Consider the following 486,473-nt stretch of genomic DNA (forward strand, 5'->3'; position numbering starts at 1 on the left):
CCGGGGTTTCCAAACGGCCCCGGGCACCTTCCAAACGCGCCTCGGGGCCCCCAGCAGAGTTTTTTCCTTTTTTGGGGGGTGCCTAGTGTTTGCACCCCCTCCACTCCAGCAGATACGGAGCATCCCAGCGCGCCCACCGGCACCCCGCGCGCGCTCCCGGGCGCATCCCCGCTCCCTGAGGGGGCCGGGCCATGACGTCACGCCTGCGGGGATTGGCCGCCGCGCCCGCCCCCGCGCCCCCGCCCCGCCCGGTTTAAAGACTTCGCGGCCGCCGTCCCGCGCCCCGGCTCCCCGAGCGCACCCCGGGCCTCAGCAGGCGCCGCCCGCGCGCCCCCGGGGTACCCCCGCGCTCCCCCTGCTCCGGACCCTCGGGGTCCCCGCGCTCCCCGCGATGGCGGGCGCCTGGCTCCGCTGGGGGCTGCTGCTGTGCGCGGGGCTGCTGGCGGGCGCGGCGCGGGGCCGGCTGCGCAGGGTCACCTACGTGCTGCGCCCCGCGCCCCCGCGGCCTTTCGGGGTGGCGCTCAGCGCCAGGTACGGCCGCAGCTCGCCCGGCACCCCCAGCCGCGCCGCCCCCGGCCCCCCCGCCGCTCCGCCCGGGCCCCCCCGCATCCCCCCGCGCGTCCCCGCGCCCGTCGGCCACCCCGCGCCCGCCCCGCGCCCCCGGGGGCCCCCGCCAGACTCGCGGAGCGCCCCGCAGACGCCGCCGCAGGGGTAAGCCGCGCCCCCCGCCCGCGCCCTCGCCAGGGGTCCCCACCCCCACGCCCCCTCCTTCGGGAGGTGCTCGCGCCCCCGCCCCCGCCACGAGGACTCCGCCCCCCGTCACAGGGCTTCTACACCCCCGCCACGGGGTCCCCCTGTCTCCCTGCCACGAGGTTCCCACGCCCCCCCCACCACGGGGTCCCCACGCTCCCCAGCCCCAAGTACCCCCCAGCTATGAACCCCACCCCCCGCCTGGGCTCTCCACGCCGAGTCCCCCTAACCCGGCGCCTCCAGTCCCCCGCCACAAGGTTCCCCCCCCCCCCCGCGCCCCTAGAGCCCCGCCTGCCCGCGCACGAGCCGCGTTGTTGCACAAAAGGGTCCCCGCCCCGCGGCCCCTTCCCCGGGCTGGCGGGCTGGCGGGCGAGCTGCTGCGCCCCCGTGGAGTTGCCCGCGCCGGCTCAGCTCTGCTCTGGCTGGAGACCACCAGTGCCCGGAGTTGTGCTGCCTGCACCCGGCTGGGAAGGGGCCGGTGGTGGGGTTCGTCTCCCCCGTTAGTCTCAGGTCTGGACCAGAGGCTCTGGTCTTGCCTATTTGGGTTTGTTTCCTTTGGGGGTGCACCCAGACTGTTCAGTGACATCATCTCTGTGTGAACACTTCTCTCTGTGGGTGCATGTAGGGTAGGGAGCCGTCAGGCTGGAGTCAGGGCAAGCGCTTCATTTAGATTAGCCCTCATTCTCCTCTTCTGCTTTGCTGGAAGCCAGGCAGGTGAGTTTAGTTCCTCTCAGTCTGTGCCTCTAAGCTGTGCTTCCTGGTTCCTCCTCCCTGCGCCTTTCCTGCCTCCCCCCCCCCCCCCCCATCTTTGGCCTGGGCACCCTCCCTTCTGCATCCCTCAGCCCTCCAAGGCCAGAGAAGGTGGCAGCAGGGCACTGGACTTTCGGGGTCCCCCTCGCAGCACCTGATGGCCACACTCTGTTTCAGGGTGAACATGTGTGGAGGTCAGTGCTGCCCCGGCTGGAGCAGGGCCGTGGGCTCCCAGAGGTGCACGAAACGTAAGTGTCCATGGGGCTGGAGGGGTGTCGGGTAATAAAGCTGTTCGGGACAAGTGAGCGCTGGCACAGCCTCTCACCCAGTTACTTGGTCACTGCCCAGGAAGGGCTGGGCGGCCGGGAGGGGTCACAGTGGAGGGGAGCAGTGCCAACAGCAGTGGCTCTGCAGAACCCAGCTGGGCATCTGTGATTCCCCTGGACTAAGAGTCAGCAGACCTTGTCACACCTGTGCATGCAGCTGGGACAGGAGGTGCCATAACTAATGCAGTTAATCGGCTGGTGATGTCAGCAGTGAGAGCATCCTTCCAAAAGATGGGGAACCATGGCCAGGTGTCTTTACATTTTTCGATAACAGTGGACCATAACCCTTCCTCCCCGTGGCCATTTCTTGGGGTGAGGGGCTGATTTCTTCAGTGCTGAAGAGTTGGCCATCCCCAACCCTCTTACTGGGCTCCCCTCCCAGTTCCACACAAGCTTGAAAAGAGTATCTTAGAAAACAGGCATCACTAGAGGAGCAGGTTGAGAACTTAAAAGAGCTTATCCAAGGCATGGTGACAGTAAGGATTAAGGCTGCCATTGACTAGCTGGTTCGGTCTGGTGCTAATTGGCAGTAAAGACAACTGGCTTCCTGAGTCAGGAGTTACTGTGCGCTCCCTGTGTGGTGCCCCAGCCGTATCCATGTGGATGGCAGTCAGCGGCCCAGCAGCAGCAATTGTGAGCTGACTGAAGTTGGCTTTAGCGTTTCGTCCTGTCTGTGGTTTGGGTTTGAAAATCCTGGTGGGTGAATGCACAGAGTTCTAGCAATTATGCTTAAGAGCTGCTGCCTTCTCTTCCTCAGGACAAGGAGAAGGGTGCTGGCACTGTGCCCATGATTTGGTGACAGGCCCCAGCCAGATGGCTCACGGCTGCCTCAGAGCAGAAGTGCAGGGCCCGGAAGCCTGCTAGGTTACAGTGGGGCATTTCACTGCTTCTTGGATTACACTGGCCTTTCCCAGAATTCACCTTCCCTGGGGTCAGATGGCACAACCCTTCACGCCTCCTTCCAGTAACTCCCACTCGAACCCTTCCATGGGTTGTTTGTCCAGTAACCCCAGAGACAGCCCTCCAGGGACATCTCAGTGCAGTGGGTGCTGCTGAGGAAAGATGGTAAAAACACAGGATAGTGGCCAGGGAGGTGGAGCAGCAGGTAGAGCACAGGGTTTGTGAATGTGAGGGCCTGAGTTCAATTTCTGGTACTGAGAGTGCTGGAGTGATGCTCTGGTTCTCTTTTGTTAATAAGTACATAAACCTTTAAAGACTAAAAACACAGATCAGGCTTTTATAGACAGAGGGCAGGCATTCCTTCTGTCTGTTAGTATGAACTAAGACCTGAAGAGGAAAATCCAGTGTGGTTCCAAGCCACATGCAGAACAAAATGCTAAGCCTGGCTGGCTCTGCAGAGTCCCCTCGATGAGGCCCAGGCTGTATGTGGGGACACCTGAGGCCACTCACACTTCTTCTCAGTAGAAGAAGTGGAGGCCTCAAGGCCTTGGCAGGTGATGTGGTAGAATGCCCTTCTGAAAAGACCCATCCCCTTTCTCAGGTTGCCTGAGGATGTGGGAGCCAGAGATGTGTCTAGAGGCAGAGCATCCAGACTTGGGACATTGTCTCGGGCTTCCTGATGGGCAGGCATGGCTGCTGGTTTGCCAGAAAGATGAGTGGTGGGGTGGGCATGGCTTCTGGTCACAAGTTGGGGTTCTAGGAGCTGCTGCATTGCAGAGTCTCCACAGACCCACAACAAATGCCTCTGGCTCTGGTTCAGTTTGTCCTTCCCAAGTCCCAGAAGGTGGCTTCAGGACAGCGGCTATCCAAGTCAGCCAGCACTGCTTTCTGCTCAAGGCCTTCAGCGTCCCAGCATCATATCCTCTGCACTAGCCACCCTGAGCCCTTAGTGCTGCCCCAGCGTGAGAAACTACAGCCACAGTTTCTTTCAGGAATAATTGTGGAGATTTTTTTTTTTTTTTCCCCTGGGTGCTTGGGTCTTATCCACACATGATGTCACTGCTCCTGGACTTTTTTATTTCTGAAAGAAAGAGAGAGGCAGAGAATGGGAGAAATACTACAGCACTAGAGCTGCCCCTGGTGCTATGATGCTTCCATGGGATGTTGGGGCTTGAACTCGAGCCCTGCACATGGTAGGGTATGCACCCTACTGGGCAAGTTATCTGCTGGCTTCACTAATTGTTGGCTGACATTCACTCCAAAGTACCTTCCAGATGGCCCTATTGGCATGGGGCCCTGTTTTGCATTTCTGGCAGAGGCAGAGAGATACAAGCGCCTTTGGGCTGCAGATGGGATAATGGGGGGGCCCACTGGCCCCCCTGTGTAGTGAGCCCTGTCTTTGACCCAACAGTGCGATGTAGGAAGACCTCTGACCTTGGTCAGAAGACCCGAGTTCTCACCTTCGAAATCCTTCCCTGTGTGGCCCTGGGGACTTCCCTTGCCCTCTCTGATGAGTCATTGAGGCAGCTAGGAGTGCCGCTGTTGACACCTTGCTTGCTTACAGGGCTGTGGCAGGCTTCCAGGTGAAGCTGCGTGGCCTTGGTGAGACATTAGAGAGTATTCTTGGGTTGAGTGAAGTCAGTTCTGTCTCTGACCTCTCCCTTGTATTTCTACTCCCCTGTGAATGTTTCCCTAGCTTTCTTTCCTGCTTGGGCTCTGTAGCTGCGTCTTTCCACTGCTCTTAGCAGATTCTTATTTATTTTTAGATAGAGAGTGAGAGAAAGGGAGAGAGAAAAAGGGGAGGAGAGATGCCACAGCCCTGCTCCACCACTTATGAAGCTTCCTCTGTGTAGGTGCTCCCACGTGATGGCCACGGGCTCTGACCTGGGCCCTCGGTCATGGAAAGTGTGTGCTCTACTAGGTGAGCGATCTCCTGTGTTCCTGTCATCTTATTTACAAAAATTGTGCCAGGAATGGAACTGGGGCTTCACACTTGCAAATCCAGAGCTCTCCCCAGCCACCACCTCATTCTCTTTAAAAAGATAATGTAGCTAGGGAACCCTTTTCAATTATAGCTGGAAAGTAGTTTCTGGTTGGGAGGGTGATGCGAGGAGTTGGTCAGAGCTACAAAGTGTCAGGTTATGTAGGACAGGAACCTCCCGGAGAGCTGGTGCACAGCAGTGTGATTATGCCTATTTATACTGTGTTGTATACCTTTAGAAGAAAAAAGGGGACTTTTATGAGACATATGGAGACCAGAGCACTGCTCAGCTCTGGTGTGTGGTGGTGCCGTGGATTGAACCTGGCGTCTTGGGGTCCTCAGGCCTGGAAACCCTGTGCTCTCACACTGAGATGTCTCTCCAACCCTTGTGTTCTCTACTTAGAATATGCTTAGGAGGCAGGTTTTTTTTTTTTTTGTTAGTGATTAAATAATAATTAACAAGGTTATAAGATAACGGGTACAGTTCGATATAGTTCCCACCACCAGAGTTTCATGTCCTATCCCCTCTTTTGGAAGGTTCCCTGTTCTTTATCTCTCTGGGTGTATGGACCAAAATTCTTTATGGGATGCAGAAAGTACAAGGTCTGGCTTCTGTAATTGAGAAGGCAGGTTCTTAATGTGTTCTTGACACACACACACTCACGCACACAACACACACACACCACACATCCTACACCCCTACAGGAGGCAAAGGACATGTTAATTAGCCTTTTTTTTAATTTCCCACAACACACATGCATACCAGCCACCTGAAACATACATGGTTTCTGTTTCTTGGTCACACCTTAGTAAAAGATGAATAAAAAGGGAGAAATGAAGAGTCAGTCATGTGCCACCCTGCTTTGGCTTTGATCACCAAGACAAAAGCAGCAGCCTGGGTTACTCTGTTCTCACATGTGATTCATCTGGAAAGAGCTTTAAGAGAGACAAAAGATGAGATTCTTTGGCATCTCTTTGTGTAAAAAGTGTGCTGTCAGGGAGGGAAGTTCTCCCTGGAGGTCTCCTTAAATTGAGGAGGAAAAATTCCCTACTCCAGCTTTTCAGGAAGTGTTAAAAGATTAACTGTTTCAGGATGTAGTGGTGGCCTGGAGATGGCAGGTGTGTCTCCTGTCATGTCTGTGTTCTATAGAGATTGAACATTCACCCTGGGCTATGAGGTATTGGACTGAAGACCACAAAAGGACAATGTGTGGGCACAGTCTCCTTCTCCTCCACATCCCAACGCTGCAGAGCACATAGGATAGTGGGTGTGTGGAGACTGGGTTCCTGCAGGCCGTCTGCAGACTTGCCACCAGACTTGGAGACTTCACAGGGAAGTCTTGCCGGCTGGGTCTGACACCAGTCTCTCACTGCCACACAGACTGCCCGTGTTTTGGGTTTGAGCTTGCTCCCCTCGGCGTAGCCAGAATGGATCCCTTGCCATCCACCAAGACCTTGTTTAAGTACAGGTGAAGACTGAGGATTTGGTGAACCTTCTGGCTCAGACTAGAGGTGGGGTGGGATAGTTGGGGGGTGGGGAGGGGCAGAGAGCAGATCTGGGGGCTTGGTGCCCACAGTGTGCTGATGTGTTCCTGTTTCAGTAAGGAGCACGGAGTCACCGCTGCCAGAGAGACTTGTTTTGGGCAGAATGGGTGGCACCACCTTTGTCCTCTTTCAGAATAGTTTCTACTTATGGGAAGACTCCGTGGCTGAGACATTTTATCTTTCAAGGAGGGATACGTCAAATCCCTCATTTGTGACTGTTTTTCGACCTCTTTGAATTTTTGCAGCTCTTCCCTTACCCCCACAGAGCCCACCCCTTACTGCTTCCAATCTTCCTGTTCCCTTTCAGGCTAGGTGTGGAGGGGGGTAGAGGGGGAGCATGTTCAGCTTCAAAGAGGGCCCTGGGGGCTGGGAGCTAGCTCACCTGGGCGAGCATTCTCCTCGCCACGCACAAGGAAGGACCTGTACTTGAGCCCAGGCACCACATGGAAACACCACAGTACCAGAGAGGAGGCCCATTGATGGTGGAAGACTGCTGTGGTGTCTCTCTAGCTGTTTCTCTTCTCCTCTCTCCAGTCTGAGCCTGAACTCTGACATCTTGCACACACGAGGCCCTGAGTTTGTTCCCCGGCACTGCATGAGAGAGAAATAGGGAGACTGGGCTTTGGGGATAGAGCACAGAAAGAGTGTGGAGGGGAGTGGAGGTGGGGTGGGCAGGGGCCTGACTGCAGCAGGGCATAGGGCAGGCCTTCTGGCATCTTCTCTGCAGCTGCCTCTGAACTCGCTAGCCCAGGGGCTATGGACAGGCGGGGAGCAGTGTGGTGGAATAGGCTATCCTTCCTCACAGGATGCCCTGCACCTCCAGGGACCTGCTCTCTCCTTTGTAACAACCAGAAGGTCCATATTCCTGTTGCTTTTCCATGAGTGTCCAGCCCATGCTGCTTGAGGGAAAGGGACAATAAACTAGTCCCAGAGACTTTCCTGAAGTTTGTGGAATGAAGACAGGGTCCTTCCTATGCACCTCAGGGGCTCTGAGAGGCTTCAGCTGGTGACATGGTACCAGGAGGGGTTCTGGGGTGCCTCTAGATTGTCCCCCGTCCTCAGCTCAGTAGCTGGCCCTAGAATGTTCTCCCAGTCTTCATCGGCCAGCTCTGACTGCTGTATCTGCTTTGCCTGAATCTCTGGGGTTCACTAGGGCGGCTGCTGGTGGTTGTGGGGGTGGGGGTGCTCCTGACTCTGCAGGCTGGCAGGAGTGCCTGGGGTGGGGGTGGAGTGGGCACTAGAAAAGTCACTTGGCACAGACAGCCCCCCGGGGGCTGGCAGAGGAGGCGCAGGTCAAGTTCAACCCGGGTCAGGTCAGATATGTGTGTTCTCCGCCCTGCTGAGAACAAACATTCAGGAAGCATAAATGCTGGGGGGCCCTCTTCTTCCCCGGGGCTCCCGCCTGGCCGGCTCAGTGGAAGTTGTTTGCTGCCCCCTGAACCCCTGGGGAGGCTTGGTGTGTTGACGGGGCCTTTGGCTTTGGCAGCCTCAGGCAGAACGCCCCGCCCTGTCATTTGTTGTCCTGGATGCTCCAAACATTCGCAGGCGGGCCTGGCAGAGCTTGCCAGCAGTGGGCAGGGTGGCCTCCCTTCGCCCCTCCTGTCTTCACCCTGACTGGGAGCTGGGGCTGCTGGGGGAGCTGCTGCAGGCTGACAGGGGCCAGGGCTGTGGACTCAGTAGAAGCCATGGCTGGCTGAGATTAGCCTGGGGCCGGCCAAATAGCTCACTTGGATAGTGTGCTGCTCTGCTATGTGTGCAATATAGGTTCGAGTCTGGCTCCCACTGCACTGAAGGAAGCTTTGGTGCTGTAGTCTCCCCCCCCCCCTCCGTATTAAAAAAAAAACCACACAAATATTTAGCCTAGTGCAGACCTGGAGAAGGCTCACTCTGTGGAGTTCACACAAGCCCTGGGCTGCCATGTAGTACAATGATGTCTCTCCTTCTCCCCCTAACTCCACCCCTCCATCATATCCCTCCCTTTCACCCTCTCTCCAAAAAACAAAAGCTCACCTGGTAAAGCACTGACTTGGCCTTGCAAGAGGCCCTGGGCTTTAGCCCTGACACCACATGAGAGCACTGTGGATAGTGGAGTGTTGCTGTAGTATCTCTCCTCTGTCTCTAGATAAGAACTTGGGCTGAGAATGTTGCTTACAGATCTGCCATGTGGGAGTTAGTTCACTCCTGGGCATCAACCGGAAGAGGGTCAGGCCTGTGGCTCTGGGTTGGCTGCCCTGGATCCCTGGAGAGGGGTGTTAAACCGCTATTGGGTCTGGCCCTCTGGGTTTTCTGGGAAGCTCCCCAGCTTCAGCTGGTGAGGGACCCACTCTGAGAAACTGCTCCAGAAGGAACTCTTTCTAAGCTGCCCCTGTACATGGGACTTAAAGCCGCCCCCCCCCCCCGCCCCCATTTCATTGAGCAGCATTTCAGGGCAGGAGCCCTTGAGACATTGGTGCAGCTTAGTTTTGAGTGCCACACACAGCCGAAGATTGCTGTATAGAAGTTTATTTAACCTAGTCAAAAAGATTTTTTGTTTGTTTGTCTGGTCCACAACCCAATCCGCCACATAGAAGGAAGCTTTGGTGTTGTGTTGTGGTCTCTTTTACTGCCTCTGTCTCTTTCTCTGTGTCCCTAAAACAAACAAACAACAAAAAAAACCCAAGCCAAAACAGTTATTTATTTTTAAAGTGTTTTTTAAAATTTTGTTTTATTTATTGAATAGAGATAGAGAAATCAAGAAGGGGGGAGATGGAGAGGGAGAGAGACACCTGCGTCCTTGCGTCACTGCTCGTGAAGCTTCCCCTCTGCAGGTGGGGACCAGGGGCTTGAATCTGGGTCCTTGTGCTCTGTAATGTGAGCACTTAACCAGGTGCGCCACTGCCTGGCCCCCAAAGTTATTTTTTTAATTTAATTTTTCTGATTATATTTGATAGGACAGAGAGAGATTGAGGGGCGGGCGAGGAGAGGGAGAAAGCACTGCAGTAGTTTCACCTCTCATGAAGTTTCCCCTCTGTAGGTGGAGGCTGTGGGCTTGAACCTGGGTCCTTGCCCATGGTAACATGTGGTCTACCTACCAGTTGTGCTGCTGCTGGCCCCTAAGACTTATTTTTTTTAAATGAGAGACAGAGATCAGAACCCTGCTCAACTCTGGCATATGGTGGTGCCAGGTATTGATCCTGGGGCTCCTGGGGCCTTAGACATGTAAGTTCTGTGCTCTTGTACTGAGTTCTCTCCCCAGTCTGCTTGCTGTTTCTGTTCAGATCAGCGTTGGATAATTACGTACATGATTGTTTACAGGAGTCAGAAATAGGCAAACTGGTCAGCCACACTTAGGTGACTTAAATGAAGTCATTGTTGAAGAGGTTTACATGTTTTGGGTGTTTTTCTTCCTCATTTAGAAATGCTTGTGAAATATTTTAATATATTTTTTAATATTTTATTTGTTAGATAGAGACAGAGAAATCGAGAGGGAAGTGGGAGATAGAGAGGGAAAGAGAAAGAGAGACACCTGCAGCCCTGCTTCACTGCTCATGAAGCTTCCACCCTGCAGGTGGGGAATGGGGGCTTGAACCTGTATCCTTATGTGTGGTAATGTGTGTGCTCAACTGAGGGCACTGCTGCCTGGCTCTCATTGTGAAATACTTTGAATATGCATCAAGGGCTAAGAGAATGAGCCCAGCAGCTGGCTGTCAGGGACATCCCTCCACCCCCCATGCGGTGACTAAGTCCAGGACTGCTGGATGAGGGCTTTATCTTGTCCTCCCTGCCTGTTTCCCTGGCCAGGCTTCCTGTCTTGTTAATGGGGGGAATACCATCCATCATTTGCTGGCGTGACAAAAATTTGGGCTCTTAAGGAACAAGCCAGAGGGGCTGTGCTCATCTGTCTCTGCCCATGTGCACCCGATTATGTCCGGGCTTATTATCAAGGCCTGACCATGGCATTCCGACCCCGTAGGCCTCCCCCTGAGAAGATACCACACACTGCCATTGAGACCTCAGAGGAAAATGCTGTCTGTCACTCTCTCCTTACAGCCCGCCTTTCTGCTTTCCCTTCCTGCCCTCACGGGGTTTTGCTTGCCATGAACGGGAGGCAGTGTAGCTCAGTGGTTGGCAGCTTAGTCACCCGCACCCCCACCCCCACCTCCACCCCAGGGACACCTTTACTGGAGTCACAAGGCTTGAACCTTGCACACTGTAATGTGTGCACACAACCAGGTGTGCCACCAGCTGGCCCCTCCCTCCAGCCCTGTTTTTATGAACTGAAAGTAAGGAATTCTCATCCTTTCATCAGACTTCATTTTAACACCTCATTAAGTGGACAGTTGCCAGTTAGCATCTTCGAGAGATGTCGTCCTGCCAGAGCTATTTAATGAAATCTCAGTGGGGGTATGACACCCCACTTCATCTGGGTGACTCCTTTAGCAGCCATGGCTCAAGGGGATCAGTTAAGTCCTAGGAGACTTTTCATGGCAAAGGATGTGGGGGAGGACCCTTAGGGCGGAACTCAGGGGGTTCACAGGCACGTGAATCCCTTCTTCTCTCCACACTACATATTGTGTCCTGGTCACATTTTGTATGTCTGCTTGCATCTCAGTTTGCATATGGAGTGAATGAATTATTGAATGAATGAAGCTGCATCTCAGCTTGCACATGGAGTGAATGAATTACTGAAAGAATGAAGTTTGCATCTCAGCTTGCACATGGAGTGAATGAATTATTGAGTGAATGAAGCTGCATCTCAGCTTGCACATGGAGTGAATGAATTACTGAATGAATGGAGTTTGCATCTCAGCTTGCATATGGCATGAACAAGTGAGTGAGCTGTGCTTTCACTGGTACCTGTGTGCTAGGTGCTAGTGAATGGAGTGTAATGTGCTCTGAGAGAGTAACACAGACAGAATAAAATAGAGCCAGGTGCCAGGCTAGAGAATGATGGGGTGGCAGCGTCTGGGGGCTAGGGTGGGAGTGCTGGAGGGGTGTGGCCAGGGAAGTATCCCCCTTCTCTCTAGAAGTGGAACCTTCTTCTCTGGGATGATTTGATAGGTTATTTTTGGGGTCTGGGAATGTTCTTTTTTTTTTTTTTTCCATATAAACTAATGTGATAACATTCTCAGACCTCAAAAATAACCTGTAGGCTCATACCAAAGAGGAAAGTTCCACTTTTGGAGAGCAGGGGGAAACCCGTATATATGGCAGTGTGACATCTGAGACCCAAGTAATGGGAAGGGCCTGGAGGAAGTGTCCCCATCTGGGGACCCAGAAATTAGGCTTCTCACTCGAGGACTCAGCTACAGTCACAACAGTGGACACGATCCGGGGCTTGTCCTGGACTTGCAAGACCCTAAGTGAGGTACTCAAGAGGACTACGGGCACATGTGGATTTTATTATCAAAGGCTTAAACAACACAGGAGTTGCTAACTGTCAGCACATTTTTTCCCTTTTTAAAAATATTTATTTATTCCCTTTTGTTGCCCTTGTTGTTTTAACATTGTGGTTATTGCTATTGTTACTGATGTCGTTGTTGTTGGATAGGACAGAGAGAAAAATGGAGAGAGGAGGGGAAGACAGAGAGGGGGAGAGAAAGACAGATATCTGCAGGCCTGCTTCACTGCTCATGAAGCGACCCCCCTGCAGGTGGGGAGCCGGGGGCTCGAACCAGTATCCTTACGCTGGTCCTTGCACTTTGCGCCACGTGCGCTTGACCCGCTGTGCTACTGCCCGACTCCCCACAATTTTTTTTCTTAAGTTATGGGAAAAGGTGATTTTTTATTTCAGAATGTATCCCCCACTTTGACTGCTCTTTTTCGGATTAAGCTGGTGATAAAAGCTGCATCAAAGACCCAAGACCACATATGAATTCTTGTCATAGCCTGACCCCCTGTCTCTTTTGCTCAGATTGTCAGACTAGCCTCTGCTGATTCACCCCATCTCCACCCGCACCCCCACCCCAGGGACACCTTTACTGGAGTCACAAGGTCAGAGTTCAAGGACTAACTGATTACTGCCGTATTAAAGATGATGAGAGTGAATTTTCCTTGTTTTATTATTTTTTCATCTTCTTAGAGACAGAACTTGAGGGAAGGGAATGAGAGAGGGAGATACCTGCAGTGAAGCTTGCCCTGTGCAGGCAGGCATGGGGGGTGGGGCTTGAGCCGGGTCCTCACACATGGTAACTAACATCTTCTTCCAGGTGGGGCCACCATGTTGCCCCGACAGGGAATTCTCACTATGCTCCTAAACATTAATAATAAAAAGACATTTCAATTATTTATTTAATTATTTGATTAGACACTGTTATGATGTAAAATCCTGTATTTCAAAACTCAGATTAGCAGCTGGGAGATAGACTGCACAGGACCCTGGGTTCGAGCCCTGGCACTGCATGGATGGTGGGGCTATGCTGTTCTCTCTCTTTTTCTCTCTCTCTCTGAGGTCACTCAATAGTATCTTGTGTGTGTGTGACCCTGCTTCATCCCATAAAAATAAAATAAAAGAAAAGCTCAAGATAAGGCTCCTGGTCTGGTGACAATAGAAAGGTGGCAAGGAACTGGTGTGTGTGTGTGTGTGTGTGTGTGTGTGTGTGTGTACGCAGCATGATGATTCTGCAAAAAGACTTCCATGCCTGAGGCTCTAAGGTACCGGGTTAAACTCCTAGTACCACCATCAGCCAGAGTTGAGCAGTGTTCTGGGTGTTTCTATCTCCCTCTCTCTTTCATTAAAATAAATACCAAAAATAAGAAAAGAAAGGTCATAAATGGTGAGGACCCTTAAAGTGAGGTTTGGACATTATGAACGGGTGTGCAGGCTAAGGCAGGAAGCCCTTCTCCCAGAGAGCTTTACTTTCTTTCCTTCCTGCGCTGGTGAAAAGGTTACGCTAAGTTAGTCTAACATGTCTGTTTTTGTCTTTTGGAGGGTTGGGGTGGGGTGGCAGGGGTAGGGCTCTGGAGAAGTGAGGTTCTGAGGCATGTTGGTGAGGTCGCCTGCCCAGGGAGGTCAGGATGGGAACTTAATATCAGCTGCAACCTGCTGGCTGAAAGGTAGTAAGATATTAAGCGGGACAAAATGTTTAAAATGACTCTTTGAGAAGATTGATTTGTGTGTGTGTGTGTGTGTGTGTGTGTGTGTGTGTGTGTGTGTGTGTGTTAGCATAAATCGGGAGGGAGAGAGAGAGAGGAGTCAGAGCAGCAGCCAGGGATTGAGTTCCAGTAGCTTCTGACATGCAAGTCCTGCGCTCTATCAGCTGAGCTGTTCCCCAAGCCTGGGCCATGAGTGACAAGAGGCTTCTCTGCCCCCACTGTCACCAAGCCGCCACTGTGCCGCCAAGCCCTAGGGCTCTAGTTCCTTCTTCTCTGTCTAGCTCCCCCTCTGGGCCTTTTCATGGGAGACGCTAAAACCCACTGCAGGCTCTTCCAGACTGTGCTCATCAGGGTGCTGAGCCGGGTGCCCTGCCTCCCTGGCTCTGTGGGACCAGTGACGGATGCAGGCTGTGGAGGAGCCCAGACCAGCCAGACTAGGACCCCTGGGGGTGGGCCTCATTTTCACAGGCTCCCAGCAGGCTGATCTACCCTGAAGCTTGAGGCCCCTGAGTTTATTGATTTCTTATTTTAAAAAGGTTTTATTAACACACACAACACACACATACACACACACACACACACACACACACACACACACACACACACACACACACACACACACCCTGAGCTTCACTCTAGCACATGGGATACCGTGATTAAACTTAGGACCTGATGCTTGTGGTCTAGTGCTTTATCCACTGTGCCACTTTCTGTACCTAATGTATTAAAATTTTTTTTATATTTATTTTCTTTTTGTTGCCCATGTTGTTTTTCATTGTTGTTGTCATTGATGTTGTCGTTGGATAGGACAGAGAGAAATAGAGAGAGGAGGGGAAGATGGGGGTGGGGAAAGACAGACACCTGCAGACCTGTTTCATTACCTGTGAAGCAACTCCCCTGCAGGTAGGGAGCCGGGGACTTGAACTGGGAGCCTTATGCCGGTGCTTGCGTTTTGCGCCCTAATGTATTTTTTATGTGCTTAGGAGTGAACCCAGATACTACTGGACCCCATCCCTATTATTTGTATTTTTAATTTTTTTTTGAAAGAGAGACAAAGGAGGGAGAAACCCCTTGGCACTGTTTCAACACCCATGCATCCCTGAATCTATGGAGCCTGGTGCTCTCTGTGGTGCTGGGGCTCAGGTCCAGAGCCTCACACACAGCAGGTGTGTGCTCTACAAGCATGTGCTTGCTCGCTGGCTTGCTCTCTCTGTCTTCCCCTTCCCCCTCTCCCTTCCTCACCCCGCCCCCCAGACACTGCAGCTTTGGCTCTAGGCCACAGCATTAAAGTAAGTGCCTCAGTGTGTTTTGGGTTTCCCAGTGCATATGGAACTTGGGGTTCCACTGTCCTGCACCCTGTAAATGTGTAACAACATGGTGCCTAAGAAAACAGCATGCGTTAATGAAGTGTGAGCTGGTCAGGCAGATTGGAAAACACAAGCTCTTGGAGTAGCTGATGCAGGTGAGGAAGGATGATGCCAAGGATGCTGTAAACCTGACAGAATGCTGACAGAAGTCACAGGGGTGACTGGGACAGTGTTTCTGGAGGCAGGGCTATGACTCAGCTGTGTTTTCAGTTAAGGGTGAAGCCTCCCAGGCTGTACCTTCTGGTGTGAATATGGAGAGGTGGGGGTGAGGGAAGATAGGACAGTACCACTGGGCCAGTCCTCCGGGACCTGTTGACTCAGGCCTGGAAGACTGGGAGGAGGGCCTTAGATATCTGGGAGTTTCCCGAGGAGGAATTCAGTGTTGACAAAAAAAATTTTTTTTCCCTCCCATTCGATAGAGACAGAAATGGAGAGAGAGGGGGAGATAGGGAGAGAGAAAGAGAAACACGTGAAGCACAGCTTCTCACCCTGAAGGTGGGTTCTGGGGCCTTGAACCCCGGCCCTTGAGCATGGCAGCATGTGTGTCAACCAGACACACACTTCTGGGAGATGGGGGTTGAGTAAAGGACTTGTCCTTAGGAGCCCCGGAGCCTTTGTGGAAAAGAGCTGAAGCCAGAGTTGGCTGGCTCCCTTGTGAAATAAGAGGCCCTCCCCCGTTGGTTTTTTTTTTCCCCCCTGCAAAGTAAGTCCGTGTGAAAATACTTTACCTGCCAGTCAAAGGAAAACTAGGTCTTTTCAGAATCTTGTCCTCTCTGCAAACAGAGAACAATTGGGAGGAAGGGGACATTTCAGACCAGTCACTGTGGCTATAGTCCTACCTGGTTGAAAGTATTTTATGGTGTTTTGCACCAAAGTAAAAGACTCTGGGATGGGGGGAGGGTTCGGGTTCCTGGAACATGATGTCAGAGGCGGACCTAGCTGGGGTTGAATTGCTATGTGGAAAACTGGGAAACGTTATACATGTACAAACTGTTGTGTTTTGCTGTCAACTGTAAGCCATTTATCCTGCAATAAATTTATCCTGCAATAAATAAATTAAAAAAGTACCTATTTTATCTCTTTTCACCATGTGTTAGCATCAATAAAAGTTACTTCGATATCCCCAGTATTAGCAATCCATTTATTTATTTATTTATTTTACTGGATAATTCTGGTTTATGGTGGCACAGGGGATTGAACCTTTGGAGCCTCAGGCATGAGAGTCTCTTTGTATAACCACTATGCTATCTACCCCCACCCTCAGCAATTTTAATCTAGTATCCATATGCTTAGCTTTCTCACACATAGGCCACAGTTCTAGAACATGGGACTCAGACACGGGAAAGATCTGGATTTGAAAAATTCCTTAAAAGCAGGGATGCCACAGCACTGTTCCAGCAGCCGCAGTGCCCCTGTGTTTTGCTGTGGCTCAATTCTGGGGCCTCACACAGGGTAGGACAAGTGTTCTACCAAGTAATCCTCCTGATCCCCAAGTGAACACTTAGAAAAACAACTACTAACGGGTTGGGCGAGAACTCACAGATAGAGCGTGTGTTTGGGCCTCAGGACAGCACAGAAGCATCGCGGCACTGCACAGAGCTCCACAGGTGTTGGATCTGTGCAGTGGTGTCTGCTCTCTGTCTGTCTCACTTGTCTCTCCTTTGCTGAATTAAAAACAGTGCATGGAAAAAGAAACATCAAAAAAGGCCCTTCAGTGATGGAATCTTGTATGCCTGTCTCTCCAGCATTGCAAAAACAAAACAGAACAAAACAAAACAAACAAAATCCAACTGCTATTCTTCCTAGTTTGCTTTCACATTGATCTTCACCTTCCTATTTGTTTTTCTCTCTCACTTTTTTTATGAGGTGCCTCTGTTGTTGAAGGCATTGCACCCTGCACCAAGGAGACACATAAGAGGCTGTTCTGTGGTGCTCCTAGTCCAGTGGGAAGGCCAGGGATACTTATTTATTTATCTTTATTGGAGTTAATATTTTATAGTAGATACAGTTCTTAGTGCATGTGTAAAATTTGTCAGTTTTCTGTAGACCAATCTCACCCCCAGCCTAGGTCCTTCTCCTCCAGGATCTGAAAGCCACCCCCCCCCCCATCCCCAGTCCTTTACTTTGGTGCTATACACTAAACCTAGTCCAAGTTTTGCTTTGTGTTTCCTCTTTCCTGTTCTCATTTCTCAACTTCTGTCCGTGAGTGAGATCATCCTGTATCCATTCTTCTCTTTCTGGCTTGTCTCACTTAACACAATTCCTTCAAGCTCCATCCAAGAGGAGGTGAAGAAGGTGAATTCACCATTCTTAACAGCTGAGTAGTATTGCATTGTGTATGTAGACCATAATTTTCTCAGCTACTCATCTGTTGTTGGACACTTAGGTTTCTTCCAGGTTTTAGCTATTACTAGTTGTGCTGCTGTGAACCTAGGTGTACACAGATCTTTTTGGATGACTGTACTTGATTCCTTAGGATTGATCTCCAGGAGAGGAATTGCCAGGCCACAGGAAGGTCAGGATTTCTTTCACACAGGGTAGTGTGGCTCAGTTGACCCCCAGCTGGCCATACTATTGCAGGTGAAGTGGGGTCAAGGGTCTGGATCTCTCCTCTGCTTGTCCCCATTGCAACTTCACTGGTGAGGTAATAGACCAGTGTCCTCAATGGAGAGTCAAGGATACTCCATCAAGTTTCAGGTGGAGTGTTTATTGAAGCAGAGCAAGGACGGGAGAGAGAGAAGAGGGAGAGAGATGCATGTGCCAACATGCTCAGGAACTTCAGGGGGAGTGGCCTGAACACTTCTTGACCCACCTGGTCTCGGTAAGTTACCATAAAAAGATGAATTGTGTGCCTAGCCACCCTGCTTTCTGAGACCCTAGGACCCCTTCCCATTGTGTGGTGCTTAGTCTTTGTGCTCTAATGTGCACAGCCACATTTTGTTTGTGGCTTCAAAGCACATGCACATCCCCCCCTGCAGAGGGGAGCTTCACAAGTGGTGAAGCAGGGCTGCAGGTGTCTCTCTGTCTCCTCCTCTCAATTTATCTCTCTCTAATAACTAAGATAGATAAATAAAATAGTAAACCTCAAAGCAGATGCACTGGGAGATACTAGTGCAGCTCTGGGGTGTCCTGGTGTCTGGCCCCTCTTCCGTGTGGTGTGATGATGGTGTGGGGCTTTGTTTGGACCGTGTGACCAGCTTCAGGCTTCTGATCACTATGTCTCCAGGACCAAGGGGTCTCTGTCTCTATGCAGCCCCTAACAACACCCTTGTGTAGTTCCCCTCACTCAAGTATGGGGACGCCTCCACTCGCTTCTAGTCAGCAGACTGTGGCCGGGGTGAGGGGGTGGCACTTTTGATTGTGTTGTGTTATCTTGACTCCCTTTCAGCCAGCTGGAGTGAGAGACTTCCTATTGGAAAACTCCCAACTTCCTGTTGGAAAATGTAGGCTGCCATGTTATGTGTGGGGCTGGCCTGTGGAGAGGGCCCAGTGGCAGAAACTGTGGGCAGTCTCTGACAGACATCCATAACCACATTGGAGGCTGAGAGGGCGCAGACCTATGACCATGACTTTTGTTCACAGCTGAGTGACCCTGGAAGCAGCCTTCCCCCAGGTCAGCCATGGGTGGGATCACATCCCTGCTGACACCAGTTCATCTTAGAAAGCCCCTGATTCCGACTCAGAAACAGAGAGAATGCATTTGTGACATGCTAGACCATTAAGATGGTGAGACTTTGTTACACACCAGGAGCAAACACAAGGGGCTGAGATGAGAGACAGCTCATCCTGTAGAGCACAGGCCTTATTATTATTTTAATTAGTGATTTAATGATGACCAACAAGATTGTGATATAAGAGGGATACAATTCCACTCAGTTCCCACTGCCAGAGTTCTGTATCCTATCCCCTCCATTGGAAGTTTCCTTATTCTTTATCCCTCTGGGGGTCGGGACCCAGAATCATTATGGGGTGCAGAAGGTGGGAGTTCTGGCTTCTGTAATTGCTTCTCCACTGGACATGGGCGTAGACAGGTCAATCCATACTCCCATCGTGTTTCTATCTTTCCCTAGTTGGGTAGGGCTCTGGGGAGGTTGAGTTCCAGGACACATTGGTGAGTTTCTGGCCAGGGAAGTCGCTTTGGTGTCATGGCAGCATCTGCAACTTGGTGTCTGAAAAGCATTAAGATATAAAATAGAAAAAAATGTTTAACAATCAGGAACCTAAAGGTAAGAATATAGCAGATGAGATTTGGGGGGTCTTTATGTTGGAAGAAGCTAGGAAGTCTATTTTAGGTATATTCCAAGAAGCTCATGGCTTTACTAATTTTTCCTGAGTCCAACAGCTAACCTGCAGATGGACTGAAAGTATTGTCTGGGTAGATGGTATCGGAGTTGGAAATAGGACTAGAAAGCTGGATCAGGGCAGAGAGTAGCTCCCAAATATAGGAAAAGTATGTAAACACTGCTACTGTAAACCCCATTGATCTGACCTAGGGCCCACGTCTATTCATATTTAGCACAGGAGCCTGTGTAACCTCTGCATGCCTGCCGGTCTGAGCTGGCATGAGCACATGCCTTATTATGCACAAGTTTAAGCCCTGGCACCACATGGGAGCAGCATGGGTGGTGGCAAGGTGCTGTGGTCAGTGGTAGTATAGCACATTCACAAAGCCTTGGGTTCATTCCCTGGCACTGCATAAAAAAAAATGAACAAGGGGCCAGATGGTGGAAAACCCGATTGAGTACACACATCACTGTGTGCGAGGGCTGGGGTTAGAGCCCCTGCTCCCCACCTGCAGGGGGGAAGCTTCACAAGCAGTGAAACAATCTCTCCTCTCCTCTCCTCTCCTCTCCTCTCCTCTCCTCTCCTCTCCTCTCCTCTCCTCTCCTCTCCTCTCCTCTCCTCTCCTCTCCCCTCCCCTCCCCTCCCCTCCCCTCCCCTCCCCTCCCCTCCCCTCCCCTCCCCTCCCCTCCCCTCCCCTCCCCTCCCCCCTCCCCTCCCCCCTCCCCTCCCCTCCTACCCTCCCTTCCCCTCCCTTCCCCTCCCTTCCCCTCCCTTCCCCTCCTCCTCTCCTCCTCCTCTCCTCCTCTCCTCCTCTCCTCCTCTCCTCCTCCTCTCCTCCTCTCATCCTCCTCTCCTCCTCTCCTCCTCTCCTCCTCTCCTCCTCTCCTCCTCTCCTCCTCTTCTCCTCTTGTCTCTTCTCTTTTTTGCCTCCAGGGTTATTTCTGGGGCTAGGTACCAGGAATCCACAGCTCCTGGAGGCTATGTTTTCCCCTTTTGTTGCCCTTGTTGTTTTAGCATTGTTGTGGTTATTGTTGTTGTTATTGATGTCGTTGTTATTGGATAGGACAGAGAGAAATGAAGAGGGGAGGGGAAGACAGAGGAGAGAAAGACAGACACCTGCAGACCTGCTTTACTGCTTGTGAAGCTACCCCCCTGCAGATGGGGGAGCCAGGGGCTTTACTGGGATCCTTAAGCCTGTCTTTGTGCTTCCCTTAACCCAGCCCCCACATGTGCTTAACTCAACCTCCATAAGTACTCCCTTCCTATCTCCCCCTCTCTCACTCTCTCTCCTATTAAATAAAGGGGGTAGGGAGAGAAAGGGAAAAAAGGGCTGCCAGGAGCTGTGGATTTTTGGTACAGGCATGACCTGCTCCAGTGATAACTCCGGTGGCAAAACAAACCCTATATAATTGCACATAATGTGGATCAGATATTTTATTTGAACATACACTGGAGCCAGAAGCATATCCACATGTCCTTCGCTATTGAAGGTGCTTTCTGTCTGACTGACTTATCACTGGTTTGCAGGACTGTAGAAGCTTGGGGTGCAGTTGCACTCCTCTGTTAGCAGAAGGCAGCACCCTTCTGTCTCCAGCCGCCCAGCGGCTGTGCCTCCAACCCTCCCACACCCCATCCCCCCACCTCACCCCCAGGCCGTAGAGACAGACAGCTGGGGAAGCACTTTTAGGGCTGTTATTGTGTCTGCCAGGAAGCCTCCCTTTTCATCTTTCCCCTCCCCACCCTGGAACACGCTTTTTGATGACTGTGTGATAAACACAGGGACGAGTGGAGGAGAGCTTCACCGTAGCCGTGAGTCACAGCTGAGCCCTGCAGACCAGAACTTGCACATCTCGTGTGTCCTTGCCATGACTTGGTGTGGTAGGTCCACCTGGGGGGCGGGGGGAAGACTTGGTGAGCTACCTAGTTTGGTGACACATCAAGGTGACTGGCTGAGGTTTTGTGTTCCTCCACCCCTGGCTTGGGCTGCAGAGCTCTCCTCCCCTGTCCATGGCATTGTTTCCCTGGCAGATAAACAGTTTACTTTAGAGATGATAATCGCCACCAGCCACCCCCAGCACAGAGAGCTGGAGCCGAGCTCGGAAAGTGTGACTCGGAAAACATGTTTGTTTATTATTTTTTTTCTTCTTGAATCTGTTGCTCCTTTTGCTGTTTTTCCTCTCACCTCACAGAACCTTTTGCCAAATAAAATGTGATCCTGGAACGACTGACTTATCTCTCTTTGTCCTTTGATCCTTGCCCGCCTCAGTGCCTGCACCCACAGGGCACTTCCGCAGTGCCTGCTCCTGGCGTCTGCAGTCACATCACACACACCCTCTGCTCCTTCCTGCACTCTTTCCTCAGTCTGTTTGACTCTAAGGACTTGGGTTTATTTTGCTGGGTGCCTGGCTGGGAAACAGTCACCACTGAGCTATCTAAGTGGGCTTCTGGCAGTTTTAAAATGCAAAGGCTCAGGACCATCAGGTTCCTTGTCCTGTTTGTTGTTCCACTTCAGGCTTCATCGACGTGCTGGTTTTTGGCTGAGTGGTGTGGGGTAAGGGTACAGGGAATGCTTCCAGTTGTGAGAACATTCAGTGGGAGACCTGGCTATGGGAAGAGGGGTCAGAACCCAAGATATGTGTCGCCTGATTCAGCCCTGCCCCCTGTCTGTCTCTGTTCCAGCCCAAGGTCCCTTCAGGTGTCTCTGTCCAGGTCACCTGGTCTGCTCTTGTATCCTTCTAGAGACATGATGCTCATTCCTTGTAGCAGTGGAGCAAGAGGGAACAGGGCAAGGGGCATAGTGGTCCCCTCTAAGCTCTACCGGTTGGGTTTTTGACTGACATCTACATGGAAGAATCACAAGAGAGACAGCCATGTTTCAGGGAGATGAACATTTCTTGAGACAAAGCAGGGATAGAAAAGAGAAGAAAGGGAGTCGGGCGGTAGCTTAAGTGCATGTGTCACAAAACACAAGGACTGGCGTGAGGATCCCGGTTCAAGCCCCCTGCGCCCCACCTGCAGGGGAGTCACTTCACAGGTGGTGAAGCAGGTCTGCAGGTGTCTGTCTTTCTCTCCTCCTCTGTCTCCCCCTCCTGTCTCCATTTCTCTCTGTCTTATCCAACAACGACGACATCAACAACAATAACTATAACAACAATAAAAACAATAAGGGTAACAAAAAGGAAAATAAATAAATAAATATTTTAAAAAGAGAGGAAAATACATGCTTTAGAGGCATGCAAACCTCAGAAAAAGGAGAAAAAAAGAAGGGGAGGAAGAGAAGAAGGAGGAAGAAGAATGGGAGGGAGAAGAGGAGGAGGGAGAAGAGAAGGAGGGATAGGACAGGAGAAGGAGAAGGAGATGATGATGATGATGATGATGATGATGGGAGGGCCCAAGGTTCCGAATCTGACTTTTATAGTGGCTTCTGGGGATGCTCGGGACCCTGAGGGGATGTGCTTCAGCTTTTGTCTCCAGGTGTTCACATCTGCAGTCACCTGCATTCTTAGCCTCTGCGGTCTGGCAGAGAGGGAGATGCTGGTGCTGGATGCAGACACTGGCGCTTCTGACCCCTCTCCCTGGCTGCCAGTTGGGGCGGGGGTGGGGTGGGGTTGGAGGTGGGGGCTGCTGCTAATGTTCTTCCTCCTTTCTCCAAGCAGACCCCTAACACAGCCCTTTGCTTTTCTAGCTTGGTGGGGAAACATGTAATGCATCTCATGGTGCTGAAGTGTGCATCCTTATAACTCATTGATTTCTTGGCGTCCTGAGCTGTCTGCTGGCGGAAACAAATGTATCCTCACACTCAGGAGGGATCCTTTAAGATTCTGAGAGAGGTTAGGGGGAGGTTACCTGGAACTTCCCATCCGTGTTTCTTCTCTGTAACATCTTTGAATACCGGCCTCAGTCAGTGGGTGCTCGGAGGTGAGTGGGCCCCTGTCGCTGTGTGTCCAGGTGTGAAATGATCAGAGGACACTTAGGGAGGGCGAGGGAGTGGTGGCGGCAGTAAGCACTGCAGAGCGCAGGACTAGCTTGCTGGTGGGGCCAGCTTCAGCCCTTGACATCCCCTCATGTCAGTGCAGAGAAGATCATGGGGGGGGGGGGTTTGACAGAAAGGGAGAGACTGAGTGTTTCGGGGTACAGGGGTGAGAGCATGATCTGTCAGGCTCAGCTGCCTCTATGGAGATGGGAGGGTGGTGGGTGACTTTGCAGGCTAACTTGGCGAAGGGTATTCTGCACAGAGACCAGTGTGAGCCAAAGTTGCGGGGAGGGGCTGGCTTGTGACCAGAATGGGTGTCACGGGTCTTGCTTGTTCAGTTTGCTGGATGCTTGTGGGGCAAGAACAGGGCATGAGGAGGAGGACGAAGAGGCAGGCTGAGCCAAGAGCTCAGACTGGGACTCCAGCACGGGACCTTATTCCCTGCCCCCTATTTGATCACACAGTTCAGGCCAGCTCTGCAGCAGGGTCGGTCACAGAGCTTCAACCTTGAAGCCCAAAAGTAGATTTAAAACATTTTTTTTTTTTTTTTACAGTTTTGTTGAGGTTCTGTTGGTTTATGAGGCTGTCTGTTTTAGGAGTTCAGTTTCACATCTCTTCCTGATATGTGGAACACCCCCCCCCCCCCCCCAGTACCAGCAGCCCTCCACCAAAGTCCCCTGGGGTGACTTCAGTTTTGCAAAATCTAAGGTAGGGGCAGGAAACCTTTTTTCCTGCTAGGGGCCATTGGGAGATTTATACCACCATTCATGGGCTCTACAGAGTTATCAACTTAAAGGTGAGCATGTGAGTGGCTATGATCAGAGCTCCTGGAGTTGCCGGGCAGGGCTGGGCCCAGTGACTTAGCAGGCTGGCTCAGCCCATGAGCACCCCAGGTCTGAGAGCTTGTTTTCACATGATGTTCTCTAGTCCCCACTGTTTTGTTTGTTTGTTTGTTTGTTTGTTTCCCTTCTGCCACCAGGGCTGTTGCTGGGGTGGGGCTCTTTGCCTGTACACAAACCCACTGCTCCTGGGGACCATATTTTCCTTTTCCCCCTTTCTCTCTTATTGGATAGAACAGAGAGAAATAGAGGAGAGAGAAGGAGAGATACCTGCAGACCTGTTTTACCACTCTTGGAGCATCCCCACTGCAGGTGGGGAGGGGGGCTTTGAACCTGGGTCCTTGCTCATGGTAATGTGTGCACTTAACTGGGTGTGCCACTGCCCAGCCCCTGCTGCTGCTTTCTGCTTTCTGCCCCACATGTGATTGATGTCACCCAGTATTTGTCCTGTTGATGCACCCTGCTTAGCCCGGTCCCTCCTCCTCCCTCTAGCTCCCTCCACATTGGGGCCTGGGGCTGGGGCAGGGGCTGGTCTTTTCTCACAGCTGTGTCTTCTCCATGCTGTGTAGACAGACTGTGTTTCCTGAGCCACTAGTGTCTGGGCCCCAGGCTGTTCCCTGGCTGGCTGTTGAGTCTTACTGCAGTGACTCTGTGTGTGTGTGTGTGTGTGTGTGTGTGTGTGTGTCTTTCAGGGTAAGCATGTTTCTTCCCTTCACTTAGAGACCCACAGTGATGGAGATGGGGTAGACATCTAGCCCCTGTTCCTTTGGGGACTCCAAAGCCAGTACTGCCTGCCTGGGGCAGAGGCTTGGTACTGTAGCAGCTGCTCTGGCTCTGAGTTTGCTGGGTTCTGAGAAATAGGGAGACACAAGCTCTGGAGTGGGGTACAGGGAATTTTGTATAGGAAGTCCCCCTCTTCAGAGGTGATGACTCCAGGCTGGAAATTTGTGATGACAGTGGTAACAGTGGCACTGAGATGACAGCGTGACAGTGAGATGTTATCAGTGGCCTTGATGACACTGTTGGCAGTTAGATGGCAGCAGTGGCACTGATTACAGTGGAGCACTGAGATGACAGCAGGAACAGTAATGTGAGAGGGCACTGAGATGACAGCGGTGACAGTGAGGTGGCAGTGGGGCACCGAGATGATAGTGATGGCAGTGGGGAATGGCAGAGGGGACAGAGACTCTGCTGGGGAAGCTGGACCTGAACTTTGGAGCAGGAGGAAGGGGAAAGGGGAGTGCAGACTTCAGTGGGGAGGGCTGAGGTGAGAAGGGGAGCACAGAAATGAAGAGGGGTTTCACAGGACAGTTGGAGAAGGGACCTGAGGACAGAGGAGAAAGGAAGGTCACCCCCTATGTCCCATAGTGGGTCCCAGTCACTCACGGTGGGTTCCAGGATACAAGACTTGCAAACTGAAAGGGGTGATTGGGAAGCAGTGAAAGGGATGGATTCAGTAAGAAGGAAACAGAGACAGAAGGACACGGGCTCCTCATGTTCTCAGGCACAAACCAGCACAGTCGTCAGTCACATTGTTCTCTCTCCTCAGATACCGTCCAGCCCAAATGCCGTCTATTCTGTGGGTCAGGGTGTTTCTTCAGCAAACCGCTTCAGGAAAATCCTTCCCCGCCCAGAGAGAGTGTGTGCAGGAGGTTTCTGCAGCAGCCTATTGTCCACTTGCCCTTCACAGGCTGGTCACCAGGAGACTGTGGGGAGAACACGTCCCTCTCCAAGCTGTAGGGAGCGGGTAGTGGGGGACAGGGGGTCCTTGTCTGTGCTGTTCAAGCACAGGAGGTGACTTGGTCTTGTGAGCATTATTCCCCGGAGCTGGAACCCCCTGGGGTTGCATTTATTTGGGTGGGTGGGGGGTGATCCAGCAAAGGGTCTCAGCTGGGATTGTTAGCACTTGCATGTGTGTGTGTGTGTCTGTGCGTGTGTGCGTGTGCATGAGTGTTTGTGTGTGTGTGTTTGTGTGTGTGTATGCACATGTAAAAGTGTGAGTGTGTGTCTTTACAGGTGTGTTGATGTGTTGGAGGGACGGTCAAGGGGAGACAGGAGGTGAGGAAGGAGGTCCGAGACTGTCTGGGGAGAAGTTTCCAAATGGGGCCACATCCTACTTGGGAAGCAAGTGTGGCTTCAGGGGGCCAGGAGGAAACTGGTGTGACTGTCCCTGTGCCTAGGGTGTGACAGGCAGTGGGAGGCAGAGGCCTGCAGGCTGGAAGGTCAGGTAATGGACACAAGAATGGTGGGTAGCTGACCTTGAGTCTAACCAGAGTCCTTGGTTCGTTGGTAAGGATGGACAAGGGGGGACTAGGGACTAGTATAGGAGTTGGAAGGAGGTTCCGGGTGGGGGTTGGATTGTGTCATTCATTCATTCATTCATTCATTCATTCATTCATTCATTCATTCATTCATTCACGGCACCTGGGAATGAACTGAGGACACTGTATATGCCTCACACCACCACTAAGTGGCCTCACTGTCATAATTTTTAAATGATCTGTTGACTTCTTTTTTAAATTTATTTTTATTATTATTAGAGAGCATAGAAAAAGCAAGAGAGACCAGAGCACTGCTCAGCATAAGTGGTACCTGGGGATGGGAACTGCAGCTTCTGGGGCCTTGGGCATGCAGGCTGGTTCTCTACAGGCCTTCTCATTTCTTTTGGCGGGGGGGGGGGGCAGAGAGTCACACACAGACACAGAGACAGACAGACAGACATTACAGCACCATCCATAGAGCTCCCATGTGGTGCTGGGGATCGTACCATGGACCTCACACACAGTAAGGTGTGTTTTCTACCCGCTGAGCTATCCAGAGCCTTTTAAAGTGATGTCAGCAGGGTTTGGGGATGGAGTGGCAAAATAGTGACATTGTAATGATGTGGGCTGAGCTCGTGTCTCTGCTGCAGCTCCGATGTCATGGTCCTAACCCCAGGGTCTCCAAATGCGACTTTCTCTGGGGAGGAGGTCCACTTTCAGATCTGATCTTCAGTTCATGAATATGAAATTAGTATTTCCTCAGGTAGCATTAATAAGTTTAGAAACAACCAAAGAAAACTGTGGGTATTTCTCCATGCTTGGCTTGTGACTTCAGTGATCCTGCTAGAGATGGGGGCAGGGGTGGGGAGTGAGCTTGCCTTTCACACACACCCATACACCCCTTTGGACTGAATCACAGGATAACTGGCCCCTTCTGTGAGCTCAGGCTTCTGAACCCCTCTGTCCTCCACCTTTTATTTTATTATTATTTTTAAATATTTATTATTTATTCCCTTTTGTTGCCCTTGTTTTATTGCTATAGTTATTATTGATGTCGTTGTTGTTGGATAGGACAGAGAGAAATTAAGAGGAGGGGAAGACAGGGGGAGAGAAAGACACCTGCAGACCTGCTTCACCGCCTGTGAAGTGACTCACTCCCCTGCAGGTGGGAAGCCGGGGGCTCTAACCGGGGTCCTTACGCCGGTCCTTGTGCTTTGTACCACCTGCGCTTAACCCACTGCGCTACTGCCCGACTCCCTATTATTATTATTTTTAATTGCCACCAGAGTTATTGCTGAGGCTGGGTCACTTCTCTTTCTTTCTTTTTTTGCCTCCAGGGTTATCACTGGGGCTTGGTGCCTGCACTGTGAATTCACTGCCCCTGGAAGCCATTTTCCCCCTTTTGTTGCCTTTGTTGTTTATTATTGTTGTTGTTGTTGTTGGACAGGACAGAGAGAAATGGAGAGAGGAAGGTAAGACAGGGGGAAAGAAAGACAGAACCTGCAGACCTGCTTCACCACTTCGGACGACTCCCCTGCAGGTGGGGGCTCGAACCGGGATCCTCACGCTGGTCCTTGTGCTTTGTACCATGTGCGCATAACCGTCTGTACTACTGCCCACCCCCCTTTTTCATTTTTGTTGGGTAGGAAAGGGAAATTGAGAAAGGGGGTAGATAGAGAGAGAGAAAGATAGACACTTGTAGATCTGCTTCACCGCTCATCGTAAGCTCCCTTGTAGGTGGGGAACAGGGCCTTACCCGAATCCTTGCGCATGATCACAGTCATGTAAGCAGGGTGTGCTGCCACCCAGCCCCTGGCCACCACCTTTCAGAGCACAACGCCTGGGCTGGGTTGAGGGGGACTTGGCTGGGGACAGGACCTGAAGTTGTAGGCGTCTGTGTTGGCCTTTGGCTGGGCTCTGGTGAAGTCTGTGCTGTGTCCAGCCAGCTGGGAATCATCCTGGGCAGGCTGTCACCTGAGAGAGAGTCAGGAGAGCTGGCAGGGTGGGGGTATGGGTGTGGGCAGGACAAGACCTGTGCTGCTTACCAGACCTCCTTGCAGACAGCTCAGTTCAGCAGGCAAGGAGTTCACACCCTCAGACTCCCATTTCTCCTGGACACATCAGGACACAGGTCACAGACTGGACAAGCCGTGACTTGCAGGGAAAGGAGTTGGGGGGGGGCCAGGGGGGCAGAGTCCCCGAGGACCATGAGGGGGGAAGGGGACAGGGGCAGGCTGGGCAGGATTAAATAAGAGTGGAGTGTTGTTTTTAGAATGAAAGGCACGAGAGGCTGAACTCCAGGTGCAGCCCTGCATACACCCCCCCCCACCACCACCACCGTAGAGTGTGGAGTCACCTGTCAGAGCCTCAAATATGGAGGAAACACCCAGAATCTTACTGTGTGTGGAGTGAAGGTTGAGGATTCATCTGTTTCTAGTGAGGGGGAAAAGGGTTTTCATAAGATGGATCCAAGAGCCATCAGCTTCCTGCCAGCCCTGGATTTGAACCCTGGGCTCCTGAGTGTCCTCAGGCTTATTCCTGCCACCTCTGCATCCTCAGCCTCCTCCCTGAGACCATGGGCCAGGCTCTGTCTGGTAAAAGCCACCCAGGGAAGCACAGGGACAGTAGACACTCCTGCCATCTGCTGTCATAGAACAGAGCTCTTCTCATCCTGTCTGCTTCCCAACTCTCTGGCTTTTAAGAAGGAACATTCCTTTCCCTTTTCTTTCCTTTCCTTTCCTTTCCTTTCCTTTCCTTTCCTTTTCTTTTCTTTTCTTTTCTTTTCTTTTCTTTTCTTTTCTTTTCTTTTCTTTATTGGGAGATTCATGTTTTACAGTCAATAGTAAATACAGTAGTTTGTACATGTATAACATTTCTCAGTTTTCCACATAATAATACAACCCCCACTAGGTCGTCTGCCATCATGTTCCAGGACCTGAACCCCTCCCCCACCCACCCCAGAGTCTTTGACTTTGGTGCAGTACACCAACTCCAGTCCAAGTTCTGTCTGGTTTTTCTGATCTTGTTTTTCAACTTCTGTCTATGAGTGAGATCATCCCCTATTCAAGGAAGGAACATTTTTTAGTTAAGTTGCTAGGACAGAAGAGGAGGAGATAGAAGAGAGAAGAGAGAGAGATGCCTACAGACCTGCTTCACCACTGGTGAAGCATCCCCCTGCAGGTGGGGGCTGGGGGCTTGAACCTGGATCCTCGTGCACTATAATAGGTGCACTCGACCAGATGTGCTACTGTCCGACCCTAAGAGGAAACATTCTTGACAATCTTCTGTTTCATCCTCTGGTGGAGTTCTGCCTTTTCCCAGGGCGGAAGATCTCTGCTGCTTCCTTTCAAAGTCCCGTCTTCTCTCTCTCCACAGCGAGCTGTGTGCCACCGTGCCAGAATGGAGGGATGTGTCTCCGGCCTCAGCTGTGCGTGTGCAAACCTGGCACCAAGGGGAAAGCCTGTGAGAAGATGGCCGCTCAGGGCACCTCAGCACCTGTCTTAGGAGGGCCTGGGGCCATGTCCTTGTGGGGCCCCCCTGAGCCAGCAGCCAAGCTCGCGGCCTTGAAGAAGGCAGATGTTTTGCCTGGAGCCAGCCCCGGGGCCCAGGTGACCCTGACCCTCAAGCCGAAGCCTGCGGTGGGACTCGCCCAGCAGACACGTGCCCAGTAAGTGTTGAAGCCGGCCTCCCTCCCGCTCAGGAGGGGTTGGTGCCTCTCGTGGACCTGCTGACTTGGGCCACTCTTCTTTTCCTTCTGCAACAGGCAGGGGCCACTGGGATACTGATGCTTTTCTTTCCTTAGGACTTTACCTGCTCTGCTCACACATCAGGTCTCTTAAAATGTTTTTTTTTTTAAGAACATTATGTATTGGACAGAGACAGAAAAACATCAAGAGGGAAGGGAGGGGGGGGGGATAATGATGTTGAGAGAAATATCGCAGCCCTGCTTTATTGCTTGCGAAGCTTTCCCTCTGCAGGTGGGGATCAGAGGCTTGAACCTGGATCCTTGTGCATTGCTTTCATTTTGTTCACCCGCTTCCTTCCCCCTTCCCTCAGCCTCCCTCCCTCCCTCCCTTTCTCTTTATTGTCACTGGGGTTATCTCTGAGGCTCCTTGTCTGCACACAAATCCACCACTCCCTGTAGCCACTTTTTTCTTTTCTTCTCCTCCTCCTTTATTTGATAGGACACATAGAAACTGAGAGGGGAGAGATAGATGGAGAGGGAGGGAGAGAGGGAGGGAGGGAGCTACACCTGCAGACCTGTTTCACCACTCATGAAAATTTCCCCCTGCAGGTAGGGACCGAGGGCTTGAACCCGGTTCCTTATGCATAGTCATACGTACACTCAACCAGGTGGACCACTGCCCAGCCCTGTCCTTGGACACTGTAACCTTTCTGCTCTGCTTTGTCGAGTGCACCTGCTCCTGGGCCCTCAAGTCTCTTAAAAATATTTCTTCCTTGTGCTTATCCTGGGGAGACTCACTAAGAGCACAGAGTGAGGCGGTGGTGAGAAAGATGATGACTAGGGATAGAGGGGAAGGGAGAAAGAGTTATTTGCTTATGGAGGAGATGTGAGTTGAATAGTTCTCTGAGGGATTCTTGAGTGGAGTGAGAGCTAAAGGGCGGGACTGTGCAAGCTCTGTGGGGGAGGATGGGCTCAGCTGTGTACCAGAAGATTCCATGAGAGCAAGTCCTGGGCAGAGGCTGCTGGCCTCCTGGCAGGTGACGCACATCTTTTGTCAGCACCAGCTCTGCCTCCCTGTCGCTTCTCTGCCTCTTCTTTGCAGGAGCTTGTGATGTGCCCATGGGAGCAGGCTTTGTCTTGGTGTCAGGAAGCAGGTGCTGCACTGTGAAGAGAGATCCTGGAGGGCAGGTCCCCCCCACCCCCCACGGCACCAGCAGCGGCTCTCAGGCCACACAGGGTCCTGCTCCAAACTGCTTCCTCTTTATTCTCTGCTCTGCTGGGATCACACAGTGCAGGACAACTGTGCAGCCACCACTTGTCAATCATCCAGGAATGTGAAATACAGGAAATCTCCAGCGTCCACATGGGTGGGCCCTGCAGTTCATCTGAGAGTCACTGGCTTGGAATTTTGGGATTTTGGGGTTTCTCATCCCCTCTCCCCCCACCCTCAGCTTCTACATGGTGATGAGAACCCAAGTTAGCTCATGGAGGTGCTTCCATGTGTCTCTGGCAACCTGAGTCTATACTCCACCCCAACCCCCCGTCCCCATCTTGGGCCACCTGCTCTCCCTGCTGAGCGGGTCCATGTTACTTTCCCTTCTTATCCCTCCTCAGTCCTCGTCTCTCTGCTCCTTCATTTCTCCCCACTTTGAATCCTCTCTTACTTTAGTTCTCTTGTGATAGATTGAAGGGGGGCTAGTTTGGAACCTACCTGCTTGGTAGCTTTTCAGTTAGAAAACACTGTCAACACCCATGTCTAGTGGAGAAGCAATTACAGAAGCCAGACCTTCCACCTTCCGCACTCCATAAAGATCTTTGGTCCATACTCCCAGAGGAATAAGGAGTAGGGAAGCTTTCAGTGGAGGGGATGGGAGGTGGAACTCTGATGGTGAGAATTGTGGGGTGTTTTTTTTTTGTAATTTCTATTTTTTAGTTAATTTTTTATTTTACAAAATTACACATCAACAGGGGTTTAAATCGATACCATTACCCACCACCAGAATTATGAATCTTCAGTCTCCCCACTGCAATCCACCACAGTTCCCCTAAGGTTATAGACATGGGCTAACCATCATCTCTACAACTGTTTGTCCACATTTATACATAGTTGTCCCCTTTTTCTCCTGTTCCAATTCTGTCTTCCCCTCCAAAGCCACTCATGACAACATAACTACCTCCATACGTCCCTCTCCTTTTCCTTCTGTCTCTCTGGGTGCTGATGGAGCTGGAGTGCAGAGTCCTCTTATCTTCCTCCTGTCACTTCGTTCCCTGCTGGGAGTATGGCTCAAAGTTGTTTTTGGGATGTAGAAGGTAGGAGGTCTGGCTTCTGTAATTGCTTCTCTGCTGAACATGGGCATTGGCAGGTCGATCCATAACCCTAGCCTGTTTTTTTTTTTTTTTTTGCCTCCAGGGTTATCGCTGGGGCTCGGTACCTGCACCACGAAGCCACCACTCCTGGAGGCCATTTTTTCCCCCTTTTGTTGCCCTAGTTGTTTATGGGTGTTGTTACTATTATTGTTGTTGGATAGGACAGAGAGAAATCGAGAGGGGAGGGGAAGACAGAGGGAGAGAAAGATAGACACCTGCAGACCTGCTTCACCACCTGTGAAGCTACTTCCCTGCAGGTGGGGAGCCGGGGGCTCGAACCGGGATCCTTGCGCTGGTTCTTGCGCTTTGTGCCATGTACACTTAACCTGCTGCGCTACCGCCCAGCCCCTACCTAGCCTGTTTTTATCTTTCCCTGGTGGGCCAGAGCTCCAGAGCTTCGAGGACTCCAGGACACATTGGTCTGTCTGCCCGGAGAAGTCGGGATGGAGTCATGGTAGCATCTGTAACTTGGTGTCTGGAAGGTGGCATGACCAGATTCGAAGAGTTGTGAGGGTGACTTCTCAGGCTCAGTATTTCTGGTTATAGTGCACAGTAGGGGAGTTGTGTGAAATTGTACCCCTCTTATCTCACAATCTTGTCAATCATTCTTAAATCACTAATATATTAAAAAAAATAAGAAGACACATCTTTTAGCCTATAATGAGAGGGAATGGCAGCTATACCTGGTACTTAGCACTCACTCACTGTCTGCTAGTACTGTCCTCAGTGCTTTTCACTCACTGTCAGTTTATCATGTATAGTGACCTCACGATGCAGTTCCTGAGCCCCACTGCCTGGGTGATGAGGCAGGGCACAGGTTAAGGTTAAGCCACCAGTTCCAGGTGGTCTCGTTCCTTGGGCAGGACTGGGCAGTGAGTGGAGGCAGCCCAGTTCCTGTCCCAGCGCCTTGAAGCAGGCAGAGGATGGTGGTTCTCCGTGTGAGGGGCCAGAGCCCTTGGCAGCTGTGTGACTTCAGTGACAGCCACTTAGCTCTGCTGTTGGGACACACAGATGGGGCAGAACTAGAGGGGTGATTGTCCCCATGGAAGTCTGTGTATAGACCCTAAGACTGGAATTCTGAGTGGATTCCAGGTGTCAGTGTTCGTTTTCTCGCTGCTGTGTAAATGGTGGTGCACTCAGTTGAGCACACACATTCCAAGCACAAGGACCCAGGTTCAAGCCCTTAGTCCCCATCTGCAGGGGGGAAGCTTCATGAGCAGTAAAGCAGTGCTGCAGGTGTCTCTCTCTCTCTTTCCCCCATCTCTCTGTTTCTCTTTGGGCTATCAAATAAAAAAAGAAAAACGAAAAACAGAAACATGGCTGCCAAGAGCCGTGGATTCATCCTGCAGCCACAGAGCCCTAGTGATAATCCTGGCGGCAATAACAAAACAAACATACGATACGAACAGTCCTGCCTGGCCTCGGGCCGTAGGAGCACAGGCAGAGGCTGCTCTGGCCACGGGCTGGGGGGTGAGGCTTCTCCCAGGACGGTGGTGCTGTCTGTGCCAGGGCTCAGTGTCCCACTGTGTCCTGTGGTGGAGTGAAGCTGGAGCCCTCTCTTAGCCAGGCATCGTTCTCTCTCTCCGCCTTCTTCTGAGCATTATTACATTAGCCGTGAAGTGACTTCCTAGCGACCCCACCTTGAGTGTCACCATCCACCATTAGAACTTGGTCCCTGTGCCTTGTGTCTGGCTGGGTGGTGGGTAACTACTGTCCTTTCTTACTGAAGATTAGAAGATGTGCTTTGTGGGGGTTGGGCGGTAGCACAGCGGTTAAGCGCACGTGGCGCAAAGTGTAAGAACCAGCAGAAGGATCCCGGTTCAAACTCCCGGCTCCCCACCTGCAGGGGGGTTTCTTCACAGGCAGTGAAGTAGGTCTGCAGGTGTCTTTCTCTCCCCCTTTGTCTCCCTTCCTCTCTTGATTTCTCTCTGTTCTATCCAACAACAATGGCAGCAATAATAACAATAATAAGGACAACAACAAGGGTAACAACAAGGGCAACAAAAATGTGAAAAATGGCAGCATTTTTGTTGTGGATTCATGAATGTGGATTTTGAAGTGGATTCATGGTGCAGGCACTGTGCCCATGAGCCCCTGGAGGCAAAAGGCGAAAGGCAAAAAAAAAAAAAAAAAAAAGATGTTCTATGTAACTGAAAGGCTACCAAGAGGATTAGGCTTCAGTATTTGTGCTGCTGCTTTCGGCTTATCTCAACACGATTCCCTTCAGCTCCATCCAGTATGTAGCTAAAAGAAGATCTCACGGTCTCTTATAACTGAGTGACTTTCCATCCTGTAGGTGGACTGTGACTTTCCCTATCTCCCGCCCATCCCTGGATGTTTTCTTTTTCTAGCTATTTTTGGCTGCCTGTGGAGAGCCCCAGCCATGCCTCACCTTCCTGTCTACCAGAGCGCCTTGTCTGAGTCTGAACTGTGACATCCTCAGTAACCTGGGCTCCTCAGAAAGCCCAGTGTGGCTGCAGGAACCTGTCACCACTGTGACCTGGAGCTGTTGTGTGCAGGCAGGGGATGGCCCCCCGCTGGGTTGCCGGGGTCCCCAGCAGTGGCAGCGGCGACACCTGCAGCCTCACTTGTGAAAGATGTTTCTGTGTGCGAACTGTGATGAGGAGACATCCTTGTCTCCAAGGGAGCCGCAGCCACTACTGCCCAGCACACCACCTGCCAGCACACAGTGTTCCTCCTCCACCTGGATGTGAGTCTGTGGTGACCTCTGCGAGCTGTCCTTGGTGCTGACCTTGGGGGCAGAGGTGGGGGCCTGGAACCTTCCTCAGCTGCTGGTGTCCTTGGCTTGTTCTGAGGCTGTTGGTGCAGGTGACACTGCAGAGTCCCATCAGGAGGGAGAAGGAAGCACTTTCACAGAAGCCAGAGCCCCAGGCCCCTGTCTCTGAGCATGACAAAGACATCTGGTGCAACTCAGGCCCTAGGTCAGCTCCCAGGACCCACAAGCCTCGTGCTGGCCCAGCCTGGAGCAGGATCTTTCCAGGGCCCTTTGATGCCCCCACATTGCCAAGGGAGAGAGGTGGTTTCTCTGTCAATAAACAGTTCTCTTTCTTCCCTTCCCACTGCTCCCTCTCTCCCTCCTTTCTCCCCTTCCTCCCTTCCTTTTTATTATTATTGCCACCAATAATATTATTGGGCCTCAGTGCCTACACTACGAATCCACCACTCCCAGTGGCCATTTTTTCCCCTTCCTCCCTTCATTTCTCTTTCTTTCCTTCTTTATTTTCTATTTTGTTTGATAGTACAGTTAGAAATTGAGAAGAGAGGGAGTGGGGCAGTAGCACAGCAGGTTAAATGCCTGTGGCGCAAAGCGCAAGGACCGGCATAAGGATCTTGGTTCCAACTCCCGGCTCCCCACCTGAAGGGGAGTCGCTTCACAGGTGGTGAAGCAGGTCTGCAGGTGTCTTTCTCTCTCCCTCTCTGTCTCCCCCCCCCATTTCTCTCTGTCTTATCTAACAACGATGACATCAGTAGCAACAACAATAACTACAACAACAATAAAAAACAAGGGGGGGGGAGTTGGGCGGTAGCACAGTGGGCTAAGAGCAGGTGGCACAAAGCACAAGGACGAGTGTAAGGATCCTGGCTCCCCACCTGCAGGGAAGTTGCTTCACAGGCGGTGAAGCAGGTCTGCAGGTGTATATCTCTCTCCCCCTCTGTCTTCCCCTCCTCTCTCCATTTCTGTCCTGTCCAACAATGACAATATCAGTAATAACTACAACAATAACTACAACAATAAAACAAGGGCAACAAAAGGGAAAATAAATAAATATTAAAAAAATAATTAAAAAACAAGGGCAACAAAAGAAAAATACACATAAAATCTAAAAAAATAAATTGAGAAGAGAGAGGGAGATAGGGAGAAAGAGAGACCACTTCACTGCTGAAAAAGCTTCTCCTCCGTCAGGTGCAGAGTGGGGGCTTAGATCTAGGTCCCTTTGCATGGTAGTGTGTGTGTGCTCAACTGGGTGTACCATCGCCTGCTCCCCTTACACTGTTTCTTCTGCTTCACTTTTTTTTTTTTTTTTTTACTTAGAGCTGTGCTTCTAGTCATATAGGGTCTCTCTGAATAATCTAGAACAAGTCCCCCATCACTGAGACAGTCAGTTAGCAGTCCAGATTCCATCTGGATTTAGCTTTCTCTGTACCTCCCTCCTAACCCTGCCTGTTCCTGGCTCTGACACTTTTCCCTGGAGCTCAGCTGGCCCTGGCAGGCCTCCCCCCCACTTCAGAGTGACTGGTGAAAAGGCAGAGCAGCCCACAGCTGGTGACAGTCTCAGCCTGATGCTGCCATGCAGGGTCCCTTTAAACACAGTGAGTGAAGGATATGTCCCCACATTAAGATTCAGGGTGCAGTGCTTTTGGGCAGCACTGTGCTGGGGAAAGAGGGGACCTGAGGCACGGAGGGGTGGACTTGGGGTGTTCACAGCATGGAGGGGAGCCCTGTCACCTTTGGTTCTGATTGTTGTCCCACAGACCCCATCCTTGAACCCTTGTGGGGTGCCCCTGGTTGGGGGGGACCCCCACTGTTCCTTCATTGTGTATGTGCTGCTCCGCACCTCAGCTGCTGTGGTCAGGGTGCAGACCCTCTGGGCTGTGAACCTCTGGACTTGCCTCCCATTCCACATCTGAGCAGTTTAATTACCTTCGTAACTTGAAATGGGACATCTGAATATAAACCCTCAGAGAAATGTTATGTGCATTCTAGAAAAGCTAGAGGTGAGCTAGAGGCACTCTGCAGTCTGTGGTTAATGTCTCTGCTGCCAGGTCGCTTTCTGCTAGCTGAACACAGAGACTTCGGATGACAGGAATGCTTTCCAAACTCAGGGGATACTGTGCCTATTAAAAAAAAAGGGGGGCGGGTAGGTCAGATTTTGTCCGAATGAATTTAGGATGCTCACTTAAATTCGGATTTGGGGCAGTGGGTGGGTAGATAGCATAATGGTTCTGCAAAGAGACTCTCATGCCTGAGGCTCCAAAGTCCCAGGTTTAATCCCCCACACCACCATAAGCCAGAGCGGTGCAGTTCTTTGTTATTTCTCTCTGTGTCTCTCTGCATCTCTCTCAAAAATAATAAAATATTAAAAAAAAAAGAAATTTGGATTTGATCAACCTCTACTAGGATGTTTTTGACACACACACACACACACACACACACACACACACACACACACACACACAAAATGATTGGAGACTTTGAGTGTCTTACACAATTCACTCTGCAGAAACTGCTCAGTGGCTAAAGGAGAGAAGCTTTCAATTCAGTGAATAACCTGTGTTTCCCTCCCTGTTATCAACTGGAACGAGGGCATTTTGTGTGTGTGGTTAGTAAAGAGTTCCTCTGTTGGTATAAATTTCCATATCAACATTCTGGGGGTTCTCAGAGGAGGTATGGTCACATAGGCTCCACTCTGAGTGAAGGGCCCAGGACTTGGGACTGAGCCCTCACTCAGCCTCCCTCATCTGTGGGCAGTGGGGTGCAGCTGGGAGAGACCGTCTCCTGATCACAAGCCATGTCTGGCTGGTCTGGCTGCTGTGCCTCTTTGCAGAGCAGGGGAAGCCTGGCACAGAGCCAGCAGGTGCCTGTGGGTGCTGGGTTCCCCGGGACCTGTAGTGGTGGCTGTGCCGTGGGGACGCCTGCCTGCAGTGAGCTGTGCTGATATTTGGGCAGAGCCACCCCCAGCGCTACCCACAGCGCTGCCCCTCTCACCTGAGCATCTGCAGATCTGCAGAGAGAGGCCCCAGAGCTGGACTAAGGGGTGAAGGGAGGGGCTTTGAGATGCAGTTGCTGGCTTCTGGGTGGCAGGAAGTCGGGGTTTGCACCTTCTCCCTGACTCATTCTTGCAGTCCTCTGAGACCGCATCTCTCTCTGACTCTTCCTCTTTCTCTCTCCCCCCCAGGTGTATCCTTCTAGATTCACAGTTTCCTTTCTCCCCAGGAGCATGTGTGTTTATTTGAGTGGTGGTGTCGCAGGCACACAGTCCAGAGAGTTCCAGGAACTAGGCCAAACCCTGAGGAAAAAAAGGCTGAAAGACCTTTGCTTCTTGCTTTTCTTGGGAGACATCATAGGGAAGCTTTTTATCTAGTGCAATATCTAGCTGTTTGCTGGTTTAAACATCTAGAGCAACAGTGGAGCAGGGGGCAGTCTGGGAGGTGAGCCTTTCCTTTGCAGGGAGCGGGGCTGAGGCTGGAAAACCAATACAATCCTGCACAGAGTGTTTGCACTTTCTACTCTGCCTGGGCCAGAAAACAACTTTGGTCTCCACCTCATGTAGAAGGCTGGCTGGCTCCCTTTCAAAGGAATCTTCCTGCCCTGGAGGGTGCGGGCAGCAAGCAGACTGCTGGTTTACTCCGGTGCACGGTGTGTGCAGGGGTTTGGAGCTGGCTTTGTGTTAGGCTCCTTGGTCATAGCTGACTATGCCCTGGTTGTAGCTGGTTCTGCATTATGGCCTGGTACAGCTGGCTATAGACTGGTTACAGCTGGTTATGTGAAGCGTTGCACTAACTTGGTTACAAACCATGGGACTATCTCTCAGCTCAAGACCTGTGTGAACTGACAGACACCCCCACCCCTCATGAGAACAGCAGGTCAGTTTACAGACTTTGGGGACATGGTGCATTGCTGGTGGGAAAGACCCCAAGTTGGGTGTCAGAGTTTTTTTTGCAGACACTTTCATGGGGAGATGAAGGATTGCATTGTAAACCCCCCCCCAAGAAAATGAAGGGTTTAATTTATGACAGCAGATGTGGCCACAATAGGGCTGTTCCAGGGAGGCACCGGGCAGCAGGCGGCGAGCTTGTCTTTCCAATAAACTCTGCGGCGTTCTCTCTCCCTCAGCTTGCCAGGATCTGTAGAGGGTGTTTTCCCTGGACCAAGGGACCAAGCCCTTTGTTGGCAGGGCGACCTTGAGCCCCTCCTGGGCTCCTCTTTCCCTTGTTGCAGATGAATCAGAATGAATTCACAGGGGCAGGACCTTCTCCTGTGCCATCTTAACATATCTCTGAGGTGAGAATAAATCAAAACAAATGAGTTTCTTTATGGCTGTTGCTGTTTGGCTTAGGAAGCCATTTGCTGAACATCTCTACTCAATACTCATTTTCCTATTCCTCCCTTTTCAATCTCTTTTGGCTTCTGCTCTTGAAGAAAACCATTTCTTAAAGACTAGATACCTTCATCTGAGGGCATGAGAAGTAGCCCAGCAAAATAACCTTGTTTCATAAAGGTACGCTGAGACCAAAGCCGAAAGTGCCTGGAAGGGGTGGGGTGGGGGTGGAGGTTCAGAATGGGAATTTCCTGTCTGGGGAAAAGACCAAGTTTCAAGATGGGTGGTAGTAACATGGGCACCAGATTATTTTAGTCTCCTTGCACCACGGGTTGGTTTAGACCTGGAGGAAATTGGGAGCACAGAAGTGAAGGATCAGCAGGACTGTGACACATTTCATTGTGACTCAGAATCATCCCCCCCACCCTCAGTCCCTTTCTTCAGCCTTGGCTAGAACCGAGTTCATGTGACCTATTCTCTTTCATTCATTCATTCATTCATTTTAAAAAAATTCATTTATTCCCTTTTGTTGGCCTTGTTGTTTTATTGTTGTAGTTATTGTTATTGATGTCATCATTGTTGGATAGGACAGAGAGAAATGGAGAGCGGAAGGGAAGACAGAGGGGGAGAGAAAGACACCTGCAGACCTGCTTCACCGCCTGTGAAGTGACTCCCCTGCAGGTGGGGAGCCGGGGGCTCAAACCAGGGTCCTTACGCCGGTCCTTGAGCTTCGCACCATGTGCGCTTAACCATGTGCGCTTAACCCGCTGCACTACTGCCCAACTCCCTCTCTTTCATTATTTCTATTTAAACATTTATTTAATATATTTTAAAATTAGTTTTTAAAAATTAGTAAATTCATTATTGTATAGAGACAGACATTTAGATGGGGGTGATAAAGGGAAAAAGACAGACACCTGCATCCCTGTTTCACCACTTGTGAAGCTTTCCTCTTGCAGGTGGGGACCATAAGCTTGAACCCGGGTCCTTGAGCACTGTAATGTGTGCACTTAACCAGGTGCACCTGCCCCCCCCAATTTTTTTTTGCTTTGTTTTGTTTCCAGGGTTATTGCTGGGACTCAGTGCCTGCACTTCAAATCTACTGCTCCTGGAGGCCATTTTTCCCATTTTTGTTGCTCTTGTTGTTATTGCTGTTGTTGTTGTTGGACAGGGCAGAGAGAAATTGAGAGAGGAGGGGAAGACAGAGGGAGAGAGAAAGATAGACACCTGCAGACCTGCTTCACGTCTTGTGAAGCGACCCCCCCCCCCCCCCCCGCAGGCAGGGAGCTGGTGGTTCTAACCAGGATCCTTAGCGCTGGTCATTGAGCTTAACCCGCTGTGCCTGTGCCACCGCCCCGCCCCCAAAGTATTTTTTAACCAGAGAACTGCTCAGCGCTAACTTTTTTTTTTTTTAATTTTTTTTTTCTTCAGGGTTATTGCTGGGCTCGGTGCCTGCACCATGAATCCACCGCTCCTGGAGGCCATTTTTTCCCCTTTTTGTTGCCCTAGTTGTTGCAGCCTCGTTGCGGTTATTATTGCCATTGTTGACATTGATTTTGCTGTTGGATAGGACAGAGAGAAATGGAGAGAGGAGGGGGGAAGACAGAGAGAGGGGAGAGAAAGAGAGACACCTGCAGACCTGCTTCACCGCCCGTGAAGCGACTCCCCTGCAGGTGGGGAGCCGGGGGCTCGAACTGGGATCCTTACGCAGGTCCCTGCACTTTGCGCCACGTGCGCTTAACCCACTGCGCCACCGCCCAACTCCCACTCAGCGCTAACTTAAGGTGGTATTGGGGATTGAACCTGGGGTCCTGGAGCCCCGGGCATGAAAGTCTTTTTTGCAGGACGATTACACTATCTCCTCATCTGTGACGTTACTCGGTCCTCAACTTTTGTAGGAAATGTCATGCAACAAGATATGCATAGTCTATGCAGAGTTTATGACACTCTCAGAATTTACTGGGTAAAATGGAAAACCATGTTTCTGGAACCCACTGTCCACCTGAATTAGTACTGCCACCGTTGGGTGAGAGACTCTGCGACTCCTCTGCAGTGTTTTATCTACTAGATATCCATTATTCCCTGCTTTTATCCTGCTTTTATCCATAGCTTTTTCAGATTTGGGGCACTTTTGAATATTGGTCATTTGGTTAGCAAGAGCAAGACTGTTGAGTTATTTCTTGAGAGAGAGCTTGAGAGACTGGGAGCAAAGCATTGTTCTGGAGATGTGCTGTGTTGGGGATGAGAGCCTGGAGCTCAGGCTGGCAGAAGAGCTCATTTGGATAGTGAGGTCAACTCAGGTTCAAGCCCAGCCCCGTACTGGTCGAGGGAAGCTGTGGTGGTGTGATTTCTTTCCTTTCCTCTCTGCATCTCTACCTCTAACTAAAAAAGGAAGGAACAAGTCGAGGAATTCAGACTTGTGTTTTAGTTGCTGAGCCAGCTTCCCTCCAGTAAAGGTCTTTTCTTGTACATGCTGTGCTGTGCTATTCGTGTGTGTGTGTGTGTGTGTGTGTGTGTGCGTGCGCTCTGTTCTCCCCTCAGGTGTTAGTTCTAACACTGGCTCTCCAGTGGTGTCCATCAGATTCACGTGGACTGCTGGTCTCTCATTGCCTCCCTCGTCTTGTGGGGGTGGGGAGGGGGGAAGGAGCTGGCCAAGCTAACAGCCTGCAGGTGGGGCTGGTGTGTTGGCTCAAAGCCCACGGCTCATGTATTGTCCTTCCTCTGACACTGGTTCTAGAAGAGCCCACGTTGCTACGTCCCGACCCCAGAGGTGAGCTGTAGGCCATTCATGTTCTTCTGGCAGTGCCGTCGTCAGCCTATTTGGATCAGCTTTTACTTAAATAGTATCTTACACTGTGGAACCAAACGGTGTTCATTGGGTGAAGGGGGTTTTGTTTTGCTTTAGAAACCCTGTACAGGAAGTGTCTTATTATTACTTTTTACAGTGAGCTCTTGTCAGAATTTAAGGCACTTATTTACCCCAGCTAACTTGAGTTTCCTTTAACTTTTGCTACCTCTAAAAATCCGACCAGCACATGTAATCATGTGTTCTGTTGCTCTAATATTTCTTCTGTAGTCAGAGCTTTTCTTTTCTTTTTTCTTTTCTATTTATTTATTTATTTATTTATTTGCCTCCAGGGTTATTGCTGGGGCTTGGTGCCTGCACTTAATGAATCTACTGCTCCTGGAGGCCATTTTTTCCCTTTTGTTGCCCTTCTTTGTTGTTTATCGGTGTTGTTGTTACTATTATTGTTGTTGTTGAATAGGACAGAGAAATGGAGAGAGGAGGGGAAGACAGAGGGGGAGAGAAAGAGAGACACCTGCAGACCTGCTTCACCACCTGTGAAGTGACCTGCAAGTGGGGGGCTAGGGGCTCGAACCGGGATCCTTATGCCTGTCCTTGCGTTTTGCGCCATGTGAGCTTAACCTGCTGCGCTACAGCCTGGCCCCCTTTTCTTTTTAAAATATTTTTATTTACTAGATAGAGACAGAGAAATTGAAAGGGGAGGAGGTAATAGAAAGCGAGAGAGACAGTGAGATACCTGCAGTCCTGCTTCACCACTTGTGAAGCTTTCCCCCTGCAGGTGGGGACAGGGGCTTGAACCTGGGTCCTTGCACACTTGAACGTGTGTGTTTAACTATGTGCACCACCTACTGACCCCCAGTCAGAGCTTTTCTTTACACATTTGACATGCCTGCAGTCACATATGGTGTGATTTTTCTCCTTTGAATCACTTTATTTTTTTTTTTTAATTTTTAAAAAATTTAAAAAAATTTTAAGTTATTCGCTGTGGCATCAGCCAATGACTTTCTTTTTTTGAATTTTTTATATTTATTTTTCACTTTTGTTGCCCTTGTTTAATATTGTTGTGGTTACGGATGTCGTTGTTGTTGGATAGGACAGAGAGAAATGGAGAGATGAGGGGAAGACAGAGGGGAAGAGAAAGACAAACACCTGCAGACCTACTTCACTACCTGTGAAGCGACTCCCCTGCAGGTGGGGAGCCAGGGGCTCGAACCGGCATACTTACACTGGTCCTTGGCGCTTTGCGCCACGTGCGCTTAACCCGCTGCACCACTGCCTGACTCCCTTTTTCTAATTTTTTATTTATAAAAAGGAAACATTGACTAAACCATAGGATAAGAGGGGTACAACTCCACACAATTCCCACCACCAGAACTCCGTATCCCATCCTCTCCCCTGATAGCTTCCCTATTCTTTAACCCTCTGGGAGTATGGACCCAGGGTCATTATGGGGTACAGAAGGTGGAAGGTCTGGCTTCTGTATTTGCTTCCCCACTGCACATGGGTGTTGACAGGTTGACTGGATCACTTCCTATCTAGCACTGTTCCCTCTACTCACCCCACAAACTCTGATACTATATCTGCCATTGAAGTTTCCTCCTCCTCCCCTCCTCCTCCTCCTCCTCCTCCTCCTCCTCTTTCTCTGTCTCCTCAGTGTGGCACTAGGAAATGAACTGAGCAATTTATGCATGTGGGACACTGGTCTTTTATTATTATCATTATTATTTTTAAACTTGGGTGGGGGAGAGAGACAGGAGAGATACTCCAGCCCTATTCTAGTATCCATGGAGCTCCCTTGATGCCTACTTCTGTTTCGAGGGCTGGAACTCAGGGCCTCCCTGTAGCTGGGTGAGCCGCCTCTTTGCATGTATAAGCTTGGTGCTGTATTCTCTATCTTGTGACATTGGTTTTTATTCTTGAGTCAATACCTCAGTGTTATAATTTTTGGTAGACAGAGCCCTTCTGTTCATCTCATGTCCATGTGCTGGTAGAATGAGCTTATTTCTTCAAAACAACCTGGTGGTAGTTTTGATACTGTATCAAATCTGTATATAATTCTTAAATGAGTCTACATTTGGACACTGTCTCCTCCTGTTCAAATATATGTCCTCCTGATTTTTTTCCAATTTTTTTATTATCTCTATTTATTTATTGGATAGAGACAGAGAGAAATTGAGGGGGGGGAGATAGAGAGGGAGAGAGACAGAGAGACGCCTGCAACACTGCTTCACCACTTGCAAAGCTTTCCTCCAGCAGGTGGGGATCGCGGGCTTGAACCTGGGTCTTTGTGCATTGTAACATGTGCGCTCAACCAAGTGCACCACCACCTGGCCCTGTCCTCCCGTTTCTTTAGGTTTTCTTCTAAGGCCTTTTCAGACATCTCAGTGGTTCTCTTGATTAAGAGCGTGCACATCTTTTGTGTGGCTTGTTGGTTTAATGCTCTTGGTTGTAGCGAGCCAATGAGTCGAGAGTTGCAATGAACGCTCTTCTGTAAAATTTTATTTTGGAATCACACTTTTGTGTAGAAGTGAGGTTATGTACTTTTGGTACACTTTGCTTAACTTACTTATTCTGGCATTTTTTTCCTGTCAGGGTTTTCTACATTTCCCACCACCCCTGGCAGGTATTATCCTCCAGGCAGAGGGAACAGAGAGAGAGAGAGAGAGGCACCATGGTACCGCTCCACCAATCGTGAAGCTACCCCCTTGCATGGCTCCTTCATATGGCAGCTGGGGCTCAAACCTGGGTCCTCGCACATGACAGTTTGTGCTATCCACCAGGTGAGCTATCTCCCAACTCTGATGGTGATTTTTTTTTTTTTTTTTTGCCACCTGGGTTATTGCTGGGGCTAGTGCCTGCACTACGAATACACTACTCTTGGAGGCCACCTGGGTTATTGCTGGGGCTAGTGCCTGCACTACGAATACACTACTCTTGGAGGCCACCTGGGTTATTGCTGGGGCTAGTGCCTGCACTACGAATACACTACCCTTAGAGGCCATTTTTCCCTTTGTTGCCCTTGTTGTTTATTGCGTTGTTATTGCTGTCATTGTTGTTGGATAGGACAGAGAGAAATCGAGAGAGGAGGGGAAGATGGGGAGAGAAGGATAGACACCTGCAGACCTGCTTCACCACTTGTGAAGTGACCCCCCCCCCTGCTGGTGGAGACCAAGGGGGCTTGAACCAGGATCCTTACTCTGGTCCTTGTGCTTTGCACTGTGTATGCTTAACCCGCTACGCTACCGCTCGGCCCCCCTCATGGTGATTTTTCAAAAAGATTTTATAAAAGAGAAAGAAGAGATATCAGAGGACTGCTGGGTTTTGAACATACGTGCTGGTGGGGCTCAAAGCCGAGATCTCAGGAAGGCGAGCCCTGTGCTTTACTGCTGAATTATCCTCCTGCCCTCTGGTGGTTCCCCCCCCCCCCCGCCCCTACCCCTCTGATCTGCGCATCTTTTCTGAGTGTACTGGGGGGGTTTCATGCTGGCCTCTTATCTTGACGCATCCCATGTATGCCAGCTCTTTTCTGAAGCTGCCCTTTCACAAGCTGGGGAGCCCCTTGTATGAATCCACCGCCGAGAGTGTGTTGCAGATGTTGGATCTGATCGTTCAATCTGCCGGTTTGATCAAAGGGTTCCCTTTCATCTTTAACGTGCGCCATTGCAGTGAATGATGTGTTGATGTTGGAACAACCTGGGACTCAGAATGAGCCTTACTTGGCCACAGTCTCTTTTTCCTTTCCTTTCTTTTTAAATCTCGAGCTTGCATCTGTATCCATGAGGCGGCCGTGTGTGTATGTATGCTCTCACATTGCTCTGATGCACTTGTGGGAGTAAAGTGACGCTGTCCTGATAGAATGAACCAGGACGAGTTTTGGTCCTTCGGAAAAATCGTGTGTGAGCTTGGGTGTGTGGTAGAACTTGCTCCTAAAGCTCCTTGGGTATTTGCCCAAAATGGAGTGATTTGATTTGCATTGTGTCGTTTGTACTTATTACTTGGGCTCAAAATTTGTGCTTTAAAAAAAACTATTTTGGTCCTTTTGGGACCAGTGAGTTATTATTTTTTCCTTTCCTCATTTCTTCTTCTCTCTCTGATTTGGATTTTAAGCTTTATTTCTGTTTATAGTGATTACCACTGATATTTTCACCAAGTGCACAAATACATTTGCACTAACAAGGGCTAAACATACTCATAAAAAATGAGTATTTTTACCCTCCTAACAAACAACACAAGGATTTAGGGTAGTTAAAACTTTGATCCTGGGGCCAGGTGGTGGCACACCTGGTTGAGCGCACATGTTACAGTGCATAAGGACCCAGGTTCAAGCCCCTGGCCCTCACTTGTAGGGGGAAAGCTTCACAAGTGGTGAAGCAGTGCTGCAGGTGTCTCTCTGTCTCTCTATCACCCCCTTCCCTCTTAATTTCTGACTGTCTCTATCCAGCAAATAAATAAAGATAAAAATTTTAAATAAAAAAAACTTTGATCCTTTGCTCAAGTGGTCTGTGCTATTTTCTGTTTTGTAACATTTCAAATTAAAAAAAAGACTTAATCTTACAAATTAGATATTAGACCATTCTCTATATAGTGATGTCTGTTTACGTCTGTCCACACATTTCTCATAGTCTTTGTTCAGCATTTCTGCTTGTATTGTAGACATTAACTCTGGCCAGGTTATCTTAAAGTGCCTCTTTTAGAAAGTCCAGTGAGAGTCTTCATCTCTGTGTCATTGAAGTGGGTAGTTGGGGGGAGAGTGTGCACAGTTGTGGGCATTCTTTTTCTGAAGTGTTTGAAGCTGCTTCCCCGTGGTCTGGCTCCTCTTACTGTGTTACACCCACTGAGGCTGATGTGCCCTCTTGTAGAAAGACAGTGAGAGCTGTGTTGGTAGTGCAAGTATTTCTTTATATGTCTCTCTCTCTCTGTCTGTGTGTGTGTGTATAATTTATTTATTTTCCCTTTTGTTGCCCTTGTTATTATTATTATTATTGTTGTTGTTGTTAATGTCGTCATCGTTGGATCGGACAGAGAGAAATGGAGAGAGGAGGGGAAGACATAGAGAGGGAGAGAAAGACAGACACCTGCAGACCTCCTTCACTGCCTGTGAAGCGACTCCCTGCAGGTGGGGAGCCAGGCTTGAACCGGGATCCTTAAGCTGGTCCTTGCGCTTTGCGCCATGTGCGCTTAACCCGCTGCGCTACTGCTTGACTCCTGGTAGTGCAAGTATTTCTAGCAGCTGTATCTTCAACAAGTGAAATTGTATAGTGGTTTTTGTTGTCCAGAAGATTTGTTTTTTAAAAATTTATTTATTATTGGATAGAGACAGAGAGAAGTTGAGAGGGGGGTGAGAGGTAGAGAAGGGAAAGAGACAGAGAGACACCTGCAACCCTGCTTCACTATTTATGAAGCTCTCCCCCTGCAGGTGGGATCTGGGACTTGAACCTGGGTCCTTGTGTGCTGAACCAGGTGCACCGCTGCCTGACCCCTTAATTTGATTTATCAATGAGAGAAAGTGTGAGAGAGAGAGAAAGGGGAGGGGGAGAGAATATGCCAGAGCATCACCCTGGCAAATGCAAAACCAAGAATCCAATTCAGGACCTCATGCATACAAGTTTGGCACTCTAACCACTTGGGAACCCCGAGCTGCAAACATTTATTTATAAGCGAGAGAAAGAGAGCCAGAGCAACAACACGCTGGCAGTGTGGTGCTGGCAGTGGACTGAACTCAGGACCATCCGTGTGGAGAACCCTCCACCACCTCCCTGGCCAGCAGTGCGTTCATTGAGTCCCATGCATTCAAAATACCAGCACATGTAATCATGAGAAAACACAAACTTTACGTTGTCCACCCCCACCCTATTCTAGCTCTTTCAGGCCAGTGTGCAGTTTATGCCTAAAACATGTCTCCATGTGGCCCAGTGCCTCCTTAAGCGCTTATCGGCCAGCAAGTGCTGGTGCAGCTTTAGGACATGCCCGCAGCTGTTACAGCAGGGCTGGGCGGGGTCGAGGTCTTCTAACTTGTGGGGTACTTGCCTGGCTGCTCTAAGGACCCTCTCATGTTTATTTCTTAGATTTTGAGAGGCAACGTCAAAGTTAAGTGACCTGAACACTATTTTCATAGCTGGTAAGACCGATGGGTTACATATTGTTTCTGGAATACCTTTTTTTTATAGTTGGAAATTTATTTTAATGATGTGCAGGGAATGAGCTGAGGGCCTTGGGCATGTGCAGTGCTACTGAGCAGCCTCCCAATCACAACATTGTTGAAAGAGAGAGAGAAGGAGAGAGAGATGGACAGAGACATACCACAGCACTGCTCCTCCATCCAGGATCCTTTGGTGTTGTCCATGGTGCTCCTATTTGGTTTTGGAAATCAAACCCATGCTACTCTGTGCTCTACCCACTAATCGATCTTTTTTTTTTTTTAAAAAAATTATTATCTTTATTTACTGGATAGAGATAGTCAGAAATTGAGAGGGAAGAGGGAGGTAGAGAGGGAGAGAGTCAGAGAGACACCTGCAGCCCTGCGTCACTACTCGTGAAGCTTTTCCCCTCAAATAGGGACCAGGGGCTTGAACCTGGGTCCTTTTGCACTGAAATGTGTGCACTTGATCCGGTGCGCCACTGCCTGCCCCCCCAAGCTATCTTTTCTATAAAGCTTTTTTTTATTATCTGTATTTATTTATTGGACAGAGACAACCACAAGTTGAGAGGAAAGGGTGAGAGAGGGAGAGAGATAGAGAGGCATCTGCTGCACCGCTTTGCCTGCAGGTGGGGCCGAGGACTCAAACCTGGATCCTTGCATGTTGTAACACGTGCGCTTAACCAGGTGTGCCACCCCCTACCCCCCCAGTCCCCACTGAGCTGTCTTCAAGGCCTACATTTTATTTTTGTGTTGTTGCAGCTGGGACCTTACCTCTCCAAGTTGACTTCTTTTTTTTCTTCTTCCAGCTAGAGAGAGAGGGAGTGAGTGAGTTGTTGGAAAAGTCATGACATATTTTCTGCTTTCCTGTACAAAAATTGAGCGAGACAAATTCTCTGGTGATAGCAGAATCAGTATCTTACCACATTCATATCCCAGAAATGCCGGCTGTTGAAAGTGATGAGGTGGCGTGGGGAGGTGTGGGGACAAGTCATTGGTTGTCTGTCACCAGTGGTTTACACAGAGGCTGGCAGTCATCTTGTTGCTGCAGCCGCAATCCTGCACTGCCTTTGAGTCCTCCCTGCAGGCCGTCAGCATGAGGTTGCTCTCAGGTGTACCCCTGCTTTGAACTGGCATCAGAGTAGAACAATGTTTTAGAAGGGTTTTACCTTTGCCCATAAGAAGCTCAGCCACTATGCTGAGGGATTTTTTACTTTGTATCCAGTTAGCTTTCAAATAGGACCATACATTTTGGATCTTGGCTTCTTTTCTGGCTTACTGAGCACGCTGGTACTTAGTATGATTGAAATCAGTTTTTTTTTTTTTTTTTTTTTTTGCCTCCAGGGTTATTGCTGGGGCTTGGTGCCTGCACCACGAATCCACTACTCCTGGAGGCCATTTTTTCCCTTTTGTTACCCTGGTTGTTTTACCGTTGTTGTGGTTATTATTATCATTATTATTGATGTTGTTGTTGGATAGGACAGAGAGAAATGGAGAGAGGAGGGGAAGACAAAGGGAGAAAGAGAGACACCTGCAGATCTGCTTCACCAATTGTGAAATGACTCACCTGCAGGTGGGGGAGCTGGGGGCTCAAACTGGGATCCTTATGCCGGCCCTTGTGCTTTGTGCCACGTGCGCTTAACCCGCTGCGCTACCACCCAGCCCCCTGAAATCAGTTTTAATGTCCCTGGGTAAGCAAGCATCCAGTGCTTTGAAGCCATAAGCAAGAAACGGAAGAGAGCCTTCTGGACCTTCTGTGGTAATGAGTCCCATAAATCAAAAGAATGGGCACAGAAGCTTCCAGCGAGGATGGGGATCTGATTTCAACCCCCTTAAAAGGACTGTTTTTGGCCCAGACTTGTTAGGACTGTGGTATAATGGCTGCACTGAAGAATCCCTATATAAAAGTGAGAACCTCTGTAGACCAGGACATCTGAGCCACACATCCACTCTGGATTTGAAGAGGCCTGTTTTTATGGAAGCCTGGGCCTTGTGGGGTGGAAATATACGAGGATCTGTTCAGTTATGGGTGGACTCATGTTCATGCACAAGATCCATTCTCGAAGCAAGTAAATCACAAGGTGACCACAAGAGGGGGCTTTTCCATCCTGCAGACTTTTGCAGTGAACTCTGGGGGACAGACTCAAAACTTTTGGCAAAATGTGTGAATTCCTGAGAAGAAACCAGACACATCACTCAAAAAGAAAGCATCTGAAGAAAAGTCTTTGAGATCTCAGCAGCCCAGGAGGTGGCACTGTAGATAAAGCATTAGATTCTTAAGTATGAAATCCTCAGTTCAGTTCCCAGCATTACATGTGCCTCTGGTTCTCGTTTTCTTGTTTTCTCTCTCTTCTGCCTCTCTCCCTCTCCCTCTCCCTCTCCCTCCCTACCTTTCTCCCTCCTTCCCATCTCACAAATAAATAATAAATCTGGATGGAAGTTGAGATAACATAATGGTTATGCAGATTGACTTAAATGTCTGTGGCTGTCTCTGAGGTCCCAGGTTCAGTCCCTGGCCGCCATCATTGGAGTATGCACATGACCTGTTTACACCACAGACTGTGCATGCGTTTCCCTTCTGTCCCAGCGCTAAGACTAGGCGTTTTTACACCTCCATGCTGGTGTGGAGCCTGATGGGATAAGGACTGAGAGGAAGTCACAGAGCGCAGGCTCAATGGCACTGCTGACGTGATCCTTCCCCTATGCTTTTTCTTTTGTGAAAGTCAGCTGGTGGCTAGCAAGCACCAAGGCATCTGCCTCTGGTACCTGGAGCAGTGTTTGCTCCAGGGTCTGTGTCCTGTGATTTTTGAAAAAATTTATTATTGGATAGAGACAGAGAAACTGAGAGGGAAAAGGAAGATAGAGAGGGAGAATGACAGAGAGACACCTGCAGACCTGCTTCACCACTTGGTGTGAAGCTTTCCCTCTGTAGGTAGGGACCAGGGGCTTGAACCTGGGTCCTTGTGCATTTTAATGTGTGCGCTTAGCCAGGCGCACCACTGCCTGCCCACACTATGTCCTGGTTTTCAGTGATGCTTTAGGTTACTGGCACTCATTTAAGTCCTGGCTGTCATGTCACGAACATTTAGCCTTAACACTTGACCAGAGTTTATTTTAAATGCTTCATGCTAATATCTCTTTAATTATTATTATTATTATTTTGCCTCCAGGGTTTATGGCTGGGGATCGGTGCCAGTACTATGAATCCACTGCTCCTGGAGGCAATTTTCCCCATTTTGTTGCCCCTGTTGTTGTTGTTCGATAGGACAGAGAGAGATTGAGAGAGGAGGGGGAAGAAGACAGAGAGGGAGAGAAAGACAGACACCTGCAGACCTGCTTCACCACTTGTGAAGTGACCCCCCTGTAGGAGGGGAGCCGGAGGCTTAAAGGGGGATCCTTGAGTAGGTCCTTGTGCTTCGCGCCATGTGTGCTTAACCCACTGCACTACCACCCGACCCCCTAATTAAATGTTTTTATGCTGGATTTTGATAGATGAAACCCACACAGACTCAGGTGGAGCTCCTCAGTTAAAGAATGTTGAGAGACTAGAGAAGAAAAAGCTTAAAAACTGCTGCTCTAGATCCTTTCTGGAGTTGATAGTTGTAAGTAGTGCTCTTCCCATCCATGACTAGAGTATAGTTGGACATTTATGGTTTGTAGTTTCCAGTGTAGACTTAAAATAAATCTTTTAAAAAAATGTCTTCCAGTTGTTATGTTTTCATGTCATGTAAATGGGCTAAGACTTAATTTTATTTGCTGCCAAGGTTGTGACTGGGGCTCAGTGTCTGCATGGCTCCACCATTCCCAGTGCCCCTTTCTTTCTCTCTCTCTTTCTTTCTTTCTTTCTTTCTTTCTTTCTTTCTTTCTTTCTCTCTTTCTTTCTCTCTTTCTTTCTTTCTTTCTAAAATATTTATTTCCTTTTTGTTTTGTTGCCCTTGTTGTTTTATTGTTGTTGTAGTATTGTTGTTATTGATGTCATCGTTGTTGGATAGGACAGAGAGAAATGGAGAGAGGAGGGGAAGACAGAGAAGGGGAGAGAAAGACAGACACCTGCAGACCTGCTTCACCGCCTGTGAAGCGACTCCCCTGCAGGTGGGCAGCCGGGGGCTCGAACCAGGATCCTCATGCATGTCCTTGCACTTTGCGCCACCTGCGCTTAACCCGCTGCGCTACCGCCCGACTTCCCCTCCCTCCATCCCTCCCTTCCTTCCTTCCTTCCTTCCTTCCTTCCTTCCTTCCTCTCTCTCTCTCTCTCTCTCTCTCTCTCTCTCTCTTTCTTTCTTTCTTTCTTTCTTTCTTTCTCTCTTTTTGGTAGCGGGTGAGGGACAGGGCATGGGAGGGGATAGGGAGAAAGAGGAAGAGAAAGAACAGAATGATATCAGCAACACTGCTGCACTGCTCATGAAGCTTCCCTCCTGCAGGTGAGGATCAGGGACTGGGACCCAGGTCCTTGTGCATGGTAACATGCATACTCTACTGGGTGAGCCCCTGGACTAAGAGTTTAAGTAGAAGCTTTTAACAGTTTGCTGCGACTGTGATCACCTTCCATCTTGCAAATGTGCTAAATTAAGATACCGGTTTGGCAGTTGTCAACAAGTGTAAAGAGTTCGAGGCTTGATTGTAAGCCAACAAGTTAGCCTCCCAGTTCATTGGAAGCTGAGTCAGAGACAGACACTTGCTTACACAAGGCCTGCAACTCAAGCTCCCACACTCACCATGGTGCCTCTGGGCCTGTGGGGAGTGCTGAGTACCCCCTGGGGGCTGCCCTCACAACCTTCTAATGGCAGCAGCGGGGAGCCCTCAACTGAGGAGAGCATCCTTTAGAAGGAGCAGTGGACATCTGTCACAGAGCCCACCCCCACCAGACACAACCCCAGAGACACAGTGCACCCAACAGTGGAGACAGAAGAAATGCACAGGCAAATGCTGGCACTGCTGGGACCACACCGCCTCACTCCTGTGCCTGAGGGCCCAGCCTCACCTTTGTCTCCAGGACAGAGGATGATGTCCTTCCTCTTTCCCTGGACAGCAAACAGAGCTGCCCTCTCCCCCAGAGGGCGGTGCTATGTCTGTCTTTCAAGGCTGTGTGCTCTTGATCCATCCTTGGGAACATCGTCCAGAACAGAAGCTGACAGCAGATGTGCAGAAACACAGCAGAGTGCATTTGTAGTCTGTGGCAAGGCAGGAGCCAGAGGCCATCCTGACCAGGGAGTGAGGCTCACTGTGCCAGGTCCCTTACGCTTGATGTAGAAAAGGCCGGCCCAGACTTGGTTCAGCAGAGTACTTCCTTCCTTGATAGAGGCTGATTCCAGAGTTTGAAATTCACAGGGCAGGAGCCAGAGGCCATCCTGACCAGGGAGATACCTCAAGTCTTCTCGGTTTCTTCAGCTCACGTTCCTCTGCATTTATTTGCAGCAGAATGAACCCAAGGCCTTGTGCATATGTAATGCCACCAGGGAGTGACTTCCCTGGGCTAATGCCCCCCATTGTTTTAAGGATACAGAGGGAGATAGCACAGCACCACTTCACCATTCATGAGCTCCCGCCGTGCTGCCCATGGTGCTCCCATGTGGTGACTGGGCTCCCACCCAGCGTATTGTACTCGATAAAGTGGATACTCCACCAGATGAGCCCCCTCCGGCCCCTTCTCTGCTGCTGCACATCCTGACTCTTTCCCTGTAGGTTAGACCTGTTTCTCCAGTGTCCTTCCTCAGCCTGTTCTCTCTCCACAGCCTCGTGCTTCTCTCGGTCCTAAGTGTGTGGCTTGTCAGACACATACCTGTTGCTGTCACCTCCTTGCAGGGAGGTGATGGGCCCTCTGCTGAGGAAGGTGAGCTCGAGTCTGTGCTGGCTCCCCCAGGCGACACTCCTTGGTGGCTCCCAACCTGCTTGAGGTGAATTTTGTTCCCCGACATGCAGTGTGAGCACCTAAAGGGACTGTTTTTTTTTTTTTTTTTCCTGATAACCTATTAATGGGCGAGGGGAGAGGGCATCACTCTGAGGCGTATGCATTGCTGGGCCCTCAGGCACAGGAGTGAGGTGGTGTGGTCCCAGCAGTCCCAGCATTTGCCTGTGCATTTCTTCTGTCTCCACTGTTGTCTGCACTGTGTCTCTGGGGTTGTGTCTGGTAGGTGTGGGCTCTGTGACAGCTGTGTCAGACCCTCCAGGGTCCTGGTGTCCCAGTGCCCAGAATTATGCCCACAGGCGGCCCTGGGAGGCTTATCCTCTGGCCACTGAGAAGCCAGCCGCCTGGGAGTGGGAAAATGACTCATCCCTGTGGCTTCACTCCCTCCTCCCAGCTGCTGGCAGTGAAAGTGACACCCTGGTCAGACACACACTTTCCACCCTGGCTGGGCCTGTGACTGGTCCTCTCTCACCTTCTCCTCACTGGACACGCTTGTTTTTCACGCTTGTCCCTCCAGGTCTGGCAGGACATCGCTGGGACAGGCGTTGGGATTTGGTAGAGTGTTATATCCTGCTGCCCATGGAAGACAAACTTGGAAGCAGCTCTGGGTTCCCTTTGCCCCTGGAAGTGCTTGTTGCCATCTGCCACCCCTTCCATCTGGAGCCTGTGGTTGTCCTGCCAAGGGTAACATGCTCTGAGGGGACAGTGACCTCTAGTGGGGGAGAAATGAACTGGATGTCTTGCCCTTTGGGAGCTGGGTGGTTGGCTGGGGGCTGTGAAACATGGCTGGGCTTCTCAGGAAGAAGTGCTTGGAATTTGCTGAGTGCTGCCTGCTTGGTTACTCACCTAGCGGTTTGGGTGCTGGGACCAGCCTGGACATGCCAGCCCAGGAGGGACTTCCCGCCCCAGGACCACACCTGACTTCCAAGAAGAGGCCGCCTCCCACAGCTCTGGGAAGAGGTGTGCCCCAGCACCTCCAGGCTGCTTCTCATTCTGGGTGGTGCCAACTCAGTGCCTCTTGTGTGTTCCCCAGTGCCCAGCTTAAGAGGGCTGCCCCCAGCATGGGGAATAGTCCTGAGTCGGCCAGTGGCCCAGACAGTTGGCTTTTTTGGGCCTGCCCTGATGAGCTGACTGCTTGGCCTGGCAGGGAGTCCCTGAGAGAGAGACAGAGAGAGAGACAGAGAGAGGGAGAGATGGGGGCGGGAGAAAACACCAGAGCACTGATCAGCTCTGACTGATGGTGGTACTGGGGATTGAACCTGGGAGCTCTGAGCCTCAGACTTTAAAGCTCATTGCCTAAACATTGTGCTATCTCTCTAACCCTTGTAGTAGTGGCCGGCTTCCTTCCTTCCCCTCCTCTCTTTTTTCCTTTCTCTCTTTCTTTCACTACCAGGGCTATTTCTAGGGCTCAGTGCCTACACTATAAATTCACTGCTCCCAGTGACTATTTCCCCCCCCTTCCCCCACCCCTTTCCTTTATTTGATAGGCTAGAGAGAAATTGAGAGGTGAGGGGAGAGAGAGAGAGAGAGAGAGAGAGAGAGAGAGAGAGAGAGGCACCTGTAGACTTGCTTCACCACTAGTGAAGCTTCCCCCCTGCTGGTGGGAAGTAGGGATTGTGACATGGGTGTTCAGCTGGGTACGCCGCCACCTGGCCCCTCGTCAGTGGTTCTTATCCCTGCAGTATATCGGGCGCAGCAGCAGCTTTATAGAATTCGTTGTTGTTCTCCTCTTCCTTCTCCTCCTCCTTTCCATCCCCCCCCCCCCCCCCCCCCCGCTACTAGGGTTATCCCTGGGGCTCAGTGCCAGCATTACAAATCCACTGCTCCCCTTTTTTCTTTCTTTTTTTGGTTGTTGTTAGGACAGAGAGGACTTGAGAGAGGAGGGGGAGTCAGAGAGAAAGAAAGACACAAATTGTGAAGCGTCCCCCCTGCAGGTGGGGGGGCTCAAACTGGCAGGGCTATGAGCTCTGAATGGGATGTGAGGGAGCGGTGAGAGCTAGGCGGGAGAAACTGGAGCCGCCTGTGTGCTCGCCAGAAGCTCTAATCTCCGCTTTCCTCATTCCTTTCTGCTTGATCATGGGCTGGTGTCATGCTGCTGGTATTCTTCTTATCATGTATGGCATACTTAGTGACAGATTGCTCCTTAATTTGCAAAGCCCTGTCTCCCACTTCCGCTGTATGAATCTCAGAGGTGACTTGCAGGAGCCGGCTTCTTTCCCTGTGCACTTTCTCCATATTGCATTTCAATGACAAATACCCTTACCACCACCACCCCCCTTTAAAAAAGCATACATTTTAAATTTATTTATTTTAGATACAGAGAAATACCAAGGGAAGGGGGAGATAGGGAGAGAGACACCTTCAACACTGTTTTACAGCTAATGAGCCCCCCCCCCCCCACACACACACCACAGGTGAGGACGGGGGATTGAACCTGGTCCTTGTAGATTGTAATGTATGTTCTCTACCAAATGTACCACCACTCGGCTCCGCTAAATAACACCTTTTGAGGGTCTCCCTGTGTATAGTCAGGATAGTGAGTACTATCCTGACTATACACAGGGCAGACTTTCTGCAGAAGCTTTTGTTTTATCTTGCTCACGGTGCATGTGTTGAACATAATTTTATTTTAATGAGAGAAGTAGAGATCTAGAGTGCAACTGAACTCTGGTTTATGGTGGTGGGGGCCTTTGGAGCCTCAGGCATGAAAGTCTTTTTGCATTGCCTTTCTGCTATCTCCTCTGCCTGCTGTGTAGTTTGTTAATAACTACTTCTGGACAGAGAGAAACCATTCAGTCGATGTGATGTCCAGAGTTTGCCCTGAAATACCAGCTGTGCATTTTTTGTTGTTGTTGTTGAGTGTGGTGTTCCAGCAGCCTGAGCAAGAGAACCTAGAAAGTGGTAAAGTGATAAACGGAAGGAAGTCATTATCCCACCGGCCTCCCTGATGTGGGGTCTCCAGGACCCCATGCTCTGCATGTCCTCATGTTCCTGTTGGGGGCTAAAGGGCTGAAGCCCTTTGATTGCAGATACAGAGGACACAGAACTGTACAGCTGAGACAGCACTTGGTGCTATAAGGGGGGGGGGAGAGATAATCCTCATAGTGGGTTTGGGTGATAACATAATGGTTATGCAAAGACATTCTCATGCCTGAGGCTCAGAATCCCAGGTTCAGTCCCCTGCACCACCATAAGCCAGAGCTGAGCAGTGCTCTGGTAAAAAAAAAAAAAAATCCGTAGCATGTTGTTCTGAACTGAGCATTTAAAGCAGTTGGTACTTGTTGCTTTTCCTTTTTTTCTTTTGACCAAAGCCCAGTAGTTCTGGCTATTGGTGGTGCCTGAGATTGAACTCAAGATTCCTTTACATGCAAGTCCCTTGTGTTTCCACCACACTGTCTCCCCTGCCATAAAGCTGGTTCTTGAATAACATTTAAGAATTGATAGAGGGCTTTGAGGCACTGAGGTCCCAGGTTCAATCCCCAGTACCACTGTCAGCCAGAGGTGAACAGTGCTCTGGTCTCTCGTTTTCTGTATCTTTTTCTCTCTTTCATATTAAATTAAGACATATGAATATGACAAAGAGCTGGCAGGGCTGCAGACCAGTACCCTAGGTCCTAAATACTGTGATGATACCCCCCCCCCCAGCTGTCTGTATTTCTACTCCTGTTCTCTGCTGTAGGTGCTGTTATCAGAGAAACCACAGGGACATTGGTATAGAAGAGGGGTTATTGGCTTGCAAGCAGCTGGGGGAGTTTGTGAAAGCAGGCCTCAAAGATGGGAGGTGGGAGTCTGGCTCCTCGGGGGAGGAACACACAGTGGTCACACAGCGCACGTGCAGAAAATGAGAGACCACTCTCCAGGGGCACCTGTCACTTGAGGCTGGGAGGGCTCCACTGCCCAGCTCTGCCAGGCCTGGGGGCCAGAGTCCTGCTCAGCCAGCCAGGTGCTGGTTGGATGCCGTTACAGCCCAAAGAGTGTCATAGGGAAGGACTGTCACACCCTCCAAACCATAAGCCTTAGGCCACTTGTTGCTTTTCATACCCCCAGAGTCTGTTGTATTGAACAAGGGAGGCAGAGTTGTCACAGGCTTGCTGGTGGAACCCTGGAAAGGAAAGAGCCTCTTTGACTCAAAAGAGTGTTGTCATTACTGGAGAGACCTGTGGGGAAACACTCTTGGAATCTCTGAACACCTGTGCCTGTGAGCTGGGGCCACTGTTCTTTCACAGAACGGCTGAGAGTATCGGGGAGAAATGGTCTTTGAGTCAAGCATTGTGAATTACACCCTCCCACCCCCACACACAGAAGGTTCCAGTGACTTGTGGATAGTTGGGAGTTTGAAAGTTGAATGATGAAAAACAGTTATGGGAGCATATTAGCTAAGCCTGCCTCTTTATTACTTATTATGACTTACTGTATATGAGAGTTCACATAAGGTGGAAGGAAGGAGAGAGAGGCCAGAGCACCACTCTGGGAGATGTGCTAACTGGGGATCGAACTAAGAACCTCGGGCATGAGAGTCTGATGCTCTCTCAGATGAGCTGTTTTCCATAGCTACAAGCAATGCGTTTTTTTTTTTAAATTTTTTAAAAATATTTATTTTATTTATTCCCTTTTGTTGCCCTTGTTGTTTTATTGTTGTAGTTATTATTGTTGTTGTCGTTGTTGGATTAGGACAGAGAGAAATGGAGAGAGGAGGGGAAGACAGAGAGGAGGAGAGAAAGATAGACACCTGCAGACCTGCTTCACCGCCTGTGAAGCGACTCCCCTGCAGGTGGGGAGCCGGGGTTCGAACTGGGATCCTTATGCCGGTCCTTGTGCTTTGCACCACCTGCGCTTAACCCGCTGCGCTACAGCCGAACTCCCAGCACTGCGGTTTTTAAGCCCCTGAAACACAGTGAGGTCATTTGTATCATAGTTTCCAGTTATTCTGAGATAGCTGCAAAAACATTTATTTGTTGGCCCTGTGAGAGAAAGTGCTAGTGTTTAGTGGTAAGAGGCTTGTGGGAGGCTCCCTTCCCGGCCGGAAAGCAGGATGGATGCTGTCAGCTTCCTGTTCACGTGACCTCCTGCGGGGTGTCTGCTCTGACTCTGAAGTTGCCCACTGCCTGTTTTCCTGGGTGCCGTGAGGTCTGCCCAGTGGGGATCGTTCCGCGGAACCTCTAGTCCAGCGCTGCAGGCCAGGTGGCTTAGTGTCCTGTGGCTCTCTGACACATGTCATTTCCAGGGGCCTGGAAGTGCAGTGCTTCAGCAAGCCACCCCTTCTTTGTTTTTTTTTTCTGATCCATATTTGTGGCCCTATTTATTTTTCTAGATCTTGAGTCTTTCTCTCACATCATCATCTAGTGTCGTGCAGCTGTTGAATTATTAGCAGGCGCAAGTGGGCAGAGTGTTCAGATTTCCTGGTGGTAAATTAAATCTCCCTGAGTTGAAGAGATGATAAGGGCTCCTGTATGCCAAAGTTCCAGAAGTATGAAAAGCCAGCATGATGGGGTCTGGGCAATGGCACGCCCGGTTAAACAGACACGCTGCCATGCGCAAGGTTGAGTCAGACTTTATGGGCTGGGCCTTATTCAAGGAGGGGCTTAGCAGGCAGTCTGAGGAGTCTAAGTGCTGCTGAGCTCAGTTCCAGGAGGAAGAGTCACTGAGGTGGAAGGTTCTAGACTAAGGGGTCTCTCAACCTGGTCTCTGGGGTACATATAGGGGTTGGTGGTTTTCTGTACCCCTGTACCCAGAGTTTCTCTGACACTGTAGCACTGTGGGCCTCCCTCAAAGGCTTCCTCCCTGCAGCCCTCTAGGATAAATGCTGTGCCAGCTTATCTGCTGCTGACCCCAAAGGCAGGGCCATTCTCCCAGCAAACCCCACCCCCACCCCTCTTGCTTGCAGTGGGAGAGGTCAAGGAGCAATCACCACCAGGAAAATGACAGAAACCATCTCTGCAGGAAGTGGCCTTGAGCAGGCCCTCCCATGGCCTTCCTCCCTAATGGGGAAGCTGGGATTCAAGCCTAATGGGTTTTTCTGACCTGAAAGGACATTCGGTAGCTCCAGCAGAAGCTGCTGTGCGCGCGTGTGCGTGCGTGCGTGCGTGCGTGCGTGCGTGCGTGCGTGCGTGTGTGTGTGTGTGTGTGTGTGTGTGTGTGTGTGTGTGTTCGTTCATTACATTGTCATTCTTGGTGGGGAGACCAGGCTCTGGAAATGCCTTTCCTTCCATCTGAAAGGTGGGCTGTGAGGTGCTCTTTGTGACTCCCCAGGAATCAGCCCACAGAGGAGACTCTGTAGGAAGACTGGAGGGTGAGCTAGGGAGGTCCAGGGAACCTGCATTTGGAGCCTGCGCTTGTATCAGATTAGTTTTCTTTTCTTTCTGTGCCCCGGTCAGCTCCAGAGGCTTAAAGCATGTGGCTCAGTGTGACTCCCTCAGCCTGTCAGCATAGCCTCTGTGGGGAGGCAGGGGAGACACTGCCCTAGGGTGCTGGGGGCTGCTGTCAGCTGTCTCTCCATGGCGGGGAGGGTGTCCTCCTGGGCTCTCAGTAGGGCTGCTGTGGACCCTGGTGGGGGGTGCAGCCTGGCTCTGTGGAGACTGTGGGCAGGCAGGTAAGTGTGGAAGCTGATTGGAAGGGAGTGGCAGAAAAGACAACCTCCCGCTGCATCCCATTCTAGAAACCCCCGTGGATGTTTATCCTATAAACACTGTCATAATAAAACTGTGCCCCACACCCCTCAAAAAAAAAGTTGTCTACATTGTCCTGAGGGGGAGGGGGAGACAATATGGCTTGGGTTGCTTGCAGTGACTTTTCATTTCTTTCTTTCTTATTACCTCCGGGGTTATCACTGGGGCATGGTGCCAGTGCTATGAACCTTGGTGACATTCCTTTCTTTCTTTCTTTCTTTCTTTCTTTCTTTCTTTCTTTCTTTCTTTCTTTTCTTTTTTTTGCTTCCAGGGTTATTGCTGGGGCTTGGTGCCTGCACTTAATGAATCCACTGTTCCTGGAGGCTATTTTTTCCCTTTTGTTGCCCTTGTTGTTTATCATTGTTGTTGTTATTGTTGTTGTTACTGTCGTTGTTGCTGTCATTGTTGGATAGGACAGAGAGAAATGGAGAGAGGAGGGGAAGATAGAGGGGGAGAGAAAGACACCTGCAGACCTGCTTCACCACCTCTGAAGCAACCCCACTTCAGGTGGGGAGCCGGGTTCTCAAACTGGGATCCTTATGCTGGTCCTTGCACTTTCCACCACTTGCACTTAACCCGCTGCACTACTGCTCGCATCTCTCTCTCTCTCTCTCTCTCTTTCTTTCTTTCTTTCTTTCTTTCTTTCTTTCTTTCTCTCATTCTCATTTCCTCTCTCTCTCTCTTTATTTCTATTTTATTGGGTAGGGCAGGGAGAAATTGATGGGGAGGGGGAGATAGAGCAGGAGAGAGAAAGACACTTCAAACCTGCTTTACCACCTATGAATTCACCCCCTTCAGGGTGGGGATCGGGGGCTTAAACCCAGTTCCTTCTGTATGGTGACATGTTAGCTCAACTGTGTGTGCCACCACCAGGCCCTGAACTTTTCATTTCTGTCCCTTGGCTGCCCCCCGCCCCCCCCCCACACACACACACACTGGGACTTTGCTGGGGTTCAGACCTGCATGAGTCCACTACTCCTGGCAGAGGTAGGACGCACACGAGCTAGAAGAGTCAGGGAGGGGGTGGTCCCGCTGGCACCTTGACCTTGACTTTGGGCTTCTGGGCTTTGTGCTCCCCAGAGGGGACATGGAGGTGGTGACCAGCATTGGTGGTATTTGTCATGAGAGTGTTAAAAAGGAGCATGTTGCCCAAACTCTGATCCAGCTCAAGTCTCTCCATGGTTCAGAGTGGAAACTGGGTTCCCTGTCCCTACTTCCCCTGTACAGCTGGGCACACCTGCTCAAGTGGGATTCTGTCCTTCTGTCCTGGTCTGCCCCTCCTCAAAGGCAGTGCAGGCAGTCCCCACCTGAGGAATAATGCCACGAGAGCAGGATGTGGCTCACCTGGTGGAATGCACTCTTGGTATTCATGGGCATGGGGTGCTGGTTTTGAGTTCCAGCACCACATGGCTGGCCCGTAGATGGTGGAGTGGTGCTGTGCTCTCTCTCTCTCCTCTCTCTTTGTCTTCTTCCATTCTACTCTTTCTCTTGCCTTCTTTTTCTCTTCCTTCCCAATCCCTTCTTTTAAAAAGTTGTTTTCCCCACCAGGGCTATTGTTGAGGCTTGTTGCCTGCACCATTGCACTGCTTAAAGTTCATTCTTCCTTCCTTTTTTAAAAAAGATTTTATTTATTAATGACAGAGATAGGGCAGAGAGAAAGCAAACCAGAGCATCACTCTATGTTCTACATGTGTTGCTAACAATTGAACTTAAACCTCATGATTGAGAGTCCTTTGCTTTATCCACCTCCTGAATTACAGGTGGTCATTTCTTTATAGAAGCAAAGAAATGGAGATAAAAAGGGAAAGTGAGGGGGTTGGGTGGTAGCACAGTGGGTTTAGCACACATGATGCAAAGTGCAAGTATCGGCGTAAGGATCCCGGTTTGAGCTCCCAGCTCCCCACCTGTAGGGGAGTCACTTCACAGGCGGTGAAGCAGGCCTGCAGGTGTCTGTCTTTCTCTCTCCGTCTCTGTCTTCCCCTCCTCTCTCCATTTCTCTCTGTCCTGTCTAACAATGATGACATCAACAACAACAACAATAACTACCATAACAATAAAAACGGCAACCAAAAGGAAATAAATAAATATTAAAAAAAAAAGAGGACAGGGATAGACAGAAAAGATACACTGTTCCATAGCTTAAGACTCCCCCATGGGAGTTGGGCTGTAGCGCAGCGGGTTAAGCGCAGGTGGCGCAAAGCACAAGGACCGGCATAAGGATCCCGGTTCGAACCCCGGCTCCCCACCTGCAGGGGATTTGCTTCACAGGCGGTGAAGCAGGCCTGCAGGTGTCTGTCTTTCTCTCCTCCTCTCTGTCTTCCCCTCCTCTCTCCATTTGTCTCTGTCCTATCCAACAACGACGACAACAACAATAATAACTACAACAATAAAACAAGGGCAACAAAAGGGAATAAATAAATAAAAAAATTAAAAAAAAAAGACTCCCCCTACCCACTGCAGGTAGGGATCAGGAGCTTGTACCTCAGGTCCTTGCTGTCTCTGTGGCGAGCCCCTCCTCATCCCTTCTTAAAAATATAAAACACTGGGGCAGAATTGGGGACTAAGAATGAGGTGCAGAAGGACTTGCACATGAGAGGTCCTGGGTCAACACGGCACTGCCAGTAGCCAACACTGGTCAAAACCCACAGTAGGTGCAAGCAAAGAGCAATTGGTCTGGGGAGATGACTGAGCAGAGTGGCATGTGCCAGCTCCTGAGTTTCTCCCTTGTCCCTGCATTGAAATGAAAGATACAAGCTCCAGCTGCCAGAGGGTGTCTCTGAGCCATGGGGTTGACTGGCCCTGTCGCCAGTCTGTTGGCCCTTGGCCCCCACTGGGACTCTGGCTGATGGGAAGTAGGGTGGGTAGGACGTGGCCCTCGGGGCTCTGAGCTAATGATTGTGGTGACATCTATTTGACCCTAAACTTCTTGAATAAAGCCCTTGATAATCAGTGTGGCTCACTGCCATTTCTCTCCCTCACAAATGAAATAGGATTTGATTGCACAACTGCTGGGCAGCCCAGCACAGCAGGCTTTCTGTCAGCTTAATGAAGGGCCTGCCCGTCTTTCTCTTTAGTGATATTGTCATTGTCATTGTAGCCTTTCTTTCCCGGTGTCTCTGGGCTCATTAGAAGTACCAGGAGCACTTTCTGCCGGTTCAGCAACCAGATTTATTTTTGCTTTCTTGTTTCATGGGCTCAGTTTCCTCTTCTGTTAAACTTTGGCAAAGGGAGATGGAGTGACACATTTTTCTTCCATATTATTTAAAATATAAATATTTCATTTACTTTGTGGGAGTATAACCCCATCTTGTGGATATTTATGCTGTGTCTTAGCTTCTGCAGGTGTGAACAGAAACCGTTTTGGGACTTGATCGCGGAGTTCTTGGCCTTCTCGTCTTGCCGCCCTGTTGGTTTCTGGATGGATTCTTTTATGTGATGCTGATTCATTTTGTTCTCTGCTCCCTTCCTTTTCACCCCCCCCCCCCCAAAGTCTTTCAAAATAACTATCTTATTTGTCCCCCTCTCTACGCCCTGGCAAAATAAGTATCACATAATTATTTAAATGATTTTCAGGTGAGGATGCTGATGTGCTAAGTAGCAAACCAGGATTAGACCTGAGGTGAGAAGGTTCTTTTTCTCTTCCCCCTCCCCCCCCCCCTAGATTCACTAGCTCTTGCTTGTTCCCACCTTCAAGTGTGGGAGAGAGCAAAAAGTAAACAGTGGAGTCTCAAGCCAGCTTTTAGGAAACTGACTGTACATTGGATCTGTTTCGCTGATAGACCGCCATGGTCCCAGGTGGGACTGACTTCGCCTTAGTCATTTAACTTCTTTTGCCCAGATGTATAGAAATAGGAATGAGTTTACTATACACAAAGACCTGGGTTCAAGCCCCTGCTCCCTACCTGCAAGGGGAAGCGTCACCACCTGTAAAGCAGGTCTCTCTTTCTCTCTCCCTCTTTATCTTCCCATTCCCTCTCAATTTCTCTCTCTCTTTCTCTCTTTTTAAATCAAATAAGAAAGGCGAGAAAAGAAAAAGGAAAAAAATTGTCACCAGGAGTGGTGGATTCATAGTATTGGCACTGAACCCCAGAGATAACCCTGGTGGCAAAAAAAAAACCAAAAAACAAAAAAACAAAAAAACGCCTTCACTGTACAGAGTGATGTCAGAACTTTCTGGTTGCTAAGATTGCAGGGTCTAGGAGCTGAAAGTACAAAGATTCTTTATCTCCAGGTGTTGAGGCTGTCTTGGAAATGCCTTCTAGACTCTGAGACCACCAGGGCTAGGGCTCGCGTCACTTTATTTATTTATGCCACCAAGGCAGTTGGTGGAGCTTAAGGCCTGCAGTACAAATCCACTGCTCTGACATCTATTCCCCCGCCTCTTTTTTTGATGAGACACAGAGAAACTGAAAGACACTTGTTGGGACCAGAGATGCTGCTCCTTTGCTCAAGATGAGGCCCCACTCCAGAGTCACCTCCCACTAAGTGTCAGCAAAGATGAGAGGCCCTGTCCTAGACAGTCCTGACGTTATAATATTACATTCCTATGCGAAAGAAAAATGTATGTGGTGTTGTATAGTTGTATGCTGTCCTTACAGCTCAAGGTCTGTTATATAGCAAACAGGGCCAAAAAAAAAAAAAAAAAAAAGGAACAAGAAAACAGTACCAGTCTGGATGGTGTACCTCCCTCCCACCCTTCCTTCCTTCCTTCACTTTATTTGTTTAGTGAGAAGGAGCAGAAGAACATCACTCTGGCACTTCCCATGCCAGGACTCAAACTCATGACCTCATACCCTAGAGTCTAGCACTTTCTCCACTCCACTGGCTCTTGGGCTGCTATTCATTTCTTGGTTTGGAGTTCATTCTTTATTCCCGTTGTGACTCAGTTCCCCCTTCTCTAGAGTGGCTTGACTGCCTGGGTGACAGCCAAATCTCTGAGCTGTCTGAACACCCTGCTTTGTGTATGTGAGGCAGCTGCGGGCTTCTGTGCGGTACAGGGAGCCCTCCACTGCTTTCACGTGAGTTCCAGGTGGGGCACCAGGTTCCCAGAAAACCTTGACTGGTTGGCTCACAGTCGTCTGTGAGTCCCATGGAATACTGCTCAGATGTGTCCCTTGAGTTTGAGTTTACAGACTCCCCAGACCTGGAACTTCGATGATTTCTGCTGGTCTTGATGGAGAGACCATTTTTGTGAGCTTCATTGCACCTGACAATGACCCCCACTGGTTTGCTGAGCCAGTGCCCCCTCTAATGCTGTCTCCTGAATTAGGGGGGGTGAGGGCTGGGTGCACCCATTTCTCTAAAGTGGACAGACTTTTCTCACTTAAAAATTACTCCAGGGGCTGGGAGATGGCTCAGCCTGTAGGGTGCATGCCTCCCACACATGGCAGAGCAGTGCTGGGGTGTGTCTCCTCCCTCTCTCTGTCTGTGTCTCTCCTGCCCACTCATTGAAAAGGCTGGACTGGGAAGCTGGTTAGTGCTTGTATCACATGTGTACCGGGCCCTGGGTTTGTTCCCCAGCACCACGTAAAAAAAAATTCCGTTTCCAGATAGACACATGCATAGTAAGCGGTGATCGTTTCCAGATTCACTCTCTGCTCTGCACCAGTGAAGGTGAGCGGCTGCTGTGAGACCCAACACCCATGTCCTTACCGTTTCTTCTGACAGGCCCTCTCCTTCTAAATTAACAAAGACCATTTCCATTTGGAAACAGCAAATGAAGCAGACATCAGTGTGAAGCAGCAGTGATCTTGAGCGAAAGAAGCAGGCTTTCCAAATCCAGATGGGGAATGTTTGTCTTCTGGAAATGCCAAAAGCAACATATTTTTATCAGAGCAGACTCCCTGCAGATAGCAGTTATAAACTTAGGACAAACAACTGCAAACTCTGGACAAAATGTAAAGTCAACTATTTGAAGGCGAAGGAGAGAGACTGAAAGCAGACAGAAACTGGAAGGGAGTTTTGACTTTTGAAAGAAGTGAATTTTGGGGTGGTGTTAAAATTGACGTTTGGATTTTGTTTTTTGCCTAGTTGTATGAGGGGAGGGGAAGGGAGAGGAGAGGTAGATTTGGGAAAACCTGGACTTAGAGCAGAACTGTGTACCCTCTCTTATTTTCCACTGTGTGTGATGGCTTCAGAACACCCCCAGACACCCCCCTTTCCTTTTCCAGTGGCCTGGGTTCTCGGGACCTCTAGGGCAAAGGCTGATCCAGTTCAGCTGGCCCGTGCCCTCAAAGAAGACTAGACCAGATGTTTGAATTTGGTCAAACACTTTCAGTATTTATTACTTAGGTGACCTAGTTTAGCAGCCATGGTAATAGAAAAAGAAGAAGGCCATTTGGGGAAAACAGGGTTTATTGCATTCACCTTAAAAATGAAAAGAATTTCCCCTTGAATCATTTTAGTCACCGTGCAAAAAATAAAGCCCTGAGGGGGTTCTCTTGCTACTGTGGAAGGAGTCTACGTGTGTCCTGTGCTAAGACTCGGCAGAGAGCCTCCACCAGACCCTGCTTGGAGAGGTGGGGGAAGCTTGGGGAGCTATCCTGGATATATCTGGATGTGTTTAGAGTTGGGTTTCAAAGCTGGGCATATTCAAGGTGTCCTGCTACCCCCCTTTAATCGCTGAAGGAAGTGGAGGCAGAGAGCCATTGGGTGATGTGGGCTCTTAAAGGGTAATGGGTCAGCTTGTGTTGCCATCAGCTGGTCTGTTCTGGGTTTACAGATCATGAGAAGTGTATCATAGGAAGGTTCAGAACCCAAGCCCATGAATGTCTCCCCCCCCCCCCCCCCCCGCTGCCATTAGGGCCTGTGTGTGACAGGGATGCGACTGAGACTGGAGCAGGAGGCAGCTCACCGGGTGGAGCACCTGCTAGTGGGTTCAAACCCTGGCACCGCATGGGCGCACCGTGGGCAGCACTGAGAGTGAACTCTAAGGATGGGGGAACAGGACTGTAGTGTCTCTCTGTCTCCCTGGGTGAAAGCTCCGTGGTGGTTTTGTGCATGTGTGTGCCCTGAGCTGTGTTTGTTCCTACACTGCTCTTGGCAGTCTGTCTGTGCTGCCCATCTGTCCTGTAGGTAGCTGACTACAGATGCTGGGTCACTGTAAAGTGTGTGTGTGTCTGCGCGTATGTGTCATTGTGCTTTGCACTGTCTTCCTGGTGTCCACTCACCCCTTCCCTCCCCGCCTCCCCCCCCCCCCCCCCGCCAGTGCCCGTTGGCCTGGAGAACTTTAGGACAGAAGTTTCCCCCCCACCTAAAATGATGTTTCTCCCCTCTGTGAGTGCACTCCCCTCTCCCCTGCTAGCCTTCACTCACACCTTTGAACAGCAGGAAACACAAGCAGGGCACATATGGTCATTGGAGCTTATTTTATTATTTCTGTTTTTGCCACATGGGAAATGAACCCAGAGCATGTGTATAATACCATGGAGTAGCTCGCTGGGCCTGATATTTTCTTTTTTTATATTGGAGGGTGTGTGTGTGTGTGTGTGTGTGTGTGTGTGTGTGTGTGTGTGTGTGTGTGTGAGAGGGGGGGGGGGCGGGGAGAGGGGGAGAGTGAGGCAGGAGCATAGCACCACTCACTCCACCCATGGAGCTCCTTTGATGCTGTCTGTGGTGCTCCAGGGCCTTATACATTGTAAGGTCTGTGCTCTACTGGATGAGCTGCCTCCTGACCCCTCTAAATACTTGGATTTTGTGTTGCAAAGCTGGCTCTGAGCCATGTGAGGGGCTCCCCCGGACTTCATTCTGCAGTGTGACCTTGTCTCCTGGGTCTTTTTAAGATCAGATTCTCCACCTGCCGTCACTGAGCACAGGGCGGGGGTGGGGGCCCCCTCAAACCAGACTTCCTGGGAACCCTCTTGTTGCCCTCAGTGAGGTGCCCATCCCTTTCTTCGGCGAGAGGGGACCTATGTCCTGCCAGGTTCTCCATGTGCCCACAGGTCAGACCCCGGGATTAATGGGAATATGGAAAAGTTTAGCCCATGTTTGGCCCCAAATCTCTGTTCCAAAGCAGCAGTGGAAACAGTGTGACTAATCCTTTCTTTGAAGAAGCGAGGTGTGTTCACTTTTTTTTTTTTTTCTCTCTCTGCTTAGGACTGTACAGAGTTCCCACATGCTCAGCTCTTACATGACCACTCAGAACCTCGAACCCTGGCTTCTGTTTCTTTCCTCCCTGACCCTGTGTGTTACCATTGGGGCACCTAGCAAGTGTCCCTCCAGGCACAGTCATACTTCAGCCCGTCACTGCTGAAGGTGACCCGACTTATCGTCCACCCCGTGGCCATAACCTGCTACCTGACCTAGTGACCTTTTCTGTTTCTTTTTTCTGAAATCACATAATTGGTGGAAACGAGTTACATGGGTGCAAGTTCTCTATTTCCACTTTATTGGGGGCTAATGGTTTACAATCCAGTTGTTGGTACATAGGTATAATCTCTCACTTCCCCATGATAGGTATCTGCAAGACCCTGCCTCCCCCACTATAGGCTATTTTTCATCATCATAGACAAGAACTCGGGACTCTCCCTTCTCCTCCTTATCCAGAGCCCTTTGCTTTGGTGTAATACACCACGCCCAGCCCAGCTTTCACCTTATGTTTCAATACTACCTATGAATGAGATCATTCAGTATTGCTGCTTCTCTTTCTGGCATATCTCACTCAACATGATAACTTCAAGTTCTGTCTAAGATACGTTAAAGGAGATGGCAGCTACACTGTATTTTATTATATATATAGATATATATATTTATTATTTATTTTCTCCAGCCACTCATCTGTTGCTGGGCATCTTGGTTGCTTTCAGGTTTGAGCTATTACAAATTGTGCTGTTAGGAACATAGATGTGCATAGGTCTCTCTGAATGGGTGTCTTTGTTTCCTTAGGCTATGTCCCCAGGAGAAGAATTGCCAGGTCATTAGATAGGTCCATTTCTAGTGTTGTGACAGTTCTCCAGACTGTTTGCCCCAGGGGTTGGACTAATTTACATTCCTACCAGCAGTGTAGCAGAGTTCCTTTTCCCCCACAATCTCTTTTCTACTGTGTGGCATTCTCACAGGTGTGAAGTGGTATCTCATTAGAAAAGATAAAAGCACCAACTGTTTTAGAGGTGTGTTTTTTTTTTTAAAGCTAGACACATATTTTATTTTGAGGTAGACTTTGCACTTTCTGAGAAAAATTTTGCCCACCACCTTTCAACATGTAATTTTCGGCACTTAAAATTAATTTGTTACGATATATTTATTACTATTTGGCATATTCTTCAGCTAAAATAGTTAGCAATAATAATGAAAGTTTTCCTTAATTTTCTTTTTTTTATTAATGATTTAATAATGATTAACAAGATTGTGTGGGATAAGAGGGGCACAATTCCATACAATTCCCACCACCAGAGTTCCACATTCCATCCCCTCCACTGGAAGGTTCTCTGTTCTTTATCCCTGTGGTAGTATGGACTAAAATTCTTTTCTTTCCTTTTTTTAAATAAAGATTTTATTTACTTATTAATGAGGAAGATAGGAGGAGAGAAAGTACCAGACATCATTCTGGTACATGTGCTGCCAGGGATTGAACTCAGGACCTCATGCTTGAGAGTCCAGTGCCTTAGCCACTGCGCCATCTCCCGGACCACTGGACTAAAATTCTTTATGAGGAGCAGAAGGTGGAAGGTCTGGCTTCTGTAATTACTTCTCTGCTGAACGTGGATGTTGGCAGGTCAATCCATAGGGGCTACAGTTTCTTACCTCCTTGTGATAGGCATCTGCACGCCACTCCCATCACCACTTATGTCTTCCTTCACCATCATGTCCTGGGTCCCTAGTATCTTCTCTCCCCACCCTCATTTTCGGCTCTGCTAAAATGGGCCACAGCTATTCTGAATTTCCCTTTCTTCTCTTGTTTCTTAAATTCCATCTGTGAGTGAATAATCTCCCTTAAAATCTCCTAAACTTGCCATAGAGTCTGGTCTATCTTTCCATCAACCATTTATCTTCTGTCTTCTATGTATTCCGCCCTCCATCTCTCTCTCCCTTCCAACCTCTCTGCGTCTTTTTAAAAATTATTCTTTCTGTCTCTTCTCTCTGTCACCTGTGATGATCTTCTGTCTACCTTTTGTCTCTGTTATCTGTCTGCTCCTCCATCTCTCTCCATCATCTACCGTTCTGTCTCTGTGTCCTCTCTAGCAGCAGTTTAATGCAGACTTCTATCTGCCGTATCTGTGTGTTCATCCATCCATCTAAATAATCTGTGTCTGTCTCTGTGTGTATTTGCGTGTCACCTAGCTCCCTCCCCCCTTTCCCTGTCTAATCTACTTCATCCGTCTGTCTGTTATCCATCTGTCTTTCTCTCATCTGTTACATCTGTCTTTATACAGAGGCTCCTCCTCATTTGCTGTCCCCCACCCCTTGATCCCGATAGGAGAGATGGGGAACCTCAGCCTGGAGGCAACCCTGTAGCCTTGCTGACTCAGACTGGGCTGAGCAGTTACAGGGAGCCTTGAATACCGGCGAGTCTACTCCTGTCTCTCTAGGTCCCCAGTGTAGAGGGACAGGGTGCTGCCCTGAGTGAGGAGGGCCTGTCTTTCTTTCTAGGAGACGTGTGGCTCCCCATCATCCCCCGCTGCCAGATGTGTCCAGCTGTTCACTGCTTGCTGTCCCACCAGACCTGACATCATCAAACAAGAGCATTTACTGTGTTTAGTCTTGAGCTTTTAGTGACTTAAGTCATCATTCTGGTAGCAAGGGGCGTGTCCTGCCCTTGGCATGGTGTCTGGGAGAACCCATGGCCCAGGTGGAGAGATTCTAGGCTCTTCTGCTCCTTGAGGGCTGTAGGCTGGAGCTTGACCTCTGGCTGTTTGGAACAGAAACCTTGTGGCGTTGATCTCTCTCTGTTCTTTCTTCTCCCACTGGCACCGGACCCCAGGGCTCACACCCCTAGCCGAGCATATGGCTGTCTGCCACCCCTGGTCCTGCTGGTTGGTGTTCTGCCTGTGGCTTCCCCCACCCCTCTGCTCCTATCAAGATGCCATCTTCCCTCCTTGGGGCCAGGCATGTGGGTCTCACAGCCCCTTCTTGCTATGAGTGCCACCCTGTAACCCTTCTCCCAAGGGACAGTGCCCTAGTCTGAAGATTCTTGGCTCAGTGTAGATGATTTTAATGTGTCACAGCTGATCGCATGCCAGAGGACAGGAGAGCAAGTTTCTTGCCAAAGACTCACTTTCCAGTCACAAGCTCTATCCTGAGGATTTTATTCCAACTTGGTATTTTTCTGAAAATTAGTTGCTGTATTATTATTATTTTTCCTGTTAAGGCTTTCTTGCCTACATAACTCTGCCACCCCTGTTGGAATTTTTTTTTTTTTTTTTTTTTTTTGCTTCCAGGGTTATTGCTGGGGCTTGGTGCCTGCACTATGGATCCACTGCTCCTGGAGGCCATTTTTCCCATTTTTGTTGCCCTTGTTGTTGTTATAGCTAGATAGGATAGAGAGAAATCGAGAGAAGAAGGGAATACAGAGAGGGAGAAAGAAAGATAGACACCTGCAGACCTGCTTCACCACTTGTGAAGTGACCCCCTCTGCAGGTGGGGAGCTGGAGGCTCCAACCAGGATCCTTAGCCTGGTCCTTGCGCTTTCCGCCATGTGCACTTAACCCGCTGTGTTAACTCCCGTCCCCCCTCTCCCTCCTGTGGATTAAAACAATTTTTTTTTTAATTTTCATAGGACAGAGAGATGTTGAGAAGGGAGGGAGTGATAGAGGAGACAGAGACACCTACTGCGCTGCTTCAATACTTGTGAAGTTTCTGCCCTGCAGGCAGCGACAGGGGCCTTGAACTCAGGTCCTTGTGCATGGCGATGTGTGTGCTATCCTCAGCTGCCCGCATTATTTTTTTCCTTTTAATTTCAGAGAGACAGGAAAGAAAAGAGGGGAGGAGATATAAGCGGGGAGGAGAGGGAGGGAAAAGACGGAGGAAGGGAGAAACAGGAGAGACACCACAACGCTGTCAAGTTTCTCCTTGACTCAGGAGTCCCTGTATGGTGTTGGGGCTCAAATTTGGGTCCTCTCGTGTGGTGGAGTGTGCGCTCTACTGGGTGGGTTGTCTCCTAGTCCCTACTTAGTTGCTTTTGTCATTGTTAATGTTTATTAGTTTTACTATTAACCAATCATTTCAGTAGCTAATTATTTAAGTTCTGTTCCTGTGGGAATGATTAAATATGGACAAGGGCTTTATTTTAAAGATTTATTCATTTTATGAGAGAGACACAAAAGCAACACTTTGGCACATGCGATGCTGAGGATCGAAACTAGGACCTCAGGGGCCAGGTGGTAGCGCAACAGGTTAAGCGCACATGGTGTAAATTGCAAGCACCGGCATAAGGATCCCGGTTTGAGCCCCCAGCTCCCCACCTGCAGGGGGGTCGCTTCCCAAGCGGTGAAGCAGGTCTGCAGGTGTCTATCTTCCCCTCCCTCCCTCTGTCTTCTCCCCCTCTCTCGATTTCTCTCTGTCCTGTTCAACAACAATAGCAATACCAACAATAGTAACAATAACAAGGGCAACAAAAAGGAAAAAATGACTTCTAGGAGCAGTAGATTTGTAGTGCAGGCTCTAAGCTCCAGTGATAACGCTGGAGGAAAAAAAACAAAAACAAAACCAAAGAACTAGGACCTCACACTTGCAAACCTGGTGCTCTAGCTGCTGAGCCATCTACCTGCCTCTAAAGGCGTTATGTGAAAAGAGATTACAAGTAGCAGAAGGGAACTGTCATAGCAGATCAAAGGCTGGGGGGGCAGAGAGATAGCTCAGTGATGGAGCATAGGACTCACATGCCTCAGACCTCAGGTTTGATCCCTGGCACCACATATGCCAGACTTGCACAGTGCTCTGGCCTCTCTCTGGCCTGATAACTCTCTTGGGTAGTGTACTAGCTTTGTCTTGGATGTGACCCAGGTTTGAGCCCAGAACCCTCTGCACTGAAGGGAGTTTTGGTGTTGTGGTGTCTTTCTGTCTATCTCTTTTCTCTTTCTGTTCTTTCTCTAAGAAATAATGAAAGAATTGGGCCAGAGAGGCTTTAAGCCATTTGGCATGCATGGCCCTGTGTTTATATATACCCTTTCTATATACATATATGTTCATGTATGTATCTTTGCCTGTCCTAGGTGGAAATATTGTGTGTTGCTTGTATGCTATGATGTTGTTGTGGGTTCAAAGCCAACCGAAGGAGTCAACAAGGAGGAACATTATTAACATTAACGGGCCACAGAAAGAGCTATGCTCTTAAAGAATTCTGTGCACCTAACAAAGGGATGCTATAAGCTTACATAGGGGGTGTGGGCTGAGAGAAGAAAGCGTCCTTCACAGAGGCAGAAGCTTCAAGGTGAAGGGGTAGGACTTGTACCCATTGCTCAGGGACTGGCTGCCTTAGTTACCGTTATCTTTCCTGCATAGCCCTGTCTGGGAAAGTTCAGCCTCAGCATAAGATACACCACTGAGGGAAGGGGGTACTTTCCTCAAGGTCTCTTGTTATCTGGGACTTCTCTCCTTATAGTTTGGTTAGTCACCTCTTTCTTTGCCTTGACATTCTCTCTCTCTCTTTAATATTTTATTTATTTATTAGATAGGGGAGAGAGAAAGAACCAGACATCACACTCTGGTACATGTGCTGCTGGAGATAGAACCTAGGACCTCATGCCCGAGAGTCCAATGCTCTATCTGTTGTTAATGTTTTGGAGGCTCCAGCAGGCCAGGCTAGCGTCGCGGTGGTAGACAGAGACAGACTCGAGGACACACGGCTGGGCTGAGAAGCTGCAGTTTAATCTTTATTCACGAACAGGCAAATCACCACACCATGTGCTTCCCCATGTTTCTTTCTCAGCTGCTGCAGGGACTCTGCACGTCCTTAGCATATGGGGCGGGGAGAAAGAGGGGCGCGTGAAACTAGCAAGGACCAAACCATTTCTCTCAGAGGTAGGGGGAAGGGGGCAAACCAACACGAAGAATACCAACATATTCCCCCTTTTCTTTTTAACTAAATAACCACAGTATCAGGGGTGTGGGGTGAACAGAAACCTATATCGTATAGGCATTTTCAAAAAAGAAACTGGCACAAACATGGAGAAACATGTAAGCGAGTAACAAGAACCAGTGTGCTGCCAAGGGAAGGCCTGAGGGGGCCATTTTTTGCCTCTGGGCAAAACTTTATCAGCTTAAAAAAGCATTTCCTGCCTCTGGGGGCATACTTGCCTCGACGGGCATTTTCTAGCATGGGGGGAGGGTGAGGCCTAGAGTCCCAAGGCATGGCTGCAGTCAGTCTTTGAGAAACCCAGCAGCATAAGGGAAGTCGCTAGTTTTGTGAAAAGTGTCCGAGGTGTACCAGTGAGTCCGATAGAAGTCCAAAGCAGATGTCCACCGAAGAATTGCCAGGGGGTGAATTGTTGTACGTCTGTCTCGATGGGGAATGTCAGCCATCAGAATTCTGCTTTTCTGTAGAGAACTTGACAGCTGCAATTTACTTACTATGAAACAAATTTGTAGCAGGTTAGAAGTTTATCACAATTGATAACTCTATTACAATTAGAAGTCTTTTTTAGAATGATTTTAAGGTTGTTTAAAGTTTAAACAGTAGAATGTGAAAAGGTAGGCATAAGAATCAAGGAAAGAAAACCTCAGGCATGAGAATCATTAGCATAGCCATTGTGTAATCTACCATTTCTAATAGAGAAGGTAATCGAGAGTTTTACATATCAACAAGTCTATTTAACCTTTTGTTACACCCATTCAAGATGGAGACACACCCTAGGTGTGCGCAGGTTTTGTTTAGACCAACTTGGTTAAAATATATTGATTTTTAACTAATTTTTTACCTCAGACTTTAAATGTAAGTTACTTTTATCTTTATGAGAATTACGTTGAAAACCTTTTTCATTTAACTTTGCCTGGTAAGAATTTAGCCTTAAAATTACGTTTTTAACCTTAAAGTTACTGTTTACCAAACTTTAAACACACACATAAACATGGTCTTTAATACACAAGGAGAGAAACCTTTGTTGCAAAGACATGTCATTTTAAACACGAATTTAGATCTGTACTGTCTTAGTTGTTGTTGGGGGGGGGGTCACTATCCGGAGGTGGCTTTCCGCGCAGCTCCACTTCTAGGAATTGCAGGTTTGCGATCTCTGCACGAATCTCTGTGTACTCCAGCTTGTCTGCCTTCTGACTGGAGCTGAGGATCTCGGCCAAGGGGCCCAGTTTCGGCAGGTCTCCGGGTGGCCCGGGATCTGTCCAGACTTCATAGCACGAGGGCGGGCGGGCCAGCCGTGTAGAAGGCGCGGGCCGAGGTGCCACGGGGTGGTGGCCAGGATAGGCTGCCGCGGCCCTGCCCCATGGCCCTGCCATGTTGGCCGAGCAGTGTGGAGGGAGCCAGTGCCCAATGCCCCGCGCCACGTGGCGGAAAGCCGGCTCCTACGGGCTGGTGTTGGGCGGAAACCACAGAGTGGTCCAGAGATAAATGTTCCAGAAACAGCGAAACAGTCTCGTGAAGAAAGGGCAGAGGCCTTTGGAGATCTCTTCACAAGCAGAAGAGAAAGCCATAGTGCATAGGTAGCCAAATTGTCTTCACTTATCTGAGAGATGCGCAGGTCAGGTCCACGTGGGCGCCATTTGTCGTTAAAGTTTTGGGGGCTCCAGCAGGCCACGCTAGCGTCGCGGTGGTAGACAGAGACAGACTCGAGGACACACGGCTGGGCTGAGAGAGAGGCTGCAGTTTAATCTTTATTCACAAATGGGCAAATCACCACACCAAGTGCTTCCCCATGTTTCTTTCTCAGCTGCTGCTGGGACTCTGCACGTCCTTAGCATACGGGGAGGGGAGGAAGAGGGGCACAAAACTAGCAAGGGCCAAACCATTTCTCTCAGAGGTAGGGGGAAGGGGGCCAAACCAACACGAAGAATACCAACATCTATCCACTGCGCCACCTCCCCGACCACACTGCCTTGACATTCTCTTTTTCACTTCAATAGCTTGTTCTGAATCCTAGCCACCACTGGTGATGGTCTCTCTTTCCTTCCACTCTCCAACTAGATTTGCTTAAAATATTTTATTTGGGAGTCAGGCAGTAGCGCTCTGGGTTAAGTGCATGTGGCGCAAAGCACAAGGATGGGCATAAGGATCCCGGTTAGAGCCCCCGGCTCCCCACCTGCAAAGGAATCACTTCACAATCGGTGAAGCAGGTCTGTAGGTGTCTATATTTCTCTCCCTCTCTTTCCTTCCCTCCTCTGTCCATTTCTCTCTGTCCTATCCAACAACGACCTCAATAACAACAATAATAACTACAACAATAAAAAACAAGGACAACAAAAGGGGATAAGTAAATAAATATTAAAAAATTATTCATTCATATTTCATGAGAGAGAGACAAAGGGCAGAATACTGCTCAGCTCTCTCACGAGCTGGGGCTAACGGTTGAATCTGGGGCCTCTAGAGCCTTGGGCATGCGAGTCTGGTGCACTCCCGCTGTGATCTCTCTCCAACTTCTTAGAATTTTTGTGCTGACATTTAACTGAGTCCTTAGTCTTTTCTTTCCTGTTGATGGCAACAGGTCATTGTTTATGTCTTTATCCTTACTTTGTTTCTCTTCTCTCCAGGGTGGTGCCTCTAGCCTCCCAGAATGTGGTGATTCACCATGGCCAGACCCAGGAGTATGTGCTCAAGCCCAAGTACTTTGCCACCCAGAAGGTGATTTCCGGAGAACAGGCGACAGAAGGTTCATTTCCCTTCAGATTTGGGCAGGAGCAGCTCCCCTCGCCTTTCCAAAGTGAGTACAGCTTGGTCCCCGATTGTGCTCAGGCACAGTCTTGTCGTCTTCTGGGAGAGACCTGTCTGGCTCCTATGGCTTCAGTATGTCCTTGGAGGCACAATTCCAGGCACTTTAGAAATAGCCAGAAACCCATGTTGGTTGCTTAAGCAGCCAGGTGGTGGGCTGGCTCCTTGTTTTTAGCAAAGCCTTCTTCCTGGACATTGAACCACATTTGATGAGAGCCATCTTCTCTTGCCTTCTGTTTCTTCAAGATGACAGCCTCCACTGACTTTCACTTTAGACAGGTGCTCTAACGTGCTCTGATAGTTTTAGCTTGGATCCCTTCCTGGAGAAATTTCTACAGTGTCCTGCTTTGCTCTGCAGGGTCACCAGCAGTGGGTACTTATGTGTTAGGAGGTCCACCTGGGCCCCGTATTGAGCAGACTTGAACTTAGAGTGGCCTTTTGGCAGCCAGTTTGGTGACTGTCTTACCAAACTCACTGTGATGTTTTGTGGGGTAGGTGTTACGGTGTATCTGCTGGAAACTTCTTGAGAAAATGTTACAGAGTGAAAGACAGGGGTCCAAGGACAGGATCTGGGCAAAGGAGCTCCTTCTACAAGTTTCCTGTTTTCTCTGCTGATGGTCACCTCCATGCTAACAAAGGGTAGGAGAGACTCCCCAGCTGTGGTGTGCTCTGTGGGGGCTGTCTCCACCCCCAGGGTACTGTGACTAGTTGAGGGAGGATGTTACTTGTTGCTGGCGCTTGGAGACCTGCATCAACCTGAATTAGACTCCCTCCTGGGGTTGGTCCCTGCTCTAGAGTGACCCGCTCTACCCCTCAAATTCACTCTACAGATGACTCCCTCTTGCCTGGTGAGAGTCCTGCTTAGCAACCTGAGTGTTTATTGGGAAAATAAGCCCTGGGGGTGACCAGGGAGGAGTGGAGACATCATGGGGCCCCCCTTGTACCTCTGTCACACCCAAGCAACAAGTGTTTGCAGTGGGTCTTCTGAAGTCCTCTGACTTCTGTGGTGAGCCACCAAGGGTTTTTTTTTTGTTGTTGTTGTTGTTGTTTGTTTTTTGGCTAGGTTTCATTCTTTATTTCTTAGGAACAGTATGGTGAGGGGAAAGACTTGTAGAAAGAGAGGAGATAGACCAGATCACTGCTCCATCGTCCATGCCCCCCCTACCCCCGGTGTCATCCATGGTGCTTCCACGTGGTGTCAGGGCTCATTCCCAGCTCAACCTGCCCCCTTCACTCATCCTTTTTTTTTAAAAAAATTTTTATTTATAATTAGGAAACACTGACAAAAACCATAGGATAAGGGTACAACTCCACACAATTCCCACCACCAGAATGCCATATCCCATCCCCTCCCCTGATAGCTTCCCTAATCTTTATCCCTCTGGGAGTATGGACCCAGGGTCATTATGGGGTGCAGAAGGTGGGAGGTCTGGCAGTTTCTCCAGAGTGGGGGCTGGTACTGTGATTCAGCACCATACATTGCCTGGTCCTGCTGCTCAGGAAGAGACACAGACTCACTGGGCCAAGCATTTAAGTAGCCCAGGGAAGGAGAGAGCAGGCTGTAAGGTGCTGAGTCCAGAGCTCTGCCCAGAGCTGACAAGCTTCCTGGAAAGATCTTAAAGGAAGCCATTTGATAGGCTGGTTAAGGATGCCAGCATCATAAACTTGAGTTAGAACAGGGGGGAGAGAAAGACTGGGAAGGTAGAGCACAGGACTTGCATATGTCTCAGACTCCCAGTTTGATCCCCAATATCACATGCTCTGGAGTGGTGTGCTCTGGCCCCCTCCTCTCTCATCTATTGGTCATAACCCCTCCCCCCCACAATCAAGTTTGTGGAGCTGCTGGGTTGATCATACACCAGCTGGTGTGGGAATTGGGAGTCTTGAGTCACTTTCTTGGCCATAGGCTGTGCTGGGAGGGGGGTAGGGTGGGGGGAGGCATGGATATCAGCACTGAATCTAGCTGGAAGGGAGTAGCTTCTCTGCAGTAATTTTTAGTGATGTCCTGGTTGGCCCAGGAGCCTCGACAGCAAAGGCTAGCATGGCGGACACACAGACCCGGCTGGTCTGGGGGAGGTGGGCAGGCACCAGGCTTTACCCAGCATGCATCCTGGGGATCCCAATTCTTTTCTTTTCTTTTCTTTTCTTTTCTTTTCTTTTCTTTTCTTTTCTTTTCTTTCTTTCTTTCTTTCTTTTTTTTTTTTAAATATTTCGTTATTCCTTTTTGTTGCCCTTGTTTTATTGTTGTGGTTATTATTGTTGTTGTTATTGATGCCGTCGTTGTTGGATAGGACAGAGAGAAATGGAGAGAGGAAGGGAAGACAGAGGGGGAGAGAAAGATAGATACCTGCAGACCTGCTTCACCACTTGTGAAGCGACTCCCCAGCAGGTGGGGAGCCAGGGGCTTGAACTGGGATCCTCATGCCAGTCCTTGTGCTTTGTGCCACCTGCGCTTAACCTGCTGTGCTACCTCTCGACTCCCGGGATCCAGATTCTACTGAAAGATTGTCTGTTGTCAGATGGTGTAGACAGGAGTTATAGCCTACCCTTTGTGCTCAAAGCTCTGTACGCCATCTTGCCATGGCTACTGTGCCCAAGTTGGGGGTGGTCAGGTGATGGGGCAGTCTCCTTTATCTCAGAATTGTTTGATCATGTTCCTGGGCTGCTCCCCTCCAGACAGGTACACGGACCTGAACATGGGTACTCTCTTTCTCCTTATTGCTCTCTCAGTATAAGATGTCTGGGAAAGAAACAGTAGATGCAGATTGGTTATAAATACATCCAAGAAGCTTGTCCAGTCATATAGAAACCAGAGCAGAGCAACATCCAGAGCCCAGGCTTATGTAATCATGTTCCCTTCAGGGAGCACTTCTGCCAGAAAATGATTTCCATCCCAGGGGTCTGATGATTAGATAATAAAGGGACTAACCCAAGACTCCCTCTGCATGACCCACTGAGGTTCATATATTGAGAAACACGCACTGCATAGATGCTGGTCTTCCACCATGAAGCTGTGATAAGTCTAGTAAGAGAATATGCACATTTTGCATGAAGATGTGGCTTCCTGGCCAGAGGAGGCAGGATACCCTTGCACCTTAGTAATTCTCTGCCAGCCCACTTCAAATCATGAACTAGATGTACAGGCTATGCACGAATACCCAGGTTCAGTTCCCCAGCCTCTACCCGCAGTGGGGGAAGCTCCACTCACAGTGGAGCAGTGCTACAGATGTCTCTCTGACACTCACCCTGTATAAAAAAATGGATGTGTGTACATACACGTAGTGTGTGCACACAGCTAGTCAACTATATAAATGTGGGTGTGTTACTGAAGCAGCCTCTTGTTGGGGTTTCTAATATTTCCCACAGAGCAAGTTTCCATTGAAAACATCCGTGTAGCTCTGAGTACGTCTGAGCCTGCTCTTCAAGCTGGTTGGTTTCATGAAAAAACACCATAGCTTACCTGTGTATTTCATTTCCTGTTTCTCTTTTTTATTATTATTTTTTTTCACCAGAGGTGCAGGCCTGTGTGATTCCACCTCTCCCAGTGGACGCTTTTCTCCCCCTTTTAATTTCAGAGGCAGGGAGATGCCACAGTGACTCCACTGCTCATGAAACTTGATGTGGCTTTTATGTGGAGTAGGGCATTTGAGCCCAGGCTCTTAGTTGTGGCAAAGTGTGTGCTCTGTTGAGTGACCTTGTTCCTATTTTTCTTTCTATTCTGCATTATTAGAGATAGGAGACACAGGGAGCTAGGACCCGGGTTCAAGCCCCTGGTCCCCACCTGCAGGGGGGAAGATTCACGAGTGGTGATAGAGGGTTACAGGTTTCTCTCTCTCTCTCCCCCCCCTCCTCACAACTTCTCTGTCTCTCTCCAATAATAAATAAATGATTTTAAAAAACTTAAAAAAAAATTAGGGGCGGGGTGGTAGCATACCTGGTTGAGTGCACGTTATAATACGCAAGGACCCTGGTTCGAGTCTCTGGTCCCACTTGTAAAGGTTGAAAGCTTTGCAAGTGGAGAAGCAGCGTTGCAGGTGTCTGTCTCTCTCCTTTACATTTTGATTTCTGGCTGTCTCTATCGAATAAATAAAGATTAAAAAATAAGAAGGATTTAGTTAAAAAAAAAACCCTTTGTAAAAAAAAAAAGAGAGAGAGGTAGGAGAGACAGAGAGGGAGAGACCCAATGCTATTTTGACATTTATTCCACAGAACTGGGGTGAAGTCTCTAGGTGTCCTTTTGTCTCCCTCCCTCTCTGTCTCCCCCTCTCCTTTCAATTCCTCTCCTATCCAATAAAAACAGAAGGACATACATGGCACAAAGTGCAAGGACTGGGATAAGGATCCCAGTTCAAACCTCTGGCTCCCCACCTGCAGTGGGGGCGGGAGGGTTGCTTCACAGTTGCTTCTCTGGGGAGAGAATCTTCCCCTTCTCTCTTGATTTCTCTCTGTCCTGTCCAACAACAACAGCTATAACAACAACAATAACAGCAACAAGGGCAACAAAATGAGAAAAATGGCCTCCAGGAACAGTGGATTCATAGTGCAGGGACTGAGCCCTAGTGATAACCTTGATGGCAGAAAAAAAAAAGTGTAGGAGTTGGGTAGGAAGCCAAGGCTTCCCAGTAGAGCACACACTTTGCCATGTGGGCTTGCGCCCCTGGCACCCTTGGAGCACCATACTCAACTCCTGGGGCATGGAGATAGATAACGGAGTGGTGCAGTGGCCTCTCCTTCTCCCTCTCCCTCTCTGTCTCTCTGTCTTTATCTCAAAGTATATGTGACTGGTCTGGAGGGCAAAAATGAAAACACATGAGCTTAGAGTGTGAACTGCATGTGTATGGGGTCCCGTTTTTGATCCCCCTTCGCCCCCAAATAGAAAGGAAGTTGGGATGTTGAGTAAAGAACAAGGACTTGGAATTCCAACTCCCATCATTTCCCAGCAGAATGACATGGTCATGTTCAGGGTATCTGCTGCTGTAGCTTCCTTGTCTGTGTCCTGTGCCTGATTACAGTGGTAACTTATGTGACCATGGCTGTATTTGAGTTCTGCCACTTAAGTCAGTAAATTCATGTCTGTCATGAGGACAGTACTGCGTGCAGGCAGAAAAGTTTGTAGTTTCTGATTTTGTGTTCTCAGAACCTAAAGAAAAAGAAAAATGTGTGTGTGTGTGTGTGTGTGTGTGTGTGTGTGTGTGTGTGTGTGTGTCATCTATTGCTGTGTAACAAAGCATGCCAAGCTTAGTACTTCAAGCTGGAATTGCTGTTAGGTTTCAGTGTTGAGGAATCCACTAGTACTTGAGCAGGTGGGCTCAGGGGGTCTGACTCAGGCTGCTGAAGTCACTGTTGGAAACTCAGCAGGGACGGCAGTCATTGGAAGGCCTGACCGGGCCTGCAAGGTTTTGTGCAAGCTGGCCCTTTCATGGGGCTGGTGGCCCAAGACTTGGGTCTCTTGTCACCTGGGCTGCTTGCTCCCTGGGTCCTAGTGTTCCCACAGAATGGGAGCTGGCTTCCCTTAGAGGCTGCTCACAGACAGCCCCAGACTGAAGGGACTTTTATGGCCGGCCATCTGAGTCTGCACACTGTCCCTCTCGCCGCCTCCTGCCAAGACCAGCCCCTGCTCTGGGGAGGGACTAGGTTTCACCCCTACGAGGAAGGCATGCCAGGGAAGGTCTGGGCAGGTTTTACACACACCCTTGCAGCTATTAGCAGGCGAGGTGCCATGCGATGAGAGGCAGAGGGAAAGAGGACATTGAGAGTGAGCTGGAAGGCGTGAGCTGATAGCAGAGAAGCACACACATGTCCTTCCATCCATTCAGTGCTCACTGGTTACCTGGTCACTTCTGGCTTTTTTCTCACTGGATGCTGGAGCGCAGTGATGTTATCAGAGGATGGTTTTGAGAAAAGTGGTATTTAGGCTGAACTTTTTCCTGAGGCTGAGAGCTAGTGAATCTGGCAGTCACCCCTTCAAAAATCACTGGAGAACAGAGCCAGGCAGAAGTTTGTGCTGGGGGAGAAAAATAGTAAATGGGTTTGGGGGAGATAGCACGGTGATTCTGGGTAAAGACTTTCATGACTGAGGCTCCTACATCCCATGTTCAATCCCCAGCACCACCACAAGCCAGAGCTGAGCAGGGCTCTGGATATGGATCTATCTATCTATCTGTCTATCTATATATATATCAGAAATCAGTCTCCCGCAAAGTTGGATCCCTTGATCATTTAACTTTAAATTTAGAGATTAGTGTTGGGCTGGGGAGATGGCATAATGGTTCTGCAAAAGACTCTTGCCTGAAACCTCTGTGTCCCATGTTCAATTCCCGGCACCACCACAAGCCAGAGCTGAGCAGTGCTCTGGCCTTTCTCTCTGCATCTTTCTCTCTCATCAAAATAAAATAAATCCAAGAAAAAAAAAAAAAACAGCAATCTTCTATAGAACTAAGAGCACATTCATATCCCCTCCCTGGGGACTCCCCATCCCCCTCATGCCTGTATGGGGCCAGGCACCTCATTTTACCTCTGCTCCCTGGCTTTCACTTTACCTGATGCATTTTCAGTATATTTCCAGGGATTGGACTCGGACCTTTTTGCATGTATGATACCACTGGGTGGCTTTCCTGGGCCAGACATTTATTATTGTTGTTGTCATCATTGGAGTGTCATCATTCTAGCCAACTTTTTTGGATAGAAAGAGGCAGAGACCATAGCACTGAAGCTTCTTCCAGTGCTTGGGGGCCAGGAGCTTGAACCTGGGTCAAGTGTGTGGCAAAGTAGGTGCTTTGCAGGTGAGCTATCTGCATGGACCAGCTTAGGTCAATTTTTAATTTTCTCAATATATATATTTCACCAGGGTTCTTCTCTCTGGGGCTTAGATGCTGTATGACAACTCTTTCACTCCTGGTGAAAGAGTTCAACCCTCCTTTTCTTGTTTTCTTCCTTTATCCTGTTAAAGACAGATAGAAACAGAGAATGGGGAGGGAGAGAGAGAGAGAGACAGACAAACAGACAGACATGCCTGCAGTATTGCCCCATCACTGATTAAGCTTTTTTCCCCTGACCCCCAAAACACTGCAGGTGGAGACCACGACCTTAAGCCCAGGTCCTTGTACAGGTGCCATCCCTGCCTGTCCCTGTGGGTTATTTTTATTCTTGATGTGTGTGTGTGAGAGAGAGAGAGAGAGAGAGAGAGAGAGAGAGAGGCAGGCAGGCAGGCAGACAGAAGAGACACCTCAGTACTACTCCACCACCCATGGATCTTCCCCCAGTGTCATTTGTGGTATCAGGGCTCCAACCCAGAGTCTCATGCATGAAAAGGCATTTGATCTACTGGTTGAGCTATTTCCCGGTCCTGCGTTCCCCCTTTAATGCCGAGTGTAACAGCTTTAGAGTATTATTTGCCCTTAGTATCAGAAGAGAAATATTTAAGCCACTGTATGAAGGTGCCATTCAGCTCCTTTAAAAGCTTGTGATGTGGGTTGGCAAGCTAGCTCAGCATTAGGGCACAGGACTTGAACTTGCATCCCTGAATCCCTAGGTTTGATCTTGCTAAGCATACATCCCAGATGAGGGGTGTTCTAGTCTGTCTCCCATAAAAAGGGGCAATGTTGGCTGGGAAAAGACTCACCCCATAGAGCACATGACGTACCATGAGGGGAGGCCTGGATTCGGGTCCCCAGCACTGCATGGGATCACCATGCCTGACAGGTGCTGTCCTGTGTGTCCTGTTCTCTCCGTCTCTTTTTCCCCTCTCTCTAAACTTAGGAGTCCACCGGAACTAGTGGAATCATGCAGGCACAAGGCCCTAGCGCACAAAAACAGAACAAAATCAAGTAAGACAAAATGCAAGGTGACTTGCAGTTTTTTGCCATCTGAATAAAGCTCACATCCTAGTCCCCTCGCTTCCACAGTGGCCTGAATGTACTTCTGACTGAATCCACATTGCTCTGCTTCCCTCCTCCTCTCCCTCTCTCCCTCCTCCCGTCCTACCTGGTACTCTTCTCTTTCTCAGAGAAGTAGAGTTGCAGCTGGCAGGGTTCTGCGACTGGCAGCAGGAGGTGGTTGCAGAAGCATGGAGGGAAACAAGACCTCAAGGGCCTAGGTGTTCAGGTGTCTGGGGTGACCTTGGAGGGAGGGGCCGATTCTTTGAGCCACTGGGAGGCCAAGTGGACAGGAGGGAGGGAAGGAGACCTTTAGGGAGGAGACCCCCAAGGCAGGAAGTAGGTTTGAGGGTCAAGTTGCTGGAAGATACCTCCTGACAGATGCCCTGCTCTCTGGGAGTGGGGGTTCTTCTTCTTCTTCTAGCGTTTGCCCTTCTTCCGTAGCCAGTCAACAGCGTCAGGTTGAGCCTGATGTAAAGTTTCGAGACCTCCTTTGAATCTGGAGAGGTGGCAGTCGTTGACTATGTGGGTCATAGTCTGTCTGGAGCCGCAGGGGCAGTTCGGGTCGTCTCTGGCTCCCCAGCGATGGAACATAGCGGCGCACTGGCCATGGCCTGTTCGATAGCGATTGAGGAGGGCCCAATCATAACGTGCCAGGTCAAAGCCGGGTTGACACTTGCAGGGGTGGGGGTGAGAGATTTGATCTGGGACCTGAGACCAGATCAGCTGGGAAAGGACCGAAATTCTCTGTAAGCAGTTTGGTGTTGTCAGAAATGTTTGTCAGGCGAGATACATGGACTCTGTGGATTTCTTTTCTTTTCTTTTTTTTTTTTTTTTTTTTTGGCCTTCAGGGTTATCGCTGGGGCCCAGTGCTGGCACTGACAATCCACTGCTCCTGGAGGTCATTTTTATCATTTTCTTTTTCCTTTTCCTTCCTACTATACTTGATAGGACAAAGAGAAATTGAGAGAGGAGGGGAGGTAGAGAGGAAGAGAGAAAGACAACTGCAGATCTGCTTCACCCTTTGTGAAGCCTCCCCCATGCAGGTGAGGAGTGGGGGCTCGAACCCAGGTCATTGCACATGATAATACTTGCACTTAACCAGGTGTGCTATTGCTTGCCTCCCTTATTGTATTTTCTAGCTTATTCATTTAAAATATTTATTTTTTGCCAGCTAATGAGGCAGAAGTTGAGTGGCAAAGGGTAGCTAGAGAGGTGTCTTCTCTAGCAAGAGAAGACACCTGTAGCAGTACCTGCTTCACCACTACTGAAGCATCCCCTACACTGAGGACTGGGGACTTGATCCCGGGTCATTGCACATAGTAATGAGCGTACTGAACTGGACACTCCACCACCCAGCCCACTAGGAAATTTATCCCTAGGGCCACAGCCATGCAAGACCTGCAGTCCCCAGCTGAGCTAGCTCCTCAGCCTCCAGTCTGTGGAATTTTCTTTCTCTGTGACCCCCATGGACACTTGCGGGAACCGTCCTAAGAAGTGGCTGCCCCACAGCCAGGCTCCCCTTGCTCTCCCTCAGTCGGGCTGCTCCTCCACGCTCCAAGGGGAAGGTGTTACTTACGGGGGCTGTGAGTGACAGAGTAGTGACACAGGGCTCTCTTCTCTCTGAAGAAATAGCAACTGTGCAGGTAAATGAAACCCCCACTGGGTTACACACTTACAGGACAGAACCTGAGTCATGGGATCCATTTCCTGTGGGTGCCCGTGGTCCCTGCTATGCTGGGATTCAGATCAGCCTGGAGCTTACATCTTTTCCCTTGTTTTCACCTTTTTTCAAATGTGGCACCAGAGAATGAACCCAGGACCTCATGCATGTGTTGGACTCCCCAGCATGATGTTTTCATTATTTACATTATAGTCACAGAATGAGAGAGAGAAAGGAGAGAGAGAGAGAGAGAGAGAGAGAGAGGGAGAGAGGGAGAGGGAGAGAGAACAGCATTGCTCCACTATCCATATGCAGCTCCCTTGGTGCTGTCCACAGCACTTGCTATAGTGCCGCGGATCAAACTCAGGACCTTGCACATGGAAGGTGTGAACTCTACCAGGTGAACTATCTCCTGGCTATCTCCTTTTTTCATCATAAACTTTTTTTTTTCTATTGAAGAAGCAACATTACCTTATAACATGAGTTTCAGGTATGTATCAATAGAAAAATATATATTGGTCTGGAATACATTAAATGCACCACTAAAGGTTATCTTTTCTTTCATTTTTAATTTTTGATGCCAGGGTTCTCATTAGAGTCCACTGTCCCCAGCAGCCATTTTTTGATAAAGGAGGAGGAAGAGGAGGAGAGACACCTGCAACACTGCCGCTCACGAAGATTTCTTCCACCTTCCCCAACCCCCCACTCCACTGCAGGTGGGGACCTGGGAGTCAAACCTGGGTCCTCACACATGATGACTATGCACTCTACCAGGTGCACCAATACCCAGCACCAGAGTTACATATTATATGCAGAATGAAGACAGTGGGCCTGTGGCATTCCCTCCTTTTAGTCCTTATAAGTTCTGAACTGATAGCTGGCCTGTCCCTTGGGGATGCATGTCCTCACCTCCTCAGTAACAGCCTTTGGGGTCAGCTGTCCACCTGACTGAGGGCCTCCCTGCCTTCAGGGCTAGAAACAGAGTTTTTCCTTGGTACGTTCTAGACTGGAGATTGCAGTGCTCCTGTAGACGGTGCCTGGTCCCGTCTTGGTGCCCTGCGGGTTCTCGTTTGCCCCAACTGGTGGGTGGTGTCTTTGTTAAGTGCTGTCACCTCTCTCCTTGGACTGCAGCCCAGAGCCTGGCCCCAGCTTTCCTGGGTGTCCCTCTTCTGTGGATTCACACACATCTATACAAGCTCTAAGATGTTAAAACAAAACACTGGACCCAAAAGATCCCAAAAGGAAAATGTCAGAAAGCCGTTTGTTCTGCTGGTTCTCTGCTGTCACTACCAGCTGTCCTATACACTGGGTCAGACCCGGCTGAAGGGCTGGGGGACAACTTGCTGAATGGAAGTTAGACTCTTTCCACTGAAAAATATATTATACCTTCAAACATGGCTGGCTGATCTGGTTCCAGGGATAAAAATAGGGCCTTTTCTTATATTTTTAGGGAAGGGAACTTATTATTGGCATGGAGAGAAGGAACACTCCGGGGGGGGGGGGGGGGAGGAAAGCCTGAAACATTCCTCTAGTCTAACGGTGTACTTTTTATAGTCCTGCTGGGGCGGTGGAGTCTGGCCGGCAGGGCAGGACAGACATGTGAGTCTTGGTGCAAAGTGTGGTTCTTAGGTCTGCAGTCAAGGTGAAACAAAGACTGGCTGGGTGAGCTGGGAAAGTCGACCTGGCTCCTGAAATAAGGGGAAATTTGGGCTTGAATATGCCACCTTTGTTCTCGGACCTGGAGCCCTAGTCTTCCCTAGGGAACCACAACCTCCTTCCCTCTCCCACAGCGTCTCTGTCTCCGCAGATTTCATGACTTAGTGATCATTCTCACCAGACTCTCAGGCTGTGGCCAGCAGTGTTTTCACTTTCCCACTGTTTCTTTGCCTCATGGAGGGAAATTGGAAATTGATTCTTAGCAAATGAGGAAGATGGTAAAAATCAGTCGCTTGACACGTCACCATACATTTTATTTATAAAACTAAAGGAAAGTCCCACCATGTGTCAAGTTATTACTATTTTTTTTTTCATAATGTGTTGTGAAACTCGGGTGGGGGGCAATCATGTGTTTATCTTCCAAAGAAGCGCTTGAGAAATTTCTGTTTCCTGTTTGTGTCAATTGTCCTCTCAAGTTTAATTACAAAAATCTCATTTATTTATTTTATTATTATTATTATTATTTTTGGTCTTGTTGGCTGTTTTTCAGGAATGGTGGAATGGTTTTTGGGAAAAGCACATTTTGTAATAATTGTAGGGTTTACCCAATAACTTGCTGCCTTCTCTTCATCTGGGACTTTTGGCAGCTGCCTTGCTCTGACAAACAGCTGATCGCTGGTGCAAGGCTAAAGGATTCACAGGCAGCCTCTTTATTTTCAGTATTACTGACAAGTACTTCTTAAAGAAGTGTGTGTGTGTGTGTGTGTGTGTGTGTGTTATACAGCACCAGGGAATGAACTCAGGACCCTGCACATGTGCAGAACAGCTGAGTGCCTCCAAGTCCAGCTTCACTTTTTAAAAAATTTTTTATTTTACTTATTTTTATTGAGAGAGATGAGGAACAGGACATGAACAGAGAGAGTGATGGGAGGTGAGTTACTCCTCAAGGAGTAACTAACTGCCTGCCCTTGGGCTACTCGTGGACTGCAGGTGACTGAGTTCTGAGCTTGAGTTCACATGAGGCCTTTGCATTGAACCGTTCATTCTTGTCCCTGAATGAGCCTGGTTAGTGGCTTTTGGATATCGTTTGTACTCGTCGGTGTCCTGTTTCAGTTGGATGAAGGTGCTTGCACAGTAGTGGGATGAACATGAGGAGACTGACTTTAGTGCTCCCGATAATTTTCTGAAGCTTGCGCTGTGGACTGCTTGGTCGCTGTGGCCTTGGGTGCCATCCTAATCAGTCAGTGGACGGTGGCAGCCCTGCTCCCTTCTGAGTTGAGCTCCACTGTTACAACCATGTGTGTTTTCTTTGGAGCTTCTCTGAGCTACAGGAGGGCAGTTGAAGAAGCGTTTTTGCCACTCGCCGGGAATAGCTGTGGTGCTGCCAGCTGAGGCCAGTGCTGGCATGGGCCCGGACAAAGCTGCAGACAGGATGTTACCCTCTGGGTGTCCTGCCTGGTGAGGGAGTCAGCGAGGTGCTCCAGGGTGTCAGGCTGTCTGTGCTCCAGCCAAGGCCTCCCACAGTCCAAGTCTCCAAGTGTGAGCTGGCAGTTTTGGAGCTGATTGATTGACGGGGATCCTGATACTACATTTGCTCTTGAAAGGTCCTGAGTTTGGGAGTTGTCCCACCATCACCCACCCAGCCGCCACCACGACCCGCTCGCCTGCCTGCCCAGCCCAGGTGGAGGCCCCTCACAGCCACTGCTCTGAATTTCACAGAAGCCCCAAGGTGGGGCCTGCATGGCTGTGTCTTCAGCTTGCCACATGCCAGGAATCTGACACTCAGAGTGTGCCTTAGTTTTGGCTACCTTGAAAAGAAAACTCAGAGGGACTGGGCTGTGGCGCACCTGGGTGAGCACATACCTTACAGTGCACAAGGACCCAGGTTCAAGTCCCCGGTCCCCACCTGCAGGGGGAAAGCTTCATGAGTGAAGAAGCAGGGCTGCAGGTATTTCCCATGTGTCTCTTTTCCTATTTATTTATTTGTTTGTTTGCTTGCTTATTTATTTATTTGCCTCAAGGCTTATTGCTGAGGCTCAGTGTTGGCACTACGAATCCACAGCGTCTGGCAGCCATTCTTTTTTTTTTTTCCCCACTGGATAGAACAGAGAGAAATTGAGCCGGGAGAGGGGGCAGGAAGAGAGGAAGACCTGCAGACCTGCAGAACTGCTTGTGAAACATCTCCACAGCAGGTGGGGAGCAGGGGCTCAAACCTGGTCCTTGTGCAAATCCTTGTGCATAGTACTCTGTGTGCTTAACCAGGTGTGCCACTGCCCGGGCCCCTCTCTGTCTCTATCTCTCTATAATAAAGAAATATAGCTCCTCAGTAAGGAACTAGCTCGCCTGAACAGTGTGTTGTTGCTTTCCCATGTGCTTAACTCAGCTTCAAGCCTGGCCCCCCAGCAGTGGAGGGAGCTGCCGGCTTTTTAATTCTTTCCCCATGCTTCTTTCTATATGGGGAAAAAAAAAGACTTAGGGTTGCGAGAGCTCATGCTTTTCTATGCGTGAGTGAGGGCCTTGGGGTTTTTTTTTTTTTTTTTTTTTTCTCCAGGGTTATTGCTGGGGCTTGGTGCCTGTAATATGAATCCACTGTTCCTGGAGGCCATTTTTCCCATTTTTTTTTTTTTTGCCTTTGTTGTTGTTATTGTCACCATTGCTGTTGTTGTTGTTGGATAGGACAGAAATGGAGAGAGGAGGGGAAGACAGAGGGGGAGAGAAAGATAGACACCTGCAGACCTGCTTCACCGCCTGTGAAGCGACCCCCCTGCAGGTGGGGAGCCAGGGGCTCCAACCAGGATCCTTAAGTAGGTCCTTGTGCTTCAAGCCATGTTTGCTTAACCTGCTGAGCTACTGCCTGGCCCCTTAGGGCCTTGGTTTGATTCAGAGTCCCTGGTCACCACGTGGGAGGATCATGCATGGTGCCAGGGGAAGCCCAATCAATACTGGTGTCTCAGCTTCTCTCACTGTCAGAAAATTTATTTATTTATTTATTTATTTATTTATTTATTTATTGCCTAGAGAAAAAGAGAACTTGAGAGGGAAGAGGAGATAGGGAGAGACACAGAAACCTGCAGCACCTCTTACACAATTTCTTCTGTGCAGGAGGGGACCAGCCTTGAACCTGGGTCCTTGAGCATGGTAACGCGTGCTCTCCTGGGTGCACCACCAGCTTCTGCCTAAAATTTATTAAAATAGGGGAAAGGTCCACCACCAGCAGTGACATCTCACAGGCACAATACTTCAGAGGACAACAATGACATAAAAGGAAAAAAGTGAAATCAGAACTCTGGGGCTGTGGGATAACATCCAGGAGAGGAGCCCCAAGGCTGCGCCTGCACCAGCTGGGAGCAACAGGGAAGGTAGAGCAGTATTGTCGCGTCTCTTTTCTCTTTGTGTCTCTCCCTTTCTCTCTAAATAAAAAGGCTGTGAACAGTGGACCCTGGAGCTGCTCTGCAGTGCCATGTATGTGAAAAGCCCTGAATTCATTCTCTGGCATGTTGCATTAATAATAAATAAATAAATAAATAAATAAATAAATAAAAACTTTGCAAGGATCCGGGTTCAACTCCATGTATCCCACCTTCAGTGAAGCAGATTTGCAGGTGTCTCTATTTCTTTCTCCCTGTCTCCCCTTTCCCTCTCAATCTCTTTCTATCCAATTAAATAAGATAGAAATAAAACAAAGTGAAAATGGCTGCCAGGAGCGGTGGGTTTATAGTGCCAACACCGAGCCCCAGTGATAGATAACTCTGATGACAATAAGAAACAAACAAAAATACCTTTGCAGGATAGCTTAAATATGTAGAAATGGTTTTAAAGGAGTATGATTGAGGGCAGGGAGATAGCACAATGGTTATGCAAACAGACTCTTTTGCCTGAGGCTCCAAAGTCCCAGGTTCAGTCCCTTGCACCACCATAAGCCAGAGCTGAGCAGTGCTCTGGTGTTTCTCTCTGTCTCTTTCCCTCTGTATCTCAAAGATAAAATAAATAAAATATTAAAAAATAAAAGGAGTATGATTGAGAGTGTGTTTATTGAGGGCTGGCTGGTAGCACACCAGGTTAAGCTCACAAAGGTTCAGGCATACAATTTGTTGATTGGATGGTGAGGAGGGAGCTAGTTTCTTTTCTGGGCCTGCTCAGATCTGCAATTCCTTGTCACTGCCTGCTGCCCTTGTGCTGTGTGGGACTTCCTGTGGTTGACACACCCCACAGCTCAAATCTTGTAGCCCCTGATTTTCCTCATCTCTGCTTTCTGTATCTGCAAGCTTGCTCTTCAGACTCCACGTGTAAGGGGAAGCTTTTCTGTCTTCCAGGGCCTTTGCTGTGACTTGGTGCCTACATGAGTCTGCTGCTCCTGGAGGCGTCTGTCTCTGTCTCGCTTCAGGTGCATGCTCAGTGTGCACTCTACCCAGTCAGCCTTCTCTGGCTGCCTTTTGTTTAGTTTTAGATGGAGGCAGAGAGACAGGAGAGAGATACCTCAGCACAGTCCTACTGTTCATGAAACTTCCGCTTTGCATGGTGCTTCCAAGTGCAGGGCAGGGCAGGGCTTGAACCCAAGTCCTCGCCCACATGGCAAAGTGTGTACTCTCTGAGGCAAGCCATCTCCCCCCACCCTCTTAAGAGAAATCTTTGATTTAACTTTTTTTTTTTTTTTTAATATTGTGGCAGTACCTTATACAATGTTGATTCCACTGCTTTAGGGCAGCTCTTATTCATTCATTCATTTTTTAAAAAATCAAATATATTGGAAATGGAGAGGGTTAGAAAGAGTAAAGCACCACAGCCCTTCTCCACCTTCCATGAGCTTCCTCAGTGCCTTGGTGATTCTCTTTGGTGCCTAGGCTTGAACCTGGGGCCTCATGGATGTTAAGGTGTACACTCTACCAGGTAAGCTATTTCCTGGATCTGTCTGAATTATTTTTATGTGGGGCTGGGGAATAAATCTAGGGCCTCAGAGGTACGTGGTACTACTTCTGAGTGTTATCTTTGGCCCGCGTTTACTATTACTTTTTTCTTAGCGAAGGAGAGGAGTGGGGGAGATATAAACAGAGGAGAGAATCACTGCTCCAGCGTTCATGGAGTTCCCTTAGTGCCATCCAGCATGCTCCCATGGGGCTCTGGGCCTCAAACCCAGGGTCACATAGACAGGTAGGTATGCTCTCTATCGGGTGAGCTCTTGACTCATTTCACTTAGCACTTCGTTCTTGGGAGTGTATTTTTTCTTTTTATTAATTAACAAAATTCAACAGTGGTTTACAATATTTCAAAGCTTTTAGGGGTGTGATTTCACACCTATGTGCCTGTGTGTGTGGGAGAAGGAGGGAGGGAAAGTGTGAGAGAGAGAGAGAGAGAGAGAGAGAGGAGAGAGGAAGCATAACTTGCCCTCTCTCTGCTTCCACAACTCCTGGGTCTCTCTGCCCCACTTAAAGGACAGCCTGTAACCTGGTTGTTCTCTGTGGGGCCCAGTAGTTGGAATGACAATCTTATACCAGAAGCCTTTGGGGTTTTCAAACCTGATGGTTGGTATGACTTGAACCACAAAGACTCATTCTCCCTCTCTCTTTTTTTTTTTTTAAATGGAGAGGGGCAGGTTCCAGGAAGGCTTGAGAAGACCAGCCTTGTGTGCACAGGCCCCCCATTAGGATTCATGACTTGACCCGGGAGGGCAATGCTTTTGAGCCATCACACGCTTCTAAGAAGATGTTTGTGCCGTGGGAGATGGGATTAAATCAAAGGACACTGTCTGCCTTTTGGAAATTCAGATGATTCAAGGCCAAAACGATAATATGTATTTTTGGCAAAGACAGAAAATAGATCTTTTTTCTTTTTTTTTAATATTTTATTTATTTTATTTTTGAGAGAAATGCAGAGAGAGACACACACAGAGAAACACCAGAGCACTGCTCAGCTCTGGCTTATGGTGGTGTGGGGGATTGAACCTGGGATTTAGGAGCCTCAGGCATGGCAGTCTGTTTGCATAACTGTTATGCTGTCTCCCCCACCCTATCTTTTTTCTTCTTTTTGCAATAGGTGTTGAGCTCTCCAGTGCCTCTCCTGTGACTCTTGTGGGGAGGGTGCAGGGCTTGCTGTCTCTGTGCGTCTCCTGTCCCTGGAGCAGGCAGAGTTCAGGTCTGGGCATCTGCATGGTGGCAGCTGCTGGGTGTGAGGAGTTTGTGCCAGAGCAGGCTAAGGAATTGGCACGGCTGTTTTAATTCCATTCTTGGACCGAGGTCCAGAGAAAATAGAAATGTCTGTTCTTTGGAAGTGGGGGGGATTCTTGATCTCTTTTTCTTGGGGGCTTGGCATCCTCAGTGTTCTCAAGATATTTATAAGATTCATCTGCCAGTGCTGAGTGGGAGCTGATTTTTTTCCCCTGCTACTGTAAAAAACAAAAAACCAAAATAAAACTTGGTGCATTTGCCTGATCAGCATAGTGTTGCTAAAACATTGCCCAGGTTCATGAGCCATGAGGTAACTCACTGGGTAGAGAGCACCCCTTATTGTGCGTGAGGGCCTGAGTTCAAGCCCCCAGCCACCACTTGGGAGAACCTGTGCAGGGGACGTTTCATGAGCTGCGGTCTCTCTCAAGAATCCTGGGGGGGGGGGGTGACAAGCACCCAAAAACCGGCTCAGGATCCCAGTTCAAGCCCCTGGCTCCCCACCTGCAGGGGGTGTCACTTCACAGCGGTGAAGCAGGTCTGCAGGTCTATCTTTCTCTTCCCCTCTCTATCCTCCCTCCCCCTCTTGGATTTCTGTCTGTCCTATCCAACAACAACAACAACAACAGTAACAACAAGGGCAACAAAATGGGAAAAATGGCCTCCAGGAGCAGTGGATTCGTAGTACAGGCACTGAGCCCCAATGATAATAACCCTGGAGGCAAAAAAAAATCTGCTTTGTGTGTGTTAGGCAGGGGAAGAAATCTGTGGAATCATGTAGATGTGAACCCTGAGCAAACACTGGCGTCCCCTCAGCCCACCCCTCCTCCAAGTTGCTGACGTTGGAGCCTGGTAGAGCTCCCACACAGTAGAGATGCAGTTCAGCTAGTGGAGTGCAGACCTCCTCATGCATGAACACCATGGATGGTAGAGCAGTGCTGTGGGGTCTCTCCCTCTCTCCTTTCTCCCTCTATTTATAAACAATGAAAAGGGTGGATCTTGGAGACCATGTAGTAATGGCATCACACGTGTAGGAGGCCCTGAGTCTATTCCTTAGTGCTACATAGAAGCATAAAAGAGAGATAGAGACAGAGAGACAAAGTTCCAAGCAAAAGTATTCCTAAAGACTCTGGTGCCGAGAGGTCATGGCCTGTCTGCAGACAAGAGACCCAGTCCCTGGAGCACTGAGCAGTGGGAGTGTGGTTGGGTGGGTGGTGGGGAGCATGATGGGTGTGAGCATCTACAGGGTAAAATGCTCTCTCCCAGACCCCCTGAGGCCCGTGGCACCTCATGGCAGCTTGGCGACTAGGTTTTTCTCCCCTCAGGCCAGGAAGAGGCAGTACCTCCTTCCAAGCAGGGGATGGTGGGGTGGCTGGGAGATGATAGAGAGAACCTGCTTCCAGCTGCCCATGCAGCTTGTCCCCTCTGTGGTCCGCCCTTGTGTCCTCATTGTCCACCTCACTCTTGGAAGGAGGGAGAGTGTGGCCTGGGCACAGACACTGAAGCCCCAGGCGTGTTTCTGTCGCACTTTCTGGGTGTGTGTGTGTGTGTGTGTGTGTGTGTGTGTGTGTGTGTGTGTGTGTACCAGAAGTAGCTGTCAGTCCTGAGTGAGACCAGGCACCCCTATGCAACTCCTCAGCTGTCGGGGCACAAACATGAGAGTCCGAGTCTGAGTTCTAATAAAATCTTATTTCTGGGGCCAGAAGGCTCATCTGGGAAGAACACACCTTACTGAACATGAAGCCCTGGGTTTGAGCCACGTGGAAGCACTGTGCAAGGCACTGAGGGAAAGAAGCTCCATGGATGGTGGGGCAGTGCTGTGATGTTTCTCCTCTCTCTCTCTCTCTCTCTCTCTCTCTCTCTCTCTCTCAGAATGAAAAACTTGGCTCTGGGAAGACTGCTAAGCAGTAGCATCATTGTGCAGATGCAAGGCCCTGAGTTTACTCTTGGGTGTTACCCACTCAACCTTTTGTTCCTACAAGCAGGCAGAGTGGATGGGCCTGGTCTACAGTCTGTCCTCTCTGCTCACCTGCCCTGCAAGAGAGACACTAAGAGTTGGCTTTGGCTGGGAAGCTCAGGTCCCATCCCCACTTAAAAAAAATTATCATTATAGTGGGCTTCAAAATTGTAGGATTACAGGGGTATATCTCCAACTGCACCCACCACCAGAATTCTGTGTCTCTACCCTCCCATGTCCCGGAGATAACCACAATACTTCTCACAAAGTCTTTGAAACAGTTTGCTTACCATTTTTTCAAGTTCATGGCCATCAGCTCTCTAGATTCCACATGAATGGAGCCATCCAGTAGTCTTCCATATCTTATTTTATTAAGCATAGTCAACCTCCAGTTCCATTTGTTGTGTCCCGAAGGACACAGTGTCGTCTTTTTGATTGCAGGGTAATACTCCAAGGGACATATATTCCGTCACTTCCTTAGCCAGTCATCTGATGATGGGTGTTGAGGCTGCTTTTGGGGAAGAGGTGAAAGGACATGTACAAGGTCACACCACAGAGATGCTGGCTTAGGAGCCTGGGGCTAGTTTCTCTGCTTCCCTTGTTCCCCCACGCTGCCTCCTCCCCTATGCAGCCTGGGGCCAGCACTTGCTCTTCTGGGAATGACAGAAACACCTGCCCCAGATGTCTTATCAGAGCCTCCTGACAGCCAGCCCAGCGACCTCATCTCACTTTTCTTTCATGTGTGGCACTCAGGGCGGCCCAGAAGAGCTCCCTTGGTGTCCATGCTGTCGCAGGGTGGGGCAGAGGCCAGGGCTCCCTATAGTGGCTCACAGTGGGGTGTCACAGCGGTGGGGGGGGGTTCAGCCATGCCAGCAGATTTGAGACAGATGTTTGCAGACATGCTTTTTCCAGCCTCTGGCTGCAGGGAGTTGTGGAGGGAAGCAGTAGTCTCAGGGGAGGGGGGGGGGAAAGCTTGAGGTCCTAAAGGACCCTGGGTTGGAGGAGGCGGCCTTATATCTGCCCCAGGGTGGTGGTAGGGGAAACTCTCTCCTTGCCCTGAACCCCCTCCGCACGCTGCTTTGTCTGCCGGGGAATAAAGTGCAGCATTGTGGTTTGTAATCCCACGCCAGTGACTCGACTTCAAATGTGGTTTTGGAGCGCATCCCAGAGTTCTGTTTGCTAAGCTTCTTACTCCTGTTTCAGAGACACCGCTGCCGGGGCCCGAGCCGCCAGCACGCAGCCCACCACCGCCCTCAAACCTGCCAGCCGCTGCTTCTCCCTCCTGCCTTTTTCTCCTCTCTCTCTCTTTTTTCCTTACTTTTTTTTTTTTTTTAATCTCGCCCCCCTCCTTTCCTTCAGAAGCTCTCCCCCAGGCCGGTTCATGGAGACTCCGCTCATGAGTCTGTTGTTTTTTCTCTCCCTGCCCCGGCTCCTAGTAAGCAACCACACCGGCCGCATCAAGGTGGTCTTCACGCCCAGCATCTGCAGAGTCACCTGCACCAAGGGCAACTGCCACAACAGCTGCGAGAAGGGCAACACCACCACGCTCATCAGCGAGAACGGCCACGCCGCAGACACCCTCACGGCCACCAACTTCCGAGTGGGTGAGTCCCCCCTGCTCCAGGCGGGCTGTCCCTCCCCTGTGTGAGTGTGAGGTGCTGGAAGCATTTAGATGCTTCTCCCCCCACCCCCCTCCCTGCTGGCAGCCCCCTTTTGTCATGCATGCTGCTCTCTGCCCCACCATGGTCTGTCTGTCTGATTCCCGGGGGGTCTCCTTGGAGGAGATGTCTTCACAGTGGCTTCTAGCATATTTTTTTTAAACACCACTGGGTTTATTTATCTATTTTTCTTTGAGAAATAGGCAGCTGGGCTGGGGCTCCTAAGAGCTTGTCATTTACACCACCGAGCAGCGACGAGGAGGCAGGAGAGGGGTTTCAGTGAAGGACCCTGAAAAAATGCACCCTGGGCGGGTCTGTCTCAGCATCTCTGAGCAGGGGGAGCTGGAGGGCTTGCGTGAGAGCTGCTATCAGATCTGGATGGTGGTCGTGCCATTTGCTGTTTCTGTTCACAGGCTGCCTGCTGTGCAGAAACTCCAGCAGTCTGTCACCAGCCTGCATTTCTGGGGGTGGGGGGTGGGAGGGATACACAGGATAGTGTCCCTTGCCACTGTCCTGGTCTGTATCAGGCTGGCTTTCACCTGGTAACACGACATGGATGGATGGGGAGGCAGATAAGCCTGGGGATGGCTGTCACCTCTCAGAAGCCTTCAGTCTTTCAGTTTACATATGAACTGTGCTTGTGACGGCAGAAAGAGGCTTCTTACTCCTTTTAAAACACTTGTTTCTCTTTCTTTCTTTCTTTCTTTCTTTCTTTCTTTCTTTCTTTCTCTTTTTTTGTACACAGGGTGATTCCTGTGTTCCGCCAGCCATAGGCTGTCACATTGCCATGTTGTCATGCAGTACAGACTTTCTTTTTCGTCGTGAAAATTAAAAAAAATGTCTTTTATTATTTTCCAGCCAATTATGGTTTTGCTGTGTGTACTCAAATAATCACAGACACCCATGTTATTTTACGGTGGCTCCTCCCCAGAATAACCCAAACGGCAGACAGATAATAACACTGGCAAGATTGGATCTTTTTATGGAATATTGCTGTTTAGTCTTGGGAGTGTGTGTATGGGGTGGTGAGGGGCAAGAGAGGCGCGGGGGGGGGTCTATTTCAGACTTGTTTCCATTTGTACGGGGGGGGGGTGGCTGGGGGTATGTAGAGGCTCTGTGATCTTCTCTGGCAGGGCTGTAACTTCCATTCTTAGGAGGCTGGAGTGGGGTTCCTCATAGTTTGCTTTTAGAAAAAGCGTGTGCCCATGAATAGTATTTCACAGGCCAGTGTGCAATACTTTGCTCTAGTAGGGGCACTTGGAGCATATTTTTAAAAGGATCCATCTGATTTGGTGCCAGATGGCATATTCTGTCTGCCCTGCGGGACAGAGCAGAGTCTGATGGGGAGGTGTGCGGAGGGGAAGCTCTATTCTACCTCTGACTAATTCAGAGGCTGCAGTCGGTCTTTCTGGACCTCAGCCTTCCTTGTGGATGGAAGAAGTAGCTTCGATTTCATGACCTCTGGAAACCCAGCCCACCTCTGAAACCTTAGGCCGTTTTCTCAGTTGTAAGGAACATTCTTTCCCTGTGTTTGGGGCGGGCTGGGAGCAGGGAGCAAGGGAGAAAGGAGGCAGCCTGCCGTAAGTTGCTGCGGCTGGAAGGTTTTCCCTTTTCCTTTAGTTTTTCTGGGTCGCCGGCTGGATTCTGCTCGTTCCCTTCCTCTGTCGTCACCAGTGTCTGCTCCCTGCATTTGTCATCCATCCCTGCAACTGGATGACAGAGCCGTTGATGGGTGGGGACTGTTGGCTCGAGGCACATTCATTTGGAAACTAAATATTTGAAGTCTTGGGGAGACAGAGGAAATCCACTTGTTAAAACATGCCGCACTTTCCTCTCGGGCCCTCACAGGGATGTGTGAGGGCAGAGCTGGTGTTGCCTCTTCAGCATCCAGAGGGGAAGGGAGCAGCAAGTTATTGGCCAAAAAGCCAACAAACAAACAAACTCCAAAAAACAAAACATCTTCAAATCCGGAATTTGGATCTGCCATAAAAAGTGTAATAGGGCAATTTAATTGAGAGAGGGAGAGGGAGAGGGAGAGGGCACAAGAGATAGGAATTATAACAACCAGCTTGGAGAGCATTGGAAGGATTCTATTTATATCCTGAGCTGTCTCTGTCCTCTTTACATGTGAATTCAAATATGATTTGAGGGTCTCCGTCTTCTTTTTTCTCCTCCTCCTCTTTTTTTTTTTTTAGCTGAAGAATGAATGATAACTCCATAGTATTTACTGATTGTGATTCTTCAGAAATGTAGACCAGTTTAAAGATGGATTTTTAGGTGTGTAACTTTGGATAGTCCCGTTTTAATATAAATTTATAGCTTACAAAAATGGACTTCTTGGTTACTGCTTTCTTCATATATATATATATATATATATATATATATATATAATTTATAAATGGTATGTCTATAACAGGTATGCATGTGAAGAGAGTCTTAGTGTGGGAAGAATTAAAAATAGATTTAGAGCTTGCTAGCTTTTTTGTCTTGGACCTCTGAGATTTCGGGGGGCTACTCTGAGATTTAAGGGGATCTGACACTGTCCTGTAAAAGAAAGCCCACCTCATAAATATCTGAGACTTGGTGGGATGGTCCCTATCACAGCGATTCAGCTCTGCTGTGTGATCCTGGGACAGAGGAGGCTGAGCTGCAGAAAGTGACTGAATCTGTCTCCCCTCCCCGGCTTGGCTGAGCCCTGCCTCTTGGAGTGAGGAGAATTCAGGGCAAGCCGTTGGGACTTGACGGTGAAGGCTCGTCTTAAGGCTTGTCTTAATCAAGTGGCACATTTTGGTCATCAGAGCAACTAAAGGAATTTTGAACATTTGTATGTTGATTTCCATTTATTTGAAGGGAGGTGGGATAAGTTGGTTTTTTTTTTTTTTAATTTTCCACCAGGGTTATCACTGAGGTTTGGTGCTGGCACTACAAAGCCTCTGCTCCCAGCGCCCCCCCTTTTTTCCTTTTCTTTGCGTTTTTATTTGATAGGACAGAAAGAAATTGAGAGAAGCAGAGGAGATAGAGATGAAGGGAGAAAGAGCAACACCTGCTTCATTATTTGTTAAATGTCCTCCCCTGCAGGTGGGGACTAGGGGGCTCAAACCCAGGTCCTTGTGTATGGTAATGTGTATGTTCAGCCAGGCATGCCACCATCCTGCACCCAACAATTATTGGCATTATAATTTATGTATTTTTTGAGGGGGCATAAGGATGTTAGTCACACTGGGTGAGTCAGTCTGCTCTAGTGACATAGCCATCTTGCTGGAACAAGGCCCTGGGCCCCATTGGGTTGTGTTTCTTGACCTCCCTGGGCTGGCCCTGGTGCATGAAGAGGCAGGTGAAGGCTAGAGAGTTGAGGTGGTGAGCTGGATTTTGTGGAACAGCAGGGCAAAGGCATAGAGAATCGGCTACTGAGTTCAGCTGTCTTGAGTTCTCATCTGCGCTTCACCCTGGGTCTGTATCCTCTTGAGGAGCCAGGACCTCCCCCCCTCCCCCCATAATTTAGAAAATGACCGAAAGGCAGAGAGGACTGAGCTTCCTGGCCTGAGATGGCCGAGAGTTTTCAGAGCTGAGGGCAGGTTTTTCTCTTAACTGTGATACTCAGGCTCTGCTCTTGAGAATCACAAGGGAAGAAATACAAGTCTAGCCTCCATTGCCTGGGACCCTAAAGGGGAGGCCTGGGTGAAGTAGCTGCCCAGGGGAAGTGCTCTGAGGTTCTGGAATACACCCATCGTCTGTTTGTCCTCTGTAACATTGTCCTGTCAAGCACAAGTGTGATTATGCTAACTTGTGGGACATTCTGAGATCTGTCTGCCTTTCCTTTTTTAAAGAATGGAGATTCTGGGGGCCAAGCAGTGGTATACCTGTTTAACTGCACATAGTATCAAGTGCAAGCACCTGTACAAGGACCCAGGTTCAAGCCCCTCGTCCCCACCTGCAGGGGGGATACTCACAATCAGTGAAGCAGGTCTGCAGGTGTCTCTTTCTATCTCTCCTCTCCTCCATTTTTTTCTCTGTCCTCTCAAAAAAGAGAGAGAGAGAGAGAGAGGTTGCCAGGAGCAACGGATTCATAGTGTTGGCGCTGAACTACAACAATAACCCTGGAGGCCAAAAATAAAAAAAAGAATGGAAATCTTGGGGCCCGGTGGTAGTGCACCTGGTTCAGCACATATGATTGTGTTGTTATCTTATCAGCAGAAGGACCAGGATGGAAACCGAGGTCTCTGTCTGGAGAGGTGTGCTTCCTGAGCAGTGAGGAAGATGTACAGGCCTCTCTCTTTCTCTCTCCCTCTCTGACTCCCCCTTCCCTTCCAATTTTTCTCTGTCCTATCAAATGAAATAGAAAAAAGGGGGAAAAAAGCCTTCAGGAGCAGTGGATTTGTAATGCTAGCACTGAGGACCGACTATAACTCTGGTGGCAATTGAAAAAAAATCTTTAACTGCAGGAGCATAGTGACAAATATTGATATTCTTTTTAGTCAGTCAAGTTGCTGAGGGGTTTAACATCTTTGATGATCCCATATGCCAACACCATACCATAAACCACTAATCCTCAAATAAAGTGAAGAAAACAAAAACCAACCAACCAAAAACAACAAGAAGAAAAGAGAATGGAAATCATCCCCCACTGGGTAGACCAGCCCGTTACCCATGGTTGTTTTAGTGGATTCTTTCCATTAAAGCTCCCACAGGGGTTGAGTAAAGAGAACCCTTTGGAACTTTGAAGTTGTGGATAAAGTTGTAAGTTCAGCTGGGGAGAGAGTTAAGTTTGTTGGAGCAAAGGACTTGCCCATTAGAAAGCCCTTCAGTCTCTGGGACCACCGCGTGCCAGAACTGAGCATTGTGCTCTGTTCTCACTCATAAAAATAAATAAAAAAGGCATAGTGTTTTGAGTTGTAAGTTGCTCCGATAAGACCATCAGGAATTCATATTTCCCAACTAGAATATTTCAAATTGAACAGAATCGTCCCTTGGCATTGGTTACTTGTGGGGTGTTGAAAAGCACAGCGATGGCTGCAGTGACACAGGTTTTATGCGGCACCGTCCTCTCTGAGGAGCTAGGGTAGACTCGCCTCCCACCAGCAGCCACTGGATGAGTATAAAAAGCCCGTGATGATTTCAGAGTGTGTCCCGTAGGCCATTTCATCTGTTGCTAACATCATCGGAGATGAAAGGTAGTATCTGTGCTTTTCCATGTGGGGACTGAGGCTTTACTACTTTGGGTAAAGGTTACTGCAAGTTACATCTTCTTACCCAAGGTCCAGAGACCTCTAGCCCTTCCCTGACTTTATATTAGTTGGTATTATATCTGAATAATTCTGTACTAGTATGTTCATGTGTTATAAGATAGTCTAGCAATACACTGGACTAGATTTTCCAGAGTCAGCTTATGCTTTGTGGAGGAGATTGCAGAGTGTCTGTAAAAAGCCTAAATCAGGGCTGGGCGGTAGCACAGTAGGTTAAGCACATACAGTGCAAAGCACAAGGGTCCTGGTTCAAGCCTCCCGGCTCCCCATCTGCAGGGGTGTCGCTTCACAAGCAGTGAAGCAGGTCTGCAGGTGTCTGTCTTTCTCTCCCCCTCTCTGTCTTCCCCTCCTCTCTCCGTTTCTCTCTGTCCTATCCAACAACAGCAGCAGCACCAACAACACTGGAAAAAAAAGATGGCCAATAGGAGCAGTGGATTCGTAGTGCCTGCACTGAGTCCCAGTGATAACCCTGGAGGCAAAATAAATAAATGAAAAAAATCCAAACAGTGGAAGAGTCTTGGCAAGAGTCCTGAGGAGAATGTGCCACTTGTAGCCAGTAAAGACACTCATGAGAGAAAAAGTGGCTTCATAACGTATTTATTGGGGCTGGACGGTGGCACATCTAGTTGAGCGCCCACAGATTACCCTTTGTAAGGCCCCAGGTTCAAGCTCCAAGACTCCACCTGCAGGGGGTGGGGAAAGCTTCATGAGTGTCTCTGCCAGGTGTCTCTGCTTCTCTCTTCCTCACTATCTCCTCCTTCTCTCTCACTTTCTATCTCTATCAAAAAATAATAATAAATGGTCACCTGGCTGCAGCAGTAGATTTTATTCTTGCCAGACTCAAGTTGTCAGAGAGGGAGAGCTGGGTATTTGCCATGTTTCACAGAAGGGAAGGAAATGTTCTCTGCCCCACAGGTAAGAAAGCGGGGCTCCAGTCATCTGAGTTTGTGGGACGCTGACAACTGCTAGGCTCGTCAGCAGCCGTGAAAGTGGTGAGGGTCCTCTGGGTCTCCTGTCAGCTCACAAAGTCAGCTGAAGTGTGGGGGCAGCCCATGGCTCTCCTCCTCAGGAGGGGACAGTGCCCCCTCACAGTCAGGCATAAAATGATCCTGCATGCCTGGTGGAGGAGGGGAGGGGCTGAGCTTGTAGTTTTTCCTGCCAATACTGTTGAGAGGCTGAGCCGTTGGTCTTCTGCCAGCTGTCGTTGTCTGTGTCCCTTGATGTCTGTCCAGCACAGAGGCTCGAGGAAATACCAGCCTGTCACTCTGGGATGAGCCGGGGAGTGTAGTTTTCTCCTAATGTATTGTCCAGGTTTGGTGTCTTCTCAAGATGATCTGATTGCAAAGAAAGAGATTGACTTTCATCTGGACCAGTTTCAGAGCTCGTCTCAGTAACTGTTCTTCCTGTCTGTCTGTCTGTCTGTCTGTCTGTCTGCCTATCTATCTGTCATCTATCTTTATCTATGTATATGTAGTTGAAATATCTGTTTATGTAAGAGAGACCAAAATACTGCTCAGCTCTGGTGTAGGGAGGTGCCAGGGACTGAACTCAGGGCCCTTGTGATCTCTGTCTGTAAGTCTTCTGCTCTGACGGTGAGCTGTTTCCCTAGTCTCTTATTAGGTATTTTACTAGTCTTATCAAGTCATTTCTTAATACTGAGTAATTGTCAGTACTCCCTCTATCTTAACCAGCGCAATACCTTAAAAGATTGGCAATCAGGGGGTGGTGGGTGGTGGTGGGGTGGTGGGTGGTGGTACACCTGGTTGAGCACACACATAGATTACCATGCGCACGGACCAGAGTTCAAAACTCCCTCCCCACCTGCAGGGGTGAAGCTTCATAAGTGGTGAAGCAGTGCTACTGGTCTCCCTCCCTCCTCCCCTCCTCTCTTTCTCTCTATCTCCCTCCCACCTCCCTCTTCACTTTGAACTTCTCTGTCTCTATCCGAAATAAATAAAAATATTAAAAAAAAACATTGGCAACAGGAGCACTAATTCATTTAGCATTTACTTGCTGAGCAGGCATGCGGGGAAAAAGATGAGCAAAGCAGATACACAGAACACTTGCTCCTGCAGCTCCTGTCAGCACCTTCCCTGTGGCTGTGCACCATCGAGCCGTAAGGACATCATGCTGAGTGACACAGGTCAGCGACAGCCGGCTCAAGCCTGTCCAGTTCCACTTGGGTGACCCTTGGAGGAAGCAGCGCCAGAGAAAGACGAAGAAGGAAGGGTGCTTGCTAGGACTGGTGGCGGGGAGGTAGAAATCGAGAGTTGTCGTTGAATGGCTTTAGTTTCCATTTTGCAAGATGGGGAAGGTTCAGAGAGTTGACTTGATGAGGGTGTGAGCAGATGCTATGTGCATTTCACCACAGTTAAAAATGGAAAAGCTGGATTCTAATGGAGTGAGCCTACACTGAGTGAAATACACTTTATAACAAGGAGCACCCTGGCTCTGCACCAGCAGAGATGAGGACGCGGGAGATGAATGTCAGGGAGAAACTGCAGGTTAGGAGAGACTTAGAGAGTGTTTAGTTCTTGGTGTAAGGAGGGGAGTGCTGGGGTGGGGGTGGGGCGGGCAAGGCAGAGACTCTCTGTCAAAATGACTTTGAGACCAGAGTCAATAGTGGACTCTGTCGGCATCACACACTCAACTGTCTCTGTTGACTGGGTTATTCTGCTTTACTCGAATGTGCCCAGCTCTCCCGAAGCCTGGCAGCAGGAGCATCTGCTTACATTTATGGTGCTTTCAGTGGCCCAGTTCCAGCAGGAAACCATATTGCCATCTGCGGTGGAGAGCTGGGCACGCAGAGCCTAGAGGTGAACGAGACTTGTCTCTGGCGTGCAAGCAAGGTTCCTGGAAGGCACTTGGGTTATTTGTAATGCAATATATAGAGTTTTAACTCTAGAAATGACTTAGCCAAAAAGCTGTTACACATCACCTCTTTCTCCAGTGGTTTGGTGGTTAGTGGTTTACAGTACATTTGTTAGCTCATGGGTACAGTTTCTCATCTCTGTGATAGGTGTCTGAAAACACTGTCACCCCAAACTTAGATCCCTCAGCCCCTTTGCTGTCCTCTGTCCCCCCAGAATCCTTTGCTCTGGCACACTATATTACACCCAGTCCAAGTTTCACTTTGTGTTTTCCCTTTCTACCCTTGTTTCTTTTTTTAAACCTTTTTTTTTTAAAAAAGATTTTATTTATTTATTAATGAGAAAGATAGGAGGAGAGAGAAAGAACCAGACATCACTCTGGCACATGTGCTGCCTGGGATCGAACTCAGGACCTCATCCTTGAGAGTCCAAAGCCTTATCACTGCGCCACTTACCGGGCCACTCTACCCTTGTTTCTTAAGTTCTGCCTATAAGTGAGATCATCCAGTGTCCAGGAAATTTTTTCTTTAAATCTTATTTATTTTCAAGGGTTGTATGCAAAAGACATAAAGCGAGAGAACAGAGCACTGTACATTTCTGGTATGTGGTGGTGTCAGGAATCGAATCTGTAGTGTCTGGGGCCTCAGGCCTCCGCAGCTGGTTCACTGCTACTGCGATATCTCACAGTGTCTCTCTAGGGTTCGTTTATATGAGGCAGATCTCTTGGTTTTGCTGTGGACTCAAGTTTAAGGAAGAAAATTAAATTGACTCCTGCTCTTGAGGGCTGGTGTGTGGGGATGGTACCAATGGGTCTGGGATTGCTTGGCTCACAGAGGGGCAGTGGATACACCAGAAGAACCCAAATTGGGGAAAAGCAAGGCCCTATTTGCTGGAAGAGGCAGATTCCTGAAGCTGAAACAATGGCAGTATAGAAAGTATGTCTGCTCCCAGGACCGAGGTAGAAAATGGCCCTGAGTTGGGGTTAGGTTTGGTGCTGTGGCAGATATTGGTGGCTGATGGCTCTTTCATGCACAGGGCAGTGAACTACGGTTTTTTGATTGTGTGATGTGGCTTAGCAGACTTCTGGCTCCATCTATCTATCTATCTATCTATCTATCTATCTATCTATCTATCTATCTATCTAAATATTTATTTATTTATTCCCTTTTGCTGCCCTTGTCGTATTGTTGTAATTATTATTGTTGTTATTGATGTCATCGTTGTTGGATAAGACAGAGAGAAATGGAGAGAGATGGGGAAGGCAGAGAGGAGGAGAGAAAGATAGACACCTGCAGACCTGCTTTACCGCTTGTGAGGTAATCCCCCTACAGGTGGGGAGCCGGGGACTCGAACCGGGAACCTTACGCCAGTCCTTACGCTTTGCGCCATGTTTAACCCGCTGCGCTACCGCCTGACTCCCGTTTTTATTTATTTTTTTAATCTGAAGAGGAAGATAAGAAAGGAATCCCAGCACTGCTCCACCATTCCCACCCTGGTGCTCCCGTGTAGTGCTGGTACTTGAACCCAGGGCCTTGTGCATGGTAAGGCATGCACTGTACTGGATGAGCTTCTCCTAGTCCTTGAACTTGACATATTTAGCAGTGACTTCCACCTTTTAAAAAATATTTATTTATTTATTCCCTTTTGTTGCCCTTGTTGTTTTATTGTTGTAGTTATTGTTGTTGTTATTGCTGATGATGTCGTCGTCGTCATTGTTGGTTAGGACAGAGAGAAATGGAGAGAGGAGGGGAAGGCAGAGAGGAGGAGAGAAAGATAGACACCTGCAGATCTGCTTCACCGCCTGTGAAGCGACTCCCCTGCAGGTGGGGAGCCGGGGGCTCGAACTGGGATCCTTTCGCTGGTCCTTGCACTTTGCACCACCTGCGCTTAACCCGCTGTGCTACTGCCTGACTTCTCTGTTCTATCTTTATCATAACCAAGTGCAGCTGGAGTTCCATACCTTTGTGAGATGAAGCTGACAGTGCTTTAGGCCTTTTGTGGAGCTGTACAGGGGCTCCTTGGATGAAATTGGGGTGTGTGCCACGTGCGTTTAACCCACTGTGCTACCGTCCGACCCCCTTTCCCTTTCTTTACCAGATCACTGCTCAGTTCTAGCTTATGGTGGTACAGGAGATTAAACTTGGGACCTAGGAGACTAAGGCATTAGAGCCCCTTTGCATAACCACTATACTATCCCCCCACCCTGCCAGACTTAATTTGATACTGAAGTCACACTGATGCGAGCTACTTAGTACCCACCCATGGCATTTAACTGGCACACGTGTCAGGCTCAATTTGACATCCCACAGACAGAGCACAAACGGTGCAGTTGTAACCACACTGAGTCTTGAGGTATCTGTATGTTTTTTCCATGTGGAGAAGGAATAATGAGCCTGTATTTTTGGACATGCCTCTTGGAACGAACATCACAGATGATGTGAAAATGTTTTCTGAGGGCAGCCACACAGTCATCTTCATGCTCCATCGTCCAGGAAAATGAAATAACTACCAAATGGGGAAGGAGGAAGTTGGAGAGTTGTTCCCTGAAGTGAGCACCCTGTCTCTCTCTCTCTCTCTCTCTCTCTCTCTCTCTCTCTCACACACACACACACACACACACACACACACACACAAACTCACACATACACACGTGCGTGCGCACTCAAAGTGGGGAGGACTGGAGGGGGAGGTGAAGAGAGCCAGACGCCTTGCACTGCTAGTTTCATGATGGCTGCCTTTGATATACTTGCTCTGCTTGATTTTCCATTTCAACGAAGGGCACAGCTTTAAGGAATGGTTTCCTGCTCGATTCCATGATTTTGAATTTAGACTCACTCATGTGATGACTAAAACCTGTGGCACCTCAGCAGTGCAGGCTTTTGTAAAAAGAAAATACACATAAAAAAGGTACACAGTTTCATGCAGTAATGAGAGATTTCTCTGCTATGACACCAAAACATCAGATGCTCATCCGATTCAATATTGTTACGATCTGGCTAGAGGGTGGGGGAGGCCTTCCTAAGCGTTCCTAGTGTAAAAACTCAGCCTCAGACTTTTCTCTAGCAGAGGGAAAAAAGGAAGTTTGACATTAAAATCAACAAAGGGAACAGAGACAACTCCTTTCCTTCAAGGCAACTGGAGCATTCTTAACCAAAGTCCATCCTATTTAGTAAGATTAAAACATGGCACTTCCCAGCCCCCAGACCCTTTCTGATGGAAGGGTCATTTATGAGCTCTCTGGATCTTCTTATGGTATTACTAACATCTGGAGCCAGCTGTTTTGTGGGGTGTACACAGGGTAATTCGGAATATCTGATTATTTCAGAGAACAAATGATGGTATATGGAAAAGAAGGAAAAAGTAGGCAGTGCACCAGAGCTGTGTACTTCCTAGATAGATAGATTCATCTTGAATCCCAGTTTGCTCTGTGCTGTGCCATATAAAAAAATTTTAGGGGGTGGTGGTGTGAAGAAGCTAAAGTCTTCAGCCTGCAGATACCCCTTTATTAAAATATACATTGCAGAAATCAGAGCCTTATTTGGTAAAAGACTTCTGACTCTGCTGTTCGTACACTCATTATCATTTCCTTTCTGTCAAACTTCATCATATTAGAGGCTATTTTCTGCCAGAAGTCCCTTTCTTTCTTTCTTTCTTTCTTTCTTTCTTTCTTTCTTTCTTTCTTTCTTTCTTTCTTTCACCTGGCAATAGGCTTGAAAAACTTGGAATTCTGAGGTATCTCCTTGAAGGAAGCTAACTCTTAGAAGCAGACTACATTAGGAACTGGTAATGCCCCATTTGCCTAATAACCCATCCTCGAAATCGAGGTGGGAGTAGAGAGTTTGGGCTCCGTGCAAGCTGGTTATGTGACATCTGATCTGCTCCAGGGTGGGAGCCTTTGGATTTCTGCATCAGCAGCAATCACAGTGGCGGAGTCGAGCTCTGATTTCAATGGATGTCTGTGTTCCCTTCCTTCCAGAGGAATCTAGATGAGAAAGCCTGGCATTTTGGCTGGGGGGCTGGTAGATGGCTCCTTTCACTTTCATTAACGAGTCACAGGCTGGGCTTGGAGAGAGGTCAGGCCTCAGGCTGCCAGAGACAGAGCTTGGGTCAAGCGAAAGCCCTTCCAGGGCTCTGTTTGGTTTGCTTTGCTTTGCTCTGTCTCAGTGGCCTTCCTCCTCCCCCCTTTTCTCCAGCTAGAAAGTGAGAGAGAAAGAAAGAGAGAGAGAAGGAGAGACACTGCAGTTCTCCACCACCATAAATGAAGCCTCCCCTTGCGGGCTTCCATGTAGCTGCCCAGGGCTTGTGCCAGAGTCCTTCTGCACAGTAACGTATGTGCTTTGCTGGCTGAGCCACCTGCCAGTCCTCAAAGAAGACACTTTGCAGCAGGAGCTGTGGCTCCCACAGATGCTCCTTTGCAGAGCGACGCCAGGCTTGTTTGTCTGAGCCATCATCAACACCTGCAAATAAACAACAGGGCACAGCTTCCTCTTTCTAACCTGGGTGTCTTTACACACGCACCAGGAAGGGCCATCTTGCCAAGTCTGGAAGGAAAAAAAAAATGGTCTAAGACATCAAAAGTCTGACATTTTATTTAATTTGGCAAAGGAGGTAAAGCCACTGTGGGGTCACTGGGAGGGCCGCCTGTCACCATGCTCTGCAGGTACATCCTCACTTTGGTGGTGGTGGGGGGTGTCTGAGCTGTCCCCTCGCCTGCAGGCTGCCTCTGAGAGTGGTGACCCATGTATCAGGTCATCTCGCCTGGGAAGCTTGCAGTGCTTAGACTTCTCTGCTTTTGTTACCGGGTGTCCAGGGGCTCATGGCCTAAACAGTCCTATTTCTCTTGATGGCACTTTCATTTTTTGTAATTTAGGACAGAGAGGGAGAGAGTGAAGGAGAGTGCGAGAGGGGGAGAAAGACAACACCACCCGTCATGCAGAGTGCTCCTGTGTGGTGCTGGGGCTTGAACTCAGGCCCTGAATGCAGTCGAGTGTGCTTGACAGGATGAGCTCTCTCCTAGCCTCTCAGTCCTCTGCTTTTTCACTCGAACACAAGCCTGCTGTTAATTCCACCAGGAAGATGGATTCTGTCACTCATCTGCACGAGACTCTCAAGTGTGTTAAGTCACGGAGCTGGTTTGCCAGGCTTTTTTTTTGTTGTTGTTGTTGGTTCTGAAAAAATGTACCTGAGGCCAAAGTTATGACTTTAACCATTTCTGAACATCTATCCAAGTGGCATTGAGTATGCTCCCCAGGATATGAGTGTGTATACACATGCAAAATCCATTTCTAGAACTTTCTCTCGTGTCAAACAGAACCTCTTATCTATTAGAAACACCTCCCCCCCCCCCCCCCGGTCTCCTTTGCCCCAGCCTTTGGTAACTTCTCTCTTATTCATACTTTCTGCTTCTGAGAATCTGGGCTACATTCTAAGTACTTCCTGTGAGTACTTAGTATATTACCCAAAATTTCTTTATGTGTCTGTTTTATTTTCCTGAGCTGTCTTGAGAGTTCATCCAGATTTCAGTAGCATGTGTCAGAAGTTTCCTCCTTTTTGAAGGCTGACTAGTAGTCCATCCCATGCATATGCTACTCTGTGTTAATCTGTTCATCTCTGGATAGACATTTAGGCTGTTCCCACCTGCTGTGGTGATGTTGCTCGTGGGTGTGCAGTGAGTGTCCTTTGGAGTCCATTTTGGGGGATATATGCCTAGAAGTGGGATTACTGGACCATATGGTAATTTTGTTTAACTTTTGAGGAATTGCTAACTGTTTTCCCCAGTAGCTTGATGATTTTACATTCCCACCAGCAGTATATTAATTAGCATTAAATTTTTTCTCCCCGATTTGTTTTGTTTTTGTGAAGCCTGGGCTTCACACATATGATTTCACCACTCCAGACCATTTTTAATAGATTTTTTTAATTAGAAATTTAATACTCATTTACACAATTGTAAGGTAATGGGTATGATTCCACATGGTTCCCACCCCCAGAGTTCTGTGGCCCCCATTCCTTCCACTGAAAACTGCAGTAGCTCTCCCTCAGGTCACAGATAGGGGCTAACTGTGTTACAGGTGTGTCTTTCTGCCTGTCTCTCTCTCTCTCTCTCTCTCTGCCTATTTTTATTCACTTCTATGGCTCTACTTTCACCTCCTCTCTTAAGTCACACCCACGCCCATTACTTCTTGCAGGTGTCTTTCCTTTTCCCTTTTCTCTCTTAGATAAGTAAAACAGTGGCTGATTTCCTCTGGCATTTTCCAGATTCCAGTGTTGGCATAAAAGCAAAGATTCCTGATGACATGCTCTGGGTCCTGGCAGAATTGGGGTTCAGAGACCTCTAGTTACCTTCCCCTATCCTTTCCACCATCGGGATATGGGACCAAAATTCTTCTTGGGGTGCAGTATGAAGGAGTTCTGGCTTCTGCAATTGCTTCGCTGCTAGTCATGGACATTGGCAGGTTGATCCATATCCCTGGCTTGTCCAGACTGTTTTTTCATTCAGATCGAGAAGGAACCGGTCACCACACACTGGGGCTTCCTCTAGTGTGATGTCATCTCCCATGTGGTCCTGGGGTTTAGACTTGGGCCTTGTCCATGGTAAGGCATGCACCCTACCTGGCGAGCTAGAGGTTGGATTTATCCAGATCCTTTCCACTACTTGTTATCTCCTCCTTCATCTTCCTCCTCCTCCTCCTCCTCCCCACCCTAAATGTAGTACCTGGGAGTAAACTGGGGTTCACGCATGATCCTCTGAACTGTCCCCAGCTCAGTATTTGTTATTTTCAGAGATAGAGGAGAGACACCAAAGCACCGCTCCAATATCCATGGAGTTCCCCTGGGTGCCGCCTGTGGTGTTCCGTGCACGGCAAGGCGTGTGCTCCAGCTGCTGGGCCACCTCCTGGGGCCCCTCCCCCTTTATTGCAGTCATTCTAATGTGTGCTTCAGTGTGCATTTCAGTAGTTGCTCTCATCTTATACATTTACTGCCTGTTCGTTTACCTTCTTTGGAGATGTATGTCTTCTAGCCCTTTGCCCAGTTTTGAGTTCATTTGTTGTGACTCTTTAAAAAAATTTTTTTTTCATTAGGATTAATGGTTTACAGTCAGTAGTAAATACAGTTGTCGGCACATGCGTAAAAGTTCTCATTTTTTTTGCCTGGGTCCTTCTTCACCATCATACACCAGGATCTACTAGCCCCTCTCCTCCACCCCCACAGTCCTTTATTTTGGTGCTATGTAGATGTGTATATATACATATATAGTTTTTTCTTTTAAGCCTGGATTTCCTCTTCCTGGGTGAAGTACTCAGTTATAGCGTCGGCTAGGTCTAAAGTGGACTGTAACTCTCTTGGGAAGCCCGAGTTTGAATCCTCATCCTTCCACTTGAGCATGTCTCATTTTTAAGTCTGGATTTTTCTCCTCTGTAGAAGAAGGCGCTCAGGGAGTCGATGTCGGAACTCCCAGGCAGCCGAGCCCGCTGTTGCCCTGACTCATACACGCCTGTCTCAGGAGAATGATGGTGTATAAATGGGATTAGGCTATCTTTAGTACATTTTTTTCTGAAAGTATTCGCAGAGCTTTCCAAGTATGTACAGTCTGTTCCCTTTGTCCCGGCCCTGGCTACGCTCGCTCCTTTAAATCAAAGGGTGATTTTATACACTGCCGTGATGGAGTGTGTGTTGAAGTGTCGCTGGCCTGACAAGCTTGTGAGGAAGGGGATTAAAGAAGTGATGTTGGGGCTGGGAGCAGCTCACCCGCTAGAGCACCTGCCTTGAATTGTGTAAGGCTGTGGGTTCGAGCCCTGGGCACCAAACGGCAGCACTGTGGACAGCAAAAGGATCGATCCCTGGATGGTGGAGCAGGGCTGTGGTGTCTCTCCTTGCGCTTCGTCTAATTTTTCCCTCATCCCAGATCTCTCAATAAAAAGATTAAAACTGGGACCTTGGAGGCTACTCATTGCTTCTGTGCACAGAGTAGGCTCTAGGTTCATTTCCTGGCTGTGTATTAAAAAAAAAAAAATCAGAACTGTGAGGATTTAATCAACTTACTGGTGGGGAGGGATCAAGCCAGAGGCTAATTTAAAACTGAGCAGAGCTAGTTTTCCTAGTAATGGAAGCTGGTGCTTTGCTATGTGCTGCATGTTTGAGCTCATTTCTCTCTGGCAGGTTCCTGAGCTCTCTTAATTTCCTTGGATTAGCAGCTCCTTGAACTGTGTTCTTCACATGGAATTAAAGGAAAGCCAACTGCCGGGGTGTTATTGTTCTTCTTCTTTTTAATGCAGTGCCTGGGCCTCCTGTGTGCATGATGCCAACACTGAGAGCCTCCTTGGGCCAATGTTTTCATCCTCTGTTTTAGAGATGGGGTGAGAGGCTACCGCAGCACTGCTCCACCACCTACAGAGCTGTCCACCATGCTCCCATATGGTGCTGGGTTCGTACCCAGGACCTTACACATGGGAAGGTAGGTGTGCTATCCAGGTGTGCTCTTAGTCCTCTCCTGTTTTGTTTTGTTTTGTCCAGTTTTTTTACTGGATAGGACAGAGAGAAAGTGAGGGAGAAGAAGAGATGGAGAGGGAGAGAGAAAGAGACACCTGCAGAGCATTGCTTTCGTGCTCTGACTTAGGAAAGAGACGAGCTGCTGGCGGCCTTGCAGAGGGACACATCACCTTTTGATGGGCAGGCCCTCCCGTCCCAGTCAAAGAAAGCCCCCCACTGCCCACTGCACCGTGGCAACTGGCAGAGCAAAAGCTGACTTTTGTTCTCTACCCCTTTCTAGAGAAAGCGTTTTACTACGATTATTTTTTAGTTTGAGATTTATTTATTTATTTTGCATAGAGAAAGAAACCGAGAGGGTCAGGGAGGGAGGGAGGTAGAGACATCTGTAGCCCTGCATCGCTGCTTGTGAAGCTTCCCTCGGCAGGTGGAGACTGGGAGCTTGAACCTGGGTCCTTACGCATAGTAGTATGCATGCTTAACCAGGTGTATCACTACCCAACTCCATTGCCCCTTTCTAGAATTCGTGAGCTGGGGAGAGGGGAGCCAGGCTGAGCTCTGAGCAGGGAGCCTTTTTCCTGGAGGAACCCTAGGTGGGGGTGGGGGGTATCCGAGTAAGAGTCTGAGCTCCTAGGAAGGAAGCGGGCTCATAAATTCCTTGTGATTCATGGCCACTGCGGTTATCAAAGGAGGCACCTTCAGCCAGCAAAGGGGAAATTCTTTCCATTGACTCACCGGGATGACCCACCAGGATGTTCGAATTCCTGGAATCGAAAGTGTAAACGCCAGACTTTTGGCAGTAGCTCCTGAGGACTATAAATCAGTGACAGCACCACCCTGGTCCTGCAGCTGGGTCATCCTTGTCCATGAAACCTGGACAGTGCAGAGGCAAAGCCTGTCCCTTCTCTCCAGAACAAATGCCACTGTGGGTCTGGTGTGGCGCTAGCTAGCACAAGATCGCAAGTGCACTTGTTGCGGGGAGCTCAGGAAGTGGAGAGTGGACTGTGTGTTGTCACATGGCAGGCAGATTCAGCCACCTGGGAATGTGAGGGACTCAACCTGGGACAATATGGCTGTGGGAGCAACAGCTGTGTTGTGACACCCACTTGTGACTTTGTCTGAGTCCCTTGTTCTCTGCTGAGAAGAGAAAGGACGACCAGCCTGCTCACTGTACCCTGAGACTCAGGGTGTGATGCACATGGCTCCCTCCACACTGTGGCTGGTGACAGTAATGACATTGGGTGACAGTTCCTGGCACCTGGAGTGCTTGCTGCATGTTGACACCGTCTATTAGTCCAGCCACTGCTCAGCCTGTCCAGAGCCGCCTGTCCCGCTCCCTTCCTGTGTCATGAGCCTCTGGCTCAACAGTCAGTATTATATTATATTATATTATATTATATTATATTATATTATATTATATTATATTATATTATATTATATTTTATTTTATTTTATTTTATTTTATTTTATTTTTGTTTGTTTTATTTTTGCCTCTAGGGTTATCGCTGGGGATTTGTGCCTGCAAATGAATCCACTGCTCCTGGAGGCCATTTTTTCCATTTCGTTGCCCTTATAGTTATTGTTGTTATTGCTGGATAGGACAGAGAGACATGGAGAGAGGAGAGGAAGACAGAGTGGGGGAGAGAAAGATAGACACCTGCTGACCTACTTCACCACTTGTGAAGTGACTCCCCCCCCCCCCCCCACAGGTGGGGAGCCGGGGTCTTGAACTGGGATCCTTACGCTGGTTTTTGAGCTTCGCACCATGTGTGCTTAACCCACTGTGCTACTGCCCGGCCCCCAGTTTACTTATTTTTGTGTGTGCCATTAGGAATCACACCTAGAATGTTGGGCACACAGGATGCCACAGCTAGGTGACCTCTCAAGGCTGTTTTTTCACATCCTTTTAGGGAAAGGCACGCATGCATGCACACACAACACAGCACCGCCCCACCATACATGGTGCCCTGTGTGGTGTGAGGGCTCAAACCCAGGGCCTTGTTCATGGTGATGCCAGTGTTCTCACTGGGGAGCTCTCAGCAGTTTGTGTCTTATTTCCTAACTGCTGTCCCTTGTCATTCATTTTCCCCTCCCTCTTCCCCTCTCCCTCCCTCCTTCCCTCCCCCTCCCCCTCTCCATTCCTCCTCCATTCCCAACTTTCTCTCCCTTTCTCTCAATCTCTCTCTCTCTCTCTCTCTCTCTCTCTCTCTCTCTCTCTCCATGGACTGCTCAGCTCTGCTGTATAGTGGTGCCAGGGATTGAATCTGGGATCTCTGACACAGGAGTCCTATGTTGTAGTCCAGAGCTCTCTCCTCATCTCCCTTAAACACTTTACTAATTAAACTCTGAGGGCACTGCCAGGCCCCCACTGGCCCCTCTCTTTGGGCGCTTCTTCCTGGATTTCTCTTGATGCCGTGGGTTGGTCCAGTTGTGGTTTCTGTAGCTTCCAGAATGATGAGCTCATGCGTGGTTGGGGGAGACAATTCCCCAGCATCACACTGTGAGGAGAGAAGAGAGGAAGCAGTTCGCCTTGATGTCAAGCAGTGCCAAGGAGTGAGCTGAGGGCCTGTGTATGCGTCATACCTTGAGCCACCTCCCAGGTCCAGTTATTTGTTGACTTTTTTTTTTTTAAGATAGAAGCAGATAGAAAATGAAAGAGACCATAGCTCTGAAGCTGCCTTCAGTGTGTTAGGGGCTGGGCTTGGGCCTGGGTCGTGCACATCGCAAAGCAGTACACTATCTAAATGAGCTATGTTGCCTGCTTTCAGTGATTTAGTTTTTGAAAGATGTACTTATTTTATATGAATGAGAGTGGTGAGGTCAGAGCAACATTCAGCTCAGGGATTGAACCTGGAACCCTAAAGGATACAAGTCTTATGCTGTACCACAGAGCCATCTCCCCCACCTTCCTTTTTATTCTGTGTCCCTAGGGAAGGAAGGAGGAGAGGGAGGAACACCAAAGCACTCCTCCACCTTCCTTGAAGTGCTGTCCATGGTGTTGCCAAATGATTTTGGGGATCCAACCCCAGGCCTCACATACAGTAAGGTTCACCCTTTTCCCACTGAGCCGTCTCCCAACCCCAAGAAAGCTGTGTGCTGAGTACTTCCTGCGTACCCAGCATAGCTTTCTGCAGGCTCAAAACACAATTTATCTTAATCCCAAGAGGAGGAGCTTTAGTCTAAATTCTGAGGGGAGGGCCAGGAAGCTCACCCTATTCAAACCACAGCTTCTTACAGTCATGGAGGGTGGGGTGGGGGGGTGGGGTGGTGGTGGTGGTGGTGGTGTATTTGTCAGGAGGAGCCTTCACCCCTTTCCATTGTTGGCAGAACAGCAAACTCGCAGTGTGGCCCGCCCAGGCCCCTGGCACTCCTCTGCACAGGCATTCATGTGGTGAAGCCCTCAGGCTTCCAGCTGGAGCCTCCGGTGATGAGGCCCTTCCCTGGGTGGCCTTCGCAGAGCTCGGAGAGCCCATCCAGTTTGGCTTCCTCTAGCCAGCTAAGCTTTTACAGATGAGACACTGCATCTTCTGAAAGAATCTCACAATTTAAATATTATGAGAAAGGGATTTGTATGAGAGAGAGAGGAGCCAGAGGGGCTGGGCGGTGGTACGGTAGTTTGAGAACAGACATTACGCTGCACAGGGACCCAGGCTCAAGCCCTCTGGTCCCTGCCTACAGAGGGGGAGCTTCATGAGTTGTGAAGCAGTGCTGTGGGTCTCTCTCTCTCTCTCTCTCTCTCTCTCTCTTCCTCTTTCTCTCCCCCTCCCTTCTCATTTTCTCTCTGTCTCTATTCCAGTAACGTGAGGGGTGGGTATGAGAAAGGAGCCAGAGCACCACTCTAGCAGAGGTAGCACTGGGGCTCAAGCTTGGAACCTTGGGTGTGCAAGTCAGATACTCTGCCTACTGAGCTATCTGGCCAGCTAGTGTACATAATGATGATAAATATTATTATTGTTTTTTTTTTTCCACCAGGATCATTGCTGGGGCTCTGCGTAAGCATAATTTTACCACTCCCTTTGGACTTCTCCTACCTTCCTCCTTTAAAGATATAGGGTGAGTGGCTGAGAGGGAGAGACCGAGAGACATCCCAGAAACTCTCAACCACAAGTGAAGCTTCCTGGTGCAGGTGTTCCCATGTGGTGGCTGTGGACTTGAATCCAGGTCCTTCTTTGCATATAGTAAAGTGTGCAGTCTCCTGGGTGGGCAGGCTCCTGGCCCCCTGTATTTTTTTTTTGCCTCTAGGGTTATTGCTGGGGCTTGGTGCCTGCACCAGGAATCCACTGCTCCTGGAGACCATTTTTCCCCCTTTGTTGCCCTTGTTGTTTTTTTATCATTGTTGTGGTTATTATTATTATTATTGTTGTTGTTGCTGTCGTTGGATAGGACAGAGAGAAACTGAGAGAGGAGGGGAGACGGGGGGAGAGAAAGACACCTGCAGACCTGCTTCATCACCTGTGAAGCGACTCCACTGCAGGTGGGGAGCTGGGGCCTTGAAGCGGGATCCTTACGCTGGGTCCTTGGGCTTTGCGCCACATGTGCTTAACCCGCTGCACTACTGCCCGACTCCCCCCTGTATATTTTTAAAAGCTTTATGTATGAAATTTATGGACTTTTATCAGGTAAAGTGAGGAAGAGGAGAGAGAGCAGAGCATCCCTCACCACTGGTATCTGGTCTGGTTGGGAATGGAAGTTGGGGCTCCTGGGGGGCTCGCTGTTTGCAAGTCCTGTGCTTTCCTGCTGAGCACCCCATTATCTTTCTATCTGGCTCCTCCCTCCATGGGGAGTGCAGTCCCCTGGAAGGACTGGAGACCCAGCTCAGTGGGCTGATGTGCCCTGGATGGAGACAGACCCTTTGAGTTGAGAGCGAACACACATGATAGATGCCAAGTTCGAGGATAAGCTTGTCCTCTGAGGTTCTTTATAACTGTAGTTTCTGCCTTACTGGTGCTGAGTGTCCAGGTTTCCAGGGTGAAAGCTGGGTGTCACCTGCCAGCTCTCCCAGGGGCTCATCTCTTCTGTATGCTGGGGACTGAGAGGTGATAGCCTGACCTGGCGAGCCCCGCGTAGAGGAGTGATCTGGGATGATAGGAGGAGAGTCCGGCACCTGCCCCTCTGCTGCTTCTGTTCAGTGGTTTGCAGTAGCTTCCCCTAAGTCCCCACTGATGGTCTTCCCACCCCCTCTTTCCTCCCCAACCCCCCCCCCCCCCCCGAGTCAGTTGGCGTGGTGGACACCCTGCCGGTGGTTCCTCTGCTGTCTGTGAAGGGTGTGCTTTGGGAAAGAAAATAACGTTTGAGAGTTCTGGCATCTTTCCCAGGGCTGCTCTTAGGACAGGAGAGATGGGGTGAGAGTCCCTATAAAACAGAACAGGGCAGCTCATACCCTGGCACCACATAATGAAAAGAAGCTTTGCACAGTCAGATCCCGTCGCAGTGACAGTGATTTCATTATACTGGAGCAGCACGAGCATTCTCCTCACTCTTTTATGGCCAAGTCGCTTGCCTGATATAAGTGATGGATTGAAAATGCGGATCACTGCGAAAGTGCTTCAGTCGCACCAGTGAAGTGGCCTCAGGGAGTCAGCTCCATGCCCCGGCTTTGCCGAAATTCAGAAAGAAACTAGTGACCATGTGTTGCTCCAAATGGCGTGTGAAAGTATGTTTTGAAAACTGCCAGGTTTCCACAACTCTGATGGTGCTAAACATACTTAAAAGTTGAAGAATGCAAAGGCTTCCTTTCTCTGCCACTTTCTCCAGTGCCCAGTCCAGCTGTGGAAGTGAGTGTGTGTGAAAAGGCATAGCTGAAAGGGATTCACCTTTCAGAGTAATAATGGGGAGTGGGGCTTTTCTTGGTGCTCAGATCTGCTGCGAAGGACAGTAGAACTTGATGTCGAAACCAACATGGTACAGATGTTGGCTTAATTAGAACAATAGTATGTGAAGATAATACATTTTATATCAGCATATTTCATCATATGGTACTTTTTTCTTTTTTGAATTAACTTATTTTGGATAGACACAGCATGAAATTGAGGGGAGCTGGGGAGAGGGAGAAAGACACAGAATTGTTTCATCATTTAAAAAAATTATTTTTATTTTATTAGTGATTGACAAGATTGTGGGATAAGAAGGGTACAGTTCCCACCACCAGAGTTCCATATACTCTCCCCTCCATAGGAAGGGTCCCTGTTCTTTATCCTTCAGGGAGTATGGACCAAAGAATTTTATGGGGTGCAGAAAGTGGGAGGTCTGGCTTCTGTAGTTGCTTCTCCACTGGAAATAGGTGTTGGCGGGTGGATCCATATCCCCTCCCCCCCTCAGCCTGTTTCTGTCTTTTGCTAGTGGGGTAGGGGGCTCTGGTGAGTTGCGGCTCCAGGAAACACTGGTGAGTGCGTCTGCCCAGGGAAGTCAGGTTGACGGTCAAGGTAGCATCTACATCTTGGTGGCTGAAAAGCATTGAGATATAAAGCTGAACAAATTGTTTAATAATCAGGAACCTAAAGGTAGTTCCACCACTTTTGAAGCTTCCCCTCTGCAGGTAGGGACTGAGAGCTGGACCCTGGGCCTTTGCACACTGCTGTCTGTGAAGGGTGTGCTTTGCATCCTGTAATGTGTGCACTTACCCAGGTGGTGCTCACCACTCAGCTCCAGTACTTTTTCTTTTTCCTTAATGAGGCACCAAGAAATGAACCCAGGATCTCATGGAAGCACCTACTAGCCTGCCCTGCCCTGTTTTTCATTCTTTATTTCTTTGAGGGAAGATGGTACAATGCTGCTCCACCACCCATGGAGTTCCCCTGATGCTGCCACAGTGCTCCCATAATACCAGGGCTCAAACCCAGGGCCTTGCACTTGGCATTTGCTCTGCCAGGTGTGCTGTCTCCTGGCCCTGTGTCAGGTGCCTTTTAATTCTAAGTGAGGACATCCTTATATAGTTTTCTTGACTTCAGTGGCTGGTTGGCCATAAAAGGGAAGGTAAGGGGGAGGAGAAGGAGAGGCAAGAATTATAAGGAAAAGCTTCTTAAATTCTTCCCCATGTACCCAAGTCATTTCCCTGATGATGCTTGGTTTATTTAGGACTGTGGCCAGAAAGATTTGGAAAAATTTCTAGTCCTGATTAACGATGGTCATAAGGATGGTCATTTTAATTTACTTTTCCACCCTGTCTCTGATTCTTATCCGATATGAGATCTAGACTTCTGACCGTCCTGTAGTAACTGAATTTTAGAGCGTCTATCCACTCCACTCAGATGTTGCAAAAGTCCCTTTCGTCTCAGTCTGAGCTGCGTCGCAGGAGAGTTAATTAGAAACATACTCAGGGACCAGTACAGGGGATTAGAAGGAATTATCTTCAGGAAGTCAGTTTTGATACATCTTGCCCTGATTTCATGGAATGTTCCAAATTCAGGAAGTATATATGGAGCGCCAGGGTATGAAGCAGCATATTTTAATAACCAGGACTGGACGTATCAGGTTATTTAAGTTAAACGAAAAGAGACATCTTGGCTCTTGTCCCCTTCGGTAATGAATCACATGGCTTTGAGTAGCTTTAGCATTTGACTCTGGAAAGTTCTGCTGCATGGCCTTCAGTGGTTTGCTGCAGACGATCTCTAAAACTATCTCCATCCACATCATGGATTATCCAAATGAACCAACTCCCACCTCCCCTCTTGAGAAATACACTCCTGGATGCCTGCAACTGGGCAAATGCTCTTATACCTGAAACTTTATCCTGGATGCTCTGCCTCCTGTGTCTGGCTTGGCCAGCCACCAAGGGTCAGTTCTCTCATTTCTGACTGAAAAAATCACTGTTTTGTGAAACTGATGTAAACTGATCATGACCGAGGGCCAAGCAGAGTTGTTTTTATGAAAATTAAGTCAGATTGTTTGGAAAGGGTCCATGACAGTACTTGACTCATACTAGCTGTCAGCTGGGATCAGATAAGACGATACTTGGAAGTCAGAAAGCAAATTGTCAAAAGCCTAGAAATGGGTGGATTTGGCTTACTTTGCAGTTAAAGAACCACATCTTGTCAAAAGCACCAGTTGCTCATTTGTTCTTTGCAAAGCCTTTTTAAAAAATTTTTATTTCTAAAATGGAACTATTGATAAGACCATAGGATAAGAGGGGTACAATTCCACATAATTCCCACCCCCAGAACTCTGTAGCCAATCCCCTCCCTTGATAGCTTTCCTATTCTTTATCCCTCTGGGAGTATGGACCCAGGGTCATTACGGGATGCAGAAGGTGGAAGGTCTGGCTTCTGTAATTGCTTCCCCGCTGAACATGGGCATTGACAGGTCGATCCATACTCCCAGCCTGTCTCTCTCTTTCCCTAGTGGGGCAGGGATCTAGGGAGGTGGTGCTCTGGGACACATTGGTGGGGTTGTCTGTCCAGGGAAGTCTGTTTGACATCATAGTAGCATCTGGAACCTGGTGGCTGAAAAAGAGTTGATACAAAGCAGAACAAATTGTTGACTGAGCATGAACCTAAAGGTTGGAATATTGCAGATGAAGCTATAAGGTCTCCAGAGCCTTTTATTGCTGCCTCCCTCCTGTGTGACTAGCATTTTGCAGAGCCCTGCCGTTGTGAGGGCACAGATGGAGAGGTGAGATTCCCCAGACTGGTGTTTATTCTTTGGGGAAGGTCAGACACCCCATGGCATGTGGTGTTTTGGGTGCTGAGCTCTCAGTGTTCCAAGCTCTGGTGGCAGGGAATGGAAGCCACTGGCTTTGCCCTGGTCATATTGGTCTTCTCACTTTGGACCTTTCTGCTGATGCCAGGGAAAAGCTGCTGGCTTCCATTCCCTGCCACCTGCTGAACCCCGTGCAGAGGCCTGAAGGTTTGCACACGTGGCTTTGTGCAAGTCCGCTGTGCCGTGTGTAGTCTTCATCCTTACTTACAGGTGAAGAAGGCAAGGTGAGGGGAAGGGGACATCACTTACCCAGAGCCATAGTGCTAATAATTGCTAGAACTCGGACTCAAGCCCAGAGGTCTGGTTCCAGAGTTTAATGCCTGGCCTCTTTACACAGTCAATAAATATCAAGTGAGTGCATGGGAAGATAGTATGTTAAGGGACAGAACTGCCATTGGGGAGCTGGTTGAGTGGGTAGAACACAGGACTTGGAATCCTGGAACTGCATCTGTCAGACTGATGCTCTGCTTTTCTCTATCATAAAGTAACTTTTAAGTACATTAGTTGAGGCCTCAAAAGAAACATTTCTCTGTTTTGATTAAGACATTTTTTATCATCTTTATTTATTGGATAGAGACAGCCAGAAATCAAGAGGAAGGAAGAGATAGAGTGGGAGAGAGACAGATACCTGCAGCCCTGCTTCACCACTTGTGAATTTTTCCTCCTGTTGGTGAGGACTGGGGGCTTGCACATTGTAACATATGTGCTCAGCTGGGTGCACCATCATCTGGCCCCTAGAAATGCTTCTCTGAAGAAACCAGAGGGCTATACCTATGTGCTTGATGCTCTTTGCTGTCATTCTAAAGGAAGGACAGGCAGCCTGAAGGAACGACCATGGAGTGGTTTGCCTTCTAGTGTCCTGGGCTGCTGTGTGGCTCCCAGGAGTACACAGGTCACTGGAACTGAGAAATCACAGGTCACTGGAACTGCCTGAAGGTTGAGGAGAGAGGGAAGAACACAGGTATGAGCTCCAGGAGCAGGGCAGGGGCCTGGCTCTTTGCCGCAGGGGACGGGAATAGTACAATGGCCAATCCACATTCCGCTAGTCCAGAACCACGGCCTGTCCACACAGATGTGTATACCCTGGGCACTCCCCTCTGTGTCCCTATGTCCCCCCACAGCCCTTTCCTGTTCACTCCAGTGGGCACTGCAGGTACCACACAGCACCTGGGAAGCCACCACAGATGGGACTCCAGGAGCGAGCCTGAAGGGAACAGGGGTTCAACTAGCAGTGTGTGCCAGAACTCTGTGCCCTGGGGTAGAGGGTCACTTCTTTGTCTTCCACTAAAATGTGTTCCTTTAAATCTTCTCAGCCTTTCCCCAACTCTCCTCTGATGCCAGCACCCCTGAGAACGCCTATGTCCTTGGGTGCAAGCCCAAGGTTCCAGGGTTCTTGTGTTGTTTCTGCTACCTGCAGGTGCTGTGACATCATCCCTGAGGGTAGAAGACCCCTGCGGTTTGGGGATTACTGAGCAATGGTAACTCCCAGAGCTGCTGTGGAGGAGGCTTTCTGTGATATGCCCAGTAAGCACAGAGCTCTCTGTGGGTTGTTCAGAGAGAGCCCAGACCTCTGGAAGGGGGGTGGGGGTGGGTGATGGATGGACAGAGAGCCATAAACACAGTTGAGGTGATGGATGGCCTCTCCCAGCCTGGGCAGCCTCCTGCCAGGCTGGATGGCTGCCTATCTTCTGGATTATAAGCAGAGCAGGATGGGGAGCCAACCCGGGTGCCCACCCGCATTGCAGTTCAGCTTGAGCCTGGGGATTAGTATTGATATTGAGGTTGATAGCCCTTTAACGCTTGTGCCTCGTGATGGAGTGTCTGGTTGGTGGGGATGGGGTGAAAACGGTCTTTCCAAGAAGGGAAAGACAGAGATTCTCCCCAGCAGGGAGTGTGGTGTGTGCATTTCAGTTCCCTTTGAAGCAGTCTTTCCTGTGTCCAGTTGCTTTTTTTTCTCAATTTATTTATTGGGGGATTAATGGTTTATAGTCAATAGTAAAATACAATAGTTTGCACATGTGTAACATTTCTCAGTTTTCCACATTTCCATTCAGCCCCATTAGGTCCTCCTCTGCCATCATGTACCAGGACCTGAAACCCCCCCTCCCCCCAGAGTCTTTTACTTTGGTGCAGTACACCAAACCTAGTTCAAGTTACGCTTGGCGTCCTGTGTCCAGTTTCTTCCCCCTACTCCCAAGTTCCTGGCTAGTGCTTCGTACCTGCATGGTTCTACCACTCCCAGTGTATTCTTTACTTTTTCCAGATTGAGGGTGAAAGAGAGACAGACAGAATGGGAGAGATACTACAGCACCACTTCACTGCTTGTGAAACTTCCATTTTATTGCTCTTCCATGTGGTGGCCAGGGGCTAGGCCCTACCTCCTTAGGCCTTCTATTGAATGACCCATCTCCTGGCTAGATTTCATCTTATTTAGTTAACACTTTTTTATTAGTGATTCATTAATGATTTACAAGATTACAGGGGTATAGCTTCACACTGAACCCACCACCAAAGTTCTGTGCTCTCTTCTTACCCCATCCCTACCCAAACAGTAAACCACAACAGTTCTCACAAAGTCTTAGAGATAGCTTTATGCAAGTGATCAGTGGTTTCATGCCTCACGTGTCTACTGTCTAGCATGTTTGCTTTCCCCAAATTTGAAGCAGCTACAGTGCCAGCCCACTTTCTGGCTGCAGAAGTTCTGGGGTGCCCCCTTCATTTGCTCTTTATTGAGGTGAACTTGAACATGAGCATGGTGGAGGCTTGAGGTTTGTTGGAGTCTTCCCCATTATGCTCGGTACCTTAAGATAGCACCGAGGATGTTCTGAAGGAGAGGGAAAGGGGTAATTTTTACTTTTTTTTTTTTGCCTCCAGGGTTATCACTGGGGCTCGGTGCCTGCACTGAATCCACTGCTCCTGGAGGCCATTTCCCCCCATTTTGTTGCCCTTGTTGTGCCTATTATAGGTGTTATTGCTATTATTGACATAGCTGTTGTTGTTGTTGGATAGGACAGAGAGAAATGGAGAGAGGAAGGGAAGACAGGGGGAGAGAAAGAGAGACAACCGCAGACCTGCTTCACCGCCTGTGAAGCAACCTCCCTGCAGGTGGGGATCCCGGGGCTGGAGCTGGGATCCTTACGCTGGTCCTTGCGCTTTGCACCACATGCGCTTAACCCACTGTGCTACCACCCGCCCCCCAATTTTTACTTCTTAAAAATCTGTCTGCCATTTTTTCCCCCACCTTGTAGGGGATATTAACAACAACAACAACAAAAAAAGCCAAAATATGTCTCAGGGAACATCGTTCTTGTCACTTGAGGCTAGTGGAGAGCTGAGGTTGCTGGAGGGATGGAAATTGTGTGTGTGGCCCCACTGAGCAGTGGCAGACTGGGTGCTGCCTGAGCTGAAGGCTGGTGTCCCTGCCCTGCCATCTGCCTGCTGGCCCCTGAGGGGTTCACCTTTGGCTACAGAGGTCCAGCTTGTTACTCAGGCACCTTTGGGACACGAGCAGCTCCATGTCACTACAGAATCAACTGTGGGAGGAAGGACTTGACTCTGACACTCTGAGTCCTTCTGAGGACGGGCAAGCAGGCAAGCAGAAGGCAGACTGACTGAGAAAAAGTGAAGAGTCTGTGGATATATCCACACCTGTCACACACCTGGAAGAGGCCCCCAACATTCTGATAACTCCTCACATTGTCCTGCATGGCCTCTTTAAATGGCATATGTAAGGCAGTTGAGAAGAAGGAGAAAGGGAGAGTCAGTGAGGAAGGCTACCCAGAAAGACACAGTTAAGCCTCTGCCTGCTCCACTGACCACATCTCTTCAGGCGGCACCATCCCCAGCCTGCTTACAGGGCCCCATAGCAAGGGGACGGGCAGATTTTCGCTCCCCTAAATAGCTAAGGTAATGGAGGGAGAAGAGGGAGGATGAGAGAGAGACCGAGAGAAGCTTTTTCTAGTATGCATCTTTCCAAACTCCAGCATTCCATGTTTGTATACGAGTCATGAACACTTGCCCTGCATTTAAACTCAAGTCCTAGGAGGGCATGTTTCAAAGCTCTGACTCCCTCTTCCTGGTGTGCCATTTGGCCTTTGAATGTAGTGCTTTCTGGAGGCCACGCACCTCTTGTTGGCATTCAGCCCCAGGTGGCTGTGTGATGTGTGTGATGTAATACTGTGAATCACAGGGGTGGCCAGCAAAGTGTCGGGCTGACAAGGTCATGGACTCGCTCAGCCAGGATTCTGCTTTCCGCCTTCTGGCCACAGGCTCTAAACTCCATGGACCGTAGCGAGCCCTGGGCCAACACCCCGCAGGGCCTCCTCCCCTGGCAGCCCTGGAGACGGCTCTCTCTCTTTCTCCTCCCTGCGTACTGAGAAGAGTGAGTTCAGAGTCCCAGCAGCAGGGACCATACATTGTCAGCGGTGTTTGCAGAGGGAGAGGAATGTGGGAACAGAAAGAGAGCTGTTCATTGTCCCCTCGTCCCCTCCTTAAGCCGGGAGGTTGGCTGGGGATGTTCTCTGTGACTCAGAAGAGGAAGGGTTCATCGTGCAGTTGCTGAGAAGGACTTCACACTGCCATTGAGATTTTAGAAGATGTTGATGTGGGGAGGCAGCTATTGTATTTCTCCTTCCTAAAAGGGTCTAAGTAGCAGCGTCAGTCAAGCTGAGACTGATTCTTTTACGACCACAGAAAGGCAGGATTATTGGGGTTCTGCCAGTGTGAGTCTCAGTTCTGGAAGTAATTGTAGAAATCTCAAGGGTCTGAACCCAGATTTAAATAGTCCGAATCGAGGTTGTTATACTAGATTTCAAAATCTGCTCTTGACCATGGAAACGCTCAGTAAGAGCCTGTCCATGAGTGTTTCCTTGTTAAAAAGTGAATGTAGGTTTCATCTCTGAAATCCCTTTATTACAGATTGTAGGCAGTCCTCCATCTAGTCTGTACTCTCAGAATGATAGTGCAAGCTGAAATGGCACTGAACAATTTTATTTATTTAAATTTTTTAAAAAAATTATCTTTATTTGTTGAATAGAGACCATTATAAATCGAGACGGGAGGGGGAGATAGGTAGAGAGACAAAGAGACACCTGCAGCCTTGCTTCACCACTCTCAAAGCTTTCCCCCTGCAGGTGGGGCCCGGGAGCTCAAACCTGGGTCCTTGCGCACTGTAACGTGGACTCAACCATATGCGCTACCACCCAGCCCCTATTTTATTATTTTTAAATTTATTTTTAATGAGAGATGCAGAGAGACCAGAACACTGCTCAGCTCTGGCATTTGGTGGTACTGAGGACGGAACCTGGGAGCTCAGAGCCTGAGGCATGGTATCCATTGTGTAGCATTATACTGTCTCTTCAGCCCACAAAGCGATTTTCATTGTGAGTGGAAAATTACCAGGACTTAGAGGGTAGGGAGGGGGTCCAGGAGGTGGCTCAGAATTGGGTGCATGCCTTCCATACATGAAACCCTGGGGTTGATTTCAGGATCACACAGGTGCACCATGGATGGTACCAAGGGAACAACATGAATGGCAGAGTGATGCATTGAACCCTTTCTCTAAAAGATGTATGTTTGTATGCATATGAATATATATTTATATGCATATATACATACAGAGAGAGAGAGAGAGAGATAGAGAGTGTGTGGCGTGTGTGTGTAAACATTGGGTTAGGGAGGCATCTTAGTGATATGGAACATATGCAGGACCCTGGGTTTGTCCCCTGCACCACAAAAATGTGTGTGGGTGTGTGGGTGGGTGGGGGGCAGGTGCACGTGAGGGAAGAGAAATGCCTGACTCAGCTCTTGCACATGTTGGTGCTAGGAGCTGAACGTAGGCCCTCTGGGGCCTCCGACATGCAAGGCCTTTCCTCTGACTCCGAAGAATCTCTCCTGCCCTCATTCAGCTCAACTCTCTACCAGGAGTAAAACTTAGTAAGATGAAGCCTGTGGATGGGAGAGTTCTGGGAAAGTGTCCCCAGTGGCAGTGCAGTGGTGGCAGTGCAGTGATAGGTGGATGAGAGTGGGGTACTGTGCTGGGGACGCGTGAGGAGGCTGCCAAGTGTGAACAGAGTCTGAGGGTCAGGAGCCCAAGAGGAGGTGCTGGCAAGGGGGCAGCAGTGGCTGAGGCTCAGACACAGCCTGGATCAAGCCTGAGTGGCCCCTGGCAGCTGCATTATCTCTGAGCAGCCTCCAGTGTCAATGGCTGTTGGATAGTGGGGTGGCATCACGAGTGAGAAGGTTCCAGAAGGATCAGGGACTATGTGATGGGAGACAGGAAGGAGGAAGGTTCTCCCAGGACTGAGTGTGGGCCCGGGTGACCACAGAAGAGGCCTCTGGGCAAGTGGGTGGCTCGAGGGATTGGGGTGGGGACTCACCTGGGGACAGCTGGAGCCTGAGAGGCCAGCAGAATCTGTTCCTGGAACTATGCAGCTATAGATGGCTTGGCGCTTGGTGGGAAGTGTTGGCCAGGAAATATAAAATTGAGTGACATCAGCGTATGAGATCACAGGGGAAGAATGCAGCGTGCGTGTGGAGAGGAGGGTGCTGGATCCCAACCTGGGCGCCATCAGGATTTAAAGGACAAGCAAAGTTTACAGAGAGCACTGAGGAGGTGTGGGCAATGGAGGGAAGAGGCAAGGGGTGTGGCAGGGAGATGGGGAGATTTGGTCCCACGGATGGCCTTTGTAGGGTTTTCTGCAGGAAGTGGTGTTGGGGAGAGGGAAAATGGTCTGGCCCAGGGTATATCCAGTAGACATGAACATTCTAGAGAATATGGTGTGTTTATATGCATATGATTATATATTATATGCATATGCATGTATATATATACATGGAGAGAGAGAGTGTGTGTGTGGTGTGTGTGTAAACATTGGGTTAGGGAGGCATCTTGGTGACATGGAACATGTGCAGGAACCTGGGTTTGTCCCCAGCACCACAAAAACTGTGTGTGTGTGTGTGTGTGTGTGTGTGTGTGTGTGTGTTTTCAGAGGTTTTCAGAGGGTGGGCACTAGAAAGAAGTGAAGTGGAGGGAGCTTTCGTGACTTGAACTGGTGGAAATCTGACCACCTTCAAAGGTTGACGGGAAGAATTGGTGAGTGGGGTCGCTACATAGCTCACTCGGTAGAGCACACGTCCTGGGATGGAGATATCCTGGCACCACATGGGAGGATCACAGCACCAAGGAGAACTCCAAAGATGGTGCAGCAGTGCTGGGATCTGTCTGTGTTATCTGTCTACCTGCCTACTTATCTATCTGAAATACAAAGAATGAAAAAAGGAAATGACCCAGGAACAAGTGGAATTGTTGCCAAAAGAAAGAAAGACTCTGTATTGATGAAGAGGTTGGGTATAAGCAACCTCGGAATATCATTTAAAACTCCTCTTCAGATTCTCCACCCAATGTACCCTTTTTCTCATTTGTTATTCTAAATAAATTAACTACTAATCCCTCTTCAGCTTCTGGGTGTCACTGCAGTCTGCTTGTTCTAGCGAGCTTGCAGACCCCGCAAAGCAGATCCCGATTCTTCTCTGCCTTCCACACTTGTTAGTTTAAGCATGTCGTGTAAAGAAAATTCTCAACACATGACACTCCTAGTGCTGTCTGTTGTTTTTCTTTGTGTCTGCTTGGAGGACACGATTAGTTGATTGTTCACTGTGTGTGGCCATCCTGCTGGGTGCCGAGAAGCTAAGAGAACTAAGCCAGCTAGTCTCTAAATAGGGGAAGAGTTATTCCAGTGGGCAAAGGGGGACTTGGAACACTGGTGGACATGAATCTCGACCCGCTGCTTTCTGTTTCCCCATGAGACCTCACCATTGCTGTGGGAGGCAGCCATCAGCCATGGAGAGCTCAGTGGCCCAAGACAGAAAGAATGACGGAGTGAGTGGTGGGGCAGTGGTGCAGCTGGGACAACACACACTTGACAGTGAACAGGGGCCTGGGTTCTAACCCCCAGTCTCCACCTGCAGGGAGGAAACTTCCCAAGTGGTGAAGCAGCTTTGCAGGTCTCTCTCTCTCTGTACCCCATCTCTCTCAATATCTCTGTCTCTATTCAAAATAAATGAAGAGGGGCTGGGTGGTGGTGCACCTGGTTGAGCACACATGCTACAATGCTCAAGGACCCAGATTCAAGGCCCTGCAGGGGGAAAGCTTCATGAGTGGTGAAGCAGTGTTGCAGGTGTTTCTCTGTCTCTCTGTCTCTCTATCATCCTTCACTCTTGATTTCTGACTGTCTCTAATTAACAAAATAAAATAAAAAATATTTAAAAATAAAAACCAAAATAAATGAAGGGAAAAAAAAGAATGAGATAGTGAACCTGGGTCTCTTTGTGGTGTCCTCTTTCTTCTGTTTCTCATTTCTGGGCTCAGCAAGGGGCCAGTGTTGTCCTGGGCCACTGAGTCTGGGTATCTCTCGTGGGGGGATGAGGAGCTGTCTCTGAGACCACTGTGGTGTCTGTCTGGGGTGGGGGATGAGGAGCTGTCTCTGAGACCACTGTGGTGTCTGTCTGGGGGGGGGATGAGGAGCTGTCTCTGAGACCACTGTGGTGTCTGTCTGGGGGGGGGGATGAGGAGCTGTCTCTGAGACCACTGTGGTGTCTGTCTGGGGGGGGGGATGAGGAGCTGTCTCTGAGACCACTGTGGTGTCTGTCTGGGGGGGGGGATGAGGAGCTGTCTCTGAGACCACTGTGGTGTCTGTCTGGGGGGGGGATGAGGAGCTGTCTCTGAGACCACTGTGGTGTCTGTCTGGGGGGGGATGAGGAGCTGTCTCTGAGACCACTGTGGTGTCTGTCTGGGGGGGGGATGAGGAGCTGTCTCTGAGACCACTGTGGTGTCTGTCTTGGGGGGGGGATGAGGAGCTGTCTCTGAGACCACTGTGGTGTCTGTCTTGGGGGGGGGATGAGGAGCTGTCTCTGAGACCACTGTGGTGTCTGTCTGGGGGGGGGATGAGGAGCTGTCTCTGAGACAACTGTGGTGTCTGTCTGGGGGGGATGAGGAGCTGTCTCTGAGACCACTGTGGTGTCTGTCTGGGGGAGGATGAGGAGCTGTCTCTGAGACCACTGTGGTGTCTGTCTGGGGGGGGGGGATGAGGAGCCTGTCTCTGAGACCACTGTGGTGTCTGTCTGGGGGAGGATGAGGAGCTGTCTCTGAGACCACTGTGGTGTCTGTCTGGGGAGGATGAGGAGCTGTCTCTGAGACCACTGTGGTGTCTGTCTGGGGGAGGATGAGGAGCTGTCTCTGAGACCACTGTGGTGTCTGTCTGGGGGGGGGGATGAGGAGCTGTCTCTGAGACCACTGTGGTGTCTGTCTGGGGGGGGGGATGAGGAGCTGTCTCTGAGACCACTGTGGTGTCTGTCTGGGGGGGGGATGAGGAGCTGTCTCTGAGACCACTGTGGTGTCTGTCTGGGGGAGGATGAGGAGCTGTCTCTGAGACCACTGTGGTGTCTGTCTGGGGGAGGATGAGGAGCTGTCTCTGAGACCACTGTGGTGTCTGTCTGGGGGGGGATGAGGAGCTGTCTCTGAGACCACTGTGGTGTCTGTCTGGGGGGGATGAGGAGCTGTCCTCTGAGACCACTGTGGTGTCCTGTCTGGGGGAGGATGAGGAGCTGTCTCTGAGACCACTGTGGTGTCTGTCTGGGGGGGGATGAGGAGCTGTCTCTGAGACCACTGTGGTGTCTGTCTGGGGGGGGGATGAGGAGCTGTCTCTGAGACCACTGTGGTGTCTGTCTGGGGGGGGGGATGAGGAGCTGTCTCTGAGACCACTGTGGTGTCTGTCTGGGGGGGGATGAGGAGCTGTCTCTGAGACCACTGTGGTGTCTGTCTGGGGGGGGATGAGGTGCTGTCTCTGAGACCACTGTGGTGTCTGTCTGGGGGAGGATGAGGAGCTGTCTCTGAGACCACTGTGGTGTCTGTCTGGGGGGGGGGATGAGGAGCTGTCTCTGAGACCACTGTGGTGTCTGTCTGGGGGAGGATGAGGAGCTGTCTCTGAGACCACTGTGGTGTCTGTCTGGGGGAGGATGAGGAGCTGTCTCTGAGACCACTGTGGTGTCTGTCTGGGGGAGGATGAGGAGCTGTCTCTGAGACCACTGTGGTGTCTGTCTGGGGGGGGGGATGAGGAGCTGTCTCTGAGACCACTGTGGTGTCTGTCTGGGGGGGGGGATGAGGAGCTGTCTCTGAGACCACTGTGGTGTCTGTCTGGGGGAGGATGAGGAGCTGTCTCTGAGACCACTGTGGTGTCTGTCTGGGGGAGGATGAGGAGCTGTCTCTGAGACCACTGTGGTGTCTGTCTGGGGGGGGATGAGGAGCTGTCTCTGAGACCACTGTGGTGTCTGTCTGGGGGGGGGATGAGGAGCTGTCTCTGAGACCACTGTGGTGTCTGTCTTGGGGGGGGGATGAGGAGCTGTCTCTGAGACCACTGTGGTGTCTGTCTTGGGGGGGGGATGAGGAGCTGTCTCTGAGACCACTGTGGTGTCTGTCTGGGGGGGGGGATGAGGAGCTGTCTCTGAGACCACTGTGGTGTCTGTCTGGGGGGGGGGATGAGGAGCTGTCTCTGAGACCACTGTGGTGTCTGTCTGGGGGGGGGATGAGGAGCTGTCTCTGAGACCACTGTGGTGTCTGTCTGGGGGGGGGATGAGGAGCTGTCTCTGAGACCACTGTGGTGTCTGTCTTGGGGTGGGGGATGAGGAGCTGTCTCTGAGACCACTGTGGTGTCTGTCTGGGGGGGGGATGAGGAGCTGTCTCTGAGACCACTGTGGTGTCTGTCTGGGGGGGGGGATGAGGAGCTGTCTCTGAGACCACTGTGGTGTCTGTCTGGGGGGGGGATGAGGAGCTGTCTCTGAGACCACTGTGGTGTCTGTCTGGGGGGGGATGAGGAGCTGTCTCTGAGACCACTGTGGTGTCTGTCTGGGGGGGGGGATGAGGAGCTGTCTCTGAGACCACTGTGGTGTCTGTCTGGGGGGGGATGAGGAGCTGTCTCTGAGACCACTGTGGTGTCTGTCTGGGGGGGGATGAGGAGCTGTCTCTGAGACCACTGTGGTGTCTGCCTGGGGGGGGGGATGAGGAGCTGTCTCTGAGACCACTGTGGTGTCTGTCTGGGGGAGGATGAGGAGCTGTCTCTGAGACCACTGTGGTGTCTGTCTGGGGGGGGGATGAGGAGCTGTCTCTGAGACCACTGTGGTGTCTGTCTGGGGGAGGATGAGGAGCTGTCTCTGAGACCACTGTGGTGTCTGTCTGGGGGAGGATGAGGAGCTGTCTCTGAGACCACTGTGGTGTCTGTCTGGGGGGGGGATGAGGAGCTGTCTCTGAGACCACTGTGGTGTCTGTCTGGGGGGGGGATGAGGAGCTGTCTCTGAGACCACTGTGGTGTCTGTCTGGGGGGGGATGAGGAGCTGTCTCTGAGACCACTGTGGTGTCTGTCTGGGGGGGGGATGAGGAGCTGTCTCTGAGACCACTGTGGTGTCTGTCTGGGGGGGGGATGAGGAGCTGTCTCTGAGACCACTGTGGTGTCTGTCTGGGGGGGGGATGAGGAGCTGTCTCTGAGACCACTGTGGTGTCTGTCTGGGGGGGGGGATGAGGAGCTGTCTCTGAGACCACTGTGGTGTCTGTCTGGGGGGGGATGAGGAGCTGTCTCTGAGACCACTGTGGTGTCTGTCTGGGGGGGGGATGAGGAGCTGTCTCTGAGACCACTGTGGTGTCTGTCTGGGGGGGGATGAGGAGCTGTCTCTGAGACCACTGTGGTGTCTGTCTGGGGGGGATGAGGAGCTGTCTCTGAGACCACTGTGGTGTCTGCCTGGGAGGGGGGATGAGGAGCTGTCTCTGAGACCACTGTGGTGTCTGTCTGGGGGGGGGATGAGGAGCTGTCTCTGAGACCACTGTGGTGTCTGTCTGGGAGGGGATGAGGAGCTGTCTCTGAGACCACTGTGGTGTCTGTCTGGGGGGGGGGATGAGGAGCTGTCTCTGAGACCACTGTGGTGTCTGTCTGGGGGGGATGAGGAGCTGTCTCTGAGACCACTGTGGTGTCTGTCTGGGGGGGGATGAGGAGCTGTCTCTGAGACCACTGTGGTGTCTGTCTGGGGGGGGATGAGGAGCTGTCTCTGAGACCACTGTGGTGTCTGTCTGGGGGGGGGATGAGGAGCTGTCTCTGAGACCACTGTGGTGTCTGTCTGGGGTGGGGGGGATGAGGAGCTGTCTCTGAGACCACTGTGGTGTCTGTCTGGGGGGGGATGAGGAGCTGTCTCTGAGACCACTGTGGTGTCTGTCTGGGGGGGGATGAGGAGCTGTCTCTGAGACCACTGTGGTGTCTGTCTGGGGGGGGATGAGGAGCTGTCTCTGAGACCACTGTGGTGTCTGTCTGGGGGGGGGGATGAGGAGCTGTCTCTGAGACCACTGTGGTGTCTGTCTGGGGGGGATGAGGAGCTGTCTCTGAGACCACTGTGGTGTCTGTCTGGGGGGGGATGAGGAGCTGTCTCTGAGACCACTGAGGTGTCTGTCTGGGGGGGGATGAGGAGCTGTCTCTGAGACCACTGTGGTGTCTGTCTGGGGGGGGGATGAGGAGCTGTCTCTGAGACCACTGTGGTGTCTGTCTGGGGGAGGGATGAGGAGCTGTCTCTGAGACCACTGTGGTGTCTGTCTGGGGTGGGGGATGAGGAGCTGTCTCTGAGACCACTGTGGTGTCTGTCTGGGGTGGGGGATGAGGAGCTGTCTCTGAGACCACTGTGGTGTCTGTCTGGGGGGGGATGAGGAGCTGTCTCTGAGACCACTGTGGTGTCTGTCTGGGGGGGGATGAGGAGCTGTCTCTGAGACCACTGTGGTGTCTGTCTGGGGGGGATGAGGAGCTGTCTCTGAGACCACTGTGGTGTCTGTCTGGGGGGGGATGAGGAGCTGTCTCTGAGACCACTGTGGTGTCTGTCTGGGGGGGGATGAGGAGCTGTCTCTGAGACCACTGTGGTGTCTGTCTGGGGGAGGATGAGGAGCTGTCTCTGAGACCACTGTGGTGTCTGTCTGGGGTGGGGGATGAGGAGCTGTCTCTGAGACCACTGTGGTGTCTGTCTGGGGTGGGGGATGAGGAGCTGTCTCTGAGACCACTGTGGTGTCTGTCTGGGGTGGGGGATGAGGAGCTGTCTCTGAGACCACTGTGGTGTCTGTCTGGGGTGGGGGATGAGGAGCTGTCTCTGAGACCACTGTGGTGTCTGTCTGGGGTGGGGGATGAGGAGCTGTCTCTGAGACCACTGTGGTGTCTGTCTGGGGGGGGATGAGGAGCTGTCTCTGAGACCACTGTGGTGTCTGTCTGGGGGGGGATGAGGAGCTGTCTCTGAGACCGCTGTGGTGTCTGTCTGGGGGGGGGATGAGGAGCTGTCTCTGAGACCACTGTGGTGTCTGTCTGGGGGGGGATGAGGAGCTGTCTCTGAGACCGCTGACCACCTCTCCCTCTTTGCTTGCAGTCATCTGCCACCTGCCTTGTATGAATGGCGGCCAGTGCAGCTCGAGGGACAAGTGCCAGTGTCCACCCAGCTTCACGGGGAAGCTGTGTCAGATCCCGGTGCATGGTGCCAACGTGCCCAAGCTGTACCAGCAGACGCAGCAGGCCGCCAAGGCGCTGGGCACCCATGTGGTCCACTCCACACACACCCTGCCGCTCACCGTGGCCAGCCAGCAGGGTGTCAAAGGTACTGTGTGCCCCGTTCTCCTCCTTCCTCCTTCCCTCCATCTCTCTTTCTCCTTCCCTCCTTTATTCCCTCTCTCCACTCCTCCATCCCTCCTTCGCTGTGCTCCCTTTTCCTTCTTCCCTCCATTCTTTCTTCTTTTCCTCTATCTCTTCCTCCTTCCCTTCATCTAATCTCCATCTCTCACCCCTCCCTCCCTTTACTCCTCCCTCCACCCCTTTCTCCATTCTTCTTCCCCTTCCATTATTCTTCCTTCCCTCCCCCCCCATCCATCCTTACACCCTTCTCTCTGGCCCTTCATCTCTCCCTCCATTCCTTCTTCTCTTCTTGTACCCCTCTATCCTTCTCTACATCCCTCTACCCTCCCTCCTCCCCTCCATCTATTCCATCCCTTCACCCCTCCCTCCCTTTACTCCCTCCACCCCTACATCCCTCCCATCCTTCATCCTTACAACCCTCTCTTCATCCCTCCCTCCCTCCTTCTGATCCCTCATTCCTCCCTCCATCCCTCCACTCCTCTGTTCACCCTCCGACCATACTTTCATCCCTTCCCTACCCCTTCCTTCTTTCATCTTTCATTCTCTTTCTTCTTTTGTTTTCCTTTCCTTTTTGTTCTTTTCTTACATTTTCTTATTTGGCAAGGTTTTCTGGTAATTAAAACATGTCCATAGCAACAAACGGAACACATAGAAAATATTATAAAATGCAAAGAAGATGAAAGCTCTGTAGCAGTCATCACTTAGATAACCATTCTTAAAATGTGCAGATGAAATTTTCTTTTTTTTAATCTCTCTAAACTTTCAATGAAAGCAAAATACAGATTTCATTATAGCATGGATTTTTTTTTTTCATTTTGTAATGGCTACAGCTTATCTATGAGTGTGATGCTCAGTGACTTCACTGAGCTTCATCCATTGGAAAGATGTGAGAGGGGCAGGGGTAGAGAGCATAATGGTTATGCAAAGAGACTCTCAAGCCTGAGGCTCTGAAGTCCCAGGTTCAATCCCCTGCACCACCATAAGCCAGAGCTGAGCAGTGCTTTAGTGAAAAAAAAAAAAGTGAGAGGTTTGCCGATTTATACCTTGTATGTTTGCCAGACTTCTAGTTTCTATTTTATTTTGTTTTGTTTTATTTTATTTTTGCCTCCGGGGTTATTGCTGGGGCTCAGTGCTTGCACTACGAATCCACTGCTCCTGGAGGCCATTTTTTTTCCCTTTTCGTTGCCCTTGTTGTATAGCATTGTTGTTGTTATTATTATTGTTATTGCTGTCATCGTTGTTGGATAGGACAGAGAGAAATCAAGAGAGTAAGGGAAAATGGGGAGAGAAAGATAGACACCTGCAGACCTGCTTCACTGCCAGTAAAGTGACCCCTCTGCAGGTGGTGAACCAGAAAGTCAAACCGGGATCCTAACACCGGTCCTTGCGCTTTGCGCCATGTGCGCCTAACCCTCTACACTACTGCCCGCCCCCCCATCTAGTTTATTTTTTAGCTTTTTAATTATTTATTTCTTGGCTAGAGACAGAAGCTGAGAGGGAAGGGGGGGGAGAGACACCTGCAGCACTGCTTCACTGCTTGTGAATCTTCCCTCTTGCTAGTGGAGAGCAGGGGCTTGAACCCAGGTCCTTGCACTTGGTAACGTGTATTCAGCCAAGTGTACAGCCATCTAGCCCATCTGTTTTTTATTTTATTTTTTATTAAATATTTATTTTATTTATTTATTCCCTTTTGTTGCCCTTGTTGTTTTATTGTTGTAGTTATTATTGTTGTTGTCGTTGTTGGATAGGACAGAGAGAAATGGAGAGAGGAGGGGAAGACAGAGAGGAGGAGAGAAAGATAGACACCTGCAGACCTGCTTCACCGCCTGTGAAGCGACTCCCCTGCAGGTGGGGAGCCGGGGTTCGAACCGGGATCCTTATGCGGTCCTTGTGCTTTGCGCCACCTGCACTTAACCCGCTGCGCTACAGCCCGACTCCCTGTTTTTTTTTTTTTTAAGATTTGTTTTATATGATATATATATATATATATATATATATATATATATATATATATATAATTTGCTTGTCTTCTTGCCACCAAGGTTGTCACTGGTACATGGTGCCATCCCTATGATTCCACTACTTCTGGTGGCCATTTTTCTTTTTCAAAATTTTCTTTTTGCTTTCTATTTTTATTTGATTGAATGTAGAGAAATTGAGAAGGCAGGGGGAAATAGAGAGGGAGAGAGACAGAGAAATATCTCTAGATCTGCTTCACCACTCAGGAAGCTTTCCTGCTGCAGGTGGGGAGTGGAGGTTTGAACCCAGGTCCTTCCTTGCTCACGGTAACTCATGCAGGCAGGTGTGCTGCCTCCCGGCCCCCTAGAGATCTGTGTATCATATATGCACACAAAGCTGTGGGACTCACCTCTGTAGGATGTGTGCCTGGGGTCCCTCATGTGACTTTGCTCTCCTGACTCACACTAATGGCTGTGTGACAGCTCCCTTTCACTCATTTCAGTGAAGTTTCCCCCCAACATTGTCAACATCCATGTGAAGCATCCGCCTGAGGCCTCCGTCCAGATCCACCAGGTCTCGCGAGTGGATGGCCCGACGGGCCAGAAGGTGAAGGAGGCTCCGAGCCAGCCCCAGCTTTCCTCCCGGGGGCTCCCGGTGCAGAAGCCCCAGCCCGCAGCCCCCACCTACACCCGCCAGCAGCACCTCCCTCACCTCTACCCGGTGGCGGCCAAGACGCAGCTGGGCCGCTGCTTCCAGGAGACCACGGGCTCCCAGGTGAGCAGCCTCCTCACCCCTCAGCTGGCTCTGGGGACACCTGCACTTGACTCCCTTTACTGAGAGTGCTGGACCTGGTGAGAGGACTTCTGTGGGTGGGCCTTGGCAAACTGTCCTCCTAGTTATGTTACTGAAACGCAGTCACAGCTAGGCTATCATGTGATTGGCAGTCAGTTTAACACAGCTTTTTCTCTGTTTCCTTTCAAATTTATTTTAGAAGCTATTTTATTTATTTATTTACTGGATAGAGACAGAAGAAATTGAGAGGGGAGAGAGGAAAGAGAAAGAGAGAGAGAAGCAAGAGCACGTGAGCGAGCCAGAGAAACACCTGTAGAACTGCTTTACCGCTTGTAAAGCTTCCCCCTGCAGACGGAGTCTGGCTACTTGAACCAGGGTTCTTGAGCCTTGTAACGTGTGTTCAGTCAAGTGTTCCACCACCCAGCCCCTCTATTTAAAATGCATTTTTATGGGGGTCAGGCGGTGGCGCAGTGGGTTAAGCGCATGTGGCGCAAAGCGCGGGGACCGGCTCCCCACCTGCAGGGGAGTCGCTTCACAGGTGGTGAAGCAGGTCTGCAGGTGTCTCTCTTTCTCTCCCCCTCTCTGTCTTCCCCTCCTCTCTCCATTTCTCTCTGTCCTATCTAACAACGAACAACATCAACAATGGCAATAATAATAATAATAATCACAATGAGGCTGCAACAACAAGGGCAACAAAAAGGGGGAAAAATGGCCTCCAGGAGTGGTGGATTCATGGTGCAGGCACCGAGCCCAGCAATAACCCTGGAGGGAAAAAAAAATATATATATATATAAATGCGTTTTTATTTTTTAAGTTTTTATATTTATTTATTTACTTACTCATTTTATAGAGACAGAGAGGGAAGGGGAGACAGGAAGAGACAGAGAAAGTGCAGCCCTCCTTCATCTCATGAAAATTTGTTAGTGTGTTAGCCCACCTGTCTGTTTTCTCTCGCTACGACTCAGGAGTGCCATCATATGATATTTGTCCTTCTCTGTCTGACTTATTTCACTCGGCATAATATCCTCTAGGCCACTCTATTGGGGATGAGGGTGCTCCGTCTTCCTAGTTGCCTAGTATTCTCTTGTGCACATACACCATTTTATTTATCCATTCACCAGGTGAACTTATGTTGCTTCTGGTTCTTGGCTGATGTAAAACCATAATGAGCTGTCACCTCACACCTGTGAGAATGGTTATTCTCCAGGAATCAAGAACTAAGTGTTGGTGAAGAGATGGTGGGAATGAAAAGCACTATGGAGAGGCCTCAAATATCAAAAATAGGTATCCCATAAAATCTAGTTATCCCTTCCTGGGTAAATCCCTGAAAAATACAAACATAGGAACTCTAGGAGCTGTGCACACTCTCACATTTTTTTTGTGGCTTTATTTCATACAACACTAATTGCTTGAGGAAATTGGAACTTACTCTGAGGTACTGAGCAAGTCACTGGCAAGGTTATAACCTTCCTTCGTGGGGAGGAAGGCAGAATGGGCACGTAGAGCTGAGTAGAAAGTGTACCCTTGTGGTTAGAAAACCTCAGCTAGGGCCATGGGGTCATTCTTCTACTTTTGGAAAAGGAAATCAACTCTCTTGTCTGTAAAATGGAAGCACATGAGAGCGTTGCTTTGCAAATGTTATAGAACTCTGCTAATGATAGCTTAGGATATATATTAGTGATTTAATAATAACAGGATTGTAAGATGATGAGTATAATTCCACACGGTTCCTAATATCCGAGTTCCATGTCCCCATCCCCTACATTGGAAGCTTTTTCTTTATCCCTCTCCGGGAGTATGGACCAAAATTCTTGATGGGGCGCAGAGGTTGGGAGGCCTGGCTTCTCTGTAACTGCATCTAGCTTAGGAGATAATTAATGTTGAGCTGAAATGACACAACTAGAGCAGATGATTGCCTGGCTCATGTAGTTTTAGCAAGGCGAGAAAGGCTCAACCAGCGCTCCATTTTCAGCCATTGTCCACCTGCAGCTTCCTGCAGTGCCAACTGCAGGGCATCTTCTTGTTCCTCTACTGAAGTCCAGATCTAAGCCACAGCCATGGCTTCTGGGGGAAGGAGTGTCATCAACTCAGATCTAGGACTGGATCAGAAGTAGGGACTGGATGCTTGTGCTGAGGGCTGGTTTTTATAAGATCAGTGGAATGAAAACAAACTTCAGGCACTTCCCAATTTTGCCCCTAGACTAAGCTTCAAGGGTGAACTTGATGCCATTTGCATTGTTTTGTCATCCCAGCCTCACTTGGTTACCAAGAAGGGAAAAAGCAGATCCTTTTAAAACTGTGTGCCCAGTATCTTTCTCCCTCATTTCCAAGTTGGAGCACAGACAATACAAAGCAAGAACATTTTGCTATTAAATGTATTATTCTTGTATAATAGCAGGCAGATAGATGGGTTGCTAACTAGAACGGATAAAAACAAATTATTTACATGTAAGCTGAAACTGAACTATACAATCAGATGGAATTGGATAATAGGTAGATTTACTCAAATAATACAAACTCAGTAGAGGACTTTGGTCTTATCTGGCTGCTTTTCCGACTTTGGGACTAAATGAGCCAGATGGTGACCTCAATTCTTAATTCATTTTGCATGTGTAGTCCCCAGCTTCAAAGCAAGACCTGTTTTCAGAAAGCATTCCCAGCTTATGATTGCTTTCCTGCTGGCGAGAAATGTTCTTGAATTTGCCCAGTTAATTAGTGCAGTTAGGTTGGTCCAGGGATTTGGAAGAATTCATTACCTGCAAATAGTCAACAGTGGGTATGATGTGTCCTGCAGAGATGGTTGAGAACATTAACGCTTTCTTGCTATGGCTAATTTGCATACACTTACTGAAGTAGATTTTTAATTGCATGTCAAGAACAGCTAGCTATATAACAATTTATTGTTGTTTTGCCCACTGTGGACACACTCGTATTAGCTGATTTCAACTATTGAAATTTTATTGGGGGAGGGGGATCACAGCACTGCTCTGTTATTGATTATATTCGTTAGTTGCTGCTTGTCTTGTTCATATATATATATATATATACATGTATATATATATATATACACACATATATATGTGTATATATATATATAAAGGAAACACTGACAAAAACATAGGATAAGAGGGGGTACAATTCCATACAGTTCCCACCACCAGATCTCCATATCCCATTCGCTTCCCTGATAACTTCCCTATTCTTTAAACCTCTGGGAGTATGGACCCAGGGTCATTGTGGGATGCAGAAGGTGGAAGGTCTGGCTTCTGTAATTGCTTCCCCGCTGAACATGGGCATTGATGGGTTGATCCATACTCCCAGCCTATCTCTCTCTTTCCCTAGTAGGACAGTGTTCTGGGGAATCAGAGCTCCAGGACACATTGGTGGGGTTGTCTGTCCAGGGAAGTCTTGTTGGCATCATGGTAGCATCTGGAACCTGGTGGCTAATAAAGAGAGTTAACATGTAAAGCCAAAGAAGTTGTTGACTAATCATGAACCTAAAGGCAGATGAACAGTTGTGTGTGTGTGTGTGTGTGTGGGGGGGGGGTGTCTCTGTTTTGTAGATAGCTAGTAGGCATATTTTAGTTATTATATTCCAAAGGGCCTGTGGCTATGCTAGTTTTTTTTTTTTCCTGATTCTGAAATCTGATATGCAGGTCGGTCCTAGTTATTATAGGAAGGGAGATGATATCATGGCTGGAAAAAGGACCAGAAAGCTGGCTCAGAGAAGAGAGTAGCTTTCAAATATGGGAAAGGTGTATAAATTTTGTTGACTATAAACCTCATCGATTTAATGTGATCTGGGGCCCATATTCAGCTTAGGAGCCCATATGACCTCTGCATCGCTGTAGATCCGAGCTCACATTCTGTGGTTATCAGTAGTAACGTTCCAAGCTACCCCAATATCAGGACCCGTCTTCCTCAGGTGTAGCATAGAGTATATTGTCCAGCCTCCTTTCAGAGGATGGAACATTCTCTACTATTGTTGATCCAAGTTGAGGGCAAGGTCCTATGGGGGCCCACAAAGGGGTTTGTTTTGTTGTTTCTGATAGAGATGACCAGTAACAATGGAGAGAGGGATTTATTCAAGATCTAGGTCCATCATGTCTGTTTGGGAATCTCAGGACTCCCTGACTAGGGCCCCAGCTGATTTTTCCTCTCTCATATTAATTAAATAGTGATTTATATTACTACAAATTAATAGGAGTGTACATAAACACCATTCCCACCACCAAAAGACTGTGTCCCACTACTCCCTCCCCCACATGAAGCTGAACATCCACCCTCACCCTCCATCCAGGGTTTTTACTTTGGTGCCCTACTACAAATTCAGTCAAATCCTGCTTTGAGTTCCCCTCTCTGTTCTTCTTTCTCAACTTCTGTTTATGAGTGGGATCATCCCATACTCGTCTTTATCTTTCTGACTTAGCTCATTTAACATAATTCCTTCTAGCTCCATCCAAGATGGGTCAAAGAAGGTGGGTTCATTGTTCTTAATAGTTGTGTAGTCTTTATTGTGTGTGTATATGTATATGCTTATGTATATGTATATGTTTATGTATATGTATATACCACAGCATTCTCAGCCACTCATCTGTTGTTGGGCACCTGGGTTGCTTCCAGGTTTTTAGCTATTACGAATTGTGCTGTAATGAACATAGGTGTACACATAACTTTTTGGTTGGTTGTTATGGAGTCCTTGGAGTGTATCCCTAGGAGAGAAATTATTGGATCATATGGTAGGTCCATGTCTAGCTTTGTGGCATGTGAAGATCTTTTCCCATTCTGTGAGGGGTCTCTTTGTGTGATAATTTCTCTGACTGTGTGGAAGCTTTTCAGTTTGATGTAGTTCCATTGGTTTGTTTCTGCTTTAGTCTTCCTTGCAACTGGGTTTGTTTCGTCAAAGATGTCCTTGAGGTTTAGGTGGGAAAGTGTTCCACCAATGTCTTCTTCTAAGTATTTGATAGTTTCTGGTCTAACATCCAGGTCCTTGATCCATTTGGAGTTGATTTTTGTTTCTGGTGAGATAAAGTGGTTCAGTTTCATTCTTCTGCATATTTCAACCTAGTTTTCCCAGCACCATTTACTGAAGAGAGCCTCCTTCTTCCATTTAATACTTTGGGCCCCTTTATCAAAGATTGGATGTCCATTGGTGTGGGGTTGGTTGTCTTGTTCTTATGGGTACTGAGAATTGATTCCAGGTCCTCACACATGCAAAGCAGATGCTCAACTGCTGAGTCATCTCTGCATCCTTGTTGAGATAAGCCTATGTTTATGTGTCACCATGAAAATGTGTATATGGAGTAGATTTGCTAGAAACGACCCTTATTTCTATGCTGCTTTCTAATAAGTACGGAGCATACTTGGCATTGGGAGCCCAGTGAACATAAATGAATGGACATGTCTTCACATTCAGAAAAGCTTCATTGAACAGGATTTCAAGGCACTCTTGGGATAGTGGAGGAGACTCTATTAGGAAACTAAGCTCATAGAGAAAAGAGGAAAATAGGGGTGGGGAGAGTAATTAAGCAGAAGAAAGAGAACGTTGCAAGAAAGGGGAAGAAAGACATGTCCAAAGAGAACTGATGGTGAAGTAGCTTTGGTTCCTGACTGGTAAACACACAGATATGAAAACTCTTGAACTTGAATCAGAGAGCAAGATCAGGGAGGGGGTGGCAAGGGAGACTAGTAGGAAGTCCCCTTGGTCAAGTGATCAAGCTTGAGTCATTCAAAGTGGGACATCTGACCTTGTTTCTTGATGTGACAGGGTGTGATGTTTATACCTCATTCTGGATAACTTTTTGCCAGAACTGAATTGAAGCAAGCCTTTATACATAATCCTTGATCCCTGCAATTTATAGGAAATACTGAGGATAAAGTAACAAATTAAAACACACACACACACACACACACACACACACACACACACACACCACCACCACCACCACACCACACCCACACCCCCCCACACATATACACGGGCTCATTGTCTAGGATATTTTTGTCTAGCTTCTTCTGAAGATCATATATAAAAGCAAAGACTTGTTTTTTTTGTAAAAGCAAAATACTACAGAAATAACAGCAAATGTAATTAAACAACAACAACAACAAAACCTTAATCCTAGTGTTTTTTTTTTTAAAAAAAGGTCTAAAAGATAGTTGGGAAATCTAAATATTACCTAGATATTAGGTACTACTTTGAAATTGTTATTTTTTTAGGTCTGATAATGACATTGGGACTATATACGGTTATTTCCTTGTTCTTAAGATATGGATGCTGAGAGTTTTGGAGTGAGATGCTATGCCAACTGTTTTACTTCCAGATACATATGGCACACAAACGCAGGGAGCTTGTGACAGTGGATGGCTTAGAGGTGATCATGTACGTGATTTGTTGTCATTCTCTGATGATCTCAGCGTATGTGATACATTCTTCGGAGAAAAAGGGATATTAGAATCAGGGCTTTTAAGCTGGAATTAAAAGTGGCAACCTGAATACATTTACTGAAATTTTAGAAACCAATTTTAAGCTTCAACTTTTTTTTCCCCTTAATGCAGCATCAGGCCATAAATCCGTAGTATGTGTGATACTGCTGAGCTGCTTTCCTGGCCCACTGTTTTGGTTGGGGGCAAGAGACAGCCAGACAGGGGAAGAAAAAGGGAGAGAGAAAGATAGGGGGAGAAACAGAAAGCAGCACCACTCTGTTGGGTTGCGTTGCAGGGGAGAGAGAAGAGACCAGGAATTTGTGGCGGTTCAGGAATGCAAATCTTTTTTTTATGTATATATTTATTTATTCCCTTTTGTTGCCCTTGTTGTTTTATTGTTGTAGTTATTATTGTTGTTGTCGTTGTTGGATAGGACAGAGAGAAATGGAGAGAGGAGGGGAAGACAGAGAGGAGGAGAGAAAGATAAGACACCTGCAGACCTGCTTCACCACTTGTGAAGCGACTCTCCTGCAGGCGGGGAGCCGGGGTTCGAACCGGGATCTTTATGCCGGTCCTTGTGCTTTGCTCTACCTGCGCTTAACCCGCTGCGCTACAGCCCGACTCCCTGGAATGCAAATCTTTATTCACGCGGATGCCTCAGAGTTGGGTGAGAGCACAACGTTTTGGGCCACACGGAGCTAGCAAAATGGCCTCCTCCTGCTATGCACAGCAGCCCTTCTCTGGGTCAGTTCATGGAGGAGAAAAGGGGAGCAAGAGAGAGAAAGTGGAAGCAGGAGGGCTTTTATGGGAGAAATTCTGGAAGTGGCAAGTTGGGACAGGATTGGCCGGGAAAGAGGGTGGAGAGAGGCAAAAGGCATACTGGGAAGGTGGAAGCATCCTAGCAACTGTAGCAATACTCTGAGGGGATAACGTGGTGGCAGGGGAGTCACTTTAAAACAAGGCAGAAGATTGATATGTAAATAATAATACTCGCATGGAAATATGGTAGTTTATAGGTCCTGCCTAACTCAACCACATCTGTACAATATCCCAACACCTCCCCCTTTCTTTTATCTAATGGCCCTAGTATAGGATATATATATTTGTACATTTATGATTTCATTGCTTCTGGACCAGCTTTTCATTCAGAGTGAGAGAAGAGAGTGAGAGCGATAGTGAGTGAGTGAGTGAGAGAGAGAGAGAGAGACCATAGCACTGGAGCCTCTCTCAGTGCTGCTGGGGCGCTCCCATGTAGTGCTGAGACTTGAGCCTGGACCACTTGCATTGCAAGGCCCTACAGTGAGCTATCACTCTGGCCCCTGGGTTTTTTTTTTTTTTCAGTTGAACAGAAAGAGTGTCTGATTTAAAAGAGGGTAATTATTCCTATTTAGGAAATTATGCTTCATCTTTCAGAATCCTCCTTTCTTGTGCTTAAGATGATGCTAAGTGTGTTGACTCCAGATAGCTGTCAATGTCCTTCCAAGTGTTCAAGAAGTGGGGATTCATCTGAGGAAACAGCAGGGGCAGCTGGAAGGAGCTGGCAGGCCACTGACAAGTCCTGACTGTGGCAGAGTCAGGTCCCCGAGCTGTGGGGCTAAAGAGTGATTCTCCTGAGTGTTTGCAAACATGGCTCAGCAGCTGCTTTCTGTATCCATCATATTAGAAGCTCCATTTCCATCCGTCACTTTGCTGCCTCCTTTCAGGATAAGCTCCAGTCTCCACATGCTCAGGGCCCAAACATGCCCCTCCCTGCAGGTTCTCATCTGTGCAGAGAGGCCAGGCCTCAGAGAATAAACTTTGGGGCTCTTGAGCAAGTCAGACTCCCTCATCGCTCATGGTGAGTCTCCTCAGTGAGCTGCATGTGACTCTGACTTGGCACAGGTTTCTTCTTCTTCTTCTTCTTCTTTTTTTTCTTGCTTTTTGAACCTGTTTGCTGACCACCCAGCTGCTAGAAACAGACACTTGCATTTACCCAGTGAGACTAGCTGGTTGGGGACAGACCTTGTGGTGGGGGGAACCAAAGTCATGATGTGGGGTTCAGGGTCTCCCCTTCTGTTGGGTCAGGTCCGCGCATGCTCTCCGTTTCTAAATGGTCGTGTGCCTCTTCACAAGACACAGATGTGTATGACCGAAGCAGTCTAGACACACAAAGGCATTTGGGGGTGTAGGGGGCCACGCATGCAGACATTGGGGACCCAGGAGGCGGGGTAAAGAGAAGTCTGGCTATAGCCAGTGGCCATGGAAGACAGGAGAAGAGAACTGTAGGTGTGACTTGGGCACAGATCAAATAACATACAAACTCTTGTTTGTGGTTTGCAACCCTGAAATCCCCATAGTGGTTTAAAAACACACACACACACACACACACACACACACACACACACACACACACACACACACACACACACACACGAAGCAAACTTAAGATTACATTCTCTAACTTGTATTTGGCAGAAGAGAATCTTGATGTGGATTAGGGAGAAAGGACTGCTACTTCATGTGAAATTTTGAAATCACTGGAGAATAGCCTTTTTTATTTTTCCTCTCTCTCTCTCTTCTTTGGTTATTGCTCAAGTAGATTACTCAATGCTCTTGAGCACAATCTGGGAAAGATCTGAGCATCACCAGGGCTGTTCGACTCCCGTGGTTCCAGATATGCCACAGCTGTATCTAGAGGTCACCAGAGCTGGCCTGTGCATCTCTGTGATGGAGACGTGGACTTGACAGCACTGGCTGGTTTCACTCCAGCACCCCTGAACAGATCAATGTCCTGCCAGGAGGCCAGGGTTAGGGCACGACTTATACCTTCTTCCTTACAGTGTATGGTACCCCATCTTTGATCCCCTGCCCACACAGGAGCCCCATAGACCATAGCTAGGGGAAGCTCCATGGATGGTAGAACAGTACTATGGTGTTTCTGTTCCCTCTCTCTCTCTCTCTCTCTCTCCTGATGCCCTGAAAATACAGACTGATAACATTGAGCCTTAAGGCTGCTCAGCAGAGTCACACATGCACGAGGCCCTCGGATCAGTCCCTGGTGCACATATGTGTGAAAGTAAACACACCTGCTGACCCCTGGACACCCGCGGCGGTGGGGGAGAACCCTGCCCAGCAGTAACCCTGGTGGCAGTAGAAATAATAATTTAAAAAGGGAGCTGGTTGGTAGCATAAACGGTTGAGGGCATATGCTGCCAAGCACAAAGACCAGGATTTAAGCCCCTCGTTTCCCACCTACAGGGGGGAAGCTTCACGAGTGGTGGAGCATTGCTGCAGATTTCTCTCTGTCACTCTCTACCCGCCTGCCTTCTCAGTTTCTCTCTGTCCTATCACATAAAAAAATTTTAAAAGTATAAAATAATTGAAAATATGGGAAATCTAGTGCATGATGTTATGAAATTAACTTGCACGCAGTAGAGAAAGGCCTGGCCTCCCTCCCCCACCCACAGCGATAGTGGCTGTTTTCTGCTCTCTCTCCTCTCCCATGGTTCTTGCTCCCCTGTGTCCTTTTGGCTCAGCCAGAGTTTCCAGAGGGAACTGGATATTCTGTTTGGATGAGATGACTTTCTGAGGCTGCACATACTCCAGCGACGCTGCTGTTTGAGATGTGGTTGGAGGGTGAACAGGTGCAGAGTGGCTGGTGGTCTGTCTGCACCCATCTGCAGCTCACTGTGGATTCTCAGAGTCTGGTTCCAGATGCTAGCAGGATGCCGACCAGACTTCCCTGGGCAGGCGACCCCACCAGTGTGTCCTAGAGCTCCGCTTCCCCAGAGCCCCACCCTACTAGGGAAAGAGAGAGGCAGGCTGGGAATATGGATTGACCTGTCAACGCCCATGGTCAGCATGGAAGCAATTACAGAAGCCAGACCTTCCATCTTCTGCACCTCATAATGACCCTGGGTCCGTGTTCCCAGAGGGTTAAAGAATAGGAAAGCTATCAAGGGAGGGGATGGGATACGGAGTTCTGGTGGTGGGAATTGTGTGGAGTTGTATCTTATCCTATGGTTTTGTCAATGTTTCCTTTTTATAAATAAATAAAAAAGAAAGAAAGAGAGAAGGGCGAGGGGGAGACACTGTTCTGCCATCTGTGCAGTTCTCCTTACTGTTCTCTATGGTGCTCTCATGTGGTGAGGGGATTGGACCCAGCACCCCGTACACAGAGAGGCATGGGCTTTACCTGCTGAGCTATCTCTGAGCGATGGAGGCTAAGAAGCCAGGCCGTGTAAGGAAGCCAGCGGGTTTTTAGTGAGCAGTAATCTCCTGCTGTAAGTGGCAGAGCAGGGAGCAAGACAGACATGGTTCCTGGAAGTACAAAAAACAAAACATCAAAACAGAACCCCATTAATATGATTTGTGGCTTCTGGTTTGTCTACACTGCTTGCAACCAAACCACAGGTAGCTTTTCATCTTGAGGTCTCCGTGCTTGGCTGATGCCCAGGGAGGCTGGAAGCTTAACCAAATGAGGCATATACTGCACCTCACACACGGCTGGGGACTCCAGCGCTTTTTGTTCATTTCTGAACCTCTGCTCAGAGGGCAGAAGAACAGGCACACAGTGAAGCTCAGTGCAGATAGAGAGAGAAGTGCTGGGGAGTATGTCTCTTGACGTGTTTGTGGCCACCATTTGGAGGAGTGATCTAGTTGCCGCAGCAGTGGTGGTATTTGTGTCTGTATTTTCACCTCTGCTTCCTTGCTCACTGTGAGCTACCTTTTTTTTAAAAAAAAAATTTATTTATAAAATGGAAATAGTGACAAGACCATAGGGTAACAGGGGTATAATTCCACATGATTCCCACCAGCCAGAACTCCATCCATATCCCATCTCCTTCCTTGAAAGCTTTCTTATTCTTTATCCCTCTGAGACTATGGACCCAGGATCATTATGGGGTACAGAAGGTGGAAGGTCTGGCTTTTGTAATTGCTTCCCCGTTGAACATGGACATTGGCAGGTCGATCCATACTCTCAGCCTGTCTTTCTCTTTCCCTAGTGGGGCGGGGGGGGGGGGTCTGGGGAGGTGGAGCTCCAGGACACATGGTGGGGTCGCCTGCCCAGGGAAGTCAGGTTGGCATCATGTTAGCATCTGGAACCTGGTGGTTGAAAAAGAGTCAAGACATAAAGCAGAACAAATTGTCGACTAAGCGTGAACCTAAAGGCAAGAATATTGCAGATGAAGATTTGGGGGTCTCTGTTTTGGAAAAAGCTAGCAAGTAGGTCTATTTTAGGTATATTTCAAGAGGCCCATGACTTTACTGGTTTTTGCCTGAGCCTGACATGTGGACCCAGGTTATTGTCTGGGGAGATGGTGTCATAGTTGGAGGAAGGACTAGAAAGCTGGATCAGGGAAGAGAGTAGCTCCCTAGTAAGGTGAAAGTATATAAATATTATTAACTGTAAACCCCATCGATTTTGATTGGGGCCCATATTCAGCACGGGAGCCTATGTAATCTCTGCATTCCTGTAGGTCTGAGCTCACATTTCATGGTCACAGCTAGGAACATTTCAGGCTGCACTAATTTCAGGACTCATCTTCCTCGGGTGGTAGGTAGAGTATGTTATCCAACCTCCCTCTAGAGAATGGAATAGTCCCTACCATTGTTGATCCACATTGAGGGCAAGGTCCTATAGGGGCCCCCAAAAGGGTACATTATGTTCCTAATGCAGATAACCAGTGACCATGGAGAGAGGGATCTGTTAGAGGTCTAGGTCCATCATGTCTATTGTTGTTATTGATGTCTTCGTCATTGTTAGATAGGACAGAGAGAAATGGAGAGAGGAGGGGAAGACAGAGAAGGTGAGAGAAAGACACCCAAAGACCTGCTTCACCACCTGTAAAGCAACTCCCCTGCAGGTGGGGCGCCAGGGTCTCGAACCAGGATCTTTATGCCGGTCCTTGCGCTTTGCGTCATGTGCGCTTAACCCACTGCGCTGCCGCCTGACTCCTGAAATGTTACTACTTTTAATTGTTGTTGAATGACTAAATTTATTAGCTGAATTTTGTGAAATGTTTTACTTTTTGCCATACGCATTGACACGACCACATTGCTTTTCTTGTAAAGTTATGAATTTTTTTGCTGATGTATCAACTGTAGCCTAGCACATATATACATGGGAATTCACAGCTGGATTCTTTTTGCCTTGTAGTTGCATTAGAAGGTTCAGAATTACTAAATAAAATAGTTAATTTATTTATTACCTGAACACACACATATCGGCCATCTGTGAAATACAAATATTATGGTAGGTGTTAGGAAACAAAAATTAATGAAGAAACAGTTGTTTTCATAACCCATCTCATTAATCATAGAATTGAATCATTGGAAGAGACTCTGGATTGAATCAATCTAACTTCCTGATTTTACTTGTGAGGGACAGCTGTGGCATGCATCAGTTTATTTATTTTTAATTTTTAATTTTTGGTGTGTATATGTCCAGTCACTGGGGCTTGGTGCTCGCACTATGAATCCACTGCTTCTGGTGGCCCCTTCTTTTATTTCTTTCTCGATAGGACAGAGAGAAATTGAGAGGGAAGGGTAGATAGAAAGAGGGAGAGAAAGAGACCTGCAGACCTGCTTCACTCTTTGTGAAGTGACCCACACACACACTGCAGGTAGGGTGCTGGGGGCCTGAATGGGGATCCTTGTGTGGGTCCTTGCATTTCATACTATGTGCACTTAACCCAGTGCACCACTGCCCGACCCCCACATCTGTCCATTTAGAAACACAAACTCCTGGGGAAACCCCTCTAGACCTTCCCTCATTGACTTTGGATGGCTCTGAGCCACTGTATTCTCTTAAACATGTGTTGTCTCCTCACTATTGTTTCTCAGTAAGAGGAATGTTATTTCTTTCCCATCCAGGGCTACCATGCATGATGTGATTTGCAGTATTTTGATGCAAAGACAGGGTGACAGAAATTCTATTGTCTTTGGGAGGGTGGGGGCCTGAACTGAACTTTGTTGGGTGCAGTGTGCAACTGTACCCTGTACTCTCATAATCTAGCCAACCTTTTACTATCACATGTTACGAAAAGAACTGTGGGTTGCTGGGTGGTGATGGGCCTAGTAGAACACACCTGCAACAATGCACAGGGGCCTGGATTCAGGCCTTCATCCCCGCTAGTAGGGGAAAGCTTCATAAGTGGCAAAGCAGTGTTGCAGGTGTGTCTCTCTTTCCCCCTCCTCTATTAATCTATATTTCTATCAAATAAATAAAACATTGAAGAAGTAAATAAAAAATTCTCTTTGAAAAAGAGAAATTTTATTGTCAGAATATAATCATGATAGTACTCGATTATTCTCACAGCCACTTAAGAATAACATAGACTAAACGCTCCATAGACTTAACTCTTGAAATGCTAAAGTCATTGGAGAGTGTCACATTTGATCCTTTCTGGAAAAGACATTGAGTGAAATAAAAAGTTTCAGACTTCAGATGGTTTCTCCCTTTCTATGTTACTTTAAACCCACTTTTGCCTTTGTGTAACTTTTAAAATAACCATTTCATAAACTCAAGGCGCTGTCTGGAATTCCTTGAAGCCCAGGGCTTGGCTTCAGCAGGCTTTAAACAAATACACTGTTAGAAATCAGTGCAGCTACATGTCCAGCAGCTAATGCCTGCTCAAGGTAGATCTGCTATAAGATCAATAGCCTGAAATATCAGAGGATTAAGGTTGTAGCAGATACCCACATGCCTAACATTGTTTTAATTACTCTAATAAAAGAAAGCTGGGTGGACTTAGGGGGGAGAAAAAGAGCCTTGCCTATGAAGAATGCTCTGCTTGAGCCAAAGCAAATTTTTTTTTACAAGTTCTTTTAGAAAATCTGGAAGTATTTAAGTGTTTTCCTCTTCTTCTGAGACCATGCCTGTTCTTCTGCCAGTTGCTTCGTCCTACAATATCCTCCTTTGTAGGGACGGGTCTTGAGAGCAAATTGATCAAACAGGCCGTTCCAGTTGCATCAGGGGTAGAGTTCAGAGATCTGGGCCCTTTCTCGTTTTGGCATGTGGGATAAACATAGCTCATGTTCTAGTACATGGATGAGGTCCAATGAGGTTTTCCAGGTTCATTTGGAGCCAGAGTTGGTCCCCAGGCTCTAAGTGCACCGCTGTGCTTGGAAGAGGAGACATGACCTTGCCAGAGTGGAGATGTGTTTATGTCACAGCGAAAAGGCTGATGACAGGAACACAGCAGAGCCCATGGCAGGGTTTAGAAGAAGCCGTGGTATACAGGGAGAACTCCCCCTTCAGGAACCTTATTCTGGTTCATAGAAATAAATCCAAGATTTCCAAAGTCAGGTTGTACATTCCTTGACCAGATTCATCGTATTGAGGACATAGTGTTGACTTTCCAAGGTGCTTCCACAGTTGGGGCCAGACCCATGGAATTAGGTCCTTATAATAATGTGAGGCTGGAAGAGCAATACAGGTGGGGAAGCTTCGCAGTGTGGGTCAGGGGACTGTAGTGTGCCTTCATGGTGGGTCATAGCCCAAGGCTTGCAAAATCTGCATCTCTGTGATGGCCTTGGGTAGCATCAGATTAAAAAAAAATTTTTTTTTTTAAATTTACTAATGAAGAAGCCTTTTGCTAAGAACAGGCTTCTGGAAATGACAAGGTGTGTGTGTGTGTGTGTGTGTGTGTGTGTGTGTGTGTGTGTGTGTGTGTGTGTGTTACTCCTGGTGATCAGGAATCCAGTTGCTCCAGTTCAGGGGGTAGCAAGGGGACCCAGACACAGGTGGCAGCCTGGAATCCAGTGTGTGCCCTGGCAGTAAAGGGGCATTGACCTTCCTGGGATAACCCTACCTAGGGGAGCTGGCTCAGATGAGAGAGAATAGATGTGACTACAGGTGAGCTCATGTGAGAAGCAAACTGAGAAAATGCAGACAATTTCAATAAATAAGTGCCTGAGAGGGGACTCGAACCTGGGACTGGTCCTCATATGACTCCTACAGAGTTGGTATGAGAATTAGGTCTTGGTGAAGACTTTGCACATTGTTTGTGCTTGAGGGGAGGCTGCAACTATAGTCTAGGATTTCTACAGCATAGAGGCTGACAACACTTTTGGTGACTCAGAGTGATCTCTGCACAAGGCCACCCAGCAGCATCACTTGTTTTATTTCTCTGCCTCCCCCATAACCTGTCTTTCCAGGCTGGGGTCTGTGTGGACGAAACACACAGCTGTCCACTGTGTGTCCACGGTAACTCATGAAGGTCATGTCTCTTCCACAGAGTCACAGAAACAGTGTCTGGGGAGCAGCCCCTTCCCATAACCAGGCCTCCTGAGCTGTGACTCGGCTACTTGTGTTGGGGAAGGAACTGTAGAGTAGGGAGATGACTGGGTCGGTGGAAATTCTAACCCTCCCAGTTGACGCTCATGAGGAGTCCGTGAAAGAATTACAAGCTGGACTACGTGGTTGGTATGCAAAGTCCAAACTTCTTTTATTATATAGCTTTTATTATATTATATTATATTATATTATATTATATTATATTATATTATATTATATTATATTATATTCTTTTATTATTATAGCTGTGAGGTAGAAACCATACGGAAGTGATACTAGAGTAAAGGAAATGTTGGGGAGAAAGACCTCCCCAAAGGCCTGAAGACAGAGAAGCCCTCTCACTGTATGCCTGTCTCCTTTACTTAAACCCCGTCTACGTCACACCTGGGCCAGCTTCCCATTGGCCTGCTGAGATCACCAGGTGTGGTTACCTTGTTAAAAACTCCTCCCACAATGTGCAGAGTATTTCCTTTGTGCTTTCTATGACCTGCCCATTTTAAGTGCTACGTTTAATTTCTTCCCCACTGGCTTGGGGAACATGTGTGCAAACTGGTGCAGCAAGGTGTCTGTGTTCCAGATTCTTGTGGGATGCTTGTAGTTTCCAGGTCTGACTCTGTCCCAGTGCTGACACCAACAGAACTAGGAGCCTCAGGCATGCAAGTCCTGCACTGCACTGCTGAGCTGTCAACAGGCTACTTTGTGTGTAACTTGCAGAAGCTGCCTTAGTCTCCTGCCTCTGCCCCATCCCCTGCCATGATGTCTCCTGGGGGAACAGGCCGGAGGCATTCGGGAAGACTTCGAGAGCTGTTTTCTCCTGGGTGCCGGTGATTCTGACCTTGGTGGCTTTGGACATGGGGGGCTTTGGATGCCCAGGTGGCCTTGTTGTACTTGGAGAGTCTCTGAGTGCCGGGAGCTAGTGGGAGACCTACAGGAAGGAACTTCTTTGTGGTGAAGTGACCAGCATTTAGGGGATTCCTTCCTCCTCTCTCTCTGGCTGACCCCTTCCAGGAGCACAAGTGGGGCTGTGCGCCTACCTTCCCTGCCCTGCCCTGCCCTGCGCAGGTTGCCCAGTTTGGCCGTGACTCTGAGCACTCAGAGCCTGGCCCAGAGTGAAGGTTTGTGGGAGGCCCAGCAGAGGGAAGTGATTTCTTTTTTTCCCCTCCCAAATAAAACATTCCAGGAATCTCAGGTGAAAATTGGATTTTATTGGTTCCTAAAATGGAGAGGGTGCAGAGCCAGCAGGTGTCCAGAGTTGCAGAGCCTAGTGGTACTCAGTCACTGGTATGTGAGGAGGGGGCTGGGCAGAGTGCAGGGCTGGGGTCCAGGGCCAAGGTCTGCAGCCCTGGGGGGTGGCTTCCTCTCCTGTGCCAGGGCTGAGAGGCCCCTGCTGCCTACTGGTATGGGCCTGTTCCTTCCTGCCTCCCTGCTGCTCCTTCTCCTCCCTTCCCTACCTCTCCCCTCCCATTTCCCCTTTCCCCCTTCCCTGCTCACCTCTCTCTTCCTCTCTCACTTCCCTTCCCCTTCACTCTCTTCTTTTTAAGTTTTTGATCTTTTCTTATTTTATTTTAATGAGAGAGAAAGAACTTTGCTCAGCTCTGGTTTATGCTAGTACTGAGGATTGAACCTGGGACTTCAGAGACTCAGACATGAAAACCTTTATGCATAACCTGTGCTTCCAGTCCTCACCCCCTTCTCTTTTTCTCTACCCTCACCTCCCTTACCCCCCCACATAACCCCCAGCCTACACCCTCTAGCTTCCTGGTAAAATCATTGAAACCCAAGGACCCGAGTGCCAGGGTGTTATGGAAATGTCATTAACCCTCTTCACTGTGTGGCCTTGTGGTCACTCAGCCAGGCATCCTACATGGCAGGGAAGCATTTCTATCTTGGGTTGTAGGAGGCTGTCCTGTGACTGGTATGGGCCACCTGCTGCCCTCCTGAGGGTCCTCACCAGCCTGGGTGGTGAGCTCAGTGCCCGTGGTTTGCTCTAAGCCCTGCCTGCCCAGAGGACTGTGGCTGTTGTGTGTCTTTCTGAGGTTGTGTGAGCCCACACACTTATTAAGCATTTGCAGTGTGGGCTGCATCTTGGAATAAAAATAAATAGATGAGCACAGTGGTTTACACAGTCGACCTTCATGCCTGTGGCTCTGAGGCCCAGGTTCAACCCCCAGGCCCAGCATAAGCCATTGCATGTGTGAGCTTCCAGCTCGGCAGTAATAGTGATGATGAAGATGATGATCATCATCATTGAGAAATTTAAAATTGGCATTGCAAGCCCTAGTTCTAAGCTGTACCACATCTTAAGAAGGTACCCAAGGAGCCCTCTGGCTCTGAGGAAGATTCTGGGTTACTTGGGTGACTTATAGACTGTGTGCTGGAGTGGGGGGTCTCTCTCCCCTAACTGGGCAGGCAAGGGAGTGGGGTTGGGAAATGGGGTGCCTTTCAGCTAGCTAACCTGCCTCCTCCTTCCTTCTCCACACAGTGTGGCAAGGCCCTCCCAGGCCTGTCCAAGCAGGAGGACTGCTGCGGGACCGTAGGCACATCCTGGGGCTTCCACAAGTGCCAGAAGTGCCCCAAGAAACCAGGTGAGTGACCTCTTACCCTCTGCCCCTGTTCCTTGGCAGGTTTCCCTTTGCTCACTGTCCAACCAAAAGATGTCTGATTTTGAGAGACCCTCTGGCTTCTGGAATCCAGTGCTGCTGTGGCCATAGCCCCTGAAAGCTTTGTTGGGTGGATTGTGAGTCAGGGCAGGGGTGCTGACACCAGAGGCAAAGCTTCACTGTCTCCCCAGAGTCTGTTACCAACCTACGCCCACCACCACGGTATAGTCTCACCCCCGCCCCCAACATACCCATACACACTGAGTCTGTTGGGCCTTGCACCCCCCCCCTTTGATAACCTTAGTTCTGCATCAGAGCCCTGTTTTGGTTTTCATAGCAAGTCTGAGGATGCTTTCCAATCTTTTACAATCTATGTATTCATTTTTACTTTGATGGGACAGAAAAAAAAATTGAGAAGGGAGAAGAAGATAGAGAGGAGGGAGAAAGAGAGATACCTGTAGACCTGCTTCACTCCTTGTGAAGCTTCCTCTTGCAGGTGGAGACTGGGGTATGGAACCCAAGTTCTTGCATATGGTGACGTGCACTTTTTCTTTCTTTTCTTTTTTTTTTTTTGGCATTATCTTTATTTATTGGGTAGAGACAGCCAGAAAGTGAGAAGGAAGCATGGGCTAGAGAGACCCCTGCAAAACTGCTTTACCACTTATAAAGCTTTTCCCCCTGCAGGTGGGGACCAGGGCCTCAAATTCAGGTCCTTACACCTTGTAACATGTGCACTCAACCAGGCGTGTCACCACCCCCCCAACCCCCATAAATTTTATTTAAAAAAATTTTTTTTTGGTTTACTTATACTTAGAAGAAAGAGGGGGTGGGGAGCAGAGCACTGCTCAGCTCTGGTGTAGGGTGGTGCCAGACCCTGAACCTGTAGCCTCTAGGACCTCAAGCAAGCAAGTCCTCTGCTCAACCACTGAGCTGTCTTTCCAGTGAATTCTCTTAAGTGGTTCACTAAAGACTGGCAGCATGGATTCCAGCAAGTGGGTGAAATGCGGTATGGTTCCTTCTCCCCTGCCAAGGATTCTCCATGCAGCCTGACCAAAGGGAAGCATTAAGTGTTTTTTAAAGAGCATAAGTCGTAAATAACATGACTTTGATTCCCAGCTCTCCCCTTTGCTTCTGAGTTCTTAGGATCCTGAACACAAGAATCTGAATTGAAAACAAGAGTTGGGCAAAGATCTGACCATTTTTCCTCCTCCTCCTCTTCATGAAGCAGGTGTACTAGTCTGTAGGCATATGGTGGACGCTGGCTCCTTGGCCACCACTAGATTATAGGCACAAGAAAGAGCAGTTGCTTCTTACAGCCTTTCTTTGAGTATTCATGCCACTCTATCAGTTTTTCTACTTTACTCCTCCCTTTTCTTTTTCACCCCCTCACCCCATTCTCTCTCTATCTTTTGCTTAACTACGTCTCTGTCCCTTCTTCCCCAAATCCCAAGATACAAGCAAGGGGGTAGTGGAAGTCCAAATTATTTCTGTTTTCATTCCCTGACTTCCACTCCTGACGTTTCATGATCTTAACCTCGACTAGCTCCCTCTGGAGAGAAGTTGAGTGCTTTCTGTGGCTGTGCTAGCTCTGGGTGTCAGCTTGTATCAATAGATGGTTTCACCAGAAGGCACACACAGTATTGCTATTACTTGTAACGGAATGATGATCAGAATACACTCACAATGGCCTCTTGTAGGAGTGGATTCATGGAAACACACGCACACGCACACGCACACACACATTTTCTCAAAGTCTTTGCTGCAGAGCCAAAAGCTGAGGCAGACAAAGGCAGCCTTTGGTTTGGCCTTGAGGTTGAAACTTGTACCCAGGACACTGTCTCCCTTTGTCTCTCAGCAAGTCAGAGACAGAGGTCCTGCTGTCTCTCTAGGGGAGACACTACAGTGTCCTCATTATCTAGTGCAAGACTAGCTGGAAGGCTTGGGGACATATCTACCTCTTCCTTCTTATTAATTAACTGCATTCTGGGGAATGATCTTTGGGCTTCATACCAATCCTAAGTGATCTCTTGGGGGCAAGCTTTAAATTGTATTTTTGGGTGAGAGAAGAACAGGGAGAGGAAAGACTCTACTACAGTGACCCACCATCCATGGAGCACCTTTTGGGCTGCCCATAGTTCTCCCGTGTGGTGCTGGGGCTCAGAGCCAGGTCTTGAGTGTGGTAAGTAAATTGTGTGCTCTGCTTGGTGATCTTGAAGGCTACTCAAAATATCAGACATATGTGAGACACTGGCTGTATTCTCTAGCATCACATTGAAAAGTAACAGAACGTGAAGTGTTCTGAAAAATCCCTGTTCATGTGAAGGAGACTGATATCGTTGATGCGGCACCATAGACTTGAAGAAGTCAGTCCACTGATGTTTGCAGTGGCTTGGGCTCTCTTGTCTAGCAGTTAAAGATTTAAAGCTTTAATCTAGGTCGTTAACAGAACTCTTCCTTCCAATACAGCTTACCATGGCTACAACCAGATGATGGAGTGCTTACAAGGCTATAAGCGGGTGAACAACACCTTTTGTCAAGGTAAAGTGCTGTGGAATGCATTGCTCTCCACTTATCAGGCGGCCTTGCATGCGTGTGTGTGTGTGTGTGTGTGTGTGTGTGTGTGTCCAGGTAAGAATTTACTCCCCAAAAAGAAGATATCCAATACACTTTTTCCAAAATCATTTTCAAAGCTTAGTAGAACAATGGATTCTTTACCATTATGAAATAATTAATAGCATTTAAGGTGTCATTAAAATGTTGCATTAAATGAATGGGTAATTGCATTAACTAAGTTGAAGAGGTTGCTGAGCAGTGGTGCACCTGGTGGAGTGCACGTTACAAAGCAAAGAGCCCAGGTTCAAGCCCCTGTTCCCCACCTACGGGGGAAAGCTTTACAAGCAGTGAAACATTGATGCAGGTAGCTCTTTCTCTCTCTCTTCCACCCCCTTCCCTATTGGTTTCTCTTTCTCAGTAAAATAAATCAACCAAATATTAAAAAGAATAAGTAGAAGAGGGGCTAGACAGTGGTACATTTGCTTAAGTGCAAAGGTTCAAACCCCTGGTTCCCACCTGAAGGGGGAAAACTTCACAAGTGGTAAAGCAGGGCCACAGGAGTCTCTCTGTCTTTTTCCCCACCCCTCTCAATTTCTCTCTAACTATCCAATAATACGTAAATAAAAATATTAAAGAAAACAAGTGGAAGAACAATTAAGTTTCATGAGTAGATGGATGGCTATGTTCTACCATGTCAACCACTTTATTGGATCAAGTTCTGTCTGTATAGTTCTAAGTAAGGCTCCCTCAGCAGAAGGCATAGGGTGCTGGAAATGATGATTTTATATCCTGTTTATCACCCTGAGGGTGGGGGCATGTCTGACAGGTCAAGTTCATTGTCTTTAGCTCTAAGGTCATTCATGTCTGTGAAGAGTCTGGAAACACAGGTGTGTTTTACTTGGAGGCATGTAGATTGAAGAAAGGTACAAAGGCTACCTGACACAGGTGCCTCTCTGAGCGTCTCCCTTTCAGTGTCTATGAGCTATCCTACAAAACAAGTCTTTGATGAGTTGCTTCCAAATCCAAAACTAATAGGTTGGGATTATACACAGGCATACTTGAAGCTTCTTCCAATGTGATATATGGGTCAGGCCCGAACCTAGCTCATGCACATGTCAGAGCAGAGCACTCTCCAGGTGAACTCTGGTTTGTTGGAAAAGTCATGACACTTTTTGGGGGAGGTATAGAAAAACATAGGAAAATAATATCATGACATTTACAACTGCCCAATATTTTACCGACCCTTCGTCTCTACATTTTGGGGATATTTCTTTCTGTGGCTTATTTCTAACCTCATAACCTCATGGTCTGAAGAGATACTTTTTATGAGTACAGTATTCACATACTTGGGTAAATCTATCCTGGAGAATGCTCCATGTGTACTTGAGAAGAGTGTATATTCATTTCTTATTCTTTTAATTAAAATTTTTATTATCTTTATGATTTATTAGATAGAGACAGCCAGAAATTGAGAGGGAAGTGGGGGGGGGGGAGTAGAGAAGAAGAGAAACAGAGAGACACCTGCAGCACTGCTTCACCACTTGTGAAGCTTTCCCCCTGCAGGTGGGGACTGGGGACTCAAATCTGGCACATTGAAACATGTGCACTCAACCAGGTGCACCACCACCCGGTCCCATATTCATTTCTTTAGGGAGGGAAAAATCTACTCCCCCAATATAACTTTCTTAAGGTCATATAGATAATAAGAGACCCAGCCAGGAGTGACCTCACAAATCACCTCTGTTTGTATGGCCATCCTTAACTTTATGTCTGTCTGGAAACTGTAGGTAGTGCCTCATTAAAATAGGTTATCTGTTAGGAGATCTACTTGAAGTCAAAGCATTTATACTTATTTGGACCTAAAAAAAAATTCTTTATTGGGGGATTAATGTCTTATAGTCGACAATAAATACAATAGTTTGTACATGTATAACATTTCTCAGTTTTCCACATGACAATGCATGTTCCAGGACCTGAACTCTTTTTATTTTATTTATTTATTCCCTTTTGTTGCCCTTGTTGTTTTATTGTTGTTGTTGTCGTTGTTGGATAGGACAGAGAGAAATGGAGAGAGGAGGGGAAGACAGAGAGGAGGAGAGAAAGACACCTGCAGACCTGCTTCAACCGCCTGTGAAGCGACTCCCCTGCAGGTGGGGAGCCGGGGTTTGAACCGGGATCCTTATGCCGATCCTTGTGCTTTGCGCGCCACCTGCGCTTAACCCGCTGCGCTACAGCCGGCACTCCGGAACTCTTTTTTAAATAAGGAAAGTTGACAGGGTTGGGTGGTAGCATGGCTGGTAGAGTGTACATGTTGCCATGTACTAGGACCCAGGTTCAAGCCCCCAGTCCCCACTTGCAAGGGGAAAGCTTCACAAGTGGTGAAGCAGTAGTACTGGTTTCTCTCTTACTCCCTCTCTTAGCCCCCCTTCCTTACAGTTTTTCTCTGACTCTATAAATTAATTAATACATTAATGAAAATTAAAAGATGGCTACCAAATTTATTCTTCCAGGGGCCTAATTCACAGCTGTAAAATTTTTATATAGAAAAATACCACTTGAAAGATGGAAGTAAACATTGTAAGAAATCATTATGTCATTGAACAGAATAGTATAGAGAATTCTCTAAATGATTGCTGGGGTTGTCTTGTCCCGCCCCCCCCCCCCCCCAAGATTGGAATGTTCTTTAATAAGTTCTGTTCATAGCAAAGAAAGAAAAGCTCCTACCTTCCTCAGTGATGGTCAGCACCACCACATTGTAGCCTGTGTTTGCCTTGGGAGAAAATCTCCAGAGCAGTGTCATGCTTTTTGGCCTGGATTCCAGAATGCAATATCACAGAAAATTCTATTTCATGGTGCCTTGTGAAGGCACTGCGAAATTGCAGTGCTGCAGAGACTACCTCATACTGTAATATGATTTCATTATGCCTAATCTATTAAAGTTGCTTTGGAGAGAAGGGCTTGATTTCAGTCCCTTTGTGCCATGATTGCTCAGTAGGATTAAATGGAACTCTCTCCCATTACCTCAGGCCACTCAGTTTTCTTCCAGCCTTGAAACTTTGTTATTTGGGTATCTGAAAGCTCCTCAAAGGGATCCTGTTTGGCGTCTCATTACTGGTGACTTTCCTCATTGTTCTTTTAGTCTTATGTCTTTTTGGCTTTCAAAGTGAATTTCAAATCACCACGATTAATAATTAGAATTACATTATTTCCTCTCACAAAGCTGACCAACGTCGTGTAATACACAGCTTTTAGGGCGTGTGGGCTCTACGACAACGAACCAGCTGTGCACAAGTTAATTTGAGGATTTTTTTCAAATAATGGCCTTCCAAACTGGGTCTTGGGTCCTCTTTGTGCAATCATCTTTTCAAAGGAATGATTGATTGCGCGCGCGCGCACACGCACACGCACACACACACACACACACACACACACACACACACACCCCAGGCCTGCTGCCCTGCCCTCCGCATTATGGAATTGCTATAACCTACTACTTTTACCATAACAAACAGTGTAATTCTATTTCCTGGTGGGTTTAGCGAGGCCTTCGTCATTTGTCATATGATTATTATTCTAGCTAGTAGATACGGAACTAACAGGAAATGAGGGCTACAGGAGTTCCTCCTTCCACGCTGCCTTGATCCGAGGCTCTGTCCTTTGTCAGGTAGTTCTCTCTTGTACGTAACCTTGCCATGAGATGAATGAGATCTCAAAAGAGGTATAAAGCCAATGTGTAGGCATAGAATCAGACTCTGAATAGAGGGTTGGCCTGCTTGGGGAGATTTACCAGGAACACATTTAGGAGAAACCAAATCCTTCTCCGCTCACCTAACACTCTTTTTACCTGCTTTGTGAGTCAACTAAGTAGAGAAATCACCTTACTAAATTGCCTGTCTTTTTAGCCTGGACGTGGCCAAGGTCTGTAATTGACAGATTCAGTCCAGATTCTGTTTTCATAGAAGATCTTGAAAACTTGAAAGGAAATCCTCTTTATCCTCTGTGGCTGAGCTGGTGTGGGGCTTCCTGAGCGCTTCGGACCCAGGATGGGTCTGTTGCGTGAATGAGCCATTGTGCCTTCAGATGGAGTGTAATTAGATCGGGTTGAATCAGTGGGCTACAATTTGCTTTCTCTACTCTTCTCGCTTGCTGAATGCAAGCTGACTCCAAATGAGCCCAGTCCGTGAAAGCAAATCTGAAAGAGTGGCCACATAGCTTTCTTTCTGCGTCATTTTATTATGCCTCTTGTCCTGCCTTAATGAAGTAAATTTACAAAACAGATCCACTCGGGCCCACTGAGGCTCATGACCCAGACTTACCAGGCAGGGCTCCCATTTGAGATAGAATGTACCCCAAAGTGCATCTGAAGCCAGATTTTTTTTTGAGCTTTAAAAAAGGTCATGCAGTGCAGCGGGTTAAACGCACATGGTGCGAAGCTCAAGGACCGGCATAAGGATCCTGGTTTGAGCCCCTGGCTCCCCACCTGCAGGGAGGTTGCCTCACCAATGGTGAAGCAGAGGGAAAACTTCATGAGTGCTTAAGATGGTCTGCTCGTGTATGCCTCTGCTTCTCCCTCTCCCTCTCTCCCTCTCTCCTCTCCCTCTGTTTCTTTCTGCCCTATCAAATCAAATAAAGGAAAGTAAAATAATCCTCCCTATTTATAGAAATAAGTCATATCTCATGTTTAAATTTTAGAAACTAAATCTGGGAGGTAGCTTGCCCAGTCGAGTGCATACATCACATGGGAGCACCAGGGACAGAAGCAGGCATCTCTGTGGATGGTGAAGCAGTGCTGCACTGGAGTCTCTTCTCTCTGTGAACTGATTGACCAGAAAAGTGAAGAATGAAAAAATTAGATTAGGGAGACAGCTCAGAAGTATCATACTTGTGGGAGACCCTGGGTTCATTCCTCAGAGCCACCATCAATAGCCAGGGAGTGCCAGGATAGCCTGAGGGTACTTCTTCCCGAGCTAGTGCTCTCTGGGTTGGAGAGAACTCAACTGGAGCTGATCTAGGCTGCTGTGTGGGAGAGGGATCAGGAACTCGTGCTGCACCAACTTCCGCAGGAGATACACTCTGGAACTCTCGGAGCCGGAAAGCAATTTCCAAGTGTCTTTAATCAGAAGAGCAGCTGTTTTTATACTCTCCAAGTAGGGTGGAAACAGGATGTGATATAGAGAGGGTGGAGAGAAAAGTGACTGGTGAAAATCAGGGTGTGACAAAGAAGGGATCAGTGTGTGTCAAGGAGGGGGTGGAGCAGGAGAGAATCCTATCATAGAACCACCAATGCCCTGGAGTGCTTTATGTAAAAGTGATTTATGTAAATAGACCAAAGCTTTGGATCAGTAAAATCCCTATATAGGCATATGGTTAAGCAGAAGCCAGGGGGAGGTGGCAACTACCCAACAAGGGAGAACAATGAAAATCTAGAAACTGGACAGTATAAAACTGCAAAAAGTCACTTTTGTCTCCTATAAAATGTGTGTGTGTGTGTGTGTGTGTGTGTGTGTGTATTTGCCATTTTTTGTATATATTTATATACACAATACACATATCAAAATTTCGGGTGATGATCCCTGGGTAACTGTGAAGGTTTTTTTTCTTTTTTTCTTTTCTCTCTCTCTCTCTCTCTCTCTCTCTCGCCTCCAGTCACTGGGGCTTTGTGCCAGCGCTACAAATCCACTGCTTCTGGTGGCCTTTTTTTCTTCCCCCTTTTCACTCCATAGGACAGAGAGAAATTGAGAGGGGAGGGAAGACAGACACTTGCAGACTGCTTCACTACTTGTGAAACATCCCCACTGCAGGTGAGGAGTGCGGGGTCTCGAACCCGGGTTCATGTGCTTATTCTCTGGGGTAATACTATGTGCTTAAGCTTAAGCAGGTGTGCCACCACCTGCCCCCTGGAAGTTTTGTTTGTTTGCTTACTATTGCAATGAACAATATTGCTTGCTGATGCTATCACATAGAATCTTCTAGTGTATGATGACATGGTATCCTTTCAGTGGATAGAAGCTTACTCATGGAACCATCCTCCTGATAAGGGAAGCTTCCAGTCTGGGCTCTGTTCTCCTTATACGCCTTAATGTCAGCAGCAAACTGGGGATGGAACCTCCTTGTGACTGTGTAGAAGAGAAGTGAAGGCCTCTAGACTGCGGTGCATAGGTGCTTGGGGACCTCCCAGAGGGCTCCTCCTCTCTCCCCCCTACTCCTGCAGGGGAGAAGCCCTTCTCTTCTCCACTCTCTTCCCCTCTCTATAAACTGGGAAATACAAGTAAGGCCATTTCACAAATCAGGCAGTTTCCAGTATGCTTTTGCTCACCCAGAGCATTTAGTCTTTCTGTACTTCTAGGACTATAGAGGGAGTGGGTCTGCCCTCTGAAGCTGGCTCCCTGCCCAGGATGCTGGTGAGTTACAGAGCATCTTCCAGACAGTTTCATGTCATTCATTCCCCGCAGTGCAGCAGGTGGGCAGCTGGGGGAAACCTCCTCCCACACACAGCAATAGCAGGCGAGGTCCTGGGTGCCCTCTCGCCCCTGGAGCACCCGGACGTAGAGCATCATTGGGTTACTGCCCTGCTTTGGTTTAGAGACCAGAGCTCCTCCATCTCTTGTTTATTTCAGTAGCAGATTTGCTTGTTTTCAGTGCACCTGCTCAGGAAGCAGTTCACACACAGCTCACCTGGGGGGGGGGCATGAATAGTTTGTAAGTTTATGAATTGCCTTTGAGAGAGGGTCCAGAAAGAGCCAGGTGGGCGTGGTGACTCTGTAGAAAGGAAGAGACCACCCAGCGAAGGAGCAAGAGGAGAAGTGGGCAGACTGGTCTTAGGAAGGTGGCCGGAAGCAAGGCAAACCCAAGTTCTAGAAACTTCTCGTGAGACTGCATCTGCCTGTGAAGCAGCGTTCCTGTCTAGCTTTTGGGGTTCAGTGTGCCTAGTGCGAAGTACTGTCCAGGAGTTCACAAGACTGCTCAGTCCTCTTCAAGTGTGGACTCTTCCTCTTTCCAAAGTAAATGACCCACTACTCTGGTGGTAGCACAGATGGTAGGGCACCAGACTTGCAAGCATGAGCTCCCAGGCCCAGTCCTCAGCACTGCATATGCCAGGCTGATGCTTTAGTTCTCTCCCACCCCCACCGCCATTAATAAATAATTTTAAAAATCAAGGGGATTGGGCGGTAGCGCAGCAGGTTAAGCGCACATGGTGCTAAGCACAAGGACCAGCCTAAGGATCCTGGTTCGAGCCCTCGGCTCCCCACCTGCAGGGGGGGTTGCTTCATGAGAGGTGAGGTAGGTCTGCAGTTGTCTATCTTTCTCTCCTCCTCTCTGTCTTTCTCTCCTCTCTTGATTTCTCTCTGTCCTTTCCAACAACAGTGACATGAATAACAACAATAATAATAACTACAACTATAAAATAACAAGGACAACAAAAGGCAAAAAAAAAAGCATCTAGGAGCAGTGGATTTGTAGTGCAGGCACCGAGCCCCAGCAATGACCCTGGAGGCAAAAAAATAAGTAAATAAATCAAGTAAGTGGGGCTGGGTTGTGGTGCATCTGGTAAAGCATACATGTTACAATGTGCAAGGACCTGGGTTCAAGCCCCCTATCCCCACCTGCAGTGGAGAAGTTTCATAAGTAGTGAAATAGTGCTGCAGGTGTCTCACTTCCTCCCTCCCTCTGTATCTACCCTGTTCCTCTTCTGTTTCTGTCTCTCTATCCAAAATAAAAGTAATTAAAAAGAGAATAAAATTAAGTAAGTAGTCCACAGCCATCAGCCTCATGGTCTCTCCAGTTAGGGCAAAGACCACGGAAATTGTGTTTCCTGTTTCCCAGGTTTGTGGGATGGAACCTCTCCCCATCAGCAGAGTGTGTGCAGCTGGCTGCCCAGAAAGCTCAGAAACTCTCACATTATAGAGGCCTTCGTTCCCCTTTCTCACCTTGTACCTAGTTCCTGGGGCTTGCTGGACCTGCCTCACTTCCTTTGTAAGCTGACAACGCTGAGAGGCCTGTGAGTTACACACACTCTGTGAATCACACACAGCTCCCTGCAGGGCAGCAGGTGTGCACACACTCACTTCCCACAGGGCTGCCGAAGCTGCTGTGGGGAGCACAGTGCACATTCAGTGCTCACAGTAGAGGGTGCCTTGAGTGTCAAGCGGGTGGTCTCCTTGGCATCACCCACCTCAGCCCGTGGCAGATTGCTTTGGAGTCGGGGGATTAAAGCTGAAAGTGAGCGAGGTGTTTATGAAAGTTATAACCAACTTAGCAGCTTCTGTTTGATTAAAACAGTCTTAGGCATTGAAATCTAAATAGAGTAACAGTTCATAGCCTGCCAGTCACGATGCATGTAATGGCTGGATTTGATTTGATAACATCTCCTGACATTGTCCTTGAATGTATCCCCATCAGATGTAACATGTTTGCTTTTCCTGTGTTTTGATCTTATCACAAGCTGTGGATCTTTGGTTTCTTTTAGTGTAAGTAGAAAAGTCTTAAAGAGGGTGATAGCTGCAGGAAGCCCTTCAGACAGTTGTTTTATGTTTCTTATTAATTTGAGGTTTCTAAATGAATTACCACTAGGGAGGTTGTTGCATCTTCTTGTGTTTTGCTTCTTTTTAACCTCTAGAGCATAAACGAGCCTCTCAGGAACAAAACGGGCATTACAAATATAATTCCTGTCTAATCTTCAGATCTGAAAGTTTACATATCAGTAATTAGAATTTACAAATGGGTTACCATGCACATGGACCCAGATTCAAGCCCCTGGTCCCCCATCTGCTTCACAGGGGGAAGCTTCACAAGTGGCAAATTAGCGCTGCAGGTCTTGGTCTCGGTCTCTCTCTCTCTCTCTCCTCTCTCGATTTCACTCTGTCTCTATCCAATACATAAATAAAATAAAGAATGTATAAGTGGATTGCTTTTTTTTAATTTATAAAAATGGAAACACTGGGGAGTCGAGCAGTAGCACAGCAGGTTAAGCACACATGGTGCAAAGTGCAAGGACTGGCGTAATGATCTCAGTTCGAGCCCCCTGCTCTCTACCCCCCTGCAGGGGGGGGGTCACTTCACAAGCAGTGAAGCAGGTCTGCAGGTGTCTCTCTCTCTCCCTCTCTGTCTTCCCCTCCTCTCTCCATTTCTCTGTCCTGTCCAGCAATGACAACATCAATAACAACAATAATAATAACTACAACAATAAAACAGCAAGGGCAACAAAAGGGAATAAGTATATTTTTTTAAACGGAAATACTGACAAGTCCATAGGATAAGAGGGATACAATTCTACACAATTCCCACCACCAGAACTCCATATCCCATCCCCTCCCCTGATAGCTTTCCTATTCTTTGTCCCTCTGTATGGACCCAGGGTCATTATGGGGTGCAGAAGGTGCAAGGTCTGGCTTCTGTAATTGCTTCCCCACTGACCATGGGTGTGGATTGCATTTATTGTTTGTTTTCTGTTGGGGCTTAATGCATGTATGCATTCACTGCTCCCAGCAGTAATTATTTATTTATTAGCTAGAGGCTAAAACATAGAGAGGAGGGGAGATGCTATAACACTGCCTCAATATTCGTGAAGCTTCCCTTTTGTGTGGCACTTCCATGTGATGGTGCCCTGAGGCACGAGCCCCAGCCCTCGTACATATTAAAATGTTTGTTTTTCCAGGTGAGCTACGTCAGGTGAGCTATCTATCTGCTCCTTAAAAACCTTCTCCATTAAGAAAAATCTCTAAGTTTGTTATGTTTAGGTTATTTAAACATTAGTTATTCTTCTAATTTATGATAGGGAGGGAGAAGCAGAGTACTACTCTGGTACATGCAATACTTGGGATTGAATTTAGGACTTCATGCTTCTAATTCCACTGTCTTTTTCCACTGCACCATCTCCTGGACTGCATGGATATGCTTTTTTGTTTAAGTCTTTTGAGTTGTTGAAATGTAGAATGTAATTGGTCAAACAAAAGAAAAATAATGCCAGCCAATTCCAGGTTTTTCCTACCAATGCCAATTTCCTATCACTCAAACACAGCAGGGACAGGAAGTCCATGCTGCAGTCACCAGCCTGGTCACCTCCAGTTGGCAGAGATCTCTGTTGTGAGCCACCTGTGGGAAGGAACTGGAGTCCTCTGGAGCCTCTCTGATGAGGCACCAACCTTATTTTTGCAGATTCCAGTCACTGCATGATTTCAGCAGCTCTCAAAGCCCCTTCCATTCCAGTACCATCACCTTTAGGGGTTAGGATTTCCATCATGTGAATTTGGGTGTGCGAGCATTTGGACTGCAGCCATGGCCCTGTGAAAAGGGTCTGATGTCTCTCCTTCCAGCCACGGTGTTCTCTCTGCTTGGTTCCCGAGTCTGTTGCTGCTGGGTGTTTATACTTGGATATCCTGTTGTGACCTGCGTGGATGAAAGACATCTCTCCCATCTGTTTCTTTTCTCCCCGTTTTCACAAAACCAACAATGTCCTGTCCTACTTCTTCCAATCAGAAACTTCCTGGGCATTATTATTTTTATTATTGTGATTTTCTTTTTTTTTAACCACAGCACTGCTCGACTCTGGCTTATGATGGTATGAGGGATTAAATTTGCGTCTTTGGGGAGTCTGGCGGTAGCACAGCGGGTTAAGCGCATGTGGCGCAAAGCGCAAGGACCAGCGGAAGTATCCCGGTTAGAGCCCCTGGCTCCCTACCTGTGGGAGAGTCACTTCACAAGTGGTGAAGCAGGTCTGCAGGTGTCTGTCTTTCTCTTCCCCTGTCTGTCTTCCCCATTTCTCTCCATTTCTCTCTGTCCTATCCAACAATGACAACATCAATAATAACTATACAATAAAATAACAAGGGCAACAAAAGTAATAAATAAAATATTAATAAAAATTTGTGTCTTTGGAGCCTCGGGCATGAGAGTCTCTTTGCATAACCATTATGCTATCTCCCCTGCTCTCCTGGGCATCTTTGATTCCTTTCTTTTCCTTTCCAGTATTCTGTTTACCACTGGAAAGTTTCAGTGTTCTTTAAAAAAATTTTTTTTAAATTTTTTTTTATTTTAATTTTTTATTTAAGAAAGGATTAATGAACAAAACCATAAGGTAGGAGGGGTACAACTCCACACAATTCCCACCACCCAGTCTCCATATCCCATCCCCTCCCCTGATAGCTTTCCCATTCTCTATCTCTCTGGGAGCATGGACCCAGGGTCATTGTGGGTTGCAGAAGGTAGAAGGTCTGGCTTCTGTCATTGCTTCCCCGCTGAACAGGGGCGTTGACTGGTCGGTCCATACTCCCAGTCTGCCTCTCTCTTTCCCTGGTAGGGTGGGTCTCTGGGGAAGCTGAGCTTAAGTACCTCTTTCTCTTCCTGACTACTCTCACTGTTACTTAACTGTCTGTCTGTAATCTGAGTCTGGTGTCCCTGGGCCATGTGATGTCCAGATGGGCTTCTGCAGAACTTGTCTTTGATTCTTTCTTTGTCCTGCTCCCCCCTTTTCTCTCTCTCTTTCATTCTTTCGTTCTTTCTCTCTCCCTTCATTCTTTTTTTTTCACTATCCAAGTGAGCTATTTTGCTGACCTTGACTTCTTTACTTTTTATGTTGTTGTACATATGCCAGGCTGTAAGTGTGTCTAGAGTCTCTAATCTATCTGAGTGAGTGCCCCTCAATAACCAGTGTGCAGACTGGATGGACAGCTCAGTGGTGGCGCTAATGCCTTGAATAGCTGAAGCCCTGGGCTCATTACCACACAAGAAAAGCAAGCCAAAACAACCAAGCAGTAAAGTGCAGAGGCAGTAATCAGGCACCTCTCTCTCCCTCTCGCGCACATACGCAGTAACGTACTAATACTAAAATGAGGACTGTAAAGGCTGGGATTTTTTTCCAGTTAAACATATTTTTTTAGGGAGTCGGGCTGTAGCGCAGCGGGTTAAGCGCAGGTGGCGCAGAGCACAAGGACCGGCATAAGGATCCCGGTTCGAACCCCGGCTCCCCACCTGCAGGGGAGTCGCTTCACAGGCGGTGAAGCAGGTCTGCAGGTGTCTATCTTTCTCTCCTCCTCTCTGTCTTCCCCTCCCTCTCTCCATTTCTCTCTGTCCTATCCAACAACAACAACAACAATAATAACTACAACAATAAAACAACAAGGGCAACAAAAGGGAATAAATAAATAAAATAAATATTTAAAAAAAAACATATTTTTTTATTTGGGGGTTGATGATTCACAGTGCAGTGATTGGCACCTGGGTACAGTTTCCGTTATTCATCAGGACCCCCCCTCCCTGTTCTCTTCTCCCCCTTCCTTCCCCTTCCTTTACAGAGTCCTTTGCTTTGGTGCAATACATTGTTCCCAGTCCACATTTCACTGTGTTCTCCCTCCCTGCCCCTGTTTATTAATTCCAGCTTATAAGTGAGATCATTCAGTAATTGTCTTTATATTTTGGCTTATTTCACTTAACATGATTTCAAGTTCCATCCAAGATGACACAAAGGAGATGACTTCTTAATTTGTAACAGCTGAGTAATATTCCATTACATATATATGTTTATATATATATATATCACACTTAAAAATTTTTCATCAGTGATTTAATACTGATTTTCAAAATTATAAGGTAATGATATAATTTTACATTTTTTCCCACCACCAGAGTTCTGTGTCCCCATTCCCTCCATTGGAAACTGCATTAGATCTCCCAAGATCACAGATAGTGGCTTGACTTTTATTTCTTTAGCTATCTATATTTATATTTACTCCTTTTGTCTATGGCCCTGCCGTCTGTTCCTTTCTAAGTCACACCTACTACTTACAAGTGTCTTTTGTTTCTTCTCCTCTTTCTGGGTCCTGATGGAACAGGAGTACAGAGACCCCTTGTCTACAAGTTTTTAAGCCACTCATCTGCTGCTGGTCATCTGGGTCACTCCCAGGTTCTGGCTGTTAGATACTGTGCTGCTGTGAACATAGGCACACATAGATCTCTTCTGATAGGTGTTTTTGCTTTCGCTGGGCCATAGGGTAGGTCCATTTCTAGTGTTCTGAGAAATCTGTTTTTCTCAGACTGTTTTTCACAAGGGTTGGACCCATTTACAGTCCCACCAGCAGTGCAGAAGTCTCCCTTTTCCTATCATCCTTTTCAATACTTATTGTTTCTGTTCTTTCTGATGTATGACATTCTCACAGGTCTAAAGTGGTATCTCATGGTTGCCTTTATTTGCATATCCCTGGTAATCAGTGACTTTGAGAACCTTCTCATGTGTCTATTAAGGCCAGAAATTTTTACATATGTGAATCCCAGGCACCTAGAACAGAACTGGGTACACAGGAAGTACAGTATAAATATTCTTCACAGTGCAGATGTCCAGTAAATAGTGATTTTAGGTCACTGACAGCTACTGCATTAAAAGCTAGTAGCACTGAAGGTGGTAGCAGTGGTGCGCTGGTTGAGTCACCATGTGCAAGGACCTGGGTTTGAGCCTCTGCTTCCCACCTGGGGAGGGGGTGTGGGAAGCTTCACAAGTAGTAAAGCAGGTCTGCAGGTGTCTTTCTTTCTCCCTTTTAATCTCCTTTGCCCTTTCAATTTCTTTCTGTCCTATCCAATAAAATAGAAAGAAAAAAAGGGAGGGGGGGAATAGCTGTCAGTAGTGGTAGATTTGTAGTGCAGGCACTGAGCCCACTGATAACCCTGGTGGGAAAAAACAAAAAAACAAAAACAAAACTAGAAGCATTCCTGGTGTGCTTAATCCAGGATTCCTATAGTGGGAAAGAAAGGGAATGCAGCTCACATGCGGACTGGACTGTAGTAGCAGAGCTTGGTGTCTCCTAAAAGAATTGTGTTTCCCTGCAGATATCAATGAGTGCCAACTCCAGGGGGTGTGCCCTAATGGTGAGTGTTTGAACACCATGGGCAGTTATCGATGCACCTGCAAACTGGGATTTGGGCCGGATCCTACCTTTTCAAGTTGTATTCGTAAGTAGTCTCCTCGCCTCGCCTCGCCTCGCCTCGCCTCTCCTCTCCTCCCCTCTCCTCCCCTCCCCTCCCCTCTCCTCCCCTCTCCTCCCCTCTCCTTCCCTCTCCTCCCCTCTCCTCCCCTCCCCTCCCCTCCCCTCCCCTCTCCTCCCCTCCCCTCCCCTCCCCTCCCCTCCCCTCCCCTCCCCTCCCCCTTTCCTTATTTTGGAATAGCTCTTTTTTTGGAACGGAAGGGGACGCAAGAGAGAGGGAAGGAGTTTATCTAAAGGAAGGAAGACAGACTCAGCAGTTGACAATTGTGAACACACAGGAAAGCCTCATCAATTAAAATGACGAGGATGGAGGTCTACCCTGTGTTCTCAAATAGATCTGTACAATGGAACTTTCTCCAAAGTGTTTTAAAAAAATGTAACACTGAAGACCCAAGCACACCACTTGGATGAGAAGAATCCAAAAGAATTCACACAACTTGGGAAGGAAGGCCATTTTTTTCCCTTCCTGCATATTTTATATATTGTTGAGGCTGAGTTAGACTTTATGCTGACTTCTGCCTTTAATTAGCCCAAATTTTGAGTCATTGCTGCCTGACTTCATGAGGTTTCACTCTGCTTGCTTAGCTGGAAAAGTCTGGGAAGTAGTTACCAAGAACCTCGAGTCAGATTTTCTGTTCATTTCTAACTTCAGATAGTCTGTCCTGTTTGTCCCCAAAGCCACCAAAATATTCTCAGTTTTACTGTTTTGCCTTGCAAATGTTGCTGCTATAATTTTCACTTTTATCTGGTAAGGATAAAAGTATCCTTCATCAGACTGCATTTTCTAAGATTAGGGCAGAAGAGTTTTATCAAAATGATCCTTTGCCATAAAATCAGAGCCATCATAATCATTATAAATCCCTTTGCTGTTAGAGAGGTAGATTTCAGATAGAAAGTTCTCAAGCACAGTTTTTAAGTGTTAACCTTGCTTGTTAGGCGCATGTGTGCATTATTAGTAGAAAGGTAAACTACATATTTCAAAGTCTTTTCAAAGCCAACTTTAAAAATGTTTATCTACTAGGATAATTTTAAGAGAAATTCTGTATTCTGTTCTGCAGAATTTCAGGTTCTACTTATTTGCCTATTTTTAAAAAGAATTTAGTGAGATGTTAAGCTCCATCTGTCTGTTCCCAGATTTTTAAGCTTGTCATTTGGTGGAGTCATGTTTTTGATAAAGATAGCCAGCATTCATTTCTAATTGTGACCCCATTTCTTAACTCTGTGACTAAAGTTGAGATGCAGACACAAGGTTAAAAACAAAGACAAGTGTAACAACATAAAAATGATAGTCTCACTAATTTCAAATGAATTTACTTACGCTATTGTTACTAATCGTGACTATTTTCCTTTAAAAACTGTCATGCAGATAGGAAGTATGACACGTAAGTTCTTTTTTCTATCTTTATTTTTTTTTCCTACAGTTCTCTGATCACCAGGCATGCAATAATCAGGCTTTTTTTTTTTGGCAGGTGATAAAGTAAGATGTGCAAAAGCATGTTTGTAATACAAGGTACATTGCGAACCTGTGTAACAATTTGGGACTTTCAAGCCAAAAATTACATTGTTGACAATCTCCATTATGTGGGGATAATCTCTGGCTGATTTGAATTACATGCCTAAGTATTTTAAATAGTTTTGTACCATAAGCCTGGACGATTTCAGAGTCTGGATGTAGATTCTATTGTGGATGTTTGCTTTTCTTTGTCATTAAATGATTTGACTTATAGTTTAGTTAAACTCAGTCCACTGAAGGTTGCAGATTAGGTAAACTTGGAGAAGGGTCTCAGTGTTTTTATTAGACTGTAACTGGATCTGATATCCAGAGCTTAGGGCAGACATCCAGATTTTAATAAGATTGCTAAAATCTGCCAATAAGATGTTTGAAACACTTACACATTTCCTTAGCATTTATTTTCTCTGTCATTGCCCAAATAATACTGAGCATATTAAACAACCATCCATTCTGATTTGAAAAGTAAATAACTCAATTTTATGGTTCAGCTGCAACAGCTGAAATGATAAGTGTTAAGAGACATTTGTTGCTCGTTAAGTGTTCCAGTCTGGAGTTTGAAGTTCAAACCTGGGCTCTTGACCAGTGCTGACTGACTTCTCTGAGTTTGTCACATGTGAGTAACATCTCAGGGATATGTAGTGTTCATTGGGGATTGTGATTTGGGTCAGCCCAGTCTGATTTGCTGGCTAATTGTGTTGTGAAGAAATCTGTGGGGGAAGTCTGGAGAGGATGGAGAAAGGGATCAGGAAGAAGCTGATGTTCAGTGAGTAGGAGAGCAAAAGTTGGCAAGATGGTGGCACCTCTGACCAAATGGGGAAGTCACAGAAGGAGACTAGGGGACACACACACACACACACACACACACACACACACACACACACACTGAGTAAACTTGTTCCTTGCTCAGCATTTGGAATAGTCTTGAGAGGTAAAAACAAACAAACAAACGAACAAACAAACAAAATCCGAACAGGACTGGAAAGAGAACATAATGGCCACACCAAGGTCCATTCCCCAGCTCCACCATAAACCAGAGCCATGCAGTGTTCTGTTCTCTCTGTGTAACTTTTTCTGTGTCTCTCTCATTAAAATAATAAAATGATTTAAATATTACCCCCCACAAAAAAGAGACAACCCAAACAGCCAGGGATATAGAGTCTATAGGAGCTTGACAACGTCGTTCTCCTAGAAAGCCTCAATGCAGGTCATTGACGGCGTGTCTGGCTCTGTGAACTCAAAGAATTGCACTTGGCAGTGACCATGGAGGGCAGGGAGCTCTCCCTGTCCCCTGGTGTCCCCAAGGTGAACATCCTTGGAATCCCTGCTTCTAGAGATCAAAACAGGGACAGGGATGTAGCAGAAACTAACTCTTAAGTCCAGACAGCTGATGCCTGGACCCTCAAGTGTCTAATCCCAATTATCTCGTCACGGCATGGACGTCAGTCCAGCTTTTGCTGTGTCCCGGTGACATCAGTCTCCTCTCTCTGCTTCAGCGGACACCCCAGTGATCTCCGAGGAGAAGGGGCCCTGTTACCGCCTCGTCAGTGCCGGCAGGCAATGCATGCACCCCCTGTCCGTCCATCTCACCAAGCAGCTCTGCTGTTGTAGCGTGGGCAAGGCCTGGGGCCCCCACTGTGAGAAATGCCCCCTCCCAGGCACAGGTAAGACGCCCCGTAGCTGCTCGCTCACCTTACTCTGGCCATGTGTGCAGGGCATGTTCCAGGGGTTGGGGTGGGGGGTTGCAGGGATGGCGCTCTGGCTTCTGTCTGCAGGTGTGTTCATTCACTTTTAATTTCATTTACGTAGAAGAAGAGAGAATGACCTCACAGCACCACCCCACCATCCATGGAGCTCCCTTGGTTCTGTCCATGTTGCTCCCATGGGGTTTTAAGGCTCGAACCCAGGGTCTCTCTCATGGAAAGGCTTGCATCAGGGCCAGGTGGTGGTGCACTCAGTGGAGTACAAATGTTAGCAGTGCCCTAGGACCCAGGTTCAAGTCTCTAGTTCCCACCTGCTGGGGAAAAGCTTCCTGAGCAGTGAAGCAGTACTGGTGCCTCTGTCTGTTTCTCTGTCTCCTCCTTCCCTCTTCAATTCCTCTCTGTCTCTATCCAGTAAATAAAATGTTAAAAATTGAAAAAAGAAAAGCACGTGTTTTAACCTCTGAGCTATCTCCCAGCCCCTCTCTGTTTACTTACTGGAACCAGGGCACCACTCCAGGCAGAGAGACAGAGAGAAAAGAGAAAAAGGGAGAGAAATCATGGCTCCAGAGCCTCTCCTGGTGTGATAGCTCTTCCCCTCTGGTGCTGGGGCTCAAACCTAGGCTGTACCCTGACAAGGTACATGTTCTGCCTGGTGAGTTTCTCCCTGCCTCTGTTGGTCTGTCTGAGAAAGTCACTCTAGAGTGGTGCAACCAAAAAAAAAAAAAAAATGCACTCAAGGAAGCTCTGGTTCTGTGATGTCCCTTTCTCTCTCTCTCTCTCTCTGTCTATATATATATGAATATGAATTAGAGTGGACTTTCCTACTCAGCCGCCACCACTTGTCTGTCCACTAGACCTTAGGCAAGCTGATTGATTCTTTTCTTCCCATTTGCTGTGTCTGATGCCCCCGAACTAGAGAGAGAGAAAGATACAGTCACTGAAAGTTCACAGTGCCTATGGATAACTCGAGAGCAGATTCTGCCCTTTATTTATACTAAGGAGAGCTCAGCAGGAGAGAGAAACACCTTACACATGGAGGAGTGACCACAGCTTGACTGGCCTAAGTAGGAGTGGCAGATAAAAAAAATAAAAATAAATTCCATTCAGTTGCTTACTAGATAAGATTCTTTCTTCCTGTGGAAGTGTTCAAACAGTCACAGAGTTCTCTACCTTCAGGCTGTCCCTTAACAGCTGCAGCTGTCACTTGAAGTCTACATTTAGATATTCTGGCTCACCATTTTTAATGGAGTGGACCAAGCGGACTTTGGTCCACAGAGTGCAGTAGAGTGTTAGATCAGTGAGCCAGATTATTTCAGTCTTCCAAAAGGCCCTCACTTCCTCCCAGGGATCTCTATTCATCATTAAGAAGTGGTAATCAACAAAAATCAATTATCTTGATGTTTTGTAGACTAACTTCTCTTTCAGTTCAAGTTTGACAACTCTATCCTTCCTAGTGAAAGCTCTATAAGAGGGTGACTATAATTTAGAAGAAATTTCTGCAGGAGATAAAAAAAAAATACTTGACCCATCGGGGGGTCACTGTGGTGATTTTCAAAAAAAAAAAAAAAACTAGCTCATTAGTACATTAAGTTTTTGTAAGAAAGATGCCTCCTTCTGGGAACAGTGATGCTTTCAAGTGAGAATTGTACTCCGTGGTCACACAGAAGAATGAGGCTGTGCCATCTGAATGTGTGGCCCGAGAAAAACGTCTAAAACAATATTTGGACTTGCTTTGAGGAGTGATTTAGCGTTCCCTTTTTGTTGAGAACTAGCTCTAGGCATTCAGTAAGAAATGACGATGTTTGCTTGCAGTTTTCAGAGGAGGAATGAGAACACTGACCATCTGCTCCTCAGTGTCTGTGTTTGGGGACTCGCTCTGATGCTAATGGGATTATTAGGTGGTTTCTCTTCCTGGACCACACACAGTCCTGCCACCCTCATCTTTTCCCTTTTTACGTCTTCCTGGGGATTAATGAGTTAGCAAATCCCATGTGTCTGGTTCATTTGTGTAAGTTCAGGAAACCATGTACCAGGGGAGGGTAGTGGGTCCAGGGAAGAGGGCAGCTCCTTGTCCCCTTCTTAATAAAGCCAGCAGCCTGGGGGCTTCTGCCTAAAGACTGTTGTTTTTCCTTGAAAGGAACTCCCTTCTTGTTTGGCATGCCCCCTTGTTCTTGAGTTCTCCCCACCTTCTCTCTGGCTTGCCTCACTGTGCTGAGTCCGGCTCACTCTTCTGGGAGTCCTCATCAGAAGTGCTCCCACCTTCCCCATCCTTCCTAACCAGCCTCTCTCCATGTCAGCTGAGACAGTTGATGGGACTGAGCACTTAGTTTCTTCAACTGAAAATGGACCACAGACTTCATCTCACATCCCTGAATAGTGATTTCTAACTTAGCTAGTTTCTTCTGAGTTCCTTAATGAAATCACACCAGTGGGCCAGGAAGGGAAGGAAGCCTGATTTTTGTGGATATTAGACACACACCCACAGCAAAATACTTATATTGGGTTTTGGGGGAAGTCATAACACACTTTTGCACAGAGAAATCCGTCATGACTTTTCCAACAACCATATATATGTGTGTGTGTGTGTGTGTGTGTGTGTGTGTGTATGTTTTGTATATAACCCCTTGTTGAAAGCCAGGAAGTAGCTCACCTAGCAGAGCACACATTTAACATGTATGAAGATCCAGGTGTAAGACCCAGCCACCACGTGGGGACACCTTTAGAGGGGAAGCTTCACAAGTGGTGGAGTAATGCTTCAGTGTCTCATCTGTCCTCTCTCTCTCTCTCTCTCTCTCTCTTCCTCACCCTCTCTCTCTTTCTCCCTCCTCTGCCTCTCACCTGCTTTTAAAAAAAAAAAGGCTCAGGGAGCAGTAGAATTGTGTAGGTGTAGAGGCCCAGTGGTCATCCAGGTGGAAAAAAATCTAATGTTACATATGTATTCCATGTGTACAATGTCATAATACTGAATACTAAATATAGGCAACTGGAGAGGTGATGCAGTGGGCAGAGCTCAGAACTTGCATGCATAAGGCCCTGGGTTTGATCCCTGGCATTACATATGCCTGATCAGGTGTTGTGGTCATAGAAGTAATTAATTTTGAAATGTGAACTCTGTATGTCTTCTAGTCATTGTTGATAAGCATATATGACATAAAATGGATGCTGAACATGCTATCTGTAGCATTCTGATCAGGCCGGGTAAGGAATGAACAGATGGGAAATGTTTCATGAAAGAAACGGTTGGCTTTTTTTTTTTCTGGTAAAATATGCACGTTTAACAGAAATGCAAGCATGGGCATCTGTGTGTGAAGCTCTTGAATGTGACTGTGTTAATGATGATTAAGAGATAATTCATCATGCTCTGTAAGTTTGGAGATTTTTACCAGGAATATTTTCCCATCCCAAATCTAGCCGCTTTTAAGGAAATCTGTCCTGGTGGAATGGGTTATACGGTGTCTGGTGTTCATAGACGCAGGCCAATCCTTCACCATGTAGGTAAAGGACCTGTATTTGTCAAGCCAAAGAACACTCAACCTGTTGCTAAAAGTACTCATCCTCCACCTCTCCCAGCCAAGGAAGAGCCGGTGGAGGCCCTGACCTTCTCCCGCGAACACGGGCCAGGAGCGGCCGAGCCCAAAGGTAAGAGGACAGGGTGGCCAGCCACCTCACCAGCTGTCCCATGTACTTGCTCGGTCTCTCTTTTCTGTCTTAGAATAGTGGCTTCTCAGCCTTGACACTGGTGATTATTTTTCTTGAGGGAGAGGAATAAGTCCTTGCAGAGGGCAGCTCTGTGGCACTGGGGGGTGTTTGACATCATCTCTGTCCTCTGACCCCCATATGCCAGTGGCAGCCTCCCCAGCTCCTGTGCTTACATCTGGAAAGCTGTCCAAACATTACCAGATGTCCCCTGGGGCAAGAGCTAGGCAAGATTTCCCATGACTAAGAATGACTGCGTTAGGGTTATAGGTACTTACTTAGCAGGTGGCCACAGTTAGGAGTGATTTCTGGACAGTCCCATACTTTTTCGGGCACATGTTTTGGGGGAGGGGTTGTATTCCTGAGAGTGATTTCAATTCTGTAGGCAATGTCCTGAATTTGGTTCTGCACCTATAGGGATATTTAATGATAGCTCTCAATTTAAATCATAATCACACATCCACACTTAGATCAAGTGTGATGATCATAGTTTAGCGTGAATGCATAATGTTTATACTATATCTTCACTCAATTTATACACACAATTTACATCATATACAAAGTGGAATCTAGACCTAGAAGAATTAGTATATCAACCATGTTCCCTGGGGTCTATTTGACAAGTAGAGAAGGTAGTAGGAGGCAGGAAAGAGGAGAGAGGAGACTCTGAGTGATTGAGATGGGAGGGGCTCGGAGAACCTGTCTGCCATATTCTGAGCAAAGTTTTCCCTAGAGCAGACATAAAACGTGCCAGACGCCACTGTAAAGGGGATGTGCTGGCACCAAGGAGTACAGATTGCCAGGAAGTGGTAATGGTCTCACATTCCAGAGAGATCCCAGCTGAATTTGTGTTTCTGACTTTCACAGTGAGATAGTCTCTGTCTCTTCATTGAAGCCAGCTTATCAGTACACCAGCTAGCTTTGCTACACAAACATTTTCACCCTGGATAGAAGGAGCACAAAGTTGTGGACTTGTGTGGGTTTTATATCTTGGCTTTGGTGACACCTTGAGGCTTTCCTCAAGTGGGCTTGAGGCCAGAATTCAGGAAGCCCAGGGGGAGATTTTGTGAAAACAGGAGGTTCTGGTTGGTGAAGAACTGAGATCTGGGCAGGACCACATTCCTAGCCTGATGAGGAGGCCTTTTCTCCCGGGTTCTAATCCTGCTCTGAGCTGTGCTGCTTCCTTGGTGAAGCTGTGACACTCCTGGGGATGGAGGGTGCCTGAGGCTTTGACCCTGTGCACGTGGGGTGATGTCAGGGACAGATGTTTGCATCTGCTGACTCCCCCTGGGCAGGAGGATGTGGGCCCATGCCACCTGTGTCCTTGCTAGTGCTCAGGCAGGAGGAGAAGGCTAGTTAACTTTGTCCACCATGAAATTGATTGATCTCACCCCCTGGTTGGTTTTAGAAGCAAATTGGGTCTTACTGGTTTGCAACTATCTACCTTATTTTCTTGCCATAGCACCTGAAGATGTCACAGACATCATGAGGGTAGTATTCATTCTCTCATTTCTTATGCAAATAAATGGCAGCCTTAAAAAATAATCCATGTCAGAAAATATTTCAAATACTGTATATCCTGTTAAGGATCAGTATGTGGCCAGTCAGTAATATTGGTTGTTTCTAAGAGGTGGGCCAAACTTGTGCTGCCTTTAAAAATGTGTGAAATGTAGTTGATTGTCTAAAATTGTGCTAATGTTTTTCTTTCTTTTCTGTTTTTAGTGGCAACTGTTCCCCCGGAGAAGGTAATTTATTCCTTGATTGCAAGTTTCTGTTTTACTTTTAGTGGTTTTCTTTTTTTTTTTTAATATTTATTTTATTTATTCCCTTTTTGTTGCCCTTGTTGTTTTTTTTATTGTTGTTTTCATTGTTGGATAGGACAGAGAGAAATGGAGAGAGGAGGGGAAGACAGAGAGGAGGAGAGAAAGATAGACACCTGCAGACCTGCTTCACCGCCTGTGAAGTGACTCCCCTGCAGGTGGGGAGCCGGGGTTCGAACCGGGATCCTTATGCCGGTCCTTGTGCTTTGCGCCACCTGCGCTTAACCCGCTGCGCTACAGCCCAACTCCCCTTTAGTGGTTTTCTTTTACAACGGTGTAGGCCCTTTTAGTTTTAAGTGCAGTAGCATGACCCTTGACATTATTTACAGTAAGGAGCCAAAGCACCATCTACATGGTGGGGACTGTCCCCATGGCCCTTGGAACTTAGACTGTAGTGGGAACGAGGTGTGACGGGGGCAAGAGCGCCTAGGCATGGGCAGAATTTCACAAGGCAGCTGTTGGCTGGGACCACCTGTAGCAGGAAAGGTTCAGAGATGTTCCTGTCATTGTGTGTTCTTAAGAGTGCATATGTACAGAGCAGGGACTTTGTAATCCAACTGAAATGTGCATATATGTGAAATTTGAGGAAGAGTTAGCGCTGTGGTATCTCTCTCTCCCCTCCCCCTCTGTTTTTCTATCTTTCTTTTCTTCCTTTCTTCCTTTTTTTTTTTTTTTTTTTTTGCCCCCAGGGTTATCATTTCTGCACCATGCATCCACCGCTCCTGGTGGCCATCTTTTTCCATTGTTGTTGTTGTTGGATAGGACAGAGAGAAATGGAGAGAGGAGGGGAAGACAGGGGGAGAGAATGATAGACACCTGCAGACCTGCTTCAACACCTGTGAAGCGACTCCCTCTGCAGGTGGGGAATCTGGGGGCTTGAACCGGGATCCATGCTCTGGTCTTGCGCTTTGTACTATATGCACTTAACCCAGTGTATTAACTGCAGGCCCCTCCATCTTTATCTTTAAAGAAGATGTGAAAGGGAACTAGATGATGGCTCTCCTGGTAGAGTGTATATCTTACTATGTGTGAAGCTCTTGGGTATAAGCCCCCACACCACATAGGAGTCCCAGAGACAGCATAGCGGGAGGATCCTGAGGGCAGGTAGTGTGGTGCTGTGGTGTCTCTCCCTCTGTCTGCTTCTCCCCATTTCTCCTCTCTTTTCCTCTCAAAAACGCAAGGTATTAAAAAAAATTGGGCTAGGAAGGCTGTTAGTGGTATTGCAATTATGCAAAGGTAGGGGCTAATTTCTCCAGTAGCAGGTTAGAAAAAGAAAAAAAAGATGCAGACAGAGGCCAGTAGATAGTAAACTTGGTGTAACACGCTGGATTCCAGACCCAGCACCATATGGGAGCACCTTGGACAGCACCAGAGGAGCTCCATGATGGTGAAGCAGTGCTGTGGTGTCTGTCCTCTGTCTTCCTCTAAATGAAAAAACAAACAAACAGAAAACGGACCTAACAGCCAGTTAGCATAAAAAAATCGGAACAAGTGCAAATGATAAGTCACTTTCAGCATGGATTTCTTCCTGACCGAGGTTTTAACATAAGTGATGAGGTTGGGGGTGGAGCTTCAGAGCGAGTGGCATTGCAGTATCTTGGGCTCTCACAGTTGACTGTGTTTCCATTGTGATACTCAGGCAGGATGCCCGTATTGGGGAGAGCCGAACAGCTGGTGGTGACTGCCAGGAGAGACAGTGAAGTTGGAAGCAGAGATCAAGGGAGAGAACTTTCTGGAAGATAAGAATAATTGACCTAAAATAAGGTGTACGTGTAGGGGAAGTGTAACCTAAGAGACTAGATGAGTAATTTTAGTGAATTGACCATGAACATCAGGGCTGCCTGGCCCAGGGAGTGGGCAGGTAGGAGAGCCCCAGATCTTCAACTAGCCTAAACCCCAGTTACTGGAAGAAGGAATTGCACCTTGCATTTCTGTGGGACATGAGTGGGTGACCCACGTAGGTGTCCTCCAGGCCCTCAATTTCCTGTTCATTAGTCTGATCACTGTTTCACTGGAGGCAAGAAGTTATTAGATAAGAGGTCAAGGGAGGGCAGAATGACTAGGAGTTTAAAACCCTGCAGGTGTGGGGTGTGCCTTGGTGGGCTGTGTCTGTGTGACCATTGCTCAGCGTGGCAGGTCCTCTCCCACCGACAGTGAGGTAACGGGTCAGTTGTTTTCACCTTGTTCTAGATCAAGCCTCTGATCAAGGCATTTGCTGAAAAGGTCTGCAGGGGCATTTCACTTTTTTCCCTCCTGCTCCACTCTGCACATGGGAAGGTGTGGAGGGTTTGTGCATGAGGCCTGCTGGGAAATCTCAAGGGCTTTGCCACAGTAGCTGCACAAGACCGAATGACCGACCTTCCTTCCTTCCTTCCTTCCTTCCTTCCTTCCTTCCTTCCTTCCTCCCTCCCTCCCTCCCTCCCTCCCTCCCTCCTCTCTATCCTTCCTTTTTTCTTTTTCCCCCTTCCTTCTTTCTTCCACTCCCACCTTCCTTCCTCTCCTCTTTTTCTTTTTTCTCTGTTTCCTTACTTTCTTTCCTCCCATTCTTCTTTTCTTTCTCTCTGTCCCCCCCCCCCCCCCGCCTCCATCTCACAGTTGCAGATCATGTCCTTGGGTGTTTGGCTAAGAGTAAAATTCAGGAAGGAGACTTTTACAGGGGAAACTAAAGCTCATTCCTTCCACTCTGTTCTCTTTCCATCTGTCAAATTCAACCATCCAGGAAATATCTTCATTGGATCAGGAGAAAATCAAACTTGAACCCGGGCAGCCCCAGCTCTCCCCTGGCGTCTCAACGATTCACCTACACCCACAGTTCCCAGGTAGCTCACCCAGCATGTTTTGAAAGATAAAGAAAGAAAGAAAGAAAGACAGAAAGACAGAAAGAGAGAAAGAGAGAAAGAGATACTGTCGAATGTAAAACATTAATTCCCCAATAAAGAAATTTAAAAAAAGAAAGAAAGGAAAAGGGTTCTTTGTGCCTTTGACTTGAATGTTTGATTAAGTTTGAGAGTGCCTAAGGGAAATTAACTGCGGGGAAAACACTTAAGCATATTAATAGGCCCATATACTGTTAGTACAAGTATGGTATTGTACTCTAGCGAGAAAAGAAAAGATATGGTTCCCTCTGTTTACAGTGGTCAGGAGTAGCATGTATTATTAGAACATTTCTGAGGGGCTGTCATTTAGAGGGTCGTTTTTCTTGGCTTCTGAATGGTGCTCAGCTATTCTGGCTAATGTTGAAACCAGTGCTTTAGGCTAATACTGTGAGCTTAGGGACCTATAACGGTCCTTGCTATTTGAGAGCTACTGTGGTTTATTATTAGACTAAATTGCACTTGCATTTGGAAATGGAATTTCAATGCACAGAACAGGTCTGAATTTTTTTATCCCCTATCCTCCCTACAGTAGTGATTGAAAAAACATCACCCCCTGTGCCTGTGGAGTTGGCTCCAGAAGCTTCTACATCCAGTGCCAGCCAGGTGATCGCACCTACGCAAGTGACAGGTAGGCACAGAGCCTGCACCAGGTACCCCGGAGGAGGCGTGGCAGGAGCTTGGGTTTTAATGTGATATCAGAGCTGTATCCCATGTACAGCATTGCCCAGGGCAGGGCTAACCATACTAGCAAGTACCTGGAAATACTCCAGACTGTGGTAAAAAAGAGACGTGTGTTCAAATTCATGATGGTGCCTCTGCAGCGAAATAGCAGCTCAGGGATGTTAATTTTATTATTTATTTTTAAATTTTTTTTACAGAACACTGCTCAGCTTTGATTCATAATGGCCCAGAGGGTTAAACCTGGGACTCTGGAGCCTCAGACACGAGAGTCTCTTTGCATAACCATTATGCTATCTCCCCCATACATATTAATGCTTTAAAAGAATATTTAGTGGTCCGGGAGGTGGCGCAGTGGTTAAGGAACTATACTCTCAAGCATGAGGTCCTGAGTTCAGTCCCCGGCAGCACATGTACCAGAGTGATATCTGGCTCTTTCTCTCTCTCCTCCTATCTTTCTCATTAATAAAATAAATAAAATCTTAAAAAAAAAGAATATTTAATGCCAAGAGGAGGTACATATAGAAAGAGAAAGAAGAAATATGATATATGTGATTCCTGTTTTATTTTTAATGTTTTCATTTATTTATTTAGATAGAAATACAGAAATTGAGAAGAGGGAGAGAGAGAGAGAGATAGAGAGAGAGAAAGAGAGAGAGAGACCTGCAGTACTATTTCATCACATGTCAAACATCCCCCCTGTAGATGGGGACTGGGAGCTTGAACCTGAGTCCCAGTGTATCACTGATGCACCCACTCCCTCTCCTGTTTTACTCATCTTGACATATTTGTTTGTTTTTCTGTGGAAAAATGTGTCATGACTTTTACAACTCAATATCTTGAGCACTGCTCAGCGTGGCATATAGTGGTGACAGGGATTGAACTTGGGACTCAAGCCTCAGGAATGAAAGTCTGTTACATAAACCACCCTAATTAAAAATATCAATATGTAAAATGGAGATATTGACAAAACCATAGGATAAGGATCCCTGATCACATGGGAGCAACATACAAAAGGGAGACAACACAGGTGGTGGAGGGGTGGTGTGGTGTCTCTTTCTTTCTTTTATCTTCACTCTATCTGGAAAAAAGAAAGGTCTTCACAGAACTATGGAAACATGCAGGCATTAAGCCCCAGTAAAGCCCTGTCAGGAAGGCAAGAAAGAGAGAAAGAAATGATGAGGAAAAGATGGAGAATAATCGATTTTATAAAAATATACAAACATTGAGAAAATGCTAGAAGATACAGTGAATAATGATGATGATGATTGTTGTTGTAGTGAGATCCCAGGGGCTTGGGGTGTTTTGTGTATTCTGTCTGGTCTAAGTAGAAAATTTGTTTGATGATAAATATCACTCAGCTATACCCATGGTTTGAGCTCATGTGGAAAAATGTTGCAGTGATTAAAGAGCAAACCTCACAGAGGAATGTGTCATTTGCCTTAAAATATTGCTACTTCAGACGTGTGATCTGACCGTGTTGTGATTCAAAATGTCTGAGTACATTACATCATCAAGTTATATACTTTAATGCAATTTTCATGTTTTTTAAAGAGTACATTTCTTAAAGCCACTCCCTCCAAAATATGAATGTAAGTTCTCTTTTATATTTGCATCAAGATAGAATGGAAGCTATTTCAGGAAAATATTTTTGTCCCCATACTGCAAAACAACTATTCTTTGGTGTTACCAGGTTTTTAAAAATATTTGGGGCTTGGAATTAGTCCATGAAAAGTGTAGACCATACACCTTTCAGTGTACCAGGCCCTAGCGTCACATGGGAGAATCATGGATAGCACCTAGAGAATTTCCATGAATGGTGGAGTAGAGCTATAGTGTCTCTCCTCTCTCTCTTTATCTCTGTCTCTCTGTCTCTTTCTCTCTCCCTCACCCTCTCCCCTCTCAAAACAACACACACACACACACACACACAAACACACAGTCGGGCTGGGGAGGCTATTCTGCAGTATCGCAGATGTGTGAGGCCCTGAGTTCATTCCCTGATGCTATACTTAAAGAAAGATGTATTTATCAGAGAACATCAGAGCATCATTCAAGCACACATAGTGTCAGGGATCAAACTTAGAACCTTAAACTGCAAACCCTGTGCTTTCGCGCTGACCCACTGCCCAGGCTGTCCCTTGATTTTGCTGCTATTTCTCAGTAAAATCCAACAGAAATGTCTACTATCCCAGGCAGCTGTAGAGTGACACAGCAGAATGATTGTGATGTTGTCAGTGGTGTGGCTTGCTGTCCTCCACTGTAAAGCAAGCCCACGCCTGCCTGTTGCTTTGAATGCCTTAGCATGTGTCCATGACTGCCGTTGTTGCAGGCACTCAGACTTGCTGTAGGTATGCTGTCCATTTGGAATTGGGTTTTGTAGAGTTAATGAAGCTTGGCTATATAAATGTGTTTCCATTGCTAAAATGCAACTGTGGGAGTAAAAACCAATTGAAATTTCTCAGCTTCAGCTGAACCCCAAAGCTGACTGGAAACACACACACACACACACACACACACACACACACACACACACACACACACACACACACACACACACACCTCTAAGTAGCTGTGGTATATGTAGCAGACGTCTGGATTTGCATTTGGTAGAAATACAGAGCTGACGTGCTATGGCATGTTTCAGACATCAAAGCTTTCTTGATGAAAACAAGTAACACTGTGAAGGTTCCTATAGTCAAAGAAATTTCTGGAAACAATTGGGGGTGGGGGAAAAATAGAATTAACATAGTTGCAACTTTGAAGCTACAGGGACAGTCAGTAATGTGCACTGGAACCAGGAGACTGCTTTGTATCAAGTTTAATTTAAATGGAAAAGTAAACTTTTCCATTGGTTTGGTCTGAGTGCCAAATATAGATTGAAGAAGCAAACTGAACAGTTTTCTCTGGAACATTATACAGCATTTTACAGAGGAGGTAAATGTTACTTGTCAGTATTGTTTCATGAGAAAGGAATAGCATAGTAAGTAGGAATCAAAAAATAAAGTCAGGTTTAAAAAACTAAAGTTAGATTCTCATTGCTTAGTGATATATATATATTTTTTGAGAACACAAAGTCACTTTTAATTTTGTAAAAAACAGTAAAAAGACTCATCCTGTGTGTGTGTGTGTGTGTGTGTGTGTGAGAGAGAGAGAGAGAGAGAGAGAGAGACGCTTCGATTAGTGATATATTTTTTTAAATTACTTATTTTTTATAGCCACCTGGGTTATTACTGGGGATCAGTGCCTCCATGATGAATCCAGCATTCTCGATGGCCAACTTTTTTCTCTGAATCTACCATTCTTAATGGCCTTTTCCTCCCTCCCTTCCTTCCATCCTTCCTCCCTCCCTCCCTCCCTCCCTCCCCTTCCTTCCCTCCCTTCTTTTTGTTTATATTGACAGTGACAGGAATTGAGAGGAGAGGGAGGGAGAGGGACCTGCTGCACTATTCCACAGCTCATGAAGCTTCCCCCATGCAGGTGGGGACAGGGGACTTGAACCTGGGTCCTTATGCATGGTGATCTGTGTGCTCTACCAGCTACGCCACTGCCCGCATCCAATGATATCTTTTAGATGGTGAGCTGGGATATAGGATTTTTGGATTTCATCAGACACACAGTGACGTGCAGTTAATTATAAAATGAGTCCTGTATTTGAGGGGAATTAGTGTGATATTTTCCACCCTTGAAGCTTGATTGATGAGCCAGTGGCTTGCAACATTAACCGATGCACCAGTTCCAAATAAATTGTGCATGTCACCGTATAAATTGTGGATTTAACGTAGTGCCTTGATGGCTCAAAAAGAGATTGGAAAAATCGAACCTTTACTTCTCTGACAAATATTTACCAAGTGGAAACATCTGTGTGGGTTGTTGTGGGCGGGATGATGCCCATGTGGGAGGGGTGAGTGAAACCAGAGCAGGCTGCAAGCCTGTTCGTGAGTTTGCACTCCATGCCTGCCTCCAGCCCTTCCCGACCTTTCTCCCCAGCCCTTGCAGACCAGCCAGCAATGAGTCTGGGACTTCCATAACTGCCTGATGGGAACAGTTGCCATCCCCCTTAGATCTCTTCCAAGACTCGGAGTTGATCCCTTTCATCACAGCCTCCGTGTGTAGATGGAAAGGAGTCTTGTTTTTCATGTCCAGTCATCATGCTGCAGTGTGTCCAGGCCCCACTTAATTTTTTTTTTGAGTCATCGTGCACAGGGGAAGTTAAAAGTCAGCATACTCATGGTCACAGTTTGCCAAAAAACCTACCTTGTCACTTAATTCTAGAAAATAAAGACATCCAGCTCTGAAATCTGCCTCAGGCTTGTTCCGGGGATATGAGTGAGGTGCTTAGGTTTTCCATTGGCTTTTGATCATGGGTTTAAGAAAAAAAAATTCCCTTTCAAATTTCTACATGTGTTCCTGGGAAAGAAGCAGAATAAGATCCTTGATTTGGGTGATGTCATTCCATGGGGTTGGTGGGGCAGGAAAGGGGGTGGTCCTGAGGATGAGGGGAAGGGCATAAGGGCTATTGTGATGAGGAGAAAGACTGAAAGAATTCAGTGGTTCTTTTTGTCAGTAACCAAAAGGGGTGAAAGACACAAGTCATCCCCTCTACCTGGTTTCCCCAGACACCAGTGGTTAGTGTTTTCTCTGCCTCACTGCCATTTCTCCAGACTGTATGTCAGTCAGCCTCACTTGCTCAGAGCAGTTGTATGCATTAACTGCAGCAGATCCATTCTTCGAGAACAGGTGGTGTACATGCATAGACACTGCCAAAAAGGATATAAAAAACATAACCTCTTTGCCTTAAAAGCCAGAGCTCCTCCTAGTCCTCAAGATCACACTCTTGGCACTCATCTGTGCAACATGTTTGTGCTTAGGAATGGAAATAGATGATCAGAAGCCCCCTCCCACACCACACACACACACACACACACACACACACACACACACACACACACACACACACACACACACACTCTTCTATTCTGGTAAAGAATTTCTATAATCTGCAGTAGACTCGGAGTTCTGTGACACTGAAATTTTTCTTTTTCTTTCTTTTAAGAAGAAATTTCTAGGGATGGGGGTAGGGGTTGATAACATTAATGGTTACGCAAAGAGAGACTCATGCCTGAGGCTCCAAAGTCCCAGGTTCAGTCCTCTGCACCACCATAAGCCAGAGCTGAACAGTGCTCTGGTAAGAAAAAAAAAAGAAAAGAAAAAGAAAAAAGAAAAAAAAGAGGCACTCCTGAGGATAAAAGTAATCATTGAGCAGTCACTGTAGAAAACTTGAAGACTACAGGAACGAAAGAAAAGGAAGGAAGGGGGGGGAAGAAAGAAGGAAAGAAGAAAGCAGTCCCTGTAATTACAACCCTTGGATTTATTGCCTCCCTATCCTTTGTGTCTTTGTGTAACTGAGATCAGATTCCACATTATAATTTCCACCCAACTATATTCAATGAAATAAGCATTTTTCTGTCCCGTCAGTGAGGGTATGATGTCTTGTGCTAGGAATGTACCGCAGCTCCTTGGGTGTGATTACTAGTCACTTCAACTGAAGCTCAGACGTTAATCACCCGTGTTTTTAGCCTCGTGAATTACATTTCTTAGAGTTGGATATTATGTTGTCTGAATCCATTATTCTGGACACCTACAGTTTCAGAATTATCAGAGGCCTTGGTAAGTCTAACTTTGGCTCTGGAGCCTAGGTCTTGCATGCCTGAGGTTTGGGCCTTGCCACTGCCATGTGCAGGAACTGAGTGGTGCTCTGGTCTCTCATTCCCTAGGACTCCAATAAGTCAGTATTTTTTCTTTAAAGCACTGCTACTATTAGTACCCACAACACAGCACTGGGCTACCTGCTTAATTTAGGCTTTTTGCCTTGAACTTCACATGCCCTCTGGTGTTGTGATTGCTTATACTTCATCCATGCAGACAAGTGAGACTCAGAAAGTTTAAATAACTTGCTTGGTGTTGGGGAGCTAAGGAAAGGCAGCATGATCAGTCCCTGTACCATTCCCAAGCCTTGGCTTCTCAACACCAGCTCTGCTTCCCCTACCCCCAGCCATCTCGCCTTCTGACAGAGGCCATTGGGAGAAAGTGATCTTAGGGAGGAGAAGGAGGATTAGGATCATGGGCTCTGACAGCTGCCAGTGAGTCCCCAAGTCTTTTCTTTTTAATTTATTTACTGGATGGAGATGGCAAAATCCAGAGGGGAGGGGGAGATAGAAAAGGAGAGAGAAAGAAAGATAACTGTAACACTGCTTCACCACTCATGAAGCTTCCTCTGGCAGGTAGGGGCTGGGGGCTTGAACCTGGGTCCTTGTGCATGGTAACGTTCACTCAACCAGGTACGTTACCAACCAGCCTCCTCCCTCTGGTCTCTTTTAATGGCCTTCACTCACTTTGGACTCCTGTGTTCCCACCTCTGTCACATTGGCTTTGTGGCAACAGATCATTCAGAGGCTGCTCTGTTCAGATTCTCTAGTAGAATAGAGTCTGGGGGCTTGGTTGTGGCACACTGGGTTAAGCACACATAGTACAAAGTTTAAGGACCCGCTCAAGTATCGCTGTTCAAGCTCCTGGTTCCCCACCTTCAGTGGGGTCACTATACAAGCAGGTCTGCAGGTCTCTCACCCTCTCTATCTCCCCTTCCTTTCTGTTTCTCTCTGTCCTATCCAATAAAATGAAAAAGAAAAAAAAAAGCCACCAGAAGCAGTGGATTTGTAGTGCTGGCACCAAGCCCCATCAATAACCTTATGGGGGCGGGGGGGAGAATCACATCAGGTCTGAAGCAGGGACCTTTAGTACAGGGCAGGGGAGAAATCTGCTTTTCCAGACTAAATAAAACCTGTGCTTATTGATATTGGCCAGTGAAGAATAATTTACACCCAGCAGCTTTGCTTTGATTACAAGCAGTAGATCTTTCTGGAGGGTTAACAAGAAAGTTTGGAGGAGGTTAGACATATTTGCTGAAATTTGAATGTGGCCTGACATAGAATATTACTGTAGATTTCACAATGGGAATCTCATGATGCTTCAAGGGCCCTCATCTCAGATGAGCTGTAGCAGATAGAAACATGGAAGCTGAGAAGAATTGATTGTCCTGTGACCCCTAGCATGGCCCTATCTTGATTTTCCTCATTCTGCTTCATCTAGAAGTTGTTGGATTAATACTGGATTGCTGGGAAAGTCATGATTTTTTCAAATGCATGCATAGGAAAGTCAGTATTTTCCTATGCAAAAGCACACTGTGACTCTTTTGATAACCCAATAGTTTTTATTCTTATTTATTTAGGATTAAAGATAGAAACTAAGTGGGAGGGAGGGGCGGGGAGAGAGAAGGAGAGGGAGAGGGAGAGGGAGAGAGAGAGACCTGCAGCAACATCCCCCCCTCTGCTGAGGGATGGAGGCTTGAACCTGGGTCTTTGTTCATGGTAGTGTGTGTGTGTGTGTGTGTGTGTGTGTGTGTGTGTTGTTGTTGTTGTTTCCAGAGTACTGGTTTATTGGTTTATGGTGGTGTGGGTAATTGAACTTGGGGCTTTGTAGCCTCAGGCTTGAGAGTCTTTTTGTATAACCATTATGCTATCTACCCCCACAGTATTGTGTGTGCTTTACCAAGTGCTCCAACCCAAGAGTTCTTGATGGCCTTGGGTGAGGGGCAGGTCTGGCTGACCACTTCAAAAATAATAAGATAATTGGTGCTGGATTTTCAAGGTGACTTTTTTCTTTCCATTGTTTAACTAGCAATGAGCCCATGAGAAAACACAGAACACAGAGATGTAGTTTGCCAGGAACGTTAACATTTTCATGTCTTCTTCCACCCCCTCCTCCCCCCAGAAATCAATGAGTGCACTGTGAACCCCGATATCTGTGGAGCGGGGCACTGTATCAACCTGCCTGTGAGGTACACCTGCATCTGCTACCAGGGCTACGTGTTCAGTGAGCAGCAGAGGAAATGTGTTGGTAAGAGGCTTTTCACACATGAACATATTAAATAGCAAGCATCTGCACACATAGTTTTTTTTTTTTTCATTAACTGTCATTAGGAAATGTAATTGTGTTTAATTGTTTAGGATTCATATCTTTTGGGGATGGGATGGCTGGCCGGTAGTGTATCTGGCTGAGCATACACACTACCATGAGTAAGGACTCCGGCTCAAACCCTCACTCCCCGCCTACGGGGGTGGAGGGGGCCTTCACTAATGTTGAAGCAGGTCTGCAGATGTCTCTCTCCCTCCCTTTCTCTATCTCCCTCTCCCTTCTCAATATCTTTCTGTCCTCTCCAATAAAATATAAAAGGAAAAAATAGCTGCCAGCAGATTTGTCTTGCAGGTGTTGAGCTGTAGCGATAACCATGGTGACAAGAAGATAAATAAGCAAAGATTTATATCTCTCAGACTTAGGGAGGTAGCTCAGCTATAGAGCGTATCCCCTGTATGGGTGAGGTCCCGGCTTTGAATACCCTGCACTACATACAGTCAAGAAAAACAAAGCAATTGGAGCATCATAAATGTCAGAGAGGTGCTCTGGTCTCTCTCAGACATGTGCAAGCAAACAACACATCAGTGGAGTGTCTCGCTGAGTCCCAGCTCTGGCAGCTGTGCTACGATTCACCTCTTGTTAGTGGTAATGAAGTGACATAAAAGTGAAAAAGTTTCCAGCTTTTCTTTGGACTTAGTAAATAAAGTATTTAAGAGCTCTAGTTATAGCTCCCTGTGAATGCATACTCATTCAGCTACACTGAGTGAATCACTACCAATAAGTCCTGCAGTAAGGACTTGTGTTCATCTATATGCATAAAACTGGATCGCTCGAGGGCTGGGCACACCTAGTTGAGTACACATGGTACCAAGTGCAGGGGTCTGGGTTTGAGCCCCTGCTCCCCACCCGCAGGGGGACACTTCACTAGTGGTGAAACAGGCCTGCAGGTATCTCTCTTTCTCTGTCTCTCTCACTTCTCTCAATTTCTCTCTCTGCTATCAAATAAAATAGAAAAGAAAACTGGGTGCTGGGAGCAGTGCCCTTATTGTGCAGGTACCAAGCCCGGGCAATGCATAACCCTGATGGCAATTTTTAAAAATATTTAAAAAAGGATTTCTAAAGGGAATTTCTCAGTTGAAAACCCATTTCAGTACATGTAGATTCAATACATGCATATGCATTGTAATGCTCTCATCAATAAGGGCTGTATTGTGTTCTTTGCAATCTCTGAAGGAGGTGTGATGGCCTGAAGCTCTAGGGTGATGGGTGGTACCAGGAGTGGGCCCAGGACCTCTTGTATGCCAGTCCTGTGCACTGCCTTGGTGCTGTCTCCAGGCCCTGGTCCCGTCTCGTCTGGCCCCTTTGACTCCTGTTCCAGAGTCTGGGTGCACAGGGAAGGGTAGTGTCAGCAGGAGACTGGGAATGCTTGATGTTTAGTGCTAACCTTCTCCCCCGATCTCCCTGCACAGACATCGATGAGTGTGCTCAGGCCCAACACCTTTGCTCACATGGCCGCTGTGAGAACACGGAGGGGAGTTTCTTGTGCATCTGCCCGGCTGGGTTCATGGCCAGTGAGGATGGTACCACATGCATAGGTAACAGAGGCACTCTCCTGCCCACTTTTGGGGTGGCAGCTACCCAGCATTCCAGCAAGTGCTAGACAACCTGGATTTCTCAGTTGGGAGGTCCTGCATTCCTTATGAGTTGTGGATTCATGCTTAATTGACTGGAGATTATGGATTCTGTATTTATTGATTTTTGCTGAGCCATGACCTTGTTCCTGCATGATTTCACCTCTCCTAACCAACTTTTCCATTCAAGGGGAGGGAGAGACAGGAACTGGGAGAGATAACACATCGCTGGAGCTCCCCCTGGTACCCTGCTATCTTTTTCAGTGCCGTGGCAAGGCACAGACCGTATGCAGTGGGCTATCTCTAGCCCAGATGATATTCTTTTTACTTATTTTGAGGAGAAGGAGAATGATATAAATATATAGAGAGAGATCAGAGCACTGCTCAGCTCTAATTTATGGTGGTGCCGGAGATTGATCCTGGGACTTGGAGCCTCAGGCAGGAAACGGTTTTTTATTTTTGCAGAACCAGTATGCTGTCTCCCTAGCCCTGGATTATGATTTTTAACCATGAGTTCATTGATAATTCAGTTGTGACCCAGTAATCTGCTACGTGAGTGGAAGATCCTAAAATGCACTTCGTTTTTCTCCATTATTTTTAACTGGGGAGTGTGCTATGCAGACAGGTGGTATAAATCAGAACCTCCCTGCTCAGAGAGGTTCCTGTAGTACAGAGCTCAGGAGTGAATGGGACGGCCGACAGCCCCTTGCAATCTCCTTGGGGCACTAGGGAAGCTGGGGCATGGCCATGGGGTAAAGCTCCCCTTATCTCCTGCAGATGTGGACGAGTGCCAGAGGCCACAGGTGTGCGGGGAGGGACACTGCATCAACACACTGGGGGCCTTCCGCTGCGAGTACTGCGACCGCGGCTTCCGTATGACCCGGGGTGGCCGTTGCGAGGGTGAGTCCGCAAGGGGCCTGGGCTGGGCCTCTGCTTCTGGGTCTGTGCCACCTCTGGGAGCTCCCTGCATCTCTGGCCTGCCTGACATTGGGAGCCAAGCCACTGGAAAGCCTTGGTGCCAACCCAGGCCTGGCTCTTTCCTTTGGGGACTGGGCACAGGTGGGGCCACTGTTTGTGCCATTCATGCTGCCTCCTCACATTCCATTGTCTTCCTCTTACTTTTCTGCCACATCACCCCTCACCCTCCAGGACTGATTAGAATGTTCCAGATGGCTCCCTGACCACTGCTCCGTCCAGTCCTACCCCTGCTCCAAGTGCCATCTCTCTTCCCTTTCCCCTTCCCTCCTCTTCCTCCTTTCTTGTCCTTGGAAAGATGCTTGGGGCGTGCAGCCTGTGTCCACAGGAGAGGAACCACAGCATGTTCCACTGCTCAGGAAGCTTCCGCAGGGCAGGGCCTATGTGGTGGTGCTGGGGGACTTGAACCCAGGCCCTTGCACATGGTCAGATGTATACTCTATTGGGTAACCTACTCCCCAGCCCTTCAGGCCCCTCAGTAGTACATCTGGGCTTTCTGAACGAGGATGAGGGACCAGGCTGGGGCCTAGTGCTTTGGCATCTACATAGTGGAAGTTTTTGTCCCAGTTCAGGTGACCCTGGCCTGGGAGGAGAGCTAACAAGATGGCTTTTGATGACCCTCTCTTGCTGGCCTCTGCCCTCGGTCCCCTCTTTTCAGAGGTGTGATGAAGAGGTTGCTTTAAGGTTTGTGATCTCTGATCATACAGAAAGAACTCTGAACCCCACTTCCAGTTGCCAAAATATGGGACAGGGCAATTGGGAAGTGTCCCTAGTCCCTCTTTTGGAGAGCCCTCTTGCTTCAGAGAGGCAGATATTCTGAGAGAATATCTGTAGTTATGGGACTGTATTAAGGACAGAAAAAGAAAGAGGGGGGCTGGGAGTTGGTGCACCTGGTTGAATGTGCATATCCCAATGCACAAGGACCCAGGTTCAAACTACAGGTATGTCTTCACCACTTGAGAAGCTTCCTCCCTGCAGATGTCTCTCTCCCTATCCCCCCTCCCCCTTGATTTTTCTCTGTCTCTATCAAGTAAAATTAAACAGAAATACATATTTTAAAAAGAGAAAAGAAAGGATGGGGGCTGACCTGACAAGCATCCGTGTAAAGAGCAGGGCTCTCCAAAGAAGCCCAGGCCTGATGCTGAAGTTCTAAAGAAAAGCCTTTGCCCGTGAGATGAGACCTGAGGACCATGGGAGAGCCTGGGAAGAGAAGGGGCCGGAAGGGCCTTACAGAATCATGCCAGCCCATGGAGAGCCTTGAGGACTGTGGGTTGTGATTGTCAGTGTATGGAACGAACAGAGACCCCCCCTCCCCCAGGGTCCCCAAGGAGATCTTGAGGGTGAGGGAGCCTGTCCTCTCCAGAGGAGTCAGCTGGTGTGGTTGCATTCTCACTGGGTCATGGACCCAGACCAGAGGTCCCCAGGCTTCTGGCTCAACTCAGGTTTTCTCAGCTGTCTCTGCTGAGGCTGCTTCCAAACACCTCCTGTCTCCAGGGAGGCTGCTGGGGCTCAGACATGACCTCATGCATCCTGCCCTGAGTCGAGAAGGTGCCATCAAGCAGGTAATCCCGGACGTCCAGCTGGGGGAAGCGGGATGGGTGCCAGCAGCCCTGGACTGGGACCTGGTGTCGCTCAACTCTGCTGTGGAGCCCGTGGGCCAGCCTGTCACCATGCCCTGCTCAGACCTAGCAATTGTGGTTCCACTAAAAAAGAAAAAAAAAGTTCCCCTTCAGAGAAGAATGGAAAAATGAAACTGGCAAGCCATGTCCTTCATTTTCTAGAACAAGAAGTCCCAGAATGTCTGGCCTTAAAAGAAAACCACTAGCTTGTGTGTCCTAGCTTGGAGGTTTTCCTTAGAGTGAAACATTGCAGCACTGACTGGGGTTCGTATCTCTAATGTCATCTTCAGCGTGTCCACTTGTCACGTATTTCCAGATGTGTCTTGGGAGATCTAGGGGAAGGCTAAGAAATGGCCAGAATGGAGGCAGTCTTAGCTGACATGTTTCCTGCTGTCTCACCTTTGAGGCAGCTGGCTCCTCCTTACTGTCATCCCTTATCTTCTCTTGGTCACTCTTTTTTAAAAAATATTTTATTCATTTACTATTTATTGGGTAGAGATGGAGAGAAATTGAGAGGGAAGGGGAGATAGAGAGGGAGAGACAGAGAGACACCTGCAGACGTGCTTCACAGCTTGTTGAAGCATCCCCACTGCAGGCAGGGACCAGGGGCTTGAACCTGGGTCCTTGTGCACTATAACGTGAGCTCAGCCACGTGTACTACCACCAGGACCCCTGATAACTGTTCTTAATTAGTTCATTCCAATAAACTTCTTACACCCTTTTTAAGAAGAAGAAAATAAATAGTTAGAATGAAGGTTATCAGGTACCCTTGTATATTTGGTGCAGCCACTAGATATTTCTGTAAGTTTTTAGCTTGTGTCCTGGGAATCTGCTTGTTAGTTTTAGGTGTGCTTAGAGATTCATTAAAAAATTGTTTATTTATTTTGCTATCAGGGGGGCTTGGTGCCTGCATGATGAATCTACCACTCCCAGTGGCCATTTTTTCCTTTTTGTATTCCTTTTTTGATAGGTCAGGGAGAAATTGAGGAGGGGAGAGGGGAGAGAGACAGAACACACACACACACACACACACACACACACACACACACACACACACACACACACACACACGGAGAGGGGGAAGAGAGGGAAGGGAGGGAGAGAGAGAGAGAGAGAGAGAGAGAGAGAGAGAGCGCTGCAGGATTTGCTCCACCACTGGTGAAGCTTCCTCCCTGCAGATGCAGAGGCTTATGACAGCGTGTGCTCTCAACCAGGGGCCTGCTCTTGGTAGCCATTTTTTCTCCTTTTCCTATTGATTGATTGTTTGAGGTGAGAGAGAGATAGTGAGGGAGAAACAGAAAGGGAGAGAGGCACTTGCAGCTTGTGAAGCTTCACCCTTGCTTTTTGGAGACCATGGGCTTGAGCCCGAGTCCTTGTGCAGGGTTGTCTGTGAGTTCTACCGAGTGAGCCACCCCCTCCTCTCATTTCAAAGGCTTGGACCATCTCCTATATCTTTTTTTTTGTCCTCCAATTTGTAAACCATTCTTTTTTAAAAAATATTTATTTATTTATTCCCTTTTGTTGCCTTTGTTGTTTTATTGTTGTCGTCGTTGTTGGATAGGACAGAGAGAAATGGAGAGAGGAGGGGAATACAGAGAGGGGGAGAGAAAGACAGATACCTGCAGACCTGCTTCACCGCCTGTGAAGCGACTCCCCTGCAGGTGGAGAGCTGGGGGCTCGAACCAGGATCCTGACGCCAGTCCTTGTGCTTTGTGCCACCTGCACTTAACCCGCTGCGCTACCGCCCGGCTCCCTGTAAACCATTCTTAAGTATGCCTAGAACTCCTGTAGTTGTTCTCTAGCAAAATCCCAGTTCTGTGAAAGATGTCGTCTCTCCTCACAGAGAAATGAACAGTGATGAATTGCTTCCCTTAGCTGTGGCTATAAGAAGTTAGGTGTGTTTATTTTTGCCAGAAAATATTGCCATATGACCTTGTCTTCTGGGAAAGCCTAGAAGCAGTTCATTTTCTCCTCCTCCTCTTTCTCTGCCTTGGAGGAATCTCTCTTTTGGGAAAGAATGTGAATTATTTGAACCTGGTACGTTCTGGGACCCATGAGGCCAACACTAGGCTTTCTCTGGGCCTTGAGTTTCTACAGAGGGACCCTTAGCTTCCTCTCTGTCTCTTCCTCTGCCTCCCCCCCCCCCAGTCCTTTCATTTCTTTCTGGTAGCGGTGCTGAAGGCTTAGTGACCACATAGGACCCAAAGCTTCCAGAGTGGGGGTGCTAGCTTTGCCAGTCAGAACACTGGAGTTGAATAGATATGTATTTGCCTTCAGGGTTATTGCTGGGGCTTGGTGCCTGCACTATAAATTCACTGTTCCTGGAAGCTATTTTTCTCTTTTGTTGCCCTTGTTGTTTATCATTGTTGCTACTATTGTTGTTATTGCTGTCATTGTTGTTGGATAGGACAGAGAGAAATGGAGAGAGGACAGGAAAACAGGGAGAGAAAGATAGACACGTGGGAGACCTGCTTCACTGCCTGGTGGAGAGCCAGGGGCTTGAATCAGGATCCTTATGCCAGTCCTTGTTCTTTACACCAAGTGCGCTTAACCCACTGTGCCCAGCCCCCTTGAATATCTTAACTTATCAATTGGCTTAATGTGGGTTTACAGTGTTATAAGATTTTAGGTGCATTGTTGCACATATGTATGTATTTGTGTTGTGTGGATCACAATACCCACACCAAAGTTCTGGTGCCGTCACACCCAGAGACACCCTCCACTTACTTCCTCCCTCCTTTTTTTTTTATTTATAATTTTTTAAAAATTTATTTATTTATTTTCCCTTTTGTTGCCCTTGTTGTTGTTCATTGTTGTTATAGTTATTATTGTTATTGATGTCATCGTTATTGGATAGGACAGAGAGAAATGGAGAGAGGAGGGGGAAGACTGAGAGAGGGAGAGAAAGACACCTGCAGACCTGTTTCACAGCCTGTGAAGTGACTCCCCTGCAGGTGGGGAGCCGGGGGCCTTATGCTGGTCCTTGCGCTTCTTGCATTCCTTGCGCTTAACCTGCTGCGCTACCGCCCAACTCCCCTCCCTCCCTTTCTTATTCCTTTTATTCAACACCATAGTTTTACAGAGCCTAAGAATTGATTTGGCCATCACTTTTTGTTTGTTTGTTTGTTTGCCTGTTTGTTTTATTTATTTCTATTCCACAGGCATTCGGTAGTTGTCTTTCTCTGCCTGGCTTATTTCTCTTAACGTCATCACCTCTGGTTCTGTCTATTTTGGCCCAAACTGCACAATACCCTCTCTTTCACTGCTGAGCAGTATTCCACTGGGCATAGGCTTGCACAGCTTCTCTATCCAGCCATGTGCCCGTGGGGTTGATTCCGTCATTTGGCGATGTGACTGTTTTCACCCACCTGTAGCTGGATTCATGTCATCACTGTGTGCTGACAAATGGAACTAGGGTTCCACGATGTATCTTCTTGACTTTGCAGATATCGATGAGTGCTTAACACCCAGCATCTGTCCAGAGGAGCAGTGTGTGAATTCTCCAGGCTCCTATCAATGTGTTCCCTGCACCGAAGGCTTCCGGGGATGGAACGGACAGTGTCATGGTAGGTACTGGAATGTCCACCTCCAGGTTCCTTGTTTCTCCTGTCCCCCAGACCCCTGGCCCAGTTTTTTTTTTTTTTTTTTGACAGATATGTAGCCTCTAGTGAATCCTCGAAAAGGAAATTGAACAGACTTATACCATTCTCGTAAAGCTTCTATGTAGCTTTTAACTATGGAGAGAAATGCCAAAGCAAATTGGCATCAGGAATGGAAGACTTTCTCTGGGACAGTAATCCAGTTAGAAGCAAATCAAAGGCTCTCTGGTGTGATAACTAGACAGAAGAGGTCAGATAACAGACACCACAAGGAGGAGAAGGCACAACACCTAGAGAGAGAAAAGAGGTAGAAGAAGATACTGGAGATTGGGGGTGGGGCATGCTGGGGTTAGGAAACAGACAAGGAGCGACGGAGGGAAGTGGGCAGGCCCCGGCAAAGGGCTCATTCTGTGGTGCGGGATGGAAATGGGTGTTTTGGCGGCAGTTGTAATTTTAATGCTGTGTGCCTGAGACCAATATTATAAGTCAGTGTTACTTGAATACATTTTAATCAAATTTTATTGGCATTGGCTTATAATACTATGTAATTCTGAGATATGGGAGGGGAAGAATGAGGGAATAGGGCTAACAGGCTTGCAGCAGAGAAAGAAATCTCGATTGCTTTCTTAACACTCCTGTATCATTGATTTATTCATTGTTCCTGAATAGGAACCTAGTACTTAGCGTCAACATTTTGCTTTTTGTTATTTACCAGGCACCCTAGTAGGTTTCGATGAGGAGGAGTCCGTTTTGGTTCTAATTAGTTGTGCTTTTGTTAACTTCCCTGCCAGGGGCTGGCTAGTGTTTTTTCTGTCTTAAAAGGTCAGTGTTTTTCTGCTGCGTGCCAGGATGCTGGCCATGTGAGTCTGCCTGTCTGTCTCATTTCCTTCCTTTCTCTCTCTCTCTCTCTCTCTTCTTCTCCTTACCCCCTTCCCCTCTTCCCCCTCTCCCTGGCCACCCCCATTAGCTTTTATTTCACTTCTTCCCTCTCCTTATTAGCTTCCTAGTCGCTAGAGAACTGCCATAGACCCAGAACAGCACTAGTACTGGGCTACTGGTTTCCCTTCATCTACTGTGTGTCTGGTAAGCATTTGTCTTAGTAATTGGTGCTGGCCAGAAAGTGCATTTGGGAAGAGGACATGGCACTGAAAGACAGTTCAGCAGGTGGAACGCATGCCTTATGTTGTGCCAAGCCCTGGCTTTGGTCTCCAGCATCACATGGGAGCTGTGCTTTGGTGTCTCTGCCTCCATCTCTCTCTCCCTCTATCTCTCCGGGTGCATATAATAATAGAAAGGTTGGGCCCGGGAGGCCAGTGGAGGATTATCACACATGTCTGAGGCCCTTGGATTATTCCCTGGCCCTACCTCTTTTCTTTTTGTATTTTTAAAATTTCTTTATTGGGAGACTAATGGTTTATAGTCAACAGTAAAATACAGTAGTTTGTACATGTGTGACATTTCTCAGTTTTCCATATAACAATTCAACCTCCACTAGGTCCTCCTCTGTTGGTATGCTTCTAAATTTTGCTTATAAGACCTTCTGTTTTGATCATCACATTAGGTTCGCTTGTATTGCTTAACGCTGTGGTCTATTTACATAATCATTGTTTTCATTGGTTTAATCCCCACTGGTTCACATGCTTTTTCCTTCTCCCCACCCCCTACCCTACGTACATCCCCTTCTGACCTGACACTTCCTCCTCAGGAGATATATAGGACAGGATTGTGATTGGAGATAGCAAGCTTGCACTGCATTCCTCATCAATAAAGATTGAACTGCATCCCAGCTCAGCCATGAGTCCCTGGTCATCTCTCTCCCGCCCGTGAAGCTAGACCGGCACTCCTCCACCATCATGTTCCAGGACATGAACCCTCCCCCACCCCCACACTCCAGAGTCTTTTACTTTGGTGCAATACACCAACTCCAGTCCAAGTTCTGCTTAGTGTTTTCCCTTCTGATCTTGTTTTTCGACTTCTGTCTGAGTGAGATCACTTCATACTCTTCATTCTATCTCTGGCTGATCTCACTTGTCCCACCTGTTCTCTTTAAAGTGCATTTGATTGCAGATTCCTCTTGAATATACTTTTTGCAGAAGACTGCCCAGGCTTCATCCCCGTATTGTCTTGCCCTCAGGGAAGTATGCCATCACCCACCAGCAGGACCCCCCTAACCCCCACATCAAGTAAGCAAATGCACAGCCACAGTACAGATCCAGACCAGGCCAGCAAAATCACTAGGAGAACCTGTCAGACCACACTGACAAAGGCTACCTTGGTACAGCAGAGCACTCATCTCTCAGAGCAATGACAGTAAACAAGCTCTGAGGCCCACCTGTGTGCAGTCCACCCCATGAGGACCACAGTGCCCTAGTGACAGAACACAGCACCACATTGAAAAGTTATTTCCTGGGCCGCCTGGACCTGGCATTGGTGCACCTGGTTGAACACACACATTACCATGCCCGAGGACCCAGGTTTAAGCCCCCAGTCCCCACCTACGGGGGGGATGTTTCACAAGTGGTGAAGCAGCACTGCAGGTTTCTTTCTCTCTCTCTTTCTCTTTTTCCTCCTCTCAATTTCTGTCTCTACTCAATAAAGATTATAAAAAAAAAAAAAAGTGGTTTCCCATAGGCAAATGGATTAGTGGCATCCTAAACAGAAATCACTGCATCACTCAAACCATTACATCCCTTAGTCTCTGGCTGCCTGGTTTGTGTTGTCCTGCATTGCTCAGGTTACACATGTCCTGTGACTGACAGCTGGCAGTGCCTTTGCCCTCTGGTCTGGGCTATGGTTACAGCCCTGAGTCACGGCCATACTCCTCTGTAATACAATTGCCCTTCCAGCCACTGCTCCCAGTCAACTTGGAGCTCTTCTGAATTTCTCCGGAGGACTTGATTTTACCAAGATGGATTTTTCCATCTTAAGTTTTTACGGCCATGGAGCTCTTGAGCAGTGGAAAGCTGAGTGTGACAAAAAGCAGATATGATCACATACCTTTCTGCTCACGTTGAGCTAGCTCATGGTCAGACTGGATTTGCCTGCTGAGCTCAGCCGTGTCTCTCTGCGTTTGTCCCTTAGCATGCCTTTCATTTTCACCTTTGTGTTTCTGGGACTCTCGTGTACTTCCTGGAAGGTCCCATCCTTCCTTTAGCTTCTCTTTGAATTGTTGGCAGGACATAGGGTAGATTAATTCAGCTGTTGAGTCCCTGAGAGAGCCAGGCGTTTTCCTAGATCCCCCAAGAACTGAGAGTGACTGAGATGAGCCCCGTCCGCGCCTGCCTCTGGGTTGGCACTGCTGAGAGCACACTGGCAGCAGGTGACGACCCAGCATGCTGGAGAGGCCATCAAACTGTAGAGACTCTCTGATGCTCAGAGAGGACTTCAGGTAATACAGAATTTGGAAGCTGGTCCTTGCTGACCATTTGCTTGGTCACTAGAATTTATGGCTCTATGATCTTATAACCTGTTAGATTCTTTTCTCTTTTCTTCTTTTTTCTTTTTCTTTTTTAATCGCCATCAGGGTTATTGCTGGGGCTTGGGGCCAGTGCTATGAGCCCACTGGCAGACATTTTTTCCTTTTTAATTTTTCTTTCTACTTTTATTAGGAAAGACCGAGACAAGTGGAGAGGAGAGAAAGAGATAGAGGAAGAGAGAGAAAGAGAGACATCTGCAGACCTCCTTCACCATTTATGAAGCACCCCCCCACAAGTGGGGATAGGGGGCTTGAACCCAGGTCCTTACGCACTCTACCCTCAACTGGGTGTGCCCACCAACCTCCCCTCCATTAGATTCTTGATGTAAGGTTCATTGAGACATCTTTCCTATAGTTTAAAACTGTAAGGACAATAAAGATTTTTTTAAAAAGGGGTTGAAGGGACAGCTGACTGGGTCGGGCACATGCCTTGCCATGCACACGGCTTCTGGTTCAGACACTGATGCCTCATGGGAGCTGTTATGACAATGAAGAAAGTTCCAGTGCTGCAGTATCTCTCCATCTCTCTGGCTCTCTAAATGAAAAAGTGACCCAGAGTGGTGAGATCACACACCTAGGACACTGGCTACACACACATCCCTTTAAATAAAAGAATGCTTTCACAAAATCTCAACATTGAGTGAAAAGCCCTGCCCTTGGTCCTTTTTTCTTTTCCACAGTGTTGGTTTCGGAGGCTGTCTGATTTAATGATACAAATTCCACACCACAAAAGCACCATTATCCCTCTTTAGAGTCTATTAGACCCCCCCCCCCCATGAGTTCACTCCCTCCACTATCAGTGACCTCACGAAGCTCCCCCCTCACAGGTGGGGACCAGGGCCTTGCCCAAAGTAACATGTGCACTCTACCAGGTGCACCATCACCTGATCCCTGAAACACACTTCTTGAGACTTGATAGTGCTTCTCTGCAAGGTCATCCATCCATCCTGACAAATGTCTCGCTCAGCTTTGACAGTGCTGCCATCTCCCTGCGTTCACCTTGTCTTCTTTGTGCAGCAGATGTGGTGACTATTCCCTTTTGAGTTGATTGTCTTATTTTACTGTGGCATCTATGACTGTGCGATCCAGCTACAGAACTTGCTGAGCTCTTGAGTGGGGACTCCGTGCCTCCCACATGTTTCTTCATATAGTTATCAGTCAACCCACTCGACAAGTGGTTAGCCGCAGCCCTAACCAGAACCAGGTGCAGAGAAGGTGGAGGGCACAAGGGAGAGCTTTTGTTGTACAGCAAGTTTCCTTCATGCTGGGACTTCGCGTCTGATTGCAGGGCTCACTGTTAGCCTTCCTGAAGCGGGTGATTCTTCACAGACTTCAGGCAGTGGAAAGCTTCTCTCCTGCTTTTATTTATTGTATATTAGATGGCAGCTGAGCTGGGAGGGGGTCTACCTTTTGATGGATTTTGTAAAAAAAAAAAAAAGGTACAGCCTTCTCCTCCGTAAGTCATTCCTCACATCGTACCAGTGGAGTTTTCTGACTGCGCACCTTAAGCTATGTGTCTGCAGGATGGGCGAGGACATTTGGAGCTGAAAAGCAAGAGAGATCAGTGGATGGAGCCCTGGGACATGGGGTGGGGGGTGGGCAAGTGGAGAGAGGACGCTTGAAGCACTAAGTCCTGGAGATCTAGCGGAGCACAGTGATCCTAGTCAGCAGTACCTGGTTATCAACTTGCTGAGCCCTAAATCTCATTGTCCCTCCATAGAAAAGAAAGAATTGTTCAAGTGGCAGAGGTGTCTGCTGGTCTCAGCCACATGCTGTTTGTCATCTGGCAGTGTGAAAGTGTATCAAATCATCACTTTGTAAGCTGGAAACTTACACAATGTTATGTGTCAGTTACATCTCAGCTGTAACATACAAGGTCTTTCTAAAGCAGGACGTATGCCTGGGGCGAAACTCTAGCATTCAGAATAACTAAGGGGTTTTTTTTGTTTGTTTGTTTATTTTACATAGTTTGCAGATGACTCTGACTCTGTGCCATTTGGTCTCCCTGACAATCATTTCCGTAGCACAGATAAGGACATTGATTCCCAGAGGCCATGGGGGCGGGGGTGGTGGGGGATAGTTCACCCATTAGGGCATATGCCTTGCTATACTCACAGCCAGGGTTCAAGCCCTGGCACTCTGTGGGAGTGCCATGGCACCAGGGAAAGCTCTGGGGCTATGGTCTTCCCCCACCCCGATCTGTGTCTGCTGCTTTCCAGTTCTCTGTACTCAGTGTAGATGAGCTTGAGGACCCACCCCAAGAGAGGGTGGCCAGTGAGTCTGCATGTGCTATTTGATATATATATATTATTTTAAAGATTTATTAAGTTCTTTATCTGCCTATGCATCTCTTTTTGGAGGAACTGGGGCTCGTGCATGTGTGATTGCACTGCTCCGGGTATCTTTTCTCATTCAGATACAGACATAGAGAGCGAGCGACAGACAGACACTATAGCACAAAGCTATCAATCCTAGTGATATTGTGTCTCCTGTGTGGTCCCGGGGCTCAAACTTGGATACACGCATGGCAGTGGAAGCCCCTCGCCCAACGATCTCTCCAGCTCTCTCGCCCATCTTGCCAGGATGAGCCTGGGGCACTAGACAGAGAAGCCTGGAGTTCTGACACAGAGCTCCCTCCCCAGCCAGCCCCTGGAAGGACTAGTTTCTGCTGCCTGGACAAGAAGTGAGGGCGCCACCCTGAGGACTCTGTGGAAGAGAAGCAGAGCAGCTTTGGCAGGGCCCTGCTGCTGTCAGTTTGCATGTTGGGGGTGTGTAGGCTCAGATGCCTGGCACTCTGTATCCACTACAAGACAGACAGGAGCCAGCCTGGACCCTGGGTTGGTGGGTTGGTGGGTAAAGATCTCCCTCTCTCTCTCTCTCTCTCTCTCTCTCTCTCTTTCCTTACTGATTCCAGGACTCCATGTCTGTTGCCTGTTTGTATTGGGGGAGGAGAGGGGCCGTCACAGCTTTAGTGCCTTCATGGCGGGCATTGTGAAAAGTATGGGGGCACTCAGGACACTGTGTCATAATGAAGAGTCTTGGTGAAGCTGTAGACCCACAGTAACACCAGGCCTAGCCGGCGATAGCCTGGGAGTCACCGGCGTGAGCTCATGTGGTTCCTCTGATATGTTTGGTGGCCAGTGCTGTGCTGTGCATCATCTCACTACAGCAGAAAGGGGGCTCAGCAGGGCATCCCCATGGGGCTCAGGTTTTAGCTCTGACCTAACAGGAGTCTAGAGAGTGGCCGTGAACTCACTAGGCACTTTAGTGATTATTTGTTGCTGAGGAGTTATTCTGATGCAGTCTCTGCCCCCAGGTTTTACCACGCCCCGCGAAATCCTAGCAGTGCCCCCTTCAACCAATCCTGGCCCCACACGTCACCCCTAGTTGTCGCCCAATAAAAAGCCCCCTCACCCCCCCCCCCCCCCCCCCGGGCTCTCAGTTCCCCCCTCTCAGATCTCGCTCCCTTCTCTCGCCCCGTGGTCAGGTAGTGGGGACGATGGCCATTGTCGGCTGACTCCACGTGGCCTGAGCCACCCTCCCCCATCCTATAATAAAGATTTGTGTACCCCTTTGCTCCAGACGTCCACTCTCTTCTCCGCCGTGCAGCCCGACACCTGACCGCTACAACAACAATTATTTTTTATATAAATGCAGGTAGCAAATAATAATAACCTCATACAGTCTCTCGCTAATGGTTTTTTCTTCTTCTTTGTTATTGCCACCAGGGTTATCTCTGGGGCTTGGTACTATGAATCCACCACTCCTGGTGGCTAGTTACCTTCCTTCCTCCCTTCCTCCTCCCTCCCTTCTTTCCTTCCTTCCTCCCTTCCTCCCTTCCTTTCTTTCTGTCTTCTTTTCTCTTTTTCTCTGTCTCCTTTCTATTTTTATTATTCAGGATAGAGAGAAATTGAGAGAGGAAGGGGAGAGAGGGAGAAAGAAAGACCCACCTGCTTCACAGCTTGTAAAGTGTCCCCCCCTGCAGATGGAGAGTGGGGGCTTGAACCCAGGTCCTTGCACTTAGTAACATTATATCCTTTGAACGGTGTGCTGAGGTGTGACTCACCTGTTTGTTAGAACTTTTCTTGTGGTTTCTCTGGGTCCTGAGTTGTATTGTTTGCTTCTACAAATGCCTCCATCACATGGGACTCAGGAGCCCCTGAACTGACCTCCAGGCACTGGTGGTTCTGAAGAATGCTTTCTTTTGTAGGGTGTGTTGCTCACAGTCCCCCCCCCACCCCACCACACGTGAAGGATTTGCTGAGTTTCTTCACAGAGCTGGTCCCTGCCTTTGCTGTCACTTTACATGAATTTGCTACACGGAGCTCTTCCCAGTGACCTGTTTCCACCTAATAGCCCCTTTAAAAGCTGGCTTAAAGATCTGCTCTTCTTGAAGATTTAGTGTGTCGATTTCTGTCCAAAGGCAACTTCACTCACAGTTTTCTTCCCCCCTCCCCCATCTTTGTTGTCTTTTTCTGTTCATTTTGTGGCGATGTGCTTCAAGATGTCGATGAGTGCCTGGAGCCCAGAGTCTGCACCAATGGCACCTGCTCCAACCTGGAAGGTTCTTACAGGTGCTCCTGCCACCGAGGCTACTCTCCAACCCCTGACCACAAGCACTGCAAGGGTGAGTGCTGCTCAGAAAGACAGGGAACCCCGTGGCCTGCCACTGAGCACAGCTGGGCTTACTTGCAACAGATCTTGGTGTCTCTGCACCTGCATCTTTACTGAACAGAAAGTCAGACCAAAGAGTTCTATCAAGAAAAATATGGGCTATTTCTTGTTATGTCTGTAAGAAGCATAGGTCTGTTTTTGTTTAAATGTCTCTGGTTGTTGGCACTGAATGTATTAAAAGCCATTGAATTGCATGCTTTTTTTAAAAAAAAAAAGTTTAATTAATTTTATTTTTGAGAGAGATGCAGAGAGAGACACACAAAAACACCAGAGCACTGCTCAGCTCTGGTTTATGGTGGTACAGGGGATTGAACCTGGGATTTAGGAGCCTCAGGCATGAGAGTCTGTTTGCATAACCATTATGTTGTCTCCCCACACATGCTTTAAATAAATGAGTTACAGGGATGACTATTATATCTCAATAAAACTGCTATTGGTAGAACAATATACGTTGTAGAAAATGCATAAAGAAGTGACAGCCTTCCATAATTTCATTTGCATCTATATGACTTCTCTTCATGAGTGGATATGATATTCTGCCATGTGACAAAATTTGCATTTAGTATTTATACATGTCTACTTGTTTGTCCCCCCCCCCTTTTGTCACCAGGGTTATCTCTGGGGTTTGGTGTCTGCATGACAAATCCATTGCTTCCAGTAGCCTTTTTTCTTCTTTTCCCTTTTTTAGTCTTTATCTGAAAGGACAATGAGAGAGTGGGGGGGGGGGAGACAGAAACACCTACAACACTGCCTCACCACTCATGAAGCTTCCTGCCTGCAGGTGGAAACCAGGAACTTGAACCTGGATCCTTGCACATCGTAATGTGTGTGCTCAACGGAGTGTGCCTTCTTTTTTAATTTTTTAATATTTATTTATTTTCCCTTTGTTGCCCTTGTTTTTTTATTATTATTGTAGTTAGATAGGACAGAGAGAAGTGGAGAGAAGATGGGCAGACGGGGAGAGAAAGATAGACACCTGCAGACCTGCCTGTGAAGTGACTCCTCTGCAGGTGGGGAGCCGGGGGCTCGAACCAGGATCCTTATGCCGGTCCTCGCACTTTGTGCCAAGTGCACTTAACCCGCTGCGCCACCGCCCGACTCCCGCCTTCTTGCTTTTTATAGTAGCCACACCAGTTTCTGTTCCCGCCAGTAGTGCCCAGCACAGTGGTTTTTATACTACTTTGAGAACACTTCCTTCCTTTCCTCCTTCTTTCCTTCCTTCCTTCTCCTTTTTTTTCTATTTCCTTTATAAAATATTTTTACTTTTTATTTTGATGAGACAGATACAAAGAGAAATTCACACAAAGAAAGATCAGAGCACTGCTCAGCTCTGGCTGATGGTGGTATTTGGGATTGAACCTGGAACACCTGGGTTAGATAGATAGCATAATGGTTATGCAAAGAGACTCTCATGCCTGAGGTTCAAAGTCCCAGGTTCAATCCCCTGAACCACCATAAGCCAGAGCTGAGCAGTGCTCAGGTAAAAACAAACAAACAAACAAACAAGCAAACAAACGAAAAGAACCTGAAACCTCAGAGCCTCAGGCATGAGAGTCTTGCATAACCAGCATGCAGTCTCCCCAGCCCACTTGCTGTTTCCTGTTGGGAGTGATTTCCGTCTTCTCTGTCCATTCTTCTCACAGCAGGCTTATAGCACAGGTGGAGAGACTCTCCTGTGATGTAAACATCATAAACCCTCCCTGTCCAGCTAGGATTCAGCAGAACCTTGGAGGTACTATGAGCAAGATGAGCCAAGACAGAAAGGTCTAACAGATCACACCAACCTCATGACTGTAGCCTCATGGATATAAACATCAAGAAGCTAACACATCTTCTGCTACAAATAGTGACATTTTTGATGAGATCAAAGCTTTCTCCATTTGCGTAAAGTAATGTAGGTCCCATTATCTGGAATACGTAAAGAATTACATTCTTTCTAGCCATTAACTTTATGTTCAAGCAAGATAAGTATGTATATCACCTTGTCCCTTGTTCCTTTGACATGCTAACAATGTTCATCCTGGCATCACCATGGCTCCTTGCTTCTTGTACTTTGAAAAGAAAGTCAGTGTCTTTTAACAACAGCTGTTTGACCAAATACTTCCACAGCTTCTGAATAAAGTGCACATGTCTCATTTCTTCCAAATGATCTATATAACTTTTTTCCATCACAGTTATTGCTACTGAGTTCAATGCTTGCATCACTCAATCACTCCCTGTAGCTGCTTTGTCCTTTTTTTCCCTTTTTTGACAGAGGGTAAAACGAAGAGAGAGACAGAGACAGACAGACAGACAGACATAGGAAGAAGGAGACCTGCAACACTGCTCTACCACTTATGAAACTTCCCCTCTGCTGGAGGGGACAGGGGTTTGAACCTGGGTCCTTGCTCATGGTGATGTGTGCACTCTACCAGGTATACTACCACCTGATCCCTAAAATGTTTTTTTTTTTAATTCTTGGGTAGGGTGAGTAGAGAGGTGGCTCAGTGAGTAGAAACACATTCTTCACAAGCATGAGGTTGTAAAGTGTTACTCACTCACTCACTTGCTCTCTTTCTCTCTATTGTGTGTCTTTCTGTCTTGTGAAAGAAAAAATTTTAAAGCAATTTTAGTTGTAGATCATGTCTGAAAGACCAGCCATATTTGAGGAGCTGGGAGCCTTGAGGGCTGTGACGGTGGCTTGGGGTCTCTCAACCCAGTCAGAGAAGTACTTTAGAGGAAGACCTGTTCACAGTCTGTTGCTGTTGTTTGTGTTTGCAGATGTCGATGAATGCCAGCAGGGGAACCTCTGTGTGAACGGGCAGTGCAGAAACACTGATGGCTCCTTCAGATGCACCTGTGGGCAGGGCTTCCAGCTCTCCATGGCCAAGGACCAGTGTGAAGGTGAGGCTTCGGGCTCAAAAAAAATGTAACCAACATAGTAAGTGTGTCACAGAAGCTCGCAGAACAATTGCTTGATAACCTTTCATTTATGTATTACCAGAAAGCAATAATATAAACCACAAAAGGCAACCAAGCAAGGCCAGAGAAGGTTAAATTTGCTAACCACAACATCAGAGGTCACTGGCTGGGCATTAGTTATAGGAAAAAAAAGGGGGGACCTGCTGTCTTAACTCAGTTATTTTATTTTTACACCAGAGCATCACTCAGCCGTGGCTATTGCTGGCGCTAGGGATCAAACCTGGGACCTCTTGCATGCAAGTCCTATACACTACCACTGCACTCTCTCCCCAGGTCTGAATTTTTTTAAATTGCTACCAGGATTATCACTGGTTCCTGGTGCTAGCACAGTGAATCTACTGCTTCTGGTGGGCATTTGATCTTTCTTTTTTTTTTTTTTTTTCCCATAGAGGCAGAAATTGAGAAGGAAGGGAGAGGGCAGAGAGAGAAAGTAAGAGAGATGTCTGCAGCACTGCTTTACCATTCACAAAACTTCACCTCAGCAGCTCGGACCCAGAGCCTCATACAGGTTCTTATGCCTTTTACACGTCACCTTTATCAGATGCCCCACTGCCTGGCCTCCATCCCTGAACTTTTTATAACACTGGATCCCAGTGCATGTGACATCACTATCTTAGACTAATATTTTCACTGCTTTAAAGTGAGGGGGAGAGACCACCACAGTGCTTTACTATCCCTGGCACTCCTCCAGGTACCGTCCATGGGGCTCACCTGTGGTGCCAGGACTCAACCCTGAGGCCCCAGCCCTCGTTAATCAGTGCTCTACCTAGTGAACTATCTCTCTGCCCCCATTTTAAAAATATGCAGAGACAGTGAGAGTGAAAGAGACCACAGCACTGAAGCCTCCTTCTATACAGTGGGACCAGGGGTGAATTTGGGTCATGCGCATGGCAAAAGCAGCTCACTATCCAAGTGAGCTATTTTCTTCAATTCACTCCACATAGTATATGTGTATGTGTATGTATAGTATATGTGTATGTATAGTATATGTATATGTATAGTATATGTATAGTATATGTATATGTATAGTATATGTATATGTATAGGTATAGTATATGTGTATGTATAGTATATGTATATGTATAGTATATGTATATGTATAGTATATGTATATGTATAGTATATGTATAGTATGTGTATATATATGCATATGTATAGTATATGCATATGTATAGTATATGTATAGTATATGTATATATGCATATGTATATGTATAGTATATGTATATTATATATAATATATGTATATATTTAAACATTTTATATTTAATTAAATTCATTCACTGTTGATGAAGGAATCTTATAGTTCATCTCAATTTTTCCCTGCCGAGAGTGTGTGATCTGGAGGCCAGCTTTAATTCACATGATGGAGCATCCAGTCTGAGTTCTCCATAAACACACCAACTGTACCTTCTCTTCTCCCCTCCCATCTCTCTTCCTCTCTCCCTCCCCCCTCCCCCTCCCCCTCCCTCCCTCCTTCCCAGACATTGATGAGTGCCAGCACCACCACCTGTGCACCCACGGGCAGTGCAGGAACACAGAAGGCTCCTTCCGCTGTGTCTGTGACCAAGGCTACAGAGCCTCTCTGCTCGGAGACCGCTGTGAAGGTGAGAATCGTGACCAAATCAGAAAGCCTAGGGTGACCCCTGAAAACCCCTAAAGCCCATCCCTGCCCCGTCCTTCAGCCTAACCTTCTGCCTCCATAGTTGAGGACATCAGGTATTGCAGAGAAGGGAGTGTGGGGGCCGGGCTTCCTTGGCACTGTTTTGAAGGGCAAGGGGGGGGAGCATTTGCTAGCCAATAGAGTTGAGATATTTAACTCATGCCAGCTGTCTGTGGTTTATCCGGGTGGGCAGTTCTGAGCTCCAGCACCTTATTTATGCAGCCCCAGCTTCCAGATGTCCCAAGTAAGTAAATGCAAGTTGATTTTTCCATATAACTGGAAAGTTTGTGAGAGCCAAACTTGAACTTGATTTGGAGTTTTATGCCTCAACCATTTTGAAAAACAATCCAGTCTACAGCATTCAGAGTCACTGCTGTCGTCACCCCCTCATGATCCCTGGTGGCACAGAGCCTTTCTGGTGCTGAGGGCTGCGGGGTCAGCTTGTCACCTGCCTGTTTACTGGATGTCAACCTGAGCAGTGACATTTTTCCAGCTCTCCTGGTTGTGTTCCATCTATACTTTTTTTAAAAAAAATATTTTGCTTATTTATTGGATAGAAACAGAAATCAGGAGGGGAGAGGGACAAGCTCAACCAGGTGCCACCACCCAGACCACCATTGGCATTCTTTTAGGAGTGAAACTCTTTATTAAGTATGGATGTGATACACACCCACCCTAAGTTCCTGTTAGAGTGTGTAACCAGACCTTTTCTCTTCAAGTCACAGTCTGTTCCCTTAGTACTCTGAGTTATAAAAAGGGTAACAGTCCTTTCAGCAAACTGAGCCCCCTCCCTTCCTTCCCTCCTTCCCTCCTTCCCTCCTTCCTTCCTTCCTTCCTTCCTTCCTTCCTTCCCTCCTTCCCTCCTTCCCTCCTTCCCTCCTTCCTTCCCTCCTTCCCTCCCTCCTTCCCTCCTTCCCTCCTTCCCTCCTTCCCTCCTTCCTTCCTTCCTTCCTTCCTTCCTTCCTTCCCTCCCTTCTTTCTCTCTTTCTCTCTCTCTTTCTTTCTTTCTCCTTTCCTTTCTCCCTTTCTCCCTTCCTTCCTTCTTTCCCTCCCTCCTTCCTTCCTTGGTAGAGACACAGAAACAGAAAGGCAGAGAGAGTGAAAATGACCACAGCAATGAAGTTTCCTTCAGTGTGGCAGGGGCTGGAGTGGAAGCTGAGTCATGCACACAGCAAAGCAGCACACTCCCCAAGTGAACTGTTTTGCCTTCCCAGAGCCTGCTTTGGAGCTGAGTCAGCACTTGAGGCTGCCCCCATCAGAGCTGCTTCCTGCCTTCCCCAGCAGTCCTCAGCTGGAATTAAGGAGCTCTGACTGTCCCTGTGCCTGTTAATGTTGGATGGGAGGAAGCACCATCTCTCTTGTAAACTTTTGGCTTTGCACTTGTCACCCTTGTTTTCTACAGTCCTGCTGGAGCCAGAGTCCCAGTGTCTTACTCATGCCCAAGCATGTCAGTCACCAGTGGGTCTCAGCTGGGGGCTGGCCCTGCCTGGCAGGGGTGTCCGGGATCTCAAGCATCTGCACCTTCAAGACCCTGCCTGCCTCCAACTTGTTCTCACTCCAGGCACCATCCTGAAGCCCATCCTTCCCTTAGTTCCTTTCCAGCCTGTAGCTCCTCCCTATTCGGACTTTGCAAAGCCCGAGAAAGTCCCTGCAACTTTATTCATGATAGTCAAAGTATAAACAAGCCCGAATACTCATTTAAAAGTGGATGAGTATGCACAAATCATGGTACACTCATGAATTTGTATATTTATGTTCAGCTCTGAAGAAGAACTACAGTGAATCTCAAAATTGCTTAGCGGCTGCCCTCCAGGGAACCTTTTGGAGTGATACAAATACCTATATCTTTTTTTGAAGGGGTATAAGAGTCAAATGGTCCAATATATGTTTTAATGTATTTTATGGCAAAGAGACAAAAACAGATTAAAATATGCCCACAGTTGGCATACTTACTATTCAAAATCTTGAAATTAGTAGGAAGATAGGACTTAAAAACTAGTCACACAGAATTATATCTAAGAGCCTACTCCAACTAACCTTAATGCCACCCACTTTAAAAAATTTTGTTGGGGACCACGCCATGGCATACCTGGGTTTGAAACCTGTGTTCCCCACCTGTAGAGGGGAAGCTTCACAAGTGGCAAAGCAGGTCTGCAGGTGTCACTATTTCTCTCTCCCTTTTTAATTTCTCTGTGCCCTAGCAAATCAAACAAAGAAAAATAAATAAAGGAAAAAACACTGTGGCCGCCAGAGCCGTGAATTTGTAGTGTGGGCACCAAGTCCCAGCAATAACCCTGACGGCAATCAAAATTTTAAAAAAGAGAGACATTTTGTTATATCCAGGGTCTGCTGACTGGTGGAGAGAACATTTGGTGTCCTATTAAAGCTTTGTAAGAGCTATTTTTCAGGCTATTGTCTGGCCCCATTGTGCCTATACTTTTGCTTCTTGAGTGCCTTGTTTTTATTAGCTGAATTATATTCCATTGTGAAGATTTACTACTCCATTCTTATCCACTCATCTGTCATTGGTCATCTGAGTTGTTTTCAAGGCTGGTATATTATGCATAGTCTTTCTTTTTTAAAATTATTTATAAAATGGAAACACTGACAAGACCATAGGATAAGAGGGGTATAGTTTCCACCACCAGAACTCCGTATCCCCTCCCCTCCCCTGATAGCTTTCCTATTCTATATCCCTCTGGGAGTATGGACCCAGGGACATAATGGGATGCAGAAGGTAGAAGGTCTGGCTTCTATAATTGCTTCCCTGCTGAACATGGTCATTGGCAGATCGATCCATACTCCTAGCCTGGCTCTCTCATTCCCTAGTGGATGTCTTTTTTTTTTAAAATTTTTATTTATTTACTTATACCCTTTTGTTGCCCTTGTTTTATTGTTGTAGTTATTGCTGTTATTAATGTCATTGTTGTTGGACAGGGCAGGGAGGAATGGAGAGAGGAGGGGAAGACAGAGAGGGAGAGAGAAAGCTAGACATCTGCAGACTTGTTTCACAGCTTGTGAAGTGTCTCCCCTGTAGGTGGGGATCCGGGGGCTCAAACCAGGATCCTTATGCTGGTCCTTGTGCTTTGTGCCACATGCGCTTAACCCGCTGCGCTACCGCCCGACTCCCCTATGAGGAAGGTTTTTAAGGTCATATTGAAAGATGATTTCCAGGAAAACATAAGAAACTCTGTCACTCAAGAATGGCATTCTGACAAAGACACCCTGTCATTCCCTTGAAAATGGCTCCATTTGTAATGACTCCAGACTAGTCTTACAGTAGAGCCCAGCAGAGGGAAGTAGGTACAGAAATGCCACTTGGCTTTCCTTGTGGCCTTGGTCACAAGAGAGGTCTTTTTCCAGAATCCTTGGCCAGGACTCTTTAAATTCCGATGCCTCTCCTGCTTGTAAATGATATTTCTGTGAAGCTGGAAGAGCACTCAGACATGACAGCGTGCTGTAGCTGTGACAGTCACGTCAGCTGGTCTTAACTTCCGGGTTGTACTCTGAAGCACTTAACGTCAGGGTGAACATCACCCCTGGCTTGTTTTTATTTGGAAAGAATGAGCTATGAAGGCACATTCATGGTTTTCTTCCATCCATGGTTTCTTCCATTTGCCCCATAACAGAAGCCAATGAACTGGCTGCTTGGGTTCTAGGAATAGAATCGAATTTGCTCTTCCCTTATTCTGAACTAGACAGAGAGATGAGTAAGTGACTAGAATAGTCTCCACATTCACTTCTTCCTGGAACCACTCATGTATTTTAGCAGCAATCAAGATTATTTACAAGAGATGGCGTCAGATGCCGAATTCCAAGGAAACAAAGAAGTCTTTGTCCCTGAGCTTTCTTGGATGCTAGTAATTCAAAGCCTGCACAGACAGTGGAAGAGGGGCTCATGAAGTCTGTCTGAAATAATGATCTCTGGCTGGGAGTAAATGTGGCAGTAAACAGCCCTGGGATCTACCTGGCATTTGTGCAGGGGTGGGAGCACCACAAAGCTTGACAGAGGATCATGCCAACAGGTGTTACTGGTCACGTAAAGCATTTTGAGCTGCACGTGCTATAAATATATGCACTAAGAAATCGGCGACATCAAACCTGCTGGCAGCTGCTGAGTGAGTGACTTCCAGGAAGCGTGTGATCTTGATTCTCTTTCCTGCCCAGAGCCTCTCCCTGCCCCTCTTCTTGGGCACACACCTGTGTCTGAACTCCCTGGGGAATGTTTTCTGGTACAAGAAGGCGCCTTTGGCCTTGATGATACATATTTCTTTCAGTATAACCTGAAGCCTATGCTGACTGATCTTTGACAGATCATCATAAATTTTTTTGACAGTTCTGGTTTTAAATTGTTTTAGATTTAGGAAGGAGTTTTATGCAATTTTACTGTTTATGTGCTTGTTTTTACTGGTATAGATGCTGGGATTTATTTATTTATTTATTTATTTATTTTAGCAAACATTTCTCTTTGAAGGTCGGGACCATGCCAAATACTTAAAAAAATAATTCTGTGGTGCATGATACAATATGTAGTATAAGCAGATGCTCTGCACATTTTTAACAATAAGTATTTAAAGGCAGCTTTTATTATCAATTTAGTATTGCTGTACAGAATTATAATATAATAGGGCTATAATTCCACACCATTCCCACCACCAGAGTTCTGTGTCCACACACCCCTTCCACTAGTCATTGTAGTAGTTCTCCCAAGGTCACAGATATGGGCTGACTTTATATCTGTATTTATATCTATTTATCTCTGTCTCTCCATATATAGATATTTTTTTTTCTTGCCTCCAGTGTTATTGCTGGGGCTTGGTGCCTGCACTATGAATCCACTGCTCCTGGAGGCCATCTTTTTTCCCATCATGTTTTTGCTGTTGCTGCTGCTGTTGTTAGATAGGACAGAGAGAAATTGAGAGAGGAGGGGAAGATGGGGGGGGGGGGAGAAAGACCTGCACAGACCTGCTTCATTGCTTACAAAGTGATCCCCTGCAGGTGGGGAGCTGGGGGCTTCAATGAACTAGCTCCAGGACCTTTCCCTCAAGGCTTTATTTTTGAAAAGTTTAAAAAAAAAGCCACCCTTTGAAATATATGTGTTAGGAGTGATAGAAAACATTTGTGTGTCGAGATAAGGGAAGATATCTGGTTGTCTTAGACCTTGTGTGTTTAGTCTTTCACTGTTTAACTTACTTTGCAGATATCAACGAATGCCTGGAGGACAAGAGCGTTTGCCAGGGCGGGGACTGCATCAACACGGAAGGATCATATGACTGCACCTGTCCAGGAGGATTCCAGCTCAATGACAATAAAGGATGTCAAGGTACTCCTGTCTCTTTAAGTCAGAGTGCACATAGTTCTTCTGCTCTGTGCTCATTTTAGTGATCGTCTAGGACTTTACCACTCATCATCCATAGAGGGGAGCCATGCCAGTTTTTTTTTATTTTTATTAAATTCAGACTGTGACAGGAAAAGAGAGAGACAAAGGAAAGAGAGACACTATAGCCCCACACCAACACTCATGGTGCCTCTCCCGGTGCAGTGCATGGTGCCAGGGCCTTGATCCGGGTCCTCTTCCATGACAAAGTCTGTGCTCTGCTGGACAAGCTATTTCCCAGCCCTGCTGTGCCAATTTGTTTTATTAAACTCTATCTCAGGTCGACGTCAACTACAGGCTGTTCTTTGTGTAGCTGAGCCCACCTGTCCTTTGCTGCTCCTTCTGAGGGAGCTGATTATAAATCATCTTGTTTGTTTATCCCCTTCATGGATATATGCATTTTCCCTATAGTTGATATTTACCTGTTCCCTATTCTTACCCTGCACCCAGCTCTATTTCTTCCTATAAAGCCTTGTTGATATGGAAGGGGAGGTGGGGAGAAACCTTATTAACAATTTGATTAAAATTATAGAGCATCAGAGCCAGGTAGTAGTGCATCCTGTAGAACACATACATTACAATGCACAAGCACTAACTTTTCCAACTGCAGAGGGGAAGCTTCACAAGTTACTCATAAGAACACACCACCAATCACAGTGACTTTAATTGAGCACCAGCTTTGTGCACACGCTGTACATGCCTCGTCAAATTCTTACAGAGGCGAAGAGGTAGTTGGTGTATCTGTTGTGTGCCTGAGTAGCTGAGACATGGTGGAGTCAGCCAGCTTGTTGCCCTAACCCCCACGCCGTAGACAGAACAATCTGAGCCTATGAGTTTGTTCTTGTTTCCTCCCCTACACTGTCCTATCAATTATTATTATGGCTGGAGCCAAAAGAAAGAAAACAGTGAGGTCAAGTGTTTCTGCCTTGTGTGACATACTAAATCGTTGATACTGGGACTGTAAAACAAATTAGAGTCTCTTGTCTCAACATTTGCAACTCATTCTAGCTGTTTTTTATTTTCTAAGTCTTTGCCCATAAATTTCTCTTTTAAGAAATCTATGCCTACCCAGGCTTAAAAAAAAATTTTTTTTATAAAAAGGAAACTGACTAAACCATAGGATAAGAGGGGTACAACTCCACACAATTCCCACCACCAAACTCCGTATCCCATCTCCTCCCCTGATAGGTTTTCTAGTCTTTAACCCCCTGGGAGTATGGACCCAAGGTCATTGTGGGATGCAGAAGGTGAAAGGTCTGGCTTCTGGAATTGCTTCCCCGCTGATCATGGGCATTGACAGGTCGAGCCATACTCCCAGCCTGTCTGTCTTTCCCTAGTAGGGAAGGGCTCTGGGGGAAGTGGAGCTCCAGGACATATTGGTGGGGTTGTCTGTCCCCACCAAGTCTGGTCAGCATTACTAACATCTGTAACCTGGTGGTTGAGAGGAGAGTTAACATACAAAGCAAAATTGTTGACCAATCATGGACCTAAAGGCTGGAATAATGCAGACGATGAGTGGGAGTTCCTCCATTTTGTAGATAACTAATATAGGCATATTTTAGTTATATCCCAAAGGGCCTGTGGCTATACTAGTTCCCCCAGCCTGAAATCTGATATGCAGGTGGATCCAAATTATTGTCAAAATCCAGACTTTTTTAAAGTAACAATTGTTTCTTTAAAAAAAAAAGATGTATTTATTTATTTTTATGAGAGAAATAAGAGCAAGACTGGAGCAGTGCTCAGCTCTGGCATCTGATAGTGCTAGAGACTGAACATGGGGCCACTGAGATGAAAAAGTTAACACTTAGGACGAGCATGTGTTTCATTTGGTCGAGCACGCAAATGACAATTCACAAGGACCCGGGTACCTACCTGCAGGAGGAAAGCTTCACAAGCAGGGAAGCAGATCTGTAGGTATCCATCTCTCTCTCCCACTCTTTCCCCCCTACCCTCTTGATTTTTCTCTGTCTCTATACAATAAGTAATAAAAAATATATTAAAAAATAAAAAGTTGCATTTGCTTATACAGTTAATTATCGATATTTCTGAGACTTGACACACATTCTTTTTTCTTCTTGTTCTTTTGTCACCATATCACAGTATAGTCTTTCCCAGTGTATAAGCCGACAAAGGATCTCCACATCTACTGACCATGTATGACTGTTTTATTCAGAACCATCATAGATCATATGCCCTCCAGTGCCCCAAATGACATTATTCTTGAAGTCTCAGGTGATGTTTGCTTTCTTGTCCAAGGTGCTCGGGTGATACTGTTCTCTGTCTTAGTAATTGTTCCAGTCCTACAAGTACCACAGAGAGAGGGAAGAAACAGACCTTTGCCTCAAGATCTTGGAATCCTTTTCATGCCCAATTTAAACCCACTACCTCTACCTCATCCAGTATATTTATTTTGCACCATGATGCAATAAGGTGAATTTACATTTTTCAGTTTTTCCAGTGCAAAATGAACATGTGTGTGGATTTAATGTGGTAGAGAAGGAATGTTTGAGTTAGAAATGGAGAGGTGCATATTTTCTACTTTGGGACTTTTCACATCGTAGCAAAATGGATCTTGATTTATCTAAAACCCCAGAACAACCTGATTGCTGTTTTTCTTACACATATTTTGGCTTAAAGGCAATATTGTCTTTTCTAATTCCTTGCTAGCCACATTTTTTTTTTTCACCGAAGAGAGGCAAAACCCAAGTCATATATAAATGGGCCGTGATTTCATACTGCAAATTGTACAGTTCACCTCCTGGAGCTAGAGCACATGGAACTCATTCAGCCATTTGACGCATTGATTATGCTACTATGTTAATTTATGTTTGTGATTAGATCTCAGCTCTCAAATATGGGACACTGCTCCAAACAAATGTTTTATGGACTATCCATCATTATTTAGTTGACTTTCTTCTGTGTCACATGCATGGTTTCTGCTTTCCAGAATAAACCAATATGCTTGGAAATTGGCTTTTTTTCTTTTTCAACACAGCAGCGCTAAGTTCTTATGACTTATAAGACTGCTGAAGTCTTTTTTTTTCTCTTTTTGTCTCCAGGGTTATTGCTGGGGCTTGGTGCTACAGCTACAAACCCACTGCTCACAGCTACTTTTTCCATTTTTTTCCTTTCCATTTCATTTGACAGAACTGAGAGAAATTGAGAGGGCAGGGGAGAGAGAGAGAGAGAGAACAAGAGAGAGAGAAAGGTAGACACCTGCAGACCTGCTTCACTGCTCACAAAGCATCCCCCTTTCAGGTGGGGAGGGTCAAACCCAGGTCCTCATACATGATGGTGTGTGTGTTTCACTGGGGCTGCCACTGTCTCATCCCAAAGATGGCTATGGCCTTAGTGTTAGGAACTGAACCTGAGACATTTGGCGCCTCAGGCTTGAAAGTCTTTTTGCAAACCACTCTGCTCTCTCTCCAGCCTATGTGCTTAAAAATCTAAATCCCAAGAGATGCAAAGCCTTCTCGAAGCCTGAGTGCCTTTGAAAGAACAGTTTCTCTGAACCTGCTAGGTGGCCTGCCTTCTCCAGTTAAAGGCTGTTTACAGTGACACATCCACTCACTTTTTATTTTGGATCAACTCTTTGCTCTGTAAGACTGCGGACTATTGAGAAATCCCACGATCGCATCCACATTCTGGACATCCATACAGATTTCAGTCTGGTTAATAATGCCAGTCATGTCATTGGTGACGGTGCTAGTAATGTGTGAGAGGCATAAACTTTTAACCTTGCCTAAACATCTGAAGGTTCTTCCCTTTTCAGTCTGAAGGGAGCTTCATGTACAGTGAGGCAGTTCCAATTGAAGGAGTGTTTGGTGTCCCCTTCTCCTGCGGAGCTAATGATGATGTTCAGACAGCCTGAAACATTCCTTGTTATAGAGTCTTTCAGACTCTTGGTAGCATCCATTTGTGATTCAGAACACACTTTAGCTTTGCATTCTGAATTTTACATGCCAAATTCTGAATTTCTGTGGATTCTCGGACCCATGAAAAAGAGAAAAAAGCCCTGCTTAAGTATAGTCTGGTTTTTCGCTGAGTTATTAGAGGCATAGTTTAGAAATGCCTCAAGAAGTACACCCTAAATTGAAGGCATATGTTTCTCTAGTTCCAGATAGTCATGTTGTTCTTTCTTAGTGGTTTCCTGGAAAAAAGTCTGGGAATTCATCTTCAGTTCCTGTCATCAGACATTTTTTAGACAATTATTTGTTAATCGATGGCTTCTCATGAAGCAAGAAATTTATGCACACTATTCCCTGAGAACATTGCAAAAATGAATAGCCTTTTTTTTTAAAAAAAAAAGGGGGTGAGAGGCATATAGAGGAGAAAATAAGGGGGTTCAAATAAACTTCTGGGGTTCAGCAAAGTGAGTTTGGATCTTGGGCTTGATGATACAAGGTGAGCTTGGCACCTTGCAGAGGTAGCTCTAAGCAGCAGGTTGGAGAGGTAGAATGGGGCTGAGGACCAGGAGAAGGTCAGCTGATCAAAGGTACAGTCAGAAAGCAAAGATAGGAATTGTCAGAGATTTTCTAAAAGCAGACTCTCACAGAGCAAATAGAAGATAATTATTGTTCTTCCTTGCAATAGCTTAAAACAAGAAAATTGTCAAGAAATTAGAGTGACTCCTGCTTGATTTCTCTTTATTTTCTTTCTTCCTTTCTTGACTTACAAAAACAAGAGCTCAGTGCCTGCACAACTCCACCCTTTTGGGTGGCCTTTTTTTTTTTTTGCTTCTAAATTTTATTTATTCATTATTTAATGGATAGACACAGTCAACACTCAAGAGGGAAGAGGAGATACAGAGGAAGAAAGAGAACAAGACACTGAAAGCATTGCTTCACCACTTGTTAAGCTTCCTCCTTGCAAGTGGGGGTTGGGTGTTTGAAAGAGATACCGCGACCTGCAGCTCTGTTTCACTGCTCACAAAGCTTCCTCCCTGCAGATTGGGACTAGGAACTTCAACCCAGGTCTTTATACATGGTAGTGCATGCCAGACAAGCCAGGCCCTGCCTGCTTGGTTTCTTATTTTGGTTTAGTAGTGAGCAATCCAACGAAGTCAGATTTGCAAGGCAAATGTAGGAGTAGAGAGTTCAAAGTTATTACAAGGGATCATCATGAGAAACCAATGATTTGAATAGAATTGCTTTTGCACAGTGGGATCCACAGGACTAAAAACTGTGATTCCCAGGAGGTGCTGCTTGCAGGGAACACGATGGATTTATTGAGGAGGGCTACAGGGTTGTTGACTAAGCATGCCTACAACACTAGGGCGGCTTACACTCCGCCTGCTACTCTGCCTACCACAGCCATCCCTGGAGATTCCTGCCTCCGGTGTTACATTGTAGTGGCGTAACCACAGGGGCCCTGCTTCAAGAGGCACTTGGTAAATACATCACTGAATTAGTGGAGCTTTCTAGAGGACCAGGTGGTGGTGGTTGAGCGTACATATTACCTTGTTCAAGGATCTGCCTTTGAGCCCTGATCTCCACCTGTAGGGAGGAAGCTTCAGGAGCTGTGAAGCAGTTCTTCAGGTGTCTCTCTTATTCTCCTTTTTAAAAAATCTCTTCCTCCCCTCTAAATTTCTCTCTGTCTTATCCAATAAAAACCAAAAATTAAAAAACTGACTTCCTAAGAGCAGACTGGAAGACTTCAGAAAGATGAGAAAGTGACTTTGGTGGGGCTACTGCCTGGCTGTTCTGGAGAACCTGTGAGAGCATTTGCATCCCTGTCCAGGAAGGTCACCTTGACCTGTCATTGCTAAATTAGGAATGCATGTTGTGGACAAATGTAGCACAATATTAGAGCGCTATACGTAGAGTCAGGGGCGTTCAGACATTCAGGTTTCCTCACACAGTGTCAGTTTAATCAGGGTCTCTAATGAGCAGAACAGTTAAAACACCTCTGGGACTGGGAGGTGGAACACACACGTAATCATACATGAAGCCCTGAGTTTGATCTCTGGCATCAAACGAGAGTGCCGTGGACAGCACCAGGGGCTTCTGTGGATGGTGTAGCAGCCTTGAAGTGTCTTTCTCTCTATCTCTCCTTCTCTAAGTATATGATATAAAAATGGGTAGATGGGGCACTTGTGTAATACCCTTGGTTCATTTCCACTGCTGCACTAATATATATATATATATATATATATATATATATATATATATATATATATTTCTTTCTCTCTCCCTCTGTCTTCCCCTCCTCTCTTGATTTCTCTTTGTCCTACCCAACAATAGCAACAACAATAATAACAACAAGGGCAACAAAAATGGGAAAAAATGGCCTCCAGGAGCAGTGTAGGCAATGAGCCCCAGCGATAACCCTGGAAGCAACAACAACGACAAAAGCTTAGTCATTATTTATGTCACACGATAAAGCTTAGTTTCTATCTTGTCTTGTGGTCTGATGGATGGGAAAATGGTGGTGTACCACCAAACATTAGCGTTCCATAGTTTTGTAATGGACTATGTTTGTGTGTCTGTTACCACATGGAAACAAGGCAGGTCATTCTTGAAGTATTTGAATCTTTTTCATTCCAGATATTAATGAATGTGAGCAGACTGGACTCTGTGGTCCCCATGGAGAGTGTCTAAATACAGATGGCTCCTTCCACTGTATCTGCGAACAGGGTTTTTCCATCTCTGCAGATGGCCACACATGTGAAGGTAAGAAAAATAAAAAGGACCAGAGAATGATTGATTTCTGTGTGAACAGGCTCTCAGGTACTCAGAAGTTCCAACCTGAAAGTATAGAGGTATCTTCCATTAGAAATCAAAACTCATGGTGTGTTGGGATTTATCAAAAGGGTAATATAAGGTTGTCATGGTGAAAATACTCGGCAGCTCCCACTCCTGCCACTGAGAAAGCATCGTTCTCAGTGCATGAGAAAGACGTTAATGCGACCTCATGTGATGTGATCTGAGAGCTGCCTGTCCTGGCTGCTTTGTGTTCATCACCTGAGCCATTCTGCTTATAAAGTCATGTCTTTCTTGATCCCTTAGCACCGTTGTCAGCAAATGTTTTCCAGAGTTATTCCTCTATGTCCTTATATCTCAGACCATATGTCTTCTTTCTGGTTAGTATTTATTATCCCCTCAAAGTATTAAGCTGCGAGACCTTGCAGTAACAACACTGGCTTCACATCTGTAGCAACCTCTGTGTTTTCAGGGATAAAGCTCTGATTATGTTCCTTGGATTTATGTTCTTAATGACTTTTTAATAATTTAATGACTTCATACTCTTAAAGGACTTATAATTGGGAAGTAATTCATCAAAACCTTTTTTAATAGAAAACTAATACTGACCCCACAATCATACTTTCAACCTGCATTACGAATGGAAGTTGTCCATCCTAACTGTATTTTAAAGAAGTAAATTGTATGTATCATAGTGGAACCACACTATGGAACGAGTAGGCTCATCAGAGATGGATTATTATATTGGGGAGGATAAGCTGACGTTACATATGCTGGAGATTGCTGGCTGTGCTCTCCTGCTGAGCAGACAAAGCACCGACTCCAGATTTGGCTTCAAATGAGAGAAAGAGGAGTGAGGTGTGTGTGTGTGTGTGTGTGTGTGTGTGTGTGTGTGTGTGTGTGTGTGTGTGTTTGAAGGGTAGGGTTTGAGCAAGCAAATGGAGGGACTTAGAAGGGATCAAAAGTGGGGAAATGGAAAATAAAATCATAACTAGATGGCCAGAGGTATTTACACATATTTCAGCAGTTCAAGTTTCACGTTAACTTTTCATAAATATTATAAATTTTTTATTTAATTTTTGAACTGAGATAGAAATCAAGAGGGGAGAGTGTCAGAAAGATACTTGGAGCATTGTTTTACCACTTGGCAAAGATTTCTTCCTGGAAAATGGGAACTAGTGGCTTGAACCCTGGTCCTTGTGCATTGTAACATATGCCCTCAACATGGTGCCCCACCACCCAGCGCCTTGCATGAATTTTTAAATCTAGAGCTCTAAGACTAGATTTCTTAGAAGAGATGCTGTGAATGTTTGCGTTCTTCTGGCAGAGCTGACCTTGTTCCTGACAGAGGGACAAGTTGTGACCCATTAGAGTCACTTCTTTGGTCAGCTCCACAGCTCCACATGACTGTGTGTGTGTGTGTGTGTGTGTGTGTGTTGCAGGATAGAGTTTGCTTATTGAATACTAGTCCATGGAACAGTCATCCACAGTGGTGCTGTGTAAAACTTTATCCAGTCAAAATCCAAGTCACCTCAACTTTACCTCTCATCACGGCTGGTCTTCAGAAGAATGTTCCAGTGTGATACAGTCACGTTCCTTTTCTCCCTTACACTTAGTTTTCTAAAATATTCCGTATCTTGTTTAGCACTACTTTCTGCAGTGTGACAGCTATAGACTCGCTCTAATTTAGTTGCAGTCGTAATCTTTGTTAGTCATTTCCTTGGCAAAGACTTGAGTTTTAAAATGTCTTTGACGCTTGGTATGGACTAAGTGTTTTTTCTGCTCTAGAAACTTGACAGTCTTGCAAGTAATAATGGAGGTAATTTAAAACACTGGCTATGTGGTGGTCTAACTAGAAATCCTGCTAATCATCAGGCATGTGGCATATACTCTTTCTAGAATAGTATCAGCAGTACTCTCATTTCTTATGGATGTAGTCCAGCCTATTAGGCTGCTGCAGAGTTTTCTCCTGGTGGACTCAGTCTGAAACCTGCAGTGGGGTCTCCATACCCAGATTCTGCCTCCCTGGGGGCATGAAGGACAAAACCAGTGCCAGCGATAGAGTTTAGTGATGGAGCAGAAGTGTCCTGTGCATACATTCACACTTGAGAAGCTGCTGGCTCTCCACACAGACCCTGTTCCAGGTAGGTGGCAGTGAACCTTTTAATTCAAAGATTCAAGTCCTGTTGGTCAACAACTCCAGAGACTCTCATTCCAAGAACCTTTACAGATACCTGTCTTCAGTCACTTCTTGCCAACTCATTGATTTGAAAAAGACAGAGCAGTGCAGGTGGGAAGTAAGGGCAGGAAGCTTTGTGAAGTTTGCTGAGTAGAGTCATATCAGAAAGACTTAAAAAGCTGGAGTGAGGAGGACAAATACCAGATGATCTTAGTCATAGGTTAAGAAGCAAAGACAGTAAGGGAAAACATAGTGTGAAACTCTGACTGGGTGTGATGTACTGCATCAAAGCAAAGGACCCTGGGAAAGGAGAGTAAGGGGTAGAATTGAGGGGCACTGGGGTCCTGGTGCAGTCTGTTGAAAAGGGCCTAGATTGGAGGAGCATGTCTTGAAGACACTGCTCATGGAAAGACGAGAGGTATTATCTATGTGTCATCAATTGTACTGTAAGCCATTAAACCCCCAATAAAGTGGAAGTTAAAAAGAGAGAGAGTAAAACTCTCAGGCCAATGTTATGTTTACTGGGAAAATTCTATTTTGACAACCTCTGCCGAATCAAAGAAATAAAACCAAGTTGGGAACCAGCGTGGCTGGTCCAGGTTGTGGACTTGTAGGAACATTTTCTATAGACAGTGTCAAAAGAAAGTAGAAAACCTTAACAGGCAGTTCTCCAAGACATTTGGTGATTCTGTGGCATGACGATAAAACTTTATATCTCTCAGCAAAGAGGAACTAGTTTTAGAAATGACTAAGCCAGGTAGGACACTGAAGTACCCTGACCCAATAATATATTGCATCTGGCCACTTAGCTCAAAGAGTTTTAGTTTCTTTAATAGTTTCAGGGTCTATTACTGAACAATCTAGCAAGAGACAACAGCCTGAGTATTTTTTCCAAAGAGTAGGCATGTAGATTAGCAGGAGTCTCCTTTCTCTCTCAGGTATGTAATGAAAACAGATCAGAGAAAATTCCAGACAGGGACAGTAGTATCTTCCTACCGTAATGGCTACTATTCTTCTCACTTGCTCTCTCTTGTGAATGTGTGTCAACAGAAGTGAGTGCAAATGGATGTCTAAATCATGAGGGAGAGAGCTGAGGAAATTTTGCTGGAATACTCCACTGCTGGACCTGGAAGATAGAGTTTTCATGCATGGTTTGGTGACCTTCCCTATCTCAACATCTTAGTAAAGAAATTCACAATTGTGGTAAAAAAAAAAAATTTAAGAGCTCAGCCTGAGCCCTTTATCATGGCTGACCTTTTCAAACCCCAGAGCTGTGGGAACAAAATCATCTCTTCATAAAAGAAGAAGTAAACGCTTTCCCTGCAGCCAAAAAATAAATGTGCAGCTGATAGGGTGTGAGGGCTGTGATGAGGCAACCCCCCCACCCCCGTCCCATCCTCACATTCACCTTCTCTCACACAGCATCTGCTAGTCTTTTGATAAGGTCACAACCCAAGATAAGGACAATGCTGCTTCTCCTCTATTATCAGAGAGAGAGAGAGAAAAGGAGAGATACTATACCACAGAGAGGAGAGATACCACAGCAGAGAGAAGGAGAGATACCACAGAGAGAAAGAAGGAGAGATACCGCAGCAGCGTCCACTGCTGGTGAAGCTTCTTCTGTGTGTGGTTCTCCCATGGGGTTCTGGGGCATTGAACCTGAGTCCTCACTCATGGTATGAAGTGTACACTCTGCCAGGAAAGCCATCTCCTGGTAAGTAGCATTTGTTCACTTTAGACCAAAATTGTCATGCTTACAGAAGCAGTGACCTGTTAAGCATCTAACTGGCAAGTATGCGGTGGTTATTCTGGACTTCCATTGTAAGTGTATGACATGATAGTGGCTGTAATAGTAATCATTGCTAGTGTTCACTGAGGATGGGTTATGAGCTGGGCACTTTGCAAAGTGCATTGTGCCTATTTTCAAAAATATTTTTATTTTACATAAAGACAGAAATTGAGACAGAAGGAAATAGTGAGACACAGAGAGAGATAGAGGGGGGAGAAAGAGAGAGAGAGGAAGAAGGGCACCTGCAGCACTGCTTCACCATTTGTGAAGCTTCCCTCCTGCAGACAGGGACTAGGGTTTTGAACCAAGGTCTTTGTGCATTGTAATATGCACTTTACCAGATGTGCCACCACCCAGCCCCTATTGCGTTCATGTTCTCATTAGCTCTTCAAATGTGTAGGTGGGTCATATATATACGTGTGTGTGTGTGTGTGTGTGTGTGTGTGTATTATTAATATATTTTTCCCCTTTTGTTGCCCTTGCTGTTTTATTGTTGTAGTCATTATTGATGTCGTTGTTGTTGGATAGGACAGAGAGAAATGGAGAGTGGAGGGGAAGACAGAGAGGGGAAGAGAAAGATAGACACCTGCAGACCTGCTTCACCGCCTGTGAAGAGACTCCCCTGTAGGTGGGGAGCCAGGGGCTTGAACCGGGATTCTTACACCAGTCCTTGCTCTTTGCGCCACCTGTGCTTAACCCACTGCACTACAACCCGACTCCCAGGTGGGTCAAATATTATTCAGTCTACTTTTGGCAGTGCTAAAGGTCTGAAAGTATGGGAATTTATTATAAGATGTACAGAGATTGTCATGTCTCACCTACTATAAGTCTTAACTTTGATGTCATGTTCTCAGCCCTTTCCTGTCCCCCTTTCTCATTTGTCACATTCTAATCCCTCTTCTTTGTTTTTTGAAGTCACTTTGCTTTCTCTCTGTTATGATCAGACCTCACTGCTAGACTCTTAAGGCCAATAAGACAGAAATCTTTGTGTTGTGTTTCCACTTTTATGGCTTGGAGAATAATTTTACTGAGGACATAGTATCTGGTAAATCTATTATTCAATACTAAAAGGAATGAATGATTCCACAAGTCATCCTGGACCTCCAGGAAATACATGTAATTAAATCACTCCAAACTGAGTGTTATGCACTTATATGAAGTGTGGTCCCTGCTTTTAAAAATATTTTGATTATTGATTTAATAATGATTAACAAGATTGTAGGATAAGAGAGGTGTGTTTTCATACAGTTCCCACCACCAGAGTTCTATCTCCCATCCCCTCCATTAGAAGCTTCTCTATTCTTTAAGCTTCTGGGAGTATGAGCCACAATTATTTATGGGTTGCAGAAGGTGGGAGTTCTGTCTTCTGTAATGGCTTCTCCACTGAACATGGGCGTTGACAGATCAGTCCATACCCCCAGCCTGTTTCTATCTTTCCCTAGTGGGGTAGGAGTCTGGAGAGGCGAGGTTCCAGTACACATTGGTGAGGTCATCTGCCCAGGGAAATAGTATGGCATCATGGTAGTGTCTTGGTGGCCGAAAAGTGGTAAGATATAAAGCAGGACAAATTGTTTAATAATCAGGAACCTAAAGGTAAGAATAAAGCAGATGTAACTAAGGGTCTTCATGTAGGAAGAAGCTAGGAACTCTATATTTTATACTTACAAGGGGTCCATGTCTTAGTAGTTTTTGCCTGAGCTGGATAAAGGTAAGAGACCAGCACACTTTCACTACCAAGCAACCCCATCATGTAGGGCTCTACTCAGGGAATCCTGGGATTCCCACATAGACATGATATGCCTAGATCTCTAACAGACCCCTCTCTCCACCACCACTGGTGACTTGCATTAGGAACATCATCATAAACCCTCTGTGGGCATCTGCAGGACCTGCTCTCAATGTAGAATAGCAATGGTAGAAACTGCCCCACTCTCTGAAGGGAGGCTGGGTCAGCGTACTCTGCTACTTGAGGAAGACAGGCCCTGAAATGAGTGCAGTCTAGAATGTTCCTAACTATGACCATGGACTGCAGCTCAGACTGACAGGGATGCAGAGGTTACACAGGCTCCTGTGCCAAATATGAATAGATATGAGCCCTAGGTCAGATAGATGTGGTTAATGGTATCTGATTTTTATTTATTTATTCCCTTTTGTTGCCATAGTTGTTTTATTGTTGTAGTTATTATTGTTGTCTTCGTTGTTGGATAGGACAGAGAGAAATGGAGAGAGGAGGAGAAGACAGAGAGGGAGAGAGAAAGATAGACACCTGCAAACCTGCTTCACTACTTGTGAAGTGACTCCCCTGTAGGTGGCGAGCCGAGGACTCAAACCGGGATTCTTACACCGGTCCTTGCGCTTTGCTCCACCTGCGCTTAACCCGTTGCGCTACCGCCCAACTCCTGGGTATTTGATTTTTAATGACTTATTTCTCTAAAGTATACCCTGAACTATTACTCAGTTCCACACTGGTAAAAAGTTAGACCTGGAGTCCCCAGGAAATGGTTCAACCATAGAGAGCATGCCTTTGATGCAGACATGGGGTGATGGATTCAATGGCTGGTACTATATTGGAGCACCATAGAGCCAAGGAGCTCCATGGATGTTTGGAACGGTGTTGTAGTATCTCTTCTCTGTTCCGGTCCTTCTCTACCTATAAAAATAAAAACTAAGAATTGGGCCAGGAAGGTAGCCTTATATTTTTTCCCTGGCACTGTGTTAAGAAAAACAACAACACCAAAAAACTGCAGAGTTGGATTCCATGAGCTGGAACACTTGCTTCAACACTTCTAGACCATGTGTACTCGGTTAAGTTGTTAAAGTTCATATGCCTCAGTTTCCCATGTGCGTACTGAGGATAATAATAGTGTGCACTCACACTCACAGTTCTCATTGTGAGACGCGAATAAGACAATATGTGTTGGCAAGCATTCATTTAGAATGGAACTTGGCCCATCAAATGTGCTTAGTGACTGTGAGTTATTAGTAAGTGTTCTCACACTGCTAACTTATTGGTTTCTGTTATTTTCATAATATGTGGGTCCTTTAAAGGAGAGAACATTTCGTTTTTCTTTTTCTTTTCCTCTTTTATTTGTGATTAATAGTAGGTTGCGAGATTGTGAGATTTTAGTGTACAGTTCCACACCACACCCACCACAAACGAAAGTTCTCTGTCTACACCCTCCCACCTCCCAAAGATAACCACCATAGCTCACAGTCTTAGAAACATTTGCTTGTTTATGTTTTGGTTTGTTTTTTTTCAAGTTCATTAGTATCAGTTCTCTAAATTCATGGAATTTAGAGATGAGTGAAATCATCCGGTAGTTGTCTTTCTTCTCTTTACTTATTTTGCTAAGCATAATCACCTCCAGTTCCATTCCAGTTTGTCCCAAAGGATACAGTATCATCTTTTTTCTTGCAGAGTAGTATTCCATGGAATATATGTGCCATAATATTTTCAGCCAGTTATCTGTTAATGGGCATTTAGACTGCTCCTGCTCTTTAGCTATTGTGAGTAATACAGCTGTGAACATAGGGATGCATATGCTCCCTGTACTTAGTGTTTGAGTGACCACTGGATAAATGCCTAAGTGTGATATTGCTGGATCATAAGGTACTGCCTTTATTTGTCTAATGGTAGGAGAGAACATTTCGTACTACTTGTGTTCATACAATCAGTGCTTACAAAAAAGAAAAGAAAAGAAAAGAAAAGAAAAGAAAAGAAAAGAAAAGAAGAAAACATGCCCAGACTACCTAAGTGTTTGTGAACCTTCGGAAATGTTAGGTAGAAATGAATGCTGGACTAGGGAGGGGGAGGGGGAGGGGGAGAGAGAGCTCAGCACATTAGAGCACAGGACTTGCTTACCTGAAGGCCCAAGTTTGATCCCCAGTACTACCACACATTCCAGAGATAAGCAGTGCTTGAGTCTCTGTCTCTGTCTCTTACAAAAATAGGTTGTTTGGGTTAGGCTATGGCACACCTGGTTGAGTGCACTCCTTACAAAAATAAGGTGTTTTTTTTTTTTTTTTTGTAAATTAAAATTTAGTCATATAGAATGGGGGATGCTATCTTTTGTTTCTCAATTTGCTCCAGTACCTCACCCTCTCTTTATCCTAGGAGTTCCCTAGGGATAACTTAAGCATTTCACATATGAAATGGCTTCACATATTGTTTGCCATTAAATGGATGTCCAATGCCAAGGCTTGTTTGCCTTTCAACATTAGAGTTATTTCTAGAGATACACTGTCTGTTTTCTGTGGTTTTATAACTGATCCTTCTTGGCCTCTTATTTGAATATAGAAAGAGAAAAATTAGAATAGTGAAAAAAATGAGAATTTTTTTGGCTGAGCCTATGTTGCCTCTGGGGCCTGAGTGTCAAAAAGATGAATGTGGGGTTTGATGTGTTTGGCCAGGGCTTAGGGCTTTCTCCCAGCCCTCTTTGGCAAGACCTCAGAATGGAAGAGAGGCTATTTGACAAGTGAGCATGCATAGCTCAGCTCTAAAGTTCAGAGTAAGCTGTTGATTTTTTAAAAAGTATCAGGTGTAGAAATATGAAACTAGCAAATTATTACAAGTACAACCCGAGTGGTTGTAAATCTGTTTTTTAAAAAAAGTCATGTCTTTTTAAGAAACTTGAACAGTTGGAAAACAGAGGATGTATATTTCATACACATTTTTTTTGCAAGTAATTGTGGTAGGGGAAACATATAATCAGAGTTAGGGAATATTTTGTTAGGTATTGAAAACACTTTCTTCTGATTGCTTGGTATTTCTTCACAACAGAAGTTATTCACATCCTCTAGATTTTGACAGCAGTTCATTACATAATAGTAAACCAGAACTATTTCTTTAAGAGTGGAGTTATCATTTTTTAAAAACTTGATTTTTTCTTTTCTATCCTGAAAATTTTTTAAAATGTTTCTTTTGGGGGCAAATTCAAATCCTCCTCATTTACTTTCCTAGTTTTTTTTTTTTTTTAATTACCCCTCTGCATTGGGGTAAGAAAAAAAGAACAGGAAGAAAATTGGCATTTGAAACTCAGAAATAGATGTTGGTTTTCTTTGTTCTTGAAAGAAATACAGATGACTTACTCTGTTTGCTGGTCTTGCTTTGTGGAAAGGAAATGTGCTTTGTGTCTTGCTAAAAATACACTACTTTTCAACTTAATTTGGATTTTTTTCCTTTAAATGTCAGATACTCAGCTTGAGGTATTAACCTACAATACCGAGATTCTGTTGTAATGGCACAAACGTCTGGCACCATAGCTGCTTCCCCTCATGGCGCCCCAGACTCTGCCCTGTGTCCCTGTTCTATGAATGAGAAGACATGTGCCCTTGCAAGCTGCAGGCTTTTGAAGCTGTTTAGTTACAAAATCTTCCTTTCCAGCTATAGAACTTTAGTCTTCTGAGCCCCCCTCCATGAGCAAAACTAAACCACAGAGCCCTCTCCTCCATTTTCTCCACCATTCACTGAATGAACTGCTTAGGATAGTTGGAAGAGGGAAAGCTGGAACACTCACTTCTTTTATAAAAATGTATTTCACAGATCACTTTGTTGGAGAAATGTTTTGCAGTAAGATCACAGGGGTACAGTTTCACATCTCCCCATGATAAGTGTCAGCATACAATACCTGCCACCAAGTTGTCCTCTTCCTCCACAATAGGACGCTATGTCCACCTTCCACCCCCTTCAATCTTCTCCCACTTCCTCTAGAGTCCTTGAATCTTTCACAATAGATAATTGATATTGTGTATTTTTCCTTTCTTTGTTTCTTAAGTTCTACCAATGCATGAGGTCATCCAGCGTTTGTCCTCCTCCTGCTGTCATTTTAAGCTGTTAAATTAAAATAATCTCTGTCATGAGGATTTTCATCCTCAACCTTAAGAGAAAAATCTCCCTCAGTGTAACTATGCCACTTCCTTATCTTCAAATCACCAATGGAAATAATAATGAGGGACATAACTGAACACTTAAATTCTTAAGACTTCAGGGTGGCATTTCAACAGAAATGTTGAAAGGGGGGCTTTCTATATGAAAACAAAAAAAATCTGAAAAATGCAGAACCTTGAGTAAAGTGATAATAGAACAGGAAATCAGAAACATAGCCAGGAATGAAATGAGACAGCAGTAGTACATTAACTAACAGGAAGGAAATAAAAGACAGGAATGGTTTATTTTGATGACATTAAAAGACTACAAGATACAGAATGACTGCTAACAATCTCTGTGTTAACCACAAAACAAACATTTGGAGTAGAAGAACTTGGAAGAAAGAAAATATAGAAGTTGAGAGAATTGCAGTGGGCCATGCCATGGCACACCTGATAAGCACATGCATTAAAGTGCGCAAGTATGCAGGTTCAAGCCCCTGGTCCCCACCTGCAAAGGGAAAGCTTTATGAGCAGTGCTGCAGGTGTCTCTCCCCCTCTGTACCCCCATTCCCTCTAAATTTCTGTCTGTCCTATCAAATTAAATAAAGTTTTTTAAAATAATTTTTTAAAAAAGAGTAAGTTATTAGAAAAAAAAAGAGAGAAAAAAAAGGAAAGAAAAAGAGGATTGTAATGAAAAGTTATGTGACCATATAAAAAGAAATAGCAGAAATGCAAAGCAACCAAAAATGAAGATAAAAATAATAATCAAGCTCCCTTGTGTGAGCTTGTCTGAAGCCATCAATAAAAGGACACAAGTGGCCAGAAAGTGGGCTTTGTAACTGGAAAACTTGTGGGTCTTATGTCAGCTCTAAAAACAAAATACACTCCTAAGGAAGGTAGAAATGAGCTATTTCAAGACAGCAAGACACAGAAAAAGGCAGGATCTTTCATTCTCATGTGTGATACAATAAGCTTTTAGCAAAAAGCAAAAAGATAATGAGAGAAAAACAAGCATTGTATAATGGCTTATGGAACAATTCATCAAGAGCATAGAACAGTCATTTCTATATGCATCCAACACAGTTGCATCTAGACATTTTAAATAATCATTAGGGGACTAAAAGGAGACATTATATTGATAGCAATATAATAATAGCAGGGGATCTCAACATAGAAATTACTTCAGTGGAAAAAAATGGCTTTAAATGAAGTAGTTGTTTAGGTGAACTTAATAGACATGGACAGCAAATTCCACCTGAAGAGAAATATATACATTTCTTAAATGCACAAGGAGAATTTCTCAAGGATGAATGAAATGTAGGAACACAAAATAAGGCTGAATAATATCTGAAGACTTAAATTGTATCTAGTATCTGTTTCTGACCACAAAAGTATGAAACTAGAAATCCACGGGGGGGTGGGGGGGGGAGGAGGGAGGAGGGAAGGAAAGGAAAAAACTGGGAAGATCTCAAGTTTGTGGAGAGTTAATAACTTGATCCTGAATAACTCTGGAGTCAAAGGAGAAACAAAAACTTATAAGGCATACAGTAGAAGTGAAGATATGAATTGTCAGAACCTGCTGGATGCAGAAAAAGCAGTAATTAGAGGGAACTTAATAGCAATAGAGACCCATAACAATAGACAAGAAAAGTCCCAGAGTAGATCTAACCATAGTCTGAAGAAGTTGGACAAAGAAAAATAAATGAATCCATTTGATATGTTGTATGTTTTCCCAAGGTTATGTCCCATTTTGTTATTTTTTCTTTAACCAATTTACAAATATTTTTGTTTAATATCTAGACATTTTCTAGTTAAGTTTTTGATTGATTTTCTTGCTCAGATTGATCAGAGAATGTATTCTCAGTGATTTTACTTATTGCTACCAGGGTTGTTGCTGGGGCTTGGTGTCTACATGGTAAATACACTCCTAGCAAGTCATTTTTTTTTTTCCTTTTTTTTTTTTTTTTGTCTCCAGGGCTCCATGTTGGCACTGCGAATCCACCACTTCTGGTGGATTTTTTTTTTTTTTTCTCGATAGAACAGAGAAAAATTGAGAGGGAAGGGTAGACGGAGAGAAAAATAGACCTGCTTCATCACTTGTGAAGTGCAGGTGGGAAGCTGGGGTCTCGAACCAGCATCCTGGATCAAGCATGTCCTTGTGCTTCATACTATGTGCACTTAACACAGTGCACTACCGTCCGACCCCAGATGTGGTCACTTTTAGTAAATATTACTTGCATATTTGAAAACTGCGTCTTTAAGAACTAAGGTGATTATTGGGACAGGAGGCAGGGCCACAGCACAGGGCCTCAGTGGAGGGGGTGGTGACTTATATTTACCACATATGGGTGTGAAATTATACACCTGAGATCTTACAATTTTGTAAGACTCTGTTAAGTCACTAATGAGAATGGAAGGGAAAAAAAAACCTGCATTCTGAAAATGAACTTATATGACTTAATTAGGGGTAATATGTAATTATATTGTTCAAATTACCTATATCCCTATAATTTTTTGTTGTTTATTAAAAAAATTATCCCATTAAATGGTAAGTCTCCATTATTATTGGCCTTTATCTGTTTCTAATTTTAGTTTCCCAATTTTTATTTTTCTTAAGTGGAATTACAGGATTTTTTTTTTTTTTATGTCTTCCTTTTGGATTGAGCCTGTGAACCCTTGACTTGAAATTTGTTTTCTCTTTTACTTGTATAGTCATTTATGCTTTCTTTCAGCTAGATTTTATGTGGTTATGATTTTGTACCTTCTTATATTTTTATATTCAAAGATATTTCTCATAAATTATATATAGTTAACTTTTTCTAATCCAAGTGGATAATCATTGTCTTTTAATGGAGAGTGCTTATTTTGTATATAGTTAATATAACTGCTGATAATAGGAAGGTTCAAACATACATTTTACTCTTTGTTTTCCATTTTTCTTATCTCCTCTTTGACTATTTGGGGGAAGGCAGGGTTTGCTATCTGCTGGAGTATTATTATTATTTTATTATTTTATCTCCACTACTACTCTGTTTTCACAGATATACATTTTTGAAAGACTAATTTCCCTTTGATTTTCAAGTGAGCTTTGTATGAAAGGAAAATGCACCAAAAATTAAAGCCAAATTTGGGGTCTGAAACGTACTGGCTCAAGGTCTACTTTCACATCATAAAAAGTGAAATTGTATATAGTACTTGTCTGTCCACAGTAGGAAAAGCAATCTGCAGGTAATGTGTTCAACTGGCAACCTACCATCTGTGCTTGAGGAAGGAATTGGTTCCAAGGTATTTTTATTTTTCACTCAACAGAATCTCTGAATTAGTGTTCAAAAGCTTTTACTTTTTGCAGGGTCTCCAGGATTTTTTTTTAACTTAACAAAAATAGCTTTGTATTAAGAAAAATAAAAACTTGGTTGAAGAAGCATTTTCAGAGGGGTGGGGGTGTGTGTGTATGTGTGCATGTGTTGAGGGTTTGTGTCTTAACCTTGCTTGTTTTCAATTTTAATTGTTGAGCATTACTATGAAGTAATTCAAAACAGGTATCTGCTATGAAAGATATTTGTCAGCAGTACCTGCTCTTATATGGTCTCATCACTTCAAGCAAAATGCTTTGTTCCAAGTAAAACACTTTGTTATTTTTTGTTATTTATAAACATTTAAATGTTATGAATTTTTGGTGCATTTCAAACTATTTATGGACACTGTAGTTTTGATTGGTTCATGCTCTCATTCTTTGGGGGCATAGCATATCGGTTAAATCTATACTCACGTAGAATTATTACTTTCACTTTCAAATTCCTCAGATACTTGATTCAACACATACAACATTATAGAACACTTTGAACATGCTGAAAGCAGAAAAAAAATCATTCCATTTTTTTACTAGCCAGTGATAACTACTGTTAATAGCCTATCTTTATAGTCATTATTTAAATATTATATTAGAATGGTTTTTTTTCTTTTTCTATTAACATTCTATCAATTATCTTTTTCTGTTACTATTTCAACTTCTTCGATGTTTTGTGGTCACCACACAGTCCTCTCACAGTTGTACTGTAGAGTTTTAAAAGTATGCCACTATCTGTAGAGACAAACTGTTGGCTTTGGTGATATTTCAAGATATCTTGATTGTCAACATTTGTTTTTCTTTCAAAGATCGTGTATACAGATTAGGTTCTAAGATACTTAATTGCAGAGGCCCAGCAGTGGTGCACCCAATAGAGTGGACATGTTACAGTGCCCAAGACCTGGGTTTAAGCCTCTGGCTCCCACCTACAAGGAGGAAGCTTCACAAGCAGTGAGGCAGTGCTGTAGTGTCTTCTCCCTGTTCTCTCTCTCTCCCACGCAATTTCTCTGTCTCTGTCCAAAATAAATAAATTAAATTATATATATATATATATATATATATATATATATATATATATATATATATATCATACTTAATTGCAATTTCAAAGGATATTCTCACCTTTAAGGGTCTTAAAATATATAGCAACCATTCCTTCCAGAAGGTTCCATCAGTTTCTGCTTTTGCCTTACTCCTTATGCCCCTTTCAAAGTCAAATTGATATTCATATTTTTCTCCACTTAGCTATTTACTTAGGAGGAAGTAATATCTCATTTTAATTTGTGTATACTTTTAATGAGACTAACTTTTAATATTAATATGACTTTTGCAAAATATTTTGCCTAAAAGCTGGAATTTTAGTGTTTCCTCTAGTGAAGTTGTGTCTATTGAAGATAATAATCATTTATCAACATCTTGGAAATCTTTCCTTCATTCTTTAATTTACCTTCTAACTTTATAAAGCTTTTATTTTTTCATTGTACTTATTCTTCTCCAGTTTTCCTAGTCTACTATGATCAATTGTGTACATAGCTGTATTTGCAATTGAGTTTGATTGAGGATAAAGTTTTACAAGATAGCTTTAATTCCACTGAAACTTACAACTATTTACAGAAATAAAATGGGACATTATTCTGGGTGAATTTTAAAGAATAAGTTAATCTCTTTAAAGAAGTGGGTTTTAGGACTGGGAAAAAATAAAGCCCTTTGTTTTCTAGAATTTAACTGAAGTTAAATTAGATTGGAAATTATTTTCTACCTCCGCCATTTCTTGTTCATCTTAGGTTTCTAGCTTTCTTTCACTTTCTAAGAGTTTATTTTCATGAGTATGAAAGAAACCAGAGTGCTGCTCAGCTATGGCATATTTGCTTTTGGGAATTGAACCTGTATTTCTGGGGCCCCTGGCTTATAAATCTGGTGTGTTACTTCTGTGCCATCTCCCAAGCCCTAGGTTTCTGGACTTCAAAAGAGACTTATGGCCACCTAGCAGGTTGGTCGGACAGTGGTAGGGCACAAGGCTTGCAAGTGTGAGGTACCCAGCACCACACATGCCAGAGTGATGCTGGGTTTCTCTTTCATTAAAAGGTAAGTACTTGGGGAGTCGGGCAGTAGCGCAGCGGGTTAAGCGCACATGGCACAAAGCGCAAGGACCAGTTAGGGTCCCGGTTTGAGCCCCCGGCTCCCCACCTGCAGGGGAGTCGCTTCACAGGCAGTGAAGCAGGTCTGTAGGCGTCTCTCTGTCTCTCTTCCTTTCTGTCTCCCCCTTCTCTCCCAGTTTCTATCTCTATCCAATAACAAATAGATAAATAGTTTTTTTAAAAAGCAAGTACTTTTTCTTGCTTTCTTTTTTATTATTAATACTGATTTAATTATGACAGACAAGTCTGTTGGATAAGGGGGTTACAACTCTACACAATTCCCACCACCAGAGTTCCATATCCCATCCTCTCTGTTGGAAGCTTTCCTATTCTTTATCCCTCTAGGAGCATGGACCCAGGATCATCATGGGGTGCAGAAAGTCGAGGGTCTGGCTTCTGTAATTGCTTCTCAGCTGTACATGGACATTGGCAGGTGGATCTATATCCCCAGCCTATTTCTATCTTTCCCTAGTGGGGCAGGGCTCTGGGGAGGTGGGGTTCTGGGACACATTGGTGAAGTTGTCTGTCCAGGGAAGTCAGGTTAGTGTCATGGCACCATCTGCAGCTTGGTGGCTGAAAAAGCATTAAGATATAAAGCAGAACAAATTGTAAGAATAGAGCAGGTGAGATTTGGGGTCCCCATTTTGTAAAAAGCTAGGAAGTCTATTTTAGGTGTATTCCAAGGGGCCCATGACTTGACTAATTTTTGCTCATTTTTAATTAGCAGACTTGTAGGTGCCAGGTGGTAGTGCACCTGGCTGAATCACACCTTACAGTGTAAGAGGACTTGGTTTCAGAATCAACCTTGCAGGGGTGGGGGGTGGGAAAACTTCACTAGCATTGAGGCAGAACTGAAGCTCTCCATCCTTCCCCTCTCCCTACTTACCTACCCCTTTTCTCTCAAATTTTCTGTCTAAAATAAATAAATATATATTTTTAAATACAGAGAGAGAGAGAGAGGAATTTGTGACCTTCTAGGTCACAGTGCCTATCAGGTGACAGGAGCACTCATACTCTGAGCAAGGACACCACCTCTGGCTGGTCCCCAACTTGTATCCTTATCCCACACCCAAATTATTTCTCTGAACACACAATGCCCATGTTCTTCAGCCCCATCCTGGCCTGCAGATCCTCTGTGCACTTTGTCCATGGCTCTTTCCATAGTCTATTGTATTGACTGGACCACCTCCAATCCCAGTTTTTAATTTCCTATTGGCTGAATATTGTTATTTTTTCTCTGTGGGGCCCCATGTCCATCTTTTTTTTTTTTTTTTTTTTTTTTAATTCCTGGCTCCCTTCCAGTGCTGTGGAAGAGACAGTAATCTCTGGCAGGCTAGCCACCATGCCATTTGCAAATTCAGCCGGGCAGCCATGCAGCTGGCTCCACACATGGAAGCCCACGTCTTGGCTGGGCTCACTGTCTGTCTCCTGCTCGTTTCCTTTGCTTCATGTAAGGAGTCCTGTGGAGCAGGAACCCCACCCACCGCCCTTTCACTGAGACCCATTTCCCATTGGCCCCCATTTCATAAGATTCTGGTACCAAATATTTTTCACATCCAGTTAACCTGGAGGCCCTGGACCATTTCCTTGGAGTGAAGAGTCAGAGTTTCAGTGTTGGACAGACACCATTCTAGAACCTTCTTGAGCCACACACACACTCAGAGTTAAGTGGCCATCTTGGTCACTACAGTGTTAGATTCTAGTATGATAATGTGATGACAACTCCTCCATTTCCTCCTCTTCTTCCTTCTCTACTTGCTTTTTAGTTTATTGGGAGCTTAATGTTGGAAAAGTCATGATGTATTTTTCTATGTTTGTCAGTGCAAAAAATGTGCCATGACTTTTCTGACAACCCAATAATATGGTTGTAGACACATGAGTACAGTTTGTCTTCTTCCTATGAAAACACTCTCAGAACACTCTCTCCCCCCAACTTAGGTCCTTTTCCACCATCATGCACCGGAGTGGCACCCCCGCCCCCACCACCAGTCCTTCCCTACCTTTCTTCCCAGAGTCCTTCACCTTGGTGCAAAGCCAAACCCAGTCCAAGTTTCACTTTGTGTGTTCTCTTTTGCCCCCTGTTAAAGTTCCACCCATGAATGAGATCATTTGATCTTCATCCTTCCCTGTATGACTTACCTCACTTAACATGATTACTTCAGGCTTCATCCAAGTAAGACGAGGCAATGAAGATCCTGAACTTTTATCCAAAGGAAGCAAGCAAATACACATACCCAAAGAGATCTCTGCACCCCTGGTTAATTGCATGTGTTACCATGTGCAAGGACCCAGGTTCAAGCTCTCTTGACCTCAACTGCAGAGGGAAAGCTTCAGGAATGGTGAAGCAGTGCTGCAGGTGTCTCCCCCTCCACCCCTTTCCCTCTTTTTTTCTGTCCTATCAAATAAAGTTTTTTTTTTTTTTTTTTATAATGATGAAGCCTTCTTTAAAGGCAAGCAGTTGAGGCCATTGGATTGAGCTTGAGGGTGTGTGTGTGTGTGTGTGTGTGTGTGTGTGTGTGTGTGTGTGTGTGTGTGTGAGATTTCCTTCTCTGGTGAGTTGTTGGGCACATAGCAAGGTCAGTCTTCTCACCCTTTAGCGCTGACCTTATATTTATTTCTTAATTGAGATAACATACTTTATAGGACTATTGAATGTTTTAGGCATAAATGTCATATCTTTTCAAACAGATGTGATCACACCTCACCCACCACCAAAGTGCCATCTCCCTTCACCACAGACTTTTGCCACCCCCCAACCCCCTGCTGCACCCTTTCCTCCTTGGTAACCTCAAATCTTTAATCAGAATCTATGGATTTGTTAATGTCTGGCCTAGTCAGTTTCCTTGTTTTGTTTCTCTAAATTCCACTCATGAAAGAGATTATCCTCTATTTGCGCTTCTCCTCTTGGTTTACTTCACTTAGCCTGCCCCCTCCCATCGCCCTCCCCACCAACTCCTTCCATGTTGTAGCTAAAGGCAAGATCTCATCTTTTCTCATTGTTGTGTGATATTCCACTCTGTATATAGACCCTGGCCTCTTCGGACCCTCACCTGCTACTGGACACTTGGGCTCTTCCCAAATCTTGGTGGTTGTGAGTAGTGCTGCAGTGAGCATAGATACTTCTGTCTGTTTTTAGATGAATGCCTTTGTGTTCTCTAGATAGACTGCCAGGACAGGAATGAACAATGGGACTGACCTTTTATAATTATCACTGTAGCAGGAAGTGAGAGGCCATGTTCCAAAGAGCCATCAAGACTTGGAAGAAGGTCCTTTCTTGAGGCTCTGCTCCTTTCCTAGCTCCAGGGCTCCTGATCAGATGGGGGTTGGGGGACAGGTCATTCTCTACCCAGGCCTCTGCTTCCTAGCTCTTAAGGTGAAAGGTTGAGCTGGGCAACCTTCAGAGTTCCTTCAAGCTAAGAGGGCACACGCATCTGAAAATGCCAGGTGGGGAGACAGCATAATGGTTCTGTAAAAGGTTTTCATGTCTGAGGCTCTGAGGTCCCAGGTTCAGTCCCCAGCACCAGCATAAACCAGAGCTGAGCGGGGCTCTGATTTTTCTCTGTATCTTCTCCTCTGTATTTTGGTCATTTAAATAATAAAATATTAAACTAATATATATTTTTAAAAATTTATATAAAAAATGAAAAATGCCTGATGGCATGAAAACTCTCCCCTTCTGTGGAGGTTTTCTGATGAATGGCCCATGACCAACAATGACACAGTCACCCACCATCTGTCTCTCATTCACATGCCTTGGAAAGAAGTGAAAGGTTGTGAGTTCCGATGGGTCTCGCTCAGAGTAAGGAGAAGGATAAAGAGCAAAAAAAAACCAAAAAACAAAAAACCCAAGATGTTAAGAAAGTGGTTTTATCCTTAATCCAAAGTAAGAGAACGTTTAGTGTATGCAGAAAAATAATTACCCTGTCAAATAGACCCTTCATTGATCACATACCCTCTCCTTTCCCCTGATACACATTCCTTCTCGCCATTTAACAAAGCAGAAGGGGTTAGCAAAGTCTTATGATCTTCATTATTGGAGTCTTTGAATATAAGAGATTTTTTTTCACCTGACCCCTCTCCCAGTTAGAAAGTGACTTCTCCTTTCTTTACCTCTGTTGCTCTCCCATCTACCTATAAAAAAAAAAGAAAAAGAGAACTAATCATTGATTGACTTACTCTTGACATAGAATTAGTTTAAGAGACTGGAGATACAATTTGACATCGCTCCCTAATGAGTGTGACCACACCACACTGACTACCAGAATACCAGCTTTCTTCCACCAAAGTCTTGGGGCCTCTCTGGTCTTCCCAACCTCTCAGTGCCCCTGTTCTATGGTCAGTCTGGGGGCTTCTGCTTCTTTGACTTTGTTTTATTGCTTTGTTTCTCTGTGCCTCACCTATGAGTCCAGTCAGCCCTGCCTTTCTCAGAAGGGAACTGTCTCCAGACTAAATTGAAGTTCCTTAGTGGTCTAGTAATAGAGTCTCTACTGAACAAACATTTGTGCCCTCCTGAGCCAGGTGAAAACATCTGCAGAAAAGCAGATGCTTTCACCAGAGCCCACTGAGTTCTCTGTTGAAATAACATCACTGCACATTTTATTTCTGTGTAAAATGTTCTTAACCATCCTTCCATGTCAGCACAATCCTCGGCACCCACAGGGCCACCCGGCTCCTTCATCTGTCCATGAGTCTCCCCATCTGTCAGTCTGTCCAGTGTCTGATGTCAAATGTCTCTTTTGCAGATATTGATGAATGTGTAAACAACACCGTGTGTGACCTACACGGGTTTTGTGACAATACGGCCGGTTCCTTCCGCTGCCTGTGTTACCGGGGCTTTCAAGCCCCACAGGATGGGCAAGGGTGTGTGGGTGAGTTTCTAGATTCTCCCTCCAACCTGTGTCGAGTCACCTCATCAAAGCCATCCGCCACGGAAGAGTCCAAGGATAAACAGTGCTGCCTGGCTGGAGTTCCACTGGATTGGATTGGTTGTTCTGCTTGGAGATGATACCAGGTGACCCCTGGGGCTCCAGGAAGCAGAAAAGGGCCTGGCAGAGCACTGAAGAAGTCTTGGCAGGGGCGTCAGTCTCCAGTAACCATCCTCTCCCCCTAGAAGAAGATGCGTTTGAATCGTTACAGTCCTCCATCCTGAGTCTTCCCCAGAATGGAGGGGCTGGAAGGGAGCTTGTGTCTCCTCAGCTGTGTACACACCCACTCCGTCTCACTCTCCAGCATGCCATGACTTTCTTAACTCTGAAGCCATTTTGAAACACAGTTGTAATTCAGGCAATTAGAGGGAGAAGAGATGCCAGACAATTTAACTAGAAACTACACCAGCAAGGTTTTTTTTTTTAAAATCCCCCTCTTAATTAAGAAAAATAACTGATCATTACCTGGTAGGTGAAGCTAGAGGCTTCAGTAACTTCCAAGCTTGCAAATTTATACCTAAAATATTCACTCGTTTCCCATCCTGGGCAAGACAGAACTCTCTCCAGAGGTGTAAGGATAGAATCACCTGAGTAGGAGGAACTGCTTTCAAGCAAAGCTTATGCTGATGCGTAGTTACAGCTCCCTGTGAGTCACTGGATCACCCTCCCACCGGGAATAAAGATTGGCTGGTGTTCTGGTTATATTGTGACCAAGGGGTCATGAGGTCAGGTCTGGGCTCACTTCCTTGGCCTCACGCTTCCTTCCTCAGCTTTTGCGTTGCCTCAACATGAAGGGCTGCGGTTGCTCACGGAACTATGCGGATATGGGGCTTTGTGGGCACCTGCTGCTGGACATGTGGTCTCTACCTCGCTGTTCTGAAATGAAGTGTTTGTGTGAGCTCTTCCCAGAAGCCCTCCAGGCTTCACATTCCACTCACCCGTGCCTCCTTCTCCTCCTGGGATCCCTTGAGCAAATTCTACTCCAGCACTTAACAGCCTTTCACAGGAAGGTATTTTTATGCAACATTGGGAAATGAACCCAGAACTTCGTACATACAGTACCACCACTGAGCACCACTTTTTTTTCCTTCTCATGCATTTGCTTCTTTATAGACGGGGGAGAGACAGACACAGAGAGGGGAGAGACAACATAGCACCACTCTTCCATCCTTAGTGCTGTCAGGTGGTGCTGGGACTTGGACACAGAGTCTCTTACAGAGGATGTGTGCTGTACCTGGTGAGTTAGCGCTCGGTCCTCTTGGAATAATTTCATCCTGTGTGCGGTCTCCTCCAGGGCAGAAACTCCACGCAGCTGAGAACTCTGTCTCTCCCTCGGGGTCCAGCTGCATGTGTGTGGGCCTGGCGTAGGTGCTCAGCTCATTGTGTTTTACTGCTGATTCTGAGGTGCAGTGCAGAGTTAGAACCACCACGCCACTGGGTAACACTTGTCTCCAGCCGGTGAGACGAGCACACGACACCCAGATCTGCCGTTCACAGGCACTCACCCGTGGAGAAGGGTTACTGCTTGTCACTGCAGCGGATGCAGCAGGAGCTCTTGCACGGGTGTGTGTGGCCTCTCTCTGAGAAGGATTAGCTGCGAGCCTGTTGGCATGCATTTGAGCTCACTGATTGCAGAGTCTGGGAGCTGACTCAGCACGGAGCCCACCCTGTAGACTTGGTCGCTGCTCTGCTCAAGCCCTGGCATCCCCTCCTCAGAGCCATCTGCCTGTCCTTCAGATGGAGCCTGGCCTCTCTGTGCTTCGGTGCTCTGTCCCCTGCTGCTCTGTGCTTTCTCTCCCTCCTTCCTCGTGAGCCGAGGGCTCTGATCCATCTTCCCGACTTGACTGTGAGAACCACCAAGACAGGAGCAGGGCTGTCATTCTCTACTCTACTTCCCCCAGCTCCTGTCTCGGAAAAGAAAAATGATTTCATGGAACCTAAGCGGTCTGGCGGGAGAAGTTTGAATAACCATCTCAATGACACGAGTTAGAAAGCTCCCTTTGAAGTTGACCTGGAAGTGATCAGGGTGAACTGACACGTTTCTAAAGTCAGTTTTTCTGGTCTGCAACAAGGACTGTCAGTTGATTGAATACATCAACTCTCTACTTGCCTTTAGGTCCCAGTGTCTTTTCATCCGTGAAACCCAGCTCCCGGGGTTTACATCTGTTTGTGTTCAGAGTGAAATGGAAAACCCAGGTCATTATCCAAATAAGTCAAAACTCATCAGCTTTTCGGTCCAGTGAACTGGGGAGAGTGGGTGAAAAATGGGAACTTTTTTCTCTTCATGGATGATTTGGATAATTGCTCCAATTTCTCACTGGGCATCAACTGTCTCAGAGCGTGCTCGCACAAGCTGGTGTTTCCTGCCCTTCACGCTTGAGTGTTTCAAATGCTGAGTTGGGTCCTTGGCTGAAACATACACTCAGTGGTCCAGTTTCTTGGGAGGAGACAAGGCGAAAGGGAGCCTGAGCTTGGTCAAAGTCAGACGTGAAATCGGGCGGCCTGTGTGTCTGCCTCCCACCTCCTCCCCTGGAGAGGATGCCACTACGTTTCCAGGAAGTGTTTAAAGTACAGGAGGAGGCTATAATGCCATCAGCAGCTGGTGGGCCAGTTTGTTCCACGTGATTGGTTAATATAAGCCTCTGATTTTGAAGGGTGTGGTCTGCTCTTCTTAGAGGGATACACTGCCCGAGTTCTGGTGGTCAGAGATGGGCGATTCATCTATCAGACATGTCCCTAGAGTGAAAACTCAGATGTTAGGGACCTTGTGCCTACTGCATGCCTCATGCTGCCAATCATCCTTGAGTTAGGGAGTCATTTAAGACTGCCCTGTGTCCCATAGGTCAGGAAAGAAAACCAGACGGGCAAGGTTATTTGCAGGGCAGCTCAGGTGTTCCTGAAGACAAGATTGAGCTTGGGGACCTTCGTGCGTCTACTGTCCTTCCACACAGCCAGACTTCCCAGCCTGGCCTCAGGGAGCCTCTTCCCTGGAATGGCAGTGTGTGTGGAGGGTGGGTTCCCCTGGGCACTGCCTCCTGGCCACCACTCCCCCCTCTAACCCCCCACTCCTGGCACGGCTGGCCAAGGGTGAGCGCACAGCTGACAGGATCTGCCTCCTTTCCCCAGATGTGAACGAGTGTGAACTGCTGAGTGGCGTGTGCGGAGAGGCCTCCTGCGAGAACGTGGAGGGTTCCTTCCTGTGCGTGTGTGCCGACGAGAGCCAGGAGTACAGCCCCATGACGGGCCAGTGCCGCGCCCCAGCCCCACCAGGTAAGTCTCCAGCCTCCCCATCCCAGCCTGAACAGACCCAGGAACTGAAGAGCAAGCACTAAAGAACCTTGTGTTTGGGTAGCATGCCATCTCTGGAATCTTCAGTGCTCTTCCTGAGCCTGCCTCATCTATCCTTTGCAATCAGGACATGGGGGACAGCTATTGGTGTGAAGTGGCTTCCCACTTCCCACCCTGGGGTGCCCCGTGCTGGTTTGGAAAGGGACAAGGAGGGTTTGCTGGATGTCCTTCATAGCTCAGTGACCACTGGATTCCCTGTGACATGGTGTCTTTCACTTCATCATCCTTTTTTTCTCAGCCCTGGAGAAACCTATCCTGACACCTCTCTCAATGAAAAGCCCCATATAGGCTTCTCAGGGTCCACCAAACCTTCCATATGGAATTCTAGAATGCTCTTCCCCCCCCAAAAAAATTTTTTTTTTTTTTTGCCCAAAGAGCAGCTCTGTTTGCATTCATTTAAAATTTGATTTAGGCCATACCCTGAAGGCAGGGATTAAACTTGAGAGAGGGCTGACAGGTTTCCAAATAAATTCACCAGCTTCCTTCCATGTCCAAGATTCCCCCACCCCCACCCCACCCCCACTTTAGAGGGTTCATGCCATGAGCTGGAGCCTGGGTATATTTTAAGGAAAGAACAAAACCAAATAAGCCTTTGAGAGCCAAGTAAAATGAAACCTAGACCTTTTTCCTGTCTTGCTTAGTCTAAGTTGATTCTCTCCATGAGTCTAAGATAGTTCTCCTTACACAATAAATACTCTGGTTCAGTGTAAAAGAACTTTCTCTGAAGATGATGTGGGGTAAGGTGGTTATATTTTACTCACACATTTTTTAAAAGATGTCACTTATTACTTGTGAGGTAGAGTTTTGCATGAGAGAAAGAGAAGCCAGAGCACCAGTGCCACATGTGTGCTGTCACAAGAGGGAACCACCAGCCTCAGGCTGTGCCAGCCCGGTGCCCTGCTGGCTGAGTGAGGAATCTTCATTATTAAATCTAGAAATATGATGCATGGCTAGGTTCTAAGGTCCCAGGTTCAATCCCCAGCACCACCATAAGCCAGAACTGACCAGTGGTCTGATCTGTCTCCCTGTCTCTATATATCTTTCTTTCATTAAGAAAGAACAAAGAAACAATGAGGGTACAGGGCAGGGAGATAACTCAGCGAAAAAGGGACACCCATCACCATGCACTAAAGCTGTGGGTTCGAGTCCAGGGAATCCATAGGACCCCTTGGACATAGCTTTAAGGAGAGCTCCAGAGATGGTGGGACAGAGCTGAGGTGTCTCTGACTCTACCTGAAAAGACTGGAAAAAACTGGTCAAAGAGTGGTAGGCTCTGGTACCACAAAAATGGAGGAAGGAGAGGGGCTCAGAATGCCGTGGACAGACAGAAATTGCAAACCAAGGTGGGTGAGAGAAGTAAGGAGGAGCATGGGAGGGAGAGGTTGCTATACGTTCGGGCAGTCATCTCATACATGGGCACGTGAGAGAAAACTTCATCTTTTCCCGTGATAACACAAACCCAAAACTAAAAACCTGACTCTCTCATAATGGGATTTTTATAGTATTTTTCTTTTCTTTTTTCTTTTCAGTTCTATAGATTGTATCTCTGCTCTCATGTTATTTTGACTGAAATAATTCACGTATCATACTGTAGTCAATAAGTAGTAGAAAGATTGGTGGCCTTAATAAATGCACACTATGTAGTGTTAAGTAAATGAGCAAAATACTCCAATAACTAAATCCTGGGGATATAGACCAGCCCTGGGTCAAACCCCAGCACCACGTGGGAGCACCATGGGCAGCACTGGGACAGCTCCTTGATGAGAGACGAGTGCTGTGGTGTCTCTCCTCTCTCTGACTGCTTATCTTTCTCCTTCCTGCTCATAAATATTGGGTCCAGGAGGACACTTAGCAGTGGTATTCTGCTTGCATGAGGCCCTGGGTTTATGGGTGTAGCATTTAAAAAATAAAAAGCTATTACAGTAACTGTGATCTGAAGGGAAAGAGAGAACATGAGCAGGTAGTTATTGAGGTAAGGGGAAATTTTGGATGGATCCTCATTTTCCAAGTTCTCGAGCATGCTTTCAATCAGAAGAGGAAGGTTCTGGCCTGTTCAGTCCTTGCCAGCTGTGGCAGTGAGGAGATGCTGGATAGCTTGTGCTTTTTTTCCCCTCTGCAAAATGAAGGGTGCTATGAAGGGTGTGAATTATCAAAGAAGTCCTGTCTGTGAAAGCCATCTGGAACTGTCTGCAAACTGCATGAAATACCGAAAAACAGTCATCCATCCACATCACTCTTGTTCTTTTTTACCATCTCTTCAGAAATCATGGACTTTTAAGCCACAAATAGTGTTCATTTTTTTTTTTTTTTTTTTTTTTTTTATCATCTCTGGGACTTTGCTATTCTAGACTGACTTTTTTTTTTTTTTTTTTCCCCAGACTCAGAGACAACACAGCACCAAAGCTTCCTCCAGGGTGGTGGAGGCTGGACTTGAACCTGGGTTGCTCACATGGCAAAGCAAATGCTCTGATGTTCAGAGCAGCTATTGTGACTGCCTGTTCCTGGATTTATCTTTTTGTTACCTCAGAATGAATGAGGACTCAGGAGGCACAGTAGCACTCGGAGAGCTCCCATTCATTCATTCCATTATTATTATCATTATTTTTAGAGAGAGAGAGAGAGAGAGAGAGGAAGAAGAAATAAAAAAGGAGAGACAACACAGTCCTGAGGGACTGGACAGTACTACACCCAGTTGAATGCACATGTTGCAACACAATCCTTGTCTCCCCCACACACACACCCCAGCCCTTGTGCCGTCTGTAGTGCTCATGTGTGGTGCTGGAGCCTGAACCCAGGGTCACCTGTAGGTTAAGGTATGTGTATATATATAATTTTTTTTTTTTAGCTAACATTAGTTTTAACATTCAGCGTCATTGTGCTTCTCTACCAGTGAATACACAGGTTTGGGGATTTCCACCTACTTTCCCAGTAGTTCACTGTTTCCCCTCATCAGTCCACTTTCCCCGTCACTTTATTGCACCTTACCCGTATCACATGACTAAACCAGAGACTGATGAAGTTTATTATCATAGGTCCCGGCAACTCTTGACTCCTGCCATTCATTCCTCAGCTTCTACTGTTATTGGCAAAGGCAATCATGTAGATTCTTTAGATTCTTTAGACTCTCTTGTGATGCCCCAGACATCTTCTAGAAGTTTCCTGAGCGGCAGGCCTGCTGTAAATGCAGGCGCCTCTGTCTGACTTCATCAGGGCTGGTAATTGCTCATTGGTTTGGAAAAGGTGGTGAAAGCTGGAAAGACAAAAATAACACATCACATAAATATTTAAATTGAGATTTAACGCATGGACATGTGTATTCACTCATCAGCTGTGGGGAAGAGCTAAGTGGGCTCAGATTCCTGCTCATCCTGTAGAATACCGCGTCTGCCTCGTACTGTCTCCACCATCACTGTGCAGAGTCTGAATCAAAACATGAACTGGTGCAGAATACGTCTAGGTAGACTTTTTCTCACAACTACCTCACCTTTCTCCACTTGTCTTTTCTGTGCCTAATTGGATAGCATTCTTTCTAGCTGAAGCAACTGTAGCTTTTCTAAAAACATTGGCTTGTCCTGGAAATAACTCACCTACTCAAAATTTTGTTATTATTGTTGGTGTATGTTGGCTTGTCTCAGACTCTTAAATCGAACAATCTGCTCCTCCTCAGGACAAAGATGATTTGCATTCAGATTCTAGCAAGGGCTCCAATTCATTACATATCAACATCTAAGATTTCCTTCTTGAAAAGAAGTCAGACTAGGAGAGGTATCTTTGTAGCACAGGCTGTAACATTTCCACTCGGCATTTTTAAAGAAGAATGTCCTCAGGAGGGAGTCAGGCGGTAGCACAGCTGGTTAAGTGCACATGGCGCAAAGTGCAGGGACCGGCTTAAGGATCCTGGTTCGAGACCCCAGATCCCCACCTGCAGGGGAGTCGCTTCACAGGCGGTGAAGCAGGTCTGCAGGTGTCTAATTTTCTCTCCTCCTGTCTTCCCCCCCTCCATTTCTCTCCTATCTAACAATGATGACATCAATAACAACAATAAAAAAAACAAGGGCGACAAAAGGGAAAATAAATATTAAAAAAAGAAAAATAATGTCCTCAGGATACACAACATTCCAATAAAAGGCAGTAGCAGAAGCACCTGGTGAGGAGGTAGCAGACTGGGAAGAGAACTGGGCTACACAGTGGCTGTCAAAAGGGCAGCTTCCACTCACTCAGTGAGCAGAAGAGCTTTGCAGTGACAGACCAGAGTAGTCGGCACTGAGCTGCCTCAGGAAAGCGTGGATGGTGTTCCCCAGGCCTCCAAGAACAAGTGCCTACCTGGGGGTAGGTGGGTACCCTCTTCCAGAAGGAAATCACCCCAGGTGGCCAGGAAAGGACTTTGGAAACTTAACATGTCAGCAGTTTTGTTTCTAAACTACTCCTTGGCACCCAGGTAATGACTTTTTTAAAGGTCCACAGGTTTTCACTGTCTGGGCCCTTGGCCACTATTCTTCATTCTTGCAGTCTTCTGAAAGCATCTGAAAGATAAATAAGTGTTTGATTATTTTTTTTTTTTAAGTCCAGCTCAGACTGCTCAGCACATGTAAGAAGGGGTGGCTACAAATGAGAGCCTGATGCTTTTCTTCCCCCGGTGCCTGTGATAATTGCTCAATAAAAACCTCATGTCCTTGGGCACAGTGAAGGGAGCAGGCAGTGTTGCATCTTGGCAGCTGCAGCCTCCTTGCTTGCTCACACATTGTCCTTCCTTCTCTGTTCTGCCTGGTGCCCAGAAGTGGGGCTGCGGCAGGAACTGACTTTTGTTTTTAAAAGAGGAGGCATACCACACAGAACACACACAGTAGCCCCGTAGGATCAGGGTAGGTGTTCCTCACTTTAAGAAAAGTAAATCAGTAAAACAAGATCAGAAACTGTGAAGTGTGGGCAGGGTTGCACTGTAAAATGTTCTTTCGTGATGGGGCTTTTCTTGAATGTCAGCTTTCTCAAATGTCTGGAGCTGGGGTGGGGACTAAAGGTTTTCTAGCTCTTTCTCCTCAGCTCCTTTCTTGATGAGTAAGAAAACCCAGACCCAGAGAGAAGTTCTAAATGGTCCTCTTACTGTCCAGTATCTCACTCTTTCCTTCTTTCTCCCCCTTTCTCCTTCCTTCCTCCCTCCTTTCTTTCTTTCTTTCTTTCTTTCTTTCTTTCTTTCTTTCTTTCTTTCTTTCTTTCTTTCTTTCTTTCTTTCTACCCTTCTATCCTTTCTTTCCTTTCCACCAGGGTTATCTCTGGGGCTTGTTGCCAACACTACAAATCCACTGCTCTTGGTGGACATTGTTTCCTTATTTTTTCTCTTTCGATTTTATTAGATAGGACAGAGAGAAATTGAGCATGGAGGGAGGGGGAGATAGAGAGGGAGAGACACAGAGACATCTGCTGACCTGCTTCATCGCTGCTGAAGCTCCCCCTCTGCAGGTATAATGCAGGTCCTTGTGTAAGGTGTGTAAGGTGTATGTGTATGCCACCAGGCTCACCACTACACAGCCCCTAAGGTTCTTTATTCTTTGGACTCTAATCCACTTTTTCAGCTTCTTCTCCACACTCTCCACCCTGCTTTTAAGCCCCAGCCCCAGTTCCCTAGATGATCACATTTTCTGAGACTGCCTGTGCCCACCCTTCTTCCTGATTTTTTTTTCTTGAAATTTTACTTGTCTTTATTTTAAAAAGCATTTATCATGAGAGAGGGAGAACTAGAGCCTAATTGGCACCTGTACTGCGGAGAATTGAACTTAGGACTCCAGGGGCACTCTGCCACTGAGCCACCTACTTGGCCACTTCCTCAAGTCTTTTACTAGTTCAGCCATCACCAAGAATTAAACTTCCCCTGGCAGCCTCTCCTCTCTCAGAAGGGTGTTGGCGATAGTTCAGTCTCTGTGGCTTGGTCACCTCCATCCCTTCTGGGACCTCATACACCCCTTAGCACAGTGTCTGCCCCAGATTCAACCCTCAGGTTTACTGAATACAATTTGAGAATGTTTCCCGTCCACCCATCCTGTTCCCAGCTCCATTTGTAGAGGAAAAGGACTGATTCCTTGTGTGAAAGATGGAGGGGGCATATGTCAGCCACATATGTGTGCAGGGGACAGAGCCCCCTCTGCCTGGGTCAAATCACTGGGGAGGTGAGAGCAGAGGGTCGCTGCTGTCGGGGGCACATGTGCGAATCTTGCCCGTGGCCCTGCCTGCTGAGCCCCATAAGCTCTGGAGCTCTCTCCTGAGAGGTCCACGGCGGGTCTTGTATGTGCAGCAGATTTTTTGTGAAAGGCAGGAAACTACACATAATATTGGCTCGAATGTTGTGTTTGGCAGAGGAGGGTTTCTTAAAATGTGTTTAGTTAACCTGTGAAATAAATTAACATAGAAAGAGTTTTGAAGAGTAATTTCTGATCAGGAAGAAGAGAAGGCCTTTGGTGGGGAGGAAAAAAAAAAAAAGAAAGGTGGTGAGACCACAGCATTTAAAATTCAAACACTGTAGAAATGCTAGAATACTCCTGAGTGCTATATGGAGAGAGAGAGAGAGAGAGAGAGAGAGAGAGAGAGAGAGAGAGAGGGAGAGGACTCTTCCAGGCTCAGAGAGAAGGCAGGGAAAATAAGACTTTCTGTTTAAAATAAAAGTTGGGGTTGGGATTCCTGTAGATAATAAAAGAGGTTACCAGGCTGTGCTGGAGCTTCCCTCGGTGCTGTGATAACCCCCTATGTGTTGCAGGATTTGAACTTGGGTCATTTGTATGGCAGGGAACCTATGTAATCTGGTGAGCTCTATCTCTGTGGCCCTTCTACATAGTATAACTGAGCTTTTAAATCAGGAGGTTGATAGTTGAATAAACGGACATCAGTCAATGACAGTGATAGACTGAAACTGAACACAGACAAAAATCATCTTCTTTCTCTTTTTTTTTAAATTTTGTTTTTCTTGAGGCACCGGAGGAGGAACCCACTGTCTTTTGTGTGTATACAATGCAACCACTGATTGACCTCTCTGTTCATTCTTTATATTATGGAAAGGTCCGTGTTATTCCCATGTGGTGTCAGGGCTTGAACCCAAAGCCTTGCGCATGGTAAAGCGTATGCCCTGCTCAGTGAACTATTTGTGTCTCCTGAAACTTCTCTCAAGGTATTTTATTCTTTTTCTATGTTGCATTATAACTTGAATTTTTAATCCCCTCCTAATATTTTATCCTCTGAAATCTCCACCTGTCTACAATCTTCTTTTGTTAATTTGTCTTCTTGTGTCACATGTACTTTGTAAACTCACACACATTCTCTCTCCTCATTTTCCAAATCCTTGAATGAGAGAACTAGAAGTAGAGGGGGGTGGAGAAGAAAGACCAAATGAATTTCCAAGCCCTCTTTTGCTCCTCCATGGAATATGACACTCAAATTCCTTTTCTCATAAAAGTTCGACTTAGTATAAAACACCAGTGTCTGCGGTGGTTTTAAAAAATAAAAAGGAGCACAAAACTCCCACAATCACTGTGAAAAAGAATCTGCCAGACATCACTGCAGCCCAGGCACCATCGGAAAGGTCGTGTCTGTGTGTGTGTGTGTGTGTGTGTGTGTGTGTGTGTGTGTGTTTTCCTCTGGGGCTGCTGGCTGCTCCCAGCATCTCTGCCATTACTCTCCACCCTTACCCTCATCTTGTCCCCAGAGGGTACAGAGACATCTCATAGGATATCACAGAAAGCCAGCACTGCCTGGGGACCATGGCATGATGGTTATATGAGAGAACTTTAGTGCGCCAGAGATTCTAATTTTAGCCCCTGGCATTATCATAAGTCAGAGCTGAACAGTGCTCTGGTTTAAAAAAAAAAAAAAAGTGGGGGTAGGGAGAAAGAGGGAAAAAAAAGAGTAAATGGAAGAAGGCAAGCAAGCAGAGATCAGCCCCATGTAGGTCTTTGTCTTCCTGGACCCCACAAAAAGAAAAGTTCTGTATTTCTTCACCCCAGTAGGAAACCTAAGGTATAGATACATTTAGAGAGAGAGAGAGAGAGAGAGAGAAGGAAAATGTCTCCTTTTTTTGCCACCAGATGTATCATTTAGGCTTGGTACTTGCATCATGAATCCACTGCTCCCAGTGGCCTTTTTTTTTCTTCTCCTCCCCCTCATCACTCCTTCCCTCCTTCCTTCTCCTCCTCCTCTTATTATTAGATAGGACAAAGAGAAATTGAGAGGAAAGGGGAAAATAGAGTTGAAGAGATAAAGAGAAATACCTGCAGACCTGCGTTACCAATTATGAAGCTTCCCCTCTGCAGGTGGGGAGCAGGGGCTCAAACCCAGGTGCATGGAAGGGTGTGCTGCCACCCAGCCCCAGAAAAAGTCCTTGGCCTGGATAGTCACACCCTCTTCTTTGGTCAGCCAGGAGAGAAGAAACTTCTAGAAATTTCTCAAGCCCACTCCTTGTGGCTGAGCCAGGAACAGAGCAGGGTGGAATGTGTGACCTTGAAACTGAACTCTGCACCTGCAGGGCCTATCATGCTCCTGGCTCTTCCCCATTTGTCTCAGAGAGAGTGAGAAAAAAGCACAGAAAAAAAAAAGTCAAAAGACGAGTTGAAATGCTAAAACATGGAGGTCCATCGAGGAGCTCGGAAGAAAGCGTTAGGCATGGGACTTTGGACATGACCCGAGTTTTCTCTTCAGTAAAGGGAGGCTGCTTAGTGCCGGCACCACCCACCTCTCCTGGCTTTAATCTGTGGGGCGCATGAAACAGTCTCCATCAGAGTTTCACCCCCAAATACATGCCAGCAATCCAAAAGCTCTTTGCCTTTGTAGCTAAAGTGCCATTTCAGCAAGGTGACCCATTAAAATGCACACGTGTCAGCACTGGCACAGCTGCAAAGCCAAGCGCTTCTTAGGAATTAAAATATCAGTTTTGAAAATGCTGCAGATGTCAGTCTCCTCTGTAGAAGTCCATGGGCATGGATGACACAACGAAAGGTTAATCTTACCTCTAAAATTTTTAAGAGAAAAAAAAAAAGTTTTTTTTTTTTAATGCCTGGAATTTTCTGGGTCCATTAATTGGATCTTTTTTTTAAGTGATTTTATGATAAGGACCCACCACCCCTGGCAGCCATGACCGATACGCATCCAGAGGCGTTTTTAAAGATCTCCGTAACGTCTTCACTGGCAAGAATGTCTGCCCCGGTGGAAATATGCTCGGGGAAGTGTGTTATGTAAAGGTTAGGAAGATAGGGAAGTCATAGCTTTCCCCGGGAATGACCTTTGTGGACCAGTTGTTTTAAAAAAGAATTTGCATCTCTTTCCAAATACGGAGGAGGGCCTCGAGCAGCCCTCAGCCTCAGCTGTGTCAACAATGAACTTCGCAGGCTGCCTGGAAAGAAAATAAGGGCAGAGCTTGTGACATGCGATGTGAGGCTGGAATAATGCATGCACGGGGCGGGGGGGGGGGGGGTCCTGATTGTTTCCCTTCTGTAATAACAGCTTGTGAGTCTCCCTCTCAGGAAAAAAAGGAAAACGGCAAGGATAACTTTTCTTTTACTTCTTCGTTTCCATGCTGTGAACGTGGCCAGCATTGTAAAAACACTGGCTGATATGCACATAATTTGTGGTGTGAGTTCCCTGAGCCAGAATCCTGTGGTTTCTGATGACCTGTTGTCCCACTGTGTGTCTTTAGGAATGAACACCCTGACGGGCCTGCACCTCTTCGCACAAGCAAAAGGCAGAGGTCAAATCCTCTTAGTTCAAGTTGAGCTGAAAAACACAGGCTGTGTAGTTAGCCTGATTTTTCTTTCTCTCTCCTTCCTTCCTTCCTTCCTTCCTTCCTTCCTTCCTTCCTTCCTTCCTTCCCCCCCCCCCCGCTTTGCTTTGCTTTGCTTTGCTTTCCTTTCCTTTCCTTTTCTCTTTTCTTTCCTTCCCGTTTCTTTTCTTTCCTCTTTTTTCATGGATCACCAGGGAATGAACCCAGGGCCTCATGCATGTGTGATGCCATGGCAGAGTGGCCTCACTGGGCCAGTTGTTTTCATTGTCTGTTTTCGGAAGAGAGGAGAGACACTTCATTGCCACTCCACTGTTTGCAGAGCTCCCTTAGTACTCCCATGTGGTGCCAGGGTCATGGGCTTGGGAATGTGTTCTTTTCACTCCATTGGCTGAGCTATCTCTAAGCCTTTGTTGGATTTTCAGGAAAGCCATGACACATTTTTGTATAGAAAAACAGAAAAAAAAAAACAACACCATGGCAACCCAGTATATTTCTTTTTTAAATGTGTGGCTGGGAAATGATCTCAGGACCTTTTATATATATAATATTATTAAATGACCTCCCCAGAGTCTACTTCACTTTCATTTAGAGAGGGGGGCACAGGGAGAAGAGATACACCACAGTACTGTCCTACCATCCACAGAGCTTCCCCTGGTGCTGTCTATGTGGTGATATCATGTGGTGCCTGGTATTAAAACTAGGGTTTCATGCCCAGTAAGGCGTACACTTTCCTCACTCAGCTATCTCCCAGCCTAACTTTGCTTGGTTTGCTGTTTGTTTGTTTGTTTTTTGTTTTATTTTGGTTGTTAGTTTTTCTTTGTTTTGGTTTGGTTTGGTCGGTTGCTTTGTCAAGTCTGGAGTTTCACAGCTCTGGGCTGACTTTTTCAGGTGGGATGAGACAGAAAGGAAGACAGGGAGAAAGGGCAAGCTACCACAGCACCACAGTGTGTTAGGAGCAGGGGGGCTGGATTTTGCCTGCCCTGACCAGCGTCTCTCTCCATCTACCTCTCTCTCTGCTCCCCATCCTCTCTTCACCTTCCTTCCTTTTTTTCTTGCTGCCAGTTCTATCACTGAGGCTCAGTACCTGCATAACTCCACTTCTTCCAGTATCCACTTTTCAATTTTTTCCCTTTCAATAAAGAGTGAGAAACAGCAAGAGAGAAAAAAAGAGGGAGAAAAAGACAGGAGAGACACCTACAGCACTGCTCCACCATGTGTGAAGCTTTCCCCCCTGCAGGTGGGATCAGGGACTTGAACCCTTGTCATCTTACATGCTTGCTTCTAATAAACATATACATAGAAACATAGACATATAAACACTTGTTTCTAATAAACATTCATGGAAATAAAGAGCAGTAGTTCTTTCATTAGAATGTTGTGAACATTCATTTTTGTTTGTTTGATTTTTTTTTTTTTTAGTGACTTAGTAATTATTGACAGATTATGGGATAACAGGGGTAAAATTCCATACAGTTCCCACCACCAGAGTTCCATACCCTATCCCCCTCCAGTGGAAGCTTCCCTATTCTTTATTCCTCTGGGAGTGTGGACCAAAGATACTTATGGGGTGCAGAAGGTGGGAGGTCTGACTTCTGTAATTGCTTCTCTGCTGGCTGTGGGCATTGACAGGTCGATCCATACCCCCTAACCTGTCTACCTTACCCTAGTGGGGCAGGGTTCTGAGGAGATGGGGACTCTGGTGAGGTCGTTTGTCCAGGGAAGTCAGGTTGGCGTCATGATTTCTGCAACTTGGTGGCTGAAAAGCATTAATACATAAAACAGAAAAAATTGTTTTATAATCAGGAACCTAAATATAAGAATATAGCAGATGAAATTTGGAGTTTTTGTGCTGGAAGAAGCTAGGAAGTCTATTTTGTTAGCTGTCAGGCTCAAGCAAAAATTGGTGCAGTCATGGGCCCCATGAACATTCATTTGAAAAACACCTTTGCTGTATGGCTTATTAATAAGATTTCCTAAGCTAGTCTGACTCTGCCAGAGTAAATATACAGAGACTGATTATGAGATGAACTTGGTACATTTTCTTAATGATAGAATCATCTACTTACCTTAAAAAAAAAAAAGGCAGAGGTTGATACATAAGACTTCTCTTCACTGGCAAACGTTTTCCCCTTTGTTTCTTTGGGTCAAGAATCTATAAATTTGAGGATTCTGCTGAAATTAGCTCATTAGAATTCATTTAAATAGTTGTGGCAGTCAGATTCTCAACACAGCATAGAAGAAAAGATATTATTGGATTTGGTGGTAGCATACCTCACTGAGTACAGAGGTCACCACATGCAAGGACCTGGGTTCAAGTCCCCACTCACCTGCTGGGAGGTAGGGTTGCAGATATCTCACTTTCTCTCCCCAACTTCTCTGTGTTGCTATAAGAAAAGGCAAAAATAAATAAAGACCACCAACAGCTATGAATTCTTCATGCAGTTCCAGCAATAACTGGGGGGAAGGGAGGGGGAAAAGTCAGTATTAGTAAATTCTAGCCAGATCACAGATAGCAATTTGAACCTAGTAGCATGTGGTAGGTAGGCAGGGAATGCAGTTACTTTGCTGGTCTATTCACAATATCCCAAAAGAAAGAACACAATAATTGGCTTTGAATATACGGGGATTCCATCTTTTGTAGTATTATCTAGAAGCAGGTGGATGTTTTGCTTGTCAGTTATGGTTCCTCAGGCCACTTTGTCCTTTGCCACTGAGCGTTCAACTGCATCTGAGAGAATCTCTTCATCCTAGACACTTGGCCTTGAAGCCCCACCCTCCAGTGCAGCAGGCCCCCAGTATTTCATTCAAAATCACAGACTTTCGGGACCGGCTGGTTGTGTGCCTGCTTGAGCACACATGCTACCATGCGCAAGGTTCAAGCCTCCACTCCCCCACCTACAGGGAGAAAGCTATGAATCAGTGCTGCAGGTGTCTCCTCTTGCTTACTTTCTGTCTTTATCCAATGAAATTAATTAATTAACTTTAAAAAATGTAGAGAAACCAAATCACAGACTTCTAATAGTGGGAGCAGTTTGATGGCCAGAAAGGCAAAGTGTCTCTGGTGACTATCTTTTGCTTTGCTTAGACTGGGGCCATTGGAGACACAATGACCCAGCTAGCCAGTGAAGGGTTAACTATTGCTGATGGCCTCCCAGATCTCTGGGCAAGTGTTGAGCAACTTTTCACTGGTTTAAGTAGGTGTGACTGCTCTGCAAGGCACAGTCTCAGGCCTGGCACGAGAGAAGATGTGGAAAGTCTACTCACAGCCAAATTTATAAGAATAAAATAATTGCTTAATGTAAAAGGAAATGACTTTGACAGATTTGCACTACTGGGCTGTGTTTGAAATCTACCCAAATCCAGGATGCAAGTGCATTTTTGTCCTTTAAAAAAAAAATCCTTTTAAAAAGCTATGGGAGTTTAAGGAATGAACCCAGGGTCTCAGACTACCTGGCCCAACCTTTTCATTCTTTATTTAGAAAGAAGGGGATGAGGGATGAGAACAGGAGAGACAGAGAGATGGCATGGGGGGGGGGGGACATTAAAACATCATTCCAGTGTCCATGGAACTCCCTTTCTTCCAACCATGGTATTCCCCGATGATGCTGGTATCAAACCCAGGGCCTTATTACCACAAGGCATGTGCTCTACCGGGTGTGCTGCCTCCTGACCCAAGTTCATTCTTCTCTGGAAGTGGAAGAACTCGTGCAGAGTGGGGATCATCTGTCGGTCCGTGAACATCCCTGGACACATCCACACACCACCTGTGGAATCTGGTGTTTGGTGCCCTGCTGGATTCTAGAAAGGTCTCCAGGCTCCTGTCTACACTCTTGACCTTCTCCTCTCTGTTTAGACTTAGATGTGGACCTGCCCCGGGAAGAAAAGAAAGAGTGCTACTACAACCTCAATGACGCCAGTCTCTGTGACAATGTGCTTGCCCCCAACGTCACCAAGCAGGAGTGCTGCTGTACTTCTGGGGCAGGGTGGGGTGACAACTGTGAGATCTTCCCCTGCCCTGTGCTGGGCACAGGTAAGGACCTGCCCACACTCTCAGGGCCTGGGGTCATCCCCATCTGGTGACAGTGGGACACCCTGACACGGTGCCCACCATAAGGCACTGAGATGAAACACACACATCCATACTGAGTGTCGGTCTAGGCTGCCCTCTCTACCAAGTATGAATCCTTAGCCTCCTGGCCACCACAGAGTAGCACACTGATATTTGGGCAGAAGGACAGTTCGGTTTTCTTCTGTGTCTAAATGAAAACCAGTTCTCTCTCTTTTTTTCCCTATTAGTGTTATCCATCATGAACTTATACATCTCACTGAGATTTGACTTGGTGAATTTTTTTTAATAGTAGTTTTGATTTATCTGTGAGCTGACCTTGGTTATCAGCCTATGGATGCTTTTAGGAGTACATTTTCTCACCTCCTCAAAATGTTCACCCAGCCCCACCAAAATCCACTGCACTCTCTCCTTCCAGGTCCTCAAGCATGTGTGACACTTCTGAGTGGTCTTCTAGTTCCATTTTTTTCCATGTTTTATTTGGAGAGAGGAGAGAGACCTTAGCACCACTCCACCGTTCATGGAGCTCACCCGTGATGCTCCTAGGTGGTACAAGGAATCAAACCCAGGACTTAGTGTGTAACAAGGAACACTCTCCACTAGGTGGGATACCTTCTAGCCCTGCTAGATGGATTATTTTAAAGATCTGTTTTGTTTGTTACATATGAGAATGAGACTTTCACATGAGACACACAGAGGGAGAGGGAGGGAGGGAGAGGTGTGTCAGAGCACCACTGATCCATGCAATTCCAGGGACCAAACAGGGACCTCAGGCAAGCAAGCCTGGTGTTTGTTCTGCCAGCTAAGATATCTCTCTGATTATTGATGGATCCTATTTAAACCTTTAAAATACTGGAGAGCACAGTAATGGTTAAGTGAGGTGTGCCATTAATCAAGCCAAATTAATAGTGAAATTTGGACAAATAACATGTGTGTGAACTACAAGAGACTTTCAAAATTATAAATAGACATGTGAAGTGATTCGATCCATTTGTACTGATAGTCCATAGTTTCTAAGATTGAATCCATTTGCCTGAATTTGAGGGCAAGATGCCCCTGAAAGTTACTGACTCAGAGTCAGCAACACTGAATTTGGTACATGCATTCATGAGAGGTGCTGATTTTTTTTCATTGTCATTTTTTTTCTTTTTTCTTGTCTCTTCTGATACCAGCTGAATTTGCTGAAATGTGTCCTAGAGGGAAAGGTTTCGTCCCCACTGAAGAATCCTCCCTCGATGTTGGTGGCGAGAACTTTAAAGGTCAGAATCACGTGGACATAAGGTGCAGTGTGTGTGTGTGTCAGGTGTTCAGATGAAAGCATCCATGGGTTACAGGGGACGGGTGCCCTCTGCAGCCACAGAAACTGTGACAGGGACTTTTATCCTTGGTCTCTGTGGGCAGACCTGAGATTTGAGAAGTAGAGCAGGGAGGACCATTACTATGAGTATCACCATCTCTGCATTGTGGTCAGAATAGTGTCTCGAAGGTTACCATGGAGAGTGAATGAGGTAACGTAGCTGCAAGTACCTAACACAAAAGTAGGCAACTGGTAATCATATTACCTGACTTTAGAAGTAAATTTGAAGTCATACCTGTTGGTACTGTGTGCATTTGATCCTCACAATGGTGGTCTCTTTCTTGCTCAACAGCGAAGCTAAGCTTCTTGCTTGCCAGAATGCTCCCTCCTGTGATGGGGCCTTTGACAAGTGGACACACTCCTGGTCAGGAATAGATGCATCAGAAATAGATGCATTTTATATACTTTTTATATACTTAATGCGAATCATCTAGAATTAGAATTTAAATGTACAGCCCTTTCATTTTTGGTGAAATTTCAACACATGGCATGAGTCTTTCCTCATTAACCACTCAATTTCAATATTCTCATAATAGAGATATAAGTACCTTTCATTTCTGCACTGGTTTCATTATTCCTGCTAAGGTTTAATAATAAAAACTGCAAAATGACTGGAAAGCAGGCTAAAAACAGTTTAACTGTCATTTGCTTTGGGAAAACTAGTCTTCTGATAATACGTTACAATTCAGCAACTGAGAAAAAAATTCCATACATGCTCTATTTAAGTATGTCTATGGTTTAGTCCATTTGAATGACACGAAGACTTGGCGATGTGCCAGTCCCAGTTCGGTGTACCAGTTGCCGGTCTAGCTTCGCGGGCGGGAGACAGACGACCAGGGACTCAGCTGGGAAGCAGTATCTCGTTTATTAATCAGATACATAGCCTTTTATGCCATCTCTTCACCGGAAGTGGTAAGGGAAAGGAAATGACTAGGAGAGGGGGCGGAGCAAAAAAAAAAAAAAAGAGCGCGAACAGAACATAGAAAGCTTCCATCTAACCAGTGGGGATTAAACCAATACCCTGCAGGCAGGGCGGGACCCAGGTAAAACAGTGATGATGTAAATAGACCACATCGTAAGTAATACAAGCGATCCTAATGTGATGATCAAAACAGAAGGTCTTATAAGCAGAATTTAGAAGCAGACCAACAGTGATGCATGTTTGATGGTTCCCAAACTCGCAGATCCCGTGTACCTTGTTTTTGCAGGGATGTAGTTAAGTCTGGCTTCTGGTTATGGAACTGAGCTCTGATTTCACCATAAAGTCATCTTCTCTTTTCTATGAAGGCAAATTTCCCCTCATCCTATCTTGGTAGAGCCATAAAATGGTTGGAAGATGAGATTCAGATCCAGATTTGCCATTTTCCAGCTGGGCAACTTTGAGCAATGTGTCTATGGGGTCTCTACATTTAAAAATGTAGACAAGATGGCATTTGCTGTAAATGGAAGGAAGATGCTAATCATAGTGGCATAAAGGCATCAGAGAATGCTTCTGGGGAGTGGACTGAGTGAGCCCTCTCTTATAACTTTTCTCATTTACTGCTTTCATCCCTGTTAGATAGACGTCCCTTGATCCCCAGTTTGCCATTTGGTGAACCTGGGGTCTGGAAGTAGTTCTAAATTTTGTGCAGGAATGGATCTGCCCAAACCCACCATAGCTCATCTCACATTCATCTTTATTAGCCGGAGAGAAGACTTTTGTTAAGTTCCCAATAGCTTTCTTCATCTCAGCTAATTCATAGGCCAAAACATACATCTGTGGAAAGGCATATTTCTTTAAAAGTCTGTTCTTCAGGGAATACTGTTAGTGCCACCACTGGGGAATCCGCAGACTACTTGATCATACACAGTGTGGCACTCCAAACACAGCTGCTCTGATCATGTTTGGGTGTTACTTCCTCAATGTCTCGTGACCATCATTGTTTCTGAATGAGACCTAATTTTAAGAATTATATATTACTTTGACGACAAGTGACCACAATTCCTATGTTAACCCTATCTTAATTCATATGAATGTATGTCATACATCAAAGAAGTCTTTGATAAGAAGATGACAATAAGTTCAATAAATCCTTATATTTATATTCATGGTCAAGTTGTTATTGACAGGGATGTCAACATAATAATGGAGAATGAATAAATATTTATTCATGAATGATTAAAAATTGTATGTTGCTGTATTCTTAAGACTCTTTGGAATATTTACATTATAATATCCAACTTGAAGTCCAGTGTTGGCTAGGCTCTTTCATAAAAAAAAAAATCAAAGCCAACTCCTCCTTCTGTTTCTTCATTTCCCTCCCATAGATGCGGATGAATGCTTACTCTTTGGTCAAGAAATCTGCAAGAATGGCTATTGTCTGAACACACAGCCTGGTTATGAGTGCTATTGTAAACAAGGAACCTACTATGATCCTGTGAAGTTGCAGTGTTTTGGTAAGTTTTCAGAGGTCACATTATGGTGTGTTATGAAAATACACAGGTGGAAAAAATAAGTCATGCTGTACAGTAAGAACAGTCTCTTTGACACTTAGTCATGTGTTGAAAAGATCTATAAATATTTAATGGATCTTTTCCTTGAACAAGGTTTAAGGAAATTTAAAAGTCTCTATACTAGTGGTTGAGTCAATTGCAAACAAAGAGTTAATATTTGATGTGGAATTGTAATTCAAGCCACTGGTATAAGCAAAGTGTTCTTTTGGTCTGGGAGCCTCCTGTTTCATCACTCACATATTAATATGAAAGTCATTTTTAAATACTGACCCAGATCTTAATGCCTAAGCAGAAAACCATGCATGGCAGAGAGAAAAACATCACACAAGGAAATAATTTTAAAACTAGCAGAAAGAAATGTACTGTCTATCTCAAATGCCTAAGTGTGTCCTGTTCCTAAATATTTCTTTATTAAATATCTGCATCAGGAGGCAAATTGTTTTTCCAATCAGTGTTCTCTTTTTGGATGATGTGTGGTTGATTAAAATGTGGCAGCCTCTGGAGTGTGGACTGAATTTAGTCATGTGTAAAGTTTGGTAAGTGGAGGATGTGCAACTGATTGCCAACTTTCTTTAGTAAAAATGTTGGTTTCTTTTAAGATATGGATGAATGTCAAGACCCCAGCAGTTGTATTGATGGACAGTGTATTAATACAGAAGGCTCATATAACTGCTTCTGCACACACCCCATGGTCCTAGATGCTTCGGAAAAAAGATGCATACATCCAACTGAATCGCATGGTATGTTTGGAAAGAAGATAAGTCTGTGCCCAAATAAATGGCATAAGGTTTCCTTTTGACTGAAATGGGAATGACTGGCATATAGAAAAATTGAATCCTTAGCATTTTTTTTAAATCATTGCAACAAGATGCTGAGTTACATACTATCAGGCTGGATTACCATAAGCAAATTCATGTAATAGGTAACAGGCAACAGAGTGGCTGAATGTATGACAGAGCTCTTCCCTGCCTGAAGGCTGCTCATGCTTTACCCCTCAGATGTAGTTGAGGAGGATAGACATTCAAGGAAACAATGAGGTTTCCTAGACTGGACTAGAGCACCCAGATTAAGCTAGCATTTTGGTGTGTGTGGGGGAATTAGCCACAAAATCACCAAAGCCTGTTGAGAAGAATCTCTATATGTTTCCAGTGAGCAGAGGTATCACACAGAATTTTTTACCTATAAATTCTTTCCTCTTTCATTTTTTTCCTTCCTTCTACTTTAAGTGATGATCTTGCAGGGTATTCTTGGTTTAAAAAAAGAAATCCCTTTCCTTCAGAACTGGAATTCTTTTTTTTCTTAATTAATTTATTTATGGGGGGGATTGATGGTTTATAGTTGACAGTAAAATACAGTAGTTTGTACATGCATAACATTTCCACATAACAATACAACCCCCACTAGGTCCTTCTCTGCCATCATGCTCCAGGACCCAGACCCTTCCCCTACCCCCAGAGTCTTTTACTTTGGTGTGGTACAACTCCAGTCCAAGTTCTGCCTAGTGTCCTCCCTCTGATCTTCCTCAACTTCTGTTTATGAGTGAGAACATTTCATATTCATCCTTTTGTTTCTGACTTATCTCACTTAACATGGTATCTTCAAGCTCCATCCAAGATGGAGTAAAGAAGGTAAATTCACCATTTTTAATAGCTGAGTAATATTCCAGTGTATATATACCTATATGTGTGTGTGTGTGTGTATGTATATTACATATTTTTATTCCTTTCTGGAAGCTTATAATTTTTATACACCAAAATTTTTTAAAATTCTTTATTAGGAGATTAATGGTTTATAGTCAACAGTAATAGATAGAAGTTTGTACATGCATAACATTTCCATGTAACAGTACAATACCCACTAAGTCCTCCTCTGCCATCATGTTCTAGGACCTGAAAACCAACCCCCTACACCAGAATCTTTTACTTGGGTGCAATACACCAACTCCAGTCCAATTTCTGCTTAGTGTTCCCTTATGATCTTGTTTTCAACTTCTGTTTCTGAGTGAGATCGTCCCATATTCATCCTTTTGTTTCTGACTTATCTCACTTAACATATTGTCAGGTTCCATCCAAGATGGAGTAAGAAGGTGATTTCACTATTTTTAATAGCTGATTCCATTATATATCACAGCTTACTCAGCCACTCATCTATTGTTGGACACCTGGGCTGCTTCCAAGTTTTTGGCTATTACAAACTGTGCTGCTATGAAACATACATAGGTACACGCAGATCTCTTTGGATGGGTGTGTTGGGTTCCTTAGGATAGATCCCCAGGAGAGGAATCGCAGGTTCATAGGAATCGTAGGTCCACTTCCAGACTTCTGAGAGCTCTCCAGACTGCTCTCCACAGGGTTCAGAACTGAAATTCTCGTGTCATTCCATTTTGCCATATGTAGTTTCTGTTAAGTCTGTAGATGATCGTATAGGGGCTCCCTTACATGACATTTGTTTTTTCTAGATGTTTGTAGTATTCTGCTCTTTAGTTTTTAATACTTAAGTTATAATATATCTTGGGCTGTATCTGTTTGCATTTCTTTTGTTTGAGACTCTTTAAGCCTCTTGCATTTGTATGCTTGTTTCCTTTCCCACTTAGGGAAGTTTTGGGCTATTATTTATTCAAATGGAGTTTCTACTCTTTCCTCTTCTTCCAGGACCTTATAATGCCAGTAATCACTTATCTAGACTTGGTTCCAGAGGGCTCTCACACTGTTTGGGGCATTTTTCAACTATTTTTTCTATTTGCTGCTCTGCTTGAGGTGTTTTCCTCTACCATAGTTTGCAGGGCATTAATTCTCACCATTGCTAATTACCATAAATCACCAGTTCATTATCACCTTTAATTAATTAAAAAATATAAAGATTAAAATTGAGGACTCTAGGATTAAGAGGCACTGTCACTGGAACAGGACTTTGACAGATGGCATGCATAAGAAGAATGAATCTCCCCTCCCCCATAAGGGGAGGGGATTTTGAAAGAAGTAGCATTTGATAGAGGACTGCAATAATGGCAGAGTTCAGACAGATAGTGGGGTGTCAGATATCTTGATGGAAGCTCATGAGAGGAGTATATGATTGGAACATGATGGGCAGGGTGAATTTCAGCTGATGGAATGACATTGTCATTGGAGAGGACAGAGAGGCTTGATCTATGAAAAGACCAGGCTGGTTCCAGACTTAGAATTCACTCTCAGAAATGGGGATGGAAATTTTGATACACTCTGGCTTCTCCATGATGTTTAGGAAACAGTACCATTGTCATGGAATCTTACTTTTCTTTCCAGAACAAATTGAAGAAACCGATGTCTACCAAGATCTGTGCTGGGAACATCTGAGTGAGGAGTACGTGTGTAGCCGGCCCCTGGTGGGCAAGCAGACGACCTACACTGAGTGCTGCTGTCTCTACGGGGAGGCCTGGGGCATGCAGTGTGCCCTTTGCCCCATGAAGGATTCAGGTGAGCCACCCCCATGTCCCCTAGTGATGGGGAGAGGGTTCTTCTCACCTCTTTTTAGATCCTGCCAAATTGTTGGTGTTTGTCAAGCCTTCCCTTCCTGACAACTTGCATCAGGGGTGTGTGTACACGTGTGTGTGTGTGTGTGTGTGTGTCTGTCTGTCTGTCAGTTGGTCGGTCTGTCTGTCTCTCTGGGAATAAGTGGGATTGCATCAACATGTGACTCCTTCTTTACCTCCAACCCAGACCTTGTCATTACCTTTTTTTGAAACCCATATTCCGTACCCCCCTGCCCCACCCCAGAGAATGCCAAATGACCCAAATAAGCAGATTGTAGCTTAGACATTGATGACAGAGGGCTGTAGAATGTATGTCTCTGGACTTGTCTTGCTTTTTCCTTCTCACCGTTTCCACTTAGATCAAAAAGTGTACAAGAGGAGGGTATCTCTGTAGGTTGAAATCTCAATGTTTCTGTCAGCCTCTTTGATGAGAGAGCAAAGAGAGCGAGAACGATAAAGGAAACACTGGAAGGTAAGTGTGGGGGAAGCGCACATATCTTCCTCTCCCTGCAAGTTTCAGGTCTGGGGTAAAAGCTTTGGTCGGGGTGGGGGGGAGCGAGTAGCCTTGCCAGCTGTGGGTTCATCTTGCTTCTTGTCGTTGGGGGAGGCCTGGAGGGGCTCCTGCTGGGATGTTTGGTAACTGTGGGCTGTGCCTTCCTCCTCTTACTCATACACTGACTGACTTATTGCTTGTTAATGAATGACACTCAAAAGTGCTTGGTGTATTATCTTGTACTTGTACAGACTTCTTTGAAGCCATAAGAGAAAACACTGTGTGATATAAGTCAAAGGAGTTTATAATGTTTTGTTCTATTATTCTAAGTAGCTTGTGGTGAAAAAAAAAAGTCTTAGAATGATCCAGAGGGGGAAGAATTGCTTGAAAAGAGTCCATGCGTTCATTGTAGCTCATTTAATTAGAAAGCGGGTTTCATGCTATTTAATAGCTTTGCTTTTCAGCTTAGATGTAAAACCAGTGTGGCATAATAATATGAAAGACCATAGAAAGGAAGTGAATAGCAAAGGATGAAAATGCATGGGGACAGAGACTCCAGTCAGAGTAATCCAGACGTCAAAGAGCCTGGAGCCAGAGATGCCCCAGCAGCCGAGACTGGGGGGTTAGGGGGGATGTGAAGTGAGCTCTGTCTACCCAGCTTCTATACAGTCAGGCATCTCTGTCAGCCAGGCTGGGTACTGGGAAGTCTGAGTGCATGAAGGTGGAGAAGGGACAAAAAGATGCTGTGGGGGAGTCAGGCGGTAGCACAGCGGGTTAAGCGCAGGTGGCACAAAGCGCAAGGACCGGCATAAGGATCCCGGTTCGAACCCCGGCTCCCCACCTGCAGGGGAGTCGCTTCACAGGCGGTGAAGCAGGTCTGCAGGTGTCTATCTTTCTCTCCCCCTCTCTGTCTTCCCCTCCTCTCTCCATTTCTCTCTGTCCTATCCAACAACAACAACATCAATCATAACTACAACAATAAAAGGCAACAAAAGGGAATAAATAATAAATATTTTTAAAAATCATTAATAAAAAAAATATGCTGTGTTCCCTTCCACAGATACCCCCCCCCCAAGTTAGCGTTCACCTCCTGAAAGTGCTCATCTGCTTATTGTAATGCTATACTTGGAAATGTCCTCAGACCTCACCCATGCGTGATACCTCTGGGTAGCCTCGTTGATTTAGAGGGGAGGGTAGTGGTGGATGATAATGTGCTGGATTAAGCACACATAGTGCAAAAGCGCAAGGATCCCAGTTCGAGCCCCCGGCTCCCCACCTGCAGGGGGGGGTCACTTCACAAGTGGTGAAGCAGGTCTGCAGGTATCTGTCTTTCTCTCCCCCTCTCTGTCTTCTCTTCCTCTCTTGATTTCTCTCTGTCCTATCCCACAACAGCAATAACAACAACAAGGGTAACAAAATTGGAAAAATGGCCTCTAAGAGCAGTCGATTCATAGTGCAGGCACCAAGCTCCAGCGATAACCCTGGAGGCAAAAAAAAAAAAAATGTTACTGTTTAAAACATAACTGAGACACTAGAAGCCAAAGCACCACGCTGCTACTCCGGACAGAGAACCGGGAGTCTCAGACAGGCAAGCCGTGTACTCTGTTAACTGAACTACCTCCCTGGATGCAAAATCAGTGGTTTTTGCTTTTTCCCCACTTGGTCAGCCAGCCTCTAGTGTAGAAATTCATTTGCATCTGAGACCCTGGTGGATCTGGCCAGGTACACTAAGACATCCCCTCCCCCCAGTCTTGGAGAGCCCAAGGATTCCTGGAATCCACTTTGCAAACCACTGCTTCAGAACCATTGAAGAGTGTGTTCTTTATCCAGAGATCTTATTTGGCATTAAGAGTAACCACCTGGCTGCCAGGTAGAGGGAGGAGGGGGCAGGTGACCCATTGGCCACTAGGCCCCAGGTCCACCCCAGCAAGGCTCCAGAGACTCACAGGACAGCATCTGACTTAATTCTGTTGAAAGCGCCTTTTGTTGGTACTGTTACTCATTTTCCCCTGAGGAGTTTAAAGCTGCTCCGTTCATCATCTCCGCCGGGCAGCCCCGTCCACGGGTAACCTCCTCGCTGAGAAAGGGCTGTATTGTCTGTTAACATAAGTGCTGGAGGACTCCCAGCCTGTTGAGCGTGGAACCTTCTAGTTCCCCTGGCAGGGCAGCATGGCGGGGGGAACAATGAGTTACTGATGGAAACGGTGCTAGAGGAGAGAGGGACATAAATCCTCATCCTTGTCATCAGCTCGAACATTAAAGGCCCGGCCTGGCGCAGAGTGGAACTCTGGCTCCAGGGCAGACTTTCACACTCCGGGTCCAGGAAGCCACGGACACTGTTTCTTGTAAAGACTGCAGCTCTATCAGAGAAGGCCGTTGGTGTTGGTGGAGGGGGTGGGCCTGGCTCTGTCCCCATCATTCTCTGCAGGGCGGTGACCACTGGTGGATCTGTGTCACATGCAGGGGAAGGTATGAGGTAACGGCCGGTGTCAGGAATTAGTGCTTGTAGCAGTCAGCTCACTTTGTGGGGGCTGCTCAGGACCTTGTTGTAAATCCCAGCCACACTCTTGGAGGTCAGGCGTGAAGTATCAGGGAGAAGCTTCCAGATTGCCGATGGCAGTGGGTGTTTTGTTGAAGTAGGGCCCTCCTCTCCTTCCCCTTACACGTACTCCCTAACTCTGCTCTGCTTTAGGGGGCTGAGTGACTTGGGAGGGGAGACTTGTGAACTCGAGCCATCTATCATGACCTCAGGCCAACCTCAGAGAGAAGTGGCTGTTTGGAAAACCAAGTCAGTGAAAACAAACCATTGCCTTGTACCCTGAGTGAGAGAGGGTGTGGGTGCTGTTGGATCTTTCTGGGAATTTCTGTTGCCGTGCTAACAAGAAAGCAGAGAATGCTCAGAACCTTGAAATCAGGACCAGCTGTGGAGTTCATGGGGATAAGAGTTTGCTATAGAGACATAGTCTTGGGGGTGGGTGGTGGCACACCTGGTTGAGCACACATGTTACGATGTACAAGGACCTGGGTTCAAGCCCCCAGCCCCCACTTGGAGGGGGAAAACTTTGCGAGTGGTGAAGCAGGGCTGCAGGTGTCTGTCTTTCTCTCTCCCTCTCTATCACCCCCTTCCCTCTTGATTTTTGGTTGCCTCTATCCAGTAAATGAGGATAATTTTAAATTTTTTAAAAAAGAGAGATGTTCTTGTCAATATTTTTGTTCTATCAATAAAATAATAAAAAAAAGTGAGAGGTAGTCTTTCCTGGGTTGCCACTAGAATAAAAGCTAAAAGATAACTTGGATACACACACACATATGTGTGTGTGTGTCAGTTAGGGTGTTTAATTTTCAGAGCTATTCTCTGAAGTAGGTGTATGTGCTTTGCTGGAAGAGGGAAGGAAGAACAGAAAGTTTGTGGTATGCCTGGGTTCTATACTAGTCAGTGACAGGTTCTAATGTTGACATCTGGCTTTGGCCTCCTACCCTCTCCAACACACGAGTGGTTATTTCCAGTGTTTTCTCCCCACAATTCACAGCACAGCCTAGAGACACAGCGTTCCTAAGAATACAATAGTCCCAAAATAAAGATTTTGCCCAGAGAAAAACTAGAGTTTTAGAACTAAGCAGTAAGGAAGCTAGGCCAAATCCAACATCAGTTCTACATAGTCAAATGGGTGTAACAGATGATACTACTTGATGAATTAGTTACAGTAAGTTAGTGCTTCTTGAGTAAACAAAACTGTTGGTGACGGCTAACCTAACATGTAAAGTGAGTTTTTAAACATTTTGTTTGTTGTTTTTCTTGAGTATTAAATTTTCTGGAAAATGTATTTATGCTTTGCAATTAATTTATCTAGGCTGTCTTTATCAAGCCTAGAAATGAAATCTATGGGCAAGGGAGATAGCATAATGTTTATGTGAAAAGACTTTCATGACTGGGGCTGCAAAATCCCAGAGTCAGTCCCCCACACCATCATAAGCCAGAGCTGGGCAGTGCTGTGTTCTTTCTCATATCAAAATGAAAGAAATGAAAGCTACAAATAAAAGAAAGCTAGACAGATTTGAATCTTGGAATCAAAAGTACCCAGAAGTCTCAGTATCTGACTACCCTATTAAAATAACTCCTGATGAGTGAACTGTTAAGATAATTATAAAAGTAAATTGGGCATACTGGGATGATAGTCTTGATCGAAGACTTGAAAAATTTCTTGATGGGACACCTACTGTGCTGGGAGTGTGCCACCTGCTGGTGTCATGATGCACTGCATCGCAGGTGTTTATGTGATCAGAGTTGACAGGGAGAGTGATAGTATTGTTTGTTTGATTGGTTTTATAAGTCCTTAAGAAAACTGAAATGCCATAAAGAAAATTGGCAAGAATTAAGAAAATGCTTTTAAACACAAAGCATAGAGCCATGGGCTATTTTTACTGGGAGAGCAGTTTGAAGATTCAAATATCCAGAGAGATTTGATTCAAAAATTCTGTTTCCAACTTGAGGGAAGTAGCTCAGTATTAAAGCACAGGACTTGCATGCCAGAGGCTCCAAAGGCCCCAGGTTCAATCCACAGCACTGTCATATCCAGAGCCAACTAATGCTCTGTGTTCATGCCCCCCCCCCCCGAAATAAATTTGGGGGGTCGGGCGGTAGCGCAGCGGGTTAAGCACACATGGCACAAAGGACCGGCGTAAGGATCCCAGTTCCAGCCCCCGGCTCCCCACCTGCAGGGGAGTCACTTCACAGGCGGTGAAACAGATCTGCAGGTGTCGGTCTTTCTCTCCCCCTCTCTGTCTTCCCCTCCTCTCCATGTCTCTTTCCTATCTAACAATGAGTGACATCAACAACAACAATAATAACCACAACAAGGCTACAACAATAAGGGCAACAAAAGGGGGAAAAAATGGCCTCCAGGAGCAGTGGATTCATGGTGCAGGCACTGAGCCCCAGCAATAACCCTGGAGGCAAAAAAAGAAAAAAAGAAAAAAAAGAAAAGAAAAAAGAAAGAAAGAAATTTTGTACTGTAGTGATAGCATTACCATAAGCCAGAATCGAGCAGTGTTCTGGTGGGGAAAAAAGTTAAATCTTTGTATAAAACTCTAGTTCTAGGACTTTATCTGCCTTAATTCACCTTGTACATGGGAAGAGAAACATAAGAACAAATTGGAATTGATTCTGTCAGGAGGGAATTAGTTGGTAAGTTGCGTCACACCAATGGGGAGCATGAGGGGCTGGCTATATAGCCCTTTATTTCACTACCACCAGGGTTATCATTGGGGCTCAGTGCTGGCACTATGAATCCACAACCCCTCTCAGCTTTTTAAAAAAAAAAAAAAAAATATATATATATATATATATATATATATATATATATATTACAGAATTACATGTCGACAGGGTTTTGAATCCACACCATTCCCACCATCAGAGTTTTCTGAATCTTCACTCTCCCCACTGCAATCCACTACTGTTCCCTTAAAGTTGTAGACAGGGGCCAGCCGATCATCTCTACAACTATCTGTCCACATTTATACAAAGTTGCTCCTTCTTTTCCTGATTCAATCCTCTCTTTCCCTCTAAGCCGCTCATGACATCATAACTACCTCTCTATGTCCCTTTCCTTTTCCTTCTCTCTCTCTGGGTGCTGATGGAGCTGGAGTGCAGAGCTCTCGTACCTTCATCCTATCACTTTTTCCCCCCGCTGACAGAATGGATCAAGGTTGTTTATGGGGAGCAGAAGGTAGGAGTTCTGTCAGCCTTTCTTTTTTTCCTTTTTTTTTTTTTAAAAAAATTGATAGGACAGAGAGGAATTAAAGATGGGACAAAAAGATGAGGAATGGAGGGAGAGAGGGAGGGAGAGAGGGAGAGAGATTGACCTGCAGATCTGCTTCACTTCTCGTGAAGTGTCCATCTGCAGGCGGGAGGCAGTGGCTCAGACTTGGGTCCTTCCATATGGTGATGTGCATATTGAACTGGGTGCTCTACTACCCAGCCCCCCAAAGTAATTTTTTATATGAAGCACATCTATAGACTCAAATATAGAATGACACCAGGTTTAGACTTTTTCAACAAGGCATAGAATAACATGTTTAGTAACTATCACATGCATAACTGTTTGTTTGTTTTATTGGGCCTACATGTCTGCATGATTCCACTACTTCTAGTGGACCCCTCCCTGGTTTATCTTCACTTCAAAAATATAGAGACAGAGAAGGACAGAGACAGAGGCAAGAAACCACAGCACTTACATTGCGTGATGAGGTGCCGGGGACTCCAACCCATGTCCGAGCACGTGGTAAAGTGTATGTTCTTCTGGGTAAGCTATCATCCATCCCTGGGGGAAGAAAGCTTTGAAACAGCTGAACAGTTTGTGTTTATGTGAAACGTAAAAGAGAACAGGGCCAGGCCTTGGCACACCAAGTTAAGTGCACACATTATCATGTGGACAGGCCTTGGTGCGAGCCCCTGCTTCCCACGTGCAGTAGGGAAACTTCAATTTTTTGTTTAAATTTTTAAATATTTATTTTCCCTTTTGTTGCCTTTGTTGCTTTTTTTTTTTATTGTTGTTATTGATGTTGTCATTGTTGGATAGGCCAGAGAGAAAATGGAGCGTGGAGGGGAAGACGGGGAGAGAAAGACAGACCTGCAGACCTGCTTCACCACCTATGAAGTGACACTTTATTGATTTACTAGTGATTGACAGGTCTGTTGGATAAAAGGGGCACAATTCCCACTGCCAGAGCTCCATATTCCAGCCCCCCATCCATTGGAAGCTTTCCTACTCTTTATCCCTCTGTGAGCACGGACCCAGGATCATTATGGGGTGCAGAAGGTGGAAGGTGTGGCTTCTGTAATTGCTTCTCTGCTGGACATGGGCAATGGCAGGTCAATACATACCCCCAGTCTATTTCTATCTTTTCCTAGTGTGGTAGGGCTCTGGGGAGGTAGGGTTCCAGGACTTGGTGAGGTCATCTGCCCAGGGAAGTCAGGTTGATGTCATGGTAGCATCTGCAACTTGGTGGCGTGGCTGAAAAGATACAAAGCAGAACTAATTGTTTAATAATCAAGAACCTAAAAGTAAGAATAGAACAGATGAGACTTTCCTCTTAATTTCTATCTATCTTATCAAATGAAGAAAATAAAAATAAAAAAGTGGCCACCAGAAGCGGTGGATTCATTGCACAGACACCAAGCCCCAGTGATAACCATGGAAGGAACAAAAAATAAAAAATAAACTAACATGTATTTATGTTATATAGATTAAATTTAGATTATGCTCTCTAATGTATATGCTATAGTAGATTAGATCGTAGACTTAACTATAATCATATATCTGTGGTGAAAGTAGGATATTCCTAAGTAGTTTGTCATTTAGTTGGACAGGTGAGAGCCTTCATAAGTTCACCATTCACTATATGACACATAATTTTTTTTACTACTGCCTAACAGCTGATCAAAACTTTTTCACATACAAAACTGAAGAATTAGGTGTTTGCCCAGCTTTGCCCTCCTCACACAGTTAACCTTGTCATTGTCAGTGTCACCGCAAGGATTCCACAAGGTGTGAAGGAAAACAGAGAACGGACTCATGGGCTGAATGGGAGAAAAAATGGCGACTGGGCACAAGTTGCAAAAGGCCATTCAGCAGTCACGGTCTGAAGGCTTTTCCAGGAAACATGTTTCCCAAGAATGTTAGTAATAACCTTGGGACAGCTGCCATGTGAGCAAGGCGCCTTGAGTGACCCGCCTACGGGCCAGGCAGTCCCCGGCTCGTGCTGCCTTTGGCTGGGGTTCTGTGACTCGCGCCGGACTCCAGTTTCCTTTATCCAAAGTGGAAAGCTCCTCTGTGAAGCTCAGGTCATAGATCCTCATGACTCTGAAAGCATTCGGCTTATCCATCGTAAATGCTGAGTGCTAATGATCCAAGAAAGAGCAGCTGTTAGAAACCAGAGTGGGAGCTGAAAACAAACTGGGACAGACAGACAGGGCCTCCCCGTTGGCACCCAGGCTGTGTACACTGTGCAGACATGTGGGGTCCACTGTACATGCTCCAGGATCCAAACGCGGGGGCCTGGAATTCTGGTTCTCCTTGCTTGTGGAGGGGCAGTGACTGACAGCTGCTTCAGAGGTCACTTGGAGTTTAAATGTGATGGTGCTGGTGAGATGCTTTTCAGATCAGAGTGTGACATGGGCTGGCCGTGCCTGATAGTGTCAGTTTCTGTTCAGAAACGGCAAACTGGGCAAATGGTTATTCCCCGTGGCTTCCGTGCCCTACAGGGGCTGGAAGTCTCTTTGAAAGGAGGCAAAAATCTAAGAGGACAGTGTTGGCAGAATACCTCACCTGGACAGTGCACTGCTTTGCCCTGTGTGTGACCCAGGTTCAAGCCTTGCTTCCACCAAAGTGAAGGAAGCTTCAGCTCTGTGATCTTGATCTCTTACCTTTTTTTGCTTCCAGGGTTATCACTGGGGCTCAGTGCTGCCACTACTAACCCACCACTCCTGTTGGCCTTTTTGTTGCTGTTTTGTTATTGGCTAGGACAGAGAGAAATTGAGGGGAGTAGATAGAGAGGGAGAGAGAAATAGACACCTGCAGCCCTACTTCACCAATTGTGAAGCATCCTGCCTGCAGGTGGGGAGCCAGAGGCACAAACCTGGACCCCAGTACAAGTCCTTGAATAAGTACTATGTGCGCTTAACCTCGTGCATCACTGCTCAGTCCTTGTATCTATCTGCCTTTAAAAAGAGAGAATCTAGGAGAATGAGAGAGGGGAGGGTACTTGAAGAAAAATTGGAGCCAGATGAATAACCTAGAACATGTTCTTCTAGTAAAGGCAACAGATTACAGGAATGTGTGTGTGTATGTTATTTCATAGCCTTAAGATTCTTATTTCTGGGAGTCGGGTGATAGTGCAGTGGGTTAAGTGCACGTGGCACAAAGCGCAAGGACTGGCAGAAGGATCCCAGTTCGAGCCCCCAGCTCCCCACCTGCAGGGGAGTCACTTCACAGGTGGTGAAGCAGGTCTGCAAGTGTCTCTCTTTCTCTCCTCCTCTCTGTCTTCCCCTCCTCTCTCCATTTCTCTCTGTCCTATCCAACAACAATAACAACAACAATGAAAAACAAGGGCAACAAAAGGGAAAATAAATATTAAAAAAGAATGTCTAAGAAAAAGATTCTTATTTCTGAATTTTAATAGGATTTTGAAGAAATGACAATTCAGCTTTCTCTGCACTGAGCATGGCTAGCCTTGTAAATGATTAATCTTGTAAAAGTAACATGCTCTAGAATTGACTATCTTCACTCTTCTATGTTCACAATATATTGCTTGAATCAAAGGAAACTATTAACTGGGGTTTTTTTCCCCCTGGTTTAACCTTTAGGATATCATTAGGTTTCTCTGGATATGTCTCCTTAGCTGAAAAAGAGAAGATTGGACTGCCCTTACAATTATGCCATCTGTGCTTATAATGTATTAAACTCTAGATTCCTCAGTCATTCTGAAAACCTCCAGGTCAAGCAACACCAGAGGGCAGGAGCGCCTCCTAGTGGTGTTTACCTCATAGTATAGTCACTAGTTCCAGCAACAAATTAACTTCCCAAGATTTTGCAGCCTGAGAGCAGTTTTCTGTTTCAAATCACAGACTATGTAATCTAGAAAGAATTATAGATATTAACAAGTCTTGTCTCTTTGTTTTACCCATTAAGTATGGAAAGATTATGTGAATATATAAACATTTTCCCTAGGATCCTGGTTCAAGCCCCTGGCTCCCCACCTGCAGGGGTGTCGCTTCACAGGCGGTGAAGCAGGTCTGCCTGTGTCTGTCTTTCTCTCCCCCTCTCTGTCTTCCCTTCCTCTCTCCATTTCTGTCTGTCCTCTCCAACAACAATAGCAGTCAGTAACACAACAATAATAAATACAACAATAAAACAACAAGGGCAACAAAAGGGAATACATAAATAAATAAAAAATAAGTATTTTTTAAAAATAAACATTTTCCCTGAATATTTTGCCTCTAGACTTTTTTAGATGGAATTTGCGTAACAGAAATGAAGCACTTGAAAGTGAGAGATACAGGGGCATTTAGTGCATGCACTGCGTTGTACAACTTCCCTTTTATTCTTACACTCAGACTGAGCTGCTATTGAAAATTAATTCTTACTTGGTTCATGCAAAAAAAAAAAAAGCTAGATTCCTCATGTCTGTTTGTTATTTGTCCTCATTGTGCACTCCTGTTGTCACTTCAGAGTGATCTTTAAAGGGCAGGAAAGGAGGAAGTGAACTGTTTGGTCTGCCCTTCAGCTTGGAAGAGCATGAAGCCGATCACTGGAAAATCAACATGCTGAACTTTGCTCCTGCTTTTCTGCTTCTGTTGCACTGTTAGTCTGGTCTCTTAGCAAGTATGAGAGTCTCCTTTATTCCTTAATTCCTCAGAGATGAACTGAATGTAAGACTTCATCATGTCATTCCAAAACACAGGGTAGGTATTTAAAAATAGAGGATCTTCCCTTAAGATGCAAACCTTAAGGTCTTCATAAGTCTTCAAGAAAGGGCAGGGAAAGGCTGTGAGTGTTTGGGGGGCAAAGGGTTCAGGGGTTGACTGGTCCCCAGACCCTGAGTCTGCTTACAGCTTGAGCGCTTACTGGCTTCCCCTGCCAAGACTTTGGACTTCATTGCTTCCCTGCCTTCAACAAGTACAGTTTAATTGGACATTAAGCAATTTGATCTCCTTCACCCAATAAATCACAGAGCGGCAATCAGCAGAAACCCTGGGAGCAACAGTGCAGGCTGGTGGCGCTGAGCTCACTAGCATCCGAGGTTACTATTCCCCCCGGGGTGTTAGTCACGCTTGTTCATTGCTGAGCCGTCACCTTACCTGGCGGTCTCGAGGTCATATTTAATTTTCTTGTCTGTCCCAGAAGGACAGCTGTGGTGAAGAAAGGGCCTAGTTTGGCTCATCAGTCAGTCGAGGTTCCAATTTGTCACCAAGGCTAGGACAGGCTATGCTAGAAAATTTACTTATTATAATTTTATTAGTGATTTATTACAGATTTACAAAATTAAAAGATAGCAGGGGTACAACTTCACACCGTTCCCATAGCCAGTTCTGTGTCCCTATTCCCTCCACTGAAAACTACAGTGGCTCTTCCAAGGTCACAGATCTGAGTTGACTATTCTTTTTTTTTTTCTCATTTTTTAAATTAATAACAGTTTGTTAAAAGATAATAAGAGTACAGTGTATAGGTCCACACCACACCACCACCAGAATTCCATATCCACACCCTCTAGCCTCCCAAAGATAACCACCAGAGTTCTCACAAGTCTTACAGTTTGCTTGCTTCTGTTTTGTTTGGATTTTTTTTCCCTTTGTCAACATCATGGAGATCAGATTTCTGCATTCCACATATGAGTGAAACCATCTGGTAGTTGCCATTCTTCTATTATTTCATGAAGCATCATCACCTCCTGCTTCATCCATTTTTTTGTCCCAAAGGACACAATATTGCCTTTTTTGATTGCAAAGTAGTATTCCATGGGACATATCCCATAACTTCTTGATCCAGTCACCTGATGATGGACATTTAGGATCTGTCCACTCTTGAATAATGTAGCTATGAGCATAGGGAGTACACTCTGTTTTGGCATGTGAAGGTACTAGGGGTTGAACCTGAGCCTCTGGACCTCAGGCATAACAAGTCTCATGAGTGCTCACAGTGGATCTCCCTAGTCCTTAACTCTGGGTGGGGCAGAGCTCATTCTGTAGTTCAGACTATCCCAGAAGCATCTATCAATCACATCTATGAAACTGAAATCACCATTTTTAATAGCTGAGTAGTATTGTGTGTATATACCACAACTTACTCAGCCACTCATCTGTTGTTGGACACCTGGCTTGCTTCCAGGTTTTGGCTATTACAAACTGTGCTACTATGAACATAAATATACACAAATCTTTTTGGATGGTTGTGTTTGGTTTGTTGAGATATATCTCCAGGAAAGGAATCGCAGGGTCATAGGGTAGGTCCATTTCTAGCCTTCTGAGGGTTCTCCAGACTGCTTTCCTTCCACAGGGGTTGGACCAACTTACATTCCCACCAGCAGTGCAGGAGGGTTCCTTTGTCCCCACAACCTCTCCAGCATTTGTTGTTGCTACCTTTTCTGAGGTATGACATTCTCACAGGAGTTATTTTCCTTAGTCTGAACCCATTCAACCCATTCTTCTGGGAACGGAGGGTTGCCATCCCTGGATGGTTGCTTATCTGCACAGTTCCATGGTTAACAACTACCTTTTTATAGGTCACTATGTTCCTGCCTGGTCAGGCTCAGGGGGCTTGTGTGTGGCCTTGTCACAGAATCAGACCAGCTGTGCTCTGACTCTTGCTCAGGTATTGACAGAGGGAAGGCAGCAGCTTGAATGGTCTGGTTGGTGCCAGCCTTGGGAGTTTTCTCTAGCACTGCCTGTCCACCAGGCACTGTGGGTAAGTGTTTATTCTCTAAGGGCAGAGTGAGTGGACAGATACCCCTATATCCACTTCCACAGAGCATGGCCTTGCCAACCAAGTCCTCTCTGTCACATTTTCTTCTTCATCATCAGTACTGTCCATGGTCAGTGTTGTTTGTATTTTGTGACTTTTGCTAATTAAGGAGCAGATGGCTATGATGATGCTACCTCAGCATCCTATTCAGGAGCGGACACTCATTCCAGTCTGTCTTCTTCCCCCTTGCCCTCCGTGTGCACACATGCCACATGCTACCCGCTACCCAGACACCATCATCAATCAGCAGGACATGTTGAAACCTGCTAGAAAAATACCTGGTCTCGGACACTCTGAACCCCAGTTCAAAACTTATGTGACCAGGAACCTTTGTTTGCTCACCATCACTGAGAGGGAAGAGATTCCAAAGGACACCTGAAGAAACCAGGTGCTGTTTCCCTTGTCTGAGAGGGAAGAGAGAAAAGGAAGGTCACCTGGAGGTTGGAGTAGGTGTAGTTGTGGCTTAGAAAGTAAGTGAAGGCAGGGCCTTCAAAGTGAATAAAAATGGGCATTAGAGAGGGAGAGGGAGAGAGAGAGGAACTTGGTCTAGGTACTAGGGCAGCTCCTGGCCTGTTTTTTTTTTTTTTTAAATTGATTTAATAATGACCAACAAGACCATAGACTAAGAGAGACACAATTCCAAACAAATCCCATCACCAAAGCTCCCCTTCATTGGAAGTTTTCCTGTTCTTTATCCCTCTGGGAGCATGAACCTAGGATCATTATGGGGTACAGAAGTTGGAAGGTCTGGCTTCTGTAATCACTGTTCTGCTGGACATGGGCGTTGACAGGTCCATCCATACTCTCAGCCTGTTTCCATCTTTCTCTAGTGGGGCAGGATCTGGGGAGGTGGGGTTCCAGGGCACATTGGTGAGGCCATCTGTCCAGTGAAATCAGGTTGGTGTCATGGTAGCATCTGAAACTTGGTGGCTGAAAAAGCATTAAGATAAAAAGCAGAACAAATCATTTAATAATCAGGAATCTAAATGTAAGACTATAGCCTATGAGATTTGGGGTCTCCATTTTGGAAGAAATTAGTAGGTCTATTTTAGGTGTATTCTAAGGGACCCATGACTTTACTAATTTTTGCCTGAGCCCAACAGCTAAGATGTAGGTGGGCCAAGGGCATGATCTGGGAAGATGGTGTCAGAGTTAGAAAAAGTCTGGAAAACTGGATCAGGGAAAAGAGTAGCTCCCAATTATGGGACAAGTATATATGTATTGCTAACTGTAAACTCCATTGATTTGATCTGGGGCCCATTGTCAGCACGGGAGCCTGCAGGTCTGAGCTCGTATTCTATAGTCATAGTTAGGAACATTCTAGGCTGTACTCGTTGCAGGACCCGTCTTCCTCAAGTGGCAGAGTATTTTTTTAAATTTCCTTATTGGGAGATTAATGTTTTACATTCAACAGTAAATACAATAGTTTGTACATGCATAACATTTATCAGTTTTCCACATAACAATACAACCCCCCCCTAGGTCCTCTGTCATCCTTTTTTGGACCTGTGTTCTCCCCCCCCCCACCCACCCAGCCCAGAGTCTTTTACTTTGGTGCAGTACGCCAATTCCAGTTCAGGTTCTACTTGTGTTTTCTCTTCTGATCTTGTTTTTCAACTTTGGCAGAGTATTTTGACCCAGCCTCCCTTCAGAGAAATCAGCAGTCTCCACCAGTGTTGACCCACGTTGAGGGCAAGGTCCTGTCGAGGCTCTGGCCCATTTTTAATGCTTAAGAGACAGGTCTCACGTCCCCTACATTTGCAGATGATGTGATTCAGACACCAGCATACAGAGCTGTCAGCCCTGGTGTGTGGCAAGCAGAATGCAACTGACTTCAGTTCTCCTCCTGCAGAACTGGGGCTTCAGTGCACAGTTTTACCACACCACCAGCTTGGCATCCTGGCATGTGTCTGTTGAGGCCAGCCCTGCATATGTTTGCCTTGCAGGGGGGAGGCCCCTGCTAGGGGGCCAAGCTGCCTACTGCCACCATGGAATGGGGGGCAGATCCACTGGCACCAGGCAGTAGCCTTGAAACATTTTTTTTTTCAATTTAAAATTAAAATCAGAGCAGCTCCATCTATCCTAGGAAGTACCATGCCAGGGGAGAATCTGTGAGCAGTGCCTGGAGTTTGTCTCGACACTCAGTGCTGGGGACCCCTGCCTGTCTCCCAGGCCTTGATCATTTGTGCTTGGGGAGGTGTGAAGATTTCCACTTCCTGTTTATCTCACACTTGAATGTAGATGAATCCCAGCGAGATTTGGTGTCTCAGAAATGGCATTTGCCCCCAAGGTCGGCTTCCCAGGATCAGCTTTGCCAGAGCAAAGCCAGACCTCTGTGGTGACTCCCAGCCATCCAGGAGTGCACTTATGGTTGACATGCCCCGGGTTAAGGGTGTGTGGGGGACAGAAAATAAGGGTTGGTAGCCACATGGAGTGGCAGGCACGGAGATCCTCCTGGGCTCTCAGCAGGGAAGTCGACGACTAATTAGGGAATCTGTGTCAAGTCCCCACAGCTTTAGATGAAAGTGATTCCCTGCTGTCCCCACATGGAGTCCAGCAGTGACTCAGCTGGAAGCTGGAATGAGTTCTGGCTATGGCTTCAGGTGACTCAGCTCACATGAGATAAATGCATGTGCCCAGACCCTGGAGAGGATGATGCATTCTAGTAAATCCCATGACATCCCAGTTACTCCCCGCAAAGATGGTAAAATTCCTGTTGGGCTATTGCAGATGCTTTTAAAGAGTTCAGAACTATACATAAGAATTAAGAATGTTACTTGCCCCTGCATTTTGAGTTCGTTGATCTGGCGTTAGAATGTGTGATAGATCACCCTTTATCCTTGTGCAGGCAGGTCATGTCATTTGTAGAGGCTGTCAGTAATTTCACGCTTTGATATCAGACCTAAGAAGGAGTCTTCTTGATCTTAATTTACTGCACAGTTCTTTGTCTAATGACAGCCAGCTTGAAGTTTCACTAGCACTGGAATCTCCAGCAGTCACTCTTTCTAGCACTGTCTTTGGAAGGTCCTCATGCCTGTCCAGATGCTCAGCAGGGACTTAGCAACTTTACCTCTTGAGAAAAATACTGTCACCTCTGTGTCCTTGAAGATACGAAGCTTAGAAGTTAGTTGTATAGTACCTCACTTATGTGTAAATATATCTGTGATGCAGGGGGACAAAGAGGAATCAGGATCTTTGTGTGACAGGGGTGGAAACTGAGGCTTGTCAAAACTGTTCAGGGGGGAAAGGTAAGTGGTACAGTCAGGACTTGAGCCCCGATGTCAGCCTCCAGACCCCATGTCCTTGCTACCACCCGTGCTTATTCACTTCACCCTTGACCCTGACCAAGAGGAGGAGCAGATGAGGACAGGCCTTTCCTCCATGCTCCCAGAACCAGCACACCAGGTCTGTGACCCCCGTGGGGACTGCCTGCAGCTCATATCCAAGCACAACAGAGTATATTTCATGCAGAAAGGAGAGAAATACCTAGAACCATCTACAAGCTTGGAGGGTTACTGTATTAGAGAAAGTGGAGTGGCGAAGGATATGAAATTCTAGAATCTTAGGCCTAGGGGCTTGGGGGGTTTTCCAGTGGAAGATGTGGCAGGTCCTGGGTTCCAGCCCCCATCCTCCCCTCTCCTCTGCCCCTGTCAAGTCAGCAGCCTTCACAGGAACCACTTGGTAGTTCTCAGACAAGACTTACAATTTGCTTTGTCAATGCATATGGGGGAGTCTGGTTTTTTTTTAATTCCTTATTATTTCTGTGCCACCAGGGTTATCACTGGAGCTCTGAACCTGTATGGTTCTACTGGTGGACTTGTTTTGTTTTGTTTATTAGAGGGTAAAAGAAAGGTGCAGGGGGCTTGGGGGGGAGGGCAACAGTACTGTTGCATCCCTCTTCTTCTAGCGTTTGCCCTTCTTCCGTAGCCAGTCAACAGTGTCAGGTTGAAAGCTGTCAGGAGCTGCTTGTTGCTGGCTTTGAAAGTGACTGGGATCCATGTGGATTCAGTCGGCTAGGAAAGATCGTCAGTTTCCCCAATGAATGGGGACTCACGGGATGCACCACGAGAAGGTAGATCCAATGCATCCCATTGCATCCATCTGAAGCTTCCCATATGGTGGCTGGGGGAATCGAACCCAGCTCCTTGTGCATGACATGTGTACTCTCCTGGCCCTTCATTGTTTAATTTTTATGAGAGAGAGAGAGAGAGATCAGAGTGCTGCTCAGCTCTGGCCTGTGTAGTGCCAAGGGTAGAACCCCAGGCCTCAGGCATGCTAGTCCTGTGCTCTGACACTGAATATGTCCTCAGCCCTAGAGACATTCTCTGGAAGATTAATCCATACTATCTTCTCCTGTAAAGTAAATCCTACTTGTCTGCTTCGCTGTAGCTCCAGTACCTACTCTTCTGAGAAGCCACCCCTCACCGTGAGTGCGAGGGGATGTTTGTCTGCCCTGCATTTCTTTATTATTATTATTATTATTACTATTATTTATTCCCTTTTGTTGTCCTTGTTTTATTGTTATAGTTAATATTGTTGTTACTGATGTCATTGTTGTTGGATAGGAGAGAGAGAAATGTAGAGAGGAGGAAAAGACAGGGGGAGAGAAAGACACTTGTGAAGCGACTCCCCTGCAGGTGGGGAGCCGGGGGCTCAAACCAGGATCCTTATGCCGGTCCTTGGCTTTGCATCACCTGCACCCTGTATTTCCTAAATTCTCTTTCTTTGATGACACTGTGCTGAGAGTGGGGCACAGAGGGCAGCCTGTTGGTGGAGGAGGCACAGTTGAGGAGCAGAGTCCAGGTACCACAGTGACTCGGGTCCTCCGTGAGTGAAGCTTCTTCGCACAATAACTGGAATTTGGTTCTTTTGAATAACCCGCTCTGGATGATGGCTGTTGGTTTGGATAGAGAGCCAAGTCTCCCTGTCAGATGCATAACAGATGCGTGTGAGCTGTCGGGAGGGGAAAGGGCTTCTCCTTTCTTCTTTCTCAGACTTGAAGAGGAACTGACAAGCACTTGTGTTCTCTTTGTTGGAAGTTGTAGGTGTTCTTTTTTACCCCCCTTTGTGTCATGGATCAGGTTTAGCTGTTTTCCTTACGGAAACTGAACATTTCTCACGAAATGGTTCTTTGCAAAAGTGCTGGAGTTACCCGGACTCTGTGTGCTGTTCCTGGATTGTTTCTGTCCAGGAGAACTGGAGAACTGTTAAGGGATTTAGCTGTCACCCCATCCTGCTCAGTGGCCCAGCGGCAGACTGGCTTTATGCTTTCTGTGCTGTTCTGGGGAGTGTGTGTGTACACTCACCTTTGATTTTGGTGGGGTGGGGATACAGAACCCCCTGTGAGTCTGTACTGCTGCTGGGGTTCTTATCTTCAATTTTGTGTATCAGAGAAGAGAATGAAGGAGAGGACACCACTCCCCCCACATCTGGTTCAGTCAAGTGAGGCATTTGCTTGTCTGACTGACCCCAAGTATTGGAACATTCCTGAGGCCCCTCCACAGTGTGCAGGCAGGGCTGCCGGAGTCCTAGAAGCCTCAGGAATTATTACTGGTGGCTAGATGGATCCTTGGGCAGTGCATTTCTGTTAACAGTGCATTCTGAACTTTTATCTTTACTTATTGGATAAAGACAGCCAGAAATCAAGAGGGAAAGAGGTGATAGAGAGGGAGAGACAGAGAGACACCTGCAGTCCTGCTTCACCACTCACAAAGCTTTCCTCCTGCAGGTGGGGGCTCGGGGCTTGAGCCCTGGTCCTTGCTCATTGTAACATGTGTGCTCAACCAGGTGCGCCACTAGCCCATCTCTCTTCGCCTTTCTAAGTGACCTGGCTCCTCAGTGGTTTTAATGCCTGCAGGAGCCCCCAGTGAGCCACATGGGATGAAGAATAAATGCACCACTAGGTCCTAAAGGTGGCTACTGAAACGACAATGGTATAGGGCAAGGAGGATGCAAGAGTATGCATCTGGGGGAGCGGGGGTGGGGTGGCGTGGGGCAGGTGGTAGCACACCTGGTTGGGCACATAAGCTACAGTGCACAAAGACCCAGGTTCAAGCCTCAGGTCCCCACTTGCAGGGGGAAATCTTTGCAAGTAGTGAAGCAGTGTTGCTGGTGCCTACCTCTCTTTTACCCCACTCCCGGCTGTTACTATCCAGTAAATAAAGATAATAATAATTTTAAAAAAGAGTATGCACTCAGTGACTTTGTCAGGCCTCAAATTTGTCATTTACCACTGGAGGCTTTGGTTTCACCCAGTGATATAAAGGTACTGAGGCTGCCTCTTCCTAGGGACTGGGTTTCAGTGAATGAATGCATCTTTTCTTTTTTTATTTCCTTAGTGGGGGATTAATGGTTTATACTCAACAGTAATATACAATATTTTGTATATGCATACCATTTCCACATAACAATACAACCCCCACCCCAGAGTCTTTTACTTTGGTGCAATAGACCAACTCCAGTCCAAGTTCTACTTAGTGTTTTCTCTTACGATCTTGTTTTTCAACTTCTGCCTGAGAGTGAGATCATCCCATATTCATCCTTCTGTTTCTGACTTATCTCACTTATCTTCAAGCTCCATTCAAGATGGGGTGAAGAAGGTGAATTTACCATGAACCTGAGACTTTGGAACCTCAGGAATAAGAGTCTCTTTGCATAACCATTATGCCATCTACCCCTGTTTACGTTATCTCAGTTTTCCACGTAACAATTCAACCTCCCTCTAGGTCCTCCTCTGCCATCATGACCATCATGTTCAATGACCTGAATCTTCCCCCCCTAGCCCTCATACTCCAGACCCAATTCAAGTTCTGCTTTATGTTTATTCAACTTTTTCTTGTAATTGGATTCGTTTCATTGAAGATGCCTTTAAAATTTAGACAGAAAAGAGTTCTGCCAATATTTTCCTCTTAAGTATTTGATAGTTTCTGGTCTAATATCCAAGGGTGTGGAAATTCCCTACTATTACTGTGTTGCTGTAGCCCTTTTCAATAGATGTTTGATGTATTTAGATGGCCTCTCATTGGGTGCATAGATGTTAATAATCATTAAGACCTCTTGATTGACTGATCCTCTGAACATTAAGTAATGTCCATTCCTATCTTTTAAAATTTTATTTTAAGGTCTATCATGTCAGATTGAGAATAGCTGTTCCTGCCCTTTTTTGTGGTCTATTGGCTTGTATGATAATTTTCCATCCTTTCACTTTGAATCTGTGTTTGTCTTGTTGAGTTAGGTGGGATTCCTGTAGACAGCATATGGTTGGGTTGTGTTTTCTGATCCATCTTCTGTGCCTTTTAATAGGTAAATGCAGGGCATTGACATTTATTGATATTATAGATTGAAGATATTTTAATGCCATTATTCTAAAATTTTAGAGTGTCCTGACATATGGCATGTTTGTAGTGATCGATTGTTTATAGGTGACCTTTCAGAACTTCTTGCAGGGCAGGCTTGGTGATAGTTGATTCCTTCAACTGTTGCTTGTCTCAGAAGGTTTTTATGCCTCCATCTAGTCCGAATGACAGCCTGGCAGGATAAAATAGTCTTGATTGAAAGTCTTTCTCATTGAGCACTCAATATATATCTTGTCATTCTCTTCTGGCCTTTAGTGTTTGTGTGGAGAAGTCTGCTGATTATCTTATGGGTTTTCCTCTGTAATTGACTCTTTGTTTTTCTCTTGCAGCCTTCAGGATCCTTTCTTTATCCTTATTCCTTTTCATTCTAAATATGATGTGTCTTGTTTTTAAGTCTGGCTTAATTCAGTTTGGGGCCCTCTGAGCTTCTTGAACTTTTATGTTGTCTAGACTAGGAAAGTGCTCAGCTATTATGTCCTGTAAAATGCTTTCTTCGCTTCCCTCTGTTTCATCCTCTGGCTATCCAATAATGCATATATTACTTCTTTTGAAGTCATCCCATATGTCTCTGTTGTTGTTTTCAGCATCTCTTAATCTCTTTTTTGAGGTCTCTTGCTAACCCTATTTTATGCCTCATTCTATTCTTTCTCCCCTTTGTTGTTTTCTGTAGCTCAGCTATTTAAGCTTTCAGCTCTCTAATTACCTCAAGACAGTGTTTTCTTTCGCTCTTTCCCCATTTCTGATGATACTACTTTTAAACTCTTTCCTCACAACTATGAGTAATGACTCAATTAGTGTTTGGATGTTGTCCTCATTCTTATGTGCTTCTATCTTTGTGGGACTTTTGTCCTCGTTCATTTGTTCAATGTTTCTACTTGCTTAACCATTGTATATGGTGTGTTATGCATTCTCTCAGTACTATTCAATCCACTAATCACACTTGCCTGGATTGACTTGTGTCTAAGTAAAGTACTTAAAGAGTTCACAGTTGTGGAAATTAACAGTTGTTTCAATGTTGTCTCAATCCTTGAAGTGTAGCACAGTGGCTGCTAAACCCTCTATTGCTCTTTATCTTTCCTGTAGGCTATGGGAGCCAGCGGGCTTCTTAACTCTATAAGTAGATATTTTTAGCTTAATTACTCACTCCTAACCTAGAGACAAAACAGGGTGGGGAAGACTCCCCAGGTCCAATTCTGCTTCTCTGACAGTAGCCAGTGCCAAGCTGAGCAGCACTCCTTGGCCCTGTGAGTTTCTAAATAAATCCTGTTTGTGCTTTGTGGGTTCTGAGGCAATTATTCAGTGTGTCTCCAAATACATTAGAAGAACAATGTGGAAAAGCTGCCACTATACAGCCCCACTTTCAGCTTTCACTTTTCAGGGAATGTATGTCTTCTCCTGACTTTCCCAATCAGATCTTTACCCCTGATGTTAGCACAAGGCCTCCCTGCTGTTGCTCCAGCTTCCGAGGGACAGTAAGTGGCATTTGGTGAGGCTTAGGGGATTCAGTCCTCCTGAAAGCAGTCTATTTGTTGATAAAATTCAGACCAGAGGTGGTGCCTCAACTGGCAAACTGCCGGGCTGTTACTAGTCACTCTCAAGTAGATATGGGCTTTCAGCCCCGGGAAGCTCTCCTTAGGCCCCCCCTGTTCATGAGCCACATGTGTTTGCACTCACCTGTGACTTGGTGGGTTCCCAAAGTATTCCATTTCTTGTTGTGTTCTCAGGTGATCGTTGTTATTATTGAATGAATGCATCTTAAGGACTGAGCCAGTGTGGCTGCTATCAATCAGTTCCTCACTATCAGAAAACCACATGTGCTGGGGTTCTCTAGATGCCCACAAACAGAGTTTCATTTGCATCTCAGGGCTGAGAAATAAACTTCCTTACACCATTAGTAGTGAGAGAAAAGAGGTTTAATGGAGTGGCAGACACATGACGTACATGTGTGATTGTCTCCTCTCTCAAGCTGCCTTGCCCCTCTATTTATTGGGTACGTGTGCATATAGACATCAGCATGTTAAAGGCTGGTATAATTGGAAGATCTCTCTCTACAAATCCTGACCTTACTCCAAGGATGTAAGCATAGTTCAGGGATATCACAGATAAGGCAGACTACATGTCAGCCTGCAGGTCTGTTTATGACTGTGTTAACCCCAGTTGCTATGACCAAAACACCCATGGGGGCTAGAAACAGAACCACAGAGAAAGCAAAGAATTCTGACATGTCTGGTATATTATAGCTGTTTGTAAATAAGAAAAACAGTTCAGCAGAGAGATAACAGGCATTGTAATTCGGGGGGTCTGTCAAGAAATCAGAGGTTCTCCACTACTGTCTTTGTCACTTTGCTCACCCAGGCTGCAGTGCTCTTCCTTGGGACCCGGGCCTGGGTGGGTTGGTCCACAGCTTTTCCACTTACATGGGAGCTGACAGGCATTTTTTAATCATCAGAACAGATATTTCTGTTTTCTCAGGGCTGGGGGGATAGCATAATTCTGCAAAAAAACCTGAGGCACCAAAGGTCCCAGGTTCAATCCCCAGCACCACCATAAGCCAGAGTTGCACAGTGCTCTGGAAAAGAAAAAAAGTCTTAACATCTTTTTTCTCTCCAGTGAGTAGAAAAAGCACCTCGCTCTAAGAACAATTGCTTTATACCTGCAGAATGTGTGCTCCATATTTTTTTCTTCACCTTAGTTGGTTTAGATCGTTGGCTTTAGATTCCCTCCCTTAACGAATCAGACCAGGGTCCACTGCCTTCCATTCAACACCATCATCACCGTGGTATTGGCCCCTTTTACCCACCACCACAGCTGCCTGATCACCTGAGCTTGGCTTTGCTGGTTTAGAGTTTCCACCATGTGAGTGAAGTTATATGGTTGGAATGTCTGGATGATAAAGGCATGACTGGTCCTACCTGGCTTTTTCCATTCCTTGCTCTCTCAACCATTGAGTTGCTATGTTTGCTTCTCTACTCAGAATCTTCATCCTGCTGTGCAGGGGGCTGGGGCCGTGCCTGGAGGGGTCCCTGTTGGCGCCTCACCATTCTGTTCTTGTTGCCTCCCTCTCAGATGACTACGCCCAGTTGTGTAACATCCCTGTGACAGGACGCCGGCAGCCATATGGACGGGACGCCTTGGTGGACTTCCAGGAGCAATATGCTCCAGAGACCAACCCCTACTTCATCCAGGACCGTGAGTGACATCTGTTGGTGACCGAAGCGCTGTAGAGCTGTTCAGCTCAGTGGCTCCCAGCATGCTAGAGATATAGGTTGTGTTTTTTTTTTTTGGGGGGGGGGGTGTCTACCTGCTGAGCCTGCAGCTCCAGGTGAGACCCCACCATCTAGTTCTCCTGCAAGTTCAGGTTGTCTCACTGGTGGTGCTGCTGTTCTGGTGGCTCATCTATAAAGAACATGGGTAGTCCCTGGGGCTCGGTGCCAGCAGTATGAACCTACTGCTCGCAGCATTTTTCCTTTTTTTTTTTAATTAGATAGAACAGAGAAATTGATAAGAGGGAGGGGATATAGAAAGAGAGAGACACCTGTGGACCTAATTCACCACTTGTGAATCTTCCCTTTGCCCCCTAGCAGGTGGGGAGCAGGGGTTGAACCCAGATTCTTGCACATAACATGTACGCTTAGTGGGTTAGCCACCACCTGACACCGAGAACACAGTATCTTTACCCAGTAAGTGCTAGTCTAGCTTGAGTGCCAGGGTTTTCTAGGAAACCCATTAGATGATCAGTTTTCATAGGAGAAAAAATACCAGTGTCCAGTAGAACTGAGTATGCATTTTAAAGCTGGAGATTAGGAAAATTTCTCACCTGGTCAGAAGTTTGGAGACTCGTCAACATAATGCAAGAATGGCATGTGTCAGCCTATCCTGGAGTCCCTAGTCAGTTGGCAGGTGCACAGATGCTGGTCCCATTCAGAAGCTCAGGGACTGGCTTGTAGCAGCACCCAGGAGGAGGAAGCCACTCAGGCCAGTTCTCTGAAGGCTGAAAAATTAGTGAAATCATAGTCTCAGTTCAAGAGCAGGAAGACAGAGGGTCCTGAGTCATAACCTGCTTTTCAAGACGGGTCCCTGTCAACCAGGAGGTCTGTGCTTGGGAAACACAGTAATTGCACAAGGCAGCGAAGCTTGTTCTCTCCTTGGGTACAAAGCAAGCTTGGCTGTCACCTGGCTCCACGGGAGCTGCTTTAAGAGTCAGATTTTCGGGAGTCGGGCTGTAGCACAGCGGGTTAAGCGCAGATGGCGCAAAGCACAAGGACCGGCATAAGGATCCCGGTTCGAACCCCGGCTCCCCACCTGCAGGGGAGATGCTTCACAAGCGGTGAAGCAGGTCTGCAGGTGTCTATCTTTCTCTCCTCCTCTCTGTCTTCCCCTCCTCTCTCCATTTCTCTCTGTCCTATCCAACAACAGCAACAATAACTACAACAATAGAACAAGGGCAACAAAAAGGGAATAAATAAATAAAATAAATATTTAAAAAAAAAACCTTGATTTAAAAAAAAAAGAGTCAGATTTTCTTTCCTTCTCTCCCTCCCCCTCTCCCTCTCTCCCTCTCTCTCTCTCTCTCTCTTACACATATTAAAAAGGAAGCATGGAGGTGGCACAGTGGATAAATTGCCAGTCTCTCAAGTATGAGGTCCCAGGGTTGATTCCCAGCATCATGTGGGCCATAGTGAGGCTCTCTTTCTCCTCCAATAAATAAAATGAATCTTTGGGGTTGGGGGGTGACATGTTAGTACCCCATCAGTTTCATATTTAGGTTGTTGAATTGTAGCTGTCTTTGATGGTGCAATGAAATGGCCTTAAAGTCCCTTAAAAGTTAGAGAAATGGGAGTTGGGTAGTGGTGCACACAATACAAAGTGCAAGGATCTGAGATGGAGCCCCCACTCTCCATCTACAGGGGGTCTGCTTCATGAGCGGTGAAGCAAGTTTGCAGGTGTCTGTCTTTCTCTCTGTCCTATCCAATAAAAATGGAAAAAATGGCCATGGCAATGGATTTGTAGTGCAGCACCGAGCCCCAGTGATAAAAGTTAGAGAGATGGTCTTTCAGGCTTGCAGCAAAGGCACTGACTAGCTCTGCTGAAGAAATGATCTGCTTGGGTGGAGAGGCAGACTTTCTTACCTGCCTGTACACTCAGTAGCTCTGTTCTGTAAGTCCACTAGCTAAAGGGACCACCAGCAGTCTGCTCCATAATCTTTGGGTTATTTAAGAAAATTGAGCCGAACACTGGTTATGGTGAATACACGGGCGGAGAACCCTAGCCAGTTGTCAGGGCCCTGAGATTAGATGCGTCCAGGGTGGAGAGAAAGTAATCACAGCCAGTCACCATACAGTTGATCAAGAGGTCTGATGCTGAGGAATTATTCTGATGCAGTCTCCGCCCCCAGGTTTTACCACGCCCCACAGTGCCCCCTTCAACCAATCCTGCCCCTACACGTCACCCCTGGTTATTGCCCAATAAAAGCCCCCTCACCCCCCCTCGCTCTCTCTGGGCTCTCGGCTCCCTCTCTCTCTCTCTCTCTCTCTCTCTCTCTGCGTGGTGAGGTAGTGGGGACGGCCATTGTTGGCTGACTCCACGTGGCCTGAGCCACCCCCCCATCCTATAATAAAGATTCGTGTATCTCACTTGCTCCAGACCTTCTCTCTCTCTCTTCTCCGTGGTGCAGCCCGACACCTGGCAACAACAACAGAGGTCAGGTGGGAACACACGTACGGCATCCCTAGCTAGGATAGTGTCCAGTGAGGCAGCCTCTTCACCTCAAGCTTCAGGGAGTGCATATTTGTGAAACTTATGCATTATATGACATTGTTCAGACAAAAGAGGTGGTTACATATTACACAGACAAAGATCGGAGTACATTTCTAAGGGAGAAAACATCAGGGTACCAGTACCTGAAACAGTCATTATCCAAGTGCCATAATGTCAGGTCCATTATTTTGATGTCATAAAATACAGAGTATTTTCCAGTTACCCCATGCACCATCTCCAGACATTCAGACTTATGGGCAATGGTTATGGCAGTCCAGGAGTCTCTGCAATATGCAGACTTTCCCTTCGATCAGGGTTCTGTGATAATGGGACAGAGCCCAAAATGCAGGCCTCATGGTAAATTAGTCAAAGGAATGCACCTTGTAGACAAAGAACAAGCAAAACATATATTTTGCCAACAGAAGGCAGGGTAAGAATTCTAATAACAAGGATAAGGAAGTCTGAGATCAAAAATTTTCAGGGAGTTGTGCGGTAGCGCAGCGGGTTAAGTGCACGTGGCGCAAAGCGTAAGCTGGTTCGAGCCCCCAGCTCCCCACCTGCAGGGGGTGGCTTCACAGGCAGTGAAGCAGGTGTCTATCTTTCTTTCCCCCTCTCTGTCCTATCTAACAATGATGACATCAATAACAACAACAGTAATAACTACAACAACAATAAAAAACAGCAAGGGCAACAAAAAGGAAAATAAATATAAAAATATTTTTTAAAATGTCTTCAATAACTGATGGTCGTCAGGTCACTTAGAGATATATTTATGAGAGAAAAGGAACAAGAACCAGAGCTTCACTCTGGCATATGTGATGGCAGGGCTCGAACTGGGGACCTCATGCTTTAGAGTCCAGTGTTCTATCCAACATACAGCCTCCCAGCCCACAATTTAGGTAACTTTTCTAAAAGGCCACTGTCCTAGAGTGGGGATTAACTTTATGTCTTACTGGGCCTGGCAGCTGTGCGCAAAGCAGCCCCTAGCGGCACAGCAGTGAGTGGGTGAGGACATGTTCCAGTGAAACTATTTACAGCAGGCCAGCTCTGTTCTTTACCAACCATTCAAGAGAGTCCTGTGGCAGCTTCAAGCTTTCGTCTCTATAATAATAAAACAGACTGACCTGCTGTACAGTCAAGAGGATTCAAACCATAGTATGTGGAATTTAAAAATATTTTCCTAGATGCAGACTTTATTTTCTCAAGTATTGCTCCAACTGGATTTGGGGAGCTGCTGACATATTCTTGATGGCCTATGATATTTTTCACCCTTTAAAATGTTTAAAAGGGTCTGTCAGGCATGAATCGATGACTCAGTTTTTTAAAGGGTGTCTTGCTGCCCCCTGCAGTGCCACTGGAGAATTGCCTCAAAGGTCAATTTGGCACTCTGTATTTTCATGGTTTTGGGAGAGGGGGCAAGAGGCCACGTCCGCAGTGTGTTTGGGTCACTGTGGCTATGTACATAAAGCCTTTTTCTTTCTCTAAAGAGAGCTCAAGACTCTTGCTGCCAGGCTACATTGTTTTTACATCAGTAACCTCTGCCTCTGAGTGAGCTCAACAAGAGCTGCTTTGTTGGCTAAAAAAAAAGGGGATGTTTGGTTTTCTAAACCCAAGTAGGATGTGCTTATCTCAGTTATCAGATGTTTGAGGACCCTTTCTATTTTTTAATTTATTTTCCCTTGTGTTACACTTGTTTATTATTGTTGTCATTGTTGCTAGATAGGACAGAGGGGGAGAGAAAGATAGACACCTGCAGACCTGCTTCACCGCCTGTGAAGCGACTCCCCTGCAGGTGGGGAGCTGGGGGCTCAAACTGGGATCCTTAAGCCAGTCCTTGCACTTAACCTGCTACTCTACCACCCAACTTCCTTGAGGAACCTTTTATGAGGCTTCTTTCACCTGCCTTCTCTGCTCTGGGAATTCAGCCTTATCACATCATGGCAGACACCTGTGGTTCTCCCTGCTGAGCATCCCACTCTGGGAACAGCAGATGCCTTTGTTTCTGTCCTGAATGATTTTTTGCCATCCACCCTCCAGAAAACTCAGGGAATATAGACAAAAATTACAGGGATTGAAATCGAACACCAGAATTTCAGTTACTTTCTCTGTGCACCATTCTTAGTCTTTTAACTTTAGTTTGATGAGACAGACACCTGCAGTACTGCTTCACAACTCATGAAGCTTTCCCCCTGTAGGTGAGGACCAATGGTTTGAACCCAGGTCCTTGTGCATGGTAACACATGCACTTAGCCAGGTATGTCACTACCCGGCTCCCATTCTAAACCTTTTATGCTTCTCAAGACAGATGTATTCAGCAATACATTTTGAATGCTCAAAGCATCTGGAATATGTTCACAAGATGAACCAGGACCCTAATATCCTGGTAGTTTTTTCCTCAGGGTTCTGGGAATAGAGCTCAGGGCCTAATAATCCTAGGACTTTTAAAAATGGCTTAACAAAAAGAGAAAAAAAGAGATGATTCAACTCATTGGCAGAACTTAAGAAACGAGAAGTAAAACTTGGACTGGGTTTATTGCTCCACAGCAAAGGTCTCTAGGGAAGGAAAGCAGGTGAGAAAGGACCTAAGTTTGGTGTGAGTGTTCTGCAGATCCCTATTGTGGGGAGATGAGAAAGTGTCCCATGTGTCAACAACTGTCCTGTAAACCGTTATGCTTCCCTCCGCCCCCCCCCCCCCAGGTTTTCTGAACAGCTTTGAGGAGCTGCAGGCCGAGGAGTGTGGTATCCTCAACGGCTGTGAGAACGGCCGCTGTGTGCGAGTGCAGGAGGGCTACACCTGCGACTGCTTTGATGGCTACCACCTGGACATGGCCAGGATGACGTGTGTTGGTGAGAGGGATGTTTCGGGGGGCGGGTCTCTGACCAGTACAGTGGGCAGGGGAGGAGCTGGGCCGTGGAGAGTGTGCATCCATTAATGCCACAGGGTGAGCCCCTCGCAAGTTATCACCCATCTTCTGTGTATGTTACCACAGTGTTTAAAAATCAAGTTGCTATCTCATTCAAGAATTCACAGGGGCCTGATAGTGGTGCACGTGTTACACCGTCTAAGGACCTGGTCCCCACCTAGAGGGAAACTTCACAAATGAGGCAGTATTGCAGGTGTCTCTCCTAAATCTCCCCCTTCCCATAATAAATGAGTTGAAAGAGGTGGGCGGGCAGTTAAACATACACTTTGCCATTCTAAAGGATCTGGGTTCAAGGCCCCTGCCTTCAAGAGGGAAGTTTCATGAGTGGTGAAGTAGTGTTGCAGGTGCCTCTCTCTGCCCTATCAAATTAAATAAAGAAAAATGAAGACAGTCAACACCTATCTTTATAATAAATGTGAAGAAAAAAATTCATAGAGGGCTGGTTAGATAGGTCATCTGGTAATGTGTGATCTTTCCCTGTCTCCTCCTCCCTATCTGAAAAAGTCAACTCAGACCAGTGAGGCCCAGCAATGGCAAAAACAAGTTCACACAGTGCCAGAGACAGCTCACTAGGCTGGCCCAGGTTCAAATCATGATACTGGAGGACTCTCCATTGTTGTGACCTAGAAGCGGTCATATCACACAAAGAAGGCAGGGCCAGTATGTGGCCAGTGACTGACTGTCATTTACCCTCCAGTAACATTTTTCCCTGAGTGCCTGGCACGAGGGGCTGTGTGAAGGTCTGAAAGAAAGAAGATCTATACAGCGATCATTGAGTACATTCTTAAGGACCCACTCTCTGTGTTGTCTTCCGTCTTATTTTTAAAACAGACACAGATATAGGCCAGCCAGGTGGCATAGCACACATACCTGAAGCCCTGGTATGGATCCTGGCAGCACATGAGAGTAACAAAGACAAAACAAGCAAACTCTAAGTAGGGTGAGGTGGTGGGGGGGTTCAGTTTCTTGCTCTCACCCAAATATGTTTTAAAAACCAGAGGCTAGGAGCCTCACCACTCCTACCCAACTTCTTCAGATAGAGGCAACAGCAAAGGTGCCTCCAGGGCAGTGGGCGGCAGGCTTGAACCTGGGTTTTGTGCAGTGGATTATGCAGGTGAGCTATTGAGCTGGCCCACAAATACATCTATAAAAGAACAGTAAACATACCTCTATTCTTTCCTCTGACCAGTGTCTTACAGGGCCAGGCATTGATGCACAGGGACCAGCGCAAGGATCCCAGTTTGAGCCACCTGCGGGGCAGGGGGATGGGGGATTGCTTCGCAAGCTGTGAAGCAGATGTCTTTTTCTTGCCCTCCCTATCTTCCCCATCTAACAACAAAAATGGAAAAATAGCCACAAGGAGCGATAACCCTGGAGTCAAAAAAAAAAATCCTTCTCTTAAACAGTATTTCTCCTCTGTTCCCTGCCCCAATTCAATTGTTTTTTTATAATATTTTTATTTATTATTGCATAGAGACAGAGAAATTGAGAGGAAAGGGGGTGATAGAGAGGGGAAAGAGACAGAGAGACACCTACAGCCTTGCTTCACCATTTGTGAAGTTTTCCCCCTACAGGTGGGGACCAGGGGCTTGAACCCGGGTCCTTGTGCATTGTAACGTGTGTGCTTAACCAGCTGTGCTGTCACCTGGCCCCACCAATTCAGTTGTTTTTTATTTGATAGGAGAGAGACAGTGAAATACCTGCAATAGTTGCTTCACTGCTTGTGCAGCTTCTCCCCAGTAGGTGGGGAGGCTTGAACCAGGGTCCTTGCACATAGTAACAGGTGCACCACCACCCGGTCCCCTCTCTTCACTGCTGTTAGCCTTGTTCTGTGGTGACCTGGAAAATAGACAACCTGGGTGTGATGACAGGTGTTTCAAGTGAGTCAGAGCCTTTCTGACTCTAAGGAGAAGTCTTGAGAGAGTGCACTTGTACAGCTGTATGTAGCTAGTGTCTCTGACATGCCCAGCACGTCCACAACCATGGAAAAGAATAAAGTCGGATAGTTCCTCCACCTCTTGAGATTTGACTCCAAAATGTTTGTGTTAAATTAACAGAGAGGGTTCATACAGTGGTACACCCAGTCTAACACACCTTACCATGCACAAGGACCTGGGTTCAAGCCGACCACCTGCCCCTCTATGTCCTATCAAATAAAGCAAAGGGGAGGGGAATGACTTCTAGAAATAGTGGATTCATATATACATATGAATCCACTATTCATAAATATTCATATATTAAGTATATGAATATTTATTTAATTTGATAGGGAAGAGAGACACCTGCTTTGCTGCAGCTGGGGAGCAGGGGCTCAAAACCTTGTGTGTGTTCAACTAGGTGTCCCACCACCCAATCCTGGAAGAGTGGATTCTTTCTGCAAGCACTGAATCTCAGTAATAACCCTGGTGGCAATTCCAAAAAAAAGTTAAATTAACAGAGACAGAAATAAAGAAATGCCAAGGCCTTGCCAGTGATCTCAGAAGCCATGTTTATCTTGCATGTGTTTGCAAACAGAATACAGGGAGGAGAGCAGACTGCATCAGCCCCTCAGGTAAGCTGAAGGTTCCTTTCCATCCTGGAGTGATACTAACTTGTGTTTGGCTTTGTGGCAGATGTGAACGAGTGTGACGAGTTGAACAACCGGATGTCGCTCTGTAAGAATGCCAAGTGCATCAACACCGAGGGCTCCTACAAATGTCTCTGTCTGCCTGGCTATGTTCCTTCAGACAAGCCCAACTACTGCACACCCTTGAACCCAGACAAAGACAGTGACCTGGAGTAGGAGGAACCTGAGTGTTGCCCACACCCATATACTCTGCACTGTGTGAAGGCGAAGAGAAACGTTCATATACTTGACCTTGCACCGAACCCAGAATGTTGGCAATATGGAACCACCCCTGACGGACTGTCCTCAGGAGAGCATGTGGTGTGACAGACCAAAGGACATTTCTCTGAGACCCAGTATATATCATCTGTTCATATGTGAGACCCAGCGGGAGAGAGGTGGAGCAGTGCTATTATTTTAAACAGAAGATTGTATTATTATGTTGTTAATTTTTTTTTTTTTTTTACTATTGCTTTATCAAATTTAAATCGTGGTGGAAATATTTTATGTAATGTCTTTTTTTTTTTTTTGATTGTGCAGTTCTTTCAGATTTATTTTTTAACTGTTGCTACACCAGGGGACACAATTCCTGGTCTGGGACATTTTGAAAATCCAAATTGTCTGTCCTGTGGAGCAGGCAATGGCTATGTTTCTAAGCTTTTCAATGCATTTGGAGCAAAGTCCTTTACCGTTTGTGTCTTGTCTAATGTCCACTCTTAGCCAAGCTGCTAGCCAGCCTCCATCATTGTACCCCACTCCCCCTTCTGACATTGAAATGGAATAACTGAGGAGCTTACATCTGTATTGGAAGGTTGTAAAGTAAGCCCAGCCAAAAAAAAAAGTTTTAAAGACTTGATTCCAACACTTATTTACCATTGTATGTTAAGTCAAAATAAATCACCATTTTTTAAGAAAAAAAAATTTACCTGAGGGTGATTATATCTCCCTCTCCCTTTTTTTTTGTTTTCACCAGTGGTCTCTATTAGTGTTCCATTGTAGGTTCTGTTACAGACTGAATAGTGAAACCGTAACCTACAGTTCTTCAGAATGTGCCTGCACTTGGATAAAGGGTTTGAACAAGGCGACTAGGGTTAAGTGAGATCATCAGGGTGTGCTTTAACCCAATGGGACAGGAGAGGAGAACAGGGTGAAGATGGCCATCTACAAGCCAAGGGAAGACCTCAGAAGAAATCAGTCCTATAACATCTTTTAATGCCCACCTCTCAACTGCATAAACAACAACAAAAAATTTTGTTGTTGTTTAAACCATTCGCCCAATAGCCCTTCTGACAGTCCTAGAGGAGAAGTACAGATATAGTCACAGAATAACAGCCCACACCAAGCTCTAATCCCTGCTCAGTTGCTAGCTGCTGATGAATTGTTTCCAGAGCCTTGACCTCCCAACTATTAACATGGGTGGGTTCTATAGCCTCTAAGTTTCTCCTGGAACTTTCTCAGCAGCCAGAGGCTGTCTAAACAGAAGAGCACCTGTGTAGCCCTTGTTCCTGATTAGCTGGTTACTTAGAATTACATGCTACTACTGCCCCCTTAGAAATATCATTTGTAGGGAGTCGGGTGGTAGTGCAGTGATTAATCGCAGGTAGCACAAAGCAAGGACCGTCTTAAGGATCCTGGTTCAAGCCCCTGGCTCCCCACCTGCAGGAGAGTTGCTTCATAGGTGGTGAAGCAGGTCTGCAGGTGTCTAACTTTCTCCCCCTCTCTGTCTTCCCCGCCTCTCTCCGTCCTATCCAACAACAACAACATCAATAATAACTACAATAAAACAACAAGGGCAACAAAAGGGAATAAATAAATAAATTTAAAATATCATTTGGGCCGGACAGTAGCACACCAGGTGAAGCACAGGGACCTGCACAAGGATCCTGGTTCGAGCCCCCAGCTCCCCCACCTTCAGGGGGTGATGCTTAATAAGCGGTGAAGCAGGTGTCTTTCTCTTCCCCATCTCTCTCAATTTCTCTGTCCTATTCAACACCAACAATGGAAAAGAAAAATATGTCATTCTTGAAAAAAACATTCCTGGATATCTGTTTCTTGGGAAATGTATTCATGAATGTAATTTCAATAATAAAGAAAGGAAAACAAATAATTGATATGACAGTTTTCATAAACTGAAGAGCTTCTGCAACAAAAGAAGTCATCAATTAAAAAAAATCTATAAAGGGCTTAACCCCCAACAACAAAATAATCTCATCAATAGTTGGGGAAGAAGAGCTAAACAGATACTCACCAAGGCCAACAGGCATAGAAAGAATACTTGTCCCTGATTACCACAGAAATGCAAATCAAGGCAACAAAGACACTGCACCTCACTCCTGTGAAAATAGCCCCCATCTCCAAGGGCAGAAACAAGGGCTGGATGTTGGCAGAGGGGAAGACTTCTGTACAAGAAAGTATAAATTGGTGCAGAACCTATAGAAAGCAATACAGACATTGCTCAAGGCCCTAACAATTGACCTAGCAAATCCTTTCCTAGGCATTTATCCAAAGAATGCAACACCATTTAACCACAGTGATCTGTGCACACCCACGCCAGCACAGAGTTGTATGCAGTAGCCTGTCGATGGAAGCAACCTAAGCACTCAGTCACACGAGTGGGAACAGAAGTTGTGGCATGTAGGCACAGTGGAATACTACTCAGCTATAAACGATAAGCTCTTGCCGCGACATGGATGGAATGGGAGGGAATTGTGCTAAGTGAAGTAAGTCAGAAGGCCTGCAAAGCTCGGATGAGCTCACTGATAGATGAGACTGAAGACAGAAAGGGAAAATACAGAGTGAATCATAAACGTGCAGCATATTTCAGCAGATCTGAAGTTTTCGAAGCTGGGAGGGAAGGTACGTGGGGCTAGTGGAGAGAAATGGCCCTTTGATGGAGGGTTGAGGTGTGCTGATGTGAAACTGGACCCGAGACAATGGAAAACATCACTGCTTACAAAATGGCTTCATATACCACAACCATGGAGAGATTGAAAGCATGGCTTTGTGCTTTTAGAATATAATTTTGGAGGATGTTGGTAGTTCATAAATTCTGTTGGAACTTTCACATGATGCATCAACAAGAGACCAAAGATATTACAGAATGATAAAGGAATCAATACAATAGGGAGGTATTAACATTTACTGACAAGCATGCAGCCAACACAGGAGCTCCAAGTATATGAGGAAAATATTCACAGACCTAAAGGGAGATGTTGACAGCAACACAGTAGTAGCTGGGGACCTTAACTCCCCACTGAAAGCAATGGACTGATCACTCCAAAGGAAATCAGCATGGAAATAGTGACCTTAAAGTGGCATTAGATGAGATGGACTTAGTAGACATTAACAGGGCATTCCACCCTGGAACACCAGAAGCCACACTTTCCAAATGATTGTGGAACATTCTCAAGGACAGGCCATTCGCTGACACACACATCTCAATTGGTGAGGGTTGAAATTGCATCAGGCATATTTTTAGATCACATCCATGTGAAATTAACAACAACCAAAAGAAGGAAGGGGAGAGGCCACAAATGTGTAGAGACTATCAGCAATGTGCTACAACTGGGTGAAAGAGGAAATCAGGTCAAATCAAAAAAATACATGGAGAAAGACAAGAGAATTACAATGTGGGATGCAGCAAAAGCAGGATTGAAAGTTGATAGTGACACAAGGTGCCTAGAAGGATCCAAATGGGTACCAAAGAAATGTACCTTAACACAGTAAAGCCTGTTCCGGTAAACCCACAACCAGTATCATACTCGGGGAAGACACTGATTTTCCTACCTTGAGGTCTGCCCCCACACCTCCAGGTCATTTCCTGTCACATGGGCTTTCTTCCAGTCTCTGGGTAGCTGCACCTGCTTCCCCAGCAGGGCTGTTCTCCACCTGGAACTTTCTTCTAGTCTCAGCCCACCTTCCTCACCTGCTCACCCTCTCTGTGACCTTCCCTCCATAATTGCAGTCTGGGGGAGGGGTGCGGGGGGGCTCCATTTCTTCACTCTGCCTCCCTTCTCTCCAAAGCTCCTTATTCCCACCCAATACTGTCATACTGTCTCACTCACTGATCTATTCTGTTTCTCCTGCTAAAATGCCAACTCTATTGGAAGACAGATGATCTTGGTCATTAGTTTTCCCTTGGACCTGGAAATATATAATCAAGACATAACTATTGGGTGAATGAACAAGTAAATGGAGACAGAAGAGATGAATACTCACATGCCAACGTGAACTCTTTACCTTCACAGGAGTGGTGAAATTGTACAAGTTCTTAAGTTGTTGTTTATACCACTATATACTGTGCTAACACCTCTAGACTCCCAGAAATGATGTGTTCATACATTTTAAGTAAGCCAAACCCAATGCTCTCTTGAAAAGCCCTTAATTCGTGTAAGGGCTAGTTTAAGCATTTTTAAATGTTGAAGAGCCACAGCTCCGACAATCTTAACAGCACGTGTGAGAGAATACCCTGCACTAGACTTCATGAGCATTCTTGGGACTCACTAGATGTTTTATTGAAACTTCGTGTGTACGGGATGATCTCATTCTCAGGCCGAAGTTGAAAAACAAGATTAGAAAAGAAAACACAAGTCGAACCTGAAATGGAATTGGAGTATTACACCAAATGGGGAGAATACAGGTCCATGAAAAATGATGAATGAAATAGTGGGGGTTGTATTGTTAAATGGGAATCTGGGGAATGTTATGGATGTAAAAAAAAAAAAAAAAAAAGAAGTAGAAACGCAAACCAGAAACTGAATGAGTTTGGAGTATGGCACCAAAGTAAGAAAGCCGAAGTACACTAGAGTTTGCAGTGAGTATCCCCCTAACACTTCCTCTCCACTATTCCAAGCTTTGGGTCCATGATTGCTCAAAAATTTGTTTGGCTTTGTATGTTAACTCTCTTTTCAGTCACCAGGTTCCAGATGCCATCAGGATGCTAGCCAGGCTCCCCTGGATTGAAGACCCCACCAATGTGTCCTGGAGCTCAGCTTCCCCAGAGACCCACCCTACTAGGGAAAGAGAGAGGCAGACTGGGAGTATGGACCGACCAGTCAACGCCCATGTTCAGCGGGGAAGCAATTACAGAAGCCAGACCTTCTACCTTCTGCAACCCACAATGACCCTGGGCCCATGCTCCCAGAGGGATAGAGAATGGGAAAGCTATCGGGGGAGGGGGTGGGATATGGAGATGGGAAAAAAAAAAAAAAGAAACTTCATGTGTTGGGTTCATGTGTCTACAGCACAATTATTCATATGTTCAGCCTGTTTGAAAAGCTGACTTCTGGGGGTTGGGTGGTAGCACAGCAGGTTAAGCGCACATGGCGCGAAGTGGTCCAAGGACCTGCATAAGGATCCCGGTTCAAGCCCTGGCTCCCCACCTGCAGGGGAGTCGCTTGCTTCATAGGTGGTGAAGCAGGTTTGCAGGTGTCTGTCTTCCTCCCCGTCTCTGTCTTCCCCTCCACTCTCCATTTCTCTCTGTTTTATCCAACAACAACAATGAAACAACATGGGCAACAAAAAAAAAATAAGTAAAAAATAAAATAAAAATTAAGAAAAGCTGACTTCTTTTATTCTCATCAAGCAGAAATGCTAGAGTATTGTAATAACTGTTTTTCAATAAAGGAACGTTAGAGGGCCAAAGCAGTGACCAAGTGAACAATCAAGAGCCTGGCACCACGCTGACTGGGGCAGTCACCGCACTCTGACGGAGTCACCCTTGGAACTGGGGAGCCACTTTGCTCCACATCCTACATCAGACATTAGCCATCTGTGTGAGATATTTCTGCTACCTGTGTGTGCCTTAGTCTCATGATATAAAATGACCCTACACAGACTAGAGTTGTACAGTGCCCAACTCAGAGAAACAGATGCCTACGATGGGTACTACCATCATCTCCTGTGCTGAGTTCACCCCACAGGACCCCCAAGTAGCCTCTGGAGGGGTGCACAAATCCATCTGTATCTGAGGAAGGGTTTCCTTCCACCGCTGGGATTCACAGGAACTTGAGACAGCCTTTCCCAGAGTCACACAGAATAAGCTCTTCTCATTCAATCATTTTGGATAAAGCAATAATGGCAACAAAGTGACAGCACTACAAAGCTATGACAAAATGTTACATGGCTCTTCTCAGATTCCAGGCTCATATTTCTAAACTAAGGGGTTTTTGTTTCTGCACCAGGGTTATTGCTGGAGCTCCACACTTGCAGTTCCACCAGTTCTGGGGGATTTAATTTTTTTTTGGGAGAAAGATCACTCCACTTCTCATGAGGTTTCCTTCTACAGGCACTCCCATGTGGTGGCCAGATGCTCAACTAGGTGTCCCTGTGCATGGTAAAGTGTGCACTCCACTGGGTGAGCTATCTCCCCACTTTAGACTAACTTTAAAATTTTTTTATATTTATTTTCTCTTTTGTTGCCCTTGTTTCTTTTTTATTGTTGTAGTTGTTGTTGTTATTAATGTTGTCATTGTTAGACAGGACAGAGAGAAATGGAGACAGGAAGGGAAGATGGGCAGAGAAGGACAGACACCTGCAGACCTGCTTCACTGCCTGTGAAGTGACTTCCCTGCAGGTGGGGAACCGGGGGCTTAAACTGGGATCCTTATGCCAGTCCTTGTGCTTTGTGCCACGTGCACTTAACCCACTGCATTACCATCCGACTCCCATAGACTAACTTTTTTAAATCGTTCTTTAAATTTATTCATTAAAAAAAAAACATCTACAAGACCATAGGATAAGAGGGGTACAATTCCCACTACCAGAGTTCCAGATCCCATCCCCTCCATTGAAAGCTTTCCTATTCTTTGTCTTTCTGGGAGCATGTTTTTTAAGTGAATAAAAAATAGTGGCTCCAGGAGTGAGACAGAGCCTCTAAACTTTGGCTCATATTGACAGCACACTTTGAAGTGAGTGGTGAGTGTTGTGTGACCAAGAGGGGAACTGCCTTGGAAGACACCTACTCTTAGCTGAGCCAGCGCCACTGTACTACAGAGAAATTGTCTGAATGTCACTGCAGAGACTACAGAAACTGGGCCCTGCACCTGCAGAGGAGCAGAGAAAACTCCCTGAGAAGCAGCGGGCTTCTTCCAGTGTGAGGGAGGCTGCAGATGGAAGATGCTGTCTGCAGACAGCCCTGTGCCCCAACTACCACCCCCCCCCCAGCTCTTCCTGCTTAATTTCCTGTTAATTCTGGAGAAACAACTAAGGGAAAGAGGATTGTTACAGGGGCCAGGTGATGGCACAGCAGTAGACTGCACATTATCATGTGTAAGGAACAGGGTTCAAGCCCTCTATTCCCACTGCTTCAAAAGTAGTGGAATAGTGCTGCAGGTATCTCTCCTTGTCTCTTACCCTCTGTCTATCTTTCTTTGTCTCTCCCCCTCTTATCAAAGAAAACAGTGGTGATTGTGAGCCCCAATAATAACCATGGTAGCAAAAAAAATGTTGTGTAAGTTTTAATAATTCTGAGAGTGGGGTGTGTGTGTGTGTGTGTGTGTGTGTGTGTGTGCATGTGTGCATGTGTGTGTTCCTCACACAATAACAATTCCATTGTTTTGGGTAGACTTTATTTGTACTTTTAGGGTAGGGGTAGGAAAGATACCACAGCACCTATCCACTATTTATGGAGTTTCCACCTGGTGCTATGTATGGTATTCTCATGTGGTGCTGGGCCAGGAATGCAGGGACTCGAACATGATAAGGGGCCACTCTGCCAAAAACACTATCTTCCAGTCCTGAAGTGGAGGTTTTAATACAGTAACTGCAAACAGCACAATAATCACTAATCCCTGTGTTAAACCAACATCTGTTCACGATTCTCCCTTAAACCACTTCATTGCTCCCAGTCAGTTTCAGCCACCAGAGAAAGGCAGCTGTGTGACAGAGCCCAGGAGGAGGCTCAAAGTCACCCTGCCAAGAAATGACATGTTCAGCAGCTACAGACCACCCTCTGTAGATCTTGGCAAGCTGTGGGAGAGAGAGAAAGCAACTCGAAGCTCATTGGAGTGACAAGCTTGCCCCATGCTTATCCAGAGAAGCTCAGGTGTAGTCACATCTTTTAAATTCATTCTTTTTATAAGCTGACCTGCTGTTTGCATTTGAGGTATCTGCTGGTTTGCACCAGTCTTTAGTTGAGAGAATGTTAACTCCACAGTTGATAAGCAAGTGCTACGGCAACTCATTAACCAGCTATCACCAGTGCATAACCAGTTACAGCCAATATGTAGTCAACTATAACCAATATATAACCAGCTATAACCAGTTGATAGCCAGCTATAACCAGGTCATAGTAGCTATGACCAAGGAGCCTAACACAAAGCCAGCTCCAAACCCCTGCACACACCATGCACCAGAATAAACCATCAGTCTGCTTGCTGCCCACAGCCTCCAGGGCAGAAAGATTCATTTGAAAGGGAGCCAGCGCTGTCCTCTGCTTCCCAGCCAGCCAGCCTTCTACATGAGGTGGAGACCAAAGCTGTTTTCTGGCCCAGGCAGAGTAGAAAGTGCAAACACTCTGTGCAGGATTGTATTGGTTTTCCAGCCTCAGCCCCGCTCCCCACAAAGAAAAGGCTCACCTCCCAGACTGCCCCCTGCTCCACTGTTGCTCTAAATGTTTAAACCAGCAAACAGCTAGGTGTTTGCACTAGATAAAACACTCCTGGAGCACGTTTCCCTGTGATGTTTCCCAGGCAAAGTTGAGAAGCAGAAGTCTTTCAGCCTTTTTTTTTTTTTTTTTCTTCAGTCCATAACAACACAAGGGTTTGGCCTGGTTCCTGGAACTCTCTGGACTGAGTGCCTGAGACACCACCACTCAGATACACACATGCACTCCCACAGGTGCCTGTTGGCTCCATGCTGAGATTTCCCTGGTCTGCAGAGTGAGTGGCACAGAAACCCATTACCCAGGTTTGAGCCTTTGCTCCCCACCTGCAAAGAGGAACCTTCACTAGTAGTGAAGCAAGTATTGTTGCAAGTGTCTCTCTGTTTCTTTCCTTCTCTATCTCCCACTCTCCTCCTCTTAATTTCTCTCTGTCCTGTCAAAGAAAAAGAAAGAAAGAAAGAAAGAAAGAAAAGAAAGGGGGAGAAATGGCTGCCAGAAGTGGTGGATTCATCAGGCACCAAGCTCCAGTGATAACCCTGGTGGTAATAAAAACATCTTTTTTAAAAAAGACATGTAGCGTTTCACTGTACAAATGCCCCTAACTAAACAGTCTAGAAAGATAAGAAGTGTGAAGATTCTCATACAGAGCCTCTATTTAAATGAGGCTGGGGGAGAGAAATTGAGTCTATCTGTGCATACACTAGCAGACTACAAGACCCAGCAGGCCCTGCATCCCCCAAGGAAGTGATGCTGTCACCCTCCAGGAGAAGGGACCCCCCCCCCCCAGGATTACACAGGACAGTCTTAGATTTAGATATGAGTTAACACAAGTCTACCCATGAAGACACAATCTAGCTGTTGTTTTCTGTTGTGTCTGAATTAAATCCATGTTGTTGGAATTAACTGATCTTGTTTCTGAGTCAAAAGAAGGAAAAATATGTAACAGGTATAGCTTATTTGCTAAAAGGAAAGCATATTTTAACTTACGTACACTGGCACATAGAAAATACTCAACAGGCACACTGAGGCATCAAAATTGCAAATCATATCTTTTGGTTCCTTGCTAAGGACATCCTAACAGAACTTGAGCAGATCCTTTTTTAAAAATTTTTTTTATTTAAGAAAGGAGACATTAACAAAACCATAGAATAAGAGGGGTACAATTCCACACAATTCCCATAACCCGATCTCCATATCCCATCCCGTCCCCTGATAGCCTTCCCATTCTCTATCTCTCTGGGAGTATGGATCCAGGGTCGTTGTGGGTTGCAGAGGGTGGAAGGTCTGGCTTCTGTAATTGCTTCCCCACTGAACATGGGCATTGACTGGTCGATCCATACTCCCAGTCTGCCTCTCTCTTTCCCTAGTAGGGTGGGGCCCTATACACATTGATGGGGTTGTCTGTCTAGGGAAGTCTGGTCAGCATCTTGCTGGCATCTGGAACCTGGTGGCTGAAGAGAGTTAACATACAAAGCCAAACAAATTGTTGAACAATCATGGACCTAAAGACCACTATTTGATTAGTATGAGAGGCGAAAAACTGATGATATGTCTAGAACTTCTTAAAACACAGACTGAGTCTTTTAAATACATAGGCTGTCTTTGATATGTTGTCTCTCCCAAAAGCCTAGACCAGGGAGAACAGAAGCAACTGGTAGCACAGCTATATACAAGATGCTGGGTATTATACCCCTAACCTTATCAAAGGGACTTTCCAAAGTTAACCCTATCACCAAATAATGTGACGATAACAATAACTATCCATTGTCTTCTTGAACCCTAAGACAACAGGAACCTCACATTTCTACTATAGAGCCTATATTTTCCCCAGTCCTGGAACCTCTAGGGTGGGGCCCACTTTTCTGCATGCTGCTCTCAATTCAAATCAAATAATATTGCATCCGCGGATCGCAACCTAATCAACGCAACGAGTGCCACCCCAGCATGCTTCACTTCAGACTGTGACCAGAGACTTCAGGTATGGAATGACAACCCTTCAGCTTCATCACTCGGGTGAGACCTTTCCTTTCATAATATTCTCTAATTCCATTCCAGGTGTTCCACTCCCCAATAAAGTCCCCAAACCTAGATATAGTCCAGGTCCCCTGAGATAGAGCATAGGTTCACCCGTGCCCATAAACTAGGGGAAAAATATATACCTGAAAGCAGAAGTACACAAGAGCATGCAGGGAATACTCCCCAACCCTTCATCTGCACTATTCCAGTCTTTAGATCCTTGTTTTTTTAAGGAGCATCCTCAGTTAATTAATTTGAACATAAGAGTGGCATATAGTTTTGACTAGACCATTCCTCAATTCTGGCTTTTTGATGATGCTGGGGATTAAACCCAGGACCTCAGACCCTCAGGCATGAAAGTCTTTGGCATAATCATTATGCTGTCTCCCTTGTCTCCTGAATAATTTTAAGAGAACAATAAACAGTAAAGTAAAAGTAAACAGTAAAAGCTCTTTTGAAAATTATAGTGAAAAGACTACTACCACCATGAAGTATATTGCTAGACTGCGTACTTAAAGAAAATCCTAAAAATGTCCCTAGCAATGTTAGACCTCAATAACTAACTTAAAATCCTCTTAAAATACATATTTTATGAGAGTGAGAAGAGAGAGAGAACACCACTGAATTCTGGCATACCTAACAAAGCAAGTCCTGTACTGTACCACTGAGCCACCTCCCAGGCTCTGTGCTGTAGCTGAACAAATTTTCAAACACTTTAACTGATCCTTCCCACTGGACTGTATAAAACAGCACCTGGCATGTGGCAGGCACTCATAAGTACTTGTCGATTGATTGACTGAATTGACTATAGCAAATTGAAAATGTTTGCTGTGGAGGTGAGAACTGGAATTCCGTCTTTACTAGGGTGACCTGAAATAAGGCAGCCAGGCAGAACTCACCTGAAGTCGCAGGCTTGGGGAACTGGCTGGTTCCATGGTAGGTACCAGTACATGTCTGTGGCAATCAGCGAGACGCTGAGGGAATTCTGAAAACAACTACTCAACAAGTAATGCGTCTTATTCTTCTGCTCCTGAGAAAGCCAACTTTTATTTAGAAGTTTATGGGCCTGGGGAGACAGCATAATGACTATGCAAAAAGATTCTCATGCCTAAGGCTCTGGTGTCCCAGGTTCAATCCCCAGCCAGAGCTGAGTAGTGCTTTGGTCTCTTTCTTTCTGTATCACTCTCATTATATATGTGTGTGTGTGTGTGTGTGTGTGTGTGTGTGTGTGTGTGTGTGTTTCTTGCAATTTTAGGGTGATTTAAAAATACCGATAACATTTTTTATATTTAAGTGTGGCCCTTAAGAATTTTTGAAGTGTTTAACAAAAGAATCTTCATATTAAGTGAAGTCTCCTTACAAATAAAAAAGATGTGTAAAACCATGTAATAGAAAATGTAACTGGCAAGGAAGAGATCATAGTAGTGATACAACAGACTTTCTCCCTGAGGGTCTGAGGTCCCAGGATCAGTCCCCATCACCACCATAAGCCAGAGCTGAGCAGTTCTGTAGCAATAAATAGTAATTTTAAATAAATAGTAATTTAAAGAGTAAGAAAGTTAATAAACTTGTGGAAATGTTTATTCTCACTGGAGAGAGACACACAGAGGAATAATTGGAATCAACCCCTAAGCGATGTAAATAAAATCATACTTTACGATTATAGAGATAGATCACTGGGTAGGGTGCCTGCACTGCCATGCACAGCACCCAGTTTTGAGCTTTAACACCACCTAAGAGGTACTATGGTGTCTCTCTCTGAATGAAACAGTGGCCCAGAACCATGAAATTGTACACGTGAGGCCCTGGCTTCACACATAAAATTAAGTCGCATTTCCCAGGAATAGTCCAAACCCCTAGGTCCTCCTTTATATAAAGAGAAAGAACCAGAGCATTAATGTGGCAATTCTGGTGCCAGGTTCAAACTTGAGGCCTTCAGAACTCTACCCTGCTCCAGCCTGGTGTCACCTCCTCCTGCCTACAGATAGTGATTATCAAAGTCATGTTTGAAAGTGGCCATACAACTCTGTTCAAAATATTAAGCATCTGAAAAAATCTAGTCACTGACATATTTGCTTCCACAAAAAAGTAAAAAAATAATTACAAAACATTGTGGCAACAAAGACATAAACCAAGGACATTACAAATATTACTGAAAGCATTTCTTTTTAGAATGCACAGGACTTTTCCAAGTGTATATATTCAAGAGGTCCCATTTCCTAATAGGGAGGTAATTGAACTGTAAATTCTGGGCTCATCTGTGGAATAGGAGTTTGGGGAATTTTTTTTCCCACTCCTTCAAAGTAGTTCAGCTAAGGCAGGAGAGAAATGGGAGCCATAGGAAAGGGAGAGGAACAGAGAGGGAGGGCGAGAGAAAGAGACCCCACAGGAGCTAAAAACATCCTTCCTAGAAATACAGTTAGAAAGGATTAGCATTGCAGTGAGAGGCTTGGAACAAATTAAAGGAGAAGGATGACTCCATTCAGGGCCTGTCTGTCAGGGAGATCTCCAAGAAGCAGCTCCCCAGGAGAACAGACAGCACTTGCAGAGCCTCACAGAGGACCACAAGCACTCACTCACTGAGGATGTGGATGAGCAGACAGCCCTGAGGATGGCTCCCACATGGGTGACGTCTGCTAACAGGGACCTGCCATGCTTCTTCACCAGACTATGTGTTGTTTAAGTGACTCTTGCTTGTTTTGAAGTCAGTAACTTTGTTAGTAGCACTTTGCTTAACAATTCATGATACAACTAAATGTTCTTCACATTTCTATCTTTTCTATTTATAAAGAAATTCTCTGCATGGGCTGAAAAAGCAGTACAGTAGTCATACAAAAAAAGATTTGTATGTTTGAGAAGTTGAAAAACAAGATCAGAAAAGAAAATACTAAACAGAACTTGGACTGGAGTTGGTGTATTGCACCAAAGTAAGACTCTGGGATGGGGTGGGGGAGGGCTCAGGTCCTGGAACATGATGGCCTAGTGGGGGTTGTATTGTTATGTGGAAAACTGGGAAATGTTATGCATGTACAAACTATTGTATTTACTGTTGACCGTAAAACATTAATTCCCCCAGTAAAGAAATAAAAAATATATTTTCATGCCTGAAGCTCTGAGGTCCCAGACTTGATCCCCAGCATTACCATAAATCTGAGCTGAGCACTGCCCTGGTCTGTCTCTTTCTCTTGGTATCTCTCTTTAAAAGAAATATTTTAAAAAATACTCAAACACTGAGTAAATTTGTTTTGTTATCTTGATAAAGGAGGCAGAGAGTGGCATGGAGAAGATGGTCCAGAGAACTTGGAGCGAGAGGTCAGGTTCAAATCAGACTCCACCACCTACTTCCTGTGACTTTGAGCAAGTCCTGTGCCTGTCAACTTCAGCACATTATCTTCTGTGCTGGCTGAACAGTTGAGAAGGTGAAACAATAAAACTGAACCCAAGACAGTCTTGCTCTGTCTCCCATCCTCCTCCAATAATGTTCAGAAGGGCCAGGTCCCCGGAATTAATTCTATGCAATGATGCTGAAGCTTATAAAATCTTTTATGTTTGGGTGAGAGCGGCCTCCATGTATAACATAGCTCTGGAGTCATGTGAGCTGGGAGTGTGATTAGCACTTCCCTGAAAGTACCTGCTTGATTTCTAGGAGAGGGAACCAACCCAGATTGGAGGCTCACTTCATCACTAGTTAAATACTTAGGTGTGGAGAAGTTCAGGGCCATGAACAGATGTGTGGTATCAGTCTCAGTCCCTTCCCCAGCCTGGCTGCCTGTGCCTTCTGTCAATCACAGGCTTCTAAGAAGCACTAGGAATCCACACTTGACCTTGCAAGAAGGAAAGACCCAGAAAACTCAGTGGAGTCTGTTCAAGGAAAGAGTCTTGTATATTCAGACACAAATAAAAGGTCTTGAATTCCCATAGAGAATCACCTTCACAACAGCATTTTTGGGAACCCAAGCCAGGAAAACCCTAACTTTCCATTAAGAACAGAAAAAATAATAAGCTGTGATATGTTTGTGCCATAAACTAATCATTGGCAGTGCAAGTGAACCTCAAAGACACACTACCTGTATGCACTTCCTATAGCACTGACTAAAAAAGATTCCTTTACAGGCACATCAAAAACAGGCAAAATGGATATCTGTTGTTACTAAGTCCAAACAGAGATTCCCTCTGGGGAGGATGGAGAGGGTGGGCCTGGGAACAAGAGGCTTGGTGCTGCTGGCAATGTTCTAGTCATTGATGTTTAGCAGCAAACATCCTGTTGAGATAATCACCAAACTGTGCACTTTTTGTTTTGTATGATACTTTCTCTTTTTTTCTCTTTTGTAAAAATATCTTTATTTGTTTATTGGATAGAGGCAGCCAGAAATTGAGAGGGAATGGGATTATATAGAGAGATAATAAGAGACACCTGCAGCACTGCTTCATTTGCAAAACTTTCCCTCTGCAGGTGGGGTTGGGGCCTCAAACCTGGGTCCTTATACTTTGTAACAGGTGCACTCAACCAGGTATACCACCACCTGGCTCCTGTATGATATTTTCTAAGCAACCTCATTTTTTTCTGATCTTTGAAAAAAAAAGAGTAAAACAAATGTGTCTAAATAAAAACGTCACAGGTTCAAGTTCTTTGTTCTCATTTCATTGCTAAGGTGTCAGGAAAGGAACGGGGAAGTCCCAGCTGCGTGTTCCTTTTCTTTGCCTTTCTCCCACATTGATTTTTATACCACATCATAACACAGGGATCAAAGTCTTCATCTTGAAGGCTGTGGGGCTGATCTATAGCAGTTAGCATTGCCAGGTACTTTGCAGAATGTTTGGGTGTTTTTCTTTTTTTGTTTTTTTTTTTACAAAGACAGATGATATTAATCCAAGGGGGAAAAGGTGACTCCTGCGTATGAATACACCTAAAAAAAGCAGTTGGATTTTGATTTTTTGAGCCAGGCAGAATTAAAATTTTTAAAAGATGTATTAAGCAGGCATTTGCTGCAGCCTTTCTGTGCAGCTCTGTGGATAAAAAAACAAAAAGACTATGTGATGAAGTCTGTCTCTTAGAAATGTGAAAGCAATAATGTGTTTTAAATTATTTTTTAAAATATTTTATTTATTCACTGTTTATTTGATAGAGACAGAGAGAAATCAATAGGGAAGGGGAAGAGAGAAAAAGAGATATCTTCAGGCACTGGGGAGATAGCATAATAGTTAGATAGCATAATAGGAGACTCTCATGCTTGAGGCTCCGAAGTCCCAGATTCAGTGCCCAGCATCACTATAAACCAGTACTGAATAGTGTTCTCTTTCTTCTTTCCATTCCTTCCTTCCTTCCTTCCTTCCTTCCTTCCTTCCTTCCTTTCTTTCTTTCTTTCTTTCTTTCTCGTTTTCCTCCTTCCTTTCCTTCTTTCTATCATTAAAGTAGATAAAATTTATAAAGAGAGAGAGATAACTGTAGCACTGTTCCTCTATTCACAAAGTTTTTCCCCGGAAGTTGTGGATTGGAGACTTGAGCCCTGGTCTTTATGCACTGTAACACTACCTGCTCCTCCCCCTCTTTAAAAATATTTATTTATTCCCTTTTGTAGCCCTTATTGTTCTATTGTTGTAGTTATTATTGTTGTTATTGGATAGAACAGAGAGAAATGGAGAGAGGAGGGGAAGACAGAGAGGGGAAGGGAAAGATAAGACACCTGCAGACCTGCTTCACCGCCTGCAACTCCCCTGCAGGTGGGGAGCCAGGGGCTCGAACTGGTATCCTTATGTCGGTCCTTGCACCTTGCACCACCTGGGCTTAACCCGCTGTACTACTGCCCAACTCCCACCCCCCCCTTAAGGTGGGCACAAGACTTTGGTGGAGGGTTTAGAGACTTACAGTTACGGCTGTAATTTTGTAATTGTATAAGCCACTGTTAAGCCACTAATAGAAAACACATTTTTCATTTAAATAAATGTAAAAGAATGTGTGGTGAGGAAAGCCCAGAAAAGAGATCTGAGGGCAGAAGGTAGTAGAGTAGGGGATTGGGGGGATCACTAAGCAAATACCCCCATCCACCCAACACACACACACACACACACACCTCATAACCTGAGAGACCACTGTAGAAATTGTTCAAGTATTGACCATTTGCTTAACAAGTTCAGACAGGGGCCCAGTCTCAACAGTTTGTACTACAAAAAGCCTCAAACCTCTCCCTCAAGTTTTAGCTGTTTGTATCAATTTGTAGAGCTTTCTTTCTCTAGAGTTAGGGATAAGCAGTCAGAGCAGCAGGAGGGAGCTCATGTTTTGCTGTAGACTAGATGGGCAGGAGGAAAAGGCCACTGTCCCCATCCTTGTAGGCAGCACAGCATTTAGGATTTATTATTATTATTATCATTATTTTTATTTTTGCCTCTGTGATTATTGCTGGGGCTTGGTGCCAGCACTACAAACCCACTGCTCCTGGCAGCTGTTTTTTCCCTCCCATTTTAATCTATAGGAAAGAGAAAAATTCAGAGGGGAGGAAGAGAGAGAGAGAGGGAGAGAGACACCTGCAGACCTGCTTCACCTCTTGTGAAGTGTCCCTGGGTACTCTGTGTGCTTAGCCAGGTGCACCACTGCCTGGCCCCAGCATTTAGGATTTTTTTTTTTTTTTTTACAAACAGAGCAGGAAGCTGGGAGCTGGCAAAGATTAGGGACAGCCTGGGGCCCCTTCCTCTGTGATAGGAACATGACTCGCTACTGCATTCTGCCAGGGGTCCACCATGAAGGATCCATTCCCCAAGAACCAGAACCAAGAAAAGGGCGGCCTAGAGGCAAGGTGGATGGCAAAGGGCTTCCCTCATAGAGGAGATGCCCCATGTGTCCCCTGCTCACTGATAAACATAGATGACAGTGGATTTGTCCACGTCTTTCAAAAACATTTCCTAGTGGACTATGTTTCTGTTCACCATGTCAAACTGTTTATTTCTAGAGAAAGCACCCATCTCCCTTGGCAATATGGAGGCATCAGAGAGCCCTGGAAAGATCCTGCTCCAGGCTGGGCCAGCACGAGGCCTGTGGGCCTGAGTTGCACCAGATGTCTTTGTCATGCTCAGAGACAGGGGCCTGGGGCTCTGGCTTCTGTGAAAGTGCTTCCTTCTCCCTCCTGATGGGACTCTGCAGTGTCACCTGCACCAACAGCCTCAGAACAAGCCAAGGACACCAGCAGCTGAGGAAGGTTCCAGGCCCCCACCTCTGCCCCCAAGGTCAGCACCAAGGACAGCTCGCAGAGGTCACCACAGCCTCACATCTAGGTTGAGGAGGGACATACCTGTTAGTGTGCTGGCAGGTGGTGGGGACATTCAGGGGCTGGGTAGTGGTGGCTGCGGCTCCCTTGAGGGTGTGTGTGGGTCTTCTTGTCACAGTTTACACACAGAAACATCTTTTTTTTTTTTTTTTAAAAAAAGACTTTATTGGGGGGTTAATTTTACATTCAACAGTAAATACAATAGTTCATACATGCATAACATTTCTCAGTTTTCCACATAATACAACCCCCACTAGGTCCTCCGTCATCCTTTTTAGACCAGTATTCTCCCCCCCACCACCACTCCAGAGTCTTTTACTTTGGTGCAATACACCAATTCCAGTTCAGGTTCTCTTCTAATCTTGTTTTTCAATTTCTGTCTGAGAGTGAGATTATCCCATATTCACCCCTCTGTTCCTCACTTACTTCACTTAACATGATTTCTTCAAGCTCCATCCAAGATGGGCTGAAAACGGTGAAGTCACCATTTTTGATAGCTGAGTAGTATTCCATTGTGTAGAAACATCTTTCACACGTGAGGCTGGAGATACTTCTGGGGACCCCTGCAACCCAATGGAAGTGGTGGGGGCATCCCCTGCCTACACACAACCAGCTCCAGGTCACAGTAATGACAGGCACCTGCAGCCACACTGGGCTTTCTAAGGAGCCCAGGTGACTGAGGAGGTCAAGAGTCCAGGATCAGACAAGGGGTGCTGGCACTTCCTCAGCACTCACCACAAGCACCATATTTTCACTGTGTGAAGACCAAGGCAGATTTGAGCAGGTGACTCAGAACTACCCACAGAAGCCTCTGAAAGCAGGTGCCAGAGAGCTCAGCACATCTGCAAACCCTCTCTGAGTTCCCCTTCATCCTGATGTCTTTATGCCTCAAGCACTACAGGGAGGGTCCCACCATCTCCTCTTTCCCTACATAAAACCAAACCTGGCTGGTAGCACACTGAGGAGAGAGACGTACGAAAAAAGTGGCTGGGGAGTCTGGCGGTAGCACAGCAGGTTAAGTGCACATGGTGCAAAGCACAGGATTGGCAGAAGGACCCCAGTTTGAGCCCCTGGCTCCCCATCTGCAGGGGAGTCACTTCACAGGCAGTGAGGCGGGTCTGCAGGTATCTATCTTTCTCTCCCCCTGTCTTCCCCTCTTCTCTCCATTTCTCTCTGTGCTGTCTAACAATAATGACATCAATAACAACAACAACTACAATAACAATAAAAAAACAAGGGCAAGAAAAGGGAAAATAAATGAATAAATAAATAAATAGAAACAAGTAGCTGGAAAATCTTACTTTTTTTTTTCCCTTCGGGGCTATGGATCCACTACTCATGACAGCCGTTTTTTCCATTTTATGGGATAGGACAGAGAGAAACTGGAGAGGAGGGAAGACAGAAAGACACTTGCAAGCCTGTTTCATTGCTTGTGAAATGTCTCCTCTGCAGGTGTGGAGCCGGGGGCTCAAATGTGGATCCTTGCACAGGTCCTTGTGCTAGTGCTATGTGTGCTTAATCGAGTGCATCACCACTCAGCCTCTAAATGTTACCTTTTCCAAAGGCAGTCAAGACTGTCTTCCCCTAAGTGACTCCATAACAGATGTCCAGTGGTGGTGGCATTTAATAACTCACCTGGGGAACAAAGGCCCCTTCCTCTCACTTATGGCTCAGGAATTTTTAAATGTATTTAAAAAATATTTATTTATTTATTACTGGGTGGAGACAAAGAGAAATTGAGAGGGTTGGGGGGATAGAGGTAGGAAAAGAGAAAGAGAGACACTTGCAGCCCTGCTTCACCACTCATGAAGGTTTCCCTCTGCAAGTAGGGAACCAGGGACTTGAACCCATGTCCTTTGCACTGTAATGCATGCACTTAATCATGTGCACTGCCACTTTCTAAAAATATTTATTTATTTATTCCCTTTTATTGCCTTTGTTGTTTTATTGTTGTAGTTATTACTGATGTTGTTGTTGTTGGATAGGACAGAGAGAAATGGAGAGAGGAGGGAAAGACAGAGAGGGGAGAGAAAAAGAGACACTTACAGACCTGCTTCACTGCTTGTGAAGTGACTCCCCTGCAAGTAGGGAGCTGGGGGCTCAAACCTGGATCCTTATGCCACCACTACTGCTTTAAATCCACCTGGCTCAGGGATTTAAAAATATATATTTATATATATTTACTTTAGAGAGAGAAATATTGAGAGGAAAAGGAGAGATAGACACCTGCAGCATTACATCACCACTCGTGCAGCTTCCCCCCTGCAGGTGGGGCATAGGGGCTTGAACCCAGGTCCTTTTGTACTGTAATATGAGTGCTATACTAATGTATCACCATCCAGCACTGACTCAGGGATGCTTTCACAGTCTTCTTAAGAGCAGGGCTGGCTCACTAGGGAAAGAGAGAGGCAGGCTGGGAGTATGGATCAACCTGTCAATGCCCATGTTCAGTGGGGAAGCAATTACAGAAACCAGACCTTCCAGCTTCTGCATCCCATAATGACCCTGGGTCCATGCTCCCAGAGGGATAAAGAATTGGGAAGCTATCGAGGAAGGGGATGTGATATGGAGTTCTGGGGGTGGGCTTTGTGTGGAGTTGTACCCCTCTTATCCTATGGTTTTGTTAATGTTTCCTTTTTATAAATAAAATTTAAAAAGAAATAAATTACCTTTGCGGAAAAACAAACAAAACATAAATAAACTTCTCAGAGCACTAAAAAAAAAAAAAAAAAAAAAAAAAGAGCAGGGCTGTCTCCTGTTGCACTCAATCCTCCCTGCAGTGCTCAGATTCAGGGGAAGCTGTGAAGGGTCTATATTGAAAACACCAGCATGTATGGCATCTCTGCCACCACTTCCTGGTCCCCAGAGTGCATAGCTGCCATGCCCAGAGACACCTGTGACAGCATCCCGTGACAAGTCTCTTCAATCAATAGGCAAAGTCTCAGAAGCAAAGTATCTTATAGTTTTATTTCCCTAAGCCCTTCTTGGACTTATTTTATTCTTGTCTAGATTCCACAGCTGCTCCCCCAAAGACAAGACTGTTCCTTCACCTGCCAGCCGATGCCTGGCTCCCCACCATGTAGCCTGACACATGGCACAGAGACCCCCTACTCACTGTAACTGCAGACGGTGACACTCAAGGTGGGGTTGCTGGGAAGTCACTCACGGCTCACGTAATAATGCTGGTAAGCACTGAAATATGCAGACCAAGCTGATTCTTGGTCACAAGGCACAGGTTCCCTCATAACTATTCTTTGCATCTGACCTCAGAGCAAAGCTGAGAGAGAGAGATGCCTGGCTGAGAGAGGACACTGGGACACTGGCACACAGACAGCACCACTGTCCTGGGAGAAGCCTGACCCCCCCCAGCCAGAGCCACCTCTGCTCCTATGGCCCAGGGCCAAGTGGAGTGTTCGCAGTTTACACAGCAGAGAAAACACCCAGAGAACACTGACACTGACACCTGGAATCCACACAGAACTCCAGTCTCAGGGTCTGTAAACAGACTTCCCGAGGACAGTCACCTCCCTCACCCCAGTTCTGCTCTATTTGAGGCTACCTGTGTGTCCCAACAGCAGAGACGAGTTGCTGTCACTAAAGTCACAGAGCTGCCCAGGGCTCTGGCTGGCCCCTCACAGGGAGAGCCACCACCCTCTGCTTCAAGATGTGGAGGCAGGAGCTGGGCTGCTTCCACTCACCGCTCAGCCCTGCCCAAGGAACCAGGCAGCTGGGGACTGGCGACTTAACCACTCTGTACCCTGCCTCCTCACCTGGACAGTGGGGTTCCATAGCTGCATCATGGGGTCACTGTATATGGTAAACAGTGAATGAAAAGCGCTGAGGACAGTACCAGCAGACAGTAAGTGGATGCTAAGTACCAGGCACAACTACCATTTCTGGAACTGGAAGTTCTTAATGGAGCAGAACTGTAAAGCCTCTCACTCTATCTACAAATGTTTTCACTGGGAAATCTGGCCCAGGAGCAGTAGAATTATATATATGTAAGACACAACAATCAATCATCAAAGCAATGTAGTATCCAAGAGAGAAGTTAAGATGTATCTGAGTGGAGAGGCAAAATCAAAACAAGCTGAGGGAGAAGGGTGGGTAAGCCAGGTCAAAGGGTGGCAGAGAGAACTAGACATTTAGCAGAGAGCTCAGTGGACTCTATATAGACATTGGTCTGTAATAATGTGAACGTCAAACTCAGGTGATATCTGTTGTTTTCGCCGGGCTAGGTTGTTTTCGCCGGGCTGGCTTCACGGGCGGGTAACAGACGACCAGGGACTCATGGTTGAGCTGTAGGCAGTATCTCTTTATTCATGCAGGACGCAGCACAATCTAAGACAAGCTAAGCTAAACTCAAGTACCCTAAAACTCACAATGCTGTCTTTATATATACTTGCCAAGTAGGGTGGAAACAGGATGTGACATAGAGAGGGTGGAGAGAAAAGTGACTGGTGAAAATCAGAGTGTGACAAGGAGGGGGCAGAGCAGGCAAGAATCCTATCACTGAACCACCAATGCCCTGGAGTGCTTTATGTAAATGTAAAAGTGATTTATGTAAATAGACCAAAGCTTTGAATGGGATTAAATCTATCCCTATATAGGCATATGGTTAAGCAGAAGCCAGGGGGAGCTGGTATACTATCCAACAGATATCAAAGCACAGAATTATTTCAAATTGAAAAAGACACACAACACACTCACTGAAAGGTGAGTCCCTTTCCAGGCTTCAGCTTGAGGGTCAGGGTCACCTGGACCACAGGGTTGGCTCCAGGCAGAACAACTACCTTCTTTAAGGCCACAGGCTTGGCTGCTGACTCAGCAGGGCCCCAGAAGGACACAGCCCCAGTTAAGGGCAGAAAACATGGCAGTGACACCTTCCCTTTGATCCTGTGGCATACTGGGGTCTCCCAGTTCTGAACGCAAAGCACATCTAGCATACCTTTCCTTAGCTGGAATGCCGTGAAATGAATTCCTAACTGCCATTCACTTCTGTGGGCAAGAGCCTGCATCCCCAGACCCGCCCCCCACCCCACCAAACCGCTTTTCACACCAATAACACACAAGACACAAGTTAACAGGTAGAAAAGGAAGGATGGAGGAGGTAGACACACCTGAGGGGAGCACTTCTCAGGAAGGAGCTGATTGGGAGCCCTCTCCAGGATCTGGGAGTCCAGAGGGTCAGGGTTCCAGGCTCAAGCTTCTCTGAGATGGGCCGCAGCAAATAATCACCACTGCCAGCTTTGCTTTCTGCCATTGTTGTGAAAGGTGAGGCTGCATGAGGCTCAGCTGAGACTCATCAACATTCCTGTTGAAGGTCCGGGACTGGGGGCGGGGTGGGGACTGAGATGTTCTGTGGGCCTGGGCCTCAGGGAAGCAGGTGCTGGGATTGTAGTTGAGCACAGGCCCCCAGGAACTGTGGGCTGGGAAATGGGCTGGGAAAGTTGGAATGCCTAGAGACTGAAGGGGGACTTGAAAAAATATTTCCTGGGGGCTCTGGAAATAACTCAGCTGGTACAGCAGGGGCTTAAATGTGCAAGTCCTGGGTTCAAGCCCCAGCATCCTAGGGGAAACTCATGGGAGGCACCAGGGGAGTGTTGCCAATCTCCCTTCTGACCTGCGTGCACCTGCCTAAGGACTGTAGCCCTCCCCGCATGCTGTGACACTCATCTCTCTTCACCAGTCCACCTGCTGCTGTTCTGATGCCGCCCCCACCAGCTGGAGAACAATGGAGGGGTTTCCCCTGTGTCCCAACACATGTTTTCACAGCGGAGCTAGAAGAAGAGAGGCCCAAACACTGCTCAGCTCTGGCACAGGGCAGTCAGTGCTGGGGCCCACAGAAAGCAAGTCCTGTGCTCTAGCACTGAGCTACCTCTCTGGCCTCCTAATAGTTTTTTTTTTAAATATATATTGGATAGAGACAGAAATCAAGAGGGAAGAGGGAGAAAGGGAGACAGCTACAACACTGCTTTACCTCTCTTGAAGCCTCCCCTTGCATCTGGGGACTGGTGCACCATCACCTAGCACCCCACAGAGTTCCTATTTAACCTTTAGGCTCCTCAATGTGTCCAGTTTATGCCAGGCCCAAATGCCCTTGAGTGGTGGATAAATTAGGCTGTTATAGTCAGGAAATTGTGAGGAGCCTCACAAAGCACCCTGCATTCCTGATACTATGGCCTATCTACATAATCATTGTTTTGCCTGAAAGATCCCCACCCATTCCATTCCTTTGCTCTATCTTCTTTATACCCTTGAGATCCTCCCTGCCTGCAGGGTAATATTAATCCTACCAGTTAAACAGTTGCTAAGGAAGTTTCTACCTTCCCAGCCCCCTTTTGCCTTTCTCTGCCCCTTTCCTAGCGATTTCCTTTCGACTTGCCATTCCGGGTCTGCCCTTTAAAAGCCTTGCTCTCTGATCAATAAAGAATTGCATTGCCTCATAGCCACGTGTTTGGTTCCTGAGTTATCTCCCTCATGTCACTGAGTGAGTAGCAGCTCAGGCTGGCTCAGGTTGAGTTCTCTCCAACCCAGATAGTACGTGCCCAGGAAGAGGCACCCCCACGCTAGCCTGGCATATGATTAGGAAGCTGACTCCTCATTCCATCTTATGGGGATCACACCCCTCAACCTCCCACCCCGTCATGTGACTTTCCAGGTTCTCTGCAGGTTTTTCTTACCTCTAAGGGCCCCAACCCCCTTAAAGGTACACACAGAAGCACTGTGGTGTCCTGAGTCCCAGGTGCAAAGCCCTCCTCTGGGTAGAGAAAGCAGTCCTCCCCACTCTCTCCATTGCAAGACACTCGGGCTACAGACACAGCAAGCTGATGAGACCCCCCTGGAGAGACAGCCCAGGTGAGGCCACTGCAGCCCCTTCCAGGAAGCAGGTGGGATCAGAGAGAGACAGAGAGGCAGAGAAAGAAGGGGAAAGAATCAACATCATGGAAGCTTCCTTCAATTTAGTGGGGCCCAGGTTTAAACCTGGACTGAGCATATAGCAGCACATTTTGCCAGCCTTACTTATGATTATTTATTATTATTATTATTATTATTATTATTGCCTCCAGGGTTATTACTGGGGCTCAGTGCCTGCACTATGAATCCACTGCTCCTGGAGGCCATCTATTTTTCATTGTTGTTGCTGCTGTCATTATTGTTGTTGTTGGATAGGACAGAGAGAAATGGAGAGAGGAGGGGAAGACAGAGAAGGGGAGAGAGAAAGATAGACACCTGCAAAAAAAAAAATATATATATATATAAAGATAGACACCTGCAGACCTGCTTCACCTCTTGTGAAGTGACCCCCCTGCCAGGGGCTCCTTACACCAGCCCTTATGCTTCACACTATTTTCACTTAACCTGCTGTGCTACCGCCCAGCTCCTTACTTAATTATTTGTATATGAATGGAAGACCAGAACATTTCTCAGCTATGCCATATGGGGGTACTGGGGCTTGAACCTTGGGCCCCTAGCACCTATGGCACGCAAATCTTATGCATTACCACTGGGATTCTTCCCAGCCCAGAATGACTTAGCAAAGTCCTTTGGGGTCACAGTCAGTGTCATAAAACTCTAGAAAGCTGGCAGTATCTACTAGCAGTCCCAGAGCTGCTAAGTGCAGGTGACAGCTGCCCTCACTCTAATGGGCATTCTGCACAGAATCCTTCCACCTCTGGAAGAGCTGGAATGAGAGAGATGATTTCCATTCCCATCCACTGGAAACATGTCAGGAAGTCTCAGCTTCCTTAAGCCAGTTTCAAGTGTTATAAGTCTCTGAATGATTTTTAAAAAAAGATATAAAAGCATTAGGGTTGGAGAGAGTTCACAGGTGCACAGTCCAGGGTCTTGGCCCCAGCACCACACAGGAGGGAAAGGAGAGGGATGGTGCTGTTGTCTCCATCTCCTTCTTCCCTTTCTGCTGCTTTATCTGAATCTCAATCTCTCTCTCTCTCTCTCTCTATATATATATATATGTATATATGTAGGTATCAAGCTCCAGTGATAATTCTAGTGGCAAGATAAATAAAAGTTAAATAAGAATGTTTAATTACCTATTTGGGCAAAATTTTCACTAATGGTTGGTATTAAGAATCTGGGAGATAGGACTGGAGAGATAGCATAATGATTATTTTAAAGACTCAGGTTCGGGAGTCGGGCAGTAGCGCAGTGGGTTAAGCACACGTGGCGCAAAGCGCAAGGACCAGAGTAAGGTGCCCGGTTCGAGCCCCCGGCTCCCCACCTGCAGGGGAGTTGCCTCACAGGGGGTGAAGCAGGTCTGCAGGTGTCTCTCTTTCTCTCCCTACCTCTGTCTTCCCCTCCTCTCTCCATTTCTCTCTGTCCTATCCAACAACAACAACAACAACAATAATAACTACAACAATAAAGCAACAAGGGCAAAAAAAAAAAAGACTCAGGTTCAATCCCCAGCACCACCATAAGCCAGATTGCGGTAGTGTTCTGGTCTCTCTCTCTGTATTTTTCTCTCTATATTTGTCTCTCATTAAAATAAATTAAACTAAAACATAAATAAATAAATGTATATTGGGTGAGAGAGACAGCAAAATGGTTATGAAAAATATTTTCATGCTGGAGGCATGAAACCATTATAAGCTAGAACTGAGTGATCCTCTGGTCAGTCTTCTTTTCATCTTTTCTCTTCTTTTCTCTCCTCCCCCTCCCTTTCCCTTTCCTCTCCACCCTTTCCCTCCCCTCCCCTCCCCTCTCCTCTCCTCCCCTCCCCTCCCCTCCCCTCTCCTCTCCTCTCCTCTCCTCTCCTCTCCTCTCCTCTCCTCTCCTCTCCTCTCCTCTCCTCTCCTCTCTTCTCTTCTCTTTTATTTCCCTTCCTCCCTCTCCCTTTCTACTTCCCTCTCCCTTTCCACCTCTCTCTCTCTCTGTCTATAAAATAAGATAAATAAAATATCTTTTAAAAAGAATATGGATCCGGAGATATTTCAGTGGGTAAAAGCACATCCCACCATGCTGAAAACCCTGGACTCAATTCCTGGCATGGCACAGGAGGGCCATGGATGACTGTAGCATCTCCCACTTCCTCAAGTTCCCTCTCTTCAGGGTCTCCATCTGCTAGTCCTCTCTCTGCTCTCTCTCAGGACACAGAATGGAAAGGTTGTGCCAGGGAAGCTGGTGTGTTCATTTCCTGGTGCTACACACACAAAGAAAAAAGTCTTCATCAAGAATTTTCAGGAGGTCACAAAAAGGTGAAATATTATAAAGGTCTGCAAGCACAGCTCAGGTTGCTCAGTAAAACTTTTAAAAACACTGGTAATTTTGGTTTCTTTATTCCAGCCCTCTTATTTTAAAGTTTCTTGTCTAGAGGCCTAGGTGGGGCATGCGGTATGGCAAAAGTCACAGCAGCCTCTGGATGAAGTCCCATCATCATCGGAAATGCAAGGGGGTCGATGGTGGCGCAGCTGGTTGAGTGTACACATTACCGTGTACAAGAGCCCCAGGTTCAAGCCCCCAGTCCCCATCTGAAGGGGAGACGCTTCATGGGCAGTGAAGCAGATCTGCAGGTGTCTCTCTCCTTCTCTATCCCCCCTCCTCTCTCAATTTCTTTCTATCCTGTCAAATAAAGAAAAATAACATAGAAAGATTGTCAATGTTTCCTTTCTATAAATAAAAATTTAAAAAATAGAAAGAAAGAAATGGCCAGCAGAAGCAGAAGATTCATTCATCTTCAGTGATAACCCTGGTGACATAAAAATAAGTAAAGAGGGAGTCGGGTGGTAGCGCAGTAGGTTAAGCGGATGTGGTGCAAAGCGCAAGGACCGGGGTAAGGATCCCGGTTTGAGCCCCCAGCTCCCCACCTGTAGGGGAGTCACTTCACAGGTGGTGAAGCAGGTCTGCAGGTGTCTGTCTTTCTCTCATCCTGTCTGCCTTCCCCTCCTCTCTCCATTTCTCTCTGTCCTACCCAATAATGATGACATCAGTAACAACAATAATAATAACTACAATAAAAACAAGGGCAACAAAAGGGAATAAATAAATAAATACTTAATAAATAAATAAAGTCTAAAAGTAAGTAAATATACAGACTGGAGTGTTGTACATCTGCTGGGGAAGAATGTTCCTTCCTGTTCCAATTCCCAAGTGAGCTTAGTATGAACGTAAGTGTTGAATTCTATTCAGTTATTTCACAGCAATGAAAACATTGCTTTTGACATGTGCTCACTATAGAAACCTCATCCCACACAAGAATGAGCCTTTCAGTCTAAGAGATGCGTGGGGTGGGTGGCTAGAGAGATGCTCACTGGGTAGGGCTGGTGGCTGGCCACGTGTGCAGAGGAGTTAAACTTCAGTCACCACTGGGAGGTTCTGTGACACCAAGGGGACCTCCAGTGCTGTTTTCCCTCCCCCTCTGACTCTCTCAAAATGGAAAAAAAAATCAGCCGAGGAGCTGTGAAACCAGGCATTCGAGAGGCCCTGTGTTCTGCAAAAATAAGCAAATAAACCTGAACTAGTTCCCAATGGGTCATCTAAAATACCCAAGGCACTTAGCTTTTCCTTGCTTGATTGAAATAATGAAATATTTTATTATTCTTTCTTTTTTAAAAATTTATTTCATATTGAGGAATTAATGTTTTGCATTCAACAGTAAATACAATAGTTTGTACATGCATAACATTCCCCAGTTTCCCATTTAACAATACAACCCCCACTATGTCATTTATCATCCTTCTATTCTTTATTTAAGTAGGGGACTTGGTAACCCACTAGTGGACATTAAAACTTGACTCCTCTGAAGCAATGTGGGTGCTGTGGAGAAACAATATTTGGGGGTGGGGGTAGTCAGGAAACACTCCATCCAGAGGCAGAGACAAGTGAACACAGCACTGAGGAGGCACAGAGCTATGCCACTTGCTCTGACACCATACCTGTTCCCTTCTCTCCTGCGAGGCACCATATTAAAGATAGAGGGCCAATATTATGGGTGGGGCTGGAAGGAAGTGGCAGTGGGGGGGGCGCTGGGGCTGGGCAGTAGAGCAGCAGGTTAAGCCCACCTACTGGGGGTTCGATTTACAAGAGGTGAAGCAGGTCTGCAGGTGTCTGTCTTTCTCTCCCCCTCTTTGTCTTCCCCTCCCTCCTCTATTTCTCTCTGTCCTATCCAATGACAGCAATAACAACAATAACAACAATAAACAACAATGACAACAAAAAGGGAAAAAAATAGCCTTCAGAAACAGTGGATTTGTTGTGTAGGCACCGAGCCCCAGCAATAACCCTGCAGGGGAAAAAAAAAAACCCTAAAAAAACAGGAAGGACAGTGCAATTATTAGACCACCAAATAGCCTAGCAGGGCTGCAGTGAACCTCAGAGCGAAGTGGGAGCTGTCCTCCTCTGAACCTTGGGAGGCCTGAGACAGCTCCAGCATCAAGGAGGAGTCTGTGTGAAAACCCACTGACTTGTTTGCTGCTGGCTACACTCATTCAGTCAATAGCATCACTACAGGTTTGAGTGTGAAACAGGCTTTTCTTGCTAGCTATTTCCTTCCCCCCCCCACCAGGGTTTTCACTGGGGTTCAGTGCCTGTACTACGAATCCACTGTTCCTGGAAGCCATTTTTTCCATTTTTATTGGAGAAGACAGAAAAATTGAGAGGAGAGTGGGAGACAGAGAGAGAGAGAGACAACTGCAGACCTGCTTTGCCTGCTGCAGGTGGGGAATGGGGGCTTGAACCTTGCGCTTAGTACTTTGTGTGCTTAACCAGGTGTGCCACTGCCCGGGCCCCCTTACTAATTCCTTTGGTTATTAAACAGAACATTGTTCTTATGCATTCTCCCCCTTCCTCTCAATTTCTGGCTGTCTTTATCCAATAAATAAATTTTAAAAAAGAATTTCAAAAAAAGAAAGTTTACTTGCTTCTGTGTTTTTTTTTTTTTCCGCTGCCACGATGCTCCTGTATCGTATCTCTAAACTCCACATATGAATGAAACTATCCAGTTGGAGGGTTTTTTTTTTTAATGTTTATTTTATTTATTTATTCCCTTTGTTGTTGGATAGTATGCCAGCTCCCCCTGGCTTCTGCTTAACCATATGCCTATATAGGGATAGATTTAATCCCATTCAAAGCTTTGGTCTATTTACATAAATCACTTTTACATTTACATGAAGCACTCCCTCCAGGGCATTGGTGGTTCAGTGATAGGATTCTCGCCTGCTCCACCCCCTCCTTGTCATACTCTGATTTTCACCAGTCTCTTTTCTCTCCACCCTCTCTATGTCACATCCTGTTTCCACCCTACTTGGCAAGTATATATAAAGACAGCATTGTGAGTTTTACTATACCTTGAGTTTAGCTTAGCTTGTCTTAGATTGTGCTGCGTCCTGCATGAATAAAGAGATACTGCCTATAGCTCAACCATGAGTCCCTGGTCATCTGTTACCCGCCCGTGAAGCCAGCCCGTCGAAAACAACACTTTGTTGCCCTTGTTGTTTTATTGTTGTAGTTATTATTGTTGTTGTTGTTGGATAGGACAGAGAGAAATGGAGAGAGGAGGGGGAAGACAGAGAGGAGGAGAGAAAGATAGACCCCTGAAGACCCGCTTCACCACCTGTGAGGCAACTCCCCTGCAGGTGGGGAGCCGGGGCTTGAACCGGGATCCTTATGCCGGTCCTTGTGCTTTGCGCCACCTGCGCTTAACCCTCTGCTCTACAGCCCGACTCCCCCAGATGGAGTTTTATACTGTGGTCAGCACAGAGTTTCCAGCACTCATTGGAAGACTGCACTGATATCTATTTAGATATTGATATATCAATGGGGTATAGGATTTCACTTACCAATTAATTTGCTTTGATGTTTAGCCTTCTCAGCACCAAGAATCACTAATGCTGATGAATTTCTTTTCCATATGCTCATGATACCATAGCTTTGCAGCTTCTCTAGTTTTCACATCCTTTGGTCTTTTAAAAGTATATATTTAATTTAATTAATTTATTAATTTATTGGATAAAGGCTGAGAGAAATTGAGAGGGAATGATAGACACCGGCAGCACTGCTTCACTGTTTGTGAAGCTTCCTCCCTGCAGATGGGGAGTGGGGGCTTGAGCCTAGGCCCTTGCGCATTGTAATATAAGTGCTCAACTAAGTGTGCCACCACCCAGCCCCTGAATTTTTTTTAAGAGAGAGAAAAAGGGCACAGAGAAGAGAGAATGGTCCACTAAATATGTAGTTTTTTCAGTGATGTGTGGTGCTGGGGGCTAAAACCAAGGTCTTATGCATAGAGAGATACTCACTTGTCAGGGTAAGCTATCTCCAGACTCTTGACAGATTTTTATTCTTCTTTTTTTCCTTCTTCTTTCTTTTCTTCCTTCCTTCTTTTCTTTCTTTCTTTCTTTCCCAGAGCACTGTTCAGCTCTGGCTTATGGTGGTGCGCAGGTTTGATTCTCAGGCATGAGAGTCTATTTGCAAAACCATTATGCTATCTACCCTCCTCCTTACAGATTTCTTTTTTAACTGAGTGGATTTGACTTTCGAGTTTAGTAAAATATGGTGGTATAATCAGAACCGGTCTTTTTTTTTTTTTTTTTAATCTGGGTTCTTGTATAAAATATCCTGTATCTATGGAACCACTTTTAATTGAAAGGGGCCAGGTGGTCCTGGAACCAATAAGTTAACACACTCAAGAACTTGGATTCAAGTCTCTGTTCCTCCACCTGTGGTAGGGGAGCTTCACAAGCAACAGAGCAGGCTACAGGTTTCTCTTTCCCTGTTTCTGTCTATATCATAACAAAAAATAATGAAGTGGAAAAAAAACTCCATCAGAGAGGCTGGGGGCTAGCTCACCCAGAAGAGGGCATGCTTTACCATGTGCAAGGACTGAGGTCTGATTCCTTGGCACCACGTGGGAGCACCATGCACAGAGGAACAGTGCTGTGGTTTCTCTTTTGCTTCTCTATCAGATAGTGAGTGGGGATGAGAGAGAAGAGTCCACCAAGAGCAGTGGAATAAAAATAAAATACAGAAGCAAAAAGCCCCCGAATCTATTGAAAATGAGTGAGAGAGAACTCCAAATATCCAGATGCCTCTCCCGCAATCTTACCAGACTTAAGGGTCTTACCCGCTAGTGAATACAGTGACTGGCCTTCCATTGGATGTCAGCTGAGTTCCTGGACCCCCACACTCTTAGACAAAGGTATGAGCCAGTCCCTGAGTCCAGCTGCTCAGACGAGCCTGTGGGTACAAGTATAACCCTGTGAACCCAGAAAATGCTGCCAAAGCCCAGAGAAAGGGCAGCTTGGTGCCTCAGAAAGTCAGACTCAGCCTCACCAGCTTTTGCAGGAAGTGAACTTGGTCTTATTGTGCAATCTGGGGCCAGAGTCAGTTAGTTCTGATGTAGTCTACTCTCAGGTGTGTGTATGGGGCTGGGGGGAGAGAGGGTCTGAAACCAGAGCGGGTGTTTTCCTCCCTTCCCTTCAAGTCTCCCCACTAGTACTATGGCCATTCTCTCCAGAAACAAAGCCATCAAGGGTGCCCTACTACTCTCCACTCTCCTTTGCAATGAAGGGTAAAAGGCTCAGCAAGGGTGTGTGGGTTTGAGTCTCTGAGCTTGTCCTGTTGTTTGAGGACTCAGGAGCTGAGTGGGGAGTAAAGTTCAACCCAAACCACCACTCCATGGCCGCCCCCTCCACTCACCTGAAATTCAGACCCTTTGGGGCTCAATTTTATTACCCACCAGCTCCTCCCAGGGAATCACAGCCCTGCAGGAGAAAGGAAGCAGAGGGCTGAGGGCTGTTTTGTTTTTCACCTGCAGGAATGATGTCACAGCAGAGGCCAGGGAGGGTGAGTAGGTGGGTGGGCTTGGCATCCTGCACGGTGGGCTGAGCCCCAGGCTTCCCATCCTTCACCAGCACACAGAGTATTGTGTGTGCATTTCAAAAGAAGGAGGTGTTATTACTTTAAGAGCTTGGGGGGGGGGGCTAGCAGCGCGTTCCCTCGAGGCTCCAGCACGTACTTTATATATAATTTCCATGATATGCTAGGGCTGATTTCTTCTGTTCCCTGTCTTATGATACATGTTCACTTTCCCCCCACCTCTCCAGTGATTTGGCAAAGGTTCTCCTGCTTGGTTAAAATCAGTGCTTTGTGGGGTTTGAGGGTGGCTGCTCAATTTCCTTTTTCGTCTCTAATGACTTTAAACAGTCAATCTAGGTGGTCATGGTCTAAAAGCACAGAGTGTAAAATAATAATAATAGTAATAAAGACATGGAGGGGTGCCAGGCATGGTGCACCAGGCTGAATTCACATGTTACAATGTTTAAGGATCCATGTTCAAGCCACCAGGTCCCTGCATGCAGGAAGGAAGCATCACAAGTTATAAGCAGATCTGCAGGTGTTTTTCTTTCTCTCTCCCTCTTTATCTCTCCCATCCCTCTTGATCTCTCTCTCCAATAATAAAAAGACTTGGAGGGGACTGGAGGGTGAGTGGGCAATTGTCCTTTCTCCATAAGCACATGAGCATGGGATGGATCTGGGTGGCCAGGGAAGGGGTCTGAGGTCACCCAGACATGACTCTAATGAACCAAGTGTCCTGCATGGAGCACTCTGAAGAAGCAAATAGGTGGTTTATGGAAGTCTATGATCTTATTCAGAACCACAAGACAGTCAGTTTAGGTTACCTATTATTTTTAGATTTATTAATTTTTATGAGAAATAGAGAGTGGGGTGGGTGGTGGCACACCTGATTGAGTGCACATGTTAAAATGGATGAGGAGTTTGGGGCAGCTTGACACGTTCCTATTCATGACTACAGAATGTGAGTTTAGATCTATAGGGATTCAGAGGTTACATAGGCTCCTAAGCTGAATATGGACCCCAGATCAGATCAAATTGATGAGGTTTACAGTCAACAATATTTATACATCTTTTCCATATTTGGGAGCTACTCTCTTCCCTGATCCAACTTTCTAGTCTTTTTTCCAGCCATGACATCACCTCCCTAGACAATAACTTGGATCCACCTGCATATCAGATGTCAGGCTCAGGAAAAAACAAAAACAAAAATGCCAGGATAGCCTGAGGGTGGTTCTTCCCGAGCTAGTGCTCTCTGGGTTGGAGAGAACTCAACTGGAGCCGATCTAGGCTGCTGCGTGGGAGAGGGATCAGGAACTCGTGCCGCACTAACTTCCGCAGGAGATACACTCTGGAACTCTCGGAGCTGGAAAGCAATTTCCAAGTGTCTTTAATCAGAAGAGCAGCTGTTTTTATACTCTCCAAGAAGGGTGGAAACAGGATGTGACATAGAAAGGGTGGAGTGAAAAGTGACTGGTGGAAGATCAGGGTGTGACAAGGAGAGGATCAGGGTGTGACAAGGAGAGGGGGTGGAGCAGGTGAGAATTCTACCACTAAACCACCAATGCCCTGGAGGGAGTGTGGTGCTTTGTGTAAATGTAAGTGATTTATGTAAATAGACCAAAGCTTTGAATGTGAACAAATCTATCCCTATATAGGCATATGGTTAAGCAGAAGCCAGGGGGAGCTGGCATACTACCCAACATCTCCCCCTTTCTTTTTAACTATTTGCCATAGTATCAGGAGTGTGGGGCACTTTGTGAGGCAGGAAAACTGATAAGAGGCACACTTTTTGGGGTTCTACTGTCCCTCCTTGCTCAACCTTTCCATAGAGAGAGAGACTAACATGATTGACACACCCCTCAGGCTCAAGCCCTTCCAAGCTCAGCCATATCCTCACAATTCCCCAACATCTCCCTCTTACTTAATGGCCATATATAACTGGGTCAATGTCTGTAAAAGGCTTCACCTCTGTCAGGGGAATAGCAGTGTAGGGGTGAACAGAAACCTGTTGGGAAGAAAGCAGAATGATAGTGTGTAAGTGTCTTCAAAAAGAACTAGCACAAGACAGGGAGGGATAAGTAAGAGTAGCAAGAGACAGAGTGAACCTGATGGGTGGAGAGTGGGGGCCTGATAAGCCGAGGGGCTAGAGGGGTGATCTGGCATTGCAAAATCCCGAGTCAGCTGGCGGAAAGTTCTATGAACTGCTACAGTCATTCTTTAAGAAGTCCAGCAGTATAAAGGGAGTGTCCAGCAAGTTCTATAGAAGCATCAGTCCAATGTCAACGGCCAGGAAATAAATGCCACACGTCTATCTTGATGGAGGAGGACAGCCACTGGAACTTTTCTTCTTTGTAGAGAGTGACCTGGAACCACCAAAACATGCTGGGTGAAATAGAAGCAGGAAGAGCAGACACTGATGGTTGAGAAAAAGGCAGTAGGAAAGTCTTGTCCTTTGGAGTCTGTGAATCAGGTTCTCCAGATAGTATCAGGTCACATCATGGGTTTCGGGGGATGGCTGTAATTGTGGGTGATGTCACAGGTCAGGTGTCCAAGATGGATTTCTGGGGATTCTATATGAGCAGATGCTTCTTTATGCGAAGGCTTGTCATAGCCGTAGTCAATTACTTATGAAAAACTTTGTAACAAATTAGAAGTGTACTACAATTGATAACTCAATGATTATAATTGGTTTAGGTATCTTTATAATTTCGTGTAAAGGCCATCTTATGTGACCTCATGTAGCAGTCTCTATATAGCAAAATTTTCATACCGAATTTAAGTCACATATATTGATTCTTAACTATTTTTACATTGGGTTTTTAAGCAAACTCAGGTTACTAGAGTTAACATATTTTAGTGACAAATTTTTTTGGTACATTTACAATGTCAGATTGATGCCCAATTTGTTGTGTATTAATTTCCACAAGATAGTTTACAGGACATTTTTGGGGGCCCTCCAAAAATGTCTTGTATAGAGGATTTGTATTTTTTTTTTTTTCCTCCAGGGTTATTGCTGGGCTCGGTGCCTGCACCATGAATCCACTGCTCCTGGAGGCCATTTTTCCCCCTTTTTGTTGCCCTAGTTGTTGCAGCCTTGGTGCGGTTATTATTGCCATTGTTGACGTTGCTTTGTTGTTGGATAGGACAGAGAGAAATGGAGAGAGGAGGGGAAGACAGAGAGAGAGGGGAGAGAAAGATAGACACCTGCAGACCTGCTTCACCGCCTGTGAAGCGACTCCCCTGCAGGTGGGGAGCCGGGGGCTCAAACCGGGATTCTTATGCTGGTCCCTGCGCTTTGCGCCACGTGCGCTTAACCCACTGCGCCACCGCCTGACTCCCGAGGATTTGTATTTTAACTTAGGAGATGATGAATTGTCACATTGAATATTTAGAGTTTTATCTTAAACACTCAGTTACTTTAATGAATTGATTTTACCTCTCCTAGTAAGAATGTAGCTTCAAAGTTACACTTTAACCATTAAGTTAATGTTTACCAAACTTGAAACACGCATATTAAACATATAGTTTATAACACACAGGAGGAGAAAAACTTGTAAATAAGACATATCATTTCAAATGCGAATTTAGATCTACTGTCATAGTTGAACCATCTTTACTCACACAGTTTAAGACTAAACATTTCATATTTATATCAAGACTTAAAAAAGAAATCAAAAAGAGGAATGAACAATTTTTGGACTGTTTCTGGACGTCTCCAGGAACCATGGCTGTGTCCAGCCATTTTATATAAAGTCAGTTAACTTTCAGAGTACTCTGAGCACAATGGGTCATACAAAAATTTTGGTCACTTGTTGGTATGCATGAGACCCCTTCTGTTTCATTTGGTTTAAATCCCCCCTGCTTAACACTATTCTATTTACATAACCACTATATTCTATTTACATAACCACTTCATTCTATTTACATAACCGCTGTTAACAAGCACCTCCCTCCAGGGCATTGGTTCAATCCCCACTGTTTCATGATATGTTTTTGCTCCACCCCCCTCCTTGTCACACCCTGATCCCTTCTTTATCACACCCTGATTTTCACAGTCACATTTCTCTCCACCCTCTCTATGTCACATCCTGTTTCCACCCTACTTGGGAAGTATATATAAAGACAGCATACCTTGAGTTTAGCTTAGCTCGTCTTAGATTGTGCTGCGTCCTGCATGAATAAAGAGATACTGCGTACAACCCAGCCATGAGTCCCTGGTCGTCTGTTACCCGCCTGTGAAGCTAGCCCGGTGAAAACAACATAACCTGTCGAAAACAACATATGGCGCCACAACGTGGGACCAGACCTGCGCAACTCCCAGATAAGTGAAGACTTTGCCTACCTATGCACTATGGTCTTGTCTTCTACTTATGAAGAGGTTTGCCAAAGCCTCTACTGTTTCATCATGAGACAGTTACTCTGTCTCTGGAACGTTTTGCTCTGGGCCAAACTTTGTTTCCCTGACCGGGAACTTTGGTTTCTTATGACCGGGGTCATAGAGCTTGGGAGATGCACAGAGATTTCTCCTTGGACTTTCTGGATTCCCTCTCCCATGTTTCCTGAGGAAAAGGACTACATTTTGCTCTGAACCACAGTTTGGTTCTTTATGACTGTGATCGTAGACCTTGGGATATGCATGGGGATTTCCCCTGGGACTTTCTGGACTTCTTCTCGAATGTTTCCCATGGAAAAGGACTACTCTAGTTTGAGGAGCATTCTCCAGTACCCTGGCAGTTGCCGAGTATGGAGACATGTGGCTAGTTCTACTCTCCTGATTGGATTCTTTCTTCGATGGGAAGACACTTTTAAAAATGGGTGCCTGAAGCAATCCAGCAGGAACAGTCAGAAGCACCCTAAATGGAATTTTGAGGAGCTTTTTGGACTAGGACGCCCTCCGGGGATTCTTAATCCTACATGTTGAGATCTTGATAATCTGGTTCAAGTTGTGTTTCATAAGAGAATGATTTGAATGACTGAATTTTTGTTTGACATTGACTTAAAAAAAATGCTGGACGCAGCCATGATTTCTAGAGACATCCAGAAACAATCCAAAAAAATTGTTTTTTCCCTCCCTTGATTTCTCTTTTACGTCTTGACATGAATCTGAAAAGTTTAATCCTGAAAACCTTATGAGTTATGGGTGGGGCAGATAGTGCAATGATTATGTTAATTATTCTCATGCCTGAGGCTTTTAACTGTGGTTCTTCTGTTTACCTTTCCACATTTTATTGAGTTTAAACTGTTTAAACAACCTTAAAATCATACTAGAAAGGACTTCCAATTATAATGGAGTTATCAATTATAGTAAACTTCTAATCTGCTACAAGTTTTGTTTGACAAGTTAAGTGAATTTCAGCTGTCAAAGTCTTCACATAAAAAAGCATCCACTCAAATGGAATTTCTGGAAATCCATTTGGACCCCTGTTCTCTGGCATCACCCACAAGATGGAATGATTACAACACACCCCCGGAAACCAATGATGAGACCTGGCACGACCTGAAGAAACAGATTCACAGACTCCAAAGATCACTCTCTACAGAAAAGCAGAATTCTGGTGGCCGACATTCCCCATTGAGACAGACGTGCAGCATTTCATCCTCTGGCATTTTCTTCTGTGGTCAGCTACTTTGGACTGACACCTCCATCGGACTTACTGGTACATGCTGCTGTGTTTCTCAAAGACTAACTTCAGCCAATTGCCTTGAGACTTTATAGACCATGTTCTCTCGCCTTCAGGCTCTGCCCCAGAGGCAGAAAACTCCCCCTCCTTATTAGGTTATGCCCACAGAGGCATGAAGCGCCCCAAGAGGCAAGAGATGCCCACAGAGGCAGGAAACGCCCTTTGAGGCAAGAGATGCCCCAGAGGCATGAAGTGTTCCCAGAGGCAAGAAATGCCCTTTCGCCTGCTAGGCCTTGCCCTTTGAGGCAAGAAAAGCTCCCCTTGGCATCACGCTGGTTATTGCTGCTCGCCTATTTTGTTTTCCATGTCTTATGCCAGTTATTTTGAAAACGCCTGTACGATATAGGTTTCTGTTCACCCCACAATGGCCATTAGTTAAAAAGAAAGGGGGAATTGTTGGTATGCATGAGACCCCTTCTGTTTCATTTGGTTTAAATCCCCCCTGCTTAACACTATTCTATTTACATAACCACTGTTAACAAGTCCTACCCTCCCTCCAGGGCATTGGTTCAATCCCCACTGTTTCATGATATGTTTTTGCTCCACCCCCCCTCCTTGTCACACCCTGATCCCTTCTTTGTCACACCCTGATTTTCACCAGTCACTTTTATCTCCACCCTCTCTATGTCACATCCTGTTTCCACCCTACTTGGGAAGTATATATAAAGACAGCATTGTGAGTTTTCGAGTACTGTACCTTGAGTTTAGCTTAGCTCGTCTTAGATTGTGCTGCATCCTGCATGAATAAAGAGATACTGCCTACAGCTCAACCATGAGTCCCTGGTCATCTGTTACCCACCTGTGAAGCTAGCCTGGCGAAAACAACATAACCCATCGAAAACAACAGTCACTCAACTCACTCAATTTTTTTTTCACTCACTCACTCACAAAACACAACTGGCCAGTCATAGCATGAGACATTCGGGGGGGGGGGGGAAGAGTTCTGTGAATCAGATTTTTTTTTATTCTGCCATGCTGTATTATGGATCCTGGGGTGCATTCTGCAGCCAATCCTCTTGCAGCCAGTCTTCTTGCAGTGTTTCTTGTTCTTCAGGGTTATCAGCGCCATCATGTGGGTATTGCTGGATGTGGCGGGCAGGAACCCAAACAGGCTTGGAGTAATTTTGTGGAAAAATGCATGTGAAACCCCTCCCCATAGTCAACAGGGGGTCAGGTCCTTTCCAAATTTTATCAAGTGGGTCTTTCCATTTGACTTTAATAACTGGGAGGGTGGGTGGTGTTTGCCAATGAAGAATAATAGGAGGTTGGTCTGAGTTTTTGTAAATATTAAAGAGATTTAATGTAGTTAAGGCTTTTGCCAGCTGGATGTTGGGGGGTACATTTCACCTTTTTCTTTATTTAATTGAGCCTTAAGAGTTTGATGGACCCTCTCAACAATGCCTTGTCCCTGTGGATTATACGGAATGCCTGTAGTATGAGTAATGTTCCAGAGGGAACAAAAATCTTTAAATTGTTTGCTGGTAAAAGCAGGTCCATTATCCGTTTTAAGTTGATGATGTAAGCCCATTACAACAAAACAGGAGAGCATATGGCTTATAAGCTTTTTTGAGTTTTCTCCAGTCTGAGCTGTAGCCCACATAAACTTAGAGAAGGTATCAATTGAGACGAACACATATTTTTGTTTGCCAAAGTTGGGTATGTGGGTAACATCAATTTGCCAAAGAGCATTGGCTTTTAAATCTCGAGGATTAACCCCCAGAGTTTGAATAGCAGGTGTTTTGATTAGACCTGCACAGGAGGAACATGTAGCAAGAATATGCTTTAACTGTGGCAGAGGAATATCAGGAAATCGAGCTCGAAGACCTTTAAGATTAACATGGGTTAGGGAATGAAAGTCAGCAGGATTAGAGACAGAGGCTAGGAGAATTTCTGTGGAGGCAAGGTGGTTGGCTGCAGCATTCCCTTCAGACAGGGGACCAGGAAGAGGGCTGTGGGAACGTAGGTGCTGAGCATACAGTGGTTGGGTTCGAGAACAGAGCATAGAGGCAATTTGAATTAAAAGAGGAGAAAGTGGGTTGTCATCAATTCTTACATAAGATGGAGCAAGCCATGGAAGTAAGTTAACAGTATACACACTGTCAGAAAAAAGGTTGAAGGATTCTGGTACAGCTTTTAATGCAAGGAAAACAGCATAAAGTTCTTTGTACTGAGGGGAATTATCAGGAAGTTCAGTAAAGAGAGGTTTGAGGTATTGCTGGTCTGGATAATATATAAGGGCAGCAGCTCCCTTTTTTCCACCAGCAGTGAACACTGTAGGAGCAGAGGGGATGGGATCTCGAGAGAAAAGTTTAGGTACTAGTAGAAGCAACAGAGGTAAAGAAGCTATCAAATTATTAGAGGGAAAATGATTATCTAATTGTCCTGGAAAACCCATTAAACTTATGGCAAAATGAGAATGGTGGCGTATGAGCCATTCTGTATCTGTGAGAGAAAAGGGAAGAATGATTGAATCTGGTTCCCTTCCTAAGACCTGAACCGATCTGTTTCTTCCTTGGCGAACCATAAATGCTAAGGCATCAATCTCGGTAAGGAGTCTTGGAGCTCCGCCTACTGGCGTATGAAGCCATTTGAGAACACCATGTTTCTGCCACAATGCCCCCACTACCGTGGGGGTGGAGTTAAAGATTAGAAGATTTACTGGAAAGGAGGGGGAGAACCGAACGAGGTGCATGTCCTGGAGAGCCTGGTTAACTTTTTCCAGTGCCAAGGAGGCTTCGGGGATTAACATACGCTTTGAGGAGGGCTGTTTGTTTCCTTTTAACAGATCAAACAGTGGTTGCAGGCAGCTCGTAGGCAGATAAAGATACTGCCTAAGCCAATTCAAATTTCCAAGAAAACTTTGTAAAGAAGCAAGAGTGAGATTAGAAGGAAAAGTAACACAAGGTTTTAAAGGACGAATCTGTGTTAGGGAAATATCTGAGCCTAAGAAAGATATTGGAGGAATTAGCTGTATCTTCTCAGGAGCTACATTAAGTCCACTTCTCTTTAAGGCAGGGATTAGAAAATCATGTAGGGCAGAGAGATCTGTATCTAATTCTCCCCATATTAACATGTCATCCATATAATGAAAAACCTTAAGGCCCTTATGAATATATGGAAAAAAGGCAGATTTAACAGCCTCTTGACAAATAGTAGGACTATTCGCCATGCCCTGGGGCAGTACCACCCATTCAAATCTATCGGCAGGGCTGGCATTATTAATAGAAGGAACAGAGAAAGCAAAACATTTACAATCTTGTGGGTGTAAGGGAATAGAGAAAAAACAATCCTGTATATAAATAGCTATGATTGGAATTCCTGTGGGAATCGCGGAAGCAAGAGGCAAACCCCTTTGGGGGGAGCCCCAAACCTGCATGGTTTTATTAACTGCATGAAGATCTTGGAGGAGGCGCCATTTTCCTGAGCACTTTTTATTCACAAAGACTGGAGTATTCCATGGGCTCTGAGAATGAGGACTGTGTCCCAAAGATAACTGCTCTTGAACGAGTTCTTTTAAAATTTCTAGCTTCTCCCTAGGCAAAGGTCACTGTTCCACCCAGACAGGCTCATTAGAAAGCCAATCTAAGCAGGGAGTTCTGTTACAAACAGTGGCAGTTAGTATTGGGGGTGCTGGTTGGGTCTAGCAGTCTCACAGGAGTGAGTGTGGTGTCCTGCAGATGTGTCTGAGGATATCACTACATCTAAAGACTCCAGCAAGTCTCTTCCCAATAAACTGGTGCTTATATCAGCTATTAAAGGCTGAAAGCGTCCGGTAGTCCCTTCTGGATCTTCCCACAAAAGGGAATCTCATGTGCGGAATGCCTGAGTCAATCCTCCAACACCATGTAAGCATGGTCCTGGGAGGAGTTCCCAACTCTGGGGAACCTCTGCTTGTCTTAATATTGTCTTATCTGCTCCCGTGTCAATCAAACACTTAAAAGGAATATTACCAATCTTTACTGTTATAGTTGGGTGACCCCTTTCTAAAACAGGGGTGGTCCATAAAATCTCAGGCTCCAAATTCGAGCTGTTCTCTTGCTCCAGCCGGTTATTTCTATGCTGGAAGTTCCCACATACCGTGGGTTCCTCCTTCTGCTCACCCTCTGTTATTGTTACTTGGCGTGGTGGGTGTAGAGACGGATTGGGTCCCAAGCTGGGCTTCTGTTTGTGGAAGAAGGGCACTGCACCAAGCGGGCGACCTGCTTCCTTCCCTCTTGGGGGCGGGGCTAAGGGAAGCCCCATACCTAGTTTAAATCCCTGTTTACATTTGGCAGAGGCATGCCGTTCCTATGGAACCTTGACCAACAATCTCTCCTCCAGTGAAATCCTTTCTGGCATCTGGGACAAGGCATTCGTGGTCTCTGATTCCCTGTCTGGAGGCGGGGTTGCCCTGACTGGAGGCGGGGTTGCCCTGACTGGAGGCGGGGTTGCCCTGACTGGAGGCGGGGTCGCGGTCTATTTTCTGGACATTGGTTACGCCAATGCCCTTGGTGACCGCACTGAAAGCAAGCCCCTTTTTGCTTATGTAAGGTAGCTGCATAGGCCTGTAACATAGGTCCTTGAAAAGAGCTTGATCTGAGATCCTGTGTAGCTATAATCCAAGTATCTGGGTGTTCGTTTTTAAGAGTGATACAGGCCTGTCGAAAATGCGGAAGCATTCCATCCCAGACTATGGATCGCAGGAGGAGAAAACAAGCATCAGGATTATAAATCTTCCTTTCCAAACTCGACTGGACCCTGGCAATGAATTTAGCGAGGGATTCATCAGGTTCTTGTTGAAGGGAGACAATGGGGGCTGAGGCCGCTCCCATAGGTGGTGTTAATCGCTCCCATGCTTTTAATGCATACAGGCGTACCTGATCAAAATACCCCAGTGGAAACTTGGCTTCCGCCTGTTGAATCCCTGTTTCTAATTGGCCTGTTCCAAACAATGCATCAAAATTCCCCTCTGGCTGATTTTGAATATTTTTCCGCAATTGTTGTAAACATTCATCGCGAAAGAATGCCTCCCATTGCAGGAAGAGGGGGCCTGGGAGCGTAGTGCGAGTTACATCCCTCCAATCTTGGGGGGTATTAAGGTTCTGAAGCAGGCCCTGTAAAATGGACCTGGTCCATGGGGCATGAATACCGTTATCCTTGATAGCCTGGTGTAGTTCCTTCAGGTCTGTGGCGGAATATGGATACCAGGCCTGAGGTTTTTGTCTATTGGGAGCAACATTGACCGGAAATGTGTGGACTTGCTCTGATAAGTGTGTAGCGGTAGGAGGAGTCACCGAAGTGGAAGCTTCTGGACAAGCGACCGAAGAAGTGGTTTTGGAGGCTATAGGAGAATTCGGACATGTGTCTGCCAAAATGGGGGTGGCCCAAGAAGTGGCTGTGGAGTCCAAAGGAGAATTCGGACACATGTCTGCCAAAATAGGGGCCTCAGGGCAAGATGCAGAGCAATTAGGGTGGGTCAGGATCATGACAGGCCTTTGCTTCTTCTTGTTTGTAAGGTGCTGGTTAAGTTCTATGATCACTTCCTTTATCTCTTGGACCTCAGCCTCTAGGTCCTTAAGCCTTTTGAGAGGTTGCCCTATATATCCCTTAAAAGCTGCTATGATGCTCAACAGGATATAAGGTGCAGCCCCGAGAAAAATGTCCCAGATATATAAAAATTGTATACTGGAAAAAGAATGCAGAATTTTGAAAAGATTTTCCATGGTGGAGAGATCTCAGGAAAACAATAAGAAAAAAAAATCATAGTGCCTTAACACAATATTGCAGATACCCAAAAGATGTGTACTTATCTAGGATGTCTTCTTGTAAATCTGCTGCTTACGTGTCCCTGTTCCCAGCGCCAGATGCTGGGATAGCCTGAGGGTGCTTCTTCCCAAGCTAGTGCTCTCTGGGTTGGAGAGAACTCAACTGGAGCCGATCTAGGCTGCTGCGTGGGAGAGGGATCAGGAACTCGTGCTGCACTAACTTCGCAGGAGATACACTCTGGAACTCTCAGAGCCGGAAAGCAATTTCCAGGTGTCTTTAATCAGAAGAGCAGCTGTTTTTATACTCTCCAAGTAGGGTGGAAACAGGATGTGACATAGAGAGGGTGGAGCGAAAAGTGACTGGTGGAAGGAAGATCAGGGTGTGACAAGGAGAGGATCAGGGTGTGACAAGGAGAGGGGGTGGGGCAGGTGAGAATTCTACCACTAAACCACCAATGCCCTGGAGGGAGTGTGGTGCTTTATGTAAATGTAAAAGTGATTTATGTAAATAGACCAAAGCTTTGAATGGGAACAAATCTATCCCTATATAGGCATATGGTTAAGCAGAAGCCAGGGGGAGCTGGCATACTACCCAACACAAAAACAAAACAAAACACTGGTATAGTCATGGGCCATTTGGAATATAACTAAAATAGGCCTACTATCTACAAAATGGAGATTCCCAACTCTTCGTCTGAACTGTTCCAGCCTTTAGGTTCATGATTAGTCAATAATTTATTTGGCTCTATATGTTAACTCTTTTTTTGGCCACCAGGTTCCAGATGCTAACATGATGCCAACTGGACTTCCCTGGGCAGACGACACCACCAATGTATCCTGGAGCCCTGCTTCCCTAGAGCCCTGCCCCACTAGGAAAAGAGAGAGACAGGCTGGGAGTATGGATCAACCTGCCAATGACCATGTTCAGCGGGGAAGCAATTACAGAAGCCAGACCTTCCACCTTCTGCACCCCATAATGACCCTGGGTCCATAGTCCCAGAGGGATAAAGAATAGGAAAGCTATCAGGGCAGGGGATGGGATATGGAGTTCTGGTGGTGGGGACTGTGTGGAGTTGTACCCCCTTATCCTATGGTTTTTGTCAGTGTTTCCTTTTTATAAATAAAATTTTTTTAAAAATGCATGAGGAGCCGAGTTTGAGCACCTGGTCCCCACCTGCAGAGGGCAAGCTTTGCAAGTTTTGAAGCAGTGCTGCAGGTGTCTCTCTCTGTCTCTCCCTTTCAATTTCTGTCTGTCTCTACCCAATAAATAAAGATAATAACAAAATTTATAAAGAGAGACAGGCAGAGAAACTAGAGCACATCTCATGTCTGACATAGGCAGTACCAGGGGTTAAACCCAGGACCTCATGTATGTATGTTCTGGACTCTACCAGTGACCTATATCCTGGGTTAAATTTATTACTTTAATTAATTTTTTTTTACCAGAGCACTGTTTAACTTGGGTTCATGGTGGTCCTTGGGACTGAACCTGGGAGCTCAGAGCCTCAGACAGGAAAACTGTTTGCTGGTGATGGTCTCCCCTGTCCCTGGAACTATTACTGTAATATCAAGGGGGGAAAGGGGTCAGTGGTGGTAAACTTAGTTGACCACACATTACATGTGCAAGGACCTGGGTTCAAGACCCCAGCCCCCACCTGCAGGAGAGAAGCTTCACTAGCAGTGAAGCAGTATTGCTGCTGTCTCTTTCTATTTCCCCTTCCCCTCTCTCTCTCTGTCTCTATTCAAATAGATATTTTTTTAAAATCAAGACAAAATCACAGATATATCACATGAATCACCATAAGCTTAGGCTAGTCCCTAAGCTTGAAGCACTGATGTTTGGGACTTGGCTGTGGAAGTGCAGATTAGCAATGGGCTTTGTGCCAAGCTGGTCTGATAGCACCACCACTGGATGGCAGTAAAAATGCTGGGATCTCCTTGTTCTTTTATTTATTTATTTATTTTTCCCCCTACTTCTTTGCTACTTCTTCCTGTCCACCTAAACATGCCATGCTCTTAGAGTGAACTTTAACCAGAAACCCTTCATGGAACATGCACATGACAAGTGAAGTTTAATTTAAAAGAAAAGGTAAAAGGGAGGAGGGTTTACAATGTGTGAGGGCCTGAGTTCAGGCCCCCTTTCCCACCTATAGGGAGGAAACCGCAAGTGGTGAGGAAGTGCTGCAAGTGATTTTCTCTCTCCACCTGTCTCTTTCCCATTCTCTGTGTCCTGCCAAATAAAAGAAAGAAGGGGAAGTAGAGGTTTGACTGCCAGGAGTGGTGGAGTCATTATGCAAGCACTGACCCCAAGTGCTAACCCTGATGACAATGGGGAAAAAAAGAAGAAGAGGAGGAGAAAAGAAGGAAGGAAGGAAGGAAGGAAGGAAGGAAGGAAGGAAGGAAGGAAAGAAGAGAGAAGGAAAGAGAAAAAGAAAGAGGGAGCTGGTTACAAACACTGGCACTCCTGGTCTGGCCAGGGCTGAGAAATCTGTCCTGACACCTGCTTCTCTGTATCTTTGACAATGTTTCCCATGTGACTCCCCCCCCCCCCCCATTGGCTGACAAGGAAGCACCTTTTGGTTTGTTCATCTTGGATTTTGTCAATATTTCAGCCATTACCTTCCTGAGGTGGAGGCAGCCAGAGACCTCATGCTTTGTAATTTTTAGTGCCTTTGTTGTAAAGTGCAAAATCTCCAACCAACCCACGGATCAGCAATCAGGTCTCAAGAGGTTTTTTCAACAACTCCTCAGAACTTTAAATAATTTTTGGAATACCATAGAAGCGTGTCTTCCTGTTCTGTACTCTGAAACCACTGAGACTTAGGAACTGCTATTTTAGCCACTAGCAAACTCTGATTGACATCTGTCAGTTCCAAGTATGAAGAGTACGGGCTCCTTGTTAAGCCAGGTCTCCCCATTCTCAATTTGTACAAACGGAACTTTGGATCTCAAAGCAGAAATCTACCTCCACACCTATTAATTTCACTTTCTGACGTGTGTTCCTTTGTTTTATCAGCATCTTTGGGGATTCTGTTGTCCAACACATTTACTATCTCGTTCATACATTTTAATTCAAGATATGAAAGTACACTTTAAGATGGCTATCTCTTTAAGACACAGACAAAACAACACACTAAGACAGCTTCCTTTTGCTCCAGCCACCCAGCCCCTTGTAGAGCTGACAATGGCAGGATGGTTTAGTCTCGGGTCTCCACGGGGTTTCCTGAGGTGCCTTGCACATTGCAGAATCAGATCATGTGAGTGCACAGCTCGCATGAATCTTTGTTCTCCAAGTCCAGAGACCAGACCTTCAGCTCTTCCTTCCCCAGGTCCCAACTATCAGGTACGAATCTACAGCTCCTGGAAGCCATCTTTTATCCGTTGCTGCTGTTGTTGTTGTTGGATAGGATAGAGAGAAACTTAGAGGGGAGGGTCAGACAGAGAGGGGGAGAGAAAGATAGACACCTGCAGACTTGTTTCAATGCTAGCAAAGTGAACAGAGCTTCACTGCAAATTTTCATAGCCAAATTGTCATGGACTGTTAACTCTTGATAATCTTGTGAATTCTTGGCAGGAGGATTTAATCCACTTGGCCTTGTCAAATCCACAAGTAATTCAGCAACGTTACTGATGTCTATTTCAGCTAGAGGAGAAGATGCAGGGGGCACTGGCCAGTGTTTGCAGAGTTGGAAGAAAGGCTTCTTCAAAGCATTCCTACCTGCAGGAAGGGAGCCAGGGTCTCAAACTGGGATCCTTGCGCTTTGCACTATGTGCACTTAACCCGGTGTGCTATTGCCCAGCCCCTTACTCTCTTGTTTTAAGGAAAGAGCACATAAGGACCATTCAGTCTGCAGCCAGCCCACCATATCTCCTATGCTGGGCCAGGGAAATCACTACTTCAGCACATCACAATGTAAGTTGTTGTTGTTTAGACAGAGACAGACAGGGATAGAGGCAAAGGGAAAGAGAGCAAGAGACCACAGCACTGAAGCTTCCTTCAATGAGATGGGGGCTGGGCTCGAATTTGTGTTGTGCACATGGCAAAGCAGCACACTAACCAGATGAGCTATTTCACTGGCCCATCCCACAGTTATGCCTCTCCCCACCTCTTAACCAGAGCACTGCTCAGCTCTGGTTTATGGTATGAGAATCTCTTTGCATAACCATCATGCTACTTACCCCCGCCCCACTCATACATCTCAGTCTTTGGAACTAGAATCAGTTTCACTCATGTGCTCTCTCCCCTAATTTTCTTCCTTCCCTCCTGCCAAACACCACAGAAAAATAAGGTTGAGTCCAGAGGCTGCTCTGAAAGAAACACATCACTGGCAGCCCCACACAAGTGCCCACAGCCATTCTCTCTTTTTCTCAAATAAAATGATCTTTATTTATTTATTGAACAGAGACAGCCAGAAGGAAGGGGGAGATAGAGAGCAGTAGAGACAGAGAGATATCTGTGATCCTGCTTTACCATTCACAAAGCTTTCCCACTAAAGGTGTGGAATGGGGGCTTGAACCTGAGTCCTTATGCATTATAACATGCACACTCAACCAGGTGTGCCACCCCTGCCCATGGCCATTTTCCAAAGGAAGGGAACAGCTCTGACTGCACACACATGGCATTTTCTTCCATTACTGTGACATCAGACGTTCGTCCTGAAAAGACTAGAGTGATTCTAAGTGTTTCCACTGGAGGGTCTACAACTCACACCCCCCACACACACACACATACACACCACACCTTTATTCTTTTTTTTTTTTTCCCCACCTCCAGGGTTATTGCTGGGCCTTGGCACCTGCACTCCAAATCCACTGCTCCTTGAGGCCATTTTTTCCCTTTTGTTGCCTTTGTTGTTTATCTTTGTTGTATTATTATTATTGTTATTGGTGTCATTGTTGGATAGGACAGAAAGAAATGGAGAAGGGGAAAACTGAGAGGGGGAAAGAAAAATAGACACCTGCAGACCTGCTTCACCGCTTGTGAAGTGAACCCCCTGCAGGTGGGGAGATGAAGGCTCGAACCGGGATCCTTACGCGGGTCCTTGCACTTTGTGCCATGTGCACTTAACCTGCTGCGCTACCGCCTGGCCCGGCCCCTTCCCACCTTTATTCTTATTGCATGGGAACGAGTGCTATGTGTGCTGTGTGATGCCAACACGACAGAGAACCAACTGAGGCCCAAACCATACCTAGGGAAGGGCATCTGGGCTTCCCTCTAAGTTGTATCCAGACTGGTGTCTTGTGGAAACTGCTTTATAACCACATTTTGCAAGGCAACTTTACTTATTTTGTGCTACTGGCACCTCAATCATGTGTGATTTTGTCAGTCCTGGGCCACACTTTCATTCAGAGAGATAGAGGGACAGAAAGCATCAGAGAGATATTAGAGCATCAGAGCTTGCCCCATTGCTATGATATCTCCCATGTGGTGTCAGGGTTCAATCCTAGGGATGCAAGTCAAGGCGCACACCCTACACAGTAAACTTCTTCTTTGGCCCTACAAGGTTACTTTAACAGTATGGTTTTCTACAACTCAGTCTAAATATCCGTAGGGATGAGCACAGTACTGGAATAGCAATTCCATGAAGTATTGTTCCTTTCAAAGCTTTGACCTTCATATTTTACTTCCTAATGCAGAACTCCCTCATAATTTTTCTTCTTTTTGAAATTTAGGGTATTAAGTATTCATTTATTAGACAGAGACAGAGAGAAACTGAGATGGAAAGGGAGAAAGAGAGGTACCTGCAGCATTGCTTCACTGCTTTTGAAGTTTCCCCTCTGCAAGTAGAGTTTGGGGGCTTGAACCTGGGTCTGTGCTTGGTGACATGTGCACTCTACCGAGTGTGTCACCACCTGACCTTCCTGATTTTCTACCCTTTGTCAATGTTCCCATTAAAATTTAGAGACCTAGCCTTTACCTAACCCCCAGGATTTGTTCTTCCAAGTTCTGAGTTATTGTCATTTGACTACATTTCGTACATTTCAAGTCAGAGGAATGTGGTTCGCCACAATTTGGTGGTCACCTGGAGATCCTGTACTTTGTGACAGGAGACATACGATGATTAAAAACACCCACATGGTACCAAGCCCCTGAAATAATTCTTATGAGGGATATATATATATGGTATATATATATAATGTTTACACACATATAAATTGCACATATAAATATATATGGAAATACTACAAAGCACACATTTTGTTCACTCAGTTTATTTGAGCAAAACTATGCAGACCTTTTTGTGCATTTTCCTGGAGGACTTTTGCTATGGTTTCTAAATGTTGCTTCTGCTGCTATTCTTCATTGGTGGCTATGAATATTAGAAAATGTCTTTCCCCCCACTTACAGAACCCAAATAGTTACGGGAAGTTTTCCATTACCTTTATTCAGGGATCCTCTGACACATCCCCCCAAGGCCCTTTGAGAGAGTCCATCATTAATTTTAAATTAAGAGAACAGGGCCTTTCTGTTCCCCTCAATGCCTTTGTGGTTCATTTCAAGAGAAGGACTTTCCTTTTGGGAGGGATGTGAAGCTGTTCTTTTGGAAAGAAGGGACATTTGCGGAGGCCAGTGAGAGCCTGGTGAGCAGACCTGGGATTTCTGAGTAGACATTGTTCTGCTCTGACAGGAGCAAGGTTTGCTCCCAGAGACACTTCAGCCCGTGGTCAGCCGTGTTCCTGCACACTTAACTCTGGCACCTTTCACATGTAAACATGCTGCAGCTGCTAGGCTGGCCAAGAACTCCCTCTCCCTTTCTGCTATTACAAGGAGTCCATTCACTCACTCCTCTCTCTCTCTCTCTCTTTCTCTCTCTTTCTTTCCCCCGCCCTGTTTCTCTCTCTCCATCTCTCTCTCTCTCTCTCTTTCTCTCAATACATCATTCCCTCCTCATACGTACTTGGGAGGGAGATATTCTTGCTTTTCCTTCCCCAGTTGTGGTCAAACTCACTGTTTAACCTATTGATGTTGTCATCTAGGGCTTTGCATGTAGGTCACAAGTGGGTAAGAGATACTCAGGTCAGAAATCACTAGGCTAAAACATGGGTGGGCCTGGGAGATGGCTCCTCAGCTAATTCTCACACTTTACCATGTGAGGGCCAGGGTTTGAGCCCCCAGAACCACGTGGGAGCACCATGCACAGCACCAAGAGGAAGATTCAGGAACTATGGAGCCGTGTTATCTTTTCTCTCTTTCTTTATAAATATATTTATTTACTTATTTGAGTTTTTCATTGCCACCAGGATTATCACCGGGGCTTGGTGTCTACCTTTCCTGCTACTCTTTAGTGAGAACCAGAACCACCTGGAGTTAGACTGCTGGGCCTACCCCAGAGATATTGACTAAAGCTATCACAAGTGGGAAGATGATGGTTCCGGCTGCTTTCTGAGTAGCTGCCCCTCACCAATACCCCCCCTCAAGGCTTCTTTAGCTTCTCCTATATAGTATCTCAAAATGATCTTCCAATGTAGAGAGCAGCTATTGACACTGTTGGATGATAGACTGATAGATCAGTAGAACAGTAGATAACATAGAGTTGATGGGTAATAAGTAGGTTATTGACGATAATCCATGAGGAGATTAAATTTTTATTCTAAATTCTCTTAAGTTGGGAAAAAGTTTATAAACCATCGCTCCAGATAATTGCCTCCAATTCCTACACCACCCATAATCTGTGAATGATTATTACTCCACACTTGGATAGTATCCACCAATGTCAAAGTCATATTCTCTCAGATTGATGCATAACAAATGAGAACTCATTTTTTAGTTTAGTTTGCGTTGTGTTGAATTTGGAGAGGAGTTGAACAGCTTTGAGTCTCAGCAATAGGAACAAGATACTAGCTCTCTCTGTGGACCTGTGTGTAAACTTGAACTCACTATCACCTTTCAGCAAAAGAATTTGCACTTCTTCTTTCCAGCTGCCATCTTCCTTTTGCTCTGCCTCAACAAGAACTTTACATCTTTCCTCTTAGGGGTGAAGAGACACAGATGTGACCCTTCCCGCTGTCCCTGAAATTCCTTTGCTGTGGTACTCCGCAGGGAAATGAAAGGACTAGGTATGGGTTTATATATGGGATTTTGCATAAAATAACTCCCAACACAAACTCTGCTTCTGGGGGGAAAAAACATAATAACTTTTGGGTAAAATGGAGACTATTGGAAATTAAAGAAATGTTGACTGGTACATGTAACACAGCTGGCTTTATCTTAGTTTACTTATTGATTTTCCACTTGAAAGACACACACACACACACACACACACACACACACACACACACATCTAAGACTGCTTTTTTGAAATCAAATATACTTCCTGCCTTCTTCTTTCCTCAGAACTCTTAGGGCTGGTCTATTTATAGTCCAGGAGAGGGAAAAGGCCACTGGAGGCAGGAAAACGAAGTTCAGAAAGAATAGGAGGAAGTGTGCCTGCCATTTGGCCAAACAACCTTTAATTCATTGAGCTCAAAGTTCCGCAGCTTCCCTGCTCCCAGAGGCGTAAACAGCTTGCAATTTTGAATTATTATTATTTTTTTTTTTCTCACTCCACTATTGAACTGAGTTCAGGCGATGGAGGTGATGACAGCAATTCTGAAGGGAGAGAGCAGGAATCTCTAGGTGTGTAGATGTGCGGAAGAGAACCCTGTGAGGGGCCAGGGAGCAGAAAGAGTGCCGGTTCCACAGGGGCATGAGCTTGGAATGATCCAGGGCTGCAAGGCAAGGTAAGTGCCGTTTCTTGAGCCTGGCAGTACTGGGGTGTATATTGCGTGAACTAATGATATTAGCTGCAGGCCCTGTAGATGATGTGGGGGGCCTCAAGCAACTTTCCATTGCTCTTTGTGGGCTATTTCCCAAGGCATATGGAAATCAGCCTCTGCCAGGATATCCTTGGTTCTCAACTGTTTTACAAATATACAGATATATATGTTTTAAAAAGCTGTTGCTTCCTTCATAATAACTCTGGCTACTGTTTTCTTCTGTTGTACTATCATAAGGGGATTGAGGACTATAAATAATTTCATTGAAATATATCTATTTCACCTATCATTTTTCTGGTCAATACTAGTTTAGAATGTATTTTAAGGGGCCATGTGGTGCACCTGGTTAAACAAACACATTACAGTGCTCAAAGACCAGTTTTCAAGCCCCCCAGTTTCCACCTGCAAGGGGAAAACTTGACAAGCAGTGAAGCAGTGCTGCAGGTCTCTCCCTCCCCCTACCCTCTTTCTCTCTCCTTTCTTACCCTCCCCCTTCCCTCTTAATTACTCTGTCTCTAACTAACAAATAAAATAAATATACTGTTTAACAAAATGAATAGGGTGGGGAAGATAACACAGTAGCTACGCAAAAAGACTCTCAAGCCTGAGGCTCCAAAGTCCCAGGGTCAATTCCCTATAACCCCCATAAGCCAGAGCTAAGCAGGGCTCTGGTAAAAAAAAAAAAAAGTATATATATGTAAACATATATATGTTTAATAGGTTCTTAAGAAGAAATGGTTGATTTTAGAAAATTCATTTTAATCAGTATTTCAGCTTTGTATAAAATTACATGAAGATGTTTCTCCTGGACATTTATCACTTTTGTACAAAGAAGGGCCTTCTAGAACCTTCTAGAAGGACAAAAATTGTTAGTGAACAGCTTCTAGTGATAGAAACTGTCCATAGTAGTTATTTACAACATTATTCCCAAACAGTCCATCAGTATCTTTTTTTTTTTTTTTCCTGAAAGACGTCACTGGGGTTGGAATTAGAAAGTTGCAAAAGGCAGGAATTAAATCCAATGGACAGTCAAGGCTGTCCACAAACAACTTGAAGAGCTGCTGGGAACATTCCAAATTCTTTTGATATTCCTCGCATCCCAGAAGTCTGTCTGGTTAAAGGCTGCTCTGTGTTTGCAACCACTACTGATAACACCCACCTCTGTGACGCCACAGTAATTTGATTTGCGTGATCACAAGGAGGAACAAAGGAATGCCTTTCTGGTAGCTTCTTGAAAAGGAAGAGCAGAAGGAAATGTGTTGCTGTTATTTGGGCTTGTCCCAGTGGGAGATTCCTATGTTTAGGGACTGTCAGAAGAAGATAGCAAAGCGGGAAGCCAGAAGAGCAGAGCCAGCTGCTGCAGCTGTTTGTGACAGACCCGAGGTCTGCGCTGGCTTTGTCACCCGTGCAACTCATGACCTGTTTTCTCTTTCCTGTCAGGACTGAGAATTGTTGCTGTGTTTGAATTTTAGCACATACCGTGTATCCCAAGCTGTAACTATGTATACTATTCCCCTTCTTGTACTTTTTTACTAATTTGTTTTTATGAGAGAAGGAAACCAAAATGCCACTATTGGGGGTGGAACCTGAGGCCTTTTTTTAAAAAATTTTTTAAAATTTATTTGTGGATAGATACAGAGAGAAATTGAGATAGAAGGGGAGATAGAGAATAAGAGAGACAGAGAGACATCTGCAGGCGTACTTCACCGCCTGTGAAGCAACTCCCCTGCAGGTAGGGAGCCAGGGGCTCAAACCGGAATCCTAACTGGTCCTTGCGCTTTGCGCCACACGCACTTAACCCACAGTGCTACCACCTGACTCCCTACTGAGGCCTTATGCAAAGTTCTATCCTTGAGCAGAAAGAGCACATTTCTTCAGTTAAATTATTTTTTTAAAAAAGCAGGGAAATATAATGAATCTGGATAAACTAAATGGGGTTAAAGAAACAAAGCAATCTGGTGACTGATGTAAAGTGGCAATTAATTAGGCTATCTTAGATTTCCCTGGATGGGGAAATCCAGTGGATTCTGAACTGACTCTGTGATTCTGGATGTCTCAGAAATAAATACTAACAGGAATGTACTGGGCCAGTCAGAAGGCAACGCGGGGTTCTTGGTGCTGTGGTGTGAGTTTCAGATAAACAACATGCACCTGTTTCTCCTGAATGCCTCTGCTGCACCAGCGTGTGTGAGGTTGGTCGCAAGAGACCTGTTTGTGCAAAGATGCTATTTGTTGCTTATCTGAAATGACACTTGGCAGGGTTTTTTTTTTTTTTTTTTTTTTTTTGTCTCCAGGGCTATCTTTGGGGCTTGGTGCCCGCACTAGGAATCCACTGCTCCTGGAGGCCATTTTTTCCACTTTGTTGCCATTGTTCTTATTGTTACTATTATTGCTGTTGCTGTTGGATAGGACAGAGAGAAATCAGGTGAGGACGGGGGGGGGGGGGTAGGTAGCATTATGGTTATACAAAGAGGATCTCATGCCTGAGGCTCCAAAGTTCAGTCCCCACACCAACATAAACCACAGATGAACAGTGTTCTGATTTAAAAAAAAAAAAGAGGTGGGGGGGAAAGAAAGATAGACATCTGCAGACCTGCTTCACTGCTTGTGAAGTGACCCCCCCTGCAGGTGGGGAGCCAGGAACTGGGGGTTGGAACCAGGATTCTTGTGCCAGTTCTTGCACTTAACCCGATGTGCTACAAACTAGGCCACTCAGCAGGGTTTTCCTAGCCTAACTCTGAAGACCCTCCTGTTGAATTGTGAATCCACTCCCAGAAGCAATGAAAATGTGGAACAAGAGAGAAGCATCTAGAGGATCTGCGGTCAGACTGTGACAAGGGCCAAAGATGTGTATTTTCTCTCCGCCATCTCCTTTAAAACCCATTCTCCCCCTGCCCAGAGACCTTCGTCAGGTAGTTCATTGTCTGTCGCATTTTGTCATGAGAAAGCCCAGGGACTGAGTGAGGGCACAGCACACAGAGCACACACATAGTCATGCTCCAGGACTGGGTTCAAGCCCCAGTCCCCACCTGCAGAGGAGGGAGCTTAAAGCGTGGTGCAGCAGTGAAGAGCGGTGAAGCAAGGCTGCAGGTCTCTCTCTCCCTCTCTCCCTTCCTTCCGCCCTCCCTCTCTTCTTCTATCTCTTCCTTCCCTGTTCATTCCTCTCTATCTACCTGCTGAGTTACTTCCTAGACCCTATAAACCAACATATTAAGTAAGATTTATTTTACCCATTACATTTGAGCGAGTTCCACACGGAGGGAAGCCAGAGCACTACTCCAATACATGTCCTGCTTGGTACTGAATCAGCAATACCAAGCATGAACAATCTAATGTTCTGCCACTTGAACTATTTCCCCCAGATAATTTTACAACCGCCTTTTAAAACAGATTCCTAGTCATTGATTTCTCCTCCTGCACATTCTGCACTTTGGGTTCACCTTTCCAAGGAAATGAGCATTATTTATACACAGAGATTCTCTTCCTTTTTTTCATTACCTACATCGTGTTCCTCCTCATTGCCTAGTTTTCAATTTCCCTGTCCCCTTAGCTAGTCAAATACAGATGATGCAGAAGAGCAACATTCAGTTCCTCTCCCTGTCCCTGCCTGCCATCTAGTGGCCATGCCTGGTAATACCCTCTCTCTAACTACCTGCTGCACAGGTGCAAGGAAACTGGTGAAGAAACCCAAGCTCACAAAATCACCGCAGGACCTGTGACTCCTTGGAGTCTTACGCAGGGAGTAATCCCCTGGAAAGGAACTTCCTGGGATCACATGCACACCACACTGGATGGCCCAGAAGGCATTTCCAATAGACCAGGGTTTGATTTATCTTGAGCGTTTAATCACCAAAGTAGATAAATACATTTTTTTTTAACCTGTTAGGAAGGTTGAGTTAATATGTTTAAGTATTACATTTTTGGGAGTCAGGCAGTAGCACAGTGGGTTAAGCGCAAGTGTCGCAAAGCTCAAGGACCGGCTTTAGGATCCCGGTTTGAGCCCTTGGCTCCCCACCTGCAGGGGAGTCACTTCACAGGCAGTGAAGCAGGTCTGCAGGTGTCTATCTTTCTCTCCCCCTCTCTGTCTTTCCCTCTTCTCTTCATTTCTCTCTGTCCTATCCAACAACAATGACATCAATAACAACAACAATAAAACAACAAGGGCAACAAAAAGGGAATAAATAAATAAATATTTAAAAAGTATTACATTAAAGTACAACAATTAAGATACCTTGTATCTTTATTGTTAAGAAAAGTTCCTAGAGCCTTTGTTCTAAATTCTGACATCAAAATGTACTATTTTTTAAGGAACTTATTTTAAAGAGATAATGATAGGTTGTAAGAAAAAATGGTTATGAAAGAATGGTAGTCAGGGGCCGTAGGTGACTCATCCAGTAGAGCACACACATTACTGTGCCTGCGTGCAGACCCAGGTTCAAGTCCCAAGTCACCCACCACATGAGAGGAATTGCTTGCAGGTGGGAGGCTTCATGAGACATGTGGTGGTGTCTCTCCTTCTCTCTCACTTCTCTCTGTCTCTCATCTTCTATGTAGAGGAAAGAAAAGGGAAAAATAGATCCCAGAAACAGTGACTTTATGCAATGATAACCTTGGTGGTATTAAAAAGGAGGAGGAGGAGAATGTTTATTAAGAACAGAAATAGGACCTAACATAAACAAACCAAATTAATGGAACTGTTAAACAATGTTTCCCATTATGTAATGGAGCAATGGAATTCTATATTGTCATTAAGTTACCCTGTAATATTTCATTTCATTTGGGACTGTTTGGAGTAAGCGTGAAGTGAAAAAGGCATTGGCTTTATATACATGGTGTGGTCCCACTTTCTTAAAGATCATATTTATCTCTGTATAAAGAATTAAGAACTGAAAATTTATTTACAAAATAATAATAGGAACCTCCAGTTGAGGGAAGGTCATGGTGATTGTTATTTTCTGCTTTGTCTCCAGAAGCGTGTTTGACCTCTACAGTCAGGGACAAAAGTGATGTGTCTCTAGAAAACATAATGTGCAGCCCCAGGGTCCTCTCCCTTCATGCGCAGGCTGAGGACCCTGCTTGCTCCCTCTCCCCCTCCCCCCCTCCAGCCTGTGTGCCCAGCAAAGCCAGCATCCTGTTTGTGACAGTGCAATTCATTGTCACAGCGAGATTCTGATGCCTGTGACTTCAGCCAGCCCCAGGAAGCAGAGGCATGCACTTCTCTTCTTTTGCTGATTGTTTGAGTCATAATTGACAATGGGAGGAAACAAGAGGCAGAGAACAGTTCCGGGCAGACACAGGGGTCAGCAGAGCTGGCTGGGAAGTGCCGTGGAGCCAGGCTCCGCTGCCCCGACCCCCACCCGCCCTGACCCCCATCCCCTTCAGAACATCCACAGTGGCTATTATTTCACTCTCTGCAGACACCTGACTTCACTATTGCTTTTATTTATTTATCTATTTATTTACTTAAATTTATTCACTTATTCCCTTTTGTTGTCCTTATTTTATTGTTGTAGTTATTATTGGTGTTGTTGTTGGATAGGACAGAGAGAAATGGAGAGAGGAGGGGAAGACAGAGGGGGAGAGACAGATAGACACCTGCAGACCTGCTTCACTGCCTGTGAAGTGACCCCCCTGCAGATGGGGAGCCGGGGTCTCGAATTGGGATCCTTACCCTGGTCCTTGCGCTTTGGGCCACGTGCGCTTAACCCGCTGCACTACCGCCTGACTCCTGGCTTTTTAAATTTTATTTATTTATTTATTTATAATATTTATTTATTCCCTTTTGTTGCCCTTGTTGTTTTATTGTTGTTGTTATTGATGTTGTTGTTGTTGGATAGGACAGAGAGAAATGGAGAGAGGAGGGGAAGACAGAGGGGGGAAGAAAGATAGACACCTGCAGACCTGCTTCACTGCCTGTGAAGCGACTCCCCCTGCAGGTGGGGAGCCGGGGCTCGAACTGGGACCCTTCTGTCGGTCCTTGATAACCTGCTGAGCTACCACCCAACTCCCCTTTTATTTATTTTAAAACATTTATTTATTTATTTTTATTATTGATTTACAAAATTATGGGAACAATGCAATAATTCTACACCGTTCCCACCACCGGAATTGTATGTCCCCACTCCCTCCAGTGAAACCACAGTAGTTCCCAAGGTCACAGATGTGGGTTGACTATTATTTCTGTAACTATCTGTCTATATATATATATATATATTTGTCCACTTTTTTCTTCCTATGGTCCTGCCTTCCTAAGTCACACCTACACCTATGTATAAATACATAGCTATAGCTATATGGCCTATCTGGCACAGTTTGCCATGTGTCAGGATCCAGGTTCGAGTCCCTGACCAGCACATGGCAATGCCTGCGTGGGGACGTTTTACGAGCACTGGAGCAGCATGTGGTATCTCTCCTTCTCTGTCTTTACCTTTCTTGGTCTCTCACCCTCCAAGCGGGAGTTCACTGGGAACAGCGGAATTATGTAGGCATGAAGTCACAGCAATCACCCTGGCAGCAAATATTTACATTTGGAAAGATCATTTACTGGTCACACTCTGCATAATCGCTCCTAGAATGGCACTGTACAACAGAAGCATAACGTAAGCTGAGGTGACCTACATCATTTTGTATTTTCTAAGGGTCTTATTAGAAAAGTAATGAGACAGAGTAAAATGAAGCTTAAGAACATAGTCCATTAGCCCACTCTGCCAGGACATTGCTATTTCAACATGCAATTGACATAAAATTATCACAAAGATACTTTGCACTTACTGAGGTGAATCCAGTCCTTAAGATCTGGGGCATGTTTAATGCAGACAGCACAGCTCAGTTAGGACAGGGCTTGTTTCTGACATGGATGGGATATGCTGATCTGCCCACAGAAGCTTGGGGTCACCATGGCCACCTGTCCAGGCCTTCATTCTGGGCTGTGGGTCATTCTGTGTCCATTTTGCACATGGGATTGGACACTCCGGGATAACCACTCAAAGGGAGTTACTGGAAAACAAGCAGAGTGTTGGTCCAGTCTTCAGTTCTGACCTGTTAGAACAATCCACCGGAGAGCAGTCTGGAGAACTCTCACAAGGCTAGAAATGGACCTGCCCTATGACCCTACAATTCCTCTCCTGTGGATATACCCTGAGGAACCCAACACACCCATCCAAAAAGATTTGTGTCTACCTATGTTTGTAGCAGCACAATTATGTAATAGCGAAAACCTGGAAGCAACCCAGGTGGCCAACAACAGATAAGTGGCTGAGCAAGTTGTGGTCTATATACACACAATGGAATACTACTCAGCTATTAAAAATGATGATTTCATTGTTTTCAGCCCATCTTGGATAGAGCTTGAAGAAATCATGTTAAGTTAAATCATGTTAAGTCAGAAACAGAAGGATGAATATGGGATGATCTCACTCTCAGGCAGAAGTTGAAAAACAAGATCAGAAGAGAAAACACTAAGCAGAACCTGGACTGGAGTTGGTCTATTGCACCAAAGCAAAAGGTTCTGGGGTGGGTGGGGAGTACAGATCCTGGAAAAGAATGACAGAGGACCTAGTGGGGGTTGTATTTTTATGCGGAAAACTGAGAAATGTTATACATGTAAAAACTATTATTTTTACTGTTGAATATAAAACGTTAATCCCCCAATAAAGGGGGAAAATGAAAAAAAAATCCCACCATCATTTAGGTCATATACTATGGATTTTTCAACTGACAAGAAGACTTATAGAAGTTTTTTTAAAAAAGGGGAGTCAGGCGGCAGCGCAGCAGGTTAAACATGTGTGGCGCAAAGCGCAAGGACCAATGTAAGGATCCCAGTTTGAGCCCTGGGGTCCTCACCTGCAGGGGAGTCGCTTCACAGGTGGTGAAGCAGGTCTGCTGGTGTCTTTCTCTCCCCTTCTCTGTCTTCCCCATCTCTTTCCATTTCTCTCTGTCGTATCCAATAACAATGACATCAATCACAACAACAGTAATAACTACAATAATAAAACAACAAGGGCAACAAAAGGGAATAAATAAATAAACATCTAAATAAATAAATAAAGCCCTCTGGGGCCAGCAAGATAGTTCACCTGGATAGTGGGCACAACCTAAGTTTAAGCCTAGGCCCTAGGAAGGAAGCTTTCATGCTGTGTGGTCTTTCTCTCTGTCTCTTTGTCTCTTTCTTTCTTTATCTCTTCCTTCCTTTCTTTTAAAAAATATTTTAAATTATATATTTTTAATTAGAAAGAGATACAGAAAGAAAGGCACACAGTGAAATACTAAGGCACTATTCAGCTCTGACTTTTGGTGAGGCTGGGAACTGAACTTGGAAACTCGAAGGTCACATTTGTTGTTGTTGTTGTTGTTGTTTGTTTTTTGCCACTAGGGTGACCACTGGGGTTTGGTGCTGGAACTTGGAATCTGTTGCTCCTGATGGACATTTTCCCCATTTTTATTGGCTAGAACAGAGAGAAATTGAGAGAGGAAGGCAGATAGGGAGAAAGATACCTGCAGACCTGCTTCACCACTTGTAAAGCAACGCCCCTGCAGGTGGGGAACTGGGGGTGGGGAAGGGGTATCTGTCTTTCTATTTGAACAAGTCATCCTTCAGTGGTGAAGGCCCAATGATGAAAAAAAAGTCTTTAATTTTGATATCTGAATGATATGGCTGTAATAAATTTAATTTTTTAGTGTTTTATTTCTTTGATTACTTATTAGATAGAGACCAAGAGGAACTGAGAGAATATGGGGAGAGGTAGAGAGGGAGACACCCACAGCATGGCTTGACCATCTGTGAAGCTTCCCCCTCTGCTAGTGAGGGGTGGACAGGGGGCTTAAACCTGGCTCCTAGAGGGATGTACCATGTGCGCTCGGCCATGTGCGCCACTGCCCAGCCCCCAAGAAGTTTTACTTTATCAGGATGCTTTCCAGTAAATTTTGGCACAGGAATAGATCTCATGACTTAACCGAGAAGGAACTACTAGGATGCTGTCAATTTTATCTTCTAAATAATGCTTGAGACCTAATGCAAAAAGAAATCTTTAACAATTCACACATGTAACTAACTTCGCCCCCCACCCCCACCCCACCCCACACTGTGGTGCCTGCTTCAGACTTGTCTGCAGTCCTCATTGTCCTATTGGAAGGGTGGGAAGAGGAAACAAGCTTCAGTCATCTTGTGTGGTTCTGGTGCCCTGGGGACTCTCATGCCAGTCAGCTGGGGGCTAAAGATAGCTCTGTGTGCTCAGTGCGGAGCCTCAGAAATAGAGCTTGTGGAGGAGGCCCAGAGCAGAGACCTGGAGGAGGTTCTTTGCCCAACCCCAGGCCTGATCCTCTGATCCTGGTAGTGAGTCCCAGGCCACTAAAACCAGGTACTTACTGGCCTCTTTCTTATTGCTTGAGTTGAGAGTCTGGCTAGGAAATAGCTAGAAAACCCTGAAAGGTAAAGACATTTAAACTATAAATAATGACTGACAACCCATGTGATTTATAAATTGGCAGTGTTCCAAAAGCTTGTGTATATTTTTTTAAAGAATGTTCTTGGTACTCTGGTGAATTCACTTTCCCTTTGTCCCCTCCATTGCAATCAAGATATATATGTATATATATCAAGTTATAAATAGTGTCTGGACTTGTGCCCCTAGCATGCCCTGTTCTATGATGAAATTCCTGTAAGTGTTTCACATCAGAAGATTATTCTTTTTGCTATCATTATACATGGTTATTGTTTTTGTTATGATGCACTTACTAGAATGTGTGCAGACTATGAAATGATTTGAAAGCATTTGCAGTGACAAGGGACTTCTAACCTATCAATTCTACACTAGCACATTAAGTCATACACCAGCAGGCTAATAACTCACTATATCAATACATTGCTAACATATTAGTAATTAACCCAAACAGAAAAAGAACCTATTGATTCAGCCCACAATCTCTTTATCCAAAGTCACAGCAGGCACTGGTAGAGAATCTTGTAGGAGCCAGGCGCGATACCAGGGGTGAGACAAGCCCCAACAATAAGCCATATTTCTTTGGTCTGTTCACAACGATGGGAAGGCAAACTCAGGAAAGAAAAATCAGAAACTGGGTGGAATTCTTATCCAAGGAGACAGACTTATCAGCAGGGCTTTTGAGCCGTGTGCTCTCTCATAGTCCCCTTTCCTCTCTGCCTCTCTCCCATCCACCTTCTTCTCCACCCAGTGTGACTTAGGACAGTCTTCTCTGTTCCTAGACTAAAACCCAAACAACTCCTGGTTGTGACTACGTGCTAAGAGCAGAGCTTGGCCACTTCGTCCTGAAAGGAAAGGCCTGTCCAATATGAGGGCACACAGTCAAACCAGAGAAGTAAAGGCTCTCCAGTTCACCATGGAGCTAAGGCCACACAAGTGTTGGCATATTATGAATAATGGTGGACTGGGGAGATGGCATAGTGGCTATGCAAAAAGACTTTCATGCCTGAGGCTCTGAGGTCCCAGGTTCAATCCCTAGCACTACTATAAGCCAGAGCTGAGCTGGTCTCTCTTTGTGTATCTTTCTCCCTTTGTCTCTCTCTCTCTCATTAACATAAATAAAATATTTTTTAACATTGTTATTAAATGATGTATGTGTGCACATGCAAAAACAATAATATGAACCATTATATTTTATGATAGATACATATTACTATTTTAACAATTAGCCTGCTTACTAATGTGATATAATAAATCATAGCAATTTAATAGAGAATGATAATTTAACACAGTGCTTTGGGGATACATTATAATAATTTCTTTTTTTCATTTATTTATTCCCCTTTGTTGCCCTTGTTGTTTTTAATTGTTGTAGTTATTATTGTTGTTGTTATTGATGTCATCGTTGTTGGATAGGACAGAGTGAAAAGAAAGAGGGAGGAAGACAGAGAGGGGGAGAGAAAGATAGACACCTGCAGACCTGCTTCACCACCTGTGAAACGACTCTGCTGCAGGTGGGGAGCTGGGGGCTTGAACCGGGATCCTTAAGCCGGTCCTTGAGCTTTAGTGCCACCTGCGCTTAACCGCTGCGCTACGCCTGACTCCCACATTATAATAATTTCATTGTAAGACTATAGTAGTTTGGATACACAAACCAGGTCACTAAACCCCGGATTGAGTCTGTATCTCTCTTTGTCTCTGTATCTCTCTCCTGATCTCTTTCCTCACCAGACCCAGGGAGGAATATGGCTATTTGCTCCACAGTTGAATGACTCCTTCCATTTTTTTCTATTTTTCCCATTTTCTCCTTCCTTTATTTCATTTGATAGGACAGAGAGGAATTGGGGGAGGGTAGACATAGAGGGGGAGAGAATTAGAGATATCTGCAGCACTGTTTCACTATCATGAACGCTTCCCTTCTGCAGGTGGGATCTGGGGGCTTGAACCCAGGTTCTTGATACCGTAACGTGTGTGTGCTCCACCAGGGACACTACTGCCCAGCCTTCTTGAATTTCCTTCTTGCTCAGGCACTGGTAGACATGAAAGAGAAAAACCTCTTTGCTCTCAATTTCAAGTTCTCTTGAGAAAGAATCCAGTTCTCCAACCTGCCCAAACTCAACTCAGGAGTGAATTTGATACCCAGCCATTTGTTTATGACATTGGAAGTGGGGTGGCTGCATTATCCTGAGGATGGGAGCAGTTCTCAGCAAAAAAGAAGAGGCTGGGACCACCCAATTGTCCATTCACCTGTTGCTCTAAGGTAATAGAATTTTCCCCCCTGACTTCTGTCTCTCTTCTTCAGGCCCTAACTTACCCTGAGTGTGGGGTCCATTTTCTCAGTCCATGTATTCATCTCCCCTTTCTTTCTCTCAGTTCACATTCCCCTCTCCTCTCAGTTTCTCTTTGACATATTAAACAATATAGAAAGAAAAAAAGAAAGGGAAAAAATGGCCAGTGAATTTTTTTTTTCCTGCAGGCACTGAGCCCTAGCAGTAATCTTGGTGGCGATAAATAAATAAATAAATAAATAAATAAATGCAACCACTTTTTTTTGTTTGTTCCATTCTACACACTCAAAGGTACCCAGGCTTGGCCAATTTATGCAAATTAACTTTCCTTACAGATTTCTATAGAGGCTGGACAGAAGAACAGTCAAAACCACCACACCTTAAAGCCCACTCGACATTCATGGGTAGACAGATAGAGAAAGAGAGATCCCTGCAGCACAGTTTCACCGTTTGTGAAGCCTCCCTGTGCATGTGGGGAGCAGGAGCTTGGACCTGGGTCTTTATAAATGGTAACATATGCACTGAACTGGGTGTGTCACTGCACTGACCCTCTGTACTTTGAATTACAGAAGTAGTTATGAGGCTTGGGAGATAGTTCAGTAGACAGAGCACATGCCATCAGTGAGGCTGGGGATTCAATACAGGCACCACATGGGGGCACCATGTGTAGGACCTGTAGCTCATGGCAGTCCTGTAGAATTAGAATACTGGGGACCTGTTCAGGCGGTATGAATTTCAGCTGGTCCCCTGAATTTGAGAGCCATGGGCTATTTATAGCAGTCTACTTGTAAGCAGCCTGGGGATATGGAGAAACAGCCTGCCTACCCCAGGTAGCTAGGACTCCCTTGCCCACTTTTTGTTCTGAAGGAAAGGATACAAACCATCTGGCCCCAGAAGTTAGATCCAAACTTGGACTCAAATCTATTTCACTTAAGAAACATGCTCTCAAACAGTCTGAGCTGAGTCATAGGACCCCTGAGGCTTTTCTCTCTGTGTCTCCGAGTGTTCTCCCTGGTAACCTGGACTAGATGTGGTGTTAATAACACAGACACATGGAGTGCAGCTTCTCACTCCAACATCCCCAATCTAAACAGTAGGATGTAGATGTGGATATCATACCTCATGCCAGGAAGCCTGCAGCTGTAGGTCTGAGTGCTTCTGTCCAACAGTTGGGACACTGGCTAAGTTCTTTTGATAAGAATACTCAGCTCTGCCTGTTGGTGGTTCCAGGGCTTGAACCTGGGACCAAGCCTGGTACCTCTTGAATGCAAGTTCTGAGCACTACCACAATGCTACTTCCCTACCCCCACCCCAGCCCATGTTTGGATTCTGGGCAGAGATCCTGCCTCCTCTGAGATGACTTGCCAGGAACCGGCTCTTCCAGCACTAAGGCTACAGTCTAGAAAATCAGCTAGAAACAAAAGGGGCTTGACCCCCTTACCCTTCTTCACACCATGGCATTCTTGGAAAGATAGTAAGATCTTTTCAGTCCTACGCAAGCATCTTTCCTCTTTAAAACATACCAGTTCACATTGGCTCATCTGATTTCTTCCCCAGGGCCTTGCATATATACACAATTTCTCTGCTCCTAGGCTGTTTTATGTATTTATGTATTTATTTATTTACTGAGATAGAGATAGATATATTTAGATATATATATTTAGATATATTTAGATAGATATATTTAGATGTATTTATTTATTTACTGAGATAGAGAAGGAAAAAGAGAGATGCTACAGCACTGGAGTGTTTCCCAGTGCCCTGGCACCCCCATGGGGGTCCCAGGGTTTAAATCTGCATTCCATGCATGGCAAGGTTATACTCCTGCTCATCAAAATTTAAAAACCAACTGACAACTGACTCTATAACTGGGATAGCCTTTGAAGTTCCTGGAATTGGTATGAGCAAGTAGTTAGGACCAGATACTGGGAAACAGGCTCCAACTTCTAGCTGTGACAAAATCCAGTCAAACTGGCTCACACTGCTGTCATTGTACAGGGAAACCAAGCTAGTGTCCTCAATACCAATGATTTCATGAACATGCTGTAGACATGTATTTTTAGTACCTCTCCTTTACAGCCTACAGTTTCTCACATTATAACCTAGAGCTTCTAAGCTGACATTTGTCAGTCTTTTGAGATAAGGGTGCCGGCATTGCTTTGGGGAAAATAACTATGACTACAGACTAAGGAAAAAGAAAAGTAAAGAAAGAAATAACTTTGCAATCCCGGTTATGCTAGTTTTGGGGATCAGGACAATAGGGAAAATAAGCACCAAGAACTAAATAAGTGTGTGCAATGATGTTTATTGAAATTCTGCCTATGAAGACAAAAACCTGGTGGCACAGTGAATGTTCATATGTAAAGACTTGGATTTTAATAATACTGTCGGGAAATGTACTGCTATGAGAAGGAATACATTAAATCCACACCAGTGACCTCAGACCACGCTACATTGTTAAAGGGAAATATCAAGTTACAAACTGATTGTCTTAATGGAAAATTGGAACGGCAGCCATCCATGTATCCAAGAGATGAATTTGTCTTGGGTATGTGTTATCTCAGCAAAATGGGACTGGATAATGGAGGGGCTGGCCACGCTTTTATTATGCCTGCCAAGTATCTGACTTGATAAAAACAGCATTATTGTTTTACAAGTTATCTTACAAGGTAAAAAAAGAGAGAGAATGTCTGTTTTTATTATCTTCTAAACAGAAACAAGACTGATCTTTAGTGTGATTATGTAGTAATTCTGACCATTGGGAGATAAACTTAAAAGGAATTTCCAGACATGCCAATACCTAGCAAATATCAACCCATAGGTTGTCACCTTCCAGTTGTCTCAGCCCATATCTCAGTTCTGACTTCTCACTGCCCAGTGCTAATCTCCACCAGCTTGAAAGCTTTGTTAAAAGTCCCATTTCCTATGTTATAATAAGGAGGTAACAACCTCCTCTCAGTTCTGACTCTTCCCCTCCACCTGGTCCTCCATTTGAGAAATCTTGTTAAAGTATAAACTGACTTTATGCCTTTCACTAACAAGAAAGTTACAAACTACTATTGGAAAGCCAGCAACTAAACCCCAACTTGCAATCGATACCATGGAGTTAGCACTAGTGCTGTAAGTGAAGCAAGTATGAAAGCTACTAAGTCATCACAGTCCTGTTTACTAATTGTTAACAGTCTGGTTAATTTCACCAATGACATCTGAGAGTAACAGAAGCTCCTTAACACATTGTGGTGGGAATGAAAGGAGTGTTTTGCACAGATGTCAATTCCTAAAGGCAATGTGCATTGTGCATAGAGGGTATAGTTTTTCACACACTGACAACTCTTCAAAGATTTCAGAGATGACAGTTTCTCCTCTCTGATTATTTCAGCTTTTTCTCTCTTCCTTGTGTCGCTGATGTGCTGCTAGAAAACTTTACAGATTCACTGACTGAGATTGGGCATTTATTCTGAGTCACACGTGGTTCAAGGGGAAAATAGGGGGGAGGACAAAAGGGTGAGAGGAAATGTCTCACGGTATTTATACAAATGTTGGAAGAAAAGAAGAGGAAAGAAATGATTCTAAAAGTGCATGTATCTGAGAAATGCTGACCAGGAGGAATTTACTGAGGTGGGGATGGGGAGAAATGTTGCACACAAAGTTCCTTGGAAGGATGGGCAGGGTGGGTGTGGGTGCAAAATGGCTTCAGTACCTCACATTGACCAGCAGGTGGTGAGTCACCAACTTGAGGTAATTTGGGGTTTGGCGTAAGGATGGATGGAAGGATGGATGGAAGGATGGATGGACGGACGGACAGATACATGCATGGCAGGTGAGCAGATAACTACAAGAGGAAGCAATAAGGAAGCATGGGGTGAATATCATTTGGGTATTCGTGCTTAAGGAAGTCCTCAAATTTGTACAGAAAGTTTGGGGTTTCTCCAGGGATACTGAAGAAATGTTATCTCCTCCTTTCTCATAATTATTTCTTTAGTTTCTTTCTCTTGTCTCATGACAATGACTCAAATGCTTAGCACAGTGAGTCAGGCAGTGGCACAGTGGGCTAAGCGCACGTGGCACAAAGTGCAAGGACCAGCATAAGGATCCCGGTTTGAGCCCCTGGCTCCTCACCCACAGGGGAGTCGCTTCACAGGCAGTGAAGCAAGTCTGAAGGTGTCTTTCTCTTTCCCTCTCTGTCTTCCTCTCCTCCCTCCATTTCTCTCTGTCCTATCTAACAATGGCGACATCAATAACAACAACAATAAAAAACAACAAGGGCAACAAAAGGGAAAATAAATAAAATATTTTTAAAATTAAAAAAAATGCTTAGCACAGAACTAAGTGACAGTGATGACAGATGGGTCCTTTTCTTGTTCCTGATTTTAATATTAATAACTACAGCATTGCACCATTAAGTGTGATGTCTGGGTTTGGTTTGAAATAATATTTCTGCTGCTGATAAGAAAACTTCTTCTAATTCCATATTTTTATTTAAAAATTGATTCTGAATTTTATTGAAAGACTTCACAATTACCTATTGTGTTAATGTATTGATTGTGGGGGTGGTTATGCAAAGAGACTCTCATGCCTAAGGTTCTGAAGTCCTGGGTTCAGTCCCCAACACCACCATAAGCCATAGCTGATCAGTGTTCTAGCTTAAAAAAAAGTAATAAGGGAGTCCGGTGGTAGCGCAGCAGGTTAAGCGCACGTGTTGTGAAGCGCAAGGACTGGCATAAGGATCCTGGTTGGAGCCAGCCCGGCTCCCCACCTTCAGGGGAGTCACTTCACAGGCAGTGAAGCAGGTCTGCAGGTGTCTTATCTTTCCCTTCCTGCCTCTGTCTTCTTCTCCTCTCTCCATTTCTCTCTGTCCTCTCTAACAATGACAACATCAATAAAAAACAACAAGGGCAACAAAAGGAAAAATAAATATAAAAAAATTTTAAAAAATCAAATAATTAATCTTTAAAGATAAAACTCCCTACCACAAATCTTGTTTACATGCTAAACAAAATACTTGAATCCACAGAATTTGGTAGATATAAATGCACTGAGAAAATAAACTGCAATGAATCTACTTAAAAAAAAAGTAATACACTGACTCATACACCTTATGATAAGCTTCTCTTCATAATGAGATGTTTTAACATCTGTAGGTAAACTGTGCTTATACATGAGGCTAGCCTTTGGCTCCTTTTCTTATATTTTATCAGCTTGTTGGTTTGAAGTTAGTGATGCTGTGCTATTTTTCTGTTGTTGTTTCTACTTGAAGATTTCTAATAGTCTAGGCATTGTCTGTAATGTGAATCTGAGAGAGAACCTGACTGTGTAAGTGATCAGAACTAACATGTTTTCTTGGAAACAGTTTCTTAAGAGATTTTACATGTTTCCTGTGATGGTTGATCTATTGTTTTTTTTTTTTTTTAAAACAAAAACAACTTCTCCTTGGGCCCATTTGCTTCTAATTAACTATTTTGGCTCTGCCCACATTTGGTATGTGATGTCCTCATTGAAACCTTCTAAAGAATCTGAAATAGCCTTTTTTGATTTCTCCTCCTATCAATGATTATCTTTAGAGAAGAGCTATAAAAAAAATTCCCCCAAAGCTTGACTCTTTTTACTTATACATTTGCAATTATTGTATAGTTTTAAAGCTAATTAATTAATTAATTATTTTCTTGCAACTAGGGTTATTCCTGGGGCACATTACCTGCTGTGGCCACTCCCACTGGCCATTAAAACATTTTTTTTCTTTCTCCCTTTCTTCCATTCTCTCTCTCTCATAGAGGCAGAGTGGTACAGAGAAGGGAGAGAGGAAAGAGAGAAGAAAAAAGAAAGACATTAGGGGCTGGGCAGTGGCACAGCAGATTAAGCACAGATAGCCCAAATAGAAAAGACCTGCCCACACAGGGCTCCATGTTTGAGCCCTCAACTCCCCACCTTGGGGGCAGGTTACTTCACAAGCAGTGAGGCATGTTTCCAGGTATCTTTCTCCCTCTTTATCTCCCCCTCCTCTCTCAATTTCTCTCTGTCTTAGCCAATAAAAATGAAAAAAATGGCCACCAGGAACAGTGGATTAATAGTGCCTAGTGCTGGTACTGAACCCCAGTGATAAGCCTGGAGGCAAAAAAAGAAAGAAAGAAAGAAAGAAACAAACAAACAAACAAAGTTCCAGGTTCAATCCCTAGCTCTATCATAAGCCGGAGCTGAGCAGTACTTTGGTAGCTCTCTGTGTGTATCTTTCTTTCTGTGTCTCTTTCATTAAAAATAAGTAAACAAAGCATTAAAAAAAAACATAGACATTTGTAGTAATGCTTTACCACTCATGAAGCTTTTCTCTGTGACTAGAAGCTGGAGGCTTGAACCTGGGTCCTTGCACAGGGTAATGTGTGTGCTCTACTGTCATAGATTCTAAGAGACCATCATCCCATAAAGGATTTCAGAAAAAAAAAAAGAAAAAAAAAGCACTAAAAGGAAAAAGATGGCTTGAAGGTAGAGACTGACTTTTGGCTGCAAGGCAACTACATGGAAACTACCCATAGTCACTCAGTAATCAATTCAGACATGTGAGGCATGTTAGAAAACAGGAAGAACAGAAAGGGTTTTCACATGGAAGGGCAGGTACAAGAAAAAACTGTGTGGGAACCAGAAGGGAGTAGTAGTAAACTTTTCTTAAAACTTTCTACGGGGAACACGTGAAAGTATGCTTGGTCAGTTAGGCCAACTAGGAATAAATCATGTCAAAGCAACAACAATAATAACAGATGTTCTGTAGCCTTGGTCTTCGATGTCCTGGGGAAAACAGCCTGCCCTCATGTGGAACCTTGCATGGAAAGTGAGATGACAGAAAGCTCCATGGAGTATGAATGGAGGGAGGCAAGGCAAGTTTCTCCAGAAACTTAGCTGTCTGGAGTGAGCTAGGGTGATCAAACAAGCAGAACAGGACCAACCAATGAAGATTGTTTGTGGGATCTAAAAGCAACATACACCCATCTAGTCATCAAGGAAGTAGAGTGGACAGAGAGAAAACGGAGCTGTTGGTGGCAGGATCCTGAACAGGTGAGACTCACGGGTTCTGATCCTAAGTCCAGGAGCCAGAGGGCCTCTAGCAGGAGAAGGGCAGCTCTTTATGATTTGGGGGGAAAGTCTGGTACCCACTCAAAGGCAGAGTGGACAGAGGTGGTGTCCTTTGCCAATCTGGACAAAACTTTCACTGTAAAACCTGGAAGGGATCAGGGTCCTGGTCTCTTATTGACAGCTGACCTCAAAGGTGTCATTCAAATCCCTCCCTTTCTCCTTGCCAATGGGACAAGTAAAGATTTTTCCACTCTTGTTTTTATTGAGGCTGTTTGTCCTACTAACCTTAGGAAAGTTTCTCTCTCTGTGATGCACTGGACTGTGTGAATAATTGACAGAGCCTACTACAAATGAATTGGTGGGTGGGTGACACAAGCCTACAAAATGCTGCTGCTATAAATACAAAGTACGTATGTAAGTAAATGGTAATGATTTGTCAAATCTTCAGTAAGTCTCCCTTGCTATCTCTGATGAATGATTACTCCATCAACACATGAAGAAAAGTCACTGTGAAAGTGACAAGTGTTTCAGCACACTGAATTATGAGATCTGGAACTTGTTTCTATTACTAGCTTTAAAAAACAATATATTTTGAAGACAAAAAAAATTTCACTAGCACTTTAGTCTCTTGTGCTAGTAACAGATTAGTTCCTTGAAAGAATGACAAGACTGACTATGTGTGTGTCTGTATGTTTCCATCATTCTAGAAAAGCCCTCTACCCTCTGTATGGATGGAAACTTTTGGTTCAATTCTCACTGTAAATAATTGAGACCAAACCCAGATAAGAAAGAGTGCCCACACAGGCTCTTCTACTGAGTAAGATCTCACTCATTACCAACCAACCAAGGTTGACAGTTTAACAGACTTATTATGGCTCAGAAATCCCCCAGGGGAATTTTAACCACCTTTATTTGGATTTTCACTTTGTCAAATGAGCTGACTTTGTCCTCTCTCTCCTCTCTGCTGCTCAGGCAATTATTTGGGGAAGTGGCCAAGTCCAGACCCGGAAATCAGATCCCCATGGTGAGATACCATCCAAAGTTTCCTAGGAATTTTCCTTAACATGGAGACCAGGAGAGGCAGGGGAGAGAGAGTCAGCTCAAGCCAAGGGAGCTCCATCAAAGCATGAGGAGCCTCTACCAGCACTATGAGCATTACAGAAACTGTAAACTTCCCAGTTCACCACAGGGGCAGCAACCCCTCGGGAAAGTGCTTTGGAACTTTCCTGCCAATTTCAGCTTTCCAGCTCATTACTGTTGGTAATCTCCATCTACCTGCTGTGCTCCCACACCTTGACCCAGTCCAATAGCTCACTCGGCAGAAGTTTGGTCTTAAACCACATGAAATCATCCCCAGGACCTCTTTAACTCTCACTGCCTTCACTGTTCATCACTAATTCCTCACCATCCCTCCATCCTCATGCACACCCCCAACCCCATATTTCTTGCCTTTGAAATAACACCTAAGCATGTCAGATTGTTCTCTGCCTCTCACATAACAGTTCACTCAGTCCTGTGGCTCTCCCAGTAACCTTCAGTCTGGAGTGCTGAGAAAATGAAAGCAAGATGGGGGTAGGGAGCGGGAGGGGAGAGAGAGGATACCTGAAGGCACGGCAGCTTCCACCTGCTCTGCACCCCTTCTGTAGTTCCCTTGAGTTGTTCAAGAGCTCCAGCAAGAACTAGAGTCAGATGAGGGTGCATGCACGGTAGGGCCAGCACCCCTGCCTCCACCACCCCTCACCTCGGCACATCAACTGTCTCCAGAGGGACTTATCAGCTGCTCCAGGGTTTGTAGCGAAAGGAAAACAGTTGTGGAATGTGATATGTTCTGCATGCTGATGGGAAGGCAGGGCCATCTCCTGGTTAGCTCTGGGAAGGTTTGTGAATTAGGAGAATAATCTTGAGTTTCTGACCTCCTGCTGTGGGTCCGCCTGGTATCAGGAGAGGCATGTGACTGATTAAGACACATACAGCCCCGGCGTGGAGGAAACAGCTGCTGGCCGCCAGCTCTTGGCACTTGGCAGCTGGACTGGCGGGGGGCTGGTGTGGAGAAAGTCCGACTGCGGCCAGATCGCCTCAGTAAGTCACTGGAGAATGTGTGTGTGTGTGTGTGTGTGTGTGTGTGTGTGTGTGTGTATGTGTGTGTGTGTAGTCACTGACAATGGTTAATTTCAACTTTGGTGTTCAAAGAGATCTTTGTACCTGCTGTCAATAGCCTTTTGTATTTTTCTGAACATTGCTGTTTAGAACCTATTTTCTTCTTTAAGCTGCTTTTTATCCCTGAACATGCAGGAAGCACCTTGCTCTGATTGCTATAGAGAGAACGGAGTTTATTTCCTGGTGTCTGGTGTTTTTTTTTTTTTTTTTTTTTTTTTACGGTCCCTAGCATTTAACTTCAGAACCAAGACTGAGGTTATGAAATTGAGAACTATGTCAAGTGGATTGGCTAGATTTAATTTTAGCCAGTTTTGCTGCTGAAACTGGATGGTGTTTGAAAAAGACCTTGTGGATTCTTTTTTTCTTCCGTCTGACTTAATCATTCCCAGTCAGTTGGGAAGACTATCTCATTTCACCGTGTACGGCGATCTGCCTGTGGAAAGTGAGCAAAGCAACACTCAGATTGCAATGAGAAGTTAGATTTAGATTTCAGACATGTTTTATCACCAAGGACAAGCTATTTACAGCTCTCTCTCTTTTTTTTTTTTTTTAAGTTGATTCACTTTCATTATTTTAGTGCTAAAATTTGAAGTTAGCCTGGTCTTCCTTATTTTGGTGAAGGGGAAAGTTTGTGTTTTTATGAGGCTTGGGGTCTTACTTCCTTATTTGTGGTGAGGCTTGTAATAGTGTTATCTGCTGCTGGTGGTCGACTATGGGGGCCCAGCAGGGTGTGGGGGGAGGGCTGTCTGTCTCAGGGTCACTCAGCCTACTCTTGAAAGAACAGCAGGGCAGCAGATGGACAGATAAACTACCATCTTTCTGAGGGAACCACCAGCCAAGTGCTTCCACAGAAATTAAAAGGGAAAGGAAGAGCTCTGGGTGGTGATGCCAACCTCGCTCAGGACCAGGTCTGACTCAGGGCACTGTGGGGACATAACCAAGCCAGATCCTTTCTCTGCATGGCCTGAAGGAGAAGCAAAAAGTGGGCATTTGGGTTTGAATTTTTACCGAGAGTTGCTGTGTTTGAGAAACTAGGGGCACTGAAATGTGCCTTTTCTGTGATGGGCATCCTAGGATGCATGCTATATACAATATTCTTGCAACTTCTGCCTCAGCCACAAGGGAGCAATACTCTCCCTGCACCCTTTCCCTGCCGCCCCTGTGGTAGGAGTGGAGGATGAACTGATAGTCAGTGACCCAGGCATACTGGTTCTGCCTCAGTTTCCCTGCACACAGCTGAGCTTTTTGGAGGTGCCAAGAGCCCATGATGGGATGAGGCCTTAGCAGTTCTGGATGTCCAGAGTTATTCTAGCATAGGGAGGAGCTGTCCCCTTCTTTCCCTCAGAAGAACCCACAAAACCAGTTGTGTCCTGGACAAAAAGGTTTTCCCAGTTCCCCCTCCTGTTGGCATGCTTGTGTGAGGTCATGGGTCAGCTTGTGACCCCATGGCCCTGTGACTTCTCTGTCCCAGCTCAAGGACCTACCCCCAAGGCATTCTTTAGGGAGTCTGCTTCTGGTTGATTTCACTTTTTCCATAGGCTGAGATAGAAAAGAACTCTCAGGCTAAATGTTGTCTACAGAATAATAGAGACCCTTCACTATAACATGGGATGGGGGTGGGGAGAGTAAGTGACAGAGAAACCTCTGACCTATTCAAGTACTATTTTATTTGAATTCAGGCAATGCATTCAGGGTCCTGAGTATGTGTGAAACCACTGAGCAACCTTCTGAGTTTCCCTTTTTATTTTATTATTATTATTTCTTTCATATTTAAATCAAGAGATAGGCACAGAAAGAGGCGAGGCACCCCGGAACACTGCCTCACAATCATGTTCCCCCAGTGTCATCTATGGTTCTCCCATGTGGTGCTGGGGCTTGAACCCAGGGCCTCACACCTGGCAAGGCATGAGCACTTTCTTACATGCTGAATTTCTGAAATGGCACTGAGTATTCTAAACAACTCAGTGACATCTTGCCTTTCAAAACACACACTGAATGTATAATATAATAATAAAAGTAACTAATTGGAAGCCTAGGGATCAAAAGATTTTTACATCTGGGTGGGAATGATAGAATCTGCAGTTCATCTCAGAAAGCTAGAAGTAGACCTACCTACCCTATGACCTGGCAATTCCTCTCCTAGGGATATATCCTAAAGGACCAAACATACTCATCCAAGAAGATTGTGTTATACCTATGTTCGTAGCAGCACAATTTGTAATAGCCAAAATCTGGAAGCAACCCAGGTGTCCAACAACAGATGAATGGCTTAGTAAGTTGTCTATATACACAATGGAGTACTACTCGACTGTTAAAAATGGTAAATTCACCTTCTTCACCTCATCTTGGATGGAACATAAAGGAATAATGTTAAGTGAGTTAAACCAGAAAGAAAAGGATGAACATGGGATGATCTCATAGACAGAGGTTGAAAAATAAGAAGAGAAGGGAAAATACAAAGCAGAACATGGACTGGAGTTGGTGTATTGCACCAAAGAAATGGACTCTGGGGCAGGAGGGTGGAGGGGGGTGTGTTCAGGTCTTGGAAGATGATGGTGGAGGAGGACCTAGGTGAGGGGTTAGATGTTAGGCAGAAAACTGAGAAATGTTACACATGTACCAACTACTGTATTTTACTGTCGACTGCAAAACATTAATACCCCCAATTAAAAATGGTAAAAAAGAGAAAATATACAGTTCAAGGCCTTCATCTCAAAAATGAAGAAATTATAGCAAATCCTTCAGGGTCCCCCATGCTAGTAAGTGGCAGAACTCGAAAAGAACACTCAGTCCTTCTACTAGGATTCCCTAGAAAAAGGTCATCAGCACTAAAAATTGCATTTACTGTGCACTGCTGTGCTGAGCGAGGGGGCTATCATTGTATAATCCTTAGGGGGACATGTGGAGCAGAGGCTCAGACACCCCCTTGAACACACTCCCCATAACCACAGGTACCAGCAAGGGGACCACATACATGTAACTCAGGACCTGCATACATGTCAAAATAAACATACAGTGCATACACAAGTCCCACATAGTGGAACTGCAAAACTGTGCATAGGAGAATGTTCCCTGCACACGGTGACAGGACACAATGTGTGCCATGCCCCAGAGGCCTCTGCAGTGGCAGGAAGGGAGAGGTTTCCCCCAGGACAGCCCGAGCCCTGCAGATCTGTTTTTCTCTGTGCTGGAGGTCCAGCCATGACCAGCGTGCAGGCAAGGGCAGTGACCAGGAGCTTTATTATGCTTAAGAGTCCAGTGCTTTATCCACTGTACCCCCTTCTAGACCGGGAGCTTTATTATGAACCCCAGTGCACAGCTCTCTCACAGTCCCCTTCCTCTGTTTTTCCTGTCACTCCTTTCCTTATGAAGAAAACACCACCCCCACCCCCACCCCAGGCGCCACCCCATATGGCTCTGGAAGAATGATCAGACCTTTTGTTTGTGGCTTCACTGGTCAGGTGGTCTGCTGAGGCCATCATTTATGAGCTGAGGTCATCACAGCACCCCTCTGTGAGCTGTGAGTGCAGGCCCCAGATCTGGGGGTTGAGTGTGATGGGGAGGGGAGAAAAGGTGTGGGTTCTCTACCACTGCACCCATCTTTAGCTGAATGTCTCATGGAGGGGCTGGGGGGCTGGGTTGGTGCTGTGGGCTATGCCTCTTTGCTGGATCAGGAGACAGTGTCCCAAGAAACCTACCTCTGAGCCCTCTTGGATATTTAGTTTGGTTATGCTTATTTCTCAGGGTTGTTCAAGGTCAAAATGAGGGCTGGGGGAGGAAGAACATGAGTGGTGTAAGAAGCAGATGGAGCCTTACATCAGTGTGTGTGGGGTGGGGGTTAGGGGGATAAGTAGGAATGACCATTCAGGGACATCTTTGAGACAGTTATGGTGCTTGTTTCAAGGCTGTTAGGAGTTGAGAATTCACATTTTAGAGATAAAGGACTAAGGGAGTTGCTGTTTGGTGCTGTTTGTCAATGGGGAATGGCACGGTGCTACTGCCTACAGCCTCCCCAATCCTGTTCTTAATTTTTTTAAAGAGAGTAAAGAAGAAAGACAGAGAGAGGAGAGACACCATGGCATGCACTACCGTCCATGGAATTCCCCTATTGTTGTTCATGGTATGCCCATGTGGTGTGCGGGCTCAAACCCAGGGCCATATCAATAGGAGAGTATATATTCTACCAGGTGAGCTATCTCTATCTCTAGGTCCAAGAAAAGAAATTTATAATCTGCTTTTTTTTTTTTTTAACCTCCTTGGAGTTTCTATTTTTTAAGATGTATTTATTTAAGAGGTTGGATCTATTTTTAAAGATGTATTTATTTAAGAGGTTGGATCACCACCCTGATCACCTGATAGAGAGCATATAACCATACTTGAGGACCCTGGTTCAAATCCAGGAAGCTTCATGAACTTTAGAACTGTGCGGCAAATATCCTCTCCCTTCTCTATCTCTTTCTGCTTCTCACCTTCTGTCAGAAAAGAAAGGAAAAAAGGAAAAGAAAAAAGAGATTGCTGGGGTCAGTGGAGTCATGCAGGCAGCAAGTCCTAGAGATGACCTGTGGGGAAAAATATTTCATTATATATATAATATGGAGAGAGAGAGAGAGAAACACAGAGAGAGAAACAGAGAGAGAGAGAGAGAGAGAGAGAGAGAAACATGAAACACAGAGAGAGAAAGAGAGAGAGAGAGAGAGAAACACAAAACACAGAGAGAGAGAGAGACAAAAACATTGTCCTACTCTATACTGGTGTTGGTATTGAACCCAAGATCTTATGTAGACAAGCCTTGTGGTCTCTCTGCTGAGCAACCTCCCAGAAGCTCCAAAAACTGAGGTCAACTTAAGAGCAGTCAGCAATCCCATCTGTTAAATCAGAACTCATGGAAATGAGTCCAGGTCTTGCTGGGAATCACTTATTTCCACAGCAAGGGGCAGTCAGTGGGTGTTCCATGGAGATGCACAAAATGAACTTGAAACCATTGCTGAGTTCATGTGTTACACTCCAGAGCTGAGTGGAAGAGGACTAGTTGGACTCTTTTCCCCGGCTGTCTTAGGAAAAAGAAACATGCATTTAGATGAGGAGCTTGTTGTGCTTTGCTGCTTTTGCCAGATGGTAAGATCTGTTCCCCAAGAGTTAATTTCCACAAGCCCCATTCCCCTCTGCACCGACTGCTCATTTACTGTCCCTGGGGCTGTCTAGCTGTGTGCCTGTCTCATTCCTGTTGTTTCACGGGTTTGAACGTCTGAGAGTTTTTGCTATTTTAGACAATCATGGCACCTCCACAGTCTGTGGTGTGTAGCTTTGTTGAGCTTTGATCATCTCTGAGCCTCTCTATGGTATCAATAAGACAAGTTCTCTCAGTAATTTGGGGATTTCCAGGTATAAAGTATTTTCTTTCACTTTGCCACAATCCCATGAGAGAAGGGACGGATCACCATGGTTTACAGTCAGGAAACTGTGAGAATAATGAGAAGTGGATTGTTCATGGTCATGCATCATGTAACCAAATTCAGCTAAGTCCTCAGCTTCTGACACTGAGTGATATCTATGGAATTGTCCTTTGTAATCAGAAGCAATTTAACCTCCATTGTTATCTCTGTGGGCAAAAGGTTCATGGAGGATTGATTGGTGACATGCCATCTTGTGCAGGTCAATGACAATATTTCTAAAGCCCATAGACATTTGATTTTGGAAACAGGACCCACTTGGTTACAAATGCAATGAGATCTGCTTAGAGTCATATTGTGAAAGGAACTTAGTGGTCATCCCCCACTAGCACACCTCCCCCCACTGCTGATCCTGTGTGGTTAAGTGGGAGTCTTCCAAAGCCTGGCATGGTGTAACATTCAACTTTAAGAAGGAGCTGGGTTATTTTTTAAGATAGTAAATGTGGTCTGATGTCTACCATAGGCTCCTCCTGCCCAATTAAACCATCTGCATTTTTGGAAGTTCTGTGTGGTTACAAAATTCTTATTCCCATGGGAAAGGTCACTCTAACCCACAGAAGTCCTGTCCACTGGAATTTTCTCCCTCTGAAGTTAGCTCCCCACAGCGGAGAGAGCCCAGGCCTGTTAGTTTACTTGAGGAACTCTGTCATCAATCAGTTTTCTGTTACAACACTCCAGTACATGGTGTGACCACATCATCAGGACATTGGCCGGGTCATAAAGGTGATTGACAATTACGCTGGGCAGCTAGGTACAGATACAGGGCTTGGAGGAGGGAGAAGGCAAGTGGGCCATATGAGGACACTAGCAGTCATTACAGCATTTCTTTCTAAAGTCATTTTGGGGGAGTTTGAATGCAAAAATCAGCCTTCCTTGGGCTGTGGAGATGGCATAATGGTCATAAAAGCAAGCTTCATGCCTGAGGCTTTGAGCTTCCAGGTTTAAGTCCCAGCACCACCATAATAAGCTAGAGCTGAGGAGTGTCCTGGAAAAAAAAGTTAGTTGATTTTTAAATTAAAATGATCATGAAAAAAAATGGTTAGAGCATTTTTTTTCCATAGTGACTGCTGTATAAGTCAGAACTTTCTGCACATTTCAAGAGGACTGTAAGCAGAAAGGGAAATTTTTCTGCCACCTGGGTTGTTGACAGGGCTCATTCATTCCCAGCAGATATATATTTTTTATTTTTCTTTGTTTTTGATATAAGGAGAGAAAGAGAGAAGGAGAGATGCCTGTAGCATTGATTTCCCACTCCTGAAGCTTCCTGTCAACCCTCACTGCAGGTGGGGACTGGAGGCTTGAACCTGAGTCCTAGCACATGCCAACATGTGCACTTTACCAGGTGAACCACAACTTGGATCCAGGAAAGGAAATTCTTTTTAAAAGGAAGAAATGGTAATGGGATATTGGATTAAAGAGCCATCTTTCTGGACCACAGTCTGTAGAATTAGAAGCAACCTAGTGGCTGGAAATGGAGAATTCAACCCAATATATAGATGATTTACACTGGGAACAATCTAAATGTCTGAATAGATAAGATATGGTCTAGGGGCTGGGTGGTAGTCACTTGGTTGAGCACTTGCATGATGGTGCTCAAGGATCCAGACTCAAACCCCCAGTCCCCACCTGCAGGGAGAAAATCTTCATGAGCACTGCTGCAGCTGTCTCTCTCTCTCTCTCTCTCTCCCTCTCACTCTCCCCCTTCCCTCTCAGTTTCTCTCTATCTCTATACAATAATTTTTTAAAAAAAGATGTGGTCTATATACTCAATAGACTACTACTCAATTATAAAGACAGATGGCACACTACCATTTACTATATATGGGTGGACCTAAAGGATATTATGCTAAGAGAAAAAAGTCAGACAAAAGCAAATGTCATATAACTTCTCTTATATGTGGGTTATAGAGAAAGTTAATGATGGATAAACTAAGCAACATAGTAAATTTGGGGTCAAGGTGATAAGTTAGTGGTTACAGATGGGAGGGGAGGAAGGGGAGCAGGACATAAATCTGGACAGAGATACATTTGGGTTTTTAGGGACTCACACCTAAAACCTTGGTAATGTTATAACTGAAAACATATACATTAGCTGCAGAGGATGTCCAACATCTTTAAGAGTTTATGTCATTAGTTTCTTTTGTGATGGCTTCTCTATTTGCCAAATGTTGTCCTATCTTTAGTATTGGTTTCCACCCCACAAAAATGTCCCAAGACTCCTGCACAGATCATTATGTCCTTGAGTTGCTCTAGCATTATAAGTGAACTCAGAGTTTTAATGAACCATTTTTTTCATCTTTGATAAAGAGCTAATCTTGGGGGGATTACATGAATAAGTCTAGAGCCTCATTTTACTTACTATCTTGATACTGCTTGATGATTTAAAAATTCAAAGAAAGGTAACTGCATTTGAATGTATTCTGGTGGAGACACAAAAGTGGAAAGAGGGGGAACAGTAGTGTGTGTGTGGGAGGGTTGTGGACTTATGTCCCTATAGTGGAACAGGATGACGGTTTGGTGGAATGTGATATGTACTGACATCTATTTTGGGCAAATGTGGAAATGTACCCACATGACAACAATCCTGTAAATCAACATTTCCTCAATAAAGTGACACTGAAGTTGGAAAAAAGTGAATATGTACCAATGATTTTAATCACTTCTCTTTTCCACTCTGGGATATTTGTATTGTAGTCAAGAACTTAGTTACTGATGTGTTGACCAATTTTTGGAAAGGAGTCTGGGAAAAGTGTCCATCAGTTGACCATGGAACCAGACTCCATATTTAAAAAAAAAATCTTTTTTTATCCTCTTCACTCCCCTGGTTTGTTTTGAGAAAGCTATCTTTTTTCCTTCCATTAAACAATTTAAAATGGTGGAACCAAGTTTCCTGAAGTCTCTTATATAAGTTAACTTTGGGTAAGTAAAGCTTAGGGAGTCCCTTTAAGGAATTTATACACTATAAAACCATTTTAATTTTTTTAAAACAGAACTCTTTAAAACTAGAATCAATAAGCAAGGAAGAACAAACACTCTCCTGTAGCCATACTCCTCTCACAACTTTCCCCATGATGATCAAGCATGAATGTTTTCAAATCTTAAGTGAACATGTTTCTGGAGCTCATAAACTACTCAAAAAATCTAAAGCGGCTTTAAAACAGAAGTACTGGGTACAATTTCCATATTTGGTTCTGGAAAAACCACGAGTTCAGTTTGACTGACTTTTGGATTTTGCTCCACTTTCAGTTCTGCTTTTTGAAATTAGAAATTATTTCATTTATGCATAGAATGTCATTCAAAATCATAGGAGTTGACATGATGTTGTAGAGATCAACTTTTTATTATTTTTTTATTTTTTATGACAGTCATCACACAGTCTTGATGATGGTGCTCAAGGTTTTCTGTGGTCTCTATTATGCTACAGTTGCTCCGATTAAAAGATGAATTTCTTCTTGATTTTTCTGCTTTAGTGGGCATTTAAACTAAATCTGTTGGTAGAAGAGGAAAGAAGCTGATATGCATTTTCATAAAACACTAGGTAGGGACCAAGAGATAGGTCATAGGCTGGGAGTATGGATCACCTGTCAATGCCCACGTTCAGTGGGGAAGCAAATACAGAAGCCAGACCTTCCAACTCCTGCGACCCATAATGACCCTGTGTCCATACTCCCAGAGGGCTAAAGAATAGAAAAGCTATCAGGGGATGGGGTGGGATATGGAGTTCTGGTGGTGGGAATTGTACCCCTCTTATTCTATGGTCTTATCAGTCTTTCCATTTTACAAATAAAAATTTTAAAAAAGAGCGAGAGATAGGTCATCTGATAGAGCAAACATCTTACCATGTGCAAAGTTCTTGGTCTTTTGAGACCAAGAACATAAGGGAGTTAGAGGGTATCTGGTAGAGCTCCCTGGATGGTAGGGCAATGCTGTGATGTCTCTCTCTCCTCTCTCTTCCCCACTCTCTTTCTCTCTGGGTGTGCTTTTCCTTTTATCTCTCAAATAAAGAATGATCAAGGTGGCCCAGGGAGATCTCTCTGAAGTGGTATCCTGCATGGATAAGATTCTGATGTAGATTTTTAAAAAAATCCAAGAGGTACCATCAGTTTTGATACACTTACAGAAAAGAACACTGAATTTCAGAGAGTTTGAGTACCTTGCTCAGTCCTAAGACAGTGAGTAAGGAAACCATTGTTTTAGCAATGGTCTACTTGGAGACAAAACACATGCTTTTTATGCATCTACCCTCACTATGTTTTTGTTAAAAGCTGATGCATATGATAGAAAGGGCAACCATTCTGCAATCATGACTCAGTCTTAGCCATGTTCATTAGAGGGATGCTGTCTGGCTGGGTGATTGCATCTTGAGGTCTCCTTTTAGCCTCTACCCAGAATAAGCTCAACCTGTTTTCATTGTTGATGTGCTTTCTCCACTTTGGGGATTAGCACTTGGACTCCTTGTAAAGCAATAGTCACAAATCATTCTATAATCTCTGATGATGACAGGTGTATATGAAAGATCATGAATTTAGGACCTGGATGAGTGACCAGCAGTGACAGCTTGCTTTAAATTCTGTTTGGTTCTTATACGAAGTGGCAGAATATTTGCACCAAGGGCATAACTAGTCCCATGAACCACATAAATTGTGTCTTGGGGTGATGGCAACAGACAGATGAAAGAGCCAAGCCGACCTTAAAGCAGGACTGGTGGAACATATCATATGTTACTTTAATTCTCTACATTTCAGAAGAGGTATGACTTTTGAACTCTCTTTGAACTTCAGGAACTTTGATTGACCTGAGACAGTGATGGTAAGGTTATTATGTAAGACTAAAGTAACAGCAAGCCTTTGTCTTTTTAAGCTCTAAGGAAAGTGAGAAATGTGTCATGCATAACATTCTGTAGCTGTTTGGAATGCTTTCTCACCTTAAGCTTGTGAAAAAAAGGCTTGAAAAATGGTTTTGAACATTCACCCTCAGAATTAGAATGATTTAGAAAATTAAGTCAACCACAAGTTATTAAGATCTCAGAAAGATTTACTTTCCTGGAAGTCAGAACTTATGTTTAGGCAATACCTTAAAGGAAAAGTTCCAAAAAATTTTTCCCTTTTTTTTCTTTTTTCCCCCAGGGTTATTGCTGGGACTTTGTGCCTGCACTACAAATCCACTACTCCTGGAGGCTATTTTTCCCATTCTGTTGCCCTTGTTGTTGTTATTATTGTTGTTGTCATTGCTATTGTTGTTGCTGGATAGGACAGAGATAAATCAAGAGAGGAGGGGGAGAGAGGGGGAAGGAATGATAAACACCTGCAGACCTGCTTCACCACCTGTGAAGTGACCCCCTTGCAGATGGGGATCTGGGAGCTCGAACTGGGATCCTTATGTCGGTCCTTGCGCTTTGCACCATGTGCGTTTAACCCGCTGTGCTACCGCCTGACCCTCACCAAAAAAATTTTCATGCAAGTTATTTTGCAAGTTTTTTTAAAAAAAATATTTGACTATGTGTTGCACACATACAAATATTGGCGCAGTCTTGATGCCAAGGGATACTAGTATCTAGTTGTTAAGCTGTTTGTATTATTAATTAAAAATATTACATTGACCATGTTATGTTTCATGAATATTGTTTATAAAGGTAGTTTGTATGCAGTTCTGTGGATGTTTGAAGAAAAGAGATGACTTTGTTAGAGTGAGTCAGGGAATGCTTGCTAGAGCTACTGACATTCGGATTGGGTATAAAAGGACAAATAGTAATTGCCCAAAATGAGAAAAACACAATATTTTGAAAGAATCCACCTCAGAAGTAATATGTAACTTGGCAGAGTGGAATGATAGACAAGATGGAGGAGGGTCTGGAGAGAAAACTAAAAAGTGGGGGCCAGGTGGTGGTGCATCTGGTTGAGCACACATGTTACAATGCTCAAGGACACAGGTTCAAGCCCCTAGTCCCTACCTGTAAGAGGAAAGCTTCATGAGTGGTGAAGCAGTGCTGCAGGTGTCTTTCTGACTCTCTCCCTTTCTATATCCCACTTCCTTCCTCTCAAATTCTGACTGTCTCTACCAAAATAAATAAAGATAATTAAAAAATTCTAAAAATAAAAAACTAAAAAAATGTAAGGTGTTGCCAGGCTTAAGTGTAATGTTTGTTCTCTTGAAGCAGAGACATTTGGGGTAACTATTTGAAAAATTTTAAAAACAAAAAACAATTATTATAAGAATTTATACCAAGTAGACCAAAGAAATAGCTCACTAGATGTGCATGCCTGAGACCCCAAGGTGCCAGGTTCCATTCCTATACCAGAGAAGAGTGTTTTTCTCTCCCTCTCATTAAAACAAGGAAATATGGGAGTGTGGCAGTAGAACAGCAAGTAAAGGGCATGTGGCACAAAGCGCAAGGACCGGCATAAGGATCCCGGTTCAGGCCCCAGCTTCCCAACTGCAAGAGTCGCTTCACAAGCAGTGAAACAGGTCTGCAGGTGTCTTTCTCTCCCCCTCTCTGTCTCCCGTCCTCTCTCCATTTCTCTCTGTTATACAACAATAAAACAATAATAATTACAACAATAAAACAACAAGGGCAACAAAAGGGAATAAATAAATATTAAAAAACCAAGGAAATATTTAAAATAGTTTTCTTTAATATACAAAAGTACACAAAATAATAGCATGAGCCCTGTGTATTCATTACCCAGTTTAACAATCCTTAATAGATAATTTTATTTATATCCCCACCTATGCATTCTCCTTTCCATAATAGTTTTTAGGTTAGTGCTCAAGATTTCATTATTCTACCTGGCATTATGTTTACATATTTTTTTGTAAAATCATTTTATTGGGAAAGTGATAGGGTTTTTTCTTTGTTTTCTTTTTAAAATTACTTTATTGGGGAATTAATGTTTACGTTCAACACTAAATACAATACAATACAATACAATACAATACAATACAATACAATACAATACAATACAATACAATGGTCTGTACATGCATAACAGTTCCCAGTTTTCCATATAACAATACAACCCCCACTAGGTCCTCTGTCATCCTTTTTGGACCTGTATTCTACCCCCAACCCAACGCAGAGTCTTTTACTTTGGTGCAATACATCAATTCCAGTCCAGGTTCTACTTGTGTTTTCTGATTTCCTTTTTAACTTCTGCCTGAGAGTGAGATCATCCCATATTCATCCATCTGTTTCTGACTTATTTCATTTAACATGAAATTTTCAAGGTCCATCCAAGATTGGCTGAAAATGGTGAAGTCACCATTTTTGATAGCTGAGTAGTATTCCATTGTGTATATATACCACAACTTGCTCAGCCACTCATCTGTTGTTGGACACCTGGGTTGCTTCCAGATTTTGGCTATTACAAATTGTAATAGCTACTAAGAACATATGTGTACACAGGTCTTTTTGGATGGGTGTGTTGAGTTCCTTAGGATATATCCCCAGGAGAGGAATTGTAGGATCATAGGGAAGGTCCATTTCTAGCATTGTGAGAGTTCTCCAGACTGTTCTCCACAGAGGTTGGACCAATTAACATTCCCACCAGCAGTGCAGGAGGATTCCACTGACCCCACAATCTCCCCAGCATTTGCTGCTGTTACCTTTTCTGATGTATGGCATTCTCACAGGAGTGCAGGAGTGAAGTGGTATCTCATTGTTGTCTTTATTTGCATTTCTCTGACAATCAAAGATTTGGAGCATTGTGTTTCTCAGCCTTTTAGATTTCTTCTGTGGTGAATATTCTGTCCATGTCTTCTCACCTTATTTGGATAGGTTATTTGTTTTCTTGTTGCTGGGTTTGGCAAGCTCGCTATATATTTTGGTTATTAGCCTCTTGTCTGATATATGGCATGTAAAGATCTTCTCCCATTCTGTGAGAGGTCTCTTGGTTTGGGTAGTGGTTTCTTTTGCTGTGCAGAAGCTTCTTAATTTGATGTAGTCCCATAGGTTTATGCTTGCTTTAGCCTTCTTTGTAATTGGATTTGTTTCACTGAAGATATCTTTAAAATTTATGGAGAAAAGAGTTCTGCCAATATTTTCCTCTAAGTATCTGATAGTTTCTGGTCTAACATTCAAGTCCTTGATCCACATGGAATTTACTTTTGTATTTAGTGAAATACTGTGGTTCAGTTTCATTCTCCTGCATGTTTCAACCCATTTTTTTAACACCATTTGTTGAAGAGACTGCAGTCCCCATTTAATAGTCTGGGCACCTTTGTCAAAGATTAGATGTCCATAGGTGTGGGGGCTTCCTTCTGGGCTCTCAATTCTACTCCAATGATCAGTGTGTCTATTCATGTTCCAGTACCAAGCAGTTTTGATGACAATGGCCCTATAATACAATTTGAAATCTGAGAGTGTGATGCCTCCAGTTCTATTCTTTCTTCTCAAGATTGTTTTGTCAATTCTAGGTCTTTTCTGGTTCCAGATAAACATTTGTAGCATTTGTTCCATTCTTTAAAAAAAATGTCATTGGGATCTTGATGGGGATAGCATTAAATTTGTAGATGGCTCTGGGTAGTATATTCATTTTGATGATGTGAATTCTTGCTATCCATGAACATGGAATATCTTTCCACTTCTTTGTGTCTTTTTCAATTTCCTTGAGCAGTGACTCGTAATTTTTAGTATACAAGTCTTTCACTTCTTTGGTTAGGTTTATTCCTAGATATTTTATTGTTTTTGTTGCTATAGTAAAAGGAATTGATTTCTGGATTTTAACTTCTTCTACCTTAGTGTTTGCATAGAGGAATGCCACTGACTTTTGAATGTTAATTTTGTAGCCTGACACCTTACTGTATTGCCTGATGACTTCCAAAAGCTTCTTGCTGGATTGCTTAGCTTTTTCATGTCATCTGCAAATAAGGAGAGTTTGACTTCTTCTCTTCCAGTCTGTATGTATGCCTTTGATTCTTTTCTCCTGCCTGATTGTTGTGGTAAAAACTTCCAACACTATGTTGAATAGCAATGGTGATAGTGGGCAGCCCTGTCTAGTACCTGATCTGAGGGGAAATGCTTCCAGTTTTTCACCATTGAGTATGATGCTGGCTGTAGGTTTGCTTTATATGGGCTCCACTATCTTTAGGAATTTCCCATCTTCCCTATTTTTTTGTAGTGTTTTGATCATGAAGGGATGTTGGATTTTATCAAAGGCTTTCTCTGCATCTATTGATATGACCATGACATTTTTGGTCTTGCTTTGATTGATGTGGTGGATCACGCTGATAGATTTATGTATATGAAACCAAACTTGCATCCCTGGGATAAACCCCACTTGGTCATGATGAACGATATTTTTAATATACAGCTGTATCCGGTTGGCTAGAATTTTGTTTAATATTTTAGCATCTATGTTCATCAAAGATATTGGTTTGTAGTTTTCTTTTTTGTTTGTGTCCCTGTATGGTTTTGGAATCAGAGTGATGTTGGCTTCATAAAAGCTGGAAGGGAGTATTACAGAGTCTTCAATCTTCTGGAAGGCTTTTCAAAGTAAAGGTATTAGTTCTTCTTTGAAGATTTTGTAGAATTCATTTGTAAAACCATCTGGTCCAGGACTTTTATTCTTGGGAAGGTTTTTGATAACTGTTTCAATTTCATTAGCAGTTATGGGCCTGTTCATGTTATCTAGTTCCTCTTTACTTAATTTTGGAAGGTCGTAAGTATCTAGGAAGGTCGTAAGTTTCTAGCTTGGTAGCATAGAGTTTCATAGAAGTCTCATATGATATGTTGTATTTCTCAGGTGTGTGTGTCATATTTCCTCTTTTATTTATGATCTGTTTTAACTGGATCTTCTCCCCTTTTGTTTTGTGAGTCTGGCTAAAGGTTTGTCTTCTTTTTTTCATTCTTTCAGAGAACCACCATTTACTTTTGTTGATCCTTTGTATGGTTTTCTTATTTTCAATGTTATTGATTTCCACCCTAACTTTAGTTATTTCTGTCCTTTTGGTTGTTTTAGGGTTCCTTTGTTCTTCTTCTTCTATGCATTTCAGATGTTCACTCAGGCTGTTTATTTGTGCTTTTTCTTGTTTCCTAATGTGTGGTTGTATGGCTATGGACTTCCCTCTCAGGACTGCCTTAGCTGTGTCCCAAATATTTTGATAGCTTTTGTCTTCATTTTATTTGAACTCTTGAAACATTTTGATTTCTTCCTTGATTTCCTCTTTGACCCAGTACTTGTTAAGTAGTGTATTGTTGAACTTCCACATTTTGGGACTCTTATTAATCTTTTGTTGATTGTTAAGTGTTAGTTTAATTCCACTGTGGTCTGAGAAGATGCTTGGGATGATTTCAATGCTCTTGAATTTGCTGATGCTGTCTTTGTGGCCCAACATATGGTCTATCCTTGAGAATGACCTATGTGGACTTGAGTAAAATGTGTATTCCAGTTTCTTGGGATGAATGACTCTGAAAATCTCCAATAGTTCTAGTTTATCTATCTCCTCATTTAGCTCCCTCATGTCTTTATTCATTTTCTGCCTGGATGATCTTTCAAGTTGAGAGAGTGGGGTGTTGTAGTCCCCTACTATGACTGTGTTGCTGTTAATATATTGCTGTAACTCTTTCAGGAGATGTTTGATGTATTTAGAGGGATTCTCATTGGGTGCATAGATGTTAATAATTGTTAAGTCCTCTTGATTGATCCACTGAGCATTAAGTTGTGTCCATCTCTATCTTTTAAAATTTTATTTATTTTAAAGTCTATCATGTCAGATATGAGAATAGCTGTTCGTGTCCTTTTTAGTGGGCCATTGGCTTGTATGATAGTTTTCCATCCTTTCACTTTAAGTCTGTGTTTGTCTTGTTCAGATAGGTGGGATTCCTGTATTCAGCATATTGTTGGGTTGTGTTTTCTGACTCATCTTCCTACTCTGTGACTTCTAATATGTGAATTCAGGCCATTGACATTGATTGATATCAAAGATTGAAGATATTTTAATGCCATTCTTGTAGATTTTTATAGTGTTCTGACAGATGGCATATTTATGGTGGTCTGACTGTTTATAGGAGAACTTTCAGAACTTCTTTCAGGGCAGGCTTGGTGATAGTTGATTCTTTCAGCTGTTGCTTGTCTGAGAAGGTTTTGATGCCTCCAAGTAATCTGAATGACAGTCTAGCAGGAGACAGTTCTTTTGGTTGAAAGCCTTTCTCATTGAGCACTTGATAGATATCTTGCCATTGTCTTCTGGCCTGTAGTGTTTGTGTGGCAAAGTCTGATGATAATGTTATGAGTTTTCCTCTGTAGGTGACTGTTTTTCTTTTGCAGCCTTCAGGATCCTTTCTTTACCCTTATTCCTTTGCATTCTCAATATGATGTGTCTTGGTTGTCAGTCTAGCTTCACGGGTGGGAGACAGACGACCAGGGACTCATAGCTGAGTGGTACGCAGTTCAGTCTTTATTCATGTGGATCGCAGCGCAATCTAAGCTATCTCTAATCACACTCTTGTCCTTATATATCCTGCCCTGGAGGCAGGGCGGTGCTTAGTTAACAGTGGTTATGTAAATAGAATACAGTGTTAAGCAGGGGGATTAAACCAATGAAACAGAAGGGGTCTTAGAAGCAGAATTTAGAAGCATACCAAAACTTGGTGTCTTTAAGTCTGGGTTAATTCTGTTTGGGTCCCTCTGGGCTTCTTGAACTTTTATATCTTTTATGTGGTCTACATTAGAGAAATTCTCAGCTATTGTGGCCTGAAGAATGCTTTCTTCCCTTCCCTCTCTTTCTTCCTCTCGTAAGCCAATAATGTGTATATTATTTCTCTTGAAGTCATCCCATAGGTCTCTGTTGTTGTTTTCAGTATCTCTTAATCTCTTTTTAAGATCTCTTACTTCTTTTTTCGTTGTCTCTAATTTGTTCTCGATCTTGCTAATTCTGTTTTTCAGCCTCATTTATTCTATTCTCTCTCCCCTCTGCTGTTTTCTGGAGTTCATCTGTTTTGTTACCTGTTCTGAAACTGTTTTAGCTTGTTCAGCTAGTTGTGTTCTCAGCTCAGCTATTTCAGCTTTCAGCTCTCTAATAACCTGAGATAATTAGTGTTTTCTTCCAGGGTCTCACTGGTTGTTTCTGCACCTGATGATAATTCTTTCAAACTCTTTACCCATTCCTGTATTTATTTCCTTAACTAGTGTTTGGATGTTGACCTCATTATTTTGTGCTTCAACCTTTGGGGGCCTTTTAGCTGGACTCTTGTCCTAGTTTATTTCTCCAATATTTCTTCTTGTTGTTTTAACCATTTTGTATAGTATGTTATGAGGTCCCTCTCTCAGTACTTTTCAAATTACTGATCACTCTTGCCTGGATTGACTTATGTCTAAGTAAGGTACTTAAAGGGTTCACAGTTGTGGAAATTGACAGTTGTTTCAATATTATGTTAATCTCTGAGCTGGAGCTTAAAAGGCTTAAGAGGCTTAAAATCCTCTTTTGTTCTTTTTCTTCCCTGTAGGCTGTGGGAGCCTGAGGGATTTTAAACTATAAATAAGCTTCTTAGCTTAATCAATGACTCCTGACCAAGAGACAAAGCAGAGTGGGGCAGAGATAATCCAGTGGTTTGCAAAGAGACTCTCACAGTCCCACTGCTAGGCCACCAAGGTACATGTCTTCTACTGAGTTTCCTGGGTAGTTCTCTGTCCTCTAGCATCAGCACAGCCCCCCCCCCCCCCCCCCCGTTACTCCAGATTCTGAGGGCAGTAGCAATGGAGACTCACAGTTGCGTTTGTTGAGTCTTAGGGAGTCCTCTCCTCCCTTCAGCCGTCCTTTTGTTGGTGAAACAGACTGGAGGTGGTCTCTCTCCCTAGGCTCCTCTCTGTCCATTAGTCACACGTGTTTGCACTCACAGGTGATTTGGTGAGTACCTGGAGTTGTTCTAGTCCTGTCTTGTTGTGGTCCCATGTGGTCTCCTTTGGTATTCCTAGTTGACCTAGGAGAGGAGGAAAAAAAACATAGCTGCTGCTGCTCCATAGCCCCACCTCCAGAAGTCCCCCTTTCTTTTCTTTTCTTTTTTTTACATATAAATTGAATAGTGATTGGTGAGACTATAAGTTAATAGGAGTGTATATTACCACTATTACCATCACCAAAGATCTGTATATGAACATCTACCTTTACCCACAACCCAGAGATTTTTTTTTTCTTTTTGGCCTCCAGGGTTATTGCTGGGGTTGTTGCCTGCACTATGAATCCACTGCTCCTGGAGGCTATTTTTTTCTCTGTTGTCGTTGTTGTTTTTTTATTGTTGTGGTTAATATTGTTGTTGTTGTTATTGTTGTTGGATAGGACAGAGAGAAATGGAGAAAAGAGAGGAAGACAGAGAGGGGGAGAGAAAGATAGATACCTGCAGACCTGCTTCACCACTTGTGAAGCGATCCCCCCTGCAGGTGGGTAGCTGGGGGTTTGAAATGGGATCCTTGTGCTTTGTTCCATGTGCGCTTAACCTGCTGTGCTACTGTCCAACCCCCTCACCCAGAGATTTTTTTACTTTGGTGCCATATTCCAAACTCAGTAAGAGTTTGCTTTGAGTTTCTCTTTTGTTGAAAACAATGAGTTAAAGGACAATTGTTGGCACTTGGATACAATTTCTTATTTCTTAAAAAAAAGAAAAAGGTGAGTTCACAACACTTATGCACTCTCTTTACAGTCTGACATCTCCCTCTCCCCAGAATCCCTTTCTTTTATGCAATATACCACACCAAATCCAAGCTTCACCCTTTATTTAATAAACTTAATAAGTTTCCTTTATTTCATTTTTTTAAAGTTCCACTTACATGTGAGATCACTTGGTATTCATCATTCTCCTGACTTATCTGACTTAACATGATTCCTTTAGGTTATATCCAACAAAAGGCAAAGGAAATGATTTCATCATTTTTATCAGCTAACTTATTTACATACATACATACATACATACACACACATACACTCACACACATACTCCATATTCTCTCATTTATTTAATGGGATTTTTTTTATTGCTGATCTCTGTGAGTTCTTTATATATTTCAGTTATTCATCCTTTGATGTGTGATATGTAAAGATTTTTCTCCCACTCAGTAGGATGTCTTTCTGTTTTCACGATGGTTCCTCTGATTTTCAGCTTGATGTAGTAGCCCTCATGGGTACTTACTTATTTATTCCTTTTGTATTCCTCGCTATTGTACTTACATCTTCAAGTATGCTTATAAAATAAACATTGTGGGGTGTTCTGCCAATGTTTTTTCTTCTATGTATTTTATGGTTTCTGATCTAACATACATGTCTTTGATCTAATTGAAGTTTACTCTTGTGCATGTTTCCTTCTGCATGTTTCAACCCCATTTTACTAATATCATTTGTTGAAAAGACCCTTTCCCCATTTAATTATTTATGTCTCCTTGTCAAAAATTAATTGGTGTGGGAACTCACATATATTTATAAAAGACTAAGTTGTAAAAGATAAATTCACTTAACATCCATGACATTGAACCAGCAAGATAAGTCACCAGGGAGGGTTCCTGCTTTGCCATATATGCAATCCAGGGTCAAGCCTGATCCCCACCCCTCTTGGAAAAGCTTTGGTGCTGTGGTATCTTTCCCTTTGTCTCTCTATCTCTCAAGCTCAGCCTGGAATGGTAAAGCCTCAGAGATGACAACAAAGAAAAGTCACTGGTAACATTAATACCTCTAAAAATGATAATTCCTTTCCTTATGGAGTGTGGATCTCATCAGTGTGCATTTCCAGAATATTAAAAAAGCAAAATCAGGGGGTCAGGCAGTAGCACAGGTTAAGCGCACTTGGCGCAAAGCACAAGGACTGGCTAAGGATCCCGGTTCGAGCCCCCAGCTCTCTACCTGCAGGGGAGTTGCTTCACAGGTGGTGAATCAGGTCTGCAGGTGTCTGTCTTTCTCTCCCCCCCTCTCTGTCTTCCCCTCCTCTCTCCATTTCTCTCTGTCTTATCCAACAATAAATGATATCAACAATAAAAATAATAACCACAACAAGGCTACAACAATAAGGGCAACAAAAAGGGAAAGAAAATGGCCTCCAGGAGCAGTGTATTCATGGTGCAGGCACTGAGCCCTAGCAATAATCCTGGAGGCAAAAAAAAAAAAAATTGACAGTTCTTGAAAACATGTGTGCTCTACTGATTGAGTCATCACTCAGCCCCTGTGTATATATTAACTTTGCCAAAAGTAAAGACTATAGTTCAAAAACGATGAACACAAATCATGGATGAGTCTTTCTGGGTGATTTATGAAAATAAGAAGCTTCTTGAGAACCTTTTAATTCTTAAAGTTGTCAGCCTAAGCCACAGCACTACACAACTCTTGAGGCACCATCAGCTATGGACCTGGCACAGGCGAATCTGAGTATGAAGAAACTGATAATGCAGAAGGCTGTGCTTTCTGCCAAATAGTAACAGAGCTGGTACCACAACAAATTACTGCTTACAGTTTCGCTTTGAGCATCACTCCCAGCCTGTACCAGACTTGCAGAGCAACAGCTCAATGTAGTGGATACATTCAAAGTAAAACAGAAATGTAGGCAATGCATTCTATCTAGTCTCATCTAAGATTAGTTAGCAAGAACAATTATTTCAGTCATGGGGTAAGAGATAAGATGTCTTCCCAAAAGAGAATTCTTCACTTTACTGACATACTAAAGAAAAGTAAAGTAGCTTGTTTTCATAAATATTTCCCCCCTGGCCCTTTGAAAAAAAAAAGGATTAAAGCAACTTATAATAAACAGCAAAAGCAAAATAAAGCTGAAAATGATTAGCACAGAAATATAGCTAGGCCTAAGCCTAAAGCCATGCCATTTCACAGAAGGAGGAATCAGTCTAGACTTTGCTTTGAAATGTTGGAAATGAAGTCAAGTTCTGGCATGTCTAGTCCTGCCTGTGGATGCAGAATTGAAAATTAAGTCTTGGGAGTCGGGCGGTGGCGCAGTGGGTTAAGCGCACGTGGCGCAAAGCGCAGGGACCGGCGTAAGGATCCCGGTTCGAGCCCCCGGCTCCCCACCTGCAGGGGAGTCGCTTCACAGGCGGTGAAGCAGGTCTGCAGGTGTCTATCTTTCTCTCCTCCTCTCTGTCTTCCCCTCCTCTCTCCATTTCTCTCTGTCCTATCCAACAACAAAAGCAACATCAACAATGGCAATAATAACCACAACGAGGCTGCAACAACTAGGGCAACAAAAAGGGGGAAAAATGGCCTCCAGGAGCGGTGGATTCATGGTGCAGGCACCGAGCCCAGCAATAACCCTGGAGGAAAAAAAAAAAAAAAAAAAAAAAGAAAATTAAGTCTCAATGTCTAGAAGTTGCACTTGTTGAAATGTTTGTTGTTAGTGAAGATACCAAATATTCATTTGAAAACTGCAAGATTCCATCAAATTGCCAGGTTTCCTCTCCACAAAATCCAAACATTCTGATACCAGAAAAAAACTCAGTGTTTGACTTTTTTTTTCAGTTTTTATTTTCATATGATAATATTACTCTGTACCAGTGGTCCCTGACTTTGATTATCTTGGAGAATTTTTTTCATTGCCTCTACTGGGAGTGGGGACAGAGTGTTCCTGGCATCTAGTGGATATAGACTGTGTACTGTGAAAAATACAACGGTGCAGGACTGACCCCCTCAGCAAAATATAATTCTGAGTTGTGAAACAGTGATCCATATGTGTTATTTACAGATTTTATTCTGACACGCCTTCAAAATACTAGGGTGGGGCGGGTGGTGGTGCTCCTGGTTGATCACACATATTACAGTGCTCAAGGACCTGGGTTTGAGCCCCCAGTCCCCACCTGCAGGGGAAAACTTTGAGAGTAGTGAAGCAGGTTTTCAGGTGTCTCTCTGTCTCTCTCCCTCTCTATCTTCCCTCCTCTTCTCAATTTCTGGTGGTCTCTATCTAATAAATAAATGCGGGGCCAGGCTAGCTTCACGGGTGGGAGAGAGACGACCAGGGACTCATGGCTGAGCTGGGAACGCAGTTCAGTCTTTATTGATGAGGAATGCAGTGCAAGCTAGCTAATCTAATCACAATCCTGTCCTATATATATCTCCTGAGGTGGAAGTGTCAGGTCAGAAGAGGATGTACATAGGGTAGGGGGTGGGGAGAAGGAAAAAGCATGCGAACCAGTGGGGATTAAACCAATGAGTGTCTCAAAACAATGATTATGTAAATAGACCACAGCGTCAAGCAATGCAGGGGAACAGAAGCAGATCAACAAATAAATAAATAAATAAAAATAATAATAAAATTTAAAAAATACTAGAGAGGATTAGAGTTGGATGGTGGTATGCTCAGTAGAGTATACAAATCACCATGCACAAGGATCAAGTTTCAATTCCCTGTCCTGACCTGTACAGAAGTTACACAAGTAATGAAGCACTACTGCAAATGTCTCTTTCTTTCTCCTACTTCATCTCCCCATTCCTTTTTAGTTTCTCTGTCTTTATAAAAAAAATAAGAAGGAAAAAAAATGGCTGCAGGGAGCAATGGATCCACTATGCAAGCACTGAGCTCCTGTGATTACCCTGGTGGCAATTAAAATAATTACTTCAAAATATTGAAAGTTGCTATTTCTTCCCATGTCCCCTGTTGTATAATGACCACATAAGATACAAAATTAATTACTTCTTCATCAGTACCAGAGCAAATCTGAGGTAGAAAATGACCAGTTTTTCAGAATATAGGTCACAAAGAACCACTTGGAATTGAGTGGCTCATAACATGGGTTGGGCTGCACTCTTGATGCCCCAAAATATCCAACAGTGGCAGAAAAGAAAACAGATGATCAATTATTGAATAACAGAAACATAGTCAATGGAACCGAGGCCATTGTGATTATTGGAAAAAAGAAAAAGAACACTGGTTCCAAAGTCAAGCACAGATAATTCCAACTCATTTTTCCCCCAACTCTTGGACTTGGGTAACTCCTTTTCAAAACCCAGGAAGGAAAGTTGAGATTATAAAGAAGCAGGTGAATTTTAATAAGCTGCTGCTAACTTGATGATCACATATCTCTGACTTTTGTTTTCTCCCTCTTCCTTTTAATTATATATATAGTGTTTAAAACCACATTCTCCTTCTTTCTTCATCCTAGTTACACTGATACTCATCTTCCATTGCCCTTTCCTTCTGAGTCTTCAACTTCATCCTCTCTTCTACAGCATCCAATCTGCTTATAGGTATGTTCCCATAACTCACATCATATAAGACTACCCTCTCATGCTCACACCCTCTTCCAGTTTCTCTTCACATCTATCCTGACAGATTTATCCACCTCCTTACTCTGCACATGCTATCCTTGGTTCTTTACCTCTCTTTCACACTTCAACTCAACACCAACTTGGCGTCTACCCACACAGAACTATTCTTGTCACAGTTACCTGAACTCTCTGTTGCTTTTTTTTTTTTAAATAAAATCAAACAGTTTTTAATATTTCCTTATTTGACTTCTCATTAGTTTTTAACACAGTTGATGATTCTAACTCCCATGAGCTGGCTCTTCTCTTGCCCCTGTGGCAACAGATTTTAAGTTTTCCTTCTGCCTCTCAGACAACTCCTCGAGATACTTGTTGATCTCTGGGTGTTGAAATGCCCAAACTTAAGAGAGATGGTCTCTTGATCTGGCTCTTCATATATTCTTCCTACAATCTGAACCACTTCTACAGCATTAAATGCTATTGACATGGGGATAAATCTCAATTTTAAATGTTATCCCAGATCTTTCCTTGGAGTTCCTTATTTGTATAAACAACTGTATATTTTTAAAGATTTATTTATATGGGGGGGATAACCAGGGAGCCACTCTTGTGCTGGGGATTGAATCTGAGACCTCAGATACACAAGTTTTGTGCTCTGACACAGAACTCTGTCCTTGCACAACTGCATCTTGAGTCCTGCACTTGGGAGATTAGCAAGCATCAAATTTAACAACTCTGGATTTCTTCCAACATACCCACCGGCCACTCCCTCTACCTTGTCAATTTTTTTTTCCAATTCCATAAATGGAGTTAGGATCCAGGCAGTTTTCCAAGCCTTTCATTTCTCCCCATCCTTCACTAAACTAATCCCTAGGTGTCAGCTTCCCACTTATATATTGCCTCTTCCAGAAGTTTCCTAAGCACTCATCTAAAATAATCCATCCTGTCATTAGTTTAACATCCTGTGTGGGTTTTTACTTCTGGGTTATAAAATTATTATAATGAATACTATTTTCATATTGTTGCATAGTGGTTTGTTTAATATTGGTGTTCGTCACTAAACTGTACATTCCATCAGAGAGGGACTAGGTCTATTTTGTTTTTGCTGTAAATGGACACCAGGTCCCTGGCATCATGTCTGGAAGATGGAAGAATGTGCACCACTGGTATCTAGTGAGTCAAAGACAGATTTGGGGGCAGGGTGGAAGGGAGGGTGGTGGCACACTTGGTTTAGTGCTTATGTTGCAATGTGCAAAGACCCAGGTTCTAGCCCCTGGTCTCCACTTGCAGGGATAAAACTTTGCAAGTGGCAAGGCAGTGTTGCAGGTGTCTCTCTGTCTCTCTTCCTCTCTGTCACCTCCTTTCTTCTCATTTTCTGGCTGTTTCTACCCAATTATTAAATAAAGGGTTTTAAATTTTTTTTAAAATTTATTTTCCCTTTTGTTGCCCTTGTTGCTTTATTGTTGTTGTAGTTATTGTTGTCGGCTTTGTTAGGTAAGACAGAGAGAAATAAAGGATGGAAGACAGAGAGGGGGAGAGAAAGATAGACACCTGCAGACCTGCTTCACTTCCTGTGAAGCGACGCCTCTGCTACTGGGGAGCCGGGGCCTCCAACTGAAATCCTTACACCAGTCCTTACACTTTGTGCCACGTGTGATTAACCCGCCCGACTCCCAGTTAAAGAAAGATTTAAAAATGAATGATCTGGGTACCAACCCCTATGTGTACTTCTTTTTCCCAGATAATATACATTTACACCCTCTTACTGTTAGGATCACACTTTGAATCAGACTAAAAGACACCTTTCAACATCACACAGGAGAAAATGAAAGAAAAAAAGAAACCCCAAGTTAGTTAATGAATGCTTATTGATTGATGAATGCATTGATTAACCAGTTGCAAGTTTGATTTCTTTGTCTTCAAGCTGGCTGATGACATGGCAACAATACTATTCTTTTTGCTAGATTCATTTTTTTAAAGATGAAGTTGAAGGATTGCCCTTCTATTCCTTTTCAAGGACACTAAATATGCACCGCCCCATTTCTAGATGGCTCATGGATGACAATAGTGACTACAGTGGCCCAGCTCCTGTGCTTTGTTGAGGTGACGCTTGATATCAGTCTTCATTGTTGCAAGCCCTGTGTGCAAAGACACTGTTGGATAGTGCTTTTTTTGTTAAGGCACTCGAGTTCTCTCATTTCTATGCAACTTCAGAACCCCCTTCAGGCGACCCTGCCTTGTGGGTAGAATCATGCAAAGCTTAGGGCCATGCACAATAGCCCTTCTGTGGGCATCTTCCAGGGCACTAAAGGGAAGCATAGGCGAACAAAGTGGCCACGGAAGTAGCTTCCCAGAAAAGTGGAGTGCAGTCTCTAGATCTTGAGATGTGTGTGTGTGTGTGTGTGTGTGTGTGTGTGTGTGTGTGTGTGCGCGCGCACGCGCACATGCACGCACAAGCATAAACCTTCAGTGCAAGGGAATGGATGGAGGGTCAGGCACATGCATTATACTGCCAAGAAGTCTCTCTGGTTCCATTATTTTATTCTAATACTCAGAGAACAATAGAGCATCTTAGTGCCTTTCAGGCACCAAAGTTGCAGATACTACTATGATTCCATCCTGATTTCCCTGGGCAGATGACCTCACCAATACTTTCTGAATCTTACCTTTCCAGAGCCCTACTCCACTAGGGAAAGATAGAAATAATAATATAGAGGTGTGGAACAACCAGCCAACATCCATGTCCAGCAAAGAAGTAATTACAGAAGTCAGATCTCCCACCTTCTGCACCTCAAAAACAATTTTGGTCCATACTCTCAGAGGGGGAAATTATAAGGGAAGTAAGCCAGAGGGCTCTGTATCTCCATTCCACCAGGACCCAAAGTGTTTTCTTACCAGGAAACTTGTTTTTATACCATTAATGAAAGGGAAGAAAATCTGGAAAACACCAGAAGAAGCCAGGCACTATTTCTCTTATCTGAGAGAAGAGGGGAAAAGGAAATACACCCAGAAGTAATAATCAGTGCATGGGTGACTTAGGGAGTGCAGGCAGGACAACTGAAAAAAAAGGGGAAATATCTATAATCAGGCTATATCGGTGACATTGGGAGAACTGCTGTGGTTTCCAGTGGAGGGGATGGGAACACAAGGCTCAGGTGGTAGGAATCGTATGGAATTATGTCTCCATTATCTTACAGTTTTGTAAATCAATATTAAGTCACTAATAAAAAAGAAAAGTAGATTTAAAAAGAGAGAAGTAGGGAAGGAGGAAAAGAAAAGGTAACGGAGGTAAAGACAGCAAGAGAAAAGAGAGAGACCACAGCACCACTCTGTCACCCACAGAGTCCCCTTAAGTGTCATCCATGGCACCTCCAAGTAGTGCCAGAAAGAGAAGCTAAACAAAGGTCACTCACAAAGTGTGTGGGACTCCCCGTGGGAGGAAGGAAAGGACAGATGGAGGAAGCACCAGGTACTAGGGCCTGAGCGCATGGCAACCATTAGCCCAAGATGGTTCTGAGATCTGATGCTTGAGTCACCTGCACCACCTCACCTGTGTCCATTCTAGGGTGCCTAGAACTTCTTTAGATGCCTAGAACCCAGCAACAAGGAGCTCAACTTTTGCTAAAATCCCTACTCTCATTTTAAAGATGTATTTCTTTTCGACTTTTTATGTTTATTTACTTTATTTATTGATACCCTTGGGTCTTGCATGTGTGCTCTTTCATTGTTTTAGAGAGAAGAGAGACACCATAGCACCACTTCAGCATCCATGGCGTTCTCATAGGAAGCCAGAACTCAAACCCAGGGATTTGTGGGTAGTTAGGTACATGCTTTGTGGGGTGCACTATCACCTGTCCCCCCACAATCTCACTTTAGAGATACAGTACTTGCTTTGACAAAGGGAGATGATTAGGTGGAATCAGGCCCCACCCACCCACCCAAAGTCAGAGAGCCAATTTCCCTTGCAATAGAGCAGTGAGTAGAAGTTTCCTAACCCACAGCAAAAGGCTGCTTCCTCTCTCCACATCTGATGGACATGGGGCTACTTCACCTCAGTAAACACACACTTTCCTAAGCAGATGCATCTATTCTGAGTCAGCCTCCTGACTTGTGCACCTGCTGCACTGGATCCTATGGACTCTCCCTGTAATCAGATGCTTCTCTTTCATCCATCAACTCACTGTTGCAGCTTGTGATTGGGAAGCTGGCTCAGTGGACAGATTGTAGGGCTTGTGCGTATAAGATCCTGAGTCCAACCCTGGCAGCAGTCACCTGGCAGAGAGATGCTCTAGTCTTCTACCTCTTTATCATTATTATTATTTTTTAATTTTTTTAATTAATTTTATTTTTGAGAGAGATGAAGAGAGGAGAGAGAGAGAAACACCAGAGCACTGCTCAGCTCAGGCTTATGGTGGTGCGGGGGATTGAACCTGGGACTTAGGAGCCTCAGGCATGAGAGTCTGTTTGCATAACCATTATGCTGTCTCCCCCGCCCCTCTTTATCATTAAAATAACAGGAGGCTGTGCCGGGATAGCCTGAGAGTGCTTCTTTCTGATTACATGCTCTCTGGGTTGGAGAGAACTCGACAGGAACCAACCTAGGCTGCTGCATGGGAGAGGAGTCAGGAGAGAGACTCTGGGACTCGCGGAGCCATAAGGCAATCCAATGTGTGTTTAATAAGAAAAGAAGATTATTTTATACATCCCAAGAAGGAAGTGGTAGGGTGTGACTAGGAGAGGGGGCGGATCGAAAAGAGAGTTTGAACCAGTGGGATTAAACCAGTGCCCTGCAGGCAGGGCGGGTCTCAGGTAAAACAGTGATTATGTAAATAGACCACAGCATTAAGCAGGGGGGAGCTGGCGTACAGCCCAACAAGGCTGGGCATGGCACACCTGGTTGAGCACATGTGTTAGAATGCACAGGGATCTGGGTTCAAGCCCCTGCTTCCCACTTACAGCAGGGAAGAGAAATGAAGCAGTGTTGAAGCAGTGTTGCAGGCCTCTCTGTCTCTCTCTCTGTCTGTCTCTCTCTCTCTCTCTTCTACTGAGCACTGCTCACTGCTCAGACCTGGCTTATGGTGGTGAGGGGGATTGAACCTGAGACCTGGGAGCCTTAGGCATGAAAGTCTGTTTGTATAACCATTATTCTATCTCCCACACCCATCTCTCTCTTCTCTACCTTCCCCTTCCCTCTCAATTTCTCATTGTGTTATCAGTAAATTAAATTTAAGTAAACAAACAAGCAAAACAAATAGGAGGCCAGGCTGTGGTGCACCTAGTAGATGTTACTATGTACAAGGACCCTCTCTCCATCTGCCCCTTCATTCTCAATTTCTCTCCATCCTTTCAAAGAAGAGAAAATGTAGTAAAAGGAAAGAAAAGAAAAGAAGAGAAAAGTCCCCCAGGAGCAGAGGGCTCACAGTGTAGGCACTGAGCCCAGCAATAACCTTGGTGGCAATAACAAAAAAGAAAAGAAAAGAGAGGGCCCTGGTGGTGGCGCACCTGGTTGAGCACACATGTTACAGTGTGCAAGGACCCAGGTTCGAGTCCCCGGTCCCCACCTGCAGGGGGAATGCTTCACAAGTGGTGAAGCAGTGCTGCAGGTATCTCTCTGTCTCTCTTCCTCTTTATCCCACCCTCCCCTTTTGACTTCTGCCTATCTCTGTCCAATAAATAAAGATAATAAAAATGTTTAACAAAGAAAAGAAATTTAACTAAAAGTATGGGAGAACTAACTTTTTTTTTTTTTTTTTTTGCCTCCAGGGTTATTGCTGGGGCTTGGTGTCTGCACTACAAATCCACTGCTCCTGGAGGTCATTTTTCCCATTTTGTTGTTCTTGTTATTGTTTTCATTGTCACTACTGCTGTTGTTGCTGTTGGACAGGACAGAGAGAAATTGAGAGAGAAGGGGAAGACAGACACCTGCAGACATGCTTCACCACTTGTGAAGCCACACCCGTGCAGGTAGGGAGTTTTGGGCTGGAACCAGGATCGTTACGCTGGTCCTTCTGCTTTGTGCTTCTTCTTCTTCTAGCATTTGCCCTTCTTCTGTAGCCAGTCAACAGCGTCAGGTTGAGCCTGAGGTAAAGTTTCGAGACCTCCTTTGAATCTGCTTTGTGCTGTGTGTGCTTAACCCACTGTGCTACTGCCCGGCCCCCGAGAGAACTCTTTTAGGGGGCAGTCTCCTTAATAAAATATGGTGACTAAGTTATAAATAAAAGGTTCTCTTTAGGGGGCTGGGCATTAGCGTAGCAGGTTAAATGCACATGGTGCGAGGCACAAGGATCACTCAAGGATCCTGCTTTGAGCCCTTGGCTCCCTACCTGCAGGGGGGTAGCTTCATAAGCAGTGAAGCAGGTCTACAGGTGTCTATCTTTCTCTCCTCCATCTGTCTTCCCCTGCTTTCTTGATTTCTCTCTGTCCTATCCAGCAATAACAACGATAATAATGACAACTACAAGGGCAACAAAAGGGGAAAATCACCTCAGGAGCAGTGGATTCATAGTGTAGGCAAAAAAAAAAAAAAAAAAAAAGTTCTCTGTAACTCAGCAGGACCACTAAGTTTAGAACTTCTGGAGTTCTCTGAGTGGAACAACAATAACAACAAACAAGTCTCCTCAGAAGATGTGAATGGGTGAGATGATGAAAGCAGGTGTTGCGGTAAGACCATTTCCTGAAGCTGCATAGACCCACAAACCACCCTGTCCAGGTTTCTGGATTCTTTCTCCAGAGTAATCAACAACAACAAGGGAAAATACCAACCTGGCCTGTGCAGTCACTCATTATCCATGTGACTCATGATCTCAGGGCTGGAAATTATCCACAGGAAATGATCCTGCGAGGTCCCCAGTGGTGAGCGTCTCTGATTTACTCCAATCTGACGTGACCTGGAAGACTGAGCAGAGACAGGTCACATACAGTCCACAAATCCAGTGCAGCTTGGAGAGGAAGTGGGAGAGAATGAAACCAGAGATTATAATGTGCAGGCTCTGAAAGTGTGTTTGCCTGGCTCCAAGCATCATGTGGTACAAGATTTTTTTTTTTTTTAAATATAACCTACCATGCACTCTACCCTTATTCCTTCCATATTCACAGTGTAGAGTTGTGAAGCACTGGCACCAGGTACCATGCTCTTTGGGAATCACTAGTGGGCATCTATTCAATACTTTGTGGATGACAGGAACTTTCCAGTAAAGGAGAAATTTAGTCATCTAAGCACACTGCAAAATTTGGAAGCCATCTAGCAATCTTGGGCACATTACAAGTGGAAATAAACAGCCATCTGTTGGCCTAAGCAAGCTTGACAAATGCTGTCATAATCCTCAGACTTACTTTCTTGCTTGAGTGAGAAGTGAGAAGTCTCTTGCAATTTGAGTGTACTTTTGAATGAAACTAAAGCAGCAGGTTCAAGCATAGTAATTCTTTGGTTTTACTTTCTTGTCCAGACCACAAACAGTAGCATTTGGAAGGTCTGCACCTTGAAAGGTCTTGATGGATACTCAGGAATGCAATGTCTCTAGGGTAACCGAGTTACTATGATGAATAATGTGGATTAGGGATGAGGCAACATTTTTTTATATAAATATTTTTAAATATTTATTTATTCCCTCTTATTGCCCTTGTTGCTTTATTGTAGTTATTATTGGCTGTTGTTGATGCCATCATTGTTGGATAGGTCAAAGAGAAATGGAGAGAGGAGGGGAAGACAGAGAGGGGAAGAGAAAGATAGACACATGCAGACCTGCTTCACTACTTGTGAAGCGACTCCCCTGCAGGTGGGGAGTTGGGGCCTCGAACCAGGATCCTTACACTGGTCCCTGCACTTAACCCACTGCGCTAACGCCCAACTTCTGAGGCACATTCTTTCTCTGTTTGTTCGGGACAGGAGATAATCTCACTTTCCTCTGAAATCTACCAAAAAAAAAAAAAAAAAAAAAAAAAAGGAAAGGCACTCAGTGAATGGTAAATGCATTTGGTCTCAGTGTGGTGTGGGGAGAGGGTGGTGGGCAGTTTGGGGAACAGGAAGACAGTTTCTGCTCTTCTCTAGTAAGATGTTGCCTCTGGGAAATACAGCTCTAAAGCTGACAGGTCTGATATATTGCATAGACTCTAGGACACTGGATATTTTCCAAGAAAACTTCTGGAGTTGGACATTTTTGTGACTAGCCCCAAAATTTTCACGTTTTCTGAGAGTCCTTCTGTGTAGCCTAATAGCAATAAAACACATTCCTAGCTAGAGCTCTGGGACAGGCTGTCCTTTTCCAACCTGTGGATGCTGGGTGAGGAGGAACTTATTAACTCATGCCATTTTCAGTTTGGAGAAAGGTCTGACATGTTCATTATTAGGATCCACAAGCACATCTATGCGAGATATTACGATGTCAACATATGCCTGTGGGCCATCCTCTTGCTGTGAATGTGGTCCTCAATTAAAAGAAAAACTCACTTGTACAGTTCAGATTGCTCCATATTACAACAAAGGTACAGAGACTTGAATACATCAAGATGATATAAGAAATTTTCAAGTTTTTAAATGGATGCTTGATGGGGCCAGTTGGTGGCTCATTTGGTAGAATACACCTGTGACCATGTGCCAAGGTCCATGTGCAGGTGTCCAGTCCTCCCGCCCCACAGGGGCAGGAGGGAAGCATAAGCACTCCTGCACGTGTTTCTCCATCTCTCTATTTCTAGCCCCCTCTCCATCTCTCACCTTCTGTCAAAAGAAAGAAAGAAAAATGTTCACCAGGAGTGGAGACATGGTAGATAAAAGAGAAAAAGAAAAAAGAAAAAAACCTGGTAGGGGGGAAATAGATGTTTGTTGAGACCTTACCTGGTAGAGTGTATGTCTTATGGGTGTGAGGGCCCCTGGGTTTGAAGCACAGCACCACACAGGAGCACCTGAAGAACTCCACAGACAGTAGAGCAGTGTCTCCTCCTTCACCCTGACAATCGCTTCATCTCAAATAAAAAAAGAATGAATAAGCTGAGCCAGGCAGGGCACTCCACAGAGGTGTTACTTATATAGGAGGCCCTGGTGCTGCATAAAATATTGAAAAAGTAGATGTTTGAAACTTTGTAATTAGTACATTATCAAATAAAGACGACCATACTGAAAAGCAATGTTAGGCGGCTGGGCAGTAGCGCAGTGGGTTAAGTGCACATGGTACAAAGTGCAAGGACCGGCTTAAGGATCCTGGTTTGAGCTCCCAGCTCCCCATCTGCAGGGAGGTTGCTTCACAGGCGGTGAAGCAGGTCTGCAGGTGTCTATCTTTTTTTCCTCCTCTCTGTCTTCCCTTCCTTTCTCAACTTCTCTTGGTTCTATCCAACAACAACAACAGCTGTAACAACTACAACAAGGGCAACAAAATTGGGAAAATGGCCTGCCGGAGCAGTGGATTTGTAGTACAGGCGATTACCCTGGAGGCAAAAAAAAAAAATTAAAAAAACAAAGCAATGTTAGAATTCAGAGAAGAAAGTATTATATTTGAATCACAAAAACATTTCTGCAAGTGCTCACACTGTTTTGGTTGAGAGAAGAAAATAGACTGGGGGCCTTACATATTCCTTGAGTTTTAGTGAAGTTCTCCAGTATGTTTCCTAGTCACTGCTACCTTCACAGCATTTTTTTACCCTTTCTCTTTCAGAGTATTCTAGGATATGTTAAGATGAGGTTTAAGCATGTGTCATGTGTACGTTTCTGGGTGCAGTAAATAATTGTTATCACCTTTACTAGGGAGGAGGTATCTATTTTCATCAAGTTGCCTGGTGAGAATGTTCAGATTTGATGTGATGAATGATTCAAGAGTGCTCAGATAATTAAATAAATACATGCATGCCCTGCTTCCCAGGCTAGAGATTAGAAGCAAATGTTGAACCAAAGCCACTGAAAATGAGATACTGTGGTGAGATAAAGATGGGCAAGGCTTGAAAATGCTGCACTTGAGAAATCCCCACAAATCACCACAGAAACCAAGGAGGTACTTCTTCTAATTTTAGTGCCCAACTGGGTTTCACTTACTATTTCAGCCCTTCAGTGTCTTTACTGTGACTTGCGGATCCATCAGGACAATACCTGGTAGAAATGTTTGGGTGAGATAGATGGCCACTCTCAGGAACAATGAGCAGAGATGTGGTTAAGCTGACACACATTCGTTTCTTTTGAAGGAATGAATGAGTGAATGCAGGCTGCAGTCTGAATCCTTGTCCTGCCTCACTGATCTCCTAAGATTCTGCGCATCTTTCTTTTTAAGTTTTTGGGTAAAGATTTGTTTATTTATGAGAGAGGAGGAGAAGGTATGGAGAACCAGAGCATTATTCAGGCATATTTGATGTCAGAGATCAAATTCTGGTCTTTATGCTAGAATGTCCAAGGCTTTAATCTACTATACCATCCCAAGTTGCTCTTTCGTTTTCTTCTTTTCCTTTTTTCCCCACTTCATTTCCTTTTTTTTTTCCATTTATTATTTTGTCAGCCCTCCAGTGTCTTTACTGAGACTTGCAGATTCATTAGGACAATGCCTGGTGGAAATCTTATTTATTTATTTATTTATTCCCTTTTGTTGCCCTTGTTTATTGTTGTAGTTATTATTGATGTCATTGTTGTTGGATAGGACAGAGAGAAATCAAGAGAGGAGGGTTAGACAGAAAGGGGGAAAGAAAGGTAAACACCTGCAGATCTGTTTCACCGCTTGTGAAGTGACTCCCCTGCAGGTGGGGAGCTGGGGCTCAAACCGGAATCCTTATGCCAGTCCTTGCTCTTTGTGCCACGTGCGCTTAACTCACTGCATTAACTCCCGACTCCCTGGAAATCTTTGAGTCAGATAGATGATGGCCACTCTTAGGAACAATTTTCAGGTGTGGTTAATATGACACATATTCATTTTTAATCTTTCAGAATGAATGAATGAATGAATTATTGCTGGGACTCAATGTCTGCATGGCTCCACCACTGATCCCAGATTTTTTTTACCTTTCTGTTTCATAGAAAGTGACAGAGATAGAGAGGGAGAGGGAGACTGAGAGGAGAGACACCTGCAGCACTGCTCCACCACTCATGAAGCTTCCCCTGCAAGTGGGGACTGGGGGCTTGAATATGGGTCTGTGGGCATGGTAATGTGTGTGCTTTATCACTGCTGGCATTTATTTAATTCCTGAAATCTGGCTCCACACAGTCCTTTTAAATATGTGTTGCATGTTACACATTTCTTTTTTATCACTTCATTGGAAAAATGATGATGTACAATTCTTGTACTGTCACATGTGTATAATTTCTTGTCTCCCCATAATAGGTTCAGCACACCACACAAATGTAGCTAACTGATGGGAAAGAACATAACTGGACAGATTGGATTGTTCATCAAGAAATAACTAAGTATATCCTCCCTATAAAATCGATGCTTCAGAGGAAGAAGTTGATTGTAAAATCTTCATTTGAGAAAATGTGAGACTAGGTCACAGTAGAAATGAAATTTGAAAATTTCTCATTTAAAGAGCCCACCACACATATAAAACCACCTAGTATAAGACAAAGGAGACACACCATTCAGTGGGGTAAAGAAGGTCTCTTCAACAGATGTTATGGGGAAAATTGGACATCCACATGTAGAAAAGTGAAGCTAGACCATCACCTAACACCATACACCAAGGTCAAATCAAAATGGATCAAAGATCCAGATAGTAGAGAAGAAAGGTGGTGAAACTTTGCAGGGTCTTCACATCAAGGATTTATTTGGAGACTCAATGCCCTGGGCATGGGAAATAAAAACAAGAGTAAATAAATAGGATTAGATAAAACTAAAAGCTTCTACTCACCAAAAGCAAACTACAAAAGGGCAACCAGGCAACTGAGTAAATGGGAGAAGATATTTGTACATCACACATGAGAAAAGCTACTGATATTAAACATTTATATAGAATTGACACAGATCTACAAAAAGAAGTAAAAATAACCCAACAAAAAGTGGTCCAAAGAACTAAATACACAGTTTTCTAAAGAAGATATACACATGGCCCACAGACACATGAAGAAATGTTCTACTTCTGAAGGAATCATGTTAAGTGAGATAAGTCAGAAAGAGAAGGGTGAATATGGGATGATCTCACTCATAGACAGAAGTTGAAAAATACTACCATGATGCCAACCTGGGCAGACAACCTCACCAATGTCTCCTGGAACCAACCTCCCCAGAGCCCTACCCCCCTAGGGAAAGATAGAGACAGGTTGAGGGTATGGATTGACTTATCAATGCTCATATCCAGTGGAGAAAAAAAAAATTACAGAAGCCAGACCCCTGATCTTCTGTGCCCCATAGAGATCTTTGGTCCATATTCCCAGAGGGATAAAAAAAAAATAGGGAAGCTTCCAATGGAGGGGATAGGATATGGCACTCTGGTAGTGGGAACTATATGAATTATACCCCTCTTATTTCACAGTCTTGTCAATCATTATTAAATCACTAATAATAAAATAAAGAAATTGAAAAGTAAGGAAACACCAAGCAGAATTCGGACTAGGTTTGGTGTGTTGCAACAAAGTAAAAGACTTTGGGGTTGGGAGTGGGGGGGAGGATACAGGTAGAACATGATGGCAGAGGAAGATGTAGGGGAGGTTGAATTGTTATGTGGAAAAATGAGAAGTGTTACACATTTACAAACTACTGTATTTTACTATTTTAGTGTTGACTGTAAATCATTAATCTCCCCAACAAAGAAAAAAAGAAAGAAATGCTCTACTTCACTTATCATTAGAAAAATGCAAAAATTAAAAGTATACAGAGATACCATCCCACAACTGATAGAATGGCTTATATCAACAAATTAGGAAATGTTGGGTGTTGGAGAGATTGTGGAGGAAAAAGAATTCTGTTACACTGCTAGTGGGAACACAAACTGGTACATCCCCTTTGGAAGAATATGTGGGCAGTCCTTAACAAAATAAAAATGGAATTACCCTATGATCCAGTAATACCACTCTTAGGCTTTTATCCAGTGGTCACTCAAATACTAATTAGAAGAGACATATGCATTATTCACAATAGCCAAAGAGTGGAAGCAGCCTAAATGCCCATCCACAGATGAGTGGCTAAAGAAGTTATAGCATACATATTTAGTGAAATATTACTCTGCAATCAAAAAAGATGATGTTGTGTCCTTTAGGCCAAAATGGATGGAACTGGAGGTGATTACATTTAGTGAAATAAGTAAAGAGATGAAAGACAACTATCAGATGGTTCCACCCATATATGAAATCTAGAGATTGGATACACATGTACTACAAAGAAAAAAAAAAAAAACCAGGAAGAAGCAAACTGTTTCTGACTTTGGAAGAACTATGGAGGAGCTGGGGGCTTGAACCTGGATCCTTGCACGGGTCTTTGTGATTTGTACTGTGTGTGCTTAAACGTGTGTGCCATTGCCCAGCCCACTAGCTTCATCCCTAACTAACCATTTCCTTTTCTTTTTTTAAAAATTTCTTTATTGGGAATTAATGTTTTACATTCAACAGTAAATACAATAGTTTGTACATGCATAATAGTTCCCAGTTTTCCATATAACTATACAACCCCCACTAGGTCCTCTGTCATCCTTTTTAGAACTGTACTCTCCCCCACCTACTCCAGAGTCTTTTACTTTGGTAAAATACACCAATTCCAGTTCAGGTTATACTTGTGTTTTCTCTTCTGATCTTCTTTTTCAACTTCTGTCTGAGAGTAAGATCATCCCATATTCATCCATCTGTTTCTGACTTATTTCATTTAACATGAAATTTTCAAGGTCCATCCAAGATCGGCTGAAAATGGTGAAGTCACCATTTTTGATAGCTGAGTAGTATTCCATTGTGTATATATACCACAGCCACTCATCTGTTGTTGGACACCTGGGTTGCTTCCAGATATTGGCTATTACAAATTGTAATCGCTACTAAGAACATATGTGTACACAGGTCTTTTTGGATGGGTGTGTTGAGTTCCTTAGGATATATCCCCAGGAGAGGAATTGTAGGATCATAGGGAAGGTCCATTTCTAGCATTGTGAGAGTTCTCCAGACTGTTCTCCACAGAGGTTGGACCAATTAACATTCCCACCAGCAGTGCAGGAGGGTTCCACTGACCCCACAATCTCCCCAGCATTTGCTGCTGTTACCTTTTCTGATGTATGGCATTCTCACAGGAGTGCAGGAGTGAAGTGGTATCTCATTGTTGTCTTTATTTGCATTTCTCTGACAATCAAAGATTTGGAGCATTGTGTTTCTCAGCCTTTTAGATTTCTTCTGTGGTGAATATTCTGTCCATGTCTTCTCACCTTATTTGGATAGGTTATTTGTTTTCTTGTTGCTGGGTTTGGCAAGCTCGCTATATATTTTGGTTATTAGCCTCTTGTCTGATATATGGCATGTAAAGATCTTCTCCCATTCTGTGAGAGGTCTCTTGGTTTGGGTAGTGGTTTCTTTTGCTGTGCAGAAGCTTCTTAATTTGATGTAGTCCCATAGGTTTATGCTTGCTTTAGCCTTCTTTGTAATTGGATTTGTTTCACTGAAGATATCTTTAAAATTTATGGAGAAAAGAGTTCTGCCAATATTTTCCTCTAAGTATCTGATAGTTTCTGGTCTAACATTCAAGTCCTTGATCCACATGGAATTTACTTTTGTATTTAGTGAAATACTGTGGTTCAGTTTCATTCTCCTGCATGTTTCAACCCATTTTTTTAACACCATTTGTTGAAGAGACTGCAGTCCCCATTTAATAGTCTGGGCACCTTTGTCAAAGATTAGATGTCCATAGGTGTGGGGGCTTCCTTCTGGGCTCTCAATTCTACTCCAATGATCAGTGTGTCTATTCATGTTCCAGTACCAAGCAGTTTTGATGACAATGGCCCTATAATACAATTTGAAATCTGAGAGTGTGATGCCTCCAGTTCTATTCTTTCTTCTCAAGATTGTTTTGTCAATTCTAGGTCTTTTCTGGTTCCAGATAAACATTTGTAGCATTTGTTCCATTCTTTAAAAAAAATGTCATTGGGATCTTGATGGGGATAGCATTAAATTTGTAGATGGCTCTGGGTAGTATATTCATTTTGATGATGTGAATTCTTGCTATCCATGAACATGGAATATCTTTCCACTTCTTTGTGTCTTTTTCAATTTCCTTGAGCAGTGACTCGTAATTTTTAGTATACAAGTCTTTCACTTCTTTGGTTAGGTTTATTCCTAGATATTTTATTGTTTTTGTTGCTATAGTAAAAGGAATTGATTTCTGGATTTTAACTTCTTCTACCTTAGTGTTTGCATAGAGGAATGCCACTGACTTTTGAATGTTAATTTTGTAGCCTGACACCTTACTGTATTGCCTGATGACTTCCAAAAGCTTCTTGCTGGATTGCTTAGCTTTTTCATGTCATCTGCAAATAAGGAGAGTTTGACTTCTTCTCTTCCAGTCTGTATGTATGCCTTTGATTCTTTTCTCCTGCCTGATTGTTGTGGTAAAAACTTCCAACACTATGTTGAATAGCAATGGTGATAGTGGGCAGCCCTGTCTAGTACCTGATCTGAGGGGAAATGCTTCCAGTTTTTCACCATTGAGTATGATGCTGGCTGTAGGTTTGCTTTATATGGGCTCCACTATCTTTAGGAATTTCCCATCTTCCCTATTTTTTTGTAGTGTTTTGATCATGAAGGGATGTTGGATTTTATCAAAGGCTTTCTCTGCATCTATTGATATGACCATGACATTTTTGGTCTTGCTTTGATTGATGTGGTGGATCACGCTGATAGATTTATGTATATGAAACCAAACTTGCATCCCTGGGATAAACCCCACTTGGTCATGATGAACAATATTTTTAATATACAGCTGTATCCGGTTGGCTAGAATTTTGTTTAATATTTTAGCATCTATGTTCATCAAAGATATTGGTTTGTAGTTTTCTTTTTTGTTTGTGTCCCTGTCTGGTTTTGGTATCAGAGTGATGTTGGCTTCATAGAAGCTGGAAGGGAGTATTCCAGTGTCTTCAATCTTCTGGAAGGCTTTTCATAGAGATATTAGTTCTTCTTTGAAGATTTTGTAGAATTCATTTGTAAAACCATCTGGTCCAGGACTTTTATTCTTGGGAAGGTTTTTGATAACTGTTTCAATTTCATTAGCAGTTATGGGCATGTTCATGTTATCTATTTCCTCTTTACTGAATTTTGGAAGTTTGTAGGTATCTAGGAAATTGTCCATTTCTTCCAGGTTCTCTAGCTTGGTGGCATAGGGTTCTTTATAGACGTCTCACAGGGTATGTTATATTTCTGCAGTGTCTGTTGTGATATCTCCTCTTTCATTTATGATCTGTTTTAATTGAGTCTTCTCCCTTTTTTGTTTTGTGAGTCTGGCTAAAGGTTTGTTCATTTTCTTCATTCTTTTGAAGAACCAACATTTACTCTCATTGATCTTTTGTATGGTCATCTTATTTTCAATGTTATTGATTTCTGCCTTAACTTTAGTTATTTCTGTCCTTTTGGTTGTTTAAGGGTTCCTTTGTTCTTTCATGTGGACTTGAGTAAAATGTGTATTCCAGTTTCTTGGGATGAATGACTCTGAAAATCTCCAATAGTTATAGTTTATCTATCTCCTCATTTAGCTCCCTCATGTCTTTATTCATTTTCTGCCTGTATGATCGGTCAAGTTGAGAGAGTGGGGTGTTGTAGTCCGTACTACTGTGTTGCTGTTAATATATTGCTGTAACTCTTACAGGAGATGTTTGATGTATTTAGAGGGCTTCTCATTGGGTGCATAGATGTTAATAATTGTTAAGTCCTCTTGATTGACTAATCCACTGAGCATTAAGTAGTGTCCATCTCTATCTTTTAAAATTTTATTTATTTTAAAGTCTATTATGTCATATATGAGAATAGCTGTTCATGTCCTTTTTTGTGGGCCATTGGCTTGTATGATAGTTTTCCATCCTTTCACTTTAAGTCTGTGTTTGTCTTGTTGAGATAGGTGGGATTCCTGTATTCAGCATATTGTTGGGTTGTGTTTTCTGACCCATCTTCCTACTCTGTGACTTCTAATATGTGAATTCAGGCCATTGACATTGATTGATATCAAAGATTGAAGATATTTTAATGCCATTCTTGTAGATTTTTATAGTGTTCTGACAGATGGCATATTTATGGTGGTCTGACTGTTTATAGGAGACCTTTCAGAGCTTCTTTCAGGGAAGGCTTGGTGATAGTTGATTCTTTCAACTGTTGCTTGTCTGAGAAGGTTTTGATGCCTCCATGTAGTCTGAATGACAGTCTAGCAGGAGACAGTTCTTTTGGTTGAAAGCCTTTCTCATTGAGCACTTGATAGATATCTTGCCATTGTCTTCTGGCCTGTAGTGTTTGTGTGGCGAAGTCTGATGATAATGTTATGAGTTTTCCTGTGTAGATGACTCTGTTTTTCTTTTTCAGCCTTCAGGATCCTTTCTTTACCCTTATTCCTTTGCATTCTCAATATGATGTGTCTTGGTTGTCAGTCTAGCTTCGCGGGCAGGAGACAGACGACTAGGGACTCATGGCTGAGTGGTACACAGTTCAGTCTTTATTCATGTGGATCGCAGCGCAATCTAAGCTATCTCTAATCACATTCATGTCCTTCTATATCCTGAGGTGGAAGAGTCAGGTCTGAAGAGGATGCAGGTAGGATAGGGGGTGGGGAGAAGGAAAAAGCATGCAAAACAGTGAGGATTAAACCAATGCCCAGGAGGCAGGGCAGTGCTTAGTTAACAGTGGTTATGTAAATAGAATACAGTGTTAAGCAGGGGGATTAAACCATTAAAACAGAAGGGGTCTTAGAAGCAGAATTTAGAAGCATACCAAAACTTGGTGTCTTTAAGTCTGGGTTAATTCTGTTTGGGTCCCTCTGGGCTTCTTGAACTTTTATATCTTTTATGTGGTCTACATTAGAGAAATTCTCAGCTATTGTGGCCTGAAGAATGCTTTCTTCCCTTCCCTTTCTTTCTTCCTCTCGTAAGCCAATAATGTGTATATTATTTCTCTTGAAGTCATCCCATAGGTCTCTGTTGTTGTTTTCAGTATCTCTTAATCTCTTTTTGAGATCTCTTACTTCTTTTTTCGTTGTCTCTAATTTGTTCTCGATCTTGCTAATTCTGTTTTTCAGCCTCATTTATTCTATTCTCTCTCCCCTCTGCTGTTTTCTGGAGTTCATCTGTTTTGTTACCTGTTCTGAAACTGTTTTAGCTTGTTCAGCTAGTTGTGTTCTCAGCTCAGCTATTTCAGCTTTCAGCTCTCTAATAACCTGAGATAATTAATGTTTTCTTCCAGGGTCTCACTGGTTGTTTCTGCATCTGATGACAATTCTTTCAAACTCTTTACCCACTCCTGTGTTTATTTCCTTAACTAGTGTTTGGATGTTGACCTCATTATTTTGTGCTTCAACCTTTGGGGGCCTTTTAGCTGGACTCTTGTCCTGGTTTATTTCTCCAATATTTCTTCTTGTTCGTTTAACCATTTTGTATAGTATGTTATGAGGTCTCTCTCTTAGTACTTTTCAAATTACTGATCACTCTTGCCTGGATTAACCTGTGTCTATGTAAGGTACTTAAAGGGTTCACAGTTGTGGAAATTGACAGTTGTTTCAATATTATTTTAATCCCTGAGCTGGAGCTTAGAAGGTTTAAGAGGCTTAAAATCCTCTTTTGTTCCTTTTCTTCCCTGTAGGCTATGGGAGCCTGAGGGCTTTTAAACTATAAGTAAGTTTCTTAGCTTAATAATTGACTCCTCACCAAGAGACAAAGCAGGGTGGGCAGAGATAATCCAGTGGTTTGCAAAGAGACTCTCACAGCCCTACTGCTAGGCCACTGAGGTATAGATGTTCTCCTGAATTTCCTGGTTATTTCTCTGTCCCCTGGTGTTAGCCCAGGGCCTCCCTGGGATTGCCCCAGATTCTAAAGGCAGTAGCAATGGAGATTCACAGTTTCCATTTCCTTGAGACACACGTGTTTGCACTCACTGGTGATTTGGTGGGTACCTGGAGTTGTTCTAATCCTGTCTTGTTATGCTCCCAGGTGGTCTCCTTTGGTATTCCTAGTTGACCAGGGAGAGGAGAAGAGAGAAACACAGCTGCTGCTCCATAGCCCCACCTCCAGAAGTGTCCCATTTCCTTTTCTGTTTTTTGTCTTTACCCAACCAATCAGTGATATATGATATATATATAGAGAGAGAGAGAGAAATGAAGAAGGGAGGGGAGGCAGCGAGAGGGGCAGGGGAAGGGGAGGGGAGGAGGTGAAGGGCAGGGTAAAGGGAAGGAAAGGGGAAGGGGAAAATGCAAGGTGGGGAGAGGTAGAGATTGTACTTCCAGCTCACAGCCTTCACAGTTCTCTCCATTGTCCTGCTTATCTGCCCCTTCATGACCCTTCTATCACCTGCAGGGCTCTCTGCTTCCTCTGCTCAGGACAAACTCACCCAAGCTTTGGGGGCTGCTCCATTCTGTAAGTCAGGTCTTGATTTTTTTGCTCCTGCTGACACTTTCACAATGCCCAGAATAATCATCATCTCTGCTCCTGCAGGGACACTCCCCTCCCCTTCACCCCCAGATCCTAAGTTTCCCCGAGATCACAATCTTGTGCCTGAAAGATACCTCTGTTTCAGCCAAGGTGCTAATTACAGTGTCTGGCACCAAAATTAGTGTTTATGAAATAGATGGCAAAATGGCTGAAAGAGGCATTTATCCTCTTTAACATAAATCTCTACTAAATATTTAAAGCATATTATAGACTTGACTAAATACTGTTGTGAAAATCTAGGCATATGCCTGGAAATTCCATGATGGGCATAAATACAAAGAAAAAATTCGAGACAAGACTAGAGAAGAAAACCAAAGCAGAAACAAATTTCAAGTTGATAATAGAACCATAACCATGGAAAGATAGCAAATACACTTCTGAAGGGGAGTGGGGGTGGGTACAAAAGACAAGAGGCAAGTTCTAAGTCTTAAGAAACTACTGGAAAAAAAAAAAAGAAAGAAAGAAACTACTTGGGGGGGAAACTAATGGGGAAGATGGGCAAATAGTTCACTTGGGTAGTGCACTGCTTTGCCATGCTAGTGAGCCATGTTGGAACTGGAGGAAGCTTCAGTGCTGTGGTTTCTTTCCCTCTCCCTTTCTCTGCTTCTCTATCTTTATCTGTAAAAGTCAGCCCAGAGCAGTGAAGCTCCAGGGATGACACTTTTTTTTTTTTTTTAAACCTACATGGGAGACAGAACTTCTCTTGGTTTGGTAGCACAAACCAAGCAATGTAAAAAAGGAAATGAACTGAGTAAGAAAGTCTGCCTGGAGGAGTTTGGACCATATAGCCATTTGAAAAGAAGCCAAACAGACATACTGGGAATGAAGGGAAACTTTCTCGAAAGAGAGAGAATTTTTTAAAAAGTATGTGCAAAGCATCATGTCCTGTAACACCTGAAAATACTACAATGTTGGGAGTTTGGGATTTCATATATGCATTTGAGGGCAAGGGACATAGTCAACCCATATCACAGGGGAACTAGGAGAAAAAAGTTCATGTCCCAACAATATGACCCTGGTGGAGTCAAGCAGGGAAGAAGGGACAGTGTGAATGGAAAGGATGTGGAGGACCCTTTTTTTTTTTTTTTTTTTGCTATGCAAAAGATTTGAGAGCTAGATAAGAGAGGGGAAGAGTTTTGACTTTGAGATGGGGTGGGGTAGGGTGAGGTTACGTGACCAGTCTTATGATTTGGAAAGATTGACTTGGAACCAGTAGAGAGAAGAGATAGACAAGAGTCAACCCAAAATATGGCAGAGCACTAGGGAGGGCAGCTTGAACCTGGGTGTGGTGGTGAAGAGCTGGGGAGAGGCTCAGAGGATCACATTTGGGAAGGGGAGGATCAAATTTCGATTAGGAAAGATGTTGAAAGAAAGTTCTAGAAAATTTTAGAAATACCCAGTGGACTCTCGTTTCTAGACGTTTGAAGATTTGTCACACAGAGATCCTACACAGTCTTAATCTCCTTAATCTTCTTTTCAGCAGTTTTAAAGCATTTAGCAACCCCTTGTCCTCCATATGCAAATTGTTAATCTTTTTTGCCTCCAGGGTTATCCCTGGGGCTTGCCACTGGCACTACAAATCCTGCTCCTAGTGGCCACTTTTTCCATTTTATTGGATAGGACAGATGGAAATTGAGAGAGGAGGGGGAAATAGGGAGAGAGAAAGATACCTGCAGACCTGCTTCTCTGCTAGTGAAGCTTCATTTATTTCATTGTGATTTACAGTCAAAACTTTTTTCTTAAAAATATTTATTTATTTTATGAAAGAGAGAGAGAGACACCAAAGCACTGCTTGGCTCTGACTAATGGTGGTGCTGGAGATTGAATTTGGGACCTCAGAGCCTCAGACATTAAAGTCTTTTTGCATAACCATTATGCTGTCCCCCAACCCAAAATCTTCTTCAAATGATTTTTGTTTGTTTTCTTGGGAATGACAGAGTAACATTAAGACTTTGTTCAGGTTAGAGATGATGAAAGTGAGCCTCAGAAATATTAAATGGGACCCAGACACTACTGAAATGGTTTGACTGCTTACGTTTTCTCTTTTCTTGTACTACAATTTCTTTTTACATGTATAATGAAGCTAATGACTTAGATGGGAAGCAGGGAGACATCACCACTCCTGAGATTTGTTTCTCCTTTTAGAGAAAGGAAGAAATATTAACTATGGGAGAAACATCTGGAGAAAAAGCAAAGGGCAAAGTCGTTTAGTGGAGGCTTTGGCTTACAGCTGTGTACACTTTATTGAAATCACTTGTAAAACATACTTTTGGGGGCCGGGTGATGGCACACCTGGTTGAGTGCACATGGTACAATGTGTAAGGACCAAGGTTTGAGTCCCCAGTCTCCACTTGCAGGGGGAAAGCCTCACAAATGGTGAAGCAATGCTGCAGGTATCTCTGTCTCTCTTCCTCTCCATCTCACCCTTTCTCTCAGTTTCTGGCTGTCTCTACCCACTAAATAAATAAAAATAATTTAAAAAAACATACATTTTGACTCCTATGCTTTACTTTTAACTGATTCCTGGAAAATATGTACTTCCAAATGCCTGACTCAAAAGTGATTTCATACAGAGATGTGTACTAGAAAGCAGAAAAACAGAAGCAGCATGTTTTTACTTATATGACAACATATTATGACTTTATTATGAAGGGAGAGATTAAGACATCTTTAAGTGGATGTCTGTCTGTCTGTCTGTCTGTCTACTAAAACAGCTAACTAATGTGGCCTGGGAGGTGGCACAGTAAATAAAGTGCTGGACTCTGAAACATGAGGTTCCTGAAGTCCTGAGTCCCAGCGTCACATATGCCAGAATGATGATGTGGTTCTATTTTATTACTTAATATATGTATATATATATATATATATATATATATATATATATATATATATATATATATATATATATATATACATATATATATATATTTTTTTTTTACCAGAGCACTGCTCAGCTCTGGTTTATGGTAGTGCAGGGGATTGAACCTGGGACTTTAGAGCCTCAGCCATGAGAGTCTCTTTGCAGAACCGTTATGCTATCTACCCCTCACCCTAAAAATTTTTTTTTAATTAGCTAGCATCAAGGTGACATGAAAATTTTAACTTTTAGTTGTTGTTGGTACCAGGGCTTCACCACCCCCAGCTAATTTTTTTCAGATAGATAACACGGCAACTAAAGCTTCCTCCTGTGTGCTAGGAACCAGGCTTAAACCTGAAAGGTGCCCATGGCAAATCAGATACACTATCCAAGTGAGTTATTTTGCTGACCAAGAAATTTAACTTTCAGAGCTGACCAGTATTGGTGAAATCAGATAGCAATGGCAATAATAAAGTATTGTACAAGGGCTTTCATTTATTTCTCTAAGTGATTATGCATGAGGATCAGTTCCTTGACTGTAGGTTACTGGTATCCAGCCCACATTCACTTCTCATGTTCAGGTATTTGCAGCTACTTCACCCTCTGACATGCCTGAACTCAGTTGGTTTTTTCTGTTTTAGTTTTACACAAAACATAGTTACTCCACTGTAACCCCTTGCAGGGAACCTGCCTAGACTTTTTAGGCTGAATCCAGTTTCTGTGCTCCTCTAATTCCTTGGGCATAATTCTCTGACGCTAGACTTGATAGGATTGTGGTTTTATGATCACAGGTTTATAATCTGTATCCTGCAAGAGAACTAGGAGATAGGGGATGTACCTCTCTAGTCCAGAGCTCAGTACCTAACATTTATTAGAGGTTCAGTATCAATGGCTCTTTTTTTTTTTTTTTGCTCAACCAGACAGGTCTTGATCTGAGAATGTACGGATTTCACTGCTATAGCAGTTCCTGTGTAGAAACTTGGAGCTCAAGTTCTACAGTCCATTCCCAGACTTTTCAGAGACTGCTAGCTCCCAGACCTACATGAAGGGGTGGATTGGGAGAGATTCTTTACTCCAGGGCCTGGCTGCCTTCAGCTCACTTCCTCTGGCTTCAAAGAGACTTTCTGGTAGTGCCTTCATTCCTTCAGAGTCTCCTTCAGAGTGTAGATTCTGTCCTGTCATCAGACCTCAGTGGGAGCATTTCTAGTAGTTTTATTTACTCATGCCAGTTACTAAAAATATCTTCTCGTTCTTGCTGGGCACACAGGGACTGAGTATGTTTGTTCCAGTACCAAGTAGTGAGTGAAAGGAGAACCAGTTTACAGTTCCTCTTATAAGCCCTCTTTGCATTGTTTGGTAACAATTATGTGATGAGCTTTAACTGCAGTTTATTGATTTGCTTCCCTGGGGAGGGGACTAGCTTTCTGGAGGTCAAGCTCTCAGCTTTGTTGGTTCTGAAGAACATTTTTTAAAAGATTGCTTTCTTCTCCTGTCACTTCTATCATTTATCATTACCACCATCACTATCATCAAACTCACACAGATAGAAATGAACACAGAGAAGGAAATAGAATTCACTTCAGGAGATTTGGGTATAATATTGGACTTAATCTGAAGAAGAAAGCATTGATCTTTAAAAAAATTATATAGGTGGGGGTTGGGCAGTAGCATAGTGGGTTAAGCAACATGGCAAGAAGCGCAATAACCCACGCTAGGATCTGCTTCCAGCCCCGGCTCCCCACCTGCAGGGGGGTTGCTTCACAGCCACTGAAGCAGGTCTGCTGGTGTCTGTCTCTCTTTCTCTCCTCCTCTATGTCTTCCCCTCTTCTCTCCATTTCTCTCTGTCCTATCCAACTACTACAACAGCAATAACAATAACAACAACAAGGGCAACAAAATGGGAAAAATGACCGCCAGGGGCAGTGAATTCATAGTGCAGGCATCACCGAGCCCCAGTGATAACCCTGGAAGCAAAAAAAAAAAAAAAGTCAACTTCAGAGTTAACACCTCCTAGTTCTGGGTCTTACTTTGGGATATAACTCAGTCTGAAACCTGGAGTCGCTGTAGTAGGTCAGAACCTTCCACATTTCTGAATGTGTCCATCTGAATGGAAACCTTGGAACTTTTAAGTGTTCATGTGTCATTTTTTATGTATTTTTTTGAATTATCTTTATTTATTGGATAGAGACAGACAGAAATCTAGAGGGGAGAGAGAGAGGGAGAGAGACAGAGAGACACCTGCAACACTGCTTCACCCCTTGCAAGGCTTTCCCCTTGCAGGTGGGGCCCAGGGGCTTGAACCCAGGTCCTTGCACATTGCAACATGTGCGTTCCACCAGATACGCCACCACCTGGCCCTGATGTGTTATTGATTTTTTTTTCCTTCCATATTCAGCTCCAGCCAAATCCAAAGAAAACTCCTCATTTGTTGGACTCGGGAAATCCATGCTATTTATTACTAAAGCTTCTTCAAGATTCTCACTTCTCATCGAACATACATCAGGTCACTGCAAATATATTCCTTTGGTTGCCGATACTAAATGCAAATAACCAAGAGAAATAACCATCCAGCTTAACTCATTTGTTACAAACAAAAAAAAAAAAGGAAGGGAGACTTGTAAGAGTAGCTCTGAGCTGGTTATTGACTTCTTGCTCAGGAATTGGTACCAAGGAGTCCCTTAAGGCCAGGCTAGCTGTAATAATAATGGTTATTCGTTCCCAGACAGGAAAGCCTGTGACAGAATGCTTAGAATCCAAGTGAAGGGAATGGCAGCATGGGCTATAGATAATGCCTCGGAACTGAGCTACTACCAACATCTAATATTTGTGCGGATAACCACTTATCATTAAAGAAATACAAATTAAAGCCACAATGAGCTATCCCCTCACACCTGTGAGAATGGCCTACAGCAACAAAACAGGAAATGACAAGTACTGGAAAGGATGTGGAGAAAGAGGAACTCTGTTACACTGTTGATGGGAATGCAAACGGGTTGCAGCCCCAATGGAAAACAGTATGGAGAGTCCCTAAACAAATACAAATGGAATTACCTTATAATCCTGCCATACCACTCCTAAGCATCTACCCAAAGGACATGAAAGCATTAATTCAGAGGGACATATACACCCCATATATTCATAGCTGTTTCATTTACAATGGCCAAGGAGTGGAAACAAACTAAATGTCCATCAGCAGGTGACTGATAAAAAAATAGAAAAAAGGGGAGGGAGGGTGGTGGTAAACTGAGCACACTTGTTAGCATGAGCAAAGACCTGGGTTCAAGCTGCTAGTCCCCGCTTGTGGGAGGGGAAGTTTCATGAGTGGTGACACAGTGCTGCAGGTGTCTCTTTCTCTCTCCATTTTTATCTCTCCCTTTTGTTTTAGCTTCCCTCTTTTTCTACCTAATAAGTAGATACTTAAAAAAAAATATTTGTGCGGGCAGTGGAAAACACATGCAGCTCTGGAATCCTAAGTTGTTGAGTCTGGCTTTGTGACTTAACTAATAACATGTTAAGGATTTAGACATTGAACTTTTGTATGTGTCAGTCTCTTCACTTGTGAAATGGGAATTATACTCAGTTTTCAGCTCATTACCATCTCCCCAACTTTTTTTCTTGACATCAGGGTTATTACTTTTTCTTCCCACCCCCTCCTTTCTCCTCTTCTCTTCTTCCCTTTTACGTGAGAGACAAGACAGAGAGGAAGAGAGAGGGAAAGAGATCAAGAGAAGAGGAGACACCTGCAGCACTGCTCTACTGCTCATGAAGCTTCCTCCTTACAGGTGGGTACCAGGAATTTTAACCTGGGTCCTCCTCATGCATGGTAATGTGTGTGCTCTGCCAACTGCACCAACATCTGGTCCTTCCCCAACATTTTTTTAAAAATTTTTTTAAATTTATTTTATTTTATTTATTTATTCCCTTTTGTTGCCCTTGTTGTTTTTATTGTTGTAGTTATTATTGTTGTTGTCGTCGTTGTTGGATAGGACAGAGAGAAACGGAGAGAGGAGGGGAAGACAGAGAGGGGGAGAGAAAGATAGACACTTGCAGACCTGCTTCACCGCCTGTGAAGCGACTCCCCTGCAGGTGGGGAGCCGGGTTCGAACCGGGATCCTTATGCCGGTCCTTGTGCTTTGCGCCACCTGCGCTTAATCCACTGCGCTACAGCCCGACTCCCTCCCCAACATTTTGTAGATCACATTTTATGCTGCTCAGCTATGCCACCAGCAGGCAGTGTTTTAGAGACTTTTATACTGCATTTACTAAAATCCTGAAAAGTGCTGATCACTAATACTCTCACTCTCACTAATTTTAAAAGAGCTCTTTGCAGGAAAAAGGACACAGTAACAAAAAACAAATAATCACAGAAAACCCCCATTACCATATCTAGTAAGCCCATTCAAAGTGTGAGAGATGGTTAGGTCTTCTCTTCAAAAAACACGAATAGAACAACTATTTAGTACAAAAATTCTTTTTGTAAGTTGTTATCTATGACCACCTGTGGCCAGCAGTTTTGTATTCTTTAAGTCAGATAATGTTTCCTTGCAGTGCTTGCTAATCCTCTAGCAGAGACCCTCAGACTCTTCCTTCTTTCCTTATTTAGGCAGTGGGGAGATTGTGAGCTCTGAAGCCCAGCCCAGGGGTGGAGGAGAGTTCTGTGTCAGGTATAAAAGATGGGAGAAGGGTGACAGGGGCGCGCTGCTGCCTGATGGCCACTGTTGGCAGCACGCCCTTTTGCAAAAAGAATAAATGCCTTGCTTCAACTCCTTATTTTTTGCCTTGATAAGTAATTTTAATTGGACATCACTGACAACAAAAGTGAAAATGTGAAAATCACTTTTAGAACTGAAAACATCCAATACTAACCATGGCTACTTCCTACTGTCATTGTTCCATAACTTTTGTGGTTAAATGGCCTTTGTGGATTGTTTAATAATAAATAATATTACATTATTCCTATGTGTGGGCTAGCTTATTCTCTGCATCAGCATTATGAGCTCTCTTCAGACTTTGCTGTAAACACCAGCCTCATTTCTAACATCCACACGATGCCAGTTGGTTTGTGTATATGATTCAAATACCTTGGAAAGTAGTGGAACATGCTGAGAAAAGGAACTAATTGGAGAAAGTAAATTAAAAAGAGAAATCCACAGAGCTGAGAGTTCATATTAAAAGAAATAAGAAATGGGCTTGGGGAGATGGATCTTAGACTAACATACTGCTTGATTATAACTGCTTACTTAACTTTTGGGGGAGTATGAAAGTGAGAACTGGGGTTGAGTGGTGGTGAGCATATATTAACATGTACAAGGACTAGGGTTCAAGTTCCTAGTTCCCACCAGCAGGGGGGATATTTCACAAGCAGTGTTGCAGTGGTCTCTCTTTTTCTGTGTCTCTCTCCTTCTCTGTCTCCATCTGTCACTCAATTTTTGTCAATGAAATAAAGTAAACACCAGGAGCAGTGGAGTCATAGTGCAGGCACTGACACAGCCATAGTCCTGAGGGCAAAAACAAAGAAACAAACAAGACAAAATGATAACTACACAGCCTCTTCTTCATCTGGAACCACAGTCTTTCAAACTTCCAGTTCACCTCAGTCATCTGTTTTCAGAGATTGGGTGAACCAGAAAGACAGTGTTCAAGAAGGATGACTGTTTCCACTGGGCCGAGGCATTCCAGGCCAGAGGCAGCTCTCAGAGCTGTGCTTGTGGTCTTATTCAGGTAGAGACGTACCTCTCAACTGCCGGAATTCCTTAGCTAGAATGTGTCCTCTTAGATAACCGGATGTACTCCAGAGGACAGTGTGCAGCCTGCAGTGCCAGCCCAGTTCATCAAGACCTGCCTGTTTCCTGCCACTGGGTTCTGGAAGCCCAACCCTTTCACAAGGATTTATGATTATTTTGCTGCTGTGAGACCCAGAAGTAATACAGTGGGTTTTGATTTTAAATAGTTTTATTCTATTATTGATAAATATTTATTGTAATAAAAGTACAAAGTAAATTATTTTTAAATCCTTTAAAAACTATATTTCCAAACATCTGCTATCAATGTCTTAGCAGAAAAAAAAAAAGACTGAGAATTGCTTATAGAGTGTTCCTTCTTCCAGCTCATCTCACCTTGCTCAGTGTCTGGTGTCCTCAGTATTTGCCAATTGAATTAATTGTCCTGCAGAATTTTGTTGGGGTCCCAGAGAACAGAATCACAGCACTTTTAACAATCTCCAGTCTGAGGTGAGAAAGGGAGTCCAAGCTAGCACATTTTCAGACAAGGAATGTTTTGATACTTTAGCCTTTGGTCCTGCAAGGTTTGCTGAAATTATCACTTCTTCTTCTTCAAAGTAACTTCAAAGTTACTCACAATGGATTTAGGCTTGGAGAGAAGGCCCTAGGCTCCTTATGGAGGGTATGTAAATACCAAACACTTAAGTGGCCATTTAAATACATCCACATGCTCTTCAGACAGTTGTTCTTCGTGGATTGGCTTATTTCCAATAGAACTAATGTTACAGGTTCTAATAGATTCACTTCACTTGAAGACTATCTGCTGAAGACTTACTAGAAATTTTATTTCACCTTTAATTTCTGCAACCTTTGGCCCATGGTCCCTCCTTGTCACTTGGTCTGCTTGCTGGGGGATCAGTCTGCATCTCTGGCAGGACCTGACCTGACTTTGGCTGGAGAAGTTGCAGAAATGGGATCCCAGTGCTGGCCAGGCCACTGCCCGCTCTGCTGCTCTAATGTCACAGTGATTTTTCTTGTTTCCTTTCTCTCATTTTCCACAAACATCGCTTCCACTCACAGGTACACATTGGTCCTCCACCTCAACTTCCCTCTTCAGTATTGGGAAGGAACTTTAGTCTTCAGATATTGGCAAGGAAGAGGACACACAGTTATGGTGGTGCTTCTGGGACCTTACACATGTGCAACACCACAATTCCCAGGTCAAATATTATTTCTCTCTTTCTATTGTACATAGAGAAACACAAAGTAGGGGTTGGGGGGGAGGGTGTGTGTGTAGGGGGAAGGGAGTTGCTACAGCAACACTCCACCATCCACCAAGTCCCCCCTGATGCTGTCTATGGTACTCCAGTGTGGTGCTGGGACTTGCACATGCCAAACTCAGTTCACGGGTGAGCTATCTCCCAGCACCCCAGTGGGTACAATTTATGCTATCTCATTATTTCCTTAAACAATCTAGTAAACATCATTAATGGTATTTTCCCCAATGGAGGTGAAACTCCATCTAGTTATCTAAATATTGAAAGCTTTTTTTTTTTTAACTCCAGAGATTCTGAGTCAAGATCCCAGCCTATTCATTGACCTCACTTTCAGGATAGGTGCATGGCATTAACTCCTGGTTCTTTTTTTTTTTTTTTAAAGAATTTATTTATTTATTTATTTATTTATTCATGAGAAAGATAGGAGGAAAGAAAGAACCAGACATCACTCTGGTACAAGTGCTGCTGGAGATGGAACTCAGGACCTCATGGTTGAGAATCCAATGCTTTATTCACTGCGCCACCTCCTGGACCACTGATTAACTCCTGGTTCTCTTTCTCAGTTGGGTGCATAGTTTTGATTGTCCTGGGCACACTCACATGTACTGTTTTGTTTGGAAGGCAGAGGCCTCACCAACCATAGTATGAGTCTTTTTACTGGGTGAACTCATCATATACTTTGAAAATTATACCCAGCAGAACTCTGTTACCTTTTTAGAGCCATTTTCTCCTTAGAAATGATTCAAAGCCTGGGGGAAATTTTGGTTTATTGTGTCCTTTTCTAAATTGGAGAGCAATGCTTTTTATTGTAGTCAGAGATACCTATCAACACTAAGGCAAGACCCAGAGCACAGGGAGACTAAACAATCTGGACTAAAATAACATTGACATTCATGCTAAGAAAGCCAGGACTGGTTCAGAGTCAGTACAATGACCCCACAGCAAACTGATGTAGAGGGTTACTAACATTTCCAAGTTTGTGTTTAGAATTTTATAATGAATAATTACTCTTTATGGATATCTGTACCAAAAGAGTATTTTATGTTAAGTGCCTTAATTTTGACAAAATGTAAGTTTTTAGGTTAATCAGAGTTAATTTAAAAAATCTACTTGATCTTTTATCAAGCTTCACTCAAGATGTGGCAAAGGAGCAGATTTCTTTTTAAAAAACTTTAGGGAGTCGGGCTGTAGCGCAGCAGGTTAAGCGCAGGTGGCGCAAAGCACAAGGACCGGCATAAGGATCCCGGTTTGAACCCGGCTCCCCACCTGCAGGGGAGTCGCTTCACAGGCGGTGAAGCAGGTCTGCAGGTGTCTATCTTTTTCTCCTCCTCTCTGTCTTCCTCTCCTCTCTCCATTTCTCTCTGTCCTATCCAACAACGACAACAACAATAATAACTACAATAATAAAACAACAAGGGCAACAAAAGGGAATAAATAAATAAAATAAATATTAAAAAAAAAACTTTATTAGTGATTTAATATTGATTTACAAAATTATGAGACAGCAGGGCTATAACTCCACACTATTTCCACCACCAGAGTTCTGTGTCCTCATTCCCTCCATTGAAAACTACAGACTACATCCAAGATCACAGATATGAGTTGACTATTTCTAAAACTATCTATATTTATTTATATCTTTGCCCATTTTTTCCTTTGGTCCTGACTTCTTTTCCTTTCTAATCACACCTACTACTTCTGAGTGCTCCTATTTATTATTTATTTATTTATCTTCTCTCTCTATGGGACCTGATGGAATTGGAGTTTAGAGCCCTCTCATCATCTTTCCCTAATATTTCTTGCCCCCTGGGAATATGAACCAGAATTCTTTATGGAGTACAGAAGGTGGGAGTTCTGGCTTCTGTAATTGCTTAGAAGCACATTTTATCCTGTCTCACAACTGAGTGGCATAAAACTGTGTGAATATACCAGCTGTTGAACTGATGGGCATTGGAACATGGGCACTCAACCCAGCCAGTGTTGAACTGATATGATCACTGAGAATAAGGCTTGTAAAATATTTGCATTTAAAACTTACCTCCTTCTATATACTAGTAATAATACTAAACCAATAAAATCATATTAAATCAATTAATGTTTAATACTAAGCTTTACTAAGTCACTAAAACTTTTGAATGTCTGATTGCTTAAAGGTATGAAGAAGAAAGTCTAAAATATAATACCAAAAGATTCAGTGGTAGAATGGAGTAATGCTTCCAAGGGCACGTCTATAGTCTCAGAACCTTGTATGCTAAAGGACACCCTGGTAGGACCAAGCTTGGTAGGACCATCATGGCAGTAACTGCAATCCATGGTTCATGGAAACCATCATTGTCAGGGAGAAGAGTGATGCTTTAAAGGGGCCAGATCTCCTATCTGATAATTTCCTTTTCTTTTTTCTTTAGAGTCTTCTTGAAGAACTAATAAGGTCAGGGACCAGAAGACGGTAAAAAAAAAAAAAAAAAAAAAAGCATCAACCTGCCCAATTATGGAGATGGTCTGTCTGATGTGGAAGATGTCTCTCCTTTTTTGACAACAGATGAATAACCATGGGGTCCAGCGGACTTGGAAAAGCAGCCACGTTAGATGAGCTGCTGAGCACGTGTATTGAGATGTTCGGTAAGGAATCTTTTCTCTGTTCATGCCTTTTCATCATCTTGCTGCTGTCATTCCCCTCATGCAGGAGCATGTAGAACAGAGTCCAGTCTCCACATCTCGGTAGAGAAAATCATTTTGAATAACTCCAGAATTTTCTCTGCATTTCCATCCCTCAATAGTCCACAGCTCATAGCCCAGGCACAAAGTTCACCTCATGAATATGGAACATTCCCTGCATCTTTCTACTTCCCAGTCCTTATGATATTTCTTTCATTGTATTTCTGCCTCAGGGTCCATCCCAGATGTCATTTCTGATGTCTCCAATACTGTCTGTAAGAATATTGATTGCTTCATCCCCTTCCCTATCCCCAATATCCTTTTGAATTTTATTTATTTATTTGATAGAGACAGAGAGAAATTGAGAAGGAAGGAGAAGACAGAGGGAGGGAGGGAGGGAGGGAGGGAGGGAGGGAGGGAGAGAGAAGGAGAGAGAGAATGACCTTCAGGACTGCTTTACTATTTGCAAAGCTTTCTCCCTACAGGTGGGGACAGGGTGCTTGAACCTGGCTTCTTGTGCACTATAACATGTACATTCAACCAAGTGCACAACCACCCAGCCCCAATCCCCCAACAGCCCTTTGTAAGTCTCTTATGACACCTGACATATGCTACTGTGATCATTCTTGGTCCACATGTTTTAATAGAAGTGTGCATAAATAATGTAGGTACACCAAGTTGCAGACGCTACTAGTCCATCCTGACAACCTCACTAATGTGTCTCAAAGTCTCACCTCTCCAAAGCCCTACCCCTAGAGAAAGATAAAAACAGGCTGGGAGTATGAATCGATCTGCCAACATCTATGTCCAGTGGAGAAGCAATGACAGAAAACAGACCTTCTACCTTCTGCATCCCATAAAGAATTTTGGTCTATACTCCCAGAGGGATCAAGAACAGGGAAGCTTCCAATGGGGGGATGGGACAAGGAACTCTGGTAGTTGAACTGTATGAAATCATACCCCTGTTATCTTATAATCATGTTAATCATTCTCTATTAAATCACTAGTAACAATTTAAAAGTAATGTAGATACATATTTATAATAAAACATTATTTATGACCGACCTAATTCAAAATTCAAATTTAAGTAAGTGTCCCAGATTTTTCTTTTTTCATTCATATAGAGAGATAAAGAGAAAGAGCAAGAGACACGACCTATGAGGCTCAAATCTGGGTCAACCACATTGCAAGACACGTCCCCTACTGGTGAGCTCTGTCTCTCCAGGGCTGTCATGGATTTTCATGAGGCTAAACTTCACCACCCTAAACTAAAGGGAGGGTGAGGTCTACCTTCCTGACTTACAAAGGAAAGTCACAGGAGTAGAAGGAAAATTGTGATGGGATCTATGAGAATGTTTTTATGCCAGTATTTCTCTTCTGATAAGAGAGAAAGGGAAAGGGAGTACTGCAGTCTCCTCACCCTTTGTGTTTTATTTTTTTAACAGATGACAACGGAGAGCTAAACAACAGCTACTTGCCAAGAATAGTTCTACTGATGCACCGATGGTATTTATCTTCCACTGAATTGGCAGAAAAACTTCTCTGCATATATCTTTTATGTTTTTTTAAATGCAAACATAAATCAAGCTCTAAATTTAGATACTGCCCAGCCTAAAACAGTAAATTCAGATGTATAAACAGTCCTCAGCCAGCTCTCCAGCTGTTATGTGAATACGTATATAAATGTCTAGACAAAACATCTGGAGGATGGACCAAGCTGTTGGATCTCCATCTGGAGATCTTGGCACGACTTGAAAATAATCACTAGTACAAGGCAAGAGGTCTGACTTATCCCTTTTGGAGTGACAGAATAGTGGACCTAAAGGACACACATTCAGTGTGTGGAAACACTGGTCAAAATAATATGATCTGGTTCAGGCACAAGCACAAGCAACACCTAAATCTCCACATCTAGCAGGTTTATTGTAACATTTTGATTGATAGCAGTTCTAGAGTTCTTTCTGGCATAAAAGGAACAAGAAAGAGACCTTGTTCTGTGATGAAGGCCTTTCAGCAGCCTATCATTTCTGTACATAATTCAATTCTGAGAGGTGGCTGGAAGCCAAATGACTGAGAATGATAAGAGTCTCACATTGAGAAGGCAGTCTTATGCCTTAAGCTTTAATGCATATTACATAACCACTAATGCTGCCCCATGCAGTCTTGGCCAACTTCAAGTTCTGAGAGGAACTTAAGGGAGAGTAAGTAGACAAAGATAAATTACAACCCAACATGTATATTAATATACCTGAAAATGACATGTGCAAACACTAAAGGAATCACATCACTTGTATTTATTTATTTATTTTTGCCATCAGGGTTATCACTGGGGCTCAGTGACTGCACTACGAAGCCACTGCTCCTGTTGAACATTTTTTCCACTTCACTGGATAGGACAGAGAGAAATTAAGAGAGAAGGGGAAGACTGAGAGAGGGAGAGAGAGAAAGACAAACATTTGCAGACCTGCTTGACTGCTGATGAAGTGACCCCTCTGTGGGTGGGCAGCTGGGGGCTCAAACTGGGATCCTTGCACTTCATACTATGTGTGCTGAATCCAGTGTACCACCACCTGACCCCCTCAGATTACTTTTGTAAGGCATTGATTCTAAATACAAAAATTATTTTAGTTAAAATGGCACTTCTTTTTTCCCCCATTTTATGGGGGGTAATGATTTACAGTACAGTTATTGACACATAGGTAGACCCTCTCATCTCCCCATGATAGGTATCTGCAAGACACTTTCTCCCTCAACCTGAGTCCTTTTCCACAATGCTGCACTATGACTTCTCAATCCTACCTACTTCTTGCCCAAAGTCCTTTGCTATGGTTTAATACACCACATCAAATAGGACATTTCTATATATTGTCAATTCTAAATGATTCAAACTTGGCAATATATATGTAATTGTAGTTGACGTTCATTGCTTGAAAAATACCAAGGAAGGTAATTATTTTAACAATTTTATAAGGGACTGGGGACAGATAGATAGCTTAATGGTGACACACAGGACTTGAGCGACTCAAGTCTCAGAGATGCCAGGTTCAATTCTCAGCACTTATGTTTGCTAGAACTGAATGATGCTATAGTCTATTTCTTTCTCTTTCTCTCTCCTACATAAATAAATCTTTAAAAAATAATAGATATTATAAATGTTTTTTTTCAAGACAAAAAAGAAACGGAACCCCAGAGCAGTGATATCATAGGTTTCATTATCCCATGTTGGTATTACTAGAACCCACTTCCGTTCCCCTATGGATGTCCTCCACATTACCTGTGTCCCCTGGAGAGCCCTCTTATTATGATTCTTTTGTATTAACCAGAGAGCAATAGATGTGTGTAAGAAAAACCTGGAGCAAAGTTTTTTTTCTTTAACTAGTGTGTACGTATCGAAATGCTAGTGAAGAAAACTGCAATGAATTTCGATTAAAGGTCTGCTACTTCATGAGGTGAGTGTGGTCATAATTGTCCCATATACTGGGATCTGGTGATGTTGACAAAGTCCTTCTCCCTAAGCTGTTGTCCTGACTTGACTACAGAATTGACTCGAGTTTCTCTCTTATTGACTGTATTTTAAATGGTCCTATCCAACAGTGACAACAACAATAATAACTACAACAATAAAACAAGGGCAACAAAAGGGAATAAATAAATATTAACTTTTTTAAAAAAATGGTTCTTCATGTCCCTGAGACATTTATTTATTTATTTATTTATTTTTACCTCCAGAGTTATTGTTGGGGCTTTGTGCCTATGCCACTAATCCACTGCTCCTGGAGGCTATTTTTTTCCCTTTTGTTGCCCTTGTTGTTTATTGTTGTGATTGTTATTGTTGTCATTGCTGTCATTGTTGTTGGATACGACAGAGAGAAATTGAGAGAGGAATGGAAAACAGTGGGGGAGCAGGGAGATAGACACCTGCAGACCTGATTCACCATTTGTGAAGCGAACCCCCCTGCAGGTGGGGAGCTGGGGGCTCGAACCAGAATCTTTAAGCTGGTCGGTCCTTGCACTTTGCACCATGTGCACTTAACCCGCTGTGCTACCGCCCGACCCCAGAATTTATCCTTTGTGTGAACCAGAGACCAAGCTTCATAAATTGGCATCAGGGAATGAAGCCACATCTTAAAAAGGGGCTCCTTCAGCTGTGGTACTAGAGTCAGAAAAGCCTTACACTGGTACTTAGGAAAAGCAGGATGGGTAAAGACTCTGACGGTCGGGGTGACGAGACAGCTCACTTGGGGTCTGGTTCTAGATCTGGCATTCCTTATAAACTGCAGAATGAGACAAGAATTTCTGCAGAGTTCATGCTCAGATGTGTCCCACTGTCAAACATATGTACTGCCTTCCAGGTACTGGATTTTGAAGTTTCCTGCAGAGTTTAATTTGGATCTGGGTTTGATTCGTATGACTGAGGAATTCCAGGAAGCAGCTAGTCAACTGGGAAATGAAAAACACATCAGCCTCATCGACATATCCAGCATGTAAGAGCAGTGCAAGCTTCTTTCCAACAGGATGAGTAAACTGATTGTGGGGATGAAGGCTCGATGACCCTGCATGCTTCAATACAGCTGTTGCTGAATTGGGGTGTGTTTCTTTGAGGGAGAGTGACCCTAGTGGATAGAGGATATAGTTCATCTCACCATGTCTCAACTTCCTAATCTGCAAAAAGCAGATCATACATTTCTTATATTTCTTATAGGCTTCCAATAAGTATAGGGTATAGTGTGTGAAAAGATTTGGCACAGAGTCAGGTGGTGCTGCACATGGTTGAATGCAAACATTATAAAGTGCAAAGACCTAGATTCAAGTCCCTAGTCCCCACCTGCAGGGGAGAAGCTTCACAAAAGGTGTTATAGATATCTTTCTCTCTATCTTTCCCCTTCTTTCTGCCTCTGTCCAAAATAAACACATAGCATTTTTTTTAAAAGAAAGAATTTGGCACATTACATGCTAGATACTTGACTGATGAATCCTAACCTAGTTATATTTCTTATGCTATAGAGAACATTTTCTGGGTCAGCCATATTGGATTATCTAGCAGGAGCTCAGTAGAAATACATAATCTCTAGCTCCACCCAAAGCTTCTGAATTAGAAAAATTTATTATCATAAGATTCTTAGGTACTCACCTGAAGTTGAGAAGTCCTGTCTAACAAAGTAATTCTGGGGTCAGTCTGAGACAGGAGAAATAGTGACATAGTTGTGCTCAGTTCTGACTAGTTCAGGTAGCAGGAGCTTGGTGGTAAGTAGCCCAGTATTTTATATCAGCTAGTTACCTGCACAGAAAACCGATGTCATAACCCTTAATAGGGTAACAATTTTGAAAACATATGCTCTTGCGAACTGTCTTCTGAATATTTCTGTAAGGGTGATTATCAGTGAGTGACTGAGGACTTTTCAGGGTTGTTATTAGAAATAGATTATGCAGTGTCAGGCTGTAGCACACTCAGTAGTGTGCACACATCACTGTGAGCAAGGAAACCAGACTCAAAGTCACTGGTTCCTACCTGTGCATGTGTGTGTGCGTGTGCGTGTGTGTGTGTGTGTGTGTGTGTGTGTGTGTGGTGGGGGTGTGCTTCACATGTGGTGGAGCAGTGCTACAGGGGTCTTCTGTCTCTCTCTTTAGCCTCCCCCTTTCAATTATGTCTTTATAAAAAAACAAAAACAACTACTGTTATTCAATAACTTGAGTGGCAGAAAAGAAAAAATAAAGGTTATTTAGATTTAGAAACTGTAGCAGTTAAGTCCAGGCCTCTGCTTTAACACAACTTTTCAGCTAATCCGTAAGTTGCTGAAATCTGAGAACCAGCTTCTGGTGGTCTCCATGTGCCTTGGAACCACCGTCTTTGTACTGAGAAAGCCTCACATTCCTATTCTTAGTTCTGACCTCTCCTTTATGATCCAAACCTTAGTTCACCATGAGAAGAACCAAGTTAGAGGTTGGGGGGTGGTGGTGAAAAATCACCCTAAAAAACAAACAAACAAACAAACAAAAACCTTAAAGCTTATGATAGTTGAGGGGTTTTCTCTTTATCCATGAAGGGCAGGACTATGTTTTGCCCAAGCCCCTGGAGACAGACCAGGAGTCACAGAGCCAGGAGGTTACTCACTTCTGTCCAGTGTCCTGGGCTTGCAGCACCTTCAGCAGACCCCCTTCTCCTGCAGCCCTTCCTATGACTGGATGAGAAGAGTCACACAGAGGAAAAAAGTCTCCAAGAAGGGAAAAGCCTGTCTGCTGTTTGACCATCTGGAACCCATTGAGTTGGCTGAACATCTCACTTTTTTGGAGCATAAATCTTTTCGAAGGATCTCGGTAAGAACTCTGACATTTATTCTTCCAAGGACAACAGTCACTATGCCAGCTTCCCCCCAGAGCCCGTCTGCCCACTCCATGGTGTTGGCTGTCTCTAGACAGATGCTGGAAGAGTGCCCTCAAGTCACAGGAATGATTCCTGCTAACTAAAGACCAACAGTGCCCTGTCCTTGCTTTATGGCCACGGAGCTACTTTTCTGTTGCTATGCTCAACATCCCCTTTCATAGAATTACAGCTGGATTTTCTCCAGATCCAGTGGAGATTGGGGCACTAAAGGTCTTTTTAACTCCGCTGGCTTTTTCCAAGTGTTTTTGCTAGGTCTTTCATGAAAACTATTTATTTAGGTTGGGATTTGTATAAATGCCCAGTTGTGGGTTTGAGTTGGAGAAAAGGAATTGTATACTACCAAGAAGAATCCTAACATTGGGCTGTTTCTTTCCCAGGGACAGAGAGCCTGAATTAAATGTTTCTTTCCTGTTCCTCTGGAGAGCACTCCTTCTTGTCATTCCTCCTCTTACTTTTGGCTGTGGACTCTTTCACTCCACCTAGTCTTTTGTCTTTATCTCACCAAACTGGGGGATAGTCACTCCTTCTCCTTCCTTTTCAAGGTGCCAGAAAGTCAGTTCCCTGGTAGGGCACACACATAGCCATGTGTGACACCCTGAGTTCAAGTCCCAGCACCACATGGGAGCAGCACGGATGGTGGAGTGGTGCTGAGGTGTTTCTCTTCTCCAGATCTCTCTCTCTCTCTCTTTCTCTCTCCCTCCTTCCCTCATCCAAAAAAAAATGCAGATGGGGCCAGGGTGGTGGCACACCTGGTTGAGCACACGTTACAATGCACAAGGACTGGGGTTCGTGCCCACCTGCAGGGGGAAAGCTTTGAAAGTGGTAAAGCAATATTACAGGTGTCTCTCTGTCCCTCTCTCTCCCCATCACCCTTTTTTCTCTCAATTTCTGGCTGTCTCTACCCAGTAAATAAATATAATAGAAAGAAAATACACTTAAAAATAAAAATATAAACAGAGACTAGACAATTGCACTGGGGAAGTTGTCCAATGCATAAGGTCTTGGGTTCATTCCTCATTACCACATTTTTCTTTTAACTAAATAATCCTACATCAAGATGAGCTCCATGACTCCCTGCACTATTTACATGATAGCAGCCTTGTATATTTGTTGGAAGTCATGCAGATTACCTAAAAATATAACTGTTTTTGCTAAACAGCTGCCTTGGCTCAATGGCAATTTCTTTGACTCTTTTATTTCTTGGGAGGAAAAATACCTTTACAAAATGACTCTGACTCAAAATCATCACACACACATATATTCATCTCCTTATCTCTAATGGATGGCATTGTATCTCAAACTTGCTTGACCTTTAGAATTACTGGTAATGGGCTAAAATGGAGAGTCTGTTGTTTCCTTTCTAGATACTAATTTTTTTTTATAGGTCTGGGGCCTTCCCAAGAACCAATGTTTTAGCAAAATGCCCCAGATAGAGCTTACGATCCAGACAATTTGAGACTAGTCTTGTCTCTTCCTCTCTTTACCAGTGCTATGATGTGTGGTATGTGTATACGTGTGTGTTTGGGACTGAAATACAACAAAATAACATGTGAAAAATATATATGGGGGCTGGGCAGTGATGCACCTGATTGAGCGAGTAACATGTTACTATGAGCAAGGACCTAGGTTTAAGCCCCCAGTTCCCACCTGCAAGAGGGACACTTCACAATCTGTGAAGACTTACGTTTCTGTCTCTCTTTCTCTTCCCTCTCATTTTATCTATTCAATAATAAATAAATTAAAATAAAATATTGTGAACCTTGCAAGGTGCCATTAGTAATGTGAAGTGAAATAGTCTGTTAAGTTGCTGTGAAATATGCTCTCCTTTCCCACACAACATTCTAATTTCTGATTTTTCATAAGACAAATTAATAATTCAGAGTGACTTTTCTTTTCACTAGTTCACTGATTACCAGAGCTATGTCATCCATGGATGTCTGGACAATAATCCCACCTTGGAAAGGTCTATTGCTTTATTTAATGGAATCTCTAAGTGGGTCCAGTTGATGGTTCTTAGCAAACCAACCCCCCAGCAAAGAGCAGAAGTCATCACAAAGTTTATCAATGTGGCCAAGGTATGTCTCATAATGGGCTTGGTTCTTAAAGGTTTCTGGATGTTCATTCACTCTACTGAGAGAAGTCATTGGAGGCATCAAGAAATTAAGCTACTCATAGACATTTTTTTTTATTGTTGTTGTCGTCATTGTTAGAACAGAGAGAAATGGAGAGAGGGAGAGAAAGACACCTGTAGACCTGCTTCACTGCCTGTGAAGTGACTTACCTGCAGGTGGGGAGCTGGGGGCTCGAACCGGGATCCTTACGCTGGTCCTTGCATTTTGCACCATGTGTGCTTAACCCGCTGTGCTACCGCCCAACTCCCAAAGAGGCTTTTTTTTTTTTTCCCCCAGTGAATCACCAGGTTCTGGGAAGGACAGGTTTTGAACCTGAAAAGTCTGTCTCTCTCAGAGTCCACAGGCACAGCCACTACTCCAGCCTGACAGTGTGCTCATAGACATTTCTAAACAAACCATACTTTTCTCATGCAATAAGATTACTATGAAATAGCAATACTGAGAAGCATTTCATGTAGCTTTTTTCTGTGATATAGCTGATATCATTTAATGGATTTCATTTTTCGATAATAATACTTCTTCCTGGATCCCTGTTATAAAAATATCCCAGATTTTTGTCCTTAAAATTGGGCACCTACTTGATCTGGACTCCAGAAAGTTCAAGACAAGTCACAAACCATTCCAAAGTATTGATTTTAGCATTATGTTTCTCTTCACAGAAACTCCTGCAGCTAAAAAATTTCAACACCCTGATGGCAGTGGTAGGAGGCCTGAGTCACAGCTCCATTTCCCGCCTCAAAGAGACCCATTCTCATCTTTCCTCAGAAGTGACCAAGGTACAATAGATTGCATTCCAATCCCAAGTGAAAAAAATCACCTGTAATTTTTTTATGGTTAGGATCTAGTTAACAAGTGTCATTCAGAGCAAGAAATTTTTCCATTTTAACCAAGGGAAGGTTAAACATGGCAGGTTATACAGAAGAAATAGACACACCAGCTGAATCCATCCAGGAAAAAACAAGTTGGAAGTCATGGAATGTGTCCCAGTAAGAGTGTCATGACATATTATGAACAGATTGTGGCTTGAAATACTCAACACCGGCGTAAGGATCCTGTTTCAAGCCCTTGGCTCCCCACCTGCAGGGGAGTTACTTCACAAACAGTGAAGCAGGTCTGCAGGTGTCTATCATTCTCTCCCCACTCTGTCTTCCCCTCCACTCTCCATTTCTCTCTGTCCTATCCAACAATGATGACATCATTAAAAACAACAATAATAACTACAACAAGGGCAAAAAAGGGAATAAATAAATATTAAAAAATAAATACTCAACATATACAGATAAATAACAACAAATGCATTTGGTGATAGACAATATAATACAGAGACTTGTATGAAGTGAATAAGACACAATGATTCCAGTTCCTCTCCTTCGTAAATGAAGCTTTGGAAACTACCTTTCTCCAAAACACTATGCTTAATGAGGCATCAAATACAAAGGAAGGTGGTGACAGTGTCCTGGTAGAGAAATCCTTGTGATTTACAGATGAGTAGTCAGAATCAGAAATATATTTTCTTTAAAAAAATGCCTCTTCTGAAAATGAACTGTTTTGTTCTATTTACTTTCTGATGCCAATATTTTTTTTCCTTACTGAGCAAAAAGAACATTGCCTCTCCTTAAAAGATTTCCTTGTAGGAGCTGGGCATTGGGGCACCAGGTTGAATACATACACATTACTATGAGCAAGAACTGGGATTCGAGCCCTGACTCCACCTACAGGGGGGATGCTTCATGAATGGTGAAGCAGGTGTGCAGGTGTCTTTCTTTTTTCCTTTCTGTCTCCCCCCTCCTCTCTCAATTTCTCTTTGTCCTATCAAAAGTCAAAAGAAAAGAAGAGAGAGAGAGAGAAAGAGAGAGAGAGAGAGAGAGAATGATTGCTGGGAGTAGTGGGTTCACCATGCAGGCACCAAGACCCAGAGATAACCCTACCCTGTGGCAATAAAATAATGATGATGATGATGATGATGATGACGATGATGATGATGACGATGATGATGATGACGATGATGATGACGACGACGACGACGATGACGATGATGATGACGACGACGACAATGATGATGATGATGACAATGATGATGATGATGACGATGATGATGATGACGATGATGATGATGACGACGACGACGACAATGATGATGATGATGACAATGATGATGATGACTTCCTTGCAAAAGCATACTTTTCTGTATCAGTTAAAGATAGTTTCAGCACTGGGGGTTGGGTGGTAGCACAGCGGGTTAAGTGCACACATGCCACAAAGCACAAGAACCAGAATAAGAATCCTGGTTTGAGCCCCCGGCTCCCCACCTGCAGCGGGGGGAGGGGGGATCACTTCACAAGCAGTGAAGCAGGTCTGCAGGTGTCTATCTTTCTCTCCCCCTCTCTGTCTTCCCCTCCCCTCTCCATTTCTCTCTGTCCTATCCAACAACAATGACAGCAATAACAACAACAATAAACAAAAAGGGCAACAAAAGGGGAAATTTTTTAAATGTATATAAAAAACAATATAATAAATTTACATCATAATAAATTTATATCACTGTAAATTTCATGAAATTAATCAAAGGCTCATAGAGACCTGACACTACCAGTGTGTCTTCTGAAATTATTTATGTGAGCTTTTCTGTCTTACAGGAAAGGACACTGAGGCTCCCCCAAAATGAAATAACTTGTTAAAGGTCCCCCTTTCTAGTCAATAGCAGTGTCCAAACCAATAGCCATGCTATAGCTCAGTGTGTGACTTCATCTGCAAGTAATGTCTTCAGTGTAACCTCCTTGAAGTGACTAACAATAGCTTATACTACATATTTAATATAGTATAATATATGCTTGCATTTGTGGGGTGTTTTTCATGAACCACAAAACAATGACATATAACAGCCCAGCACCCCTGATGGAAGTTAGAGGTGTGGTCATTTTCTGTTTTATAGAATGGAAAAGTCTGTTGAACTCACAGTCAAATTTTCTCTTCTCTTCTCTTCTCTACTCTATTCTACTCTACTCTACTCTACTCTTCCCCTCCTCTTCCCTCCTCTCCTCTTTCCTCCCCTCCCTTCCTCTCCTCTCCTCTCCTCTCCTCTCCTCTCCTCTCTTCTCTCCTCTCCTCTCCTCTATTTTCTCCTCTTCTCTCCCTTTCTCTTAATTTTTTTCCTGATTAAAATTCCCCCAATGGGGAAGTATTACAGCAATAGAGCAAAGGACTTGCATGTGAATGGCCCGAGAACTGGTTCCCGGCACCACCAGTACTCAGAGCTGAATGGTGCTCTGGCTAAAAAGAAAGAAAAAGATTCCCCTGAATGGACTACAGTAGTGCAATGGCTTCTCCTCTCTGTGGCTGAGGAGTTGTCCAGCATATACACCACAGGGCATGGGATGGGCGTAAGGGGAGGTGGTTTGAAAAGTTCCCATTTGTCCTCTGTTCCCAGAACTGGAATGAAATGACAGAACTGGTGTCCTCCAATGGCAATTACTGCAATTACCGCAAGGCCTTCGCCGACTGTGATGGCTTCAAGATCCCCATCCTGGGCGTCCACTTGAAAGACTTGATCGCTGTCCATGTCATCTTCCCAGACTGGACGGAAGAGAACAAGGTGAACATCGTGAAGATGCATCAACTCTCTGTCACGCTCAGCGAGCTGGTGGCTCTGCAGAGTGCCGCTCACCACCTGGAGCCCAACATGGACTTGATCAACCTGCTCACCGTGAGTCAGGACGGGGGCTGCTTTTGGTTCTGTCCCACCTCCACTTTTGGAGGGAGGCAGGGAATTCACCAGTGTTGTGGGCTTTCAGGGTCAGGGAATGAAATGAGGACAGGGGAACCCCACACTCATAGCCAGCATGACCTGAGACTATAATCTCAGGGCTTAGGGCTGGAAGGTGGTTCAGTGGGTAAAGCATACACCTTCCCAGCCTGCCGTAGTGGGTTTGATTCCTTGGACAGCACTGGAGGACTCCATAGGTGTGTAGTTGTGTTGAGTGTCTCTCCCTCCCTCTTCTCTATTTCTCACTCTTTTCTTTCCTGCCCTCCTCCTCTTTCTCTCCCTAAGGATATAAAATTACCAAATTGGATGGGGAGGCCACTTGGGAATGCATGAGGTCCTCAGTTCATTCCTTGGCACTGCTCTTTTAAAAATAAAGTTTCTCATTGCCTTTTTTCTATTGAAGTAACATGGCACTATGACATTATACAAGTTTCAGGTGTGCATCACTGAAAAACAGTATGGGCCTAGAGCCAACCAAGTTCTCCATTGTAAGCCCAAGTTAGTCCTTCCCCAGATAGCTGTTGTCTTATTGTTCTGACTTGCTCCCTTCCCTTCTGGTGACCACTCATTGGTCCTACAGTCCTAAAATTCATGCATTTAATTTAATTTAGCTGTTTATGTTCTCGCTGTAACATATGTGAGCAGATTCCGATGCTGTTTGTCTTTATCTGGCTTGCTTTCCTAAGGACAGTGCCTTCTGAGTTTACAGGTGCTGTTACAAATGGCAGGATTCCACCTGTCTTTAAAGTTGAGCTGGTCTCCACTGGTGTAAAGACCACCTCTGCATTATTCAGTCATCAGCTGATGGATAGTTGTGTCATTGCAGATAATGCAAAGTAAAGATGGAGTATATAGATCCCTTCAAATCAGTGGTTTTTTTTTTTTTTTTTTTTTTGCTTGTTTGTTTGTTTTGTGTTTAGGAGGATAAGACCCAGAGACCCAGAGTGAGATAACTGGAGCAGATGGAATTCCTGTTTTTAATTTCTTTTCTCAAAACTGAACCTGGCCACTCTAGAATAACTTTTTTCCAGAGGGAGAGGGCGGCATGGCACCAAAGCTTCCCCCAATGCAGTGGGGACTGGGCTCAAACTTAGGTGATGCATGTGGCCCAGCAGAACTCTATCTCAGTGAGCAATTTTGCTGGCCCTATTTTTTATTATTTCTTTATTGGGGAATTAATGTTTTACATTCGACAGTAAATACAATAGTTTATACATGCATAACATTTCCCCAGTTTTCCATATAACAATACAACCTCCACTAGGTCCTCTGTCATCCTTTTTGGACCTGTATTCTCCCCACCCATCCACCCCCACCCCAGAGTCTTTTACTTTGGTACAATACACAAATTCCAGATCAGGTTCTACTTGTGTTTTCTCTTCTGATCTTCTTTTTCAACTTCTGCCTGAGAGTAAGATCATCCCATATTCATCCTTCTGTTTCTGACTTATTTCACTTAACATGAATTTTTCAAGGTCCATCCAAGATGGGATGAAAATGGTGAAGTCACCATTTTTTATAGCTGAGAAATATTCCATTGTGTATATATACCACAACTTGCTCAGCTACTCATCTGTTCTTGGACACCTGGGTTGCTTCCAGATTTTGGCTATTACAAATTGTAATAGCTGCTAAGAACATGTGTGTACACAGATCTTTTGGGATGGGTGTGTTGGGTTCCTTAGGATATATCCCCAGGAGAGGAATTGTAGGGACATAGGGTAGGTTCATTTCTAGCTTTCTGAGAGTTCTTCAGACTGTTCTCCACAGAGGTTGGACCAATTGACATTCCCACCAGCAGTGCAGGAGGGTTCCTTTGACCCCACACCCTCTCCAGCATTTGCTGCTGCTACCTTTTCTGATGTATGACATTCATTGTTGTCTTTATTTGCATTTCTCTGACAATCAAAGACTTCGAACATTTTTTCATGTGTTTCTCAGCCTTTTGGATCTCTTCTGTGGTGAATATTCTGTCCATGTCCTCCCCCCACCTCCCCTCATTTTTGGATGGGGTTATTTGTTTTCTTGTTGTTGAGTTTGGCAAGCTCTTTATTTATTCTGGTTATTAGCCTCTTGTCTGATATATGGCATGTAAAGATCTTCTCCCATTCTGTGAGGGGTATCTTGGTTTGGGTAGTGGTTTCATTTGCTGTGCAGAAGCTTTTTAATTTGATGTAGTCCCATAGGTTTATGCTTGCCTTAATCTTCTTTGTAATTGGATTCGTTTCATTGAAGATGTATTTAAAATTCATGCAGAAAAAGAGTTCTGCCAATATTTTCCTCTAAGTAGCTGATAGTTTCTGGTCTAACATCCAAGTCCTTGATCCACTTGCTGGCCCTATTTTTTAAAAAGAGTTTTTAAGACATCTCCATACGGCCTGCCATAATGGCTGCACCAGTCCACACTCCCTCCAGGAGTGCTCGAGGGTTCCCTTCTCTCCAGGTCCTCACCAACAAAGGTTTCTTGTCTCTAGGAGAATAGCCTTTTTCTCTCTTAGATGTGAGGCCAGATCTCATGGTGACATCAATATGCATGCCCCTGGTCATAGAAAGGATGGTATATTCAGGCAGTAGAGCACCTGGTTAAGGACACACATTTACAGTGTACAAGGACCTGAGGTCAAGCTTTTCCCCTGCAGGTCCCCACCTGCAGGGGAAAAGCTTCAAGAGTGGTGACACAGAGTTGCAGGAGTCTCTGTCTCTTTCCCTCTTTATCTCTCCTCCTCTTTCAATTTCTCTCTGTTGCCATTCAATAATAAATAAATAAAAAGATTTTAAAAGGGAGAGCTAAGAAGAGATGGCATGTTCTTTGTGCCTAGCAGCCACCTTTAACAGATGACCTCATGGCTGCCCATTAGGTGAGATGAGAGGGTGACACAGGAAAGTCACTCGCCATGTTTGGGCACACACCTTGTGCCTGGTCTCCAGCTGCCAGGTATGTGAAAGAACCTTTCCCACTGGCCATGGCTTTCTGGGGAGAGGGGGAACTCCCACCCTCGGTGTCTACCTTTTGCTTGTGCAGGTGGTGGAGCACCACAGGACCTGTAGCCCCGTGCCCATGATGAGCTGACTGTCCTCTTCTAATGATGACCCTCTGGCCCACAGCCCCAGGCACTACTGCCCTGGTGCCAAAAGGTGGTTCCTAGGCCTTCTCTGCAGCTGTTCCTAGAATGTGTATATGTTTACCTAAGAACCCTCCCCCCCACACACACACACCCTGTCCCTAATGCCTGCAGTCACACCAGCTGTGCCGTAGCATAAAGCAGAAGTGGCTGCCACACAGAAACATGAATCTATGGGGGTCAGGTTTATGTGACAAATAGTAAACACCAAGACATCCTCGGGGGCAAGGGGGGGTCACAATAATCAGACACCTGCATGTATTAACCACTTGGCATGTAAATCTGCTTCCACAAATAAGCGGCCAGAGTGCCTCCCCTGTGAGACTGCAAACCCACAGGCACAGGTGATGTCTGCCGCCAGTTTTGGTGGCAGGGGCCCACCCCCCACGCCCACATCCACCCACACCCCTCCCTACTCTCACTCCCTCCAGTCTGTTCCAGGCCTCTTCAGGAGGGGAGGGATAGCTTCATAGAGCAGGGGTGCATGTGCAACACTTTCTCTTCCAGACTAGAGAGAATGTGGGGGAGGGACATTCCTTCTGAACTGTAGAAGCAGAAGCAGAAGGCAACATCACCAGGATACTTAAAGAGAGTTGGGAGGGTTTTGCAAGAAATTGGGAGAAGAGGGTGTAAAAGGACACATCCTGTTTGTTATGAGGGAAGGAAGGAAAAACAGAAACAGACCACTAGTTCAGTCCTCCTCCTGCCTGTTGAAGGAAACCTAGAAGTCTGTCAGTGGTGGTCCACAGTATAGCTGTATTTATACTTATCTGCAAGGCCATTTCCAGTAGCACTGAACTCTATGCTTCCCGTGTAAGCAACAGAGCAGCCTAGAGAATAAGGAACTTGACTCTGTCACTCCAGCCTAGCAGATCGGGGTGGGGGCACTGTATCATAGAGAAGTCGTTGACCATAAAGCCAGTTTCATTTTACTGGAAGCTGAAATCAGGGCCTCTTGCAGATATAATAGCTCTGCTGAGAAGTCTCCCTCAGTGGATTTTGTTTATTTTTTTCTTTTAGAAAGAGGGAGAAAGACAGAGAAGAATAGGGGAGACAGAGAGAGGAGCAAGACGCTGCATCTTTGCTCCACTACCCATGGACCTCCTCTGGTGCTGTTCTTGGTGTTCCTATGTGAGGCCTGGGCTCAAACCCAGGACCTGATGCTTTGCAAGGGCATGTGTTATCCCAGGTAAGCCACCTCTTGGCTCCATTCCCATTTCGATTTAAAGTCCATGTCCAGGGCTAAGGAGGTGGCACAGTAGTAGTGCAGAGGATTTGGGTGAACTCCCAGATCTGAACCCTAGTACCACCAATAGCCAGAACAGTGTGGTGCTCTGCTCAAAGGAAATAAATAAAGAAAACAAAGCCCCTGTCCTTCCACTCTCCACACAGCTACAGAGAAAGCTCAGGGGTAGGGCTACCCATTCATCCTTCCTGACCACTAGTGGGTCACCTTAGCATGAGGATGCAGGAGACACTTCAGAATTTACTAGAACCAGTGGGTACTGCATAAAGCACACATGTGCTGGGATTAGAACCACAGGACTGACCACAGCTGCCCAAATGCACTTAAACAGCCTCTGAAGGGCTGACCCATTTTACCCTAGGACTCAATGTCAAGTTTCTGCTCGTAGCAATGGCCTGCTTTTTAATGTTCCGGGGTGGGGGCGCGGATGACGAGGACTCTGGAGTAGAACAGTGTTCTCAGAGTGCCCACAGCAAGCCCTGGGCTGCAAGGCAGTGTCTGGCATTTGCAGGGCCACTGATGGCACAGACCCGGGCTCTGTGCTCCAGGCTCTGTGGGACCTCGCTGAACTCTGTGATCAGCCTGGGCAGGGCAGGGACTATAAAAGCCACTTTTGTCACTGTCACCTGAGCCCTTGGGATAACACTGGGTGCAGAAAGAAGGGAAGAGCACCCTGCCAGCTAGCCTGTTGGGACCGAGGGCTGCCCTAACCCCCCCCCTTTAGGGAAGGTTCTGAGAAGACATGCTCCATTGCCATCCGGAGGACTCCTGTCAGCAGGGGCTCTCAAAGCCGGTGTTTCTTTTTCATGCTCAAAGACCTTGTCTGGTTCTTTTCTGAGTATTTTTAGCTCTAGCAGTTACTCTGGCCATTCTGAGTTGATGCAAATGACTGGAAAGCCCCTGTGTTTGCACAGTCTCGTAAAAAATAAAAAAGAATAGCAAAAAAAAAAAAAGTGGCTGGAAATTGCTGGGTGGCCACGTGTATCTATTTTGACAGTTCTGCAGACAAGGCTGTAAGGCTGTGCAGGTCCTGACTTGTGGGCAGACCAGAGTCAGGACTCTCTCTGCCCACCCCTGCCCACAGGAGCTGGGGTGAGTGCACCCACCCCAGTGACTCCGCGCCTTTCCCAGCCGCAACCAAACCAAACCAAACCAAACCAAACCGCAGCTACTTGAGACACAGCATACCATTCTTGCAGTTCCACTAACCAGTGGCCTCTACTTTGCTAAGGAACATAATGTGGGTGGAAGAAGAGATCACCACAGAGGGTCCACAGCCCAGAGGAGAACGAGTAGGCAGGTCTTTCTTCTGTGAATCCACCCTGATCATGCATCTGCAGATGCCCTGCCTGTAATAACAGTAGCAGAAATAGTCATAATGATAAGACCAACATGAGCAGCCCAGCTCACACTCCTTGAGAGCTGACTATGCTTCGGGTCTTGTGTGAGGCCTTTGAAGTGGACACTGGATTCTGATCAAACTCAGGCTCAGCTGGGACTGTCATGATCACACCCATATTACAGGGCTGGAAACTGAGTGTCTGGGAGGAAAATATAGACTTAGGGTCTCAGAGCTAACCAGTGATGGGCAGGGAATCTGAATTCAGCACCCCCCCCACCCTGTCCCTGGCCCTCACCTCATTCTCTACACCTGCCTCCCTGAGTCTTCTCTCTAGTATGAAAGAGGGTGGCTGCCTTGACATGCAGTTGGGGTGCCTCCTGCTGATCGGAACACCTGTTTCTTTCCAGGATCTATTTCTTCAGTTAAATCATCAGGACCTTGAGGGAAGGAGTGACTTTATATCATTTATATCACTAAGACTTAGCAAGGGGGAAGGACTCAGGTTCGAGCCTCCACTTCTCACCTGCAAGGAGGATGCTTCACAAATTCACAAGTGGTGAAGCAGGTCTGCAGGTGTCTCTCTTTCTCCCTCTCTATTCCCCCCTTCTTCTATTTCTCTCTGTCCTATCAAATAAAGTAGAAATGAAAAAAAAAATGGAAAAAATGGCTGACAGGAGTGATAGATTTGTAAGGCAGTCACTGAGCCCCAGCAGTTGGTGGTAATAAATAAAAAAATAAATAAATACTTAGGAAGGAACCTGGAGATGGCTTATGCAGTACAGCATGTGTCTTACCAACCAAGCAGTCCTGGGTTCGAGCCCCAGCACCCTTTAGGAGTACTGTGGATGGCACCAGGGAGGCTCCTTGGATGATGGAGTGGTGCTCTCCTCTCTGCCTGACAAATCCTCTCTCATCTTTTCTCCCTCTCTCTAAATAATAGTAATAATAGTAATAGTAATAATAATGATGATGATGATGAAAGATTGGCCCAGGGAAGCCTTTCAGTAATGGTTTTGTGCATGCACAGGTTCTAGGTTCATCCCCCAGAACCAAAGGAAAAAGAGAGAGAGAGAGAGAGCAGGATGCCTTAAAAGAATAGGAATCTTGAGGTCTTGCGTTCTGTAGTTCTCTAATTAGATCTGTAAGATGGTGTTTTTTATGTCTCGTTTCATGCACTCCTGTCTCTGCTCCTTGTTGTAGCCTGTAAGTGTCAAGGGTCCCCTTTCTCCAGCTCAGTGCTTTTGGCTCATAGCTGCTTAATAATGTTACTGAGGAGTCAAGCCAAGCATTCTTGTTGACATAGAAGACATGCAAGGTTTAAATGTTCTTTTTTAAATTTCATTTTTCCCTCTCTGAGTGCCCTCTTTTTGTTACTCTCCACTCACATTATGAAGCATTGAGCTTATAAGGTTTGAAAGTTATTTCAACAATGTAAGTGACTCAGAATACTCCCACAAAATGATTCAGCCTCTCTTTCTTTCTCTCTTTCTTTCTTTCTTTCTTTCTTTCTTTCTTTCTTTCTTTTTCCTCCAGAATCCAGGGTTATCACTGGGGCTCAGTGCCTGCACTACAAATCCACTGCTCCTGGAAGCCATTTTCCCCTTTTGCTGTCTTTGTTGTTCCCCTAGTTGTTATTGTTATTGTTGCCATTGCTGTTGTTGTTTGATAGGACAGAGAGAAATGGAGAGGGGGGGAAGACAGAGAGGGGGAAAGACCCCTACAGACCTGCTTCACCACCCGTGAAGTGACCCCCCCCCCCCGCAGGTGAGGAGGCGGGAGCTCAAGCCAGAATTCTTACGCCAGTCCTTGCGCTTCATGCCACGTGCGTGCGTGCGCTTAACCTGCTGCACTACCACCAGGCTCCCTAATTCAGCCTTTCTAACTTGTTACAGCTGTCTCTGGACCTCTATCACACAGAAGATGATATCTACAAGCTGTCACTGGTGCTGGAACCTAGAAATTCTAAATCAGTGAGTATTGCCTCCTCCCTATATCAGTGCCAAACCCTGTTCTCTGCCCTTCACAGTGATCTATAGATTGAAAGTTTTTTTTTGTTTGTTTGTTTTTGTTTTTTTTAAATATCTGCATTATTCCCCTCTTATCCCTGGAAAAGCTTAACCCTGACAGTTTGAAAATCATTTCATCACATCAAAAGCCAGTAAACAACATTTACAGTATCAAAATGAGGAAAGGAAAGGGAAAAAAAACTTACTGTTAAAAACCACTTAGACCTTTCCAGGCTTTAAAAATGTTCTGTTAAGCTTAAAATTAAGTTTCATGTCATTTAAATACACTGTTCATCATCCATCCATTTCTCTACTAGTGACTGACTCGACTCGGCTCAGAATTTTTCAACATCATTTGGCCAGTGTCTCACACAACTGATGCTTGACTATTTTTGTTTTCAACTGCAGACCAGCTTCACTGCTTGTGAAGCGACCCCCCTGCAGGTGGAGTGCTGGGGGCTCAAACTGAGATCCTTACACCTTCTGGTCCTTGCACTTTGTGCTATGTGTGCTTAATCCGCTGATGCTTGACTCTTAACAAAGTCACATTCTATAATGATGTGGAGGGAAATCACATTTCTGAATGCATGCTGCTCTTATAGTTTGAGTTTTGCACCAAAAATAAAAATAAAAAGTGCCCTAGTGAAGCACTTTCATGTACCATATGGGAAATATTTGTTCTTTTTAAAAAATATTTATTTATTTATTATTGGATAGAGACAGAGAGACATTGAGAAGGGAGGGGGAGATAGGGAGAAAGAGATACCTGTAGCCCTGCTTCACCACTCCTAAGGCTTTCCCTCTGCAGGTGGGGACCAGGGGCTCAGACCTACATCCTTGCACACTGTCATGTGTGCACTTAACCTGGTGTACCCATGCCTGGTTCCTCCATGTGGGAGAGATTTGCATGAAGGAAAAATGCCCGTTTGCTAATTATGTGCTCATGCTGGGATCTGTTTTCTCAGAAAGGTCTCCTGCCTCCCCTCCTTACCAGATGACCTTGCTAGCACAAAGTCTGTGACTCCAAACCCTAAATCTGCCCATCTGTCAAAACCAATCTGTGCATCAGAAGCCAAGGGCCAGAAGAGGCAGAATGACTGGAAACACTGTCCTCTGGACCTGGGGAAGGGCAGGCATTTGGCAATGTCAGTCAAGCTAGTAACATCTGTTCTGAAAATAGTGAGTGTGGCATTTCTCTGAACCTGGCCACCTCCCTGTCAGTCCCCAGAAGACCATTTCCTGGGGACACTAAAGATCAGAGCTGCAGAGAAAGACACAGCACAAAGGGAGAGATGGGTACCACCCCCGCACTAATGGGGGCTTACGTCCACAGTTACGACTCAGTTCTTCCTGTGCAGAGATTTATCCCAGTTCACTGTCAGCTGAAACCCTGCTGGCTGGTGCAAGCTTGAATGCTCAGGAGTCAAAGTATTGACATTAGCTGAGCGTTTGGGCCAGAGGACAGCATGCACAGCACGTCCTGGCACGGGCCTTAGGGGATTGTGTTTCCTTCTGGGTCCTGTGAGCATGTTGCCATACCCACCACATCTCCACATGATTATGTAAACATGTGCAAGAATTAAGGGGCCAGGCGGTGGTGTACCTGGTCGAGTGCACACGTTTACATGGGTGCAGACCCAAATTCAAGCACTTGGTCCCACTTGCTTCACAAGTGGTGAGGCAGTGCTGCAGGTGTCATTGTTTCTCTCTCCCTCTCTATATCCCCCTTCCCTCTCAATTTCTGTCGATCCTATCCTAAATAAATAAATTAAATTAAACATTTTTTTAAAATTTGCCAGTGGGGCCTGGTAGTGATGCTTCTGATTTGGGTTCGAGTCCCTGGTCCCCACTTGCAGGGTGAAAGCTTTCCAAGTGGTAGAGCAGTGTTTCACAAGTGTTCCCTTTCTTTGTTTTCCTTCCTGTTCAATGTCTCTATGACCTGTCAACTAACTATCAAATACATAATAATACATGTTTTTATTTTATTTTATTTATTTTTAAACCGTTTATTTACTTATTTATTTATTTATGATAAAGATAGGAGGAAAAAGAGCCAGACATCACTCTGGCACATGTGCTGCCGGGGATTGAACTCAGGACCTCATGCTTGAGAGTCTAATGCTTTATCCACTGCGCTGCCTCCCGGACCACAATAAATGTTTTTTAAATGTTTAAGAACATAGGAAAATCTGGAGAAAGCAAATTCACCAAAGAGGGGTGCAACGGTCTGCTGATTTGCAAACAGTCTGGTGTGATCAGACATTCCTGTGGCCAGACAGGGACATGAACAACTTAGCATCTTACACTGGGGGGCTGTTTACTGGGCATTTTTCATTTGTTTATCTATTTATTTGATAGAGACAGAAAGAAATTGAGAGGGAAGTAGGAAACAGAAGTGGAGGAAGAGAGAAAGAGAGGGAGGGAGAGAGAGAGAGAGAGAGAGGGAGAGAGAGAGGCCTGCAGCACTGCTTCACCACTCATGAAGCTTCTCCCCTGCAGGAGGGAACTGTGGGCTTGAACCCAGGTCTTTGCCCACTGTGACATGTCTCTGTACTAGAGGTACCACCACATGTCCTCATGCCATGCACTGTTACTATTTATCGCTGTTATCAAGTCGTAAAGAACTGAATCACTGACATTTTACACATTTTTCTGTTTCACCAAAATCTCTCTGGAAAGTTCTCTAGGTGTTTAAGAATGTTTTTGTTTTATTTTCAGATCTTGGGTAGGGTTATTCAAAGAGCTGGGAGACCAATATATTTTTTCGTTCCATATAAAATAACACACCTGAGTCTGCCATGAGACAGACAAGATCAGTTGCAGGTTAATTTCCACTGAAGACACCTGTGGTGGATTGGTTGCAGAGCTGCCAGAATGCAAGTTTTTGCGGGTAGGAATGATGTACAAGACATGCATGTCTTACCCAGGCAGAGGTGGAAACTGTGTGTTCTGTCCACAGCCTACCTCCCCCACGACGCCCACCAAGCCCATGGCGCCCCTGGACTGGGCCTCCGGCGTGATGCCAAAGCCAGACCCCACGCTCATCAACAAGCACATACGGAAGTTAGTTGAGGTGAGTGATGGAGGGAGAGTGATGGGTGAGGACTGGAAAGTCCCTATCTCTTTCCAGAATACTCTGCAGCTGCCTAGGAATCAGAGAGAGTCAGGAGAACAGCTCCTTAGCAGGTTGGAGGATATTAGCAGACATTTAGCTCTAGCTGCCACTGGCCTCTGGGGGGAATCTTCCAGAAAGTGCTCCTCTATTTTTACACATGCTGTTTATGCTCACTCAGCTGATTCAAAGATTCAGCTCAAAGATTCTTTTCCTTGGCATCTGTCCCTGTTACCACAGCTGCTGTTTGGGGGCTAGCATCTACTAATTAAATACCTTCTGTGGGAGGTCAGGAGATAGCTCACTCAGTAGAATGCACACTTTACTGTGCTCAAGGAGCTGTGAGACAGCCGCTGGCACCACATGGGAGCATCATCATGACACTAGGGGAAGTGTCATGAATGGTGAAGCAATGGTGTGGTGGCTCTGCCCCGTCTTGATCTGAAATTTGCCAAGGAGTCTGCTAAGAGTGGCGGAATTACAAAGACACAAAGTTCCAGCAGTAACAAAACAAAGCAAAGATACTCTTGTGAGTTGCAATAAGATGCCTGATTAATTGGTAGCCCAGGGAGGTGGGACGGTCTTGTGAGTTGGTCAAAGTTTGGATAAATGACCTATCCTTGGTCTAATCAAACCAAAGACTGGGTTTTATTATGAATCTCCACCAAAAATCTTACACTCTCAGTATAAAAATGGGCATCACACTATAAGCAGTAGATACTCCAAAACCTTTTACTTATAAACAATTGTGAGGGCTGGGGAGATAGCATAATAGTTATGCAAAAGGTTTTCATGCTGTGGCTCCAAGGTGTCAAGTTCAATCCCCAGCAACACCCTAAGCCAGAGCTGAGCAGTACTCTGGCATTCCTATTTTTCTGTATATCCCTCTCTCTCTCTCATTAAAATAAAATAAATAAACAATTTTTATAATGGCTAAGTATAGATATTAGAACATACAAAAATGTAATACTTTGTGATTTTATACAATTCAGTCATCTTGGAATAAACTTAAAATGGGTGCCAAGTAATCATATATATTTTTAAAGATTTATTTATTAATGAAAGAGAGGAGAGAGAACCAGAGCAGAGCATCACTCTGGCACAGGTGATAGGACCTTATGTTTGAAAGTCCAACACTTTATCCACTGCACTATTTCCTGGATCACAAACCAGTCATCTATAATAATGAAATAATTTGTTCATTTATGCCAGGGAAGGGGAAACTTTTTTTCCCTGCCAACTGTCATCTGTGTATTTATAACATCATTTGGTGCCATAAAAATTATCACTTAAAATGAGCACTTGTGTTGCTATAAAAAAGCTCCAAGAAAAAAAAAGTTCAAAAGATCTCCAAGATTTACTGAATTTTGAGTTGCCTTGGCAGTGCCAAATCAGCCCATTTCACGGGGAATTCCCCAGCCCTGATCTGTACCTGGCTTCCCAAAATATTGTGGAATCGTCTTGCAAATGACAGCCACAAGAGATCAAACTGAATAGGCATAAACCACTGGAGAAAGAGAGAAGACTCATGAGAACCACACTGCAAGTGAAATATTTGCTAGGAGAACTCAAACCCTTTCTTAGAACTCAATTTAGAAGAGAGCAATGGATAACATATTTTTTTAATGTTTCTTTTTTAAATTTTATTTTATTTATTTATTTTTTTAATATTTATTTTATTTATTTATTCCCTTTATTGCCCTTGTTGTTTTATTGTTGTAGTTATTATTGTTGTTGTCATTGTTGGATAGGACAGAGAGAAATGGAGAGAGGAGAGGAAGACAGAGAGGAGGAGAGAAAGATAGACACCTGCAGACCTGCTTCACCGCCTGTGAAGCAACTCCCCTGCAGGTGGGGAGCCGGGGCTCGAACCGGGATCCTTATGCCGGTCCTTGTGCTTTGAGCCACCTGCGCTTAACTTGCTGTGCTACAGCCCAACTCCTGGATAACATATTTTATATCTTGCTGTAAGAAAGTCAGAGCCTCTGTAAATATTCAGGCACTATTAAAAATAGAAAGAAAGAGGGAGTCGGGCTGTAGCGCAGCGGGTTAAGCGCAGGTGGCGCAAAGCACAAGGACTGGCATAAGGATCCCGGTTCGAGCCCCGGCTCCCCACCTGCAGGGGAGTCACTTCACAGGCGGTGAAGCAGGTCTGCAGGTGTCTGTCTTTCTCTCCTCCTCTCTGTCTTCCCCTCCTCTCTCCATTTCTCTCTGTCCTATCCAACAACGACGACAACAACAATAATAATAACTACAACAATAAAACAACAAGGGCAACAAAAGGGAATAAATAAAATAAAATATTTAAAAAAAAAATAGAAAGAAAGAAAATAACAAGTATGTCTCCCAGGTCTTGGACATTTTGCTCTTTAAAGAAAACTACTGATGATTAGTACATCATCCTGTATGAATTTAACACACACCCCTACACATTCATATAGGTTTCCCTCACTCCCTGGAAGTAGAATGTTTTAGGAATTCTTGCCAAGAGAAAACAGCATAAAAGCAAAGAAGTAACTGCCATTAATTTATATGGAAAAATATCAAACCAAACAATAACCTATCAAATCACCCACTAAGCCTGAATGAACACTCGATGTCTAGGAAAGGCAAGACTGGCAGAGCAGCCCACAGTGGATACAGAGCAGAAATACGAAAGGTACAGTGGCGCTTCACTCACCAGCAATGATGGGGTGTCTGGCTGAGTCCTCAGAGGCTAGGGAGCTGTCAAGTTCAGGAGAGGGGTCCAGGAGAGGTTGGGAGAGACTCCTGTATTATCACCACCACACCATCTGAATCCATCAGACCCTGACAGAGTGTCCCCCTTGTACGTCTCCACGCCCAATTTAGGGTTCTTTCCTGCAATGGGTTATATTGAAGGCTTAAAAATCAGACAGGTGGCTCTATGCATTTTCTTTCCTTTCTTCATTTCTCTTTCTTTCTTTCCAATAGAATTTTTATCTTTATTTATTTATTGGATAGAGACAACCAGAAATCAAGGGGGTGATAGAGAAAGGAGAGAGATACCTACACCTCTGCTTTACCACTTGCAAAACTTTCCCTCTGCAGGTGGGGATCAGGGGCTCGAACCCAGGTCCTTGTGCATTGCAACATGTGCATCTAGCCAGGTGTGCCACCACCTGGGCACCTCCATGCATTTTCTATTATTCAGTTTTCTGGAGGCACTCAAAACCTTCTGCAAACCTGACCACAGCCTAGTGACCTTGTGTTCTTTTGAGGTCCTCATACTGTCACAATTTCACCTCTCTGGGTCACTTGTGTCATTCAGGTAGAGAGAGGGAGAGACACCATGGCACCAGAGCTTCTCTCATTGCCACAGCACTTCCCATGTGGTGCCTGGGCTTGAACCTGGGTCATGTGCATGGCAAGGCATGAGACCTACCCAGTGAGCTATCTCTGCCCTTTGACACTTAATATTGGGCTTTTTGGCAATTGCAGGAGCACTTTCTGCTGTAGAATGGTCTCCCCCAGGTGCTTCTTGTTCAGCTGGAGGCCATAGCCCTGGGTTTCATGCACCGCCTTTCCCTTATGCGATGACCCAGCCCCTCCTCTGCCAGTTCCAAGCTCATGGAAGTCCAAAACTCTTTTGCATCTTCTTCCTCACCTTCTACAAACTCAGACTTCTTGACTCAAAGCACCTGTTTGTGAGGGATGCAGTGTCCTCCCAAGGCCACTTGTCACAAGCTTGCTGGCCTCCCCAGAGCCTCTCAGAGAGAGGCGAGACCAACCCAGTTTAAGTGCCCTCCTGGCAGGGATACTCACAATGCAACTCACTGTAAAGAACAAATGGGTTCTGAGCCACAGGCTGCAACTGCATGGTTGCCTCTGTCAAGGTGACTGTGAAGCCAACAGACACCAAACGTTGCTTTTGCTTTTTGGCTTTTGTCGTAAATGTGTTATTGAAATGTAGGCCTTTCCTGAAAGCCAAGCACGCCGGTGTCGTAATGTACACTTAGGAAAATCAGGGCCACCTGTGTGCACAGCCTGCTTCAGAGTTTGCTGGAAGTGACCCCCAGTGCTGGGGGAGCTGCTTAGACAGACAGAGCTGTTGTGCAAGACACCTGCAGCACTGTTTCACCCTCCCTCTCCCACTGGTGGGGCCCAGGTGCTAGAACCCAGGTCCTTGAGCATGGTAATATGTACACTCTGTCAGATGTGCCACCACCCAGCTCTCAGGCTCCAAAATAGTTTTTTCATTTCTTTATTGGGGAATTAATGTTTTTATATTCGACAGTAAATACAATAGTTTGTGCATGCATAACATTTCTCAGTTTTCCATACAACCCCCACTAGGTCCTCTGTCATCCTTCTTGGACCTGTATTCTTCCCCCCACACACCCAAGAGTCTTTTACTTTGGTAAAATACCAGGCTTCAAAATTTTAAGCAGAGTTTTATCTGAGAGATTAAAAAGTCACTTAAGCATCACTGTAGTTATTAGCAGAGCAGAGCCTCCTCCTTCCAGGAATGTGTCAAGCATTTGTGTTCACACTTGGCAAGCCTGCTTTCCTTCTGTCCTTCTACACTCAGGTATGTTACAGTAATTGTCTCTGTCATGTTTCTCTCTCTCTCTCTCTCTCTCTCTCTTTTTTTTGCCTCCAGGGTTATTGCTGGGGCTTAGTGCCTGCACCATGAATCCACTGGTCCTGGAGGCTTTTTTTTTTTTTAACCTTTTGTTGCCCTTGTTGTTGTAGCCTTATTGTGGCCATTGTTGTTGATGTTGTTCGTTGTTGGATAGGACAGAGAGAAATGGAGAGAGGAGAGGAAGACAGAGAGAGGGAGAGAAAGACACCTGTAGACTTGCTTCACTGCCTGTGAAACCACTTCCCTGCAGGTGGGGAGCCGGGGCTCGAACCAGGATCCTTAACCCCATCCTTGCTCTTTGCACCATGTGCGCTTGGCCCGCGGCACTACCCACCGGACCCCCATGTTTCTCTTTCTTCCTTCCTTTTTTCCTTCCTTTCTTTCTTTCTTTCTTTCTTTCTTTCTTTCTTTCTTTCTTTCTTTCTTTCTCTTTCTTGTCTACCTGGCAAGCTATCTCTCTGGCTCATTGTCATTTATCATGAGATCTGTTAACTGAACTTTCATGATTAGGAAATTTTGCAGTTTATAATAATAAATATATGTGTTGGGTGAGGGAGATAGCCTAATAGCTACACAAACAGACTCTCATGCCTGAGGCTCTGAGATCTCAGGTTCAATCCCCTGCACCACCATAAGCCAGAGCTGAATGATGCTCTGGAACAAAGATGTTGTTGGTTGTTTTTGACCTGAATAACATACTAAGTAAGATCTTTCCCAGTCAAGATTTATAGCACATGACAAATGTTTTCATCTATACCTCTGCTACTTTTATAGTTTTATATATGTCATATAGAAATATTTAATGCGGGGGTCGGGCAGTAGTGCAGCAGGTTATGCACACGTGGCGCAACGCGCAAGGACCGGCTAAGGATCCTGGTTCGAGACCCCGGCTCCCCACTTACAGGGGAGTCCCTTCACAGGCAGTCCTGAGGTCTGCAGGTGTCTGTCTTTCTCTCCCCCTCTCTGTCTTCCCCTCCTCTCTCCATTTCTCTCTGTCCTATCCAACAATGAATGACATCAACAACAACAATAATAACCACAACAAGGCTACAGCAACAAGGGCAACAAAAGGGGGAAAAAATGGCCTCCAGAAGCAGTGGATTCATGGTGCAGGCACTGAACCCCAGCAATAACCCTGGAGGCAAAAAATAAAAATAAAAAAGAAATATTCAATGCATCTGGACTTTAGTTTTGGGAGCAATTTATTTTATAATGCAATAGCAATTATTGGATTATATACAATTTGAAAAAAAAAACTTCTAAATTTCCTGTATACATATGTATTTGGTTTTGGATTTTCCTCTGTATGAGGAGCTATAATACCACATTTAAAAAATACTTTATTTATTTCAATGAGAGAGAGAGGGGGGACCAGGCAGTGGCACACAAGGTTAAGTGCACATGGTACCAAGCACAAGGATCCAGGTTTGAGCTACCAGCTCCCCACCTGCAGGGGGGCGGGGGAGGGGTGGGTCTGCAGGAGTACTGCGTTTCACTAGCGGTCTGCAGGTAACTGTCTCTCTCCTTCCCCTCTCAATTTCTCTCTGTCCTATCCAATTTTTTTTTAAAATGAAATAATGCCAGAAGCAGTGGATTTGTAGTGCTAGCACAGAGCTCCAGCAATAACCCTGGAGGAAATAGAGAGAGAACTCAAGCACTGCTCAGCTTTGGTATATGGTAGTGCTAGGGATTGAACCTGAGACCTGGGGGGCCTCAGGCATGAAAGTCTTTTTGAAGAACCATTATGCTGTCTCTCCAGCCCTCCTATTGTGTTGGTATGCTTTTAAAAAAAAACCCTTCTGTTTCATTTGGTTTAAATCCCCCCTGCTTAACACTATTCTATTTACATAACCACTGTATTCTATTTACATAACCACTGCTGTCTATTTACATAAATCACTTTTACATTTACATAAAGCACCACCTTCCCTCCAGGGCATTGGTGGTTTAGTGGTAGAATTCTCACCTGCTCCACCCCCTCTCCTTGTCACACCCTGATCCTCTCCTTGTCACACCCTGATCCTCTCCTTGTCACACCCTGATTTTCACCAGTCACTTTTCTCTCCACCCTCTCTGCGTCACATCCTGTTCACACCCTACTTGGGAAGTATATATAAAGACAACATTGTTCGTTTTAGTTAGTTTAGAGTTTAGCTTAGCTTGGTATAGATTGCACTGTGTCCTGCATGAATAAAGAGATACTGCCTACAGCTCAACCATGAGTCCCTGGTCGTCTGTTACCCGCCCGTAAAGCCAGCCCTGCAAAAACAACATAACCCGGTGAAAACGACACTATCATTTTAATTAATACCATTTGTAGGATATTTAAAGAAAAAAAGTCAAAGAAAAATAGTTACCAGGAACTATGGATTTATTATGTTGGCACTAACTCTAGCCATAACCCTGATGGCAATTAAAAAAGAAGGAGGAGGAGGAGGAGGAGGAGGAGGAGGAGAAGGAGAAGGAGAAGAAGAAGAAGAAGAAGAAATTATCCCCCTATTACTTCTCATATTAAATATGTTTCACTATTCTCAACATGTTCACTTCTACTTTCCCATTAGGATCAATTTGTTCATCCAAAGCAAATCTCCACTGGGGGTTTTACTGGAACTGCGTTAAAAGGATACTTTAGTGGGGTGGGGTTCTGGGAAAAAGAGAAGCAGGTTGGGAGTATTGATCAACCTGTCAATGTTGAGCAGGGAAGGAATTACAAAAGCCAGACCTTCCACCTTCTGCATCCCACAATGACCCTGGGTCCAGACTCCAAGAGGGTTAAAGAATAGGGAAGCTATCAGGGAAAGGGATGGGATACGGAGATCTGGTGGTGGGAATTGTGTACAGTTGTACCCCTCTTATCCTATGGTTTTGTCAGTGTTTCCTTTTTATAAATAAAATCTTAAAAAGAATATTTTAACTTTTGAGATAATTCAATATTTTAAGGCTTCATTTTCTATTACCATGGTAATGGCATTTTTAAATGCATCAAGTCCAACTCTGGGGTTTCAGCTGATACCACATTTTCCCCAGGAAACCTTTTCAAATCTCTCCACAAGTAGTCTTTCTCTTCAGCATTACATTTTTCTCCTTTGACCATCAAGAAAATGCCTGATGTCATTGTCTCCTGCAAGGTTCTATTCTCTGAGAAGGCAGCAACAATAACTACTCAACAGCTGTCACTGCTTCCCCAGTGATGAGTTCTGAGCCGTTCAGTGAATGTATGTCCTTGCTTTGCAGTCGGTGTTTAGAAACTACGACCACGATCACGATGGCTACATCTCTCAAGAGGACTTTGAAAGCATAGCTGCCAATTTCCCCTTCTTGGATTCCTTCTGTGTGCTGGACAAAGATCAGTAAGTCTGAATTTGGCTCTCTTTGAAGGGAATGGTGCAAGTGCAGAACTTTATCCAAGGAGACTAGTGAGAACTTTAAGTCACTGTGCTAGCTTCAGTCCTAGTGCATGGATGAGATGGGTCTAGCTTTTCTCCATTTCCTGGGCTGAACGAGTGGGTAGATGGGATCCCAGGGCAGAGAGGGCAATGCACTGGGTACAAGCGCAGTCTGCAAATTAGCCCAGTTCCCAATTCCCGCATTACACTTCTGCTTAGCTAGCTTATCAACCCCTGTACCTCACTAAGGAAAAAAAAAAGTAGAGGAGCTTGATAGTTAAGCTTCATCCTGCCTGACAGAGTCCTCAGTATCAGGGAGCCTGACAGCAGCCCTGCAACTCATCAGTAGGGGCAGGGAGATAGATCACCACCTAGATAGTTGCCTAGCAGTGTGTAAAGACCAGGTTCAAACTCTGGCATCACATGGGAGTTTAACAGTGGTAGGGGAGATCCAGAACTGTGGTGTCTCTGCTCCTCTCTCTATCTGAAATAACATTAATGAAAAAGTCAGCCAGGGTGGTCCGGGAGGTGGCGCAGTGGATAAAGCATTGGACCCTCAAGTATGATGTCCTGAGTTTAATCCCTGGCAGCACATGTACCAGAGTGATGTCTGGTTCTCTTCCCCCCCCCCTCCTCCTACCTCATTAATAAATATTTTAAAAAGTCAGCCAGGTCAGGAGTGAAATTGCCCATACATGAAGTCAAAACAAACAAGCAAGCAAGCAAGCAAACACAAACTTCTCAGTTGTCTCCATCAGTTAAGGTCTTCAGGAGAGCAAATGGTGCCTGCAGAGTCAAATGTCCATGCTTTGGTATTTTGTTTTGTTTTGCTAGCTTGGTTGTCTTCATAAACAAAGAATAAAAAAATATAATTCTTTTTAGCTTCAAATGGTCTCTGATCTTAAAAACTAAAACTGAGCTCATTTAATTTTTTAAAAATTATTGCCTAGGGAAATAACATTAATAATGTAACTGCTTAGGTTTTAATTGTCTGAAATTAGTTGCTAGTTTAAAAAACAGCATAATGATTCTGCAAAAAAGACTTTCATGCCTTTGGGTCCAAGGCCCCAGGTTCTACCCCCCCCCCAGCACCTTCATAATCCAGAGCTGAGCAGTATTCTGATATAAATACATACATACATACACACACATATATATATATATCATCTATAATGAGATGCTGGGTTGTGTGTGGGTGAAATGTCCAGATTATATCACATACAAACTCCCTGGTATTTTGCTGGTGTGAGATTTTACTTTTAATTAAATCTCCAAGCCCACACACCAAGGAATGTCTTGGTACTTTATCATAGATGAGTTAAAGCTTTAATTCCTTTTTATTATATAGACAGAACACAGAGTACAGTCCCCCCACACACCTCAACAAGGCTTCATTGGGACTTCTGTGTTTGCACAATTCCACCACTCTCAGCAGACTTTTTTTTTCATATAGCAGGTGCTAGACAGAAAGAAAAAGACAGGGTGTATTTAAAAAATTTTTTTAATCTTTATTTGTTGGATAGAGACAGTCAGAAATTGAGAGGGAAGGGGGAGATAGAGAGGGAGAGAGACAGAGAGACACCTGCAGTCCTGCTCCACCACTTGTGAAGCTTTCTCCCTGCAGGTGGGGACCAGGGACTCGAATCTGGGTCCTTGCACACTGTAATATGTGTGCTCAACCAGGTGCACCACCACCTGGCCCCCTGACAGGCTGTATTTTTATGTAGAAATGTTATGCATGTACAAACTATTATATTTTACTGCTGACTGCAAACCTTTAATCCCCCAATAAAGAAATGTAAAAAAGAAAGAAAGAAAGAAAGAAAGGAGAAGACAGAGAGAAGGGGAGCCCACAGCACTGCTCCACCACGTATGAAGCTCCTTTGTGTGATTCCATATGGTGACCACACACTTAATACACTTGATAAAGTGTGTGATCTACCAGGTGAACTATCTTCTGGCTCCCCAAAATAACTTTTTTAGATTAAATTAAATTATTAGAAACATAACTGTGTTTATGAAATAAAATTTTTGTTACACACCAACCACCCACTTCTTTAGTTTTTATCAATGTCATATGACTTGGGTATGAACTTGAAATCACTTCCCAATGTTCTTTTTTTTTTCCCTACTGGATCTTTGGATGCAATTGAAGTATTCTCATAAGTAAACAGACACATATTTACCAAAATGCTGCTCTGAATCACTGATAGATTAGGTGACTCAGTCAAACAGGCTTAACTATATTGACTTGGAGAGGAAGTAGACCATTTAGGAAACAATTTTAGTAAACTTTGAAAGTGTGTTGCCAAGAGCCAGGGAGATAGCACCATCTCTAGAGCAATGGACTCTTATACTAGAGGCTCCAGAGGTCCCAGGTTCAATCCTCAGTACCATCATAAGCTAGGACGGAGTAGAACTCTGGTAAAAGAATAAAAGAAAGAAAGAGAAAGGAAGAGAGAAAGGAAGAAAGAGAGAAAGGAGAGAGAGAGGGAAAGAGGGAGGGAGGGGTAGGAAGGAAGGAAGGGAGGGAGGAAGGAAGGAAGGAAGGAAGGAAGGAAGGAAGCAAGCAAGGAAGGAAGGGAGGGAGGGTGGCAGATGGGTCAGAACTGGAGATGGAGATATTTGGGTCTTCAGTCTATGGTGTCAATACAATTCCCAGGCATGTGGCAAATTCTGATTGGAAAATCTAGAGGAACGTAAGCCTGGGGCCTGAGAAGTGAGGCTTAGGGGATACCTCTCCCTAAATGTAGAAGCTGGAAGGATGACTTGGATCTTATAGACAATAAGGAAGAACATGAGTTGGTGGGGTTTGGGGAGGGGAGAGAAACCAGGGCTGCAGGAGCTGCAGGAGCCTATGAAAGAAAGAGAGAACCTTCTCCAATGTCACATGCTGTCAGGGAGACCATGTTGGGCCCACTCCTTTCAGAGACACTGGACAAACAAACACACATCAGAGAGCTTGATAAGGAAACAGAAAATCTGAGGATGGTGGGTCTAATAATTTGTTTCCAGATTTTCTTCTACAGCCTTATTATTATTATTATTTAGTTGTAAAGGTTCATTTGCTTCTTTTTTTGTGTATGAGGCAGAGAAAGACAGAAAGCTCTGGCATCCGATGATGCTGGGGATTGAACCTGGGATCTCCGGGGCTTTGGGCATGCAAGTCTGGAGTGCTACTACTATGCTATTCTCAGCCCCCTAACTCTTGCAAACCCTATTGATGCACAAAAGAAAAAGAAATGTCTCCCTGGAAGCTACTAAACAGTAAGGGAAGATTCTTTCTGTGCTGCTTTGACAAAATGCACACACACACACACACACACACAGACACACACACACACACTCACTCCTCTAGCATACTAAGAAAACCTTGAACACGGGACATCACCTTTACGGGACCTCTTTTTCCTTCAGATGTAACAGAAAGATGGACAGTCTCTTCCTGCTTTTGGCCACAAAGGTTTGGGGAGGTTTGGGGGTGATTGATTGAGGTACAGTGGTTACTTAGCAAATTGCTACTGGAAGACCTTTCCCTTCTTGGATTCTCTCCACAGGGATGGCCTGATTAGTAAAGATGAAATGATGGCCTACTTCCTGAGGGCCAAGTCCCAGCTCCACTGCAAAATGGGACCCGGATTTGTCCATAATTTTCAGGAGATGACCTATCTCAAGCCCACCTTCTGTGAGCACTGCGCGGGATTTGTAAGTCTATCTTCCATCTTTCCATCCTTCCCTCCAGATGATAGCACCATGCTTTCATTTCTGCAGCTCTGGCAATCCCTTGTGTGCTTGAGATCAGGAGTCCATCATGATGGTTCTCTGGAATTAAGATGTGAACTAAGGGGCCAGGAGGTAGCTTCCTCACCCAGCAGAGCACACTTCCCAATGTGCCTAAGGCCCTGGGTTTGAGCCCTGTCTCGGTATGGGGGGCACTGGGGGAGCTTCATAGGTGGTAGAACATTGCTGTAGTTTCTCTCTCTCTCTGTCCTCCTCCTCTTCCTATTCCTCCTCCTCCTCTTATCCTTAAAAAAAGTCTAGAATAGAAAAATTGAGACCTGGCAACCCACAAAGTGGTGTGGTGTAAAAAGCATTGAATTCTTAAGCATGAGGTCCTAAGTTGGATCTCTGGCATCATGTGTGCCAGAGTGATGCTCTGTTTTATGTGTTCTCTCTCTCTTTCTCTCTCTGTTTCTCTCTCCCCCCTCTCTCTTATAAACAAAACTTGCAAGAAGGAAGGAAGGATAGGATGAAGACAGAAAGGAAATAAAAAATAAGAGTCAAGGAGGAAGAGAAAGAGAATGAGAGAAGAGAGGATTGGCATGCTCAGCTGTATCATGCATGCGTGAGGCCCTGGGTTCATCCCTTGCTTCCTCATTTTAATGATTTAATTAAAAAAACCAAAGCAAACTGTGCAGGCTTCGCTCTGTTCTTTATAGGAGCACAGGGCTGGAGAAGCAGGTATTGTGAGGGCTGTTAACTCATCCGAGAAGTTTGTTCTTGGGTCTCTCTGGAGGAGAGTCACACCATGAGCCCAATCATCCTTAATCTGTTCTCAGGAGTGATTCCAACCTGTTCCTTCAGCTCCTGTTCAGTGCCCATCACTAGAAACCCACTATCCAGCACAGCTCACTTATTCACAGCTCAGAAAAGGAAAAAGCCACCTTTGCTAGAGAGGAGACCATTATGATGATAACATATTTACTCAGCCCTTGGCACTAACTAAAGCCTTCCATAGACATTAACCACCTGCCCCTGTGACCAGGTGCTCAGAATCTGAAGCTCTTCCCATTCACTACAACAAATGATATCAATACTAAAAATGACATAATTAATATATCAGTGGTAGCATACCAGTGAATTCATAAGATGAAATGACAATTATTAGGAAGGCAGACGGTGCACTGAGTTAAGCACATAGTACTAAGTACAAGTAACTGCAAGGATCCTGGTTTGAGCCCCCGGCTCCCCACCTGCAGGGGGGTAACTTCACAAGTGTTGAAGCAGGTCTGCAGGTGTCTCTCTTTCTCTCCCCCTCTCTGTCTTCCCCTCCTCTCTCTCCATTTCTCTCTGTCCTATCCAACAACAATGACAGCAATAGCAATAATAACGACAACAACAATAAACAACAAGGACAACAAAAGGGAAAAAAATAGCTTCCAGGAGCAGTGGGTTCGAAGTGTAGGCACCAAGTTCCAGCAATAACCCTGGAGGCAGAAAGAGAAAGAAAGAAAGAAAGAAAGAAAGAAAGAAAGAAAGAAAGAAAGAAAGAAAGAAGGAAAGAAAAATGGCTGCCAGGAGCAGTGGATTTGTAGTGCTAGCACTGAGCCCTAGCGATAACCCTGGAGGCAAAATAAATAAATAAATAAATAACAATAATCTGTATTAAGCATTATAATATAGCTCATAGATTAATGTTGCATATTATATCCTTTATACCATCCTAACAGTAACTTAAATGTGAACATAAACCACACATAACACGTTATCTATTAATATTAAGAATATACAGGGGCAGTGGTAACACATCTAGTTGAGTACACACGTTACCATGCACAAGGACCCAGCTGCGAACCCCCACCCCCTATCTGCAGGGAGGAAGCTTCATGAGTGGTGAAGCAGGTTTTTCTCTTTCCCTGTCTAGTTATCCCTCCCCTCTCAATTTCTCTGTGTCCTATTTAATGAAGTAGAAACAAAATTTTAAAAAAGAGAAAGGAAAAAAAAAAGGAAAAATGGCTGCTAGGAATGTTAGATTCGTAGTACTGGCACTGAGACCCAGCAATAACCCTGGTGGAAATAAAACAAAAAAAGAGTATATTAATGAGTGATATATAGTACATATGTATTAAATATAAGAATAACTATTCTATCATTTCCCTATAATTAATGTTAAGATGTGAGTGCCCTCAGGAGGCAACAACATCTGGCCTTGGGGACAGGCAGGACTGTTTAGAGAACTAAGTAGCAACCAGCTGTCAGACACTAGTAGGACAGAGGGACCTGGGGAGGTGGGCAGAGCAGGGAAGCAGGGAGCTGGGCACCGTGAGGAAGATGTAGTCCAGCATGAGCTGTCTGGAAGGGGCAGCCAGGCACTATGCATTAACTCTATCCCACTGGCCAGAAGAGGCACTGGGTCAGGTGCCCAGCAGCGGAGGGGACCTCACATGGGCTAGGATCTGAGGCTCCAGCTACTGTGAGGTCAGGGATGACTGTGATGTGATGAGGCTTGGACAGGATGTCAGGGGACCTGGGTGTGAGTCAGAGCCCTGTGGTGAATAATTCCTGGGACCTCAGGGGAGTCACTTTGTTTCTCCAAACCTCCCCTGAGGAGACTCTGCAAAACTCTTTTAGTTCTGGAATTCACAATGAAATGTACATCAAACAAGGTGTGGAGGTGCAAGAGCCTTGGTGCTTCTGCTGAAGGAGCAGTGCTGGTTACAGAGGACGGGCCAGAAGTGGCATAGACAGTGGCAGTGAGAGGACACCAGGGACACCTCTCACTCTGCTTGGCTGAGCCTGGCCCTGCTGCTTATGTGGTTTCTCTACAGGAGAGGGCTCCCCACATTTCCACACTTCTCATTAGGACACCAGCAGCCAGAGCCAAGGCTGTTTCCCACTGTGGGTTTCCAGAATCTCTGGCCCCATGTATGAGTGTAGTGGGAGGTGCATGAAAGGTGTTGACAAAGTGCCCGCTTCCTGGGTTTCCAGGTGAGCAAAGTCATCACCAGCAGCACGGGCACCTCACCTCTGTCCTCAGACTCTAAGTTCCTTCTCCTTCCCAGCCTTTTCTGCATCTCCCACTCGGTACCCCCAGACTTGGGATAAAGAGGGTGTAGGTGGGGGACAGTTGCATGAATGAACCACGGGCTTCTCCTTTCTTGTGTTCATTCAGGCTGCAAATGTGGCTCAGGAGACAACCGAGCAGAATCTAAACATTGTAGTGGGATGTGTTCATTTTATGTGGCCACGTTCCTGAAATGGGCACTTGGAACAGCTAATGTGGCTCAGAATAAGGAGGAGGGGTGGCCAGGGCATGGCTGTGCAGGCAGAGTGCATGCTTTGCTAGTCTGAGGCCCCAGGATATCTCTCTCTCTCTCTCTCTCTCTCAATCTGTCTCTCTCTCTCTCTAAAATAAATACATCATGGAGCCAGGCAGTGGTGCATCTGGTTAACCTCACACATTACAGTGTGCAAGGACCCAGGTTCTAGCTCCTAGTCCCCACCTGCAAGGGAAAAGCTTCATGAGTGGTGAAGCAGGGCTGCAGTGTCTCTCTGTCTTTCTCCCTATCTCCCCTCTGTCCCTCTCCTCTCAGTTTCACTCTGTCTTTATCCAATAATAAATACATACATACATACATACATACTTTAAAGGGGACCCAGGGACTGAAAAATCGCCTACTGAGTAGAGTGCCTTAGTGTGCATGAGGCCCTGGGTTTGAGCCCTGGCACCACACTGAAGCATCATGGATTGCATCAAGGGAGCTTCATGGATGGTGGAGCAGTACTGTTGTGTCTCTCCTCTCTTTCTTGCTTTCTATCTTCCCTCTTTTCTCTTCCTTAAACAGCAACTAAATAATCAAAAAGACACTTTAAAAAAAAAAAAAACAGAGCACTGCTCAGCTCTGGCTTATGGTGGTGTGGGGGATTGAACCTGGGACTTCAGTGCCTCAGGCATAAGAGTCTGTTTGCATAACCATTATTCTATCTACCCCTCCCCCCCAAAAGGCACTTGAAGAAGGAAAGCAAAGGGTACTGGAAGCTTCTGCGTAATCTTTCTGGAGTCTTGGCTGAAAGCTCATTGTGCCCATGTCCCATGCATACAAACAGCTCAATTTCCCATCCTAGCTCCCATTTGGCTCCCAGAAAGAAACGGGAAACAAAACTTCTGTTGTGGCCACAGCTGGAGCAGCTGGGAGAGGGCTCTTCTCTCCCACCGGAAGGGTGTCAGAACAGCCATATCCTGTTTGTCCTCCACTGGTCCCCATGCTTCCCAGGATGTCCTCCTCCTCTATGACCTTGTTTTCCTTCCAGACCTTTCTCCAGAGTCCCTGACACACCTCTGTCTTTTGTTACAGCTCTGGGGCATAATCAAGCAAGGTTACAAGTGCAAAGGTAAGTGGATGTGACATTGTTTTGAAAGTTTGAAAATGGAACCTCTGGGACAGGAATGGAATGGCTCTCATAAGACCAGCCAGGCACCATAGAAAAGTTGGGCCTTGGGTGCCACTGGCCACTGAGGAGTTCATGCACCCAAGGAAGGACTGTCTAGAGTTTGGGTGGTGACATACCTATTTGAGTGCACACATTACCAAAGGACCCAGGTTCAAACCCCCCCACCCCACCACCACTTATAGCAAGGAAGCTTCCTGAGCAGTGGAGCAGTGCTGAAGGTGTCTCTTTTTAATTTTTTTAAAATTTACATTTAATTATTTATTTATTTTCCCTTTTGTTGCCCTTGTTTTTTATTGTTGTTGTAGTTATTATTGTTGTTATTGATGTCGTTAGATACAACAGAAAGAAATGGAGAGCAGGGAAAGACAAAGAGGGGGAGAGAAAGATAGACACCTGCAGGTCTGCTTCACTGTCTGTGAAGTGACTCCCCTGCCAGTGAGGAGCCAGGGGCTGGAACCAGGGTCCTTACACCGGTCCTTGCGCTTCTTGCCACATGGGTTTAACCCGCTGCTCTACCGCTCGACTCCCTGAAGGTGTCTCTTTATCTCTCCCCCTACTACCTCAATTTCTCTGTCCCTATCTAAAATAAATAAATAATATTGAAGTGGATATAAGTAAAATACTGCATCTAAGGGCTTGATCCTTCCAGGGGAAAGAAGCACACACTCACTTCTCATCTATGGATTCACTCCTTTCCATTCTTCCATCTTATTTTTTCTTTCTGCTCAATCACAGATAAAGAGAAAATTAAAAGCTTACTTTTCCCCCATTTTAATGAATCTATTCATATTTCTTTCATATTTCATTGATTTCATGTATAAAACATTGAATAAAAATGTAGTTGACAAGGCAGAGAAATAGTTCACCTGGTAGGGTGTGTCCTGCCATGAACATGACCCAGGTCGGACCCTGGTGCTCCATATGAGTAACATGGCACCAGTGGGAGCTCCAGTGCTGTGGTGTCTCTCCCTCTTGCCCTCCTCTCTATATGAATGAAAAAGTGATCCCAAGTGGTAAAATTCAAGGTCTCTGCCCCACAGTAAATAATAAGCAAATCAATTTATTTTTTTTCTTCAGGGTTATCACTGAGTTTGGTACTGGAAGTACAAATCCGTGGCTCCTGGTGGCCAGTTTTTCCTTTTTCTCCATTTTTTTCCTCAATAGGGCAGAGAGAAATTGAGAGGAATGGAGGAGATAGAGGGAGAGAGACAGAGAGACACCTGCTGACTTGCTTCTTGTGAAGCATCCCCACTGTAGGTGGGGAGAAGGGGCCTCAAACCTGGGTCCTTGTGCATAGTACTGTGTGCACTTAACTAGGTGCACCACCACCCGCCCCCTAAATTAATTTAACAAATGCAATATGTACATATATTAATAGGCACTTAAGTGTGTGTTACACTCACATGTGATTTTTGTGCACTCATATAAGCACTATATATTATATATTATTAGTGTTTAAGGGATTGCCAGGTACTTTATGTGGACTGTCGATGCTGATTCTTTAAAAAAAAAAATCTGATAATGCTCTCCAAGAAGATAATAAAACTACAAAAGGAAACCTCTGACTCTGGGTAGGCGTATTGATGAATATTGTCCCCCTGTGATGCTTTTTGATTCAGCCATCTTTCAGGTTTGAACCTCATTTTGCGCAAAACTCCCAGAGCCATCATTTTGTGCTTTAAGCACCTTCCCTTTAGGATTTCTGGATCAGTTGTCTCTAACTTGAATATGTACTTTCAAGCAGTGAAGATAGCGCAATAGCTTACTGCTCAGCTGTGACTCATTAATTTTATCCTGGCTTTTGTCTCTATCCCCTAACACACACCACACACACACACAAACACACACACACACACACAAACTTCGAAGATGAGAATCAAAACCCTGTCTCATATTTGCACTTATGGCATTTCCTTTAAATGACATATATATAGAGAATAGACAGAACTTGTCACAATGTCATCTTTATGTGATGTCATTACAAGGCTGTTTGGAACAAGACCATTGTGGGGGGGGAATGGGTATTGGAAAAAAATAATAATAAAGGGGGGAGTTGGGCAGTAGCACAGCAAGTTAAGTGCACGTGGCACAAAGCACAAGGACCAATGTAAGAATCCTGGTTTGAGCCCCCGGCTCCCCAACTGCAGGGGAGTCGCTTCACAAGTAGTGAAGCAGGTCTGCAGATGTCTATCTTTCTCTTCCCCTCTCTGTCTTCCCCTCCTCTCTCCATTTCTCTCTGTCCTATCCAACAACGAAGACCACAACAATAATAACTACAACAATAAAACAACAAGGGCAACAAAAAGGGAATAAATAAATATTTTAAAAAATAATAATAAAGGGGTTCTTTTTCATGGTTGGAGGGAAATATGCTTTTTGAATACATCATTTAAAAGATATACAATTTAGGTGGGGGCACAGAACTTTAGTGTTGGGTTCAGTATAAACAATATCCGGGGCACCGGGCGGTAGCACACTGGGTTAATCACACATAGTGTGAAGCATAAGACCCTGGCTCCACACCTGGAGGGGGATTGTTTTACAAGTGGTGAAGTAGGCTGCAGGTATCCATCTTTCTCTCCCCCTGTCTTCCCCTCTTCTCTAAATTTCTCTCTGTCCTATCCAACGACAACAACAATGGAAAAAAGATGGCCACCAGGAGCAGTGGATTCATAGTGCAGGCACCAAGGCCCAGCAATAACCCTGGAGGCAAAAAAAAAAAAAAAAAAAAGAAAAGAAAAAAAGAAAGAAAGAAACTGTACCCTGTAATCTTATAAATACATACACACACACACACACACACACACACACACACACACACACACTGATATATCCTTTAAAATGATGATCTGGGGAACAACTTCACCCAGGCTCTCTTATTCTGGCTGGGGACCGTACCTTGGGCTGACAATGAGATCCAGGCCCAAAGAATTTACATTGCATTTAGGACAAAGGCAATCTCCCCCACCCCCCATCCTCAGGATAGTTCTTCTTCTCTGCTCCCCATTCCTTAGAAATGCACACAAGAACTAGCCAAGCAAATCTGAAAGAGTGTTAAGGACTCCAGGAATATGAAAGAGTCCTAGTGGCCCTTCTCTGGCTTTGGGGAAACACTTGGATGCTCCCTGTTTTCATCAGGCTCAGGGGTGGGCAAGGGAAGGATGGGCAGCCTTGCAACAACCCCACCCTCCTACCCCCAGGCTGGCCAGGCCAGCTCTATACTGACATGGGCCTCACATTCATCACTGACCTTTGCAATTTTTCAGACTGTGGAGCCAATTGTCACAAGCAGTGCAAAGACCTGCTGGTTCTGGCCTGCAGGAGGTTCACTCGAGCGCCCTCCATGGGTAGCAGCCCAGGCTCTCTGCCTGGAAGCCCCTCTCTGCCCCCAGGTAATGTTCTCCACCCGCTTCTTCTCCTGCCTCTGTTTCTGCTTGCCTCCTGCTGAGGTCCTCTGCAGGGATGAGCAATGGTTGCTAAACACTGAATCTCCCTCTCCTCTCTGCTCTCACATTTCCATAATAGATGACCCACCCACAGCCACCCTCCCTTGCCCTTGTCTCTGCTTTTTAGCACCATGCACTTTGGATGCCTGGGGTCTGCAGGACCTTTGACTGTTTGCTAAGAAGCAACCAAGCAGGATGGCAAGCTAGCTCAGAGCTGAGCAGTGTTCTGGCTCTCTCTTTCCCTCTCTCTCTCTCTCTCTCAATCTCTCTTAACAGACCTTTATGATCACCCTCCCCTCTTCCCCTTCCAGCACAGGATGAAGTGTTTGAGTTCCCCAGTGTGGGGACAAGACACCAGGACCTGGACAGCAGGGCCATCACACTGGTGACTGGCTCCTCTCGCAAGATCTCCGTGAGACTGCAGCGGGCCACCGCCAGCCAGGCCACCCAGACGGAGCCCGTGTGGTCAGAGGCTGGCTGGGGGGACTCAGGCTCGCACACCTTCCCCAAGATGAAGTCCAAGTTCCATGACCAAGCCGCCAAGGACAAGGGCTTTGCCAAGTGGGAGAATGAGAAACCCTGGGTGCAGGCAGGTGTGGATGTGGTCGACCGAGGCACTGAGTTCGAGCCTGAGCAGGAAGAAGAGGACATGGGTGACAGCAGACAAGATGGTGAGGTCAGTTTGAGGGTGCTGCGGTGGGGAACCCCAAGTCACACTAGCAGAGGGAGGTCCAGGGGGCTAAGATGAAGGTTGCAGGGCTCCGGGGGCAGGAGGCTGGCTGGGGAAGCAGAATGGTTTAGAGTCAAGATACACCCCTTGCAGCCTTACTGTAGATGAGCAGTGTGGCCCAGGCAGGTGGGGTCCTCATTGCCTCCTGGTTTCATCCTTGGAGGATCTGTAAAGCTTCATAAAGGGCGCCATGTCTACATTCTCAAATGATGTCTGGGGGATGAGGGAGTATTGCTAGTGGTGTCAACTCAATACTCACCAGCTTAGGTTCAAATTCAGGGGAGGCACAAGAAGCAAAAGGCACAAGAAGGGAGAGGGAGGAAGGGAGGGAGGAGGAAATTGGAAAATATTTCCCATTAAAAAATTAAGATATATTTCTGTCTTTTATATTTTCATTTATTTAGGATAGAGGTAGAGAAATTGAGAGGGAGAGGTATATAGCAAGAGAGAAAGGGAGACACATGCAATGCGCTTCAGCACTCATGAAGCTTTCTCCCTACAGGTGGGGACCTGGGGCTTGAACTTGGGTCCTTGTGCATTGTAACATCTGCACTCTACTGGGTCCACCACAGCCTGACACCCTGATTTATTTTATTTATTACATAGAGAGTTTCACATGAGGCAGAGAGAGAGAAAGATAGAGAGAGGGACAGGGGTAGGGAGGGAGACGGAGGGAGAGAAAGAGGAAGGGCAGGGGGAGAGAGATTCCAGGGATCAAACTGGGAACCTCAGACATGCAAATCTGATCTTCTGCCATTCGAATCATTTGAAAAGAGGTTTTTGGCAGTTGCTGGGGGAGGATGGCTGGTTAGGGTCAGCAAGTAGTGTGCAGAACTTGATGTGTCTGCCCCAGGTTCCACTCCCGAGTTCCATATATGCCAGAGCAGTGATCTGAGCTCGGTGTCTCTTGTTCATAAAATAAATACATCTTTTAAAACAAGGGGTAGGGGGTCAGATGGTGGCGCACCTGGTTGAGTGCACGTTGCAATGCACAAAGACCCAGGTTTGAGCCCCTGCAGGGGGAAAGCTCTGTGAGTGATGAAGCAGGTCTGCAGGTGTCTCTCTTTTTCTTTCCTTATCTCCACCTACCTTCTCAGTTTCTAGCTGTCTCTATCCAATAAATAAAGATATTAAAAATAAAAACAAGAGAATTAAAAAAATTAAAAAATATTTATTTATTCCCTTTTGTTGCCTTTTTTATTGTTGTAGTTATTGGTATTGATGTTGTCATTGTTGGATAGGACAGAGAGAAATCAAGAGAGAAGGGGAAGACAGAGAAGGTGAGAGAAAGACACCTGCAGACCTCCTTCACCACCTGTGAATTGACTCCCCTGCAGGTGGGGAGCCAGGGACTCAAACCAGCATCCTTAGGCTGGTCCTTGCTCTTTGTGTCACGTGCACTTAACCTGCAGTGCTACCGCCCAACTCCCACAAGAGAATTTTTAAATGAGGGGTAGGAAGATAGTTCACTGTGTACAGTGTATGATTTGCCTTGTGCACATGACCCAGACTCAAGTCCTGGCACCACATGGGAGTGCCATGACACTGGAGATAGCTCTAGTGCTGGGCTGTCTATCTGTCTCTCTCTTTCTGTATCTCTCGGTCTGAATGGGGAAAAGTTTGAGCAGGAGTGGTGAAATCGCATGTACTTGAGCCTCAAGCTCTGGTGTGTGTGTGGGTGGGGGGATTTGGACAGAATCATGGAAAAAGGGGAGGAGGATAAAAATCAGAGACATGGATCCTCAAGGTTCTGTAAGCCAGACTGCCTCCACTCAGATCAAGGGTGCACTCAGATCAGCCACAGCAAGTTGGGAGTCATGTGGCATTTATCAGACTGAACATATGAAAGGACTCAAGGTGGGCTTCAAGTCTGAAGCTTTTGACATTTTGAATAAGCACATTTCTGATCTCCATGTGAAGGTTTATGTGTTCTGACTTACTATGAGGCAGCCTAACTGAAGGTAGTTCATATGTGAGTTTTTTTTAAAAAAAATTTTATTATTTGTATTTATTAATTGGATAGACAGTCAGAAATTGAGAGGGAAGGGAGGGATAGAGAGGGTGAGAGACAGAGAGACACCTGCAGCACTGTTTCACCACTTGTGAAGCTTTCCCCCTGCTTGAACCTGCGTCCTTGTGCATTGTAACATGGGCGCTCAACCAGGTGTGCCACCACCTGGTCCCTTTTTGAGAGTTTTTAAGCCTTCCTCATAATTTTGTAACAGTGTTTCTGCACCTGAGATACTTTTTCTATTCCTCCACATAAAAATGATCTTTTTCACCCCCTCCTCCTTCTCCTCCTCCGGTCTTCTTTTGAGAAGGATCTTTTTATTTTAATGAGTGAGAGAAAGAGAAAGACCAGGGCAGTGCAGTGCCGGAGATCAAACCAAGGTCTCAAGCTTGTAAGACCTACCAACTAGGCCACCTCCTGACCTTTCAGTCACTGTCATGGAGAGCAGTCCCTGCCTCCCTATTGAATCATTTCCATAAACACAACTCTGCATTAGGCAGAGATGAGGGTGGGTTAGACCCAGGCTCTTTATTCTTCTGGGTGGTTCACCACATCCCACTTTTCAAGAGACCTAAACATAGTCTCCACCATTTCCCAGGATGAGGGAAATGCCGGTGACCTTTAACCAAAATTCCCCTACTTCCTTCCTCCTCGAGGACAATTCACAAGGAGGCTGCATGTTATCTTTAGTTGTAGAGGTTATTTTAAGTTCCTGCTGAGTCATTTTCCCTCTTTCTTACAACATCAATTTAAAAAGAAGTCTCTATGAGATCTATTTTAGTTACCCTCAGCTTTGCCCACTGAACATGTAGGCTTCATTGGGTTTTAGTATAGAAGACAAGCATTTGGGGGGCTAGGTGGTGAAGCACCCAGTTAAGCACACATATTACAAAGCACAAGGGCCTGGGTTCGAGCCTCCACTCCCCACCTGCAGAAATGTTTCACGAGGAGTGAAACAGTGTCTTTCTCTTCCTCTCTCTATCTCCCCTCCCCTCTCAATTTCTCTGTCCTATCCAATTAAAAAAAGTAGAGGGATTCAGGCGGTAGTGCAGTGGGTTATGCGCATGTGGCGCCAAGCTCAAGGACCGGCATAAGGATCCTAGTTCAAGCTCCCAGCTCCCCACCTTCAGGGGAGTCGCTTCACAAGCGGTGAAGCAGGTCTGCAGGTGTCTGTCTTTCTCTTCCCCTTTCTTCCCCTCCTCTCTTCATTTCTCTCTGTCCTATCCAACAATGACGACATCAACAACAACAATAATAACTATAACAATAATAACAAGGGCAACAAAAGGGAATATTTTTTTTAAAAAGTAGAAAAAAAGAGAATGTTACAAAGAAAGAAAGGGAAAAAGAAAGGAAGAAAGAAAGAAAGAAAGAAAGAAAAAGACATGCATTTTGCCACAGCCACCACCATCTAATCCGAGAACACTGCCGTCATCACCCCTTGGCAGTAGCTCCTCCTCACCTCCCACTTAACCTCAGGGTTAGGCGACCCATTTACTTTCTATATATTAGCAACACCAACCTTTTTTTTTTCCTTTTTTTTTTTAAATTGGGAGATTAATGGTTTATAGTACAGATGTTGGCACATGGGTCCAATTTCTCATGGGTCCAAGAAAGCTGTCTGCAAAGCACTCTCACCCCCAAATTAGGTCCGTCATTGTGTATCAGTACCTGAAAGCCCTCTACCCCATGCCACATCTCTCCCTGTCCTCCTTCCTCAGAATCCTTTGCTTTGGTGCAATACACTCAACCAGTCCAAGTTTTACTTCATGTTTCCCCTTTTTTGTTTTTGTTTCTTAAATTCTGCCCATGAGTGAGATCATCCCATATTCACCCTTTTTTTCTTTCTGGCTGATCTCACTTAACATGATTCCTTCAAGCTCCATCCAAGATGAGGTAAAGAAGGTGAATTCATTATTCTTAATAGCTGAGTAGTATTCCACTGTGTATATATACCACAACTTTATTAATAGGCACTCATCTGTTGTTGGACACCTAGGTTGCTTCCAGGTTTTGGCTGTTACAAATTGTGCTATAACCAACTTAATTTTAAAAAACATTTTAAAAATTATTTTATTCCCTTTTGTTGCCCTTGTTTTATTGTTGTAGTTATTATTGATGTCATTGTTGTTGGATAGGAGAGAGAGAAATGGAGGAGGGGAAGACAGAGAAGAGGAGAGAAAGACAGACACCTGCAGACCTGCTTCACCGCCTGTGAAGTGACTCCCCTGCAGGTGGGGAGCCAGGGACTCGAACTGGGATCCTTACGCCAGTCCTTGCGCTTTGTGCCACCTGCGCTTAACCCGCTGCACTACCGCCCGACACCCACCACCTTAATTTTTAATGTTACCTCTTCTGTTCATCTTGGCAAAGTGTCCAGTCCTGTCCTTCTACTTCTAGCATAGTTCTGTCTGGCAAGTTAGAGGTGAATAATAAAAAAAAAACTTTGTGAGTTGATGATAGACCAAGATATCCTCTGCAAGGACCCCTGGGGCCCAAAGAAGGGCAGCAGAGAATTTATGAAAGTGCACTGCATTTGCCATCTGGAGGCAGTCAGTAGACGAGCATTGAAGGGCACAAGTTCTGCCCCTAGAGTGATGCTGTCTATGATTCTCTCTCTCTTCCCCTCTCACACATAAATCTTAGAAAAGAAAAAAAGGGCCAAGTGATGGCACACCCAGTTGAGAGCGCATGTTACCATGTGCAATGACTCAGGTTTTAGCCCCTAGCCCCACCTGTGGGGGAAGGCAAGCTTCAGGAGCAATGAAACAAGGCTGCAGGACTCAGGCTCTCTCCCCCCCCTCCCTTCCCATCTCCCCTACCCCTTTCAATTTCCTTCTTTCCTATCAGAGAGAGAGAGAGGGAGGGAGGGAGAAAGAGAGGGAGAGGGAGGGAGGGAGAGAGAGAGAGGGAGAGGGAGGGAGGGAGAGGGAGGGAGGGAGGGAGGGAGAGAGAGAGAGAGAGAGAAGAGAAAAAAAAGAATAAATGGCTGCTGGGAGAAGTGGATTTTTTGTGCATCACCTTGGTGGCAAAAAAAATGTACTGCACTGCATTTTATATGAAATTATATATTGGCATGTGCTCAATTGGGGGGAGAGGTGTCCACAGCCTTGAACAGAATCTTAAGGGGTTCTGCAGTCCAGAATAAAACAAGGAATCCTTGTGCAAAATTATTTTTGTTGCCCATTATCTTCTACTAAATCAAATCTAATCAAATATCAGAGAAGAGACAATACCTGTGCATATCTGTTTCCCCTCACACATTTTCCCAATGGCCTACTCTCATTTATGGAGTGGATTTCTAAGAGATCATCCCTCAGATGTATCTAATAAACTGCTCTGTGAAAACACTTGTTTTCAAAGCAGAACTTGAACTGGAGTTGGTGTATTGCATCAAAGTAAAGGACTAGGGTCAGGAGGTGAGGAGTGTTCAAGTCCTGGAACCTGGGGGAGGGGGTTTGTGTCTTAGATTGTTATATGGAAAGCTGAGAAATCTTACGCGTGTACAAACTACTGTTGACTGTAAAGCATTAATCCCCACAATAGAGAAAAAAAAGTAAAATGCATACCAAGGAAAACAGAAAGAGAAAGAAAACACTTTTTAAAATTCTGATTCACACTGCAGGATGGCTGACTTCAGGCCGAGGACTCTGAAAGCAACAACGTGGGCATTTGGAAGGAGCAAGAGGAGAAACTATAAAGACTACTCTAACCCTCGAGAAGCTATCTAGAAAAATACCTGGATGTTTACAGCCTTGGAGCACTGTGGGATCTCCCTGATCCACTGGGGAAAAGAAGAGTTACCCTAGGAACTATTTTTTCTTCCCTCAGTTGCAGTGTTAGGCGCCAGAAGACTGGGTGATGTTGGTTGTAGATTCTCATCTCTCTCCCCCCCTCCTTCTCACCACTGACATATTGGTGAAATCAATGCTCTGCATGTACCTGATTTTCATTCTCTAAAATCAGACACACACACACACCCCAGTGAGGATACTGTTTCAATATGTTTTATTCACCTTTATGGGAGCAAGACTTCAAACGAAGCTGATTTAGAGGTCTTCTTTGTGGACATTTTGAGAGGGACCAGTACTTCACCTTTTGTCAGAGATAAGGAAGTGCCTGAGATCCTGGAACTCAGAGGCTCTTCAAATTTGTTTGCAAGAAGCAGCTGTTGGTTGCTTATTTTTACATAGAGGCTACATTAACTGTAACAAATCACACATTCATAGCCACGGAAATCTTGCCAATTCTGCAAAGCTAGGAATCCATGTTACAGCCAGGAAGACCCTCCTAAGGTTTATCACTCCCTGGAGGGAAATTAACTTCCCTTGTCTCATCTGAGCAGGTATAGCCATTTCATAAGGCTCCTCCTATGGTTTCTACTAAGAAATGTAAATAAAGCGACCAGGGACATGGCACAATGGGTAGAGCACTGCAATTGCAAGCATGAGGTCCGGAGTTCAACCCCCTGTACCACATTTACCAGAGTGCTGCTCTGGTTCTTTCTCTCTTCTCTGCTTTCTCCTGCTAATGCATAAATAATTGAAAACTTTAAAGAAAATTAATTTATGTACGGAGGGGGAATAACATTTAGGAGAGAAGCCATCAAACCACTTAAGTGAAATGCAAAAGGGTCAGCAGTCTTTAAAAATGGAGAAAAGTCATGTGTTCTTCCTAAGAAACTTCCACAACGTTCAATGGTTAGAGAAAACAGTTATCACAAAAAACTTTGACTGACATTTTCCCCTAAACTATCAGTATTTTCAACTTCTTCCTATAACCCCCCAAGCAGCTAGCTATGGGCCTTCTTCTTAGAGGAGAGAGAACTTGGTTGGAGATATTCAAAAACTGAGACAGTCTGGGAGGAGGGGGGCTGAGGATAATGACCTGCCATCACGTGACATTTGACAATGTCCCCACAAAGGTTCAGGGTGCTTATTTGAGGACTTATGAGAAGATGTACATGTAAGACTGTATTTGCTCCTCTTTGGGGGCAGTCAAACCAGTAAAAACATGTCAGTGTCTACTTTGGAGAGTTCTAAGCAGGTCCTGGATTGGGTGCAAAAATGCAGTGCATGGGCTCTATGACAAGGTGGTGCCTTAAAACACAGTGCCGGAATGCTGGAACTGATGTAGTTGTGCCAAACAGATTCAGAGGTCAATAGGCAGAGATATTGTAAATTCAATGATAAGTTCAGGGAGCTGTGATTAAACTGGACAGAAAGAAGACTCACTTCTGGCAAGCCCAAGAAGCCACTCAAAAATGTTGGTTCTGTGTACATACACTGTGGATTCCTACCCTTACATGCAAAAATAAATAAACATTTAGAAAAAAATGGAAAATGGGAATTTAAGTACAAGAATTCTTTTTTTTTTTTTCTTTTTGCCTCCAGGGTTATTGCTGGGACTCCATGCCTGCACAAATCCACTGCTCCTGGAGGATATCTTTTTTCCATTGTTATTGTTGTTGCTGCTGCTTCTTCTTCTAGCGTTTGCCCTTCTTCCGTAGCCAGTCAACAGCATCAGGTTGAGCCTGATGTAAAGTTTCGAGACCTCCTTTGAATCTGGAGAGGTGGCAGTCGTTGACTATGTGGGTCATAGTCTGTCTGTAGCCGCAAGGGCAGTTCGGGTCATCTCTGGCTCCCCAGCGATGGAACATAGCGGCGCACTGGCCATGGCCTGTTTGATAGCGATTGAGGAGGGCCCAATCATAACGTGCTAGGTCAAAGCCGGGTTGACGCTTGCAGGGGTCTGTGATGAGGTGTTTGTTCTTTACCTCAGCTGACTGCCAACTCTGTTTCCAAGAGTCTGGAACAGAGAAGTTCAGTGTAGGCGTAGGGGACCAGATTGGGTGACGAGACGTCAAGCGTTGGACAGGGTGGGCGAAGATATCCGTGTATATTGGCAGGTCCAGTCGAGCGTAGACGTTGTTGCTGCTGTTATTACTGGATAGGACAGAAATTGAGAGAGGAAGGGAAGACGGGGGTGGGGGGGGGGTGGGGGGGGTGGGGCGCAGACACCTGCAGACCTGCTTCACCACTTGCAAAGAAATCCTCCTGCAGGTGTGAAGATGGGGGCTCCAACCAAGATCTTTGTGCTGGTTCTTGTGCTTTGCACTATGCACTTAACATGGTGTGCTACCACCCAGCCCCCCTTTCTTGTGTGTTTTTGTAAAAGGAAAACTTAAAGAGACTTGCTAATAAATGTTGTTAATTTTTTTCAAAGCAAGCACCTTTTTTAATTTGTCACTTAATTTGTGTTTTTTTTCTTAAGTTTTCACCTGTGAGTTTTATTATTGGCAGCTTCCTTGTGATAAAGATACTAAATGTATCAACATAAACAAACAAAAAAAGAACCATATCCATGTATTTGTATATGAATTACATTAGTGTGTACATACACACTACTCTCATTACTTTATAGAACTTAATTCCATAATGAGAAGTATGGTATTGCACCATCTGATATGATATTGTGAGTAGCTTCTTAATTTTGATTTGTCAGTCACTTATAACCAAAAGTGACTAACATTTCCAATCTATCAATTATCTGTTATCACTAAAATAAACAAAACAGGCAAAACAGTAGTGGAGCTGAAATAGCTATTCCACTTGATTTCATCAGACTTTTTTTTTTTATCTTAATGAGAGAAAGATATTCACACAGAGAGAAAGACAAGAGCACAGCTCAGCTCTGGCTTGTGGCAGTGCTGAGGATTAAACCTGAGATGTCAGAGCCTCAGGCATCAAAGTCATTTACATAACCATTATGCTGTCTCTCCAGGATCAGACTTCCCTTTTAAGTTGGATGCTCATTAGGTGAAAATCAACACCAGAAGTAGACTCTGACAATGGACATCACAGATTGTGGAAGAGGACATATTGGGTGCTGCCACTGTGTCTTCATTAGAAGGATGTACTAATTGATGGCTGCTTTTCCAGATCTGGCCAAATCAGAGGGTGGCCTAACTGGTATCTGAACCCTTGAGGTTGAGTGGCTGCCTCCTGAGGAAGTAACATCTAGAAGTTTCCAAGGTAACAAAGTTTTCCCAAGGTCAGAAGGGTTTGCTATATAACACTTATTCAATTGTTACTGATAGAAAGCAGGTCACTTTCCCCCTAATATAAACACACTGGGTTTGCT

General features: G+C 45.4%; 2 protein-coding genes across 21 annotated transcripts; both read left to right on the plus strand.

Annotated features, from left to right (window-relative positions):
* Positions 1-253: 253 nt before the first annotated feature.
* Positions 254-305,228, plus strand: LTBP1 (latent transforming growth factor beta binding protein 1). Of its 16 annotated transcripts, none has more exons than XM_060186845.1 (34): positions 254-711; positions 1,678-1,748; positions 29,426-29,717; positions 77,308-77,477; positions 98,230-98,397; positions 137,183-137,407; positions 139,904-140,175; positions 158,382-158,484; positions 160,966-161,037; positions 174,868-174,990; positions 178,029-178,196; positions 181,647-181,874; positions 183,654-183,676; positions 186,471-186,570; positions 187,157-187,255; positions 195,136-195,261; positions 196,749-196,874; positions 197,688-197,810; positions 202,951-203,070; positions 211,083-211,205; positions 214,013-214,135; positions 215,697-215,819; positions 221,076-221,198; positions 227,798-227,923; positions 248,016-248,141; positions 251,325-251,468; positions 265,154-265,330; positions 266,539-266,625; positions 269,031-269,159; positions 269,816-269,956; positions 272,498-272,668; positions 296,160-296,282; positions 301,548-301,697; positions 304,387-305,228. In XM_060186845.1, the coding sequence occupies exons 1-34, from the start codon at positions 392-394 to the stop codon at positions 304,554-304,556; spliced, it is 4,965 nt and encodes a 1,654-aa protein (XP_060042828.1). In that variant the 5' UTR covers positions 254-391; the 3' UTR covers positions 304,557-305,228. The 16 variants fall into 16 exon arrangements, with proteins under 16 accessions (XP_060042828.1, XP_060042829.1, XP_060042831.1 ...); XM_060186846.1 differs by having other exon boundaries at positions 187,160-187,255; XM_060186848.1 differs by having other exon boundaries at positions 181,731-181,874.
* A 51,665-nt stretch (positions 305,229-356,893) lies between these two features.
* Positions 356,894-484,686, plus strand: RASGRP3 (RAS guanyl releasing protein 3). Of its 5 annotated transcripts, XM_060186861.1 has the most exons (18): positions 356,894-357,213; positions 430,332-430,455; positions 433,628-433,841; positions 435,323-435,425; positions 437,264-437,326; positions 438,230-438,361; positions 440,045-440,192; positions 442,161-442,334; positions 443,051-443,167; positions 445,819-446,094; positions 453,757-453,834; positions 456,830-456,943; positions 464,820-464,935; positions 468,529-468,676; positions 473,047-473,083; positions 476,410-476,535; positions 476,901-477,260; positions 482,956-484,686. In XM_060186861.1, exons 3-18 carry the CDS (start codon positions 433,772-433,774, stop codon positions 482,982-482,984), a joined length of 2,091 nt encoding a protein of 696 aa, XP_060042844.1. In that variant the 5' UTR covers positions 356,894-357,213; positions 430,332-430,455; positions 433,628-433,771; the 3' UTR covers positions 482,985-484,686. The 5 variants fall into 5 exon arrangements, with proteins under 5 accessions (XP_060042844.1, XP_016045406.1, XP_016045407.1 ...); XM_016189920.2 differs by lacking the exon at positions 430,332-430,455; XM_016189921.2 differs by lacking the exon at positions 430,332-430,455 and having other exon boundaries at positions 356,897-357,213; positions 476,901-477,265; positions 482,956-484,683.
* The last annotated feature ends 1,787 nt before the right edge of the window (positions 484,687-486,473 follow it).

Source organism: Erinaceus europaeus, chromosome 3 (genome assembly GCF_950295315.1).
Source record: "Erinaceus europaeus chromosome 3, mEriEur2.1, whole genome shotgun sequence".
Lineage (NCBI taxonomy): Eukaryota > Metazoa > Chordata > Mammalia > Eulipotyphla > Erinaceidae > Erinaceus > Erinaceus europaeus.

Bases quoted from the DNA above. Each gene is read 5' to 3' on its own strand.
- RASGRP3 (XM_060186861.1), top strand. From the start codon at position 433,772: ATGGGGTCCAGCGGACTTGGAAAAGCAGCCACGTTAGATGAGCTGCTG. The intron at 443,168-445,818 runs GTACAATAGATT...CTCTGTTCCCAG, and splicing joins TTTCCTCAGAAGTGACCAAG to AACTGGAATGAAATGACAGA. The intron at 446,095-453,756 runs GTGAGTCAGGAC...AACTTGTTACAG, and splicing joins ACTTGATCAACCTGCTCACC to CTGTCTCTGGACCTCTATCA.
- LTBP1 (XM_060186845.1), top strand. From the start codon at position 392: ATGGCGGGCGCCTGGCTCCGCTGGGGGCTGCTGCTGTGCGCGGGGCTG. The intron at 712-1,677 runs GTAAGCCGCGCC...ACTCTGTTTCAG, and splicing joins CCGCAGACGCCGCCGCAGGG to GGTGAACATGTGTGGAGGTC. The intron at 161,038-174,867 runs GTAAAGTGCTGT...GTTTCCCTGCAG, and splicing joins GAACAACACCTTTTGTCAAG to ATATCAATGAGTGCCAACTC.